The 576,716-nt window shown below is 43.2% G+C and overlaps 4 protein-coding genes, 5 long non-coding RNA genes and 2 pseudogenes across 12 annotated transcripts in view; 5 read left to right on the top strand and 6 right to left on the bottom strand.

The window, feature by feature from the left end:
• Positions 1-9,432: 9,432 nt before the first annotated feature.
• LOC149984078 (uncharacterized) lies at positions 9,433-475,719 on the top strand. Its single transcript, XR_016495345.1, has 3 exons — positions 9,433-9,496; positions 12,249-12,310; positions 475,583-475,719. It is a non-coding gene; the product is annotated as an uncharacterized LOC149984078 (long non-coding RNA).
• Positions 13,141-27,641, bottom strand: LOC149984079 (uncharacterized; annotated as a pseudogene).
• LOC110522002 (PR domain zinc finger protein 1-like) lies at positions 42,006-57,555 on the bottom strand (annotated as a pseudogene). The gene is made up of 7 exons (XR_016495608.1): positions 57,210-57,555; positions 54,985-55,263; positions 50,210-50,329; positions 48,884-49,136; positions 44,408-45,444; positions 42,694-42,822; positions 42,006-42,477 (listed from the first exon to the last, which is right to left on the bottom strand). The product of XR_016495608.1 is annotated as a PR domain zinc finger protein 1-like (transcript).
• ppce (Prolyl endopeptidase) lies at positions 80,944-131,177 on the top strand. Its single transcript, NM_001165076.2, is given in 6 exon segments — positions 80,944-81,116; positions 81,611-81,685; positions 82,082-82,215; positions 83,532-83,662; positions 88,332-88,515; positions 130,652-131,177. Coding segments are annotated over 6 exon segments (672 nt in total). The 5' UTR covers positions 80,944-80,978; the 3' UTR covers positions 130,662-131,177.
• Positions 105,378-115,363, bottom strand: LOC149984080 (uncharacterized). The gene is made up of 2 exons (XR_016495347.1): positions 115,261-115,363; positions 105,378-106,227 (listed from the first exon to the last, which is right to left on the bottom strand). It is a non-coding gene; the product is annotated as an uncharacterized LOC149984080 (long non-coding RNA).
• On the top strand, positions 188,064-223,231 carry LOC110520963 (protein lin-28 homolog A-like). 2 transcript variants are annotated; one of them, XM_021598414.3, is made up of 4 exons: positions 188,064-188,238; positions 188,910-189,100; positions 206,213-206,403; positions 221,250-223,231. In XM_021598414.3, the coding sequence occupies exons 1-4, from the start codon at positions 188,229-188,231 to the stop codon at positions 221,539-221,541; spliced, it is 684 nt and encodes a 227-aa protein (XP_021454089.2). In that variant the 5' UTR covers positions 188,064-188,228; the 3' UTR covers positions 221,542-223,231. The 2 variants fall into 2 exon arrangements, with proteins under 2 accessions (XP_021454089.2, XP_090088432.1); XM_090232306.1 differs by lacking the exon at positions 188,064-188,238 and adding an exon at positions 188,286-188,403 and having other exon boundaries at positions 221,250-222,268.
• Positions 262,765-447,446, bottom strand: LOC110521035 (glutamate receptor ionotropic, kainate 2). The gene is made up of 17 exons (XM_090233397.1): positions 447,380-447,446; positions 415,886-416,095; positions 412,498-412,755; positions 403,305-403,486; positions 401,090-401,143; positions 391,931-392,104; positions 332,398-332,541; positions 327,710-327,817; positions 307,109-307,222; positions 301,502-301,621; positions 301,216-301,302; positions 300,109-300,332; positions 291,806-291,924; positions 287,843-288,060; positions 287,150-287,375; positions 265,812-266,065; positions 262,765-264,743 (listed from the first exon to the last, which is right to left on the bottom strand). The coding sequence occupies exons 1-17, from the start codon at positions 447,444-447,446 to the stop codon at positions 264,579-264,581; spliced, it is 2,724 nt and encodes a 907-aa protein (XP_090089523.1). The 3' UTR covers positions 262,765-264,578.
• On the bottom strand, positions 277,263-277,646 carry LOC149984081 (uncharacterized). The gene is made up of 2 exons (XR_016495346.1): positions 277,525-277,646; positions 277,263-277,377 (listed from the first exon to the last, which is right to left on the bottom strand). It is a non-coding gene; the product is annotated as an uncharacterized LOC149984081 (long non-coding RNA).
• Positions 475,720-501,770: 26,051 nt separating the features above from the next.
• On the top strand, positions 501,771-505,548 carry LOC149984082 (uncharacterized). The gene is made up of 2 exons (XR_016495546.1): positions 501,771-501,985; positions 502,289-505,548. It is a non-coding gene; the product is annotated as an uncharacterized LOC149984082 (long non-coding RNA).
• A 12,955-nt stretch (positions 505,549-518,503) lies between these two features.
• On the bottom strand, positions 518,504-527,242 carry LOC110520964 (uncharacterized). Its single transcript, XR_002473065.3, has 3 exons — positions 526,940-527,242; positions 520,093-520,207; positions 518,504-519,984 (listed from the first exon to the last, which is right to left on the bottom strand). It is a non-coding gene; the product is annotated as an uncharacterized LOC110520964 (long non-coding RNA).
• A 35,786-nt stretch (positions 527,243-563,028) lies between these two features.
• LOC110522003 (single-minded homolog 1-like) overlaps positions 563,029-576,716 on the top strand; it is a 24,199-nt gene continuing 10,511 nt past the window's right edge. The window contains exons 1-2 of one of the 2 annotated variants that reach the window (XM_021600045.3): positions 563,029-565,490; positions 565,902-566,449. In XM_021600045.3, coding sequence (XP_021455720.1) covers positions 566,275-566,449 — 175 coding nt within the window. In that variant the 5' untranslated portion in view covers positions 563,029-565,490; positions 565,902-566,274. The remainder of the gene's footprint in view (positions 565,491-565,901; positions 566,450-576,716) is intronic. The other variant, XM_021600046.3, reaches the window with a different exon arrangement.

The following is a 576,716-nucleotide window of genomic DNA, read 5'->3' on the forward strand; positions in this document are numbered from 1 at the left end:
GCTGTTTCCTGTTAGAAACATGCACAGCCAAGGGAAGGGCGCATGGTTCACTTTTGAAAGACTCTCTCCAATAAGAATTATTTCCTCAATCCACTGATTCGGTCACTCATCTGTAGAAAGTTTTAGTATTTCCCTGCTTGCATTCAGTTCGTTCAGTTTACCAAATATGTCTGTTACATGGTCAAGGAGATATTTTCTTTTCATTACCCAGAAGGTCAAGTCTTATTCTCAATGCATAAAATCTTTCCAACACTCCCCCTCGATAATCACCAAGCCATTGCCATGCTCTGATCCCATATCTAAACATAGTTTTGCAAACGACAATGCAGAGGCCTGCCTGCCATCCCGCCATAGATGAAGCCCCATCTCTGCGATAGCCCAGCATTCGATCCCATGGAATCAGTTTTTTGTTAATTGTCAGCAGCACACTGAACATCGCCAGTGCAGTTTCATGCTTGGGAATCGTGAGACAGTACAATATGTTGTCGGGAATAACATCCCCCGACATGTATAGCAAACAAAAGTCAATGCATGGGCATCTCATATCAATTACAGACGGTAATATCAAGGTCTGCACAAGTGTGTGGTTTCATAGTGTAGTGGGCATAACCATTCACCTTGGGAATGATTAGCTAGTGTGTGGTTTCATAGGGCTGTGGGCCTAACCATTCACTTTGGAAATGATTCAATAGTATGTGGTTTCATAACATAGTGGTGCCAAGTCATTCACCAATTTTATTGATTCACTAGTGTGTGGTTTCACAGTGTAGTGGACCTAGTCATTCACAGTGGGAATGATTCAATAGTGTGTGGTTTCATTACATAGTGGGCCTAGTCATTCACCATGGGAATGATTCAATAGTGTGTGGTTTCATTACATAGTGGGCCTAGTCATTCACCATGGGAATGATTCAATAGTGTGTGGTTTCATAGCGTAGTGGACCTAGTGATTCACCATTGGAAGGATTCAATAGTGTATGGTTTCATAGTGTAGTGGACCTAGTCATTCACAGTGGGAATGATTCAATAGTGTGTGGTTTCATAGTGTAGCTAGTCATTCACCATGGGAATGATTCAATAGTGTATGGTTTCATAGGGTTGTGGACCTAGTCATTTACTGTAGGAGTGATTCAATAGTGTTTAGCCTTTGACACGATTATAACTGATGAGTTATGGTGATGCCCATCTCTTCTGTAGGATTCCAGTTAAAGAGCAGATGCAGTTCAGTTTAAAAGTCTAAAGATTAATTTAATGGAGATGATACATGGCAGGGAATGATTGACAGTTGACATTGTCTTGAACTGAGGCTTGGTTGGCTTTGTATGGTTTATCTAAAAGGCGACAAATGTGCAAATAATATCGGGCAATAACAGAAATGAACAAACATAATCGTCTGTTAATGGAAATAAATGACAATATGGAAATGCAATAAGCATATGAATGGTTAAATCTATGTATAAATATAGCAGCAGTTAAAGAATGGCAAGATACGGGGTGCAATAGCATGCAGCATTGGTAGGCCGATGCTATAGCAGGCTAATTTATCAATGGCTACATAGCATAGCAAGCAAATAAACAATACAACGCTAACAAAAGTAGAAAGTATAGCCATTAAGCAGGCCTAGTTAGCATAACACAGGCAATGCACAAAAAGTGCCACAAATGAACATGTGTCCATTAACACAAGTACCAAAGAGAACAGATCAATACTCAAAATGACTGTTTGACTGCGCGCTAGCATTTCGCAGCCATTAGCAGCCGATATCAACTATACAAAATGAGTGGTGAGGGATTCCTCATCCTCTTTTTATAAGATAAAAGGCTTGTACTCCTATTTCAACGACACATAATGGTTGTTTGCGGGGGTTGTTTGTCATGCTCAACTACTCAGCTCTGTCTGGGTGAAGGATCAAGATTTAAAGGAGGCACCTTCGAGTTATATAGAGGGCACATCTGTCACGAGTGCCCTAATCCGCCTCCACGTCACTGAGCAGGGAATTCTGTACAAAGATATACAACCTTTTGGCTTTACCAATATAAACAAATATATGCCATTTAGCCAATGCTTTTTTCCAAAACAACTTAGTCATGCGTGTTTTAAATTATAAGGAGTGGTGGTCCCAGGAATCAACACCACTATCCCGGCATTGTAAACACCATGCTCTACCAATACCCATTACATACCCAATACATACCCATTATCAGCCTGAAAACGGCATTCTGGCACATTTTTGCAAAAAAGAAACATGTCACAGTAACTGCCGTTTTTCTCAATACATTGCAGTGAATGGGAAGAAATGATTGTCACAGGATTGATATTTTTTTCTCAGTACATTGCAGTCAATGGATAAACATGCATTAAGGCATCTCTCTCTCTCTCTCCCACAAGTTCATTATTACTTACATTGTCAAAGTATACATATCGAAAAATATATATTTATATATAAATAAATGGTGGGACCAACAGCAATAATAGTAGTAGTGGACATGGGATTACCATTAACTACAACAACAATTTTAATGAGAACAACAATACATTAAATCAATGCTAGTAGACCAGTGTCAACATGACTGAGAAGACACATGACATGGTATGAAAGACAAAACAAAACAAGATGGGAAATATTATCGACATTACTTTGCACTTTTCACTGGCTGTCCCTCAGGTTGTGGCAGGAGGACACAACTGCACATTTTGGCTTTTAATGTAAATGTATAGTTTATAGTTTCAAATTCTTTGTATTGAATTATAATTTTGGGAAAGAAATAATCTCTTAGGTATGAGTATTTGTCACAGTGTAATAGGAAATGCAGCTCTGTCTCTACCTCTCCCCTGGAGCAGAGTGAGCACAGCCTGTCCTCTCTGGGCAGCCAGGTTTGTCTGTGACTCTATAGCCAGACTGTGCTCACTGAGTCTGTACCTAGTCAATGTTTTCCTCAGTTTTCTATCAGTCACAGTGGTCAGATAGTCTGCCACCATGTACTGGCTGTTTAGAGCCAAATAGATTGAGTATAGCCAATTTGAATTTGTTGTCTGTATATTTGATCATTTCATTTAAAATACCATCAGCAGCACAGGCCTTTTTGGGTTGGAGAGTGTATAGTTTATCCAATAATTCTTCTTCTGTAATTGGGGTGTCCATAGGATTATGATAGTCTTTGACTGCTGAATCAAGTATTTGTACATTTTCTTGCCTATCTTTTTGTTCTGGGATCTTTGTTATACTGCTGTAGAGGTTTGCACAGTGATTACTCCACATATCCCCATTTTGGATAGCCAGTTCCTCCTGATGAGGTTTGTTTCATTTATTCAAATTCTCCCAGAAGTGGTTTGATTCTATGGATTCCTCAATTCCATCCAGCTGATTTCGAATGTGCTGTTCCTTTTCTGTTCTAGGGTGTGTTTGTATTGCTTCAGTGGTTCCCCATATTGAAGGCTTATGTTTCTGATCAAATCAAATCACATTTTACTTGTCACATCCACATGGTTAGCAGATGTTAATGCGAGTGTAGCGAAATGCTTGTGCTTCTAGTTCCGACAATGCAGTAATAACCAACAAGTAATCTAGCTAACAATTTCAAAACCACTACCTTATAGACACAAGTGTAAGGGGATAAAGAATATGTACATAGATATATGAATGAGTGATGGTACAGAGCGGCATAGGCAAGATACAGTAGATGGTATTGAGTGCAGTATATACATATGAGATGAGTATGTAAACAAAGTGGCATAGTTAAAGTGGCTAGTGATACATGTATTACATAAAGATGCAGTAGACGATATAGAGTACAGTATATACGTATACATATGAGATTAATAATGTAGGGTATGTAAACATTATATTAGGTATCATTGTTTAAAGTGGCTAGTGATATATTTTACATAATTTCCCATCAATTCCCATTATTAAAGTGGCTGGAGTTGAGTCAGTGTGTTGGCAGCAGCCACTCAATGTTAGTGGTGGCTGTTTAACAGTCTGATGGCCTTGAGATAGAAGCTGTTTCAGTCTCTCGGTCCCAGCTTTGATGCACCTGTACTGACCTCGCCTTCTGGATGATAGCGGGGTGAACAGGCAGTGGCTCGGGTGGTTGTTGTCCTTGATGATCTTTATGGCCTTCCTGTGACATCGGGTGGTGTAGGTGTCCTGGAGGGCAGGTAGTTTGCCCCCGGTGATGCGTTGTGCAGACCTCACTACCCTCTGGAGAGCCTTACGGTTGTGGGCGGAGCAGTTGCCGTACCAGGCGGTGATGCAGCCCGACAGGATGCTCTCGATTGTGCATCTGTAGAAGTTTGTGAGTGCTTTTGGTGACAAGCCAAATTTCTTCAGCCTCCTGAGGTTGAAGAGGCGCTGCTGCGCCTTCTTCACGATGCTGTCTGTGTGGGTGGACCAATTCAGTTTGTCTGTGATGTGTACGCCGAGGAACTTAAAACTTACTACCCTCTCCACTGTTCCATCGATGTGGATAGGGGGGTGTTCCCTCTGCTGTTTCCTGAAGTCCACAATCATCTCCTTAGTTTTGTTGACGTTGAGTGTGAGGTTATTTTCCTGACACCACACTCCGAGGGCCCTCACTTCCTCCCTATAGGCCGTCTCGTCGTTGTTGGTAATCAAGCCTACCACTGTTGTGTCGTCCGCAAACTTGATGATTGAGTTGGAGGCGTGCGTGGCCACGCTGTCGTGGGTGAGCAGGGAGTACACGAGAGGGCTCAGAACGCACCCTTGTGGGGCCCCAGTGTTGAGGATCAGCGGGGTGGAGATGTTGCCTACCCTCACCACCTGGGGGCGTCCCGTCAGGAAGTCCAGTACCCAGTTGCACAGGGCGGGGTCGAGACCCAGGGTCTCGAGCTTGATGACGAGCTTGGAGGGCACTATGGTGTTAAATGCCAAGCTGTAGTTGATGAACAGCATTCTCACATAGGTATTCCTCTTGTCCAGATGGGTTAGGGCAGTGTGCAGTGTGGTTGAGATTGCATCGTCTGTGGACCTATTTGGGCGGTAAGCAAATTGGAGTGGGTCTAGGGTGTCAGGTAGGGTGGAGGTGATATGGTCCTTGACTAGTCTCTCAAAGCACTTCATGATGACGGAAGTGAGTGCTACGGGGCGGTAGTCGTTTAGCTCAGTTACCTTAGCTTTCTTGGGAACAGGAACAATGGTGGCCCTCTTGAAGCATGTGGGAACAATAGACTGGGATAGGGATTGATTGAATATGTCCGTAAACACACCAGCCAGCCAGCTGGTCTGCGCATGCTCTGAGGGCGCGGCTGGGGATGCCGTCTGGGCCTGCAGCCTTGCGAGGGTTGACACGTTTAAATGTTTTCCTCACGTCGGCTGCAGTGAAGGAGAGTCCGCATGTTTTGGTTGTGGGCAGTGTCAGTGGCACTGTATTGTCCTCAAAGCGGGCAAAAAAGTTATTTAGTCTGCCTGGGAGCAAGACATCCTGGTCCGTGACGGGGCTGGTTTTCTTTTTGTAATCCGTGATTGACTGTAGACCCTGCCACATACCTCTTGTGTCTGAGCTGTTGAATTGAGATTCTACTTTGTCTCTATACTGACACTTAGCTTGTTTGATTGCCTTGCGGAGGGAATAGTTACACTGTTTGTATTCGGTCATGTTTCCGGTCACCTTGCCCTGATTAAAAGCAGTGGTTCGCGCTTTCAGTTTCACACGAATGCTGCCATCAATCCACGGTTTCTAGTTTGGGAATGTTTTAATCGTTGCAATGGGAACGGCATCTTCAACGCACGTTCTAATGAACTCGCTCACCGACTCAGCGTATTCGTCAATGTTGTTGTCTGACGCAATACGAAACATATCCCAGTCCACGTGATGGAAGCAGTCTTGGAGTGTGGAATCAGATTGGTCGGACCAGCGTTGAACAGACCTCAGCGCGGGAGCTTCTTGTTTTAGTTTCTGTCTGTAGGCAGGGATCAACAAAATGGAGTCGTGGTCAGCTTTTCCGAAAGGAGAGCGGGGCAGGGCCTTATATGCGTCGCGGAAGTTAGAATAGCAATGATCCAAGGTTTTTCCAGCCCTGGTTGCGCAATCGATATGCTGATACAATTTAGGGAGTCTTGTTTTCAGATTAGCCTTGTTAAAATCCCCAGCTACAATGAATGCAGCCTCCGGATATATGGATTCCAGTTTGCAAAGAGTCAAATAAAGTTAGTTCAGAGCCATCGATGTGTCTGCTTGAGGGGGAATATATACAGCTGTGATTACAATCGAAATAACAGATGTCTGGTCCTCTGTGTTTTTGATTAGATATATTTCTCAATTACTTTCTTAGATTTTTGCAATCATTATCAAACCATTTTTCATTATCTGTTAGTTCTGGTTTGCTCTTGTGTTTCTTTAAATTAGCCAAGGGGGATAATTTGTCAAATATAAAGTTTATGCTCCAAACAGCCAAATTTAAACATTCATTGCTGTAGGAGAATGTTAAGGCTAAAAAGTTGTCCAGGAGAGATTGTATTTTTTGGCTACTAATTGCTTTTTGGTAGATGTCTGTACTGTTTGCACTCCATCTATAGGCCTGTTTTGTACCATGTAATTTATTGGGCCGTGATGCTTCATGGTTGGGTTCTGCTCTTCTCAGATACACTGTGATTTTACTGTGGTCTGAGACAGGTGATAGTGGGCTGACTGTGAAGGCTCTGAGAGACTCTGGGTTTAGGTCGGTGAGGAAGTAGTCTACAGTGCTGCTGCCAAGGGATGAGCTGTAGGTGTACCTACCAAAAGAGGCCCCTCTCAGCCTACCATTGACTATGTACAGACCCAGTGTTCGACAGAGCTTCACGAGCTGTACTCCATTTTTGTTTTTCACTTTGTCATAGTTGTTTCTGTGGGGGTATGTGGGGAGGGAAAGGTTGTTGCTTCCTGGTAGGTGTTTATCTCCATGACTGTTAATAGTGTCTTGATATTCTGCTGTTCTAGCATTCAGGTCTCCACAGACCAGAAAAACTTCCCATTTGAGTCCATCAACAGGGATATGAATGGAGAAAGTCTCTTCATTGAAGTAGGGTGACTCTGAGGGGGGAATGTATGTGGCACAGAGGAAGATAGCCTCCTTGTTGATTTTAACCAGATAAAGAATTCTCCTGTTTTGATAAATTCGATTGAATTAATTAGTTCAGATTTGTACCATATTAGCATTCCCCCTGAGTCTCTGCCCTGTCCTGAGTCTCTGCCCTGTCCTGAGTCTCTGCCCTGTCCTGAGTCTCTGCCCTGTCCTGAGTCTCTGCCCTGTCCTGAGTCTCTGCCCTGTCCTGAGTCTCTGCCCTGTCCTGAGTCTCTGCCCTGTCCTGAGTCTCTGCCCTGTCTGATTCCTTTTAATTTAGTGGATGGTATGATTATCTCCCTATAACATAGTGGACAGCCAGTGGAAACATCACATCTGAACCATGTTTCCTGTAGTACTACAATATCAACATCATCAATTTCTTTCAGGAAGTCTGGGTTTCTGCTCTTTAGCCCAAAAGGATTGTAAATTCCAACAAGCAACATACAAATATTTATCTTTACTTACTTTCTTAATGAGACAAACACTCACAATTCAACAAGAACTATTCGATTTTTCAATTAACGTAAAATCTTATTATGCAAGCATTTGTGTCGTGCCACTTTTTATTTTACTAGGCAAGTCAGTTAAGAACAAATTATTGCGGGGCGCTAGAGAGCGTGCTATGGAGTAGACGTGCTTTGCTAGAGCTCCGCTCCATTTTGAAGCAAATTAGTATTTATCTTAACCTCTCACGACCTATATCTTCAAACAAATAATGACAAAGGGAAAAGGCACCAGAAAAGGGAGCGCTAAACAAGAGAATTTGAATGAGATAGACAACGAACCAATTTCAACGTCGCCAACCCACAAGGAGTTAGCTGAAGAGGCTAGCTTCCAAGAGTCCCCCACAGAGCCTACACAAAGTGACATACTGGCTGCCATAAACTCACTAAGCAAGAAGGTGGACACAAGGTTGCCTGATATCTCAAAGAGTATTGGGACTTTGGCCGAAACTGTGAAGGCAACTCAGAGAAGGGTGCATGAGGTTGAGCAGATGACAGTCGATCACGAGGCCAGGCTACAGGACATAGAGAAACAGTGCGCAATGTTAAAAAATGACAACAAAACCCTGGAAGCCCGACTGGAAATGCTTGAGTCGCATTCAAGACGCCAGAACATCCGAATATGTGGCATCCAGGAGGACACTGAGAAAGGGAAACCCACTGAATTTGTCTCGGAGCTGATACCGGCACTGCTGGGGAGCGAACACTTCAAAACGGCCATCCTGATCGACCGTGCACACAGATCTCAGGCAACGAAGCCGGCCAAGGGCGGGCCACCAAGGCCATTCATTGTACGGCTGCACTATCCCCAGACCAGGGATCTCATCCTCAAGCTGGCTAGTCAAAAGTTCCCCCTTAACTTCAACGGAGCCAGGGTGTCTTTCTACCCAGATCTTACCTTGGAGGTGAGGAACCAACGGAAAGAGTTTGATGTATGCAACAAATGCAGGGCGGCCAACATCCGATATGGATTCCCTGGCTGAGGATACAGAACGGCTGTGTCAGCCGGCTAAATGACCAAATACAGGCCAGGAATGTGTTTGGATTTCCAGACTGTCTTTTCGATTAGAAGATCAGAATTTGGGACTTATGATTGGTGAGATGTTGTGGCTAATATAGCATTGTTTGGCACATCATGTCTTAGCGCCACTCACCCCCTAACGTGAGAGTTAAGTGTTATGTGTTATTTAACCTCTTAGATCTCTAGGGGCGCTATTTCATTTTTGGATAAAAAACGTTCCCGTTTTAAGCGCGATATTTTGTCACGAAAAGATGCTCGACTATGCATATTCTTGACAGTTTTGGAAAGAAAACACTCTGAAGTTTCAGAATCTGCAAAGATTTTGTCTGTAAGTGCCCCAGAACTCATTCTACAGGCGAAACCAAGATGATGCATCACCCAGGAATTAGCAGAATTTCTGAAGCTCTGTTTTCCATTCTCTCCTTATATGGCTGTGATTGCGCAACGAATGAGCCTACACTTTCTGTCGTTCGCCCAAGGTCTTAGCAGCATTGTGACGTATTTGTAGGCATATCATTGGAAGATTGACCATAAGAGACTACATTTTCCAAGTGTCCGCCTGGTGTCCTGCGTCGAATTCGGTGCGCAATTGCCAGCTGCTTCCACTTTACCATTTGATTCAGGGGAGAAGCATGTGTCCAAGAACGATGTATCAATGAAGAGATATGTGAAAAACACCTTGATGATTGATTCTAAACAACGTTTGCCATGTTCAGTCGATATTATGGAGTTAATTTGGAAAAAAGTTCGCGTTTTGAGGACTGAATTTTCGGTTTTTTTTTGGTAGCCAAATGTGATGTATAAAACGGAGCTATTTCTAATACACAAAGAATCTTTTTGGAAAAACTGAGCATCTGCTATCCAACTGAGAGTATCCTCATTGAAAACATCAGAAGTTCTTCAAAGGTAAATTATTTTATTTGAAGGCTTTTATGTTTTTGTTGATATGTTGCGTGCTGGATGCTAACGCTAATGCTAACGCTAAATCCTTTGTTTGCTAGCTACTGTTACACAAATTGTTTTCCTATGGTTGAGAAGCATATTTTGAAAATCTGAGATGACAGTTTTGTTTACAAAAGGCTAAGCTTGCGAGATGGCATATTTATTTCATTTCATTTGCGATTTTCATGAATAGTTAACGTTGCGTTATGGTAATGAGCTTGAGGCTGTAGTCACGATACCGGATCCGGGTTTGGGAGATCAGAGAGGTTAATATTAGCGTATATGCGGAGCATCTATAGACGACGAGTTAGTTCAAGCTGTATGTCTAAACACCCTAAAGTTTGTGTTAGCCAAGGAGTGCTTCGTTTGGGGAAGTCACTCAGTAAAGGGACGGGAGGGGGGATGGGGTATGTGTTTTATGTTCACGTTTATTATTAGTACAGGTGGCATGACAAGCTCCCGCACGGCGGGACGTTTTTCTTCTGAGTTTTGTGTGACCGCAACAATTTGCTCTAAAATAAGAAATGCCACATAGTGACAGAGCACAGAGTAGACCAGGTGGAATAAAGATAGTCATCTGGAACTGTAATGGCTTAGGGCATGTGGTGAAGCGGGCTAAGGTTTTCTCTCATCTTAAATCACTGGGTGCTGACAGTGTTTCTTCAAGAAACTCATATTAAACGCTCCGCTCAGGCCAAGCTACGAGTCGGCTGGATCGGTCAGATATACCAGTCTAACTTGGATGCAAAAGCGAGATGGGTAGCAATTCTGATAAGAAAAAACATTCCGTTTGTTTACTCATCCTCGATTTCAGATCCTAATGGTCGGTATATTATTGTGGCTGGTACACTGAATTCGAAACCAGTAACCTTGGTCAATTCATATGGACCCAACTTCGATGATCCATTATTTTTTCAAAGGGTATTTAAGGACATACCAAATATCTCGGATACAAGTGTTATTGTTGGAGGTGACTTTAACTGTACGTTAGATCCTCTTTTAGATAAACAGCTATCAAGGTCACTTCAACAATCAAATGCCAGTGTCTGTCTAAATACATTGATGACAAACCTTAACATTGTCGATATTTGGAGACTGACGCACCCAACAGACAGGGATTACTCTTTCTTTTCATCAGTTCATAAATCATATTCCAGAATTGACTATTTTTTGTTGGACTCCAAACTAATCTCAGCGGCTGAGTCGGTTACCTATCACCCTATTCTAATTACGGACCACTCTCCTGTGTCCATGGTGCTGAAACTCGACAATATGTTGACAGGTCGGCGACCGTGGCGCTTAGCCTCATCTTTCAGCGGGTATGCGTCTTTTTGTCAGTATTTGAAGGAGCAGATTGCCTTTTTCCTCGGAACTAACAACACGGGAGATGTTGACGACTCCACCCTTTGGGAATCTCTAAAGGCTGTGATTAGAGGTTACATTATTTCTTATACATCAGAGAGGAAGAAATGCGCCAATACTAGGCTAAGAGAAATTGAAAGAGAGTTAGGGGAACAGGAGAACGTTTTTAGGACGAATTCCTCGTATACAGTCCTTGAGAAATCACAAAGTTAAAATATGAATACAATACCATCCTTTCGAAACGGGTGGGCTCTTTACTTGCTAGAACGCAACAAAGTTATTTTGAACTGGGTGACAAACCACATAAATTATTAGCAAGACAGCTAAGGCATGTACAGGCATCTAGAGCTATTCACAAAATAAAAGACAAGAAGGGTAAAATAGTAACAGGTCCGCAGGATATTAATAAATGCTTTGCACAGTTTTACTCAGAGCTATACCAATCAAAATGCGATGCTACTGATCCACAAACTATGGAACGCTTTCTCGCTGAATGTGAACTTCCTAAACTAGACAGGGGGGCAGCTTCTGCACTTGATGCAGGGATAACTTTGGAGGAAATTAACACAGCGATAGCACAATTTCCAAACAGCAAGGCCCCTGGGCCCGATGGATATGTAATAGAATTCTATAAGAAGTACTGAGCCAGTCTAGCTCCACTTATGTTGCGAATGTTTAACCTGTTGAGTCTGTGGGGGCGCTATTTCATTATTGGATAAAAAAACGTGCCCGTTTTAAGCGCAATATTTTGTCACGAAAAGATGCTCAACTATGCATATAATTGACAGCTTTGGAAAGAAAACAGTCTAACGTTTCCAAAACTGCAAAGATATTATCTGTGAGTGCCACAGAACTCATGCTACAGGCGAAACCAAGATGAAACTTCAAACAGGAAATTAGCAGAATTTCTGAAGCTCTGTTTTCCAATGTCTCCTTATATGGCTGTGAATGCAGCAGGAACGAGCCTGCGCTTTCTGTCGTTTCTTCAAGATGTCTGCAGCATTGTGACGTATTTGTAGGCATATCACTGGAAGATTGGCCATAAGAGACTACATTTTCCAGGGGTCCGTCCGGTGTCCTTTGTCTAAATTGGTGCGTAATCTTCAGTTGCGGGCATTTTCTCCTGGGATTCAGAACAGAAAGCACACTTCCACGAAGGATATATCATCGAAGAGATATGTGAAAAACACCTTGAGGATTGGTTCTAAACAACGTTTGCCATGTTTCAGTCGATATTATGGAGTTAATTTGGAAAAAAGTTTGGCGTATTTATGACTGGATTTTCGTTTTTTTTTTGGTAGCCAAACGTGACGCACCAAACGGAGCGATTTCTCCTAAACAAATAATCTTTCAGGAAAAACTGAACATTTGCTATCTAACAGTCTCCTCATTGAAAACATCTGAAGTTCTTCAAAGGTAAATTATTTTATTTGAATGCTTTTCTGTTTTTTGTGAAAATGTTGCCTGCTAAATGCTAACGCTAATGCTAAATGCTACGCTAGCTAGCTACTGTTACACAAATGATTGTTTTCCTATGGTTGAGAAGCATATTTTGAAAATCTGAGAGGACAGTGTTGTTAACAAAAGGCTAAGCTTGAGAGCTAGCATATTTATTTCATTTCATTTGCGATTTTCATGAATAGTTAACATTGCGTTATGGTAATGAGCTTGAGTCTGTATTCACGATCCCGGATCCGGGATGGCTAAGTGCAACTTTAAACAATCCAAAGAAAATGCCAAACTCCCGCAAACACTGTATGAGGCTACAATAGCACTGATCTTGAAAAAAGATAGGGATTCCATGGAGATGTCATCTTATCGCCCCGTGTCGTTACTCCCCATAGAAAACAAGGTGTTGACAAAGATATTGGCAAACCGATTGAAAACATATATTTCTGACATCATACACCCTGACCAGACAGGTTTTATCCCGGGCCGACATATACACTACAATTTGAGACGTCTTTTCAACGTAATGTATCACGATCATAAGGTTGAGGCAGTGGTAATAGCTCTTGATGCAGAGAAGGCGTTTGACCGGATTGAGTGGAAATATATGATGTCGGTTCTGGAGCACTTCGGATTCGGAAAGGTATTTATTAATTAGATAAGAATCATTTATGCACACCCAATGGCGTCCGTGGTAACCAATCAAGAAATGTCGCAGTCATTCCGCTTGTTCAAGGGGTGCCGACAGGGGTGCCCTATTTCGCCTGCTCTCTTCGCTATAGCCATGGAACCCCTTGCTACTCACATTCGGGCATGTGCCGATATAGCTTCTGTTAAAATGAAGGACACACAGCACAAAATGTCCCTATATGCAGACGATGTTCTTTTGTTTTTGTCCAAGCCTAAAACTTCTATTCCACCCTTACTTAACTTGATAAACACATTTGGCTCCTTCTCTGGCTACAAGATAAACTGGCAAAAAAGTGAGTTGATGCCAATATCACGGCCTGTGGATATGCAATTTCTGCAATCTACCCCGTTTAGAACAGTGATGGACAAGTTCACAAGCCTTGGCATTGTAGTGACAAGAGACCTTGATCAGCTATTGAAAGCGAATTGGGACATGAAAATATATCAGCTCCTTGGTTGGTCGTATAAACGCTATTAAAATGGTTGTCCTACCCAGGTTTCTCTACCTCTTCCAATGTCTACCCAATTTCATACCACAAAGCTATTTTAAGAAACTGGATTCAATAGTAACTCCATGTTTATGGGATAACAAGGCAGCCAGAATTTCAAAGAAGCATTTATGCAAGTACAAAATAGAGGGGGGCTCTGGCCTTCCTCACTTTAAACTGTATTATTGGGCTGCTAATCTGAACATTGTGTCTTTCTGGAGGGAAAGCTTACCTGCGATGAGACAGAAGGATATGCCTTCATGGCTTTTGATTGAGCAGGCCTCCTGTCAACGTTCCTCACTCCCTGCACTTGTTAATAGCCCATCATATGTGAAAAAATCCACTTATGACTCTAACCCAGTCATTTGTCATACGCTTAGGATCTGGAAACAGATTAGGTGTTTCCTTAACATACCCACTGTATACATTGACAGCCCGATTTGCCTGAATCATGCTTTCCACCCCGCATTGGATGATGTGGTGTTTTCACAGTGGAGGGAGAAGGGGCTCACAACAATTGGTAATCTATACATAGATGGTCATTTAGCTTCATTTCAACTATTACAGGTAAAGTTCAACATGCCAACAACACATTTTTTCAGATACCTCCAAATCAGGAATTTCATAAGGACACATATCCCACAGTATGGCATGAAGCCAAATAGTCCTACATTAGATAGCTTGATCCCTGTCAAACCCCATTCAAAAGGGTCGGTCTCTAGACTGTATGATGTGCTACAAGCCCACATAGAGGTATCCACAGACACCATTAAAAGGGCTTGGGAACAAGAACTTGGGTCAGAAATCTCAGATGAGGACTGGGTAGAAGCTCTCAGGAATATAAACCACAGTTCAGTGAATGCCAGACACAACCTTGTACAGTTTAGGGTGATACACAGGTTACATTACTCAAAAGTAAAACTGCATAAAATATTCCCGGACACCTCATCACTGTGTGAGAGGTGCAAGCAGGATGAGGGGACGTTGACCCACTTATTCTGGACATGCCCTAAGTTACATGTATACTGGTCTCTCATTTTTGATTATTTATCTAGAGCCTTTGATAGAGTTCTAGCCCCAGACCCATTGACCGCTCTGTTTGGCACAGTTGATGGGAATAATCACGAAGGGAAAGCTGTCTCTCTTTGTACTCTATTAGCCAAAAGGCTCATATTGCAATTTTGGAAACTGGAGACTGTACCTACCTTTGAAATGTGGTTACTGGATTTAGGAAATGTAATACATATGGAAAAGATTCGATACAATACCTCCAATAGAAGTCCAATGTTTTACAAAATATGGCAGCCGATACTGGATAAATGGTCTAGTCCCGCTTCATAACTGGGTTAACGATCTGCTGCTACTCTGTGCTGTACTCCACTCTATTTATTTTTGGCTTAACTACACTGCTTGTAATGACTATATGCTGACTTCCTATTCATGTACCACCTAATAGGATTTTGTTTTATTCTGTGTATGTGTGAGTTTTGTTTTGTCCTCTAAATTGGCCATCCCATTCAACAGTACAATGAATGTCATTGTTAGTATTGCTGTCTTTTTTATTAGATTTTTTATTGTAAAATAAAATAAAATAATAAACATATTATAAAAAAGAACAAATTCTTATTTTCAATGACGGTGGGTTTTAACTGCCTTGTTCAGGGGCCGAACGACAGATTTGTGCCTTGTCAGCTCGGGGATTTGAACTTGCAACCTTGTGGTTACTAGTCCAATACTCTAACCACTAGGCTACCCTGCCACCCCACTTGGGTTGATGTAGTGTGAGGATGGTGGAGCTCTTGTGCTCATCTTACCATGACCCTCGGCCTATCACTAGTGCGCATAGCAGACTCAGCATTTGTTTAAAACTTCTTAAGGTATAGGGGGCAGCATTTTCACTTTTGGATAAATAGCGTGCCCAATTTCAACTTCCTGCTACTCATGCCAAGAATATAAGATATGCATATTATTAGTACATTTGCATAGAAAACACTGAACTTTCTAAAACTGTTTGAATCATGTCTGTGAGTATAACAGAACTTATGTAGCAGGCAAAGGTCTGCTGTCTGTTCAGTGAGGTCTCATTGGGAAACGGTATTTCTTAGGAACTTGTTTTCAGTTCCTACCGCTTCCATTGGATGTCACCAGTCTTTGGAATTTGGTTGAGGTTATTCATTTGTGCAATGAAGAAGTACGGCCATCTAGGAACTGCGTAACACTGTTGAGTTGCGCAAGATTTGAAAAGTAGCTTGGTTTGTTGTCTTCCTGTATTGAACACAGATAGACCAGTCTTCAATTTGATCAATTATTAACATTTAAAAATACCTAAAGTTGTATTACAAAAGTAGTTTGAAATGTTTTGGCAAAGTTTACAGCCAACTTTTGAATTTTTTTGTAGTGACGTTGTGCAATTTGGAAAAGTTTTTTTTCTGGATCAAACGCGCCAAGTAAATGGACATTTTGGATATATATGGACGGAATTAATCGAACAAAAGGGCCAATTGTGATGTTTATGGGACATATTGGAGTGCCAACAAAAGAAGCTCGTCAAAGGTAAGGCATGTTTTATATTTTATTTCTACGTTTTGTGTAGCGCCTGTAGGAGGGATTGAGATTGCTCCGCTGTTCCTGGGTGGAGAGGTCGGGCTGCGGTTTAAAGCAACGTCCTTGAGAGTCTTGGCAAGGATGGGGACTGTCTCCCTGTACAGGTGAACATGGTCATAGAGACTTTACAGATCGAGGGTGGAATGGTGAGCCAGGTGTACAATAGGTCGCAGGGCACAGTCCCGGGTGAGGCTGGCGTTTATTCTTTGGATTGTGGCAGGGTGGAAGTCCTTCCTCTGTAGAAGGGTTGACACCACAATTCTTGAGTTGGGGAAGATTGTGGAGGCCTTCTCAATCACTTCCCGTAGTGAAGTTGCCACCCTCTCCTGCTGAGCACGCAGCTCGTTGCTTCCGGTGTGTATGATTATGTGGATTGGCGATCCAAGATGGGCCTTATCAAGCAGCTCCATGCCACTGCGTTGTTGGGCACCACACCTTTCTCGTTTGGGGCTAGGGAAAAGTTTATTCTCCTGAACAAACTTCCCATTTGAGTCCATCAACGGGACGATGTCAGACAGTGTTTCTTCTGGGCAGAGGGGGGGCTGGTGGGTGTTGGAGCTGGGGTGTGGCTGGTCTGTGCCGCTGTCAGTGGGAGGCTGTTCTGTGGGCTGGCGAGGAGGGGTGCAGCAGGCAGGACTGGGGAAGCCTGGCTGGTTGATCTGGGCTCCTCTGCTGTGTGAGGGCAGGTCATAGAGTGATGATCTAGCTGCTCCTGCAGCCTCTCCTCTGTTTCTCTCCTGTAGCTCCTCTCTTAGTGTGGTCAGATCGTTATTACTGTTCTGCCTGTCTTTTTGGAGCTCTCTCACCTTCTTTGTTAGATCAGCCAGCTCTCTCTTGAGTCCGTCTCTCTCTTGCTGAACGTCTTTCAGCTGTGTTGCAAGGCTGTTGTCCTGCTCTGTCCGCACCTTGGTTAGGAGCTCCTCTAAGGTGTGGTTGTCTGGTTGCTGTTTGCTCATGCTCTCCCTGAGCAGGACCACCTCCAGTCTGGTGAACTCATCCCTCATGGCAGCCATGGTGTTGAGGAGGGCCTGAGCCTGCTCTGCACTGAGGGGGTCGCTCTCCTCCTGGGGCGTGTCCTCCACTATGGTGGGAAGAGAGGTGCTGTATGAGCCTTTTTGGGTGGGGATAGTAGGGGTGAGGGTGATGCTGGTGGAGTTTGACTTGTGGGAGGGCATGTCACTGGTGGTGTCATTCTCTCTCTCTGCTCTCTCCTTAATGGTCTGAAAGTCTGTTTCAAACAGCCTAAGATTACCTTGCACCATGACAGTCCCAGTCTTGTAGAGGTTGATTGTTATCATGGTGCTGTCAGGGTAGTCTGTCTCTTTTGATTTTCAGGTTCCACCCATTACAGATTCCCTCTTTCTTTATGTATGGGTAGTGACAGAAGACTGCTGAGCGCCATGCATTTGGCTGGTCAGTGAGGAAGATGAGATTACTCACTTGACCGACTGCGAAAAGGGTTTCTGGCCTCCCCTTTAGTAGTTTCTGTTTAAAAGCTTTCCTCGTTGTGTCATTTTTGGCCTCTGGAGGGTAGAGAAAGGATTCAGCGCTGAAGAGGAGTGGGGACATGGTGCCTGTGGGCTCTGCTACTACTGCTGCTGCTGCGCTGTTCTGCTGCCCCGTTGCTATGGCAACCGGTTTGTTCTTCTGCTGCTGTTGCTAGCTCTAATTTAGTTCAAAATCCAGCAAAAAGAGTGACAAATCTTCACATAAAAAAACAGAAGATATGTTTAAAGTTAGTCCGTGCTCCTTTTTGGTTTACTCACTCAGTTTGATCGTTTAATGTAGTTGTATTAACTCCCCTTGCTAGGTTTGTTCTAGCTCGTTTCTTCTGGCTAGCTTGTTAGTCTGCTGGCTAGGTCTTTGTTGTGTCGCTAGCTAGCTAGAGTCAAAACGTCTTAACTTGAGGCGCAAAGTTACATTTTTATATTCTGAATGAATAGAGTTGTTGTTCATCACTTCTTGTCTGGAATTATTTTTCGATTAGAGTGTTTATCTCATTCTCAAAACAAAATATGAAATATATCAGGAGCTCATGTTGAGCATGACTCTGACTCTCTCTCTCTCTCGGGGCGGCAGGTTGCCTAGTGGTTAGAGCGTTGGGCCAGTAACCAAAAGGTTGCTGGATCGTGTCCCAGAGCTGACAAGGTAGGTTGCTGGATTGAGTTCCAGAGCTGACAAGGTAAACATCTGTTCTACCCCTGAACAAGGCAGTTTAACCCACTGTTCCTCAGTAGGACATCATTGTAAATAAGAATTTGTTCTTAACTGACTTGCCTAGTTAAGTTATTATAATTTTTTATCCCCCTCCTTCTTTCCCCCTCCCTCTAATCGATTTCTCTCCCACCTCCACCTCTCTCTCCACTTTTCCACCTCCACAGACAGGCTATTGACACATACAGTCGCTTGCGAAAGTATTCAACCCCCTTGGTATCTTTCCTATTTTGTTGCCTTACAACTTGAAATTAAAATAGATTTTGGGGGGGTTTGTATCATTTGATTTACACAGCATGCCTACCACTTTGAATATGCAAAATATTATTTTTTTGTGAAACAAACAAGAAATAACACAAAAAAAACTGAACTGGAGATGCATAACTATTCACCCCCCCCCCCCCCCGCCCAAAGTCAATACTTTGTAGAGCCACCGTTTGCAGCAATTACAGCTGAAGTCTCTTGGAGTATGTCACTATAAGCTTGGCACATCTAGCCACTGGGATGTTTGCCCATTCTTCAAGGCAAAACTGCTCCAGCTCCTTCCTTCAAGTTGGATGGGTTCCGCTGGTGTACAGTAATCTTTAAGTCAAACCACAGATTCTCAATTGGATTGAGGTCTGGGCTTTGACTAGGCCTTTCCAAGACATTTACATCTTTCCCCACTCGAGTGTTGCTTTAGCAATATGCTTAGGGTCATTGTCTCAAATCTCTGGAAGACTGAAACAGGTTTCGATCAAGAATTTCCCTGTATTTAGTGCCATCCATCATTCCTTCAATTCTGACCAGTTTCCCAGTCCCTGGCTATGAAAAACATCCACACAGCATGATGCTGCCACCACCATGCTTCACTGTGGGGATGTTGTTCTCGGGGTGATGAGAGGTGTTGGGTTTCCGCCAGACATAGCGTTTTCCTTGAGGGCCAAAAAGCTCCATTTTAGTTTAATCTGATCAGAGTACCTTCTTCCATATTTATTTATTTTTTATTTTTTTATTTCACCTTTATTTAACCAGGTAGGCAAGTTGAGAACAAGTTCTCATTTACAATTGCGACCTGGCCAAGATAAAGCAAAGCAGTTCGACACATACAACGACACAGAGTTACACATGGAGTAAAACAAACATACAGTCAATAATACAGTATAAACAAGTATAACTAAAAATATGTTTGGGGAGTCTCCCTAATGCCTTTTGGCGAATACCAAATGTGTGTGCTTATTTTTTTTTTAAAGAAATTGCTATTTTCTCTTCTGTAAAACCCAGCTCTGTGGAGTGTATGGCTTAAAGTGGTCCTATGGACAGATACTCCAATCTCCGCTGTAGAGCTTTTCAGGGTTGTCTTTGGTCTCTATGTTGCCTCTCTGATTAATGCCCTCCTTGCCTGGTCTGTGAGTTTTGGTGGGCGGCCCTCTCTTGGCAGGTTTGTTGTGGTGCCATATTATGGTGCTCCGTGGGATGTTCAAAGTTTCAGATATTTTTTAGAACCAAACCCTGATCTGTTCTCCACAACTTTGTCCCTGACCTGTTTGGAGAGCTCCTTGGTTGTCATAGTGCTGCATTCTTGGTGGTGCCCCTTGCTTAGTGGTGTTGCAGAATCTGGTGACTTTCAGAACAGGTGTGTGTATATATACTGAGATCATGTGACACTTATATTGCACGCAGGTGGACTTTATTTAACTAATTATGTGACTTCTGAAGGTAATTGGTTGCACCAGATCTTATTTAGGGGCTTCATAGGAAAGGGTTGAATACATATGCACGCACCACTTTTCAGTTGTTTTTTTAAACAAGTTCTTTTTTTTCACTTCACTTCACTATTTTGTGTATGTCCGTTACATGAAATCCAAATAAAAATCAATTTCAATTACAGGTTGTAATGCAGAAAACCGCCAAGGGGGGTGAATACTTTTGCAAGGCACTGTAGTCTTGACCTAAGGGTCAAAGGTTGGAGAGGACTCACATCTTGTAACAGTATTTTTTTTATTGGAATTTCTCAATTATCACCCATATTAAGAGATACAACAACAACAACAACAACAACAACAACAACAACAACAACAACAACAAAGACAAAGCAAAAAAAAACAGCACTCACTTACACATACCTGCATATATATGTATATATACAATGGGGCAAAAAAAGTATTTAGTCAGCCACCAATTGTGCAAGTTCTCCCACAAAGATGAGAGGCCTGTAATTTTCATCATAGGTACACTTCAACTATGACAGACAAAATGAGAAGAAAAAAATCCAGAAAATCACATTGTAGGATTTTTAATGAATTTATTTGCAAATTATGGTGGAAAATAAGTATTTGGTCAATAACAAAAGTTTACCTCAATACTTTGTTATATACCCTTTGTTGGCAATGACAGAGGTCAAACGTTTTCTGTAAGTCTTCACAAGGTTTCCACACACTGTTGCTGGTATTTTGGCCCATTCCTCCATGCATATCTCCTCTAGAGCAGTGATGTTTTGGGGCTGTTGCTGGGCAACATGGACTTTCAACTCCCTATGGGGTTGAGATCTGGAGACTGGCAAGGCTACTCCAGGACCTTGAAATGCTTCTTACGAAGCCACTCCTTCGTTGCCCGGGCGGTGTGTTTGGGATCATTGTCATGCTGAAAGACCCAGCCACGTTTCATCTTCAATGCCCTTGCTGATGGAAGGTTTTCACTCAAAATCTCATGATACATGGCCCCATTCATTCTTTCCTTTACACGGATCAGTCGTCCTGGTCCCTTTGCAGAAAAACAGCCCCAAAACATGATGTTTCCACCCCCATGCTTCACAGTAGGTATGGTGTTCTTTGGATGCAACTCAGCATTCTTTGTCCTCCAAACACGACGAGTTGAGTTTTTACCAAAAAGTTATATTTTGGTTTCATTTGACCATATGACATTCTCCCAATCTTCTTCTGGATCACCCAAATGCTCTCTAGCAAACTTCAGACGGGCCTGGACACGTACTGGCTTAAGCAGGGGGTCATGTCTGGCACTGCAGGATTTGAGTCCCTGGCGCGTAGTGTGTTACTGATGGTAGGCTTTGTTACTTTGGTCCCAGCTCTCTGCAGGTCATTCACTAGGTCCCCCCGTGTGGTTCTGGGATTTTTGCTCACCGTTGTGATCATTTTGACCCCACGGGGTGAGATCTTGTGTGGAGCCCCAGATTGAGGGAGATTATCAGTGGTCTTGTATGTCTTCCATTTCCTAATAATTGCTCCCACAGTTGATTTCTTCAAACCAAGCTGCTTACCTATTGCAGATTCAGTCTTCCCAGTCTGGTGCAGGTCTACAATTTTGTTTCTGGTGTCCTTTGACAGCTATTAGGTCTTGGCCATAGTGGAGTTTGGAGTGTGACTGTTTGAGGTTGTGGACAGGTGTCTTTTATACTGATAACAAGTTCAAACAGGTGCCATTAATACAGAGGAGCCTCTTAAGAAGTTACAGGTCTGTGAGAGCCAGAAATCTTGCTTGTTTGTAGATTACCAAATACTTATTTTCCACCATAATTTGCAAATATATATTTTTTAAATCCTACAATGTGATTTTCTGGATTTTTCTCATTTTGTCTGTCACAGTTGAAGTGTACCTATGATGAAAAGGCATCTCATCTTTTTAAGTGGGAGAACTTGCACAATTGGTGGCTTACTAAATACTTTTTTGCCCCTTATATATATATATATATATATATATATATATATATATATATATATATACACACACACACACACACACACACACACACACACCATCTTCCTCTCCCCGCTCGGCGCTTCTCTCACTCCATCCCCACCCTTGCGTCTCTCAATACATACAAAAATAAATTAAACAAAAAAGCTCAGTTTAAACCAAGAAGTTAGGTTCCACACATGGAACGTAGTGTAATTCTGAAATACATAGATCCCCACCATTCTAAGAGAATCCTTGCAGCATAATAGCTGATACCTCAGGTTCTAGGTAATTTAGTATCAAATAGTATCTTATGCCAATCTTTAATAGAAGGAACCTTATCACTAATCCACTGTAAGAGGATGTTGTTCCTCGCTGCGAAGGTAAGGATGTTGTAAAGCCTCCTCCCACCCACAGAAGTAACATGCCTACTTGGCAGACCCAACAGTAAAGAAACTGGGTCCAATTCTAGATCAACCACCAGGATCTTTTCAATTTCTTGCAGAACACCAGACCAGTATATTCGTAATTTGGAACATGACCATAAACAATATGTTAGAGTGCCTGTATAAACTGCATTTAAGACACTGAGAGGAAGAGGGGCTAAAAGCATGTCTGTGACTTGGGGATATAGGCAATCTGTGTATTATTCTTAACTGGATTGCTCCAGTACGATTAAATATAGATATTGTTTTTGCATATCTCCAAATGTCCTCCCACATCTCTTCATCAATAGTAACAGACAATTATTTGTCCCACACTTGTTTCACCCTCTGTGTCTAGAGCAGAATAGGACATTAAAGCATCATAAAACAGACTTACAGACATTTTCCTTTGTGGGAAAAAAAGCATTCTTTCAATGACAGACATCAGGGTTGCCAATTAAGGTGGTGCTCTTCAGAATATAATGTCTTACTTGTAGGAAGCGGAAAAAGTCCTGCTTTGGGAGTCAATATTTCTCGACCATCTGCTCAAATGACAATAAAATCTTATCAGAAAATAAGTAATTTAGTCTGCGTATGCCCTTATTAAGCCAAAAGTTAAAGCCAGCATCCAGCAATCCTGGACCAAAATCTGGGTTGTTAAGAATTGGGGTAAGAGCAGAGGTTAGTTTGGACCTTCCCAAAAAACATTGAACTGACCCCATACCTTGAGTGTGTTAAGTGTAATGGGATTATTACAGTGATCTTCTGCAGACTTGAAACTTCTAAAAAACAAAAGATCCTGTAAGGGGTATTTTGAAAGAATGTCTAACCAAATAGAGGAGTCATCGTTTGTGATCCAGTCAGAAATATAACATAGGTGGGCACACCACTGATAGAACATGATATTTGGCAGGTCCAAGCCACCCATAGAACTTGGCAGCTGCAATATTGCCATCTTAAGTCTTGGCTTGCGTTTACTCCATATAAAGGAACTTAGCCATCCATTTACATCCTTTCTTACCTTATTGGAGAGTAATTCTGGGATCATTTGGATTGGGTAAAGTAGTCTAGGTAAAATGTTCATTTTCAAGAGGAATATTCTACCCAACCATGAAATCGGAAGAGTTCCAGCGCTCCAGATCCTGTCTTATTGTATCAAACAAGGGAACAAAATTGGCTTTGTACATTTGCTGGAATTTAGGAGTTACAAATATACCCAGATACGTAAAACCTGATGGAAACCATTTGGTTTGGAAGGGGGAGAAGTATTAGGTACAGAGTGAAGGTTACCAAGTGGCATAGACTCTGATTTAGTTAAGTTAATCTTGTAGCCTGAGAATTCGCTGAATAATTCAATAATATTAATAAGAGACGTAATTGAAGTCTCAGGACTAGAGATGAATATCAGGACATCATCAGCATACAAGCTTATTTTATGGTGAACATCACCAATGAGCATCCCCTGTAAAGCAGGCGCTACCCTGATGGCCTCGGCCAGTGGTTCCATAACGAGTGCAAATAGGAGAGGGGACAAAAGACAGCCCTGTCTGGTACCTCTTGTGTATAGAGAAGCTTTTTGACCTTAGTCCATTAGTTAGGACAGCAGCCTGAGGATAATCATATAAAACTTTCACCCATTTTATAAAGTTGTCCCCTAGACCAAATGTATTTAGAGCAAAGAATAGGCAAGACCACTCCACACGATCAAATGCTTTTTCAGCATCTTGCGAGAGCACAAGACCATCCTTAGCACTTATTTGGTAGGCTTGAATTACATTAGGAAGTCGCCTGAAATTGTTCCATGACTTATTGCCCTTAATGAAGCCAGTTTGGTCTCCTTTCACAATTAGTGGCAGTGAGTCCTCTAATCTTGTGCCTAGAATTTTAGAGAGCAATTTTCTATCCACATTCAGAAGGGAAATGGGTCTGTACGAGGAACAGGACTCTGGACATTTTCCCTTTTTGAGGATAAGTGATATGTTGGCTTCTCTCAGCGTTTGAGGGAGCTGGTCATTTGAAAATGAGTGGTTAAACATATCATGCAATGGCTCAAGGATCAGGAACTCTTTATAGAACTCAGTACAAAACCCGTCTGGTCCTGGGGCCTTACCATTTTTCAGATTCTTAATTGGGAACATTATCTCTTCCTCAGTAATAGGGGCATTAAGGAGAGACCTCTGGTCTTCGGAGATCGTAGGGAGCTCAATCTTAGAAAATAAGTTCTCCATTAATTTGGGTGCGTCATTTGTCAGCTCTGAGGCATAAAGATTTGCATAAAATGTCCTAAATGAGTAATTTTATCAATTTATTTTCATATAAATGATTGCCATCAGAATCAGTAAATAGTAACAATTGACTGAGTCAGCTCTCTTTTTAGCTAGGTACGCCAAGTACTTTCCTGGCTTATTGCCATGTTCATATAGCTTTTGCCTGACAAATCTAATTTTCTTTTCAGCGTCCTGTGTTAGGAGAGAGTCCAACGTTGATAAGGACTGATATTTCCTTTAATAGGGCAGGAGTAGGAGTTTTAATGTAGTCCTTCTCTTTAGTTCCTAATTCACCCACGTTTTTTGCTTTTCACGCTTTTTCCGCCTCTTCGTGGCTGTGTATGACATAATCAGATCCCTGGCGTACGCTTTACAGGTAACCCCTCGCTCCTTTGGGAAATCTGTTGATTGAGAGTTAATAGAGAAAAATGCTTTAAACTCTAATAAAATATGATGTGAATGTATGGTCTTTAAGAATGGTTGTATTAAACCTCCAATGTCTTGACCGATTGAATGCCCCGTTGAGTTTTATGTCCAGGATCACCTCAGCATGATCAGACATGACTATGCTTCCTATACCAACGGATAAAACAGACTGCAAAGACGCCCTGGGCATAAAAAAATAATCTATTCTAGTCTGACATCCATGAGGTGCAGAGAAAAAAGTGAACTCTCTGTTGGAGGGATGAAAAGTTCTCCAAATATCAGCATACCCCCAGATCATCACAAATAGCTTTAAGTGACTTAGCTTGAGGAGAGACTGAAGCTATACTGCTGGGAAACTTATCAATAAGGGGGTTCAACAAGCAAGTAAAATCTCCTCCAACCACTGCAGTGTCTGAGTTTAATTCTGAAAAGTCTAGAAATACCTTAGTGAGGAAATCAGGGGCGTGGGCATGAATATTTATGAGTAAATATTAATTATGGAAATAACAAAGCGACCAAATTTATCTTTCACACATGTCAAGACCTTAAGGGGTAAGTTCTTTTTCACAATAATTGCTACACCTCTACTTCTGGATGTAAATGATGAGAAAAACACTTGACCAACCCCCCCCCCCCCCCCCCCCTTGTTGTAATTTCAGATGCTCCTTATCATCCCAAAGAGTTTCTTGCAATATCAATATTTCTTTTTCCAAAAAAGACAGTACCTTCTTCCTTTTAATGGGGTTATGGCTCCCTCTAATGTTCCATGTACATACACGCAGTGTTACCTGCCGTTGCACTTAGACCGTTCAATATCCAGGCTGAATCCTACTGTAAAAATGGGGTGGTACCTTTTTCCATGTGTTGAACTCTCTTCTATCTCACCGAGCATAAACAAACGATATGAACCCTGAACTCGAACTGTACTAAACTCAAAAAAGAAACATGTAAAGATCCAAAAGGGGGTTTTCCCACTAGCTAACATGCAGGCGATTTCAACTTTCCAATGTAGACTCTTAAGTCCGCATTGCCACTCAATAGCCTCATCCTGTATAGAAATGGAAATTAAATCAATAGAAGAAGATTGAAGCTCTTCCACCTAAAACCAAGCCTGAGCTCCAATATGGATTCACACAAATCTCAGTCTGAGCTATAGTGGCAGTTACTTTAGCAAGAAAAATAAAATACTAATATTCATGAACAAGAGCCCGTGAGAACTCCCACCACTGCTTCATGATGAGATTCAAATTTTAAAAAGTTATCCAATGCTGCGGGGGTGCAGCATAAAGTTATTTACCCAAGAGAGTCAATAAACGCAGCAGCCTCTTTAGGTGTGTACAGTTTTTTAGGAGATCCGTTGACCATAATTTTCAATGTGGCCGGATACAGCAGTGGTAGTCCATCTTCATTCTCTTGAGTGTAGCCTTCACCTCATCAAACGCTTTGCGTCTTCGTACAACCACTGTGGAATAATCATTAAAGAATGAGACCTTTTGGGCCTCCCAGGTGGCGCAGTGGTCTAGGGCACTGCATCACAGCGCTAGCTGTGCCACCAGAGACTCTGGGTTTGCGCCCAGTCTCTGTCGCAGCCGGCCGCGACTGGGAGGTCCGTGGGGCGACACACAATTGGCCTAGCGTCGTCCGGGTTAGGGAGGATTTGGCCGGTAGGGATATCCTTGTCTCATTGCGCACCAGCGACTCCTGTGGCGGGTCGGGCGCAGTGCGCGCTAACCAAGGTTGCCAGGTGCACGGTGTTTCTTCTGACACATTGGTGCGGCTGGCTTCTGGGTTGGATGCGCGCTGTGTTAAGAAGCAGTGCGGCTTGGTTGGGTTGTGTTTCGGAGGACGCATGACTTTCGACCTTCGTCTCACCCGAGCCCGTACGGGAGTTGTAGTGAAGAGACATCTAATCATTGGGGAGAAAAAGGGGGTAAAATGTAAAAAAAGATAAAAAATAAAAAGAATGAGACCTTTGGACCTTTAAGTTGACTACCGTCAGAACCAACATTTCTAGCCGCATCCATGAAGCACTGCTTGTCAGTGAATTTGTGGAACTTTATAACCACTAGCCGTGGGCGCTAGTTTGGACCAGGTATCGGTGCTTGAGAGCGATGGGCTCTGTCCAGCTTCACACAACCAGCTATAGTTTCCATTTGTAGGTAGCCAGGGATCCATTCCCCCAAAGTCCCACAACACGGATATTGCATCTGCGTCCTCGATTATCCAAGTCGTCAATGTGCTCCGCCATTTCACGCGCCTGTTTCTCAAGTGCTTTTATCTTAGTGTCCTTATTCCTTCCGCCTCAGCAACAACCCTCTGTAGTTATTGCTTCCAAGACCATTCCTATCTTAATATCGATCACTTTAGTGATGTTATCCGTCATCCTTTCAATCTCCAGGTCCATTGTGCCTGGATCCGCAGTGGTGTTAGCTTCGCTAACATTAGCTAGCTCCTCCTGCACATCTACAGGGATGGTGGTTTTGGTCGAGTTCTTAGTAGTTCTGTTGGGCATGTTGTCGGAGATTTTTGAGAAATAGCCGTCAACACTCATATTAGAATAACGTATTTAGCCAATTCTACCACTTTTTCAAGCTAGGAGATTAATGTAAAAATATACATTTACAAATGCCACGAGAGCTCGCTGAAACAGTGTTCTCTCTACGGCGCCATTTTGTCCCCCCGGACTCACATATATATATTTTTTACCTTTATTTAACTAGGCAAGTCAGTTAAGAACAAATTCTTATTTTCAATGACGGCATGGGAACATTGGGTTAACTGCCTTGTTCAGGTGCAGAACGACAGATTTGTACCTTGTCAGCTCGGGGATTTGATCTTGCAACACTCCAACACTCTAACCACTAGGCTATGCTGGATAGATTAAATAGAGTAAAGAGCACCAAGGAAAGGTCCAACATCAAGAAATTGAGAAGAGGTGTGAGGAAAAAAGACAGAATCAGCGCTTAAAAGATGAGCTCTGCCGGATGGAGGAGGAAGGAGAACCGGCTGTGAGAGCTCAGGAGGCCTAGCGAAGCCTCTTTGAGAGTTGCAAAAGTAGGATTTAGACAGAGAAAGAAAGATGGACACAGATGGTGGAGAGATTCAGGCCCATGATCCAGGAAGTGACCAACAGAAGAATGGAGTTGGAGGAAGAGCTAGAGATGATGGAGGAGAAGAAAAGCTGGAGAAACTCCAATAAATGGAAAGGAAGATACAGATGTGCCTAAGGAGATGGAAGAGGAGTTTGAAGTAAGTCTAAAGGAAGCTATTCAAGAGGTTGAGAGGAAGTGGCAAGTGCCTTCACTGACATTTTCAACCTCTTCCTGACCGACTATGTAATAACTACATGTTTCAATGTAGTTTCGTCTTTTGAGCTTCTAGTCATGAAATCTATGCAGCCTACTCAATCACTTTTTATAGCTACTGTTTACAGGCCTCCTGGGCCGTATACAGCATTCTTCATTGAGTTCCCTGAATTCCTATCGGACCTTGTAGTTATAGCAGATAATATTCTAATCTTTGGTGACTTTAATATTCACATGGAAAAGTCCACAGACCCACTCCAAAAGGCTTTCGGAGCCATCATCGGCTCAGTGGGTTTTGTCCAACATGTCTCTGGACCCACTCACTGTCACAGTCATACTCTGGACCTAGTTTTGTCCCATGGAATAAATGTTGTGGATCTTAATGTTTTTCCTCATAATCCTGGACTATCGGACCACCATTTTATTATGTTTGCAATTGCAACAAATAATCTGCTCAGACCCCAACCAAGGAACATCAAAAGTCGTGCCATAAATTCACAGACAACACAAAGATTCCTTGATGTCCTTCCAGATTCCCTCTGTCTACCCAAGGATGCCAGAGGACAAAAATCAGTTAACCACCTAACTGAGGAACTCAATTTAACCTTGCACAATACCCTAGATGCAGTTGCACCCCTAAAAACTAAAAACATTTCTCATAAAAAAACTAGCTCCCTGGTACACAGAAAATACCGGAGCTCTGAAGCAAGCTTCCAGAAAATTGGAACAGAAATGGCGCCACACCAAACTGGAAGTCTTCCGACTAGCTTGGAAAGACAGTACCGTGCAGTACCGAAGAGCACTTACTGCTGCTCGATCATCCTATTTTTCTAACTTAATTGAGGAAAATAAGAACAATCCGAAATTCCTTTTTGATACTGTCTTAAAGCTAACTAAAAAGCAGCATTCCCCAAGAGAGGATGGCTTTCACTTTAGCAGTGATAAATTGATGAACTTCTTTGAGGAAATTATCATGATTATTAGAAAGCAAATTACGGACTCCTCTTTAAATCTGCGTATTCCTTCAAAGCTCAGTTGTCCTGAGTCTGCACAACTCTGCCAGGACCTAGGATCAAGAGAGACACTCAAGTGTTTTAGTACTATATCTCTTGACACAATGATGAAAATAATCATGACCTCTAAACCTTCAAGCTGCATACTGGACCCTATTCCAACTAAACTACTGAAAGAGCTGCTTCCTGTGCTTGGCCCTCCTATGTTGAACATAATAAACGTCTCTCTATCCACCGGATGTGTACCAAACTCACTAAAAGTGGCAGTAATAAAGCCTCTCTTGAAAAAGCCAAACCTTGACCCAGAAAATATAAAAAACTATCGGCCTATATCGAATCTTCCATTCCTCTCAAACATTTTAGTAAAGGCTGTTGCGCAGCAACTCACTGTCTTCCTGAAGACAAACAATGTATACGAAATGCTTCAGTCTGGTTTTAGACCCCATCATAGCACTGAGACTGCACTTGTGAAGGTGGTAAATTACCTTTTAATGGCATCAGACCGAGGCTCTGCATCTGTCCTCGTGCTCCTAGACCTTAGTGCTGCTTTTGATACCATCGATCACCACATTCTTTTGGGGAGATTGGAAACCCAAATTGGTCTACACGGACAAGTTCTGGCCTGGTTTAGATCTTATCTGTCGGAAAGATATCAGTTTGTCTCTGTGAATGGTTTGTCCTCTGACAAATCAACTGTAAATTCCGGTGTTCCTCAAGGTTCCGTTTTAGGACCACTATTGTTTTCACTATATATTTTATCTCTTGGGTGTCATTCGAAAACATAATGCTAACTTTCACTGCTATGCGGATGACACACAGCTGTACATTTCAATGAAACATGGTGGAGCCCCAAAATTGCCCTCGCTAGAAGCATGTGTTTCAGACATAAGGAAGTGGATGGCTGCAAACTTTCTACTTTTAAACTCGGACAAAACAGAGATGCTTGTTCTAGGTCCCAAGAAACAAAGAGATCTTCTGTTGAATCTGACAATTAATCTTAATGGTTGTACAGTCGTCTCAAATAAAACGGTGACGGACCTCGGCGTTACTCTGGACCCTGATCTCTCTTTTGAAGAACATATCAAGACTATTTCAAGGACAGCTTTTTTTCCATCTACGTAACATTGCAAAAATCAAACTTTCTGCCCAAAAATTAATCCATGCTTTTGTCACTTTTAGGTTAGACTACTGCAATGCTCTACTTTCCGGCTACCCGGATAAAGCACTAAATAAACTTCAGTTAGTGCTAAATACGGCTGCTAGAATACTGTCTAGAACCAAAAAATTTGATCATATTACTCCAGTGCTAGCCTCCCTACACTGGCTTCCTGTCAAAGCAAGGGCTGATTTCAAGGTTTTACTGCTAACCTACAAAGCATTACATGGGCTTGCTCCTACCTATGTCCTGCCGTACATACCTACACGTACGCTACGGTCACAAGACGCAGGCCTCCTAATTGTCCCTAGAATTTCTAAGCAAACAGCTGGAGGCAGGGCTTTCTCCTATAGAGCTCCATTTTTATGGAATGGTCTGCCTACCCATGTCAGAGACGCAAACTCGGTCTCAACCTTTAAGTCTTTACTGAAGACTCATCTCTTCAGTGGGTCATATGATTGAGTGTAGTCTGGCACAGGAGTGGGAAGGTGAACGGAAAGGCTCTGGAGCAACGAACCGCCCTTGCTGTCTCTGCCTGGCCGGTTCCCCTCTTTCCACTGGGATTCTCTGCCTCTAACCCTATTACAGGGGCTGAGTCACTGGCTTACTGGGGCTCTCTCATACCGTCCCTGGGAGGGGTGCATCACCTGAGTGGGTTGAGTCACTGATGTGATCATCCTGTCTGGTTTGGCGCCCCCCCCCCCCCCCCCCCCCCAGATCTTTGTGGGCTATACTCAGCCTTGTCTCAGGATGGTAAGTTGGTGGTTGAAGATATCCCTCTAGTGGTGTGGGGGCTTTGCCTTGGCAAAGTGGGTGGGGTTATATCCTTCCTGTTTGGCCCTGTCCGGGGGTGTCCTCGGATGGGGCCACAGTGTCTCCTGACCCCTCCTGTCTCAGCCTCCAGTATTTATGCTGCAGTAGTTTGTGTCTGGGGGCTAGGGTCAGTTTGTTATATCTGGAGTACTTCTCATGTCCTATTCGGTGTCTTGTGTGAATTTAAGTGTGCTCTCTCTAATTCTCTCTTTCTTTCTCTCTCTCGGAGGACCTGAGCCCTAGGACCATGCCTCAGGACTACCTGACATGATGACTCCTTGCTGTCCCCAGTCCACCTGGCCGTGCTGCTGCTCCAGTTTCAACTGTTCTGCCTTATTATTATTATTATTATTATTATTATTATTATTGGACCATGCTGGTCATTTATGAACATTTGAACATCTTGGCCATGTTCTGTTATCTCCACCCGGCACAGCCAGAAGAGGACTGGCCACCCCACATAGCCTGGTTCCTCTCTAGGTTTCTTCCTAGGTTTTGGCCTTTCTAGGGAGTTTTTCCTAGCCACCGTGCTTCTACACCTGCATTGCTTGCTGTTTGGGGTTTTAGGCTGGGTTTCTGTACAGCACTTTGAGATATCAGCTGATGTACGAAGGGCTATATAAATACATTTGATTTGATTTGATTCAAGCAACCCACCATAGTCCCTGAGCCCAAGAATGCGAAGATAACCTGCATAAATGACTACCACCCGTAGCACTCATGTCGGTAGCCATGAAGTGCTTTGAAAGGCTGGTCATGGCTCATATCAACACCATGATCCCGGAAACCCTAGGCCCACTCCAATTCGCAAACGGCCCCAACGGTTTGGACCGTGATAGTTTGTTGGTGATGTCATGCCTGTCCTGTGAGGATCCTAATGGTTCAGATCACACTGGCGAGATGAGGTTGTGGACAGGTGTCTTTTATACTGATAACAAGTTCAAACAGGTGCCAACGAGTGGAGGACAGAGGAGCCTCTTAAAGAAGTTGTTACAGGTCTGTGAGAGCCAGAAATCTTGCTTGTTTGTAGGTGACCAAATACTTATTTTCCACCATAATTTGCAAATAAATTCATGAAAAATCCTACAATGTGATTTTCTGGATTTTTTTTCTTATTTTTTCTGTCATAGTTGAAGTGTACCTATGATGAAAATTACAGGCTTCATCTTTTTAAGTGGGAGAACTTGCACAATTGGTGGCTGACTAAATACTTTTTTGCCCCACTGTATATAATAGGCTGTGTCAGAGGAAAGCCCATAAAATTGTCAGAGACTCCAGTCACACAAGTCATAGACTGTTTTCTCTGCTACCGCACGGCAAGTGTTACCGGAGCGTCAAGTCTAGGACTAAAAGGCTCCTTAATAACAGCTTCTACCCCCAAGCCATAAGACTCCTGAACAATTAATCAAATAGCCACCAGATTATTTACATTTGTTTTGTACACTGCTGCCACTCACTGTTTATTATCTATGCATAGTCACTTCACCACTACCTACATATACAAATTACCTCGACTAACCTGTACCCCCGCACACAGACTTGGTACTGGTACCTCATTATTGTTACTTTTTCTTATGTTTTACTTTAGCTTATTTGGTAAATATTATCTTAACTCTTCTTCAACTGCACTGTTGGTTAGGGCTTGTAAGTAAGCATTTCATAGTAAACTTGTTGTATTCGGCGCATGTGACAAAGTTTGATTTGATTTGACACATCCATCATGCATGATGTATATGGTGTAAGATAGTCTAGCTAGCTACATTTTCAGATATTACACGTTTCAAATTTTTACAGGAAGTGGTTTCAAGCTAAAAATGTAGTTAGCTGGCTGGCTCCCTAGCTAACAAATCAAATTTTATTAAATCAAATGTTATTGGTCTCATTAGGAGATGTTATTGCGGATGTAGCAAAATGCTTATGCTTCTAGCTCCGACAGTGCAGTAATATCTAACAAATTACACAACATATACCAAATTTACACAAATCTAAGTAGGAATGAATTAAGACTATATACATATGGACGAGCGATGTCAGAGCGGAACGGACTAAGATACAGTAGAATAGTATAGAATACAGTATATACATATGAGATGAGTAATGCCAGATATGTAAATATTATTAAAGTGACTAGTGTTCCATTCCTTCAAGTGGCCAGTGATTTCTACTCTATGCCGATAGTGTGCTAGTGATGGCTGTTTAACTGTCTCTCGGTGTCACGCCCTGACCTTTAGTTGTCTTTGTTTTCTTTATTATTTTGGTTAGGTCAGGGTGTGACGAGGGTAGTTTGTTTAGTTTTTGTATTGTCTAGGGTTTTTTGTATGTTTAGGGTTTTTTGTAAGTCTAGGTGTTTGTCTATGGTTGCCTAGATTGGTTCTCAATAAGAGGCAGCTGTTTATCGTTGTCTCTGATTGGGGACCATATTTAGGTAGCCATATTCCTTGGGTATTTTGTGGGTTCTTAGTCTATGTTTAGTTGCCTGTCTGCACTAGCCATAATAGCTTCACGGTTCGTTTTGTTGTTTTGATAGTTTGTTCAGTGTTCTTTCTTTAATTAAAGAAGATGTACGCTTACGACGCTGCGCCTTGGTCTCCTCATTATGGCGACCGTGACACTCGGTCCCAGCTTTGATGCACGTGTACTGACCTCGCCTTCTGGATGATAGTGGGGTGAACAATCAGTGGCTCGGGTGGTTGATGTCCTTGAAGATGTCCCACATCTAGTAATGCGTTGGGCAGACCTCACCACCCTCTGGAGAGCCTTGCGGTTGCGGGCGGTGCAGTTGCCGTATTAGGCGGCGATACAGCCCGACAGGATTCTTTCAATTGTGCACCTGTAAAAGCTTGTGAGGGTTTTAGGTGACAAGCCTATTTTTCTTTAGCCTCCTTCGGTTGAAGAGGCTCTGTTGTGCCTTCACCACATTGTCTGTGTGGGTGGTCCATTTCAGTTTGTCAGTGATGTGTACGCCAAGGAACTTGAAGCTTTCCACCTTCTCCACCGCGTTCCTGTCTATGTAGATAGGGGGGTGCAGCCTCTGCTGTTTCCTGAAGTCCATGATCATCCCTTGGCCACGCAGTCATGGGTGAACATGGAGTACAGGAGGGGGCTGAGCACGCACCCTTGTGGGGCACCAGTGTTGTTGAGGATCAGCGGAGTGGAGGTGATGTTTCCTACCTTCACCACCTGGGGTGGCCGTCAGGAAGTCCTGGACCCTTTTGCACAGGGCAGGGTTCAGACCCAGGGCCTCGAGCTTAATGATGAGCTTGGAGGGTACTATGGTGTTGAATACTGAGCTATAGTCAATAAACAGCGTTCTTACATACGTATTCCTCTTGTCCAGATGGGATAGGGCAGTGTGCAGAGGGATGGCGATTGCATCGTCTATGGATCTATTGCGGCGGTAAGCAAATTGAAGTGTGTCTAGTGTGGCAAGTAGAGGTGATATGATCTTTGATCTTTCAAAGCACTTCATGATGACAAATGTGAGTGCTACGGGGCAACAGTCATTAAGTTCAATTATCTTTGCCTTCTGGGGAACAGGAACAATGGTGGCCATCTTGAAGCACGTGGGGACAGCAGACTGGGATAGGGAGAGATTGAATATGCCTGTAACACACCAGCCAGATGGTCTGCGCATGCTCTGAGGACACGGCTAGGGATGCCGTCTGGGCCGGCAGCCTTGCGAGGGTTAACACGTTTAAATGTTTTACGTCAGCCACGGAGAAGTAGAGCCCACAGTCCTTGGTAGCGGGCCGCGTCAGTGGCACTGTGTTATCCTCAAGTGAATAACTGTTAAATATATTCTGCCATATTACCAGTCACCTTGCCATGGTTAAATGTGGTGGTTCGCGCTTTCAGTCTTGCACGAATACTACCATCTATCCACGGTTTCTGGTTAGGGTAGGTTTTAATAGCCACAGTGGGTACTACATTTACTATACGTTCAGTCACCGTATCAGTGTATGTGTCCAGATTATTTTCGCAAGCTACCTGGAACATATCCCAGTCCATGTGATCAAAACAATCCTGAAGCGTGGATTCCGATTGGTCAGACTAGCGTTGAATAGTTTGAAGCATGGGTACTACATGTTTGAGTTTCTGCCTATAGGACAGGAGGAGCAAGATGGAGTCGTGGTCAGATTTGCCCAAAAGGAGGGTGAGGGAGGGCCTTGTAAGCATTCTGTAAGTTTGAATAGCAATGGTTGAGTCTTAACAGCGCGAGTAGTACAGTCGATATGTTGATAGAACTTTGGCAGCCTAGTCCTCAGATTTTGCTTTGTTAAAATCCCCATCTACAATAAATGCAGCGTCAGGATATGTGGTTTGCGTAAAGTCCAGTGAAGTTCTTTGAGGGCCGTCAAGGTTTCGGCTTGAGGTGGGATGTAAACGGCCGTGGCAATGATGGAGAATTATCTTCGAAGATAATATGGTAGGCATTTAATTCTAGGTCGGTTGAACAAAAGGACTTGAGTTCCTGTATGTTCCTAGAATTACACCATGAGTCGTTAATCATGAAACACACCCCTCTGCCCTTCTGCTTCCCGGAGAGATATTTATTCCTGTCTGTGAGATGTACTGAAAATGCTGCTGGCTTTACCGACTCCGACAGAGTATCCAGGGAGAGTCATGTTTCCGTCAAACAAAGTATGTTATAGACCCTGATGTCTCTCTGGAAAGAAATCCATGCTCTAAGCTCATCAACATCATTATCCAAAGACTGAACATTAGCGAGTTATATACTCAGAAGTGGTGGGTGGTGTGCGTGCCTCCTAAGTCAAACCAGCAGGTCGCCTCGAGTGCCTCTTCTCCGCCGGGGAGAGTGAACAAAGGATCTGCTACAGGGAAGTCATATTCCTACTCGTAATGCTGGTAGTTCTGGTGAGTTACCGCTGCTCTAATATCCAATAGTTATTCCCGTCTGTATGTAATGACTCAAAACATTTCCTGAGCTAATAATGTAAAAAACAATACATAAAAAAAACAAAATACTGCAAAGTTTCCTAACAGCTCGATACTGTCATCTCTGTTGGCGCCAACTTCCATCTAACGTTACGTGTATGGCGTTATTATTCGTATCCCAGAACAGTGTGCTTTGCTAGTTAGAGCCTAATGTTAGCTAGCTAACATTGAACCAGGTTGGTTAGCTCCCAGCAGATTCATGCAGGGTAGTAATGACATGATTTGGCACTATGTTCATTGTTGTTTAACTAGCTAACGTTAGCTGGCTGACTCGTTAGCTAACGTTACGTGACGTTTGTGAAGTTTACACGTTGTTTACCAAACTAGGTTCATTGTTTACCTAGCTAGCTAACTACGTGCCTTAACCTAAAGTGTACAACATCCATTGAATATGTCCGGTGTCAGTAAACGTTGTGGAAAAAAAGCGTAATGAAATGGTTGCCAGTTAGGCAGTTTTCATGTTATCCAGAGGTAAACAAATCATCGGCCAGAGCGTTAAGTGTGCCGCTCTGAAGGATTCGAGAGTGAAACGAGATGGCTGGGGCTAACGCTTAATGAATGAATGATGCTGAATGGTGTAGACAAAGAGGAGCTTTTCACTAGATACCAAAACATTCAAAGGCCAATTTCTCAAAAGTAAGTTTACAAGTTTAATAACTTTCAAAGTAGAATTAGTTTCCCATTGTTCCTCAAAAATGCAGTGCCTGAAATACAATTTTGTAGCTCTGAGTCTCTACTTTTATCCAATGTAAAAAACACAATTTAAAATTTGACTACATTAGACCAAATCCAGGTGGTGAGTCACATGAGATTGCTTGGATACTCGTGTGAAACAAGAAGCCCTTCACATACGCAGAGATTGCCAAATAATGTATTTTGGCCTAAAGAGCATGTGGGAGCTTTGTGATGGCCACTCCAATACCTTGACGTTGTTGTCCTTAAGCCATTTTGCCACTACTTTGGAAGTGTGCTTGGGGTCATTGTCCATTTGGAAGACCCATTTGCGACCAAGCTTTAACTGATGTCTTGAGATGTTGCTTCAATAAATCCACATAATTCTCATGCCTCATCATGCCATCTATTTTGTGAAGTGCACCAGTCCCTCCTGCAGCAAAGCACCCCCACAACATGATGCCGCCACCCCTGTGCTTCACGGTTGGGATGGTGTTCTTCGGCTGGCGAGCATGCCCCTTTTCCCTCCAAACATAACGATGGTCATTATGGCCAATCAGTTCTATTTTTGTTTCATCAGACTAGAGGACATTTCTCCAAAAAGTACAATCTTTGTCCCCAAGTGCAGTTGCAAACCGTAGTCTGGCTTTTTTTATGGCGGTTTTGGAGCAGTGTTTTCTTCCTTGCTGAGTGGCCTTTCAGGTTATGTCGATATAGGACTTGTTTACTGTGGATATAGATACTTTTGTATCTTTTTCCTCCAGCATCTTCACAAGGTCCTTTGCTGTTGTTCTGGAATTGATTTGCACTTTTCGCACCAAAGTACGTTCATCTCCTTCCTGTGCGGTATGACGGCTGCATGGTCCCATTGTGTTTATACTTGCATACTATTGTTTGTACAGATGAACGTGGTACCTTCAGGCGTTTGGAAATTGGATGAACCAGACTTGTGGTCTACAATTTTTTTTCTGAGGTCTTGGCTGATTTCTTTTGAATTTCCCATGATGTCAAGCGAAGAGGCACTGAGTTTGAAGGTAGGCCTTGAAATACATCCACAGGTACACCTCCAATTGACTCAAATGATGTCAATTAGCTTATCAGAAGCTTCTAAAGCCATGACCAAATGTTCTGGAATATTCCAATTTGTAAAAAGCCACAGTAAACTTAGTGAATGTCAACTTCTGACCCACTGGAATTGCGATACAGTGAAATAATCTGTCTGTAAACATTTGTTGGAAAAATGACTTGTCATGCACGAAGCATATGTCCAAACCGACTTGCCAAAACTAGTTTGTTAACAAGTAATTTGTGGAGTTGTTGAAAAACGAGTTTTAATGACTCCAACCTAAGTGTATGTAATCTTCTGACTTCAACTGTATGTAATGTCCTGTAGTACCACAATACAGACAGCTCTTGGTGCTCAGTCTGTGCAAGTGTTCAACAGGAGAGAATCTAGCCCTGCCCAGTTGCATGGGCTCCGGAGGAGACGAGTCCACTGCCCTCAGTGATTCCCGTGGGAATTCGGGTGACATCAGATTCTCAGAGATTCCCCGGAGGCGAGGTGGACGAACGAGTGTGACTGGGAACAGACCTTTTCTCCCTCCTACGTTCCTGTAGCCACCCATCAATCCTTATGGTCAAGGCTATGAGAGAATTGAGGTCCATGTGCAGCTCCGGGCTGCGAGCTTGTACTTAACCACCTCCGATAATCCATGAAGGAACGTGTTGAACAGGGATTCCAGGTTCTAGGCACTCTCGGCAGCAACGGATGATCTTTGCATGTGTGGTTCCCACCGTGAAGCATCTAGGAGGAGGTGTGATGTTGTGGGGGTGCTTTGCTGGTGACACTGTCTGTGATTCTTTTTAGAATTCAAGGCACACTTAACCAGCATGGCTACCACAGCATTCTGCAGCGATACACCACCCCATCTGGTTTGAGCTTAGTGGGACTATGATTTGTTTTTCAACAGGACAATGACCCAAAACATACCTCCAGACTGTGTAAGGGCTATTTGACCAAGAAGGAGCGTGGTGGAGTGCTGCATCAGATGACCTGGCCTCCACAATCACCTGACCTCAACTCAATTCAGATGGTTTGGGATGAGTTGGACTGCAGAGTGAAGGAAAATCAGTCAACAAGTGCTCAGTATATGTGGGAACTGTTGGAAAAGCATTCCTCATGAAGATGGTTTGAGAGTGCCAAGAGTGTGCAAAGCTATCATCAAGGCAAAAGGTGGTTACTTTGAAGAATCTCAAATATATAATATATTTGGATTTGTATAACACTTTTTTTGGTTTCTACATGATTCCATATGTGTTTCATAGTTTTGATGTATTCACTTATTCTACAATGTAGAAAATATTAAAAATAAAGAAAATCCCATGAGTGTGTAGGTCTGTCCAATTTTTTGACAAGTACAGTGTATTTCCTGAGCTTTCATATCTCTGCTAGATATAGGACAGACACTTTAAATCCTTATGATTTATTTTGCTACTGTCTTGTCATTTCTAAATGTGTTATTCAATGCGTTTCTATGGGCTATAGTTGTAAACGGCAAATTCTATATTTTATCAAATAATTTACAAATATATTTAGGAGGTACCTAAATATATTTTGGAGGGTCCTAAAATTCAATATCAAATAGCTAAATCATCCATCTTAAAACATTTCCATATGTTAGCTTAGTAATGAAATATGTCTAATGAAATATGAAATTCAACATGATTTAAACCACCCAATATAAATTTAATATACTGTAGGATGAAAAGACAAACAGTGAAAATATGCAAAAATGTCAGCATGTAAAATATAATGGAAATGTGATGAGCGAGGGGTTGAGTGAAAAGGGGAAAGAACTAAATCCATACCCTGTAGCAATTTACTGGATTGTTGGAGGAAACTAACTGAATCATTTACCCATGTGTGATACTCTGTTTCAGTTTCCATACGGAGTGATATTGCATCATTCACACCTCTGGGGAGTCCGTAGATTGGTCTCATTGGTAGTGTGTGGGCGATAGAGTGTGTGGGTGTGAGCAATTTCCCGTATCAATGAGTTCAACTACTGCTGGCAACTGGAAATGATACACTTAAGAGAAAATATATACACGGTCACACACACACACTCTGCTTATCCCATTTCAAACACTGAATCCTGATCAACATCCGATCCTGAATTATTATATGAAAACCGGATTTTCCCAAAGTGCCAGTGGTGTCCTGAAGGGAGAGAGAGAGGGGGAGAGAGAGAGAGAGGGGGAGAGAGAGAGAGAGAGGGAGAGAGAGCGCTCATGAGCCTGTGCAAGAGAGAGGCCAGCGTGTGTGTGAAAGAGAGCGAGAGGGGAGACTGTCTTTGTGAGTGTGTGCCAGCGATGTCATTCCTTACCAGAGCTCTGAAATACAATGTGGGTTAAACTTCCCTAATGGGGCACACATGCACATACAAGGTTGGGGAGAACTGATTACATTTAAATGTAATCTGATGGAAATTTATGAATTTATCGAAAATATTGTAAATCAGTTTACAGATACTTTTGAAAAACAAGATGAATACTTCTTGGGTTACTTTTAAATTCAGAAAGGATGTTTGTGGTTAAGTGTGGTAGATGGAACCGAAAGGATGCTGGTTCAAATCCCCGAGTCGACTAGGTGAAAAACCTGTCAATGTACCCTTGAAAGGCACTCAACCCTAATTGATTGTGTAAGTATCTCTGGATAAGAGCATCTGCTAAATGACTACAATATAAATGTAAAATAACATCTTTATGTTTTCTCAATGACATTCAATTCATCATTGAAAAGGCACATGTTTAAGTTTGTTCCACCTGAGCGAGTCTGACCACAAGTCAGAGACCAGTATGACACACCAAATCTGTTTGATGGATCTTTTTTGTCTTCTTTTAATACTTCTTACGGGGAAAGCAATCTAAAATGAATGGAAAGTAATCAGATTACATTACTGAGTTTGGGGTAATCCAAAAGTTACGTTACTGATGACAATTTTGGACAACCTACTACTACTAGTAACTGTAACCGATGACATTAAGAAAGTAACCTAACCAAGCCTACACACACACACACACACACACACACACACACACACACACAAATGTGAATAAACACATTCAAATGTAAAGTAAGGCACATTATTTCTTTATGCATGAATTGTTTATTTTCAATTATTGCCCCACATCAAGAAATAAGAAATGACAAAAACAGATAGTAGGAAATAAAACTCTGTTATAAACATTTGATCACAAGTCTCTGTCTTTGTGGCTTCCTCAGGTTACAAAAAACTGCATAATAAATTAATAAGGCTGAGGATATCATAGGTACAATACAATGTTTTTATTCTCTGATAATAATGTTCTCCTAGTAAAATCCCACTTATTCACCACAGGAGGATGGTGTAAGCTTAATCGGGGAGGACAGTCTTGTGGTAATGGCTGAAGCGGAATTTGTGGAATGGTATCAAATACATTAAACACATGGTTTCCATGTGTTTGCTATTCCATTCGCTCTGTTGCAGTCATTTGTATGAGCAGTCCTCCCCTCAGCAGCCTCCACTGCTCTTCACATTGCCCTGAGAGTAAAAATCCCTATAATAGAGACAAAGCCTTGCTTCAAACAGTAAAGGTCACTATCAGGCCACTGTCACCCTGATGGATTATAAGTACGTTGTCTCTTGTACTCTTTCCACACTATCATTACCGAACCAAGCTGTACTGTGCTGGCTTGGATATTTCATTTTCACATGGTCCTTTCCAGTACATTGCAAACACTATACATTGTATGTGGATGCATAACCAGGCCAGTGCAGTACAACTCGTTTTGCCATGGCTTACCTCGGCTCAGTAGCTTGAAAAGGGTATTAGTGGACTGTCACATGACCTGACTCCTGTTTGACATAGCCAGGATGCAGAGGTAGAGGGTGGCTGTGATACTGCAACCTAAGGACAGAGGATTCCCTCGACTAGTGACATATTCCCATTGGCGCCGTTAAAATGGTCGGAGCTCTTCCGCCCCAACTCCATCTCCTGCAGCAGGACGCTAGTGCTGCTGTTCCCCTTCTCCGCCTCAGCTCCCGCTGTCATTGCCTCCAGGCGTTCCGCAGCCTTGCTCAGGTCGAACTGCTCAATCGCGGCATTGACACGGTGCAGCTCCTCAACAGAGGGAACAGGGCCTGAGGGTTCAGGTCCTGAGGGGCAGAAACCCTGGAGGTGCACCTGGAGGCTGCAGTAATTGAGGTAGGCGCATAGGCAGTGTGGGCATTGGTAGGGGCGCTCGCCAGTGTGCAGGCGCTTGTGGAGCTTGAGGTGGGCATACTGGGTGAAGCGGGCCAAGCACAGCTTACACTGATAGGGCTTCTCACCTGAGTGGAGACGCAGGTGGGTCTTGAGGTTGCTGGTGCTGCTAAAACGCTTGCGGCACACCTGAAGCGAAAGAGAGAGAGATGGGGGGGAGAAAGGATGAGAGTAATTACTTCATTAATGGTGTTTCTTTAGCAGTAGAGTAAGATTAGTATGAGATTTTACGCAGGCTTGCTTGGGAATATTATGTGTTATTTTGTGCTCCCATTGTCAACTTAGTGCATAGTGAAGAATGATGGTATCAGGGAAGCATGACATATCAGTGAAGGATCAGTATACCTGGCATTCGTGTGGCTTCTCCCCAGTGTGAACCAGGAAATGTTTCTGCAGGTGGGCCAGCTGGGTGAAGTCCTTACTGCAGGTCTGACACCTGAAGGGCCGCTCTCCACTGTGGACGCGCAGGTGGACCTGGAGACAGGAAACATAATAGCAGGAAGGAAGGAAACAGAAAGATAGACAGAGAGAGCCATAAAAAGGAAATGAAAAGTGGAAAGACAAAAAACAGAGGATGAGACAAATATATTTCATGAAAAGAACAGAAAGCCATACACCCAATTACCACCTTTGTTGCAGCCTGGTCTCATACACTAGCCGTAACATAGTAAAAAAAATCCAGGACACTCAAATTAGTATGATATGTTATGGTTCGTATGGTTACATAAGACAGAAGGCAAAGTTTGGCTTTTAACATGAACGTCTAGCAACCCAAAGGTTGTGTGTTCGAATCTCATCATGGTCAACTTTAGCTTATTAGTAACTTTGTAACTATTTACTACTTGTTGTGTTAGCTAACCCTTCCCCTAACCCTTTAACCAAACTCCTAAACTTAATTCCAACCTTAACCCCTAACCCCTAGCCTAGCTAACGTTAGCCCCCAACTAACGTTAGCCACAACAAATTATAATTCATAACAAATCATACTTACTGCAAATGTGTAACATACTGTACGAAAAGCCATTCATAACATATCATACAAACTGTAATTCATAACGTATATATGAATTGTAATTTGTAACATACTTTTGGTAATCTAGTGTATGTGAACACCTGCTCGTTGAACATCTCATTCCAAAATCATGGGCATTAATATGTAGTTGGTCCCCCTTTTGCTGCTATAACAGCCTCTACTCTTCTGGGAAGAAGAGTGGGGACTTGCTTCCATTAAGCCAGAACAGCATTAGTGATGTCGGGCACTGATGTTGGGTGATTAGACTTGGCTCGCAGTTGGCGTTCCAAATCATCCCAAAGGTGTTCAATGGGGTTGAGGTCAGGGCTCTATGCAGGCTAATCAAGTTCTTCCACACTGATCTCAACAAGCCATTTCTGTTTGGACCTCGCTTTGTGCACGGGGGCATTGTCATGCTGAAACAGGAAAGATTTTCCTTCACTGGAACTAAGGGGACTAGCCCCCAAAAAATGAAAAACAGCTCCAGATCATTATTCCTCATCCACCAAACTTTACAGTTGGCACTATGCATTCGAGCAGGTAGCACTCTCCTGGCATTCGCCAAACCCGGTTTCATCCGTCGACTGCCAGTTTTTGTCTATGGAGATTGCATGGCTGTGTGCTCAATTTTATACACCTGTCAGCAACGGGTGCGGCTGAAATAGTCAAATCCACTCAATTGAAGGGGTGTCCACATACTTTTGTATCATAGGAAATGGATGATGGACATCCACAAATTAATATATACCATTACAAACCTAGCATATCATACACGTTTCAGTGTCCCATATTTGTATTTATATGGTTACATTTATCCATGAGTCCAGGTTGTCTATCGATCCAATAAAGGTGGTAATTAGGAGCGTGCAGTGTAATTGGGAGTATATACTGTTCTTTTCATACTTTGTTAGCCCATCAGCAGTTTTTTCAGGTTCTTCGTATGACCACAAACTTTTCCATAAGCAAAACTATTTCAATAATGATATCATATTAGCATAAAGTACTTGTAATCTCAGACATGGGCCATATGATCAGGGACTGACTGACCTTGAGGTTGGACAGCTGACCGAAGAGCTTGCTGCAGATATTGCACTCATACCGGATCTTCCCATTCTTCCGTGTGAGCGGGTAGGACAGGGTCTTGTACCCGATGACCCGTCCACCATGCCTGGCCTTCCGCAGGTCCACTGCCCCTTCCTCGGCACTGTGACTGGAGCTCAGGAGGGTGGATGTGCACTTGGAGGGGAGGTAGTCAGAAGAGGCGGTCAGGCCCGCCAGCGGTGAGCCTCCCCTGGGTGCGAGGCAGGTTGTCATGGAAGAGGTGGCTGGTAGAGGCTGGTCATCGAAAGTGCTGCTGGCAGATGAATGATTGGGGTCACTGAAGTTGTCCGTTGGTGTCAAAGGTAGGTTTTTGAGGGAATTCTTTGGTGAAGGCACATGGTCCCCAAGGTGTTTGCACCCATTGGTCGGCATACAATTGAGGTCTTTTTTGCTTTTGGTCTGTGCGAGTGGCAGATCTCTGCTGCCATTGGGCAGTGAGAGGTTTTTTGGGGTAGTGGTTAGTGCAAGCAGGAGCTCTTTGTGTACATTGGCAGATGGGCGCAGAACGTGCGGGTACACCTCAAAAGGCAGCATGTGAGGTGGAAATGGCATATGAGGAGCTATTCTGTCACTGTACTGGGGGTATGTGTGAGGTAGTAGGCTGTTAATGCCAAGCGGGAAGTGAGGTATGAGGTAGGGACTGCACAGTGAACTGGGGTACATGCGACCTGGCAATGACGACACTGTGTAATGTTGGGCTGTGATGGGGATGCCCAGGCTGGGCTTGACAGGGAAGTGCATGTGGGGGCTGACACGGCTGCTGAGGGACCTTTTGGGGTTGGGGGGGCCACAGTACGGGATGGGTGGGTAGCTGGAGTAGACCACAGAGGGGCACAGGGGTAGCACTGGGCTGCAGGTTGAGGACAGTGCCGATTCGGAGAGTCGGGGGCAAGTGGGGTCGGGCTTGGTGTGCTCCATCCTCAGGATTTCAGACATGCTGTGCCCCGTCTTCCCTGAACTCTTTCCACAAACATTGTTTTGCTCTGTGGGACAAAAAAAAGACACAGACACACATACTTAGGGTAAAGTTTTGTCACACAAAATAATCAAATCAAATCAAATTTTATTTGTCACACTGCGCAGAATACAGCAGACCTTACTTACAAGCCCTTAACCTACAATGCAGTAAGAAAATATTTGGTAAATAAACGCAAGTAAAAAAAAGTAACACAATAAAATAACAATAACGAGGCTACATACAGGGGGTACCGGTACCGAGTCAATGTGTGGGGGTAGGGGTAAAGTGACTATGCATAGATAATAAACAGGGTAAGGGGGTAAAAGCTGTTAAGGTGCCGCTTGCCGTGCGGTGCAGAGAGAACAGTCTATGACTTGGGTGGCTGGAGTCTGACAATTTTTAGGACCTTGCTCTGACCGCTTGGTATAGAGGTCCTGGACGGCAGGAAGCTTGGCCCCGGTGATGTACTGGGCTGTACGCACAACCCTGTCACATCTGCTCTCCCTCTCCGGCGTTCGACGTCGCCAGTTTATTCACTATTACGCACACCTGTGCTTCATGAGACTCACCTGGACTCCATCACCTTCCTGATTCCCTCCCCTATATCTGTCACTCCCTTTGGTTCTTTCCCCAGGCGTTATTGATTATTTTTCTTGGTTTTTATGTCTGTACTCCATTTATTATTAAATGCACTCCCGGTACTTGCTTCCTGACTCCTAGTTTACACGTTACATACCCTCTGTAGTGCCTTGCAGTCTGATACCGACCAATTGGCATACCAGAAGGTGATGCAACCAGGTGATGCTCTTGATGGTGTAGCTGTAGAACTTTTTGAGGATCTAAGGACCAATGCCAAATATTTTCAGTCTCCTGAGGGGGAATAGGTGTTGTCGTGCCCTCTTTACGACTGCCTTTGTGCGTTTGGACCATGATAGTTTGTTTGTTTGTTGGTGAACTTGCAGCTCTCGACACACTCCACTACAGCCCCGTCGATGTGAATTGGGGTGTGCTTGGCTCCCCTTAACCTGTAATACACAATCAGCTCCATAGTCTTGCTCACATTGAGGGATAGGTTGTTGTCCTGGCACTACACTGCCTGGTCACTGACCTCCTCCCTATAGGCTGTCTCATCATTGTTGGTGATCAGGCCTACCATCGTTTTGTTTACGATGGTATTGGAGTCGTGCTTGGCCACACAGTCATGGGTGAACAGGGAGTAAAGTTTGGACTAAGCACGCACCCCTGAGGGGCCCACGTGTTGAGGATCAGCATGTGAGATGTGTTGTTGCCTAACCTTACCACCTGGGGGTGGTCCATCAGGAAGTCCAGGATCCAGGGAGGTGTTTAGTTCCAGGTTCTTTAGCTTAGTGTTGAGCTTTGAAGGCACTATGGTGTTGAACGCTGAGCTATAGTTAATGAACAGCATTCTCACGTAGGTGTTCCTTTTGTCCAGGTGGGAAAGGGCAGTATGGAGTGCTATAGATATTGCATCATCTGTGGATCTGTTGGGGCGGTATGCAAATTGGAGTAGGTCTAGGGTTTCTTGAATGATGGTGTTGATGTGAGCCATGACCAGCCTTTCAAAGCACTTCATGGCTACAGACGTTGAGTGCTACGAGTCGGTAGTAATTTAGGGAGGCTACCTTGGCGTTCTTGGGCACAGGAACTATGGTGGTCTGCTTGAAACATATAGGTATTACAGACTCGGTCAGGGAGAGGATGAAAATGTCAGTGAAGACAGCCCTGCGCCCTTGTGAATGTTTACCCGTTTAAAGGCCTTACTCACATCGGTTACAGAGAGTGTGATCACACAGTTGTCCGAAACAGCTGGTGCTCTCATCCATGGTTCAGTGTTGCTTGCCTCGAAGTGTGCATAGGAGTTATTTAGCTCGTCTGGTAGGCTCGCATCACTTGGCAGCTTGCGGCTTTGCTTCCCTTTGTAGTCCGTAATAGTTTGCAAGCCCTGCCACATCCGACGAGCATTAGAGCCGGTGTAGTAGGATTCAATCTTAGTCCTTCATTTACACTTTACCTGTTTGATGGTTTGTCGGAAGGATTTCCTTAAAAGTGTCTGGATTAGCACAGATCTGAGGAAAAAGTACCATAAAACTATCATTTGCAGCGTGATAAGTTTAGTCACCAGTGCGATGCATTGGATCCACAGGACACAAACGTGAGATGCAGTCTTTGGAATTCACATTGAATGATATTCCTTCTCAACCTTTTTGAAATGTTGTTGTTATCTTGCGTGCCGTCAATTGCTTGTGCCGAATGTCACCACTAATGATCACACTAACTGCACTGGGGTGAGAACTCACACAGTGACTTCACACAAAGCAACAAAGGGTTAAAGTTTACCGACAGCCTATCAGTGTATTAACTTACCATTATCTGTCTGACTAATTGCAGTTGGTGTCACAAAGCCAAAACTTTTATTTCCACCTAACGGCCTAACTTTTTGTTGAATTCAGAATAACTCTGAAAAAGGCTCTCAATAAAGAAGAAGAGATCCGTAGCTAGATCAAATACTGTACTGTCAGGGATTGGTGACACACACACACACACACACACACACACACACACACACACACACACACACACACACACACACACACAGAGACACAGACAGACTCCAATTTGTTCCACAGGACCACCCCTCCCTCTCTTCCTGAGAGGTGAGCACTCAGGCAAACTAACAACCAACACTCTTGGAGATAGCAATCTGTCAGCGGGAACGCCTTGCCAGGAAGTTCAAGTAGTCAATGGAGCACTTCCTCCCGCTCTTCCTCTTCAAGAGCAGCCAAATGAATAAGGGAAACCTTCCAGAGAACTGTCAGCACCTCAACACCCCCCCTCCTGGATTGTTTGTGTGTGTGCGTGTGCGTGAGTGCGTGTGCGTGTGCATGTGTGTGTGTGAAAAAAGGGACATTTAAACTTTGCCTTGAGACCTGAAATTGGTCTCTCCCTATTGAGACAAAACCACTCCTGGTGACACCTGGAGCTAGATCTTATCTCCTTTCTTTTCTCTCCTCACAAAGGCCTGTGGGTGTGACTTTTATTACCAGTTAAACACCCACACAAAGAGTTTGTAAGTCGACTGGATCATTGACTGAGCGATTTTGGCTTCGAATAACCACCTACATCCACCCATTGCTCTGGTAAACTCTAGGGATGGCTCTCTACTCCTTTCAATGCGTTGTGCCGAACACACATTGACCATATTGCTTTTCACATCCCCTCACCACAGTGAATACAAGTCCCACAGACCCCATATTGTCCCATTCTGTATTAGATTGGATCAAATGGGATTGGATCCGTTAGGCTGGTCTAGTATAACTTATTAAGTACATTAGTTCCAGGCTTGATTCCTATATGAATCTGATGTTAGTCGAGGAGGCCACAAAACAGCAACTTGCTGCCAGATGTAGCTCCTCTGCATTTCAGAATCCATCTCAGAAACGTACCAATTCTCTCCGTGAAGAGCTCTCCGGGGGGCGGGTAGTTGAGACGGTGGGCGAACTCCGGGCAGTACCACACCAGCAGCTCCTGGCCCGGTGGCACGGCTCTTACCGTGTAGAAGTAGATGGCCATGCCAGTCTGGCACGCCGCCAGGTTCTGGTCCTCTGGACGACGGGCCGGGTTGACGTAGCGCATCCAGTTACTCTTCTCCTCGTCCAAGCCATCCAGGATGTGATGTAACCGACCCTCTGAGAATACCTGGAGAGAGACAAGAGAGGGACAGAGAATTAGATGACTACATCAACACAACCTTCTCCCACGGCTCTGAAACCTAAGATATGGCATCAATCCAGTAATATGACGTGAGAAAGGAAGTCACTCAGGATGTTGTTCTATCTATCATATAAGGTGTGGAGGGATTTGGTTGGTGGTGGTAGTGGTGGGGTACCCGGTGTGGTCATAATGTGTTGTTGTTTCTACCGGAATGACAGTAGCACAACTCTACTCGAGTCAGTTCACAACTGACTGTGTTGTATCACTCTAATTTCAATGTCATACCTACAGTATGTACCAATGCAGCACACCTAAATGGTTAGACATTCCTGGAGAGCAACAAAAAAAGAGATCCTTCTCTCTGGATTTGTGCTCTACCACAGTTTTCCACTCAATCTGTTTTATCTCACTTTGTTTGTTGGTATTTGTCTGGAAGCAGTGTTGTTTGCAGATTGACTCATGACTTTACAGAGTCCAGGTTGTCTATGTGATGGCTGTGTTAATCTCATGTCTGTGGAGTGGCCCAGTTGTTTAGATATTGTGTCGGGACTGTGTATAGTCTGTTGGTCTGTGTCATGACTATGCTGTTTGCAGGCCTAAGCCGTTAGCTGTGTGTATGCAAGTGGAAGTCGTGGCTCGCAGGCCCTAGGCCACTTCCTTGCTTAGTCAGTGTGAGAGTCAGTGTGTGTGTGTGTGTGTGTGTGTGTGTGTGTGTGTGCGCGCGCGCGTGTGTTTCCCAGCAGTGAGACCATGGCACTGCCGAGAGGAGCAGTGAGTGGAAAAGCACTGCTTCACTGAAACCGAACAGCTGTGTGTGTGACCTCCTCCCCAACGAGAAGACACACGCACACACACCTTCACACACAACCTTTACAGTAAAGCAAAAAATAACACATTGACATAAAAACACAAGCGCACCCAAGCGCACACACACACACGCACACACACACATTACACAGGATGTGAGACCACAAGTGTCAATTTGTGCAATCCCTCTACCCCCTGTAGAAGTGAACAGAATTTGACCTCAATGAGATCTCACAATGCCCCTCACTTACTCTCCAGAAGTACTTCCTGTTGGCATCTTTGGGCACCATGTCATTGCTGTAGGTCTGGCCCACCAGAGGGCCGAACCGTGTCCCCTTCTGAATGAGCTCCCGACTGGTCACCCCAAGCACCTGTACAACACAGGAAGGAGGAAGGGGAGGACCATCCTCCTCAGTGAATTTCATAAAAATAACCATTCTAAGACATTTAAAAAGTTATATTTTCTCGATAAAACTATAGTAAATATAATCACGTCACCAATTAATTGATTGAAACACTATTTTGTAAAGAAGGTCTACAGTAGCCTCAGCAGCACCCTGTAGGGTAGCACCATGGTGTAGCCGGAGGACAGCTAGATTCCGTCTTCCTGCATTGACTTCAATACAAAACCTATAGGAGGCTCACCCCCCTCCATATACTTACTCAGTAATTATGACAACTTCCAGAGGATGTCCTCCAACCTATCAGAGCTCTTGCAGCATGAACTGACATGTCCACCCAATCAAATGATCAGAGAGTGAATCTCGTACTGAAAGCATGAGCTACAGCTAGCTAGCACTGCAGTGGTGAGTAGTTGACTCAAAGGGAGAGAGAGAGAGAGAGAGAGAGAAAGAGAGAGACAATAGTTGAACAGTTTTGAACAAATTTCTTTATTCCAAAATTAAGGAGAAGCAAGAGAGAGATAACGAGAGAGAGATTGTCTTTTTTTTCAGTTTCACTTACTTATCTATTAAATGCAGATAGCTAGTTTTGCCTACTCAAACACCCTGGTCAAACAGAGGGATGCTATGTTAGCTAGCTGGCTATGACTATCCAACACAACACTCTTCCAAGTCAAGGTAAGCTTTGGATTTACAAATGTATTGCCACCGCTGCCGGCATAAATGCTAAACTGCTTACTGACTGTACACTGTAACGTTACTGCATGATTGTAGCAGGTTTACGAACACATTAGTTCTATTATCAATGCTGACTATGACGTTACTTTAGCTAATATGGTGACACGGATTTTCGGCAGGATAGAACAGCCGACAAGGGGTGGTGGTCTATGTATATTTGTAAACAACAGCTGGTGCACAAAATCTAAGGAAGTCTCGAGGTTTTTCTCACCTGAGTATCTCATGATAAGCGGTAGACCACACTATTTACCAAGAGACTTGTCATCTATATTCTTCCTGGCTGTCTATTTAACACCACAAACCGATGCTGGCATTAAGACCAATGAGCTGTATACGGCCATAAGGAAACAGGAAGACACTCATCCAGAGGCAGCGCTCCTAGTGGCCGGGGACTTTAATGCAATCCGTTTTACCTAATTTCTACCAGCATATTAAATGTGCAACCAGAGGGAAAAATCTCTAGACCACCTTTTCTCCACACACAGAGACATGAGCAAAGCTCTCCCTCCATTTGGTAAATCTGACCATAATTCTATCCTCCTGAATCCTGCTTATAAGCAAAAACTAAAGCAGGAAGCACCAGTGACTCGGTCAATAAAAAAGGGGTCAGATGACGCAGATGCTAAGCTACAGGACTGTTTTGCTAGCACAGACTGGAATATGTTCGATGACGTCGTCCTCACAGTGACACAGTACATACCCCAACCAGAAGTTATGGATTACAGGCAACATCCACACTGAGCTAAAAGGTAGAGCTGCCGCTTTCAGGACTCTTAACCCGGAATCTTATAGAAATCCCGCTGTGCCCTCCGACGAACTATCAAATATGCAAAGCGTCAATACAGGACTAAGATCGAATCGTACTACACTTGTTTCAACGCTCATCGGACGTGGCAGGGCAAACTATTACAGACTACAAAGGTAAGCCCAGCCGCGAGCTGCCCAGTGACACAAGCCTACCAGACGAGCTAAATTACTTCTATGCTCGTGTCGAGGCAAGTAACACTGAAACATGCTTGAGAGCATCAGCTCTTCAGGATGACTGTGTGATCATGCTCTCCGTAGCCGATGTGAGAAAGACCTTTAAACAGATCAACATTCACAAGGCTGCAGGGCCAGCAGGATTACTAGGACTTGTACAGCATGCACTGACCAACTGGCAAGTGTCTTCACTGACATTTTCAACCTCTCCCTGTCTGAGTCTGTAATACCAACATGTTTCAAGCAGAACACCATAGTCCCTGCGCCCAAGAACACTAAGGTAACCTGCCTAAATGACTACCAACCCGTAGCAACTCAGGTCTGTAGCCATGAAGTGCTTTGGAAGGCTGGTCATGGCTCACATCAACACCATTATCCCAGAAACCCTAAACCCACTCCAATTTGCATACCGCCCCAACAGATCCATAGATGATGCAATATCTATAGCACTCCACACTGCCCTTTCACACCTGGACAAAAGTAAAACTTACGTGAGAATGCTTTTCATTTACTACAGCTCAACGTTCAACACCATAGTGCCCTCTAAGCTCATCACTAAGCTAACGACCCTGGGACTAAACACCTCCCTCTGCAAAAGGATTCCTGATGGGCCGCCCCCAATTGGTAAGGTAGGTAACAACATATCCGCCACACTGATCCTCAACACTGAGGCCCCTCAGGGGTGCATGCTCAGTCCCCTCCTGTACTCCCTGTTCACTCATGACTGCATGGCCAGGCATGACTCCAACACCATCATTATGTTTGCCGATGACAACAGTGGTAGGCCTGATCACCGACAGCGATAAGACAGCCTATAGGGAGGAGGTCAGAGACCTGGCCGTGTGGTGCCAGGACAACAACCTCTCCCTCAACGTGACCAAGACAAAGGAGATTGTGGACTCCAGGAAAAGGAACTGTGAAGCCAGCTGTATAGCCTATTGCCTGCTTCTGTTTTTAAGTATTTTATTAAATGTGAACAATGTTGTTTCTGTTTGCCGCTGTTTGGTGCTTTTCATTAAATCATGCATAGCTGTTCTTTATATGGCCTAAAATAAATGTGTTCATCTGGGCACAATACAACATGTATTGGATAACGGCACAATTATGGGGCTTGGGCTGATTAAATGTTGTAAATGTATTTAATGTATTTAATATAGGTCTTATCAGGCTCAGGTAGCATATTCATGCTGATCAAGCTCTAATCAAATTCAGACATATTTATATGCTTTATACTGCTTTTGAATGACGCCTTTTGTTTTGACAGGAAATACAGGGTTACAGGAGAAAAGTTATTTATTCTCGGGGTGGAACATTTGTAAAATACCGGGAAAATATTAAACTCTGATACTGACTGTGTAATGGGTGTTGGTGGCAGGGGAGTCAGGCCCAGGAGAACGAACTTGGTATAAACAGAGTTGTTTAATAAGTTCTGACCAAACCCCAAAAACCAAAATATATAAAAATAACAAAGTGGGTACAAAACCCGTCGCACACCAACACATACTAGCACAATCACATACAATAAAACAATCTCCGACAAGGACATGAGGGGAAACAGAGGGTTAAATACACAACATGTAATTGATGGGATTGGAACCAGGTGTGAAGGAAGTCAAGACAAAACCAATGGAAAATGAAAAATGGATCAGTATGGCTAGAAGGTCGGTGACGTCGATCGCCAAACACCGCCCGAACAGGGAGAAGGACCGAGTTCGGCGGAAGTCGCGACAGACTGACTGAACAAGTTCCTCAAAGACAAAGAGGGAATAGGAAGGGAGCCTGAATTTGAACAAGTTCATATTGACAAGCGCTGCCCATGCCCTTAGATCAGACACACTTTGATTCTAGTCATGTCTGAATACTCTGAACAATCCAGTGGAACCATTACGTTCACCTATCCAGTCATCTCAGATCTGTGAACATGTCAAGGAACGGTGGTAGGAAGGATCCATTTTGAAAGAATTTAAACATGGCCTCAGTCTCATTCCTGTCTCCTGTTCAGTAAAGGCTCCGGATTTCACTTAGTGGAAATCTACTTCGCACTCATCAATTCATGACTAAGTTCAAATTTGATGTAAGTGGAATTTAGGATTCGACTCTGAACATCAGCCCGCCCGCCCAACCACTTTCCTTCTTTCATCTTGATCAAACTAGCTGATATACATCTTGGACCGGAGATTATTTACGATCAGTAGCAAAGGTCTCAGTGTCTCTGCTTTACAGTTTAATGGCAAGGGACATTGGGAACGGGGAATGTAAAGTATAGTATCCACCTGATCACAGGCTGTGGCTGTGAAGACAGATGTTGCGCCCCAAACGGCACAATATTCCCTATTTGGTGCACTACTTTTGACCAGGGCCCATAGGGAAACCTTATGGTCAAAAGCAGTGCACTAAATAGGGAATATTGTGCCGTTTGGGACGCGCCCAGTGGCTATTATCTTGCCATCTGTCTTAAGATGTACACAGCGTAAAAGACACAGAGAGGAAAAGCTGGAAAGACAACAGTGTGTCAAGCATTTCTTCCTCCCGAGGAAGGACGGAAGGATGGAAGGATGTGGGAGTGATGTAAGGGGAGTTTTCCAAAATGCACACACAGAACAAATATAGTACAGCTGTATGCACATGCATAAACACACACACACACACACACATTACACAGACCCATTATGAACAGATAGGCATACATTCTCATGCATGTGCGCATACATACTTGTGTGCACGCAAACACACCGAGAAGCACACACCCAAACACACACAAGCACACACAAACACACTGGATCCCCACAAAGAAACACCATGCCCACTCACTCTCCTACACACACACACGAAAACACACTTTCACTTTTTAAGCACATCCCCCATTTCCAGGAAAGTTTGGTCTTCACGCTTTCAGTATAACCTACCTCTGCAGAGTCAGGGCAGCGTTTCAGGACCAAGTTTCGGGGTAGAGACCTCTCAGCCTTGGTCTGGTTCTCTGGGTGGTTACCCGGGTGCAACGGGTGGTCCTTCAAGATGTAGGTGCACCTCTCCTGGAACTCGGCCTCACTCCAGAGGGTCATGTCTATGCCCTGGAGGTTTGAGTCGGTGAGGGTCAGGGTGGGGGTGGAGACCGAAGTGGTGTGGGGAAAGGGGGAGCCATCTGAGGTTAACATGGCTGTGCTGTTCTGGGAGGAAGAGGAGGCCTAAGGAATAAGACCACAGAAGAGTATGAGAACTATGATGTGCATTAGCCCAAATAATTGAGGAAGTCAATTTCCATTTTTTTCTTGTACCTGCTTATACCCTTTTCTCTCTGCCCTCCCTCCCTCCCTCCCTCCTATAGATTTGAAAGAGCATGAAGCATCACAAACAGCGGATGAAGTGTGCTGAAGGAGGAAGCTCTACTCTGTTTTGAATGGAGCTAAAATTAGAAGCAAGGAAGCTGAGGTGTGAGACAGTCAGAGACGGAAGGAAATGGCGGAGGGGTAAGAGGGTCGTCAATCAGTCGGAGAGGGGTGTCCTAACTAACTTTCCCAACGAACACTACCGGACAAACAAACTTCAAACGGTAGCGCCATCCCTGCACCATCGCCACCCACCGTTCCAAACATCCTCTGACTGTCCAAAACACGATGGCAGGCTATAAGAAGAGGTTCCTGTGCACGTCGGCCGAGGCTGGACGACCACCACTTTCACAAGTAGGAAACCAGTGTTCCCCGTGAATCAGTCCAGACTTCCTCTCTACACTGACTGGGACCTGGCTCTCGTCCCAGTTACCTGCCTCTCTGTTCGTCTGTTCCTCTGTCTTTCTGTCTGGTGTTCGACCCGGACATTCTCTTTTCACGTTGTCCTTTCCAGCACTGTTCCAGCAGCTATGATGGATGCGTGACCAAGCCAGTGTATTACAGCCCGGGATCCACTCAGTAGTGTGAAAAAGCTTTAATTAAGACTGGACATGAACAGGACTAGAGTTAGTATGAAAAAGGGCAATCCTAGAGCGCCTTTGCAGGTGTAAACCTGTGGTAAGTGCAGAGGTGTGGGTGGAGTAAATGTTGCGAAAGGTCAGAAGCTGGTGATTTGAAATGTCATTTAGCAGACGGTTTTATCCAAAGCGACTAGTCAAGCAGGCAATACATTTGACATATGAGTAGTCCTGGAAATCGAACCCCCTATCCGAGCATTACAATCACCGTGCTCTACCAACGGAGCTACAGGGGACCAGTTTTGCTCTTATTTTTCAAGTTATCCCAGTTGATGGTATACGGCTCAAGTTGAAGTGTCCTAACTTTTCTTATCTATTCTATTCTTATCTAGTCCTCCAAAAATGTATGTAGACTGGTTTGACATCTTCTCCTCAACACCCTTTGAAATGGTCACAACATAGCACATAAAATAATAATTATAATAATAATTATAAATGTTTTAATACCAGCGATATCTTATTAGAACGTGTATCATGCTCATCCATACGAGGAGAGGAAACTGATCTTCTCTTGTACTGTACACTCATCGACCAAGATTGATGGATGACATTTCACGTTTCTTTGGTACGCATCACCGCAGAGTGGAATGAGTCTCACAACAGTCGGGGAAAGCTCACTCTGAAACCATGAAGCTATGAAACTGCACTCTGAAATCAATGCATGATGAGCCAAAGGCACACAGCTGTGGCCTCATGAGAAGTTGTAAATGGTTGACTTTTAAAAAATATCACCATTACGCCCTTAACACCTTATGGCACAAAGGAAGACTTTTGTAAGAGGAGTGGTGTGAAATCTGTGAGTGACTGAAAACGAATAGTTTCACAAACTTCATGAAAGCCTACAACTCAAAGATCTAATAATGAAAGCCTACAACTCAAATCTATTTCATTGTATGACACTGTCACACCAATTGACACAAACATTTAAATTTAGGAAGTGGAGTGATGTGAAATCTGTGCAGTGTATGACTGAAAACATACAGAACTTTCACAAACTTCATGAAAACTCATATCACTATCGCTGTCTCACCGTCACACGTCACATTATGACACAAAAAAATGACTTTAGGTGTAATCTGGGCTGTCCTAATTTCTACATACACACAGCGCACACTATAGTAGAATGAGAATAATAGTGGGATGGTAAAGGAGAGGTGGAGTACTTACTGTGAAGCCTTGAGAGGAGCCACACATAGAGCAGGTTATCTGTATCCTCGAGTGCCTGTGTAATTGATGGTCCCTCTCCTTCCTTCTCTTTCCCCTTCTCCCTCGCGTTCTCTCTGATGAGATTCTTATACTGCGTGTACCTGTTGCAACTGAGGGACAGTGGTGTGTGTGGGTTTCTCTCTCTCTCTCTCTCGGGTGTGTGGGTCTGCCCGCTCTCTTCCTCCCGTATCTCCCTCCTCTGTGTGTGAGACTCCTCCTTGGGGGAAGTGATCTGTTCATCTATACATCGCTTATTCACTCACCCTCTGCCCCGGGGACTCGTGCTGAGATAAGAAGAACAACAAGAGCTTTCTCTCCGGGAGGTGCGTCGCCAGTCACACAGATATGTCCGCTTCAGACACACATCTCTCTCCTTTTTCTTTTTTTCCTGAGATTCTAACACAACCCCCCTTTTCCGTCTTCCTTGGGTGTGAATGCATATCTGTCAAGCGATGTTGTTCTACGTTGTGTTTGTGGGCCTAATTTAAGATTTTAGGAAAAGAGAGGGGCTATGAGACCGTGTTTGTTTGAAAAGATTACAATAAGTTGACTTTTTCTTGGCAGTTCTTTGAAACTGAGAGTTGAATTCAAATTGAAACCAAGACTTTGGTTAGTTTCCAAAACACGACCACAACCATAATTTCAAGAGCTTAAATGTAAATGTTTCCTACAGGTTCTGCCTTGACAAAATGACATAGACTAGGTCTATAACTCTCACATCATTGAAGTGTCGCGGCTGTCACTTGAAGAATCTGCGAACATTCTGTATTTAGCTGAAGTGTTCTGAAGTTGAGGACAAAATGTAAGGCTTTGTGAATGTCTAGAAATCGGATCTACCCCCTTGCTTGACAGCTGCGGTCTGAAATAATGTTAATGAAGACATCAGTATTTGGCATAAATGTACACATACAATGCAGGGTCAAGAGAGCTTGTTCAGCCCTAGCACGTGATAACCAGGTTATAACCATGTCATAATAGCTGACATAACTTGTAATAAAATGGTCATAACACTGTCATGGCCAATATATTTACACCTGTTGTGACATATATTGCGTTATTTTATGGCTGGTTATGACACCTACATAAGAGTGTCAAATCCATTTATTCTAATAATTTATTCCCTGACAATAACTTTCCTTTCGTTTGAAAGTTTGTTTCTTGTTGTTGTAATGAATTCTTTACAGTAGTTTTTTTTTCATAATGTTCATAATCTCACTATGACCATCCAGTGTCACTTTACTTGAACTAAGAAAATACACTTTATGACACTGTCATGAAGCATTATGACCTCCCTATGTCGCTTTACTTGGACTAAGACAATACACTTTATGACACTGTCAAGAAGCATTATGACCATCATAATCATATAAGCCAGATAGACCTATCATGTACAAGCCCTTATATCAGTCATCAGTCACATAGAGGGTGTCTTGTCCTTCTCCTGAAATCTGCTCCTGCATTCATCCCAGTCATCAGCAACAGAGCATTGGAGTAAATTCATGTCTGACATCAATGTGTGAACGATTACAATAATCATTTAACAAGGTCAGTAAAAAAACATACTGTTGACACGTAGGCTATGGTGTAAGGGAGTGTTTTGCCTTGTGTGGTTGGTTTTGTGGATTCAGCCACTCTTATACAGGTGTCATAACCAGCCATAAATTAATTACCGGAGTTGGTTTTGTGAGTTTTGACACTCTTATGCAGGTGTCATAACCAGCCATAAATTAATTACCGGAGTTGGTTTTGTGAGTTTTGACACTCTTATGCAGGTGTCATAACCAGCCATAAATTAATTACCGGAGTTGGTTTTGTGAGTTTTGACACTCTTATGCAGGTGTCATAACCAGCCATAAATGAATTACCGGAGTTGGTTTTGTGACGTTTGACACTCTTATGCAGGTGTCATAACCAGCCATAAATTAATTACCGGAGTTGGTTTTGTGGATTTAGACACCCTTATGTAGGTGTCATAACTAGCCATAAATTAATAACTGGAGTTGGTTTTGTGGATTTAGACACCCTTATGCAGGTGTCATAACCAGCAATAAATTAATGTTTGTAAACAATGGGATTGTAAACCAACACTTTATAGCTTCAAAACATGGTTAAAACTATAATGTTGATTTCATGGATGGTCATTCCTTGCAACTGTAGATTTGATGATGGTTGCATTTCTCAAGACCCATTTTTCAGCTGTTTGCCAATAACAGTGGTGGGGTGGTGCTTCGTTATTGTTTGAACTGCATACTGCCCCTTTAACTTCAGAAACAAACTGTTGACAACTGTTTTCAAATTCTATGACATTGTTACATGACACAATGTGTTTTTGCCCGGTAGGTAGTTTCACAAAACCAAAGTCATGTGTTGCAGCCTCTTACTTGAGGAGTGTTGTTTTGTACCACTGTTGATTCGGCATGATGCCAGGCAGCCAGGCAGTTCTGACAGAGCGAAATGAGAGGATTTACGCTTGGCACGCACCACAAAAAACAATGGCAAGTGCTTACAACAGAAAGAGAATGTGTGTGTGTGTGTGTGTGTGTGTGTGTGTGTGTGTGTGTGTGTGTATATCAGGATAAGGTACTTTGATGCGTGTATGTGAACTTTGAAGCTCTCCCTCTCTCTCTCTCTCTCTCTCCCCCTCCCCTCTCTGTGTGGTGTCCATGTCGTTCCTGTCTCCTATCCTGCTACACACCACACCAGGGTCATAATTAGAGCTGTTGACAAGAAGTGCAGTATAATCTCGAGTCCCCTTCTCTTTCCTCCCTCTCTCTCCCCCACCTCCACCAGGCATCTTATTCATCACAGTCTGTTGAGGGTGAGCTGTCTTCTGCTCACCTGTCCTCTATTAGTCACACACGTGCACCTGTATATGCGTGGTGTTATGTCTCTCGCGGTGCATAACCACGTCTTTATAACAAGTCAATAGCGCTAGGAACTCAGGTCAACCATTTATCTGAAACGTGATCATCTCAAGACACATGTTACCCATGACACTCTGCGGCACAACTATGGTAGGTACGTGGTATTGGATGAGTACATTTGTTGTTGAAAACATGACCATGTACTACAGAAAGAATAGCTGAGATCTATACAAAGATTATACTACAAACTACTGCAATAAATGTTAGCATGTCACCTGAGTGTCAGTAATTAAGTCAGTCTGTCTCTTTGCCAGACATACATGGCCGTCTGTCCGTGTTTCCATAATGACAGAGTGTGAAGGCATGTGCCTAGGTAGCTGGATGGAGCAACCGTGAAGTATTCACATATTACATGAAGGGTTTTGGAAACATTCTTAGACTGATATTGTCACGATCGTTTAGAGATGGATTGGACCAAGGTGCAGCGTGGTAGGCGTACATCACACATTTATTCATTGACCACCACGTAAAGTTGTGTGGCGCTAACACGGCAACTAACCAAAAACAAGATCCCACAACTAAAGGTGGGAAAAAGGCTGCCTAAGTATGATCCCCAATCAGAGACAACGATAGACAGCTGGCTCTGATTGGGAACCATACCCGGCCAACAAAGAAATAGAAAAACTAGAATGCCCACCCAAATCACACCCTGATCTAACCAAATAGAGAAATAAAAAGGCTCTCTAAGGTCAGGGCGTGACAGATATAGACATGAAAGACCAAGTGTCTCCTCCTGTCTCCTCCTCCTTTGACAAAACATAATTGGAATGTGTTCAATAATGTGTCGTTAAAATCCTTAAGTCTACTGATGCACCAGTGTGTCAACGTAATAAACAAATTGGCTTGGGCTGCATCTCAATCCATCGCCTATGTTGGTCTTCTCATGAAAACATCTATAGTATCCGAATGGTTTGGACTTCAAATTTATATGAACCAACTATGGAAAGAGGAGATTCTCACAAACAGGATGGTGTTCTCCTATATCGCCCACCAGTGTCACATGACTCGTCTGAAGGTAACCAGTACCGGTTTAAAAAATGAACGGAAGTATCGAGGTAGTTTTGTGCCAACGCCCAAGAAACATTTGTAAAAAAACCAACTAAAATATACACTTCAAAAACGTTATCCTTATGATAAAAATGTACTGTCTTTTTTTTGCCATTTATGAAAGTGTTATTCAATATGTTTCTATGGGCTACAGAATTAAAGACCAATTTCAATATTTTATTAAAACATTTTTTTTTTTATACCTACAGGGGTCCTAAAATTCCAAATAAATTAGCTAAATGATCCATTGATATGACCATCTTAAAACAGTGTAAATCTGTGACACTCCATTTAGTGTGATATGTTACGTTATGTTATGTTAGCTAAAATGCTACAGTTGTCACCGACGCGACTCAAACACACAATCTTTGGATTGCTAGACGTTGTGGATCACGCCCACCCGTCCTCTCTGACCAACCTCCCTACTTTCATTTCTGTTTAAAGTTTCCACCGTTAGTAGGTGTCATACGTCTTGGAGTTGCTCAGAAATACATGAAGTATGTTTTGTATGGCTCTGAGGTCTGTCTGTCTGTCTGTCTGTCTGTCTGTCTGTCTGTCTGTCTGTCTGTCTGTCTGTCTGTCTGTCTGTCTGTCTCTCTCTCTCTCTCTCTCTCTCTCTTGTAAATATTGGTATTTCTCCTCATCCCATTCATCCTGAGGTTGAATGAAGAAATAACTCTCTAATGCTCTCTCTTTCTCCTTCCCTCCATCAGGTCTGTCTCCATGCATCGTCCTCCTCCCTCCTGTCTAATCTGCTGTTGACAGGACAATGGTTATTATTGTTATTTCATTCTGAGAGGAATGCTGCTAGTGACGGAACGGCTTTGTTAAGGAGCACTGGTGATACCACCCACCCTGTTACTGGACTGGACTGACTGACGAAGACTGCCTGTGTGTGATCCTCATCTCATTAATAATCTACATAAGACATCTCCTACAGGTCCCCTCCACCATAACCCAAACGGAGACTCTTGAACTTTAAATGCCACTTAAGGAAGTGCAGTTTAGTACCCTCGGGTGATACACGTCTCTGTCTCAGATGCTTTAAAACACTCCTTTCATTGTCTTCCTCCTCATTACTGAGACGATGACAAATGTTGAGGCGGAAAATTGTGAAAGGACACACACTTAAAAGAACAAAAGTACATTTGAAATTAGTACACATACAAGTACACACACACATATACAAAACACACACACACACAACCAAACACAAAGATAAACATAACACTTTGACACATCCCATAGTGCATAAACAAAAAGATGGATGTCATCGGAAGTGTCAATCTGTCTGACAAATGCACACTGCTGTGGAGATCTCTTTCATGTAGACTGAAATGGTCTCGGAGGAAACAGGAAAACATATCACTGTAGTTGAGTGTTGACACCGTCTATGAATAGTAATAGATTTTTCACTCTCTCTATCTCTATCATTCTCTCCTTGTCCCTAGCCCTCCCTCCCCCTTCTCTTTCTCTCTTTCTCACTCTCTCTCTCCGTCTCACCCTTTCTCTCTCTCTCTCTCATTCCCTCTCCCCTTCCTTCCTTCCTCCCTACCTCTCTCCCTCCTTTTCTCGCTCTTTGCGTCTCAGAGCTTCAGCCCCATACCTCTCAGATTCCTGACATATTTCAAGGTAACCACTGAACAAACACCAGTAAACCTGATCAGCAGTCACACTGACGCGGAGGTAGATTTTCCCTTACAGTCACAGACAGACAGACTTCGCTCTAAATAACGTTACCGAGAAAAGGTGTGTGTGTGTGTGTGTGTGTGTGTGTGTGTGTGTGTGTGTGTGTGTGTGTGTGTGTGTGTGTCACCAATCCCTGACAGTACAGTATTTGATCGAGCCATGGATCTCTTCTTCATAACTCTCGATCATTAAAGGGGCAGCCTCAGTTTCAGCAGGACTTGTTTCAATGTAGGTTTCTAACTAGGATGAGGGCCATAAACTGACTAGGATCCCGTGATAGCCGGAGTTTGGTTTTCTGTGATGAGTATACTGTTCAGGAATGGTTGTATACAATAAGAGGGGATTTTTACTGCAACTTAATGACAACATCAATGACATCATCAGGTGCCATAGTGTCTGTCTGCGTCTCTTTGTCTGTCACTCCCCCCCTCTCTCTCTCTCTCTCTCTCTCTCGCTCTCTCTCTCTCTTGCTCTCTCTCTCTCTCTCTCTCTCTTTCTCTTTCTCGGAAACCTTGAGTAGAGCTATTACACTTAGGTGAGGTCACATGTGCGTGCCCGAGTTTCTGTGTACAACTCCATCTCTTTCTCTCTCCCTCCTCTATCTCTCCCCCCTCTATCCCTCCCTCTTTCTAACCCCTCTCTCAGGGCCACTCAGACAGGCCAGGCCCATCACTTCCACCTGTCTCCAGTGTAACCTGCCCCAGTCATTACATCTGTCCCTGAGCCATGCCGTAAGTGCACATGTCAACGTGCAAATTACAGGAGAGCGGCACACGTTTGTTTTTCTTTAAAAGGGCGATATCCGTCACACGCAACTGATACACTCATCCTCTCTCACTCCCCTCCCTAGCTTTTCTGTTGACAGAGCCCAAAGGGAGAGAGTCTGAGAGACAAAAGAGAGAAAATAGAGACAAAGACGAGTGGAGGAATCTGGGTGGAGGTGTAGAGAGGGGAAAGGTAGGAACATGCCCTTGGAGGGAAGTAATGATAGGACAGAAGGAGCGAGAGGAGTGGTGCCGTTGTTCTTGAGGCCTGTTTCTCTGGTCAGACACTGGGCAAATGTACCTGAGAGACCCCAATTATCACAAACCACTAATCTACTTCCACCAGGGGACGAGGAATTATTTGTTGCCCAGACAGTCCGCTTTGTTCAGCTTTGTTCTCTTGTTAAGTTACTTACAGTTTAAGTCGGAAGTTTACATACACCTTACCCAAATACATTTAAATTCAGTTTTTCACAATTCCTGACATTTAATCCTAGCAAAAATTCCCTGTTTTAGGTCAGTTAGGATCACCACTTTATTTTAAGAATGTGAAATGTCAGAATAATAGTAGAGATAATGATTTATTTCAGCTTTTATTTCTTTCATCACATTCCCAGTGGGTCAGAAGTTTACATACACTCAATTAGTATTTGGTAGCATTGCCTTTAAATTGTTTAACTTGGCCCATTCCTCCTGACAGAGCTGTTGTAACTGAGTCAGGTTTGTAGGCCTCCTTGCTCGCACAGGCCTTTTCAGGTCTGCCCACTAATTTTCTATAGGATTGAGGTCAGGGCTTTGTGATGGCCACCTTGACTTTGTTGTCCTTAAGCCATTTTTCCACAACTTTGGAAGTATGCTTCGGGTCATTGTCCATTTAGAAGACCCATTTGCGACCAAGCTTTAACTTACTGACTGATGTCTTGAGATGTTGCTTCAATATACAGTGGGGCAAAAAAGTATTTAGTCAGCCACCAATTGTGCAAGTTCTCCCACTTAAAAAGATGAGAGAGGCCTGTAATTTTCATCATAGGTACACTTCAACTATGACAGACAAAATTAGATTTTTTTGTTTAAATCACATTGTAGGATTTTTAATGAATTTATTTGCAAATTATGATGGAAAATAAGTATTTGGTCACCTACAAACAAGCAAGATTTCTGCCTCTCACAGACCTGTAACTTCTTCTTTAAGAGGCTCCTCTGTCCTCCACTCGTTACCTGTATTAATGGAACCTTTTTGAACTTGTTATCAGTATAAAAGACACCTGTCCACAACCTCAAACAGTCACACTCCAAACTCCACTATGGCCAAGACCAAAGAGCTGTCAAAGGACACCAGAAACAAAATTGTAGACCTGCACCAGGCTGGGAAGACTGCATCTGCAATAGGTAAGCAGCTTGGTTTGAAGAAATCAACTGTGGGAGCAATTATTAGGAAATGGAAGACATACAAGACCACTGATAATCTCCCTCGATCTGGGGCTCCACGCAAGATCTCACCCCGTGGGGTCAAAATGATCACAAGAAAGGTGAGCAAAAATCCCAGAACCACACGGGGGGACCTAGTGAATGACCTGCAGAGAGCTGGGACCAAAGTAACAAAGCCTACCATCAGTAACACACTACGCCGCCAGGGACTCAAATCCTGCAGTGCCAGACTTGTCCCCCTGCTTAAGCCAGTACATCTCCAGGCCCGTCTGAAGTTTGCTAGAGAGCATTTGGATGATCCAGAAGAAGATTGGGAGAATGTTTGAAGAACATATCAAAACTGTTTCAAGGACAGCTTTTTTCCATCTACGTAACATTGCAAAAATCTGAAACTTTCTGTCCAAAAATAATGCAGAAAATTTAATCCATGCTTTTGTCACTTCTAGGTTAGACTACTGCAATGCTCTACTTTCCAGCTACCTGGATAAAGCACTAAATAAACTTCAGTTAGTGCTAAATACGGCTGCTAGAATCCGGACTAGAACCAAAAAATTGGATCATATTACTCCAGTGCTAGCCTCCCTACAATGGCTTCCTGTCAAGGCAAGGGCTGATTTCAAAGTTTTACTGCTAACCTACAAAGCATTACATGGGCTTGCTCCTACCTATCTCTCTGATTTGGTCCTGCCGTACATACCTACACGTACGCTACGGTCACAAGACGCAGGCCTCCTAATTGTCCCTAGAATTTCTAAGCAAACAGCTGGAGGCAGGGCTTTCTCCCATAGAGCTCAATTTTTCTGGAATGGTCTGCCTACCCATGTGAGAGACGCAAACTCGGTCTCAACCTTTAAGTCTTTACTGAAGACTCATCTCTTCAGTGGGTCATATGATTGAGTGTAGTCTGGCCCAGGAGTGTGAAGGTGAACGGAAAGGCTCTGGAGCATGAACCACCCTTGCTGTCTCTGCCTGGCCGGTTCCCCTCTTTCCACTGGGATTCTCTGCCTCTAACCCTATTACAGGGGCTGAGTCACTGGGTTACTAGGGCTCTTTCATACCGTCCCTAGGAGGGGTTCATCACTTGAGTGGGTTGAGTCACTGATGTGATCTTCCTGTCTGGGTTGGCGCCCCCCCTTGTGTAGTGCCTTGGCGGAGATCTTTGTGGGCTATACTCGGCCTTGTCTCAGGATGGTAAGTTGGTGGTTGAAGATATCCCTCTAGTGGTGTGGGGGCTGTGCTTTGGCAAAGTGGGTGGGGTTATATCCTTCCTGTTTGGCCCTGTCCGGGGGTGTCATCGAATGGGGCCACAGTGTCTCCTGACCCCTCCTGTCTCAGCCTCCAGTATTTATGCTGCAGTAGTTTATGTGTCGGGGGGCTAGGGTCAGTTTGTTATATCTGGAGTACTTCTCCTGTCCTATCCGGTGTCCTGTGTGAATTGAAGTATGCTCTCTCTAATTCTCTCTATCTTTCTTTCTTTCTTTCTCTCTCTCGGGGGACATGAGCCCTAGGACCATGCCTCAGGACTACCTGACATGATGACTCCTTTCTGTCCCCAGTCCACCTGGCCGTGCTGCTGCTCCAGTTTCAACTGTTCTGCCTGTGATTATTATTATTTGACCATGCTGGTCATTTATGAACATTTAAACATCTTGGCCATGTTCTGTTATAATCTCCACCCGGCACAGCCAGAAGAGGACTGGCCACCCCACATAGCCTGGTTCCTCTCTAGGTTTCTTCCTAGGTGTTGGCCTTTCTAGGGAGTTTTTCCTAGCCACTGTGCTTCTACACCTGCATTGCTTGCTGTTTGGGGTTTTAGGCTGGGTTTCTGTACAGCACTTTGAGATATCAGCTGATGCACGAAGGGCTATATAAATACATTTGATTTGATTTGAATGTCATATGGTCAGATGAAACCAAAATATAACTTTTTGGTAAAAACTCAACTCGTTGTGTTTGGAGGACAAAGAATGCTGAGTTGCATCCAAAGAACACCATACCTACTGTGAAGCATGGGGTGGAAACATCATGCTTTGGGGCTGTTTTTCTGCAAAGGGACTTTCATGCACAAAGTAGATGTCCTAACTGACTTGCCAAAACTATAGTTTGTTAACAAGAAATTTGTGGAGTGGTTGTAAAAACGAGTTTTAATGACTCCAACCTAAGTGTATGTAAACTTCCGACTTCAACTGTATAATTGAAACAACAAAAGAGCATCAGGAGTTTTCGTTTTAAGTGAAGAGCTCTGCTTGCTAAAGTATTGTGGGCAGCAGCTTTTGGCTCACTTCCAAATAACTCAGCAGGATAGTGGGATGTCCAGATTGACAAATCATGATAGACGCATGGAAATGTAGATGGTAGATGTACAGCGACTTCAGTAAGTATTCACACGCCTCGACTTTTTTTTATCTTGTTGTGTTTCAGCCTGAATTTAAAATGGATTCAATTGAGATTGTGTGTCACTGGCTTACACACAATACCCCATAATGTCAAAGTCGAGTTATGTTTTTAGACATTTTTACAAATGATTTCCAAATTAAAAGCTGAAATGTCTTGAGTCAATAAGTATTCAACCCCTTTGTTATGGCAAGCCTAAATAAGTTCAGTAGTAAAAATGTGTTTTAACAAGTCACATAATACGTTGAATGGACTCACTCTGTGTGCAATAATAATGTTGCACATGATTTTTAAAGGACTAGCTTGTCTCTGTACCCCACAGATAGGTTAAAATAAAAAAGCAAACATTGAATATCCATTTGAGCACGGTAAAGTTATTCATTCCACTTTGGTTCGTGTATCAATACACCCAGTCACTGGGCCAATGGTGACTTTACAACAGTTACAGTTTAATGGCTGCATAGGAGAAAACTGAGGATGGATCAACAATATTACAGTTACTCCACAATACTAACATAATTGACTGAGTGAAAAGAAGGAAGCCTGTACATAATGATAAATATTCCAAAGCATGCATCCTGTTTGCAACAAGGCACTAAAGAATACTGCATAAAATGTGGCAAAGCAATTAACTTTTAGCCCTGAATACAAGGTGTTATGTTTTGGGAAAATCCAATACAAGACATTACTAAGTACCACTGTCCATATTTTCAAGCATAGTGGTGGCTGCATCATGTTATGGGTATGCTTGTAATCATTAAGGACTGGGGAGTTTTTCAGGATACAAAATTAAGTGAATGGAGCTAAGCACAGGCAAAATCCTAGAGGAAAACCTGGTTCAGTCTGCTTTTCACCAGACACTTGGAGATTAATTCACCTTTCAGTAGGACCATAACAGACAAGGCCAAATCTACACTGGAGTTGCTTACCAAGATGACATTGAAGTTACCTGAGTGGCCTAGTTACAGTTTAGACTTAAATCGGTTTGAAAATCTATGGAAAGACTTGAAGATGGCTGTCTCACAATGGTCAACAACCAACTTGACAGAGCTTGAAGAACTTTTAAATTAATAATGTGTGAATATTGTACAATTCAGATGTGAACAGCTCTTAGAGACTTATCCAGTGTCAAGCCTGCTCCCGCTCTTCCCCCCTGGCTCTCGAGGGCACCAGGCTCCCCAGCATTGCGCACTCCTGCCATCATCATTACACACGTCATGCACATCAGTGATTATTGGAAACACCTGGACTCAATCACTTCTGTCATTACCTTCCCTATATCTGTCTGGTTCCCCGCTCTGTTCCCTGCTTCTACATTAATTGTTGTTTGTCGTTGTATACCCATGTGCTGATGCTATTCCTGTTTTGTTCCATGTCTGTTCCGTATTAAATGTTAACTCCCCGTACCTGCTTCTCATCTCCGGCGTCGCTCCTTACAGAATGCAAAAGCCATCATACGAAGCATCAGGGAGTGCTGACATTCCGGTTGGTGGTGACGTTGGGACCGGGGCCCGACACCAATGGAACCGGGGGTGCCTAAGCCAGCTCACCGGGCTGTTACACCCTAGCTGGCTCGATAGGTTTCTGCCCCGGTTGGCTTGGAAGGCGTTCATCCCACGCCAGGCCTCAGCCGGATCGTCAGGTTTTTACGCCCAGCCGGCTCGTCAGGCTGCTACGCCTCCATCAGATTATTGGGCTCGCCTCAGCAGGATCAACAGGCCTTCATGGCTCAGCCAGATCGTCAGGCTCCTATGTCTCAGCCGGCTCGCTAGGCTCTCACTCCTCTACCGGTTCATTGGTGGTTTCACGTCCAGCTGGCTTGTCCAGCCCCCTTGCCTCGGCCGGCCAGTCAAGCCTGCCCAGGTGGGATGCCGGGTGGCGCCCCTAGAGGGGGGGTACTGTCACGCCTGCTCCCGCTCTTCCCCCCCTGATGCTTGAGGGTGCCAGAATCCCCAGCATTGCGTACTCCTGCCATCATCATTACGCACACCTGCCTTTCCCCGTCACACGCATCAGTGATTATTGGACTCACCTGGACTCAATCACCTCTGTCATTGCCTTCTGTCTGGATCCCTGCTTCTGCAATAATTGTTGTTTGTCGTTGTGTGCTGACACTGTTCCTGTCTTGTTCCGTATTAAATGTTCCTGGCCTGTACCATATTAAATGTTGACTCCACGTACCTGCTTCTCATCTCCAGCATTGGTCCTTACACCAAGAAACCCTCACAACTGTAATTACTACCAAAGGGGTGGCAGGGAGCCTAGTGGTTAGAGCGTTGGGCCAGTACCCAAAAGGTTAATGGATCAAATCCCTGAGCTGACAAGGTAAAAATCTGTTCCTTTGACCCTGAACAAGACAGTTAACCTAATGTTCCCTGGTAGGTTGTCATTGTAACTAAGAATTTATTCATAACTGACTTAGATAAATACATTTTCAATTTTAAAAACTAAGGGGATTCTAACATGTACTGAATACTTATGTAAATGATACATTTCTGTGTTTCATTTTCAATAAATTATCAAACATATCTAAAAATACGTTTTCATTTTGTCATTATGGGGTATTGTTTGTATGGGGTATTGTTATTCAGGCTGTAAGTCAAGGGGTATGAATACTTTCTGAAGGCACTGTATGTGACATGTAATGAAAGTGGTTCAGAACCATGCTTATGAAAGGCAACCACTGAGCAAAATTTGTTTAAAGACAAATAGCTAGCTCAGAAGGAGAAACGTAGACGGTAAGTAACCTTGTCTGAAACCTGAAGACACGCATTGGCTCTCCAAGCTAAGGCCTGAGCTTTAACTCAGATATCTAACACAGTATTGTGGCAAGCAGGATATTTGGATCCCGGTCAGTCACAAACAGCAGATAAACTCAGCAAAAAAAGAAACGTCACTTTTTCAGGACCGTGTCTTTCAAAGATAATTCGTAAAAATCCAAATAACTTCATTGTAAAGGGTTTAAACACGGGTTCCCATGCTTGTTCAATGAACCATAAAACATTTATGAACATTCACCTGTAGAACGGTCGTTAAGACACTAACAGCTTACAGCCAGTAGGCAATTAAGGTCACAGTTATGAAAACTTTGGACACTAAAGAGGCCTTTCTACTGACTCTGAAAAACACCAAAAGAAAGATGCCCAGGGTCCCTGCTCATCTGTGTGAACGTGCCTTAGGCACGCTGCAAGGAGACATGAGGACGGCAGATGTGGCTAGGGCAATAAATTGCAACGTCAGTACTGTGAGATGCAGTGGCAGACCACGTGTAACAACACCTGCACAGGATCGGTACATCCGGACATCACACCTGCAGGACAGGTACAGTATGGCAACAACAACTGCCTGTGTTACACCAGGAACGCACAATCCCTCCATCAGTGCTCAGTGTCCGCAATAGGCTAAGAGGCTGGACTGAGAGCTTGTAGGCCTATTGTAAGGCAGGTCCTCACCAGACATCACCGGCAACAACGTTGCCTATGGGCACAAACCCACTGTCGCTGGACCAGACGGGACTGGCAAAAAGTGCTCTTCACTTTTTGTGTTTTTTTATCACAGCATCATCGGACTGAGCTTGTTGTCATTGCAGGCAATCTCAATGCTGTGTGTTACATGGAAGACATCCTCCTCCCTCATGTGGTACCCTTCCTGCAGGCTCATCCTGACATGACCCTCCAGCATGACAATGCCACCAGCCATACTGCTTGTTCTGTGCATGATTTCCTGCAAGACAGGAATGTCAGTGTTCTGCCATGGCCAGTGAAGAGCCCGGATCTCAATCCCATTGAGCACGTCTGGGACCTGTTGGATCGGAGGGTGAGAGCTAGGGCCAATCCCCCCAGAAATGTCCGGAACTTGCAGGTGCCTTGGTGGAAGAGTGTGGTAACATCTCACAGCAAGAACTGGCAAATCTGGTGCAGTCTATGAGGAGGAGATTCACTGCAGTACTTAATGCAGCTGGTGGCCACACCAGATACTGACTGTTACTTTTGATTTTAACCACCCCTTTGTTCAGGGACACATTGTTCCATTTATGTTAGTCACATGTCTGTGGAACTTGTTCAGTTTATGTCTCAGTTGCTGAATCTTGTTATGTTCATACAAATATTTACACATGTTAAGTTTGCTGAAAATAAACGCAGTTGACAGTGAGAGGATGTTGTAGTCAGTACATTCTCTTTCTCTCTGTCTGTCTTTCAAACCAAAAGATAAAAGATAACTCTCCAAACGGACATCATTCCTTCCTTTCACTTACCTTCCCTGTACCGTTTGTGAGTGCGTGCGTCCGTGCGTGACCTCACAAGCAGTACCCATAAGCAGGAGAGAAGATAAGCTTTCAAAGGAAGTCTTTCACCTGTGCAGTCGTGAAGTTTTGTTTACTATAATACTGTCCCTTTTCTGCTCACCTCCTTCAGCGGGTATGACGTAAGATTGTAAGTAACCCGAGTGCCCCTCTTACCCTTTTCAACACGCTCAATTCTAACAATGACAAACTTCCCCTCGTCTCAGGAAGAGAGGCAAGCACTAATCCTTTCTTTCTTCTGAGAGAAATGTACGTCTGAAATTAATACTGTGTGCTATAAAAATGCATTGCTGAAAAATAATAAGTGAAGTCAACACAAAACAATAACACTCTAAATGACTCATGCCCAGAGTGGTGTAAGATGCTTTCAGCAACATTTAGGTCATATCATTATCCAACATGCCTGTCTATTTCACCTATATCTAATTATTCTCAGTCGGTATATCTCATTCGCACCAATGAGATCAGGAATCACTCAAATTGAGGCAAAAATGAGACAAACATACACAGATGATGACAACACACTTTACACTTCCTGCAATTTGCACACCAGTCATGGCGGGTCCTTTTCCTTGGGCACTGTAATTTCCTTGGCAGGCTCTTCAATGACATCCTGTTGTCAGTGAGTGTAGGCCTACATCTGAGGGGGACACATTTCTTTGATGGACCTAGACATCACACAGGACAGTGAAGACAGACACTATTAGTCTGTCCTGAAATAATAACACCTGAATGGAGGGAAAACAGCCGGAAATTGTGGTATTTCTTTGGTCTCTTTTGTTAAAGAACCAGCAAGGTTCTGCTTTTCTTTTCTTAGTCAACCTTGTGTTATTTTTCTTTGTGTTCTGGAACGTAGTCCTGTGTCTTTGTGTTCTGGAACGTGAGCACTGTTTCTTTGTGTTCTGGAACGTAGCCCTGTTTCTTTGTGTTCTGGAGCGTAGCCCTGTTTCTTTGTGTTCTGGAACGTAGTCCTGTGTCTTTGTGTTCTGGAGCGTAGCCCTGTTTCTTTGTGTTCTGGAACGTAGCCCTGTTTCTTTGTGTTCTGGAACGTAGCCCTGTTTCTTTGTGTTCTGGAACGTAGCCCTGTTTCTTTGTGTTCTGGAGCGTAGCCCTGTTTCTTTGTGTTCTGGAACGTAGTCCTGTGTCTTTGTGTTCTGGAACGTAGCCCTGTCTCTCTGTGTTCTGGAACGTAGCCCTGTTTCTTTGTGTTCTGGAGCGTAGCCCTGTTTCTTTGTGTTCTGGAACGTAGTCCTGTGTCTTTGTGTTCTGGAACGTAGCCCTGTCTCTCTGTGTTCTGGAACGTAGCCCTGTTTCTTTGTGTTCTGGAGCGTAGCCCTGTGTCTTTGTGTTCTGGAACGTAGTCCTGTGTCTTTGTGTTCTGGAACGTAGTCCTGTGTCTTTGTGTTCTGGAACGTAGCCCTGTGTCTTTGTGTTCTGGAGCGTAGCCCTGTGTCTTTGTGTTCTGGAACGTAGTCCTGTGTCTTTGTGTTCTGGAACGTAGCCCTGTGTCTTTGTGTTCTGGAACGTAGCCCTGTTTCTTTGTGTTCTGGAACGTAGCCCTGTTTCTTTGTGTTCTGGAGCGTAGCCCTGTTTCTTTGTGTTCTGGAACGTAGTCCTGTGTCTTTGTGTTCTGGAACGTAAGCACTGTTTCTTTGTGTTCTGGAACGTAAGCACTGTTTCTTTGTGTTCTGGAACGTAGTCCTGTGTCTTTGTGTTCTGGAACGTAGCCCTGTCTCTATGTGTTCTGGAACGTAGCCCTGTTTCTTTGTGTTCTGGAACGTAGCCCTATGTATTTCTGTTCTGGAACGTAGTCCTGTTTCTTTGTGTTCTGGAACGTAGCCCTGTTTCTTTGTGTTCTGGAACGTAGCCCTATGTCTTTCTGTTCTGGAACGTAGTCCTGTTTCTTTGTGTTCTGGAACGTAGCCCTGTTTCTTTGTGTTCTGGAACGTAGCCCTGTCTTTCATTTCTGTTCATTGATTTCACCTGTGTTGGTTTCTCACCTGGTCTCATCAGCTCCCTATTTAGTTCCGTTCTTACTGTTGGTATGGTTGTGAGGTATTGTTTGTTTTTGACTGCCTCCCTGTGTTTGACCATTGCCTGCCTGTGATCACGATTCCTGGGCTTAATAACAGGCTTAATTAAGGCTTAATAAACATCTGCCGCACTCTGCGAGTGAATCTGCACCTTTTTCTCCCTGAGTATTCATTGCAGCACTGTTGTTATTGTTTGTCGGCTTGAGATCCCTCAAACAACTACTTTTAGAAGCAGCGGGATGATGACACTGGTTCTGCCATTTAATGGTTCCGCAAGGCGCTACAGAGGGTAGTGCGTATGGCCCAGTACGTCACTGGAACCAAGCATGACCTATAAACCAGGCGGTTTCAGGAAGGCCCTAAAAATTGTCAAAGACTCCAGAGGCCCTAGTCATAGACTGTTCTCTCTGCTACCGCATGGAAAGCAGTACCAGAGCACAAAGTCTAGGTTCAAAAGGCTCCTTAACAGCTTCTACCCTGAAGCCATTAGACTGATAAACAATTAATCAAATTGCTACCCAGACTATTTGCATTGACCCGTTTTTTTACGCTGCTGCTACTCGCTGTTTATTATCTATGCATAGTCCCTTCACCCCTACCTACATGTACATTTTACCTCGATAACTTGTACCCCCGCACACTGACTCGGTACCGGTACCCCCTGTATATAGCCTCCTTATTGTTATGTTATTGTGTTATCTTACAATCGTTTATTCGATTTTGTATTCATTTTTTAGCTAATATTCTAGTACTTTTTGAAAAATTCTGCATCGTTGGTTATGGGCTTGCAAGTAAGCATTTCTCAGTAAGATCTAAACCTGTTGTATTCGGTGCGTGTGACAAATACAATTGTATTTTATTTGCTATACAATTATTATTTGAGTTTTACAATGAACTGTTGGTCAACCTACATTATTTTGTGATCCGTTGCCATTAATGTCATAAGAATAATTGTATTGTCCATCCGAGGACGGAAATGTGCCTTTTGTCTCAACTCACCAGTATTAGGATACAAGCATGTATGGTATAAGGTCAAGTTTAACTGGTAAGAATCTAAGAGCCATGCACAATATTGTTGTTGTAGCTAAAAGGAAAGCCGATGTATAAAATGTATAAAAAACCTGACACAAGTTGGTGACTTAACCTGTTAACTCACCCACCACAATAGACCAGAGATTTATGTTCTAGCTGACCCACTGACCTTCTGCAGGGAAGAAGGCAGGTGGTCATCCCTCATCCAGCCACACAACAGACAGACAGGTGCTTCCTGTGAGGGTGTGTACAGGTCACTCTGTTGGTCTGGACAATGGAGAATGTGGCTACTCATTCAGAGTGATAGACACACCCACACACACACACAGGCATGCATGTATACACATACACACTCTTTCTCTGACTAGCATACACACACAAATCATATACTCTCTCCTGTGCATAGACACAAACCTACTCACACTGTTTCTTACAAGCACACACTCTCTCTCTCACACACACACACCACTCTGCTTAGGATACAAATGCACGGAACAACAATAGCTCTGTAACTGACTATCTAGAGTTGACATAAGCAAACAGGAAAAGATCCCCCTTTTGTGGAGGAGGGTATTCCTGACATGAGGTTATTTAGGGAAAAAGAGAGAGGGGGTAGGGTGGAAGAGAGTAGGGTATAGTGGTTGTAACAACCCCGGGGGGTAATAACCAGCAAAACACCGCTTAGTAGGTGAAGAAACTCGCAACGACCCAAAACGACCAACACAAACAACTCGGACACTTCCTGTCCATCGCTGACCAATCAGGAAGGACCAGAAAGCCAGCCCTCATAGCAGAGGAACAGAAATGTTGCGAAACGAGACAAGAAACAAAAACACCTGTGACACCTAGGCCATTACCTGCAATTCAAAAGTTTCTTGTTTTTTACAACACCTTATCTCTACTTTCACTATGCATTTTACCATAAGGGGATGTCATAAGATACGTTGTCTATTGTTCTGCTTGTCAACTTTGAAAAGTGCGTCTTGGTCCATCATGACAGTTCTGATATTAGGGGACTCTGTGACAGGATTAAAATGAAGGCTTTCAATTGGAGTTTTAGCATTCAAAGTTTATGCTTATTTAAAAAAAAAAAAAAAACTTCTAAATGGCTGTTCTGCTAAAAATATATAATTCCTTGAGCAAAACTCCAGTATGTAATTCAATCTGTATCTGTGTCATATTACCATCTCTGAAGAATGAATCAAAGTCACATTCTTACAGGTGTCGCAGTTAAATAACAAGAACATCTAAGTTGTATAAAGCAAATCCTTTGCATGACACAACTACTATTATTCAAACACAGACACAGAAACACACATACACAAACACCAACACACCACACCAGTCGATGGATGAGGAGGAAGGGGAGGAAGAGAAAGGGAAAATAGGACTGGAGCAGGAAAGAAGGGAGGATGAGGGATGGACAGATCCCCCTCCCTCCTCCCTGATGTGAAAGAGGTCATGATGGAGTTTCTCTGGTGACACAGGGGGAGGGGAGAGCTGGAGGAGGTGAGGGAGGGCACAGGAGGACACTGTTGCATCAGACAGTGGGTGTCTTTATCGTTGTGTGTGTGTGTGTGTGTGTGTGTGTGTCTGTGGGAGGGCCATGCACAGACCTTTCAGGGGCAGGTGCTCAAAATGAACAAAAGCCACCCCCCCTTTTGTTTTCGCATAGGTCTATTTATTTCTGCAACATCAAACACTCATCACAAATTGTAAGCAAGTTAGTTACAGTGCCTCCTAAAGATATTGATGCAGATTTACATGAATCATCTACTCGTTAGCTAGCTCAATTATTTGTTTTATTGATTGTGATTTATCTTCAATGTTCTTAAATAATAGCTTCATAATATAGCCTAATGTTCATCATCTTTTAACTCATAATATATGTTTGGCTGGCTAATGGCTTGTGTGGATATTTTAGTATATATATGGTGGTTAGGTAAAGTCTGTGCTACCTGTGCTTGGTGCTTAATTTGTAAATCGTGAGGGGCAGGAATAAAAGTGAGCGCTAGAGGGGGGTGACCTTGGGAGCTCTGAGGTACCGGAACGCATGATATATAAAATAAAATAAACATTATAATAAAGCATTGCATGCATACCATTGTATGATTTTTAAGTAATTAATTTGCATGATATATAAAATAAAATAAACATTATAATAAAGCATTGCATGCATACGATTGTATGATTTTTAAGTAATTAATTTGCATGATATATAAAATAAAATAAACATTATAATAAAGCATTGCATGCATACCATTGTATTTGCATAGTGGCATAGAGCAGAAGTTACACACGAGTACCATTTTTTGTAGCCTACGGTCTGGGAGAAATGTGGCCTTTTATAAATGCATTTCATGCAACTCTATGTCATTTTACATGACTGGAGACTGCCAGAATCTTTAGTAGATACCATACAAATGATCGAAATGACAGGCTACTTTGATACTGACAAACTGAGAATCTGAGAATCTGAGATCAATAAAAACGACCTTGTCTTGAACCCATCAATATTATAGGCCTGTACTGTACAATATGAGGGAATTATAATCCTAAAAAAGCTTTCCAGTTTCATTGACTCACCCGATGATGTGCAGCTCACTTGCCGGCGGTAGCCAATGTGCTTGTGCCAAAAGCCTACCTCTTCCATAAAACAATGTTTGCTCAAAAGGCCAATTTAGGGTTAGTTCGTCGGCGGCCGTTGGAGCAAACAAAGGGAAGTGCGGGAAGGCAGGACAAAGAAGCTATGAAGAGCAGGAAAAAACGTGATCGTGTGCTCTGTTCCAAGCAGAATATCGTGCGGATAGACAAACATTTCAAGTCCGCCCATGCGCTTAAGTATGGGACTATCAAATGGAAGCAAGCTAGCCAGCAGTCTACCGCCAGACAGCAAGCCGAATCAGGGCAGCCTAGGGAACCACGTTTGGAACCAATGTAGCAAGTCTGCGTCGGAGAGACTTCAACAAACAGCGAGAGTGATGAATTCGCCTCTGAATCGTCCAGCATTGAAGGTCAGGGGAATGCAATTTTGACTGAATATGAACACTTTATTCTGGGTAAAAACCCTTCAGTGAAATGAATTGACAATACTCGCAGTAGTGTTTCCCGAGTACAGGAATTCCTCCATGTTATGTCAGAAGGCAAAGGCCGATGAAGGATTGTGTTCCCTGGATAATTACAGACGTGTTTCTGGGTGGCATAGCCAAGTTGAAGACCGTGGTTTGGCCCCAACCACATTAAAAATCTATCGGGCCGATGTTCAAAGTTTCCTGAAATATCTTATTGAGTTTAAGCCTAAACGGCTGCGGGCTAAAGCCAGTGGAATTAGATCGGTGTTACTCTACATGGCACAGATGGATCGTGATTCCCGGCAGACCCAGTACAGGGCGAAATGTTGCATGTGCTGCAGAGATGAGGTGCTCAATGCTGCAGAGTTAAAGCAGTTTGTCCAGCTAAGTGCTAAAGCTATTCCTTCGGGTTCTCAGCAGACTGGAGGTCCGAGCAACTTGCTCTGACAGACGTAGGTTTGCGGCTCTCATGACCAGCAAGTTGGCCGTATTTAGTGGCACTAGACGATCCCCAGTCACGATGTTCACTGATTTTCTGGAAGTAACCCAGGAAAGTGGGGGGTTTCAGCTCTGTGTTGCAAGTCACAAAACGAACTATAGCTTCAGGGAGTGCAGAATTGTGATATCGGAGGAGGAATACACTTGGCTTAAACAATTCCATCAGATCAGGCCTCATCTGAGTGGAATCTGCTCAGACTAAGAAGCATTCTTTTTCACGTCCTGCGGAAAAACGTACAATAGGATGTACAACAGGATGTGGAACAGATATTTGCCGAGTTTGGTATTGGAAGTCAAGTGACTTTCGGTACACTTCGACGAAGCGTTGCTACAATGAACTTAAATCAAGATTCGGTTACAGACCACGGATCCGTGGCCAGCCATATGTGCCATTCCCTTGAAACACAGGCAAGGCACTACTAGTACCATAATTTGCCTCATTACGCCAGCCGGGTGCTCCCATAGCGGGCATGGAGGTCTGGAACCCCCCTAAATGCATTTAAAACCATTTTGAAAATTTGGGCTTGGTAACCCAAAAATAATACCAGATGCCCGTGGTCTTAGTCATTTTTCTGAAGAAAAAAAAAAACTCCATAAATCACTAGGGGCAGCCCCCATTGATTTGGGCCCGTAGTGGGGTGCTCCCATAGCGGGCATGGAGGTCTGGATGCCCCCTAAATGTATTAAAAAGCATTTAAAAAATATGGGCCTGGTAACCCATCCAATCACCAGGCCCACAGCTGGACTTGGTCTCTGGAGCGAAAGGAAAAAGTGGGCACTGTCACTTTTTCGATCAATTTCTGAATTTTCCAAAAAATGATTAAAAATACTTCCCGAGGTGCTAAAGGTCCCAAATGTTGGTTAATACCCTCTCTCGTGATGGGCCACAATTACCCTTGGTTTAAAAAAGTTTGCATCCATAGGAAGCTATAGGCCCTGCCACCTACACATTTTTTCACCAACTTGTGTTGATCCTCAACACTGGAGCTCCCCAGGGGTGCGTGCTAAGTCCCCTCCTGTACTCCCTGTTCACCCACAACTGCATGGCCAGGCACGACTCCAACACCATCATTAAGTTTGCTGACGACAAAACAGTGGTAGGCCTGATCACCAACAACGCCGAGACACCCTAGAGGGAGGAAGTCAGAGACCTGGCCGGGTGGTGCCAGAATAACAACCTATTCCTCGACGTAACCAAGAATAAGGAGATATTTGTGGACTACAGGAAAAGGAGCATCAAGCACGTCCCCATTCTCATCGACGGGGCTGTAGTGAAGCAGATTGAGAACGTCAAATTCCTTGGTGTCCACATCACCAACAAACTAGAATGGTCCAAACACACCAAGACAGTCATGAAGAGGGCACAACAAAGCCTATTCCCCCTCAGGAAACTAAAAAGATTTGGCATGGGTCCTGAGATCCTCAAAAGGTTCTACAGCTGCAACATCGAGAGCATCCTGACCGGTTGCATCACTGCCTGGTACGGCAATTGCTAGGCCTCTGACCGCAAGGCACTTCAGAGGGTGGTGCGTACGGCCCAATACATCACTGGGGCAAAGCTGCCTGCAATCCAGGACCTCTACACCAGGCGGTGTCAGAGGAAGGCCCTAAAAATTGTCAAAGACCCCAGCCACCCCAGTCATAGACTGTTCTCTCTACTACCGCATGGCAAGCGGTACCGGAGTGCCAAGTATAAGACAAAAAGACTTCTCAACAGTTTTTACCCCCAAGCCATAAGACTCCTGAACGGGTAACCAAATGGTTACCCAGACTATTTGCTTTGTGTGCCCCCTCCCAACCCCTCTTTTACGCTGCTGCTACTCTCTGTTTAACTTATATGCATAGTCATTTTAACCATATATCCATGTACATACTACCTCAATTGGCCCGACCAACCAGTGCTCCCGCACATAGGCTAACTGGGCTATCTGCATTGTGTCCCGCTACCCACCACCAACCAACCCCTCTTTATGCTACTGCTACTCTCTGTTCATCATATATGCATAGTCAATTTAACCATATCTACATACTACCTTAATCAGCCTGACTAACCGGTGTCTGTACATAGCCTTGCTACTCTTATTTTCAAATGTATTTTTACTGTTGTTTTATTTATTTACTTACCTACACACACACACACGCACACATACCTTTTTTTCCTGCACTATTGGTTAGAGCCTGTAAGTAAGCATTTCACTGTAAGGTCTACACCTGTTGTATTCGGCGCACGTGACAAATAAACTTTGATTTGAAGTTTGATTTAATTTGATTTGAAGATGCTTCCCCCTCTCAGGCCCCAGAGCCTGTGTAGGGATCTGAGTACATTTGACTAAGTGAAGGAGTGCATTGACTTTTGTTTCGTTTTTTGAGGCTAATATGTGGAAATTATTATAATTTTCTTGTTGTTATATTATTATTATTTTGTATATATTTTTGTTAGAGTATTTTAATTTTTACCCCACCCAATAGGTGGCGGCAATACAACTTTTGGGATGTAGTCTGTCAATAAATCATTGAAGAAGAGTAAGACATTTTAAGAAGAAGTTGATGTTTGGACGGGTCCAGAAAGTCCTATCCAAACAATTATTTAAGTCTTTGACACAACTTTTCTTATTACGGAATTCAAGAACAGTCACTTCTAAAATGTCTTTCCAGTACCCAAATGCTTACCGTGACGAGGCAGTTGTAAGTAACAGGCTAGCTTGTCATGTCGCTTCCAAGGCAATGGGGAGGAGCTAGCCACTTGCTAGCTTGCCATGTACCGGTACATGCTAACTAGCTAGCGCTCTTTGTTTATTTAGATAGTTTGAGGCTACTAAAATTAGTTGGCATTTGAACACATGCACATTGCTAGCTATGAACCGAGTTCGCGAGCTAACAAATGAACATCGGCTAGCTAACTGTTAGCTTGTAGGCTAATGTTACCGGCATGGATAACCAAACCTCAAATGAATGAATGAGTCAGCCAGCCAGCTAACGTTAGCTCGGCTTCGTTCGCCTTTTGTTGGCTTTGTCTCATGTTAGCTAGCTGCTAGCAAAGCTTTTGCATAGGCTGGCTAGCTAGCAAGCTAACCTTAGCGCTGTCATGTTATCGCATAACATCCAGCAGCAAATGATCAAAGTTGTTGGGTGACTGCTGCCGCACATTATGGATTTCACCTGCTTGTTATTTCTCACAGGTGGACGACTACCATGGCAATAAGATTCCAGACCCGTACAGTTGGCTGGAAGACCCAGACAGCGAAAAGACGCAGGTAAACGCCCATTTGCCATTAATTCAACACTGGTTGAAGGAATGTTATCGCAACGTTACCAGTTGATTTCGGTCAGGGAGTCCTTAGTCGGGGTCAATATTTTCAATTCTGATGAAATTCACATTAATTTGTATGTTATTACTTTTATCAAGGTATAGTAAAGTTAGCTGAGTTGGTCACTGTAGAATGTGCCACTGCCAACTCCCCCCCCCCCCCCACAATCAAGGGGGGGAAAAAAATGAAATTAATTTGAGTCACCAACTCAGCACATCTACCAAAAATGTCCAGCAGCTATTGACATAGGCTACTGACACAGTAGGTAAGGTTGCAACCAGCACCACCACCTGTGAATTAGTGGTCATTGCATTGATGTTGATATGTATTGTTTCTTCCCAGGCTTTTGTCAATGCTCAGAACCAGCTGACACTGCCCTACTTGGAGCGCTGTGAGGTGCGAGACCTGTTCAAGGAGCGCATGACGGAGCTCTACGACTACCCCAAATACAGCTGCCCCTTCAAGAGGGGGAGTAGGTGAGAGGAGTAGGGTTGGGTCAAGGTTAGCGAGCACATTTGACCCGCTTGCTTACAGCTACACTAGGGTCAGACAGCCATCCTTTGTAAATTAAGAAACTGCAGATATGGCTTGGAAAATGTCCCTCATTCTAGGGGTGAGAAAGGTGTCCCATTATCCCAACTGGTACACTGAGAATATTGAATGACTGTTAGTTTTCTGGAAAAATGTCCACAGCAGTCATTCCGACCCTAGTGCATTTGTAAGCAAGCAGGTCGGATCTGCTGTCTAGGTCAAGGTGTGGGAGTTTTGAGGACTTTTGCTGCACCCAAAAACACAGGGTCATGTTCATTAGGGCATGTAACAGAACATGTCTTAAATGTTCTGCAACAGAAAAATAAAAATGAGCATTTCTTATTGGACAGCTCCAGAGGTTTATTCACTAGAAACCCAACAGACGCAAACTATCAAATGGCGCAGGGACCTAGCTGCATTTGTCAAATAGAAAAATGATTCTGCTTCAAAATGTTTTTTTGTTAAAAATAATGACCACACCCCAAGTAGGCCCTCCCAGTTTGGTTTCTTGTGAACACAATCTAGCTGCACCTTGAAGGTGGCTTTCCATCAAATTGGTTTGGTGCATTTTTTTTCAGAGCACTTACCCCCTTATTTTGCTTTGTTTGGACTGGTGTGAACACTGCACTCAGAAACGCACTAAACAACCCACCATGGTTCGCTCAAAAAGGGTAGTAGTGGTCCGATTCAATTCGAACCCTGGTGCAGTTCGCTGCTGGGGAGAAAGAAAAATTACCAGAGTCGAGCGCTATTATTGGTTGTTTGACTGCGAGCATTTGACTAAATGCACACAGCATCATAACTTGAGATCCCTGAAACATTCTGTGAGTAGCTGCGCATTTGAGAGCATCCTATGCAGATTAGGGGAGACGAGGGCTATACCGGGGTTATAGGCTTTTGAATATAGCCTATTCACGTCGGAGTTAGAGCATCTTTCTCTGTTTCCTGCTGCATGTTGAAAGATCAAAGTGAAAGTAATATGAAGATTGGGACACACAAGTGATGCTTCATGATAATCATAAATGGATTTAACAAAAGACATGCATGGACACGTGGTGTTGTTTAGAAATTTTAGTTTGGTAGGTTTCACAAAATGTCAAACAAACTAAAATGTAAATAATAACAAATAGGCAATCTCTGATTCGAACTGTAGCTCAACTGTGTGACAACGCCCTGAGAGGCTCAGGGGGACTTGTCTCTTGGAATACTGGGTAGTGCGGTTCTATTGATGTCTGGCTCACATTCCTGGCCCCCTCTGCAGGTATTTCCACTTCTACAACACTGGTCTCCAGAACCAGAGTGTGATGTATGTTCAGGAGAGCCTGGAGGCAGAGCCCACAGTCTTTCTGGACCCAAACACTTTCTCTGAGGATGGGACTGTTGCTTTACAAGGTGGGGGACTGAAATGTGTACAAACAATATTAATATTTAAAACACATTTGTGTAGAATACTTTCTTTATTGACAATACTATACAGATGGCCATTGTCTTCATGATATATTCTCTATTAACAATCAATGTGTGTCGCTGACTGTGTACTATGTTGTCTAGCCGGACATGCAAGGCTATATGATGTGTATTCAGAAAGTATTCACACCCCTTGACTTTTTCCACATTTTGTTTTGCTACAGCCTGAATTTAAATTTAAAATGGATTCATTTGAGATTTGTCACTGGCCTACACACAATACCCCATAATGTCAAAAGTGGAATTGTGTTTTTGGACATTTTTACAAGTTAATTAAAAATGAAAAGCTGAAATCTCTTGAGTTAATAAGTATTCAACCCCTTTTGTTATGGCAGGCTTATATAACTTCAGGAGTAAACACTGCCTAAAGTCATACATTGCATGGATTCAGTATTTGTGCAGTAATTGTGTTTAACATTTTATTTTAATCACTACCTCATCTCTGTACCCAACACACTAAATTATGTAAGGTCCCTCATTTGAGCAGTGAATTTCAAACACAGATTCAACCACATAGACCAGGGAGGTTTTCCAATGCCTCACAAAGAAGGGCACCTATTGGTAGATGTATGTGTAAAAAGGGGGGAAAAAGACATTGAACATCCCGTTGAGTATTGTGAAATATTAATTACACTTTGGATGATGTATCAATACACCCAGTCAATACAAAGATACAGGCGTCCTTCCTAACTCAGTTGCCAGGGAGGAAGGAAACTGCTCATGGATTTCAGTTTGGCCAATGCTGACTTTAAAACAGAGTTTAATGGCTGTGATGGGATAAAACTGAAGATGGATCAACAACATTGTAATTGCTCCACAATACTAACCTAATTGACAGTGAAAAGAGAGCCTGTACAGAATTAAACATATTCCAAAGCATCCTGTTTACAGCAAGGCACTGAAAGTAATACTGCAAAATATGTGGCAAAGCAATTAACTTTTTGTCCTGAATACAAAGTGTTATGTTTGGGGCAAATCCAATAGAACATGTTACTGAGTACCACTCTCCATATTTTCAAGGGTTGTGGTAGCTGCATCATATTATGGGTGTGCTTGTAATCATTAAGGACTAGGGAGTTTTTCAGAATGGAGCTAAGCACAGGCAAAATCCTAAAGGAAAACCTGGTTGTCTGCTTTTCACCAGACAGTGGGAGATGTATTCACCTTTCAGCAGGACAATAAACTAAAACACAAGGCCAAATATACACTGGAGTTGCTTACCACAAGACCCTAAATGTTCCTGAGTGGCCGAGTTACAATTCTGACTTAAATCTTCTGAAATCTTTGGAATGACCTGAAAATGGTTGTCTAGCAATGATCAACAACCAATTTGACAGAGCTTGAAGAATTTAGAAAATAATAATGGGCAAATGTTGCACAATCCAGGTGTGGAAATCTCTTGGACTAAAAAATGATAGCCTAACAGCTATATTCACTGCCAAAGTTGCTTGTATGAAGTACTGGCTCAGGGGTGTGAATAGTTACGTAAATTAGATTTCTGTATTTTATGTAATAGATTTGCGACATTTGTAGAAAAAAAAGTGTTTTCACTTCGTTATATGGTATTGTGTGTACAGTCGTGGCCAAAAGTTTTGAGAATGACACAAATATTCATTTTCACAAAATCTGCTGCCTCAGTTTGTATGATGACAATTTGCATATATTCCAGAATGTTATGAAGAGTGATCAAATTAATTGCAAAGTCCCTCTTTGTCATGCAAATGAACTGAATCCCCAAAAAACGTTTCCACTGCATTTCAGCCCTGCCACAAAAAGACCAGCTGACATTATGTCAGTGATTCTCTCATTAACACAGGTGTGAGTGTTGATGAGGACAAGACTGGAGATCACTCTGTCATGCTGATTGAGTTCGAATAACAGACTGGAAGCTTCAAAAGGAGGGTGGTGCTTGGAATCTCTGTTCTTCCTCTGTCAAACATGGTTACCTGCAAGGAAACACATGCCGTCATCATTGCTTTGCACAGAAAGGGCTTCACAGGCAAGGATATTGCTGCCAGTAAGATTGCACCTAAATCAACCATTTATCGGATCATCAAGAACTTCAAGGAGAGCAGTTCAATTGTTGTGAAGAAGGCTTCAGTGCGCCCAAGAAAGTCCAGCAAGCGCCAGGACCGTCTCCTGAAGTTGATTCAGCTGCTGGATTGGGCCTCCACCTGAACAGAGCTTGCTCAGGAATGGCAGCAGGCAGGTGTGAGTGCATCTGCACGCACAGTGAGGTGAAACATTTTGGAGGATGGCCTGGTGTCATGAAGGGCAGCAAAGAAGCCACTTCTCTGCAGGATAAACATAATGGACAGACTGATATTTTGCAAAAGGTACAGGGATTGGACTGCTGAGTACTGGGGTAAAGTCATTTTCTCAATTGTTTGGGGCATCCGGAAAAAAGCTTGTCCGGAGAAGACGAGGTGAGTGCTACTATCAGTCCTGTGTCATGCCAACAGTAAAGCATCCTGAGACCGTTCATGTGTGGGGTTGCTTCTCAGCCAAGGGAGTGGGCTCAATCACAATTTTGCCTAAGAACACAGCAATGAATAAAGAATGTTACCAACACATCCTCCGAGACCAACTTCTCCCAACCATCCAGGAACAGTTTGGTGACGAACAAAGCTTTTTCCAGCATGATGGAGCACCTTGCCATAAGGCAAAAGTGATAACTAAGTGGCTCGGGGAACAAAACATCAATATTTGAGCTCACCTTAGCTCAAATTTGATACTCATACCAAAGGGTATGAATACTTATGTAAATAAGTTATTTCTGTTTAAATTTAATACATTTGCAATAATATCTAAACCTGTTCACTTTGTCATTATGGGGTATTGTGTCTAGTGTGACGAGAAAAACATTTAATTAATTTTAGAATACGGCTATAATGTAACAAAGTGGAAAAAGCCAAGGGTCTAAATACTTTCTGAATGCAGTGTGTGTTATAGTACCAGTCAAAGGTTTGGACACCTACTCATTCCAGGTTTTTAATTTATTTTAACCATTTTTAACATTGTAGAATAACAGTTAAGACATTAACTATGAAATAACACATGGAATCATGTAGTAACCAAAAAAACTGTTAAATGTAAAATATTTATTTGTTTAAGTTCCTTCAAAGTAGCCACCCTTTGCCTTGATGACAGCTTAGCACACTCTTGGCATTTTCTCAACCAGCTTCACTTGGAATGCTTTTCCTTCACTCTGCGGTTCCTTCACTCTGCGGTCCAACTCATCCCAAACCATCTCAATTGGGTTGAATTTGGGTGATTGTGGAGGCCAGGTAATCTGATGCAGCACTTCATCACTCTCCTTCTTGGTCAAATAGCCCTTACACAGCCTGGAGGTGTGTTTGATCATTGTCCTGTTGTAAAACAAATGATAAGCGCAAGCCAGATGGGATGACGTATCGATGCAGAATGCTGTGGTAGCAATGCTGGTTTAGTGTGCCTTGAATTCTAAATCAATCACTGACAGTTCCACCAGCAAATCACCCACATGCCATCACACCACCACCTCCATGCTTCACGGTGGAACCACACATGCGGAGATCATCCGTTCAGCTACTCTGTGTCTCAGAAAGACATGGCGGTTGGAACCTAAAATCAAATTTGGACTCATCAGAACAAAGGACAGATTTCCACCAGTGTAATATCCATTGCTCGTGTTTCTTGGCCCAGGCAGCTCTCTTCTTCTTATTGGTGTCCTTTAGTAGTGGTTTCTTTGCAGCAATTCAACCATGAAGGCCTGATTTCATGCAGTCTCCTCTGAACAGTTGATGTTGTGTCTGTTACTTGAACTCTGTGAAGGAGTTATTTGGGCTTTGATTTCTGAGGCTGGCAACTCTAATGAGGTAACTCTGTCTTCCTTTCCTGTGGCAGTCCTCATGAGAGCCAGTTTCATAGCGCTTGATGGTTTTTGCGACTGCACTTGAAGAAACTTTCAAAGTTCTTAATTTTCCAGATTGACTGACCTTTAATGTCTTAAAGTAATGCTTGACTGTCCTTTATCTTTGCTTATTTGAGCTGTTCTTGCCTAAATTTGGACTTCTTCTGTATACTACTCTACCTTGTCACAACACAACTGATTTGGCTCAAACACATTAAGGAAAGAAATTCCACAAATGTAATTTTAACAAGGCACACTCTTAATTGAAATGCGTTCCAGGTGACGACCTCATGAAGCTGGTTGAGAGAGTGCCAAGTCTGCAAAGCTGACATCAAGGCAAAGGGTGGCTACTTTGAAGATAAAAAAAAATTAAAAAAAAGATACAAATACTTTGATTTAACACTTTTTTTGTTTACTACATGATTCCATATGTTTCATAGTGTTGATATCTTCACTATTATTCTACATTGTAGAAGTAAAGAAACCCTGTAATGAGTAGGTGTGTCCAAACTTCTGACTGGTACTGTATGTCGAGAGAACTTCACCTGTCGACCAAATTTTGTCTGTGGACCATACGTCGGGGAATCCTGGCATAGGTTAACTCATTGTGACCCTGCTTTCCAGTGTCTCCTGTAATGTCTTCACTATAAAAGTCTTACTTGGTTAAATAAAGGCTTTAAATCAGGTTCTGTCAATCCTCAGGCTATGCGTTCTCGGAGGATGGCGAATACCTGGCGTATGGTACCAGCGCCAGCGGCTCGGACTGGGTGGAGATGCACTTCCTGCAGGTGGAGGGGGCTGTCGCCCTCAAGGACAAACTAGAGAGGGTTAAGTTCAGCTGCATGTCCTGGACCCACGACGGCAAGGGCCTCTTCTACAACTCTTACCCCATGCAGGAGGGCAAGAGCGACGGTGAGCATCTTGGCTACGTAGACGCACACTGAACAAAAATATAAACGCAACATGTAAAGTGTGGGTCCCATGTATCTTGACTTGAAATTAAAGCTCGCAGAAATGTTCAAAATGCACAAAGCCAATTTCTCTCCATTTTTATGCACAAATTAGTTTACATCCCAGTTAGTGAGCATTTATCCTTTGCCAAGGTAATCCATCCACCTGAGAAGCCGATTTAAACAGCACCTTGCGTTGGGACAATAAAAGGCCACTAAAATGTGGGAGCATGCAATTGGTATGCTGACTGCAGTAATGTCCACCCAAGCTGTTGCCAGAGACTTGAATGTTCATTTCTCTACCATAAGCCGCCTCCGTTTTTTTGTTTGGCAGTACATCCAACTGGCCTTACAATCGCAGACCACTTGTATGGCCTCGTGTGGACGCGCAATTTGCTGATGTCAACGTTGTGAACAGAGTGCCCCGCGGTGGGGGTATGGGCAGGCGTAAGCTACAGACAATGAACACAATTGCATTTTAGTGATGACAATTTAAATGCACGGAGATACGCAACGAAGTCCTAAGGCTCATTGTCTTACCATTCATTCGCAGTCATCACCTCATGTTTCAGCATTATAATGCACGGCCCCATGTCGGAAGGATCTGTACACAACTTCTGGAAGCTGAAAATGTCACATTTCTTCCTTTGGCTGCATAATCACCAGATGTCGATCCAGAGAATCCCAAACATGCTCAATAGGTCACGTGTACGACAGCGTGTTCCAGTTCCCACCAATATCCAGCAACTTTGCACAGCAATTGAAGAGGAGTGGGCCACAATCAACAGCCTGATCAACTCTATGGGAAGGAGATGTCACGCTGCATGAAGTAAATGGTCACACTAGATACTGACTGGTTTTCTGATCCAAGCCTCGATCTGTGAACAACAGATGCGTATCTGTATTCCCAGTCGTGATTAGGGCCTAATGAATTGTTTTCAATTGACTGATTTCCTTACAAGAACTGTAACTCAGTAAAATCGTTGCGTGTTTTATAATATGTTAGGGATCTCCCATTGCCACAATGGGGCAGACATGGTACATTAACGTCTCTCTCTCCTCTAGGCACGGAGACGTCCACCAACCTGCACCAGAAGCTCTACTTTCACGTGCTGGGGACCCCCCAGTCCCAGGACTGCCTATGTGCTGAGTTCTCCGACCACCCCAAGTGGATGAGCGGTGTCGAGGTAGGATGGAGTCACTATTACTTAAACGCTCCTCAACAGACAGGTGGGTGCTTGACTTGGTTCTAAGCTTTAATAGGCACTGAAGCAGAAATGACATTTGAGTAATGTCGTTATCTTTAATGTAAGTAATGTTTTCTGTTCATTTCACATCTATGCCAATCCTTTTCCCCTCTACACAATTTTGCTGTTAGCAATTTCTCTGGTATTTTATTTGGGTTAGCGGAAGACTTTTGTGGTCAGAGTGCTTGACCAGTGTCGCTCTCTCCAGGTGTCCGATGACGGACGCTATGTGCTGCTGTCCATCAGGGAGGGCTGTGACCCGGTCAACCGGCTGTGGTACTGCGACCTCCAAACCACTCCTCAGGGCATCACAGGTACCCCTTGCCTTCATAATAAATTAATAATCACAAGTACCCTCGTCCAAAACGATGGTTCCCCGGAAGCTTTCTGTAGCTTCCTTAACCAACAATGCAGTTCAAGAAATAGTTATGAAAATATAAAACTAAAGTACATTTTTTTAAATAAAAAGTAACAATACAATAACAACGAGGCTATATACATGGGGTACTGGTACAGAGTCGTGCGGGGGTACAGGTTAGTTGAGGTCATTTGTACATGTAGGTAGGGGTGAAGTGACTATGCATAGATAATAAACAGCGAGTAGCAGCAGCGTAAAAAAACGGGTCAATGCAAATAGTCTGGGTAGCAATTTGATTAATTGTTTATCAGTCTTATGGCTTCAGGATAGAAGCTGTTAAGGAGCCTTTTGAACCTAGACTTTGTGCTCTGGTACTGCTTTCCATGTGGTAGCAGAGAGAACAGTCTATGACTAGGGCCTCTGGAGTCTTTGACAATTTTTAGGGCCTTCCTCTGACACCGCCTGGTATATAGGTCCTAAATGGCAGGAAGGTTGGCCCCAGTAATCTACTTGGCCGTACGCACTACCCTCTGTAGCACCTTGTAGTCAGATGCCGAGCAGTGTCACCATACCAGGCGGTGATGCGACCGGTCAGGATGCTCTCTGATGCAGCTGTAGAACTTTTTTAGGATCTGGGGACACACGCCAAATCTTTTCAGTCTCCTGAGGGGGGAAATGAGTTTTCGTGCCCTCTTCACAATTGTCTGGGTGTGTTTGGACTAGAGGTCGACCGATTAATCGGAATGGCCGATTAATTAGGGACGATTTCAAGTTTTCATAACAATCGGAAATCGGTATTTTTTTATACCTTTTTATTTGACTAGGCAAGTCAGTTAAGAACACGTTCTTATTTTCAATGACTAGAAACTGTGGGTTAACTGCCTTGTTCAGGGGCAGAACGACAGATTTTCACCGTGTCAGCTCAGGGGTTCCAATCTTGCAACCGCACAGTTAAGTAGTCCAACGCTTTAACCATTGCACTCCATGAGTAGGCTGCCTGTTAGGCAAATGCAGTAGAAGCCAAGGTAAATTGCTAGCTAGCATTAAACTTATAAAAACAATCAATCATAATCACTAGATATAACTACTAATCCAGTTTAGCAGGCAATATTAACCAGGTGAAATTGTGTCATTTCTCTTGAGTTCATTGCACGTAGAGTCAGGGTATATGCAACAGTTTGGGCTGCCTGGCTCATTGCGAACTAATTTGCCAGAATTTTATGTAATTATGACATACATTAATGGTTGTGCAATGTAACAAGAATATTTAGACTTAGGGATGCCACCCGTTAGATAAAATACCGAACGGTTCCGTATTTCACTGAAATAATAAACGTTTTGTTTTAAAAATAATAGTTTCCGGATTCGATCATATTATTATCATACATTTCTGTGTGTTATAATTAAGTCTGATTTGATAGAGCAGTCTGACTGAGCAGCAGCAGGCCCGTAATCATTCATTCAAACAGCACTTTCGTGCATTTTGCCAGCAGCTCTTCGCAAGCACAGTGCTGTTTATGACTTCAAGCCTATCAGCCTAATGGCTGGTGTAACCCATGTTAAATGGCTAGCTAGTTTAGCTGGGTGTGCGCTAATACTGTTTCAAACGTCACTCGCTTTTAGATTTGTAGTAGTTATTCCCCTTGCGCTGCAAGGGCCGTGGCTTTTGTGGAGTGATGGGTAACGATGCTTCGAGTGTGGCTGTTGTCGACGTGTTCCTGGTTCGAGCCCAGGTAGGGGCGAGGAGGGGGACGGAAGCTATACTGTTACACTGGCAATACAATAGTGCCTATAAGTCAAAGGTATATAAAATACAAATGGTAGAGAGAGAGAGAGAGAGAGAGTCCTATAAATACTATATTAACTACAACCTAAAACCTCTTACCTTCGATTATTGAAGTCTCATGTTAAAAGGAAGCACCAACTTTCATATGTTCTCATGTTCTGAGCAAGGAACTTAAACGTTATCTTTTTTACATGGCACATATTTTACATGGCACACATTTTTACATGGCACATATTACTTTCTTCTCCAACACTTTGTTTTTGCATTATTTAAACCAAGTTTAACATGTTTCATTATTTATTTGAGGCTAAATTGATTTTATTTATGTTTTATATTAAGTTAAAATAAGTGTTAATTCAGTATTGTTGTAATTGTCACCATTACAAAAAAAAAAAAATGGCCGATTAATCGGTATCGGCTTTTTTGGTCCTCCAATAATCGGTGTCGGCGTTGAAAAGTCATAATCGGTCGACCTCTAGTTTGGACCATTATAGTTGTTGGTGATGTGGACACCAAGGAACTTAACTCTCGACCGGCTCCACTGCTTCCACGTTGATGTGAATGGGAGTGTATTCGGCTCTCCTTTTCCTGTAGTACACCATCAGCTCCTTCGTCTTACTCACGTTGAGGGAGAGGTTGTTGTCCTGACACCAGGTCTCTGACCACCTCCCTATAGGCTGTCTCATTGTTGTCGGTGATCAGGTCTGTTGTGTAGTTAGTAAATGTAATGATGGTGGACAGGAGAGAACTAAGCACGCACCCCTGAGGGTCTCCAGTGTTGAGGATCAACGTGGCAGATGTGTTCTTGCCTACCCTTACCACCTGGGGGCGGCCCGTCACAGGGAAGTGTTTAGTCCTAGGATCCTTAGCTTAGTAATGAGCTTTGTGGGCACTGTGGTGTTGAACACTGAGCTGCAGTCAATGAACCGCACACTTACATAGGTGTTGCTTTTGTCCATGTGGGAAAGAGCAGTGTGGAGTGAGATTGTCCCTGCGACCTTGTGAATGTTGTCCTGTTTTAAAGGTCTTGCTCACATCAGCTACGAAGAGCTTGATCACGCAGTCATCCAGAACAGCTAGGGCTCTCATGCATGCTTCAGTGTTGTTTACCTCGAAGCTAGCATAAAAGGCATTTAGCTCGTCTGATAGGCTTACGGCACTGGGCAGCTCACAACTGTGCTTCCCTTTGTCCCTTTCCCAGCCACTTCTGATGAGCGTCAGAGCCGGTGTAGTAGGATTGATGTTTTGCCTGTTTGATGGTTTGTCTGAGGGCATAGTGGGTTTTCTTAAAAGCGTCCGGATTAGTGTCCCGCTCCTTGAAAGCAGCAGCTCTAGCCTTTAGCTCGGTGCGGATGTTGCCTGTATCCACAGCTTCTGGTTGGGATATGTATGTACGATCACTGTGGGGACGACGTCTTTGATCTGCCTATTGATGAAGCCGGCGACTGAGGTGATATACTCCTCAATGCAATTGGATGAATCCTGGAACATACTCCAGTCTGTGCTAGCAAAACACTCCTGTAGCTTAGATTCCGCATCATCTGATCACTTCCATATTGAGCGAGTCGCTGGTACTTCCTGCTTTAGTTTTTGTTTGTTTGTCTGCAGCAGGAATCGGGAGGATAGAATTATGTTCAGATTTGCCAAATGGAGGGCGCGGGAGAGCTTTGTATACATCTCTAATTAGCAGCCTCTGTGTTAGTGATGGCTGTTTAATAGTCTGATGGCCTTGAGATAAGCTGTTTTTCAGTCTCTGTCCCAGCTGTACTGACCTCACCTTCTGGATGATGGCGGGGTGAACAGGCAGTGGCCTTCCTGTGACATCGGGTACTGTAGGTGTCCTGGAGAGTGGGTAGTTTGCCCCCGGTCATGCGTTGTGCAGACCGCACCACCCTCTTGTGAGCCTTGTGGTTGTGGGCGGTGTAGTTGCCGTACTAGGCGGTGATACAGCCCGACAGGATGCTCTCAATTGTGCATCTGTAAAAGTGAGGGTTTTGGGTGACGAGCCAAATTTCTTCAGGTTCCTGAGATTGAAGAGGAGTGGTTGTGCCGTCACCACACTGTCTGTGTGGGTGGACCATTTCAGTTTGTCAGTGATATGTACGCAGAGGAACTTAACTTTCCACCTTCTCCACTGCTGTCCTGTCTGTGGATAGGGGGTGCTCCATCTGCTGTTTCCTGAAGTCCACAATCATCTTCTTAGTTTTGTTGATGAGTGAGGTTATTTTCCTGACACCACACTCCCAGAGCCCTCCCCTCCTCCCTGCAGGCTGTCTCGTTGTTGGTAGTCAAGCCTACTCCTTTTGTGTCGTCTGAGTTGTAGGCGTGCATGGCCATGCAGTCATGGGTGAACAGGAATTACAGGAGGGGGCTGAGCATGCACCCTTGTGGGGCCCCAGTGTTGAGGATCAGCGAAGTGGAGATGTTGTTTCCTAGCTTCACCACCTGGGGGTGGCCCGTTAGGAAGTCCAGGACCTAATACCCAGGGCCTCGAGCTTAATGATGTGCTTGGAGGGTACAATGGTGTTGAATGCTGAGCTATAGTCAATGAACAGCATTCTTACATAGGTATTGCTCTTGTCCAGATGGGATAGGACAGTGCAATGACACAGATGTGCCAAGTTTTGAGGGAGTGTGCAATTGGAATGCTCACTGCAGGAATGTCCACCCAAGCTGTTACCAGAGAATTGAATGTTAATTTCTCTACAATAAGCTGCCTCCAACGTCGTTTTAGAGAATTTGGCGATACGTCCAACCGGCCTCACAACCTCTGACCTCGTGTAACCACGCCAGCCCAGGACCTTCACATCTGGCTTCTTTACCTGCGGGATTGTGTAAGACCAGCCACCTGGACATTAGATGAAACTGGGGAGTATTTCTGTCTGTAATAAAGCCCTTTTGTAGTGAAACATTTATTCTGATTGGCAGGGCCTGGCTCCGTGGTGGGTGGGCCCTGCTCCCAAGTGGGTGGCCCAATTCTCTCACAGGCCCACCCATGGTTGCACCCCTGCCCAGTCACTCAATCATTTGAACTTTTTTGCTATTTTTATATTGGGACATAAAACTAAAACTGAGTTGGCACACAGGTGGCTAAGCTCCTTTTTTTCCCCCTCGTGGAGCCGGGCCCGCAAGCAGATCTGTTTTACAGTGCCTTGCGAAAGTATTCGGCCCCCTTGAACTTTGCGACCTTTTGCCACATTTCAGGCATCTAACATAAAGATATAAAACTGTATTTTTTTGTGAAGAATCAACAACAAGTGGGACACAATCATGAAGTGGAACGACATTTATTGGATATTTCAAACTTTTTTAACAAATCAAAAACTGAAGAATTGGGCGTGCAAAATTATTCAGCCCCCTTAAGTTAATACTTTGTAGCGCCACCTTTTGCTGCGATTACAGCTGTAAGTCGCTTGGGGTATGTCTCTATCAGTTTTGCACATCGAGAGACTGAAATGTTTTCCCATTCCTCCTTGCAAAACAGCTCGAGCTCAGTGAGGTTGGATGGAGAGCATTTGTGAACAGCAGTTTTCAGTTCTTTCCACAGATTCTCGATTGGATTCAGGTCTGGACTTTGACTTGGCCATTCTAACACCTGGATATGTTTATTTTTGAACCATTCCATTGTAGATTTTGCTTTATGTTTTGGATCATTGTCTTGTTGGAAGACAAATCTCCGTCCCAGTCTCAGGTCTTTTGCAGTCTCCATCAGGTTTTCTTCCAGAATGGTCCTGTATTTGGCCCCATCCATCTTCCCATCAATTTTAACCATCTTCCCTGTCCCTGCTGAATAAAAGCAGGCCCAAACCATGATGCTGCCACCACCATGTTTGACAGTGGGGATGGTGTGTTCAGGGTGATGAGCTGTGTTGCTTTTACGCCAAACATAACGTTTTGCATTGTTGCCAAAAAGTTCAATTTTGGTTTCATCTGACCAGAGCACCTTCTTCCACATGTTTGGTGTGTCTCCCAGGTGGCTTGTGGCAAACTTTAAACAACACTTTTTATGGATATCTTTAAGAAATGGCTTTCTTCTTGCCACTCTTCCATAAAGGCCAGATTTGTGCAATATACGACTGATTGTTGTCCTATGGACAGAGTCTCCCACCTCAGCTGTAGATCTCTGCAGTTCATCCAGAGTGATCATGGGCCTCTTGGCTGCATCTCTGATCAGTCTTCTCCTTGTATGAGCTGAAAGTTTAGAGGGACGGCCAGCTCTTGGTAGATTTGCAGTGGTCTGATACTCCTTCCATTTCAATATTATCGCTTGCACAGTGCTCCTTGGGATGTTTAAAGCTTGGGAAATCTTTTTGTATCCAAATCCGGCTTTAAACTTCTTCACAACAGTATCTCGGACCTGCCTGGTGTGTTCCTTGTTCTTCATGATGCTCTCTGCGCTTTTTACGGACCTCTGAGTCTATCACAGTGCAGGTGCATTTATACGGAGACTTGATTACACACAGGTGGATTGTATTTATCATCATTAGTCATTTAGGTCAACATTGGATCATTCAGAGATCCTCACTGAACTTCTGGAGAGAGTTTGCTGCACTGAAAGTATAGGGGCTGAATAATTTTGCACGCCCAATTTTTCAGTTTTTGATTTGTTAAAAAAGTTTGAAATATCCAATAAATGTCGTTCCACTTCATGATTGTGTCCCACTTGTTGTTGATTCTTCACAAAAAAATACACTTTTATATCTTTATGTTTGATGCCTGAAATGTGGCAAAAGGTCGCAAAGTTCAAGGGGGCCGAATACTTTCGCAAGGCACTGTATATCATGTGCTTTCTCATTTGCTGCATACCGACACAGCTTGGCTAAATTTTAACCATGAAGCGGCCATGGTGTGCATAGCCTGTAGGGCTCAGCCAGGACTGTTGCTTTTGGAACTGAATTAAAACATTTTAACAATGTGATTTAACCTATTTGAAGTTTGGAAAATAGATGGCAAAAATTGTTAAATGCTTGTAAACTGCTTACGAGGTCCCCATTGACCGCTGGCAAGCTAGCAGACATGCAGGTTTCTGCTAAGGTGCAACCTTTGGTAGGTTGATGACAGCGTCGGTCTGCTATACAGGGTTCTTACAGGGAACGTGAAATTATCCAAATAATTTGCTCGTGGTTCACGCAGCTCAAACTCCATTGGACTTGAAACAGCGATAGAAATCTAACAGTACAACAAAATACATTTTAAAATGTCCTTTTCATTTTAAACTTCAGTGGTGCAGCTAGTGCTATGAACCAAAACATTAATCTTGAGGCGACGGGTGGAGGGGGTGTAAAATGCAATCTGACATACTGTGTTTATTTTAATCATTGAAAGTGACAAATTACCCAATGGATCATGATAATTTTCTAGTAAAAAAAAAGAGAAGAGCATTAGGCTAAAGCATAGGCTGCTGATGTGAATAATTGTCAGCAAACATTTTAATTTGAAGTCAATCTACATGGTTGGGAATTTATGTTGGACTAATTGGTTAATTACGTTAGATTCAGGCCTGGACAATTCCATTCCTCCGGGGCCTGATTTGATTTGGTGTCACTTTTCCCCCATCCCTAGCAAACGCACCTGATTTTAAAGCAATTGCAATTTTTAACTGAATATGTTTAGTTGAGTATTGGAGTCAGGTGTGTTAGCTGGGGCAAAAGTGTGACGCCAATCAGGCCCCCTGAAGACTGGAGGGTCCCGGGCCTGCATCATGGTATGCACACGTGACAATTAATTCACACATGGTGTGATGGTCGACATGCTAAAAAAATAAATAAAATATTCTTCATTTGAGCTCAATGGGAAAACCTTGTTAAATGGGCAAAATCCATCCATAAGCAGATCTGTTGATTGGCCCTCTGTGTGCCTCGCATTAAATCACTCATTGTATCCCCTTGTATCTCTTTCTTCTCCAGGCCTGTTGCCGTGGGTGAAGCTGATAGACAACTTTGATGCGGAGTACGAGTACGTGACCAATGAGGGCACAGTGTTCACCTTCAAGACCAACCTAGAGGCCCCGCGCTACCGCCTCATCAACATAAACTTTGCCCAGCCTGCCCAGGCCAACTGGAAGGAGCTTATCCCCCAGCACGACAAGGACGTCATCGGTAGGTCACAGACAATGAAAAGACAGTTTTACGCAAATAATATACTTTATACAGAAGCTAGACAAAAATATATACTAAAGAGGAAAAAAATATTTCCATTCACTGCTTGCTACTACCAACAAGTGATCTTTAAAAGGCAGCCTAATGAAGATGTTTTGATTAGGTCGAAGGAATTGTCCGTAGAGCTCCAAGACAGGATTGTGTTGAGGCACTGATCTGGTGAAGGGTACCAAAACATTTCTGCAGCATTGAAGGTCCCCAAGGTCACAGTGGCCTCCATAATTATTAAAAGGAAGAAGTTTGGAAACACCAAGACTCTTCATAGAGCTGGCTGCCCGACCAAACTGAGCAATCGGGGGAGAAGGGACTTTGTCAGGGAGGTGACCAAGAACCCGATGGTCACTCTGACAGAGCTCTAGAGTTCCAATGTGGGGATGGGAGAACCTTCCAGAAGAACAACTATCTCTGCAACTATCTCAGAGGTCGACCGATTAATCGGAATTGCCGATTAATTAGGGCCGATTTCAAGTTTTCATAACAATCGGAAATCGGTATTTTTGGGCGCCGATTTGCCGATGGGGAAAAAAAAAAGGCTTAGCCTTTTGTTAATCCACCTGTCGTCTCAGATTTTGAAATTATACTTTACAGCGAAGGCAATACAAGCGTTTGTGTAAGTTTATCGATTGCTCGACAAACCAATAAGTACACTTAGCATCAGGTAACTTGGTCACGAAAATCAGAAAAGCAATCAAATTAATCGTTTACCTTTGAGCTTCAGATGTTTTCACTCACGAGACTCCCAGTTAGACAACAAATGTTCCTTTTGTTCCATAAAGATATTTTTTGTATCCAAATACCTCCGTTAGTTTGGTGCGTTATGCCCAGAAATCCACCGGAAAGAGCGGTCACGACAACGCAGACAAAAATTGCAAATTATATCCATAATATCCACAGAAACATGTCAGATGTTTTTTATAATCAATCCTCAGGGTGTTTTTCAAATATCTATTCGATAATATATCAACCGGGACAGTTGGCTTTTCACTAGGACCGGGAGTAACAATGGCTGCCTTTCTCTTTTGCGCACAAGTCACTGTGAGAGCCCCCACCTATCCACTTACGCAATGTGGTCGTTCACGCTCATTCTTCAAAATAAAAGCCTGAAACTATGTCTGAAGACTGACACCTTGAGGAAGCGATAGGAAAAGGAATCTGGTTGATATCCCTTTAAATGGCGCAATGGGAGGCTATGGAACATGATTTTGTCAAAATAGAAGCCACTTCCTGGTTTGATTTTTCTCGGGGTTTCGCCTGCAATATCAGTTCTGTTATACTCACAGACAATATTTTGACAGTTTTGGAAACTTTAGTGTTTTCTATCCTAATCTGTCAATTATATGCATATTCTAGCATCTGGTCCTGAGAAATAGGCCGTTTACTTTGGGAACGTTATTTTTCCAAACATAAAAATAGTGCCCCCTAGCTTCAAGAGGTTTTAACTGACTTGTTCAGGGGCAGAACGACAGATTTTCACCTTGTCAGCTCGGGGCACCCAATCTTGCAACCTTACAGTTAACTAGTCCAACGCAATAACGACCTGCCTCTCTCTCGTATCACTCCACAAGGAGACTGACTGCCTGTTACGCGAATGCAGTAAGCCAAGGTAAGTTGCTAGCTAGCATTAAACTTATCTTATAAAGAACAATCAATCATAATCACTAGTTAACTACACATGGTTGATGATATTACTAGATATTATCTAGTGTGTCCTGCGTTGCATATAATCTGATTGAGCATACAAGTAAGTATCTAAGTATCTGACTGAGCGGTGGTAGGCAGAAGCAGGCACGTAAACATTCATTCAAACAGCACTTTAGTGCGTTTTGCCAGCAGCTCTTCGTTGTGCGTCAAGCATTGCGCTGTTTATGACTTCAAGCCTATCAACTCCCGAGATTAGGATGGTGTAACCGAAGTGAAATGGCAAGCTAGTTAGCGCGCGCTAACTAGAGGGACGGAAGCTATACTGTTACACTGGCAATACTAAAGTGCCTAAGAACATCCAATAGTCAAAGGTTAATGAAATACAAATGGTATAGAGGGAAATAGTCCTATAATTCCTATAATAACTACAACCTAAAACTTCTTACCTGGGAATATTGAAGACTCATGTTAAAAGGAACCACCAGCTTTCATATGTTCTGAGCAAGGAACTGAAACGTTAGCTTTCTTACATAGCACATATTGCACTTTTACGTTCTTCTCCAACACTTTGTTTTTGCATTATTTAAACCAAATTGAACATGTTTCATTATTTACTTGAGGTTCAAATAAGGATAAATTATATTGAGGCTAAATTATATTAAGTTAAAATAAGTGTTCATTCAGTATTGTTGTAATTGTCATTATTACAAACAAAAAAATTTAAATCGGCCAATTTGTATATTTTTTGGTCCTCCAATTATTGGTGTTGAAAAATCATAATCGGTCGACCTCTAAAAGAGAAACAATATTCTCTGGTCTGATGACACTAATATTGAACTCTTTGGCCTGAATGCGAAGCATTCTGGAAGAACCTGGCACCATCCCTACAGTGAAGCATGGTGGTGGCAGCATAATGCTGTGGGGATGTTTTTCAACTGCAGGGACTGGGAGACGAGGGAATTGTTAACGGAGCAAAGTAAAAAGGTCTTTGATGAAAACCTGCTACAGAGTGCTCAGGACCTCAGACTTGGGCGAAGGTTCGCCTTCCAACAGGACATTGACCCTAACTACACAGCCAAGACAACGCAGGAGTGCCTTCAGGATATGTCTGAATGTCCTTGAGTGGCCCAGCCAGAGCCTGGACTTGAACGCAATCGAACACCTCTGGAAATACCTGAAGCTTCCCACTGTGAAGCATGGAGAAGGTGCTGTGATTGTGTGGGGGTGCTTTGCTGTTGACGCTGTCTGTGATTTATTGAGAATTCAAGGCACACTTAACCAGCATGGCTACCGCAGCATTCTGCAGCGATACGCCATCCCATCTGGTTTGGGCTTAGTGGGACTGATTTGTTTTTCAACAGGACAATGACCCAACACACCTCCAGGCTGTTTGAGGGCTATTTGACCAAGAAGGAGAGTGATCGAGTGCTGCATCAGATGACCTGGCCTCCACAATCGCCCGAGCCGAACGCGATGGGACAAGGAATTCCTGGCCGGCCAAACCCTCCCCTAATTCGTACAAAGCTGAGACAATTGTGCGCCGCCTCATGGGCCTCCCGGTCACGGCTGGCTTTGACACAACCTGGGATCAAACCCGGGTCTGTAGTTTTGCCTCAAGCACTGCAATGCAGTGTTATGACCCTTGCTCAGCCGATGCATTTTCTATTGAAGCCGGTGACTGAGGTGGTTCACTCTTCAACGTTATCGGTGGAGTTATTAAACATATTCCAATCAGCACTAGCAAAGCAGTCCTGAAGCATACCCTCTGATTCTGGTGACCATTTCTCAACGGAGCGAATCGCGGGTACTTCCTGTTTCAGCTTTTGCTTGTAAACAGGAAGTAAAAGTACGGCGTCGTGATCTGATTTGCAGAATGGAGGACGAGGGAGGGTCTTGTATGCTTGCTTGTGGGTAGAATAGCAGTGGTCTAAGATTTAATCGCCCCTAGTGTTTTGGAGACGTGTTGATGAAAGTTGGGCATCAAGTGTCTTATTGATGCCGACTTAAAATTGCAGATAGTTTGTAGCCTTGCACAGTTTAAGCGCCAGCTTATTCTTTTTATTGTCCTGTGGTGAAATGTTTACAGCAGTCCCGATAACAGCTGAAAACTACCTCGGGAGGTAGAAGGGCCGGCATTTGACCATAAGGTATTCCAAGACGGGTGAACAGTGGGTTGACACTTCCATCGTGTTGGAATTACCACACCAGTTGGAGTTGATGAGGAGGCAAACGCCTCCCTCTCCCCTCGATTTCCCCGACTCCACTGTCCAGTGCGGCCCTTGAGAATCCGAGTTGAATAGCCGTGGGGGGTATCTTGTCTGAGAGCCATGTTTCTGAAAAGCAAAGAATATTGCAATTCCGAGAGTCTCATTGGTAGCAAATTCATTATATTATCAAGTACTTGTGCCAGTAGAATGGAGGGTTTCCCTTTGACTTAATCTCACCAAGAACCCCCCTCTCTTGCCTCTGTAACGCCAGGGTTTCCTCTTCGGTAGCCTGAAAATTGGGTTGGAATTACAGAGAGAGCCCAGGGCAGATTAGCTGATGTAGAAGCCAGAATAGGGGTAAGTAACTAAAGATCTGATGTTCAAGAGTTCTTGTCGGTTGTAAGAAATAATAGAGGATAGATTTATGTGTAAGTAGACTAAAAATAAACACACGATTTTTCACAAAATAGCGAAGTTGGGCCAGAGCTTGCAAAACGGTGGCCATTCAATACAGCGCCATGCTGAAATAGGCTGGAAAGGAGCCAGAGGTCAGGAAGCTATTTACAATAAACAGAATGTTGGGGCCAACAGTAGGCATAAACAGTAGGCATAACCTCTTTTAGTAGTCTAGTAGGGTTCACGTACATGGAGTTGCCGTACGTGCTTCCTGATCAGAAATGCTGGTATGGTGTCAGCTACTGTCAATCGGAGTTCTAATATTTTCTATATTTTCTGTAAAGAATTGTTTAAAAAATTGCAGAGATAAGGTAATGCGAGCATGTCCCTGTTAAGGCAGCCGCATGCTTCCCACCCGAAACAGTTCGGTACAGTTTGTGCATATTTTTAACGTTTTGGATTATGGTTTGGGTTTTGTCGGCTATTTGGGCGCACATTTTTTTTCTCTACGCCTCTGTCTGTGATTGGTCAACTGCAGGGGTGCTTCTTTTCGATTCAGCCCGAAACTCCGTGTGGATTCAGCATGGTGAATGACAACGTCATGCATCGATTGACTGATACGATTCTAGCCATGCATTATATAAACACTACCATGTAAATGCCAATTCATGGAGGGAGATTGCGGAGACGCTGGAGTCCGACCCGACCACTTGTTCAAAAAAAAGTGTTCGAAACCAGTTCAAGGCAAAGAAAAGAAACAAGGGCCGCAGTGGAGATGCTGGTGGAAAGGCTTCTCCAGGAATGTTGCTGGCTTTTACGGCAGGTGAAGCAACATGTCATCTTCACCAAAGGATGGGGTATGTTGTATTTTTTTATTGTAGTTTGTTTAACGAAAAGGGTAGCCATGTTTTGCCAACAATAGCGAGCCAGCTAGTGCTAGCTACTTGGCTGGCTAATGGCTAGTCGTGCAGGGGAAGCAAGCCAACCAACTTAACTAAAGATCTTTTCAACTTTTGATTAAACAATTTTGTCATAGAAAGAAAAACATAAGCTTCCCAAAGTCGATGTTTGGTAGCAAGGTCCAGCTAGTCAAAATGTTGCAAACATTTGAGCAGAGTTGAGTAGCTAGGCCAGGCCTACTCAACTCTGCTCAAACGTTTGCAACATTATATAGTCTATTGTTGTCTCGTTTAAATGATATTTGATGTTAATTAATGTTTTGAAAAGTGTACTAAATAGCCCTCTACTTTTATTTTCAAGGAACAAACACCAGTGAATGGAGACGGCACCTGGTTTTGTTCTCTGCACCCCAGCACTTCCTGTTCACCGGCCCCAAGCACGACCTCTGTCCCCAGTACTAACTGGTGACCGGCCCCCAGCCCATCTCCCGCACTGAGTTGCAGTGTAGAATTAGGAACAATCTCCATGCAGGACTTGGGCAACTCTATCCTGGGCCTACCTCCGAGAACTACTCCACTGGCTTGCTCCTCACCGACGCCACAGAGCAGCAGCAGTAGTAGCAGGGGTGTGAGAAGAATGGAGAAAAGGGCTGCAGACTCCGTCTGGACAACATCATGCTCCATGCCACCAGCTTGTCCCAGAGGTAAATAAATAAAAATGTCAGACTTTACTCTGATCTCCTTTCCTCTCTTCTGTTTTCTTTTTTCCTCTTCACCATGCACACTCTCCAGACACTCCTAATTTCCCCCCTCTTCTCATCCTCCCCACAGGGTCCTGGCACCTATGGGTGAACTCTCGCCAAAACTCTGGGAGGAATTCGATCACCAGCTGCATGAGTTCGCATGACGAATATGTACCACGACGACTGGGACCACAGTGAAATTAACAACTTGTTCTGTTCAGATATCTCAGAAGTCAGACACTAGACACTTTAATTTGATTCCATATGCACTTTTGTTATTTACATGTCTGTTTTACTATTGTTCTGAAATATTTATATTGCTGTTAAATATTTCTATCTACACTCTTGACACTATATTTGACCCTTTTGTTGTTTACATGTCTGTTCATAGCAGACACTGTTGAACTATTGTTCAGAAATATTTGTAACTACACTTTGACACATTTTATTCCATAGACACTTGTTTTACATGTCTGTTCTCAGCAGACACTTTAGTATTGTGGTATATTTTCAGAAGCAAGAATAAAGGTTTATTCGTGTGCTGAAAAAGCACTGACATTTCTTCATTTCAATACAAGTTGTTTCAATGGATTATATTTGAACATCAATTGCTGACAACGACTTTACAGGCTTGTGGTGTAGTTCGGTCTAATCTAAATTATTGCACACTGAGGCGTCCCACAATCGGGTTGAATTTTATTAACAAGATTTAAAACGACTGGTTACAGTGCACTCAAAAGAACTAAGTGTGTAGCCATCATTCTTGAAGATGATGCCGAATGCATACTCTAACTCTCCGACAACGAGAGGGGGTAGTTCCAGGTATGCCCAGGTTTATTGAGATGTTACCTGTCATTCAGAAGGTGTCCAAGAGAAAGTCATATTAGGTAAACAAAAAAATATACAATTTTCCAGGATCCAAAAGCCTTGATAAAATGGCACTTGTCATAAAGAGGTGTGTGCATATATGCAGTAACAAAGGAAATTAGAAACAGAAAAGTGAAATTTATTCCAACATTCTCAACATACCTGGATAAGGGTTCTCATGTAGGGGACAAGCTTAATCTCTGAGGAAAATATGAGGACTTGGCATTGTGGTGCCTAGCAGGACAGCTGGCGGGGGTAAATAAAGAGTCTTCTGCAACAGTTTGGACTCAAAATAACTCTTAACACTCCCATAGCTCTCTCGGCTTTATGCACCAACATACACCATTGTGAACCTGTAGCGGGCATCTTCTCTGTGTTTCGCCTATTATACACTGCATTCGGGAAAGTATTCAGAACCTTTGACTTTTTCCACATATTGTTACATTGCAGCCTTGTTCTAAAATGAATTAAATTTAAAAAATGACAAAGCAAAAACTGTTTTTTAGAAACATTTATTGTTTACATAAGTATTCAGACCCTTTGCTCTGAGACTCGAGACTGAGCTCAGGTGCATCCTGTTTCCATTAATCCTTGATGGTTTTACTTGATTCGAGTCCATCTGTGGTCAATTCGATTGATTGGACATGCTTTGGAAAGTCACACATTTGTCTATATAAGGTCCCACAGTTTACACAGTTTACAGTGCATGTCAGAGCAAAAACCAAGCCATGAGGTTGAAGGAATTGTCCGTAGAGCTCCGAAACGGGATCGTGTTGGCACTTCTGCAGCATTGAAGGTCCCCAAGAACACCGTGGCCTCCATCACTCTTAAGTGGAAGACGCTTGGAACCACCAAGACTTCCTAAAGCTGTCCGCCCGGCCAAACTGAGGAATCGGGTGAGAAGGGCCTTGGTCAGGGAGGTGACCAAGAACCTGATGGTCACTCTGACACAGCTCCAGAGTTCCTCTGTGGAAATGAGAGAACAGGATAACCATCTGCAGCATTTCAGCACGATCAGGCTTTTATGGTAGAGAGGCCAGACGGAAGCCACGGATCACAATTGGCCCAGCGTCGTCAAGGTTAGGGGAGGGTTTGGGCGGCCAGGATGTCCTTGTCCCATCGCGCTCTAGCGACTCCCTGTGGCGGGCCGGGCGCATGCACGCTGACTTCGGTAGCCAGTAGTACGGTGTTTCCTCCAGCACATTGGTGCTTCTTGGATAAGCGGGCAGTGTGTCAAGAAGCAGTGCGGCTTGGCAGGGTCGTGTTTCGGAGGACGTGTGGCTCTCGAACTTCACCTCTCCTGAGTCCCATCACTGCAACTCCTGTACAGTCAAGACTGTAACTACCTATTTGGATATTACAAAATTGGGGAGAAAAAGGGGTACATGTGTCTTATTTCATCAAAACAGGAAGCTTAAATCATCAGACAAGTTCAATGCATGTAGTTGATTTTATTAAAACACCTTACGTGTGTCTATATATGGAAAAATACATGTTTAAACATTTCCACCAATCAATTGGTCGAAAGAACAGATTACTTTCGGTTGACCAAGATTTAATTTAGTCGGGGACAGCACTAAAAGGATGTATATTTGGCAACGATTGGGCGCTCGTATCGCTGTCCTCTAGAGTTAGAGTTTAAATTGGTAAACCGTGCCGCCTGGGATCTGCTTTAACCATGAATTCTTTCCCCATTCTCTCTGGATCTTCACCTTCATCCTCTATTTCCATTAAGCACCAGATTTTCGTGCATTGATCTAGTCTGTATATCAAGTAGTGATCTGCTCAACAACTTATTCTCTCTCTTAAGTTAATTCATGTCAGCTTCGTTAACTTTGACGGTACCCTTCCGCTTTTTAGTTTCTCTTTCCAGTGTTACGTAGTTCTCATCACTCATTTCAAGGCATTCATCTTGTGTACACTACCGTTAAAAAGTTTGGGGTCACTTAGAAATGCCCTTGTTTTCCATGAAAACATACATGAAATGAGTTGCAAAATGAATAGGAAATATAGTCAATACGTTGACAAGGTTATAAATAATGATTTTTAAATGAAATAATAATAGTGTCCTTCAAACTTTGCTTTCGTCAAAGAATCCTACATTTTCAGCAATTACAGCCATGCAGACCTTTGGCATTCTAGTTGTCAATTTGTTGAAGTAATCTGAAGAGATTTCACCCCATGCTTCCTGAAGCCCTCCCACAAGTTGGATTGGCTTGGTGGACACTTCTTACGTACCATACGGTCAAGCTGCTCCCACAACAGCTCAATAGGGTTGAGATCCGGTGACTGCACGAGCCACTCCATTATAAACAGAATAATTGCTGACCGATTCTTCCCTAAATAGTTATTGTATAGTTTGGAGCTTTGGGTCATTGTCCTATTCTAGGAGAAATTGGCTCCAACAGAGTATGGCATGGCGTTGCAAAATGGAGTGATAGTCTTCCTTCTTCAAGATACCCTGTACACATCCGAGAGACTGAAAAACAGCTTCTATCTCAAGGCCATCAGACTGTTAAACAGCCATCACTAACATTGAGTGGCTGCGGCCAACATACTGACTCAAATTTCTAGACACTTTAATAATTAAAAATGGGATGTAATAAATGTATCACTAGTCACTTTAAACATTGCCACTTTATACGTTTACATACCCTACATTACTCATCTCATATGTATATACTGTACTCTATACCATCTACTGCATCTTGCCTATACTTCACGGCCATCGCTCATCCATATATTTATATGTACATATTCTTATTCATTCCTTTACACTTGTGTGTATAAGGTAGTGGTTGTGAAATTGTTAGATATCACTGCACTGTCGTAACACTCGCATTAACATCTGCATTAACCATGTGTATGTGACCGATTTGATTTGAAATCTCCCACTTTACCACCACCAAAGCACCCCCAGACCATCACATTGCCTCCACCATGCTTGACAGATGGCGTCAAGCACTTCTCCAGCATCTTTTCATTTTTTCTGCGTCTCACAAATGTTTTTCTTTGTGATCTGGACACCTCAAACTTATATTTGTTTGTCCATAACACTTTTTTTCCAATCTTCCTCTGTCCAGTGTCTGTTCTTTTGCCCATCTTAAATCTTTTATTTTTATTGGCCAGTCTGAGATATGGCTTTTTCTTTGCAACTCTGCCTAGAAGGCCAGCATCCCGTAGTCGCCTCTTCACTGTTGATGTTAAGACTGGTGTTTTGCGGGTACTATTTAATGAAGCTGCCAGTTGAGGACTTGTGGGGCGTCTGTTTCACAAACTAGACACACTAATGTACTTGTCCTCTTGCTCAGTTGTGCACCGGGACCTCCCACTCCTTTTTCTATTCTGGTTAAAGGCAGTTTGCTCTGTCCTATAAAGGGAGTATTAGACAGCGTTGTACGAGATCTTCAGTTTCTTGGCAATTTCTTGCATGGAATAGCCTTAATTTCTCAGAACAAGAATAGACTGGTGAGTTTCAGAAGAAAGTGCTTTGCTTCTGGCCATTTTGAGCCTGTAATCGAACCCACAAATCCTGATGCTCCAGATACTCAACTAGTCTATAGAAGTCCAGTTTTTTTGCGTCTTTAATCAGAACAGCAGTTTTCAGCTGTACTAACATAATTGCAAAAGGGATTTCTAATGATCGATTAGCCTTTTAAAATGATAAACTTGGATTAGCTAACACAACGTGCCATTGGAACACAGGAGTGATGGTTGCTGATAATGGGCCTATGTAGATATTACATTTAAAAAATCAGCCATTTCCAGCTACAATAGTCATTTACAACATTAACAATGTCTACACCCTATTTCTGATCAATTTGATGTTATTTTAATGGACAAAAAACGTGTTTTTCTTTAAAAAACAAGGACATTTCTAAGTGACTTTAAACGTTTGAATGGTAGATTTAGGCATAACCGAAGATAGCAGGTCAGATAATTCTGCAATGAAAAAAGTACTTGGTTTAGGAGGGTAGTACATTAAAAATATACAAGGTTTGCTGTTTCTTGTTCAAGCAAAAGATAAGGCTTTCAAATGACGAAAGTTCGCCAAGATGCAGAGCTACTTATACTTGTCCCTATAAATGACTGCTACCCTACCACCACGGCGCCAGACGGCCTTGGTTTCTGTAGATAAGAAAAGGCTGGAGTGGTACTTTCATTTGGAGAACTAAAATCATTGGGTTCCAATGACGGATGGTTTAAGCCAGGTTTCAGTTTCATGTGAAAATATGAATACAGTGTTTTCCACTAGCGCCGGCTGTCGGCTATACAGCTATTTAGACTCATTTTTAGCTGGATACTTTTTCCACTTCAATTAACTAGGCTACTTTTCAATTCACTAGTCAGAAAAGTCAGCCGAGCCCTCCACCTTTAGAATAAACTACATGCATCTTTTAGCGACCTATTGATAGGACAGGTACCTGACCGTCACAAAGTGAGCGATATAAAGCAAAAATCTCGTTTGTATTTTCGATATGAAGTCCAACAGGACTTGCCAGACAGTGGCGTTAAAGTGAGTGAATCGTCAGTAGCCTACTGAATTGCATCGGTAAGAGCTGTTCATTCAGCTCCCTAATTTGCATACTGGTAGGCTTTTTGCCAATTAATCTGCAGATAAATTATGAAAACATTAGATGACGATGGTGGATCCTCCTCGCTGCAGGAACAATATGTAGGCTGGTGGAGAGAGCGATTGAATTGTTTTAAAAGCTAATGATACTTATATGATATTTTCAAAGATATTGCTCTAGTGATTTAATGAAAAGTTTGACAATAAGAGTAGTCCACTGCTGCTTTCTGTGTAGTAAAGGCCATGATTAACACCTGCTTCATTATTCAAACAGTCCTGCATGGCAGGTACCTGAGAAAATGCCTCTTAAAAGGAAGCTTGAAGCCTGCAGTCCAAATTAAAATGTTCCTGTGTTTTATATCATATTGCACAACAGCTGATGAAACTAACACTGTAAAAGTGAAAATGTGTAATCAGTGTTATTTCCTGATAGTTGCTGGTTGAAAATACAATCTAGCATTTCAATGTACCAGAGGCCACCAAAATAGTGCCTGTTCTGCAACAAAGAAAATGCCCGGGGGAGCCAGGCTGGCTACTTTTTCTATTTGGCTGGCTACTCCATGTGCTTGTGGAAAACACTGTCAATGTCAGTGGAAATAATAAAATCATTGCATATGAACTACTTATTATTTAGATATCTTACATTCAATAAACCAATCTTGACATGGGTAGCTGCCAGATTGACAGAGGTATTCAGGGGAGTTAAAGGAACATAAATTAAGTGATTTACATTAACCACACTACGGGACATAATATGCGTTCCATGTCCTCTGTTGCTAATTATGACAGGGAGGACTGGAGCACTACCAGACCGACAGTCAGTCTCTATTGGTTTTGATCAGGTCCTCAGTAAATAACAAATGCTATATACTCTCTAGGAGTATTCTGTTATCCACATGATCATGGTTTTTAAAAATGTAGATTGTTTGACTAACCCTTCTTGCGCTCTCTCTCATTCACTCCCTCTCCCAGTGTTTGCCACCTGTACCTACTCCAGCCTCCTGTTCGTGTGTTTCCTGCACGATGTGAAGAACGTCCTTAAGATGTACCGTCTGAGCTCGGGGGAGGAGCTCAGGACCTTCCCCCTGGATGTGGGCTCTGTGGTGGGCTTCACCGGACGCAAGAGGGACTCTGAGATCTTCTACTACTTCACCTCCTTCCTCTCGCCAGGTAGGCTATCAAAGACCAGGGCTCAAAACTGCGACCCAAGCACTCACATTTGTGCAACACCTATTCTTAATTGGTCGCTAGGGTGCCAGTGGAGAAAATAAGTGTTGTTTTTGTTCATGTTAGTTTTTGGTTTACAATGTGCTTTTCTTATCAAGATGTATTCAAACACAATGGATATGCAGACCAGGAGGCCTATTTAAAAAATCGAATCAAATCTGATGTCTTGGTTGAATCTTTGCGACGCGCAGTTGTCACCGTGCACTGTTTTAATATAGATTTCTAAAGGCATCCCAAAAAACCTTCTCAGTTAAATGTTGACTAAAGAGTAGGCCTACCTGGCAGACTGATATCATGATGATTTGTTTCAATGACAGCGCATTTGTTTTGGAAACTCTGCCATCACATGTAGCCTACACTGTATAGTACGAAAACACTGCTAGCCAAACACAACGTGTTCTTGGACGCTCCCGCCCAAAAATATTTTGATTGTTCCCAGACCTCAAATGTGCTTTAACCTGGGCTGCGTCTCAATGGGCTGCGTCTCAATCCACCACATCCGCCGATGTCGTCCTTCCGCATCTGTGGTGCAAGGTGGCAGAGCTAGAGCGGTGTTTATCAGACCATGAGACATCCTGAAAATCTTCTCACAAAAACGTCAGTAGCGTCCAAAAGGTTTGGCCGACAAACTATTATGAACACTCTATTGAAAGCTGACTCACGAACACAATGGTTTTCCATTTTGCAAAGCAAAAACAGGTTTTTAGAATAGTTTTAATAAAAATAAAAATAAATAATTGAAATCACATTTACACAAGTATTCTGATCCTTTACTCAGTACTTTGTTGAAGGACCTTTGGCAGCGACTACAGCCTCAAGTCTTCTTGGGTATGACGCAACAAGCTTGGCAAACCTGTATTTGGGGAGTTTCTCCCATTCTTCTCTGCAGATCCTATCAAGCTCTGTCAGGTTGGATAGGGAGTGTCGCTGCACAGCTATTTACAGATCTCCAGAGATATTTGAATGGGTTCAAGTCCATGCTCTGGCTGATCTTTCTTATATCTCTCAGATTTAGGACAGACACTTCAGAACAAACTTCCTTCAGCTTTTTTTTGGGGGGGGGCTGTCTGTTGTTCCATGTAGTGAATATGTTATGCAATACGTTTGTATGGGCTAATACCAGTAATGCCAAATTCAATATTTCCATTCCATATTTGTTGTATCTATTTTTTTGATACCTTAAGATTTCTTAAAATTCAAAATCAAATATCTAAATGATGCTTGGTATGACCATCTTAAAACAATTCCATATGTTAGCTTAGAACCCCCCTAGAAACCTAGAAACCTGAAACCTAGAAAAACAAAACCAGGAAAACTAAATTTACCAAAAGATAAAACTGCTTTCATAGTGTACTACAACTGTAGAGTGACTTCAAAATCCCTAAAAAATGACACCCTTTTTATAAAAAATAAAAAAAATGGTTTGTCAATTTTAGCCTGGTTTGAAATGAATCCAGGCACATTATGGGACACAGGTCAGGACATTATCGCTGCGCAGCGGCACAAAATTGGTTCGACCAAATCATGTGCTGGTGCCGTCAACTGAAAAAGTTGGTGCCACCAGTGAATCAGACACAGACAGACAAAAAAACACACACACACACACACACACACACACACACACACACACACACACACACACCGTGGTGGGCTTCAGCAGATGCAATAAGGACTCTGAGATCTTCTACTGCATCTCAGTGCTAGAGGCGCCATTACAGACCCTGGTTCGATACCAGGCTGTATCACAACCGGCTGTGATTGGGAGTCCCATAGGGCGGCGCACAATTGGCCCAGCGTTGTTAGGGTTTGGCCGAGGTAGGTCGTCATTGTAAATAAGAATTTGTTCTTAACTGACTTGCCTAACTAAATAAAGGTTAAATAAAATAAATAAATGAAATGCTGCTTCACCTCCTTCCTCGCGTCACGTAGGCTAGGCTATCATATTTCCCTAAATTCTTAGTTAGAGACCCATACACATGCATACACGCGCACATACACGCACACAGATGTTCTACTGCTTCACCTCCTGCCTCTTGCCAGATAACCCTCCCCCCCACACACACACACACTTTCTACTATTTCACCCCCTTCCTCTCTCTTGTCTCTTGTAATGTACAAATGTAATTCACATGTGATTTTTCTACAAATAAACTGAATCTGAAAAAGATAAAATGACCTGTCCCTCCTCTCTGTTCCGTCCAGCCGTTATCTATCACTGTGACCTGACCAAGGAGCCCCTGCATCCCCACGTGTTCCGGGAAGTCACCGTCAAGGGCTTTGACCCCTCTGACTACCAGACCACTCAGGTGAGATACCTACCATATTACATGTACATGATGACCCTTCAAAGGATGGTATCCTTTCACATACTGTGCCAATGAAAAAGAAAGTGGATTTAATTGACCAACATTTCGGCTAAAGATGAAACGTTGGTCAAATATATCCACTCGAATGAGAGATGAGTGTGCAGCCTTTTCCTATGTATAGTGTATCTTCTGTTAGTCAGCACCTCACCTAAAGGGTGTGTTCTTTATTTTATTTACTTTGTGCTTTTCTTTACTAACACAAATCACCAGAATTGACTGATTGGATGTGTGTGGTTTGTCACTTCAACAAACCTCTTGTGTATACACGGAGTGTACAAAACATTAGGAACCCCTAATATTGCATTGCACCTCGTTTTGCCCTCAAAACAGCCTAAATTCGTCGAGGCATGGACTACAAGGTGGATGTCCTTTGGGTGGTTGACCATTCTTGATACGCACGGAAAAATCTAGAGTGTGAAAAATCCAGCAATGTTGCAGTTCTTGACACACTCAAACCGGTGCTCCTGGCACCTACTACCATACTCCATTCAAAGGCACTTAAATATTTTGTCTTGCTCATTCACCCTCTGAATGGCACACATATACAATCAATGTCTCAATTGTTTCATAGCTTAAAATATTTCTTTAACCTTTCTCCTACCCTTCTATACTGATTGAAGTGGATTCATGGGATCATAGCGTTCTCCTGGATTTACCGGGTCAATCTGTCATGGAAAGAGGATGTTTTCTGCACTCAGTGTGTATCTGTCTCCAGGTATTCTACCCCAGTAAGGATGGCACAGAGATCCCCATGTTTATTGTCCATAAGAAAGGCCTGAAGCTGGACGGCTCTCACCCAGCCTTCCTCTACGGCTACGGAGGGTTCAACATCTCCATCACTCCCAGCTACAGGTACAACCACAAGTCATACTGTTAGCCACAGGTAAAACCACAAGTCACACTGATATCTACAGGTACAACCACAAGTAATACCTGTGTTTCCCAAATTTATAGATTTTTTTTCCTTAATCAGGGATTTCCTCATCGTCTAATTCCGAGAGTCCGAGAGAGTCAGCATGGCACGATCGTCCTCCAGAAAGTAGTCCATCACAACTTTTCCCCACTGACCTTTGTCGATAGCGCCTGATAAATTCAGGGCAGCAATGTTATTGAGAGCAGTATCAACACTTGCATTTCTCCATATCTTTCAAAAAAGCCACGGTAGCAAGGATTATCTACACATATGAGAAGCTCATGTTAAAGACATAAGATGCTACATGGCAGACCAATCTGAACTCATCTCTCAGCATGTCCAGCCCATCCATTCTCTCAGCCAATCATGGCTAGTGGGAAGGTTCCTGACTTTTTCGTTGGCTAAACCAACTAGGTATGTAATTTAACAATTGTATTCGCACATGTTCCAGAAGGCATTTCTGCCCAAAAGCACATTTTGATGAAAAAAAATGTTTAAGTTAAAATGCCTCTCCTGTGAAGTAGTAACGCGCGACATACACCTAGGTTCTTGAAACGGGTCACATATAATACATCTCAGGAAATATTTGATTGTTGTTGGCAGAAAACTACTTCCATACTTCCATTCATTTAAAAAAAACAGTACAATATAGGCGGATGCGGTCGATTGAGTCGCAAAAAACAAACTGACAGATTTTGTTAATTAGATTGTCGCATGGGTGCTTCAATAGACTCTTAATTAAAATATATTGATATAGGCCTACTGATTTGATTAGTATTGACAATGGAGTAGTTAAAAGATGCTGTATGTGTATCAAAGCACCTGCTTCATTCTTCAATCATACCTGTAGGTCTATTCATGGGCACCTGATAAACTTGGAGGTGCACAATCTGGCAGGGGTCTGGGGGTCCTCCCCTGAAAGTGCTAGAATTTTTAAAACCATTTTCCTACAATTCTATATTGGTTCTCAACAGGGAATCTATGTTTACTTGACAGAACACAACCTTTTTTCTTAGTTTCTTCCCATAATAAACTAAATTGAAATAGCAGGCTAGAGTTAATATTTTCCATAATAGATGTAGTAAAAGGGTAGACTAGACTACTTTTTCTGACTAGATTAGTAATCTACCACCTTCCCTCAAAGTCCTACCCACAGTTATTTATTGACAGGTTTGAAACCCTACCAAATCTGTGACTCACAAATGTCCTGCCCCCTCCCACCCACAGCAATTGATTGACAGGCCAAACTGTTAAAAGGTTGGTTGACCCAAATGACAAAATTACACAATGGTTTCCTTACCCTAAAATGCGGCTGGCTGCGTGGTCAATCCGACGTCTGCATTGGCCGTGCAGCGTTTACGGTGAGAATGTCTTCACAGAGCAGCACAGAGCTTATTTGAAGGAAGTTGTCAAGGAAGTGAGTTTGTGTTTATACTGGAACTTCCGCCCCCATCTACCGTCACCCAATCATGTCAATGCGGAGCTATATGGAGCCTTCCGCATTGTTATGACATTTGGGAGGTGTACAGCGATGCAGTACAGAGCTCAATTTGGCCTCTGCATGCCTCTGGAGGCTCCACAATTGCGTCACACCCTCCATACTGAGCCTCCGACCACATTTTCAGATCAAGCAAAAACAGCAGCAGAGCCAATAAAATACATAATTTGAAGAACAAACATTATTGTTGCAATTCATACCTTACAAGTCATATTTACAGTTTACTGCATCTCAAGAGACAGGTTTAATGTTAAAAAAAAGGTTATCTTACTTAGAAAATAATCCTGATCGTATAGGCCTAGGTGATATCCAAAACAACTAACACACTGAAAACATAAATGTTCAGTCATTTGAATTGGAAAGTCATGTTTTTCTGTTCAATACCTCAACTCATTTTACCAATCTGGGAGCTTAAGTTGTGAAAGTATTCAATAATTTAGCTGTGTATTTCGGATGGAATCAAGGCATTAGAATGAACCAGAGGCCACCAAATTAGAGCTTGTTCTGCAATCTTTTCCCCCCTAGAACTCACTGGTTGGCTACTTTTTCTATTTGGCTGTTATACTGGTAGCTACAGGTACAACCACATGTGACACTGCTAGCCACACATTTCATGAAGCTCCCGACGAACAGTTCTTGTGCTGACGTTGCTCCCAAAGGCAGTTTGAAACTTGGTAGTTTCAGATTATTTTATCTGCGCTACACACTTCATCACTTGGTGGTCCCTTTCTGTGGCCTACTAGAAATAGCTGAATCCACTAGTTTGAAGGTGTGTCCACATACAGCATTTTGGTTAATCGTTCAGCACTACTTTGACTAGTACAGATGTATTGTTGACATGTAAGGCTGTTTAAGGTAACATTATTTGCAAGCAATGTTTCCATTTACCGCCTTTTTGAGGAGTATCATATCTTGGCCCTTCTACACAATGCTTTCTATCTACCTTGACTTGTTTAGACAAGAGTAAATTAAGTAACAGGATGTTAAATGTTGTTTTTTCCAGTGTATCACGGCTGATCTTTGTCCGACACATGGGAGGAGTCCTGGCGGTAGCCAACATCAGAGGAGGAGGGGAGTATGGAGAGACCTGGCACAAAGGTAACACAGACACAGGTTGCCAGTCACTTGAGAGAAGAGGACTCCGGTTATAAATTCCAGACCTGCCAACATGCACTAATTTTGCCTACCAACTACGCAATTTTGCCTACCAACTACGCTCTGTCCATTTATGCAGGTATGCGATCCGAGATAAAAGTACGCAGAAATTAATAGGGCCTGATTTTTTATTTTAAGAAAAAATAAATCCGCTGAGTAAATCTAACATCCCAATTCTCGAGCTGCAACACACAGACATGTACGGAGTTTGTGTCAACGGACATGGAGATTAATACATCATTATTGGACGTAGCTACCCCGTCTGCCCCGCCTCCTGTTTGATGTGATGCTGAGTTTGCCGACTGTCAGCTGTGCGTAAACACATGGACAAATCCCTTTTCGACTCCGTGTGTTGTGGAAAGGTTGTTGTTTAATTGTTTCAAGCTAACATTAGCGAACATAAGATGGACATTCAGTGGGCTCTAAAGTGCCAGCAGTTCACTTGCATTTGCTAGTGAACGAAATGAAATGCAAATATGGTCGCATTTGTGTAAGTGTGATATACATTTAATTCTGCGTCCCATTAGTTGTATTTTCCACGTAACATTACAACGATCACGCAACCTGATAGACTGTAACTGTAGTTGTGAACCACGTCACAAAAAGCATTACAAAAGTATAATAAAAAATACGTTGGGAGTTTAGAAGACTGTGTGATGGAGAATGAATGAGTGTCCGGTATTAGCTATAGAAGCAATGCTTCTAAAATGCCTTTGCACTAGATTTGAGATTTTATCCATTTCAAAAATTCTGAAATTATGAATGCACTGCAAAGAAATACAATAGGCACCTTTACATAGGCTGAAACACCGGACTCTTCCAGCGAACAGCGTTCAGATTCCCTTTGCGGTAGTCTACTGAACAGCGTTCAGATTCCCTTTGCGCTAGCCTACTGAACAGCGTTCAGATTCCCCTTGCGGTAGTCTACTGAACAGCATTCAGATTCCCTTTGCGCTAGCCTACTGAACAGCGTTCAGATTCCCTTTGCGGTAGTCTACTGAACAGCATTCAGATTCCCTTTGCGGTAGTCTACTGAACAGCGTTCAGATTCCCTTTGCGCTAGCCTACTGAACAGCGTTCAGATTCCCTTTGCGCTAGCCTACTGAACAGCGTTCAGATTCCCTTTGCGCTAGCCTACTGAACAGCGTTCAGATTCCCTTTGCGCTAGTCTACTGAACAGCGTTCAGATTCCCTTTGCGCTAGCCTACTGAACAGCGTTCAGATTCCCTTTGCGGTAGTCTACTGAACAGCGTTCAGATTCCCTTTGCGCTAGCCTACTGAACAGCGTTCAGATTCCCTTTGCGCTAGCCTACTGAACAGCGTTCAGATTCCCTTTGCGCTAGCCTACTGAACAGCGTTCAGATTCCCTTTGCGCTAGCCTACTGAACAGCGTTCAGATTCCCTTTGCGCTAGCCTACTGAACAGCGTTCAGATTCCCTTTGCGCTAGCCTACTGAACAGCGTTCAGATTCCCTTTGCGCTAGCCTACTGAACAGCGTTCAGATTCCCTTTGCGCTAGCCTACTGAACAGCGTTCAGATTCCCTTTGCGCTAGCCTACTGAACAGCGTTCAGAGTCCCTTTGCGCTAGCCTACTTAAGCTCTGTGTAGCCAGTTTGCTGTCTGTGTCGATGCAATCATTTGTTTTTGTTTTTATGTTTTCAAAATGATTTTGTTTTTAGTGTTGATTAGGAACCGTGTCTAAAAAGACAATACTTGTGAGCTGGCCCTAGTGATTGGCCCTAGTGATTGGCCCTGTTTGAGAGGTGACAAGCGTTCCTCTACTATAGAGACTTGGGGGCATGTGCTAAGAAAAATGTTATAGATAATTATCTCCATTCTACACTGTACATGTAATATAATAAACATACAGGCAATCTGTGCTACTTCCACAAAACATATATTTATTTGAAATGTTCTGTAGTCTTTTATTAATGTTTTGTAAATACCTTTTCAGAGGACTGAACCAGGTGTGATCCAAAATGTTTGTCTAAGCACATGTGCTGATGAAAAACAAGTTCGCATAGGTCCCATGCAATAACAAAATGAGCAGCTAATTTAGCAAATCATTGTTATTGCAGCCAGTCAGTAAAGCGATGTCAGACGATGAGAGTGAGGGAACTGAGAGAAACAGACAGAGCAGCAGCAGTAACCCCGAACCCTACAAAGTAGAGTGCATGTGTCTCAAAGTTCCTTCCTCGATACCAGGAGAAGTGGTCATGCTTAATGCAATCCAAGCTATCATATCATGCATATTGTACTTTGTGCAAGTATGATGTTGACATTAGTCATCAAGGAAGCTCAGGTAAGTGCTTACATATAAGGATGCTAAATTATTTGATCCTAAGATATACAGTTGAAGTCGGAAGTTTACATACACTTAGGTTGGAGTTATTAAAACTCATTTTTCAACCACTCCACACATTTCTTGTTGACAAACTATACAGTCGTGGCCAAAAGTTTTGAGAATGACACAAATATTCATTTTCACAAAGTCTGCTGTCTCAGTTTGTATGATGGCAATTTGCATATACTCCAGAATGTTATGAAGAGTGATCAGATGAATTGCAATTAATTGCAAAGTCCCTCTTTGCCATGCGAAGAATCCCCCCCAAAAAAATTCCACTGCATTTCAGCCCTGCCACAAAAGGACCAGCTGACATTATGTCAGTGATTCCCTCGTTAACACAGGTGTGATTGTTGATTAGGACAAGGCTGGAGATCACTCAGTCATGCTGATTGAGTTCAAATAACAGACTGGAAGCTTCAAAATGAGGGTTGTGCTTAGGATCATTGTTCTTCCTCTGTCAACCATGGTAAACACGTGCCGTCATCATTGCTTTGCACAGAAAGGACTTCACAGGCAAGGATATTGGTGCCAGTAGGATTGCACTTAAATCAACCATTTATCAGATCATCAAGAACTTCAAGGAGAGCGATTCAATTGTTGTGAAGGCGGCTTCAGGGTGCCCAAGAAAGTCCAGCAAGCGCCAGGACCGTCTCCTAAAGTTGATTCGGCTGCGGGATTGGGGCACCACCAGTACAGTACAAAAATATCAGTCTGTCAGGGACAGACTGATATTCTGCAAAAGGTACAGGGATTGGACTGCTGAGGACTGATGTAAAGTCATTTTCTCTGATGAATCCCCTTTCCGATTGTTTGGGGCATCCGGAAAAAAGCTTGTCCGGAGAGGACAAGGTGAGTGCTACCATCAGTCCTGTGTAATGCCAACAATGAAGCATCCTGAGACCATTCATGTGTGGAGTTGCTTCTCAGCCTCAGGGAGTGGGCTCACTCACAATTTTGCCTAAGAACACAGCCATGAATAAAGAATGGTGCCAACTTTTCCTCCGAGAGCAACTTCTCCCAACCATCCAGGAACAGTTTGGTGACGAACAATGCCTTTTCCAGCATGATGGAGCACCTTGCCATAAGGCAAAAGTGATAACTAAGTGGCTCTGGGAACAAAACATCAATATTTTGGGTCCATGGCCAGGAAACTCCCCACACCTTAATCCCATTGAGATCGTGTGGTCAATCCTCAAGAGGCGGGTGGACAAACAAAAAGCCACAAATTCTGACAAACTCCAAGCATTGATTATGCAAGTATGGGCTGCCTTCAGTCAGGATGTGGCCCAGAAGTTAATTGACAGCATGCCAGGGTGGATTGCAGAGGTCTTGAAAAATAACTTTTTGCCATGACTCTAGTTTTGGCAAGTCTGTTAGGACATCTACTTTGTGTATGACACAAGTAATTTTTCCAACAATTGTTTACAGACAGATTATTTCACTTATAATTCACTGTATCACAATTCCAGTGCGTCTGAAGTTAAAATACACTAAGATGACTGTGCCTTTAAACAGTTTGGAAAATTCCAGAAAAGTATGTCATGGGTTTAGAAGCTTCTGATAGGCTAATTGACATAATTTGAGTCAATTGGAGGTGTACCTGTGGATGTATTTCAAGGCCTACCTTCAACCTCAGTGCATCTTTGCTTGATATCACAGGGAAATCAGTCAAGACCTCAGAAAAAAATGGTAGACCTCCACAAGTCTGCTTCTTCCTTGACAGCAAATTCCAAATGCCTGAAGGTACCACGTTCATCTGTACAAACAATAGTACGCAAGTATAAACACCATGGGACCACACAGCCGTCATACCGCTCAGGAAGGAGACGCGTTCTGTCTCCTAGAGATGTGCGTACTTTGGTTTCGAAAAGTGCAAATCAATCCCAGAACAACAGCAAAGGACCTTGTTAAGATGCTGGAGGAAACGGTTACAAAAGTATCGATATCCACAGTAATACGAGTCCTATATCGACATAACCTGAAAGGCCGCTCAGCAAGGAAGAAGCCACGGCTCTAAAACCGCCATAAAAAAGCCAGACTACGGTTTGCTACTGCACATGGGGACAAAGATCGTACTTTTTGGAGAAATGTCCTTTGGTCTGATCGAACTGAAAATAGAGCTGTTTGGCCATAATGACCATCGTTATGTTTAGAGGAAAAGGGGGATGCTCGCAAGCCAAAGAACACCATCCAAACCGTCAAATATGGGTTGGCAGCATCATGTTGTGGGGGTGCATTGCTGCAGGAGAGTCTGGTGCACTTCACAAAATAGTTGACAGTTGATTTCTTCAAACCAAGCTGCTTACCTATTGCAGATTGTCTTCCCAGCCTGGTGCAGGTCTACAATTTTGTTTCTGGTGTCCTTTGACAGCTCTTTGGTCTTGGCCATAGTGGAGTTTGGAGTGTGACTGTTTGAGGTTGTGGACAGGTGTCTTCTATACTGATAACAAGTTCAAACAGGTGCCATTAATACAGGTAACGAGTGGAGGACAGAGGAGCCTCTTAAAGAAGAAGTTACAGGTCTGTGAGAGGCAGAAATCTTGCTTGTTTGTAGGTGACCAAATACTTATTTTCCACCATAATTTGCAAATAAATTCATTAAAAATCCTACAATGTGATTTTCTGGATTTTTTTTCTCATTTTGTCTGTCATAGTTGAAGTGTACCTATGATGAAAATTACAGGCCTCTCTCATCTTTTTAAGTGGGAGAACTTGCACAATTGGTGGCTGACTAAAGACTTGTTTGCCCCACTGTATACACTGCTCAATACATTTCACATGCTGTTGTGCAAATGGAATAGACTACAGGTGGAAATTATAGGCAATTAGCAAGACACCCCCAATAAAGGAGTGGTTCTGCAGGTGGCGACCACAGACCACTTCTCAGTTCCTATGCTTCCTGGCTGATGTTTTGGTCACTTTTGAATGCTGGTGGTGCTTTCACTCTAGTGGTATCATGAGACAGAGTCTACAACCCACACAAGTGGCTCAGGTAGTGCAGCTCATCCAGGATGGTACATCAATGCGAGCTGTGGCAAGAAGCTTTGCTGTGTCTGTCAGCGTAGTGTCCAGAGCATGGAGGCGCTACCAGGAGACAGGCCAGTACATCAGGAGACGTGGAGGAGGCCGTAGGAGGGCAACAACCCAGCAGCAGGACCGCTACCTCCGCCTTTGTGCAAGGAGGAGCAGGAGGAGCACTGCCAGAGCCCTGCAAAATGACCTCCAGCAGGCCACAAATGTGCATGTGTCTGCTCAAACGGTCAGAAACAGACTCCATGAGGGTGGTATGAGGGCCCGACGTCCACAGGTGGGGGTTGTGCTTACAGCCCAACACCGTGCAGGACGTTTGGCATTTGCCAGAGAACACCAAAATTGGCAAATTCACCACTGGCGCCCTGTGCTCTTCACAGATTAAAGTAGGTTCACACTGAGCACGTGACAGACGTGACAGAGTCTGGAGACGCCGTGGAGAACGTTCTGCTGCCTGCAACATCCTCCAGCATGACCGGTTTGGCGGTGGGTCAGTCATGGTGTGGGGTGGCATTTCTTTGGGGGGGGGCGCACAGCCCTCCATGTGCTCGCCAGAGGTAGCCTGACTGCCATTAGGTACCGAGATGAGATCCTCAGACCCCTTGTGAGACCATATGCTGGTGCGGTTGACCCTGGGTTCCTCCTAATGCAAGACCATGCTAGACCTCATGTGACTGGAGAGTGTCAGCAGTTCCTGCAAGAGGAAGGCATTGATGCTATGGACTGGCCCGCCCTTTCCCCAGACCTGAATCCAATTGAGCACATCTGGGACATCATGTCTCGCTCCATCCACCAACGCACCACAGACTGTCCAGGAGTTGGCGGATGCTTTAGTCCAGGTCTGGGAGGAGATCCCTCAGGAGATCATCCACCACCTCATCAGGAGCATGCCGAGGCGTTGTAGGGAGGTCATACAGGCACGTGGAGGCCACACACACTACTGAGCCTCATTTTGACTTGTTTTAAGGGCATTACATCAAAGTTGGATCAGCCTGTAGTGTGGTTTTCCACTTTAATTTTGAGTGTCACTCCAAATCCAGACCTCCATGGGTTGATAAATTTGATTTCCATTGATCATTTTTGTGTGATTTTGTTGTCAGCACATTCAACTATGTAAAGAAAAAAGTATTTAATAAGAATATTTCATTCATTCAGATCTAGGATGTGTTATTTTAGTGTTCCCTTTATTTTTTTGAGCAGTGTATATATTTGTAGTTATGACAATTACAACGATACTGAATGAATAATGAACACTTTTATTTTAACTTAATATAATGCATAAATAAAATCAATTTAGTCTCAAATAAATAATGAAACATGTTCAATTTGGTTTAAATAATGCAAAAACACAGTGTTGGAGAAGAAAGTAAAAGTGCAATATTTGCCATGTAAAAAAGCCAACGTTTGAGTTCCTTGCTCAGAACATGAGAACATATGAAAGCTGGTGGTTCCTTTTAACATGAGTCTTCAATATTCCCAGTTAAGAAGTTTTAGGTTGTAGTCATTATAGGAATTATAGGATTATTTCTCTCTATACCATTTGTATTTCGTATATCTTTGACTATTGGATGTTCTTGTAGACACTATAGTATTGCCAGCCTAATCTCTGGAGTTGATAGGTTTGAAGTCATAAACAGCGCTGTGCTTCAGGCATTGCGAAGAGCTGCTGGCAAAAGCAGGAAAGTGCTGTTTGAATGAATGCTTACAAGCCTGCTGCTGCCTACCACTGCTCAGTTAGACTGCTCTATCAAATATCAAATCATAGACTTAATTATAATATAATAAACACACAGAAATACGAGCCTTAGGTCATTAATATGGTCAAATCCGGAAACTATCATCTCGAATATAATATAATAATATATATAATATAATAAGAATAAGAATATAGTCATATAATTTCGAAAACAAAACATTTCTTAAATTTAAACATTTATTCTTCCAGTGAAATACGGAACCGTTACGTATTTTATCGAATGGGTGGCAACCCTGAATCTAAATATTGCTATTACATTGCACAACCTTAAATGTAATGTCATAATTATGTAAAATTCTGGCAAATTAATTACGGTCTTTGTTAGGAAGAAATGGTCTTCACACAGTTCGCAACGAGCCAGGCGGCCCAAACTGCTGCATATATCCTGACTCTGCTTGCACTGGAACGCAAGAGAAGTGACACAATTTCTCTACTTAATATTGCCTGCTAACATGAATTTATTTTAACTGAATATGCAGGTTTAAGAAAGGCATTGATGTTCATTGTTAGGCTTCATTGGTGCAACGAAAGTGCTTTTTTCGCGAATGTGCTTTTGTTAAATCACCCGTTTGGCGAAGTAGGCTGTGATTCGATGATAAATTAACAGGCACCGCATTGATTATATGCAACGCAGGACAAGCTAGTTAAACTAGCAATATCATCAACCATGTGTAGTCAACTAGTGATTATGTTAAGATTCATTGTTTTTTATAAGATAAGTTTAATGCTAGCTAGCAACTTACCTTGGCTCCTTGCTGCACTCGCGTAACAGGTGGTCAGCCTGCCACGCAGTCTCCTTGTGAATTGCAGTGTAATCGGCCATAATCGGCGTCCAAAAATTCAGATTACCGATTGTTATGAAAAAATGTTATTAACCCTTATTAATCAGCCATGCCGACCTCTAATCCAAACTGAGCAATGAATCACAGAGGCAATGAAGAGGTGTCCTTTCAGCCTGGCTACCGATGGCAGTACCGACATGGAGGATGTCAAAATGTATCCGATTGTAGTACGGCTCTTCGATGCAAGTATTGGCAAGGTAGTAGTGTTATTGCTTAAGCTATGTGAATCGAGAGAGTCACAAGAAGAGCTATATTTGACATAATTGACACTGAAATGAAGAAGAGGAGCATTCTGTGATTCAATTGTGTGAGTTTTGCAGTGGATAATGTCATGCAAGGTCTGGGAAAAGGAGTGACAGCATTTCTAAAGACCAGAAATGAAAATGTGTACTTGGTTGGTTGTGCCTGCCATTTGATACACATAGCTGCAGAGAGTGTGTCGAGGCAGCTCGGTGTTAATACTGAAGACTTTCTTGTAAACCATATTTTACTATCTTGACAAGAGTAGCAAGAGGAAGACTTCTCTGCGTGACCTACAGATCCTATGTGACACTGATGACAGGAATATTTTGAAGCTGGTATCTACTAGATATTTGTCCCTTGGCCAGTGTATCAACCGCCTTCTGCAGCAATGGGATCCTCTCACTGTTCTTTGCCGATGAGGTATCGGGAAACAAGACCACTGTGCCCCCAAGCTCCACCACAACAGCCACATCCTCGTCCTCACTTGAGCCCTCTGCTAGGCAGCCCAAGAGTTTTTCCTCCTCCTCCACCACCACATTGCCTATACCACTGCTCAAGCCCCCAGCTGACTCTACGAAGCCCCCACCTGGCTCCTCCGAGCCCCCATCTGGCTCCTCCAAGCCCTCACCTGGTGCCTCCGAGCCCCCATCTGGCTCCTCCAAGCCCTCACCTGGTGCCTCCACGGGCTCCTCCGAGCCCTCACCTGGATCCTCCAAGCCCTCACCTGGCTCCTCTGGAAGCAGTCAACTTTAAAGATTCAACTGCAGAAACTAGTGTTGTCCGTCTGCAAGCCAGACACTGTTACTACCATGATGGCAGAAACGAGTAGTGGTGTCAAGCCTACACTCTACCTGGAGAGACAAAACCAGCTTCCTGACAAGGAGCTGTCCATTGGCCAGGACACCCCCACCTACATAGGAAGCCAAGGCAAGCTGGATCTGCAGACCTTCTATCTTGATGTCAGAAACTTATTTTCTTCTGCAGCAGACTACATGTTGCTGACATTTCCATTTGGAGATGTGCTCCTCCAGCATGCAGTGGTCGCTGACATTGCCAGCAGGCAGACTGCCAAGTTCTCATCCCGTAACTTGTTCATGGCTCTCTTTCCCTGCGTTGTTCCTGAGCGTAACCTCTGTTGATCTGGTGGAAGATGAGTTTAGACTCTATCAGGCAACAACCTTTTAAGCAGAGTCTGGTCAACATGCGTACGGAACAGGCCTGGAGAGAAATTGGCACAATGAAAAGGGGGAGCAGCCTGGTCTACTTCCACCTTCCGGCTGTGATGCTGGGGATATTGGTCATACTGCGAATGAATATTCAGTCTCGTTTCCAAGAACAAAACCCAGTACAGAGCCTCCCTCAGTACAGACATGCTGAGTGCCCTCGTTACCAAGGTTTCAATGATTGCCAGAGGTACCGTTTTCCACAGAAAAGTCTACCCTGATGCCCTGCTGCGTAAGGCTCAATCTGCTAACTACCAGGCAAATCTGTCTAGGAAACGACTTCCTGAACATGTAAAGGTGTCCATAAGATTTGTTCTCACCCCCTGTTTCCTGTCATAGCTTTTGGGTTTTTATTATGGAGAACATGTTTATATGATACTGATGCTCTGCTTCAAACATTTGTTCTTATCATATCAGAGTTTTTTTTTAAAGTTATCGTGGATAAGACGTTTGTACATTTTGTGCCTAAATAACTTGTGTTAATAAACTAACGTGTGTTTAATAAAATAAAAAACTACAAGAATAAAGGCCCTTTGTGTGTTCTTTCTAATTACATATTGTGAGTGACTTTTACCATATGTGCAAATGGAATGCTGTCAAGAAAGAAAGTATTCCAACCATTTATAGACTTGATTTGGTACAATTCTATATTTGCGATCAGACTCACAAACAGCGGGGGGAAAGAAAACCCAAATTTGGCGAGTGCTAAATCTCTAATTTGCCACGCGCGTCTGATACTCTAAAAAGTTGGACAGGGTTGGCAGGTCTGAAATTCTGATTCCTGAACTTCACACACTCACCCGTTCTGTCTCTCTCTGTGTGTGTGTGTGTCTTTCTTTCCTTCTTTAGCGGGCATGCTGGCCAACAAGCAGAACTGCTTCACAGACTTCCAGTGTGCAGCAGAGTACCTCATCAAGGAGGGCTACTCATCCCCCTCCAAACTCACCATCAATGGAGGGTCCAACGGGGGCCTGCTCGTAGGTAGGGCCCGCAATGATAGCATCACTATTGTTTGTTGCTGATGCGTTTAGACAGTGAGCTCACGCCCAGTCTGAAAACTAACCCTGGCACTACCCTAACCTGTTGAGATCTTCCTCACCTGTGTGTGTGCATGTCTCTTGCTGCCTGCTAACCTTTTTGGTGCCTGTCAAACTTCTCACCTGTGTGTGTGTCTGTCAATCCCTTTCTGTCCCCCAGCGGCGTGTGTGAACCAGAGGCCGGAGCTGTTTGGCTGTGCCGTGGCCCAGGTGGGCGTCATGGACATGCTCAAGTTCCACAAGTTCACTATTGGCCACGCCTGGACCACCGACTTCGGCTGCTGCGATGTCAAGGAACAGTTTGACTGGCTCATCAAGTGAGTGCTCCTCCTCGCTCAAAACCATTCATCTTGGGGCGACAGGGGAATTAGGTTTGCAAAAGGCTATCATATCATGCAATTATACCATTCATAAATTGGTGTGTACCAAACATTAGGAACACCTTCGTAATATTGAGTTTTACCCCCCCATGCCCTCAGAACAGCCTCAGTTTGTCTAGGCATGGACTCTACAGGGTGTCAAAATTGTTCTACAGGGATGCGGTCCCATGTTGGCTCCAATGGTTCCCACCATTGTGTCACTTTGGCTGGATGTCCTTTGGGTGGTGGACCGTTCTTGATACAAACGGGAAACTGTTGAGCATGGAAAAACCTGGTCAGTGTTGCAGTTATTGACACAAACCGGCTGCCATACCCCGTTCCAAGGCACTTAAATCTTTTGTCTTGCCCATTCACCCTCTGAATGGCACACATACAATCCATGTCTCAATTGTCTAACGGCTTAAAAATCCTTCTTTAACCGGTCTCCTCCCCTTCATCTAAACTGATTTAAGTGGATTTAACCTGTCTGGGAACGGGGTTCCGCTGGCGCCAACAGCCAGTGAAAATGCAGGGCGCCAAATTCAAACAACAGAAATCTCACAAATCAAATTTCTCAAATATACAAGTATTAGGCACCATTTTAAAGATACAATTCTCGTTAATCCAGCCACAGTGTCTGATTTCAAAAACGCTTTACAGCGAAAGCTCCACAAACGATTATGTTAGGTCACCACCAAGTCACAGAAAAACACAGCCATTTTTCCAACCAAAGAGAGGAGTCACAAAAAGCAGAAATATAGATAAAATGAATCACTAACCTTTGATGATCTTCATCAGATGACACTCATAGGACTTCATGTTACACAATACATGTATGTTTTGTTCGATAAAGTGCATATTTATATCCAAAAATCTAATTTTACATTGGCATGTTATGTTCAGTAGTTCCAAAACATGCGGTGATTTTGCAGAAAGCCACATCAATTCACAGAAATACTCATAATAAACATTGATAATAGATACAACTATTATACATGGAACTTAAGATAAACTTCTCCTTAATGCAACCGCTGTGTCAGATTTTTTTTAAACTTTACAGAAAAAGCACACCATGCAATAATCTGAGTACGGCGCTCAGAGGCCAAACCAGCCAAAGAACTATCCGCCATGTTGTATAGTCAACAGAAGTCAGAAATAGCATTATAAATATTCACTTACCTTTGATGATCTTCATCAGAATGCACTCCCAGGAATCTCAGCTCCACAATAAATGTTTGATTTGTTCGATAAAGTTAATAATTTATGTCCATATACCTCCTTTTGTTAGGGCGTTTGGTAAACAAATCCAAACGCGCGTGCAAGTCCAGCGGAAAGGTCGGACGAAAAGTCCAAAATGTTACATTACTGGTCGTAGAAACATATCAAACGAAGTATAGAATCAATCTTTAGGATGTTTTTAACATAAATCTTCAATAATGTCCCAACTGGAGAATTTCTTTGTCTGTAGGAAAGCAATGGAACGCAAGCTACCTCTCATGTGAATGCGCTTGACCAACTCATGGCTCTCTGGCAGACCTCTGACTCATTCCCCTCTCCTTCCCCCCTCCTTCACAGTAGAAGCCTGAAACAATGTTCTAAAGACTGTTGACATCTAGTGGAAGCCTTAGGAAGTGCAAGATGACCAATATCCCACTGTATCTTCAATAGGGGCTGAGTTGAAAAACTACAAACCTCAGATTTCCCACTTCCTGGTTGGATTTTTTCTCAGGTTTTTGCCTGCCATATGAGTTCTGTTATACTCACAGACATCATTCAAACCATTTTAGAAACTTCAGTGTTTTCTATCCAATCCTCCTAATAATATGCATATATTAGCATCTGGGACTGAGTAGCAGGTATTTTACTCTGGGCACGCTTTTCATCCAAAAGTGAAAATGCTGCCCCCTATCTCAATGAAGTTAACAAGTTTTAATAGCTTTAAACTGGTTTGACCTGTTTTCACCAGTCTGTCAGGGAAAGAGCAGGTGTTCTTAATGTTTTGTATACTCAGTGTATAATCTCACAATAGGGGTTGTCATGTGTTAGTGTGAAAATGTTTGTGCAGTCTCAGTTACTTTGTCCTTGATAAAGTTTATCTGGGTGTATTTTAGCTCAAAAATAGAATCAAGCACACTGTCTTTTTATGGGTATAATTTTTCCTCATTGGTCAGGAACCCCTGTTTTTCTGACATAACCTTCTAATCATACATGATACATCGTTGAAATGTACCTTTGGCCAAGCCAATCAAATTTTTTTTCAGATATGTTGTTCTGTTCACATCCCTATTTTTTGCCTGTTAAATGATGGTCACCCACATGTAAATGTGCATTGACTTTGACCAATGCCCCAATTCCCTTTTCTGTCCCCTGATGTCTCTCTCCGCTCCCGCCAGATACTCCCCGCTGCACAACATCCACGTTCCCGAGGGCGAAGGTGTCCAGTACCCCTCAGTCCTCCTCCTCACAGGTGACCACGATGACCGCGTTGTCCCCCTGCACTCCCTCAAGTATATCGCCACACTGCAGCACGTGGTGGGCCGCTGGGCGGGCCAGAGTAACCCGTTGTTCATCCACGTGGACACCAAGTCGGGCCACGGTGCCGGCAAGCCCACCAGCAAGGTCATCCAGGAGGTGGCCGACACATATGCATTCATCGCCCGCTGCCTCAACATCTCCTGGGTCAAATGAGGTGGTGGAAGACCTCCGACACATACGCCTTCATCGCCCACTGCCTCAACATCTCCTGGGTCAAATGAGGTCCATGGAGCGCTGTGGTTCTAGTTCCCCCTTCTCTCTTTCTTTGTGGAACTCTTCCTGAAAGTATCTTTCTTATTTCACTGGTTGTCTTGTTGTCTTTATCACTAAGTTTTTATTCAACTGTTCCCTCCTCTCATCCTCTTTCTTTGTATATCTCTGACTTGAGCTGTAACCAATGTCAACACACTTGAACCTGTGTTTCTGGTCTGTTTCTCTCCCGCTCTGTTTCACAAATATGTATTAACCACCCCTCACTTCATACATGCTAATTTTCTATGTCCTCTTTCTCTTGTCTCTCCCCTCACTTTCCCCCTCTCCACGCTTGTGCTTGTTTTGGGGATGCACACCAGGACAGCAGAAGTATACAATTACCGCCCTGTCTCCATCCCTCATCCTTCTGTCCCCAGTACCCTACCCCGCAGGCGCCAGCCCCGGCACATAATCCCCCTCATAGCTCTTCCTCTTATTTGTCATCCTCCTCTGTATTATACTCCATGTGTATTTTGGTTCTGTCGAGAGATAGGTGATACAGGGTAGGACTTAAAACACTTAGTTATCAGCCTAAAGGTCAAAGGTTAAGGCTGCAAATGTCATCAGTAGGCGGTCATAAAATGAAACAGCCCCTAATTGGTGCAACCCCCTACACAATACAGACAATTGTATGTATTTATCATTTGGAGTGCATTTGGAAGGCTGTTGCTCAGTAAAATCACTAGGTAAATTATTTTAGCATTTAGAATTTTAACTCTTCACAGTGTTGGCGTGAATGGGTTTAGATTTAGGTTATTTTGTTGTTCTGTGGCCAGGAGGAGTGTAATGCAGAAAGAAAGTGCGTGTCCGTGTGTGTCCACATATCCTCTCAGACTGATGTTAATTTCTACCTCTTGACATGTGCTGATTGTTTATCAATTAAAGGGATATAAACAACTAACTGCAATGCCACAACTTCAATAAAAAACATTTTGAACAGTGCTTTTTTGTCCATTGTGTGACTCTCGTTACCTAATATGTAGCCAATAAACTCTTAAAGGGCAGGTAAAAAGGCATTTGTCCTGTTTTTTTTATATTTCCACACTGAGGTAGAAATAACAATCAGAAATTATGATAATACCCTTTTTGTGTAGGCTGTTTTTTGAAAAATCACTGGGAATTTCAGCCTTTTCTGGTGGGATATAATGTTGTCCCACTGTAACGCCTGTCGTCGGAAGGAGTGGACCAAAGCACAGTGTGAAAAGTGTTAATGATTTATTTTTATTATCAAAAAAACACTTGAACAAAGTGACAAAACATAAGCGAACAGTTCTGTCAGATAAGAGACAAAACAGAAAATAACTACCCACAAAACACAGGTGGGAAAAAGGCTACCTCAGTATGATTCCCAATCAGAGACAACGTTAACAGCTGCCTCTGATTGGAACCATACTCGGCCAAAAACAAAGAAATAGAAAACTAGAATGCCCACCCTAGTCACACCCTGACCTAACCAAATAGAGAAATAAAATGTCTCTGTCACGCCCTGGTCGAAGTATTTTGTGTTTATTTTCATTTATTTGGTCAGGCCAGGGTGTGGCATGGGTTTTTGTATGTGGTGTGTTGGGTTTGTAGCTTAGTGGGGTGTTCTAGTGAAGTCTATGGCTGTCTGAAGTGGTTCTCAATCAGAGGCAGGTGTTTATAGTTGTCTCTGATTGGGAACCATATTTAGGCAGCCATATTCTTTGGGTGTTTCGTGGGTGATTGTCCTCTGTGTCAATTTGCACCAGTTTAGGCTGTTTTGGTTTTCACATTACGTTTATTGTTTTTGTACAGTTCATGTTTCATCATTGTTAAATAAACATGGATCGTAATAGCCACGCTGCATTTTGGTCCGACTCTCCTTCTACCGAAGAAAGCCGTTACAGAATCACCCACCACAACAGGACCAAGCGGTGTGGTAACGGGCAACAGCAGCGAAAGGAGGAAAGGACATGGGAGGACGTTATGGACTATACTACTTGGGAGGAAATAGACAGGTGGGCAGTCGACCCAGGAGGAGTGCCGGAGCCCGCCTGGGATTCGCTGGAGCAGTGCGAAGAGGGATATAGACGAATGGAGTTGGCGACGCAAGCACGGCGGCGCGGACGGAAGCCCGAGAGTCAGCCCCTAAAATTTATTTGGGGGGGGCTAACTTCTTTGGAGTATGGCTACGCCAGGTAGGAGACCTGCGCAAACTCCCTGTGCTTACCGGGGGGCTAGAGAGACCGGGCAGGCACCGTGTTATGCTGTGGTGCGCACGGTGTCTCCAGTGCGGGTGCATAGCCCGGTGCGGCAGCTCTACGCATCTGGTCCCCAGTGCGTCTCCTTGGGCCGGCTTACATGGCACCAGCCTTGCGCTCGGTGTCTCCGGTTCGCCTGCATAGTCCAGTGCGGGCTATTCCACCTCGCCGCACTGGCAGGGCGACCGAGAGCATTCAACCAGGTAAGGTTGGGCAGGCTCGGTGCTGAAGAGCTCCAGTGCGCCTGCACGGTCCGGTCTACCCAGTACCACCTCCACACCCCAGCCCTCCGGTAGCAGCTCCCCGCACCAGGCTTCCTGCGCGTGTTCTCGGCCCAGTACCACCAGTGCCAGCACCACGCATCAGGCCTACAGTGCGCCTCGCCTGTCCAGCGCTGTCAGAGCCTTCCTCCTCTCCAGCGCTGCCGGAGTCTCCCGCCTATCTAGCGCTGTCAGAGCCTTCCGCCTCTACAGCGCTGCCGGAGTCTCCCGCCTGTTCAGCGCAGTTAGAGCCTTCCTCCTCCCCGGCGCTGCCGGAGGCTCCCGCCTGTTTAGCGCTGTCAGAGCCTTCCGCCTCTACAGCGCTGCCGGAGTCTCCCGCCTGTTCAGAACTGCCAGTCTGCAAGGAGCTGCCAGTCTGCAAGGAGCTGCCAGTCTGCAAGGAGCTGCCAGTCTGCATAGAGCTGCCAGTCTGCAAGGAGCTGCCAGTCTGCAAGGAGCCGCCAGAGCTGCCAGTCTGCAGGATGCCGCCAGAGCTGCCAGTCTGCAAGGAGCCGCCAGAGCTGCCAGTCTGCAAGGAGCCGCCAGAGCTGCCAGTCTGCATGGAGCAGCCAGAGCCGCCAGTCAGCATGGAGCAGCCAGAGCCGCCAGTCAGCATGGAGCAGCCAGAGCCGCCAGTCAGCATGGAGCAGCCAGAGCCGCCAGTCAGCATGGAGCAGCCAGAGCCGCCAGTCAGCATGGAGCAGCCAGAGCCGCCAGTCAGCATGGAGCAGCCAGAGCCGCCAGTCAGCATGGAGCAGCCAGAGCCGCCAGTCAGCATGGAGCAGCCAGGGCCGCCAGTCAGCATGGAGCAGCCAGAGCAGCCAGTCAGCATGGAGCAGCCAGTCAGCATGGAGCAGCCAGAGCAGCCAGTCAGCATGGAGCAGCCAGAGCTGCCAGTCAGCATGGAGCAGCCAGTCAGCATGGAGCAGCCAGAGCAGCCAGTCAGCATGGAGCAGCCAGAACGGCCAGTCAGCCAGACTCTTCCAGATCTGCCAGTCAGCCAGACTCTTCCAGATCTGCCAGTCAGCCAGACTCTTCCAGATCTGCCAGTCAGCCAGACTCTTCCAGATCTGCCAGTCAGCCAGACTCTTCCAGATCTGCCAGTCAGCCAGACTCTTCCAGATCTGCCAGTCAGCCAGACTCTTCCAGATCTGCCAGTCAGCCAGACTCTTCCAGATCCGCCAGTCAGCCAGGATCTGCCAGAACCGCCAGCCAGCCAGGATCTGCCGGATCCAACTACCTGCCTGAGCTTCCTCTCAGTGCTGAGCTTCCTCTCAGTGCTGAGCTTCCTCTCAGTCCCGAGCTACCCCTCAGTCCCGAGCTGCCCCTCAGTCCCGAGCTGCCCCTCAGTCCAGTGGGGTTCTGGGTGAGGACTACTAGGCCATGGTCGGCGGTGAGGGTGGACTATCCAGGGACGCGAGGAGGAGGGACTAAGACTTTGATAGAGTGGGGTCCACGTCCCGCGCCGGAGCCGCCACCATGGACAGACGCCCACCCGGACCCTCCCCTATGGTTTTTGGTGTGCGTCCGGGAGTCCGCACCTTGGGGGGGGGGGGGGGGTTCTGTCACGCCCTGGTCGAAGTATTTTGTGTTTATTTTCATTTATTTGGTCAGGCCAGGGTGTGGCATGGGTTTTTGTATGTGGTGTGTTGGGTTTGTAGCTTAGTGGGGTGTTCTAGTGAAGTCTATGGCTGTCTGAAGTGGTTCTCAATCAGAGGCAGGTGTTTATAGTTGTCTCTGATTGGGAACCATATTTAGGCAGCCATATTCTTTGGGTGTTTCGTGGGTGATTGTCCTCTGTGTCAATTTGCACCAGTTTAGGCTGTTTTGGTTTTCACATTACGTTTATTGTTTTTGTACAGTTCATGTTTCATCATTGTTAAATAAACATGGATCGTAATAGCCACGCTGCATTTTGGTCCGACTCTCCTTCTACCGAAGAAAGCCGTTACAGAATCACCCACCACAACAGGACCAAGCGGTGTGGTAACGGGCAACAGCAGCGAAAGGAGGAAAGGACATGGGAGGACGTTATGGACTATACTACTTGGGAGGAAATAGACAGGTGGGCAGTCGACCCAGGAGAAGTGCCGGAGCCCGCCTGGGATTCGCTGGAGCAGTGCGAAGAGGGATATAGACGAATGGAGTTGGCGACGCAAGCACGGCGGCGCGGACGGAAGCCCGAGAGTCAGCCCCTAAAATTTATTTGGGGGGGGCTAACTTCTTTGGAGTATGGCTACGCCAGGTAGGAGACCTGCGCAAACTCCCTGTGCTTACCGGGGGGCTAGAGAGACCGGGCAGGCACCGTGTTATGCTGTGGTGCGCACGGTGTCTCCAGTGCGGGTGCATAGCCCGGTGCGGCAGCTCTACGCATCTGGTCCCCAGTGCGTCTCCTTGGGCCGGCTTACATGGCACCAGCCTTGCGCTCGGTGTCTCCGGTTCGCCTGCATAGTCCAGTGCGGGCTATTCCACCTCGCCGCACTGGCAGGGCGACCGAGAGCATTCAACCAGGTAAGGTTGGGCAGGCTCGGTGCTGAAGAGCTCCAGTGCGCCTGCACGGTCCGGTCTACCCAGTACCACCTCCACACCCCAGCCCTCCGGTAGCAGCTCCCCGCACCAGGCTTCCTGCGCGTGTTCTCGGCCCAGTACCACCAGTGCCAGCACCACGCATCAGGCCTACAGTGCGCCTCGCCTGTCCAGCGCTGTCAGAGCCTTCCTCCTCTCCAGCGCTGCCGGAGTCTCCCGCCTATCTAGCGCTGTCAGAGCCTTCCGCCTCTACAGCGCTGCCGGAGTCTCCCGCCTGTTCAGCGCAGTTAGAGCCTTCCTCCTCCCCGGCGCTGCCGGAGGCTCCCGCCTGTTTAGCGCTGTCAGAGCCTTCCGCCTCTACAGCGCTGCCGGAGTCTCCCGCCTGTTCAGAACTGCCAGTCTGCAAGGAGCTGCCAGTCTGCAAGGAGCTGCCAGTCTGCAAGGAGCTGCCAGTCTGCATAGAGCTGCCAGTCTGCAAGGAGCTGCCAGTCTGCAAGGAGCCGCCAGAGCTGCCAGTCTGCAGGATGCCGCCAGAGCTGCCAGTCTGCAAGGAGCCGCCAGAGCTGCCAGTCTGCAAGGAGCCGCCAGAGCTGCCAGTCTGCATGGAGCAGCCAGAGCCGCCAGTCAGCATGGAGCAGCCAGAGCCGCCAGTCAGCATGGAGCAGCCAGAGCCGCCAGTCAGCATGGAGCAGCCAGAGCCGCCAGTCAGCATGGAGCAGCCAGAGCCGCCAGTCAGCATGGAGCAGCCAGAGCCGCCAGTCAGCATGGAGCAGCCAGAGCCGCCAGTCAGCATGGAGCAGCCAGAGCCGCCAGTCAGCATGGAGCAGCCAGAGCCGCCAGTCAGCATGGAGCAGCCAGGGCCGCCAGTCAGCATGGAGCAGCCAGAGCAGCCAGTCAGCATGGAGCAGCCAGTCAGCATGGAGCAGCCAGAGCAGCCAGTCAGCATGGAGCAGCCAGAGCTGCCAGTCAGCATGGAGCAGCCAGTCAGCATGGAGCAGCCAGAGCAGCCAGTCAGCATGGAGCAGCCAGAACGGCCAGTCAGCCAGACTCTTCCAGATCTGCCAGTCAGCCAGACTCTTCCAGATCTGCCAGTCAGCCAGACTCTTCCAGATCTGCCAGTCAGCCAGACTCTTCCAGATCTGCCAGTCAGCCAGACTCTTCCAGATCTGCCAGTCAGCCAGACTCTTCCAGATCTGCCAGTCAGCCAGACTCTTCCAGATCTGCCAGTCAGCCAGACTCTTCCAGATCCGCCAGTCAGCCAGGATCTGCCAGAACCGCCAGCCAGCCAGGATCTGCCGGATCCAACTACCTGCCTGAGCTTCCTCTCAGTGCTGAGCTTCCTCTCAGTGCTGAGCTTCCTCTCAGTCCCGAGCTACCCCTCAGTCCCGAGCTGCCCCTCAGTCCCGAGCTGCCCCTCAGTCCAGTGGGGTTCTGGGTGAGGACTACTAGGCCATGGTCGGCGGTGAGGGTGGACTATCCAGGGACGCGAGGAGGAGGGACTAAGACTTTGATAGAGTGGGGTCCACGTCCCGCGCCGGAGCCGCCACCATGGACAGACGCCCACCCGGACCCTCCCCTATGGTTTTTGGTGTGCGTCCGGGAGTCCGCACCTTGGGGGGGGGGGGGGGTTCTGTCACGCCCTGGTCGAAGTATTTTGTGTTTATTTTCATTTATTTGGTCAGGCCAGGGTGTGGCATGGGTTTTTGTATGTGGTGTGTTGGGTTTGTAGCTTAGTGGGGTGTTCTAGTGAAGTCTATGGCTGTCTGAAGTGGTTCTCAATCAGAGGCAGGTGTTTATCGTTGTCTCTGATCGGGAACCATATTTAGGCAGCCATATTCTTTGGGTGTTTCGTGGGTGATTGTCCTTAGTGTCCTCTGTGTTGGTTTGCACCAATTTAGGCTGTTTCGGTTTTCACATTACGTTTATTGTTTTTGTACAGTTCATGTTTCATCATTGTTAAATAAACATGGATCGTAATAGCCACGCTGCATTTTGGTCCGACTCTCCTTCTACCGAAGAAAGCCGTTACAGTCTCTCTTAGGTCAGGGCGTGACACTCACCGCATAACGTCACCTGCGATCGGGTTATAATAGACCAATTAATCTTTGTTTATTTGAATATTCCCCCCTAGTTTTGGTGCTGGTCCCACCCAAAAGCAAGAGAGACTGTGCAGTATGGCTACCTTTGCAGTGTTTTCCGAACAATCACTTTGTCTGATTTGGCTGCGATTTAAAAAAAAATCCTAATCACCTGCTAGAGAAGTCCAGTCGAACCTCATGTACAGCACACTTTGCAAATGAGGCTAGGTACACGTGGATTTCCCAGCAGCTCCAAGCATCGCATGGATCTTGAAATCGGCAGCAGCAGCAACCATTCATGAATTGTTAATGTAGCGTGGTTCGTTCTGCGTTGTGAAATAATTAGGATACTGCCACAACTGGAGGTCTGCTTGTTGGATTTTTATTTGCCCTGCACACGAAGAGACAACGCACAATATGTTAACCCTTGGCTCAGTCACCTCGCTAGCTGAAGGTCAGGCAAAAAAGAACAATAAGGGGGTACGGAAAAACAGAACCCGCGATGGGCCAAACCAAAATATACTAAACTTTTACAATCAAGTGTATTTACAATATAGATATGAAAAAGTGTTTGTACGCAAAAATACAATTAGTTATGCAGCTGTAATTAAATTAAAAAACACTGAATTATTATTATCAAATTATTAACATCCCCTCTTGACCTGGCCTATTCGAACTGGTCCTTGGTGCATAATCTAGGGGAACAACATCACATTGCTACATTACTATAGTAATGTTTATATTATAAGTAAATGACATGCTATGGGTTGCATGCTTTGTCACAATATTGTTTTGAATGGTCTCTTGAGGACTGATGCTAGTTACTTAATAGCATTCTCTGAGCTGCAAATCATTAGTAGGACAACCCTTTGCCATCACTGTGATGTCGCAAGATTGACTTTAGATTAAATATAACTTTAGCTAGCTAGTTAAAATTGCGGGACTGGACCGGATTTTAGCTAGCTAACGTTAGCATTGCTAGCTAGCAATATTTCACAAACTTTTCTAGCTATGGCGATTGCCATTTCTCTAAAGTCAATTTGACAATATGATAAACAATGGCAAAGTTGTTTTCTTCTAATTACTTGCCTGCTTCAGTAATGTCATCGTATTTCCAGTCCACTATAGGTCTCCTCAGATGTTAACTAGATTGCCTGCTACCAGTCTGTGAGCTAATTAATGGCAGCTCGCCTGTTGACTGTTGTTCAAGCTGCAGTCAGTCACCCAAAACGGACCAAGGTAGCCTACTTCGGTTTTATGAGGATTCTGTGTTATGCACTATAGCCCATTACCATATATGTGATTGAATATTATCTGCTGTTGGCTTGTGTGGATGTATGTATGTGTTACGCAACATAGCTGACTTAAAACATTGTTAACAGTTTCAGGGCCATGGGCCTTTCTCATGATGGAAAAATAGAGAGTAGCATGAAGACAGGAACTGTGCAATGAGAATGAGTTGGGGGGGGCACATTCAGAGCGTGTAGTTGTGAGAACAAGCTGTCTTTTGTTAGATAACAGGAGCCAGGTGCGAGATAACGGTATCGAGCATGAGCGCATGGATGTTCTTCACAGCAACAGTTACATCTATCAACTGAAGCGCTAAGAGGCGGGGACCTGCCTGAGCGCCTGCAATAGGCTGAGCAAGTTTAAACCACGCCCAGCCTCTACTGTGATAGGCCAACAGACGGGTTGGAACTATGTCTATCACAGTATAAAGAATACTGTTTACATACATCCTGTCAGTTCTCTGTTTGCCCTGCGAGGTGGGACAGAGAGCCCGTATATACGAAAATTGCATTTACCACTTATTGCTTAGCTAATAAAAAAATACATAGTATACAATCGGTGACTCATTGTCATATTTATCCTGATACCAGATTCGAATTGACGCAACTCTAACAGTTTCTCCCCAAAGAATGTACGAGAGGCGCTGGGAATCTAGATGGCAGGAAATGGCAGTTACAAGTGTTCAAAAAATCCCTCCCACCTTGTTCAAAAAATCCTGGGGAGAACCCTGCTACTTGTTTTAACTTGTCATTTTTTTTATGTTTGTTTTCTTTGATGACTGTACAAAATCAATTGCTCAAATTTACAATTTGAAAGTATATGTTATTAGGTATTAGTGCTAAAATAAGCTGGCTTGTGATTGGATTTGTAGCTACTAGCCTACCAGCCAGAAGAGAGAGGGTAGCTATTATGATTATTAGCTACCTAGCTAGCTAGATATCTCATTAGTTGTATGTTTATCTGTGTAATGACTCCTAACAAATAGTAAGCCTTCTGGCTGAGAACGCAATAATTAATGTATAACCCATATCTATGAGAAATGAAATTATGTTTATGTTTATAAAATGTATCTTTGTCTTCTTGCCAACAGGTTGATAACTTGTAGCAGCTACACAGTCCTTCCATTCATGATCCCATTATGTGCTAAAGGATGAGGAGGACCATGAGGTCATGGACTTCTTGGAGGAAGATGCTTTTGATGAGGAGCTACTTTGTGAGGAGTATGAGACAGATGAACTGGTTTCCTCCCTAAACTTCCTAGGTTGATGCTGGTGGTGACTGCTATACATACCGAGCTGGTGGTGCAGGTCGTAGAAATTATATAGCCTGGTCCTAGATCTGTTTACACGGTCTTGCTAACTCCTAATGTATGATAGTTGTCATGCCATGTTACCATAGTAGCAGTTGGCTTGGCTATACATAGGAGTTGGCTGTATACAGTGGTGTAAAGTACTTAAATAAAAATACTTTGAAGTACTACTTAAGTCGTTTTTTGGGGTATCTGTACTTTATTATTTATATTTTTGACACTTCACTACATTCCTAAAGAAAATATTGTATTTTTTAGTCCATAAAATTTCCCTGACAACCAAAAGTACTCATTTAATTTTGAATGCTTAGTAGGACAGGAAAATTGTCAAATTCCCGCACGTATCAAGAGAACACGTGGTCATCCCTACTGCCTCTGGGCTGGCGGACTCACTAAACACAAATGCGTATTTTGTAAATAATGTGTGTTGGAGTGTGCCCCTGGCTATCCGTACATTTTAAAAACAAGAAAATTGTGCTGTCTGCTTTGCTTAATTTAATGATTTTTTAATGATTTATACTTTTACTTTTGATACTTAAGTATATTTAAAACCAAATACTTTAAAACTTTTACTCAAGTAGTATTTTACTGTCTGACTTTCACTTTTACATGAGTAACTTTCTATTAAGGTATCTATACTTTTACTCAAGTATGACGATTGGGTACTTTGTACACAACTGGCTGTATAGCACAAACAGATCAAAGACCAAGATAACATTTGGCTGATTGTCAGAACAGATAGAGTGAAGCTTCAATGTACTTGAGACCTACTGTAGAAATGGTTGGCTTTGTTACAGGACATATAGAAAAGAGAATATGATGTGGTTTGCTTGTTTGGCACCTGAATGCAAGGGCAACAGGTTGTGTATAATGTTCTGGTTATGACAGTGATGTAACTTGCACTTTGTTTTCAGTTTCAATGAGAATCTATTCCCCTAACCTTATTCTTTCAATAAAAGTATTTGTATAAATAATGGTTGGTTTAATAATGTTATATTGTATGTCTTTCCATATCATATGTAAGACTCAATGCTTTCTGTCATTTGTTTAGGTGCCTACAAAAAGTATTCACACACTTTGACTTTTTCCAGATTTTGCTGTGTTACTGCCTGATTTTAAATGGATTAAATAGAGATTTTGTGTCACTGGCCTAAACAAAATACCCCATCATTGTCAAATAAAATAAAATTGTATTGGTCACATAAATATTTTTAGCAGATGTTGTTGCGAGTGTAGCGAAATGCTTGTGCTTCTAGTTCCAACCATGCAGCAATATCTAACATGTAATGTAACAATTCCACAACAACTACCTAAAACACACAAATCTATATAAAGGAATGGGATAAGAATATATACAGCTGAAGTCGGAAGTTTACAAGTTTACACTTAGGTTGGAGTCATTAAAACTCGTTTTTCAACCACTCCACAAATTTCTTGTTAACAAACTATAGTTTTGGCAAGTCGGTAAGGACATCTACTTTGTGCATGACACAAGTCATTTTTCCAACAACTGTTTACAGACAGATTATTTCACTTATAATTCACTGTATCACAATTCCAGTGGGTCAGAAGTTTACATACACTTAGTTGACTGTGTCTTTAAACAGCTTGGAAAATTCCAGAAAATTATGTAATGGCTTTAGAAGCTTCTGATAGGCTAATTGACATCATTTGAGTCAATTGGAGGTGTACCTGTGGATGTATTTCAAGACCTACCTTCAAACTCAGTGCCTCTTTGCTTGACATCATGGGAAAATCAAAAGAAATCAGCCAAGACCTCAGAAAAAAAATTGTTTCATCGTTGGGAGCAATTTCCAAACACCTGAAGGTACCACGTTCATCTGTACAAACAATAGTACGCAAGTATATACTCCATGGGACCATGCAGCTGTCATACCACTCAGGAAGGAGACGCATTCTGTCTCCCAGAGATGAACGTACTTTGGTACGAAAAGTGCTAATCAATCCCAGAAAAACAGCAAAGGACCTTGTGAAGATGCTGGAGGAAACAGGTACAAAAGTAGCGATATCCACAGTAAAACGAGTCCTATATCGACATAACCTGAAAGGCCGCTCAGCAAGGAATAAGCCACTGCTCCAAAACCGCCATAAAAAAGCCAGACTACGGTTTGCTACTGCACATGGGGACAAAGATCGTACTTTTTGGAGAAATGTCCTGTGGTCTGATGAAACAAAAAAAGAACTGTTTGGCAATAATGACCATCGTTATGTTTGGAGGAAAATGGGGGAGGCTTGCAAGCCAAAGAACACCATCCCAACTGTGAAGCACAGGGGTGGCAGCATCATGTTGTGGGGTGCTTTGCTGCAGGAGGGACTGGTGCACTTCACAAAATAGATGGTATCATGAGGAAAGAAAATTATGTGGATATATTGAAGCAACATCTCAAGACATCAGTCAGGAAGTTAAAGCTTGGTTGCAAATGGGTCTTCCAAATGGCAAAATAGCTTAAGGACAACCAAGTCAAGGTGTTGGAGTGGTCATCACAAAGCCCTGACCTCAATCCCATAGAAAATTTGGGCAGAACTGAAAAAGTGTGTGCGAGCAAGGAGGCCAACAAACCTGACACAGTTACACCAGCTCTGTCCGGAGGAATGGGCCAAAATTCACCCAACTTATTGTGGGAAGCTTCTGGAAGGCTACCCGAAACATTTGACCCAAGTTAAACAATTGAAAGGCAATGCTACCAAATACTAATTGAGTGTATGTAAACTTCTGACCCACTGGGAATGTGATGAAAGAAATAAAAGCTGAAATAAATAATTCTCTCTACTATTATTCTGACATTTCACATTCTTCACATAAAGTGGTGATCCTAACTGACCTAAGACAGGGACTTTTTAGTAGGTTTAAATGTCAGGAATTGTGAAAAACTGAGTTTAAATGTATTTGGCTAAGGCTAAACTTCCGACTTCAAATGTACATATAAATATATGGATGAGCAGAGCGGCATAGGCAAGATGCAATAGATGGTATAAAATACAGTATATACATATGAGATAAGTGATGCAAGAACTGTGAACGTTAAAGTGGCATTATTAAAGTGACTAGTGATCCATTTATTAAAGTGGCCAATGATTTCAAGTCTGTATGTAGGCAGCAGCCTTTCTGTGTTAGTGATGGCTGTTTACAGTCTGATGGCCTTGAGATAGATGTTTTCCAGTCTCTAGGTCCCAGCTTTGATGCACCTGTACTGACCTCTCCTTCTGGATGGTAGCGGTGTGAACAGGCAGTGGCTCGGGTGGTTGATGTCCTTGATGATCTTTTTGTCCTTCCTATGGCATCGGGTGCTGTAAGGTGTCCAGGAGGGTGGGAAGTTTGCCCCTGGTAATGCGTTGGGCAGACCGTACAACCCTCTGGAGAGCTTTGCGGTTGTGGGTGGTGCAGTTGCAGTACCAGGCGGTGATACAGCCCCACAGGATGCTCTCAATTGTGTTTCTGTAAAAGTTTGTGAGGGTTTTAGGTGTTACGCCAAATGTCTTTAGCCTCCTGAGGTTGAAGAGGCACTGTTGCGCCTTCTTCACCACACTGTCTGTGTGGGTGGACTATTTCAGTTTGTCAAAGTGGAATCATATTTTTAGACATTGTTACAATTGAATACTAAATGAAAAGCTGAAAATCTTGAGTCAATAAGTATTCAATCCCTTTTGTTATGGGAAGTCTCAAGTTCAGGAGTAAACATTTCCTTAACAGGTCACATAATAAGTAGCATGGACTCACTAATAGTGTTTAACATGATTTTTAAATAACTGCCTCATCTCTGTACCCCACACATACAATTATCTGTAAGGTCCCTCAGTCGAGCAGTGCATTTCAAAACACAGATTCAACCATAAAGACCAGCGAGGCATTCCAATGTCTTGCAAAGAAGGGCACCTATTGTTAGATGGGGATTTTTTTTAAAGCAGACATTAAATATGCCTTTGAGAATGGTGAAGTTATTAATTACACTTTAAATTATATATCAATACACCCAGTCACTACAAAGATACATGTGTCCTTCATAACTCAGTTGCCAGAGAGGAAGGAAACTGCTCAGGGATTTCACCATGAGGTCAATGGTGACTTTAAAACAGTTAAGAATAATGCCTCCACAGCCTGTAGGGCTGTAGGGAGACCGGGCAATGGGAGGAGACGGCAGGACATAGAGAACCAATCCACAATCACCAAAACCGTAGTGTTCCCCTGAGACGGGGGGGGAGATCAGTCAGGAAATCTACGGATAGGTGAGACCGTGGTCATTGTGGAAAGGGGAGGGGTTGTAACTTCCCTCTACAGTATATGCATATGAGATGAGTAATGTAGGGTATGTAAGCATTTTATAAAGTGGCTAGTAAAAATTGATTACATCAATTTGATTACATACATTTTTCCATTATTAAAGTGGCTAGAGTTGAGTAAGTATGTTTGCAGCAGCCACTCAATGTTAGTGATGGCTGTTTAACAGTCTGATGGCCTTGAGATAGAAGCTGTTTTTCAGTCTCTCGGTCCCAGGTTTGATGAACCTGTACTGACCTCGCCTTCTGGATGATAGTGGGGTGAACAGGCAGGTGAACAGGCAGCTCGGGTGGTTGTTGTCCTTGATGATCTTTTTGGCCTTCCTGTGACATCGGGTGGTGTAGGTGTCCTGGAGGGCAGGTAGTTTGCACCCGGTGATGTATTGTGCAGACCTCACTACCCTCTGGAGAGCCTTGTGGTTATGGGCAGAGCAGCTGCCGTACCAGGCGGTGATACAGCCTGACAGGATGCTCTCGATTGTGCATCTGTAAAAGTTTGTGAGTGTTTTTGGTGACCGAATTTGGTGAACTAATTTCTTCAGCTTCCTGAGGTTGAAGAGGCGCTGCTGCTCCTTCTTCACCACGCTGTCTGTGTGGGTGGACCATTTCAGTTTGTCCGTGATGTGTACGCCGAGGAACTTAAAACTTTCCACCCTCTCCACTACTGTCCCGTCAATGTAGACAGGGGGCTGCTCCCTCTGCTGTTTCCTGAAGTCCACGATCATCTCCTAGCTACACTGTTTGTATTCAGTCATGTTTCCGGTCACCTTGCCCTGATTAAAAGCAGTGGTTCGCGCTTTCAGTTTTGCGCGAATGCTGCCATCAATCCACGGTTTCTGGTTGGGGAATGTTTTAATAAACGCTGTGGGTACAACATCACCGATGCACTTGCTAATAAACTCACTCACTGATTCAGCGTATTCATCAATGTTGTTGTTCGCCGCAATGTGGAACATATCCCAGTCCACGTGTTCGAAGCAATCTTGAAGCATGGAATCCGATTGGTCGGACCAGCATTGAACAGACCTGAGCGCGGGTGCTTCCTGTTTTAGTTTCTGTCTGTAGGCTGGGAGCAATAAAATGGGGTCGTGGTCAGATTTTCCGAAGGGAGGGCAGGGGAGGGCCTTATATGCATCTTGGAAGTTAGAATAACAGTGATCTAGGGTTTTGCTAGCCCTGGTAGCACAATCGATATGCTGATAGAATTTGGGGAGCCTTGTTTTCAGATTAGCCTTGTTAAAATCCCCAGCTACAATAAATGCAGCCTCAGTATATGTGGTTTCCAGTTTACATAGAGTCAAATGAAGTTCTTTCAGGGCCGTCGATGTGTCAGATGCGCGATGTGCGTGATGTGCGCGGTGTGCGCAATGTGTGTGGGTTCAGACCCAGGGCCTCAAGCTTAATTATGAGCTTGGAGGGTACTATGGTGTTGAATTCTGAGCTATAGTCAATAAACAGCATTCTTGCATAGGTATTCCTCTTGTCCAGATGGGATAGGGCAGTGCGCAGAGTGATGTGGATCAATTGGGGTGGTAAGCAAATTGAAGTGTGTCTAGGTTGGCAGTTAAGGTAGAGGTGATATGATCCTTGACCAGCACTTCATGATGACAGACGTGAGTGGAACGAGGCGATAGCCATTAAGTTCAGTTACCTTTACATTCTTGGGTACCAGGACAATGGTGGCCATCTTGAAACATGTGTGGACAGCAGACTTGTGAGGGTTAACACGTTTAAAAGTTTTACTCACGTCGGCCATGTGGACAAAGGAGAACCCACAGTTCTTGGTAGCGGGAATGTGTTTAGCCTATCCGGAAGCAAGACATTGGTTTTGGCGACGTGGCTGGTTTTCCTTTTGTAGTCTGTGATTGTCTGTAGTACCTGCCACATACGTCTCGTGTCTGAGCCGTTGAATTGCGACTCCAATTTATCTCTATACTGACGTTTAAATGCGTTGATGAGTGAATAACTACATTGTTTATATTCTGCCATAATACCAGTTGCCTTGCCCTGGTTAAATGCTGTGGTTCGCACTTTCAGTTTTGCGCGAATGCTACCAGCTTTCCACAGTTTCTGGTTAGGGTAGGTTTTAGTAGTCACCGTGGGTACTACATCTCCTATACACTTACTTATGAACTCAATCACCATATCCATGAATATGTCTAGATTATTTCCGCAAGCTACTCGGAACATATCCCAGTGATCAAACCAATCCTGAAGCGTGGATTCCAATTGGTCATACCAGCGTTGAAAAGTACAAAGCACGTGCACTTCCTGTTTGAGTTTCTGCCTATAGGACGGGAGGAGCAAGATGGAGTTGTGGTCAGATTTGCCAAAATGGCCGGGCCCACCACAGGAGTCGCTAGAGCACAATGACATCTCTGCCGGCCAAACCTTCCACTAACCCAGACGACGCTGGGCCAATTGTGCGCTGCCACATGGGTCTTCCGGTTGGAACAGAAACTGGACTCAAACCAGGATCTCTAGTGGCACAGCTAGCATTGTGAGGCAGTGCCTTAGACCACTGCGCCACTCGGGAGTCAGACAAACCATTTCTGTATGGACCTCGCTTTGTGCACGGGGGCATTGTCATTCTCAAACAGGAAAGGGCCTTCCCCAAACTGTATCCACAAAGTTGGAAGCACAGTATCCTATGGAATATCATTGTATGCTGTAGTGTTAAGATTTCCCTTCACTGGAACTAAGGGGCCTAGCCCGAAACGTGAAAATCAGCCCCAAACCATTATTCCTCCTCCACCAAACGTTACAGTTGGGACTATGCATTTGGGCAGGTAGGGTTCTCCTGGCATCCGCCAAACCCAGATTCGTCCGTCAGAAGTGTGAAGTGTGATTCTAGAAACCCATTTCATAAAGCTCCCGATAAACAGTTATTGTGCTGACGTTGCTTCCGGAGGCAGTTTGGAACTCAGTAGTGAGTGTTGCAACCGAGGACAGACAATTTCTACGCGCTACACGCTTCAGCCCTTGGCGATCCCGTTCTGTGAGCTTGTGTGGACTACCACTTTGTGGTTGAGCCATTGTTGCTCCTAGATGATTCCACTTCACAATAACAACACTTACAGTTGACTGGGGAAATTTGACGAACTGACTTGTTGGAAAGGTGGCATCCTATGACGGTGCCACGTTGAGCTCTTCACTAAGGCCATTCTACTGCCAATGTTTGTCTATGGAGATTGAATGTCTATGTGCTTGATTTCATACACCTGTCAACAACAGCTGTGGCTGAAATTGCCGAATCCACTAATGAAGGGGTGTACACATACCTTTCTATATATAGTGTATACACTACCGGTCAAAAGTATTCTAACACCTACTCCTTAAAGGGTTTTCTACATTGTAGAATAATAGTGAAGACACAAAAACTATGAAATAACACACATGGAATCATGTAGTAATCAAAAATCTGTTAAACAAATACAAATATATTTTGTATTTGAGATTCTTCAAAGTAGCCTTGGCATTCTCTAAACCAGCTTCACCTGGAATGCTTTTACAACAACCTTGAAGGAGTTCCCACATATGCTGTGCACTTGTTGACTGCTTTTCCTTCACTCTGCGGTCCAACTCATCCCAAACCATCTCAATTGGGTTGAGGTCGAGTGATTGTGGGGGCCAGGTCATCTGATGCAGCACTCCATCACTCTCGTTGGTCAAATAGCCCTTACACAGCCTGGAGGTGTGTATTGGGTCCTTGTCATGTTAAAAAAAAAAAAGATAAATGATAGTCCCACTTTTTTGGTTGCTACATGATTCCAAATGTGTTATTTCACAGTCTCAACGTCAACAGTGAAGAGGTGACTCTGGGATGCTGGCCTTGTTGCAAAGAAAAAGTAATATCTCAGCCTGGCCAATAAAAATAAAAGATTAAGATGGGCAAAAGAATGCAGACGTTGGACAGAGGAACTCTGCCTAGAAGGCCAGCATCCCGGAGTTGCCTCTTCACTGTTGACGTTGAGACTGGTGTTTTGCGGGTCCTATTTGATGAAGCTGCCAGTTGAGGACTTATGATGCGTCTGTTTGTCAAACTAGACACTCTAATGTACTTGTCCTCTTGCTCAGTTGTGGACCGGGGCCTCCCACTCCTCTTTCTATTCTGGTTAGGGCCAGTTTGCGCTGTTCTGTGAAGGGAGTAGTACACAGGATTGTACGAGATCTTCAGTTTCTTGGCAATTTCTCGCATGGAATAGCCTTCATTTCTCAGAACAAGAATAGACTGACGAGTTTCAGAAGAAAGTGCTTTGTTTCTGGCCATTTTGAGCCTGTAATCAAACCCACAAATGCTGATGCTCCAGATACTCAACTAGTCTATAGAAGGCCAGTTTTATTGCTTCTTTAATCAGTATAACAGTTTTCAGCTGTGCTAACATAATTGCAAAAGGGTTTTCTAATGATTAATTAGCCTTTTAAAATGATAAACTTGGATTAGCTAACACAACGTGCCATTGGAACACAGGAGTGATGGTTGCTGATAATGGGCCTATGTAGATATTCCATAAAAAATGTGTCACTTCCAGCTACAATAGTCATTTACAACATTAACAATGTCTACACTGTATTTATGATGAATTTGTTTTTCTTTCAAAAACAAGGACATTTCTAAGTGACCCCAAACTTTTGAATGGTAGTGTATATACAGTGCCTTGAGAAAGTATTCGGCCCCCTTGAACTTTGCGACCTTTTGCCACATTTCAGGCTTCAAACATAAAGATATAAAACTGTATTTTTTTGTGAAGAATCAACAACAAGTGGGACACAATCATGAAGTGGAACGACATTTATTGGATATTTCAAACTTTTTTAACAAATCCAAAACTGAAAAATTGGGCGTGCAAAATTATTCAGCCCCTTTACTTTCAGTGCAGCAAACTCTCCCCAGCAGTTCAGTGAGGATCTCTGAATGATCCAATGTTGACCTAAATGACTAATGATGATAAATACAATCCACCTGTGTGTAATCAAGTCTCCGTATAAATGCACCTGCACTGTGATAGTCTCAGAGGTCCGTTAAAAGCGCAGAGAGCATCATGAAGAACAAGGAACACACCAGGCAGGTCCGAGATACTGTTGTGAAGAAGTTTAAAGCCGGATTTGGATACAAAAATATTTCCCAAGCTTTAAACATCCCAAGGAGCACTGTGCAAGCGATAATATTGAAATGGAAGGAGTATCAGACCACTGCAAATCTACCAAGACCTGGCCGTCCCTCTAAACTTTCAGCTCATACAAGGAGAAGACTGATCAGAGATGCAGCCAAGAGGCCCATGATCACTCTGGATGAACTGCAGATATCTACAGCTGAGGTGGGAGACTCTGTCCATAGGACAACAATCTATAATGTATATTGCACAAATCTGGCCTTTATTGAAGAGTGGCAAGAAGAAAGCCATTTCTTAAAGATATCCATAAAAAGTGTAGTTTAAAGTTTGCCACAAGCCACCTGGGAGACACACCAAACATGTGGAAGAAGATGCTCTGGTCAGATGAAACCAAAATTGAACTTTTTGGCAACAATGCAAAACGTTATGTTTGGCGTAAAAGCAACACAGCTGAACACACCATCCCCACTATCAAACATGGTGGTGGCAGCATCATGGTTTGGGCCTGCTTTTCTTCAGCAGGGACAGGGAAGATGGTTAAAATTGATGGGAAGATGGATGGAGCCAAATACCGGACCATTCTGGAAGAAAACCTGATGGAGTCTGCAAAAGACCTGAGACTGGGACGGAGATTTGTCTTCCAACAAGACAATGATCCAAAACATAAAGCAAAATCTACAATGGAATGGTTCAAAAATAAACATATCCAGGTGTTAGAATGGCCAAGTCAAAGTCCAGACCTGAATCCAATCGAGAATCTGTGGAAAGAACTGAAAACTGCTGGTCACAAATGCTCTCCATCCAACCTCACTGAGCTCGAGCTGTTTTGCAAGGAGGAATGGGAAAAAATGTCAGTCTCTCGATGTGCAAAACTGATAGAGACATACCCCAAGCGACTTACAGCTGTAATCGCAGCAAAAGGTGACGCTACAAAGTATTAACTTAAGGGGGCTGAATAATTTTGCACGCCCAATTTTTCAGTTTTTGATTTGTTAAAAAAGTTTGAAATATCCAATAAATGTCGTTCCACTTCATGATTGTGTCCCACTTGTTGTTGATTCTTCACACATAAAATACAGTTTTATATCTTTATGTTTGAAGTCTGAAATGTGGCAAAAGGTCGCAAAGTTCAAGGGGGCCGAATACTTTCGCAAGGCACTGTATATATACACTGCTCAAAAAAATAAAGGGAACACTAAAATAACACATCCTAGATCTGAATGAATGAAATATTCTTATTAAATAATTTTTTCTTTACATAGTTGAATGTGCTGACAACAAAATCACACAAAAATGATCAATGGAAATCAAATTTATCAACAGATGGAGGTCTGGATTTGGAGTCACACTCAAAATTAAAGTGGAAAACCACACTACAGGCTGATCCAACTTTGATGTAATGTCCTTAAAACAAGTCAAAATGAGGCTCAGTAGTGTGTGTGGCCTCCACGTGCCTGTATGACCTCCCTACAACGCCTGGGCATGCTCCTAATGAGGTGGCGGATGGTCTCCTGAGGGATCTCCTCCCAGATCTGGACTAAAGCATCCGCCAACTCCTGGACAGTCTGTGGTGCAATGGATTGGTGGATGGAGCGAGACATGATGTCCCAGATGTGCTCAATTGGATTCAGGTCTGGGGAACAGGCGGGCCAGTCCATAGCATCAATGCCTTCCTCTTGCAGGAACTGCTGACACACTCCAGCCACATGAGGTCTAGCATTGTCTTGCATTAGGAGGAACCCAGGGCCAACCGCACCAGCATATGGTCTCACAAGGGGTCTTAGGATCTCATCTCGGTACCTAATGGCAGTCAGGCTACCTCTGGCGAGCACATGGAGGGCTGTGCGCCCCCCCAAAGAAATGCCACCCCACACCATGACTGACCCACCGCCAAACCGGTCATGCTGGAGGATGTTGCAGGCAGCAGAACGTTCTCCACGGCGTCTCCAAACTCTGTCACGTCTGTCACGCGAACCTGCTTTCATCTGTGAAGAGCACAGGGCGCCAGTGGCGAATTTGCCAATCTTAGTTTTCTCTGGCAAATGCCAAACCTTGTGCACGGTGTTGGGCTGTAAGCACAACCCCCACCTTTGGACATCAGGCCCTCATACCACCCTCATGGAGTCTGTTTTTGACCGTTTGAGCAGACACATGCACATTTGTGGCCTGCTGGAGGGCTATGGCAGTGCTCCTCCTGCTCCTCCTTGCACAAAGGCGGAGGTAGCGGTCCTGCTGCTTGGTTGTTGCCCTCCTACGGCCTCCTCCACGTCTCCTGATGTACTGGCCTGTCTCCTGGTAGCGCCTCCATGCTCTGGACACTACGCTGACAGAAACAGCAAACCTTCTTGCCACAGCTCGCATTGATGTGCCATCCTGGATGAGCTGCACTACCTGAGCCACTTGTGTGAGTTGTAGACTCCGTCTCATGCTACCACTAGAGTGAAAGCACCGCCAGCATTCAAAAGTGACCAAAACATCAGCCAGGAAGTATAGGAACTGAGAAGTGGTCTGTGGTCGCCACCTGCAGAACCACTCCTTTATTGGGGGTGTCTTGCTAATTGCCTATAATTTCCACCTGTTGTCTATTCCATTTGCACAACAGCATGTGAAATGTATTGTCAATCAGTGTTGCTTCCTAAGTGGACAGTTTGATTTCACAGAAGTGTGATTGACTTGGAGTTACGTTGTTGTTTAAGTGTTCCCTTTATTATTTTGAGCAGTGTATATATATATATATATATACACACACACATGATATATATATATATATACGTATATACAGTATATACTGTGCCTTTGGAATGTATTCAGACCCCTTGACTTTTTACACATTTTGTTACGTTGCAGCCCTATTCTAAAATTGATGAAATAGTTTTTTTCCCTCATGAATCTACACTCAATAGCCCATAATGACAAAGCAAAAACTGTTCTTTAGAAACGTTTGCGAATTTAAATAAATACATAACATTTTACATTTACATAAGTATTCATAGCCTTTACTTTGTTGAAGCACCTTTGGCAGCAATTACAGCATTGAGTCTTCTTGGGTATGATGCTACAAGCTTGGCACACCAATATTTGGGGAGTTGCTCCCATTCTTCTCTGCAGATCTTCTCAAGCATTGTCAGGATGGACGGGGAGCATTGCTGCACAGCTATTTTCAGGTCTCTCCAGATGTTCGATCAGGTTCTAGTCCGGGCTCTGGCTGGGCCAGTCTGGGGTTTTCATCAAGAATCTGTCTGTACTTTGCTATGTTCATCATTGCCTCGATCCTCACTTGTCTCTCAGTCCCTGCCGTTGAAAAACATCCACGTAGTATGATGCTGTAACCACCACGCTTCACCGTAGGGATGTTGCTAGGTTTCTAGATGTGACGCTTGGCATTCAGGCCAATCTTGGTTTCATCAGACCAGAGAATCTTGTTTCTCGTGGTCTGCAAGTCTTCAGGTGCCTTTTGGCAAACTCCAAGCGGGCTGTCATGTGGCTTTTACTGAGGAGTGGCTTCCATCTGGCCACTCTACCATAAAGGCCTGATTGGTGGAGTGCTGCAGAGATGGTTGTCCTTCTGGAAGGTTCTCCCATCTCCACAGAGGAACTCTAGACCTCCATCATAGAAACTATTGGGTTCTTGGTCATCTCCCTGACCAAGGCCCTTCTCCCCCGATTGCTCAGTTTGGCCGGGCGGCCAGCTCTAGGAAGAGTCTTGGTGGTTTCAAACATCTTTCATATAAGAATGATGGAGGCCACTGTGTTCCTCGGGACCTTCAATGCTGCAGACATGTTTTGGTACCCTTCATCTGTGCCTCAACACAATCTTGTCTCAGAGCTCTACGGACAATTCCTTCGACCTCATGGCTTGGTTTTTGCTTTGACGTGCACTGTCAACTGTGGGACCTTATACAGACAGGTGTGTGCCTTTCCAAATCATGTCCAATCAATAAAATTTTCCACAGGTGGACTACAGTCAAGTTGTAGAAACATCTCAAGGATGATCAATGGAAACAGGATGCACCTGAGCAAAGGGTCTGAATACTAATGTAAATAAGGTATTTCTGTTTTTAATATTTCATACATTTGCTAAAATATGTTTGTCATTATGGGGTGTAGATTGCTGAAGATTTGTTTTTATTTAATCAATTTTAGAATAAGGCTGTAACATAACAAAATATGGACAAATTCAAGGGGTCTGAATACTTTCCGAAGGCACTGTATGAAATTATACTTATGATTAGATGTATGCAGATCACAAATGAGAAGGGTTTAGCTATAAAGTTGCTCATCTGTGGGAAAAACTGGAAGGAAGAAAATCAGGTGTAGGCAGGCATGTGTTATTCTAGTAGAATCTTAAAGTAGATGGAAGGGAATCTGAACATTAATAATTCATAACTTAATGCTTTTCTTGAGTTAGCTTATGAGGAAGTAGGTTACTGATGCCATAACTTCTTTCAGTGTTTTCCTCTTCGATTGTGGCATCTGCTGTGGGTTGCTGGCATGGACTACATGAGAATCAGGGCCTTGTCACACTGACTTCAAGTTTACTCCAGAGGGCAGTAGACACACACTGATCACAGGAACATAGCAGATAAGCTGGTGTGCTGCGTGGAGAAAAGTGCATCATCATGTTGGAAAATACAAAATAGTACGCTGCATGGTTTTTATCATTTATGAGACATTATGTCTTACTGACTGTTATCATGTGACACTTTCTACTTGTTACTTTGCTCAAATACTTCAACACTTTTGTCAACTTGCTAATGTCTATGATGTTTGGTGTTACGGTACGTGCTTTGGGCAAAAGTAGTGAACTATAGTGTAGGGTGTGGGGTATCAAGGGAGATATGTCCTGAACCTCGTGGTCTGCTCAGAGATCGAGCAGGCATTTGTGAGAATATCATATATATTAGATTATTTTAAGTGTCGCTCTCCTTGTGTTTGCTGTAGGTCTTGATCTGATATTTTCTCTCCCCTTTCTTATTTTTCCTCTTTTTCCTCTCCTTTCCCCTTTTTCCTCCCCTGTTCCTCTTTCTCCTTTTCCCCTCTCTCCTCTCCTGTCACTCCAGCAGGTCCGCGTGGAGAGAAGAGGGTGATCCATGTATCCAACCTGAGGTCCTCTCCTGTCACTCCAGCAGGTCCGCGTGGAGAGAAGAGGGTGATCCATGTATCCAACCGGAGGGCCTCTCCTGTCACTCCAGCAGGTCCGCGTGGAGAAAAGAGGGTGATCCATGTATCCAACCTGAGGGCCTCTCCTGTCACTCCAGCAGGTCCGCGTGGAGAGAAGAGGGTGATCCATGTATCCAACCTGAGGTCCTCTCCTGTCACTCCAGCAGGTCCGCGTGGAGAGAAGAGGGTGATCCATGTATCCAACCGGAGGGCCTCTCCTGTCACTCCAGCAGGTCCGCGTGGAGAGAAGAGGGTGATCCATGGATCCAACCTGAGGTCCTCTCTTGCACCACTGCCTTACTCGGATTCTGGACCACTTCAACCATCTCTACCGTCACAGGTTTCTCCAGGTGTGCAGGCTTGCCGCGGCCACGCCATCCCACCACTATTCCATCCCAGCGGCTTGCGTGGAAAACATCTCGCCACCTGCTAATAGGGCTCCAGCCCCGGTGAGGCAACTATCCAACTGTCAACTGGTTATTCATTACAGTATGAAGTGTAAAATGATTGGGACAAACACAACACAGCTCACCTAATGGTAGTTTTTACAAACAGTACAGCACCACGCTCACCCAAGAGATCTATGATACATGAGTCTACAACCTTATCATATTATCAATAATATTGGAACATTTACCAATCACTGTAAAACAATGTGGATTTGTTATTTGGGGAATACCAAAATAAACCGAAGGCAGACCCAGGTAAAGCCAGGGTCATATTCATTAGGGTCGACCATAGACAAATATTTTTCTCAGGAAAACAAGAGTTTCTTATTGGAGAAGTTCACATTCCCTCCCTGTTTCAGTATGTTTCCTTATGTCTGGTGCATAATGAACACTACCCAGGGTTATTAGTCTGGGCCAGGTGTATCAAGGGTCCTAGTGCAGCACTCCTACTCTGAGACCCTTGATACATACAGCCTCTGGTGTATCTGGAGTTGAAAATGTCACTGTTCCTGATCATTCACAAGGGGGCAGCCTCCACTACGAATAGAAAGTGACTGTCTGTACGTGAGATGTGGGCTGCATTGCCACAGTCTAAAATGGCTTCATCTGTTCATCTCATGTACACTGAGGTGAAAAAACTGGACAAGTGGAAGCAAATGCCTAGTAGAACTCGACCGTAATGATTTTACCTAGTATGTTTTCACATCAGGGCAGATGGAGGAGATGAGGAGAGAGGAAGGGAGCCATTTTGGAAAATGGCTGATAGGGAGCAATCTGTTATGACTTCTGTCTGTTCTCATATATTTGGCTTCAAAACTTTCCAGTTTCAATTAGTTTATTACAATCAACATGTTGGTCAATAGACCCTGCATCCATTTAAAGCCTGAAGAAGATCTGTATTCATTACATTACTGTATTCATTACACCGATTCAGTTGCAAAATGTTTCTTAAATGGAAGCAAACAGAACAAAACAGGGAGGGACCTACCTGAATTTGTCCTATTGAAACTTTTGTTTTCATTGCAAGCGCAACTTTTTGGACTAATGATTACACCGCTGTTGACTGAAATGTTGCTTGGCGTTTACTTCTTTTCAAATGTAAAATGTGCAAAACATTATGTCAATTATGAAAAAGCTACAGTGATTGAAACTGTAACTTTTGAGAGCAAACACATCAGAACTACCCTTTTGTGTTCTTCTGAGATTACTTGAGTTTTTTTTTTAAAGACTATGCCAGATTACCAGTGTGCTGGAGTTTCTTTCTTTTCAAACAGGTGTTTTTCTCCATTTACCTGGAAATGCACTAGCTGTGCACACTACAGTTTTTTTAAAGTACATTTTCTATTAGTCATGGATGATGGTCACTGCATCTATATCAACAACGTCTTAGTCAAAACACCATCAACGTCACAACCCTGGATGGTCATGAAATTGTGGACTGACCAAAGAGATGGGATATAATGTTTCACTCACCGTTCTATATTTTACACCCATATGTTTTCTCTGTCATGAATATTTTACTCCCATTACAGAACAGTGAGAACATAATAGAATGGATTGTTGTGGGAGATGCATGCCAGATCAGAAGATCTAAATGAGAAATAGCCCAAAATGTGTTCGGTTCAAATGCAAAGTTTTTGGTCATTCCTATCTATTTCCAATGTACAGTACCAGTCAAACGTTTGGAAACACCACATTCAAGGGTTTTTCTTTACATTTTTACTACATTCTACATTGTAGGATAATAGTGAAGAATGAAAAACACGTATGGAATATTGTAGTAACCACAAAAAAGTGTTAAACAAATACAAAATATATTGTATATTTGAGATTCTTCAAAGTAGCCACCCTTTGCCTTTATGACAGCTTTTCAATCTCTTGGCATTCTCTCAACCAGCTTCATGGAGTAATCACCTGGAATGCATTTCAATTAAAAGGTGTGCCTTGTTAAAAGTTCATTTGTGGAATTTATTTTCTTCTTAATGCGTTTGAGCCAATCAGTTGTGTTGTGAGCCAATCAGTTGTGCTGTAACATACAGAAGATGGCCCTATTTGGCAAAAGACCAGGTCCATATTATGGCAAGAACAGCTCAAATAAGCAAAGAGAAATGACAGTCCATTATTACTTTAAGACAAGGTCAGTCAATGCAGAAAATGTCAATAACTTTGCAGTCTCAAAGACCATCAAGTGTTATGATGATACCAGCTCTCATGAGGACCACCACAGCAAAGGAAGACCCAGAGTTACCTCTGTTGCAGAGGATAAGTTCATTAGAGTTAACTGCACCTCAGACTGCAGCCCAAATAAATGCTTCACAGAGTTCAAGTAACAGACACATCTCAGCATCAACTGTTCAGAGAAGACTGCATGAATCAGACTTAACCGGCATGGCTACCTTAGAATTCTACAGCGATATGCCATCCCATCTGGTTTGTGCTTAGTGGGACTATCAATTGTTTTTCAACAGGACAATGACCCAAAACACACCTCAGAAACATAACCTCACACTCAACATCAAGAAAACAAAGGAGATGATCGTGGACTTCAGTAAACAGCAGAGGTAGCACCCCTCATCCACATCGACGGGACAGTAGTGGAGAAGGTGGAAAGTTTTAAGTTCCCTGACCTACACATCACGGACAAACTGAAACGGTCCACCCACACAGACAGCGTGGTGAAGAAGGTGCAACAGCGCCTCTTCAACCTCAGGATGCTGAAGAAATTTGGCTTGTCACCAAAAACACTTTTACAGATGCACAATCGAGAGCATCCTGTTGGGCTGTATCACCGCCTGGTACGGCAGCTGCTCCGCCCACAACCGCAAGGCTCTCCAGAGGGTAGTGAGGTCTGCACAACGCATCACCAGGGGCAAACTACCTGCCCTACACCACCTGATGTCACAGGAAAGCCAAAGAAATCATCAAGGACAACAACCACCGAAGCCACTGCCTGTTCACCCCGCTAACATCCAGAAGGCGAGGTCAGTACAGGTGCATCAAAGCTGGGACCGAGACTGAAAAACAGCTTCTCAAGGACATTAGACTATTAAACAGCCATCACTAACATTGAGTGGCTGCTGCCAACATACTGACTCAATCTCTAGCCACTTTAATAATAAAAAATTGGATGTAATAAATGTATCACTAGTCACTTTAAACAATGTCACTTTATATAATGATTACATACCCTACATTACTCATCTCATATGTATATACTGTACTCTATACCATCTACTGCATCTTGCCTATACCGCACGGCCATCGCTCATCCATATATTTATATGTACATATTCTTATTCATTCCTTTACACTTGTGTGTATAAGGTAGTTGTTGTGAAATTGTTAGATTACTTGTTAGATATTACTGCACGGTCGGAACTAGAAGCACAAGCATTTCGCTACACTCGCATCAGCATCTGCTAACCATGTGTATGTGACCAATAAAATGTGATTTGATTTGATGTGGAATAGAGTTCCATGTAGTCATGTCTCTATGTAGTACTGTGCACCTCCCATAGTCTGTTCTGGACTTGGGGACTGTGAAGAGACCTCTGGTGGCATGTCTTGTGGGGTATGAATGGGTGTCCGAGCTGTGTGCTAGTATTTTAAACAGACAGCTCGGTACCTACAGCTTGTCAACACCTCTTACAAAAACAAGTAATGAGGAAGTCAATCTCTCTTCCACTTTGAGCCATGAGAGATTGACATGCATGTCATTAATGTTAGCTCTCCGTGTACTTTTAAGAGCCAGCCGTGCTGCCCTGTTGTGAGCCAACTGCAATTTTCCCAAGTCCCTCTTTGTGGCACCTGACAACACAACTGAAACGTAGTTCAGGCACGACAAAACCAGGGCCTGTAGGACCTGCCTTGTTGATAGTGTTGTTAAGAAGGCAGATCAGCGCTTTATTATGGATAGACTACCACTGTTGCTTGATTGTTTTTAGTGCTTTACTGGAAAGCTTATCAGGAGTATACTTGATAGTTCAGGGTGAGCTGCACAAAGTGGTCTTCTTACTAGGACACACCGCCTCAGTGGTAACAGTGTAACTCTGGTTCATAGGCTCATGATTATTGCATCCAATGGCTGTAGGATTAACAAAGGTATTCAGGGCAATTAGGGGGACATAAATTAAGTTACTTACATTGTGTCTGCCATCACCCCTAGGATAATGTACATTAGCTGCATCATTATGATGACTCATTGTCACAATGGTAGGGATTAGCTGAGGCGGTCATTGATAAGTCATTGTTTGGACAGGAGTCCAGGAGCCAAGAGTATCTCCTGTTTCCAGAAGGTGTCAAAGTTATCTATAAAAGTGACTCCAGCAGAGATACAATAATATTTTAGCCAGATGTGTACAGATGTGCCAGATGTGTACCAACGATGGTACGATGGTAACACAAAAATCAGTTCTTTAAAATAAATGTTCAGATGTTCCGAGCTAGCCCTCCTGATGTCGCTTGATTCCACATGGACTACGACAGTGCCAGCTCCCGGCATCTGTCGTAGAAAAGTCAGAAGCTGCTTTGTGATGTCTTGTACTCGTGCTCCTGGGTAGCACAGAGTTTTTGCCTCGGGAACTGAGATGTTTCTCACCATAGAGCTGCCTATGATGACAGCTGGCGATGTTGAATGGGCCGGTCTCTCAGGCAGCCTCATGGTCTGATGAGGGTGGGATCTCTGAGGATCTGAACCCGAGGTTGAAGCCACCAGAGAGGGAGACAGAACAGAGGACGAAGACGCAGGAACCTCCGGATCCGATCTTGAATGGTAAGCCTGCAAGGAAGGCGGGGCTGGAACCTCTGGATCCAGGGCGGCAAAGCTGTTTCTGTTCCCTGTCAGGTCCTGGCTCAACATCTCCAAGGACACTCCCGTTGCCAGAGGACGCTGTCTTTGACTTCCACAGCGAGTTTCGTATCTCCATGGCTGGTTGGTTGGGTCGAGAACCGCTCCCTTCTCCAGGGAAGGGGGAGACCCCATTTGGGGATGGAACCCTGCTGAGCACCTGCCAGTCGGCTGTGGAGAGCCAACACAGCGGCGACACTTCCACTAGGCCAGAGCGGCATCCGGCTACTGGGGTGGAAGAAAAATAAAAAGTAGGCGGCGTGGATTTGCCAGTAGCTTGTGAAGGTTTGCTACATGCTTGGTAAGAGTAGCCACTTCGCCCCTGTAGTCCTCCGCAAGCAATCAGCTGCTACATTGAAAGACAGCACGGTCCACATTGTCCCGGAACAAAGCAAAATTAAACACTGCTCCTGCAGCGCTGGAAACGTTCAATAGCGTCCTCCATTTGAGACCGCCGAGCCAGCTAGGCTAGCTGGACTTCGGTGTCTCTCTGCGGAATCTGGAGGGATCCCGGGACAGACAGCAATGCTCATAGCAACTAAGCCCAACAGAGCCACAGAATCCAAAATAAAATACAATTATATAGAAACAATGTTAGCTTTACAAAAACAATAAACCGAGGTCTCTCGTTCAGCTTTCGGCGTTCATCAGCGTTCAACCTGTGTGGAGAGAGGTGGTGATGGTAAAGCATAGTGCAATTTGAGATGAGTGAGAGGTTAGCATGAAGTATAATAAAATATTAAATTAATCCGGTCCTTTGTTGTATCTAAAAAAAGGAGGGTTCTGATATCAAGACATGTTCAAGAAATGGAACAATGTATCAATCAATCGAGTACAAAAGGTAAGACAGGGCATGCCACCCAAAAACCTATGACAAACATGTAAACAATGCATTCTGTTTGTCACCGACAAGTGAACATTGAACTTGTCAGCTATAGGAGAGGCTTACATTTTTTGAGACTTCATTGAACAGGGGAAATAATCTTAAAAACAAACTTAGAAAAGCATGTCACCATATGGACTCGATGGAAAACTGTCTATATAGGACTAAAAACAGCTGGCAAAGAAATTACGCTAGGCCTTCCTTATGAAAAAATATTGCAGTCAGAGTGCAGTATAACTGCAGTACACTGTAGTATAACTATAGTTAGAATGCAGTATAACTGCAGTATTCTGCAAATACTGTTATCTTTTTTTGTAAGTGATTTACAATACAGCCTACGCTACACCACAACTTTCTTAGCTTCTGTAGCAGTGTGTGTGTAAAATCACTGGATAAGCCAAGAAAATGTATTGTGATAATTGCATTGTTTTCTCTATAACCTGTTAGTTCATATGCCTTGCGACCTTGATATACTGTATACGTCTAAGGCAGAGACAAGAAGACACAGTGGTAGAATAAATTCAACCACACCTTTGTTTCATCACAATGAGCAAACTCTGTCCAGTGAAGTGCACAAAGCATATTGCATGTAAAAAACAGTTACATGACCTACAGCATGGTCAAGCAAGTTAATATTTCTGACATTTTCGGATTACTAAACAACTGTTGATTTAGAACCGCAGAGAGTCACCACAAGTCACTCTGAAAACAGGAGCTGCTTCCATTATTCCAGCACCATTTCATCATAAACAAATTACTCTGTCAATAAAGAAGTGGTCAAATGACACAGATGCTAAGCTACAGGACTGTTTTGCTAGCACAGACTGGAATATGTTCCGGGATTCTTCCGATGGCACTGAGGAGCACATCACATCAGTCACTGGCTTCATCAATAAGTTAATCGATGACGTCGTCCCCACAGTGACCATATGTACATACCCCAATCAAAAGCCATGGATTATAGGCAACATCCGCACTGAGCTAAAGGCGAGAACTGCCGCTTTCAAGGAACGGGACTCTTATTAACCCGGAAGCTTATAAGACATCCTGCTATGCCTTCCGATGAACCAACAAACAGGCAAAGCGTTAATACAGGACTAAGATCGAATCGTACTACACTGGCTCTGAAACTTGTCGGATGTGGCAGGGCTTGCGAACCATTACAGACTACAAAGAGAAGAACAGCCGAGAGATGCCTAGTGACACGAGCCTACCAGATGAGCTAAACTACTTCTATGCTCGCTTCAAGGCAAATAACACTGAAACATGCATGAGAGCACCAGCTGTTCCAGAAGACTGTGTGATCACGCTCTCCGCAGCCGATGTGAGTAAGACCTTTAAACAGGTTAAGATTCACAAGGCCGCGGGGCCAGACGGATTACCAGGACGTGTACTGCGAGCATGCACTGACCAACTGGCAAGTGTCTTCACTGACATTTTCAACCTCTTTGTAATACCAACATGTGCCCAAGAACACTAAGGTACCCTGCCTAAATGACTAACGACCTGTAGCATTCACGTCTGTAGCCATGAAGTGCTTTGAAAGGCTGGTCATGGCTCACATCAACACCATTATCCCAGAAACCCTAGACCCACTCAAATTTGCATACTGCCCCAACAGATCCAGAGATGATGCAATCTCTATTGCACTCCACACTGCCCTTTCCCAATGCTATTCATTGAATTACAGCTCAGCGTTCAACACCATAGTGCCCTCAAAGCTCATCACTAAGCTAAGGACCCTGGGACTAAACACCTCCCTCTGCAACTGCATCCTGGACTTCCCGGTGGGCCGTACCCAGGTGGTAAGGGTAGGTAACAACACGTCTGCCACGCTGATCCTCAACACAGGGGCCCCTCAGGGGTGTGTGCTCAGTCCCCTCCTGTATTAACTGTTCACCCATGACTGCACAGCAAGGCATGACTCCAACACCATCATTAAGTTTGCCGATGGTAGTGATAGGCTTGATTACCGACAACGACAGGACAGTCTATGGGGAGGAGATCAGAGACCTGGCCGTGTGGTGCCAGGACAACAACCTATCCTTTAATGTCAGCAAAACAAAGGAGATGATAGTCGACTACAGGAAAAAGAGGACCGAGCACGCCCCATTCCCATCGATGGGGCTGTAGTGGAGCAGGTTGAAAGCTTGTCCACATCACCAACAAACTAGAATGGTTCAAACACACCATGACAGTCATGAAGAGGGCACAACAAAGCCTATTCCCCCTCAGGAGACTGAAAAGATTTGGCATGGGTCCTCAGATTCTCAAAAGGTTCTTCAGCTGCAACATCGAGAGCATCTTGACTGGTTGCATCACTGCCTGGTATGGCAATTGCTCGGCCTCCTACCGCAAGGCACTACAGAGAGTAATGCGTACGGGGCCAAGCTTCCTGCCATCCATGACCCCTATACCAGGCGGTGTCAGAGGAAGGCCTTAAAAATGATCAAAGACTCCAGCCACCCTAGTTAAAGATAGTTCTCTCTGCTACCGCACGGCAAGCGGTACCGGAGCGCCAAGTCTAGGCCCAAAAGGCTCCTTAACAGCTTCTACCTCCAAACCATAAGACTCCCCAACAGTTAATCAAATGGTCAAATGGTCCCGGCCCCACCCCCTCTTTTACACTGCTGCTACTCTCTGTTAATTATCTATGCATAGTCACTTTAACTCTACCTACATGTTCGTATTACCTCAACTACCTTGACTAACCTGTGCCCCCGCATATTGACTGTACCGGTAACCCCTGTATATAGCCTCGCTACTGTTATTTTATTGCTGCTCTTTAATAAATAAATAAATAATCTATTTTTTACTTATCTATTTTTATTTTACACTTATTTTACTAAACATGCATTGTTGGTTAAGGGCTTGTAAGTAATCATTTCACTGTAAGTTCTACTGCACCTGTTGTATTCAGCGCATGTGACAAATAAAATTTGATTTGATCAAATCACCTATGCTTAGTCTAAAACAGTAACAACTAAAAGATGCCAAAAACAATTTAGTCGAATCAACTTAAGCTAAATATGATGTGGTTTTATTCTAATTTCTGTGTGTGCAAGTAGAAAAACATGTTGACTCACAAAACGCCAATGCCATCCTTCTCTCTTTCATGTTGACCATCCAGTCTATGACTCTGTCATACAGTACATGCTTGTATTTCTTTTTGACCTAGGCTACCTGGCTAAAACACTTGCTCCCTAGCCTAACTTCCCTTCATGGGCAACAATGCACCAGGCCAGCTAGTTAACATTAGCATGCTACATCTAGAACTTCCATCCTCTCAGGCCAGGGGCACAATGTATGAATTTATGGTTGGATCAGAATCGCTGTTATAATCATTGGCTAGTACGGAGAATTAAGTAAAACCACAAGTCCAAATCCCTATCTCCATCCAAGGGCCAGTTTTAGCTAGCTAGCCACTGGAGGACAACAACATAACAAGATGCAACAATTCAAGTTATTTTCTGTCAATGACGTTTTGGATCTCGATGTGAGGTGATTTCTTTTTTTGGTGCACCAGGACCATTCACAGTTTAGCTCACTCAGTTTAGCTCAACTCGGATTGGCTATTATTTTACACTTTTTTATCAAGGGAGGCCAAATGCTTGCTGGATTCCCTTGCACCCTTGCTCGCTTTGATGCTTTCTCTGGTGAGACACATTCAGCCTCTTGCGAATTGAAGGAAAATTATGAAACACAGGGAGACGAAAGATAAATTACTGTATATTTCTTTCTTAGTACATGTTTGTGGGAAGCCTGGCTTCCATTGGCATCCAAGAATTCATGCCACTGCTTAGCTTGACATTGGTTATTGAGGAAAGCCTGGCATAGAGTATTGGGCCCATAAACTGAGTGATAATCACTTGAATTTACAGTAAATGGATGGAAAAATATACATTTACATCGTGGCGCCAATAAGGAGGCGCTGTTCTCTCCAATAGGGACTAATGCTAAGGGCCTCTAGAGGAGCAAGTGCTCTTCTGTTTAGGTCAAAGTGGAATGGGATTGGGACAACATGGGGAGTGTAAACTCAGCAAAAAAAGAAACGTTCTCTCACTGTCAACCTTAACGTGTAAATATTTGTTTGAACATAACAAGATTCAACAACTGAGACATAAACTGAACAAGTTCCACAAACGTGAGTAACAGTAATTGAATAATGTGCCCCTAAACAAGTGGGGGTCAAAAGTAACAGTCAGTATCTGATGTGGCCACTAGATGCATTAAGTACTACAGTTCATCTCCTCCTCATGGACTGCACCAGATTTGCCAGTTCTTGCTGTGAGATGTTACCCCACTCTTCCACCAAGGCACATGCAACAGGTCCCAAATGTGCTCAATGGGATTGAGATCCGAGCTCTTCACTGGCCATGGCAGAACAATGACATTCCTGTCTTGCAGGAAATCACGCACAGAACGAGCAGTATGGCTGGTGGCATTGTCATGCTGGAGGGTCATGTCAGGATGAGCCTGCAGGAAGGGTACCACATGATGGAGGAGGATGTCTTCCCTGTAACGCACAGAGTTGAGATTGCCTGCAATGACAACAAGCTCAGTCCTATGATGCTGTGACACACCGCCCCAGACCATGACAGACCCTCCACCTCCAAATCGATCCCGCTCCAGAGTACAGGCCTCGGTGTAACGCTCATTCTTTCAATGATAAATCCGACCATCACCCCTGGTGTGACAAAACCGCGACTCGTCAGTGAAGAGCACTTTTTGCCAGTCCTGTCTGGTCCAGCGACGGTGGGTTTGTGCCCACCGTTGTTGCCGGTGATGTCTGGTGAGGACCTGCATTACAACAGGCCTACAAGCCCTTAGTCTAGCTTCTCTCAGCCTATTGCGGACAGTCTGAGCACTGATGGAGGGATTGTGCGTTCCTGGTGTAACTCGAGCAGTTGTTGTTGCCATCCTGTACCTGTCCCACAAGTGTGATGTTTAGATGTACCGATCCTGAGCAGGTGTTGTTACACGTGGTCTGCCACTGCGAGGACAATCAGCTGTTCGTCCTGTCTCCCTGTAGCACTGTCTTAGACGTCTCACAGTACGGACATTGCAATGTATTGCCCTGGCCACATCTGCAGTCCTCATGCCTCCTTGCAGCATGCCTAAGGCACGTTCACGCAGATGAGCAGGGACCCTGGGCATCTTTATTTTGGTGTTTTTCAGAGTCAGTAGAAAGGCCTCTTTAGTGTCCTACATTTTCATAACTGTGACCTTAATTGCCTACCGTCTGTAAGCTGTTAGTGTCTTAACAACCGTTCCACAGGTGCATGATCATTAATTGTTTATGGTTCATTGAAAAAGCATGGGAAACGGTGTTTAAACCCTTCACAATGAAGATCTGTTATTTGAATTTTTACGAATTATCTTTGAAAGACAGGGTCCTGAAAAGGAACGTTTCTTTTTTTGCTGAGTTTATGTGCTGATCAAATTCCTAGCTGTGTTAAGTGATTATTCTTAAGGTATATTTACATTTTAAAGGGTCCACTCAAAAACAGTTTTTTTATGCTATTTTGTTTATTTAGACAAAACATTTGTTTTTGCTCTTGTTGCCTCTGAAGAAAATAGCATAAAATAACTTTGAACATGTATCTGTAGCAGTGCGTGTGTAAAATCACAGGCTAAGCCAAGAAAATTTATTGTTTTCTCTATACCCTGTTAGTTCATATGCCTTGCGACCTTGATATACTGTATACGTCTAAGGCAGAGACAAGAAGACACAGTGGTAGAATAAATTCAACCACACATTTGTTTCATCACAATGAGCAAACTCTGTCCAGTGAAGTGCACAAAGCATATTGCATGTAAAAAACAGTTACATGACCTACAGCATGGTCAAGCAAGTTAATATTTCTGACATTTTCGGATTACTAAACAACTGTTGATTTAGAACCGCAGAGAGTTACCACAAGTCACTCTGAAAACAGGAGCTGCTTCCATTATTCCAGCACCATTTCATCATAAACAAATGACTCTGTCAATAAGAAGTGGTCAAATGACACAGATGCTAAGCTACAGGACTGTTTTGCAAGCACAGACTGGAATATGTTCCGGGATTCTTCCGATGGCACTGAGGAGCACATCACATCAGTCACTGGCTTCATCAATAAGTCAATCGATGACGTCGTCCCCACAGTGACCATATGTACATACCCCAATCAAAAGCCATGGATTATAGGCAACATCCGCACTGAGCTAAAGGCGAGAACTACCGCTTTCACTCTTATTAACCCGGAAGCTTATAAGACATCCTACTATGCCTTCCGATGAACCAACAAACAGGCAAAGCGTTAATACAGGACTAAGATCGAATCGTACTACACTGGCTCTGAAACTTGTCGGATGTGGCAGGGCTTGCGAACCATTACAGACTACAAAGGGAAGAACAGCCGAGAGATGCCTAGTGACACGAGCCTACCAGATGAGCTAAACTACTTCTATGCTCGCTTCAAGGCAAATAACACTGAAACATGCATGAGAGCACCAGCTGTTCCAGAAGACTGTGTGATCACGCTCTCCGCAGCCGATGTGAGTAAGACCTTTAAACAGGTTAAGATTCACAAGGCCGCAGGGCCAGACGGATTACCAGGACGTGTACTGCGAGCATGCACTGACCAACTGGCAAGTGTCTTCACTGACATTTTCAACCTCTTTGTAATACCAACATGTGCCCAAGAACACTAAGGTACCCTGCCTAAATGACTAACGACCCGTAGCATTCACGTCTGTAGCCATGAAGTGCTTTGAAAGGCTGGTCATGGCTCACATCAACACCATTATCCCAGAAACCCTAGACCCACTCAAATTTGCATACTGCCCCAACAGATCCAGAGATGATGCAATCTCTATTGCACTCCACACTGCCCTTTCCCAATGCTATTCATTGAATTACAGCTCAGCGTTCAACACCATAGTGCCCTCAAAGCTCATCACTAAGCTAAGGACCCTGGGACTAAACACCTCCCTCTGCAACTGCATCCTGGACTTCCCGGTGGGCCGTACACAGGTGGTAAGGGTAGGTAACAACACGTCTGCCACGCTGATCCTCAACTCAATGCCATCCTTCTCTCTTTCATGTTGACCATCCAGTCTATGACTCATACAGTACATGCTTGTATTTCTTTTTGACCTAGGCTACCTGGCTAAAACACTTGCTCCCTAGCCTAACTTCCCTTCATGGGCAACAATGCACCAGGCCAGCTAGTTAACATTAGCATGCTACATCTAGAACTTCATCTAGAAGTCCAAATCCCTATCTCCATCCAAGGGCCAGTTTTAGATAGCTAGCCACTAGAGGACAACAACACAACAAGATGCAACAATTCAAGTTATTTTCTGTCAATGACGTTTTGGATCTCGATGTGAGGTGATTTCTTTTTTTGGTGCACCAGGACCATTCACAGTTTAGCTCACTCAGTTTAGCTCAACTAGGATTGGCTATTATTTTACACTTTTTTTATCAAGGGAGGCCAAATGCTTGCTGGATTCCCTTGCACCCTTGCTCGCTTTGATGCTTTCTCTGGTGAGACACATTCAGCCTCTTGCGAATTGAAGGAAAATTATGAAACACAGGGAGACGAAAGATAAATTACTGTATATTTCTTTCTTAGTACATTTTTTGGGGAAGCCTGGCTTCCATTGGCATCCAAGAATACATGCCACTGCTTAGCTTGACATTGGTTATTGAGGAAAGCCTGGCATAGAGTATTGGGCCCATAAACTGAGTGATAATCACTTGAATTTACAGTAAATGGATGGAAAAATATACATTTACATCGTGGCGCCAATAAGGAGGCGCTGTTCTCTCCAATAGGGACTAATGCTAAGTGCCTCTAGAGGAGCAAGTGCTCTTCTGTTTAGGTCAAAGTGGAATGGGATTGGGACAACATGGGGAGTGTAAACTCAGCAAAACAAGAAACGTTCTCTCACTGTCAACCTTAACGTGTAAATATTTGTTTGAACATAACAAGATTCAACAACTGAGACATAAACTGAACAAGTTCCACAAACGTGAGTAACAGTAATTGAATAATGTGCCCCTAAACAAGTGGGGGTCAAAAGTAACAGTCAGTATCTGATGTGGCCACCAGATGCATTAAGTACTACAGTTCATCTCCTCCTCATGGACTGCACCAGATTTGCCAGTTCTTGCTGTGAGATGTTACCCCACTCTTCCACCAAGGCACCTGCAACAGGTACCAAATGTGCTCAATGGGATTGAGATCCGAGCTCTTCACTGGCCATGGCAGAACAATGACATTCCTGTCTTGCAGGAAATCACGCACAGAACGAGCAGTATGGCTGGTGGCATTGTCATGCTGGAGGGTCATGTCAGGATGAGCCTGCAGGAAGGGTACCACATGATGGAGGAGGATGTCTTCCCTGTAACGCACAGAGTTGAGATTGCCTGCAATGACAACAAGCTCAGTCCTATGATGCTGTGACACACCGCCCCAGACCATGACAGACCCTCCACCTCCAAATCGATCCCGCTCCAGAGTACAGGCCTCGGTGTAACGCTCATTCTTTCAATGATAAATCCGACCATCACCCCTGGTGTGACAAAACCGCGACTCGTCAGTGAAGAGCACTTTTTGCCAGTCCTGTCTGGTCCAGCGACGGTGGGTTTGTGCCCACCGTTGTTGCCGGTGATGTCTGGTGAGGACCTGCATTACAACAGGCCTACAAGCCCTTAGTCTAGCTTCTCTCAGCCTATTGCGGACAGTCTGAGCACTGATGGAGGGATTGTGCGTTCCTGGTGTAACTTGAGCAGTTGTTGTTGCCATCCTGTACCTGTCCCACAAGTGTGATGTTCAGATGTACCGATCCTGAGCAGGTGTTGTTACACGTGGTCTGCCACTGCGAGGACAATCAGCTGTTCGTCCTGTCTCCCTGTAGTACTGTCTTAGACGTCTCACAGTACGGACATTGCAATGTATTGCCCTGGCCACATCTGCAGTCCTCATGCCTCCTTGTAGCATGCCTAAGGCACGTTCACGCAGATGAGCAGGGACCCTGGGCATCTTTATTTTGGTGTTTTTCAGAGTCAGTAGAAAGGCCTCTTTAGTGTCCAAAGTTTTCATAACTGTGACCTTAATTGCCTACCGTCTGTAAGCTGTTAGTGTCTTAACAACCGTTCCACAGGTGCATGATCATTAATTGTTTATGGTTCATTGAAAAAGCATGGGAAACGGTGTTTAAACCCTTTACAATGAAGATCTGTTATTTGGATTTTTACGAATTATCTTTGAAAGACACGGTCCTGAAAAGGAACGTTTCTTTTTTTGCTGAGTTTATGTGCTGATCAAATTCCTAGCTGTGTTAAGTGATTATTCTTAAGGTATATTTACATTTTAAAGGGTCCATTCAAAAACAGTTTTTTTTATGCTATTTTGTTTATTTAGACAAAACATTTGTTTTTGCTCTTGTTGCCTCTGAAGAAAATAGCATAAAATAACTTTGAACATGTATTTGTGTGGACCCTGTTTTTATTTTGGTCAATCCATCAGTTCTCAGTGCACCAGTTCTGATTTGTTTTGAAATGCATGTGCTCCATATACTGGGGAGGGAAAGTAGACGTGTAGGTATCATTCTAAGAGAGTGGAGAGAGAGAGAGAGAGCTTGAAAGAGATGTGGTTCTGGGGATTAAGATTAAATCACATATATTTACAATGTTTATCAAAGTGCTTAGAGTGGACCCCAATTGATAGTTTGCGCCAGAACGAATCAGTTGGGCATTTGATTTCCATTGGTAGGCCTGTTTTCCACTGGACCTCCTATGTGTGCACGCTCTTGCACAGATTTTAAATGAGTGTAATAATAAAGACCATAGGCCGTTCATGAGTTTCAAGTCTGGGGAAGCTTACAATTTATCCTACCATTTCTACCCATCCGCGTGCCAGTTATGAATATTTATATATGCACATTTCCATGAAACAGTAATAAAGTTTTAGTTTCTTAAACTCATTGTTACATGATTAATCATAAAAATCTGAAGTAAAACTATACAAATCTAAAAGTTAAAAGTCAACTATAGCTAGAGTGTCACGATCGTCGTGTGAAGCGGACCAAAACGCAGTGTGGTGTGAATGCATCATTTAATAGATGACAACAAACACGAAGTAAACTGTACAAAACCAAATAAACAAAATAACGACCGTGAAGCTATAAGAAGAACTGTGCAGACACAAGTAACTAACATAGACAATCACCCACAAACAAACAGTGAAACCCAGGCTACCTAAGTATGATTCTCAATCAGAGACACCTGCCTCTGATTGAGAACCATACTAGGCCGAAACATATAAATCCCAAAATCATAGAAAAACAAACATAGACTGCCCACCCCAACTCACGCCCTGACCATACTAAATAATGACAAAACAAAGGAAATAAAGTTCAGAACGTGACAGTACCCCCCCCCCCCCCCCCCCCCCTAAAGGTACGGACTCCGGCCGCAAAACCTTAACCTATAGGGGAGGGTCTGGGTAGGCGTCTGTCCGCGGTGGCGGCTCTGGCGCGGGACGTGGACCCCACTTCAACACAGTCTTTCTCCGCCTCATTATCCGCCTCCGTGGCCTCCTAAACACAGCGACCCTTCTAAATGGCCCCACTGGACTGAGGGGCAGCTCGGGACTGAGGGGCAGCTCGAGACTGAGGGGCAGCTCAAGACTGAGGGGCAGCTCCGGACTGAGGGGCAGCTCCGGACTAAGGGGCAGCTCGGGACTGAGGGGCAGCTCAGTACTGAGGGGTAGTTCCGGACTGGCTGACGACTCTGGCAGATCCTGGCTGACTGGCGGCTCTGGCAGATCCTGGCTGACTGGCGGCTCTGGCAGATCCTGGCTGAATGGCGGCTCTGGCAGATCCTGGCTGAATGGCGGCTCTGGCAGACCCTGGCTGAATGGCGGCTCTGGGAGATCCTGGCTGACTGGTGGCTCTGGCAGATCTTGGCTGACTGGCGGCTCTGGCAGATCTTGGCTGACTGGCGGCTCTGGCGGATCCTGGCTGAATGGCGGCTCTGGCGGATCCTGGCTGAATGGCGGCTCTGACAGATCCTGGCTGACTGGCGGCTCTTGGCTGACTGGCGGCTCTGGCAGATCCTGGCTGACTGGCGGCTCTGGCAGATCCTGGCTGACTGGCAGTTCTGGAGGATCCTGGCTGACTGGCGGCTCTGGAGGATCCTGGCTGACTGGCGGCTCTGGCAGATCCTGGCTGACTGGCAGTTCTGGAGGATCCTGGCTGACTGGCAGCTCTGGAGGATCCTGGCTGACTGGTGGCTCTGGAGGATCCTGGCTGACTGGCGGCTCTGGAGGATCCTGGCTGACTGGCGGCTCTGGCGGCTCCTGGCTGACTGGCGGCTCCTTGCAGACTGGCGGCTCTGGCGGCTCCTTGCAGACTGGCGGCTCTGGCGGCTCCTTGCAGACTGGCGGCTCTGGCGGCTCAGGACAGATGCGAGACTCTGATGGCGCTGGGCAGACGGGCAGCTCAGGCGGTCCTGGGCAGACGGCCAGCTCAGACGGCGCTGGGCAGACTGGAGACTCCGCTAGCGCTGGAGAGGAGGAAGGCTCTGGCAGCGCTGGACGAAGGAGCTCTGGTGCCTCTGGACTGAGGGGCGGAAGCTCTGGCAGTGCCGGACAGGCTCCGGGAGACTCCGGCAGGGCTGGAGAGGAGGAAAGCTCTGGCAGCGCTGGACAGGCGGGAGACTCCGGCAGGGCTGGAGAGGAGGAAAGCTCTGGCAGCGCTGGACGGAGTAGCTCTGGCGCCTCTGGACTGAGGGGCTCTGGTGCTTCTGGGCTGAGGGACGGAAGCTCTGGCAGCGCCGGACAGGCGGGAGACTCTGGCAGCGCTGGAGAGGAGGAACGCTCCGGCAGCACTGGACAGGTGGGAGCACCTGCAGGGATGAGACGGAGAGACAGCATGGTGCGGGGGGCTGCCACCGGAGGGCTGGTGCGTGGAGATGGTACTGGATAGACCGGACCGTGCAGGCGCACTGGAGCTCTTGAGCACCGAGCCTGCCCAACCTTACCTGTTTTTCTTTTTTTTTATTATTATTTTTTTTAGAATTTGTACCCCTTTTTCTCCCCAATTTCGTGGTATCCAATTGTTGTAGTAGCTACTATCCTGTCTCATCGCTACAACTCCCATACGGGCTCGGGAGAGACTAAGGTTGAATGTCATGCGTCCTCCTATACACAACCCAACCAGCCGCACTGCTTCTTTACACAGCGTGCATCCAACCCGGAAGCCAGCCGCACCAATGTGTCGGAGGCTAAACCGTGCACCTGGCAACCTTGGTTAGCGCGCACTGCGCCCGGCCCGCCGCAGGAGTCGCTGGTGCACGATGAGACAAGGACATCCCTACCGACCAAGCCCTCCCTAACCCGGACGACGCTAGGCCAATTGGGCGTCGCCCCACGGACCTCCCGGTCGCGGCCGGTTACGACAGAGCCTGGGCGCGAACCCAGGGACTGGTGGCACAGCTGGCGCTGCAGTACAGCGCACCTAAACCACTGTGCCACCCGGGAGGCCTAACCTTACCTGGTTGAATGCTCCCGGTCGCCCTGCCAGTGCGGCGAGGTGGAATACCCCGCACTGGGCTGTGCTGGCGAACCGGGGACACCATGCGTAAGGCTGGTGCCATGTACGCCGGCCCAAGGAGACGCACTGGAGACCAGATGCGTAGAGCCGGCTTCATGGCACCTGGCTCGATGCCCACACTAGCCCGGCCGATGCGAGGAGCTGGTATGTACCACACCGGGCTATGCACCCGCACTGGGGACACCGTGCGCTCCACAGCATAACACAGTGCCTGCCCGGTCTCTCTCGCCCTCCGGTAAGCACAGGAAGTTGGTGCAGGTCTCCTACCTGGCTTCGCCGCTTACTGTGTGCCTCCCCCAATAAATTTTTGGGGCTGACTCTCGGGCTTCCATCCGCGCCGCCCTGCTGCCTCCTCATACCAGCGCCTCTCCGCCTTCGCTGCCTCCAGCTCTTCCTTGGGGCAGCGATATTCTCCTGGCTGTGCCCAGGGTCCTTTGCCGTCCAACTCGTCCTCCCATGTCCATTCCTCCTTGCGCTGCTCCTGCTGCCGCTGCCTGTCACCACGCCGCTTGGTCCTTGGTTGGTGGGTGATTCTGTCAAGGTTTTCCTCCTCCTTGTCTGAAGAGGAGAGGCGAGAAGGATCAGAGGACCAATATGCGGCATTGTAAGTGTCCACGGTTCTTTTACTAAGAAATACTCAACATGAACACAACTGAATACAAAAACAATAAACGTGGGAGGAACGAAACCCCAAACAGTACCGTGTGGTGAAAAACACAGACATGGAAACAAACATAGACTGCCCACCCCAACTCACGCCCTGACCATACTACATAATGACAAAACAAAGGAAATAAAGGTCAGAACGTGACATAGAGCACTAGCCTCTGCCATATGGACACATTGATATACTGTGATCCATTGGCAGCTAAAGAAATTAGAACATAGAACTCAGAGATAGCCTATAGGTCAATGCAGCAGTAGGCCTGTAACTTCCATCATCAACTAAGTAAAATACATAACGTTGGCTAACACCGTTCCGTACACATTTTGGGCAACTGCGGCATTCAAACGAGGCTGCAATGAAAACTAATGGGACTGTAGTGACTGTGTTGGCATCAAAAAAATATATATTTTCAGCGTTGTTTGACATGGTAATTGACCAATAGTATTTGAGAAAAGTTGAAAAATCTGACCCCTCTGATGCTGTATGTCAAAGTGTCTCTGTCTCTTTTCTTTCAGTCTCTTTCCACCAGGGGTAGCGCCTCACTCGCAGATTAAAAACAAGAAATGATCAATGGTGAGTGTAAAGTGAATTACTCGCGAGTTCATCAATAGTTAATTCAATCAATTGTATTAAAAAAATTACGTCATCACTGCGAGCCATCATGACTCTCAAAAACCGTGACAGCCGCAGTTTACTTGTGAAGGTAACTTTAGCGTCGCCCTAAAAACCCTATTCAAATTCGACACAAACCTTCAAATAGGTATGTAATGAGACATTATATAAACTCTTTATAGTGTTTATTTACATTTTAGAGGTGATAAGTTGGACAAACCGGGTAAAAAAAGCAGTTTCCCCACACGGCATATCTCCCTCCCCCTTTCACTATCACTCTGTAGCTTTCGCTTCCCTGCCCTCCATTTTTAAAAAGACCAGGCGGAGCTCCATTGACTTCTTCAATCATGGGCAGCATGAAGATCTCATCGTTGATTTTGCTGGAAAGGGGAGAAAGTGTGCTTTACAATGGTATTCATATTACAGTTGACCTGGAAGTATTACGTTTTTGGGGGCGCTAAAATAAGGTCAAGTGTACGGAACAGAGTGATGTACAAAAGTTTGTTAGCTAACGTTAGGCCCAAAGCTGACAAAATAAAAACAGTTGAAAATATCCTGATGAAAATTCTGGTTCATTCAAACACATTCATATCTCTTCTACGCTTGTCTGCCTCCCTTTCTATCTGCCTTCACTTGAGCTATTGCTAGTGAAGTTGTACATTGTATCAACGTATCACAGAGTCCGGCCTGAAGCAGTCACTAACGAACTTGCAACATTGTATCAACTAGCCTATTCCGGGCTTTCAAAGTTTCTTGCCCCATTGAGCTCGGGACAGAAAGCTGTTTTGTATGAAGTTTCTACTCGATACAGTATAAGGGCTTATCAGATGTTGCTCTCTATTTTGCTCACCCAGGCTTGGTGATTATCGAGGCAGGGAGTGCTGGAAAGACTTTTCAAATAGTATCATTAACAATGGACATTAAAAAAATTGACTTTGTTGACTTGTGTGAAGCGGAGAAAAAATGTGTGGGGTACTTGGTGAGTTAAGACAATCAGAAATAAGACATTGCCAAATTAGTACTTTCCTACATATGCATGCATTCTGGAGACGCACCATATCTTCGCCACAGCCCTCTCCCCTTCGTGATGCATCATTTTAAATTCTACTCCAGACACATTATCTTCACAGTCATTTTGGATGCTTTTCACTGACAGCCGCAACTCAATCAGCTAGAGCTATTGCCACGCGTACTACCCAAATTACGGGCTTGCCAAACACACTTACTGTTTGAAACAATCCACAGCTATTGCGTTTTAAAGAAGCTAATGATCCTGTGTGGCTATGTCATGCTCCCTGGTGAAGTATTTTGAAGTATTTTATTTAGACAGGAGTAATTAGATAATTTTGGCGAAACATTAATTTACTTTAGAGCAATCCAGCATCCTAGCAATGCACTGTGCACCCGCCAACTTTCCTTTCCAATTTGCAAGAGTGTCACACCCTGGTCAAAGTATTTTGTGTTTATCTTTATTTATTTGGTCAGGCCAGGGTGTGGCATGGGTTTTTGTATGTGGTGTGTATGTATGGGGATTGTAGCTAGTGGGGTGTTCTAGCTAAGTCTATGGCTGTCTGAAGTGGTTCTCAATCAGAGGCAGGTGTTTATCGTTGTCTCTGATTGGGAACCATATTTAGGCAGCCATATTCTTTGAGTTTGTCGTGGGTGATTGTCCTTAGTGTCATTGTTCTGTGTTAGGTTACACAAGTATAGGCTGTTTCGGTTTTCGTTAAGTTTATTGTTTTGATAGTGTTTGTGTTTAGTGTGTTACTTCATTAAACATGGATTGCAATAGACACGCCGCATTTTGGTCCGACTCTCCTTCTCATCAAGAAAACCGTTACAAAGAGGCTGAAACCAGAGATCTGTATATAATTACGAGATGCTCATGTCTAAGTCCTAACAATGGGAGTCATTGTCCCAAAGGCTTCAAGGCAGGCAACAGCTTAGGTCTGCATATTATTCCCATAGAAACGCATTGGGCTTATACTAGACAGATTATGGCGAGAGTGAGCCCTCTTGCTTTGCCTCTTCCTCTCTGCTGTAACTAAAGTATATCACCGGAGAAAGCATCCGAGAGAGCAAAACAGTATCCTCTATATGTAGCCCATGTATCTGATGCTGTCTGGCCAAAAATAGTATGAAATGCCCTATTCTTTTGGTCCAGACAGCATCAGATACATGGTCTCCACATACTTTGCTCGCTCAGATTATTTCTCCGGTGATATACTTTAGTTTCAGCAGAGAGGAAGAGGCAAAGCAAGAAGGCTCACTCTCACCAAAAGTCCTCAACTGGCAGCTTCGTTAAATAATACCAGCAAAACACCTGTCTCAACATCAACAGTGAAGAGGCGACTCCGGGATGCTGGCTTTCTATGCAGTTGCAAAGAAAAAGCCATATCTCAGACTAACCAATAAAAAGAAAAGATTAAGATGGGCAAAAGACCAGACACTGGACAGAGGAACTCTGCCTAGAAGGCCAGCATCCCGGAGTCTCCTCTTTATTGTTGACGTTGAGACTGGTGTTTTGCTGGTACTATTTAATGAAGCTGCCATTAGATTACTTGTGAGGCCCCTGTTTCTCAAACTAGACACTAATGCACTTGTCCTCTTGTGCTCAGTTGTGCACCGGGGCCTCCCACTCCTCTTTCTATTCTGGTTAAAGGCAGTTTGCGCTGTTCTGTGAAGGGAGTAGTACACAGCGTTGTACGAGATCTTCAGTTTCTTGGCTATTTCTTGCATGGAATAGCCTTCATTTCTCAGAACACAAATAGAGTGACAAGTTTCAGAAGAAAGTGCTTTGTCTCTGGCCATTTTGAGCCTGTAATCGAACCCACAAATGCTGATGCTCCAGATACTCAAGTAGTCTAAAGAAGGCCAGTTGTATTGCTTCTTTATTAATCAGAATAACAGTTTTCAGCTGTGCAAACATAATTGCAAAAGGGTTTTCTAATGATCAATTAGCCTTTTAAAATGATAAACTTGGATTAGCTAACACAACATGCCATTGGAATACAGGAGTGATGGTTGCTGAAAATGGGCCTCTGTACACTATGCAGATATTCCATAAAGAAACTGTTGTTTCCAGCTACAATAGTCATTTACAACATTAACAATGTCTACACTGTATTTCTGATATATTTGATGTTATTTTAATGGACCAAAAAATGTGCTTTTCCTTCTAAAACAAGGACATTCCTAAGTGACCCCAAACATTTGAACGATAGTGTACTGTAAATTTAACTGAGATTAAACCGTCTTTGTCTCGATCAAATAAATCATCAATATTTCAATATTTTATTTGGACGGGCAAGGAGGTACAGTAGGGTGGGCCACGGGCCTCCCATAACGCCAGCCCTGGTTTATGTACGCATGTAATGCAAAAACACAATATGCTACTGAACAAAATGGTTGGTCACTAAATCTGGCGAGAACTAGGACCATGGAAAAAACAGCTAGCTGGAGCTTGTCTGAGCGGTTGGCTGGATATGCCCTCACCGCTACATACTTAATGCTGACTGGTTTTGGTTCTGCCCACTATAGTGCTGTCCAGTCAGAACATGATGTTGCAATGGTTAACAATACTCCAGAGCTAGCAATTAGCTAAAAGCTAGCAAACATCCCCGCAAACGTCTTACTTATAAAGATACATTACATGGTAAAATAACCAACACTCACTTAGATTACACCCATTATATAGCATTTCCAACACTCACTTGTCAATCGACGCACAACACTTCAGTTAGGAAACAGCATGTCAAAAGTCTGTCAGCAACACAACACTTCAGTTAGGAAACAGCATGTCAAAAGTCTGTCAGCAACACAGCACTTCAGTTAGGAAACAGCATGTCAAAAGTCTGTCAGCAACACAGCACTTCAGTTAGGAAACAGCATGTCAAAAGTCTGTCAGCAACACAGCACTTCAGTTAGGAAACAGCATGTCAAAAGTCTGTCAGCAACACAGCACTTCAGTTAGGAAACAGTATGTCAAAAGTCTGTCAGCAACACAACACTTCAGTTAGGAAACAGTATGTCAAAAGCCTGTCAGCAACACAGCACTTCAGTTAGGAAACAGCATGTCAAAAGTCTGTCAGCAACGCAACACTTGCTTCTTCTCAAGACAGCAGATGCTATGCACTGATGTGAAGTGGTAGGAGGCTGAGCCCTTGAGTGTGTCCAAGTGCGCTGATTGGTTGTAATGAGTGGACGCTTGAACGGTGATTGACAGGGCTGCAGGCCAATCAGGTTGAAAGGGATGGATTTTTTTTACAGCAGCCCCTGGATTTCTGGTGGAAATCCACCCATCTTTAAAGGCCTCAGTGGGGGGTTTAGTCCTGAAAGGGCCTAGTTCTACCTGGCAGGACAGGCAGGTAAGAGAGGCAGAGCAGTGAAGGGACCAGACCAGGTTTGGGTCCAGTCCTACTGTGAATCTGGCCGAACTAGAGGGGCAGCTGATTACTAAGGTCTCTTTAGAGGACCATGGGGGTCAGGAGGATGCCGGCTCAAGGGCATGCAATGGGCTTAAGGGCCGACCCGTCAGGGCGGTGCACAGGGAAAACAAAAGCAGTCCTTGGCCGCCCCATGGAATGCCAAAAGGATGGGGGAGGATCCTCTAACTCAGCTGGTACAGGGCCGCTTGAAGGCTGGCCACAGATGGGGGTGGCTTGCCTACTGTGGCGTAGAAATGTGGCAGGCCTGCCACAACTGTTGTTGGCAGCTCAATGGCTGCTGTTGGGGTTGGTGACTTTCTCACCACTGCTGAAGGCGATGGTTCCCATGGTGGACAGGTTGGGACTGCTGTACGAGGCTCATCAGGGATCTGAAAGGTGGGGCCGGCTGGGCCCCAGAGACGTGCAATTGCCAGAGGGTCTTCCATTGCAGGATGCAGGCGGCCCCCAGAACTGGAGACAGAGGGCCCCCCGGGTCAAGGAACGGGGTCTGAGAGCCTAGCAGGGCAGGAAACTAGGGCCCCAACAGGGCAGGGGACTTGGAACCTACTACTAAGATTGAGGATTGCAAGCCAGGTATGGAGGGAGGCTGCAAACCTAGCTGAGCAGGGAACTTGTAGCCTAACACTAGGACAGGCGACTTGGTGCTAGCAGAGAATGGAGACTGCAAACTGGCTAGGGGCAGGGACTGCAGACCTAGACGAGCAGCTCGCTCTGAGCCTAGCTGAACAGGAGATCCAGGGCTTGGAACTAGTGCAGGAGGTTTGGAGTGTAACACTAAAGGAGCTGACTGTTTACCAACTGAGGCTGTGGGCTGCTGACCAACTGAGGGCAGAGCCTGCAGATCTAGTAATGTTCGTAAGAGGGGATATGCATCTTTCAAATGATTTGCCATGGATATTTGCCAAATGAAGGACTGCAACAGGTCTTTCTCGTCAATATCACTGTTTGCCGTTTACTCCAGTTTCAACAGGTTGTTGTTCCCTTTATAATGGGAGTTGAGACATACAGTTAACAGCATTAGAAATTCAAACTAAAGCAAAAAAAAAACTAAATAGATGAGACACATCGGTAATTCCTAAACTGCAGCTCGTGATTGGAACACATTTCCCTACTTTAATCAACCAGCCCATTTTGAATTTGTGATAAAGCTGTCGTGATTTGGCAAGGAATTTAGCCTTTCTACAGTTTTGTTTGTGTGCCCCATCGGTTAGATACGTTTCTATAGGCAGTCATTTATGTAGGCCTAATGGGAGATTGGGTGCGCAGGTCACATGTGTGTACAGGGAGTGGTTTGAATGAAATTCAATGAGAAACATGTAATGGAGGGAAAAGAGAATGCAGGGAGAAGAACTGTGATCACTTGGCTAGGTTACTTTTTGTTGTAAGACGCTAATGCATATAACAAGTGGAAGGAACACTAGAGTCAGCGTGAATTAACTGTTGTCTTTGGGACAACATTTCACCTGCCTGTTTGGGCAGATTCCAGATTCCTAAACTTACTGTATGACTGTGGTAGAACTTAATTGCCCCCTAGTGGTCAAAACACGCTATATGATTTCACATGGAATTTTATGAAATTGTCAAATAGTTTTAATGAAAAACCGATAAAAATAAGGCAGTTTAAACATTAAAGAAAATTTTCATTTGTCACATCCCTACAGGACCACAGGACCAGTGACTTTGAGTTGGAAGTCTCTTTAAACAATTACCCCAGTGAATCTTGAATCCTTATCTCCGACCTGCTAGCACACTAAGATTTTGTGTGACATGGGGGTCATTTATTGTATGGGTATCAATTGCTCGTTGGCCGGTATGGTGACAATTCTGAGGTGTCAGGAGCTGGGACTTCAGTTCTGACAAGGATTTGTTTCAATTTTGCTTGAGAATTCCCCTATAGAGATACCGCACCGCAGATATTGAAGCAGGACTTTCCTCTCACACAGTCACGCAGAGTATCTGCGCATGTGCACAGGTGCGCGTCACGCTGCTACAATGTGGTAGCTACGGGACCAAAACAGCACAGACGTTTAGTCTCATGCTTCAACGCTTTTACATTCTGAACACAAGGCTCGTGTTACGTGTGCGAGCGTCGCAAAATAAATGTACACATACATGTTATTCAATCATTGCATCCAAACTGCTAGCGAGTGTCTGCGTAGCCAGGCGCTAAAATAGAACTTAGTTCTATTTGTGATGCATGACACTCTGCAGGTCCTGCCTCTCCTATCTCCTCACTGGTTTTTTTAGGAGCATATACCCATGTGGGTGATTGAAAGGTCCACACACAGTCCAGTTGGTGATGGTAATGCACCTTAAAGTGGGTTGCCATATGAAGTCCAAAGAAGAAGCCTGAAGGAGGAGAGATTACTGGAAACAAACTCGGTTTACCCTTTTATCTGTGGATTAAATGTCGGAGTAGAGGACCTTGTGCATTTCAGGTAAAATAACAACCCAATGCTTATATCCCAGGACAAATTAGCTAGCAACAGCAAGCTAGCTAGCTAAAATGCCATGAATGTTTCATGCTTTTCGTGCCTGTCCCCTAGTTGGTTCAGAGTTTGTTTTTATATTTCAACCTGTGTGTCCTGGTCGTGTCTGATGTGGATGGACAAAATCAACATGTGCATGATGGCGCAAGCAGACTCACCCCGCACCTGGTCTAGCCAGCATGTAAATAGTGGCGGAAATTGTTGCATCACTGTGTTTACTTTGTGCATGCAATGTCAACCTTAAACAAAAAACACATTTGATGACTGGACCATTCATAAAGTACTACATAGATGCTTCTCACATCTTTCAAGCAAATTCATACATAAAGGGTGATATAAAGGTCCTCACATCTAGTGCTTTGACAAATGCTTTGCCATTGATATAATGTGACATTTGTTCAGGGATAGATTTTGGACACTGGCCAGCCGAGCTAGACCACCATTTTTACTAGTCCGGGTGCAAAGCCTGTGCCATTCTATTTTTGAAAAGGCAACGTTTCTCTAGCAGGCGGCTAGTTGGGCATTTTTCCCAACCTGGTCTGAGAGCATTTCCTATTATCCTCTGATTAAATCCAAGACACTCCATTTAGTATGATATGTTACATTTCGCATGATTACATAAGACAGATAGTTACTTAAGGCAAAAACGAAAGGAGGGTGGTTGGTCGAGGTGGGTGGATGGTTGGGCGTAACCCTCAAGTCTCCTAGGTAGGGTTGTTGAGTGAGTGTTTTCTAAATTAGGGCCATATCATAATTGAGCAATATAGGCTATCGCCTAATTAGGATTACTGATTATAACAAACAATAAGCAACATGTCAACGGATTAAATGAAATGAGTATCAATTTACGTAAACCGTTCTGCATGTCCCTGCATTCCAAGCTCTACATTACCCTCTCTTTTTTTCGTAACAAAGTTAGTAGAAGTCTATTTGTTATCTAAAACCAACCACAGTAGCATATTGCAAATGTTTTGAGAAATCAAAATGAATTAGGCTACTGTTTTTCTTTCGTAAAATAATAGAAAACATAATGCTCATGTATTTATTTGGCCCGCTACAAAATATTTGTAAGACTATGGATCACTCTTACACTGTCTGTCAGCAATCAATTTTTCCTTGGTGACAAATCCGGACAAACCTATGGCTTGTCCCGCACACAGGTCCGTTTATGTTACACTGTCATTATAAAATATTCAGCCGTGGAAAATCTGCGTATATCCGCGCCGTGAATAATCTACCACCAACTGGCTGATAAACATGATTTTGTAAATATGCCGGTAATGGTAGTCGACTTGCATGCTTGAACTTTTCGGCTGTATCCAGTGCGCGTGTGACTTTGACAGTTTCATTAGTTCACACTTACAATAAAATCAAGTGGACATGACATTCGATCAGAACGACGGGTTCATTTGTAGGTTATCTCCACCCACAGCAGCAGGTCTGAGAACAGAGAAGGACGAGGATAACAATGGCTCTACCGTCGCTCACAGGTTAGTGAAGGATCTTTCAGACTATACATTTGTAGAACAATGCTTGGCTAGATGTCTCCGCAGCATAAGGAAGGATTGCATGGTGACAACAACACCTGTTCATCGCAGCAACAGTTGGGTGTAGTCTATTATCAGACTCTCAATGCTGTCGATATTGCCACCATTCGGAAATTGCATTCCATTCCATTTACAATAAGTTCGCCTATAGGCTACTTCACATTGTATTTATTGTTTAAGTGAACTAGAAAACAGGATACATTATTGCGTAGGCCTATATCAGATAGTTTATGTATTAGGCCTATATTTTCAAATCAAACTATGTTCCGGTTCAACCCAGTTTTAAAACCAATATATATATAAAGGGTGATATAAAGGTCCTCACATATATATATATTCATTCGGCTTATTTGTTAGGTTCCTGAGTGAATGAACTAATATTAAGATTAAAGAAGACAACATCATTTAGCCCATTTCTAAGCAAACGCGACCATAGAAAAAACATCTTTAATAAATAACATTTTCCCACTAAAATGACGAGAATTCGTGAAGAAACAAGGCGCTATTCTTAGTTGTCCTATGCTGGTTGTTGGTGTATTGTTTGGCTTTGTGAGGAACTTGCGTGTTTATTGCCGGGCCAGAGAGAAGCGCATCTCACTCATGCTACCCTCTGACGTCACTGATGTGTCATTCGATATTTGTTGGCTTTGTGTTCACATTTTGTGTTCAAACGTTTCTATTTTTAAAACCAAAAAGCAGCATATGTCGTTGAATAAAAAAAGACATTAAATCAACAAATCAGATTAGCGGAAAAATGTATTGTTTTAGTTCTTACCACTTTCTAGAATGGATTTGTCAGTGGGGTTTTTCAGATATCTCTTGAAAACATTTTGGGCGTTAGCCATATTTATCTGTTAAATCGTTTGAATAAGTATCCCTATTTGTTTATAATGTAGGCCTACGTGGATTTGAATTGTTGATGCCTACAATTTAATAATTTATTCAAAGATAATAATAATTTGCTTAAATTATAGTCTTAAACCCCATTACAGGAAATAGTTAGGCTACATTTGATTGCATTTCAAATAAATGACTCTTATTGGAACGAAAAGTGCATTTAAAATAATTTTATTTTGTCTAAATAGACAGGATTGCCTTGTTGCTATGCTCAAACAAAGACACCCACGTGTCCAACTATGGGCATTATACACATCTTATACTTAAAATGTTCGCTTATAAAAATGTCTATTAACGAAGTATATAATTCAGTTACTTTCTTTCACGAAATCAAGTAAAAATGTGCATACAATTTATTTCAATGTTTCCCTAGTAGACACAAGTAAAGTACACTGTGATTGAAATAAACTCCTGATTGGCTGGTTTGTTCTAAACACGTTAAATGAATAAATAAACATAAAACATTTACCTGTTTGCTTGATTTTAGCCTCCCCAACACACATTTCCTTTCCAACAGCATGGCCTGGCCTGACCCATGGCTATGTCAACAATGTTTCGTTTTTCCTAGCGGTGGATATAAAAAGTGAGGGATTGCTGGCTGGAATGCATGAGTTAAAACATCGAAATAAACCCCCCACCCTTAGCCCTTTGAACTCTATTGACAGAAATGCAGGGTAGAGGGGAGGCAAAGCTTGGTTGGTGAGGTGTGGGGGTTGGGTGGGGTTTGCTAGGGTGAAGGAGTCCACCAAATCTCTGGTTGGGACGTTGCTATTGAAAAAGCTCTGGAATCTCGATGTGGAATTGTTTACGTCTGTGAAAGTGGCATTAAACTGTATTATGAGGATCTGATCATGTTTGATCAGTTGGTTTGGTTTTAGGCTAATCAATAATTGAGATGACATTCTTATTTTCCAATTGGCGTAATTAGTTGTGTCTCTTATTAATCACTGCACGTGTTTTATGTTCATAAGCCTTTATTATGAGGTTGGACTCAGAATCAACTTTATTCGCCAATAACATTTACACGTAGCCTACTAGGAATTTGACCTGGCGAAATTGCGCCGACAACAATAAGAATATACAGACAGAATATAGACAAAACCTACAGAATCTACAGATTACGTTTCGACTTGTTTTATACAGCATCAACGCTTTTATAATTCTGGCCTTGGCAGGGAATGTGAACCCTACAGAATCAGAATGTTATTATTTTAGCCTTCAAAGGATAGCCTAACATACATTGCCAGTAGTCCTAATAGCCTACGCTTGTGGACGATTACTGATGCATTTCAAATGAGGATTTACCCCAGTGTTTTACCCAAAAGGCTCAGACTTTTCTGTTTCCATCTACATGGTCCGGCACCCGTGGCTCAGCGTGCCATGGCTCTGGCGGACCTCCTCTAACTTGGAACCAATGCAAGGCCCTGGGTACTTTTCAGCTCTCATTTACATAACAATGGCCAACTGTGAACTTTAACACCTCACAAATCAACAGTCTTGAATGATTCAGGGGTGTTGATCGCCACATGTCTTTAGTGTCAAAGCCCCTGATGGAAACACGATTACACTATAGCTTACGTTAATATAAAACACTGGCGGCCCACTGGTGTGGGGTTAAATCTCATTGGAAAAGCACCAAACATAGCTCTGTTCGGTCAGAAAAAGCCCTTCCCAGGATATGAGTGAGTCGATAACATCTGACACCGTTGACCGGCCCTGTGACCCAAATCATCATTTTTGTGGCCACTGTGGAGCCCTCCTCACCGCATCTTCAAACAGAGAATTTGCGCGGGGGTTGGGCAGGGCCGGCCTTTGTTGGAGGCATGAGGTAAACTCGTGAATTCTGGAGGGTGGGCTCTTTGGTGTTGCTCTGCTGCTGGTGGGTGGGGATGGGTTGCTGTTGATTAATTCCTTCCCAACGTGTTTTTCCCCTTTGACAGTTTTGCGACTGGATATTGACAGAGCTGATAAATTGATAGTGCGCGTGCGAAACATCAGACTCATGTTTCCAGCCATACTCTCGTAGGCATAACGTACTGCGAATAGCCGCGGGAACCCATTTGGGGGGTAGGGGTGCTGCGATTTTCTTTTGTGCCCTTGCTGAAGAGTTCTATATTGGTCAGCTGATACAGGACTAGTAAAGGCCCAGCGCACCCCCCCCCCCCCCCCCCCCAGTACCCCTCTTTTTTAAACTAAATGTATTTGAGTGTTTACCAGTAACTGTCTGTACAAAACAGTTATTATGATAATACTTGTGGAATATACAAATAATTGCTTGATATATATTTTCTAGTTTCTTGAAATACTTTGCAAATGCAACTTATTTCTATGTGAAAACTGACATGGCCTATTCATTCCTTTTCAGTAGATGCTTTTATCCAGAGCAATTTACAGTAGTAAGTGCATACATTTTCATACTGGTCCACCATGAACCCACAGCCCTAGTATTGTAAGCAACATGCTCTACCAACTGAGCCACATCCTAACATCACACCATCACAACCCACTCAATTACTGTATTGTGCATTGTTTTTCTTCAGGGTGATAGAAAGTCTACAGGTGCAAACCTAGATGACCCTCCAATACAGTAATGTACAATTTACATGTAAGGATGGTAAATTAATACTGCACAAAAAGTGGTTGCTTTCCATGTAATTTGATAAAGAAAAACATTTAATTTGATGTGGATGTTTTGTCTTTGTCCATAACTTCCACTGTTCCCGGTAGGCCATCATTGTAAATAGGAATTTGTTGTTAACTGACTTGCCTAGTTAAATAAAGGTTCAATTAGAATGACAATCAAAGAGAAAGGGACAGGACAACAACTCTTACAATTCCAACTATTGATTTCTGAAAGATACTGTTCTTAATTAAACTACCTTTTTGGTAAAGCAGAGATGTTGTGCCTGCCCTACAGATGTAAAGAAGTCTACATCGGTCCACCAATACTAGTAAAGGCCCAGTGCACTACGTTTGTGATATTTTTTTTTCTTAAACGATATATATATTTTTTCCCGATTTTTCAGGGGGTGCAGCACCCTCAACACCCCTAGTTCCTGCAGCTATGTCTGTGTGGATGTTGTCCATTGTTTGATTTGTCCTGAATTTTAAGTTCTGAAGGAACACACATGCTACCCACCCCTCAATTTTATCAATAGAAATCTTGGCAGTGTATCAGGCCTTTATAACCATACGTATACCACTTAAAGTTAACCAAATAATTCATAGGCTATAGCCTATACTAGATTTGTAATTGAAGTCTTCGCCTACACCTAATAGTTTCTGCAAGAGAAGGAGGAATATGGGGCTGGTCATGTGAACATGAACTCAATGTAGGCGTAAATACGTTTCTAAAATGCATAAGGAAAATTCTATTTACTCAAAGGTTAATGAATACAATCTTTAGGTTATTATTTGGCGATATGTTTAACGAATGAATTGACAATTTTTGTAAATACAGCAATGAATTATGTTCAACAAACAATTGTAATCTATCAATTTAAAATAAACCCCCCAATTCCCAATCTCATAATGATTAGGGCTATTTTACCACATGTAGCCCGCTGAATCGAGCTCAGAAACGTAGGAAAAATAAAGTAATACAGTCCTATAAAAGAAGCAGAATAACAGATTTTATATTTACTGCACCAGATGTTTGTTTGCGTAAATCTTTTTTTTCAGTCTTTATATTTCCAATGTAGTGCATTTAGCTGCTGTTAATCAAATATGACATTTTAGAAATGGTTGATTTGGCTATTAAAATTTGCATTGAGGAGTTGAAAACAAGGTTGACCATTGCAAAGTGGACTACCTACTGCCATTCACACGACTCTCTACCGAAGTTGTAAAATGTTTTTGCAAGATAATGGGTATGTGACCTAGTCCATCCTTTTATAAAAGAGTGTTATTGTGAGGACACAACTGACCACTGGGACCTTATAATCGGTTCCGAGTCGGTTTCCCTCGCTGCACTCCCTTCCCTGGATCCGTACTGAAATTAGCAGCAAGAAAGCATGTCATTGACAAAGTCACGTGTCTAGAGGCACAGCCAGCAAGCGAGCGGATGAGAAAAGGAACGAGCGAGTGCAAGCGCTCGAAGTGGATTGAGTGTGGAAGGGATTGAAGGAGAGACATGACAAAATATCAAGAGGGAAAGCACGCACTACCATGCGAGCTAAATTTGCGACCGCTGGAATAGAGGATGTCGGATTAATGGTGACTATTATAACCCGTTTTCGCAGAGGAAGCTTTTCGATTGGGACTTTGGAAGAGAGGGTCCGCGGGGAAACATGGCCGAAGGTTATTCTGCAATTATTTTCTATTTTTTGCGCTTACTTTTTATTCTGATGGTATTGGGGGGATCTGCGAGGGACTATTGTTATATATCCTATATGTTATGTACCGCCCACGATTATTGCCATGTGAAAATATGCCTTGGGATCTTGTTGGAGCAGTTTGTCAACGGTAAAGAGCGTATTCTGCCCAACTGGGGTTTGCATGGGGAACCATGTGTGTAGCCTACACCTGCCCTTTGAGTTTCATACAATGCTGGTTAAACGTGGTAGATGCACGCAAATATGCTCCAGAATAAAACAAACGGGGAGCATGCATTTGCAAAGGCAAAGCGATCAATTGCGAATCGCTGACCGTTGTGTAGTTAGAAACCCCACAATTAGCCTATTTTACACCACTTTGCGTTTATGTTCGAAACACTCTACCATGCGCCAGTTCACGCTTAGGTGATCTCGAAAATCGTTTTGCTGGGAGAATTGGAGCAAAGACGAACCTCACACAACGTCCAGTGATGGGGTCTTTTCAACAAACCGGGCTCCATAAAAGTTGTTTATAGGCTACTACTCGGCCTACTATACGCGCGCACGACTATAGGGAAAATAGCCTACTTGGGCACCTTCTACACCTGTTTATCAATACATACTGTATTTAGCTAACTACTTTCATTTGACTTTTAGGAGGGGCGGTTAAAAGTGGCGCAGAATACACCGCCAAATCGGCGGAGCAGGAAGAGCGGATTCTGCCCCAGCCTCTGTCGGGAGCAGGCCACTGCAAGTGGTTCAATGTTCGAATGGGGTTCGGATTTATATCAATGACCAGCAGCGAGGGGAGCCCCCTAGACCTCCCTCTGGACGTATTTGTCCACCAAGTAAGTTCCCCCGAACGAGAAAAGTCTTCCACGTTGATGTTGTGCTGCTGTGAGCTTGGGTTGTGGGCATTGGGCATCTACCCCGTTGGCGCAATCCTCCACCCCATAGACTACGTTATAGCCTACTCCACCTTGTTAATGATAAGTAATGTTTCAATAGGCTAGGTCAAGCAGCACAGGTCTATCCTTTCTAAAAGGGTAATTACTGGATTTTAATTCTACAAAATCGGTTTATTAACCTGTGTCCATGCGTGGCAATAACATCACGTGTTAATGCGAAGTGACACATTCTTAGGCCAGTGTTGGTTGCAACATTTGTATCACTTAATGATTGTGATATTGTAACAGTTCAAGTGTGTTACTTTGAATCATCATGACGTTTCCCTAGCATGTGTATATATATTAATGGCACACAAAACATGCTGTGGGTTTCCTTAAAGTGACACGTTCCCTCGTTCACTTCCCCTTGAACTTCGTGGAGGGAGAACACCAGTTGTATGACAGTTTGTAGTTTTTCTATTGCCTCATGGACAGGGAGATTATGCTTGATGGCCCACCATGTCGGAAAACGTGCTCAAATACTTTGAGTAAGTAGCCTACAAGAAAATATGCATCAATAGAATGAAACAGAAATAAACATCCCACTCAGTCTAGAAATACTGTGTTTGTTTTTGTTGACAGTAAGTGCTAAACGCTGTCATTTGAGTACTCGTACAATTGCTTGGTCGAAAGTTATAACATGGATAGTTTGGGTGTGTAGATTTTCATTCGAGTTCATATTCTAATAACCCATCCATATTTTCAGCTGATTCTGTTGCCGTTAAATAGCTATTTTTTACGGTCCAATAAAGTCGCTTTTAAAGACTCAAGAGGAGAAACGAGAAGGGAGTAGTCATTTTCACCATCTTATTTTCCCACACGGTTTGGCGGTGGAGGTGCTTTTATTGTGGTCTCACGGGAAGTTATTTTATTGAACTGTGAGAGAACATTCTGGTTCAAAGATGTAAGCGCCTAGCACGGCCCCAACCGACGTCTTGAAAACATCTGTCAAACACGAGTGAGTAACAAGAGAGTTTACAATGATGAATTGCGCAGCTTTAAGCTGCTATGCTGCAGCTGTAGCTGCTACCATTGAGGTCTCGTGGTGAATTTGGGCGAACATGTTTCCTTGTTGCTATTGTGTTGGCTACTCCCATCATCACTAACTTTTTCATGTGGCAGCACTATATGCTCTGAAAAAGGAACTCCCAAGACTTAAGATGTATTTCAGTATTTGCATGCTGGCTAAGTTTTTGGTTCATTGATCAGTTATTTATATTGTCTCCCTAATAATATTCAAATGATTAGAGTGCCATGCTGGCATATAGTATTTTATTTTCACATACTGTGTGTTCCTGTGTCCTGTTGATATTTCAGCAGAATACATTTATGTGAAGAAACAACCGAAAGACATAACTTGCAGCACAGTAGAAGACAATACACCCTGTTGTTCATGCATTGTACTATATTTTCCTTTGCAGGGGAAATCCAAATGAGCAGAATAGGTTGAGAATTTGAATCAATCATAGCCATTAGTGGGTATGTCAGATGTACCTACTTTAGCCTCACAAGCTTCCTCCCTGCCAAAGATGTGTGCTTAGTGAGAGAGAGAGAGAGAGAGAGAGAGAGAGAGAGAGAGAGAGAGAGAGAGAGAGAGAGAGAGAGAGAGAGAGAGAGAGAGAGAGAGAGAGAGAGAGAGAGAGAGAGAGAGAGAGAGAGAGAGAGAGAGAGAGAGAGAGAGAGCCCTGCTGAAGTCAAATAAACATTGTCTGGCGTGCAGTTTCTTAGCCTGGGCCTGAGCACAGAAATAAATAGAACACCATTGGGCTATTAATAGGCCTATGCATTATAGGCTCTTGTATCTATCTCTATGGTACAGATTTAGATGTTTCTTAAACGTTTTCATGATCTAAATGTAGAGGAATACACACATTCATAAGATAATACTAATGATTGTTATGATGTTGATACACCCCTACAGAATTCTATTGAGCCATTTCTTATAAACTTTCATGATTTTAGAAGAACGGGCTACTTATAGCAATAACAATCGTTATGTTTATAAGGATGTTGCTGAATTCCTGCAGAATTCTGTTGTCTTTTGTTGGAAATGTGCGCGATCTCAAAGTAATAGCAATCATTATGATGCCGATAATGAGAATAATACATACTTTTCTTATAAATGTGTATGAATTTCAATTTAGAGGAATACACACATTCATAAGATATAACTCTGCGAAGTCTTATAAACGTTCACGATACAATTTTAGAGGAATACACGTGCTCATTCATAATGTTGGAATTACTACTGTAATACTGTTGTTAATGATGACAGTGTAGTCTTTCAAATGTAAATCATCAACTACCAATGAAATTGCCAATTCAGTAGGGATGTGCATATTCCCTTTCAAGATGATTCAACACAAATCTAGATACATGGGCTCTGATACTATTCACAGGAACGATCCGTTTGAGTTTGAAATGATTAGGTTCAATGCGATGCTATTCGATGCCCTAACATTTGTTGCATAAAAAACATACATTTTCCATTCGAAATTCATATCTGCTGATGATGGAGCTCATGAGCTGGGCCTCTCTGAGCTGGGCCTCTCTGAGCTGGGCCTCTCTGAGCTGGGCCGGTCTGAGATGACTTCTGTCTGTGTGTAGATGTGTGTGTGTAAATTATGTGTATGTACAATGTTGGCACCTGAGCTGAGCCAGAAGAGAGGCATCTCCCACTATCAGATTAGGGGGTGCAATGTAGCCTGTTTTTTGTCTCCCCATTTTGGTTCTGAAATAACCATCACCCACAAATTAACTTTTCATTTTTGCAGATTAAGTGTTTGACTAGTCAATATATCAATATTTATATTTTACAAATGTAGCTATGACATAGCCAATGAATATATAGCACAATTTTGGATTTCACCCACATCTCAAAATCAAATGGTTTTGACCATTTGGAAATGTTTCCGTAGAGATCTTCTTTACTCCTCTTGCTTCGGCCATGCAGTGCACCTCACAAAAGGGATTGCTCATTATGAAATGATCAACTTTACCCTGTATATCTAAAAATGACCATATACACGGAATTGTTTAAAGCAAAACTACCAAAACTGTTGGTGATGGTGAACCTGAACAATCAAAGTAAAATCTATTATATTATATAATATTATATACCTGTTTAGCAGGTATAGTCAGATACGTTGGCTCTCCAGTAGCTTACTTTTATTCCAGTAAAACACAATGTACAACATAGGTTATCACTCAACGAATAAAGCACAATTTCATGCAAGCCATTCATGCAAGCTGAAGGTGCCTCGCTGATGTGCAAGATCCAGAACAGGCCCCCTACCTCACTGTGGTCAGTGCACAAAACAACTATATTACTGAAAAGTTTATTGATGGGACAATTTTTCGTTTGAATGCATAAAAACCTATCTAGAGTTTAGAATGTAACCTTGTGGTAGGGTTGATTGGGGGGCCATGTATGCTTGTTTTTCAGTTGCAGACATGCCTGATCAGTTATATGATGTAGCCTCAAGGGTTGGAGAGCTGACACACACACACACACACACACACACACACACACACACACACACACACACACACACACACACACACTGTTATGGGGTATTTCTGTTGCTTGCTGCTTGGGAAGATTGTACCATTTGTAAATATTATCTCCAAAGATAAAGACACATTTTGTCCCATGGAAAAAATATCATTTGAGTGCAAGATTCAGATTGGGCTCCAGTTTGTGACAATGTGTGATAATTTTCTATGCATGCAGGAATTATTGAGATAATGAGAGGGGGAGGGGGGAGGGGAGGAGAAAGAGAGAGAAAATAAATGAGGTAGAGACTAAAGGGGGAGGTTAGGAAAGAAGAGAGAGAACAGAGAAAGAGAGAATGGTAGAAGAGAGGGGATTGGGAGGACGGGAGTAAGAAAGGTAGTTAGAGGGAGAGAAAGGAGAGGTTATGCAGAAGAGGGAAAGAGGAGGGGTTGGAGAAGCAAATGAGGGAGGGGGCAAGGGAAGGAAGAGTGGGACAGAGGGAGAGGGACAGAGGGGTGGGGAAAAATAACAGGAGAGTGGTAGGAAATACATTTGTGATGGGGAAGTAGATTAGAAGAGGGATAAATTAGTGATGGGGAATTAGATTAGAAGAGGGAGGTAGGGAGGAAGAGGGAGAGATAGCGAGAGAGTAGTAGAGAGTGAGAGGTAGAGAATAAGAAAGAGGCAAAGAGAGCGGGGGGAGAGAGAATAGAGGAGAGTGAGAAAGAGGAAGAGAGAAGGATATAAAGAGGTAGAAAAGGAAGGAAAGCGAGAGGAGGTACAGAAGGGAAAAGAGAGAGAGGAACAAAAGAGAGTAGGTAGAAAAGAATGAGAGACAAAGAGCTCGAGATAAGGAAAGATACAGAGGGAGAGAGAGAGGTATAGAGAGGTACAGAAGGGAAAAGAGAGAGGAACAAAAGAGAGTAGGTAGAAAAGAATGAGAGATAAAGAGCTCGAGATAAGGAAAGATACAGAGGGAGAGAGAGAGAGGTATAGAGAGGTACAGAAGGGAAAAGAGAGAGGAACAAAAGAGAGTAGGTAGAAAAGAATGAGAGATAAAGAGCTCAAGATAAGGAAAGATAGAGAGGGAGGTATAGAGAAAGAAGGAGGTAGAGAAGAAAAAAGAGGGGGAGGTATAACGAAGGAGACCGAGGATGTAGAGGGACATAGAAAGAAAGAAATAATGAGCTAGTCCCATCTTGACCCCAGAGAAATCTTCCCGGGGGGGCCAAACATCAGGGGGGTTCACGTCCAATCACTTCCAGTGTGTGTGTGTGTGTGTGAGTGCTTCTCTATATGACCACTACTACTACCTTGTGCCAGCGTTGCACCCGCACTATGAGACATTTTTATTCAGTTTGTTTGTTTATTTCACCAGTGATGATTTATGATGAATTACATTAATGCATTTCCTCTTTTGGAGATTAAATGTAAGAATCTTCTGTCTTTGTGTGTTGCTTGAGCACCTCACATTTTCACGCTTGGATGTTTAGCTGGCACATCAATCAACCCATTGCTATTTACCCACAAGTCTCTTTTGGTGTGTGTGTGTGTGTGTTTGCAAAAGTGCATGTATTTTTCAGTTGCTTTTTTCTGTTCTTGCCAGCAGGTCCACTCCTTAATAATATCTGAGCACTTGGAGATTTTGGTTTTGTGTGTATGCATGCATGTGTGTGTTGTGTGTTAAAGTGGGCCCCTAGTGAGATTTTTTTTGTACATTTATTTTTATTTAACCGTTATTTAACTAGGCAAGTCAGTTAAGAACAAAGTCTTATTTACAATGACAGCCTACTTTAAAGCCCCCCTAGCCAGACCCTCCCCTAACCCGGACGATGCTGGGCCAATTGTGCGCTGCCCTATGGGACTCCCGATTGAGGCCGGTTAAGATACAGCCCGGGTACGAACCCAGGTCTGTTTCGATGCCTCACAGGCCGGAGGTTGATCTCAATGGCGATGCAGTGCCTTAGACCGCTGCGCCACTCGAGAGGCCATTGAGATTAATCTCTGGCCTGTGTCTCCATTTGGCATGAAAGCCCTACCCCTCCCCAGTCCCTGCCACAGACCCACCTCCCCCTCTTTACTTCAATGCTTAAAAACCGCAGAAGAAGAAAGTGGAGCGGTCATGTGACTTCCTGTCCATATATGGGGAATGTGATTGGTCATTTGAAAGGTAGATTGTGTAAATTCAAGTAGAAGTGGTGCTAGAGATGTTTCTTTCTATTGACATGACAAACAGACATGTTGTAGAATAGACCCATTCCACTTTTGGTGGGTGATCTGTTTTCTTGGTATTGTCTTAGAACAACAAAGGGTTTGGTTTTGGCATTGCTTCTGAAGAAGCTTGGTGGATTTGAATGTGTTTTTTTATGTAACTGTTTTGTGTGTTTCTGTGAAGTTGTATGAAGTTAAGTGTTTTATTTCAGGGAAAACATTTTTGTTTTACTTGTTCAGTTTGTTTGCTTCTAGATAAGGTCAGTTTTATTTCAGCCTTTATTTAGAGAGTTTGAAAGACCCTTTGTTCTCAATGACCTATGACCCTGGATCAAAAACTCTTGGTTGATTTGTCATTGTCAAGTTGAATTTCCCTCAATGTTTAAATTATTCTAGTTTTTTTTTTTTTTTTACTGTTGGATGTTTTTGTTGATACAATTTTTAATGGAAGGAAAGTGGCACAACAAACTGTTAGTTACCTTAGTTGGCAAATAGCAACACAGTAGCCTGTGGATCTTGTTTGTGAAAATTGTCCATGTTTTTAATGCCTGTCGTTTGTTTACAGGATAACATTATGATATAAGTTATTGGTAGCATGTATTTGTAATGAGTTATGATCCTGAGTACGAAATGCTGTTTTAATGCAACCAAATTAGCATTTAGCTAACATGTCACTAGCATTTAGATAGTATTTAGCTAGTATTTAGCTAGTATTTACCTAGCATTTAGCTAGTATTTACCTGGCATTTAGCTAGTATTTACCTAGTATTTATCTAGTATTTAGCTAGTATTTACCTAGTATTTAGCTAGTATTTACCTAGCATTTAGCTAGTATTTAGCAAGCATTGACCACAAGTCTTTATGGTTATGATCTTAACTCATCTGGAGGAAATAAGGCAGACTAGTTTATTTTTGTAGAAACAGGAAAAATATGGAAACAAAATGATAAGATAATTAATGGTTAATATAAAACATAATCCACAACTTTTAGAATTGTGTGTAGAAAGAGCAAACCAGTAAATGTTCAATAGTTGGTCTGAAACTTCATTTGATAATAGGCAACCTGTTTCTAAAACTTAATGTTGATGTTAAGGAAATAGTAAACAATTTCAGTGTGGCCCTCCGGACCTCGTTGAAGAACAAATGGCAAAATGAGTTTGACACCCTCGATCTAAAGTCTGTTTATGAATCCAGCACTTGGTTTAATTCTGGTTACTTCCAAGATTAATTGTGGACGTTGTTCATTTTAATTTATATACTGATGGTATTGAGCTTTGTTTTAAGAAGACAAAGTGTAGCCAATGAAACAAAATATTGTCTTAATTTTAAGGAGAGCTAAATGTACCATGTTAGCAATACTTTTTAATTTTTTGAGGAATACGGTTTAGAAATATCTGAACTGCAGTTTGTATATGTACACAAGGTAGCCAGGCCGGTGAATCGTTATGGAAGAGCAACCTTTTAGTGGCAAACCACATTTAATTTGTGTAATTTTATTCCTTTACTATTACAGATATATATTTAGCTTGACAATTAGCATGATTCTGAATTGAAATGCCACTTGTATTAAATTTGATTTGTAGACGCGTTTAGATCAGGGTCATGTTCATTAGGCACCACATCGAAGAAAACTGACTGAAACACGGAACGACTACCTGGACTTGTCCAATAAGAAACACAAATGTAAATGTTCTATTGCAAAACATTTTCTGTTGCATGCTATAATACACACAACCTAGCAGTAGGCTTTATCACGCTCCTGTTTGCTTTTGTTTGAAGTGAGAAACTTTAGCTTTACAGTTTTTGAACAGTGGGCGATTTCAATTACAATTGAAAGACAAAATAAATGCAACTCTATTTTCAATGTTGACCTGTGCTTTTTGCCATTTATTTTATATGTCTCCCATTTTCAATGAAGTGAATTCCGATTTTCACCCCACTACTACTACTATTAGTAGCCCAGCCACCTAACCTAGGTTCATTTCCTCCCATTCTGATAAACCTTTAGCAGAATGATCTAGTGCCCACCAACCCCCTCTGATCAAACACAGGGCTGTTGTTGGTTTGGGCAGAGGGGAAACGGGAACACTCTTTATTGTTTGATGGGGGGGTTGGGTAGAGGTCAGGGGTTAGGGTCTGTAATGAAAACGTGCGGAGGAGGGCGAGGGGTGTCAGTGCGGTGAGGTTTTGGCTTTGTTGGTGGTTCGCTCTGGTGTTTTCTTCCCCCTCTTCTTCTTTGGTTTATATGCATCCTGTTGGGTCATATCCATCTGTGACGATCGGGGCCAGCTTTGTCCACTTAGCATTTCCTGTGTGTAAAAAGCTACTTAATATCGTCACCCATTCCCTTCTGCTCCTAGCCCTCCTCCACCACCCCTACACACACACCCACATACACACACACTCACACACACACACTGCTTCCACTATACAGCTCCGCTCCGACCAGTAGCTCCATCCAACGAGGAACACTCACACAGCCATGCATCACCATGGTGAGACAAGAGGAGCAGGAGGTCTCATATCCTCTTCTCTCACTCTCCTCTCGTTCCACTTCCTGGATCGATTACTGTGACTGGTGATGACGATGGTTTGGAGGATGATGAAGAGGAAAGGTTATTTCGATCCAGGCTGCTGGGTTCATTGATTGCTGTCTCCATCTCAGTTCACACACACACACACACACACACACACACACACACACACACACACACACACACACACACACACACACACACACACACACACACACACACACACGTTCTGAACGTAGGCTTATAAGCATAATAAGCACAAACTCCTACGAATAATCAGGATTTGGTCAGAGTGTGTTTATCAGTGTGTGTATGATCTGTTGCTGAGTGATGTTTTCGTTCATCTATTTTTCCATCATTCTTTTACCAGGTATGTTGGAAGAGAACACAATCTCTTTTACAGAAATTTGGGGAGAAAGTTAGTGGAGGGAAGAAGAGGATGATTTCATTTGAATGTGGAGCTGGGTATATTACATGGGTTGTTCTCAGGACAGACAGGCAATTGGGAGGAGTGTGGGGGATTGGTTGGCTGGTGTGCTCTCTGCCTGCCTGTCAGTGGGTCCTCTCTCTGTGGGGGGAGGGGGTTTCTGCCCCTGACCCAGGGATTTCTGGAGCTGACCTGTGGGGCTCCTAATCAAATGGGGGTTTTGTTCCAGGTCTCTTCTCGTCCCTCCTGGGCCTGGCCTGATCAGGAGTTGCTCCTCCATTGGAATGCGCTGGTGGAATTTCCATGGGCTCACACCCTCCCTGTCCCCCCCACCCCCATCTCTCTCTCTATCTCCTCCCCTTCTCCCTCTTGTGCACACCCCACCCTGTTCCAGGCAACTCCTCCATTTTGTTCTCTCTCTCGCTCTCTCTTTCTCTCTCACTCAACTATTACCGCCCCAACAGATCCACAGATGATGCAATCTCAATTGCATTCCACACTGCCACCTAAATGAGAGGTATACCGATGTGAGAATGCTGTTCATTGATTATAGCTCAGCAGTCAACACCATAGTCCCCTCCAAGTTCTTCACCAATCTTGAGACCTTGAGACTAAACACCCCCCTCTGCAGCTGGATCCTGGACTTCTTGACGGGTCGACCCCAGGTCTTGAAGTTTGGCAACATAACTTCCGCCATGCCGACCCTTAACAAGGGGTCCCCTCAGGGATGTGTGCTTAGTCCCCTCCTGTACTCCCTGATCACCAGCGATAATGAGACAGCCTATAGGGTGGAGGCCAGTGACAACAACCTCTCCCTCACGCACCCATCCACATCGACAGGGCTGTAGTAGAGCGGGTCAACAGCTTCAACTTCGTCGATGTCCAAATCACTAATGACTTAAAATGGTCTACCCACAACGCACACAGTTGTGAAGAAGAAGGGGCGACAGCACCTCTTCCCCCTAAGAAGGTTGAAAAGATTTGTCATGGGCCATCAAATCCTCAAAAAGTTCTACAACTGCATCATTGAGAGCATCTTGACTAGCTGCATCACTGCTTGGTATGGCAACTGCACCGCCCTCACTCGTATGGAACTGTAGAGGGTGGTGCGGACAGCCCAGTACATCACCCGGGCCGAGCTCCCTGCCATCCAGGACCTCTATATCAGGCGGTGTGAAATGAAGGCCTGGAAAATTGTTAAAGACTCCAGCCACCGAAGCCATAGACTGTTCTCTTTGCTTCCGTACAGCAAGCGGTACCAGAGCAACAAGTCTGACACCAACAAGCTCCTGAACAGCTTCTATCCTCAAGCCATAAGACTGCAAAATAGCTAACAAAATGTCTACACGGACTATCATTGACCTTTTTTGTTGCACTGACTCTATGCACACTCACAGGACTCTACACACTCACTCACAGAAGCTCACACTACAACAAACACACACACGCACATATAATCAACATATAAGCTGCTGCTACTCTGTTTATCATGTATCTTGATGCCTAGTCCTATACACTCAGTATCTACCTCTACCACTCCAGTATCCCTGCACTGCAACTCTGTTTATCATATATCTTGATGCCTAGTCCTATACACTCAGTATCTACCTCTACCACTCCAGTATCCCTGCACTGCTACTCTGTTTATCATATATCTTGATGCCTAGTCCTATACACTCAGTATCTACCTCTACCACTCCAGTATCCCTGCACTGCTACTCTGTTTATCATATATCTGGATGCCTAGTCCTATACACTCAGTACCTACAGTTGAAGTTGGAAGTTTACATACACTTAGGTTGGAGTCATTAAAACTCATTTTTCAAACACTCCACAAATTTCTTGTTAACAAACTATAGTTTTGACAAGTCGGTTAGGACAACTACTTTTACAGACAGATTATTTAACTTATAATTCACTGTATCACAATTCCAGTGGGTCAGAAGTTTACATACACTAAGTTGACTGTGCCTTTCAACAGCTTGGAAAATTCCATAAAATTATGTCATGGCTTTAGAAGCTTCTGATAGACAAATTGACATCATTTGAGTCAATTGGAGGTGTACCTGTGGATGTATTGCAAGGCCTACCTTCAAACTCTGTGCCTCTTTGCTTGACATCATGGGAGAATCTAAAGAAATCAGCCAAGACCTCAGAAAAAAATTGTAGACCTCCACAAGTCTGGTTCATCCTTGGGAGCAATTTCCAAATGCCTGAAGGTACCACGTTCATCTGTACAAACAATTGTACGCAAGTATAAACACCATGGGACCACACAGCAGTCATGCCACTCAGGAAGGAGACGCGTTCTGTCTCCTAGAGATGAATGTACTTTGATGCGAAAAGTGCAAATCAATCCCAGAACAACAGCAAAGGACCTTGTGAAGATGCTGGAGGAAACAGGTACAAAAGTATCAATATCCACAGTAAAACGAGTCCTATATTGACATAACCTGAAAGGCCGCTCAGCAAGGAAGAAGCCACTGCTCCAAAACCACCCTAAAAAAGCAAGACTACGGTTTGCAACTGCAGATAGGGACAAAGATCGTACTTTTTGGAGAAATGTCCTCTCGTCTGATGAAACAAAATAGAACTGTTTGGCCATAATGACCATTGTTATGTTAGGAGGAAAAAGGGGGAGGCTTGCAAGCCAAAGAACACCATCCCGACCGTGAAGCACCGGGGTGGCAGCATCATGTTGTGGGGTGCTTTTCTGCAGGACTGGTGCACTTCACAAAATAGATGGCTCATGAGGAAGGAGAATTATGTGGATATATTGAAGCAACATCTCAAGACATCAGTCAGGAAGTTAAAGCTTGGTCGCAAATGGGTCTTCTAAATGGACAATGACCCCAAGCATACTTCCAAAGTTGTGGCAAAATAGCTTAAGGACAACAAAGTCAAGGTATTGGAGTGACCATCACAAAGCCCTGACCTCAATCCTATATATAATTTGTGGGCAGAACTGAAAAAGCGTGTGCGAGCAAGGAGGCCTACAAACCTGACTCAGTTACACAAGCTCTGTCAGGAGGAATGGGCCAAAATTAATTGAACTTATTGTGGGAAGCTTGTGGAAGGCTACCCAAAACGTTTGACTCAAGTTAAACAGTTTAAAGACAATGCTACCAAATACTAATTGAGTGTATGTAAACTTCTGACCCACTGGGAATGTGATGAAAGAAATAAAAGCTGAAATAAATGGTTCTCTCTACTATTATTCAAACATTTCACAGTCTTAAAATAAAGTGGTGATCCTAACTGACCTAAAACAGGGAAGTTTTACTAGGATTAAATATCTGGAATTGTGGAAAAGTGAGTTTAAATGTAGTTGGCTAAGGTGAGGGTAAACTTCCGACTTCAACTGTAGGTTGTTATGATGTGTGTTCTGTCCTGTATTTTATTTTTTAACCCAGCCCATGTCCCCGCAGGAGGCCTTTTGCCTTTTGGTAGGCCGTCATTGTAAATAAGAATTTGTGCTTAACTGACTTGCCTAGTTAAATAAAGGTAATAAAAAATTGTTGGGAAAGAGCTTGCAAGAAAGGCATTTATTTCCCTGTACATGACAATAAATGTTTAAACTCTCTGTTCTGTCCTCTCTCTCCCTCTCTCTCTCTCACCAACAGACAGACAGACTGTTTCTGTTCACTCCCCCCTCTCTCTTGCTCTCTCTCGCTCTCTCTTTCTCTCTCTCTCTACACTACTCTCTCTCTCATTCAATTCAAAGGGCTTTATTGGCATGGGAAAGCCCTTTTGAATTGAATTTACAAAGCTGTTTGTGCTTCACTGGTTGCTCTTTTCTTGTGGCGACTGGTCACACATCTTTCTGCTGCGATGGCACACTGGTGTTTCACCTAATAGATACAGGAGTTTATCAAAATTGGATTTGTCTTCAAGTTCTTTGTGGGTCTGGGTGATATGAGGGAAATATCTGACTGATTGAACATGCCCCGATCCACATCAACTGCAGTAGAGTTTGAAGTTCCTTGGCATCCACATCACGGAGGACTTGTCATAGCGCAACAGCGTCTCCACTCTTGTCAAGAGGGCGCAACAGCGTCTCTAATTCCTAAGGCGGCTGAAGAAATTCGTCATGCCACCCTGGGTCCCCTCCAAATACTACCTCTACATCGAGATCATCCTGACCGGTTTCATCACGGCCAGGTACGGGAATCGCTCCGTCCACAACCGCAAGGCCCTCCCGCAGGTGGTGAAGACGGCACAGTGCATCACTGGGATCGTGCTCCCACCCATCCAGGTGATCTACTCGAAGCGTTGCCTGAGGAAGGCCACAGCATCATCAAGGACCCCACACACCCCAGCCACAAGCTGTCCACTCCCTTACTGTTGTGCAGACATTATCAAGAGGATGAGATCTTTTTTCTTCATATATATATATATATATATATATATATATATATATATATATATATATATATATATATATATATATATATATATATATATATATATATATATATATATTTATTTATTTAACTAGGTAGGTCAGTTAAGAACAAATTCGTATATACAATGACGGCCTACACCGGCCAAACCGGGACGGCGCTGGGCCAATTGTACACCTCCCTATGGGACTTCCAATCCCGGCCAGTTGTGATACAGCCTGGATTCGAACCAGAGTGTCTGTAGTGAGGCCTCTAGCACTGAGATGCAGTGCCTTAGACCACTGCGCTTGAACTGGACTGACCACCTGCTCTGATTCTCCGCACCTTAGCATTCATGCACTCACACACACATTCTCTGGTCTGATGAAACCAAGATTGAACTCTTTGGCCTGAATGCCAAGCGTCACGTCTGGAGGAAACCTGGCACCTTACGGTGAAGCATGGTGGTGGCAGGATCATGCTGTGGGGATGTTTTTCAGAGGCGGTTACTGGGAGACTAGTCAGGGTTGAGGGAAAGATGAACAGACCAAAGTACAGAGAGATCCTTGATGAAAACCTGCTCCAGAGTGCTCAGGACCTCAGACTGGGGCGAAGTTTTACCATCTCTGGAGAGACCTGAAAATAGCTGTACAGCGACGCTCCCCATCCAACCAGACTGAGCTTGAGAGGATCTGCAGAAAAGAATGGGAGAAACTCCCCAAATACAGGTGTGCTAAGCTTATAGCATCATAACCAAGAACACTCTATGCTGTAATCGCTGCCAAAGGTGCTTCAACACAGTACTGAGTAAAGGGTCTGACTGATTAAGTCAGTGATATTTCATTTTTTATTTATTTATACATTGGCAAAAAAAACAAGTATTTTTTTATTTGTCATTATGGGGTATTGTGTGTAGATTGAGGGAAAAATATATTGAATCCATTTTAGAATAACATAACAAAATGTGGAAAAAGTCAAGGGGTCTGAATACTTCTCTGAATGAACTGCTTCACACATCACAACTGCTGCTACCATACTCTTATTATACTACTCAATTTATACACTTGCGGTGGCCTCTCTCAGTAGGAAGGCTATGCTCACTGAGTCTGTACATAGTCAAACCTTTCCTTAATCTTGGGTCAGTCACAGTGGTCAGGTATTCCAGTTTGTTCAGTTTTTTGGTTAATTCTTTCCAAAGTGTCAAGTAATTATCTTTTGGTTTTCTCATGATTTGGTTGGGTATAATTGTGTTCCTGTCCTGGGGCTCTGTTCACAAACAGAAACAGACCCCACAGAGCCCCAGGACAGGAACACAATTAGACCCAACCAAATCACAAGAAAACAAAAAGATAAGGACCAGCTTGCTTAGGGGACTCTTCTCCAGGTTCATCTCTATGTAGGTGATGGCTTTGTTATGAAAGGTTTGGGAATTGCTTCCTTTTAGGTGGTTTTAGAATTTAACGTCTATTTTCTGAATTTTGATAATTAGCGGGTATCGTCCTAATTCTGCACTGCATGCATTATTTGGTGTTTTACGTTTTCTCCCTCCCTCTCATGCTTTCTCATTCTCTTTCTGACCGTGCCCTCCTGACCTCTGTGTGTAAACTGAAACCAGGCAAGACACCCTCCAGGACACTTGAGAGGAGGGTATTTTACACACACACACACTCACATGCTGACCACACAGCTCGCGTCGGTCAGCATGTGAGTGTGTGTCAATTTAACAAGGCACAGCTGTTAATTTAAATGCATTCCAGGTGACTACCTCATGAAGCTGGTTGAGAGAATGCCAAGAGTGTGCAAAGCTGTCATCAAGGCAAAGGGTGGCTACTTTGAAGAATCACAAATATAAAATATACACTACCGGTCAAAAGTTTTAGAACACCTACTCATTCAAGGGGTTTTCTTTATTTTGTACTATTTTCTACATTGTAGAATATGCCAAGAGTGTGCAAAGCTGTCATCAAGGCAAAGGGTGGCTATTTGAAGAATACTCACTTTTTTGGTTACTACATGATTCCGTATGTATTATTTCATAGTTGTGATGTCTTCACTAATATTGTACACTGTAGAAAAGATAAAAAAAGAAGGAAAAACTATGGAATGAGTAGGCGTGTCCAAACCTTTGACTGGTACTGTCTGTCTGTCTGTCTGTATGTAGTGAATGAATAGATGTTGATTCTTCTATAGATACCACACTTCACATTTAGAAAGATTCAGCGTATGCAAGATTTAATTCATGAATATATTGAAACATCTTTAATAGCTTTGTTTTGACTATCTTAATTCTAACAGGAAAAGTTGATTATATAGTAATAAAATAGCATTATATGAGCACAAAACAATGTTTTGTGTGTATAATTTTTTTTTTTTTATAGCAAATATATACCTTTTAAATCCGTATATAAAAAATGTATGTTTTCAAAAAGAATTATGGTACTGACTGCAATGCATCTTTCGTTTCCCTCGTTCTTTTCTATTTGTTTCCAAAGGTAATGTTTAATTAATAACATTGGTATGAAAGGTTGATTTAATAAAAAAAGACTATACATTGGGCCAGATTTACAAAGCAATTGCATTCTACCTAATATATTTTTGAGAAACATAGAATTTGTTTTTCATGAATTAACCCTCATGGTTTATACATACTCTTATCTTACTCAGACTCTTACATTTATTCTTACTGTCATTATACTCTTGTTTTGCCTTAGTCTTACATATCTGTATGTTGTTCACCATAGAGAAACAAATGCAACATTTGCACTGTTGTAAATGACTTAGTTAATCTAACCTAAACAGTATCCTTTCTACCTGACTGTATTTTGGGTATACAATAATTACGTTGTAAATGACTTAGTTAATCTAACCTAAACCGTATCCTTTCTACCTGACTGTATTTTAGGTATACAATAATTATGTTGTAAATGACTTAGTTAATCTAACCTAAACAGTATCCTTTCTACCTGACTGTATTTTGGGTATACAATAATTACGTTGTAAATGACTTAGTTAATCTAACCTAAACAGTATCCTTTCTACCTGACTGTATTTTAGGTATACAATAATTATGTTGTAAATGACTTAGTTAATCTAACCTAAACAGTATCCTTTCTACCTGACTGTATTTTGGGTATACAATAATTATGTTGTAAATGACTTAGTTAATCTAACCTAAACAGTATCCTTTCTACCGGACTGTATTTTTGGTATACAATAATTATGTTGTAAATGACTTAGTTAATCTAACCTAAACAGTATCCTTTCTACCGGACTGTATTTTTGGTATACAATAATTAAGCCTTCTTTTGTCCTTCTGTCACTCAAAGTCCACATTTCTCTCACGTTTTCACTTTTCTCTTTGTACTGTTCACTTTCTTTCCTTCCTCCATTTTCATATTCTCTCTATTGTTTGACTCTCTCCATTCTTATTCTTCCCTTGTGTCTTCTGTTCTCTCTCTCTCTCTCTCACTCTCTCGCTCTCTCCATTCCCTCCATCTATGTTTGGCAACAAGCTTGTTTGAGTAGCTCTTTATAGGCTCGCATACTGTTGGCTTACTCTCCCACTCTTTCAACTGTATTAAAGCGTGTCATGCTGTGTGGGTGTGTTTGTTTCCCTCTGTTAAGTTTGGTTACGATTTTGTCTAATCGTAAAAAATAAAAGCTACCGATTTTCCGATTTGAGTAACACTTTTCGTAAGACATTTAACGAACCTTGACTATGACAGGAATGAAATACTCAATTGACATTCTAAAGGTTTTCTCTGAATAAAGCATATCTTTATGCCAGTCCAAAAATCATTCATTGTAACAGTGCAGAGTTTTTTTAAAGGGGTTGTCTGGGTCTAATTGTAATTACATGGTTATAGTTCAGTATCTTTTAAAAGGCGATTTTCTGTAATTCAAATTCTATGGTTAAAGGGCAGCATTTTTAAAGGCGTGGTCTGTTTATTTTTTCCTCCACAGAGTAAGCTGGTGATGGATGGCTTCCGCAGCCTGAAAGAGGGCGAGCAGGTGGAGTTCACCTTTAAGAAGTCCTCCAAGGGCCTGGAGTCCCTGCGGGTAACGGGGCCGGGCGGGGGACCATGCGCGGGCAGCGAGAAGAGACCCAAAGGGAAGGCCACACCCCAGAAGAACCGCAAACAAAAGGGTGACCGGTGAGTACAAGAGCAAAGCATGCTGGGAAGGCTCTGATGAACAGGAAGTCAAATGTGGATGGAGCTTTGCTGTAGTAGGCACAGGTGTTTAAAATGACATGGACAAAATGGTTGTTACTGGAAACTAAAGTTAAAGTGACATTGGACAACATAAATAATTGAAAAGGCTAAGATGATTCTAAATATGCTTATGATCAATTTTATACTTACATTTTACTAACGACAACACACCCCAAATTAATGTGAGGGTTTAGAGTGTCTTTTCAAAATCCTCTTTACAAAACCTACAAAACCAAACATTTTCTAGTGGTATTCATATGGTGGTGATTTTTGTATTAGCCTTAATTGGACAAGTTCAGAAAGTATCTTCCCAGCTCATAACACACATTTCAAGGTCCTGGAGTGGCCTTGAAAGTTGAAAGAGTTGAAAGTCCGTGTTGCCCAGCAACAGCCCCAAAACATCACTGCTCTAGAGGAGATCTGCATGGAGGAATGGGCCAAAATTCCAGCAACAGTGTGTGAAAACCTTGTGAAGACTTACAGAAAACGTTTGACCTCTGTCATTGCCAACAAAGGGTATATATCAAAGTATTGAGATAAACTTTTGTTATTGACCAAATACTTATTTTCCACCATAATTTGCAATTAAATTCATTAAAAATCCTACAATGTGATTTTCTGGATTTTTTTCTTCTCATTTTGTCTGTCATAGTTGACGTGTACCTATGATGAAAATTACAGGCCTCTCTCATCTTTTAATTGGGAGAACTTGCACAATTGGTGGCTGACTAAATAGTTTTTTGCCCCACTGTAAGTGTGATATTTATATATTTTTTTATACCTAAAGGGGTTCTACAATTCTAAATCAAATAGCTAAATGGTCCATAGTATGACCATCTTAAAACAATTCCATAGGTCAGCTTAGAACCCCCCACAGTTGCCGGTGAGGAAGGAAACCACTCAGGGATTTCACTGAGGCCAATGGTGACTTTAAAACAGTTACAGATTTTAATGGCTGTGATAGGAGAAACTGAGGATGGATCAACAACATTGTAGTTACTCCACAAAACCTACCTAAATGACAAAGTGAAAACATGCATCCTGCTTGCAACAAGGCACTAAAGTAAAACTGCCCAAAATTGGCAAAGAAATCAACTTTATGCCGTGAGTACAAAGTGTTATATTTGTGGCAAATCCAAAACAACATATCACTGAGTACCACTCTTCACATTTTCAATGTGCCATCGGCAAGGACTAGGGAGTTTTTTATAATAAAAAAAAAAATGGAATGGAGCTAAGCACAGGCAAAATCCTAGAGGAAAACCTGGTTCAGTCTGCTTTTTACCAGACACTGGGAGACAAATTCACCTTTCAGCAGGACAATAACCTAAAACACAAGGTCAAATGTGTACAAAACATTAAGAACCCCTTCCCAATATTGAGTGTCAGAACTTTCCCCTGGAAAAGAGCAGGTGTTCTTAGTGTGTGTACACTGGAGTTGCTTACCAATATGACATTGAATGTTCCCGAGTGGCCTATTTAAAGTTTTTACTTCAATCGGCTTGAAAATGGCTGTCTAGCAATGATCAACTATCAATTTGTCAGAGCTTGAACCATTTTTTAAAAGAATAATATGCAAATATTGTGCAATCCATGTGTGCAAAACACTTAGAGACTTACCCAGAAAGACTCACTGCTGTCCCTGCTGCCAAAGGTGATTCTAAGATGTATTGACTCAGGGGTGTGAATACTTATTTAAGTGAGACATTTTTGTATTTCATTCATTAACAAACATTTCCAAAAACAGGTTTTCACTTTGTCATTGTGGGTTCTTGTGTGTAGATGGGTGAGATTTTTATATATTGAATCCATGTTGAATTCAGGCTGTAACACAACAACATGTGGAATAAGTATTGGGGTATGACTACTTTCTGAAGGCACTGTATATGTTTCTGTCCTCAGCATCAGTTAAATCTTTCTCAGGGGGCCTATATTGTGGATTCAAACCTAGATCTAAGTACATTATGGTTGCTATGGTTATTCCGCTCGATGATCATGCATTGAATAGGGCACTTTGCCCGCTATTTCACAGCTATTTAAAGTCACTTTGTCAGCTTCCACATTGTAGACCATCTTAAATGTGTGCCTGGGTAAGTTTGTGTGAATCTTAATGCATTTTACTGCAGCCATTTTGACAGGGGGTGTTTTGTCAGAGGAAGGCCCATAAAATTGTCAGACTCGAGCCACCCATACACTATTCTCTCTGCTACCTCATGGCAAGCGTTACCAGTGCACCAAGTCTGGGGCAAACAGGATCACACACACACATTCATACTCACCACATATGCTGCTGCTGTCTTATCTATCCTTGTCACTTTACCCCTACCTCTATGTACATAGCTACCTGAATTACTTGGTACCTCTGCATACCAACTCAGTACTGGTACTCCCTCTATCAGTGGTGTAGTGGAGCCTCTACCTCTATGTACATAGCTACCTGAATTACTTGGTACCTCTGCATACCGACTCAGTACTGGTACTCCCTCTATCAGTGGTGTAGTGGAGCCTCTACCTCTATGTACATAGCTACCTGAATTACTTGGTACCTCTGCATACCGACTCAGTACTGGTACTCCCTCTATCAGTGGTGTAGTGGAGTTCTGCGGGGCCCTGTCCAAAGGTCCAAGCAAAGGCCCCTCCCGAACCCCATTGGGGCAGAGAGAATGTGCAGTTTTATAGCTAATGTCATGCTAATTTGCACAATTTGCAATGAGGCTTACAGAACATGTGGCTGTTTTACTGCTCAGGGATTCTTGAAAGACAGGACAATCAACTTTTCCCCCACAAATATTTGTCTTAATATTAACAACATTTTAAATATATATTTTGATAGACCAATCAGCTATCACACCATGTAAAAGAACAACCTCCTATTTGTATTTATGTGTCATAAAATGCAACAAACTGCATTTTTTTCAACTCCTCCAGGCATTTCCTTTGTTACAATTATTGTCCAAAAACTGTTTGAAGGCCTTGATTGTTTAATTCTAACATTAGATCATTCAAATCTCCAATGTTCTTTTTGTTTTATTTATTAGCACTATTAAAAGCTCCAGGGATAATGTCTTCAGCATTTTGGCATGTTTGTTTAGATTTAGAGCATAAAACAACATTAATAATGTAAATATTTTCCCTTCGGTCTAAGCACGGCTTTTACTTTAATTGTTTAAGAATCTGTTGCAGAACAGTGATTAAGGGGTTAACCATCAGTGGCTTGTCAACTCCGTCACTGATGGCTAACCCCCTTAATCACTGTTCTGAAACATATGCTTAAACAATTGAAGTACTTGCTGTTGACAATAGATATTCAAAACGGACATATTTTTGTCTTAAAAAGCAAGTTCGGAGGCAGGGTAGCCTAGAGGTTAGAGTGTTAGACTAGTAACCGAAAGGTTGCAAGTTCAAACCCCCAAGCTGACAAGATACAAATCTGTCATTCTGCCCCTGAACAGGCAGTTAATCCACTGTTCCTAGGCTGTCATTGTAAATAAGAATTTGTTCTTAACTGACTTGCCTAGTTAAATAAAGGATACAATTTGTAAAATATGGAAAATGATTAATTTGAAAATCTCCAAATAAAACACAACCATTCTATCAAATCTTTCAGCACTCTGGCAGAGTTAACTTTAGACAACAACAGAGTAGCAATTTAGTTTTTCCTGACTCTAAAACCTTATTAAATGTAACATATTTGAACCAAAATTCATATTCTATTCTAATCTGTCAGGCAGATGGAGTTGACATGTTATTGCTGTGAACATGTTGATTGCAATATTGTTTGTTTAAATCTATCAAAAGCAGAGAACTTTCCGGATCATAACATGTGTAAGGTCCTTATGGTATGGCTCACTCACCCTGCTCATTCCTGATTCCTTTAGGATTTTACCAAATCTCCAGACACATCTTTTAGGAATCAAAGTTTTGAGATAAATATTATTTAAAGTCACAGAGGGCTATTGCAAGAAACTACATACGATACACTTTTTAGTTAATATCCATGAGCTGACATGGAAATAGCTGACATAGTTGACATGGAAATGACATTTAGAAATTGCCCCTAAATGTAACTTTTAAGCTCAAATAATGCTTAAAAGGACAACGACAAGGATTGTCACGACTTTCAAGAATCCCTGAGATAATTTCCTGCTATTCTACACATTTTGTCATGAGGCTGGGAGAAAATGGTGTAGTTATAAAGCTAATTTCCTGCTATTCTACACATTTTGTCATGAGGCTGGGAGAAAATGGTGTAGTTATAAAGCTAATTTCCTGCTATTCTACACATTTTGTCATGAGGCTGGGAGAAAATGGTGTAGTTATAAAGCTAATTTCCTGCTATTCTACACATTTTGTCATGAGGCTGGGAGGAAATGGTGTAGTTATAAAGCTAATTTCCTGCTATTCTACACATTTTGTCATGAGGCTGGGAGAAAATGGTGTATTTATAAAGCTAATTTCCTGCTATTCTACACATTTTGTCATGAGGCTGGGAGAAAATGGTGTAGTTATAAAGCTAATTTCCTGCTATTCTACACATTTTGTCATGAGGCTGGGAGAAAATGGTGTAGTTATAAAGCTAATTTCCCGATTATTATTATTATTTGTTTTTATGGCTTATGACGTCTTCATACGCTATCTGGAGGGCCCGCCTTCGTGTCACTTTCTATTATTATTTAAATGTTATATCTTTAACCCTGCACTGTTGGAAAAGGACCCGTAAGTAAGCATTTTCACTGTTAGTCTACACCTGTTGTTTACAAAGCATGTGACAAATAAAATTGGATTTGATGTCTGAAGACTGGATACAGTGTGTGGTGTTGTGTTGCCCTATTACAGGCACAAGACTTAAGATTTTCAGTAGAAGTGATCGTTAAATGTGAGCTCTTTCCCGACATTAGCATTTTTTGAAATGTCTTGTATAGTCCCCAAGGCTTATATGGAACGCCCTGAAATAGCTTGATGATTGCTGTATCTGTGCCCTCCCTCCCTCCTGTCTCCTTTTCTACTGAGAGAACATGCAGTTCCTACTCTCCATGTGTCTGTGCACCTGGTGGTGCGGTGAACACAGAGAGCCAGTTAACATAGCCAGATAGAGCTATATCTGGCTCCTTCGTAGGAGGCTACTGCACATAGCTACACTGTACAGTGTACATTAAAGCCACAATCTGGGGTTTGTGTTGTCAGACCCAATGGCAGCCCCTCCGCCACTTGCAGTGCTGGAGAAATGGAACTACTGTCAAATTCGTACACACAGCTCGTAAGCCATTTCTAAGTTATTCTTCAACAATCAATGGGTATAGGGCGGGCTAACCCTCGAACAGCAGGAAATCTCCCTGATTATGCCTTTAAAAATAACGCCTTTTCCATCTCATAACCAATAGAACACCTCAAATAACAAATAGAACATCTTCTAGTCTAGATTCAATTTCTCACAAAAATAAAACACCATATTAAATAACAGAAGACTATCTAAAATGTTCCTTATGCAAAACCATATCGGCGACTCAGAGCATACAAAATAATTTTACAATTACAGCTAAACTGTTTTTTAAATTGTAATTCTATACATATCGGGCTTAATTTGCTCATCTATGGCCATAATATTGGGCCAAATTGACATGTATTAAACCTAGGATTCATGATTCATTACAGCTACATCATGTAATGTATTAAATTCATAGTTTAGTTCCAAAACTACATGAAAAACACTTTAAAGATCATTTCTGAAGCTTCTAAATTCCATTATAAACTGGGTGGTTTGGGCCCTGATTGCTGATTGGCTGACAGCTGTGGAATTTCAGACCGTATATCACAAAGTATGACAAAAAATATAGGTTAACTGCTCTAATTAGGTTGGTAACCAGTTTATAATAGCAATAAGGCACCTTTGGGGTTTGTGGTATATGGCCAATTTACCACGGCTAAGGGCTGTATCCACTCCCTCTGTGTTGCGTTGTGACTAAGAACAGCCCTTAGCCGTGGTAAATTGACCTTATACCACACCCCCTCATGCCTTATTGCTTAAACATAAAAACACTTTCCTAATATTGAGTTGCCCCTCCATTTTTGCCCTCAGAACAGTCTCAATTTGTAGGGGCACACAAGGTGTCGAAGTGTTCCACACGGATGCTGGCTCATGTTGACTCCAGGGCTTCCCATAGTTGTGTCAAGTTGGCTGGATGTCCTTTGGGAGGTGGACCAATCTTGATACACACAGGAAACTGTTGAGCGTGAAAAACCCAGCAGTATTGTAGTCTTTGGTGCGCCTGGCACCTATTACCATACCCCGTTCAAAGGTACATAAATATTTTGTCTCACCCATTCACTCTCTGAATGGCACACATAGACATTCCATGACTCAATTGTCTCATGGCTTAAAAATCCTTCTTTAACCTGTCTCCTCCCATTCATCTACACTGATTTGAAGTGGATTGAACAAATTACATTAATAAGGGATCATAGCTTTCACCATATCAGTCTATGTCATGGAAAGAGCAAGTGTTCCTAATGTTTTGTACACTCAGTGTAGTCTACACACCATAGAAATACAATGGATTTTACCTAGCATACTACGACTCCCAGGGTGCAATGCTTCACCCAGCTGCTGCTAGCTGGCTACTTATCATATTATAGTGCTGAAAAGAATATATTGTCATTGTCACTCCAAAATAGTTTGAATGTAGTTGCTGGTAGAATAACGTTACAAAGCAAATGTAAATTGTAAAATAGTTTTAAATGTATTTTTGGAAGTAAACCTCCCTCACTGCACTGCTTTGTAACACCTTTTGCGTAGGTTTTTTTGGTAGGCTGGTTTTCATCTGCTCTGTAAGCAAAGTCTTCCCATATTTCGCTTCTGGAGCCAGTTTTGTAAACAACCTGCTGGAGTGGAGGTATGATGTTTTCGTTAGAAGAGGCCATGTTGACGGCATTTTCTCTCTCTCTTGCTTCTCAAAAGTGTCTCGCACGGTGTCAGCAGCATGCGCAAGCGCAAGGAGTCTGGCTAGCTTACTACTGCCACCTTGAGAAGATTCAGACAAATTACTAGACAGACTCGCTCACCTCAGACGCGAGACGCATTTGACAGAATTACCGAAAGTAACAAATTCTAGTACCAAACCGTTTTTCATGTTCTAGTATTGAAAAAGTACAGGCGTTTTTGTATACCATGCAACACTACAGTAGATGTGAGTGCAATATCTGCATAGACCAAATCACTGTGCCATTGCTATACTATTCTGGCTATCCAATCCCACTCTTACTCCCCCTTATCTGCCGAAAGGGTTCCCTGGTTATTTCAGTGTAGTTGGGATAATTGGAGTACTTTGTGGTTTATCTTAATGGTGTTCTGATTGTGCTTCGGATAGGGAGCTGTGCTTCGGATAGGGAGCTGTGCTTCGGATAGGGAGCTGTGTTGGTAGGTAGGCAGCAGGTACTTGAGTCTGATTAAATCTCTTAGTTCTGTGTAAGGGGCCACAGGGCTGGGCTACCGACGCCGCCAAGACATCCACATACACATGTTGGGTTTGCTCCTAGCAGAACCCGGCTCGGCGAAGCAAACCTCTGTGCTTGCATAGTCCCTAAAGAAGGGGGTTCTACTTTGGTAGAGGTTACTGCAGGGGGTCTGCAGCCAGATAGAAAAATACAAAATCAAATAATCTGTCCAAGGGATCTGTGAAATAAGTTTAGACGGTGTAATACAAAACAATGTAATATTATTCATTTACAATGTATGTTCCTAACCATGGGCAACATAGGCCTGGAAGGCTCACAGGGATATTGGTATGCACAGTGCTCCACCAATTATACATTTACAAATGTTTGTGTTCCCCAAAAATGCACTTAATTCACAGTAACTGTCCACTACAAATCTCACATTTTAAATGTTTACATTCCGTTCCATACCCAAATAATGTTGTTGACTCGTCATATACTTGTATTTGTGGTCAAAGCATGCCTTTTTCAGAAATGCTTGCTATTTCCTCATTGGCCGATCAGCGGTCAACTTGCGTTAATCATTTTAATGACCGTTATTTGCCCACGTCATTCTGTTGTTGTGGTATGCCCACACCATTCCAACACAGAAAAGCTGGTTTGTAACATGCTTAATATAAATCAAATCAAATTTGTATTTGTCACATGCGCTGAAAAACAATGGGTGTAGACTTTACAGTGAAATGCTTACTTATCAATTAAATGTTAAGTAAAAATAGACAAGTAAAAATAACAAATAATTAAAGAGCAGCAGTAAAATAACAGTAGCGAGGCTATGTACAGGGGGTAGCGGTACAGAGTCAATGTGCGGGGGGTACAGGTTAATCGGGGTAATTGAGGTAATATGTACATGTAGGAACATGCATAGTGACCATGCATAGATAACAAACAGAGAGTAGCTCCAGTACCGCTTGCCATGCGGTAGCAGAGAGAACAGTCTATGACTAGGGGGGCTGGAGTCTTTGACCATTTTTAGGGCCTTCCTCTGACACTGCCTGGTATAGAGGTCCTGGATGGCAGGAAGCTTGGCCCCAGTGATGTTACCATTACCCTCTGTAGTGCCTTGTGGTTGGAGGCCGAGCAGTTGCCATACCAGGCAGTGACACAACCAGTCAAGATGCTCTCGATGGTGCAGCTGTATAACTTTTTGAGGATCTGAGGACCTATGCCAAATCTTTTCACTCTCCTCTTCACGACTGTCTTGGTGTGTTTGGACCATAATAGTTTGTTGGTGATGTGGACGCCAAGGAACTTGAAGCTCTCAACCTGCTCCAATTCAGTCCCGTCGCTGAGAATGGGGGCGTGTTCGGTCCTCCTTTTCCTGTAATCTCCTTTGTCTTGCTGACATTGAGGGAGAGGTTGTTGTCCTGGCACCACACGGCCAGGTCGCTGACCTCCTCCCTATAGGCTGTCTCATCGTTGTCAGTGATCGGGCCTACCTACCACTGTTGTGTCATTGGCAAACTTAATGATGGTGTTGGAGTCGTGCTATGAACGGAAGGAAAACTTTTGAACTCATATTGTAATTAATTATTGGTCATATTTCATAGAAATCTGGAAACACTGGACAGTTACTTTAAGCTTTAAAACTGCAAGGTTTTCTCTGCCTCATGGAAATATGTGTAGAATTGCAGGAAATTAGCTTGAAAACTGCAAACTTCTCTCCAGTGTCAAGAGATGGGCCTTTAAATTGTTCCTTCCCAATATCCGAAGTCATGGTAAAAACTCCTTGAATGCTATCTTTCTTTTATCTCGAGTTGTGTTTATGAGGGGGTCCCTGATAAATTTGCTGTCACAAAAGGGGTCCCCAGCCCCAAAACGTTTGAGAACCCCAGCCCCAAAGACCTTGCTTGAAAAACAAGTAAAGCTGCAATAATACTATTGTTTGTCCCTCTTGAGCCACCGTAGCAACAACATAGCCAGAAACACTTCCTCAAAATAGTCCAAGATAAGATAAATCAAGAAATCTGTATTAAATGTTTACGTGTTTGCTTTAGAGGTCTTCGTCGTGCAATTTTACAACTAACTAAGATGTTTGGTGCAGTATTTCTCAAGTGAAATATTTTGCATGAAAATTAGTCGTCTGTCAATGAATGACAACGAACACTTCATTGAAGAATGCCGTCCATAGTTCCCACTTCCACAAGGAGTAGTACTGTTGACCAATCACCGACGAAGGGGCGGAGACTTCAGCTACCAAGCTTCGACTTGCCTCTATATTTTTGTGTGTGTACGCGAACAGCTGAAAAAAAAACTGGAAAACAAGCAAAAACGTAACAAAATGTCGTCATAATATGTGCGCAAAGTGTTTCGACTGTGAAGCATGCGACAGGCTTTACGCTACTCTTCTCCCTGCTGTCCAGAGCTATAACTACAACTATACTTGAACACAGTGTAGAAGTACTGCATTCCAATATTCTATATATTATATACACTACATGACCAAAAGTATGTGGACACCTGTTCGTCGAACATCTCATTCCAAAATCATAAGCATTATAATGGAGTTGCCCCCCCCCCCCCTTTGCTGTTATAACAGCCGCCACTCTTCTGGGAAGGCTTTCCACTAGATGTTGGAACATTGCTGCGGGACTTGCTTCCATTTAGCCACGAGAATTAGTGATGTCAGACAGATGTTGGGCGATTCGGCATGGCTCGCAGTCTGCATTCCAATTCATCCCAAAGGTGTTCCATAGGGTTGAGGTCAGTGCTCTGTGCAGACCAGTCAATTTCTTCCAAACCGATCTCGACAAACCATTTCTGTATGGACCTCGCTTTGTGCACGGGGGCAGTGTCATGCTGAAACAGGAAAGGGCCTTCCCCAAACTGTTGCACAAAGTTGGAAGCACAGAATTGTCTAGAATGTCATTGTATTCTATAGATTTCCCTTTACTGGAACTAAGGGGCCCGAACCATGAAAAACAGCCCCAGACCATTTTTCCTCCTCCACCAAACTTTACAGTTGGCACTATGCATTGGTGCAGGTAGCGTTCTCCTGGCACCCGCCAAACCCAGATTTGTACGTTGGACTGCCATATGGTGAAGCGTGATTCATCACTCCAGAGAACGCGTTTCCACTGCTCCAGAGTCCAATGGAGGCAAGCGTTACACCACCACGCTTGGGATTGCGCATCTTAGGCTTGGTGCGGCTGCTAGGCAATGGAAATACATTTTTTGAAGCTCCCGACAAACAGTTATTGTGCTGACGTTCCTTACAAAGGCAGTTTGGAACTCGGTAGGGAGTGTAGCAACAGAGGACAGACGATTTTTACATACTAGACGCTTCAGCACTCAGCGGTCCCGATCTGTGGGCTTGGATGGTCCACCACTTCGCTGCTGAGCCGTTGTAACTCCTAGATGTTTCCATTTCACAATAACAGCACTTACGGTTGACTAGTGCAGCTCTAGCAGGGCAGAAATTTGACAAACTGACTTGTTGGAAAGGTGGCATCCTATGATGGTGCCACACTGAAAGTCACTGAGCTCTTCAGTAAGGCCATTGTACTGCCAATGTTTGTCTATGGAGATTTCATGGCTGTGTGCTCGATTTTATACACTTGTCAGCAACAGATGTGGCTGAAATAGCCGAATCAACTAATTTGAAGGGGTGTCCACATACTTTTGTATATATTGTGTACATTCTGGGGCAAGAGACCTAACAAAAATATAATATTAGGGGTTTGGGAAATGCTGAGAAGTACTTTTAGCTGTTTTTCCTTAACTGAATGAATGTTCACTGAAACAAAGGACTATTTTACCACTCAATCCATCTTAATCAACACCGTAAACCAGAGTTAAGAATAGGTCTAAGTGACCTCTTATCAATAGAGTTTGTCACATTGGTTTTAATGGTCCTGTTTCAGCCCAGCCAATGATGTACAGTATATAAACACTAGATTGTTGATGCTATTGTCACAAACCGGCTCAAAGTCCATTACAAAAAGGGAGACAACGTGGAGATTAGGAATAACAAAAATATAATAACTGAAGTAACATAAATACAATTAACAATGGTGTGTGTAGTCAGTAATCAGTAGTGTAAGTGAGTGGTTGCGTGCATAGATGTGATAATGAGGGGTGTTGAAAGGTGCCAAAAGAAAAAAAAAAAACAGCCACAAAAATGCCACAACCAAAATCTAACCGTGTCTGCATGAAGAGAGTCTCAATGAATGGGGAAGAGGTTTATTTATCCCTGGACACACCTGGGTCCAGGTGTGTCGCATGTCGCTGACAACCCTCCCGGCTCTGCCCACCGACATCCTATTAAGGAAAACAAGAGCAAAGAGAAAGAATTCGGCAGGCAGAGTGGGAGGGTCGTCACACTATATATTCGCCAATGAGAGACTAAGTCACCGCAGAAAGAGCAGCCACCCATAGAAATGAATGGAATCCTACAGTTTCATGGACCAAATTTCATGTAATTAATGATATTATTATTTTTTATAGTGGGGACAGCAAAAAAAACAACTGTTTTTCTATATAGTTTTATTACTGTCCGCCCCAGGACCATGGTGAAGCCAAAACAATAACTACGTTGCTGGGGCGGTCAGTAATACTAATGACCGAGCATATACACAAGCAGTGGGGCGACAGGGGGTAGCAGATTCCTGCTTTTAAGGTGACTGTGTAAAAGAAGAAATGTGGCAGACAATTATGGAGACGCTAATAAGTGCATTTCTATTGCTTCTAAAATCTTTCAATGATTCATTGTAAAAAATAATCATTTTACCTGTACCATTTTCCCTTGTAAATTTCAAGAAAATGTTGAATGGACTATGACATAAAGCATATCAGTGAGTTGATTCACAAGTCCCTTGTTAGTGCTAAAAACCTGCCATCCAACAATAAAAAAAAATATCTAAATTCTGTTATTCTGTTGCACATTGTATGTTAAATTATGCAACAAAGAGAGATTTTTTGGACAATAAAGTCACTACCGGTGGAGTCCAAGTCCGCACTGGTCGAGGTTGATTGACGAGTCATGAAAATCTTTGACTCGAGTCCAAGTCAAGTCCCAGTCCTGGACTCGAGTACTACAACACTGATGCATATTCATTGAACTATAAACCAAGTCTATTCTCAACACTTGTGCATATATGTGTTCATTTAAAGTGTTAATCGGTGTTTAACTTTCAGAGTTAAAAGTAAACATTTGCTTTGTAACCCGGAATTTGTAACAGAATAAAAAGAGCATACGCCATATGACACCCAACAAATGCTTTATTGTAGCAGCAATCCCCGGGAGGAATATTAAAACATTGCGGATGATGTGTCTACGCTATTCTGAGGAGGCAAGAACAAATGAGGCAGTCTAGGCTATGTTGGGGTAGCATCCCAAATGGTTTACTATTCCCTAGCGCACTACTTTTGACCAGATACCTATGGGCTCTGGTCAAAAGTAGTGCACTGAATAGGGAATAGGAAGCCATTTGGTGGAATGCAGTCATGATGCTAACAGCATTCTACAACCAGCCTCCAAGTATTACCGTGGTAACCATCACAGGCTCCTTAGTAACCCACAAGGTCCCAGTGAAGTGTGTTTGCTCCATTTCTTAGCTCGGTAAGAGCACATGAAGCTCATCGAAATATTGAGGGTACGAAATCTTCTGAACTGAGGTCAACTCCTGTTCAAGCCTGTTTGGTAATTGAATTGGATGTTGCGTTTGAGATATGCAGCAGGTAGCCTAGTGGTTAGAGTGTTGGGCCAGTAACTGAAAGGTTGCTGGATTGAATCCCTGAGTTGACGATGTAAAAATCAGTTATTCTGCCCCTGAACAAGGCAGTTAACCCACTGTTCCCCGGTAGGCAGTCATTGTAAATAAGAATTTGTTCTTAACTAATATATGCAATGGCGTTTTCAGTTATAGCATTGCCTTTTTCAATTCAGTTTTTCTTCGGCAGCTCAATTGGAATTGAAATGTACTTGACCATTGATCGGCACAATGTTTTCATTGTGATTGCGTGTCAAGGTGTGTGTGTGTGTGTGTGTGTGTGTGTGTGTGTGTGTGTGTGTGAAAGTGAAAGTGATTTTGAGAGAGAGAGATGAAGTGTGTGTGTGTATGGGCATGAGAGAGAGAGAGAGAGATGGAATGTGTTTTCATCGAGGATGAACAGTTCATCTCAACATCCTCATTAAGTGCAGCTTTCTTCTACATCTGCTCCTTGATTTGTTATTGAGCGGTCTGTTTGTCTTATAACATGGGTCTTCGAGATGCACCAAGAGAAATGCAACATGCCTGTCTTATAGTGCTCACCGTCCATTGTGTCTGTCTGAGAATCAATGCTATAGAGCCATCCAAGCCCTTACATTTTTCAATTCAATGCACTGTGTTCCATGCAAAATTGAGAACTCCCTATATGAGGAATGTATTGAGGGTGGTGTGTTTTGCTTGTACTTTAAGTGCTATACCACTGCATTTACAAATGATTCTAAAACATCTATGTTGTGCTTATGAAGACTTAATATAACCTATATTTGTTTGTTGCAAGGAGAACGCTAAAGTGGGACCCCCTCCCCCCGATTGATTTCACCAATGATTTGTGTAAATACTGTATAGATGAAACTCTACTGTGATGGAATTGTTTCTCACATTTCAAAAGGATTTATGGCCTTAGACAGTTTACATAAAACTGACTGGTATAATGCATTAGTGAATGTTATAAGCTTGTATGAGTCTTTATAATGTCTAATTAGGCCTTTATATGTAACAGTTTACATAAAACTGACTGGTATTATGCATTAGTGAATGTTATAAGCTTGTAAGAGTCTTTATAATGTCTAATTAGGCCTTATATGTAACAGTTTACATAAAACTGACTGGTATTATGCATTAGTGAATGTTATAAGCTTGTATGAGCCTTTATAATGTCTAATTAGGCCTTTATATGTAACAGTTTACATTAAACCGACTGGTATTATGCATTAGTGAATGTTACACGCTTGTATGAGCATTTATAATGTCTAATTAGGCCTTATGTCACTTTTCTATGATACATTTTCAACTGACTCAAAATGGATGATGGTTGGTCGGGATTTCTGTTAGGATAAATACACACAAGGGGGCTTAAGAAGATGCTTAAGACAATAATTGCAATGCATTATAACGCCATTGTAGTGCTTTATACCTGTTTACTTTATTAAAGCATTATCGAATTGTTGATTCATCCTTATTTGAGTTATTGAATATTGTTTCGATATAAGTAGCAAGTTGGTGCCGTTTTCTGTCCTTTACCTGTTTCTTCTTCTCTCCCTCCTCTTCTTTCTCTCCATTCCACTCCCACTGTCCTCTGTCCAGCTGTTATAACTGTGGAGGTCTGGACCACCACGCCAAGGAGTGTGGCCTGCCCCCCCAGCCAAAGAAATGCCACTACTGCCAGAGCATCATGCACATGGTAGCCCAGTGTCCCCACAAGGCGCTGGCGCCCCCCACTGGCTCTCAGGACCCCCTGCACCCCTCTACCTCGACCGACCTGTACCCCCCTGACGAGGAGGAGCGCTCGGGTTCATCCCCCCTTGATGGCCCCTCATCCTCCCCGGAAGCGCCACCCCAGTCACACTGTGGTGGCCCCCAGAGGTGGAGGAAATAGGCGGGGAGAAGGGGAGAGGTGTACCATGACCCTGACTCCCCTAATCTAAGGAACCCCCAAAATCCCATCCCTAATCTACCTCACACTCGTGAAAAAAATGGGAGGTATATTTTTGGGCGGGACCAGCGAAGTTATGGCAACGATCACCGGGATACGGATTTGTGTGAATGTGTGTGACTGGCTGACTGGTTGTCATCTGGTTGCAGCTATGGCAACCATCGCTGGGGATATGGACTCTTGTGAATGACTGTGTGTGACTTCTCAATCAGTGCAGCTCAAGAGACAAAATGGTCTAAAAGAGAAACAAGGGTTAGGGTTAAGGGTTAGGGGTTAGGGTTAGGGTGATTGTGAACCTGAGTTAGATGACTGGTGTCATCCGTAACACTTTGTGTGGTAGTTTCTGAATAGAATTCGGTTTCCTTTTAGATTTTAGTTCACGTGTTTCATATTATTATTATTCTAAACATCATGATGGCTCTTTTTTAGCATTTAAGACTTTAAAAAAAGGCCTTGATGTAGGCCAGTGTTTCCTAATTGAGCATATTTTATTTTTTCCCTAGCAGTAACACACTTGATTTAACTTATCGCCAAGCCTTTGATTATTTACAATCCGGTGTGTTAGTGATACATCAAAAACTAAAATGTGTACCCCTTTGGCTCCCCGGGACCAGGATTGCAAAACACTGATTGGTCCTCTATAAAAACAATAGAACGCAAAAAAATCTGAATCCAAATGATGCCTCAGTGTGACCTATTGATCAGTGTTGGCGAGAGCACCATGGATACCAGGGTGAAAGGTTGGAAAGAGGATGGGGGCGTAGGACCCATTCAATAACCCTTGTGGTCATGTGCAACGCTCTGCTTTACAGAAACAGAACTGGACCAACTGCCAGTTCTGGGGGGGGAGCAATGGTTGCAATGGTTTCATAAGAACCAGGAACTGGTTGTTATATGGTTGTTATTATATGGTTGTAATGACGTCATTTCAACCAGCTTTGCCCACTGGGTGATTGTTGTTAAACCTAGTTTGAAGTGTGTGTGTGTGTGTGTGTGTGTGTGTGTGTGTGTGTGTGTGTGTGTGTGTGTGTGTGTGTGTGTGTGTGTGTGTGTGTGTGTGTGTGTGTGTGTGTGTGTGTGGGCACAAGCGCATGTGTGAGTGTGTATGTGGGCACAAGCGTGTGTGTGTGTGGCACAGCCTGGTGCAGTGAAGTCACCTTTGCTGTGTACTTCCCCAGCGGGTAGATTTTGGCACAAGACATCATTGCAACCAGTATTCTGCTGCGAAAAGAAGCCTAACTGTCACTCCTGAACCACAGAAGATGAGCTTTTCTAGTTCAGTGGTACTAACAATTGACTGCAGAGTGCTAGTGGGGGAATAGTATTGATCCAGGCATGTGTGCACTTGCTTGTGTGTGAGTGGGGTTGTTAGGAACGTGTGAGAGACATTGTTCCTTTCCTAAAACATAACAGAGAAGTTTGATCCAGGCTTTGAGATTGGGGCCAACCTCTAGTCGACTTGATATTAATGTTTCATGTAATCCTAGAAAGACATGCCTTAGAAAAAGTGTTTTATCACTCGAGACCTTGCCTGGCTACCCAGATTCCTTGCTCTTGCCAAAAGCTAAGCCACGCTCACAGACGTTAGTTTCTTCTCCGCAGTGAGTCTGGATCTGAGTACCTCCCAGACCCTTCACCGAATGCCAACACATTTGAGGCCATCTGATTGGTCCAGGAACCGATGGGTTGGGCCAGAGCTAGAACAAACATGGGTAAAGCGGCGGTTTGAAAATGTGTCATTGGCATTGATACTCTGATTGGTTAGAGACGATCCAATCGATGTTGACTTTGTTTTGTACAAAGCCCCTCGTGTCCCTCGTCACCACAAAATCTTAAATGATGGCAGACCGAGACACTCAATATGTGGTCTGGAGACCGGACTCGAGTAGCCTAACAACTCACATCTTCTTCTGAAGAATTTAGTGTGAGTTGTTAGGCTACTCGAGTCCGGTACCCAGACCACATATTGAGTGTCTCGGGCTTGTCTCGGATACATTTTTACTCCGTCTTGACTGTTTCGGCTCAGTCTCGGACAATCTGAATTATCAGCCCCCGTTCAGTCGATGCTTCACCATGCCAAATATCCACACTCCTTTTATAACACCTTTCATACGTACTCGTAACAATACTGTCCTTTACTACAGTGCATTCTGAAAGTATTCAAACCCCTTGAATTGCTCCTCATTTTGTTACGTCACAGCCTTATTCTAAAATGGATTCAATAAATGTTTTTCTTCATCAATCTACACACAATACCCCATAATGACAAAGCGAAAAACTGGTTTTTAGAAATGTTTGCTAATGTATTACAATTTACAGAAATACTGTACATTTTTAGCTCTTTTTTTATGGCGGCGATCTGACACAATTTCAATCATGGTCTTGAATTGGACTCGCCTTGTTCTGGTCTCGGTCTTGACTCGAACTCGCCCCCCCTCCCGGTCTCGGTCTTGACTCGGTCTCACAATACTTCTTGGATATTAAACTATTTTATCCACCTCTAGGTTTAAGTTCCAAAACATTGAAAAAATGCCATTATTTAATTGGACTTTACTATCTACATTTGGGTTGTTGACTAATTAGTTGGAGATAGTGTCACAGTTTATGAAGTCACAATATAAGTCATTAATATATGTATGAAAGAATAGCATATTCTAAAACAATTATTACATTTAAGTATAGAATAAATTATTTCTGGCATAGTTTAAGAAACTATGTATTGTGCGTAGGATTCTTTATTGTCAAGCACCATCACACCTCTCTCTCCCTTTGACCTGTGTGACATCACTCATTTTACCCGTTCAGTCAATGCCCTCCCCGTTTATAATATGAAGTAATTTTCTACATTTATGTCTCTCTTTATTTCTATCACTCCATCTCACTCTTATCCTCCCTCCGCATTATCAAAATATCTGATCACTCTCACATCACTCTACCTCTCTCTATCGTTCTATCTGTCTCTGTTCCTCTTTTCCGACGAAATGCCTTACCTATATAGGAAAAACTCGGACCCCTAGTCCTAGGCTTAGTATTAGTCAAATCACATAGCCTCTACATCTGTCTGATGTCAAAGCTTTCTATCCCTATATACACACCCCTGTCCCTCTCCCATCTATGCCTGTGGTACCACCTGTTTCCCACTCAAAACGGGATCCCTAAACACTGCTGCTCGTTATTCAAATAGTCCAGAGATTTATTAAGAGCTGAAAAAGAGGTAGGGAGAAAAAAAAATGTAAGTGCTGCTTTTCGTATGACTTGAATCCTCTGCGAGTTTCTATTAGCGCTTATACTAATGAAACATGACAACTCTTCTCTGACCATATTGAATGTGAAAAGAACTCTGAAGTGGCTCTCCTCACAAAAGTCAATGAGGGTTACTTTGGAGTCGTATCTTCTTAATGTGCTGACAAATCAAATGGCCTTGTATGATGATATCAAACTAGCTTGTGTTTTCTAAAGCTCTAAAACAAATTACGTAGACAAGCAACAGTTTTTGGTATACATTTCTATAAAAGAGTTTTATTTGAAGGCATTGTAAAAGTAGGACTTGCTTTGCTGTTCCTGCTCCTTTGGAATTTCAAGGGATTGTTTCTGAAAGTTCAACACTGAGGTTGTTTATGTATAGCTTTTTGAATGTGTGATGTGCATCGAATTGAATCCAATAAGCGGACAACAACAGAGAGGGAAAAAAAGAGAATGACCAAACCACACAATGAGCACAGCCCATTTTTGTACTATGTATATATTTTTTTTATCCACAATTCCTCTCAGGATGATAAACTGTTCTCAGGGAATTAACCAAAAAAATGTATATTTTATTATTTTGGGAATCATCCACCGACTGATCGATGAACTCAAACTTTACTGTTCAAAGGGTTCTGTACCTCTTCATGTCCTGATATTAGTAACTAACTACCTCTCGAGTTACACATAGTTGTGCATTTTCTTCTTCTTATGTTTTGTTTTGATTGATCTTGTATGATTAACTGTAGGACTTTTTTTGTTTACAGCAAAAGCCTACCTCATTTCCTCAGTTTTTTCCCTCCCCCAGCCCCCCCCCCCCCTGTCCTCTACCACCTCTGTTGTTTGTTACAAGCGTCCGGTGTTGGCATAGTAGTCACAATGCAGTTTCAATCAATCACATCGCTGAAATGGCAGATCAGTTGTGACTCCAACTCCTCTTTTCCAATCAAAGCCTGTTTTTTGTTGTTGTTTTTCTTCAGTTTTGAAATTGTAGTGTTCATCTCCACATCCAGGGTGAACTTTGTCTGCCAGCTAAGTGTGTGTGTGTGTGTGTGTGTGTGTGTGTGTGTGTGTGTGTGTGTGTGTGTGTGTGTGTGTGTGTGTGTGTGTGTGTGTGTGTGTGTGTGTGTGTGTGCGTGTGTGTGTGCGTGTGCGCTTTTCCAGCATATGTAGGCCTACACACTTAGCTTGCAGACAGCAACCAGTGAGTTTAAGTGTTTGTACATATTTTTTCTCCTAACCTCATTTCTCATTGTAACCACTTGACAGGCATGAGGTGGACACAAATTTGATTGTACTGTAAATGCACAAGAAGATAGTGCCTATCTATGTTTTGTCTGTGTATTCCCATCGTATTCCCAAATAACAATTTTTCTCTCTTTGGCCTACTCAGTAAGTGACCTAAATATCGGCCATTTTGACAACCTCCGAAAATGACAAGTTGTGTTGTCTCGAGACAATTGGTTCTAGTTTTTGTGAACTACAATACGTATTATGAGTGGCATTAATAATTCTTAAGAAATGGGTAGATTTAAGTACTAATAGTGACCTTGCATATGTTGAGATCCTTAAAAAAAAGGGTTTATGAATATTACTATTATTTTTTGACTGAAACTCTTGAGGTGGGGGGGGGGGGCGACGACTGCAGTATTCCAGTACAAGCTCACCTCGTAGTCTTCTTTGCAGTTTGCAGTACATGTGCGACTAGTTTACATCGGCATATGAACAAAAAGTACCACCGTTACTGATGATATTATTATTATTCATTATTAGCTTTACAGTGGAAGTCGGAAGTTTACATACACCTTTGCCGAATACATTTTATCTCTGTTTTTCACAATTCTTGACATTTAAACCTAGTAACAATTCCCTGTCTTAGGTCAGTTAGGATCACCACTTTATTTTAAGAATCTGAAATGTCAGAATAATTGTAGAGAGAATGATTTATTTCAGCTTTTATTTCTTTCATCACATTCTCAGTGGGTCAGAAGTTTACATACACTCAATTAGCATTTGGTAGCCTTCCACAAGCTTCCCACAATAAGTTCAATTAATTTTGGCCCATTCCTCCTGACAGCTGGTGTAACTGAGTCAGGTTTGTAGGCTTCCTTGCTCGCACATGCTTTTTCAGTTCTGCCCACAAATTTTTATAAAGGATTGAGGTCAGGGCTTTGTGATGGCCACTCCAATACCTTGACTTTGTTGTCCTTAAGCCATTTTGCCACAACTTTGGAAGTATGCTTGGGGTCATTGTCCATTTGGAAGACACATTTGCTACCAAGCTTTAACTTCCTGACTGATGTCTTGAGATGTTGCTTCAATATATCCACATAATGTTCCTCTCATATTATGCCATCTATTTTGTGAAGTGCACCAGTCCCTCCTCCAGCAAAGCACCCCCACAACATGATGCTGCCACCCCCGTGCTTCACAGTTGGGATGGTGTTCTTCAGCTTGCAAGCCTCCCCCTTTTTTCCTCCTAACATAATGATGGTCATTATGGCCAAACAGTTCTATTTTTGCTTCATCAGACCAGAGGACATTTCTCCAAAAAACACGATCTTTGTCCAAGCAGTGGCTTCTTCCTTGCTGAGCGGTCTTTCAGGTTATGTCGATATCAGACTTGTTTTATAGATACTTTTGTACATGTTTCCTCCAGAATCTTCACAAGGTCCTTTGCTTGTTCTGGGATTACTTTTCGCACCAAAGTACATTCATCTCTAGGAGACAGAACACGTCTCCTTCCTGAGCGGTATTACGGCTGCGTGGTCCCGTGGTGTTTACACTTGGGTACTATTGTTTGTACAGATGAACATGGTACCTTCAGGCATTTGGAAATTGCTCCCAAGGATGAACCAGACTTGTGGAGGTCTACAATTTTTTTTCTGAGGTCTTGGCTGATTTCTTTTGATTTTCCCATGATGTCAAGCAAAGAGGCATTGAGTTTGAAGGTAGGCCTTGAAATTCATCCACAGGTACACCTCCAATTGACTCAAATTATGTCAATTAGCCTATCAGAAGCTTCTAAAGCTATGACATCATTTTCTGGAATTTTCCAAGCTGTTTAATGGCACAGTTAACTTAGTGTATGTGAACTTCTGACCCACTGGACTTGTGATACAGTGAATTATAAGTGAAATAATCTGTCTTTAAACTATTGTTGGAAAAATTACTTGTGTCATGCACAAAACAGATGTCCTAACCGACTTGCCAAAACTATAGTTTGTTAACAAGAAATTTGTGGAGTGGTTGAAAAACAAGTTTTAATGACTCCAACCTAAGTGTATGTAAACTTCCAACTTCAACTGTATATGTTATTCGAATCATTGTAAGTACTTATTGCTTATTGTCTACTCTTTCTATCCTGGTCAGTATTTAACTGTCAGATAGGGAATTATTTGAAGACTCTGAGAACACCTCTCATTGGCTCTGTTCCAATACACATGCTAACACACTACTTTGAATACATGCTGAATATGCATAGAACGTGGATTTGCATGGATGTGTGTCACAATAGTCAAATGTAAACACAAATGGAGACACTGTCATTTTTGGAGGGATTTTTGTGACACAAAAGCATTGCATTAGCTAGTAAAAGAGTATAGGAGTGGTTGCTAAATAACTGTGAATAACTTTAGCTAGCTTGCCAACTTGGCTAACTGTAGGGTGAAACCATTTATTTTCAGTTCGTTAGCTACTACACTGCTTTTTGTGAGCAAATGTAACGCTGCCTCCAAAACTGATGAGGTGTCACCGCTAATGTTTTAATTTGGATGCTTATGACGCCTCTACTTCTCAAACGCATACATGCCAATAAATTGCTTCATACTAAGCGGTATGCTGGTTTTGACATTTGAACAGAGCCTCAGTGAATGTAAAGAATACGATCTCTCTAAAGTGGCTGTGTTTAGATTAAGTTTCTGTTGGGGGCTGAGCCACCATCTGATTATTTACTTGTTTAATAGGCTGCATTGAAAATGTGAGAATGGTTTTACACTCTCTCATGTTGCCAAACCAGACACTTGACTGACACGCACTAGAGCAGGGGTAGACAACTAGATTCAACGCGGGACGATTTTTGTTGGAGTGGAAGGTCTTGGGGCCGGAACATAATTCTAATAATTTGTACACAGCAAATTTACCACAACTAAGCCCAAAAAGTGATTGTATTTGAAAATAGCAGCCTTATTTGAACCAAAACCATTGCTTTAAGATCTGAGTTTCAGGCTTCAGTCGCTCAAGGTGTTTATCTCAAATAATTATTTTACTGGTGAACCTTTTTGATTCCATCAAAGGTTTAAGACTTACTTTTACCCTCTGAGGGGTTGGGTTAAATGCGGAAGACACATTCTGGTTGAATGCATTCAGTTGTGCAACTGACTAGTTATCCCCTTTCCCCTAATAGCCTAGGAGAGGAAGATTAATTTCAAATCTACACCTTGCCCCTAATCCTTAGCCACTTATAGTATAATTTTATTGAAGGATATTTGGCAACATTTCCACCTAGCTAATCTGAAGGTAAAATAAAAAAGTTTACCATATTGCTTCCGCCTATCCAATTCTCTTAAATCTACAGGAGTATCTAGGGTGTATTGGCTAGGGTCGATTTGTAATTTAGCATTAGACTGGTTGACTTCCAGTATTACGGGGGAGTCAGTTCTAGAGATCTTATAAAGCCTTCAAGAACAAGACTGATCCCTAAAGTGACGCTAAAACAGAGGTTGGAACTAAAGTTAAGCATACAATGCCCTCCAGTGGGTGAATGAGGAAATTACAGAATGTGATTGACGTTCACATACCTCAAATGCCACGGTGCTCTGCTCTTCTGTTCTTTGCCTTTTATCCACCCTTGGTGGCTAAAGGGGTGTGTATTCTCACCCCTGTCCCCTCACTTGTGTAAATTGAGTATCCGAGCAATGATTGCTTTTATCATTACAGAAACATTACTTGTGTACATATCACTCATTATTATAGCCCCCAGTTTAAACATACTGCCTTAAAAAATTATGTGAATCTTTTTTTATTTTTTTTATGTCTTAATTGTTTTACTTGACTGGAAATAAACATATTATATTGGCATTAAACTTGTGGGTCTGTTTTGACAATGAAACACAGGCATTGTACAGGTCTAGGTAAAGGGACTCAGCCTGATGAAACGCATTCTGTTTGTTCAAATTTTGTCAGGTGAATGCTGAATCCCAAACTGACCTATAATGACTACCTATACTATCAAGGCTCAGGCTAAGACCCAGATGCAGACAGAGGAGGCGGATAGTACGAGTCTCAGTGTTTACTATAGTACAAGGGGCAGGCAAAAGGTAAGTCAAGGCAGGCAAATCCCTAGTCACAATCCAATCAAGAGTCAGGCAGGTACAGGACGGCAGGCAGGATCAGGGTCAGGACAGGCAGAAAGGTCAGAACTGGGAAAACTAAGAAAAACATCAACTAGAGCACAGGAAACACATGAAAACGCTGGTAGGACTTGACGGGATAAGACAAATTGGCAACAGACAAACAGAAAATGCAGGTATAAATACACAGGGACAAGCACAAAGACATGGGAAACAGATTAGGGTGTGACATATACTGTGTTAGCTTAGCTACAGTGATATAGTGGTGAAAACATAGCCGATCATGGTGAGTAACGCTCCCTAAACTTTCATTGCATTTTTCCGCAAAAGGTGGGTAACGCTTATGCAAAATAAAAAAGGTGATTTATAAACTCACAACTATAATTTCGTATAATTTACAAAACAATATCTTACCTCGTTCAGTCACATTGCACATAGGTGGCAAGATAGCAAGTAGAAAGAACTAAAGAAAAAGCTAGCTTCAATTACCATTTTGGTGCTAGCTGGAAGAAAACTCCTGCTGGCAGTTCTGCCAGGTGGAAATCATATTTAAAGTGAATAGTATTAATATCTAATCAAATAAAATGCCCTCGTACATGTGAACGCTTCATTGATGGTGAGACTCCTCCTCCTTGCAAATTTACATTTTAAAGATCGTATGTCTGTCAGCCATTTGGAGGCGGGCTTAAGGGAACATTTATAATTGTAATTGGCAGCTTAGTGTGCGCCAATAATTTTTTTTCAGTTGGTGTGTTCAGCTTGCCATGTTTTGTCTTTCAGGGACAGCACAAGAGCATCCCGGAGTCGCCTCTTCACTGTTGACGTTAAGACTGGTGTTTTGCCGGGACTATATAATGAAGCTGCCAGTTGAGTACTTGTGAGGTGTCTGTTTCTCAAACTAGACACTATTAATTGCTCAGTTGTGCACGGGGCCTCCCACTCCTCTTTCTATTCTGGTTAGAGCCAGTTTGCGCTGTTTTGTAAAGGGAGTAGTACACAGCTTGTACGAAATCTTCAGTTTCTTGGCAATTTCTCGCATGCAATAGCCTTCATTTCTCAGAACAAGAATAAACTGACGAGTTTCAGAAGAAAGTGCTTTGTTTCTGGCCATTTTGAGCCTGTAATCAAACCCACAAATGCTGATGCTCCAGATACTCAACTAGTCTAAAGAATGCCAGTTTTATTGCTTCTTTAATCTGGACAGCTGTGCTAATATATTTGCAAAAGGGTTTTCTAATGATCAATTAGCCTTTTAAAATGATAAGCTTGGATTAGCTAACACAACGTGCCATTGGAACACAGGAGTGATGGTTGCTGATAATGGGCCTCTGTACGCCTATGTAGATATTCCATAAAAAATCTTCAATTTCCAGCTACAATAGTCATTTACAACATTAACAATGTCTACACTGTATTTATGATCAATTTGATGTTATTTAAATGGACAAAAAAGTTGCTTTTCTTTCAAAAACAATGACATTCCTAAGTGACCCCAAACTTGAATGGTAGTGTATGTCTATGCATGATTTGTTCTTATCACACACACAATTGTGTCATTCTGCCGTTCCTGCACTAGAGGGTAAGAGAGTGCCGTTGTGACATTCTATACCTCGCTGAAGGACACAGCAGCCAAGGCAAACGAATCACCCAGACACATCTGTGACTCACCATAGACGTCATTGTTTCTTTATAGAGTTGTTTCTATTGCCCAGCCTATGGTCTATGGCCTGCTTTTATTTAATAGGAGATTTGCTTTTTTCTCTTGTCCTTTCGGTGGCCCAAATGGCACCCTATTCCCTATATAGTGCACTACTTTTGACCAGACCTAATTGGGGAATAAGGTGCCATTTGGAATTAAGCATTCTGGTTACTGTAAGGATAGCCTATATAAAAGTAAAGTAGTAATGTTTGTTAACTATTTCCTTGCCAATACACATCTAGCCAAGAGATGAGCAGATGCCTTCTCTTTCTCTCTCATAGCGCTAACCCTCATTCCTAAGCAATATGTTGACCTTTGTAATCATGCCTGCAAACTGTACGTTTTAACCTTTGCAGCAAGGTACCTGGAGCCCGCACTCAGGAAACAGAATATAAATCGGAAGCGCTGACTGTTCCACGACGGGCTAAAATGAGCACACACACACACACGTACGCACGCATCTACACATCTACACACACAAGCGCACAGCCATGTATCAGCGACCTCGCCTCCTACTTGCAGCTACGACAGCATGCTGGGCTCTTGTTTTTACAAGTCCACCTTGAATAATATATTCGTCATTAGTCTCCACTTTGAATAATCAGAGTAACCCATGTCCATGTATTCTGTTTTATCTAAACATAAAGGTCATTAAGGAGTCATTGCTGGACAATTTCAACATGAAAACCCAGGCTTAGAAAGGAAAGAGAAATCCATTTGTGTCCAGGTTCTCTCCCCCATTAGAATCCATGTTAAAAGAAGGATCAAAGAGGCAGAGGAAAATAGGAGAAAGAGATGATAGGTTGACATCTTCTCTCTATCTGGCTCCCTCTGAGTGGAGAGAAATTACTTTAAAGTGCAGGACAGGATGAAAGAGTGGAGCGTCGGCTAGGCCTAATGCATTCCCCTAACACTGGGATAGATGGAATAGTGTGTGAGTGAATAACTAAGGGAAAAGAGGGGAATTACATTGAGATTTCTTTAGGGGGGGGGGGGGGTATTGGCTCAGGTACACTCTTAGAAAACAGGGTTCCAAAAGAGTTCTTCGGCTGTTCACATAGGATAACTACTTTTGTTTCCAGGTAGAACCCTTTTTGTTTCCAAGGATAACTCTTGGGTGGAACCAAATAAGGTTCTACCTGGAACCAAAAGGGTTCTACCTGGAACTAAAAATAGGTTTTCAAAGGGTTCTCTTATGGGGACAGCTGAAGAACCCTTTTAGGTTCTAGGAGTGTAAAGTGTAAAGTTCATAAAGATTACCCAAAAAGTGGACATAATGCACCCCTTGCATCTTGTATGTGCTTATACTTACAAATAGCAATGTTAGCATGCATGTGAGCAATGTACTGCCTACTGCTTGTATTGCTCAGTTGGTAAGAGTGCTTGGCGCCACTTAACTCACGTAAGGCTGTCAAACATGTCCAATAACCATCCAGTTGTCCATGTTTCATAAGCCAATCATGTATAGCTTCTGCTTCTGATTGGAGGCCTGCCAATACCGTCGCACCCTATACATCAGCGGTTGCACCACTGTGACGCTATTTGTTGAGTCAGCCAACCACCTGGAAAAAAGGGCTGTCCAGTCAGTGCACATCAAGACAGAACCTTCTCCAACTTTCTTCTGGACTATCAGCTTTTCATAACACACGGTAAGATTAAAAACATAAATTATACTGCAATGGTGATATTAACAAGAGCCAACTTGTTTTCCAACTGTAGAATTTAAATAGCAACCGCTATTAGCAGCAGTAGTTGCTGCTTAATGAACTTAGCTGCCTGGCCAGCTAGCTAGCTAGCATGGTAAGTGTAAGTTACAGTAATGTTACAGTAGCTATAGCTAGCATTGTTTGATAATGCTTTCATATCCAGGGGACAAACTACGTTTACCTATATAAGTCATTTGTTTATGAATTAAAATGAGTCCATGAGATAGCCTGGCTGATATAGCCTAAGAGTTGACTAATTTGCCATGATGCCTTATTAGCCTACTTGCTTGAATACTGACACATTTCCCAATAAAAGGAATGTATTGCAAATTGTTCATGTGGTACAGTGATACTGCCCCCCCCCCCCCCTGTGATTTAGGAAGGGGAAGAGTGGTCCACAGGTCGAAAAAATAACGGAAATAACATTTCTTAACAACCACTGTGGTCTCAAAGTGTTATTATTTTCACATTGGTGAATTTAAGATCACCTTAGTTAATGGAACAATTATGGTAGTGTTACCTGTAGCTGAGGTGGCCTGTAGTAGTAAAACGGACGGACACAAAGTTCTGGCGCTTTCTTTAATCTGAAGAATGTTTTTTTTGTTCTCTGGTTCACTTGTCTATTTTCTTGTTGTATTTTTAAAACATTTCACATCAAACAAGTGTACACTTTAAATTACCAACAAATGCACTTGACCTAAAGCAGAATAAAACAATGTTCCACAAATAACCCTGTCTTCCTGTATGATGTCACATGAAAACCAATATGTATTTAACATTCATAGAATAGAAACACTTATATATGAAGACCAAAAACTGAATGTTTTTATACATACCGCTACCAATACAAAAAAACGGACTACAATACATTCAGCTTTAAGATAGGAGCACCTCCGTAAAATCGTCTCTCGCTTATGCACCCATACTGTCTGCACTAAAAGTCCACGCTCCAGACTGAGCGTGAGCGGCCAGTTTACCAGCTCGTGAGCACAATTTCACACAAAACCAAAAACATGTAAAACAAACTCAGAAATCCCTATCAAATGGATTCTTTATAAAATCCAGTACAAGTAAACTACTCAGTAAATAGTCTCTGTGACTTGTAAATCGTTTTTACAGTGCCTTGCGAAAGTATTCGGCCCCCTTGAACTTTGCGACCTTTTGCCACATTTTAGGCTTCAAACATAAAGATATAAAACTGTATTTTTTGTGAAGAATCAACAACAAGTGGGACACAATCATGAAGTGGAACGACATTTATTGGATATTTCAAACTTTTTTAACAAATCAAAAACTGAAAAAATGGGCGTGCAAAATGAATCAGCCCCTTTACTTTCAGTGCAGCAAACTCTCTCCAGAAGTTCAGTGAGGATCTCTGAATGATCCAATGTTGACCTAAATGACTAATGACGATAAATACAATCCACCTGTGTGTAATCAAGTCTCCATATAAATGCACCTGCACTGTGATAGTCTCAGAGGTCCGTTAAAAGCGCAGAGAGCATCATGAAGAACAAGGAACACACCAGGCAGGTCCGAGATACAGTTGTGAAGAAGTTTAAAGCCGGATTTGGATACAAAAAGATTTCCCAAGCTTTAAACATCCCAAGGAGCACTGTGCAAGCGATAATATTGAAATGGAAGGAGTATCAGACCCCTGCAAATCTACCAAGACCTGGCGTCCCTCTAAACTTTCAGCTCATACAAGGAGAAGACTGATCAGAGATGCAGCCAAGAGGCCCATGATCACTCTGGATCAACTGCAGAGATCTACAGCTGAGGTGGGAGACTCTGTCCATAGGACAACAATCAGTCGTATATTGCACAAATCTGGCCTTTATGGAAGAGTGGTAAGAAGAAAGCCATTTCTTAAAGATATCCATAAAAAGTGTTGTTTAAAGTTTGCCACAAGCCACCTGGGAGACACACTAAACATGTGGAAGAAGGTGCTCTGGTCAGATGAAACCAAAATTGAACTTTTTGGCAACAATGCAAAACGTTATGTTTGGCGTAAAAGCAACACAGCTGGACACACCATCCCCACTGTCCAACATGGTGGTGGCAGCATCATGGTTTGGGCCTGCTTTTCTTCAGCAGGGACAGGGAAGATGGTTAAAATTGATGGGAAGATGGATGGAGCCAAATACAGGACCATTCTGGAAGAAAACCTGATGGAGTGCAAAAGACCTGAGACTGGGACGGAGATTTGTCTTCCAACAAGACAATGATCCAAAACATAAAGCAAAATCTACAATGGAATGGTTCAAAAATAAACATATCCAGGTGTTAGAATGGCCAAGTCAAAGTCCAGACCTGAATCCAATCGAGAATCTGTGGAAAGAACTGAAAACTGCTGTTCACAAATGCTCTCCATCCAACCTCACTGAGCTCGAGCTGTTTTGCAAGGAGGAATGGGAAAAAATGTCAGTCTCTCGATGTGCAAAACTGATAGAGACATACCCCAAGCAACTTACAGCTGTAATCGCAACAAAAGGTGGTGCTACAAAGTATTAACTTAAGGGGGCTGAATAATTTTGCACGCCCAATTTTTCAGTTTTTGATTTGTTAAAAAAGTTTGAAATATCCAATAAATGTCGTTCCACTTCATGATTGTGTCCCACTTGTTGTTGATTCTTCACAAAAAAATACAGTTTTATATCTTAATGTTTGAAGCCTGAAATGTGGCAAAAGGTTGCAAAGTTCAAGGGGGCCGAATACTTTCGCAAGGCACTGTACCTCAGCTAGTATCAAGCTACACATACTCTCACTCATTGTAAATCACATTCTTCTCTCACTCAGTTTGTCACATAACCAACACAAAACTTTTCCTAACGTGATAATACCTTGACTAAGTGGTTAAATAGCATGTTAATACATATTATTTCGATATTAGTACGTTTGGAAGTTCTGTTACTGTAATAGTAAAAAGAATGGACACAAGTTTACAAAGTCTGCAAAGTTTTGGCACTTTCTTTATTCTGAAGAATGGTGCAGCAGGCATGGCCAGAACTTGCTGTTTCTCCTACCACCACAATGCAACAGAGCCCGCTTCTCCTTGGCTGATGTGAGTAAAACATTCAAACGTGTTAACACTCGCAAGGCTTCTGGCCCAGACGGCATCCCTAGCCGTGTCCTCAAAGCATGCGCAGACCAGCTGGCTGGTGTGTTTACGGACATACTCAATCGCTCCCTATCCCAGTCTGTTGTCCACACATGCTTCAAGACGGCTACCATTGTTCCTGTAGAAGGCAAAAATAACGGAACTAAATGACTACCGCCCGGTAGCTCTCACTTCTGTCATCATGAAGTGCTTCAATAGACTATTCAAGGATCATATCAACTCCACCTTACCAGCCACCTTAGAACCACTTTAGTTTGCATACCGCCACAACAGGTCCACAGAAGACGCAATTGCCATCACACTGCACACTGCCCTATCCCATCGGGACAGAAGAAATACCTATGTAAGAATGCTGTCCATTGACTACAGCTCAGCATTCAACACCATAGTACCCTCCAAGCTCATCATCAAGCTTGAGGCCCTGGGTCTCAACCCCGCCCTGTGCCCTGGGTCCTGGACTTTCTGACGGGCCGCCCCCTGGTGGTGAAGGTAGGAAACAACATCTCCACTTCGCTGACCCTACACAGGGTGCGTTCTCAGCCCCCTCCTGTACTCCCTGTTCACCCACGACTGCGTGGCCATGCACGCCTCCAACTCAATCATCAAGTTTGCAGACGACACAACAATAGTGGGCTTGATTACCAACAACGACGAGACAGGTGAGGTGAGTGCACTCGGAGTGTGGTGTCAGGAAAACTACTTCTCACTCAACGTCAACAAAACAAAGGAGATGATCATGGATTTCAGGAAACAGCAGCGGGAGCACCCCCCTATCCACATCGAAGGGACAGCAGTGGAGAAGGTGGAAAGTTAAGTTCCTCGGCATACACATCACAGACAAACTGATATGGTCCACTCAGACAGACAGTGTTGTGAAGAAGGTGCAACAGCATCTCTTCAACCTCAGGACCCTTACAAACTTTTACAGATGCACAATCGAGTCAGGCGACAACCCCGTGAGAGTCCTCTGTGGCCAAGAAACAGTGACAAGCTAACCAGGGTAGGCGCCAAGGTGGTGGCGCATTGCTGCGTGCTCCTGGATGCGCTCCTCCACCCCTATACCCGGGGTACCTGCTCCTGCAGAGAAGTCAGGCGCAGGAGATCGAAAACTGATTTCCAACGGTGTCGTTTAATACCCATAATCCACCGTCAACAGAACAATACAATAAATGGGTCAAACAAAACCCTGTAAATACCAGCATACCGTGTATAAGCACTACAAGAAACAATTACCGACAAAGGACATGGGGGGGAACAGAGGGTTAAATACACAACATGTAATTGATGGAATTGGAACCAGGTGTGATGGAAGAAAGACAAAACCAATGGAAAATGAAAAGTGGACCGGCGATGGCTAGAAGGTCGGTGACTTCGACCGCGGAAAGCCGCCCGAACAAGGAGAGGGACCACCTTTGGCGGAAGTCGTGACAGTTATTATACAATCAAAAGTAATTAAAAGAATGTGTTGAAATATAGAAAGATGTTTATTAATGACAAAAGTTAAACATTACACACACACTGGTAGGATTTAAACCGTTTGAACTTCTAAAGTGGACGGGAGTTGTTTATTGACACACAAACAACCACGGGTTAACGTTCGATCTGATTTGAATCGATCCCCTAATTTTAGAAAGAATATGAAAAAGGTCTGGAATACAGTATAGAGTCTATGTGGAAACTAGTGATGCATTGCCACTTATCAAACCAATACATTTTTTTTGCATTGGTGGAGTTTGCTGGCAGTAGACTGGGCTGTGGGTGAAGCAGGCCAGGTACTGGTGTCAGGCAGGTACTGGTGGCAGCAGATTTGTCACTGGAGGAAGCAGGCTGGACTGTAGTGGCGGCAGACTGGGTGCGGCGGCAGTGGTAAAGTCATTCAGAAGACTACCATCTGTGGTGAAAAAGACATCAGAATGCAAAACAAGACATGAATAGATGAATATAATTACTCACAATATCTTCATCATATCAAAAACACTGACGCACAGTTTTGTTTCTGACATGTCTTAATGCAGGAGTTCCCAAACTTTTCCACTCAAGCCTGGCTTCCACCTCCTGCAGCTGTGCCCTTGATCAAGGCACTTAGCCCCCACATAGAACTACTGTGTTAGTCACATGTTGTCAACACGTGGTCAACCCTCCATCTGGAGAGCTCCTGGGTGTGCAGGCTTTTTCAACATTACAACCAAATACTTTTGTCTTTATAAAATCATTCCCTCATTCAGTAAATCAGGGATCACATGGATAAGGTAGGATACTTCAAAGCAAGGTATCTAACTAGACATGTTTTTATGTAAGGCTCAATATTCATGTTTCGGGGGAGATCTATGCACAGCAAGTTATTTATCAGTTAGGTTATTCTTAAAATATGCTAAAATTTGTCGCAAATACGTCTACTGTTTAATAGAGGGGAATCCCAGTTTTCCAACTTTGCAGATTTATTTGGGCTGCCGGTGGAAAGGCAACAACGGAATGAATGCTTAGTTAGCTATAGTTATCTAGCGAGATAACGGCTTGAATTGGTGCTCTAGTTATTCTGTCTGTCAGTATTTTATACCTGCTGCTGAAAAGTCGCGCTCTCTCTCTCCAGCAACTCTCCACTCGCACTGGTACACACGCAGCACCACAAACATGCGCTGATGGGTCATTCCGATAATGGCTGATATGCCGTTTTTTAATTGATAGTTCATATTTAAAAGCGTGCTTTCGTTAATTACATTAACAACAACTATTAAACTAATTCCCATGACTTGTCATGGCCTTAGAAACCCTAATTTGACAACTTGGTACAGAGCATCATGCCATTCAGCCTGGCACATTTTCAATCTGCGCAATCTCCAAGAGCCTGGATGCAGTGATAATAGTTAAGAAGTGCCAGTGTGTTATGTACTGAGATTCCTCATATTTACCCAAACAGGCTTTCTAGGCACACCATGCAGAGAGGAAATAAAGACATTAAAGAAACACACGTATATGAATACGGACTATTAGGTCATGTGATAAGAGAGAAAAAACCTAATTAGACACAATGAGCAAATGAGAAAACCAAGTCACCTGTCAAAAGGACTATTTGAATCAGTGTTCTGTCATGGCAGCAGATTGTCCATGGACCTGAATTTTTCCTGCCATGATAGAACACTGATTCAGATAACCAAGTCATCTGTTAAAAGTATTTCTCCTCTGCTCACTGTGTCTATTAGTATTTTTCTCTCATCACATGACCATATTGTCGTATTACTATTCATATTTAATTATTTCCTTTATAATTTCTGCATGATGTGCCTAGGAAGCCTGTTCCTGTCAAGAGCTTATTTGATTTCATATATTTGTTTTTAATACTGCTTACCCTCAAATAATGTTCAGATTAGGTTATATTTACATTTTAGTCCTTTAGCAGACGCTCTTATCCAGAGCGACTTATAATCTTCCATCATTCCCCCTTTCTCCCGGCCCCTCTCCAACCCTGCTATGGGCCTCTGTGAAAACCACCTGGCCTTTCTCCCAGACCCCCTCTGCTACAACGTCTGTGAAGACCACCACTGCCTCTGCTGTCTATCAGGGCACTGCCAGCTCTGCTAGAGTCTCTATAAATGCTCTTTTCTTCTCTTTTTGTTTTAAGGAACTCAGTCCTGCTTTTAACTTACTGATGAAAGTTGTAATAGTAGATGACATAAGCTGCAATTTCGTTTTCCTCTGTCACTCATTGCAGATCTTAGAGCTATTTGTCCAGATCAACTAGCCCATGCCAGCTAACGTTTTTTAGCTAGGATTTTAGCCCATTCATTTCGTTGTAATGTTTGAGTCACTCAAATATCATATGAATACACATAAGAGCATACAATCCCGATTAGACTGATGCTGCTTATCAGTCTTATTGAGAGTTGGGCCAATAGTCTACAATAGAACATCACGCATTCAAGTGTTCGAACTGCAGGAACTTCTAACGCGGCTGCATGGGATTTGTCAGATAGGCCTATGAAGTTTTGAGGCATCCAATGGCAGTGTAGGCGTTAAGGTAACACAAGGAGCCACTTGTGGATTCCACAGCTCTAACGCAGTCCCACCTCAGTCACTGCCAAAACAACTGCTATGCAGGTGTCGACCAATGCTTATTTGATTGAATTGAGCCCAACAACTTTCAGATGGAGTTTTCTCCTCTGTTTGCATGGATGTTGTCATCTGTTTGGATCCTGTTGTGTCATACCCACTCATTACCTTGGGCTCATAAGGGGTGTGATCGTGTGTAATGTTTAACATTTGTCATTAATAAACATGTTTCTAGGTCAATCAGTCTTCACTTTTAATAACTCATATGTGGCTCTCAGAGTAAATTGTCAGACTTGATGTATTTATAATTACTCTACATATGCAAAAGTATGTGGACACCCCTTCAAATTTGTGGATTAGGCTATTTCAGCCACATTCATGGCTGACAGGTGTACAAAATTGAGCAAACAGCCATGCAATCTCCATAGAGAAACATTGGCAGTAGAATGGCCTTACTGAAGAGCTCAGTGACTTTCAATGTGGTACCGTCATAGAATGCCATCTTTCCAACAAATTTAGAAACGTCTAGGAGCAACAACAGCTCAGCCGAGAAGTGGTAGGCCACACAAGCTCACAGAGCGGGACCTCAGAGTGTTGAAGAGTGTAGCACCTAAAAATCGTCTGTCCTCAGTTGCAACACTCACTGCCAAGTTACAAACAGCCTCTGGAAGCAACATCAGAACAAGAACTCTACGTTGGGAGCTTCATGAAGTGGGTTTCCATGGCTGAGCAGCCGCACACAAGCCTAAGATCACCATGCACAATGCCAAGGGTCGGGTGAAGTGGTGTAAAGCTCACCACCATTGGACTCTGGAGTGATCGTCTGGCAATCTAACGTACGAATCTGGGTTTGGCGGATGCCAGGACAACGCTACCTGCCCAAATGCATAGTGCCAACTGTAACGCCGACTGCGAGCCAGCCCTAATTGCCCAACATCAGTGCCCGGCCTCCCTCCCCGCAACATTGTTCCAACATCTAGTGGAAAGCCTTTCCAGAAGAGTGGAGGCTGTTATAGCAGCAAAAGGGGGACCAACTCCATATTACTACCCATCATTTTGGAATGAGATGTTGTGTATGTCAGGTAATATGAAGTCCACAAGAAACCGCAACGGATAACTAATAATTTTACGAGACTAATTGTATAAACAAGGTAATGGGAGTATAGTACATTAATAAACCAATGTCATTAGAACAACACTTCTATATGTTATGTTTATGCTACCATAATCCTTCCATTAACTCAGGTACAGAAGAGTATTAAGGTCAAGTGAAGAGACAAAATAAAATGAAAATGGCAATGGGTTGTGGTACTTAGATTTGTGATTTTTTTGCGTGGTAGTACTTTCAAAAAGTGGCAATATTTTGAGATTAAACTCAACATAATTTCTCGAATGAAGTCAAAATATTGAGAATAAAGTAGGAGTTATATTTAGATAAAAGTAGGCGATTTGGTTAACTGCATGTCTCTCTGTCTCCCTTTGTGCTGTGTGCGCCACCATTGAAATGATTGCAGTTAGATGACTTGGTGAAACGATATTATTAATATTATTATTATAAGTAGGCCTTTTAGGATGTAGAAGAGGTTCTGCCACATATTATTTTTAGTAGGACTCTCTCTCTCACACACACACACACACACACCATATCCCCAAAGCAATACCATTCTTAACTGCCATGGTGCTCAACCTGGTCTCAGGTAGCTAATTAGCAACTTTTCTAGCTAACCCTAACTTTAACCCTTCACCTAACCCTAACCATAACCCTTTAACCTAACTCCTAAACCTAAACCCTAGCCTAGCTAACTTTCGCAACCTAGCCACCTAGCTAGAATTCGTAACGTAACCTATTGTACGTTTTGCACATTCGTAACATATAATACGAATTGTAATTCATAACATGTCATACGAAATGGGTGATGGACATCCACAAATTAATACATACTATCCGAAACGTAATTTATCATACTAAATGGATATCCCAGATTTAGTACAGAATAATACAAAATGCTCTTAGACCAGGTTGTTTGCGCGTTGTCAGACTGCGAAGAGCCATGGAGTTGTGTGCAGACATGGTGCCCTTTGAATTCGCTCCAATGTTATCCTCCCTCCCCTGCTTATACCACCACCTTGCATAGTTTATTGTAGAGAGTAACAGCTAGGCCAGCAGCCTTATATATCGAAATGAAAGGTTATTTTACAAATGAGTGCTTAAAATGGCATGGTGTTTAATGTACGCTACACCTCCAATGAAGTCGTCTCATAGGCCTATGCTTGTTATCTTGTGAATGTAGGTCACGGATTGCGTGGAGAAGGATTCCGAGTCCTGTTGGGCGCAAGAGCAGCTCCCAAACCGCTGTCATGGACCTTGCCACGGAGCATTGTGGCAGGGGTTTGGGTAAAGCGCCGTCTGTGACGGTAATTGTACATTCTATTATTGTAACCTAACAGCCAGCACGTCTAGCCAGTAGCCTCTATAAGGTGAACAAGTGGTAGCATAAATTAGCGTTATAACTGAAAAAAATAGTCTTTAAAGGAGACAATGCCCCTGTTTTGGGAGATAACCGATGCATCCTTCATTCCTCCCACCCTTGAAGACAGATAGATGGATAGTGAAAGGAAATTAATTGTACGCTAGGCTACCAACCAAGTCATGTCAGATCAGTGATTATTTCTTTATACCCTATGTAGCCAATCATCATTTATTTAATAGGCCTACATTTAGATCAATGATTATTTAAAGAAACGGAGAATGCATCTAGAATATATTCAAACAGCGCCTCAGTTTGGCTGGTTTGTGCAAGCAGTAGTGGTCCTTGAGTTGCCTCTCCTCCCACAGGCACTTGGGTAAAACCCCAGCTTCATTGTTCATTCGTCCCGCAGCCGTTGGATAGGCCTACAATTTACTTTCATTTTCACACTGTAATGTACGATTAGCCTACAGGTTAGGGTACTCAATCTAGTGTGCCACTATAGTTTATAATGGGCTGCAAAATAGCGGTGTTGTAGAGAATTTGGAGAGCAGCTTGACATGGGACATACACACACATAGCCCCCGGTCTCCAGCATGCTAAAATAACGATTTGTATTGCGTCTGCTCACGTAGCCTAGCCTATAGTCATTAGAAGGATAGTTTCCGTAAGGGGGAATACTACTGTCAATAAAGCACCATGGTTAGGGTCATTATTAGTTTCCATTATGCACAGATTTTTTTGAAAGGTGTTCTCCTAGGCTACGCAGCTGAATGTTGTAGCGAATTCGGAGGGCAGACTGACAGGGACTCAATTCTCTTCGCACTCAGTGACAGTGCCAAGAAAGCTTTTTGTTTGTGCTCAAATGCACCATGGCCGTTAGAAGAGTGTATGCCTATCGACTGAAATTACCAGGGGGATACTTGGTCTCTGTGTGTGTGTGAGAGAGTTATTAGATCATTAGATTGATCAACGTGAGTGCGCAGTGACGCCTGTTTGAACGAGTAGATTAGATCATTAGATTGATGGCCATTTGTTTGTTTTGCCCCTGCTCTTACCTCCCACACACACAACCCGCCCATCTCTGTATGTAATCACTGTTCCTCCTTCTGTAAAGAATCTGTGGCACAACCTTTTCCAGGTCCTAATACTTATACTAATATGATTATTACGTGCTAAAAGAGCAAAACACGCACAGCAACAGGGAGCCAGGGAGACATGCACTTAACCAGATGCCCTACATTCATCTTAAAATAAAACTGAGACTTTATTCTCTAAATGTTGACTTTATTCTCTAAATCAAATTTAAAGTTTATTTTTGAAGTATTGCCACTTTATTCTCTAAATATTGACACTTTATTCTCTAAATATTGCTACTTTTTTAAAGTACTATCATGCAAAAAATTATAATCCAAGTACCACTACCCATCAATGTTTATTAATTTTTCACTTCACTTGGCCCTTATACTCTTTCATACTTCCGTAACTCAGGTAATCTTAAAAAAAAAAAAATGTAGTGTTAGAAAATGTAATGTTAATTTCTCTACCATAAGCCGCCTACAACATAATTTTGGAGAACAACCGGTCTCACAACTGCAGACCACTGCAGATCACGGCTTCTTCACCTGTTGGATCGTCTGAGAACAGCCACCCAGACAACTGATGAAACTGAGCAGTATTTATGTCTGTAATAAAGCCCTTTTTTAATGGGGAAAAACAAATTCTGATTGGCAGGTCCTGGCTCCCCAGTGGGTGTTCCTGGCTCCCAAGTGGGTGGGCCTATGCCCTCCCAGGCTCACCTATGGCTGCATTTCTTTATGGGGAAAAACAAATTCTGATTGGCAGGTCCTGGCTCCCCAGTGGGTGTTCCTGGCTCCCAAGTGGGTGGGCCTATGCCCTCCCAGGCTCACCTATGGATGTGCCTCTGCCCTGTCATGTAGAATCACTCACTCTACAGCTAGCTACAGCTAGTCAAGGAGAGCACTTGTGTGTTTGCGAACAGAGGATATCTTATTTGTGCCCAGTGTGGAAAGGGAGAGTGGAGGAAGATATACTATTTTTGCATTAGCATTATACACTTGATGGGGGGGGGGGGGGCTGCTGTATCAGATCATGCTGGATCTTGTGACGAGTCTATTGACTGCATCTTCTTCTGGTCATCCACCTCATGGTACTCGGGGGACTGATTGGTGTCACACTTTTCCCCCAGCTCCAGCTAACCAACATTATTAAGCTAATTGCATTCCAAGAACTAGAATTGCCTATCACTACGATATACTGTTACCATGACGACGTGAAAAGCATAAATAGTGTCACAATTACTTTGTTTGCAAAACGTAAGAACACAAACTTTTTTTCTTTAAACTTCAAAGAAAGCAAACAGGTACATGTAACAAACATCCATTGACGTATAGTCAATGTGTTCACAGAGTTGGATCATGTCCACATAGCCTGGGAGAGGTCAAATCAAATTGTATTGGTCACATGGTTAGCAGATGTTATTGCGAGTGTAGCGAAATGCTTGTGGGCAATGTGATTAGTCTAGATAGAACAGCATTTCATGATCCTGGTCTTGGGGACCCAAAGGGGTGCACATTTTTGTTTTTGCCAGAGCACTGATTTGATGATTTGATCCACTGTGTAGTGCTAGGGCAAAAAACCAAAACGTACACCCTAGGGAGCCCCAGGACCAAGTTTGGGAAACCTTGTGATTCAGGTCTCTCCTGGAGAGTTACCATCTTGGAGCTTTGCTCCAAACCTAATCTAGTGCATCTGATTCATCTTTGGTGTGCTCATCAATGTACTAGCACCTTTTCCCCACTCCGACTCCATTCTAACTGTGGAACAGCTTGTTGCATTGTGGCCACAGACATAATCCATAGGATCGTTTTGGAACTTCTAACCCAGGCAATTTGACTTTTAAACTCATGGGTACACTAGCGATGGCTGCCAGTCCTGACTTGAATGGGAACTGCCATCTATGGATTATATGTCTATGGTTGATTGTGGCTGTCAGTTTGCCTTTTGCAAATGTGTAAATGCAATCGCACAAAACAAGTACAGTTTGGAAAGCAAATGCTGGCATTAATAAATGTGTATTGTTGACATTACTTTTTCTTTACACACAAAACATTTGATTAATAAAATATTTAATCTGTTGTCTTCACAAAATGAATGTCACAGTTTGACCTCTATTTCCTTTGTTTTGTATTTATTTAGTATGGTCAGGGCGTGAGTTGGGTGGGCAGTCTATGTTTGTTTTTCTATGTTTTGGGGCAGTTCTATGTTTTCGGCCTAGTATGGTTCTCAATCAGAGGCAGGTCTCATTAGTTTTCTCTGATTGAGAATCATACTTAGGTAGCCTGGGTTTCACTGTGTGTTTGTGGCTGATTGTTCCTGTCTTTGTGTTTGCACCAGATAGGGCTGTTTTGAGTTCTCACGTTTCTTGTTTTCGTTAGTTTGTTCATGTATAGTGTCTTCATTAAAATACAATGAACAACCACCACGCTGCGTTTTGGTCCGCCTCTACCTCACAACAAGAGAACCGTTACAGAATCACCCACCACAACAGGACCAAGCGGTGTGGTAATGGGCAACGGAAAAAGCAGCAGCAGGAGCAGCGCGAGGAGGTATGGACATGGGAGGAGGAATTAGACGGAAGAGGACCCTGGGCTCAGCCAGGAGAATATCGCCGTCCCAAAGAAGAACTGGAGGCGGCGAAAGCAGAGAGGCGCTGGTATGAGGAGGCAGCGCGGCGTCGTGGATGGAAGCCCGGGAGTCAGCCCCAAAAATTTCTTGGGGGGGGGCTAACAGGGAGTATGGCTACGCCAGGTAGGAGACCTGAGCCAACTTCCTGTGGTTACCGGGGGGCTGGAGAGACCGGGCAGGCACCGTGTTATGCTGTGGAGCGCATGGTGTCCCCAGTGCGGGTGCACAGCCCGGTGCGGTACATTCCAGCTCCGCGTATCGGCCGGGCTAGAGTGGGCATCGAGCCAAGTGCCATGAAGCCGGCTCTACGCATCTGGTCTCCAGTGCGTCTCCTTGGGCCGGCTTACATGGCACCAGCCTTGCGCACGGTGTTCCCGGTTCGCCTGCATAGCCCAGTGCGGGCTATTCCACCTCGCCGCACTGGCAGGGCGACCGGGACCATTCAACCGGGTAAGGTTGGGCAGGCTCGGTGCTCAAGAGCTCCAGTGCGCCTGCACGGCCCGGTCTATCCGTCACCACCTCCACGCACCAGCCCTCCGGTGGCAGCTCCCCGTACCAGGCTGTCTCTCCGGCCCATCCTTGCAGGGGCTCTCTCCTCTCCAGCGCTGCCGGAGTCTCCCGCCTCTCCGGCGCTACCAGAGCCTTCCTCCTCTCCAGCGCTGCCGGAGTCTCCCGCCTGTTCGGCGCTAGGAGAGCTACTCAGCCCAGCGTTGCCGGAGCTTCCCGTCTGCCCAGCGCCGCCAGTGCCGCCCGTCTGCCCAGCGCCGCCAGTGCCGCCCGTCTGCCCAGCGCCGCCAGTGCCGCCCGTCTGCCCAGCGCCGCCAGTGCCGCCCGTCTGCCCAGCGCCGCCAGTGCCGCCCGTCTGCCCAGCGCCGCCAGTGCCGCCCGTCTGCCCAGCGCCGCCAGTGCCGCCCGTCTGCCCAGCGCCGCCAGTGCCGCCCGTCTGCCAGGAGCCGCCAGTGCCGCCCGTCAGCCAGGGGCCGCCAGTGCCGCCCGTCAGCCAGGGGCCGCCAGTGCCGCCAGTCAGCCAGGGGCCGCCAGTGCCGCCAGTCAGCCAGGGGCCGCCAGTGCCGCCAGTCAACCAGGGGCCGCCAGTGCCGCCAGTCAGCCAGGGGCCGCCAGTCAGCCAGGGGCCGCCAGTGCCGCCAGTCAGCCAGGGGCCGCTAGAGCCCCTCCGCCCGGAGCAGCTGCCCCTCTGTCCCGAGCAGCTGCCCCTCTGTCCCGAGCAGCTGTCCCTCTGTCCCGAGCAGCTGTCCCTCTGTCCCGAGCAGCTGTCCCTCTGTCCCGAGCAGCTGTCCCTCTGTCCCGAGCAGCTGTCCCTCTGTCCCGAGCAGCTGTCCCTCTGTCCCGAGAAGCTGCCCCTCTGTCCCAAGCAGCCCCTCTGTCCAGTGGGGTCATTGAGAGGGGTGGGCATGGTGAGTAAGCCACGGAGGCGGACAATAAGGCGGACTAAGACAATGGCGAAGTGGGGTCCGCGTCCCGTGCCAGAGCCGCCACCGCGGACAGACGCCCACCCAGACCCTCCCCTATAGGTCAAGGTTTTGCGGCCGGAGTCCGCACCTTTGGGGGGGGGGTACTGTCACGTTCTGACCTCTATTTCCTTTGTTTTGTATTTATTTAGAATGGTCAGGGCGTGAGTTGGGTGGGCAGTCTATGTTTGTTTTTCTATGTTTTGGGGCAGTTCTATGTTTTCGGCCTAGTATGGTTCTCAATCAGAGGCAGGTGTCATTAGTTGTCTCTGAGAATCATATTTAGGTAGCCTGGGTTTCACTGTGTTTGTGGGTGATTGTTCCTGTCTTTGTGTTTGCACCAGATAGGGCTGTTTTGAGTTCTCACGTTTCTTGTTTTCGTTAGTTTGTTCATGTATAGTGTCTTCATTAAAATACAATGAACAACCACCACGCTGCGTTTTGGTCCGCCTCTACCTCACAACAAGAGAACCGTTACAATGAAGGGGATGATGATTCAATCTTTGCGAGCGGTAGGGCATCTGATTTCATTGGTCTTCTACTTGTGGCTCAGACACTTCATTCAGGATAAATGGAGCTAACCTTTAGTTAGCCTGTCCCGGTGCAGGTTAATTCTGAAGGATTTGTTGACATAAAAATGTACCTGGCTAAAAGGTGATCCACTTTCATGGTACCGGTTATCCTGAGTTTAACCTTGCCTGGAAACCCAACATTAAATTGCATTGAATTCTAGGTAGAGCAGAAATTAGCGTAGAAATCAACGCAATTCAATGTCGGGTTTCCAGGCAAAGTTGAAACCAGAGTTGACCAAAGTTAGCTCGAAAACACCTTGTAGTGTAGGGCTCAGGACAAAGCCCTCTCTGTTGCCTTCTCCTCTGTCCCTCCGCTACAGCACTGTGCTCCCAGTTCAACCCCAACAAGCTGATTGCTGTGTCTGAATGCATACACACACAAACACAACTGCAAATCAACCATACACTAACACTATCTACAAACAATTAACAAACCAATCAGTAATTAGGAATGTAGCGAGGGGTGATGCGGATCACCTCCTCCAGAACCTTCTCAAAGCGGGCTCGAACCTGGGGGTGTCTCATTGGGGGGAGGTGTACACAATTAACAAACCAATCAGTAATTAGGAATGTAGCGAGGGGTGATGCGGATCACCTCCTCCAGAACCTTCTCAAAGCGGGCTCGAACCTGGGGGTGTCTCATTGGGGGGAGGTGTACACAATTAACAAACCAATCAGTAATTAGGAATGTAGCGAGGGGTGATGCGGATCACCTCCTCCAGAACCTTCTCAAAGCGGGCTCGAACCTGGGGGTGTCTCATTGGGGGGAGGTGCACACATTCTTACACACACACACACACACACACACGTACATAGATAAAAGCATGTTTCCAGTAGAACATCATGTTATTACAATATTGAGAAAAGTGTAAATGCGTGCAAATCATATTTTATTTGTCACATACACATGGTTAGCAGATGTTAATGTGAGTGTAGTGAAATGCTTGTGCTTCTAGTTCCGACAATGCAGTAATAACCAACGAGTAATCTAACCTAACAATTTCACATAAATTACCTCATACACACAAGTGTAAAGGGATGATGAATATGTACATAATATATGAATGAGTGATAGTACAGAACGGCATAGGCAAGATGCAGTAGATGGTATCAAGTACAGTATATAAATATGAGATGAGTAATGTAGGGTATATAGGATATATAAACATATAAAAGTGGCAACCGTTTTTTGTGTCAACCAAAATATTTATTTATTTTTTATTTCACCTTTATTTAACCAGGTAGGCCAGTTGAGAACAAGTTCTCATTTACAACTGCGACCTGGCCAAGATAAAGCAAAGCAGTGCGAGAAAAACGACAACACAGAGTTACACATAAAGAAACGCACAAAAAATAACACAATAGAAAATAAAAATATAAAAATCTATGTACAGTGTGTGCAAATGTAGAAGAGTAGGGAGGTAGGCAATAAATAGGCTATAGAGGAGAAATATTTACAATTTAGCATTAACACTGGAGTGATAGATGTGCAGATGATAATGTGCAAGTAGAGATACTGAGGTGCAAAAGAGCAAGAGTGTAAGTAATAAAATGGGGATGAGGTAGTTGGGTGTGCTATTTACAGATTGGCTGTGTACAGGTACAGTGATCGATCGGTAAGTTGCTCTGACAGCTGATGCTTAAATAGAGAGGGAGATATAAGACTCCAGCTTCAGTGATTTTTGCAATTCGTTCCAGTCATTGGCAGCAGAGAACTGTAAGGAAAGCAACGGGTGGGTGTTGCTATGGTGACCAGTGAGCTGAGATAAGGCGGGGCTTTACCTAGCAAAGACTTATAGATGACCTGGAGCCAGTGGGTTTGGCGACGGATATGTAGTGAGGGCCAGCCAACAAGAGCATACAGGTCGCAGTGGTGGGTATAATATGGGGCTTTGGTGGCACTGTGATAGACTACATCCAGTTTGCTGAGTAGAGTGTTGGGGGCTATTTTGTAAATGACATCAACAAAGTCAAGAATCGGCAGGATAGTCAGTTTTACGAGGGTATGTTTGGCAGCATGAGTAAAGGAGGCTTTGTTACGAAGTAGGAGCCCGATTCTAGATTTGATTTTGGATTGGATATGCTTAATGTGAGTCTGGAAGGAGAGTTTACAGTTTAACCAGACACCTAGGTATTTGTAGTTGTCCACATATTCTAGGTCAGAACCGTCCAGAGTAATGATGCTAGTTGGATGGGAGGGTGCGGGCAGAAATCGGTTAAAGAGCATGCACTTAGTTTTACTTGCATTTAAACGTAGTTGGAGGCCATGGAAGGAGTGATGTATGGCGTTGAAGCTCATTTGGAGGTTTGTTAGCACAGTGTCCAATGAAGGGCCAGATGTATACAGAATGGTGTCGTCTGGGTAGAGGTGGATCAGAGAATCGCCAGCAGCAAGAGCAACATCATTGATATATACAGAGAAAAGAGTTGGCCCGAGAGTTGAACCCTGTGGCACCCCCATAGAGACTGCCAGAGGTTGAGACAACAGGCCCTCCGATTTGACACACTGAACTCTATCTGAGAAGTAGTTGGTGAACCAGGCTAGGCAGTCATTTGAGAAACCAAGGCAATCGAGTCTGCCGATAAGAAAGTGGTGACTGACAGAGTCGAAAGCCTTTGCCAGGTCGATGACGACTACTGCACAGTACTGTCTTTTATTGATGGTGTTGATGATATCGTTTAGGACCTTGAGCGTGGCTGAGGAGGTGCACCCATGACCAGCTCGGTAACCAGATTCCGTATTGGAGAAGGTACGGTGGGATTCAAAATCGTCGGTGATCTGTTTGTTAACTTGGCTTTCGAAGATTTTAAAGTCAAGGCAGGATGGATATAGGCCTATAACAGTTTAGGTCTAGAGTGTCTCCCCCTTTGAAGAGGCGGATGACTGCGGCAGCTTTCCAATCTTTGGGGATCTCAGGCGATACGAAAGAGAGGTTGAATAGAAAGAGAGGGTCCAGATTGTCTAGCCCAGATAACTTGTGGGGATCCAGATTTTGCAGCTCTTTCAGAACATCAGCTGTCTGGATTTGGGTGAAAAGAGTGTGGGGCTTGGTCAAGTTTCTGCAGGGGGTGCTGAGATGTTGGCCGGAGTAGGGGTAGCCAGGTGGAAAGCATGTCCATGCCGTAGAAAAATGCTTCTTGAAATGATCGATTATCATAGATTTATCGGTGGTGACAGTATTCCTATCCTCAGTGCGGTGGGCAACTGGGAGGAGGTGCTCTTATTCTCCATGGACTTTCCAGTGTCCCAAAACATTTTGGAATTAGTGCTACAGGAAGCACATTTCTTTTTGAAAAAGCTAGCCTTAGCTTTCCTAACTGACTGAGTATATTGGTTCCTGACTTCCCTGAAAAGTTGCATTTCGCGTGGGCTATTCGATGCTAATGCAGAACGCCACAGGATGTTTTTGTGCTGGTCAAGGGCAGTCAAGTCTGGAGTGAACCAAGGGCTATATAGTTCTACATTTTTTGAATGGGGCATGCTTATTTAAGATGGTGAGGAAAGCACATTTGAAGAGCAACCAGGCTTCCTTTACTGACGGAATGAGGTCAATATCCTTCCAGGATACCCGGGCCAGATCGATTAGAAAGGCCTGCTCACTGAAGTGTTTTAGGGACAATGATGAGGGGTGGTCATTTGACTGCGGACCCATTACGCATGTAGGCAATGAGGCAGTGATCGCTGAGATCCTGGTTGATGACAGCAGAGGTGTATTTAGAGGGCAAGTTGGTCAGGATGATGTCTAAGAGGGTGCTCATGGTTACGGATTTAGGGTTGTACCTGGTAGGTTCCTTGATAATGTGTGTGAGATTGAGGGCATCTATCTTAGATTGTACCATGGCCGGGGTGTTAAGCATGTCCCAGGGCACAGCTGGGGGCTGAAGAGGGTCGAAAACAACGGTGAGAGACTTGTTTCTGGAAAGGTGGATTTATTAAAAGTAGAAGCTCGAATTGTTTGGGCACAGACCTGGATAGTATGACAGAACTCTGCAGGCAATCTCTGCAGTAGATTGCAACTCCGCCCCCTTTGGCAGTTCTATCTTGTTAGAAAATGTTATAGATGGATGGACATTTCAGGATTTTTAGTGGCCTTCCTAAACCAGGATTCAGACACGGCTAGGACATCCAGGTTGGCGGAGTGTGCTAAAGCAGTGAATAAAACAAATTTAGGGAGGAGACTTCTAATGTTAACATGCATGGAACCAAGGCTTTTACGGTTACAGAAGTCAACAAATGAGAGCGACTGGGGAATGGGAGTGATGCTGAGGGCTGCAGGGCATGGGTTAACTTCTTGATACTACCCATCCTGGATCCGTGAGCGTAATCATCGCCTCAAACCAATTAGCATAACGCAGCGGACATAAATATCCCTAGAAAATGTTCCTATTCATGAAAATCACAAATTAAATATATTGAGACAGAGCTTAGCCTTTTGTTAATCACACTGTCATCTCAGATGTTCAAAATATCATGTGACCACTTGCTCAATGTGGTCCCTTATGGCTATTCTTCAACATAAATGTGTAAAAAGACGTCACAATGCTGTGGGAATACGTAGAAAGCATAAGCTCATTCGTAGCCCATTCACAGCCATATAAGGAGTCATTTGCATGCAGCGCTTTCAAAATATGGGGCACTTCCTGATTGGATTTTTATCTGGGTTTCGCCTGTATCATCAGTTCTGTTGCACTCACAGACAATATCTTTGCAGTTTTGGAAACGTCAGAGAGTTTTCTATCCAAAGCTGTCAATTATATGCATAGTCGAGCATCTTGTCGTGACAAAATATTTAAAACGGGAACGTTTTTTATCAAAAAAGGAAAATACTGCCCCTAGTTACAAAAGGTTAACCTCTAAATCACCAGAGGAACAGAGGAGGAGTAGGAAAAGGGTACGGCTAAAGGCTAAAAGAACTGGTCGTCTAGTGCATTTGGAACAGAGAGTAAAAGGAGCAGATTTCTGGGCATAATGTACAGACAAGGGTATGATAGGATGTGAGTACAGTGGAGGGAAGCCAAGGCACTGAGTGATGATGAGAGAGGTTTTGTCTCTAGAGGCACCATGTAGGCCAGGTGAGGTCACCGCATGTGTGGATAAGATTAAGACGAATAAGAAGAATAAAAATAAGAAGGGGAGACAAGATGAGTTTGGTCTGCAGTATGCATGTTGAAGGTGGTGTGGCATCTACGATCATTCACTTCTGGAGGTTTACTCAAAAGATGAGTGAACCGTTCCTTCACCTCATTTTCTTATATCATCTTTGGACAGATGTTTACGTGACACCCAGAATGCATTTTTTAATGTCAACAAACATGGCCCACAAACATCTGGCAAATAGCTTAGCATTAGTTCATCATAATCAGTACAACCCTCAAAAAAGTATTTTACACACATCATTGGTGTCCATTACAATCTATGCAGTAATTGAAATGCATGATTTGTCACCAAACATGTGAATAACACTGTAAATACATTATGCTCCATATATAAAGTGCATTTGGAAAGTATTCAGACCCCTTGACTTTTTTTGCACATTTTGTTACTTTACAGATACATTTTAAAATGGATTAAATAAATGTTTTCCCTCACCCATCTACACACAATACCCCATAATGACAAAGCGAAAACAGGTTTATAGAAATGTTAATGATTAATGATAATGATTTACATAAGTATTCAGACCCTCGAAATTGAGCTCAGGTACATCCTGTTTCCATTGATCATCCCTGAGATGATTCTACAACTTGATTGAAGTCCACCTGTGATAAATTCAATTGACTGGACATGATTTGGAAAGGCACATACCTGTCTATAAAAGGTCCCACAGTTGCCAGTGCATGTCAGAACAAAAACCAAGTCATGAGGTCGAAGGAATTGTCCGTAGAGCTTCGAGGCAGGATTGTGTCGAGGCACAGATCTGGGGAAGGGTACCAAAAAATGTCTGCAGTATTGAAGGTCCCCAAGAACACAGTGGCCTCGATCAGTCTCAAATGGAAGAAGTTTGGAACCAGCAACACTCTACCTAGAGCTGGCCACCCGGCCACACTGAGCAATCAGGGACAAGGGTCTTGGTCAGGGTGGTGACCAAGAACCCGATGGTCACTGACAGAGCTCCAGAGTTCCTCTGTAGAGATGGGAGAACCTTCCAGAAAGACAACCATCTCTGCAGCACTCCACCAATCAGGTCTTTATGGTAGAGTGGACAGACGGAAGCCACTCCTCAGTAAAAGGCACGACAGCCCGCTTGGAGTTTTCCAAAAGGCACCTAAAGACTCTCAGACCACGATAAACAAGATTCTCTGGTCTGATGAAACCAAGATTTAAAGGTGATGCTTGACATTCAGGCCAAAGAGTTAGAGGAAACCTGGCACCATCCCTACGTTGAAGCATGGTGGTGGCAGCATAAATCTATGGGGTTGTTTTTCAGTGGCAGGGACTTGGAGACTAGTCAGGATCGAGGGAAAGAGGAACGGAGCAAATTACAGAGAGATCTTTGATGAAAACCTGCTCCAGAGACCTCAAGACCTCAGGCTGCGGTTAAGGTTCACATTTCAACAGGACAACAACCTTAAGGACACAGCCAAGACAACGCAGGAGTTGCTTCGGGACAAGTCTCTGAATGTCCTTGAGTGGCCCTACCAGAGCCCAGACTTGAACCCGATATAACATCTCTGGAGAGACCTGAAAATAGCTGTGCAGCAATGCTCCCCATCCAACCTGAGAGAGCTTGAAAGGATCTGCATAGATGAATGGGAGAAACTACCCAAATACAGGTGTGCCAAGCTTGTAGCGTCATATCCAAGAAGACTTGAGGCTGTAATCGCTGCCAAAGGTGCTTCAACAAAGTACTCAGTAAAGGGTCTTAATACATATGTAAATGTTATTTTCTGTTTTTTCGTTGTAATAGATTTGGAAAAAATTCTAGAAACCTGTTTTTGCTTTGTCATTATGGGGTATTGTGTGTAGATTGATGAGGAGAAAAAAAACAATTTAACCAATTTTAGAAAAAGGCTGCAACCTAACAAAATTTTGAAAAAGTCAATAGGTCTGAATACTTTCTGAATATACTGTACATACGATAAGCTACAGTAGAAACGACAACATGATTTACAGAAAATAAGGCACTTACTTGGATATGAATGCACACATGTCCAAAGTTATCATTTGTAAGGAAAACAACAATTAACGCAATGCGAGCGGCAGACACAAAATGTGCCAGGGGGAAAAGTTTGTTCAAGACTGCGCAAATGTCTGCATACTTGATCGGCTCAGCAAAACCGCAAACATCAAATCAAATCAAATTGTATTGGTCACATACACATATTTAGCAGATGTTATTGTGGTTGTAGCAAATGCAACAGTGCAGTAATATCTAGCATTTCACAACAATACACACAATAAAGACAAACCTAACAGTAAAAGAAAATTCTCTGCAATAGTGATATGGACTACTTCTATGTAAATTAATGAGCAGGCGGAACACACCTCAATTCAAACTGTTGTTAGAAAATAAAACTTGTTAGATTGATAAATTGAAATATAGACTAAGTAATTAGTAGGCAGCCTCTCTTGGTTTGAGGGCAACTGTCCTGTTGCGTATCAGTCACAATCCATTCTGACATCACGTGTATGAAAAAACTGTTTGAGATATTTGTAACTCACGCGTGAAATGGTTAATAGCTGCATATAGAGAGAAAGCTTGCCAACCTATAGGCTGGATATTTTCTATCATTCTTGTTTTTTAGTCTAGGACTAGGCTTAATCTGTGTCCGGGGAAACCTCCACATAATGTTTAAATGAGTGAAATGAAATAATGACTTACATGAATCCTAATCAGCCCATCGAATGTGAGTACATCTGTTGGTGAAGTACAGTAAATGAATAAAGCTACAGGACTCTAGCAATATTCAAGCTGTTAATGCTGAAAAACCTTGTTTTTCATGGTTCCACCTGTCACCAGAGGGCGGCAAAGACCATTCTAGCGACATTAACGACACTTACGTGTGTCCTATTTACTTATTACGATTTCATTTTAAGAGGTGTGTTTTCTGTTGTCCTTTGCTGAAGCTTGAATTGTGTGCCGTGTGCGTTTGTCTCCTGAGTGAGATTTCGAGACAGTGTTTGTTGTTTTCCCAGTGTTACTGTGCTTTTCTCTGCACCTGGATCCAACCTCACCATGTCACAGCAAGCTTCAGCCAACACCATGGATCCAGGAGAGATCACCCTGATCAAGCATGTTGTAACCCACCTTAAGAGCACTGCTGGGGTGGCAGCAAGAACAACTCTTCCAGATATCAGAAACCCTCCGGGCACTTACCAACTCCCTCCAACCACAGTCAGACCCCAACCCAGGAGGAGCCAATGTCCAAGTCTCATCACCCAGTGTTACAGGCATCGCCATAGTTCCTCCAGGGAACATGCACGGGCAACTCAAGATCAAAGCTCCCGGGCGGTATTACAGACACCCGGGAGGATGCAAGGGATTCTTCACCCGGTTCTCTCTGGTGTTTTAGATAAAGTCCTCCTCGTTCCACACTGATCGGGCCATGATCACCTACATAATCTCTCTACTCTCGGACAAGGCACTGATGTGGGCAACGGCGGTGTGGGAACAGCAGCCACCATCCTGCAGCTCCATATTAACCTTCACTGCTGAGCTGGGACGAGTATTTGACCGTTCAGTTGATGGACGAGAAGCAGCCTGTTCAACATCCGCCAAGGGGCCAGACCAGTGGCTGACTTTGCCATTGAGTTCTGCACCCTCGCCGCCGAGAGTGAGTGGAATACCTCAAGTCAGGACCTCAAGTCCCTGATAACACTGGCAATCAGGATCGACAACCGCCTTTGAGAATGCGTGAGACAGCGCTTTTTTGACACCACCCAGTATCCCGGTTTCCTGAGCACCCGAAACCCCCCCGAACCCAGCATTGAGGAGCTCATGTCACGCGGAATGATGCTGGAGAGTCGAAGCAGGTACGGGGAGTAACATTTAATAAATAACGTCATATAACGAGACAGGAACAGCGCCAGCAAACAGAAAACAAAGACAAAAAAACAAATCAATGCAGCAGCGAGGAACAGAGCTGGGGAACAGACAAATATAGGAGAGGAAAGGAACATGTGATAAATGAGTCCAGATGAGTCCAATAATGCTGATGCTAGTGACGAGGGATGTGGGTGATGGATGGCAGGAGTGCGTGATGCAGGGTAATCTGGCGCCCTCAAGCGCCAGGGGGAGGGAAGAGTGGGAGCAGACGTGACAGTAACCCATCCCCCCCTCTTGGGATGCCACCTGGCGTCCCACCTCGGCCCTCGGCCCCCTCGGCCCCCTCTGTGCTACCTTCCCAGAGCTGATGGGAAACGGCAGGTGCTGAATCTGGTGCTGACAACCGTCAGCACCAGATTCAAGCCTTTGTGGACTCCGGGGCGGCGGATATTTTCATTGATCAAGACTTCGCCAGAGAGTTACAGATCCCCTGCGTGAAAAAAACGCACCCATGCGCCTTTCTCTCCAAGTGGTTCTCGCCAGCAGAACGCAACTACGATGTAGGCAACCGGGAGTTCTTGGCAGGTAAGTGGGCTCTTGAGGGGGGTGGAGACCCACTAACAGACTTTACATTCCGCGATCAGCCAAGTCCCAAGTACTACAAAGTGACACTCCACTAAATTAACTGGGAATCCAGGGGTTAATCGGACACTGGAGTTCCTGAGGTGGAATTTCTGGTGGCCCAACATGGAGGATGTGAGATCCTTTGTTGCGGCCTGTTCCATCTATGCCCAAAAAAAGTCTTCACGTTGCTCCAACCTCTGCCAATCCCCATCCGGTCCTGGTCTCATCGGTTTGTAGACTTTATCACAGGGTTACCTCCATCTCAAGGGCTCACCACTATCCTGGTGGTGGTCAATGGGTTCTCCAAGGCAGCCCATTTCATCACCTTACCCAAGTTGCCTTCAGCAAAGGAGACTGCTGATCTCATGGCTACCCATGTCTTTCGACTACACATACTTCCCCAGGACATTGTCTCATATCGTGGGCCCCAGTTCGTCGCACGGTACAGTTTCCTGAACAAGAGGCCGAAGCGGGGGTGCCATCTGCCGGGGCGTCGAAGTTGCCGCACCTGGGTCAGAGCACAATCCTCCTTGCTCTGCTCATGTGCCCAACACCAACACCAAGCAAACCGGCATCAAAGGCCTCTTCGGCTCCTCCGACCGGGTCTTCACGAGTGTTGTTGTCCTCCCGGGATCTTCCCTTAAAGGTGGATTTGTGGAAGCTTGCTACATAGGACTATTCAAGATCCTGAGTCTCATCAACCCGGTCAACTATCGTCTCCAGCTTCCCATGTATATGAGGGTATGTCCATCCTTCAATGGCTCCCATCTCAAGCTGGTAAGGACCAGAACCTTCTCTCCCCCCACACCTGTCCCTCTGCGCCCTCAACTTGTCGATGGTTGCCATGGCCTACACCGTCCGGAGTCTGTTGGAGGCTCATTGGGTCCGAAGCACTCTGCACTACCTGGTGGACTGCGAGGGCTATGGCCCTGAGGAGCGGGCATGGGTGCCTGCCCAGGACACTGTACTGTCAAGGTTCCACCTGTCACCAGAGGGTGGCAGAGACCGTCCTAGAGACATGAACGACACTGTGTCCAATTTACTCTTCATGATTTCTTTGTTAAAAGAGGTGTGTTTTCTGTTGTCCTTCGCAGAAGCTTGAATTGTGTGCCGTGTGCGTTTGTCTCCTGAGTAAGATTTCGAGACAGTGTTTGTTATTTTCCCAGTGTTAATGTGATCCTTCCATTACCGTTTCTTAGTAAAGTATAATGTTTATTCTTAACCACTGATTCCTCGTCTGGTCTCTTCTCTGCACCTTGGTCCAACCTCACCATGTCACATTGTTAGGTCAAATTAGCTCTTAAATTTCCTGTATTTTTCGGCTTCAGACAAAAGCTAGTATTTGCAAAACAATTTACCCATCAATTTCAGTTGCTCAACAAAATAAGATACCAGAACTGGGTCAAATATGTATGTCGAATAAGTATTGGGTTTGCACTTTTGAGACTATTCCATTGGTTCAAGCACAGCTGAAGTTTTTGACACAGGTCTGTAAGATGCATATTGTGCAATTGTTTTGTGTAAAATCAAGTTGGACTATGCAGCATTTTGAAGTGACCACCTGTTTATCTCAGCCAGTCAAAATAAACAACTAAATTCAGATGTACAAAACGTCCATACTATCTGCTAACCCACTCTAGCTGTCAAGGAGAATAGGCAGACAGATCTAACAAGCTAGTGTCAGATGCAAGACGGAGCTGTCTAGGCGGCTGGCGCACATTAGAAGTTTCCACATAAAACAAACATAAAACACTAAATAAAATACTCCATTGGGACAATGTGTAGATTGCTAGTAGCTAACGTGAATCATTTAGCAAGGTGTGTTCTCGCACTCTGCTGCCATCCCACCACATCACATCTGTCACAGGAAGAGTACACAAATACCATTTTTTGTTGAATTTAGATTCCTATGTGAGGGGAGTTAGAAGCTTTATCCTCCCCTTAGCATGTGTGGGAAATATATTAACCCCCATGCAGGAACAGTGAATACTGTAGATAAACACAAACAAGGGCAGATACACACATGCGCGTGGACACAAGGGCAGGCAGGCAAAGCACACACACACACACACACTTTTAAATCCATTTAATTTATTTGTGTGAGCCTAATGGCTCCTCCATCGTTGTCCCCATGCTATCTCTGCTCAGACACATGCTGCTGCTAAGAAAACCCCTAATGCATACCAAATCATCACATTTAAACCAACAGTGCTTGCCTAGCTCAGCTAGCTGCTGCAGCAATCCCCCTTTCTATTGCATTTTCATATTGAAAATGCTGAACCATCCCAAAATGGAGGAAAAGCATATTAACCGACAGAAAATGGCTGGGAAAGGTGTTGTCATGCATGCATTGTTTGAGACGGACTTGGAAATCTATCCTAATGAAGTATTCTATGTCACTATGTGCTGACTTATTTAAGCATCACTTGTGTCCTTCCAACCTACCAAAACAAATCAAAAGATAGTTCAGGCCATTTTTCCTGGTTTTTAGAATGATACCTAAATTGAGAAATTGCAGTTTTCTCCTCTGAACTTTTAATTTTCTTCTTGGTCATGGCCAGTTGGTAGGCCTACCAATTGGGAACACACATTATTAACTGAAAGACATATACGGCACTTGATATCATTCCAAACCCCATTTATCCTTCCTGTTTGTGTATAACGAGGATACTTTCACAAGGGTACTTTCCCAATAGCAGCCCACAGAGAAGCCATAATGTGATGGAAATAAGTGTGACGGACTCACTCCCTCTCCACCGAACGCCTTCTCTGACCTTCCCTGTCATTTTGGAGGGCAGAGCGGGTGGCGATGTCCGTTCCTGTTGCTCTCTGTTGTTGTGCCTTGGAAACGCTTTTAAATCATTCATTTCAGAATGTACACTGTCAGAAAACCCCTGAACTGCCGCCCATTTGATGGGAGAAATAACAACCTTCAAGAAATCCACTTGTCAGATTACACTTGCCTCGGCGGCTGCACAGATGGCCAGACTGACTGACAAACAGACGTGAAGACAGATGGATGAGCAAAGATGTAAACAGACAGATAAAGAGACAGACAGAGACTATTTCCATTATCCCTTATTTATATGTTAAGCATGAATTTCGTTAATACATGACATCCATAGTGGTGCTGATGCAACACCATAGATAAAGAAGTAATCCCGCTGGTTATATAAATGTATCCTGGGAGGCATGTTAAACACCTATGGGCTCAGCGACCGCGGAGAGGATAGGACACAATGACCCGTATCCCAACAGTGCATTCTGGGAGATGTATCCACAGAGCCCACCGGCAGTGGCAGGTGGCGTGTGGCTTCAGACATCTGGTCCACCTAGAGAGGCCTGAGGGCTTGCCACTGGACCACTTCCCCCAGCTCACCTCTCACCCAATCGCAGTGGAGGACTACAAAACCCCCAGCTGGGTACAAGTGCACCACTTCCTGGCGGTCTTCAGGGACGTTCACGCCAGAGGGGAGGTATGTATGTGCTTATTTGGTACCACTTTAGCTGAAGCTTACCTACATATAGACGACATAACACATTCATGTTACATTGCATATTGGATTCATAAGCAGTGCATAAACATACTTTTTTCCCAACCACAATACATAACAAACAGCATAAACCTGCAGTTGTGGACATATGCATTTCAGAACTTTGTACTGCTTATGAATGTGGTATGTTTGGGTTATGAATGTGTTATAAAACCTTATGTAGTTGGTAAGTACCCTCCATGTAAAGTGGTACCACTATGTATAGGTACTCTTCCCATAAACAAATCAATACATTTCATAATATAATGACATTACTACCCCCCCCCCCCCCCCTCTGATAAGTAACTGTTCTCTGATATTGTTCCCAGCCGATGGCTGTCCACTGTAAGGCTGGTGTGGGGAGAACAGATATTTTACTTAGTTGACACAATTGATTTGATCTCAGGCACGCACGCACGCACGCACGCACACACACACGCACACACACACACACACACACACAGACACACACACACACACACACACACACACACACACACACACACACACACACACACACACACACACACACACACACACACACACACACACACACACACACACACACACACACACACACACACACACACACACACAAAGAGACCTAATAGTATCAAAAGTTTGGAAACAAATGAATAGTTATTACTTTTTTAATGATTACATTTTTTTGTAAAACCTTGCATCAATGTCAAATACATTCTATTATCTAATGTTTTGGTTGACAATACAGTTGGATATTTTCTGATGAATCTTCCAAATTATTCAACCATTTACACTCTGTACCACTGAATCTAGCAGGGTAGAAAATGGCAAGCAATACTGGTAAAAAAAATAAAAAAAAATAAAAAATGCAAACTAGGTCTCCCCCTGTATATTTTATTAATGGTTTCTTGAAATGACTCAAATTCTACATTAATTTATTAATGTACAGAATAAATATTTTAAGAAACATGGACCTTGTATTTTCTTTTCTGGGGATGGACCCATTTGGGCATTTGGGATTGTTTGAGACACTCCAGGATGAAGTTTTCCCTAGGCACAGATGTAGGATCAGCTTCCCCTCCCCCAATCCTACACTTAACCAGTAGTGTGAAAATGCAAAAGTGACCCAAGATCAGCATCTACGGGCAACTTCACCCTACTCTGAATGAGCACTCGGACTGAACGCTCATCCTTCATGATCACTGACAGATAAAAAAAAAAAAAAACTGGATACGTTTCTGCTATATTGCTTCCACCTGCCATGTCCTACAGTATCAGTGGTCATAGAGGAAAGTACACAAGGAATGGAAAGTTAAAACTATTGAGACACAGTCACTGCACAGCTACAGTATGTAAGCAAGGTTTAGTTGGGAGATGAGGGCAGCTCTAGAACGTCCAGATATGCTTTTCATCTCACAACAGAAACATGGGCCCTATTGAGGAGACAGTATGGACGACAGAGGAGAGAGAGGGCATGGCACAGTGAGGGGCCCCTGGAGGCCCCAGATCGGGGGCACCCCTAAATCACCTGTAGTCAGAATGAGGGTGGAGGGGGGCTCCCACCTGCTACATATGTGAAGTCCACAGAGAATGCTAGACTGATAGAAAGTACTACAAAACTTTGTCCGTATACAAAAACGGAACATATTTTTTTTGTAGAAATCTTGCCTTTAAACAGTAGATATTAACTCAAAATGACAGACTGTAATGTGATTTTGGACACCGTACAGCATGTTTGTGGAGTCATTGAAAGTAATATGTCAGTGGTTTACGTCGCCCGAACTTTGGCACGATAAACGCATTACAGAAGATAAACAATGAGTATTAGGGAGGTCAAGCCAAATCAATGATTACAAATGAAATAAAACATTATCATCTCTATTTTCTTCATACAGTTCTTATTCAACATTGTGGCACTTTGTAACATTCCTTATCATAACGACCTGTTATATGAGCTCCTTTTTTAAAAATCAACTGGACACACACACACATGGAGATTTGACAAAAGTGGAATTGACATCAACAGAAAAAAAACGACCAAATAATTTCTTGGGGCCTCAAGATACAGTGTGATGCTCTGAACAGGTGTGTGTGCATGTGTGGGTGTGCAAAGTCACTGACTGTGAAGTGAACTCAAAGGCAGTCTCAACAGACATGCATTTTGAGTTCTCCTCTTCGAGTCCCTGTCGAGATCCATCTCAAAAATCCATCATTCTCACAATTCTTCAACTTGCCCCCTGCAAAAGTCCCTCTTGAAAACTGTTGGCCACCATGAGGTGACGCATCATCTCCAGTCATGTCCACACATCTACATTTCCACAGGAAACATGTCTACCATACTACCAAAGCTGGGGGCCAATGCAATATAGTTTCAGGTTACGTTAACATTACATTAAAGTTCATTCAATCCCTCCAGATCTTCTGGCTGTTTTTGGACCCTTTCAGGGCTATTTTTGACCTTCGACCCTAATCACGCCATGGTCTCCTTGCCTGGCAGTCTCCTGTCATTAAATGTGTGCATGTTGATGACCTCCTCAGTTTTGACGATGACTGGTGGCTGCGGCTTCTGCTTGAGCCGCCGCTGGCACTTCAGGGAGCCACGTAGCTCTTCCAGCATGGCACTGCAGAAAGAGCGCTGAAGAGGGGGAAGGAGTGGAGAGGGAGGTTGGGAGCAAAATACAGACAGAACTGGCAACAGTAACTGACAGATATAGTCAGTATACAGTATGTGGTCCATGCAAGAACAACGCTAGAGTTGTCAATATCATGCTCTAACCCACTGGTAAATGGTAAGTTACTAAATATAGTCTAACATTCTCTATGAATTGGGCTTTTAAATTATGTGTCATTTAATGTAGTGAACTTTGAAAATATTGATGTATGTCCATTTTAAAGTGGTTAAAATGCATTAAAATACATTGACAGTCTTTTTTTTGTTGTGGGTCCCCATGCTGCCAAGGCAGCAGCTACTCTTCCTGGGGTCCAGCAAAATTAAGCCCGTTTATAACATTTGTCATGATAAACTAAAGAAAATGTACATTTTCATAAAGTTTTTTACATTTCTATGTTTACTTTTTGAAAACACTTCATATTAATGGTCCAAAATACCAACAAATCTCCAAAACTATAGGTAGATGCAAAAATGTCATTTCCGCCTTTGGTGCCTGGCGCTTAAAAAAATTCAAATATTTGTGGTGTTTTAAGTAGTTAATGACTTTTTTTGCAACGTAGTGGTGTAGCTAACTACTGGAACTACACACTACTTTTTGTGTGAAAAAATAACAGAAAATATGGGTGAAGTTGACATTCTGAATTGAAACATAGTTTTTGTGTTTAATAGGCTAAATTACATATTCTGTTAACATCTGACTCCAGAACCAGAGTGATCTGTTCTTTCGATGTGTGGTCCACGTCATTTCAGTTTTACATAAGAGTGCTTTAGTGTAGCTTAACTTCTTCCAGTGTGAAGTCATTTGTTATCAGAGAAGCTTTCCCAACACGAATACATGCAAGAGTGACACCTCTTGCACTGAGATGCGGTGCCTTAGACCGCTGTGCCACTCGGGAGCCCTGAGCACTTATTAACAAAACACCTACAGGAAGGTAGCTCTCCAGGAACAGGGTTGGAGAGCCCTGATCGACATAATGTTTCAGCAGACGTTATAAATATTTGACAGTCTCTTTAAGGATACATAAACCTCACCTTCTCTAGCTCTGCGTTCTGTTTAGACTTGTACAGGACCTCCCCAACGGCCACGAACAACGACAGGACCAGCCCTGCGGCCAGCACGATGAAGATGCCCCCGATGTTCTGCACCCCCAGAGCGCTGGCCTCCTTATTCTTCTCATCCTCCGGACAGCCGTTTCCCCTCCACCACTTCTCCTTCATCATGTGCAACTTCCCTTCTTCCTGCAGTTGCAGGATTGCTATGGTGATCTTGTCCCGGTACGGAGACCCTGCGGGGGACAAAAAGGACAGAAAATCAGATGATCAAAAACTATATATACTGAACAAAAAAATATGAACTCAGCATGTAAATTGTTGGTCCCATGTTTCATGAGCTGAAATAAAAGATCCCAGAATTTGTCCATACGCACAAAAAGCTTATTTCTCATCCCTTTTAGTGAGCATTTCTCCTTTGCCAAGACAATCCACCCATCTGACAGGTGTGGCATATCATGAAGCTGATTAAACAGCATGATCGTCACATAGGACAGTAAAAGTCCACTCTAAAATGTGCAGTTTTGTCACACAACACAATGCCACAGTTTTTAAGGAGCGTGCAATTGGCATTTTGTCTACCGTAAACAGTCTACAACATCGTTTTAGAGAATTTGGCAGTACGTCCCACCAGCCTCACAACCGCAGACCACGTGTAACCACGCCAGCCCAGGACCTCCATATTTCGGCTTCTTCACCTGTGGGATCATCCGAGACCAGCCAACCCGAGACCAGCTGATGAAACTAAGGAGTATTTCTGTCTGTAATAAAGCCCTTTAGTGGCTAAAACTTATTCTGATTGGCTGGGCCTGACTCCCCAGTGGGCGGACCTGGCTCACACGTGGGTGGGCCCATGCCCTCCCAGACCAACCCAAGACAGCGCCCCTCGTGAAATCCATAGATTAGGGCCTAATGAATTTATTTCAATTGACTGATTTCCATATATGAACTTTAACTCAGTAAAAACATTCAAATTGTTTATATTTTTGTTCAGTATAAATAAAACGTCATAGAGTGACTTAATTTGTTATGAAGTTAATTAATTCAAAGACTACTCATTATTCATGCTTTCATTATTCATGCGATTCTGTCCCGGCACAGAGAGCTTGCAGGGACCAAAAGGACAGGAGATCAGAAAATGTAGAAAGAAATAATGTTTTTTTGCATCAGATTGGCTTATTAAGTGAATAAATGCATGTTGACAAATTTCCCCTTTGGGGATCAATAAAGTATTAATATTATCTTATTTGATTTTATCTTAAGTCAAAAGGTATTGTTCAATGGCAAATCTTTTGCATTCAATGGTGCACAGCAAATTTGCAATCATTATTTTAACACCCCACAGTGTTAAATTGAACCCTTTCTTAGATATTATGTGACCATCTCAAGGAGTGTTAAACTAACACTTTTCAAAGTGTTGATAAACTAACACCTCCAAGAGTGTTGGGTCCCTAACACCGTGGGTGTTGCAAATTCGGATTTAGAGTACATTTAAACTGTATTACAGCTGATGCTATGACACTTTTTCAGTGTTAGGGAATTAAAACCTGAGGTTACAGTAACAACATTTTGTGTGTTGTTATAACACTGTTGCACGTAAAGCCTTACTTGTATATTTATTTCCTAGGGTGCCTTTTCAGTACCACCCATGACTAGTAACAGAGACATGATTGTTGCATTCATTGGTTTTCAGTCCTGTAGCCTTCACCAAGTGAGTGCCTAAGTAAATATTTTATCATAACATTATTATTTTTTTGATGACAATACATTCCTGTTCTTGACAATACCATACCCGGACAGCGTATAGTCTTACCCTAACACAGTGGTCTGAAACTCCTGGTTGGCAGGCCACATCAGCAAGTCACATTATGCTGACTTGCGAAGTGTGATATCATTCCTATTGGAATCCAGACAGTTAGAATATCCAACAATTGGAACTATTATTCACCTGCAATCTGCAGTCAGAATGACTGCCAAGGTAGGGAAGAATGATAAATGAGACTACCTAGTGGCACAGCGGTCTAAGGCACTGCATCTCAGAGCAAGAGGCATCACTACAGTTCCTCGTTCACATTGTAAATAAGAACTATTCTTAACTGACTTGCTTAGTTAAATAAAGGTAAAATAAAAAAATATATAAAAAAATGTTTTAAAATGAACTGGAAACACAATCTCAATAACGGGTGAAATAAGTTCCGCCATTTACAGATTGGATTAGTTTAGAGAAATGTATGTTATTTATCTTTGTGTAGTATAAGATATTTTAATCGATCAATGCATGCAGAAACAAAGATATTAAAGCAAACTATTCTAAAAAGCAATCTGCAACAAAGCATGCTGGGAAATATGATATTGAGGCCCCTCCCATGTCTTTTCCACTCAGAGTGAAGTTTTTTTCACTCAGTCGAGTAACAACAACGCCATGTGGTGTTGATTCCACTGTGATTCAAATAACACTTTATTTATTCACCGCAGGTGGCGTCAATTTCAATCCCACTGGTGTTAACGCCACTAGAATCCTTTTACCTCAAAGCCAACATTTTTACACAGACCAATTTGCTGTGTGGGTATGGGGATCAACTTGTTGGCCTCTTTAGTTTATGAGCATAACCTGTCATGTAAGTCCTCCATCCTCCTATTCATCGCTAATCCTCAGAGTATCTTGGACAGGCTACAGAATTAGCATCTTGTTCTCAAGCGGGCATTACAACACTACAAGGCGTTGGTGACACTGGGCTTTGTGTTCCGGAGGAGCAGAGCTCCCGTTGATTCTGATGAATAACCACTGTGTGTATGTGTCATAAATGGTGTACGTAAACAGAAGAGCCCGGTAGGGGATTCACAGTGTGTGTGTGTGTGTGTGTGTGTCCATATGCGTGTGCCAACTCCCCAAATCTGCAGACAGTGGGAGAACGCTGGAATTAGCAACAGCGTATTGGGACACAGCGGGAGCCTCAGTGATCGAAGGAAAAGTAATCACTCCGAGGTTACCGAGTAGGACTGCTGCCTCCCTCTCCTCTCCCTATTCCAGAGTATAACACTTCAACGACCTAGGCAGCTACTACACGCAGTCTCCCTCTGACGCAGCCAATACTCGATTAATGCTTACTGGGGTTTTTATTTATATTTCATGTTAGTGTTTTAGTGTTTTGTTTTTAGTGTTTTTTTGTTCTTAGTGTTTTTTTTTTTTTTTTTTTTTTGTGTTAGTGTTTTTATAATGTGATTATTTAACTTCTTCAGTCTTTTTTCTCAATTTGTTGGTGCTGAGTGGATTGTGTGTGTGATTGTGTGATTGCGAGTACATGTGTGAATGCATACCTGAGTGTGTGTAGCCCCCAGGTAAAAGAGGCGCCACAGAGGCTTTTGTTCATAAGACAGTTTACTATTGGGTCCTATGCTTCCCTCTACACCCCCCTCCTTCCATCTCCATCTTTCTTCATTTCATCTATCACTATCCGTCATATTCTCATCTACTCTGCTCAAAAGTATTGAGCGCCTTTCTGATCTCTGACTGTTATAGAGACCTTGATTGGATGATTGGTTCAACAAGCTCTCACAGACTCAAGCAGAATTAGATGTGTTTTTGTTTCTCCCGTTGCCCTATATCGTTCTATTTCTCCAAACATCAAATTTCAAAGTTAAAAGGTTAAGTTTAGGCACTCATTCCGAATGGTTAAGGTTAAGGTTAATGTTTGGGATAGGGCTAAACATTTTTTTTTTAAACAGCCTCCCTGACTGAGATCAAACACACAACTTTCTGAGTCATGGGATTATACCCATCCACCATGCCCGTCACGTGGTGAACTTGAGCCCAAGGATCCAACCAGTTTTCAAAGTCTCCTGATTCTTCTCAGCTTCAAATTATTCATGATTCCATGATTTCCATGACGCAACGCAACGCGGAGTGCTTGGACACAGCCCTTAGCCGTGGTATATTTGTCATATACCACATACCCCAGAGTGCTTAGTGCTATTATAAACTGGTTACCAACTTAAATAGAGAAGTAAAAAATACATGTTTTGTCATATCCATGGTATACAGTCTGATATACCACGGCTGTCAGCCAATCAGAATTCAGTGCTCAACCACTCAGTTCATAAAAACCTTGAGGGTTTTATCCCTACAACAGAGTGCAATGGGGATTTTAGAAAACAACAGCTAACAAAAGCTAACCAAGTTACATCAAACTCTGAAATGACAGCTAACATTCCCTTTTAATTTTCTTCAGCTGTTTTACATTGACATTTATATCCATATTAATGATGCTGCTGCATGATTTTGCCTGGTCAGAAAAACGTCTAGAAGACATCCGACACCGTTTGCTTTCTTTGGCAGGGGGAAGATCGAATGAATATTTTGTTTTGTTGCCGAGGTCTGAGTGGCAAACATCAAGGTTCATACAAACATAGTCACACCCTGATCTGATAAACCTGTCTTTGTGCTTGTCTCCACCTAGCTCCAGGTGTCACCCATCTTCCTCATTATCCCCTGTGTTCTCTGTTTGTCTGTTGCCAATTCGTTTTGTTTTGTAAAACCTACCAGCGGTTGTTCCCCTGCTCCAGTCTGTTCTTGCTCCTGTTTTCTAGTCCTTCCTGGTTTTGACCCTTCTGCCTGCCCTGAGCCTGCCTGCCATTCTATACCTTGCCCCACCTCTCTGGATTATTGACCCCTCCCTGCCCTGATCCTGCCTGCCGTTCTGGACCATTTGCACCTTTTCTGGATTATTGACCCCTGCCTGCCTTTGACCTGTCATTTGCCTGCCCCTGTGTTAGAAATAAACATTTCTTTCTTTGACACTGTCTGCACCCAGAGCGCTTCAATGTAGAGTCGGGCACCTGTCGGGCATTTCTCGCTCAGTGTTCCCTAATCATCCAGCTGCAGCCTTCCTCTTTCCCGCTGATGTCCGGGAGGGCTCTCGCCTGGGCTACGGCAGTACGGGAACAACAGTCGGCCATATGCTTTAATCTGGAGGAGTTCGTTGCAGAGGTAAAGAAGGTTTTTCAATGCTCCATTGCCCGGGAGAGAGGCTGCCCGGAAGCTACTCCAGCTTCGGCAAGGCTCCCGCAGTGTGGCAAACTACACAGTGGATTTCTGCACGTTGACAGCTGAGAGTGCCTGGAACCCGGAAGCCCTGTTCGACGTGTTCCTTCACGGATTATCGAAGGTGATTTAAAGAAGAGCACGCAGCCCGGGAGCTGCCCCTGGACCTCGACTCCCTCATAGCCTTGACAATCCAGATCGATGGGCGGCTACGGGGACATAGGAGGGAAAGGGAGTCTGTTCCCTGTCGCCAACATTCGTCCTCGATTTCCACCTCGCCTCGGTAGGAATCCCGGAAATCCCCGAACCCCACATTTCCAAGTGGATCCGATGTCCCCCGAGTTCTCTCGGAGATGATTCTTCGCTACCTGGTCCCCGCCAATCCCAACACCTGGAGACAGCCGCTCGTGTGGGTAGAGTATACGCGCAACACCCTCTCTTGCTCAGCCACTGGTCTCTCGCCTTTTGAGTGTTCTCTGGGATATTAGCCCTGCTCTTCCCGGAGCAAGAGGTCAGCATACCCTCGGCCCAGATGTTCGTCTGTCGCTGTCGCCGTACCTGGAAGAGAGCCCAGTCGGCTCTTCTCAAGACTCTCCTGTGAAGATATGAAGGATCAGGTTACAGTAGGTCCGCTATACAGCACCCTCTCTCTCCCGCAGAAATGGAAGTTAAAAATCTCTTTGTTACAACAGAGAGATTTTGTAGTACTGTAACATCCAAGATTGGATAATGAAGCAATATTTCTGTAATCCAAACAGTTGGAATGGTCCATTGGTTCCAATTATGTCAGATCAGTTGTTGTTTTGGGATCTCATTAAGGACAGTATAACAACATAACTGTCTCTCTGAATGTGTATATTTCCCTTCCAAATGTTGTGGAACTTATAGGATTACATATGAAACTATTTGTGAGAAGATGAAATGTGATCTTGGCCTTCTAAATGAGAAAATGTTTTTTAATGTAAAGTTTATCCAGTCAGTAACCACGCCCACAGACATTACCCAAAACGTATTGGAACACCCTTTTCCCCCAAGTGTTTAAAAGGACCCGCTGAAGAACTCTCTATAGACCAGTTAAGTGCAGCACCAGCTGAATATGTTACAGATGGTTAAGAAAACTACAAGACTAAAGACCAAACAGGCGGGCGGTGTTGAACAGGATGACACGAATGGTTAGACTATGAGACCAGAAAAATGTGGAGCGTGGCTGCACGTTGAAATGGTAGGAATTTAAATCTCTAGAGACCAGTTAATTGCCAGGTTGCTATGGGCGTGTTTAAATGGTTCTAGCTCTACATTAGACCAGCGTGACCGACAGTGTGAGCTGAAAGGTACGGAATGGTTAGAAACTCTGAAACTCTCAAAGAAGACGACTACACAGGAACATTCAGTCCGCAGCTAGTTAGTTAAGTAGTACTTTAGTCTAGTTTAAGTACTTTAGTCTAGTAAACTCGACCAAAGACGAGAAGACAAAGAACAATTTACTCTCACCACCATACCTCTATTACCTCTATTCTAACGAACAGAGCCTGCTGAACAATGCGGGGTAGACCTATGGAGGATCCGTTCTCACAGACACTCCGAAACCTACAACTGCAAAGGGCATGGTGACCTCTGGTGGACAACCAGAGGCTTTCTGTTGAAGTACTCCCAGTAGATGGATCGACTGTTTCAAACAGAGACAGCAAAGCCATGCACATGTAAATATGTACATTGCAATTATTTTGAAAGAGTGACCATTCATGTGTATTCGTATTCCAATGAGCATAGGTATCAGCTGTATTTAGTGGAAGTCCTTTGTCTCCCCCTTTTTTTGTCTCCCCCTTCCCCCTTTCACCTTCCGGCGCCGACAGAGATGGCCGCCTCGCTTCGCGTTCCTAGGAAACTATGCAGTTTTTTGTTTTTTTACGTGTTATTCCTTACATTAGTACCCCAGGTCATCTTAGGTTTCATCACATACAGTCGAGAAGAACTACTGAATATAAGATCAGCGTCAACTCACCATCAGTACGACCAAGAATACGCTTTTCGCGACGCGGATCCTGTGCTCTGCCTTACAAACAGGACAACGGAGTGGATCCCATGCAGCGACCCAAAAAAACGACTCCGAAAAAGAGGGAAACGAGGCGGTCTTCTGGTCAGACTCCGGAGACGGGCACATCGTGCACCATTCCCTAGCATTCTTCTTGCCAATGTCCAGTCTCTTGACAACAAGGTTGATGAAATCCGAGCAAGGGTAGCATTCCAGAGGGACATCAGAGACTGTAACGTTCTTTGCTTCACGGAAACGTGGCTTACTGGAGAGACGCTATCCGAAGCGGTGCAGCCAACAGGTTTCTCCACGCATCGCGCAGACAGGAAAAAACATATTTCTGGTAAAAAGAGGGGCGGGGGCGTATGCCTTATGACTAACGTGACAAGGTGTGATGAAAGAAACATACAGGAACTCAAATCCTTCTGTTCACCTGATTTAGAATTCCTCACAATCAAATGTAGACCGCATTATCTACCAAGAGAATTCTCTTCGATTATAATCACAGCCGTATATATCCCCCCCCAAGCAGACACATCGATGGCTCTGAACGAACTTTATTTAACTCTCTGCAAACTGGAAACAATTTATCCGGAGGCTGCATTCATTGTAGCTGGGGATTTTAACAAGGCTAATCTGAAAACAAGACTCCCCAAATTTTATCAGCATATCGATTGCGCAACCAGGGGAGGAAAGACCTTGGACCATTGTTACTCTAACTTCCGCGACGCATATAAGGCCCTGCCCCGCCCCCCTTTCGGAAAAGCTGACCATGACTCCATTTTGTTGATCCCTGCCTACAGACAGAAACTAAAACAAGAGGCTCCCACGCTGAGGTCTGTCCAACGCTGGTCCGACCAAGCTGACTCCACACTCCAAGACTGCTTCCATCACGTGGACTGGGACATGTTTCGTATTGCGTCAGACAACAACATTGACGAATACGCTGATTCGGTGTGCGAGTTCATTAGAACGTGCGTTGAAGATGTCGTTCCCATAGCAACGATTAAAACATTCCCTAACCAGAAACCGTGGATTGATGGCAGCATTCGTGTGAAACTGAAAGCGCGAACCACTGCTTTTAATCAGGGCAAGGTGTCTGGTAACATGACCGAATACAAACAGTGCAGCTATTCCCTCCGCAAGGCTATCAAACAAGCTAAGCGTCAGTACAGAGACAAAGTAGAATCTCAATTCAACGGCTCAGACACAAGAGGCATGTGGCAGGGTCTACAGTCAATCACGGACTACAGGAAGAAATCCAGCCCAGTCACGGACCAGGATGTCCTGCTCCCAGGCAGACTAAATAACTTTTTTGCCCGCTTTGAGGACAATACAGTGCCACTGACACGGCCTGCAACGAAAACTTGCGGTCTCTCCTTCACTGCAGCCGAGGTGAGTAAGACATTTAAACGTGTTAACCCTCGCAAGGCTGCAGGCCCAGACGGCATCCCCAGCCGCGCCCTCAGAGCATGCGCAGACCAGCTGGCCGGTGTGTTTACGGACATATTCAATCAATCCCTATACCAGTCTGCTGTTCCCACATGCTTCAAGAGGGCCACCATTGTTCCTGTTCCCAAGAAAGCTAAGGTAACTGAGCTAAACGACTACCGCCCCGTAGCACTCACTTCCGTCATCATGAAGTGCTTTGAGAGACTAGTCAAGGACCATATCACCTCCACCCTACCTGACACCCTAGACCCACTCCAATTTGCTTACCGCCCAAATAGGTCCACAGACGATGCAATCTCAACCACACTGCACACTGCCCTAACCCATCTGGACAAGAGGAATACCTATGTGAGAATGCTGTTCATTGACTACAGTTCGGCATTCAACACCATAGTACCCTCCAAGCTCGTCATCAAGCTCGAGACCCTGGGTCTCGACCCCGCCCTGTGCAACTGGGTACTGGACTTCCTGACGGGCCGCCCCCAGGTGGTGAGGGTAGGCAACAACATCTCCTCCCCGCTGATCCTCAACACTGGGGCCCCACAAGGGTGCGTTCTGAGCCCTCTCCTGTACTCCCTGTTCACCCACGACTGCGTGGCCACGCACGCCTCCAACTCAATCATCAAGTTTGCGGACGACACAACAGTGGTAGGCTTGATTACCAACAACGACGAGACGGCCTACAGGGAGGAGGTGAGGGCCCTCGGAGTGTGGTGTCAGGAAAATAACCTCACACTCAACGTCAACAAAACTAAGGAGATGATTGTGGACTTCAGGAAACAGCAGAGGGAACACCCCCCTATCCACATCGATGGAACAGTAGTGGAGAGGGTAGCAAGTTTTAAGTTCCTCGGCATACACATCACAGACAAACTGAATTGGTCCACTCACACAGACAGCATTGTGAAGAAGGCGCAGCAGCGCCTCTTCAACCTCAGGAGGCTGAAGAAATTTGGCTTGTCACCAAAAGCACTCACAAACTTCTACAGATGCACAATCGAGAGCATCCTGGCGGGCTGTATCACCGCCTGGTACGGCAACTGCTCCGCCCTCAACCGTAAGGCTCTCCAGAGGGTAGTGAGGTCTGCACAACGCATCACCGGGGGCAAACTACCTGCCCTCCAGGACACATACACCACCCGATGTCACAGGAAGGCCATAAAGATCATCAAGGACATCAACCACCCGAGCCACTGCCTGTTCACCCCGCTATCATCCAGAAGGCGAGGTCAGTACAGGTGCATCAAAGCTGGGACCGAGAGACTGAAAAACAGCTTCTATCTCAAGGCTATCAGACTGTTAAACAGCCACCACTAACATTGAGTGGCTGCTGCCAACACACTGACACTGACTCAACTCCAGCCACTTTAATAATGGGAATTGATGGGAAATGATGTAAATATATCACTAGCCACTTTAACCAATGCTACCTTATATAATGTTACTCACCCTACATTATTCATCTCATAGGCATACGTATATACTGTACTCTATATCATCGACTGTATCCTTATGTAATACATGTATCACTAGCCACTTTAACTATGCCACTTTGTTTACATACTCATCTCATATGTATATACTGTACTCGATACAATCTACTGTATCTGCCTATGCTGCTCTGTACCATCACTCATTCATATATCCTTATGTACATATTCTTTATCCCCTCACACTGTGTACAAGACAGTAGTTTTGGAATTGTTAGTTAGATTACTTGTTGGTTATTACTGCATTGTCGGAACTAGAAGCACAAGCATTTCGCTACACTCGCATTAACATCTGCTAACCATGTGTATGTGACAAATAAAATTTGATTTGATTTGAATCCGACATTTTGTGTAACAAGCCGTCATATTGGTTTTGTCCACTAGGGACCTTTCATTGCATAGTGTTAGTAACCAATAACTAACTATACCACGTGTAAGCTATCTTGTTTGTGTGTTTATGTAATTCTGTTTGATTATTTAGTTAGTAAATAAATAAATTTAGCCAATTTGTATATCGCTGATTCATCATTTATGTTTGGGTTCGTGCAGATATCCAAGGGTTTTTCGACATTCAGAATAAGACTTAAGGTAAATAAAAATGTATTAATTGACTGATGTAAGAGATATTTATATCTTTAGAGTTTAGTCAGGAGATAGTAACTCGTTAAATAACCTTTCCCGTGGTGCCCCAGATTACTACTTAACTAGTGTAATAATTGAATGTGGTATGTAATTATTGTATAAGATAACAGTCGAACACATTGATGATAGTCAAGACACCACAACCATCTCCAGGAATCGATGACAGGCGGACAGCCACAGGACCCCGGCTGCCCATTATCATCTCGGGCAGAGGGTATGGCTGTCCACTTGGGATCTGCCCGTCCGGGTAGAGTCCTGCAAACTGTCCACCCGTTTTATCGGCCCTTTCCCCATCTCCAAGATTCTTAGGTCCTCTGCTGTTCTTCTTCTGTTGCCCCGTACCCATCCCACTTTTCATGTGTCTAGGATTAAACCTATTTCTCACAGCCCTTTGTCTCCCATTCCCCTAAATCCCTGAGCACACTAGGTAAATAATCTGTTGATGTGCCCTTGAGCAGGAGCAAGGGACTTAACTGCTCATGTATGTCACTCAGGATAAGAGCATCTGCTAAACAACAAATGTAAAATGTAGGTGGGGGGGGGCCACAACCAAATCTTGCTAAGGTTCCCTAAAAGGAAAGAGGCGCCCCTGTGTGTAATACTTAGCTTTGAAATGCAAGCAACAGGTGATGAGAGCAGCAACAGAAAGTATTACAATACAAGAATACAATATTTCCCTCAAGTCAACCATACCAAGATGATTGTAATACAGTCATCAGTACCATTCATATTTTTAACCTACTGGACCTCCTTAGCACAAACAAACAAGAACATTAAACAAATATGATTCACTTTATTTTAAATGATGATGTAATGGTGAATGAAGCACATTGTAAATGTGGTAGCTGCAAGCTGTCTTTACATCCCTCTCAGTCCAATCCCCACTGACAGCTATAGTAGAGGGGTTGAGAATACAAGAGAAGAGGGTGTGGGGAATAGGTGGAGGTTCAGATCTGCTGGAGAGTTACACTCCTATAGCTTATCAACCAGTTAGTTATTAGAATCAGGTACACTTGATAAGGGTTGGACAAAACCTACGAGACGGTTACGCTCCAGGAGAGCCCTGTATCAGATCAAGCTGGATCTTGTGTCGAGTCTGTAGGTTCCATATCGATCTGGTCATCCTCAACATGGTACTCCAGCCCTCGGGGGCCTGACTGGTGTCACACTTTTTCCACTACCCCAGCTAACACACTGATTAAACTAATTGCATTCCGAGGAATAGAGTCCTCTAGAGAATCACCTGAAAAACATAAATGGTGTCACAATTACTTTGTTTGTAAAAGGTAGCATCATTGAAACTTTAAAAAAACCAAGCAATGCTCTCATATCGAACCTACATGCTTGTGGTTGGCAAAGAAAGCAAACAGGCACATGTAACAAACATCCGTTGTATATTATCAATGTGTTCACAGAGTTGGATCATGTCCACATACGGTAGCCTGGGAGTCTAAATGTGGATTCTCTAGGGCCTTCTCTCTGGTCACTGCATGATGAATCATCAATGCTCAGGGTGGGGACCGACAGCCCATGTCAGTTTGTGGACCTATGATCTCATCATTGCAATGTGAAAGGTAGATCTACATTTGCTGCAGCATAGCCTATGCTAATGTACAGTTGAAGTCGGAAGTTTACATACACCTTAGCCAACTACATTTAAACTCAGTTTTTCACAATTCCTGACATTTAAACCTAGTAGAAATTCCGTGTTTTAGGTCAGTTAGGATCACCACTTAACTTTAATAATGTGAAATGTCAGAATAATAGAGGATGATTTATTTCAGTTTTTATTTATTTCATCACATTCCCAGTGGGTCAGCAGTTTACATACATTCAATTAGTATTTGGTAGCATTGCTTTTAAATTGTTTAACTTGGGGCAAACATTTTGGGTAGCCTTCCACAAGCTTCCCACAATAGGTTGGGTGAATTTTGGGATGGGATTGAGGTCAGGGCTTTATGATGGCCACTCCAATACCTTGACTTTGTTGTCCTTAATACGTTTTTTCACAACTTTGGAAGTATGCTTGGGGTCATTGTCCATTTGGAAGACCCATTTGCGACTTCAAGACGGATGTCGTGAGATGTTGCTTCAATATATCCACATCATTTTCCTGCCTCATGGGGCCATCTATTTTGTGAAGTGCACCAGTCCCTCCTGCAGAAAAGCACCGCCACAACATGATGCTGCCACCCCGGTGCTTCACGGTTGGGATGGTGTTCTTCGGCTTGCAAGCCGCCCCCTTTTTCCTCCAAACATAACGATGGTCATTATGGCCAAACAGTTCTATTTTTGTTTCATCAGACCAGAGGACATTTCTCCAAAAAGTACGATCTTTGTCCCCATCTGCAACTGCAAACCGTAGTCTGGCTTTTTTATGGCGGGTTTGGAGCAGTGGCTTCTTCCATGCTGTGAGGCCTTTCAGGTTATGTTGATATAGGACTTGTTTTACTGTGGATATAGATACTTTTGTACCTGTTTCCTTCAGCATCTTCACAGGGTCCTTTGCTGTTGTTCTGGGGTTGATTTGCACTTTTCGCACCAAAGTACGTTCATCTCTAGGAGACAGAATGCGTCTCCTTCCTGAGCGTTATGACGGCCGCGTGATCCCATCATGTTTATACTTGCGTACTATTGTTTGCACAGATGAACGTGGTACCTTCAGGCATTTGGAAATTGCTCGCAAGGATGAACCAGATGTGTGGAGGTCTACAATTTTTTTCTGAGGTCTTGGCTGTTTTCTTTTTATTTTCTCATGATGTCAAGCAAAGAGGCACTGTGTTTGAAGGTAGGCCTTGAAATACATCCACAGGTACATCTCAAATTGACTCAAAGTATGTCAATTAGCATATCAGAAGCTTCTAAAGCCAGTTTCTGTAATTCTCCAAACTGTTTAAAGGCACAGTCAACTTAGTGTATGTAAACTTCTGACCCACTGGAATTGTGAGGCAGTGAATTATAAGTGAAATAATCTGTCTGTAAACAATTGTTGGAAAAATTACTTGTGTCATGAACAAAGTAGATGTCCTAACCGACTTGCCAAAACTATAGTTTGTTAACAAGAAATATGTGCAGTGGTTGAAAATGAGTTTTAATGACTCCAACCTAAGTGTATGTAAACTCTTATTCACTTTTTTGGTGCCCACTCCTGAAAGAGAGGTTTCATTAGACTCCATTGAACAACAAGATAGGCCGGTCCAGTATATTACCCTCCAGCAGTCTCTAATAATGGTCACATTGTTTGACCATACACTACTGTTATACAGTTTGCTACATTAGCTTGTAACACCGTCCACTACATTAGACTAACTGATAATAAGTCTACATCATCGCATATTACAGTACATTCCCATTGACTTCCATTAGCCCGCTGTGTGCGTCAGTGGGCATGGCCGGTCTGTGTGTGTTCTTACACCAGCTCAGTTTGTACACTCACATCCACCCTCCTAGTAACAGTCTGACTGCAGGAGTAGCCTACCTCTCATTGTTAGTCATCCTATTCCTCTCCTTCATCTGTGGTTGGTCAAAGATAGACTCCATCTCCTCCATATAGACAGGGGTGTAGTGGGTCACCTCCTCCAGAAACTACTCATAGCTGGCTCGAACCTGGGGGTGTCACATTGGTGGGAGATGTACACATTCTTACACACACCCACGTACGTAGATAAAGGCAGGTTTCCAGTAGAACATCATGTTATTACAATATTGAGAAAATTGTGTAAATGTACAACAACAAAAAATGTGTTCTGTACTTACTTTGATAGGGGGGTTGCACTGTATTTTCAAATGTGTTGATAGATAAAAGGTGGATAGCGATATCCTTGATCTAGAAAACTATTACAAAAAACTTCATATCAGATCTAGACTGCTAGAAACAAATATAACTTTCTAATACCAATGTTAATTAGCTATTTATTAATCTCTTCAAGTACTTAAAAAAATAGGAAGTCAACCCGGCTGTTTACAACTAACATTAGACAACTAGCTAGGAATCATAGCTAAGACCTGAATGTCTCTCTGGTGGATGAAGTTAACTAGCTAGGTCAAAGCAATGTATAATCATAAATAGCTAGCTAGCTGGCTACATAACTGGCTAGTTAACTAACATCATAACTTTTAGGACCTAGACGTGTTTGCTGACAGGAAAAACTATTATTGGCTACTAGGAGGAGGAATGTAAAGCTAACTAGCAAGCCTGTAGCTAGTTGTTAACGGTGTGGCATTGCCGAAGAAGACCGAAGATCGCCAGGGCCGGTTTCCCGATAGCGATGGAATTTAGACTTACCACTGTTTTAACAATGCATCTTTCCTACAACAGCCGAAATATGTAACATGCATTTTCCAAAACACCATGCAGAGAGAATGTTCGCTAAGTGGGTCATTGAGTTGTGTGTCCATTCCGATAGGCTCAAAAGAAAGGAAGCACTGCACTCAGATTACCATTCTCCATCTAACCTTAGTGGCAATCAGCAGTTGCTACAACCATTTTTGGACTTATAAAATTAATGATATGCACCCATTGATTCTTGAAGAATATAACTTATAGATGCGGTAGCTGTCGTACCCTATCAGAACCCAACATATGTGTAATGACGTTCGTCTGTACGAGAGGCGGACCAAAGCGCAGCGTGGTTGTTTTGATTCATGTTTTAATAAATAACTTCACATGAACAAACTAACAAAAACAAGAAATGTGAAAACGCAAAACAGTCCTATCCTGTGACAACAAACACAGTGACAGGAACAATCACCCACAAACACACAGTGACACCCAGGCTACCTAAGTATGATTCTCAATCAGAGACAACTAATGACACCTGCCTCTGATTGAGAACCATACTAGGCCGAAACATAGAAATACCCAAATCATAGAAAAACAAACATAGACTGCCCACCCAACTCACGCCCTGACCATACTAACTACATACAAAACAAAGGAAATAGAGGTCAGAACGTGACAATATGTAAACAAACACTATATAGACTCAAAATATGGTTAAAACTCTCATTTTGTTATCATGGATAACTTGCATCCATAGCAAGGTTACATTTCTCCAGCCACATACCTCTGTTGAATCAGGGGTGGGGTGACGGCTTTCTTATTGTTTCTACTGCTGATTGCTGCCTTAACATGAGAATTATTCTACAAAACTGATGACGGATCAGCTCCTAGACAGATCTAACCTATGGTTACAAATATTGAGGCAACTTATTCCTATGCTTACCCTATAATAGTCCACTAAATCAAGATTTGGCACATCATTGCACACGTTACACATCATGAAATACACTCAGTTTATTAGGTACACCCATCTAAACTCAGCAAAATAAGAAACTTCCTCTCACTGTCAACTGCATTTATTTTCAGCAAACTTAACATGTGTAAATATTTGTATGAACATAAGATTCAACAACTGAGAGCTGCATTAAGTACTGCAGTGCATCTCCTCCTCATGGAGTGCACCAGATTTGCCAGTTCTTGCTGTGAGATGTTACCCCACTCTTCCACCAAGGCACCTGCAAGTTCCCGGACATTTCTAGGGGGAATGACCCTAACCCTCACCCTCCAATCCAACAGGTCCCAGATGTGCTCAATGGGATTGAGATCTGGGCTGTTCGCTGGCCATGGCAGAACACTGACATTCCTGTCTTGCAGGAAATCACGCACAGAACAAGCAGTATAGCTGGTGGCATTGTCATGCTGGAGGGTCATGTCAGTGTGAGCGTGCAGGAAGGGTACCAAATGAGGGAGGAGGTTTTCTTCCCTGTAACGCACAGCGTTGAGATTGCCTGAAATGGCATGCTCAGTCCGATGATGCTGTGACACACCGCCCCAGACCATGACAGACCCTCCTCCACCAAATCGATCCCGCTGCATTGTACAGGCCTCAGTGTAACGCTCATTCCTTCGACGATAAACGCGAATCCGACCATCACCCCTGGTGAGACAAAACCGCAACTCGTCAGTGAAGAGCACTTTTTGCCAGTACTGTCTGGTCCAGCGACGGTGAGTTTGTGCCCATAGGCAACGTTGTTGCTGGTGATGTCTGGTGAGGACCTGTTTAAAATAGGCCTACAAGCCCTCAGTCCAGCCTCTCTCAGCCTATTGCGGACAGTCTGAGCACTGATGGAGGGATTGTGCGCGTTCCTGGGGTAACTCAGGCAGTTGTTGTTGCCATCCTGTACCTGTCCCGCAGGTGTTCTGTTCGGATGTACTGATCCTGTGCAGGTGTTGTTACACGTAGTCTACCACTGTGTGGATGATCAGCTGTCCCATAGGGGGGTGCACAATTGACCCTGCGTAGTCCTGGTTAGGGTTTGGCCGGGGTAGGCCGTCATTATAAATATGATCCACCTCTACACAGACGACACCATTCTGTATACTTCTGGCCCTTCTTTGGACACTGTGTTAACAACACTCCAGGCGAGCTTCAATGCCATACAACTCTCCTTCCGTGGCCTCCAATTGCTCTTAAATACAAGTAAAACTAAATGTCTGGTTAGACTGTAAACTCTCCTTCCAGACTCACATCAAAGAATTGGCTTCCTATTTCGCAACAAAGCATCCTTCACTCATGCTGCCAAATATACCCCTGTAAAACTGACCATCCTACCAATCCTCGACGATGTAATTTACAAAATAGCCTCCAATACCCTACTCAATAAATTGGATGCAGTCTATCACAGTGCCATCCGTTTTGTCACCAAAGCCCCATATACTACCCACCACTGCGACCTGTACGCTCTCGTTGGCTGGCCCTCGCTTCATACTCGTCGCCAAACCCACTGGCTCCAGGTCATCTACAAGACCCTGCTAGGTAAAGTCCCCCTTTATCTCAGCTCACTGGTCACAATAGCAGCACCCACCTGTAGCACACGCTCCAGCAGGTATATCTCTCTGGTCACCCCCAAAACCAATTCTACCTTTGGCCGCCTCTCCTCCTAGTTCTCTGCTGCCAATGACTGGAACAAACTACAAAAATCTCTGAAACTGGAAACACTTATCCCCCTCACTAGCTTTAAGCACCAGCTGTCAGAGCAGCTCACAGATTACTGCACCTGTACATAGCCCAGCTATAATTTAGCCCAAACAACAACCCCTTTCCCTACTGTATTTATTTATTTTGTTCCTTTGCAACCCATAATTGCTCTCTACTTTGCACATTCTTGCACTGCAAATCAACCATTCCAGTGTTTTACTTGCTATATTGTATTTACTTCGCCACCATGGCCTTTTTTTGCCTTTACCTCCCTTATCTCACCTGCTCACATTGTATATAGACTTACTTTTCTACTGTATTATTGACTGGATGTTTGTTTTACTCCATGTGTAACTCTGTGTCGTTGTATGTGTCAAACTGCTTTGCTTTATCTTGGCCAGGTTGCAATTGTAAAGGAGAACTTGTTCTCAACTTGCCTACCTGGTTAAATAAAGGTAATTTATTTATTTTTTTGCCGCACGTGACAAATAAACTTTGATTTGAAGTATTTTTACTGAAATATTTTACGCCACTGCAATTTCAAATAGTTAGAATGCATAGTAATAATGTTTGGTGGAAGGACTATTATCAGCCCTTCTGGGGAAAAAACCCTGCAAATTAATACAAAAAACGATGTTTTAAGTGAAATATTAGCTTTTGTTTGAAGTCGAAAAAAAGACTGGCAATTCAAAAGCTAATTTGAACTATGCACTAACACGGCTTTCATTATAAGCAGCTTCACTACTGCTAGAGTACTGTAGCTTTACTTCAACAACAGATGGACTCATATTGGATGGGTTGATTAGGATTCAACCTTCTTTCAAACAGCTTAATACATACTCTTAGAGTAGGTTTACACCATCAATGTACCAGTTAATGTAAACATGTCTATGTAAGACACACGCAATCTGCCATCTGGGATTCTGTTCAACGTTCCTAAGCTTGACATACCCATTGGTTCTTCAAGGATCAATCTGCAGTTCAAACAACAACAAAGCCAACACCCCACCACTGTTTTGGTAAAAAGCGAAAGAATTGGTGGTGGAGAAATAATAATAATATTAATGTAACCACTCTCAAATTCATCGATAGCTCTATGGATACAAAATGAACATTTTAACCATATTCCGAGGCTAAACAGTGTTGGTTTCTAATTACATTGTTTACAAACAATTGAGTAGAACAAGCATATATTTTGGGGTTTGATGGGATATGACAATCAGACTAAGCTCATGAGGCATTTATTATACAAGTTATATTCTTAAAGAAGCAATGGGTGTGTGTAAATCATTTTAAAGTAAAAATATATATTAAGCAATTACAAATTTACCCTTTAAATACTATAACTTATAAATGTCTCAAGTGCACAGCGCAACTGCCTGTCACGACTTCCGCCGAAGTCGGTCCCTCTCCTTGTTCGGGCGGTGTTCGGTGGTCGACGTCAGTGATCCATTTTTCATTTTCGATTGGTTGGAACACGTTGTGTATTTAAACCTGTTTACAACTCTTGTCCTTGTCGGAGATTGTTTGATTGTATGTTTATGTATTATGTGTTGGTGCGCAATGGGTTTTGTACCCACTTTTTATTTATTCTGTAATTTTGGTTTTGAAGTTTTGTTAAGTTTATTAAACCACTCCATTTATACCAAGTTCGATTCTCCTGCTCCTGACTTCCCTGCCACCAACATGCACCCATTACACTGTCTTACCCTATCATAACCCAAAATATAAGGTTGCATTACTCCATTGTTTATAACAAGAACATAAACCATGTATAGCTTCAAAATACTGTATGTACAAATGCTGTCAACTACCTTGTCTCAGTAGACTTATGTATTAGGCTTGGTCAAATGTTGGGTAATGTTGGGTAAAACTGCTTGTTAACCAGGAAGATAGCCCCAGGGGTAGCAGTGGTCTCTGTGGCCCCATCATGAACACAATAACCCCAGTGGCACTGGGATTAGAAAACACCAGCAACAGCTTTCCCGCCCGTTTCCCGCCCGTTTCCCCTGGAGTCCATGAGATCTGACACAGCATATACAGGGCCTTCGGAAAAGTATTCAAACCCCTTGATTTTTTCCACATTTTGTTAATTGATTTGGTTCATATAGCATTGGCCTTTCCAGTGTCAATCAATCAATAAAATTGATTTATAAAGCCCTTCTTACATCAGATGATGTCGCAAAGTGCTGTACAGAAACCCAGCCTAAAACCCCAAACAGCAAGCAATGCAGGTGTAGAAGCACGGTGGCTAGGAGAAACTCCCTAGAAAGGCCAGAACCTAGGAAGAAACCTAGAGAGGAACCAGGCTATGAGGGGTGGCCAGTCCTCTTCTGTGCATGACATCATTTTCGGGAATTTTCAAAGCTGTTTAAAGGCACAGTCAACTTAGTGTATGTAAACTTCTGACCCATTGGAATTGTGATACAGTGAATTATAAATGAAATAATCTGTCTGTAAACAATTTTGGGAAAAATGACTTGTGTCATGCACAAAGTAGAAAACTCGAGTTTGTTATAAAGAAATTTGTGGAGTGGTTGAAAAACGAGTTTTAATGACTCCAACCTAAGTGTATGTAAATTTCCGACTTCAACTGTATGTGCCTTTCCAAAAAATGTCCAATCAATTGAATTTACCATAGTTGGACACAAATCAAGTTGTAGAAACATCAAGGATGATCAATGGAACCAGGATGCACCTGAGCTCAATTTAGAGTTTCGTTGCGAAGCATCTGAATAAAGTATTTCAGTTTTTTTTATTTGCAATAAATTCACAAACATTTCTGCAAAACTGTTTTCCCTTTGTCATTATGGGGTATTGTGTGAAGATTGCTGTGAAAAACATATATATTTAATACATTTTTAGAATAAGGCGGTAACGTAACAAAATGTGGAAAAAGTCAAGGGGTCTGAATAATTTCCAAAGGCACTGTACATTATGGGCCGTACGTATAAAGCGACAGAGTAGGAGTGCTGATCTAGAATTTGGTACCCCCTTTCCATGTGATCTTGTTCATTACTTTCCAAAAGTTAAAACTGATCTTAGATCAACAATCATACTCTGAGATGCTCCAGGAATACGGAACCAGAACCTCCTCTGTGGTACATAATCTTTATATGCCAGGCAAAAATGTTGCCCCAACACAAAAGGCTGGGTATGTCTGGTGTATTATGATGCACTGTATGTGTCAAGTGGAACAGTGTTTACACATACCAACTGAAATGCCAGAGAAAAAACTGATTTGTGATCCTGTAGCTATCTATGTCAGGCATGGTATTTTCAAATGTCAATCTGTACAATTGTCTTAATGTGTGGGGGAATACTCGATTCTGTGTAGAATTCCTATACATATTATTGTCCATTTCCCCTTCACTTGAACCCTTACCTCCCAAACTCAGTCATAACAATTCATTCTTCTACCCTTTCAAGTATGCATACAGTACATTACATTAGCCATATCTGTCTCAAACCTCCAAACTCCAACCTTTATCTGCTTGTCCTGATATACATGGTCATTGACAGGTAGAACGTGAAATGGGTGATGGGTGATATGGTCAACATGGGCAATATAGGAGTTATGGGTGATTCAGGAGATATGAATGGTGTAGACAATAAGCGATATAGGTGATAATAGCGATATGTGCGATATAAACGATACAGACTATAAGGACAATATGCGTTACCCATGGGTGTTCCCACTCCGTAGGCCTTGGAGTCGATGAGGCCCCCTATCTGGGTAAGGTTGCAGTTGCGCTGGGTGACAAACTCAATTGTTGTGGACTCCATGAGGAAAGCGTAGTCGGAGGTGAGCACGCGCTGGATGCCCGTGTCTATGTTTTTCACAATCACAGACGTTCGCCGGCTGTTCATGAACTCCCACATCTTGTCGTAAGTGGAGATCTTCGTCTTCTGTCAAACCACCGGAGGAAGAAAAGGAAGATTAATGAAATCCACCTCTTCTAATAAGAATTGATTTGGTTCATATAGCATTGGCCTTTCCAGTGTCAATCAATCAATAAAATTGATTTATAAAGCCATTTTTACATCAGCAGATGTCACAAAGTGCTTATACAGAAACTCAGCCTAACACCCAAAAGAGCAAGCAATGCAGATGTAGAAGCACGGTGGCTAGGAAATACTCCCTAGAAAGGCAGGAGCCTCGGAAGAAACCTGAATCAGAGGGGAAGCCAGTCCTCTTTTGGCTGTGCCCGGTGGAGATTATACATGGCCAATACTTTTTAAGTACCTTGAACAGAGGGGTTTATTATATTTTCTTGCTGTCTTTCCCGCCAGCAGGTCGCTATTTGAGTGAAACCCACAACCACAACACCGCAGATGACCACTTATCCCAGTAAGCCCAATGGTTTGCTAGCTACCTTGAAAAAGGTCATTGTAGATCCATCCTCCACCACTCCGTACAGGATCTTGGTCTGTTTGGCCAGGTCATCGGCCGAGTCGATGGGTGACTCCATGCGCTCCACGGTGAGGAAGGCAGCCAGGTTGGCCGTGTAGGAGGAGATGATAATGAGGGTGAAGAACCACCAGATGCCCCCCACGATCCGGGTGGACAGGGCCTTAGGCATGAGCTCTGAGCCTGGGTACAGAGGGGAGGATAGGGGTGTAGGGAGTGGAGAGATAGAATTCCAGAAGTTACAGCAAGGGTGTATGGAGAAGATGTCTACATAGGCAGCATCCACAAAGGACTTAGTGAGGGGTGATATTGTGCTCTGTGGATCATCCGGAGTAGCCTGATTGGGACTTGAATCCAGGCCACTGGGACTGTCCGTCGATTAGTAAGAAAGGTTGCTATGTGTTGTACTTAAGCCGCTCCATTATGTATTGGGAGTTGGACAGTAGGGGGTTGGTTTCACGGACCCAGATTCAACCTACTCCTGAACTAAAAAGCATGTTGAATGGTGAATATCCATTGACAGAGCGTTTTACACATCCTTAAAATAGGATTTATCTGGGTCCAGGAAACTGGTCCTATAAGGTATACTCAATTATCTTACCGTCCGTCAACACAGATCAGTCACTTCTTTAAAGTTACACGTTTACATTTCAAAATAAAAACTTTAGTGGAAACTGACAACCTGGTTGGGTCTGACTGTCATGTACCCAAGGCAACCTCACATCCTGACCCCACGTCCCACTACTCTATGGGCACTGATTTGTTGCGGGCAATGGGGAGAGGACTCTGGGTAGTGGCACCTGACACAAAGCTGTTCTTGTTGAATAAGTGCAGCATGGCTAGTTGGTAAGAGATAAGTTATACCTAAAGGATAGTTCACTGGTTCGTCATTCTCCTTTTCACACTATCATGCTCACCCAAACATATTTTGATAGTTTCCTATCACTTTGTCCTTTTCAGCATGGTTCCAGCAACTATGTTGGATGCGTAACCAGGCCAGCACAGACTCTGCTCAGTCATATGAAAAGGGTATCTGTTACACTGAGACCCTTATCAATTATTATAATTTTGTTTTATAACGGGGGGAGGGTTGCAATGCAACCCCACTTAATCTATATACAGTTGAAGTCAGAAGTTTACATACACCTTAGCCAAATATTAATTATTGACATCCTAGTAAAAAGCCCTGTTTTATGTCAGTTAGGATCACAAATGTCAGAATAATAGTAGAGAATGATTCATTTCAGCTTTTATTTCTTCCATCACATTCCCAGTGGGTCAAAAGTTTACATATACTCAATTAGTATTTGGTAGCATTTCTTTTAAATTGTTTAAATTGGGTCAAACATTTTGGGTAGCCTTCCACAAGCATCCCACAATAAGCCCATTCCTCCATGCACACCTGAAAGAGCTGGTGTAACTGAGTCAGGTTTAGAGGCCTCCTTGCTCGCACACGCTTTTTCAGTTCTCCTCACAAATGTTCTATAGGACTGAGGTCAGGGCTTTGTGATGGCCACTCCAATACCTTGACTTTGTTGTCCTTAAGCCATTTTGCCACAACTTTGGAAGTATGCTTGAGGTCATTGTCCATTTGGAAGACCCATTTGCGAACAAGCTTTATCTTCCTGACTGATGTCTTGAGATGTTGCTTCAATATATCCACATAATTTTCCTTCCTCATGATGCCATCTATTTTGAGAAGTGCACCAGTCCCTCCTACAGCAAAGCACCCCCACAACATGATGCTGCCACCCCCGTGTTTCACGGTTGGGATGGTGTTCTTCAGCTTGCAAACCTCCCCCCTTTTCCTCCAAAGATAACGATGATCATTATGGCCAAACATATCTATTTTATTTTTCATCAGACCAGAGGACATTTCTCCAAAAAGTACGATCTTTGTCCCCATGTGCCATCGCAAACTTTATTATGGCAGTTTGGAACAGTGGCTTCTTCCTGGCAGAGAGTCCTTTCAGGTTATGTCGTTATAGGACTCGTTTTATTGTGGATATAGATACTTATGTACTTTCCTGCAGCATCTTCACAAAGTCCTTTGCTGTTATTCTGGGATTGATTTACACTTTTCGCACCAAAGTACGTTAATCTCTCGAAGGCATCTCGTTCCTGAGCAGTATGACGGCTGCGTGGTCCCATGGTGTTTATACTTGCATACTATTGTTTGTACAGATGAACGTGGTACCTTCAGGCATTTGGAAAATGCTCCCAAGGATGAACCAGACTTGTGGAGGTCTACAATTGTTTTTCTGAGGTCTTGGCTGACTTATTTAGATTTTCCCATGATGTCAAGCAAAGAGGCATTGAGTTTGAAGGTAGGCCTTGAAATTCATCCACAGGTACACCTCCAATTGACTCAAATGATGTCAATTAGCCTATCAGAAGCTTCTAAAGCCATGAAATAATTTTCTGTAATTTTCCAAGCTGTTTAAAGGCACAGTCAACTAAGTGTATGTAAACTTCTGACCCACTGGAATTGTGATACAGTGAATTATGTGTGAAATAATGTGTCTAAACAATTGTTGGAAAAATGACGTGTCATGAACAAAGTAGACGTCCTAAGCGACTTGCCAAAACTATAGTTTGTTAACAAGACTTTGTGGAGTGGTTGAAAAACACGTTTTAATGACTCCAGCCTAAGTGTGCTTAAACTTCTGACTTCAACTGTAGAGTAAATTCATTTCTCTGCAATTATCTTTCAAGAATAGAGGAACCAATCTAAATGTAAATAGCTGTCACAGTAGCTTCTCAAAGTTACTACTCCATTAAGGACTATAACTTTTATGTTCATTCAGTTGCTGTAACGCTAAAAGAGACACCTTCACTGTAACAATAACTTAGCACAAAATATGCAAAATAATAATAATATACACTGAGCAATTATATAAACGCAACATGCCAAAAATTTGACTGAGTTACAGTTCACATAAGGAAATGTGTCAATTGAAATAAATTCCTTAGGCCCTAATCTATGCATTTTACATTAATGGGCATACCAATATGAATATGTTTGTCTAAGATACTTTGAAAAAAAATGGTAGGGCCGTGGATCAGAAAACCAGTCAGTATCTGGTGTGAACACCATTTGCCTCATGCAGCATGACACATCTCCTTCCCATAGAGTTGATCAGCTGTTGATTGTGGCCTGTGGAATGTTGTCCCACTCCTCTTCAATGGTGGCGGGAACTGGAACACGCTGTCATACACAGCGATCCAGGGCAACCCAAACATGCTCAATGGGTGACATGTCTGGTGAGTATGCAGGCCTGGAAATAACTGGGACATGTTCAGCTTCCAGGAATTGTGTACAGATCCATGGGACCGTACATTATCATGCTGAAACATGAGGTGATGGCTGATTTATTTAGATTTTCCCATGATGTCAAGCAAAGATGCATTGAGTTTGAAGGTAGGCCTTGAAATTCATCCACAGGTACACCACCAATTGACTCAAATAATGTCAATTAGCCTATCTTGGGATAGGAGAAATGCTCACCAACAGGGATATAAACAAATTTGAGCACAACATTTGAGAGAAATAAGCTTTTTGTGTGTATGGAACATTTCTGGGATCTTTTATTTCCGCTCATGAAACATGGGACCAACACTTGACATGTTGCATTTATTTTTTTGTTCAGTATATTTTCCTCTCCAGCTTCCTCTGTACATTCATTTCGATCAGAAAACGAGGTAGCAACATTATTCTTGTTCCCACTTTAACCCAACTACAACTTTTAAGGTTAAGTGGTGCCTTCATAAACCCTTTCTAAGCCCTATATAGATGCTTCATAACTTTTCCACCATGCATCACACACCCAGAGACCCCTGTGTCGCCCGGAGCCTGGCCTAAAACCTTGGACCCCAGAGAGAGTGGGACACGGAGATAGCCACAGCACCAGCAGGCTGAGGCAACTACCTTGCTGCATGAGAGCCCCGATGCCGAACCAGAAACTATTGAGCAACGTAAAATTGTTTTCCACCACGTCCGAGTCTGGGTTGCACGGATGGGGATTGTACCACTCGTACGGGCTGAACCTGTGGTGGAGAGAGCAAACAAGACACTAAGATCAATCAAACAAAATAACATTCATGGCCAGGATGGTCTAGTGGTTAGTGCCTACACATCTGTCGGTGTCGGCATGGGTTCAAATCCGGCCGACTGCTTTTGACACACACCCCATCTCCTTCGACAATCTGTCCTATAGAACACACAGACAATACCTTTACATTAAAAAACGAACAACGTTCGTGCTTCCCTAAAAAAAAAAAAAACATGTGAAAATCGTGTTATTGTAAGGCGACCAAAACAATAGAAGCTCCTATGATCCTCTACTATGCCCTCTGGGTCCCTCGCTCCTCTCGAGACCAAACACAAATCATTTCCCCCAACATATTGACGTATTCAAATGCTTTCAGTTTGTTGTGAGAGGCCCAATCGATGGAGTGGAATAACATTGTCACTGGAGAGAACGTCCCCATCCCTGATCATCTTTGGAGCTCATTGAGATTTATCGACTGCAGGATCCTTTCTGATTCCCCCCTGGTGGCTTGAGACCCCATCACCCCCCCCCCCCCCAATTCAGCCAATATGCCTTCTTCCATCCATAGACTTCCTTGTGCATGTCTAATCCTCCTCCCGCTCCATTGCCTGACTCACCCTCTCCCCTTTTCCTCCCCATCACTGCCTCCCTCACTCTCTCCCTTCTTGCTTCTGTGCCCCCTAAGGGTGACTAGGGATATTCCTCATTTAATATCTTAAGTGAGAGTGGTGTCACATTAGCAGTGGGCAATTGGGTTAGCATTAAGCATCAGAACCTGATTGAGTTTGTGCTAGAGGAGTGGAGGGATGATCTGTTTCACCTGTCTTTGTGATTGTCTCCAACCCCCTCCAGGTGTCGCCCATCTTCCCCAATAACCCGTGTATTTATACCGGTGTTCTCTGTTTGTCTATTGCCAGTTTGTTTTGTTCGTCAAGCCTACCAGCGGTTTTTCCCTTTCTCCTGTCTTTGCTATAGTTCCTGTTTTCTTGTTTCGCGGTTTTGACCATTCCTGCCTGACTGCCCGCCCTGATCCTGAGCCTGCCTGCCGCCCTGTATCTTTGCCCCACCTATCTGGATTAGTGACCTCTGCCTGCCCTTGACCTGTCCTTTTGCCCACCCCTGTTCGAATAATAAACTTTTGTTATTTTGACACTGTCTGCACCTGGGTCTTACCTTAAACGTGATAGTGGCAATCGTCACCTACACAACATCAAACATACAGAGAGCTATAGACACCCATGGGGCTGGGGATTTGAAAAAAACATCAGGGCTTTGTTCCAATCTCCATACTACCTCTAGAATGAATGTACTCTAAGTGGTATGACAGTATAGACATTGGAACACAGCCCAGGTTTAATGTCCTGCTCATTGTTTCAGAATACATTCCTAGTAGTAACTGATGTTTGACATTGATATATACTAGGCTATGCTGTTTGCTTCCATGAATAGGATCAGGGAAGCAACGGAGGGTAAATGCATGTAAAAAATAGTTCATGCACCTTTTACACCAAGTTAGTGTTGTTTGGATTAATGTTGTTGAGCATTTACCAACCTTTGTGTTTACCACTACATCCCTGATTAGCATACATTGTAAACTGTAATCAGAATTACTTTGCCAAGTGTTTATGGTTCTCTGTATAAAAAAAAGTTTATTACACAAAGAGGATGTCACGTTCTGACCTTAGTTCCTTTGTTCATGTCTTTGTTTTAGTATGGTCAGGGCCTGAGTTGTGGTGGGCAGTCTGTTTTTCTATGTTGGTTTTTGAGTTCGGCCTAGTATGGTTCTCAATCAGAGGCAGCTGTCAATTGTTGTCCCTGATTGAGAATCATACTTAGGTAGCCTGGGTTTCACTTTTGGTTTGTGGGTGTTTGTTTCCGTGTGAGTGTTTGGGCCACACGGTACTGTTTCAGTTTTGTATTTCACGTCATCGTTTATTGTTTTGATTCAGTGTTCAGTGCTTTCTTTTATTAAAATCATCATGAACACTTACCACGCTGCGCTTTGGTCTCCAGACGACATCCGTTACAGAGGATGAATTGCGGGCTATTTATTTAAAAAACAGTTTGGTACATGGATGCATTCCAAATGGTACCATGTTCCCTAAATAGTGCACAACTTTTGACCAGAGCTTTATGTTCAAATGTAGTGCACTATATTTGGGATGTGTATAATTTAGCCTTTTCTTTACTGCTGCTCCATATTCACTCCACATGGGAATCATTTCTCTGGACTTCCTCGGCCCCATCGGGCCGCCTGATTGTCCGGAATGTCAATGAGCTCTGTCTACTTCTAAACGCCAGAGACCATGCGCCGCTCAATGTCCCCTGTAGTGCGGTGTGTGACATTGTGTGACAGTGTGAAACTGTGTGTGAAAGGAACCGATTGTGTGCGTGAGGTTTCTCTGTGAGGTTTCTCTAAACTACGTCTAGTAATACGAGAGGTATGTCTTTTTTTTCCATCGACGTCGTCATCCCCACAGTGACCGTACGTACATATTCCAACCAGAAACCATGGATTACAGGCAACATCTGCATTGAGCTAAAGTCTAGAGCTGCCGCTTTCAAGGAGCGGGAGACTAATCCGGACGCTAATAAGAAATCACGCTATGCCCTCAGATGAACCATCAAACAGGCAAAGAGTCAATACAGAATTAAGATTGAATCCTACTACACCTGCTCTGATGCTCGTCGGATGTGACAGGGTGTGAAAACTATTACAGACTACAAAGGGAAACCCAGTGACGCAAGTTGCCCAGTGACACGAGCCTCCCAGACAAGCTAAATGCCTTTTATACTCGCTTCGAGGCAAGCAACACTGAAGCATGTATGGGAGCACCAGCTGTTCTGGATGACTGTGTGACAATGCTCCCGGTAGCCGATGTGAGCAAGACCTTTAAACAGGTCAACATTCACAAAGCCGTGGAGCCGGACGGACTCCCAGGACGTGTACTCAAAGCATGCGCGGACCAACTGGCAAGGGTCTTCACTGACATTTTCAACCTCTCCCTGACCGAGTCTGTAATACCTACATGTTTCAAGCAGACCACCATAGTCCCTGAGCCCAAGGAAGCAAAGGTAAAATGCCTAAATGGCTACCGCCTTGTAGCACTCACATCTGTAGCCGTGAAGTGCTTTGAAGGGCTGGTCATGGCTTACATCAACAGCAGCATCCTGGATACTCTAGACCCACTCCAATTTGCATACCGCCCCAACAGATCCACAGATGACGTAATCTCAATCACACTCCACACTGCCCTTTCCCACCTGGACAAAATGAACACCTAGGTGAGAATGCTGTTCATTGACTACAGCGCAGCGTTCAACACCATAGTGCCCACAAAGCTCATCCCTAAGCTAAAGACCCTGGGACTAAACACCTCCCTCTGCAACTGGATCCTGGACTTCCTGACGGGCCACCCCCAGGTGGAAAGGGTAGGCAACAACATGTCTGCCACGCTGATCCTCAACACTGGGGCCCCTCGGGGGTGTGAACTGAATCCCCTCCTGTACTCCCTGTTCACCCAAGACTGCATGGCCAAACATGACTTCAGCACAATCATTAGGTTTACTGACAACAACAGTGTTATGCCTGATCACCGACAATGATGAGACAGTCAACAGGGAGGTCAGAGAACTTGCAGTGTGGGACAACAGGACAACAACCTCTCCCTAAATGTGAGCAAGACGAAGGAGCTGATCGTGGACTACAGAAAAAGCAGAGTCGAACAGGCCCCCATTAACATCGACATTAACATCGACGGGGCTGTAGTTGAGCGGGTCGAGAGTTTCAATTTCCTTGGTGTCCACATCACCAACGAACTATCATGGTAAAAACACACCACGACAGTTGTGAAGAGGGCACGACAGTTGTGAAGAGGGCACGACAGTTGTGAAGAGGGCACGACAAAACCTTTTCCCCCTCAGGAGACTAAAAAGATTTGGCATGGGTCCCCAGATCCTCAAAAAGTTCTACAGCTGCACCATCGAGAGCATCCTGACCGGTTGCATCCCCGCCTGGTATGGCAACTGCTCAGCATCTGACCATAAGGCGCTACAGAGGGTAGTGCGTACGGCCCAGTACATCACTGGGACCAAGCTTCCTGCCATCCAGGACCTATATAATAGGCGGTGTCTGAGGAAAGCCCAAAAAATGGTCAAAGACTCCAGTCACCCAAGTCATAGATTGTTTTCTCTGCTACCGCATGGCAAGCGGTACCGGAGTGCCAAGTCTAGGATCAAAAGGCTCCTTAGCAGCTTCTACCCCCAAGCCATAACACTGCTGAACAATCAATCAAATGGCTACCGGACTTTTCACATTGACACCCCCCCCCCCTTCCATATGTTTTGTACACTGCTGCTACTCGCTGTTTATTATCTATGCATAGTCACTTCACCCCTAAATACATGTCCAAATTACCTCAACTAACCTGTACCTCCGCACACTGACTCGGTACCGGTACCCCCTGTATAAAGCCTTGTTATTGTTATGTTACTGTGTTACTTTTTATGATTTTTTACTTTAGTATATTAGATAAATATTTGTCTTAACTCTTCTTGAACTGCACTGTTGGTTAAGGGCTTATAAGTAAGCATTCCAAGGTAAGGTTGCTGTATTCGGCACATGTGACAAATAAAGGTTGATTTGATTTGACACGAATACACACACACCGAGTTCCACACAGAATAACAAAATTATTCCTCTGCCTCTTCTCTTCTCTCATCATCCTCCTCTCCTATCCAGGGTCACAATAACCCAACAGGCATCAGCTGTCGGCCGGATTAAATTACTCTAGCCAGCTTTATAGATCGGTTTCTTTACTTGTCTCAGGGCATCTGAGGAGAGGTGTGTAAGAGAGAAAGAGCGCGAGAGAGAGTGTGTGTGTGTGTGGTGGACATTGTGCGGCAGGCGCACGGTAGCCAGCGGTTACAAGGAGACAGTGTGTGTGTGTGTTGAAGAGAGAGCCCGAGGTGACACTGTGATATATACTTATCTAGGGTGTAAGCTGGCATGAGGAGCAATTACATGTTTACATGAAATGACAGGGGCCTTATTGCGAATTTCACATGCATTGTCCAAGTTTTCTGTGATATACACTGCTCAAAAAAATAAAGGGAACACTTAAACAACACAATGTGACTCCAAGTCAATCAAACTGTCCACTTAAAAAGCAACACTGATTGACAATACATTTCACATGCTGTTGTGCAAATGGAATAGACAACAGGTGGAAATTATAGGCAATTAGCAAGACACCCCCAATAAAGGAGTGGTTCTGCAGGTGGTGACCACAGACCACTTCTCAGTTCCTATGCTTCCTGGCTGATGTTTTGGTCACTTTTGAATGCTGGCGGTGCTTTCACTCTAGTGGTAGCATGAGACGGAGTCTACAACCAACACAAATGGCTCAGGTAGTGAAACTCATCCAGGATGGCACATCAATGCGAGCTGTGGCAAGAAGGTTTGCTGTGTCTGTCAGCATAGTGTCCAGAGCATGGAGGCACTACCAGGAGACAGGCCAGTACATCAGGAGACGAGGAGGAGGCCGTAGGAGGGAAACAACCCAGTAGCAGGGCCACTACCTCCACCTTTGTGCAAGGAGGAGCAGGAGGAGCACTGTCAGAGCCCTGCAAAATGACCTCCAGCAGGCCACAAATGTGCATGTGTCTGCTCAAATGTTCAGAAACAGACTCCATGAGGGTGGTATGAGGGCCTGACGTCCACAGGTGGGGGTTGTGCTTACAGCCCAACACTGTGTAGGATGTTTGGCATTTGCCAGAGAATACCAAGATTGGCAAATTCGCCACTGGCGCCCTGTGCTCTTCACAGATGAAAGCAGGTTCACACTGAGCACATGTGACAGACGTGACAGTCTGGAGACGCCGTGGAGAACGTTCTGCTGCTTGCAACATCCTCCAGCATGACCGGTTTGGGGGTCAGTCATGGTGTGGGGTGGCATTTCTTTGGGGGGCCGCACAGCCCTACATGTGCTCGCCAGAGGTAGCCTGACTGCCATTAGGTACCGAGATGAGATCCTCAGACCCCTTGTGAGACCATATGCTGGTGCGGTTGGCCCTGGGTTCCTCCTAATGCAAGACCTCATGTGGCTGGAGTGTGTCAGCAGTTCCTGCAAGAGGAAGGCATTGATGCTATGGACTGGCCTGCCCGTTCCCCAGACCTGAATCCAATTGAGCACATCTGGGACATCATGTCTCGCTCCATCCACCAACGCCACGTTGCAACACAGACTGTCTAGGAGTTGGCGGATGCTTTAGTCCAGGTCTGGGAGGAGATCCCTCAGGAGACCATCCGCCACCTCATCAGGAGCATGCCCAGGCGTTGTAGGGAGGTCATACAGGCACGTGGAGGCCACACACACTACTGAGCCTCATTTTGACTTGTTTTAAGGACATTACATCAAAGTTGGATCAGCCTGTAGTGTGGTTTTCCACTTTAATTTTGAGTGTGACTCCAAATCCAGACCTCCATGGGTTGATACATTTGATTTCCATTGATAATTTGTGTGATTTTGTTGTCAGCACATTCAACTATGTAAAGAAAAAAAGTATTTAATAAGAATATTTCATTCATTCAGATCTAGGATGTGTTATTTTAGTGTTCCCTTAATTTTTTTGAGCAGTGTATTTTGCGACTGTATACGTATGTGCTCTATGATTGAGAACACCCTCTGAATGAATAAAGAGAGTAAAGAAATAACAAAATGTTGGAGGAAACAGTTTAGGAATATGAAAAAATAGAATTCTGCCGATTATAGGAAAATAAGTTAGTTCCTTTTAGCCCTTCAAATGTGGGTGGAATGAGCTTTTAAAACCCCTTAGAGATCTGAAGTTTACCTGCTTTACCACTGACATATCTCCATCTATGGCTACACTACCGACTCTATTTGTAGGGGGTTAAAGAAAACAATATCCTTCACATATAGGGACTCAACCAATCTGTCTGTAGGTCAATACTACAATTATAAGGGAGCAAGTTGACGCCTGGGCAGAAATCAGTACATCAGGCTTTAGAGCTATTGCACATCAACACCCATATGGAGGAGAGAGAGGAATAGTTATCTGATAAAGAAGACTATAGTATGGGCAATATTGGTGTGATTTACTGGGTTCAAACCCAGGTTCCCTTAATTGCCATAGCACTGTTTAAGCCTGCTGAGCTAAAGCCTCTAAGACTAAGTCATCATGTTTCAAGCAAGGTTATTCATCACTAGAGTGTGGTTAAGGAAGTTTGTTATAATAAGTGAATCTGTTATAATAAGAACACTTTCATACACACAATGTTGACACACAAACATGCTTGTACGCAGACAATGTTGCAGCTATATCGGAGTTCATTTGACTGTGTTTACTGTGTAAACTTAAAACCATGTAAAGGCTACATTGAACATATAGAGAAACTTACCCAACATACCTTTGATAAAGATGACAATAAAATAAGTGCATATTCTGAACCAACTTAGGTGACAGTTGTTGCCTTCCTTTCAGGTGATCAAAAGGCCAGTAACATTTGGAAGACGTATATTAACCACAAAACCCTTGGGGTCTAACCAAAGATCAATCAACAGCTGGCACCCCAGAGTTCTGGGGTTAATGAACACTTTTCTACACTAGCAAAGGCTCCAGGGGAATTCTACCAAAAAGCGGGCAACATTGGGCATGGGATGTCATAATGGCATCATATTGTTGTTGTAAACTGGTTTTATGGATGCCGAAACGTCAGATTACAACCATCTAAAGATGTATTTTTTGCAACCAGAAAAATAAGTCTTACTCTACTTATAATAGCTGTATAAACACACTGTACTCAGCTCCTAACACTGAACAAACCAATATATAACCAAAGGCCGGGCAAGGTCATAGGTTACTTATATAGTGCTTTAGCTCTACCTCACTCGATTGTTTCATATTTCCCTCAGTCTGGGGTTAAGCCAGGGCATGTCCACAGTACTTTACATAAGATAGCATTACATGAGCTTAAGGGCATATGTACTGCCTCAGTCAGCTGGACTTAATTCACACACTGTCAAAGCTTTCCTGTGGGGCATAGAGTTTGTTTCACAGGTAGAATAACTTCACACTCTGAGCTTGTACTAGTATCGTAAGACGGAGAGAAAAGCCACTGTTTGGTTTGTGAAAGCGAGCGGTGAGGGATGCATGTTACCTGGCTATGACAAACAGCACACAACTGACACCCAAGTAAGCCAGCAGAATATACATCCAGATATCGGGTGAGAGGGGGTTGAGGAAGGAGAAGACACCCGGGTTGGTTCCGTTGGGCTTGCGGTAGAGGATACTTATCCCCAGGGTCATGAAGGGCTTGGAGAAGTCGATGACCTTCTCCCTCACATAGGTAATGGCCAAAGGAGCCACCACTAGGTCTGCTTTCTGTGGACAGAGATCAGGGAAGGAATTGGAGTCCACCAATCAGAAGCTGTGGTATCACATCAAAACCAATCAAATTAGGAAGGTGGGTGTAGTCCACCAATTAGGGGATATGGTATCAAATTAGAACAAATACAATTTGGACATAGATTGTGGGGTGGAGATAGTCGACCAATCAGGGGCTGTGGTATCACATTAGAAACCGGGGCTTACAAGAAACAGATATAGGATCTCCTCTCTGTCAACACTTTGACCAGTCACTGAGAATGTGTGGAAGATCCTAGAAGGACAAGGGAGAAATCAGTGAAGTCATTTAAACTAGGTTGTTATTGTAAATTAGTTTAGGTCCTGGATGCTGATTGGCTGAAAGTCGTGGTACATCAGACAATATACCACGGGTATGTCGCAAAAATACTTGTTTACTGTTCTGTTTATGTTGGTAACCAGTTCGTAATAGCAATAAGGGAGTTTGTGGTATATGGCTAATATACTGTGCCACAGCTAAGGGGTATATCCAGGCACTTCACTTCGCTTCGTGCCTAAGAACAGCCCTTTGCCGTGGTATATTGGCCATATACCTCACCCCCTCTGGCCTTATTGCTTGAATTTAAAACTAGTTCTCAATGACTTACCTTGCTAAATAAATATGCAATATGAGAAATGTGCAAGACTTGGTGGGAACTGGGAAGTCAAAGGACTAAAAAGCGTCCTTATTATAATTGGTGCACTGTAGACCCAAACAGACCCTATAAAGTCAAAACCTCTGGACCTATTCAAAGCCCATTCTCCATTGTATCCATTATCTTCCAAACCGTATCCTCATCACCACGGCAACACACCAATAACCACCACAGGAACAATGAGACTCCTCCACTCCACTACTCACGTGGTCCATGAGCTCCCTGACCATGCCATTCCACTGGCCCGTGCTCTCCTCCAGCGCCCCATACTTGCCGTCCTCCACCAGGCGCACCTAATAATAATAATAATAACAATAACAACAGTGATATTAATTATAAAAGTAACAAGAAAAATAATATATGCCATTCAGTAGACACTTGTAGTAGTATGTGCATTCATTTTCATACGGTTCCCCCATGGAGATCAAACCCACAACCCTGGCATTGCAAGCCCCATGCTCTACCAACTGAGACACATGGAAAGCCACTCACCTCATAGTGAAAGCCCAGGATCCCCGAGAGCTCGCGGAGCAGGTCGATGCAATAGCCCTCGAAGCGGTCGTTTCCGTACAGCGGCTTGTCGGACTTCTTGAACATCACATAGGGCTCCACCTGTTAAGGAAAGATGGGGGTGGGAGGGATGGGGAGATGGTAGAGTGAAAGAGGGAGGAGGAAGAAAGGAGGGAGAAGGTGGAAAAAGCGAGAGAGGCAGAGACAGATAGAAAGGAGGAAGGGGTCAAAGGAAGGGGTTATGAGTAGAGAGAGGGGGATGAGAAAAGACCAAGGAGAGTGATAGAAGGAGAAGAAGAAAGGAGGGAGAGGCAAATGAAGGGGTAAAGACAAATAGAGGCGGCAGGAGGCGAGAGAGAGGTAGAGATAGGGATGAGAAAAGACAAGAAGGACAAGAAAGAGAATTATGTCAAAAGAGAGCAGAGAAAAAATACATTATACTCCAGCTATGGGGCAGCAGGTAGCCTAGCAGGTAGCCTAGCAGGTATCCTAGCAGGTAGCCTAGCAGGTAGCATAGCAGGTAGCCTAGCAGGTAGCCTAGCAGTTAAAGTGGAACTGACAGCATTTTAGAAACCTGAAATTATATTAAAATCTGTATTCAGACCCCTTCCCTTTTTCCACATTTTGTTACGTTTCAGCCTTATTCAAAAGGATTGTGTCAAGGCACAGATATGGGGAGGGCACCATGTCTGCAGCATTGAAGGACCCCAAGAGCACAGTGGCCTCCATCATTCTTAAATGGAAGTTTGAAACCACCAAGATTCTTCCTAGAGCAGAGCAATCAGGGAGAAGGGCCTAGGTCAGGGAGGTGACCAATAACCCGATGTTCACTCTGACAAAGCTCCAGAGTTCCTCTGTGGAGATGGGAGAACCTTCCAAAAGGACAACCATCTCTGCAGCACTTCACCAATGAGGCAATGATTGTAGAGTTGCCAGACGGAAGCCACCCCCCAGTAAAAGGCACCCGGACAGCTTGGAGTTTGCCAAAAAGCACCTAAAGGACTCAGACCATGAGAATCAAGATTCTCTGGTCTGATGAAACCAAGATTGAACTCTTTGGCCTGAATGCAAAGCGTAATGTCTGGAGGAAACCTGGCACCACCATGGTGGTGGCAGCATCATGCTGTAGGGATGTTTTTTCAGCGGCAGAGACTGGGACACTAGTCAGGTTGAGGGAAAGATGAATGGAGCAAAGATCCTTTTTATTTATTTTTTATTTTACCCCTTTTTCCTGGTATCCAATTGTTTTTAGTAGCTACTATCTTGTCTCATCGCTACAACTCCCGTACGGGCTCGGTAGAGACGAAGGTTGAAAGTCATGCGTCCTCCGATACACAACCCAACCAAGCCGCACAGCTTCTTAAAACAGCGCGATTTAACCCGGAACATTGGAAGCCAATGTGTCAGAGGAAACACCGTGCACTGCGCCCGGCCCGCCACAGGAGTCGCCCGGCCAAACCCTCCCTAACCCGGACGACGCTAGGCCAACCTCCCGGTCGCGGCCGGTTACGACAGAGCCTAGGCGCGAACCCAGAGTCTCTGGTGGCACAGCTGGCGCTGCAGTACAGCACCCTTAACCACTGCGCCACCTGGGAGGCCTACAGAGAGATCCTTAATGAAAACCTGCTCCAGAGTGCTTAGGACCTCAGACTGGGGCGAAGGTTCACCTTCCAACAGGACAATGACCCTAAGCACACAGCAAAGACAACGCACGCGTTGCTTCGTGACAAGTCTCTAGCTGGGCCACTCAATGTCCTTGAGTGGCCCAGCCAGAGCGTGGACTTGAACCCGAACAAACATCTCTGGAGAGACCTGAAAATAGCTGTGCAGCGAAGCTCCCCATCCAACCTGACAGAGCTTGAGAGGATTTGCAGAGAAGAATGGGAGAAACTCCCCAAATACAGGTGAGCCAAGCTTGTAGCGTCATACCCAAGAAGACTCCAGGCTGTAATTCCTGCCAAAAGAGCTTCAACAAAGTACTGAGTAAAGAGTCTGAATACTTTTGTAAATTTTATATTTCATTTTTTCATTTTAATACATTTGCAATAATGTCTAAATACCTGTTTTTGCTTTGTCAGTATGGGGTATTGTGTGTAGATTGATGAGGGGGAAAACGATTGAATACATTTTAGAATAAGGCTGTAACGTAACAAAATGTGGAAGAAGTCAAGGGGTCTGAATACTTTACGAATGCACTGTACATCCCCAGGAAGAATTATACTTTTTTTGTTTACATTGTCTGACAAGCAAGCACTTGGATATGGTCATTTTCACTTTTTCATAAAATGTTTGGGGATGACGAAAGTAAAGCATTGGTGAAGATTCTACAGCAATATAGAGTGGGAAAGCGGTTGTGCGTTTGGACAATTTATAGACACTGCAGTAAATAAAACCTAATAAAAACATATCAGTCTTGTCCAGGACTGGACTCAGACTGGTGCGCCATAGCTAATCAGAGATTCAGTAGGCCTATATGCATGCATTACGTTTGGGGGAGAGGAGGTAACATCAAGATCCTACTACTACAAAGGGTGGCTTACTGGATATCCTCTCTAAAAACATTCACCCCTAGTGGTCGGAATATTGACTTGGATCTCAGGCCCTTCTTATGACCACATTTTCCCATATGAACATGTAAAAAAAATTTTACATCATATTAGAGTACACCTGATATGTTCCCCCTGTTGATGCTCATTATATATTAAAGTTGAACCAAAAGATTACATGTAACAAAAATGAAATATGAAATGATGTGAAATTGAATAAAACAATAATATGTTATGGCTAATATGATGTACAATATTCCATTATGTTTCTATATGATAACAATACCGTAATATATTTAATATGCCATATACTATTTTTTTAACAGTTTCACTAATTAATTTTAATGAACTTAATCATTATGACACACCCCTCACTACTGTCATTGGTTCCACTAATTGCACAGTGTGTCTACATAACCTGGTTCAAGTATTCATGACATTACCCTGAAGAAGACACAGTGATGCCGAAATGTTGGTAAATACCCAGTAAATTGCTGGGAGATTATACATGGAGAGTGCAACTTTTTGATTCTGATAGTTTAGTTTATTCGCCGTTAGTAAGCACCTCCACACAAACTATTATTCTGGGTGTGGGCCAGCTCATGTTTTTTATTTTTATGAAATACATTTTACCAAGACAAATAATATTCTTCATGTCTTGAATTATTCAGTAGAGTCTTTCTCTAACATGGGATTAACATTATATCCAAGAAGTCATATTTCGTAACCTAATACATCGGACAATAAGCACCGAGCTCTGTTGACAGAGCGGTGCTGCTCCCTCACAACAACTTTTTAATTTTACATGTTGTGGTGGTTGTCTGCAAAGTTGTTTCCGCGGGTCACAAAAAGCTAAATTAGCATGAATTAAGCGAGCTGAATTAAACATAAAAGGCTTTGAAAATAAAAAGTATGCTAAGTGCCTAATTTACATTTCCCGAGATACGCTTGTTTTTGTGAGACAACTTCTAAAAAGAACAGGAATTTAGCATTAAGAAAAGTACTACAATATGAAAATAATACATGTTATGTCTCAAAATCTTACTTCTACACAACCGTTAAAAATGAGAAGGCACTTAGAAATGCTCGTTTTTTAAAGAAAAGCACATTTTTGGTCCAATTAAATAACATCAAATTGATCATAAATACAGTGAAGACATTGTTAATGTTGTAAATGACTATTGTAGCTGGAAACAGCTGATTTTTAATGGAATATCTACATAGGCGTACAGAGGCCCATTATCAGCAACCATCACTCCTGTGTTCCAATAGCACATTGTGTTAGTTAATCCAAGTTTATCATTTTAAAAGGCTAATTGATCATTAGAAAACCCTTTTGCAATTATGTTAGCACAGCTGAAAACTGTATCTAACCAGAATAGAAAGAGTGGGAGGCCCTGGTGCAGAACTGAGCAAGATGACAAGTACATTAGTGTCTCTAGTTTGAGAAACAGACGCCTCACAAGTCCTTAACTGGCAGCTTCATTAAATACTACCCGCAAAACACCAGTCTCAACTTCAACAGTGAAGAGGCGACTCTGGGATGCTGGCCTTCTAGGCAGAGTTGCAAAGAAAAAGCCATATCTCAGACTGGCCAATAAAAAGAAAAGATTAAGATGGGCAAAGGAACACAGACACTGGACAGAGGAAGATTGGAAAAAAGTGTTATGGACAGACGAATCTGTTTGAGGTGTTCAGATCACAAAGAAGAACATTCGTGAGATGCAGAAAAAATGAAAAGATGCTGGAGGAGTGCTTGACACCATCTGTCAAGTATGGTGGAGGTAATGTGATGGTCTGGGGGTGCTTTGGTGGTGGTAAAGTGGGAGATTTGTACAGGGTAAAAGGGATCTTGAAGAAGGAAGGCTATCACTCCATTTTGCAACGCTATACCCTGTGGACGGCACTTAATTGGAGCCAATTTCCTCCTACAACAGGACAATGACCCAAAGCTCCAAACTATGCAAGAACTATTTAGGGAAGAAGCAGTTAGCTGGTGTTTTGTCTATAATGGAGTGGCCAGCACAGTCACCGGATCTCAACTCTATTGAGCTGTTGTGGGAGCAGCTTGACCGTATGGTACGTTAAGAAGTGCCCATCAAAACAATCCAATTTGTGGGAGGTGCTTCAGGAAGCATGGGGTGAAATCTCTTCAGATTACCTCAACAAATTGACAACTAGAATGCCAAAGGTCTGCAAGGCTGTAATTGCTGCAAATTGAGGATTCTTTGAAGCACATTAGCACATTTCTTTGACCAGGGTGCATAGCATGGTGCCATTGACAGAGATATTATAGAAAGGAGATAGGAACCCAATAAATGAAGGAACGTGTAACACCCCACACAGCAGACTGTCGACCAATCGTGTGCAAATGGTCATGCTATGTCATGTGGTTGCTAAACCAATCCCCTCTCATATGTCGAGAAACGTGCCTATTTTCCTCAAAATTACGTAATGTCACAATTCCAAAGCTACACGATATTACAGATAGCAAATTAATTATATCACATCTCGCAAAATATTTGTAATGTTTTACTTCTGGTTGATGAAATTCATGCTAATGTTGGGTTTTTGAGCTAGCGCCCAATAGACTACCATGCACTCCTTGTCCCAGATTCGCCCAGAATGCACCGCACGACCAATACCGTAGCATGGGCAATGTTTCCCATCTCCTCAAAAGTATATCTGCCGCTGTGAATGTCACCCTGTTGGGAACATCGACCTGCAGGTTGAACATGGTGAGATTGTAGACTCCTAAATTGATAGTGCAGTTTGTTTAGGCAATATTACGTCGGCAAAATTAATCATTTGTTCACAAAAAATATTGTTCTCACATATTAGTGTTATTTAACACTGTAAATTAAAGGAATGAGTTGTTTCGGGTGGCTTTTCCCCCTAAAATATTATTTGACGCATTTGTCGTTTTTTGATTGGGCATCCGACTGATTCACTCTCTCCTCTTAGTCGTCATGACTTCAGTGATCCTGCTGTGTGCATATGTGAGGCCGCAGAAAGAAAGAGAACAAGCCAAATGTATGTTTACCAGTATGGTGGAGACGCGGAGGGATTTGTTAGCCAGAGAGTCAGTGATGTTAGTCGTTTTGCTCTTGTGGTTCTCTGTCATGTTCAGCCCACTGGGAGGGTCCCATGTTCCAATCTGTTGGGGAAACATATGATCCCGGCATGTGATAAAATGGTACTGTATATGCATACACAGAGAGACATGAGTTGTGAACACACGCACCAGTGGTATAAAGTCGCTAGGGAAAGTCTACACACCCCTTGCACGGTCTTCACATTTTAATGCCTTAAAATGTCATCCAAAAAAGGGATTACATTGGATTATTTCTACCAATCTACACAACCTACTCCACATTTTCAAAGTAAACAACAAATTATACAACATTTTCCAAATGAATAAGAAAATATAAATTAAGACGTATTGATTGAAAATACAGACGATCAACAACACTGCATTCACTCCACATTCTTGGCCTGTATGGCAAAGTTAAAAGGAAGCATGTGTTAAAAAATCCACTCCAAATCTTTCATTCTGTTTGCAACAAGGTCATTAAGTAATAAGGCAAGACAACATATGAAATATGTTTTTTGGGGGCCATAAAGAAAAAATCCAATACAACACAAAAGCCTACAAAACAAATGCCAGGAAAGCCTGTCTTTTCAAGTATTGTGGTGGCAGCATCGCGATATGGGTATGCTATCACCAGCAGGGACTGGGGAGTTTGTCAGGTTCCAAATTAATATGAAAGGAGCAGAGGGGGCTGCAAATGTTCTTATTTTACAAGTTGGATTTGAAGATGAAAATTCAAATACACAAAACAATAAGAACATTCATATTTATTCAATGATATCTGTATGTATTTTGTTGTGCTTGATAATTGAGCGATTTAATTAAGCATTTTCTTTTTATAAATCACTTTTTTTTAAATAAAAAGCTACAATTCTAACTGTTTGAATGACAAGAGTGATGATCGAGGGGGCAGAGTTTTTACCACCATCATTGGGCTTGGGGCCAAAGTGCCTCAGTGAAGCTATGGCCAGTGAAAGAGTAGATACTGTATGAGATCTAACCTCCACATCATAGAAGGATACCTGACCCTCCTCATAATCCAAAAATTCTCCCACCTTCTGGGGCTTCTCTCTGAGGGGGAGTGGGACAGCAGGTTTATCAAGAGTTTCATGCTAATTTCCCTTCCTCAGCCATATCGTTCAGTAGCCATTCTCAAGTCTCAGACAAATCTTTCTCTTCCTGTTGATGGACTATTTTGTCACTCCTAAACCCCAATCAGTCTCCCCCTGCACCTCATAGTAAAATTGAAGAGAAGCCCTTCTTTCCTAGGACACACACACTCTTTTGGGGTTTTCAATGAGATTCTGTCTTCTGGTTGAAAACTTCTTTACTGTCCTCAGACAGAATAAGAGTGGGGTGTTCTGTATCAGGGTCAGCTCCAAGTGATTTTCCTTTTCAAAATCTGTTTCAAATTATTCCCACGCATTTTTATTTACTTTCTTTTTTTATTTCACCTTTATTTAACCAGGTAGGCCAGTTGAGAACAAGTTCTCATTTACAACTGGCCAAGATCAAGCAACAAAAACAACACAGAGTTACACATAAACAAACGTGCAGTCAATAAAACAATAGAAAAAAAGACATGTACAGTGTAGTGTGTGCAAATGTAGAAGAATAGGGAGGTAGGCAATTGTTATTTATTTATTTCACCTTTATGTAACTAGGTAGGCTAGTTGAGAACAAGTTCTCATTTACCACTGCGATCTGGCCAAGATCAAGCAAAGCAGTGCGACACAAACAACAACACAGTGTTACACATGGAATAAACAAACACAGTTAATAGTACAATAGAGAAAGTCTAAATGCAGTGTGTGTAAATGAGGTAGGATAAGAGGGGTGAGGCAATAAATAGGCCTTAGTGGTGAAAAAAATTACAGTATGGAAAATTAAACACTGGAGTGATAGATGTGCAGAAGATGAGTGTGCAAGTAGAGATACTGGGGTGCAAAGGAGCAAAATAAATAACAGTATGGTGATGAGGTAGTTGGATGGGCGATTTACAGATTGGCTATGTACAGGTACAGTGATCTGTGAGCTGCTCTGACTGCTGGTGCTTGAAGCTAGTGAGGGAGATAAGTCTCCAGCTTCAGTGATTTTTGCAGTTCGTTCTAGTCATTGGCAGCAGAAAACTGTTTGGAAAGGCGGTCGAAGGAGGAATTGGTTTTGGGGGTAACCAGTGAAATATACCTGCTGGAGTGCGTGCAATGGGTGGGTGCTGCTATGGTGACCAGTGAGCTGAGATAAGGCGGGGCTTTACCTAGCAATGACTTATTGATGACCTGGAGCCAATGGATTTGGCGACGAATATGAAGCGAGGACCAGCTAACGAGAGCATACAGATCGCAGTGGTGGGTAGTACAGTGGGGCAAAAAAGTATTTAGTCAGCCACCAATTGTTCAAGTTATCCCACTTAAAAAGATGAGAGAGGCCTGTAATTTATCATAGGTACACTTCAACTATGACAGACTAAATGAGAAAAAAAATCCAGAAAATCACAGACTGCATCCAATTTGCTGAGTAGAGTGTTGGAGGCTATTCTGTAAATTACATTGCCGATGTCAAGGATCTGTAAGATAGTCAGTTTTACTAGGGTATGTTTGGCATCATGAGTGAAGGATGCTTTGTTGCAAAATAGGAAGCCGATTCTAGATTTAATTTTGGATTGGAGATGTTTGATGTGAGTCTGGAAGGAGAGTTTACAGTCTAACCAGACACCTAGGTATTTGTAGTTATCCACATATTCTAAGTCAGAACGGTCCAGAGTAGCGATGCTGGACGGGTGGGTAGGTGTGGGCAGCGATCGGTTGAAGAGCATGCATTTAGTTTTGCTTGCATTTAAGAGCAGTTGGAGGCCACGGAAGGAGAGTTGTATGGCATTGAAGCTCGTCTGTAGGTTAGTTAAAAACCTCTTCAGTCTACCCCCTCCTTTTTCGAACATTCTGTTAAAAATCGCCCAACATTTCAGCGTCCTGCTACTCACGCCAGGAATATAGTATATGCATATGATTAGTATGTGTGGATAGAAAACACTCTGAAGTTTCTAAAACTGGTTAAATAACGTCTGTGACTATAACAGAACGTGAACAGCAAGCGAAATCCCAAGAAAAACCTGGTCACAAAAACCACAGAAAAGTATTAATCCGCCAGTCTCTGACTTGTTTATTGCAAGAAAAAATATGTAGCAGGGAGCTTGCAGTTCCTACAACTTCCACACGATGTCGCCAAAAACGTCATTGTCATTGACAAAAATCCTTTGTGTAATGACAAATAGATCCTTCATTCCGTCCAGCATACAGCAATCGATTTTGGAAGAGAGACAAAGGACATTGTTTTCTTGAGTAGCTGCTATTGAATACAGATCGCCCAGTGATCAATTTGATCGCTTATTAACGTTTACAAATACCTAAAGTTGGGTTACAAAAGTAGGTTGAAGTGTTTTGTCAAAGAATATAGGCAACTTATATAATTTTAAAAAATGACGTTGCGTGTTGGAAGGGAGCTTTTTTCCTGAACCAGACAGGCTATACAAATGGATATTTTGGGCATACATGGACGGATTTAATCGGGAAAAAGACCCAATTGTGATGTTTATGGAACATATAGGAGTGCCAACAAAGAATATCATCAAAGGTAATGAATGTTTTATATTTTATTTCTGTGTTTTGTGTAGCGCCGGCTACGCTAATTATTTTGTTTACGTCCCCTTCAGGTATATTGGGGTGTTGCATGCTATCAGATAATAGCTTCTCATGCTTTCACCGAAAAGCATTTTAAAAATCTGACTTGTTGGCTAGATTCACAACGAGTGTAGCTTTAATTCAATACCCTGCATGTGTGTTTTAATGAACGTTTGAGTTTTAACGAGTACATTTAGCATTTAGCGTAGCGCATTTGCATTTCCAGGTGTCTAGATGAGACGTCTGCATCTCAAGTAGGAGCAAGAGGTTATTAACACAGTGTCCGAAGAAGGGCCAGAAGTATACAGAATGGTGTCGTCTGCGTAGAGGTGGATTAGAGAATCACCAGCAGCAAGAGCGACATCATTGATGTATACAGAAAAAAAAGTAGGCCCGAGAATTGACCCCAGTGGCACCCCATAGAGACTGCCAGAGGTCCGGACAACCGGCCCTCCGATTTGACACACTGAACTCTGCCAGAGAAGTAGTTGGTGAACCAGGCTAGGCAGTCATTTGAGAAACCAAGGCTGTTGAGTCTGCCGATAAGAATATGGTGATTGACAGAGTCAAAAGCCTTGGCCAGGTCGATGAATACAGCTGCACAATAATGTCTCTTATCGATGGCGGTTATGATATCGTTTAGGAACTTGAGCGTGGCTGAGGTGCACCCGTGACCAGCTTGGAAACCAGTTTGCATAGCGGAGAAGGTACAGTGGGATTCGAAATGGTCTGTGATCTGTTTGTTAAATTGCCTTTCCAAGACCTTAGAAAGGCAGGGTAGGATAGATATAGGTCTGTAGAAGTTTGAAGAGGGGGATGACCGTGGCAGCTTTCCAATCTTTGGGGACCTCAATAAATAGGCAATAGAGGCGAAATAATTACAATTTAACATTAACACTGGAGTGAAAGATGTGCAGATGATGTGCAAGTAGAGATACTGGGGTGCAAAAGAGCAAGAGTGTAAGTAATAATATGGGGATGAGGTAGTTGGGTGTGCCATTTACAGATTGGTTGTGTACAGGCACAGTGATCGGTAAGCTGCTCTGACAGCTGATGCTTAAAGTCAGAGAGGGAGATATAAGACTCCAGTTTCTGTGATTTTTGCAATTCGTTCCAGTCACTGGCAGCAGAGAACTGAAAGGAAAGGCGGCCAAAGGAAGTGTTGGCTTTGGGGATAACTAGTGAAATATACCTGCTGGAGCGCGTGCTACGGGTGGGTGTTAATATGGTGACCAGTGAGCTGAGATAAGGTGGGGCTTTACCTAGCAAAGACTTATAGATGACCTGGAGCAAGTGCGCTTGGCATAGAGAGATTCAGTGTACAAAACATTAAGAACACCTACTCTTTCCATGACCTAGAATGACCATATCAAATCAAATTTATTTGTCACACACATGGTTAGCAGATGTTAATGCGAGTGTAGCGAAATGCTTGTGCTTCTAGTTCCGACAATGCAGTAATAACCAACGAGTAATCTAACCTAACAATTCCAAATCTACTACCTTATACACACACAAGTGTAAAGGGATAAAGAATATGTACATATAGATATGAATGAGTGATGGTACAGAATGGGCATAGGCAAGATGCAGTAGATGGTATCGAGGACAGTATATACATATGAGATGAGTAATGTAGGGTATGTAAACAAAAGTGGCATAGTTTAGTGGCTAGTGATACATGTATTACATAAAGATGCAGTAGATGATATAAAGTACAGTATATACATATGAGATGAGTAATGTAGGGTGAAAGCTATGACCCCACATTGATGTCACTTGTTAAATTCACTTCAATCACTCTGAAGGGGAGGAGATGGGTAAAATAAGGATTTTTAAGCCTTGAGACAGCGGAGACATGGATTGTCTATTTATGCCATTCAGAAGGTGAATGGGCAAGACAAAATATTGAAGTGCCTTTGAACGGGGTATGGTAGTAGATGCCAGGCGCACTGGTTTGAGTGTGTCGAGAACTGAAACGCTGCTGTGTTTTTCACGCTCAACAGTTTCCCGTGTGTATCAAGAATGGAGGCAGTCCTCACTATGTGACAGCTGCTTCAGCTTAGTGCATCTCTTCTGTAGCGCACTGATTTTTTTGCTCCTGCTCTTTAATAAGTTAACGAGTCCTTCAACCTGCTTCTCTGCAGCTTATTGCTTCACCCTAAACACCTCAATGAGCTCAGCCTGGCTTCTCTCAGTGGAGCGTACAAGAGCAGTGAAGAGCTGCACACTGTCTGCTATCTCTCTCGCTGCAATGCTCTTGCTGAGCTCTACTGAGTGTTTGATTTCCTTAACCTGCTGCAGTCGCTTCAGGATCATCTGCCACACTGCCTCTTTTTGACCCAGCGTAGCCTATTTATTTCCATACTCTTCCTCTAGAAACACAGTGTAGTGAGTCTTGTGGTCTGTTTTCTTGCACAAGACACAAAACACATCTGGTCGGTCCTACAGAACAACTCCAGGAGTTTGTCACGCTCCTTACACATCCTGTCTTCCAGGTTCTCTACTGCTTTGATGAGCTAGTGTCTTTTTTTAGCACTGGTGCTATCTGATGAGGCTGAGGTGAGTCTCAGAGTAAGAAGTCAGGCAGACCAGGCAGGACTTCAGGGCCTTGAACTTTGTCCCAGTACAGATGTCACAGGCCACTTCTTCAGGCTCAGCATGTTTCGGTCTGGGCTGCTGGTAGCTTTCACTTGAACTGGTATCCTGAGCTGAGCAGCCACCTCAGAAATGAAAGTATTGATGCAAAGCTAAGTCTCTTGTAGACTTTGTCCTTATACATTGGACACTGGCACAGGTCATTACTGTCCCAGTACTCTCTAATACATGCCATGCAAAAGTTGTATCTACATGAAGTAGAGACTGGTTCAGTGAACAAATCCAGACAGGAGACAGTGGGACGACACCATATATAGACAGGGACCAATGACAAACCATGATGAAATTCCTTGGTTCACTCAGCTCTCGATAGGTTATGTAGTTCATCATTCCTGAATTTTAAGTAAAGTGTCTGAGTTAATTTTTTTTTTACAATTTTCCTAAATTAGTTATAAAGCCTGTGTGTGTATGTGATCTCTGTTCGTTCTGTATAATTATTAAAAATAAATGTAAAAAGTCCACAGAGATGGAAAAACGTTTTCTGTGCAACCTTCAGTTTCAATTCAGCAAAGTGATGGTAAAAACGTAATGTTATGAGTATAACTACTGTTGCCTGTGGGAGGAAAACAAGACACAACATTATGGGGAGTCGCACTCTCGCGACTTCGGTGAAAGGATCTCCAATCAAACCTGACAAGGCCAATGAAATCAGCGCCTTGCTGAAAGTAGAGTCTTCCACAGGTGATAAGTGTGAGGCTCGGATTCCTTCCTTCAATTTAATACCGCTCTTCACCGGGCCCAGGAACGTGCGGCATCGGGGCCAAACAGGTGTTATACCTCGTTTCCCTCCTTCAGGGAACAGTAGTTTCAGTCACAACATTAAGTTCCCTTTCAGTCAGTCATCTTCGGTACAACAAGCCAACCCCAACAGATACTAAATGAAACGGCTAATTGCAGACCGCCCACACCTGACCCCGCCAGATGCGGCAGTCTGGGTATAATAGCTCCATGATGGCGTAGCAGTCGGACCTATGTGTTTGTCTTATCCCGTGTAAATAGACAGTCTTTTTTGCTATATTTTAAACATCTTCGGGATCAGTGTCCCTTCCCGGATGGTTGCGCTAACATAGGCTAATACGATTAGCATTAGGTAATAGGTAACAAGAACATTTCCCAGGTCATAGACATATTTGATATTTGCAGCAAGCTAACTGCACTATCCAATTTACAGTAGCTATTACAGTGAAAGAATACCATGCTATTGTTTGAGGAGAGTGCACAATTTGGAACATGAAAAGTTATTAATCTTAGAACTACCCATCCCGGATCCGGGAGAATTGTCAACTACACTAATTAGCATAGCGCAACGGTCAAAAAATATTACTAGAAAATATTAATATTCATGAAATCACAAGTGAAATATAGTGAAACACAGCTTAGCCCCTGTCATCTCAGATTTTGAAATTATGCTTTACAGCCAAAGCAAGACAAGCGTTTGTGTAAGTTTATCGATAGCCTAGCATAGCATTATGTCCAACTAGCAGCAGGAAGTTTGGTCACGAAAATCAGAAAAGCAATCAAATTAACCGTTTACCTTTGATGATCTTCGGATGTTTTCACTGACGACTCCCAGTTAGACAGCAAATATTCCTTTTCTTCCATAAAGATTATTTTTATACCCAAAATTCCTCCGTTTGTTTGTCACGGTGTGTTGAGAAATTCACCGGAAATAGCGGTCATGACAACGCTGAAAGAAATTATATCCATAATATTGACAGAAACATGGCAAACGTTTTTTATAATCAATCCTCAAGGTGTTTTTCAAATATCTATTCGATAATATATCAACCGGGACAATTGGCTTTTCAGTAGGAGTGAGAGGAAAAATGACTACCTTTGTCTTTTACACAAGAATCACTGAGAGCCCTCAGCTGGCCACTTACGCAATGTAGTCGCTTATGCTCATTCTTCAACATAAAGGCGTGAAACTACGTCACAATGCTGTAGACACCTTAGGGAATACGTAGAAAAAGGAATCTGGTTGATATCCCTTTCAGTGGCCAATAGGGGTGCATAGGAAGACAACAGTTTCAAAACATGAGTCACTTCCTGATTGGATTTTTCTTAGGCTTTCACCTGTAATATCTGTTCTGTTATGCTCACAGACAATATTTTGACAGTTTTGGATCCTTTAGAGTGTTTTCTATCCTAAGCTGTCAATTATATGCATATTCTAGCATTTGGTCCTGAGAAATAGGCGGTTTACTTTGGGAACGTTATTTTTCCAAAAATGAAAATAGTGCCCCCTAGTTTCAAGAGGTTTTTAACAAACACATTAGGCACATTTGGGCAGTCTTGATACAACATTGTGAACAGAAATGCAACGGTTCATTGGATCAGTCTAAAACTTTGCACATACGCTGCTGCCATCTAGTGGCCAAAATCTAAATTGGACTGGGCTGGAATAATACATTATGGTCTTTCTCTTGCATTTCAAAGATGGTACAAAAAAAAGAACAGTTGGTATTTTCTTTGTATTATCTTTTACCAGATCTATTGTGTTATTCTCCTACATTTCGTTCACATTTCCACAAAATACAAAGTGTTTCTTTTCAAATGGTACCAATAATATGCATATCCTTGCTTCAGGGCCTGAGCTACAGGCATTTAGATTTGGGTATGTCATTTTAAGCGAAAATAGAAAAAAAAAGAGGCGGATCCTTGTTAATCTCACGTTCTATCTACGAACTAAATATACGTTCCTGCAACCCCCCTCACCCAATGTGGTACGGATCTGCTATTTTTATACCTTATAACTGGAACTTCCATTAGGAGTTAGCCTGCTAACTAGCTACTAGTCTTTGTTAGCCATGGCTAGCGGTCTTCACCTTTAGCTTCACCAGCCAGCCTTAGCTCGGATAATACCTGCCAGTCAGCACAGTGCGATATCTACCCAGAGTATATCAGACTGCTTCTCTATACCACATCACCGGATTTCTGCCGCTCTGGATCATTACACAGGATAATCGCAGTTAGCTAGCTGCAAACGAGTGGCTACTGTTAGCTAACGCCTCTATCCCGAAGCAAGAACCAGGTAGCCTTGAGCGAGCCTCGAGCTAGGCCCATATACCAGCTAATTCTAGGGCTACAATACCTCCTTTGCCAATTGGCCTGGACCCTTTATTGTCGCCACGGAGACCCGCCGATCCATCACGACTGGACTGCCGACGTGATTGCCCGATGTGGTCTCAACAGGCTATTCTGTTATGATATCGCCGAAGAACCATCTACTAGTCCCGGCCCACTAGCTTTTCTGAACGCTGTGTCCCCTGCTCGCCTAGCATAGTAGTGACTACCGAACTGCACCCTGACTCACCTATTGATGCTATTTTAACACTATGATCACTCATCTACACAGCTGATGCCCCCTGGACTGTTTAAATAACACGGTACCTCGTTTTGTTAACCTGTCAGCCCCAGCCTCGAATTCAGGTCCTGTATGTACCTAACTGACCCGCTCTGCCCATTCATCGCCATTTACCCATTGTTGTCTTAGTTCTCCTGATCAACACCTGTGACTGCTTTATGCCTCTCTCCAATGTCAACATACCTTGTATACTGCTGTCTTGGCTAGTTCTTAATGTTTTATTTCACTGGAGAGCCATCATTCCCGCTCAACATGCCGTCGATAGCTTTTTTGTCCCACCCCACACACATGCGGAGACCTCAGCTGGCTTAACTGGTGCCTCCAGAGACGAAACCTCACTCATCATCACTCAACGCCTAGGTTTACCTCCACTGTACTCATATCATCGTCTGTGCATTATGCCCTGATTAAATTCAACCATTGCCTGTGCATTATGCCCTGATTCTATTCTACCATACCATTGCCTGTGCATTATGCCCTGATCCTATTCTACCATACCATTGCCTGTGCATTTCGCCCTGATCCTATTCTACCATACCATTGCATTATGCCCTGATTCTATTCTACCATACCATTGTGTGTGCATTATGCCCTGATTCTATTCTACCATTCCATTGTCTGTGCATTATGCCCTGATTCTATTCTACCATGCCATTGTCTGTGCATTATGCCCTGATTCTATTCTATTGCGCCCAGAAAACTGCTCCTTTATTCTCTGTTCCCAAAGCACTAGACGACTAGTTCTTATAGCCTTTAGCCATACCCTTATCATACTCCTCCTCTGGTGATGTAGAGGTTAACCAAGGCCCTGTAGACCCCAGTTCCACTCTTATTACATACTACCTCAATTGGCCTGACCAACCAGTGTTCCCGCACATTGGCTAACCGAGTTATCTGCATTGTGTCCCACCACCCGCCAACCCCTCTTTTTGCGCTACTGCTACTCTGCATACCTACATGTACATACTACCTCAATAAGCCTGACTAACACTGCATCGCAGTGCTAGCTGTGTCACCAGAGACTCTGGGATCGAGCCCAGGCACTGTCGCAGCCGGCCGCGACCGGGAGGTCCATGGGGCGACGCACAATTGGCCTAGCGTCGCCCGTGTTAGGGAGGGTTTTCCCGGTAGGGATATCCTTGTCTCATTGAGCACTAGCAACTCCTGAGGCGGGTGCAGTGCACGCTGACCAGGTCGCTAGGTACACAGTGTTTCCCACGACACATTGGTGCGGCTGACCTCCGGGTTGGATGCGCGCTGTGTTAAGAAGCAGTGCGGCTTGGTTGGGTTGCGTTTCAGGGGACGCATGGCTCTCGACCTTCGTCTCTCCAGAGTCCGTACGGGAGTTGTAGCGATGAGACAAGATAGTAACTACTAACAATTAGATACCACAAAATTCGGGAGAAAAAGTGGGTAAAATTTTAAAAAATTAAATACAATTAAAAAAATTAGCCTGACTAACCGGTGTCTGTATATAGCCTTGCTACTCTTATTTTCAATCGTCTTTTTACTGTTGTTTTATTTCTTTACTTACCCACACACACATTTTTCGCACAATTGGTTAGAGTAAGTAAGCATTTCACTGTAAGGTGGTGTATTCGGCACACGTGACAAATAAGCTTTGATTTGATTGATATTCCCCAGGTGCAATCAATTGTGGACTTCTGTAACCGTAAAAGCCTTGGTTTCATGCATGTTAACATCAGAAGCCTCCTCCCTAAGTTTGTTTTATTGACTGCTTTAGCACACTCTGCCAACACTGATGTCCTAGCCGTGTCTGAATCCTGGCTTAGGAAGACAACCAAAAAGACCCACTCCAATTCGCATACCGCCCGAACAGATCCACAGACGATCCAATCTCAATCGCACTCCACACTGCCCTTTCTCACCTGGACAAAAAGGAAAACCTATGTGAGAATGCTGTTCATTGACTACAGCTCAGCGTTCAACACCATAGTGCCCACAAAACTCATCACTAAGCTAAGGACTATGGGATTAAACACCTCCCTCTGCAACTGGATCCTGGACTTCCTGACGGGCTGCTCCCAGGTGGTAAGGGTAGGCAACAACACGACTGCCACGCTGATCCTTAACACTGGGGCCCCTCAGGGGTGTAATTAGTCCCCTCCTGTATTTCCTGTTCACCCACGACTTCGTGGCCAAACACGACTCCAACACCATTAAGTTTGCTGATGACACAACAGTGATAGGACTGATCACTGACAATGATGAGCCTATAGGGTGGAGGTCATAGAACTGTCAGTGTGATGCCAGGACAACAACCTCTCCCTCAATGTGATCAAGACAAAGGAGACTACAGGAAAAGGAGGACCGAACTGGCCCCCATTAACATCGACGAGGCTGTAGTTGAGCGGGTCGAGAGTTTCAAGTTCCTTGGTGTCTACATCACCAATTAACTATCATGGTCTAAACATACCAAGACAGTCGTGAAGAGGGCACGGCAAAAACCTTTTCCCCCTCAGGAGACTGAAAAGATTTGGCATGGGTCCCCAGGTCCTCAAAAGTTCTACAGCTGCACCATCGAGAGAATCCTGACCAGTTCCAGTACCGCATGGTATGGCAACTGCTCGGCATCTGACCGTACGGTGCTACAGAGGGTTGTGCGTACGGCCCAGTACATCAGCTTCCTGCCATCCAGGACCTATATACAGTGGGGCAAAAAAGTATTTATGGGGGATGGACGCTGATGAGGAGCTTTTTGATCCTAGTCTTGGCGCTCCGGTACGGCTTTCCGTGCGGTAGCAGAGAACAATCTATGACTTGGGTGACTGCAGTCTCTGACAATTTTATGGGCTTTCCTCTGACACAGCCTATTATAGTGGGGCAAAAAACTATTTAGTCAGCCACCAATTGTGCAAGTTCTCCCACTTAAAAAGATGAGGCCTGTAATTTTCATCATAGGTACACTTCAACTATGACAGATTTTTTTTTTTTTAAACAGAAAATCACATTGTAGAATTTTTTATGAATATATTTGCAAATTATGGTGGAAAATAAGTATTTGGTCACCTACAAACAAGCAAGATTTCTGGCTCTCACAGACCTGTAACTTCTTCTCTAAGAGGCTCCTCTGTCCTCCACTCGTAACCTGTATTAATGGCACCTGTTTGAACTTGTTATCAGTATAAAAGACACCTGTCCACAACCTAAAACAGTCACACTCCAAACTCCACTATGGCCAAGACCAAAGAGCTGTCAAAGGACACCAGGCTGGGAAGACTGAATCTGCAATAGGTAAGCAGCTTGGTTTGAAGAAATCAACAGTGGGAGCAATTATTAGGAAATGGAAGACATACAAGACCACTGATAATCTCCCTCGATCTGGGGCTCCACGCAAGATCTCACCCCGTGTGGTCAAAATGATTACAAGAACGGTGAGCAAAAATCCCAGAACCACACGCGGGTACCTAGTGAATGACCTGCAGAGAGCTGGGACCAAAGTAACAAAGCCTACCATCAGTAACACACTACGCCGCCAGGGACTCAAATCCTGCAGTGCCAGGCGTGTCCCCCTGCTTAAGCCAGTACATGTCCAGGCCCGTCTGAAGTTTGCTAGAGAGCATTTGGATGATCCAGAAGAAGATTGGGAGAATGTCATATGGTCAGATGAAACCAAAATATAACTTTTTGTTAAAAACTAAACTCGTCTTGTTTGGAGGAAAAAGAATGCTGAGTTGCATCCAAAGAACACCATACCTACTGTGAAGCATGGGGGTGGAAACATCATGCTTTGGGGCTGTTTTTCTGCAAAGGGACCAGGACGACTGATCCGTGTAAAGGAAAGACTGAATGGGGCCATGTATCGTGAGATTTTGAGTGAAAACCTCCTTCCATCAGCAAGGGCATTGAAGATGAAACGTGGCTGGGTCTTTAAGCATGACAATGATCCCAAACACACCGCCCAGGCAACGAAGGAGTGGCTTCGTAAGAAGCATTTCAAGGTCCTGGAGTGGCCTAGCCAGTATCCAGATGTCAACCCCATAGAAAATCTTTGGAGGGAGTTGAAAGTCTGTGTTGTCCAGCAACAGCCACAAAACATCACTGCTCTAGAGGAGATCTGCATGGAGGAATGGGCCAAAATACCAACAACAGTGTGTGAAAACCTTGTGAAGACTTACAGAACATGTTTGACATCTGTCATTGCCAACAAAGGGTATATAACAAAGTATTGAGATAAACTTTTGTTATTCACCAAATACTTATTTTCCACCTTAATTTGCAAATAAATTCATTAAAAAAATCCAGAAAATCACATTGTAGGTTCTCTCATTTTGTCTGTCATAGTTGAAGTGTACCTATGATGAAAATTACAGGCCTCTCATCTTTTTAAGTGGGAGAACTTGCACAATTGGTGGCTGACTAAATAGTTTTTTGCCCCACTATAATAGGCTGTGTCAGAGGAAAGCCCATAAAATTGTCAGAGACTGCAGTCACCCAAGTCATAGATTGTTCTCTGCTACCGCACGGAAAGCCGTACCGGAGCGCCAAGACTAGGATCAAAAAGCTCCTCATCAGCGTCCATCCCCAAGCCATAAAACTGCTGAACAATTAATAAAATCGCCACCGGACAATTTACATTGACCCCCCCTCCCTTTTGTACACTGCTGCTACTCGCTGTTTGTTATCTGTGCATAGTGACTTCATAGCCACCTTTTTTACCTTTATTTAACTAGGCAAGTCAGTTAAAAGAACAAATTCTTATTTTCAATGACGGCCTAGGAACAGTGGGTTAACTGCCATGTTCGGGGGCAGAACGACAGATTTTTACCTTGTCAACTCGAGAATCGGTTACAAGTCCAACGCTCTAACCACTAGGCTACCTGCATCTCCACCTACATGTACAAATTACCTCAACTAACCTGTACCCCCGCACACCGACTCGGTACCGGTGACTCTTGTATATAGCCTCGTTATTGTTATTCTTATTGTGTTACTTTATATTATTACTTTTTATGTTTGTCTACTTGGTAACACTTGTATATAGCCTCGTTATTGTTATTCTTATTGTGTTACTTTATATTATTACTTTTTATGTTTGTCTACTTGGTAAATATTTTCTGAACTCTTCTTGAACTGCACTGTTGGTTAATAAGGTCTTGTAAGTAAGAATTTCATGGTATAGTCTACACCTGTTGTATTTGGCGCATGTGACAAAGCTTGATTAGATTTGATATCCTCTGTTGCTCCTCAGAAGCAAAATGAGGAAAAAAAGAGAAAAAAGAGCAAAAAAAAAGAGAAATAGCTCAAATCTAAGGACACGTAGGCCATAGTGATGACTTTCGGGGCAAAGGCCACATTTGGTTAAACTGAGTACAGGAAGGGTGTAGGGATAACGTGTGGATGTCCCAAATAACTTTAGCCGAGGCCAAAGCCATGAGCAGGGAAGCTGTGTAGGAGATCCACCGACTCCAGAGGCTCAAAGGGCACACTGTGCCTCCAAAACTTATTTTGAGCCGGGACATATGGACCGTAACAGCCGCTGGTTTGTGAACATTTTGGAGGTGCAAACTGAGATGCTCGCTGAGGACACATTCATCTCGGAAGGGGAATAACGTCTGTACCAGCCGTCCAGGATCCGACATAGGAACCAATTGAATTGTCTGCATCTGCAGACGAGAGGATATTCCCTCCCTCAAAATGGGCACAGAGGCCTCGGGAACAGTTGACGTGATGATGCCTTAGAAGCATGGGGGATGTGCAACAAATTGCAGCCTGTACCTGTTTGCATGATCCAGAGCAACATTGAGCATGCACGCCATTGGTTGAAGCAGACAGCAAGCCTCTCGTCAAGTGCTAGCCGAAATTGCGGAATACCACTGGGAAAGATGTTATTTTTAAAAAATGTATAGAAAGAAAATTAGTATTGAAAAATATTGAAAAAAAAGGTACAGTAATATGAGCTCTGTCTGTAAAACATTTACAGTGCATTCGTAAAGTATTTACATTTTGTTACGTTACTGCCAATAGGACCATTCCTATTTACAAAAATGTTTCAATTCAGCGATATTATTGGGATGTCTGGTGTGAACTGCTCTCGAGGTCATGCCACAGCATCTCAATTGGGTTGAGGTCAGGACTCTGACTGGACCACTCCAGAGGGCGTATTTTCTTCGGTTGAAGCCATTCTATTGTTGATTTACTTCCATGTTTGTCACCGTTATAGTGCAATTAATGTATTGTTTAGTGTTGTGTAGTGTAGTGGCTTTTCTGGCATGCATTCCACTTTTTTGTTTTTTGCCCCACCATGATTTACGTGCTAAAATCGCCAATAAACATGCGTCTGGTCAGTCCTTCAGAACAACTCAAGAAGTTTGTTGTGCTCCTTACAAAACCTGTTTTCTAGGTTCTCCACAGGGTTGATGTGTGTCTTCAAGTCTGCAGGGCTGGGGCTATCTGATGAGGCTGCAGGTGAGTCTCACAGTAGGATGTCAAGTACTCCAGGCATTAATTCAGGGCCTTGAGTTTCGTCCCGGTACATACATCATAGGCCACTTCTCCAGGGCCGGCATGGCTTTGGTCTGGGCTGCTTGTAGCTTTTACTTGATCTGAATTCCTGAACGAAGGAGCAATCTCAGAAATGAAAGTATTGATGCGAAGCTCAGATCTCCTGTAGAATTTATCCTTAAACAGTGGACACTGGCACAGGCCATTACTGTCCCAGTACTTTCTGATGCAGGCCATCCAGAAGTTGTCTCCACATGAAGTGGTGACAGGCTCAATGAACACATCCAAACAGAACACAGGAACTGTGCTTCTGACAGGAGACCGCTGGAGGATGCCATATCTAGACAATGAGTCCAATTGTGAAACCATGAAGCAATTCCTTGAATCTCTCGCTCTTGATATTATGTAGTTGATAATTCATGAGCTTATATAAAGTGTCATTGAGTGTAAATGAATAACTAGCATAAATGCAATCTTAATAAATGGTTTCACTAATGACTCATTTATGACAATTTCCAATGACACTGAAAATTGTCATTAAGACAACAGGTTAAGACACGAACACAGTAGTTAATCAGTTGTCTCGGCTTACCTGTGTGTGTCTGTGACTGCGATCTCTGTTCATTCTGTTGTGAAAGAGGTCTGGAGAACCTATAGTTACTTATCACTAGAAATAGCCATAGTTTTGGTTAATAAAATACATTTTTATATTAAAATGTAGGAACTGGGTTCTAAATTTTGAACCCCTGCTATTTCTGGGGTTCGATCCTTAAGGAGGAGGACAGGCAGATGCTATTAGAAAAATAATATTTTGGTTGTGTTTATTAAGGTCTTGGGTCACATTAGATTAAGACTTATTTTTGCTGTAGGTTATCTATTGCCTCGTGCTCAAGTGTGGAGCTCATGGAACAGTGTTATTTTTTGGGAAAAAGTGAGATATTGAAACCTCATAATCTGCTCTTTCTGATGCTATATAGTAATCAAAACATCTTACCTGCATGTGACTCTATAAGAGGATTAGAAAAAGTAACGTTTTGGTGCTCACAAAAGATATCCTCTTAAAACAATTCTGTTTAGTCGAGGTAATTGAGGTAATATGTACGTTGGTAAAGTTAAAGTGAAAAGTGACGATGCATAGATAATAAAAAGAGAACAGCGTAAAAATGGAGTGTGGGGGGGTCTTATGGCTTGGGGGAAGACGCTGTTAAGAAGCCTTCTGGAGCTCAGGTACCACTTGCAGTGTGTAAGCAGAGAGAACAGTCTATGACTAGGGTGGCTGGAGTCTTTGGCAATTGCTAGGGCCTTCCTCTGACACCACCATGTATAGCGGTACTGGATGTCAGGAAGCTTGGCCCCAGTGATGTACTGGGCCGTACGCACTAACATCTGTAGTGCCTTGCGGTCGGAGACTTAGCAGTTGCCATACCAGGCTGGGATGCAACCTGTCAGGATGCTCTCAATGGTGCAGCTGCATAATATCCTTTTGAGGATCTGAAGACCCATGCCAAATCTTCTCAATCTTCTATGGGAGAATAGGCATCGTCGTACCCTCTTCATGATGTGCTTCGACCACAAAAGTTCATTGGTGATGTGGACACCCAGGTACTTGAAACTCTCAACCAGCTCCAGTACAGCACCGTCAATGAGAATGGGGGCGTGCTCGGCCCTCCTTTTCCTGTAGTCCACGATCCTCTCCTTTGTCTTGATCATGCTGAGGCAGAGGTTGTTATCCTGGCACCACAATGCCTGGTCTCTGACCTCCTCCCTATAGGCTGTCTCATCATTGTCGGTGATCAGGCCTACCACTGTTGTGTCATCCGCAAACTTAATGATGGTGTTGGAGTCGTGCTTGTCCATGCAGTCATGGGTGAACAGGTAGTACAGGAGGGGACTGAGAACGTACCCCTGAAGGGCCCCCATGTTGAGGATCAGAGTAGCAAATGTGTTGTTACCTACACTTACTACCTGGAGGCAGACCGTCAAGAAGTCCAGGATCGAGTTGGGGAGGGAGGTGATTATTGCCAAGGTCCTTGGCTTAGTGACGAGCTTTGAGGGCACTATGGTGTTGAATGCTGAGCTGTAGTCAATGAATAGCATTCTCAATATAGGTGTTCCTTTTGTCCAGGCGGGAAAGGGCAGTGTGGAGTGCAATAGAGATTGCGTCATCTGTGAATCTGTTGGGACGTAATATGTATGCAAATTAGGTGGGTCTAGGGTTTCTGGGATAATGGTGTTGATGTGAGCCATGACCAGCCTTTCAAAGCTCTTCATGTCTACAGACGTGAGTGCTACGGGTCGGTAGTCATTTAGGTAGGTTACCTTGGTGTTCTTGGGCACAGAGACTATGGTAGTCTGCTTGAAACATGTTGATATTACCGACTTGGTCAGGGACAGGTTGAAAATGACAGTGAGGGCACATAGAAGTAATTTAGCTCATCTAGTAGGCTCGTGTCACTGGGCAGCTCATGGCTGTGCTTCCCTTTGTAGTTCGTAATAGTTTTCAATCCCTGCCACATCCAACGAGCATCAAAGCCGGTGTAGTAGGATTTAATCTTCGTCCTGTATTGACGCTTTGCCTGTTTGTATTTACGGTATTTACGTACGTACGGTCACTGTGGGGACAACGTCATCAATGCACTTATTGCTCCTCAATGCCATTGGAAGAATCCCAGAACATATTCCAGTCTGTGCTATCATCTGCGTCATCTGACCACTTCCCTATTGAGCGAGTCACTGTTACTTCTGGCTTTAGTTTTTGCTTGTAAACAAGAATCAGGAGCATAGAATTATGGTCAGATTTGCCAAATGGAGGGTGAGGGAGCTTTGAATGTGTCTCTGTGTGTGGAGTAAAGGTGGTCTAGAGTTTTTTTCCTCTGGTTGCACATGTTACATACTGGTAGAAATTAGGTCAAACAGATTTATGTTTCCCTGAATTAAAGTCCCTGGCCACTAGGAGCACCGCCTCTGGATGAGCATTTTCTTGTTTGCTTAGGGCCTTATACAACTCGTTGAGTACGTTCTTAGTGCCAGCCCCAACCTTGAGACTTCATTCATCTTAGATTTCGTGCACCAGCTGTTATTGACAAATAGACACAGACCGTCATCCCTTGTCTTTCCGGAGGCAGATGTTCTATCTTGCCGATGCACGGAAAACCCAGCCAGTTGTATGTTATCCATGTCGTCGTTCAGCCACGACTCTGTGAAACAAGATATTGCAGTTTTGGTAGGATAGCCTTGATCGGAGCTCATCCATTTTATTATACAATGATTGCGTGTTGGCTAATAGGACTGATGGTAGAGGCGGGTTACCCACTCACAGTCGGATTCTTACAATGCACCCTGACCTACGACCCCCATATCTCCGTCTCTTCTTCATGGAAATGACAGGGATTTGAGTATTGTCCGGTTTCTGAAGTAAATCCTTTGCGTCCGACTCGTTAAAGAAAAATCTTCGTCCAGTGCAAGGTGAGTAATCGCTGTCCTGGTATCCAGAAGCTCTTTTTGGACTAAAGAGATGGTGGCAGAAACATTATGTACAAAATAAGTTACAAATAACGCTAAAAAAACATAAACAATAGCCCAATTGGTTAGAAGCGGTTAGGAGCTAAACTGCTTGTCGTAAGCTGCTTGCTTTACACTGTACTGCGTGATAGTAAACCCACAATCCCATCCATGTGTACAAATGGGCTAGTTTTAGTAGCTATGTTGGCTATAACGCTAGTTAATATGGTGACAACAATGTAGGCTGTTTAGCGGTTATGGTATGAAGGTTTGGCTTGGTGAGTTTAGTCCACATTTGAAGGGAAAAAGTTAGAGGAGGACAGTATGTAGATGGGAAAATGAATTATACAACGAGCAAAGTGATGATGCTGTACGTTGCTGCTATGAAAGTGACTGTGTGTGCTGTTGATCAGGGGTATATTGATTCCGTCAATTCCTTTGCAAAACCTTTCTTAAATGTAAGCAAATGGAACAAAACAGGGATGGACGTACCTGACTTTGTCCAATAGAAACGTTGGTTTTAGTTGGGCTAATGATTACACCCAAGATCAGCTAGACGCATGCGAGAGTGTGCAAGGTAGTATTGCACACTGTCTGTCACCTTGAGTACTCCAATTTGTCTTTTGACCTGTGCACCTTCGTTATAAACTTTAATTTGTAGGCTAGGTTGTAGAAACCTCATGAAGGGTATTGGGCAAATTTGAGTATAATGTAGTAGCCTAAACCTATCGATGTTACGTTGAGCTGGATGAATAGAATATGAATTACAATCATTGAATATCATCCAATATGCTGTAATAGAAATAAGGTCATGCTAATAAAAATCCTCCTCCTAATCTGAAACACCCCCGACCACCACTGACCAACTCACACACACAAACTCACTTTTTCCAGTCCTTCCTCCTTTAGACTGATTACGTCCAGGTCGAAGTCCGTCCTCAATCCGTTAGTTTTGTTGAAGAGGATGTGTCCAGTCAAGCCATCCCAATGGGCCTATAGAGAGGGGCACACACACACACACACACACATTTCAATTAGCTAGACCTTCCGCATGGCTCTCTCCACACAGTCTGCATTTAAATACAACAATAAACTTTGAGAGACGAGCACCACAGAGGCTTGTTTGACAAGTATTGGAGTTCATTACACTGTGAAGTTGGTTGTGTTTGAATTTTGAGGATGGACTTCGGACTTTGGAGGATCAGAGAGACCGTCGCTGGGAGAGATATGAAAGACTAAAGTGTGTGGGGGGGGGGGGGGGGGCAGTACATTTGTTTTTAAGCAGGGAGTCATGCTGAGACCATGGCATCTTTTCCAGCTCTGAATGAGCACATCAATAAACAACAAGTACACTTATATATATATCTACACAGTCGTGGGCAAAAGTTTTGAGAATTCATTAATTTTCACAAAGTATTCATTTTCACAAAGTCTGATGCCTCAGTTTGTATGATGGCAATTAGTTGCAAAGTCCCTCTTTGCCATGCAAACTGAATCCCAAAAACACATTTCCACTGCATTTCAACCCTGCCACAAAAGGACCAGCTGACATCATGCCAGTGATTCTCTCATTGACACAGGTGTGAGTGTTGATGAGGACAAGACTGGAGATCACTCTGTCATGCTGATTGAGTTTGAATAACAGACTGGAAGCTTCAAAAGGAGGGTGGTGCTTGGATTCATTGTTCTTCCTCTCTCAACCATGGTTACCTGCAAGGAAACACGTGCCGTCATAATTTCTTTGCACGAAAAGGGCTTCACAGGCAAGGATATTGGTGCCAGTAAGATTGCACCAAAATCAACCATTTATCGGATCATCAAGAACTTCAAGGAGAGCAGTTCAATTGTTGTGAAGAAGGCTTCAGGGCGCCCAAGAAAGTCCAGCAAGCGCCAGGACCATCTCCTAAAGTTGATTCAGCTGCGGGATCGGGGCACCACCGGTATAGAGCTTGCTCAGGAATGGCAGCAGGCAGGTGTGAGTGTATCTGCACACACAGTTAGGTGAAGACTTTTGGGAGGATGGCTTGGTGTCAAAAAGGGCAGCAAAGAAGCCACTTCTCTCCAGGAAAAACATCAGGGACAGACTGATATTCTGCAAAAGGTACAGGGATTGGACTGCTGAGGACAAGGGTAAAGTCATTTTCTCTGATGAATCCCCTTTCCGATTGTTTGGGGGCATCCGGAAAAATGCTTGTCCGGAGAAGACAAGGTGAGCGCTACCATTAGTCCTGTGTCATGCCAACAGTAAAGCATCCTGAGACCGTTCATGTGTGGGGTTGCTTCTCAGCCAAGGGAGTGGGCTCACTCACAATTTTGCCTAAGAACACAGCAATGAATAAAGAAAGAATGGTGCCAAAACATCCCCCGAGAGCAACTTTCCCCAACCATCCAGGAACAGTTTGGTGATGAACAATGCCTTCTCCAGCATGATGGAGCACCTTGCCATAAGGCAAAAGTGATAACTAAGTGGCTCGGGGAACAAAACATCAATATTTTGGGTCCATGGCCAGGAAACTCCCCAGACCTTAATCCCATTGGGAACTTGTGGTCAATCCTCAAGAGGCGAGTGGACAAACAAAAACCTGCAAATTCTGACAAACTCCAAGCATTGATTATGCAAGAATGGGCTTCCATCAGTCAGGATGTGGCCCACAAGTTAATTGACAGCATTCCAGCGCGGATTGCAGAGGTCTTGAAAAAGAAGGGTCAACACTGTAAATAGTGACTCTTTGCATCAACTTCATGTAATTGTCAATAAAAGCCTTTGACACTTATGAAATGCTTGTAATTCTACTTCAGTATTCCATAGTAACATCTGACAAAAATATCCAAAGACACTGAGGCAGCTAACTTTGTGGAAATTAATATTTGTGTCATTCTCAAAACTTTTGGCAGTACACACACACACTACCGTTCAAAAGTTTGGGGTCACTTAGAAATGTCCTTGTTTTTGAAAGAAAAGCACGTTTTTGACCATTAAAATAGAATCAAATTGAAATACAGTGTAGGCATTGTTAGTGTTGTAACTGACTATTGTAGATGGAAATGGCTGAATTTTAATGGAATATCTACAGTGCCTTGCGAAAGTATTCGGCCCCCTTGAACTTTGCAACCTTTTGCCACATTTCAGGCTTCAAACACAAATATATAAAACTGTATTTTTTTGTGAAGAATCAACAACAAGTGGGACACAATCATGAAGGGGAACGACATTTATTGGATATTTCAAACTTTTTTAACAAATCAAAAACTGAAAAATTGGCCGTGCAAAATTATTCAGCCCCTTTACTTTCAGTGCAGCAAACTCTCTCCAGAAGTTCAGTGAGGATCTCTGAATGATCCAATGTTGACCTAAATGACTAATGATGATAAATACAATCCACCTGTGTTTAATCAAGTCTCTGTATAAATGCACCTGCACTGTGATAGTCTCAGAGGTCCGTTAAAAGCGCAGAGAGCATCATGAAGAACAAGGACCACACCAGGCAGGTCCGAGATACTGTTGTGAAGAAGTTTAAAGCCGGATTTGGATACAAAAAGATTTCCCAAGCTTTAAACATCCCAAGGATCACTGTGCAAGCGATAATATTGAAATGGAAGGAGTATCAGACCACTGCAAATCTACCAGGACCTGGCCGTCCCTCTAAACTTTCAGCTCATACAAGGAGAAGACTGATCAGAGATGCAGCCAAGAGGCCCATGATCACTCTGGATGAACTGCAGAGATCTACAGCTGAGGTGGGAGACTCTGTCCATAGGACAACAATCAGTCGTATATTGCACAAATCTGGCCTTTATGGAAGAGTGGCAAGAAGAAAGCCATTTCTTAAAGATATCCATAAAAAGTGTTGTTTAAAGTTTGCCACAAGCCACCTGGGAGACACACCAAACATGTGGAAGAAGGTGCTCTGGTCAGATGAAACCAAAATTGAACTTTTTGGCAACAATGCAAAACGTTATGTTTGGCGTAAAAGCAACACAGCTCATCACACTGAACACACCATCCCCACTGTCAAACATGGTGGTGGCAGCATCATGGTTTGGGCCTGCTTTTCTTCAGCAGGGACAGGGAAGATGGTTAAAATTGATGGGAAGATGGATGGAGCCAAATACAGGACCATTCTGGAAGAAAACCTGATGGAGTCTGCAAAAGACCTGAGACTGGGACGGAGATTTGTCTTCCAACAAGACAATGATCCAAAACATAAAGCAACATCTACAATGGAATGGCTCAAAAATAAACATATCCAGGTGTTAGAATGGCCAAGTCAAAGTCCAGACCTGAATCCAATCGAGAATCTGTGGAAAGAACTGAAAACTGCTGTTCACAAATGCTCTCCATCCAACCTCACTGAGCTCGAGCTGTTTTGCAAGGAGGAATGGGAAAAAATGTCAGTCTCTCGATGTGCAAAACTGATAGAGACATACCCCAAGCGACTTACAGCTGTAATCGCAGCAAAAGGTGGCGCTACAAAGTATTAACTTAAGGGGGCTGAATAATTTTGCACGCCCAATTTTTTAGTTTTTGATTTGTTAAAAAAGTTTGAAATATCCAATAAATGTCGTTCCACTTCATGATTGTGTCCCACTTGTTGTTGATTCTTCACAAAAAAATACAGTTTTATATCTTTATGTTTGAAGCCTGAAATGTGGCAAAAGGTCGCAAAGTTCAAGGGGGCCGAATACTTTCGCAAGGCACTGTACGTAGGCGTACAGAGGCCCATTATCAGCAACCATCACTCCTGTGTTCCAATGGCACGTTGTGTTAGCTAATCCAAGTTTATCATTTTAAAAGGCTAATTGATCATTAGAAAACCCTTTTGCAATTATGTTAGCACAGCTTCAAACTGTTGTACTGATTAAAGAAGCAATTAAACTGGCCTTCTATAGACTAGTTGAGTATCTGAAGCATCAGCATTTGTGGGTTCAATTACAGGCTCAAAATGGCCAGAAACAACTATCTTTCTTCTGGGACATTTCAGTCTATTCTTATTCTGAGCAATGAAAGCTATTCCATGCGAGAAATTGCCAAGAAACTGAAGATCTCGTACAACACTGTGTACTACTCCCTTCACAGAACAGCACAAACTGGCACTAACCAGAAGAGAAAGAGTAGTGGGAGTCCCCGGTGCACAACTGAGCAAGAGGATAAGTATATTAAAGTGTCTAGTTTGAGAAACAGACCCCTCAGAAGTCCTCAACTGGCAGCTTCATTACTCACTAAACACCAGTCTCAACGTCAACAGTGAAGAGGTGACTACGGGACGCTGGCCTTCTAGGCAGAGTTCCTCTGTCCAGTGTCTGTTCTTTTTCCCATCTTAATCTTTTCTTTTTATTGGCCAGTCTGAGATATGGCTTTTTCTTTGCTGCTCTGCCTAGAAGTCCAGTATCCCGGAGTCGCCTCTTCACTGTTGATGTTGAGACTGGTGTTTAGTGAGTCACTAAATAAACTGAATAGTGGTAACTTAAACACGAGCCATAGTCATATTAACTTAATTACATGAAGTCATACTTACTGAATTCCTCCTAATCTGTATTTCAATGAAATGCTAACATTTGAAGTATTACGGTACCTCTTTGATGAGGCTTATAAAGCGCGCTCCGAAGCGCCAGGGTTTGTGGCGGTTGCACTGCAGCGAGCTGACAGTGATCTGCTGCGACTGCTGCACTGCCACCGCTACCACGTGCACCGCGTCGTACATCAGCGCTGCGTCTGTCTGCACAGAGAGAGAGATATGATGTCAGAGCATTATTGCATCATGAGACAAAAGGTGTCTCTTGCTAAATAGATTTGATTAGATTTCCATTACACAACCTGTATAAGGTTAAATACAATACATTGTTATGTCAGAGCATGATTACATAATGAAGTGCATTATGATGTCAGATCATTATTAGGCCTGCTTCATCAAGGGCTTTCTGATGTCAGAGCATTATTATATCATGAAGGGCACTTTAATGTCATAGTATGTTTTATTAAACCTGCACTGCGTAACTATGTGGGTACAGGTGTTTTTGGACCCTTCTGACAAGAATGTAGTATTTCTTTGAGATTTGAACACATATCCTTTGTCCTTTGCCGTTTTCAATGAGTAGACACTTCAGACTTGTTATTGTAGTCTCCTCTAGCTGAAAGATAGAATAATATTTGGTGAGAATTAACTATCACACCTGACGATCACACCGATCACATTCTAAACTGAAGACCATGATTAGTTGATTATTGGAGTCATGAGTTAGCCGGGACTAAAGTGTGACAGCAATCAAGCCCCTGATGACTGGAGTGACCATCCCTGACTTAGATCAGAGATTAAAAAAAATAGAATGTAGTGTCGGGACTATCATTAATGTGATGATGGTTATTTTATCAAATCAATTAACTTTGTTTAATTATTTAAATTATTGAATTAATCATGTAATAATTAACTCATTAACAATCTTGGGGCACCACGGAAAAAGTTTGTTTAATGAGTTACTGTTTCCCGAATTAACTCAATAATATGTCAGAATATATTGTTATCATATTAGTCATCCATTAATTATTACCACCTCATCGCAGTCTCATTCTGAACATCGTTGACTTCAAATCTGCACAAACCTTACTCTAAATGATGATACAGCAATAGAAATAAATAATTAAGCCAATTTGTGTATCTAACTAAATAATCCCACAGAAATACATAAAGGTTGAATTGATTACTAACATAATGCAATGAAAAGTCCCTAGTGGACTAACCCAATATGACAGCTGGATACACAATGAAAGGGGTTGGGAAAGAAAGAGCAGGAGAAGGAGAGACAAAGGAATTCAACTATCGTACAAACACTTGAATAATACGCTCATCGTAAATGGGGATATCTAGCACCCTAACAACTGCTCATTCGGATTTAGAATATATATATATATATATATATATATATACATATATAACGTATATTTACGCTTAGATGTCTTTGTCTGTTGTCTCTCTGTTGAAACCCCTTGATCCGTATGTGATGAATAGTTCGACAGAAAGTCTCTGGTTGTCACCAGAGGTCACAATGTCCTTAGTAGTTGTAGTTGTAGGCTTTCCTTTGTTCTGGAAGTGTTCATTAGACTGGATACATCAGATGTGCCAATGATCGTTTGATACTGTTCTTCTTCTCTCGTCTTCGGTCGAGTTTCCTAGACTACGTTACATGAGGAGCTGCAGGTGGTGCATGTCTTAGCCTAATCTTCTTTTTCTCTGTTGAGTTTCAAAGGGCCTTACCAATTCGTAACATTCTGCTCATGCTGTTGGTCACACTGCCTGTATACTGGTCTAGTAGTTTTAAACCATTTTACACACCAGTAGCAACCCGGCAATGTACTGGTCTAATGTACAATTTGTTAGCAGTCCTTTTATACACTCTGGAAAAAAGAGGCGTTCCGTCCTTTTGGCATAATGTCTGTACTCACGTGGGCGTGGTTACTGACTGGGTAAAACTTTCTATGACAACAATTATCTCATTTAGAAGGCTAAAATCATATTGCTATCTTTTCACAAATAGTTTAATATTTAATCATATTAGATTTACAACATTTAGATGTGAACCATTGAATGCGTACACTTTCAAAGATACAATTATTTAGTGACACCATCCATAATGAGATCACAAAACAACAACTGATATGACATGATTATTATTTGGAGCCCCACCAACCATTTCCCACATTGTTTATGTTAGAAATATTGTTTCAATGTCCAATCTTTTGATGTTGAAGTATACAAAGTCTCGCTCTGTTGTAACACTCAGACATTCTAGTCTCAATACTGCAAAGGCAAGAGAGAGAGAAAGATTACGACCGGTCCATAAGTCATACAACTGGCCCAACTTCCCCCCCTTTCCTCTCTGGTGGGAGAGAGGTGGGGGGCTCTCTTTGATCCTCACCCAGGAGGGAAAGTCACGACAGTCGTGTTGTACAACAGCTGTATAAAGACAGGGCATTCAGATCAAGAACACGAGATGTGCAGTTGAGAACGTTTCTGATGTAACGGTGCCGCTTTACAATTTTGTGATGAAACTTTGAAACAAAGTCGACACTTATTGTAGCAAATGAGTGTCATAAAATACATGCACCAGAAACAGGGTACAGTAATTGTACTTGTCAGAAATGTCAGCAAGCCATGCAAACTACAATGCCAGTCAAAAGTTAGGACAAACCTGCTCATTCAAGGGTTTTTCTTAATTTTTACTTTTTTCTACATTGTAGAATAATAGTGAAGACATCAAAACTATGAAATAACACATATGGAATCATGTATTAACCAACAACGTGTTAAACAAATCTAAATCTACTTTATATTTGAGATTCTTCAAAGTAGGAACACTTTGCATTGATGACAGCTTTGCACACTCTTGGCATTTTCTCAACCAGTTTCACCTGGAATGCTTTCCAACAGTCTTGAAGGACTTCCCTCATATGCTGAGCACTTGTTGCTTTTCCTTCACTCTGCGGTCCAACTCATCCAAAACTATCTCAATTGGGTGATTGGGTAATTGCGGAGGCCAGGTCCTCTGATGCAGCACTCCACCACTATCCTTCTTGGTCAAATAGCCCTTACACAGCCTGGAGGTGTGTTGGGTCATTGTCCTGTTGAAAAACAAATGATAGTCGCACTAAGCGCAAACAGTGTCACCAACAAATCACTGCCACACCATCACACTTCCTCCTACATGCTTCACAGTGGTGACCATACACGTGGAGATCATCCGTTCACCTACTCTGGGTCTCACAAAGACACGGTGGTTGGAACCAAAAATCTGAAATTTGGACTCATCAGACCAAAGGACAGCAGAGGTAACTCTAGGTCATCTTTTCCTGTGGCGGTCTTCATGAGAGCCAGTTTCATCATAGCGCTTGATGGTTTTTGCCCCTGCACTTGAATTAACTTTCAAAGTTTTGTCTTAAAATAATGATGGACTGTCGTTTCTCTTTGCTTATTGGAGCTGTTCTTGCCATAATACAGACTTTTTCTTTTACCAAATAAGGCTATCTTCTGCATACCTACGTTGTCACAACACCACTGATTGGCCCAAACGCATTAAGAAGGGAATAAATTCCTTAAATTAATGTTTAACAAGAGACACCTTTTATTTTATTTTATTTAACCTTTATTTAACAAGGTAGGCTAGTTGAGAACAAGTTCTCATTTGCAACTGCGACTTGGTCAAGATAAAGCAAAGCAGTGTGACACAGACAACGACACAGAGTTACACACGGAGTAAACAATAAACAAGCCAATAACACAATAAACAAGTCAATGACACAGTAGAAAAAAAGAAAGTCTATGTACAGTGTGTGCAAAAGGCATGAGGAGGTAGGCAATAAATAGGCCATAGGAGCGAATAATTACAATTTAGCAGATTAACACTGGAGTGATAAATTAGCAGATGATGCTGTGCAAGTAGAGATACTGGTGTGCAAAAAGCAGAAAAGTAAATCAAATAAAAACAGTATAGGGATGTGGTAGGTAGATTGGGTGGGCTATTTACAGATGAATTATGTACAGCTGCAGCGATCGGTGAGCTGCTCAGACAGTTGATGTTTAAAGTTGGTGAGGGAAATAAAAGTCTCCAACTTCAGCGATTTTTGCAATTCGTTCCAGTCACTGGCAGCAGAGAACTGGAAGGAAAGGCGGCCAAATGAGGTGTTGGCTTAAGGGATGATAAGTGAGATATACCTGCTGGAACGTGTGCTACGGGTGGGTGTTGTTATCGTGACCAGTGAACTGATATAAGGCAGAGCTTTACCTAGCATAGACTTATAGATGACCTGGAGCCAGTGGGTGTGGCAACGAATATGTAGCGAGGGCCAGCCGACTAGAGCATACAGGTCGCAGTGGTGGGTGGTATAAGGTGATTTGGTAACAAAACAGACGGAACTGTGATAGACTGCATCCCGTTGGCAGAGTAGAGTGTTAGAAGCTATTTTGTTTGGCGGCGTGAGTGAAGGAGGCGTTGTTGCGAAATAGAAAGTAAATTCTAGATTTGATTTTGGATTGGAGATGTTTAATATGAGTCTGGAAGGAGAGTTTACAGTCTAGCCAGACACCTAGGTATTTACAGTTGTACACATATTCTAGTTCGGAACCGTCCAGGGTGGTGATGCTAGTTGGGCGGCAGGGTTAGGCAGCGAATGTTTGAAAAGCATGCATTTGGGTTTACTAGCGTTTTTAGAGCAGTTGGAGGCCACGGAAGGAGTGCTGTATGGCATTGAAGCTCGTTTTGAGGTTAGTTAGCACAGTGTCCAAGGAAGGGCCAGAAATATACAGAATGGTGACGTCTGCGTAGAGGTGGATCAGGGAATCTCCCGCAGCAAGAGTGACATTGTTGATATATACAGAGAAAAGAGTCGGCCCGAGAATGGAACCCTGTGATACCCCCATAGAGACAGCCAGAGGTCCGGACAACATGCCCTCCGATTTGACACACTGAACTCTGTCTGCAAAGCAGTTGGTGAACCAGGCGAGGCAGTCGTCAGAAAAACCAAGGCTATTGAGCCTGCCGATAAGAATACGGTGATTGACAGAGTCAAAAGCATTGGCCAGGTCGATGAAGACGGCTGCACAGTACTGTCTTTTACCGATGGCGGTTATGATATCGTTTAGTATCTTGAGCACGGCTGAGGTGCACCCGTGACCGGCTCGGAGGCCGGATTGCACAGCGGAGAAGGTACGGTGGGATTCAAAATGGTCAGTGATCTGTTTATTAACGTGGCTTTCGAAGACTTTAGATAGGCAGGGCAGGATGGATATAGGTCTGTAACAGTTTGGGTCTCGGGTGTCACCCCCTTTGAAGAGGGGGATGACCGCAGCAGCTTTCCAATCTTTAGGGATCTCGGACGATACGAGAGGTTGAACAGAATGGTAATAGGGGTTGCAACAATGGCGTCGGATAGTTTTAGAAAGAGAGGGTCCAGATTGTCTAGCCCAGCTGATTTGTACGGGTCCATGTTTTGCAGCTCTTTCAGAACATCTGCTGTCTGGATTTGGGTGAAGGAGAAGCTGGGGCGGCTTGGGCGAGTAGCTGCGGGGGAGGCGGAGCTGTTGGCAGGGGTTGGAGTAGCCAGGAGGAAGGCATGGCCAGCCGTTGAGAAATGCTTCTTGAAATTTTCGATCATCATGGATTTATCAGTGGTGACCGTGTTACCTAGCCTCAGTGCAGTGGGCAGCTGGGAGGAGGTGCTCTTGTTCTCCATGGACTTTACAGTGCCCCAAAACTTTTTGGAGTTAGAGTGACAGGATGCTAATTTCTGCTTGAAAAAGCTAGCCTTTGCTTTCTGGACTTACTGCGTGTATTGGTTCCTGACTTCCCTGAACAGTTGCATATCGTGGGGACTATTCGATGCTATGGCAGTCCGCCACAGGATGTTTTTGTGCTGGTCAAGGGCAGTCAGGTCTGGAGTGAACCAAGGTCTATATCTGTTCTTAGTTCTGCATTTTTTGAATGGGGCATGCTTATCTAAGATGGTGAGGAAATTACCTTTAAAGAATGACCAGGCATCCTCGACTGACGGGATGAGGTCAATATCCTTCCAGGATACCCGGGCCAGGTCGATTAGAAAGGCTTGCTCGCAGAAGTGTTTTAGGGAGCGTTTGACAGAGATGAGGGGTGGTCGTTTGATCGCGAACCCATAGCAACAGATCCTGAGATCCTGATTGAAAACAGAAGAGGTGTATTTAGAGGGCAAGTTGGCCATATTTACAGATTTAGGGTTGTACCTGATGGGTTCCTTGATGATTTGTGTGAGATTGAAGGCATCTAGCTTAGATTGTAGGACTGCATATCCCAGTTTAGGTCACCTAACAGAACGAAGTCTGAAGCTAGATGGGGGTTAATCAATTCACAAATGGTGTCTAGCTGGGAGCGGAGGGGGTTCGACAGCAGGCGGCAACAGTGAGATACTTATTTCTGGAGAGGTTAATTTTAGAATTAGAAGTTCAAACTTTTTGGGTATAGACCTGGAAAGTATGACAGAACTTTGCAGGCTATCTCTGCAGTAGATTGCAACTCCTCCCCCTTTTCTCCCCAATTTCGTGGTATCCAATTGTTTTAGTAGCTACTATCTTGTCTCATCGCCACAACTCCCGTACAGGCTCGGGAGAGATGAAGGTTGAAAGTCATGCGTCCTCCGATATACAACCCAACCAAGCATTAACACAGCGCACATCCAACCCGGAAGTCAGCCGCTCCAATGTGTTGGAGGAAACACAGTGCACCTGGCAACCTTGTTTAGTGCGCACTGCGCCCGGCCTGCCACAGGAGTTGATGGTGCGCGATGAGACAAGGACATCCCTACCGGCCAATCCCTCCCTAACCCGGCCGACGCTAGGCCAATTGTGCGTCGCCCCACGGACCTCCCGGTCACGGCCGGTTACTACAGAGCCTGGGCGCGAACCCAGAGTCTCTGATGGCACAGCTGGCGCTGCAGTACAGCGCCCTTAACCACTGCACCACCCGGGAGGCCCTGGCAGTTCTATCTTGACGGAAAATGTTGTACAGTGCCTTGCGAAAATATTCGGCCCCCTTGAACTTTGCGACCTTTTGCCACATTTCAGGCTTCAAACATAAAGATATAAAACTGTATTTTTTTTGTGAAGAATCAACAACAAGTGGGACAAAATCATGAAGTGGAAGGACATTTATTGGATATTTCAAACTTTTTTAACAAATCAAAAACTGAAAAATTGTGGCTGGGTAGCTGGGTATGGAAATCTCAGAATTGTTGGTGGCCTTCCTAAGCCAGGATTCAGACACAGCAAGGACATCAGGGTTGGCGGAGTGTGCTAAAGCAGTGAGTAAAACAAACTTAGGGAGGAGGCTTCTGATGTTGACATGCATGAAACCAAGATTTTTTTTTTATCACAGAAGTCAACAAATGAGGGTGCCTGTGGACACGCAGGGCCTGGGTTTACCTCCACATCACCCGAGGAACAGAGGAGGAGTTGGATGAGTGTATGGCTAAAGGCTATCAAAACTGGTCGCCTAGAGCGTTGGGGACAAAGAATAAAAGGAGCATATTTCTGGGCGTGGTAGAATAGATTCAGGGCATAATGTGTAGATAGGGGTGTGGTGGGGTGCGGGTACAGCAGAGGTAAGCCCAAGCACTGAGTGATGATAAGAGAGGTTGTATCTCTGGATAAGCTGGTTATAATGGGTGAGGTCACCGCATGTGTGGGAGGTGGGACAAAGAAGGTACCAGAGGTATAAAGAGTGGAACTAGGGGCTCCATTGTAAACTAAAACAATGATAACTAACCTAAACAACAGTATACAAGGCATATTGACATATGAGAGAGACATACAGCGAGTCATAAAGTAATCATATGTGTTGAGGTAACAGGTAAAATGGCGATGAATGGGCAGAGAGGGTCGGTTAACTACACACAGAACCTGAGTTTGAGGCTGGGGCCGACAGATAAACAAAAAAAAAATAAAAAAAAAATAAACAGAACGGAGTTCCGTGATTAATGGACAATCCAGCGGGCACCAGCTATTTAGCCAAGTGATCATCGATCATCATTAACACCTGTTAATTGAAATCCATTCCAGGTGACCATCTCATGAAGCTGGTTGAGAGAATGCCAAGCATGTGCAAAGCTGTCATAAAGACAAAGGGTGGCTACTTTGAAGAATCACAAATATAAAATATATTTTGATTTGTTTTACACTTTTGTGGTTACTCCATGATTCCATATGGGTTATTTCATAGTATGGATGTCTTCACTATTATTCTACAATGTAGAAAATAGTAAAAAATAAAGAAAAACCCTTGAATGAATACGTGTGTTTAAAGATTTGACTGGTACTGTATGTACAGCAAAATAGCTAGCTAGCGCTCTGCTTGGCTAGCTAGATGCTTAGCTGGACACAGAATGTTAGCGCACTGTTCTTTGAATGGCTGAATGTGACCGGCTACCTCGATTTGGTCCTATGTAGCAAAATTTGAAATTGTGTTTTTTACATTGAAAAAAAGCGGAGACTCAGAGATAGAAAATAGTATATCATACACTGCAGTTGAGGAACAATGGCAAAGTCATTGTGCTTTGAAAGTTGCTAAACTTATGTCTCCACTTTTGAGAAAATGGCACTTGAATGTTTTGGTACACCTACCAAAGAGCTCTTCTTTGTCTACAGCCATTCAGCATCGTTCACACCCTCTTAAGCTTTAGATCCACACATCTTTAAGGATTTACGTGAGACCAGATGGTAAACACACGCTATATCAAATAAAAACTATGTTTATTTGTCACATGCACAGGATACATAAGGTGTAAACAGTACAGTGATAGCACTTGCATAGTAGCAATATCAAAAACTGAAAGCGTCCAGATACAAATATTTCATATATATTTTATCGTTATTAGATGACGCTTACCCGACACACTTATCTAAATTGATGGGTCATGTGAAGGAAATGCTATATCCACCCCTCACCCACATCTAGCTAAGAGGATGGGTCACTATTGTCTTGACATGTACATATGTCAAGACAATAGTGAAATACAATTGATGGCAGTAATCACCCACAGACACACCTGCTAATTTGATGGGTCATGTAATAATCAGGCCGATGTGAATTCTTTTGTTTAGACATCTAGCTAAACAATGAACCGGCATAACCAACTCATACTACTACCAATACAAACATTGTCATAGCTGTAGTATGAATCTGCAGGCAGCAAAAGCTAACAGACTAGGTTCAATGTTAGATAGCTAACGTTAGGCTAGAACTAGCAATGCAAATGGGTTTCTAATGATATTACTACATAGATCATACATGTAATGTTAGCTAGCGAGCCAACAAGCTAACGTTAGCTAGCAAGCAATTTTGATGAAAAATGCATGTTTACATTCAAATGCTGATACTGTGAAATAGTGATGTGCGACATACGCCTAGTTTCCTGAAACGAGTCACAAATAGATCCGTCTCATCGCAAGACTGGCTAAAGTTGACATGGTGAATCTTGAATACTCCAGCCAATGACATGATTCGTTCTAAAAACGGCCGTTCAGATCAAACAAACTGTTGAGTCGTGTCTCATCTTATGTATCTGAACTGGGCTTTGTGGTTATTCCATGCCACCACACTTTGTGTGACCTGAAGTAACTAGTTAGCCAATACCCGTGTGGTTTACAGACCACAGACATCAGAATTGTAACACAGGGTCAATAAATGTTATTCACAAGGTAACTAGTTACGACTAACTAGAGAAGCAACATTTTATATTCAAATGAAACAAACCAATGTCGCAGTCTGCAATAATACAAACTATTTGACACGTGGCTTGACAATAATCAAAACAAGTAATTAAAAATATATATATATAAAATATATATATATATTAAAAATATTACTTGCATACATATTTACAACTAAATAGCAACATTTTACTTTATATCTAGCCAGATATATTATCTGGCTAGTTATGTCTTATCTTTTCGGCAGAATAAATGCTCATTCTGGGTCGGTTGTGAATCCCTTCAACTCCCTTAGTTCTCTCCACTGTGAGAATGCAAATCCGAGATTTACTCATCTTGGCCAGGGCTCTATCGCTTTACCATTTTGCCTGTCTGCTCTCCAAATGTCTTTGTTTCTTTGGCTTAGATGGTCTTGCTGTAAGCCAGCTACCCTCGCTAGCCATTAGCAAAGTGTTGGCCTTGGGCTCAGCTAGCTAGCTATCACACTGCCTCCTTACTGACGGAAAACAAGTCACTTATTGACACGTACAAAATCTGGCCAACCCGACTGGGAAAATGAATACCAGTGAATACAGCGGTTCATTGTTACTGTTGCATGGGATCACCACTGTTGACTTATTGGATCTTTTGAACATAAAAAAAAGAAAACGTTACATATTGCAGCTTTAATAAAGGCCAAAAGTTGATTGGTTCCCTGGCAACCCTCGCACTCCATGATGTCACTGGAACATAATGACATCATCAACCATCCATCAAGAAAAACAATGACTTCCTTATTCCATAAATAATTTGCATCACATACACTGCTTCATACATCTATATATGTAAAAGAGGGATATGAGCATATAGCATCAAATACACTGCACCATAATGAATGTGCTCTATTGTGCGTCTAGTCAGAAGTCTACGTGGGGAAACTAGTACTATTAAAATGTGTTTTTGTTTCAGACTTTGCTAAGTTCATTTATCTAGGATATACAGTATCCAATTCAGTTACTCAGTTATTCAGTTGAAGTAGCACGTTTACATACACTTAGGTTGGAGTCATTAAAACTAGTTTTTCAACCACTCCACAAATGTCTTGTTAACAAACTATAGTGTTGGCAAGCCGGTTAGGACATCTACTTTGTCCATGACACAAGTCATTTTTCCAACAATTGTTTACAGACAGATTATTTCACTTATGATTCACTGTATCACAATTCCAGTGGGTCAAAAGTTTACATACACTAAGTTGACTGCTCCTTTAAACAGCTTGGAAAATTTCAGAAAACTATGGCATGGCGTTCATCTGTACAAACAATAGTACGCAAGTATAAACACCATGGGACCACACAGCTGTCATACCACTCAGGAAGGAGACGTATTCTGTCTCCTAGAGATGAACGTACTTTGGTGCGAAAAGTGCAAATCAATCCCAGAACAACAGCAAAGGACCTTGTGAAGATGCTGGAGGAAACAGGTACAAAAGTATATACATATATATATACACAGTAAAACGACTCCTATATCGACATAACATAAAGGCTGCTCAGCAAGGAAGAAGCCACTGCTCCAAAACCACCATAAAAATGTCAGACTACGCTTTGCAACTGCACATGGGGACAAAGATCGTACCTTTTGGAGAAATGTCCGGCGCCGACAGAGTTGGCCGTGTTCCTAGGAAACTATGCAGTATTTTGTTTTTTATGTGTTATTTCTGACAATGTTACCCCAGGAAATATGAGGTGTTATTACATTCAGTCGGGAGGAACTATTGGATATAAGAGCAACATCAACTCACCAACATTACGACCAGGAATACGACTTTCCCGAAGCGGATCCTCTGTTTGGCCTACCACCCAGGACAATGGATCGGATCCCAGCCGGCGACCCAAAACAACGGCGCCGTTGAAGGGGCAGACGGAGCGGTCTTCAGGTCAGGCTCCGTAGACGGGCACATTGCGCACCGCTCCCGAGCATACTACTCGCCAATGTCCAGTCTCTTGACAACAAGGTAGACGAAATCCGAGCAAGGGTAGCCTTCCAGAGAGACATCAGATAAAGGTGAAATAAAAATCAGAGACTGTAACGTTCTTTGTTTCACGGAAACAAGGCTCACTCGAGACATGCTATCGGAGTTGGTACAGCCACCTGGTTTCTTCACGCATCGCGCCAACGGAAACAAGCATCTCTCTGGCAAGAAGAAGGGAGGGGGTGTATGCCTTATGATTAACGAGACGTGGTGTGATCATAACAACATACAGGAACTCAAGTCCTTTTGTTCACCTGACTTCCTCACAATCAAATGCCGACCGCATTATCTACCAAGAGAATTCGCTTCGATCATAATCACAGTTGTGTATATTCCCCCCCCCCCCCCCCCCAGCAGACACATCGACGGCCCTGAAAGAACTTCATTCGACTATGTAAACTGGAAACCACATATCCCCACATATCCATTTATTGTAGCTTGGGATTTTAACAAGGCTAATCTGAAAACAAGGCTCCCTAAATTCTATCAGCATATCGATTGCACAACCCGGGCTGGCAAAACCCTGGATCATTGTTATTCTAACTTCCGCGACGCATGTAAGGCCCTCCTCCCCTGCCCTCCTTTCGGAAAAGCTGACCATGACTCCATTTTCCTGCTCCCAGCCTACAGACAGAAACTAAAACAGGAAGCTCCCATGCTCAGGTCTGTTCAAGGCTGGTCCGACCAATCGGATTCCACGCTTCAAGATTGCTTCGATCACGTGGACTGGGATATGTTCCGCATGACGTCGAACAACAATATTGATGAATACGCTGATTCGGTGAGAGAGTTTATTAGCAAGTGCATCGGTGATGTTGTACCCACAGCGTCTATTAACCTCACTAGGGTAGGGGGAAGCATTCGGAATTTTGGATGGAAAGCATGCCCAAAGTAAACTACCTGCTACTCAGGCCCAGAAGCTAGGATATGCATATCATTTGTAGATTTGGATAGAAAACACTCAAAAAACTGTTAAAATACTATCTGTGAGTATAACAGAACTGATATGGCAGGCGAAAACCTGAAGAAAATCCATCCATGAAGTGCTTTTATTTTGAAATTGTGTTTTTCCATCCACCATACAAAGACTTATGACACAGTTCACGATCCCTATGGCTTCTTCTACATGTGGCCAGTCTTTAGGCATTGTTTCAGGCTTTTACTCAGAAAAATTAGGGAGAAAGACCACATTCAATGAGTGGACAGTGGAAATTTCCAGACATGAGTCCAGCGCGTGACCGGGAGTGCGTATTTCTTGTTTTTCTTTTCTATTGACCAAGCTTTTGTCCGGTTGAAATATGATCGATTATTTATGACAAAAACAACCTCAGCATTGATTCTAAATATCATTTGACGTATTTCTATGAACTTTTATGGTACATTTGACATTTTGTTGTGACCGTGCTTTGTTCCAATGGGTTACTGAACAAAACGCACCAACAAAACAGAGGTTTTATCGAACAAAACAAACATTTATTGTGTAACATGGAGTCTTGTGAGTGCAACCATATGAAGATCATCAAAGGTAAGTGGTACATTTTATGGCTATTTCTGACTTTTGTTACTCCTCTACTTGTCTGGTTACTGTTTGTACTGATTTGTCTGCTGGGCGCTGCTCTCAGATAATCGCATGGTTTGCTTTTGCCGTAAAGCTTTTTTGAAATCTGTCACAGCGGTTGGATTAACTAGAAGTTAATCTTTAAACTGGTGTATAACATTTCTATCTTTTATGTATGTTTATTATGAGAATATCTGTTTTGTTGAGTTTCACACTCTACAATTTCACCGGATGTTGTTTGAGACAGTGTTTTACTGAACAAAACGCGCAAAAAAAATTGAGGTTTTTGGATATAAAGAGGGATTTGAACGAACAAACAAACATTTATTGGGTAACTGGGAGTTTTGTGAGTGCAACCATATGAAGATCGTCAAAGGTAAGTGGTAAGTTTTATGGCTATTTCTGACTTTTGTTACTCCTCTACTTGTCTGGTTACTGTTTGTTGTGATTTGTCTGCTGGGCGCTGCTCTCAGATAATCGCATGGTTTTGCTTTCGCCGTAAAGTCTTTTTGAAATCTGACACCGTGGTTGGATTATGTTGTATGTTTCATGAATTTTATAAATTAATATTTCTGTTTTTGAATTTGCGCTCTGCAATTTCACTGGATGTTGGCCAGGTGGGACGGTAGCGTACCACACCCCCTAGAGAGGTTAAAACATTCCCCAACCAGAAACTGTGAATTGATGGCAGTAATCGCACAAAACTGAAAGCGCGAACCACTGCTTTTAATCTGGGCAAGGTGACCGGAAACACGACCGAATACAAACATTGTAGCTATTACCTTCGCAAGGCAATCAAACAAGCTAAGCATCAGTATAGAGACAAAGTGGAGTCGCAATTCCCCAGACGGCATCCCTGGCCGCGTCCTCAGAGCATGCGCAGACCAGCTGGCTGGTGTGTTTACGGACATATTCAACCAATCCTTATCCCAGTCTGCTGTCCCACATGCTTCAAGAGGGCCACCATTGTTCCTGTTCACAAGAAAGCTAAGGTGACTACCGTCCTGTAGCACTCACTTACGTAATCATGAAGTGCTTTGAGACACTAGTCAAGGACCATATCACCTCACCCTACCTGACACCCTAGACCCACTCCAATTTGCTGACCGCCCCAATAGGGCCACTGAAGTCGCAATCACCATCACACTGCACACTGCCCTAACCCACCTGGACAAGAGGAATACCTATGTAAGAATGCTGTTCATCGATTAAAGCTCAGCATTTAACACCATAGTGCCCTCCAAACTCATCATTAAGCCCTGGGTCTCGACCCCGCCCTGTGCAACTGGGTCCTGGACTTCCTGACGGGCCGCCCCCAGGTGGTGAGGGTAGGTAACAACATCTCCACCCCGCTGATCCTCAACACTGGGTCCCCACAAGGGTGCGTTCTCAGCCCTCTCCTGTACTCCCTGTTCACCCACGACTGTGTGGCCTTGCACGCCTCCAACTCAATCATCAAGTTTGCAGACAACACTACAGTGGTAGACTTGATTACCAACAACGACGAGACGGCCTACAGGGAGGAGGTGAGGGCCCTCAGAGTGTGGTGTCAAGAAAATAACCTCACACTAAACGTCAACCAAACAAAGTACAGTAGTGGAGAGGGTGGAAAGTTTTAAGTTCCTCGGCGTACACATCACGGACAAACTTAAATAGTCCACCCACACAGACAGCGTGGTGAAGAAGGTGCAACAGCCTCAGGAGGCTGAAGAAATTTGGCTTGTCACCAAAAGCACTCACAAACTTCTACAGATGCACAATCGAGAGCATCCTGTCAGGCTGCATCACCGCCTGGTACGGCAGTTGCTCCACCCATGACCGGAAGGCTCTCCAGAGGGTAGTGAGGTCTGCACAATGCATTACCAGTGCAAACTACCTGACCTCCAGAACACCTACACCACCCGATGGCACAGGAAGGCCAAAAAGATCATCAAGGACAACAACCACCCGAGTCACTGCCTGTTCACCCCGTTATCATCCAGAAGGCGAGGTCAGTACAGGTGCATCAAAGCGGGGACCGAGAGAAATAGCTTCTATCTCAAGGCCATCCGACTGTCAAACAGCCATCACTAACATTGAGTGGCTGCTGCCAACATACTGACTCAACTCTAGCCACTTTAATAATGGAAAAATTTATGAAATAAATGTATCACTAGCCACTTTAAACAATGCCACTTTATATAATGTTTTCATACTCTACATTACTCATGTCATATGTATATTCTGTATACCATCTACTGCATCTTGCCTATGCCGTTCGGCCATCACTCATTCATATATTTTTATGCACATATTCATATTCATTCCTTTACACTTGTGTGTATAAGGTAGTTGTTGTGAAATTGTTAGGTTAGATTACTTTTTAGATATTATTGCATGGTCGGAACTCGAAGCACAAGCATGTTGCTAAACTCGCATTAACATCTGCTAACCATGTGTATGTGACAAATAAAATTTGATTTGGTCTGATGAAACAAAAATAGAACTGTTTGGCCATAATGACCATCGTAATGTTTGGAGGAAAAAGGTGGATGCTTGCAAGGCGAAGAACACCATCCCAACCGAGAAGCATGGGGGTGGCAGCATCATGTTGTGTGGGTGCTTTGCTGCAGGAGGGACTGTTGCACTTCACAAAATAGATGGCAACATTAAGAAGGAAAATTATGTGGATATACTGAAGCAACATCTCAAGACATCAGTCAGGAAGTTAAAGCTTTGTCACAAATGGGTCTTCCAAATGGACAGTGACCCAAAGCATACTTCCAAAGTTGTGACAAAATGGCTTAAGGACAACTAAGTCAAGGTATTGGAGTGGCCATCACAAAGCCCTGACCTCAATCCCATAGAACATTTGTGTGCAGAATTGAAAAAGTGTGTGCGAGCAAGGAGGCCTACAAACCTGACTCAGTTAGACCAGCTCTGTCAGGAGGAATGGTTCAAAATTCACCCAACATATAGCGGGAAGTTTGTGGAAGGCTACCCGAAACGTTTGACCCAAGTTAAACAATTTAAATGCAATGCTACCAAATACTAATTGAGTGTATGTACAGTAAACTTCTTACCCACTGGGAATGTGATGAAAGAAATAAAAGATGAAATAAATAAATCATTATCTATACTATTATTCTGACATTTCACATTCTTAAAATAAAGTGGTTATCCTAACTCACCTAAAACAGGGCATTGTTACTAGGATTAAATGTCAGGAATTGTGAAAAACTGAGTTGAAATTAATTTGGCTAAGGTGAATATAAACTTCCGACTTCAACTGTATCTAGCAGTGTAGGCACACTGAAATCTCTTAGCTACAAATGTGTAAAATAAATTTTAAAAAATGAAAAATAACAATATGCTGCATTCTCCACTTCCCTCTCCATATCCGTTCTGCCCCTGAACAAGGCAGTTAACCCACTGTTCCTAGGCCGTCAATGAAAATAAGAATTTGTTCTCAACTGACTTGCCTAGTTAAATAAATGTAAAATAAAAAATAAAATAAGAATCCTTTGGAGGAATATCAGGCTCTCTGGCCAGCCAGCTTGTCACCATGGAGACTAATGGCTCCTGATAGCCATGCCCACTCCCTGGAGAGCATGGGCAGAGCGGGCGCTGCTGCAGATGGCACAATTGGAAACAGTGCCAATCCAAAACAACACACTCTATCTACATGCCATATCATGTGCACTCTGAATGATGCCATGTGAGTGTATGATCCTAGAAACAGACAGGCAATATGACTTGATCAAAAATAAGTTTCACAGTGGTTAGGTTGTTCATTTTGAACCCTTTTTCTCCCCAATGTTATGGTTCCAATTGGTAGTTACAGTCTTATCTCACCACTCCCGTATAGACTCGGGGGAGGCGAAGGTCGGGAGCTGTGCGTCCTCCAAAACACAACCCAACTGTTTTGATACAATGCCCACTTAACCCAGGAGCCAGCCACTGCACCCAGCCCGCCACAGGAGTCGCTAGTGCACAATGGGACAAAGAAATCCCTGCCAGCCAAACCCTCCCCTACCCCAGATGATGCTGGGCCAATTGTGCAGCGCCCCATGGGTCTCCCGGTCACGGCCGGCCGCGACAGAGCCTGGACTCTAACCTAGAATCTCTAGTGGCACAGCGATGCAGTGCCTTAGACCACTGCGCCACTCATGAGGCCAATGGTTAAGTTGTTACAAATGCACTGATATAAGTGGACGCAAGTGGCATTTCTGCAACTTTGAAAAAAATATACTTTATATCAGAGTTGTGCATGTTGTTCACATGCATATCTGCCCTCCCATTGGCTAAAATGGTCCCACCTGCTCTCACCTCACGCCTGCCTTCCATCTTTGAGGACATGCATTTCCATTGTTAGAGTGGTCACTCAAGACTATCTTGTCAATATAATATAAAATCTTTGTAGTGGGAAGCCATCTTGACTAAAGGCTGAAGTCAGAAATTATTTTAAACTAGGAAACTAGTAAGGGATATTGTATTTTCTTTGTGTTGACTAGTGATGCGTGGGTTGAATCTTAAAATTGCATAAGCAGGTTTAGGGTTATGAAAAGCTGGAATGAATGAAGGGCTGTGGGTTGAATAAAGAGAATAAAGAGAAAAAGTTAACGTTGATCCACTGATGCAAAAGTGACAATATCAGTGTTTAATACAACAAGAGAAAAGCTGGGAAATTGATAGATGAAAATAAATAGAAAGGAGGACCAAAAGAGTAGTCTCACGTTTGGAAAGGCTTTGGTGAGGTGGTGAAAGAGGATGATAGCAGTGTTATGTGTGATGGTTGTGGTTGTGACAGTCACAAGACGGTGACTTCAAAATGTCACGTCTCTAGGTCTATAAGCTCTCACATTAAGCATTTCTTGCAGTAAAATGATAGGCCTACACGAAATGTATAGTTTTACTCGGGAACAGAAGTGGAGAAATATTATTTATTTATTTCAGCATCTTGAGAGAATGAATGTGCAGTTAAGGACCATCTATAAAAGGTGCCATCTTTATCAGTGGCATATTTCAAACACATAAAAAATGCTTCCAAGTCGACCCGAAATCTTATCAAAAACATGTTGGGTCGTTCTAACAGCTTTTCATTTGCTTAGAACCAGTCAAACTAATGTAATTTTGAAATTATGCACAGGACATTTTTCCATTGATTTTTTTTAACTGCATTTTCTCCCCACTCCCTTAACGTCTTTGCTGCAGGGGAGAAGAGATAAGACATGAGAGGAAAGAAAAAGACTTCAAGTCTACAGATGTTAACTAGATAGCATTCATTCTATCATTTATGACATTCTGGTGATCAAGGGTTTATTTTACACTTCTAGTGTAACAAGTAGGCTAATGACAGAAGTTGACTAACAAATAGCCTACCAAAATGTCAGATGTTCACAGCAGGAACGTGGGCCTATCTAAAAAAATAAAAAATTCAAAGAAATAAAATCGGTCCTATATCTGACTAGTCTGTGTATCGTCTGTTCATTGGTTATTTGATTAAAAAGACGACGTGGAAAAATGGAAAACTGTAAGTTTTTTCATTTTTTGGTTTCTGATTTTGAAAAACGAAAATCTGAAAAATCTACTTGTTTTCTAATTTATGTCAAAATTGGACATGTAATGACAGAAAACAAATCACAACAACATTTAATACATTTTAAGATTTGAAACATTATAATTATAACAAAGCAATAGAACAAACTCAACAACAACGAAACAAAGTTAGCTTATTTGGCTAGCTAGCACTGGATGGCTACGTCTGTCTGTCTGTCTGTCTGTCTGTCTGTCTGTCTGTCTGTCTGTTCCAAACCTCTTTGTGTACAGTTAAGGTGTTGGATAGACAGTCGCTGCATTTGGGTTCGAGTCCCTGTCGAGAATACCCCGTGAATTCGCTACAATATACTCCAATGGTTGGTTTCACTGACCCTTCCCTTTAACTACCCCCAAATTGACCCATTTTTAGCTACAACCTCTGAGTCTGTTGGAGAGGATCAGCTTGAGCAAAGTGAGGTAATCACTGATCTACAAATAGTATTCCCTGACAAATAATCGTTTTTTTATGTGATTAAGACTCACCTCACCAATCCTGGGTCAAATCTCCAATATGGCTGAATTGTAGTGTATTTACTCCTATATTGTACACTTCATAATCAACTATATTGCAGTAATGTGCTACTACCTCTACTAAAAGTTGACAGATGTTTCAAAGTGTAACATAAGCACAATGCCCTTTTTCAATTGGTTTTTGGCTCAGAGTAAAATAAAACACACCAATCCCAGTCATAATTTCAATGTAGTAAATCTGGCTCATTTGCCCCTGGTTGTGAAACGGAGCCAAATTAAATTATGAATGGGAATGTATTTTTGTGCCAATTTGGAGAAAAGTTTGTCTCACTATGGCTCTGCCACTACTTACACCTACTCAGTGCATTATTTATGTTGCTGCTAATGGATTTATGGACAGTTTCTCAGACACAGATTAAGCTTAGTCCTAGACTAAAAAGCAAGATCAATGAAAATGATGAATTGAAGGTGCTTTTTAGTCTAGGACTAAGCTTAATCTGTGTCAGGGAAACCTGCCTGACCGTAGTGCACCACTAGTGTATCTAGTTGTTTTCTTGACATTTCCTGGTGCAATGTATATAGTGTTGAATATTGTTGTGTCTGTTTTTGCCCTTTTTACAGTTGAATTGCTTGCTTCTTGAGAGCATGGGTTCCTTGTAATAACACTGCATTTAACCCTTTAGACCCCAACATAATTCTAGAATGCTGCTGTAAATTACTTAGACTTTTCAAGATAAAATTGCTTTATCACACATTTCAAATAAACAGACATAGCTCGAAAATAAACAAATGACATTTACAAGTTAACTTAGTTTAAAAAGCACAACCTAATCTTTAATGACACCACTTACATGTCAATAGGAATAACACTCATTTTGTCATCCATTGATTAAAGATACTCATTATCAAAAAACAATTAACACTCAACACAACAAAAAACATGACTATTTAAATTGTTGTAAATTTTACTAAATTACTCACTTAAAATTTACCAAGTATAATATATTATATGGTGCATTCAGAAATTATTCAGACCCCTTGACTTTCTCCACATTTTGTTAGGTTACAGCCTTATACTAACATTTATTAGATAGTTTTCGCTTGTCAATCTACACACAATAATACCCCATAATAACGAAGCAAAAACTGTTCTTTAGAATTTTTGCAAATGTATTAAAAATTAAAAAAGGGAAATATCATGTTTACATAAGTATTCAGACCCTTTACTCAATACTTTGTTGAAGCACCTTTGGCAGCGATTACAGCCTCAAGTCTTCTTGGGTATGACGCTGTAAGCTTGGCACAGCTGTATTTGGGGAGTTTCTCCCATTCTTCTCTGCAGATCCTCTCAAGCTCTGTCAGGTTGGATGGGGAGCATCGCTGCCCAGCTATTTTCACGTCTCTCCAGAGATGTCTGGGCTCTGGCTGGGCCAATAAAGGACATTCAGAGACTTGTCTCGAAGCCACTCCAGCGTTGTCTTGGTTGTGTGCTTAAGGTCATTGTCCTCTTGGAAGGTGAACCTTCACCCCAGTCTTAGGTCCTGAGCTCTCTGGAGCAGGTTTTCATCAAGGATCTCTCTGTACTTTGCTCATTTCATCTTTCCCTCGATCCTGAATAGTCTCCCAGTCCCTGCTGCTGAAAAACATCCCTACTGTAACGATGTGCACTGAGAGTCGGGAAGCAAGTTCAGGGAGTGAGTGCTTTAGTAAATAAACACAACATAATACAAAATAAGAAACCGGAACAACGCACAAACATGACACAGGAACAGAAACAATAACGCCTGGGGAAGGAACCAAAGGGAGTGACATATATAGGGAAGGTAATCAGGGAGGTGATGGAGTCCAGGTGAGTCTGATGACGCGCAGGTGCCCGTAAAGATGTTGACAGGTGTGCGCCATAATGAGCAGCCTGGTGACCTAGAGGCAGGAGAGGAAGCACACGTGACACCTATAGCATGATGCTGCCACCACCATGCTTCACCGGTTTCATCAGACCAGAGAATCGTGATCCTCATTCCCCACTCTACCATAAAGGCCTGCTTGATGGAGAGCTGCAGAGACAGTTGTCCTTCTGGAAGGTTTTCCCATCGCAACAGAGGAACTCTGGAGCTCTGTCAAAGTGACCATCGGCCTGACCAAAGCCCTTCTCCCCCGATTGCTCAGTTTGGTCGGGTGGCCAACTCTAGGAAGAGTCTTCGTGGTTCCAAACTTATTCCACTGTGTTCTTTGGTACCTTGAAAGCAGCAGAAATGTTTTGGTATCCTTCCCCAGATCTGTGCCTCGACACAATTCTGTCTCGGAGCTCTACGGACAATTCCTTCGATCTCATGGCTTGATTTTTGATCTGACATGCACTGTCAACTGTGGAACCCTATATAGAGGTCTGTAAATCATGTCCAATCAATTGAATTTACCACAGGTGGACTCCAATCAAGTTCTATAAACATCTCAAGGATGATCAATGGAAACAGGATGCACCTGAGCTCAATTTCGAGTCTCTTAGCAAATGGTCTGAATAGGTTTGTAGATAAGGTATTTCTGTTCTAATTCTTCATACATTTGCAAAAATTCATAAAAACCTGTTTTCGCTTTGTCATTATGGGGTATTGTGTGTAGATTGATGAGGAAAGAAAATTATTTTATCCTTTTTAGAATGAGGCTGTAATATAACAAAATGTGGAAAAGTGAAGGGGTCTGAATACTTTCCGAATGCACTGTACTTATAAATATTATTTACATATAAATAAAACAATTATCCAACATGGGACAAGAAGACAAAACCCACACGAAGTAGACTATTTGTTAATTCTGTAACAATGTAAAAATGCAAACACCTATTCAGTGTCTCACCCTGATCTGTTTCACCTGTCTTTGTGCTTGTCTCCACCCCCCTCCAGGTGTCACCCATTTTCCCCATTATCCCCTGTGTATTTAGAACTGTGTTCTCTGTTGCCAGTTCGTTTTGTTCGTGAAACCTACCAGCGTTTGTTCCCCTGCTCCTGCCCGTTTCTTGCTCCTGTTTTGTAGTCCTTCCCGGTGTAGACCGTTCTGCCTGTCCTGACCCTGCCTGCCGTTCTGTACCTTGCCCCACCTAACTAGATTATTGACCCCTCCCTGCCCTGACTCTGCCTGCCGTTCTGGAACCTTTGCTCCCTCTCTGGATTATTGACCCCTGCCTGCCCTGACCCTGCCTGCCCTGACCCTGCCTGCCGTTCTGGAACCTTTGCACTCTCTCTGGATTATTGACCCCTGCTGCCTTTGACCTGTAATTTGCCTGCTCCTGTATTATAAATAAATGTTTGTTTGTTCAATACTGTCTGCATCTGGGTCATACATGAAACGTGATAATTCAGAGATGTATTTCAAAATGTAGGTAACCTATCTAAATAAGATTTAGAACAGACCAGGCCTGACACAAAATGTAGAAATAGTAGCCTACTTTGACAACAATTCAATGAATGCAACAAGTATTAGATAGAGAGATAAAGATAGAAGACAAACAACTGTTCAGTGACAATAACATATTAAGGAAAATTACATATTTCACACTGTCACTTTAGTGTTTGAATTTCGCCTACAACATGTCATGGAACTTCTGGAAGCACGGCCCCATCCTGCAAAGTGGCACAGAACACCTAGAGCACCCTAAGGAGGTATCTAGGCTCTTTGCCTAGTGTCCACTCTGGATGCACACCACACTCGTGCCCTTCAAACTTCACCTGCTTTCAAACAAGTTACAACTCGGCCCACACACCCTGGTGCCACACTCTTGGCTCCCCTCTACCTGCCACTGTAGCCATATCACAAAGTGAACACACAAGCTGCATTTTGAATGCCTTCAGGGACCAGTGCCTGCAGTTTCTGGGAAGGGGCCTTTGCAGGGTCCACAACACAAAGTATACATTTATGACAGCAATGTTGAGCATCCCCCAAAACACATACTTCCATAATTTTAATAGGTCCTCAGTTTGTCATCCATTACAATCTCTGGAACATATATAACTTCCTACCACTTTTACAGCTCTAGTCAGGAACATAACCTCTCTCTCTCTCTCTCTCCCTCTCACACTGTCAATTCAATTTCAATTTAAGGGATTCAATGGCATGGGAAACATATGTTTACATTGCCAAAGCAAGTGAAATAGATAATGAACAAAAGTTAAATAAACAGTTACAAATTAACTGTAAACATTACACTCACAAAAGTTCCAAAAGAATAAAGACATTTGAAATGTCATTATGTCTATATACAGTGCCCTTTGCCCTATTCCTGTGGCAACAGGTCACAAATATTGCTACTGTGGTATTTTCACCCAATAGATATGGGAGTTTATCAAAATGTAATTTGTTTTTGAAATCTTTGAGGGTCTGTGTAATCTGATTCTCTTCCTTACTCTTTTTCCTCACCTGTACCAACCAAGCTAATCTGCAAGCTATTCCCCAAGTTTTACAGAATCAAACATCGACAACACCAAACATATATCTACTGTTTACTTACTTCATTCAGCTTGACTTCATCGCCTTTCAAAGTGCAAGGACATGTGCAAATCTGTATCACCAACCAACATAGATAAAGCCTCTTTCACAGTGAAAAGCCATGTTTGCTTCTGCACTGTCATTTTGAGTAATGAATTGTTTTTTAGAAAATTTTTAGAAAATTTTTAGAAAATTCAAATGACAGCATGCCCTGTTTACAGTTTCTGGTTGATGACAACAGCCACGCAACTACGACAACAGGTTGTTAGCAAGTTACTTTTGCCATATTGACACAGATATTGTTACAAATACATGGCCGTTCGCAACCACTATAGTAATTTAAAGAAAGGGTTCTAAAAGGTGACACAGGTTTTCTAGTAGAGATACATCTATAATATGACAAAACGTTACTGCAAAGAGTGTGGCAAAGCACGTATCTCATTAGTGCCTGGTTGCAAACAGGATGCATGTTTTGTAATATGTTTTATCTGTACAGTCTTCCTTCTTTTCACTTTGTCATTTAGGTTAGTATTGTGTAGTAATGACAATGTTGGTGAGCCATCCTCAGTTTCTCCTATCACAGCCATTCAACTCTGTAACTGTTTTAAAGTCACCATTGGCCTCATGGTGAAATCTGAGAGGTGTCCTTCCTCTCTGGCAACTGAATTAGGAAAGACACCTGTATATTTGTAGTAACTAGGTGTATTAATAAATTCACCATGCTCAAAGGGGTATTTAATGTCTGCTTTTTTATTTTTACCCATCTACCAATGTGTACCCTTCTTTGCGAGGCATTGGAAAACCTCCCTGGTATTTGTGGTTGAATCTGTGTATTCGATTTTGGATCACAGGTCAAATGCAGCAATTACATTCACTTGTATTAGTCATCAAGAGAAGGAAGGGAGGTAGGGGGAGAGGGTTTCTTTAACCAAACACATCTACACTCATTTATCCACTCCCCCCACGCCCACATCCCTTCATAGAAGTGCCATATGTCAACTTCCAATAAAAAACACACTTGAAGAACATTTTCACATTGAATTAAACTGATTTAATCAAAGAGCAGTTTGACAAGAGTACGCAAAATGTAGGATGAGGAGGTGCCAACAGCAAAGAAGCTTCCCCTAATGTATCCTGGAGAGAAAGAGAGAGAGAACGTGTGGCATTTGAGGGATCATTCATATTCGGTGAGAGGGACACACTAGTTAAACACACAAGTAACAATTAAATAGCCTGATGTGGACAACCATTCACCGGGAAACAATTTGAAAGTGTCTAGTAGTCATCTATAGGTAATACTACACTACATGAGAGAGATACACCTTGAACACATCATGCCATACCAGGAAGTGTAAAGGGGTTTTCCTTGAAGGACAGGGAAGGAAAGGATCTCAGCTGAGGTCGAAACATTTTGATGTTCTGTGAGTGAGAGAGGTGGTAGGGAGATCAGTAATCAATTCATATCAGATTGTCTCCGTATCATTGATCATCAGCCTCCCCCTCCCCCAGATAGAAGTATGTATACATTCTGAGAAGTAGGCCAATTGACGTAGCAATAGTCATGTTCACAACAGAAGAGTGTAGCCTTTCAGTGAGCAGGAAAGGATGTTTGAAGTATATCCATACCAATAAAAAGGCACATTTTAACTTACTGTATTGGCTAAATGAAGCTTTATGATGATCTGCTCAGATGCCATACTGTGCCCCTTCTGTTGGAACACACACACACACACACACTTCATTGGATAGTGTTGCATATGTAACAATAGCTAAATTAGCTATGCAAAGTGCCAAATAGGTCAAAGTGCCAGATAGTAACTGCAGTGCATTATTACTCAGTCAAGAAGCACAGTAATGAAGAAACCTCACCTTTCTTCAGCAGGTAGATCTGGCCTGGCAGCTTCATCTTCTTGCATGTTAAGGGACTAACTTACTTCCACTAGCTCCTCCTAGTAGCCAGGTAGGCCTAGCTAGCTAGTCAGTAGCCAGCCTGCTAGCTTGTCAGTAGCCAGCCTGCTAGCTCGTCAGTAGCCAGCCTGCTAGCTCGTCAGTAGCCAGCTTGCTAGCTAGCCAGTAGTATAGCCAACCAGTGCTAGCTAGTCAGCTAGTGCAAGCCAACTTTGTTCAGTTGTTGTTGAGTTTTTCTATTGACATGGTAACTTCATGATAAATTCGATATCTTAGCTAACATGAGTGTTTTTTTTTATCTTCCTGTCACACTCACACATTCTAATCCATTCTTTGTGCTGCCAACCTAAACTGTAAACACACACCCTAAACCATGTGAAAATTGCATGAGGGGGCATGATCTTCTAGGGCTTTCTTTTATTTCATGTTAAATTTTGACACAATAAATTACAAAACGAGTCGATTTGGTTGCGGATGGGTTATTAACAATTGCGGGCAGGTGTGAGTAAACAAACAGATTTAGATTATTGCTTATTTTTTTTCTGCTGGACTTTGGGACTGACCTGAATTGAACATTTACTTTCATTGGGAGATAGGCATTGTTGATAAGCTAAAACGGAGACAAGATTTTGCATTTTCATTTGTGAATCAGACACTGAACCTATATATTGATTTTGGGGAATTTTGCTTTGATTCTGTTTGCCAGCTGATTCATTTATGAATACACGTCATTCTTTACATACTCGTCCCCTTCCTAGTTTTGGTTAGGTTTAGAGCTAACTGACCGTTATATTGTCTGATTTAATCTTTATGTCCAAATCATATAAACTCCAAAAAACTCCAATTCCATGTTGACAAGTGCCTTTGAATTTTTGGGTGTTGGACTCATCGAGAAGCTGTTCCTTCTAAAATGAGAAGTGCCTCTGCCATCCCACATGAACTCTAGTGAAATCTTCCACTTCCAAACCCCAATTGAACTGAAGCTATTGTGGGCGTAGCTCCTTGGAGCTGTCATTGTAAATGGATCCATCAGAGGAGGGTCAGGCAGAAGGTCGGGGTGTACAACAGGTAGTCGACTCAGCCTCGGCACAACTCTGCTACTCCATTTTCTAGTTTATTTCTATAGGCACAAAGGAGCCCCTATGTTATCTGACAGCTTGAGAGGAGAGAGGAGGGATAGAAGGGAGGGAGAGCGAGGAGAAGGCGAGGGAAGGAGGGAGGGAAGGAAGGAAGGAGAGAAAGAGGGGGGTACAGAAGAGGGAGAAGGAAGGAGGGTGAGACAGAAAGGCAGAGGTAGAGGGAGAGAAAGAGAGAGACAGTCAGCATTCATCCCCTTGCCAGTCTTCCACTGTCGGCTTTGCTTTGGAGTTTGAGCTCTCTCGTGTCAGAGCCCATATCAGACGATCTGATATCCATCTCTCCATCACTCCTCCATCCCCATCCCTGCTGATTATTTCATCCCCAGAGCTTGCTATGAGATGGGGCCAGTGTTATCTCCACAGCCTGTGAATATTTGTGTGTCCCTTTTTTGCCCCTGTGTGTTTGTGTGTCTGTGTGCTTGCGTGTGGGGGGGGGGGGGGGGGGGGGTGTCACATAGCTGGCTTCAAGCTCCCATCATTCCCTTTGTCACAGTCTTGTTCCCTATCATCAGAACCACCATATAATGATCGTTTTTATTAGTAAAAACACAAAGTAGGGCCTCCTGAGTGGAGCAGCGGTCTAAGGCACTTAGCGGTATCAATACAGAGCCGAGTTAGATCCCAGGCTGCGTCCCAACCGACCGTCCCATAGGGCAACGATTAGACAAGATCGTAATTGAAATTGGAAGAAAAAACAAAAAAAAAAACACTTTAAGTAATTAGTAGGTATACCTTTACGTGTTAAGTCTGAACTTTATTCTCCCTCGCATGAGATTTTGGGGATGGCATTACAATGTGCAGGTCAATGTTACGGAAGGCAAATCATTTCTCCAAAACTAAATACAGTGCCTTCAGAAAGTATTCACACCCCTTGACTTTTCCACATTTTGTTTTACAGCCTGAATTTAAAATCGCTCAGAGATTTTGTAATGAGGCCAATGGTGACTAACTCAGTTACAGAGTTTAATGTCTGTGATAGGAGTAAACTTAGGATGGATCAACAGTTTAGTTTCTCCATAATACTAACCTAATTGACAGAGTGAAAAGATTTTCCAAACATGCATCCTGTTTGCAACAAGGCACTGAATGAAGCATTACTGTAAAAAAATTGGCAAAGCAATTAACTTTTTGTCCCGAGTACAGTGTTATGTTTGGGGCAAATCCAATACAACACACGGAGTACCAGTCTCCATATTTTCAAGCATAGTTGTGGCTGCCTCATGTTATGTGTGTAATCGTTAAGGACTGGGGAGTTTTTCAGTATTAGAAACAGAATGGAACTCAGTCAAAATCCTAGAGGAAAACCTGGTTCAGTCTGCTTTTTTACCAGATACTGCGCGATGATTTCACCTTTCAGCAGGAAAATAACCTAAGACACAAGGCCTTCACTTTGTCATTATGGGATATTGTTGGTAGATGGGTGAGAATGCCATATGTAGGAAATAGGATGACATTTGGGATTCAGAGAGGATCAAGGGTGAGATAATAGCTCACAGCTCTGGCAGATTGAATTCAATTTAAAAACCATCTCTATATTCCCCTGATTAGTAATTGTATATACAGTGCCTTGCGAAAGTATTCGGCCCCCTTGAACTTTGCGACCTTTTTCCACATTTCAGGCTTCAAACATAAAGATATAAAACTGTATTTTTTTGTGAAGAATCAACAACAAGTGGGACACAATCATGAAATGGAACGACATTTATTGGATATTTCAAACTTTTTTAACAAATCAAAAACTGAAAAACTGGGCGTGCAAAATTATTCAGCCCCCTTAAGTTAATACTTTGTAGCGCCACCTTTTGCTGCGATTACAGCTGTAAGTCGCTTGGGGTATGTCTCTATCAGTTTTGCACATCGAAAGACTGACATTTTTTCCCATTCCTCCTTGCAAAACAGCTCGAGCTCAGTGAGGTTGGATGGAGAGCATTTGTGAACAGCAGTTTTCAGTCCTTTCCACAGATTCTCGATTGGATTCAGGTCTGGACTTTGACTTGGCCATTCTAACACCTGGATATGTTTATTTTTGAACCATTCCATTGTAGATTTTGCTTTATGTTTTGGATCATTGTCTTGTTGGAAGACAAATCTCCGTCCCAGTCTCAGGTCTTTTGCAGACTCCATCAGGTTTTCTTCCAGAATGGTCCTGTATTTGGCTCCATCCATCTTCCCATCAATTTTAACCATCTTCCCTGTCCCTGCTGAAGAAAAGCAGGCCCAAACCATGATGCTGCCACCACCATGTTTGACAGTGGGGATGGTGTGTTCAGCTGTGTTGCTTTTACGCCAAACATAACGTTTTGCATTGTTGCCAAAAAGTTCAATTTTGGTTTCATCTGACCAGAGCACCTTCTTCCACATGTTTGGTGTGTCTCCCAGGTGGCTTGTGGCAAACTTTAAACAACACTTTTTATGGATATCTTTAAGAAATGGCTTTCTTCTTGCCACTCTTCCATAAAGGCCAGATTTGTGCAATATACGACTGATTGTTGTCCTATGGACAGAGTCTCCCACCTCAGCTGTAGATCTCTGCAGTTCATCCAGAGTGATCATGGGCCTCTTGGCTGCATCTCTGATCAGTCTTCTCCTTGTATGAGCTGAAAGTTTAGAGGGACGGCCAGGTCTTGGTAGATTTGCAGTGGTCTGATACTCCTTCCATTTCAATATTATCGCTTGCACAGTGCTCCTTGGGATGTTTAAAGCTTGGGAAATCTTTTTGTATCCAAATCCGGCTTTAAACTTCTTCACAACAGTATCTCAGACCTGCCTGGTGTGTTCCTTGTTCTTCATGATGCTCTCTGCGCTTTTAACGGACCTCTGAGACTATCACAGTGCAGGTGCATTTATACGGAGACTTGATTACACACAGGTGGATTGTATTTATCATCATTAGTCATTTAGGTCAACATTGGATCATTCAGATATCCTCACTGAACTTCTGGAGAGAGTTTGCTGCACTGAAAGTAAAGGGGCTGAATAATTTTGCACGCCCAATTTTTCAGTTTTTGATTTGTTAAAAAAGTTTGAAATATCCAATAAATGTCGTTCCACTTCATGATTGTGTCCCACTTGTTGTTGATTCTTCACAAAAAAATACAGTTTTATATCTTTATGTTTGAAGCCTGAAATGTGGCAAAAGGTCGCAAAGTTCAAGGGGGCCGAATACTTTCGCAAGGCACTGTATACAGTGGGGCAAAAAAGTATTTAGTCAGCCACCAATTGTGCTTGTTCTCCCACTTAAGATGAGAGAGGCCTGTAATTTTCATCATAGGTACACTTCAACTATGAAAAATCCATAAAATCACATTGTAGGATTTTTCATGAATTTATTTGCAAATTATGGTGGAAAATAAGTATTTGGTCAATAACAAAAGTTTATCTCAATACTTTGTTATATACCCTTTGTTGGCAATGACAGAGGTCAAATCGTTTTCTGTAAGTCTTCACAAGGTTTTCACACACTGTTGCTGTTATTTTGGCCCATTCTTCCATACAGATCTCCTCTACAGCAGTGATGTTTTGGGGCTGTTGCTGGGCAACACGGACTTTCAACTCCCTCCAAAGATTTTCTATGGGGTTGAGATCTGGAGACTGGCTAGGCCACTCCAGGACCTTGAAATGCTTCTAACGAAGCCACTCCTTCGTTGCCCGGGCGGTGTGTTTGGGATCATTGCCATGCTGAAAGACCCAGCCATGTTTCATCTTCAATGCCCTTGCTGATGGAAGGAGGTTTTCACTCAAAATCTCACGATACATGGCCCCATTCAATCTTTCCTTTACACGGATCAGTTGTCCTGGTCCCTTTGCAGAAAAACAGCCCCAAAGCATGATGTTTCCACCCCCATGTTTCACAGTAGGTATGGTGTTCTTTGGATGCAACTCAGCATTCTTTGTCCTCCAAACACGACGAGTTGAGTTTTTACCAAAAAGTTATATTTTGGTTTGATCTGGCCATATGACATTATCCCAATCTTCTTCTGGATCATCCAATTGCTCTCTAGCAAACTTCAGACGGGCCTGGACATGTACTGGCTTAAGCAGGGGGACACGTCTGGCACTGCAGGATTTGGCGGCGTAGTGTGTTACTGATGGTAGGCTTTGTTACTTTGGTCCCAGCTCTCTGCAGGTCATTCACTAGGTCCCCCCGTGTGGTTCTGGGATTTTTGCTCACCGTTCTTGTGATCATTTTGACCCCAGGGGGTGAGATCTTGCGTGGAGCTCCAGATCGAGGGAGATTATCAGTGGTCTTGTATGTCTTCCATTTCCTAATAATTGCTCCCACAGTTGATTTCTTCAAACCAAGCTGCTTACCTATTGCAGATTCAGTCTTCCCTGCCTGGTGCAGGTCTACAATTTTGTTTCTGGTGTCCTTTGACAGCTCTTTGGTCTTGGCCATAGTGGAGTTTGGAGTGTGACTCTGAGGTTATAGACAAGTGTCTTTTATACTGATAACAAGTGCCACAAGTGCCATTAATACAGGTAATACAGGTAACGAGTGGAGGACAGAGGAGCCTCTTAAAGAAGAAGTTACAGGTCTGTGAGAGCCAGAAATCTTGCTTGTTTGTAGGTGACCAAAATACTTATTTTCCACCATAATTTGCAAATAAATTCAATAAAATCCTACAATGTGATTTTCTGGATTTTTTATTCTCATTTTGTCTGTCATAGTTGAAGTGTACCTATGATGAAAATTACAGGCCTCTCTCATCTTTTTAAGTGGGAGAACTTGCACAATTGGTGGCTGACTAAATACTTTTTTGCCCCACTGTATATCGGATGAGCCTTGACTAGAATACAGTATATGCATATGAAGAATAAAACAGTATGTAAGCATTATTAACGTACCAGTGTTCAATGACTATTTATTCCTGGCCATGAACAGTAATTATGGTTCAGGGCAGGGTAATGCACAGAGGCCCGCTAGTTGTGACTATTTAAAGGTTGATTGCCTGGAGATAGAAGCTGTTTTTCAGGCTCTCGGTCCCAGAATTGATGCATCTGTACTGTCTCCACTTTCTAGATAGTAGCTGGGTGAACAGGGTGTGGCTAGATCGTCTTGGCCTTCCTGTGACACTGGGTGCTGTAGATTTCCTGGAGGGCAAGCAATTTTACCCCTGTAGATGCGTTGGGCTGACCTCACCACCTTCTGGAGAGCCCTGCTGTTGAGGATGGTGCAATTGCCATAACAGGCGGTGATACAGCCCAACAGGATGCTCTCAATGGTGCATCTGTAGAAATTCATGAGGGCCTTAGGGGCCAAGCCACATTTCTAGAGCCTCCTGAGGTTGGACGTATCATTTCAGGTGGTCAGTGATGTGCATACCGATGAATTTGAAGCTTTTCACCCTCTCCACTGCGGCCCCATTGATGTGGATGGAGACGTACTCTCTCTCTGCTGTCTCCTTAAGTCCAGGATCAGCTCCTTCATTTTGTTGATATTGAGGAAGAGGTTATTTTCCTGGCACCACTCCGGCCTACCACTGTTGATGATTGAGTTGGATATGTGCATGACTGCATGGCCACGCAGTCATAGTTGAACAGGGAGTACAGGAGGGGGCTGGAGTCCCTGTGTTGAGGATCAGAATAAAAATTAGCGCTGCGAGGCGATAGTCATTTAGTTCAGTTACCTTCGCATTCTTGGGTACAGGAACGATGGTTGACGTATTGCAACAAGTGGGGACAACCGACTGGGGTAGAGAGAGATTGAATATGTCCGTAAACACTCCATTTAGCTGGTCTGCACATGCTCTGAGGACGCGGCTTAGGATGCCGTCTGTGCCAGCAGCCTGGCGAGGGTTAACACACTTAAACGTCTTTATCATGTCTGCCACAGAGAACGAGAGCTCACAGTCCTCCTGAGTGAAGGTGGCCCGCGTCTGCAGCTTTGTGTTGAAGAAGATGTTCAGCTTATCTGGAAGTGAGGCGTCGGTGACCTTTCCCTTTATAATCCGTGATTGTCTGGAGTCCATGCCACATGTCTCGTGTCTGAGCCTTTGAATTGAGACTCCACTTTGTCCCTGTACTGTTGTTTCGCCTTTATGATTTGCCTTACGGAGGGCATAGCTGGTCTGCTTGTAAACGTCCATGTTCCCAGTAACATTGCTGTGGTTAAATGCTGTGGTTCGCGCTTTCAGTTTTGTGCAAATGCTGCAATCTTTCAACAGTTTTTGGTTTGGATAAGTTCTAATCATCATGGTGGGAACAACATCCTCTATGCACTTAATGATGAACTCAGTCACAGAGTCAGTCAATATTATTTTCAGTGGCAACCTGGAACATTTCCCAGTCCGCGTAATCAAAAGTCACCAATGGGGCATTACATCCATTCTAACCTGATTAGCCAATTTCCAGGTACAGCGTACGGAGTTCCCTCAGTACAGTGTAACCAGTCTTGGCTTGGGTCTACAGTGTCAAAAAGGGACTATGGTTTTTTGGCTGCTCCCAAGGTGGATGAATAACCAGCCAGTCATTTTTGGGACATCCTTGGGCTTTGGCATCATGTGTTTGGGTGAGGCTAGCGTGTCCGTGGGGATCAGTGTCTCTAAAATGCCTCTTTTTCTCTCTCTATCTTTTTTTCTGTCTCTGTCTCTCCTCCCACGTTTTCTCTCTCCCCTTTACTCTCTCAGTACAATTCAGCTCATTGCACCATGTCCGGATATCTGAAAAGAAAAGGATGACTGAACATCCTCATCTAATCCTCTGGATCCTCTGTCTCTCTCTCTCTCTCTCTCTCTCTCTCGCTCCCCCTCTCTCCACCCATCCTGTTCTATGGTTTTCCAAGCTTCCACTGTCCCTGTCAAAAACTGTTGTATTCTCTATAGTGCATTACTTTTGACCAAGTCCCATAGCTAAACTCACTGCCCAGTCGTATGCAGTTTCCTCATTTAGGTAAACCACAGACCCCACAGTGCTGGCTGCCAAGAGTGTCTGTGTGTGTGTGTGACGGACCTGCATTTTGTGTGTAAGGACCTAGATTTGTGTGTGCTCTCTGATAATATGTACAGTACCAGTCAAAAGACTGAATGAGTAGGTGTGTCCAAAGGTTTATTTTTGTTTGTTTTTTGGTACTATTTTCTGCATTGTAGAATAACAGTGAACACATCAAAACTATGAAATAATACATATGGAATCATGTATTAACCAAAAAAGTGTTAAACAAATCAAAATATATTTTATAATTGAGATTCTTACAAGTAGCCACCCTCTGCCTTGATGACAGCTTTGCACACTTTTGGTATTCTCTCAACCAGCTTCATGAGGTAGTCACCTGGAAGGCATTTCAATTAACAGGTGTGCCTTGTTAAAAGTTAATTTGTGGAATTTATTTCCTTCTTAATGTGAGCCAATCAGTTGTGTTGTCACAAGGTAGGGGTGGCATACAGAAGATAGCCATATTTGATAAAAGACCAAATCCATATTATGAAGAGCTCAAATAAGGAAAGAAGAACAACAGTCCATCATTACTTTCGCAGCGTTTTTTTTCTTCACATCATAGCGTTTTTTATGTTTTTGCGACTGCACTTGAAGAAACGTTTAAAGTTCTTGACATTTTCCACATTGACTGACCTTCATGTCTTAAAGTGATGACGGACTGTTGTTCTTCTTTCCTTATTTGAGCTGTTCTTCATAATATTGACTTGGTCTTTTACCAAAAAAGGACAACAATAAGAAGAAGAGACCTGATTGGGCCAAGAAATATGAGAATTGGACATTAGACCGATGAAAATCTGTCCTTTGTTCTGACGAGTCCAAATTTGCAATTCTTGCTTCCAACCACTGTGTCTTTGTGAGACGCAGGTGTAGGTGAACGGAGGATCTCTGTATGTGTAGTTCCCACCGTGAAGCATGGAGGAGGAGGTGTTATGGTGTGGAGGTGACTTGCTGGCGACACTGTCTGTGATTTATTTAGAATTCAAGGCACACTTAACCAGCATGGCTACCACAGCATACTGCAGTGATATGCCATCCCATCTGGTTTGGGCTTAGTGGGACAATCATTTGTTTTTCAACACCTCCAGGCTGTGTAAGGGCTATTTGACCAAGAAGGAGAGTGATGGAGTGCTGCATCAGATGATCTGGCCTCCACAATCACCTGACCTCAACCCAATTGAGATGGTTTGGGATGAGTTGGACTGCAGAGTGAAGGAAAAGCAGCCAACAATTGCTCAGAATGTGCAAAGCTGTCATCAATGCAAAGGGTGGCTAATTTGCAGAATCTAAACTATCAAATATTTGTTGTTTTGTTTGTCACGGCCCCTCCTCTGCATTGCAGTGATTGGAGCCACCTGGGCTAAGGGTATTTAAACTGCTTCACTAACCACTTGTCTCTCTCTCTGCTCCTCCAGGTATGATCCTGTTTTGTTTGTTCCTTTGTAGTTTTGAATAGTTTTCACTCAGTCATATTCACACACACAGATTCACGCATCCCTGCACTTTACATACACCCTACATTATGATACTTTCACACCTTGTTCCTTTTTCTTTGTTTAAAGTTCATCGTTTTTTGGTTTATAATAAAGAACCTTGTAGATTGGCCTATACCTGTTGTTCGTGTCCTCCTCATTTTTGCCACAGGCTATGAGCCGGCCTGTGACATGTTAAATACTTTTTTGGTTACTACATGATTCCATATGTGTTATTTAATAGTGTTGTTGTCTTCACTATTATTCAACAATGTAGAAAACAGTCAAATAAAGAAAACCCTGGAATGAATAGCTTTGTCCAAACCTTTGACTGGTAGTGTATGTGCATGATTATGCATGTGTGCATACTGTGTATGTGTGTGTGTCTGCATCAAGTAGTATTCTCACCCGGTCCACACTTGGGTGCATCATTTCATCATTCCTGCATGATAATGCAACTTGGTGAATAATGACATGCCCCCCCCTCCCTCCTTACCGGTCCCCCCCCCCCCTCATAATAAAACACCCCTCCCACAGCTTACAGAGTCCTGTGTGTGTGTGTGTGTGTGTGTGTGTGTGTGTGTGTGTGTGTGTGTGTGTGTGTGTGTGTGTGTGTGTGTGTGTGTGTGTGTGTGTGTGTGTGTGTGTGTGACTGATGGTACTGTGTTTTGTGTGTGGGTGTGTCTGTGTATACAGTACAACTATTTAACTAACCACTTAGCAGTCTTATGGCTTGGGGGGTAGAAGCTGTTCAGGGTCCTGTTGGTTCCAGACTTGGTGTATTGGTCCCGCCTTCCGTGCGGTAGCAGAGAGAAGAGTCTATAACTTGGATGGCTGACAATTGTTAGGGCCTTCCTCTGACACTGCCTGGTATAGGTGTCCTGGATGGCAGGGAGCTCGGCCCTGGTGATGTACTGGGCAGTATGCATTACCCTCTGTAGCACCTTGTGGTCAGATGCCAAGCAGTTGCCATACCAAGCGGTGATGCATCCAGTCAAGATGCTGTCAGTGGTGCAGCTGTAGAACTTTTTGAGGATCTGAGGGCCCATTCTGAATATTTTCAGCATCCTGAGGGGGAAGAGGTGTAGCATTATTCTTGACTGTGTTTGTGTGGACCATGATATTTCCTTAGTGGTGTGGACACTGAGGAACTTTAAGGTCTCGAACCGCTCCACTACAGCCCTGTCGATGTGGATGTGGGCGTGCTCCCCTGTTGTCCACATTCAGCTCCTTTGTCTTGATCACGTTGATGGAGAGGTTGATGTCCTGGCACCACACTGCCAGGTCACTGACCTCTTCCTACAGGCTGTCTCATTGTCGTTAGTGATGAGGCCAACCACCGTCGTGTCGTCAGGAAACTTAATGATGGCGTTGGAGCCGTGCGCGGCCACACAGTTGTGAGTGAACAGGGAGTACAGGAGGGGACTAAGCACACACCCCTGAGGGACCCCCGTGTTGAGGGTCAGCGTGGTGGATATGTTGTTTCATTCCCTCACCATCTGCGGGCAGCCAGTCAGGTAGTCCAGGATCCACTTGCCGTGGGAGGTGTTCAATCCCAGAATCCTGAGCTTAGTGATGAGCTTGGAGGGCACTATGGTGTTTAACACTAAGCTGTTGTCAATGAGTAGCATTATCATGTAGTTGTTCCCTTTGTCCAGGTGGGAGATGGCAGTGTGGAGTCCAAAAGTGATTGCATCATCTGTGGGTCTGTTGGGGTGGAATGTAAATTGGAGTGGGTCCAGGCTGTCTAGGATGATGGTGTTGATGTGAGCCATGACCAGCCTTTCAAAGCACTTTGTGCTACGGGGCGATTGTCATTTAGACAGTTTACCTTAGCATTCTTGGTCACAGGGACAATGGTGGTCTGCTTGAAACATGTAGGTATTACAGGCAGGGGCAGGGAGAGGTTGAAAATGTCAGTGAAGACACTTGCCAGCTGGTCAGAGCATGCGAGGAGTACATGTCCTGGTAATCCGTCTGGCTTTGCAGCCTTGTGAATGTTGACCTGTTTAAAGGTCTTACTCACATCCGGTGCAGAGACCGGGATTGTCACACCCTGATCTGTTTCACCTGCCCTTGTGCTTGTCTCCATCCCCTCCAGGTGTCTCCCATCTTCCCCGTTATCCCCTGGGTACTTATACCTGTGTTTCCTGTCTGTCTGTGCCAGTTTGTCTTGTCTTGTCAAGTCAAACAGCGTATTACTCCGTGCTTCTGCTTTTTCCTTTTCTGTTTTTTGCTAGTTCTCCCGGTTTTGACCCTTGCCTGCCTGGACTCTGAACCTGCCTGGCTGACCATACTGGCTGCCCTGACCTCAAGCCTGCCTGCCACGCTGTACCTCCTGGACTCTGACCTTGTTATGATCTTTTGAGTGTTCTCGACAATTCTCTTGCCTGCACGACCATTCTCTTACCTGCCCCTTGGATACTAATAAATATCAGAGACTCGAACCATCTGCCTCCCGTGTCTGCATCTGGGTCTCATCCTGTGCCCTTTCAGTGATCACATATTCATCCGCAGCAACTGGTGCTCTCTTGCATGGTTCTGTGTTGCTTGCCTCGAAACGAGCATAGAGGAATTTAGTTTGTCTGGAGTCTAGCCTCACTGGCAGCTCACGGCTGGATTGCCCTTTATAATCTGTGATAGTTTGCGTCACATCCGTCGAGCGTCAGTAGGATTCTATTTTAGCTCTGCATAAGTTTTTTGACTGTTTGAAGGCTCATTGGAGGTCATTGCTGGATTTCTTTTAAGCATCCTTATTAGTTTCCCACTCCTTGAATGCCGCAGCTCTTGCCTTTTGCTCAGTGCGGATGTTGCCTGTAATCCATGGCTTCCGGTTGGTGTATATACGTACGGTCACTTTGTGTGTGTGTGTGCGTCTGTGTGTGTGTTGTGCATCATCCTCCTCCATGTTAGACCACTGTTTATACATATCACATACTGTGAATAGATACAGTAGAGCCCGGACGATTTGGGATTTTTGGATTCAATACCGCTTTCCCCATTTATAGTTGAAATATTCACAATAAAACAATATATCTGCCAATATTTATGTTATTATAGCTAAATGCAATCTATTAGCTTCCAAAATGTAATTAGGTACAGTATATCTAGCTGTCCGACAACAGGTTCTGATGGAATGGCTTGTCCTGCACTTTGTTAAAACCCAGAGTGCATTGAGCGCAATGTGAACACAAAGAGGACTCGGACCACAAAACAGGTGAAGTGAACTGGCAAAAGTTCAAAACCCATTCAAAGTTACGGGCAGTGTGAATACAAAGATAACTGAGTTATTTAGCTTTTTCTTACCCCAGGGATCACTTTAAATAGGACTGAGAATTATTATTTTAAAGAGGACTACGTGAAAACACCCTCACACAGTTAGCTGGCTAGATGGGGGTGGCAAAAATGTGGACCAGTCCCTGACAGGTGACAACCCATACATCAAAACATAGCTATTACGTGCTATTTTGTAACCATGTTTTGTATCTGAAAAGCTCTGTCATTCAGATGTTGTCCCCGGCACGGGGCCTGCGGCGACGGTCCCCGGCACGGGGCCAGAGGCACCACCAAGGTGGGGGGAGCAAGAGGCTGAGCGGGGGCTACGCCCCGAACCGGAGCCGCCGCCAAGGGTAGATGCCCACCCGGACCCTCCCGTATAGGTTCAAGTTTGCAGCTGGGAGTCTGCACCTTTTTTGGGGGGGTGGGGGGGTACTGTCCTTACAGGACTGTCCCCTGACCTTAGAGAGCCGTTTTATTTCTCTATTTGGCGAGGTCAGGGTGTGATGTGGGGTGGGCATTCTATGTTTTGTATTTCTTTGGTTTTGGCCAAGGGTGGTTCCCAATCAGAGGCAGCTGTCTATCGTTGTCTCTGACAGGGAATCATACTTAGTTAGCCTGTTTTCCCACCTATGTTGTGGGGTCTTGGTTTTTGTTAGCTCTGTGAAGCCTGCAGAACGTGACGTTCGTTATTCTTTTTTGTTGTTTTTGTTTGGTGTTCTGAGTAATTAAAGAATCATGAACACTTACCACGCTGCACCTTGGTCTCCTTCTGACGACAAACGTTACAACAACTGATTTCGCGGGCTTCACTTAAGGGCACAAACATTAACATTACCACAGAGTTCTCAGCATGGCACTTGCTTTACATTTGGGCATAGCATCCATTGTTTGTCATGACACCCTACCCTACCATGACACTTTATGTAACTGTATATGGCCAGTGCTCATTTAAAGTACTACTTAAATAGTTTTTATGGGTATATGTACTTTACTTTACTATTGATATTTTTTACAGCTTTTACAGCTTTTTAGCTTAATATGAGGAATTTATTTTCTACTTTTGATACTGAAGTATATTTAAAACCAAATACTTTTAGACTTTTGCTCAAGTAGTATTTTACTGAGTGTCTTTCACTTTTACTTGAGTCATTTTCTATTAAGGTATCTTTACTTTTACTCAAGTATGACGTCTGGGTACGTTTTCCACCTCTGGGTTCATGGTGATTCCCTCTTCCCTCCAACTGGTGTAGTTGTGTTGTGTCACTGGTAATATGTCAGAATATAAACAATGCAGTTATTCACCCCGCAAGGCAATCAAACAAGCTAAATGTCAGTATAGAGACAAAGTGGAGTCGCAATTCAACGGCTCAGACACGAGACATATGTGGCAGGGAATACAGACAATCACGGACTACAAAAGGAAAAACAGCCACATCGCAGAGACCGACGTCTTGCTTCTGGACAGGCTAAACACATCCTTCGCACACTTTGAGGATAACACAGTGCCACCGACACCGGTCCACTACCAAGTACTGTGGGCTCTCCTTCTCCGTGGCCGATGTGAGTAGAACATTTAAACGTGTTAACCCTCGCAAGGCTGCCGGCGCAGACGGCACCCCTAGCCGCATCCTCAGAGCATGCACAGACCAGCTGGCTGGTGTGTTTACGGGCATAGTCAATCTCTCCCTATCCCAGTCTGCTGTCCCCACATGCTCAAGATGGCCAACATTGTTCCTCTTCCTTACCTGACACCCTAGACCCACTTCAATTTGCTTACCGCCCCAATAGATCCATAGACGATGCAATCGCAAGCACTCTGCACACTGCCGTATCCCCATCTGGACAAGAGGAATGCCTATGTAAGAATGCTGTTTATTGACTATAGCTCAGCAATCAACACCATAGTACCCTCCAAGCTCATCATTAAGCTCGATGCCCTGGGTCTGAACCCTGCCCTGTGCAACTGGGTCCAGGACTTCCTGACGGCCGCCCCCAGGTGGTGAAGGTAGGAAACATCACCTCCACTCCGCTGATCTTCAACACTGCGGCCCCACAAGAGTGCTTGCTCAGCCCTCTCCTGTACTCCCTGTTCACCAATGACTGCATGGCCAAGCACGCCTCCAACTCAATCATCAAGTTTGCAGACAACACAACAGTAGTAGGCTTGATTATCAACGATGATGAGACAGCCTACAGGGAGGAGGTGAAGGCTCTGGGAGTGTGGTGCCTGGAAAACAACCCCTCACTCAACGTCAACAAAACAAAGGAGGTGATCGTGGACTTCAGGAAACAGCAGAGGGTTCACCCCCCCATCTACATCGACGGGACCGCAGTGGAGAAGGTGAAAAGCTTCAAGGTTATTGGGGTACACATCACTGACACACTGAAATGGACCACCTACACAGACAGTGTGGTGAAGAAGGCGCAACAGAGCCTCTTCAACCTCAGGAGGCTAAAGACCCTCACACATTTTTACAGATGCACAATTGAATGCATCCTTTCGGGCTGTATCACAGCCTGGTACGGCAACTGCACCGTGCGCAACTGCAAGGCTCTCCTTGGTAGTGCGGTCAGGCCAGCGCATTACCGGGGGCAAACTACCCGCCCTCCAGGACACCTACAGCACCCGATGTCACAGGAAGGCCAAAAAGATCATCAAGGACATCAACCACCCTAGCCACTGCCTGTTCACCCCGTTGTTCATCCAGAAGACAAGGTCAGTACAGGTGCATCAAAACTGGGTAAAGCATAAATTTAGCATCAGCAAAATGACTGGAAGTCTAAAGGAACAGCTCGCATGCTAGTAATTGCTATAATGCTAGTTAGAAACGTCCTTCAAATTCAACGCAGAGACATAAAATGGTATCCACTAGTTCATTTCACCCTGGGGAAGTAGATAAACGGTTTCATTGCCAAAATCCCAAAATATCCCTTTAACACTAATGACATCATTGGTGACCTGCTATCCACCCTGACTCACCAGCTAGCTACTGCCTCGGAGGGAAGTGAGTGTGCACTCAACACCATATATTACTTTGTACAGGGGAGTGCATAGAAGAGGCAGGAAGGGGGAAAGTGGCTCATTATAATAATATGGGGATTAATATTATTATTGGAAGGTGTTCGGTAAACATCGCTGTCCCCTTAGCATATACAGTAGCTCCTGGACAAGTAGTGTGATGAAAACGAGGGGAACAGTTTTCCCAATAAGTAGAATTGTGTCTGGTTTACCCATTTCTATGCACACAGCACACCAAACATTTAGAACACCTTCCATATATTGATTTGCACCACCCCTTTTATATACGACCACATACACTGAGTGTAAAAAAACATTAAGCCCGCCATGGACTCCAAAAGAAGGAGTCTGTCACACCCTGGCCATAGAGGTTTTTATTCTCTATTTTGGTTAGGCCAGGGTGACAAGGGTGGGATTCTAGTTTTTTTTATTTCTATGTTGGTGTCGTTCCCAATCAGAGGCAGCTAGCTGTCTATCATTGTCTCTGATTGGGGATCATATATAAGTTGTCCTTTTTCGTTTGGGTTTTGTGGGTCGTTTTTTTCTGTTTAGTGTCTGCACCTGACAGAACTGTTTCGGTTTTCCCGCTGTTATTTTGTTTGAGTGTTTTGAGTATTACATTTATCATGAACACTTACGATGCTGCGATTTGGTCCACTCCTTCATCCCATGACGATCGTTACAGAGACTTCAATGCTTCCCATAGTTGTGTCAAGGGTGCTGGATGTTCTTTTGGGTTGTGGACCATTGTTGATACACAAAAGGAACTGTTGAGTGTGAAAAGCTCAGCAGCACTACAGTTCTTGACACAAACCTACTATCGTTTGTCTTGCCCATTCACCCTCTGAATGTCCCACATACACAATCCATGTTTTAGTTGTATCAAGACTTAAACAATGATTCTTTAACCCGTCTCCTCTCCTTCATCTACACTGATTGAAGTGGATTTAAACAATGATTCTTTAACCCGTCTCCTCTCCTTCATCTACACTGATTGAAGTGGATTTAAACAATGATTCTTTAACCTGTCTCCTCTCCTTCATCTACACTGATTGAAGTGGATTTAAACAATGATTCTTTAACCCGTCTCCTCTCCTTCATCTACACTGATTGAAGTGGATTTAAAAAGATTCTTTAACCTGTCTCCTCTCCTTCATCTACACTGATTGAAGTGGATTTAAACAATGATTCTTTAACCTGTCTCCTCTCCTTCATCTACACTGATTGAAGTGGATTTAAACAATGATTCTTTAACCTGTCTCCTCTCCTTCATCTACACTGATTGAAGTGGATTTAAACAATGATTCTTTAACCCGTCTCCTCTCCTTCATCTACACTGATTGAAGTGGATTTAAACAATGATTCTTTAACCTGTCTCCTCTCCTTCATCTACACTGATTGAAGTGGATTTAAACAATACTTCTTTAACCCGTCTCCTCTCCTTCATCTACACTGATTGAAGTGGATTTAAACAATGATTCTTTAACCCGTCTCCTCTCCTTCATCTACACTGATTTGAAGTGGAATTAACAAATGATAACAATAAGGGATCATAGCTTTCACCTGGATTCACCTGGTCAGTCTTTGTCATGGAAAGAGCAGGTGTTCTTAATGTTTTGTATACTCAGTATATATTTTGTGACAGTGACATTTCTTGACAATCTTTGTTATGAGAAAAATATGATCTAGTTTATCAATTTCTATGTCTATTCTAGAATAGTTATTTCTAAACATGTCACTGTACATTTCCTTGCAGAGACTTGATGGTTCTCTCGTAAGGACATCATAATTACATAGTAAGTAAATATAAAGAGTAGAATATTCTCTAGGTCTTATCTATTTCTACCCCTATTCTATTTCCAAACATGTCACGTGACATTTCCTTGCTGAGACTTGATGGTTCTCTAAGTACATACAGTACTGTATCATGCTGTTTTTCTGACCATCAAAAGACCGTTGATGTGACGTAAATCTTATGATGAATGTGAACTATGGAGAATGTCAGAGCTGTTTCAGATAACAGAGAAGACGAGAGCTCTCTCTCCATTGGCTCTGGTAGATTGTTTCGGCGGGAAACAGCCCCGGGGTGACAGGAAGTATTTTCTTTGGGGGGGGGGGGGGGGCAAAAATCACCCTTTTTCTCTTTTTCCCCTTCTTTTGCTTAATTCTCTTTCATTCTCTCACTACCTGTCTCTTGCTCTCTCTCTCTTCTTCTCTCCCTCCCTTTCTCTACTCAGTCTATCTCCCTTCCCACTCTATTTCTCTCTCCCCCCATCCTCTCTCTCTTTTTAACTGAGCTCAAGGCTGAATGTGAGAGCGTGTGGATGAGAAGGCCATCTCCTTTTCTGTTGCATAACCCCTTCATCACATTGTATTTCCACATGCCGTAACAGAGCAGCGTTTGCTTACTTAAATTAGTTCTTTGCTTTTGCCACCTGAAATTAGTTATTCCCTTTTGCTTACTGATATGATGCATAGGGAATCAAGGATAAGCAGCCCCTTCATTGAGCAACCCAGGGGGAAAAAACAATCTGTTACCTGGAAGAATGAGAGGAAGAGCGCAAAAGGAAGAGAATAAAATAATACATTTTGATAGACAGATTAAGAGAGAGAAGAGGGAGAGCACTTTGTGAGGGAGAGTGAATCGAAGATCGGCATTGAGGAACAGAGCTCATGTGTTTTTTCGTTCGCTCGCTTGTTCATTCATTCGACTGAGTTAGACAAAGGGGCTTGCCAGATTTCAGAGCTCGTTTCCAGTCCCTTCCGGGGACAGTGTGTTATTTGGCAGTGATGCCCACTTCCGCGGCCTTTGTCCAATTAGCATTATGCTGCTCAGCCTGTCTCTGATTAAGAGGGCATTTAACCATGCAACCTCCCTTCCATGCTAGCCTAGCGAAGTTAGCAGGTGCTTAAATCAAATCAAATAAATGTTTATGTGTCAGATGTGCCGAATACAGCAGGTATGCTTTCTTACAGTGAAATGCTTACTTACAGTGAAATGCTTACTTACAGTGAAATGCTTACTTACAAGCCCTTAACCAACAATGCAGTTTAAAAATGAATTACCTAAAAAAAATACGAATAACAAATAAAAGTAAAATATTTTCAGTTTGTGCTAGCAAAACAGTCCTGTAGCTTAATATCTGCTTCATCTGACCACTTCTTTATTGACTGAGTCACTGGTGCTTCCTGCGTTCATTTTTGCTTGTAAGCAGGAATCAGGAGGATAGAATTATGGTCAGATTTGCCAAATGGGGAGAGGGAGAGGGAGAGCTTTGTAAGTGTCTCTGTGTGTGGAGTAAAGGTGGGAGCAGCGCCTAGGAGCGGCACTTCTGGATGAGCGTTTTCCTGTTTTCTTATGGCGATATACAGCTCATTGAGTGCGGTCTTAGTGCCAGCATCAGCCTGTGGTGGCATGTAGACAGCTACGAAAAATACAGATGAAAACTCTAGGTATATGGTGCGGTCTACTGCTTACCATGAGATACTCTACCTCAGGTGAGCAAAACCTCGAGTCTTTCTTAGATATTGTGCACCAGCTGTTGTTTACAAATATACATAGACCACCACCCCTTGTCTTACCAGAGGCTGTTTTTCTATCCTGCCGACACAGTGTATAACCCACCAATTGTACGATATTCATGTTGTCGTTCAGCCATGAACCGGTGAAACATAAGATATTACAGTTTTTAATGTCCCTTTGGTAGTTTAATCTTGCTTGTAGGTCATCGATTTTATTTTCCAATTATCGCATGTTTGCCAATAGAACAGATGGCAGTGGGGGTTTACTCACTCACCTACAAATTCTCAGAAGGCAGCCCAACCCCCTTTTCTTCTGTCTTCTCTTCTCGCAAATGATGAGGATTTGGGCCCGGGAAAGTAGTTTACTCGTCTCTCATGGACTCGTCAGAGTCACTGTCCATGACAATGATAACACTGGCTGCTCCTATGGGTGGTGAGAGAAGAAAGGGAATGCATTCAGTTGCACAACTGAATGCATTCAACCGAAATGTCTTCCACATTTAACCCAACCCCTCTGAATCAGAGAGGTGCGGGAGGCTGCTTTAATCGATGTCCGCATCATAGTCGACCATGGAGCAGTTGGTTGTTGGGGGTTAACTGTCTTGCAGGAGGGCAGAACAGATGTTTCCACCTTGTCGGCTTGGGGATACAAACCAGCGACATTTCGGTTACTGGTCCAACGCTCTTAACCGCTAAGGCGAGAGGGATGGAAGAAGAAGATGGTCAGGACTGTCAGTGGGTGACTGTGTGCTTCTGAGCTGATAATGGCTCTAGACCAGTCGCTGTAGACCTAACACACACGACCACTCTTCTTTAAACAAGCAGGATGACTCTCCTCATATAGTCTTTTTGAGATGTGTGTGTCTGTGTGTGTGAAGCAAGGGGGATGCTTAGGTTTCTCTCTGATACTCTATTTTTTAACACCTTTTTGCTTTGACTAAGGTCTCTCTCGCTGTGTTCTCTGTCACACAAAGGTTATCTGGAGTGAGGTGCGTGTGCCGCCAATAACGTTGATGCTCTGCCAAGCCCAGCTGGCGGGCGCCCAGCATAGGGCAGAGTGTGTCTGCACTCTGTAGTCATTCGCTTTAAAAGGAGACACATCACAGGAACCGTAATGGCCGCAAAGAACCCCGCGAGTCCAGCTAAAAGATCTAAAGCACACATCACAGGAACCGTAATGGCCGCAAAGAACCCCGCCAGTCCAGCTAAAAGATCCAAAGCACACATCACAGGAACCGTGATGGCCGCAAAGAACCCCGCCAGTCCAGCTAAAAGATCCAAAGCACACATCACAGTCCGCAAAGCTGTCGCTTGTTTTCTAGCCTGACAGAGGGTGGGCTTGGTTCGGACTCAGATCAACCGAACGTGGGTTGCCATGGCAACGGGAGTGCTCCGTTACATTTCCCCATTCAGTAAACTGTTGCTGCATGAGGGCCCAAGGCCTTGCACGGAAGGATGGAGAGTATGGATGCCAGAATCTAGCCATGTTAGTTCCAGGGAGGGTAGGGTCTGTGCCAAGTCCTTCCCCGCCAGAGGACACCTCGTGCTGGGGGAACATCTCCCCCTGCTTGGCATTGAGTAGATGTAAAACCCAGTATATCCCATCTCCTCCTCTTCCTCCTCCGTCACCAAACGATGGTGGATTCATTTTCAATTTTTCTTCAGCAATACTTTGTCTGCAATCTACCTCCATATCAAACCTCCAGCTTGATTCAGGTTAACGCTGCTAATCAGAGCGTGACTGTGGCTGTAGCTGTGGATGCCATATAGAGCAGGTTCCTCCATCTCTCACTGTGTGGGTGGTTCTCCTTCCCTCCTTTTCCTCTGGTCCCAGCAGGGCTTGTTAATACTGGGAGGAGAGCTTGTTCTCCCCAGCTAGCGCCCTCCCTCCTGCCATCTGTGTTTACTGTACTGGAGGCACTGGATGAGGCGCTATAGCTGTAGTTTCTCTATACTCTGGTGGAACGCACACACAGTCACGAAAAGGAGAGATGTTTACTCTATCGTGTTGTGTCAATACGACATTTTTACAGTTATTGGCCAATGCAATGTATGTGTGTGCTAAATTTTACAGTTTTTATAGGTGTGGTGTGGCCAGGTGTGGTTTTATTGTAGTCATTTAGCCTGTTAAGCGTTTCACCTCGTTAGCATGGTGCACATGTCTGTGTTGTTTAGCTACACTGTGACTTTAGGGTCGAGAGCACTGAGGAACACGAACTGTCATGTACTGTCATGTTGTCTTGTCTCTGTCCTTTCCCTTCACCCTGTCTCCCTCTGCTGGTCGTGTTAGGTTACCTTTTCTCCCCCGCTTTCCCCCAGCTGTCCCTTGTCTCCTCTAACTACCCATTCACCCCGTTCCCCACCTGTTCCCTTTTTTCCCTCTGATTAGGTCCCTATATCTCTCTCTGTTTCTGCTCCTGTCCTTGTCGGATTCTTGTTTGTTTGTGTCATTCATGCCTGAACCAGACTGTCGTCATGTTTGCTGTAACCTTGTCCTGTCCTGTCGGAATCTGCCGGTCCATCTGAGCCTACCTATGTTTGGTAATTAAAGAAGCTCTGTTTAAGTTGATTCGCTTTTGGGTCCTCATTCACGCACCGTAACAGAAGAATCCGACCAAGAATGGACCCAGCGACTTCGGATCCTCTCCACTCAGCCGTCGAGATCCAGGGAGCGATGCTAGGCAGACACAAGCAGGAATTGTCTGCTGCTCGACATGCCGTTGAGACCCTGGCCACCCAAGTCTCCAACCTCACAGAACAGGTTCACCATCTCCGCCTCGATCCACCGGCCACTTCCAGGGCTTTCGAATCTCCGGAGCCCAGAATCAATAACCCGCCGTGTTACTCTGGGGAGCCCACTGAATGCCGCTCGTTCCTCACCCAGTGTGATATTGTGTTTTCTCTCCAGCCCAACACTTACTCCAGGAGCACTGCTCGTGTCGCCTACGTCATATCTCTCCTTATTGGACGGGCTCGTGAGTGGGGCACGGCAATCTGGGAGGCAAGGGCTGAGTGTACTAACCAGTATCAAGACTTTAAGGAGGAGATGATACGGGTTTTTGATCGATCTGTTTTTGGGGAGGAGGCTTCCAGGGCCCTGTCTTCCCTATGTCAAGGCAATCGATCCATAACAGACTACTCTATTGAGTTTCGCACTCTTGCTGTCTCCAGTGGCTGGAACGAGCCGGCCTTGCTCGCTCGTCTTCTGGAGGGTTTCCGCGCAGAGGTAAAGGATGAGATTCTCTCCCGGGAGGTTCCTTCCAGCGTGGATTCCTTGATTGAACTCGCTATTCGCATTGAGCGACGGGTTGATCTTCGTCACCGAGCTCGTGGAAAGGAGCTCGCGCTCTCCGTCGCCTCCCTCTCCGCATCACTACCATCTTCCTCTGCCGGCTCGGGTGCTGAGCCCATGCAGCTGGGAGGTATCCGCATCTCGACTGAGGAGAGGGAACGGAGAATCACCAACCGCCTCTGTCTCTATTGCGGTTCCGCTGGTCATTTTGTCACTTCATGTCCAGTAAAAGGCCAGAGCTCGTCAGTAAGCGGAGGGCTACTGGTGAGCGCTACTACTCCTGTCTCTCCTTCAAGATCCTGCACTACCTTGTCGGTCCATCTACGCTGGACCGGTTCGTCAGCTTCCTGCAGTGCCTTAATAGACTCTGGGGCGGAGGGCTGTTTTATGGACGAGACCTGGGCTCGGGAACATGACATTCCTCTCAGACAGTTAAAGGAGCCCACGGCCTTGTTCGCCCTGGATGGTAGTCCTCTCCCCAGGATTCAGCGTGAGACGCTACCTTTAACCCTCACTGTTTCTGGTAATCATAGTGAAACCATTTCTTTTTTAATTTTTCGTTCACCTTTTACACCTGTTGTTTTGGGCCATCCCTGGCTAGTTTGTCATAATCCTTCCATTAATTGGTCTAGTAATTCTATCCTCTCCTGGAACGTCTCTTGTCATGTGAAATGTTTAATGTCTGCTATCCCTCCTGTTTCCTCTGTCTCTTCTTCACAGGAGGAGCCTGGTGATTTGACAGGGGTGCCGGAGGAATATCACGATCTGCGCACGGTGTTCAGTCGGTCCAGGGCCACCTCTCTTCCTCCACACCGGTCGTATGATTGTAGTATTGATCTCCTTCCGGGAACCACCCCCCCCCCGGGGTAGACTATACTCTCTGTCGGCTCCCGAACGTAAGGCTCTCGAAGATTATTTGTCTGTAGCTCTTGACGCCGGTACCATAGTCCCCTCCTCCTCTCCCGCCGGAGCGGGGTTTTTTTTTGTCAAGAAGAAGGACGGGTCTCTGCGCCCCTGCATAGATTATCGAGGGCTGAATGACATAACAGTGAAGAATCGTTATCCGCTTCCTCTTATGTCTTCAGCCTTCGAGATCCTGCAGGGAGCCAGGTTTTTCACTAAGTTGGACCTTCGTAACGCTTACCATCTCGTGCGCATCAGGGAGGGGGACGAGTGGAAGACGGCGTTTAACACTCCGTTAGGGCACTTTGAATACCGGGTTCTTCCTTTCGGCCTCGCTAACGCTCCAGCTGTCTTTCAGGCATTAGTCAATGATGTCCTGAGAGACATGCTGAACATCTTTGTTTTCGTTTACCTTGACGATATCCTGATTTTTTCACCGTCACTCCAGATTCATGTTCAGCACGTTCGACGTGTCCTCCAGCGCCTTTTAGAGAATTGTCTTTTTGTGAAGGCTGAGAAGTGCACTTTTCATGCCTCCTCCGTCACATTTCTCGGTTCTGTTATTTCCGCTGAAGGCATTAAGATGGATCCCGCTAAGGTCCAAGCTGTCATTGATTGGCCCGTCCCTAAGTCACGCGTCGAGCTGCAGCGCTTTCTCGGCTTCGCGAACTTCTATCGTCGTTTCATCCGTAATTTCGGTCAGGTGGCAGCTCCTCTCACAGCCCTTACTTCTGTCAAGACGTGCTTTAAGTGGTCCGTTTCCGCCCAGGGAGCTTTTGATCTCCTCAAGAATCGTTTTACATCCGCTCCTATCCTTGTTACACCTGACGTCTCTAGACAGTTCGTTGTCGAGGTTGACGCGTCAGAGGTGGGAGTGGGAGCCATCCTTTCTCAGCGCTCCCTCTCTGACGACAAGGTCCACCCATGCGCGTATTTTTCTCATCGCCTGTCGCCGTCGGAACGTAACTATGATGTGGGTAACCGCGAACTGCTCGCCATCCGGTTAGCCCTAGGCGAATGGCGACAGTGGTTGGAGGGGGCGACCGTTCCTTTTGTCGTTTGGACTGACCATAGGAACCTTGAGTACATCCGTTCTGCCAAACGACTTAATGCGCGTCAGGCGCGTTGGGCGCTGTTTTTCGCTCGTTTCGAGTTCGTGATTTCTTATCGTCCGGGCTCTAAGAACACCAAGCCTGATGCTTTGTCTCGTCTCTTCAGTTCTTCAGTAGCCTCCACTGACCCCGAGGGGATTCTCCCTGAGGGGCGTGTTGTCGGGTTGACTGTCTGGGGAATTGAGAGGCAGGTAAAGCAAGCACTCACTCAAACTCCGTCGCCGCGCGCTTGTCCTAGGAACCTTCTTTTCGTTCCCGTTCCTACTCGTCTGGCCGTTCTTCAGTGGGCTCACTCTGCCAAGTTAGCCGGCCACCCTGGCGTTCGGGGTACGCTTGCTTCCATTCGCCAGCGTTTCTGGTGGCCCACCCGGGAGCATGACACGCGTCGTTTCGTGGCTGCTTGTTCGGTCTGCGCGCAGACTAAGTCCGGTAACTCTCCTCCTGCCGGCCGTCTCAGGCCGCTTCCTATTCCCTCTCGACCGTGGTCTCACATCGCCTTAGATTTTGTCACCGGACTGCCTTCGTCAGCGGGGAAGACTGTTATTCTTACGGTTGTCGATAGGTTCTCTAAGGCGGCTCATTTCATTCCCCTTGCTAAGCTTCCTTCTGCTAAAGAGACGGCACAAATCATCATCGAGAATGTTTTCAGAATTCATGGCCTTCCGTCAGACGTCGTTTCGGACAGAGGTCCGCAATTCACGTCTCAATTTTGGAGGGAGTTTTGCCGTTTGATTGGGGCTTCCGTCAGTCTCTCTTCCGGCTTTCACCCCCAGTCTAACGGTCAAGCAGAACGGGCCAATCAGACTATTGGTCGCATCTTACGCAGTCTTTCTTTTCGCAACCCTGCGTCTTGGTCAGAACAGCTCCCCTGGGCAGAATACGCCCACAACTCGCTTCCTTCGTCTGCGACCGGGCTATCTCCTTTTCAGAGTAGCCTCGGGTACCAGCCTCCGTTGTTCTCATCTCAGTTCGCCGAGTCCAGCGTCCCCTCCGCTCAGGCTTTTGTCCAACGTTGCGAGCGCACCTGGAAGAGGGTCAGGTCTGCACTTTGCCGTTATAGGGCGCAGACTGTGAGAGCTGCTAATAAGCGTAGAACTAAGAGCCCTAGGTATTGTCGCGGTCAGAGAGTTTGGCTCTCCACTCAGAACCTTCCCCTTAAGACGGCTTCTCGCAAGTTGACCCCGCGGTTCATTGGTCCATTCCGTATCTCTCAGGTCATTAATCCTGTCGCAGTGCGACTTCTTCTTCCGCGATATCTTCGTCGCGTCCACCCGGTCTTCCATGTCTCCTGTGTTAAGCCCGTTCTTCGCGCCCCCGCTCGTCTTCCCCCCCCCCCCCCCATCCTTGTCGAGGGCGCACCTATCTACAGGGTCCGTAAGATCTTGGACATGCGTCCTCGGGGCCGTGGTCATCAGTACCTAGTTGACTGGGAGGGGTACGGTCCTGAGGAGAGGAGTTGGGTTCCCTCTCGGGACGTGCTGGACCGTGCGCTGATTGATGATTTCCTCCGTTGCCGCCAGGTTTCCTCCTCGAGTGCGCCAGGAGGCGCTCGGTGAGTGGGGGGGTACTGTCATGTACTGTCATGTTGTCTTGTCTCTGTCCTTTCCCTTCACCCTGTCTCCCTCTGCTGGTCGTGTTAGGTTACCTTTTCTCCCCCGCTTTCCCCCAGCTGTCCCTTGTCTCCTCTAACTACCCATTCACCCCGTTCCCCACCTGTTCCCTTTTTTCCCTCTGATTAGGTCCCTATATCTCTCTCTGTTTCTGCTCCTGTCCTTGTCGGATTCTTGTTTGTTTGTGTCATTCATGCCTGAACCAGACTGTCGTCATGTTTGCTGTAACCTTGTCCTGTCCTGTCGGAATCTGCCGGTCCATCTGAGCCTACCTATGTTTGGTAATTAAAGAAGCTCTGTTTAAGTTGATTCGCTTTTGGGTCCTCATTCACGCACCGTAACACGAACAGTTGCTGTAGGATGAAGTATACACACATATACAGTACAAACACACACGCATATACAGGCACACACGCACATTCACCAACACATACCTGCATTCATAAACACACACAAACACCCACCCAAAACACACAAGTTGGTTTAATTCATATCCCTACCTGCATGCATGTGCACGCACAAATGCACACGGACACACACATGCCCACGCACACACACGAGTTGGTGTAATTATGATCCCTGCTCTTATTATGCATTCAGACATGTCATAAATATCAAAACATGACAATCTGCCAAACAAAGTGTGTGTGTATGCTCTAATTTGCTTTTGTGTGTGGGCTTCTTGTCCTGGCTGAGGGAAACACACACAGTATACACACAGTTTATTATACAGAGTTTATTCACACACTGTTGGACTAACCCAGAGAACTCAGCATTCATGTGATTATACAGTATACACTGCATCAATTCAGGGGCCAGTACAGTGAGCCAAACACTGCATGCATATCTGCATGTTTTACTGAGACTGAAACAGAATGAGGAGGACGTCTATAGTCAGTCTATCAATCAGCCATGACACCAGAAGGTGACTCTGGGATGGTGTTGTCCTGGCAACCATCTGCTACAAAACTGGTCACTGGATATAGAGAAGCGTTAGGGAGGCTTGACGCTCTGTATTCTGGAGATGGAACAAGACATGCTAGGGATACTTTGGAAGGTCATACAAGTTTGTTCTGTACATTTCCTTCGGTTCGTTCCTAATTTACTGATTCCCATCAAGATGACAGAAGGCTACTGGCCACACACTAGAAAGTGCTACTGATTTTAGAACACCTTTTCCAATCCTATTCTATTCCTATTTTTTTGGGGGGGGGGGGATCAAAATATGTAACACTGAAAGGATGTTATTTCCAAGGACCGAATAAAGAAAAAAATAGGTAGATGTTTATATTTTTGAAAGGTTTGGATTTGGGTTGGATAGAGAAGTATTGTTGTTGTGTCTTAAAAGTTGTGTGTATATTATGGTGTGTGATTACCATTACTGTGTGATCCTGCATATTGGCAAGAATTGTAAAAATAATTGCTGGAGAAAAAAAAAGAAACAAACTCTCTGTAGTCAGAAACAGTTAAGATTAGTATTACTGCAACATCATTGTTAAAAAAAAATATATATATATCTGAGAAATTAAGCTAAATGATCACGCCCAAACTGGCCATTTTAATTTATAGGATTCATATACTTTTTTCCAACAATGAGTAAGGAATCCACAGAAATGGTGAAAAGCCACGCGCGAACCCTCCAAACCAATTCCAACCAATGGTGGAAAAAGTACCTGTCACGCTCTGACCTTAGAGAGCCTTTCATTCTCTAATTTGGTTAGGTCGGGGTGTGACTAGGGTGGGTACTCTAGTTTTTGTATTTCTATGTTGGCCTGGTATGGTTCCCAATCAGAGGCAGCTGTCTACCGTTGTCTCTGATTGGGGATCATATTTAGGCAGCCTTTCCCCACTGGTTTTTGTGGGATCTTGTTTGTGTGTAGTTGCCTGTGAGCACTGCATGAGCGGTCCGGTTCGCTTGCTGTTTATGTGAGTTTCCAAATCACGCTGCATGTTGGTCTGAGTATATTTCCAGTTCGTGCGACGAGCAGTACCCTTCTTGTCTTCTAAAGATAACTTACAAGAAAATGACTCAAGTAAAAGTCACCCAGTAAAATACTAATGTACTTAAGTATCAAAAGTAAATCATTTAAAATGCCTTATATTAAGCAAATCAGACAACACAATTTTCTTTTTTATTTACAGATAGCCAGGGCCACAGTTAAATTTACAAACACAGGGCCACTGTTCAATTTACAAACAAAGCATTTGTTTTTAGTGAGTCTGCCAGATCAGAGGCAGTAAGGATGACCAGGGACGTTCTCTTGATAAGTGCATGAATTGGAGAATTTTCCTGTCCTGCTAAGCATTCAAAATGTAATGAGTACTTTTGGGTGTCAGGGAAAATGTATTGAGTAAAAAGTACATTATTTTCTTTAGAAATGTAGTGGAGTAAACGTAACAGTTGTCAAATATAAATAGTAAAGTAGAGATCAATGGCAACCAGTCATTCAGGGCTGTTTTGAGCCCCACATTTTTAGCAAAAAAAATATGTATATTTTTTTTTTTTTGGGGGGGGGGGGGCTTGCCTGTTTTGCATGTTATTTTGGCATTAATACGTGTCACATATCAATTCGCAAACAATGTAAAAAAATATATATATCATTGAATTATTAAAGCCGGATACAAACACGGTTTCTTTTTTTGTTTTCTTGAGTGAGGCAGCTCCAAAATGCAGGTGTTTCAGCCTAGCTCAGTGCTTTCTGTGGTGGTTGGGCGAGCCAGCAGAAAATAGGAGCTTCGCTCGGTGATTGGCTCAGTGTTCTGTCACTCATGGGGACACTACGTCATCACCATGTTTAAGTCCTTAGTAAGGACAGACATCCAAAATTGTAGCCCTTTGGGTCCTGCCATAGAGTTATATTACAAGTGCCCTTCCAAGAAGGCTCAAGGTCATTGGCCACAGATAAAATGACGTGTAATCACGTTATATGTACAGTAGCTTTGATTGGACTGATCATGTAAACATCTTACTTTCAATATCTTAGCTAGCAGTCATCATGAAACAAGTCGGCAATCTACTGGCAAATCCTTTTTACGACATTTTTTTTACTACATGATTCCATTTGTGTTATGTTATAGTTTTGACGTCTTCACTATTATTCCACAATGTAAAAATTTGTAAAAATAAAGAAAAACCTTGGAATGAGTAGCGGTGTCCAAACTTTTGACTGGTACTATAGGTGTTTGTTTTGTCCAGGTGGGAAAGGACACTGTGGAGTGCAATTGAAATTGCCTCATCTTTGGATCTGTTGGGGCGGTGGGTCTAGGGTTCCAGGTGAAAGCAATGATCACTTATTGATGTCCATCGTTAAATCAACTTCAATCAGTGTAGATCATCAACCAGACCCGGTCCATCACAGCAAATCTCTACCAGACCAGGCCCGCCTCAGCACAGCTCTGCCAGACCAGCCCATAACAGCATAGCAAACCAGACCCAGCACGCCTCAGCACAGTTCTATCAGACCTGGCCCATCACAGCACAGCTCTAATAGACCAGGCCCACTTCAACTCAGCCCAGCTCTACACAGCACCGACCACTACCCTGTTGAGGGTAGTGCACCACATGATGCAGTCTATACCATGTATCATTCTCATAATCAGCCCTCATATACTGAGAGTTTGTAGCTTCGCCACAGTGCTCTTCTCCCCACACTAGGTTTGGTTATCCTCCCTACTCTACTCCCATCCCCATGGCAGGCCTCGGACACTTCTGCCCCCAATGGCAGCCCTAACCCTGCAACAGAAACAACACCAAGGCCTCCTTTGCACACCCAGAATGGAGCATTGGCAGCCACTCCGGTCCCCTGCAGCAATCCCACTCCTTTGGCGGGAGCTTCATCCAGGTGGACTGAGCTCTGCCAACACTGCTCTCCCAGTTCCCGCCCCAGCATCCAGCAACTTGAGGGAGGTCTGTCAAATGCTCAGTCTGCTCTGCTCACACGCTGTCAGCTCACTCAACAAATAGCTGCAGATGACCCTACGCCTGTTAGCTCTAATGGGAATGAGCTGAATATCCCCTCTGACTTTAAATCTTGTAGGGAGGTTGGGCTAATGCACCTACATGTGCAAAGTATGATTTAAAAAACGGAGACTCGAAATTGAGCTCAAGTGCATCCTGTTTCCATTGATCATATTTGAGATGTTTGTACAACTTGATTGGATCCAGCAAAATCTGTCAGTTTAAGCTAGAGATAGTTTTAAAAAAATGGGCTAAGTCTCAATCGACCGCATCTACTTATGCTGGCCTTCCGCATCTGCCGTGGAAGGTGACCGATCTACAGCAGTGTATGTCAGACCACGAGACAGACCAAAAATCGGACTTCTCACAAAAACGTAGAGTGGGGCAAAAAAGCATTTGGTCAGCCACCAATTGTTAATCATAGGTACACTTCAACTGTGACAGACAAAATGAGAAGAAAAAAAAGACAGAAAATCACATTGTAGGAATTTTAATGAATTTATTTGCAAATTATGGTGGAAAATAAGTATTTGGTCACCTACAAACAAGCAAGATTTCTGGCTCTCACAGACCTGTAAAAACTTCTTTAAGAGGCTCCTCTGTCCTCCACTCGTTACCGGTATTAATGGCACCTGTTTAAACTTGTTATCAGTATAAAAGACACCTGTCCACAACCTCAAACAGTCACACTCCAAACTCCACTATGGCCAAGACCAAAGAGCTGTCAAAGGACACCAGAAACAAAATTGTAGACCTGCACCAGGCTGGGAAGACTGAATCTGCAATAGGTAAGCAGCTTGGTTTGAAGAAATCAACTTTGGGAGCAATTATTAGGAAATGGAAAACAAACAAGACCACTGATAATCTCCCTCGATCTGGGGCTCCACGCAAAATCTCACCCCGTGGGCTCAAAATGATCACAAGAACAGTGAACAAAAATCCCAGAACCACACGTGGGGACCTAGTGAATGACCTGCAGAGAGCTGGGACCAAAGTAACAAAGCCTACCATCAGTAACACACTACGCCGCCAGGGACTCAAATCTTGCAGTGCCAGACGTGTCCCCCTGCTTAAGCCAGTACATGTCCAGGCCCATCTGTAGTTTGCTAGAGAGCATTTGGATGATCCAGAAGAAGATTGGGAGAATGTCATATGGTCAGATGAAACGAAAATAAAACTTTTTGGTAAAAACTCAACTCGTCGTGTTTGGAGGACAAAGAATGCCGAGTTGTATCCAAAGAACACCCATGAAGCATGGGGGTGGAAACATCATGCTTTGGGGCTGTTTTTCTGCAAAGGGACCAGGACGACTGATCCGTGTAAAGGAAAGAATGAATGGGGCCATGTCTCGTGAGATTTTGAGTGAAAACCTCCTTCCATCAGCAAGGGCATTGAAGATGAAACGTGGCTGGGTCTTTCAGCATGACAATGATCCCAAACACACCGCCCGGGCAACGAAGGAGTGGCTTCGTAAGAAGCATTTCAAGGTCCTGGAGTGGCCTAGCCAGTCTCCAGATCTCAACCCCATAGAAAATCTTTGGAGGGAGTTGAAAGTCCGTGTTGCCCAGCAACAGCCCCAAAACATCACTGCTCTAGAGGAGATCTGCATGGAAGAATGGGCCAAAATACCAGCAACAGTGTAGACTTACAGAAAACGTTTGACCTCTGTCATTGCCAACAAAAGGGTATATAACAACGTATTGAGATAAACTGTTGTTATTGACCAAATACTTATTTTCCACCATAATTTGCAAATAATTTCATAAAAAATCCTACAATGTGATTCTGTCTTTTTTTCTCTCATTTTGTCTGTCATAGTTGAAGTGTACCTATGATGAAAATTACAGGCCTCTCATCTTTTTAAGTGGGAGAACTTGCACAATTGGTGGCTGACTAAATATTTTTTTCCCCCACTGTATGTAGTGTCCGAACGGTTTGGCTCGACGACCCCCATAAACGTCTTGGGACTCGTCTGAAGTCGGTACAGCCGATCTGTCAACTTCTGTCTGTAGCAGTTTGGGCTACACACTAATATGATCCCTCAGTGGAAAGGTGAGACTCTCTCGAACATGTTCGTTGTTTTGCTATAGGACAACCATGGAACTCACAAGACTTGTCTGAAGGTCCCCCGGTAACAGTTGAAATAATGTATGGAAATATATATGGAGACTGTTTAGAGTCAAAAATAAGGGGTTAAATACATGTAAAAAAATAAAATAAAACAAAGAATCCAGATCTTTCTTATCTCTCTCAGATATAAGAGACACTTCAGAACAAACTTTGTTTAGATTTTTGTTTCTCCATGTAGTGAATCTGTTATTCAATGCATTTGTATGGGCTAATAGTGCCCTATTTTTTGTTATTTCTCTGCTACATGTGGAAATTACCACAATGTTCCCACCCTCAATTGCTGAATATGTATTAGCAGCCTGCGTCAGCCTTCGAGAATGAACCTAAACAATACTTTTTGCTCTAGGATAGGAACTACTCTAACTAGGTGTGGCAACTTTAATCCTTGCATGCATGAATAACAGTGTGTTGTTTTATCTTGGGTATACGCCTAGGGGAATTTCTTTAGGGGTGGTATGCTTCCTTATGTGCCTATGGGTCTTTCTCTGGCAAGACATCAGAGCAGATTCCCGCATGAATGACCCGAATGAATGCAGTTAAATGTACTTTGGATAAGATTGAAAGGATACTTGTAGAGCCTACAGTGTCTTTGCTTTGAATAAGCACACAGTGTTTGACATGCATGTGCTCTAGTTTAGGGGTTGCAGCTTCCATGACAACAGAGAACTACAGTATGACATGATATCACATTGCACAACCATAAGTAAGCAAGATAAGGGTAAGACTAAAATTCCAGTTCACAAGCATACATTTCAGTTTCTGACACTGTGTTATTGCTTTCTGCTTCTGGATCTCTAAAGATTCACAATGGATCTACTGCCATCCTATACCCAGACAGAGGAAAGAGATACCAAACAGAAAAACACAGGCACACATCTCCCCAGGGACTTCATATCATGCTAGTGAAATTAAGTAATTGGCTGTTTCAGACAAATAAATACAGAGAAAAACCTTGAATGACCATGCCTGGGCTCCACTTCTTTTTTTCCACTTTCAAATTACCTCACCGTTGCTGGCTTTTTTTGGATGGCACCCCGGAAAAAAAAGTAGAGCCCATCATTACCGTCCAATTTGCTCTCTCTCTCTCTCCTTACACTGACAGATTGTCATATTTTGGCAGGGTTCCCAGCGGATAGAGGAGGCGAGTGAAGGAGTGCAGATAAACGTCCATTACCAGCCACATCGTCTCATTAGAGCGCATTTAGACCCAGGAGCTTCAGCCCCAAAGCTCCAGACGGGATTACTTCCCAACCTTGGTGCCCTCCCAGAGAGCCTCTCACCTGGACTAAAGCCCTGGCTATCCTGCCCTGTTACCCATAAAAGTAACTCTCTCCTTACATTGTCATATTTCACATTTCATATAAACTGACCATTCCATACACAATGGCTTTACAAAGTGTGTGTACTAGAAAAATCCCAGAAATGTAGCAATATAAGTTGATTAAGTACCGCAATAAACATGTTTGTGCATGCACAGCATAACAGAGCCATGAGCAGTTTGAACCGTACCGTCATGAATCCGTCCAGGAGGCCTGAGTCCGCTTTGGGTGGGGCTTGAAGGCGTTCCATGGACCACTTCTCAATGATCGATGACACCTGAGAGTTTTCAGTGTTTAGGATCCGGAAACCCGTCAGGTTGACTCCGCTGTACCGATACGGCTCCATATCCAAAGCAAAAAGATCCTAAAATAAAATAATAGCCCGATTCATGCTTGATACTTAATTATTATTTTTATATAAAGGACAAGTCAACAGTTTGGACACACCAACTCATTTCAGGATTTTTATTTGAACTATTTTTTATATTATAGAATAAGTCAAAATATATTTTATTTTGAGATTCTACAAAGTAGCCACCCTTTGCCTTGATGACAGCTTTGCACACTCTTGGCATTCTCTCAACCAGCTTCACGAGGTAGTCACCTGGAATGCATTTCAATTAACAGGTGTGCCTTGTTAAAAGTTAATTTGTGGAATTTCTTTCCTAATGCGTTTGAGCCAATCAGTTGTGTTGAGACAAGGTAGGGGTGGTATAAAGAAATAGCCCTATTTGGTAAAAGACCAAGTCCATATTATGGCAAGAACAGCTCAAATAAGCAAAACATAAATAAAAATCCACCATTACATTAAAACATGCATATCAGTCAATGCGGAAGATTTCAAGAAATGTTAAAGTTTCTTCAAGTTCAGTCGCAAAAAAACATCAAGCGCTATGATGAAACTGGTTCTCATGCAGTGGGGACCCGTCATTCAGAGCAGGTGGGGCAGAGCCACCCTTTGCCTTGATTACAACTTTGCACACTCTTGGCATTCTCTCAACCAGCTTCATGAGGAATGCAATACAAAAGTCTTGAAGGAGTTCCCACATATACTGAGCACTTCTGGGCTGCTTTTCCTTCACTCTGCGGTCCAACTCATCCCATCTCAATTGGGTTGAGGTCGGGTGATCGTGGAGGCCAGGTCATCTGATGCAGCACTCCATCACTCTCCTTCTTGGTCAAATAGACCTTACACAGCCTAGAGATGTGTTTTGGGTCATTGTCCTGTTGAAAAACAAACGATAGTCCCACTAAGCTCAAGCCAGATGGGATGTCGTGTCGCTGCAGAATGCTGTGGTAGCTATGCTGGTTAAGTGTGCCTTGAATTCTAAATAAATCACAGAAAGTGTCATCAGCAAGCACCCCCACACCATCACACCTCCTCCTCCATGCTCCCTGATGGGAACCACACATGTGGAGATCATCCGTTCACCTACTCTGTGTCTCACAAAGACATGGCGGTTGGAACCAAAAATCAGAGGTCCTCAACTGGCAGCTTCATTAAATAGTACCTGCAAGTTACAACGTCAACACTGAAGGAGCGACTCCGGGATGCTGGACTTCTAGGCAAAGTTCCTCTGTCCAGTGTCCATGTTCTTTTGCCCATGTAAATCTTTTATTTTTATTGGCCAGTGTGAGATATGGCTTTTTCTTTGCAAACTCATCCTTCATCCAGCATCCCGGAGTCGCCTCTTCACTGTTGACGTTGAGACTGGTGTTCTATTTAATTAAGCTGCCAATTGAGTACTTGTGTGGCATCTGTTTCTCAAACTAGACACTAATGTACCTGTCCTCTTGCTCATTTGTGCACTAGGGACTCCCACTCCTCTTTCTATTCTGGTTAGAGCCAGTTTGTAAAGTGAGTAGTACACAGCGTTGTATGAGATCTTCAGTTTCTTGTCAATTTATCGCATGGAATAGCCTTCATTTCTCAGAAAAAGAATGGACTGACGAGTTTCAGAAGAAAGTTATTTGTTTCTAGCCATTTTGAGCCTGTAGTCAAACACACAAATGCTAATGCTCCAGATACTCAACTAGTTTAAAGGACAGTTTTATTGCTTCTTTAATCATTAATTGCAAAAGGGTTTTCTAACGTCAATTAGCCTTTAAAAATTATAAACTTGGATTAGCTAACACAATGTGCCATTGGAACACAGGAGTGATGGAGGCTGATAATGGGCCTCTGTACACCTATGTAGATACTCCATTAAAAATCATCGGTTTCCAGCTACAATAGTCATTTACAACATTAACAATTGTAGTACTGATCAATTTTATGTTATTTAAATGGACAAAAAATTGGATTTTCTTTCAAAAAGAAGGATGTTTCTATGTGGCACCATACTTTGAACAGTGGTGTACATATTCAAACCAGAAGCCATGGATTAAAGGCAAAATCATCATCGAGCTAAAGGCTAGAGCTGCCGCTTTCAAGGAGCGGATTACATACTAAAAATGGAAACCCAGACGCGAGTTGCCCAGTGATGTGAGCCTACCAGATGAGCTAAATGCCTTTTATGCACACTTCGAGGCAAGCAACACTGAAGCATGCATGAGAGCACCAGTTGTTCTGGACGACTGTGTGATAACGCAAGACCTTTAAACAGGTCAACATTCATAAAGCCACGGGGCCAGACAGACGACCAGGACGTGTTCTCAAAGCATGCGCTGAGAAACTGGCAAGTGTCTTCACTTTTCAACCTCTCCCTGACCGAGTCTGTAATACCTAAATGTTTCAAGCATACCACTATAGCCCCTGTGCCCAAGGAAGCGAAGGTAACCTGCCTAAATGATCACTACCCCATAGCACTCACGTCAGTAGCCATTAACACTTTTTCCCCCTCAGGAGACTAAAAAGATTTGGCATGTGTCCCCAGATCCTCAAAAGGTTCTACAGCTACACCATCCTGACAGGTTGCATCATCGCCCGAGGTGGCAACTCCTCAGCATCTAACCGTAAGGTGCTACAGAGGTACATCACTGGGGCCAAGCTTCCTGCCATCCAGGACCTATATACTAGGCGGTGTCAGAGGAAAGCCAAAAACATTTTCAGAGACTCCAGTCACCCAAGTCAGATTGTTTTCTTTGCTACTGCACGGCAAGTGGTACCGGAGCGTCAAGTCTAGGACCAAAAGGCTCCTTAACAGTTTCTACCCCCAAGCCATAAGACTGCTGAACAATTAATCAAATGGTCATTGGACTATTTACATTGACCCCCCCTCTATTTGTTTTGTACACTGTTGCTACTCACTGTTTATTATCTATGCATAGTCACTTCACCCCTACCTAGGACTTACCTGTACCCCCGCACACTGACTTGGTACCCCTTTTTACTTCAGTTTCTTTGGTAAATATTTTCTTAACCCTCTCTTGAACTGCAGTTGGTTAAGGGCTTGTAAGTAAGCATTTCAAGGTAAGGTTGTATACGGCGCATGTGACAAAAAGTTTCCTTTGATTTGCTTTGAAGAAACTTCAAACTTTTGACATTTTCCAGATTGATTGTCCTTCATGTCTTAAAGTAATGATGGAGTGTCATTTCTCCTTGCTTATTTGAGCTGTTCCATAATATTGACTTGGTCTTTTACCAAATAGGGCTATTTTCTGTATACCACCCCTGCCTTGTGACAACAACTGATTGGCTGAAAGGCATTAAGGAAAGAAATTCCACAAATGAACTTTTAACAAGGCACACCTGTTAATTGAAATGCATTCCAGGTGACTACCATGGTTGAGAGAATGCCAAGAGTGTCCAAAGCTGTAATCAAGGCAAAGGGTAGCTACTTTGAAGAATCTCAAATGTAAAATATATTTTGATTTGTTAAACATTTTTTTGGTTACTCCATGATTCCATGTGTTTTGATGTCTTCACTATTATTCTACCATGTAGGACCCTGCAATGAGTAGGTGTGTCCAAACTTTTGACTGGTACTGTATATATAATATTTTTATTACACTCCAAATAGGAACTTATACAGACGAACAACAACTTACAGTCGCACACAAAGGCTACATCTCATCTGCCCACATCCGCGGGCTCACACCCCTATCTCTAATCCCAGAGGTAGCCTGACTGCCATTAGGTACCGAGATGAGATCCTCTGACCCCTTGTGAGACCATATGCTGGTGCGGTTGGCCCTGGGTTCCTCCTAATGCAAGACAATGCTAGACCTCATGTGGCTGGAGTGTGTCAGCAGTTCATGCAAGAGGAAGGCATTGATGCTATGGACTGGCCCGCCTGTTCCTCAGACCTGAATCCAATTGAGCACATCTGGGACATCATGTCTCGCTCCATCCACCAACGCCAACGTTGCACCACAGACTGTCCAGGAGTTGGCGGATGCTTTAGTCCAGGTCTGGGAGGAGATCCCTCAGGAGACCATCCGCCACCTCATCAGGAGCATGCCCAGGCGTTGTAGGGAGGTCATACAGGCACGTGGAGGCCACACACACTACTGAGCCTCATTTTTACTTGTTGTAAGGACATTACATCAAAGTTGGATCTGCCTGTAGTGTGGTTTTCCACTTTAATTTGAGTGTGACTCCAAATCCAGACCTCCATGGGTTGATAAATTTGATTTCCATTGATAATTTGTGTGATTTTGTTGTCAGCACATTCAACTATGTAAAGAAAAAAGTATTTAATAAGAATATTTCATTCATTCAGATCTAGGATGTGTTATTTTAGTGATATCTTTATTTTTTTGAGCAGTGTATTTTGGAGAACTCTCCCAATTTCTCTGCTCGGAAGAATTAATGGGAGTCTTCCTCCCACAACTGCTCTATCTATATCAGAACATCCCAGTATTCATACCTAAATCCTTTCATAAACAACTGGGCTCAATTATCAATCCTTTCATCTGGGATTATAAAACACACAGGATAGGTAAAAAACACCTATGTAAATCCAAGATGGAAGGAGGATTGTCTCTCCCAAATTTGATATTTTATTACTGGGCCGCTAACCTCCGCGCTGTTACGTTTCTGCTCGATGACGCACTTCCGTCATGCAGCTGGCTTAGTATGGAGCGTGAGGAGTGTCAACCCTTCTCTATTGGCGCTGTGATTCTGTCGCCTGTCAATCTGGAGATGTCACTTTATTGTAACAATCATATTATACATAGCACAGTCCGAATCTGGAAGCAAATTAAAGTCCACTTTGAGCTTAGACCAATGTCATTCATGCTCCCTGTCGCCAGGAATCCCTCCTTTGCCCCCTCTAACCTTGATAACACCTTTGAGCGATGGGGACAGTTGGGGATAAGTACCATAGTGGATTTATACATAGAAGGGACCTTTGCTTCCTTTGAGTTGCTGAGGGAAACTTATAATCTTCCCAGAAGTAATTTTTTCAGATACCTACAAATTAGAGACTACGTTAGAAAACACCTCCCAACATTTGGGAAACCTTCCATGTTTGATGGATGCATAAAAATATGCCCCGCCTCAGACAAACTGATATCGCGTCTGTGATGCGTTTCAATCTGTTAGCACACCTTCTACAGATGTCATTAAGGCAAAATGGGCGGAAGAACTAGGGACTGACATATCAGTGGCAGACTGGGAAGAGAGCTTGGAGTATATCCACACATGCTCCATTAATTCCAGACATCGTCTCATACAATTCAAGGTATTTGATCAAATCTGGCAGCCTTTCCTCTCTTACTTGGACGAGTCGGCGCTGTGAATTTGTACTTATTAACACACTCTCAATTGTAATATTTTAATCTACCTTTGGGCAGCATGTGCTGGCCCTGTCACCCGAGCAGTTGGGGGGGGGGGGGGGGGGGGGGGGGGATAGGGGGGAGACATCTACCCTCTTTCTTTCTACATGTCCTTGTTTTGTATGTCGTGTTTTGTAGTATTTGTTTTGTACCCAGAACTCTGGGTCTTGTTGTTCCTGTATGCTCTTTTATGTTTAGATAAGAATTGTATACCTGTCTTATACACCATTCTTGTGTGTGTTCAATAAAAAATATTTGAAACAGACTTAGGAAAATGTAAAACTTTCCTTTTTATTACATGAATTTTATTTGCCCATATATATATATATATATTTGTTTATTTCTTAAACTAAGCAAGTCTATAAAATAAGACTTTGTTCTTAACTATGACGGCCAAACCCAGACGACGCTGGGCCAATTGTGCGCCACCAGATGTGATACAGCCTAGATTTGAGATGCACTGTTTTAGACAGCTGCACCACTCGGGAGACCGAATGAAGTCTTATGACTGAGTATACATTTTTGAAGAAGGTAGCAATGAGGAATCGGCCCAAAAGCGGCCCTCTTTCGGGGGGCTGGAACTGATTGAATCGGCCCAGAATCGTGTGTCGTACTCGGCCCGGAAACAAAATGAATCACATCGGCCGTTTCCGTCTACCGGAAGTCAGCCAACTTTGCCGGCATCTTTCCAGAATCACCCCATAAGCGGCCCGATGTAAATTTAAATAAATATATTTAAAATTACTATATCGGGTAATTTTGTATACAACTATTGTACATTTTATGCATACAAATCATACCCATCCACAAAAAAACATTTTGTGTCAGAGGAAACACCGTACTCCTGGTGACCGTGTCAGAGTGCATGTACCTGGCCCGCCACAGGAGTCGCTACAGTGCTATGGGACAAGGACTTCCCGGCCGGCCAAACCCTCCCCTAACTCAGACAACGCTGGGCCAATTGTACGTCGCCTCACGGGTCTCCCGGGTGTGGCCGGCACGGATCTCGAACCAGCATCTGTAACGACGCAATTTGCACTACGATGCAGTATCAAAATACAAAAATACTACACAAAACTCTTAAAGAATTTTATTTAAATGTTAATTGTATTTTTTGATCACAGAAACAATGACAAAATATGGATAAAATAAATAATTAAACGTTATTTATATAAAGCAGCCCGTGTAATCATCTGCCAGAGAGTAGCCCCAATTGGCCCGAGCCCCAAGTAATACATTTGGGCCAGATAACTCACACCGGAATCGGCCCGAGCTCAATCCCTACATCCTAGCCATAAGTAATACCTCTGAAGGCGGCCCAGACTCGGGCTACATGAATCCGGCCAAGTCTGACTCTTAGCCGAGTTCCGACTCTCAGCCAGAACCGGCCCAGATCCACTGTGATAGCTGGGTCTTCAGGGGGAAATTGGTATTACCAAAAATAAATACAAAAACGTTGGGAGCTATGCCATTCTAAAGAGGTTTATTCTACCTGTAATATTCATGGAAAGATTATTCCATTTAATTAGATCTGCTTTCGTATTGTTGAGTAATGGACAAAAATTATTATATATTTGTTGTTTTCATATTTTTTGTGTTCCCTTAAAGGGTATCTGTAGATCGTGAGTTAATCTTTTTCTTTTTCATATTGCCATTATGATTAAAAACATTTCACGTAAATTGTTTGTCCTGAGATTTGAGTATTCTGAAAATATTTTGAGCAAAGTGGGCATTGAGTTTTCAAAATTGGTCAGGTATATCAAGAGATCGTCTGCAAATAAGTTGAGTTTATATTCATGTTTACCGAAACCCGATACATGTTACATTTGGGTCCTGTCTAATTATTTCTTCAAACGGTTCAATTGCCAGTGTGAACAATAGGGGGGAGAAGGGACATCCTATCTTATGGCCCTTTCTACAGCAATTTTGTCAGATAATGTACAGTATTATTCATGTATATTTTTGCTTTAGGACAGTTATACAATATTTGTATTACATTTATTATTATTTCAGCTGGAAAGATGAACTCTTCCAAAGTTTTGAATAGAAAAAGCCATTCAAGATGATCTAAAGCCGTTTCTGCATCAACAGCCGTTATTGATGAATCTAGATCTTGTTTTTTTTGCGTATTGTATTCACCTGAAACATGTTCTTGTATTTGTTTGCGTCTATTTTTAACAAAGCCTGTTTCATTGACATGTATCACATCTGTTAAGGCTTTTGCCATTCTATGGCTTATACGCTTTGCTATTATTTTATTGTCACGTTTTATTTAGGGTATGAGTCTATGATCAGCAGGGGACTCTCCAGATGTTCTTGGTTTTTAAAATAACTGAAAAAACTGTTTGATACATGGAGCTATGAAGTACTGAATTGAGTGACGTGTGTTGTCATTTGCGTAAATCGGGGGGCTACTTTGTCACAAAATGTTAAATAGGATTCTATGGAAAAGCCACCTATTCCTGGTGTTTCTCTCCATGCGAATGTTTTAAGAGTCTCTAATATTAGCAGCGAGAGGCAGTACACATTAGGAAGTATTTTCAGGAGGCATTTCATTTTGTTTCAGAGGCAGTGGCCTTGATCAAGCTGACATTTTCAAGGTTACCAGGCAGGGCCTTGGTGCGTTGCCATCTATCATGTTGGTACGGAAAGGACATTGCAGTCATCAAACGAGCCACATGTCTGGCTTATGACCAGGTAGATGTCTATAGGTTGTATAAGTGTACTGTGTGTGTGTGCATGTGCGTGTACACATGCACGTGCGAGGGAGCATAATAGACAATGTTTGCAGCACTCCTGTAAGGGCAACACTTTGGATAGCAGTTGTATTGCAGCATTGGCAAGCACTACTGCCACTTTCTTGCCAAACTGGCCTATGTTCTTGGAACAGGCAGGAGCCCAGACTAACAAGTAACAGCATGCCTCTGAAACAGCCCTATAATCTCAGCTCTATTTACAGTTTGCCCATAACAGATTTAAATTCAGCCTCTCTCTACCCTTGTCCTAACCAAATCATTAACCATAATGATCCAAATAGGACAACAGGCCCAGTTGTTGTCTGGGCCATACTGAACCGAAACGATAATAGCCTCATACTGTCTGAGCTATTATCTGAGCTCTCAGTCTCTCGTTCTCTCTCTCCATCCAGGTAAGACACGCTTTTCATCCAGTGTGAACAGCAGGACTCTGGTGGATCAAAGGAACTTTGGAGAACTTCAATCTCCGCCATGAGTCAGAATAGACGAACATATCAAGTGGCTTTAGTTTTCCCTGATTAAAAGTTTTAGAGGTTTATGGACAACAAATTGGGGGTGGGTAGAGAAGCTGTTTAAAGAGTCAACAAAATACTATTGAAAAAAAAGAGTTTAGACTGATACTTTGACAGCTATTATCCTTTTCAACCCTTGGTCTTTAAAGGGTTTTGTCTAAATGTTTTTGACTTCAATAGCACATTGCAGGTGCACTGCCACCAGGACCAAGTAATTAGGTGTCAATATAAAGGAGATGATGTGACCTCTACGGTGTCCATATTAGGACAGCATCTGCAACGTCCATGGATGCTGTCCTAATATGGACACAGTAGTTATCAGTAAGAAAACTCATTTTAATAAGGTGTCGGTGAACATACCAACGTGGTGAAGATGTAGTGGTAGTACTCCGTCATCATTCCCATGGCTAGAGCCTGTGGGAAAACCAGAATACTGACTATGGTCAAAGTGCCTAAACAAATATACAGCATGTGTGAGTGCAGAGTAAATCATTTTTGTGGGGGACAACTTACCTTACACAATGTTGGTAGGAATGCTGTATATAATTAACAAACTGAACACTCAACACAATACAATGTAAATTACTCTGCCTGAAAATGTGTGTTTTGGTAACGGATATGAGCACTTCTCATTAACAATGTAGCAGAGATTAATCATAATGTCTCAAATATGCCTGTGAGCAGAGGCAGAGTTGCTAATTTAAACTGTAATTTGGCATAGAGCCTTCATTATGGAAACACAGTAATGGAACTAATATTCTAAAAGGAGATAAACGAGGAAAATTAGATATCCAAATGAGTCTGATTCAGATGAACAGGAAATGAATTATCAAACTGTAGGTACTGGACCTGTATGAGGTATTCAAGGAGGGATCATTCTGGAGCTAATTCATATACAGTGGGGCAAAAAAAAGTATTTATTGTGCAAGTTCTCCCACTTAAAAAGATGAGGCCAGTAATTTTCATCATAGGTACACTTCAACTATGACAGACAAAATGAGAGAAAAAAAATCCTGAAAAATCACATTGTAGGATTTTTAATTAATTTATTTGCAAATTCTGGTGGAAAATACATATTTGGTCAATAACAAAAGTTTCTCAATACTTTGTTATATACCCTTTGTTGGCAATGACAGAGGTCAAACGTTTTCTGTAAGTCTTCACAAGGTTTTCACACACTGTTGCTGGTATTTTGGCCCATTACTCCATGCAGATCTCCTCTAGAGCAGTGATGTTTTGGGGCTGTTGCTGGGCAACACGGACTTTCAACTCCCTCCAAAGATTTTCTATGGGGTTGAGATCTGGAGACTGGAGACCACTCCAGGACCTTGAAATGCTTCTCACGAAGCCACTCCTTGCCCGGGCGGTGTGTTTGGGATCATTGTCATGCTGAAAGACCCAGACACGTTTCATCTTCAATGCCCTTGCTGATGGAAGGAGGTTTTCACTCAAAATCTCACGATACATGGCCCCATTCAGTCTTTCCTTTACGCGGATCAGTCGTCCTGGTCCCTTTGCAGAAAAACAGTCCCAAAGCATGATGTTTCCACCCCTATGCTTCACAGTAGGTATGGTGTTCTTTGGATGCAACTTAGCATTCTTTGTCCTCCAAACACGACGAGTTGAGTTTTTACCAAAAAGTTATATTTTGGTTTCATCTGACCATATGACCTTCTCCCAATCTTCTTCTGGATCATCCAAATGCTCTCTAGCAAACTACAGATGGGCCTGGACATGTACTGGCTTAAGCAGGGGGACATGTCTGGCACTGCAGGATTTGAGTCCCTGGCGGCGTAGTGTGTTACTGATGGTAGGCTTTGTTACTTTGGTCCCAGCTCTCTGCAGGTCATTCACTAGGTCCCCCCGTGTGGTTCTGGGATTTTTGCTCACCGTTCTTGTGATCATTTTGACCCGACGGGGTGAGATCTTGCGTGGAGCCCCAGATCAATGGAGATTATCAGTGGTCTTGTATGTCTTCCATTTCCTAATAATTGCTCCCACAGTTGATTTCTTCAAACCAAGCTGCTTACCTATTGCAGATTCGGTCTTCCCAGCTTGGTGCAGGTCTACAATTTTGTTTCTGGTGTCCTTTGACAGCTCTTTGGTCTTGGCCATAGTGGAGTTTGGAGTCTGACTGTTTGAGGTTGTGGACAGGTGTCTTTTATACTGATAACAAGTTCAAACAGGTGCCATTAATACAGGTAACGAGTGGAGGACACAGGAGCCTCTTAAAAGAAGAATTTACAGGTCTGTGAGAGCCAGAAATCTTGCTTGTTTGTTATTGACCAAATACTTATTTTCCACCATAATTTGCAAATAAATAAATTAAAAAATCCTACAATGTGATTTTCTGGATTGTTTTTTCTAATTTTGTCTGTCATAGTTGAAGTGTACCTATGATGAAAATTACAGGCCTCTCATATTCTTAAGTTGGAGAACTTGCACAATTGGTGGCTGACTAAATAATTTTTTGCCCCCACTGTAAATACATCTCCAAGTCCAAGAAATCTGAGAAAGTCCAACCCGTCTCTGGATTTCAAAATGGTTCTGAGAAAGACCTAACACAGACACTGACCTGTTTTAGGATCCAGGCGGCCATTTCGTGGCCGCAGTCAAAGATCACGTGGAACTCCTTTGCTTTCTTCATCTCTTTCAGAAGTGGCTTGGCATCCTTGGTATCCGCCGGCAACTGTCGGATCTTCAAACGGATGTTGTATCGGGAGGGTGCCTTGATCAGCTCTTGCAACCGAATAAGACCTGGAGACAAGAAATTTACATCTTATTTGAAACATATTAATTTCAATGTCATACTTATAAGTGTCATTGGTAAGGCAAACAGTTCAGATACAAATATTTTAAATAAAACAGCCCAAATATATGGCTCCCTTCCATAGTTTATTTGATTATCCCACTCACACTTGGCAAACATACACATAGGGCAGTATTCTGAATCTTCTGATCGTGGGCAAATCATTCAATGGTGTCAATGGAAGACTTCAGAATAGCACCCATACAGTACTGAAGAACTGTCAACAGAGCTCTGTACCAACTCAACACATACTCTTCTCATACACCAAAAAGCACTTTATATCAGCAGAGTCCAGCTTCATCCAAGAAGCACCTTAAAATGCTAATTCGAACACTACTCTATTCTAGCGTGGAATGACTTAAATATACAGTGCTTTGCGAAAGTATTCAGCCCCTTTGAACTTTGCGACATTTTGACACATTTCAGGCTTCAAACATAAAGATATAAAACTGTATTTTTGGAGTATGTATCTATCAGTTTTGCACATCGAGAGACTGACATTTTTTCCCAATTCTCCTTGCAAAACAGCTCGAGCTCAGTGAGGTTGGATGGAGAGCATTTGTGAACAGCAGTTTTCAGTTCTTTCCACAGATTCTCGATTGGATTCAGGTCTGGACTTTGACTTGGCCATTCTAACACCTGGATATGTTTATTTTTGAACCATTCCATTGTAGATTTTGCTTTATGTTTTGGATCATTGTCTTGTTGGAAGACAAATCTCCGTCCCAGTCTCAGGTCTTTTGCAGACTCCATCAGGTTTTCTTCCAGAATGGTCCTGTATTTGGCTCCATCCATCTTCCCATCAATTTTAACCATCTTCCCTGTCCCTGCTGAAGAAAAGCAGGCCCAAACCATGATGCTGTCACCACCATGTTTGACAGTGGGGATGGTGTGTTCAGCTGTGTTGCTTTTACGCCAAACATAACGTTTTGCATTGTTGCCAAAAAGTTCAATTTTGGTTTCATCTGACCAGAGCACCTTCTTCCACATGTTTGGTGTGTCTCCCAGGTGGCTTGTGGCAAACTTTAAACAACACTTTTTATGGATATCTTTAAGAAAAGCCTTTCTTCTTGCCACTCTTCCATAAAGGCCAGATTTGTGCAATATACGACTGATTGTTGTCCTATGGACAGTCTCCCACCTCAGCTGTAGATCTCTGCAGTTCATCCAGAGTGATCATGGGCCTCTTGGCTGCATCTCTGATCAGTCTTCTCCTTGTATGAGCTGAAAGTTTAGAGGGAGGTCTTGGTAGATTTGCAGTGGTCTGATACTCCTTCCATTTCAATATTATCGCTTGCACAGTGCTCCTTGGGATGTTTAAAGCTTGGGAAATCTTTTTGTATCCAAATCCGGCTTTAAACTTCTTCACAACAGTATCTCGGACCTGCCTGGTGTGTTCCTTGTTCTTCATGATACTCTCTGCACTTTTAACGGACCTCTGAGACTATCACAGTGCAGGTGCATTTATACGGAGACTTGATAACACACAGGTGGATTGTATTTATCATCATTAGTCATTTAGGTCAACATTGGATCATTCAGAGATCCTCACTGAACTTCTGGAGAGAGTTTGCTGCACTGAAAGTAAAGGGGCTGAATAATTTTGCACCACCAATTTTTCAGTTTTTGATTTGTTAAAAAAGTTTGAAATATCCAATAAATGTCGTTCCACTTCATGATTGTGTCCCACTTGTTGTTGATTCTTCACAAAAAAATACAGTTGTATATCTTTATGTTTGAAGCCTGAAATGTGGCAAAAGGTCGCAAAGTTCAAGGGGGCCGAATACTTTCGCAAGCCACTGTATACAGAGTCAATGTTTTATTTTTTTATTTCACCTTTATTTAACCAGGTAGGCAAGTTGAGAACAAGTTCTAATTTACATTTGCGACCAGGTCAAGATAAAGCAAAGCAATTCGAAAGGTACAACAACACCCATGGAGTAAAAACATACAGTCAATAATACAGTAGAAAAATAAGTCTATATACAATGTGAGCAAATGGGGTGAGATAAGGGAGGTAAAGGCAAAAAAGGCCATGGGGTCGAAGTAAATACAATATAGCAAGTAAAATACAAATTGAAATAAACACTGGACTGGTAGATTTGCAGTAGAAATAGCAAAATAAATAAATAAATAAATACAGTAGGGGGAGAGGTAATTGTTTGGGCTAAATTATAGATGGGCTATGTACAGGTGCAGTAATCTGTGAATGCTCTGACAGCTGGTGCTTAAAGCTAGTGAGGGGGATAAGTGTTTCCAGTTTCAGAGATTTTTGCAGTTCGTTCCAGTCATTGGCAGCAGAGAACTGGAAGGAGAGGCAGCCAAAGTAAGAATTGGTTTTGGGGTGTGACCAGAGGGATATACCTGCTGGAGTGGGTGCTAAAGGTGGGTGCTGCTATGGTGACCAGCAAGGTGAGATAAGGGGGGACTTTACCTAGCTGGGTCTTGTAGATGACCTGGAGCCAGTGGGTTTGGCGATGAGTATGAAGCGAGGGCCAGCCAACGAGAGTACAGGTCGCAGTGGTGGGTAGTATATGGGGCTTTGGTGACAAAATGGACGGCACTGTGATAGACTGCATCCAATTTATTGAGTAAGGTATTGGAGGCTATTTTGTAAATGACGTCACCGAAGTCAAGGATCGGTAGGATGGTCAGTTTTACAAGGGTATGTTTTGCAGCATGAGTGAAGGAGGCTTTGTTGCGAAATAGGAAGCCAATTCTAGATTTAACTTTGGATTGGAGATGTTTGATGTGAGTCTGGAAGGAGAGTTTACAGTCTAACCAGACACCAAGGTATTTGTAGTTGTCCACATATTCTAAGTTTGAACCGTCCAGAGTAGTGATGTTGGACGGGCGGGCAGGTGCAGGCAGCGATCGGTTGAAGAGCATGCATTTAGTTTTACTTGTATTTAAGAGCAATTGGAGGCTACAGAAGGAGAGTTGTATGGCATTGAAGCTTGTCTGGAGGATTGTTAACACAGAGTCCAAAGAAGGGCCAGATGAATACAAAATGGTGTCGTCTGCGTAGAGGTCGATCAGAGACTCACCAGCAGCAAGAGCGACATCATTGATGTATACAGAGAAGAGAGTCGATCCAAGAATTGAACCCTGTGACAACCCCATAGAAACTGCCAGAGACCCGGACAACAGGCCCTCCGATTTGACACACTGAGCTCTATCAGAGGAATAGTTGGTGAACCAGGGGAGGCAATCATTAGGGAAACCAAGGCTATCGAGTCTGCCGATGAGGATGTGGTGATTGACAGAGTCTAAAGCCTTGGCCAGGTCAATGAATACGGCTGCACAGTTTTGTTTCCTATCGATGGCGTTTAAGATATCGTTTAGGACCTTGAGCGTGGCTGAGGTGCACCCATGATCAGCTCTGAAACCAGATTGCATTGCGGAGGTATGGTGGGATTCGAAATGGTCGGTAATCTGTTTGTTGACATGGCTTTCGAAGACCTTAGAAAGGCAGGGTACGATAGATATAGGTCTGTAACAATTTGGGTCAAGTGTTTCCCCCCATTTGAAGAGGGGGATGTCCGCAGCTGCTTTCCAATCTTTGGGAATCTCAGACACAAAAGACAAGTTGAACAGGCTAGTAATAGGGGTTGCAACAATTTCAGCAGATAATTTTAGAAAGAAAGGGTCCAGATTGTCTAGCCCGGCTGATTTGTAGGGGTCCAGATTTTGACGCCCTTTCAGAACATCAGCTGACTGGATTTGGGAGAAGGAGAAATGGGGAAGGCTTGGGGGAGTTGTTGTGGGGGGGTGCAGTGCTGTTGACCGGGATAGGGGCAACCAGGTGGAAAGCATGGCCAGCCATAGAAAAATGATTATTGAAATTCTCAATTATAGTGGATTTATCGGTGGTGACAGTCTTTCCTATCCTCAGTGCAGTGGGCAGCTGGGAGGAAGTGTTCTTATTCTCCATGGACTTTACAGTGTCCCAGAACTTTAAGTCTGTGTTGCAGGGAGCAAATTTCTGCTTGAAAAAGCTAGCCTTGGCTTTTCTAACTGACTGTGTATATTGGTTACTAGCTTCCCTGAAAAGTTGCATATCACGGGGGCTGTTCGATGCTAATGCAGAACGCCATAGGATGTTTTTGTGTTGGTTAAGGGCAGTCAGGTCTGGAGAGAACCAGGGGCTATATCTGTTCCTGGTTCTACATTTCTTGAAAGGGGCATGCTTATTTAAGATGGTGAGGAAGGCATTTAAAAAAAATAACCAGGCATCCTCTACTGACGGGATAAGATCAATGTCCTTCCAGGATACCCCGGCCAGGTCGATTAGAAAGGCCTGCTCGCTGAAGTGTTTCAAGGAGCGTTTGACAGTGATGAGTGGAGGTCGTTTGACCGCTGACCCATTACGGATGCAGTTAATGAGGCAGTGATCGCTGAGATCTTGGTAGAAAACAGCAGAGGTGTATTTAGAGGGCAAGTTGGTTAGGATGATATCTATGAGGGTGCCTTGATAATTTGTGTGCGATTGAGGGCATAAAGCTTAGATTGTAGGATGGCTGGGGTGTTAAGCATGTTCCAGTTTAGGTCGCCTAGCAGCACGAGCTCTGAAGATAGATGGGGGGCAATCAGTTCACATATGGTGTCCAGAGCACAGCTGGGGGCGGAGGGTGGTCTATAGCAGGTGGCAACAGTGAGAGACTTGTTTTTAGAGAGGTGAATTTTTAAAAGTATTATTTTAAATTGTTTGGGTATAGACCTGGATAGTAGGACAGAACTCTGCAGGCTCTCTCTGCAGTAAATTGCAACACTGCCCCCTTTGGAAGTTCTATCTTGTCTGAAAATGTTGTAGTTCGGAATGGAGATTTCAGAATTTTTGGTGGTCTTCCTAATCCAGGATTCACACACGGCTAGAACATCCGGGTTGGCAGAGTGTGCTAAAGCAGTGAATGAAACAAGCTTAGGGAGGCGGCTTCTAATGTTAACATGCATGAAACCACGGCTATTACGGTAACAAAAGTCATCAAAAGAGAGCGCCTCGGGAATAGGAGTGGAGCTAGGCACTGCAGGGTCTGGATTCACCTCTATCACCAGAGGAACAGAGGAGGAGTATGATAAGGGGACGACTAAAAGCTATGAGAATTGGACGTTTAGAACGTCCGGAACAGAGAGAAAAACAATGTTTCTGGGGGCGATAAACTAGCTTCAAGGTGTAATGTACAGACAAAGTTATCGCATGTGTGGGTGTTGGAACTGAAAGGTTGGATAAGGTATAATGAGCAGGGCTAGAGGCTCTACAGTGAAATAAGCCAATAAACACTAACCAGACCAGCAATGGACAAGGCATATTGACATTAAGGAGAGGCATGCTTAGTCGAGTGATCATAAGGGTCCAGTTAGTAGTGAGGTTGGTTGGGGTAGCGGCGATTCAGACAGCTAGCCGAGCCATCGGTAGCAAGCTAGCATAGGACAGTGTTCTGTTTTTAGCCACTTTGTGCGTTTCCATTAGTAGATTAGTGGGTTTCCGTGTGGTAGAGGGGATCAAGCCAATTGGTAAAATGGATATAGTTATAGTGACCCAAGAAAAATAAAAAATGTCAGAAAATGTTCAGATAGAAGCCGATAAGACAGCTAACGATTAGCGGGCCACAGATGGCCGTTCAGGTAACGTCACGACGAAGGAGCCAGTTGGGTAACTCCCACGTGCAGATAACGTCGGTAGTACAGTCGTAAAGGCCCGGTGGAGCTCCGCATCGGCAGTAAAACAGGTCCGGATAGATGATTGTAGCCCAGAAGTGGTTGATGGAACTCTTCAGATGGCTAGCTCCGGAATAATTGAAGTTTGCTCCGGGACCGACGTCAACCAATGGTCACACGGATAGCAACTAGCTAGCTGCGAGATCCAGGTGTAAATGTTCCGAGCTTTTGGTTGAAATCCGGGGATGTGGAGAGAAAAATAGGTCCGGTATATTCTGGTCTGAGTTGCGTTGTACAAAACTGGCGATAGCTTTTCGAGCTAAAGGATAGCTGATGACCAATACTACCGTTAGCCAGTAAACTTGTTAGTTTCTTGTTATCTCCTTGATATGTCCAGGTTAGCTCCTTGTTAGCTCCTTGTTAGCTTCTAGTTAGCTTCAATTGTGGATTTCAAAAGCACCTTAAAAATGCTAATTCAAACACTACTCCTCTATTCTAGCATGGAATGACTTAAATATATACAGAGTCACTATATCAGCAGAGTCCAGCTTCATCGTAGAAACACCTTAAAAATGTTAATTCAAACACTAATCTATTCTAGCGTGGAATGACTAAAATATATAGTCACTATATCAGCAGAGTCCAGCTTCATTGATGAGGCACATTAAAAATGCTAATTCAAACACTACTCTATTCTAGCGTTTTATGACTTAAATATATACAGAGTCAATATATCAGCAGAGTCCAGCTTCATCCAAGAAGCACCTTAAAATGCTAATTCAAACACTACTCTATTCTAGCGTGGAATGACTTAAATATGTTAGTGTTGGAAAGCGGCAGTCAATCCATTCTCACTTTCTCTCTCCCAAGGTTCTGTTCGGATTTGAGTTTCTGTTTGCCTTACTACTCCCCACTAGATAGGCCCCATGTAACCTTACCACCGCCTCATACTGAGCAACAGTCTGCACCTTTCATTCTCCCACCCGCACTCAGCTAGAAACCTCTCAGAGAGACACTGATGGGATTACAATGAGTTTCTCCTCTCCACCGAGGACTTCTGAGCCTTGGAATGAAATAGGGCTGGATTGATGGTAGAAATTATTACTTGTCATGGGTCTAAAAATTGATGGGATTGGGAGGGAGTCTGGGAGAGAGAAGAAAGGGGTTTTGAAGATGCACTTTTGGACTGCTCAGACCATTTTTGTTGGGATGAAGTGCTGTGTGGGCAATTTAAAGGTCTTACTGTGAGTGGGGGCTGATTCTCCCTCTGGAGTTTCAATAGGGATTGCTGTGAAATAAGAATTAGGAATGTGTTCTTTCATGTTAGAAGTAAATACTACAGTTTTTTTTGTGAGTAAGGTAGGTATTTCCAAACTCCCTACTCCAGGGTCTCTCTCCCTTCTCTGTTTTGCTCCATACAGACACTTGGGAGGCGTTAAGCGGAAAATGGTTCCGGGGGGAGCTCAGCATTTGGGGGACCACTGCCAGGGCCGATGTTTGTGGGGCTCTGAATAATGCGTTCTGACATTCCCTCCCCGATCCTCAGAGGGCTGTGTGTAAATATTTAATTTTATCCCCTCTGATAGATCTTTTCGCCAGACGTCAGATAGGGATAAACGTCCTGGAGCATGAAGCTGTGTGATTACAGACGATGTGTGTGCATGCATGTGTGTGTGTGTGTGGTTTACATCACCCAGTCACTGATAAGTGGTGTGTTAACCTAATAAACGCTCCCCCGAGGAGGAAACTATCATCAGGTTTACCTGGTTTCGAGTAACCTTACCTTTAAATACTGTCTAACACCTTCCCTAGAGACCTTTTTAGGGGAATCAATGCAAGCTAGTGGACAGTGTTATGGAGATGAGGTTGAGGATAAATGGATATATCCCAAATTGCACCTTATTCCCTTTAGAGTTGACTACTTTTGACCAGAGCCCTATGGGCCTTAGTCTGAAAGCAGTCCACTACATTGAGAATATTGTGCCATTAAGGACAAGTGGAACAATTGCAAATCAGATGACTCATTGCAGTGGATGGTGAGTTGGACCATTCACCATGACCTTAGCCAAAGGTTAATACACTGTCACCATGCTACAGTGCCGGCTCTCTGCAAAGTGAAATGGATGTGACAAAAACATGGTCACCCTATCACGAACCATACATTTCTAGGAACACCAAAGAATGAATCCTGATGGTTAATCTATCCTCTTGGTCATACTAGATCTACCAGTTGATGGTGAAAGGTAAGACTGAATCCCTAATCAACCTCTAGCCCCTATGCACTTGAGTAGATAGAACCAGATTGGATAGGTGTAGTAGCTTCATATTGCCCTCTGAAAGGACAGTATGAGCTAGGGGTCGATGTGTGATTCAGGGTAAGACACCAACGTTTTAAAAAGAGTTGTAAAGTGTGCCAAAAATACCAAACTTCAACTGAAGAAACCACCGCAATGGGACGTATTCGGCAATAGACTCACCATGCAACCCATGTATTCGTAACAAAGTATGTTCAACAAGTAATTCCGTTCGATGAAGTGGACAACCTTGTCCTTTCAAGGGATCGCAAAATAAGAGACAGACATTGCGATATGTTATCTTCTTTCTCAAGTCGATGAGCACGCGCACTTTGGATGCAGTAGGCCTTGTTAAAATATAACAGTACTCAACGGTGTAAAATATTATTGTGCTTGTAAAAATGCAAATCATGAGCCACTTCGCAAAGTCACAGCAGGCAATCTGGCAGACGGATACAGGAGTGGACGAGGACCCTCAAAGGACGAGTCGGTCTTTTATTCATGGATGCTGTCAGCTTTCACATTCATTCTGCATGGCATTAATCTGAGGAGACTCGAGGAGAGGGTGCTTCTGGGCAATGTGTTTTTTCAGGGCTGCTCACTCATGTAGAGGGCTCCAGTTTTGACATGGAGTACACCTGGAGGACTTTGAGGGGGCTAAAGATTTCATGGCCAGACACTCAATGCTAAACTCTCAGGGGAAAGTATCGAACAGTTCTACTCTTCTGTACCTAAACTCATTTTTGGGAGGAGCACATTTAAGCCGCAGAACCCCTGGATTTATGCAGGGTATAAGTGCCTTGCTCAAGTGCATGACAATTAATCTCCTGCTTTTATTGCCCAGCCCAAGACTCAAACTGGCAACATTCAAGCTACTAACCTTTCGGCCACCTACCACCCCGATAAAATAGTTTGTGTTTGAGTAGCAGTTTGAACTAATACTCAAATATTTTTTTGTCTTTCACCTTTTGATCATCATCATCATCAATCATCCAAGATATCTGTACCTGTGCTGTCGTCATAGACCACAGTGACCGTCCTCCATTTGAAGAAGTGGACCAGTTCCAGGATGGCCCGGCTGAGGGACTGGAAGTCCGGGTAGAGGCTGACGTAGTACGAGTCCCTGTTGTCCGACACCTGGTGCTTCCACTTGGTCTGGATGTGGGGCACCCCCAGGGCATTACAAATGGACTGGACTGCGTTAGCCGATGAGCTGTGGGAGGGGCCAAAGATGGCTGCCACCCCCAAGGACAGCTGGTCACAGGCTGGGGGGGGGGGGGGGGGGGGGGGTAGGAGGCAGAGAGAGGTGTTTGTTAGATTTATGTTTAGGTGGAAGCCTTCGGCTCCTCTCAGCTCTACTGTCGACGCAATGCACCATGGGAATAAGAAAGAAAGACCCTAGTCTATCCCTCATTAGATCAAGATGGATGGCATTGAATCAAGAGGAGTATCGGTCCCACTTTGCATCAAACCACATGGATACTAGTAGGCAGTATCCATGTTCAACTAGTTCAACTAGTAATTTAACTATATTTTGCAGTAGCTTGGTTCAATTCTTAAGGGTAGTTTTAGTGTAGCTTAACTTGTTCCAGTGCAAGGTAGTCGGTAACTTTGTAAACTATATTTTCAGAGCAGCTTCCCCATTACTGCTGGTAGGAGTGTAACAGATTTCTAGTAAGGATCGGACCAAAGCGCAGCGTGGTAAGTGTTCATGATGATTTTAATTAAAGAAACCACTGAATCAAACCAATAACGTGAATTCACAAAACCGAAACAGTACCGTGTGGCCCAAACACCCACAAACCAAAAGTGAAACCCAGGCTACCTAAGTATGATTCTCAATCAGAGACAACTAACGACACATGCCTCTGATTGAGAACCATACCAGGCCGAACACAAAAACCAACATAGAAAAACAAACATAGACTGCCCACCCCAACTCGCGCCCTGACCATACTAAAACAAAGAATAAAATAACAGAACTATGGTCAGAACGTGACAAGGAGTAAGTACATAGCATCTTGATTTACCTAACTAGACTATAAAGCTTACTATAATATAAAAGTTCTCAGCCTGGACTTGACACTTTTTTTGTTGCCATTTGTCACTTATTTATTACAACATTTCTAATCAAGTACTATAACCATATTTCTTGTATATAACTTCATTGAGCACATCAGATGCAATCAGTTTGTAGGTAGCATCAGCAAAATATTTCTCAACAGCTAAACAGAGTCATTCTCAATAAATGTCTATTCCCACATTTCACACCTGCAAAAAAACAGTCACCCTTATTTTTTGTCACAATCTCCCACAAACAAATAAACAAACATAAATAACTACTCCCAGAGATACTCAGAATGAACAATTCTAATAACAGATTTAGCTGTCCTACTATCACAACCTGTATCATTTAGACCACCCTCATGCAATTATTCATGACCTTTTTTCATGGTAGATGAATAATCATTCATTAATAAACAAGGGAGCCTTACTCAATCTATCATAATTCATGTTAAGTCTTCCAATCACAACTTTGATCCCTACCGCCATATGCTCCCACCACACCAGACTAAACTGTAACAGATCTATAACAGATCCGCGGTTCCGTTACAGCACCATCCCAGCCATGGTTTGCATGCTGAACAGTTGACAATCAACATAATTTTTGCCTATATCTGTTGTTTATTGTATTTTAATACAATCAATTGTACTCACAATTCAGCATTTGTCTGCCATTTGTCCTACAATGTTCTGTTGAAAAAACTGAAAAAGAAACTCTCTCTCTCCCCTCCACACATTCAACCCCCTCTCTCTCTCTCTCTCCCCCTCCACACACACATTCAAACTCTCTCTCTCTCTCTCTCTCTCTCTCTCTCTCTCTCTTTCTCTTTCTCTCTCTTTCTCTCTCTCTCTCTCTCTCTCTAATTCAATTTGCTTTATTGGCATGACGTAACAATGTCCATATTGCCAAAGCTTATTTTGGATATTTACAATATAAAAAATAAATAAAAATGAGAATCAAAATTGTCAACGGGACAACAGTAACAACAATAACCAAGTGTCAAAATAACCATACATACATAACCATACATTCAACAATAACAATAAGCATACAGTAGAGTACATGTGCAGGTTGATTGGTCTGTCAGACACTGTCCCTCAACTTATGGCAGGCAGCAATGTAGTGCCCACAGCTCTCTGCGTCCTCCCCCAACAGGACGGGTAGCCTATCCTCATCAGAGAGGTCTTAGCCACGGTGTACTGTCGATTTAGGGCCAGATAGCACTGCATTTTGCTTTGTGCTTGTATTTGTGTTTCCCAATAAGCAATATAGTTTTGTTTTGACTGTGTTGTAATTTGGTTTATCCTGATTGATTGGATGTTCTGGTCCTGAGGCTTCAGTGCATTAGTAGAACAGGTTTGTGAACTCAGCCCCAGGACCAGCTGGATGAGGGGACTCTTTTCTTTGTTCAGCTCTTGGCATTGCAGGGCTTGGTAATGATATGAGAGGGGGTCACTGTATTTGAGATGTTTCCAAAACTTAATTGCTCTTTTTTGAGTTTTTATTATTAGTGGATATTGGCCTAATTCTGCCCTACATGCATTGTTTGTAGTTTTCCTCTGGACATGTAGGAGAATCTTACAGAACTCTGCATGCACGGTTTCAATTGGGTGTTTGTCCCATATGATGAAATCTTGTTTTGCAAGTGGACCCCACACCTCGCTGCCATAAAGTGCAATTGGTTCAATTAAATATTCAATTAGTTTTAGCCAAATTTTAATAGGTAGAATGCCCTGCGTGCTTTCTCTCTCAGCTCCTTCACTGCCTCATTAAGATGTCCAGTTGAGCTTATTTTTAAACCTAAGTAATTGTAGTGTGTACAGTACTCTATATATTTTGTACCAATGGAGAACTTAGGAGATTAAGACAGTTAGAGACACTATGGCCTGTACAAAAGCTGTCCCCTCGTGTGCTCATTAGATCTCTGTTCCTGTGCGGGCATTTGTGTCCCCCCCCCCACACACACACACATTCAATCCCCCCCCCCCCCCCTCTATCTATCTTTCTCTCCTTCTCTCTCTCTCTCTCTCTCTCAGTCCTGGATTCTGTGTGCACTTTAGTTATGGAATTGTCCCAAAAATTCAAACCCCGCGCATCTGACACTCCAGGCAGGCTCAAACAACCGCTCAGAATTTATTTTAAGCCAAGGGTGTATTCACTAGCAACCAAACAGAAGCAAACGGCTATAACAGGGGAGGGACTAACTTGAACATGTCCAATAAGAAAGGCTTGTTTTCTTTGATAATAGTTTCCCGATGCAAAACATTTTGCTACGGTGTGCACTAATGAACACACCCCAGGTCTGCTTCCTTTCCTCCTCAGCCAATCACCTTTTCTGGAGGCCTCAAAGCTGTCAAAGATGTTTATTCTCTGGATGTCATATGTGAGTGTGGTGTTGGGCAGCAGGGTGCGGTTCCTGTTGATTGTGTTCAAGGCAAATTTAAAGGCGAGTTCTTCTGCTCCCGACGGGCCGCTTTCGATGGATTCAAATATTCCTCCTGAAGGATAAAAGAACAGGCGAAAGAACAACAAGGTTAAATCTCAATTCCCTCCTCCCATAATTACAATGGATTCTCCTCCAACACAACATAGGTGACATTGAAGTGTGGGCAGATGATGGATATTGCGGAGGCTATTATAACTGTGCATATTCTTTCCCAGGACATTGTAACGATTCTTTTCTCAGCTCCCTTCATGTCCTTTCCTATTAAACAACGGTGTCATAATCGACATGCGTTAATTGATATGAGCAGTGGAGAGAGAGCTAGCTTTATTATGGTGTTTTGGACTGTCAACTGAGAAGAGCTGCATTTGCATTCACTTACTGGTCTGTGTAATTAACAACGATCAGAGGGGACGGGAGGTGAGTTAAGGGGTCATGACTCCCTCTCTCCCTTCTAGTTCAGACACCTTATCAGGGAGGTTCAGTTTGTAGACCGTGGACGTTAACGGTTAGCACTACCACAAAGCCCAAGGATCCTTCCACCCACACCGTCCAAACCTCTCAGTGAAGTGCAGTTACCATGGCGATTGGAGGTCTCTCCCTCTCTCTCTCAGTAGTGAACTAAGCCCCTTTGAACTTTTTAATTATTTACCATCTCCATGATTGGAAAATGTTGTCCAGATGCTTCGCTTTCATGCTGTTCAGAATCATGAACCGAATTGACAGCAACTAATGTATAGTATTGAAAGGACTCTAAAATCAATTACAGGTAAGGTTATTATGTAGTAGTAGTTTAACATCCAAATACCTCAATAAATAATCCACAAACCTCCTAATAATCCCAATAACATACATGTATTAGATGACAGTACCATCAACAAAAAACTTTTATGTAAACTCCCCTCAAAATTCAAAGTCCACCATTCAACAAAGAAATAGCATACCACTGAGAATGGACTTTGACTACATCTGACTAGATCTGTTCTGCACCCCCCAAAAGCTTTACTCGAGACTTCAAATTGAATGACTAAATGGGGAGGATGAATGAAACTCAAATAAACATTTTCAGATGCATCAAATCAAATCAAATCAAATCAAATCAAATCATTCCAGGAGTTCAGGAGTCCAAAGTTTCTTCCCCATAGCTTTGTTTCCTCGGCGAGCTGAGAGTTTGACGTGATCCAAGCTGAAAGAGTTTCACTGAGCATTAAAGCTGGTTTATTGATTCAATTATAGCAGAGGAGAGAGAGAGAGAGGGAGTGAGAGGAAGAATGAGAGAGGGAGTGAGGGAGAGAGCAAATGAAAGAGGACCAAAGCCCGCTGTCCCAGACCCTCTGCAAAGGGAGAAAGGAGAGAGAGAGACGGAGAGAAAGTGTGACAGACCAAAGGAAGAGAGCATAGGAAGATGGGAAGGGAAGGAGTGAGGAGGACATATAGAGGAAGAGAGGGAACAACGAGAAGACCTCCTAGCAGTGTCAGGAGCAAAAGCAATGATGGAGAGAAGAAAAAACGGGCTCTACCAGCTAAAGGCTTCATCGATAATTGTCATCACCATGCACAATTCTTCTGTGGATTGAACATCACAATAGTCATGCCTCATTTACAAATGCTTAAAACCTCTTGCGACGAGCTATCCCGGATCTGGGAGCGTAATCATAGCCTCAAACTAATTAGCATAACACAGCGGACGTAAATACCCCTAGAAACTTTTCCTATTCATGAAAATCGTCTAGCGTTACAGCCAACGCTAGACAAGCATTTGTGTAAGTTTATCATGGCATAATGCTATGCTAGGCTCTGCTGGCAGCAGGCAAAATTTTCACGAAAATAAGAAAAGCAACCAAATTAAATCATTTACCTTTGAAGAACTTCGGATGCTTTCACTCAGGAGACTCCCAGTTAGATAGCAAATGTTCCTTTTTTCCAAAAATATTATTTTTGTAGGCGAAATAGCTCCCGTTTGTTCATCATGCTTGGCTGAGAAATCGACCGGAAAATGCTACCCATACAACGCCGAACTTTTTTCCAAATTAACTCCATAATATCGACAGAAACACGGCAAACGTTGTTTAGGATCCATCCTCAAGGTGTTTTTAACATATATATTCGATAATATATCCGTCGAGGCAATTGGTTTCTCATAAGAAGCGATGGAAAAATGGCTACCTCAGTATTTTACGCAAGATTTTCTGCGGGAGACACCATGTGACCACTTGCTATATATGGTCCCTTACGGCTATTCTTCAATGGAAATGCGTAAAAAGACGTCACAATGCTGTAGACACCTTGGGGAATACGTGGAAAACGTAAACTCATTCGTAGCTCATTCACAGCCATATAAGAGGTCATTGGCATGAGGCGGTTTAAAAAAATGCGTCACTTCCTGGTTGGATTTTTATCTGGGTTTTGCCTGTAACATCAGTTCTGTGGCACTCACAGACAATATCTTTGCAGTTTTGGAAACGTCAGAGTGGTTTCTTTCCAAAGCTGTCAATTATATGCATAGTCGAGCATCTTTTCGTGACAAAATATCTTGTTTAAAACGGGAACGTTTTTCATCCCAAAATCTTTATAGCGCCCCCAAATGCATAACTGGTTTTAACCGACACATCAGACTGCAAGCTATTGCATCACTGAGAGAGGTGATCTCAGAAAGCTACAGTAACTAACGAGAACAGAGTCCTGCATGGAGTTACAACACCAAGCTATGCCCCTTCAAATTGAGTTGACCTGCTCAATGAGTCCCAAAATGAGTGCTTCCTGCACTGTACTATAGTTCATGCCAGGGAAAAAGCTATGCAGAGAGGGGAAAAGCAATTGATACAGTCTCTTTAACAGAGACTTGGAGAGGGCGTTATAATTACGGTTGCAAAGGGTCGGAAACTTTCGGGTAAATTTCCGTAATTGTTCCGAAAAATTTCCATGGGAAGTTAAGCCCTGGAATTTGGGGAATTTTGCTTAAATACCTCAAAACAATTAGCATATAACGGTAAACCTTTTAAAAATATTTTGGTTAAACTATCCCCAATTCTATGGAATTGCAACCCTCTGCATGCACAGTGCATTCTTCCCTCACATGTGCAGATGATTCTCAAGATCTGCTACACTAATGAGATACTATTGAGCCCACACTACTACATGGTCTGAGCCAAGGACTACATGCTTTCTGGTAAGTTTTGATTACAATACTGGGTGGACGGGAATATATTTTATATGACATATGTGATTTGTTGTTAACTAGTAAATAGTTCGATCCCCCCCCATCGAGGGGGAAACAAGTACAATTCTTAGAAAAAAAGGTGTTATGTGGAACCTAAGAGGCTTATTCGGCTGTCCTCATAAGAGAATCTATGGGGAGAAACCTTTTTGTTTCCAGGTAGAACCCTTTTGCGTTCCATGTAAAAAGGGTTCTTTCTACTCCCTCGCATGCTACAAAGACTAAGGATGCATGAATGAATTACCATGATGATTATTTTGGTTGTGGATTCAATTCATTTAAGGAATCTACTTCCATGAAAGGAATTTGATAGAGCACCATTTCTAAATCCAGGCAGTTCCTAGAATTATGTATGTTCATGTTTCAAAGAATGGTGTATGATTCAAACAGCACAGACAGAACTGGTGTGAAATACTAATTGAAGCAGAAAAGATTGAATATAAAAATGGACTTCTGTTTCAAAACCACAAATTCTCTTTAATGAAAAGAACCAATGCAACAGATTCATTTTTGTCCCCTTAATATGTGTTAGGTTAAGGTCTTACATAGACTGAATAGCTGCAATGTAAGCGAATGGTTAATTATCCTCGTATGAAAGAGAATACAATTAGCTGGATCCACTCAAGGATAAGCTTGTGTTGTGAGGATGGGAGAGATGGGGTTCAGAGAGGTTGGCATGGCAATTGCCTCTGTTTCTGCGACCATGGCGAGGAGATATCACCCATTTGGGAGTCTACGAAGTTCATTCGCTGAAGGAGGGCCGTTACGAGTGGCATGGAGGGATGGTCTGTCTCAGAGACTAATGGGTAAGTGGTACAGATGTGAGACAGCCGTGTGTCGAGCGCCATGGCAACAGCCGAGAAACCCTGTCGCTAGGGTTGGTAGGCTGGTGGCACAGGTACACCCAGTCACTCAGCTACAGCTCCAAGTCTCTGCAAAGTCAATGAATAGCCTTCTCCTGTAGGTGTTTGTTTTATCCAGGTGGGAAAGGGCAGTGTGGAGGGCAATAGAGATTGTATCATCGGTGGATTTTTTGGTGCGGTATGCAAATTGGAGTGGGTCTACGGTTTCTGGGATGGGTGTTGATGTGAGCCATGATCAGCCTTTCAAAGCACTTCATGGCTATGGATGTGAGTGCTATGGGTCGGTAGTCATTTAGGCAGGTTACCTTGGTGTTCTTGGGCACAGGGACTACGGTGGTCTGGTTGAAACATGTTGGTATTACAGACTCGGTCAGGAACAGGTTGAAAATATCAATGAAGATACTTGCCAGTTGGTCAGCACATGCTCTGAGTACACGTCCTGGTAATCCGTCTGGCCCTGCGACCTTGTGAATGTTATGGACGGCAGGTAGCCTAGTGGTTAGAGCATTGGACTAGTAACCCGAAGGTTGCAAGATCGAATCCCCAAGCTGACAAGGTAAAAATCTGTCATTCTGCCCCTGAACAAGGCAGTTAATCCACTGTTCCTAGGTCGTCATTGAAAATAAGAATTTGTTCTTTAACTGACTTGCCTAGTTAAAAAAAAATGTTGACCTGTTTGAAGGTCTTACTTCAGTCGGCTACGGAGAGTGTTCTCATGCATGTGTGTTGCTTGCATAGAAGTGATTTATCTCATCTGGTAGGCTCGTGTTAACTGCTCATTAGAACCTGCTGATCATGTTTAAGATGCATATGAAGTCACTCCACAAAATGTTGGTCATGCGCCGAATACAACAGGAGTAGAACGTACAGTGAAATGCTTACTTACGAGTGCCTTACGAGTGGCTTGAAAATGTACAGTGCCATAAGAGAAGTGTGTTAATATAGTTAAATGGTTTGCTGTCTTCCAGTGAAATAGTCCTGCCAATTCCTGTCAAAAGTGGAGTGGCACTATGCAAGGTAGAGTGTGCTAAAAGTTTTTGCCTTTTAGATTGTAATGATTAAAATTATATGTACAGGGAGTACCTGGTCCAAGATCATCACCCTTATTCCAAGACTCTTTTTGTAGACGGACCAAAGGAAAGACTAATGGAGAAATGGTTAACCCTCCCTAGTGGCTAACTCCATTTAAATAGTGCTGTGTCACAAAGCTCGTTCTTCGCAATCTTACAGTGTGTCAGAATATTTCACCCTGTCAGGAAGAAAACTACACTATCCATCACAAATTAGGCCAGTGTGTGTGGCAGGGGAATGTATCGCTATCTCCCTCCCTCGGACTCATTCCTTTCACCCCCCCCCCCCCCCCTCTCTCCATCGCTCTCTCGTTCAGACTCTTATCAAAATGGGTCTTTATCATACTCTGGTCCATTGTTAAGATTACATAAAGTGACTGTAAAAGTAGACTTTTGCTCTCATCGCAGAGTCGGAGCCAAAGGTCAACCATTAACTCGGGAGGAAGCTCGTTTAATGTTCACTGCTGGGCTCCGGACGAATCAACGGCCAGCAGCAAGGAAAGAGTGGTAGAGATTACTGTAGTGTATTCTCCATCTTGACTAGAGTGATAATTATCAGATAAGGTGAACAGTAATGGTGATCGGGATGACTAAAATCTGAGGGCTCTTGTTTTACAGTCCAAAATGTTGGATTTTAATGGCGATTAGGATCTATGATCCAATAGTTAATTGCAGATAATCAATTCCAGGGGGGCATTTTCACACTTTTAGTTGACACTTAGAAGGAATAAAAAATGGTTAATGTGGACTTAATCCTAACTTGAGATCATTTAAACTTTCATGTATTCATGAAACATGTCTTTAAAGTATATCAAATCAAATTGTATTAGTCACATATGCCGAAAACAACAGGAGTAGAACGTACAGTGAAATGCTTACCTACGAGTGCCTAACCAACAATGCAGTTAAAAAACAATAAGAATAAGAATAAGAATAAGAAATAAAAGTAGCAAGTAATTAAAAAGCAGCAGTAAAATAACAATAGTGAGACTATATACAGGGGGTACAGAGTCAATGTGCGGGGGCAGCGGTTAGTCAAGGTAATTGAGGTAATATGCACATGTAGGTAGAGTTATTAAAGTGACTATGCATAGAGGATAACAACAGAGAGTAGCAGCGGTGTAAAAGGGGGGAATGTAAATCGTCTGGGTAGCCATTTGATTAGATGTTCAGGAGTCTTATGGCGTGGGGGTAGAAGCTGTTTAGAAGCCTCTTGGACCTAGACTTGGCAGTCTATGACTACGGTGGCTGGAGTCTTTGACAATTTTTAGGAGATTCCTTTGACACCACCTGGTAAGGAGGTTCTGGTTGGCAGGAAGCTTTACCCCAGTGATGTACTGGGCCATACGCACTACCCTCTGTAGTGCCTTGCCGTCGGAGGCTGATCAGTTGCAATGCTAGGCAGTGATGCAATCAGTCAGGATGTTCTTGATGGTGCATCTGTAGAAACTTTTGAGGATCTGAGGACCCATGCCAAATATTCTCAGTGTCCTGGGGGGGATTAGGTTTTGTCGTGCCCTCTTCATGACTGTCTTGGTGTGCTTGTTTGTTGGTGTTAGTTTGTTGGTGATGTGGGTCCTCTCAACCTGTTCCACTACAGCCCCGTCGATGAGAATGGGGGAGTGCTCGGTCCTCTTTTTCCTGTAGTCCACAATCATCTCCTTTGTTTTGATCACGTTGATGGAGAGGTTGTTATCCTGGCACCACACAGCTAGGTCTCTGACCTCCTCCCTATTGGCTGTCTCATCGTTGTCGGTGATCAGGAATACCACTGTTGTGTCATCGGCAAACTTAATAATGGTGCTGGAGTCGTGCCTGGCCATGCAGTCATGAGTGAAAAGGGAGTACAGGAGGGGACTGAGCACGCACACCTGAGGGGCCCCTGTGTTGAGGATCAGCGTGGCAGATGTGTTGTTACCTACTCTTACCACCTGGGACGGCCCGTCAGGAAGTCCAGGATCCAGTTGTAGAGGGAGGTGTTAAGTCCCAGGGTCCTTAGCTTAGTGATGATCTTTGAGGGCACTATGGTGTTGAATGCTGAGCTGTAATCAATTAATAGCATTCTCACATACAGTGTTCCTTTTGTCCAGGTGGGAAAGAGAAGTGTGGAGTGAAATAGAGATTGCATCATCTGTGGATCTGTTAGGGAGTAATACAAATTGGAGTGGTTCTAGGGATTCTGGGATAATAGTGCTTATGTGAGCCATGACCAGCTTTTCAAAGAACTTCATGGCTACAGACGTGGGTGCTATGGGTTGGTAGTCATTTAGGGATGTTACCATAGTGTTCTTGGGCACAGGGACAATGCTGGTCTGCTTAAAACGTGTTGGTATTACAGACTCGGACAGGGAGAGGTTGAAAATGTCAGTGAAGACTTGCCAGTTGGTCAGGGCATGCTCACAGTACCCATCCTGGTAATCCGTCTGGCCCTGCGGCCTTGTGAATGTTGACCTGTTTAAAGGTCTTACTCACATCGGCTGCGGAGAGCATGATCAAGCAGTCTTCCGGAACAGCTGGTGCTCTCATGCATGTTTTAGTGTTATTTACCTCGAAGCGAGCATAGAAGTAGTTTAACTCATCTGGTAGGCTCGTGTCACTGGGCAGCTCTCGGCTTTGCTTCCCTTTGTAGTCTGTAATGGTTTGCAAGCCATGCCACATCCAAGGGGCGTCAGAGCCGGTGTAGTCCTGTATTGACGCTTGCCTGTTTGATGGTCCGTCGGAGGGCATAGCGGGATTTCTTATAAGCTTCCAGGTTAGAGTCCCACTCCTTGAGAGTGGCAGCTTTAGCATTTAGCTCCGTGTGGATGTTGCCTGTAATCCATGGTCTCTGGTTGGGGTATTTAGGTACGGTCACTGTGGGGACGACATCATCAATGCACTTATTGATTAAGCCAATGACTGATGTGGTGTGCTCCTCAATGCCATCGGAGGAATCCCGGAGCATATTCCAATCTGTGCTAGCAAAACAGTCCTGTAGCTTTGCATCTATTTCATCTGACCACTTTTTTTTTGATTGAGTCGCTGGTGCTTCCTGCTTTAATCTTTGCTTGTTAGCAGGAATCAGGAGGATAGAATTATGGTCAGATTTGCCAAATGGAGGGCAAGAGAGAGCTTGTATGCATCTCTGTGTGTGGAGTAAAGGTGGTCCAGTGTTTTCCCTCTGATAGAAATTTGGTAAGACCGATTTAAGTTTCCCTGCATTAAAGTCCACGGCCGCTAGGAGCGCCCTTCTGGGTGAGTGTTTTCCTGTTTTCCTGTATGGTGGAAAACAGCTCGTTGATTGCGGTTTTACTGCCAGCATCAGTCTGTGTTGGTATGTAGACAGCTACGAAAAGTACAGATGAAACCTCTAAGTAGATAGTGTGGTCTGCAGCTTATCGTTAGATACTCTACCTCAGTCGAGTAAAACCTCGAAACGCCTTTAGATATTGTGCACCAGCTGTTATTTACAAAAATACATAGTCCACCGTCCATTGTCTTACCAGACGCCGCTGTTCTATCCTGCCGATACAGCGTATTACCAGCCAGCTGTATGCTGATAATGTCGTCGTTCATCCATGACTCCGTGAAGCATAAGATTATACAGTTTTGAATATCCCATTGGTAGTTTATTCTTTCGCGTAGGTCATCAATTTTATTTTCCAAAGATTGCAGGTTTGCTAGCAAAATGTTGTTCATCTCAAACTATGTTCATAACCATGTTCATCTCAAATTAAGATTCAGTCCAACAGGACAAAGAAAAGAGAACAATCTCATTTGTGAGTGGAGGGGGAGAGGGGACAAAGAGAAGCTGAGCTGAGAGAGAATAAGGAGGACAGATAGACAAAGACGAGAGGGGTACACAGACAGACAGACAGACAGACAGACAGACAGACAGACAGACACTAGCTAGATTTCCATCAAATGGGTGACAGATTTTCATGTAAATATTCTTAAAAGTGTTTCCATCAAATTGACTTGTTGCATATAAAAGGCTGTGCATGATGGCATAGTGCACATAAAAATATTACCGAATAATAAAAAACAAGTTAAATGGGTTTCCATTGCATTTTCAACTCAACTGATGTTTTTTTCACCAAAAATGTTGCATTATATAGCAAGTGTGCCCACTCTGTTATTGGCCTATGCCCTCTAGCCAAAAGCTCGTAGATACAGTGCGGGTATAGCTTACATTATGAGATTATTATGGACAAAAAAACGAGATAATTTTTATTTGTCAAATGGCAGCCAAGCATTGATGATCATGTCCCCTGAATAAGACCATCAATATTTATTGGAATGGAGCATCAAGCTCGTCACCTTGCACTTTCACCATCCTGTGAAGTTTATTTGATGTTATTTCATCTATAGCCTAATAAACTGCATGCTTTCCCGATGAGGCACTGTGTGAAGAACACACTCCAAGTTATATAAAATTAAAAGTGTTTCCACAGATATTTCTTGCATCATTTATTTTACAGAGAGAAAAAGATTCCACCTTGTCTAGCTTATTTTTATTTTGTCAACATATGAAAAGTTCTGTTTCTATCAACCCTTAATTGTTTTTATCTGACATGAACGTTACTTGCAGAAAAAGGTTTGATGGAAACCTGGTTAGAGAAGGAGAATAAGAGAGAGAGAGGAGGAACGAAAGAAAAAGGGAGAGAATAAGACAACCTTTCCCTAAATCCTCAGGGTTATAGAGGAACTGATGAAGGTTCCTCTCCCTGGCATTCACAGTCCGTTTCCATACAGAGCATTAGACATTAGACAATGATGGCAGTTTGCTAACATGAGGAAAGGAGCTGGGTGCCTAGCCTGTACAGAAGCATGCAGACACCACTGACCAGAAGGAGAGAAGGGGGGGGGGGGGATTGAGCGTGTGTGGGAGAGAGAAAATGAGAAAGAGAGAGTGAAAGAAAAGAGAGAGAACAAGGAGAGAGAGGAAAAGAGCAAGAGAGTGAGAAAGAGACAGAAATGGCTAAGAGTGAGGGAGAGTCAGAATAAAAGCAAGACAAAGAGTAGGAGACAAACAGAAAGAGTGTGTTTTTGTGAGAGAGAGAGAGCTGGAAAGGAAAAGAGCAAAGAGAGAGAACAAATGGGAAGAGAGGTCAGTGGAGGCAGACAAAAGGCAGTCAATTAAAGGGGAGAAATGGATGGCCTAATAGCCCTGAGAGAACACCTGCATAAACCTCTCCCGCTCTCCTCTCCTCTGTCTCCCTTCTTTCCAGGGGAAGAACATTTCAGCTTTTGGCCCTGGTTCACCCCTCTCACATCAGAACACTGTTGTACACAACAACTAACTGTACTCTGAAACTCAATAATGTCCGAATGTGTGTGTGTGCTTGTTCGCATGTGTAGGCGTGCTTGTGTGTTCATGCATCTCTCTCTCTCTCTCTGTGTGTGTGTGTGTGTGTGCGTGCGTGCGTGTGTGTGTGTGTGTGTGTCGATACTGTAAGCAATTCAGACAGGCATCTGCAATAGGGTATTAGTGCCAGTCAAACATTTGGACACACTTACTCAAGGGTTTTTCTTTATTTGAACTATTTTCTACATTGTAGAACAATAGTGGAGACATCGAAACTATGAAATAACACATATGGAATCATGTAGTAACCAAAAAAGCATTAAACAAATCAAAATACATTTTAGATTTTAGATTCTTCAAAGTAGCCACCCTTTGCCTTGATGACCGCTTTGCACGCTCTTTGCATTCTCTCAACCAGCTTCATGAGTGTGATAGAAAAATTATGGATTTACCTGATATGTTTGATATTAATAGTTAACAATTATATACTTAAGAAGGAAAGAAATTCCACAAATTAACTTTTAACAAGGCACACCTATTAATTGAAATGCATTCCAGGTGACTACCTCATGTAGTGGAATATTCTAAAAAAGTGAGCGAGACTGTCATTTCTTCAAACAATCATCTTTAATTAATATTGATTAATTATTGCAATAATGAAACCGTTGACCCCACGCTCGGAAATGTGTGTTGCCGAGAGCTTAACTGATAATGAAAAAACAGAGATCTTATATAGGACCTAAAAATGTTTAGTCCGGGCTGGTTCCACCCCTCCCATAAGCCACCGTGGTCCATCTCCTGGTTATCTGCACGGGATGTTAGATGCCAGGAAGATGAGACAATGAGGGATTGTTCTAAACTCTTCCAGGCTATCTCTATCTCGGGTCACACAGACCACATCTTGCCTGTGAATGCCAGCTTTAGGTTTTAATCACAAAGTCTTTGTCAGTTCAAGCTATCTCTAGCAAAACCCATTTTCCTTGACCAAACACCCAGACTAACTGCAGGAAGCAGAGTGGAAACCATCCCTTTACAGAAACACAGTACTATTAGTTAAAACCTCTGATGGATAGGGGAGACGCTAGCGTCTCAAGTGGCCAATAGCCTCGGGAAATGCAGAGCGCCAAATTCAAATAAAACGCTATAAAACTCAAACTTTCATTAAATCACACATGCAGGATACTCAATTAAAGCTACACTCATTGTGAATCCAGCCAACATGTCAGATTTTTTAAATTATTTTCGGCGAAAGCATGAGAAGCTATTATCTGATAGCATGCACCCACCTGAACCAGTTGTAAACAAAATAACTAGCGTAGCAGGCGCTACACAAAACGCTGAAATAAAATATAAAACATGCATTACCTTTGACGAGCTTCTTTGTTGGCACTCCAATATGTTCCATAAACATCACAATTGGTCCTTTTTTTCGATTAATTCCTTCCATGTATACCCAAAATGTCGATTTATAAAGCAGGTTTGATCCGGAAAAAAACAGCTTGCCAAAACACAACGTCACTACAAAACATTTCAAAAGTTGCCTATAAACTTTGCCAAAATATTTCAAACTACTTTTGTAATACAACTTTAGGTATTTTTAAACGTTAATAATCGATCAAATTGTAGACGGGGCAATTTGTATTCAATAGAGCAAGTAAAGAAAACATGCCCCTTTTTCCCTCTTGTGTAACTTTTAACAGTGTAACGTTGTTCCAGGATGTGCCTCTTCTTCGTTGCACCAATGATTAACTCCAACCCAATTCCAAAGACTGGTGACATCCTGTGGAAGTCGTAGGAACTGTAAAATTGTCGCTATCAAATATCCCTTGGCAAAGACAACTGAGGGAACGGTCAGAGGCAAAATAATAATAATTCTGAAGAGTTTTTCCTCGGGAGTTTGCCTGCTACATAAGTTCTGTTATAGTCACAGACATGATTGAACCAGTTTTAGAAACTTCAAAGTGTTTTCTATCCACACCTACTAATCATATGCATATAATATATTCCTGGCATGAGTAGCAGGAAGTTGAAATTGTGCACGCTATTTATCCAAAAGTGGAAATGCTGCCCCCTATCCTTAAAAGGTTAATGCGTTTGAGCCAATCAGTTGTGTTTTGTCAAGGTAATTGGTGGTATACAGAATATAGCCCTATTTGGTAAAGTACCAAGTCCATATTATGGCAAGAACAGCTCAAATAAGCAAAGAGAAACGACATTCCATCATTAATTTAAGACATGAATTTCAGTCAATCCAGATAATTCGAACAACCTTGAAAGTTTCTTTAAGTGCAGTCGCACAATGAAACTTGCTCTCATGAGGACCATCAAAGGAAAGGAAGACCCAGAGTTACCTCTGCTACAGAGGATAAATTCAGTAGAGTTACCAGCATCAGAAATTCCAGCCCAAATAAATGCTTCACAGTGTTCAAGTAACAGACACATCTCAACATCAATTGTTCAGAGGAGACTTTGTCAATCAGGCCTTCAATAAGCCAATAATAAGAAGAGACTTGCTTAGGCCAAGAAACACAAGCAATGGATATTAGACCAGTGGAAATCTGTCCTGTGGTCTGATGAGTCCAAATTTGAGATTTTTGGTTACAACTACCTTGTCTTTGTGAGTCATAGAGTAGGGAACGGATGATCTCCTCATGTGTGGTTCCCACCGTGAAGCATGGAGGAGGAGGTGTGATGGTGTGGGGGTGCTTTTCTGGTGACACTGTCTGCAGAGATATGCCATCCCATCTAGTTTGAGCTTTGTGGGACTATCATTTGTTTTTCAATAGGACAATGACCCAACACACCTCCAGGCTGTGCAATGGCTATTTGACCAAGAAGGAAAGTGATGGAGTGCTGCATCAGATGACCTGGCCTCCACAATTACACAAACTCGACCCAATTGAGATGGTTTGGGATGAGTTGGACCGCAGAGTGTAGGAAAATCTGCCAAAAAGTGCTCAACATAAATAAAATGGAACTCCTTCAAGACTGGTTGAAAAGCATTCCAGGTGAAGCTGGTTGAGAGAATTCCAAGAGTGTGCAAAGCTGTCAAGAAAGCAAAGGGTGGCTACTTTGAATGATCTAAAACATTTTAAATACTTTTTTGGCTACTACATGATTCCATATGTGTTATCTTATAGTTTTGAGGTCTTCCCTATTATTCTACAATGTAGAAAATAGTAAAAATAAAAAAAAACCTTTGAATGAGTAGATGTGTCCAAACATTTGACTGATACTGTATGAGAGGACAGGCTAGTTTGTAAGGTTTACGAGGTTAGCATGAATTACCATAAACTGTTTACCAGGTTTAATGTTTGATTTGTTACATTAAATATTTCAGTAATGACTCGAAGAAATTATGGCAATCATCATTTTTTATTGCAAGTAAGAAACTGTTAACCATTGGCTACTAGCTGAGAACTGCTAGCTAACTAGCAAGCTCAAAAACAGCCAACAACTTCTACAGACCCTTAGAAATTGGCGGATCACCCTGCACTGGTGAAAGTGAGAATTGCCAAAAATGCAGTCTGGGGAGAATAATTATTCCGTCAAGGAAAGTTTTTATTTATTTAAAGAGGCATACTAAGACAAAAGAAACATGACACAGTGTTCAAATTATAACACATTAGTGCAGGAAAAGAAGAAAATTATTAAAACACTGGTAGTGAATGCTGGAATTAAACAATTATCTATGCAATTGAGCAAAAGGTGTGCATTAAGGAAACAGACACCTGCCTGAAATAGAAGCCCGTCTCTAATAAGCGCGTGTTGTGTTCAGGGATTTAATCAATTAAATGCCTGTACTATTAATTGAAGTTTTACGGTAAAATACTAGAGTGGAAAGGCATTCTCTGTTACATTAGCCAAACTAAAACCCAACCAGAGAGATATACAACATTTAAGTGACTATTAGCCAAGTGACACACTCCCCATCATAGAAATATTTAATACTAGAGTGGCTTGCCAAACAACAAACAGAATAAAGATATCCAATCCTTGCGTGCCTATGTATTCATTGTTACATTAGCTAAATAACACACTTTCCAACCTAGAGACATATAAGACTAGTGTGGCTATGCCATGATCCAACATAACTCTAGAAGTCTTCTATTTTTTCAGTGGTCGATTTTTTTCTAGCGTGCTCCTTGCCCCTTCCTTTCAGAATCTGTCCCCATGACAAAGAGACACATAATACTCATTTCAAGAACAGGCTAAATATATGAAGTGGTAGTGCAGAAGCTGAACATGAAAGAGAAGAGAAAGAAAAATGATTATTCCAAGACCAGTCACCCATTGAAATTTAGCATGTATTTCAAGGATTGTGGACAATTACACTGCTTGTTGATAGATTTCAGTGAAAGGACACATTTTGTGAATACATGTTTTCCTGTGGCTTTGGGACACAAAGATAACATTCATAATGTACAGTACACCATTGGCACTGTCAATGAAAGTGAATGTTCTGCCTTTCACTCTCTCTTCCCTTGCTAATTTAGACCACTAATCCTGGGGGTAAGTCACCATTCTAACCCTGGTTTAAGGAGGGATCAAGTGCCTGCGTCACAAATGGGACCCTATTCAACCAGGTGAGGGGAGTTCCTTGCGAATTAATGACCTTAATTCATTGATCAAGTACAAGGGAAGAGAAAAAAACAGCTGACACTCAGCCCTGCGTGGAATGAGTTTGACTAGTGCCTTACACAGTACATTACTTTTTACCGAAGCCTTATGGGTTCCCTATAGGGAATAGGGTGCCATTTGGGACACAGCCAACATGGGGCCTCTGTAACCAGGCAGTAGGAGAGGACATGCTTTATTGACTGACTTCTGTCTCTCGCACTTGCTCTCTGGGTGCTATATACAGTGCATTGCGAAAGTATTCGGCCCCCTTGAACTTTGCGACCTGTTGCCACATTTCAGGCTTCAAACATAAAGATATAAAACTGTATTCTTTATGTGAAGAATCAACAACAAGTGGGACACAATCATGAAGTGGACCGACATTTATTGGATATTTCAAACTTTTTTAACAAATCAAAAACGGAAAAATTGGGCGTGCAAAATTATTCAGCCCTCTTAAGTTAATACTTTGTAGCGCCACCTTTTGCTGCGATTACAGCTGTAAGTCCCTTGGGGTATGTCTCTATCAGTTTTGCACATCGAGAGACTGACATTTTTTCCCATTCCTCCTTGCAAAACAGCTCGAGCTCAGTGAGGTTGGATGGAGAGCATTTGTGAACAGCAGTTTTCAGTTCTTTCCACAGATTCTCGATTGGATTCAGGTCTGGACTTTGACTTGGCCATTCTAACACCTGGATATGTTTATTTTTGAACCATTCCATTGTAGATTTTGCTTTATGTTTTGGATCATTGTCTTGTTGGAAGACAAAATCTCCATCCCAGTCTCAGGTCTTTTGCAGACTCCATCAGGTTTTCTTCCAGAATGGTCCTGTATTTGGCTCCATCCATCTTCCCATCAATTTTAACCATCTTCCCTGTCCCTGCTGAAGAAAAGCAGGCCCAAACCATGATGCTGCCACCACCATGTTTGACAGTGGGGATGGTGTGTTCAGCTGTGTTGCTTTTACGCCAAACATAACGTTTTGCATTGTTGCCAAAAAGTTCCATTTTGGTTTCATCTGACCAGAGCACCTTCTTCCACATGTTTGGTGTGTCTCCCAGGTGGCTTGTGGCAAACTTTAAATGACACTTTTTATGGATATCTTTAAGAAATGTCTTTCTTCTTGCCACTCTTCCATAAAGGCCAGATTTGTGCAATATACGACTGATTGTTGTCCTATGGACAGAGTCTCCCACCTCAGCTGTAGATCTCTGCAGTTCATCCAGAGTGATCATGGGCCTCTTGGCTGCATCTCTGATCAGTCTTCTCCTTGTATGAGCTGAAAGTTTAGAGGGACGGCCAGGTCTTGGTAGATTTGCAGTGGTCTGATACTCCTTCCATTCCAATATTATCGCTTGCACAGTGCTCCTTCCGCGCTTTTGACGGACCTCTGAGACTATCACAGTGCAGGTGCATTTATACGGAGACTTTATTACACACAGGTGGATTGTATTTATCATCATTAGTCATTTAGGTCAACATTGGATCATTCAGAGATCCTCACTGAACTTCTGGAGAGAGTTTGCTGCACTGAAAGTAAAGGGGCTGAATAATTTTGCACACCCAATTTTTCAGTTTTTGATTTGTTAAAAAAGTTTGAAATATCCAATAAATGTCTTTCCACTTCATGATTGTGTCCCACTTGTTGTTGATTCTTCACAAAAAAATACAGTTTTATATCTTTATGTTTGAAGCCTGAAATGTGGCAAAAGGTCGCAAAGTTCAAGGGGGCCGAATACTTTCGCAAGGCACTGTATATACACACACACACACACACACACACACACACATACACACACACACAATAATAATAATAATAATAATAATAATAATAATAATAATAATAATAATAATAATAACAAAGCAACAAACAACATCATAGCCAACCTCCAATTAGTGTCATTATCAAATAAGATGACAGGCTATCTTCTCTGATTTAAACCACTCAAATGTTGCTTTAGCAGTATGCTTAGGGTCATTGTCCTGCTGGAAGGTGAACTTCTGTCCCAGTCTCAAATCTCTGGAAGACTGAAACAGGTTTCCCTCAAGAATTTCCCTGTACCATTAATCATTCCTTCAATTCTGACCAGTTTTCCAGTTCCTGCCGATGAAAAACATCCCCACAGTGTGATGCTGCCAACACCATGTTTCCCTGTGGGGATGGTGTTCTCGGGGTGATGAGAGGTGTTTGGTTTGCTCGAGACATTACTTTTTTCTTGATGGCGAAAAAGCTCAATTTTACTCTCATCTGACCAGAGCTTCTTTGGGGAGTCTGCCACATGCCTTTTGGCGAACACCAAATGTGTTTAATTATTTTTTCTTTAAGCAATGCTTTTCATCTGGCCACTCTTCTGTAAAGTCTAGCTCTATAGAGTGTACGGCTTAAAGTGGTCCTTTGGACAGATACTCCAATCTCTGCTGTGGAGCTTTGTAGCTCCTTCAGGGTTATCTTTGGTGACTTTGCTGCCTCTCTGATTATTACCCTCCTTGCCTGGTCTGTGAGTTTTGGTGGGCGGGCCACTCTTGGCTGGTTTGTTGTGGTGCCATATTCTTTCCATTTTTTAATAATGGATTTAATGGTGCTCTGTGGGATGTTCAAAGTTTCATATATGTTTTTATAACCCAACCCTGATCTGTACTTCTTCACAACTTTGTCCCTGACCTGTTTGGAGAGCTCCTTGGTCTTCATGGTACCGCTTGCTTGGTGGTGCTCCTTGCTTAGTGGTCTTGCAGACTCTGGGGCCTTTCAGAACAGGTGTATATATACTGAGATCATGTGACAGATCATGTGACACTTATTTAGCACACAGGTGGACTTTATTTAACTAATAATGTGACTTCTGAAGGTAATTGGTTGCACCAGATCTTATTTAGGGGCTTCATAGCAAAGGGGGTGAATACATATGCACGCACCACTTTTTTGTTTTGGATTTTTTTGAAACAGTTTTTTTTTTCTTTCACTTCACCAATTTTGACTATTTTGTGTATGCCCATTACATAAAATCGAAATAAAAATCAATTTCACTTCTCATGGCTGATATCCCGCTAACGGGATCGATATGACAACAGCCAGTGAAAGTGCAGGGCGCCAAATTCAAACAACAGAAATCTCATAATTAAAATTCCTCAAACATACAATAATTTCACACGATTTTAAAGATACACTTCTTGTTAATCCCACCACAGTGTCCGATTTCAAATATGCTTTACGGCAAAAGCACCACAAACGATTATGTTAGGTCAGAGCCAAGTCACAGAAGAACACAGCCATTTTTCCAGCCAAAGAGAGGAGTCACAAAAATCTGAAATAGAGATAGAATTAATCACTAACCTTTCATGATCTTCATCAGATGACACTCCTTGGACTTCATGTTACACAATACATGTATGTTTTGTTCGATAAAGTTCATATTTCTATAAAAAAAATCTCAGTATACATTGGTGCGTTATGTTCAGTAGTTCCAAAAACATCCGTTGATTTTGCAGAGAGCCAATCAATTTACAGAAAATGTTGATGAAAATACAAGTGTTAAACATGGACATTTAGATGCACTTCTCCTTAATGCAACCGCTGTGTCAGATTTCAAAAAAGCTTTACGGAAAAAGCAAACCATGCAATAATCTGAGTATGGCGCTCAGAGACCAAAACAGCCAAACAGATATCCGCCATATTGTGCAGTAAATAGATGTCAGAAATAACATTATAAATATTCACTTACCTTTGATGATCTTCATCAGAATGCACTCCCAGGAATCCCAGTTCTACAATAAATGTTTGTTTTGTACGATAATGTCCATCATTTATGTTCAAATACCTCCTTTTGTTAGCGCGTTCAGTTCACAAAACAAAATTCATGACGCGCGTTCACTAAGAGCAGACGAAAAGTCAAAAAGTTCCGTTAGAGTCCGTAGAAACATATCAAACGAAGTATAGAATCAATCACATGGTAAGCGGACATGCAACTAACCTCTACCTAGGCACTACTGCACTACAAGCATCACATTCACCCTGCGGTTGCACGCCGACACACAACCTGCCTCTTCCATCTGTTCTATTGGTCAAAGTGCAATCACTGGAGAATATACTGGATAATCTCCATTCGAGACTACCTACCAACGGGACATTAAAAATGTTAATATCTTAAGTTTCACTGTGGCTGAACAACGACATGGATAATATACAGTTGGCTGGGTCTTCCATGCATCGGCACAACAGAACAGCTACGTCTGGTAAGACGGAGTGGGGGTGTGTCTATTTGTCAATAACAGCTGGTGCGTGATGTCTAATAAAAGGAAGTCTCGAGTATTTCTCGCAAGATGCAAAGTACCTCATGATAAGCTGTAGACCACACTATCAACCAAAAGAGAGTTTAATCTATATATTTTTTAAGTTGTCTATTTACGACCACAAACTGATGCTGGCACTAAGACCGCAATCAACGAGCTGTATAAGGCCATGAGCAAACAAGAAAAATGCTCATCCAGAAGCAGCACTCCTAGTGGCCGGGGACTTTAATGCAGGCAAACTTAAATCTGTTGTAGCTAATTTCCACCAGCATGTCACATGTTCAACCAGAGGGAAAAAACTCTAAACAACAATTACTCCACACACACAGACGCAAACAAAGCTCTCCCTCACCCTCCGTTTGGCAAATCTGACCATAATTATATCCTTTTTATTTTATTGTGTTACTTTTTATTAAATGTTTTTCTGAATTTATTTAGTAAATATTTGCTATTTCTTGAACATCCATGTTTGCCAAGGGCTTGTAATTAATAATTTCACGCTAAAGTCTACAGCTGTTCGGCGCATGTTACAAATAACATTTGATTTGATTTGTAATGCGCAAGACACTCTCCTCTCCCCCATATACTCAAGAGAAAAATGCGTTCTGATCATAAAAATGCAAAGGTTGCCTGTAAACCTAGAAAGAGCAGATTTTACATTGTCACCTTCCTTTAAAACATCCTATTTTTGGGTCCGATAAAACCATGATTTTGGTCAAACTGTATTATCCTCATGATAAATATGAGAATAATAAAAGTGTCTCCCCAGTTCCTGTGCCCTCGCTGGGGCCTGCTGTTGTAATGAGCAAGACACTCTCCTCTCCCCCCATATACTCAAGAGAAAAATGGTTTCTGATCATACAGTGGTTCCTCCTTTAAAAGTTCTGTCATACTGCGGCACTACTTGCGGGCAGCCGCAGCATCTTGTGGCGCGTCATTTAATTGTCAGCCATTTTTCTGTTAATGCAAGTTAGTGCATTTTGTTGACGTTTACTGACACCAGCCATATTCAACGGGTGTTGAGCGCTTGTAAATTCATTTTTCTGCGCTCTGGTACACTCAGACAAGAGTGCTCTGAAATTGGAGGAGATAGCCAGGACCAATTTACGAAAGCTCCCAAATGTCCATTGAGAACGCACAATGAAAATACCATTTAGCTAAGCCAAGAATGATGGGAATAATCCAGTCAAAACGTTGGGTAGTTAGTTAGCCTATAGTTAATATACTGGCAAGTTTGGTGTATAACTACTAACGTTAGGTAGATAGCTAACATACTGCTGTAATGATATGATATGTGGTTCGTAAGGACAGGGTAGCAAACAAATTGTCAGCCAACATAACGTGTAAGGTCATTACTTTATTCCATTGAGTAGCAAGCTACTGTGGGGACAAGCTCTATCGACTCTGTGGTTTGAAGATGCTTTCGGTGCACCGTCGATAGCACGCTGGACTTCGGGCAAGAAGGTTGAGGGTTCGAAACCTGCTCCCTGCTTGCTTCATTTGAAGTCGTGCACAATTGAGTTTGAGTTTATTTTACAGGGACAGTGCACATTAATCAACGTTTCAGTAAAAGTGCCGGTTTTAGCCAGCTGGCTAATTTTCAACCCCAGTCCCTGGGCAGGTTATTAAAAACAATTACAATATAGACAATCATTGAGCAGTGAGCACACACAGAGCAACATAGGACAAGCAAGACATAGCATGCAGACAGAGCAACATAGGACAAGCAAGACGTAGCATACAGACAGAGCAACATAGGACAAGCAAGACGTAGCACGCAGACAGAGCACCATAGGACAAGCAAGACATAGCATACAGACAGAGCAACATAGGACAAGCAAGATATAGCAGGCAGACAGAGCAACATAGGACAAGCAAGATGTAGCATACGGACAGAGCAACATAGGACAAGCAAGACATAGCATGCAGACAGAGCACCATAGGACAAGCAAGAAATAGCATGCAGACAGAGAAACATAGGACAAGCAAGATATAGCATGCAGACAGAGCAACATAGGACAAGCAAGACATAGCATGCGGACAAGCAAGACATAGCATACAGACAGAGCAACATAGGACAAGCAAGACATAGCATACAGACCAAGAAACATAGGACAAGCAAGAAATAGCGTGCAGACAGAGAAACATTGGACAAAAAGACTACATTCATAAAAGCAACAAAGTGTTTCCACACCTCACAACCTACTGACAACAGACAACATGGAAAGCAGCATACACAGCTAGGGATTATGTTCACAAATCTGATTGACCTTTAGCCATGTCTTTATGCATTTTGTGAAAGTGTGATATGTGTTGCAGTTATGTGTGTCTGATGGCAGTGTATTCCATACATGGGAAGCTCTCACAGAGAAAGCGGATTTACTAAAGGTGGTTTTCCTTAAGGGAACTATACAGTCACCTCTCATGGCAGACCGTGTGGATCTGCTGCCATATGTTTGGGTTTTCTGTTTAACAAAAATACTGAGTGGATGGGGAGCCAGGCCATTTAGGATGTTGAATACAAGACATGCGTCGGTGTATTGCACAAGATTTTCCCAACTCAGGAGCTCTTGCTTTCTGAGGATGTAACAGTGATGATGGCTATTGGACTTCCAATAGCCCAATAGCTATGGGCTAGGTTTTAATGTTGTACAGCAAGCTTGGGCCCAACTAGTCAAGCAGTATGTTAAGTGGGGGAGTATCATAGATTTGAAGTACAGTTTTGCTACCTCTGTAGTCAAACAATTCCGTATAAATCGGAAAATAGCTTGGTTGAATTTGGTTATTTGAATTACCTTTTTCACATGTTTTTTAAAAGAGAGGTTGGACTCAAGTATGATGCCAAGGTACTTAAAATCAGATAGCACCTGGAGCTTCTCCCCTGACACATAGACATCTGGCTCAGTAGCATCAGTTGCCCTCTTTGTGAAGAACATGCAAACAGTTTTTTTCACATTGAGTCACTAAGTCACTTTGTAACCTGGACCATTACAGTAGTGAGTTCTTGTGCAGCTTGTTGTTTGCTCTTTGCATGCACATATATCACTGTATCATCTGCATACATTTGAACTTCAGACCCAGTACAGACAGAAGGCAGATCATTAATGCACAGGCTGAACAGGAGGGGCCCCAGTATTGACCCTTGGGGCACGCCCACATCATAGCTAACGGTGGGCGACAGCTAATTGCTCACTCTGACACACTGAGTTCTGCCTTTAAGGTATGTTTTCATCCATCTCAAGGCATCGGGGGAAAAGTTGAACTTGGACAATTTTGTGATGAGAATCTCAAGGATAACTGTATCAAAAGCCTTCCTTAGGTCCAGAAACACAGCCCCAACAACGCCCCCTTTGTCCATCTTGCACTTCACATTTTCCAGAAGAAAGCAGTTGGCCTTTTCTGTGGAGTGTTTCGCCCTGAAGCCAAACTGCATGGAGTGTAATGTGAAAAGGTTGTTGTTGAGGTCGGCAATCAGTTGTTCTGCTACACACTTTTCAACAACCTTTGACACCACAGGTAGAATACTAATAGGCCTGTAGTTACTCACTCACGTCAGCAGGGTCGCCCGATTTAAAGATGGCCGTTATTATGGCCGACTTCCATACCCTTGGAAACACCCCCAGACCAATAGATGTGTTGGTGACCTTAGTAATGGGGCCCATGAGCGACTCTTTGTAGTTTTTAAGAAAGGTAGTCCAGCCCAAACACATCTTTGGCTTTAGAGTTCTAATCACCTTGTTCACCTTTGACTCAGAAACCTCCCTTATGATGAAGACAGGTTGAGCGTCATTCACTAGCACTGAGCCCAAGAAACCAGTGGACGTGTTCTGTGTCAGTACCCTGACAGAGTCAATAAAGTAGGAATTGAAGTCTATTGCTATTTCGACTGCATCCTGTGTTAGATTGTTATTCACCATGATTTATTTTTGCAGTGTTACTATGGTCTTTCCCTGTTAACTTTTTTAGATTCTCCCAGATCAATTTAGAATTTTCCTTTGCTGAACCAATTATCTTAATAAAAAAGTATGCCTTGGCCTGTCTGATTTCTTTCATCACCTTGTTTCTCAATATGGTAAACCTACGTCTGTCATGCTCTAATTTGGATTTTAGGGCTATTTTTAGAGCATAATCTTGTTCTTTCATCAATTTCCAGATTTCTCCATTTGGCCAAGGAAGAGTGCTCTTTTGGCCAGATTTGGATTTGATTTTCTTTAGGAAACCATTTATTGTAGTCTGGATTATGGATAGAAAAACCTGACTATCAGCTTCCACGTCTGTATAGGACAAGAGATCATTCCAGTTAATTCCCTTAATTGCGTTTTCAAAATAGTTTAGTTCACTCTTAGGTATTCTTAGTTGATCCGGCTTTCTAGCAATAGAGAGGTTAAACCTGCTCTTAGACAGCTTTCTGGCTATAAGTGTCAGATTATGATCAGATAGCCCAGTAACCATATTGAATGATTTAGTCACTCTCTGGTTTATTACTGAACACCAAATCAATCTGTGTATTAGAGCAACAAGTCACCCTGGTTGGCCCTTTAACTAGCTGTGTAAGGTCAATGGTATTAGTGATCCGTTTGAGGGTTTTCCTACAAGACTTGTCTTCATAATTAATATTAAAATCTCCCATTAAGATGAACTCTTTCCCAAAATCACAATCCCTAAGCATGTTATTAAACTGATCAAAAAACACACTTTTGGTGGAAGGTGGCCTATACATTCCAATAAGGGTAAAAGACATTTGGGGAGACAGTGTAACGTTCAGGCCAATACATTCTAGTTCATTATCACATGACCACTCCATTTGTTTACATCGGATATGTTCTTTAATGTAAATCATCACACCCTCTCCTCTTCCTTCAATCCAGTCTCTCAGTTTATTATTTGGTTTATATTGACCATTCATTGACAGTAGAGACACAGTAGTGCATTGGGAAGCAAAAGCATAATCAGTACTCTAACTCCCTCTTGGTCGTTAGGGCAAATCTGGTCTGTGATAGGACGAGTGGTTTTCACACCTAGCTCAGCTATTACACTATTCTTTAGCAATGGTTGAGTAGGCTATTGGTCAGCTATTAGCCCCCCTCTCCAACTTGTCTTTTTGTCGAGAGCAAAACGTTTTTATTTTCAATTAAAAATAATTGTTCTGAAAGCAAAAATGAGGCTCCAAAGTAAAAAAAAAAAAAAACTGCAATCAAATATGTTTTAATGGAGCGCAAAACATTAATCATTTTATTTCCCAAAAATATTTTGGGAACAAAAAATGTATTTGAAAACAAAACAAAACTCGCTATCAACCACCCTCCATTTTGGCCATTTGTTGAGTGTCAGTTTGGCTACAACCAATACAGCCTTTCCTGATGGCATCTCAGGTAAGCAGCACTGGGCGTTCTTCCGTCCAACATTTACATAGTTTGTAGTTAGCTTCTACGATTCAGTGTTGGTTCATAACATTCTACTATATTACATAGATACAGTGCCTTGCGAAAGTATTCGGCCCCCTTGAACTTTGCGACCTTTTGCCACATTTCAGGCTTCAAACATAAAGATATAAAACTGTATTTTTTTGTGAAGAATCAACAACAAGTGGGACACAATCATGAAGTGGAACGACATTTATTGGATATTTCAAACTTTTTTAACAAATCAAAAACTGAAAAATTGGGCGTGCAAAATTATTCAGCCCCCTTAAATTAATACTTTGTAGCGCCACCTTTTGCTGCGATTACAGCTGTAAGTTGCTTGGGGTATGTCTCTATCAGTTTTGCACATCGAGAGACTGACATTTTTTCCCATTCCTCCTTGCAAAACAGCTCGAGCTCAGTGAGGTTGGATGGAGAGCATTTGTGAACAGCAGTTTTCAGTTCTTTCCACAGATTCTCGATTGGATTCAGGTCTGGACTTTGACTTGGCCATTCTAACACCTGGATATGTTTATTTTTGAACCATTCCATTGTAGATTTTGCTTTATGTTTTGGTTCATTGTCTTGTTGGAAGACAAATCTCCGTCCCAGTCTCAGGTCTTTTGCAGACTCCATCAGGTTTTCTTCCAGAATGGTCCTGTATTTGGCTCCATCCATCTTCCCATCAATTTTAACCATCTTCCCTGTCCCTGCTGAAGAAAAGCAGGCCCAAATCATGATGCTGCCACCACCATGTTTGACAGTGGGGATGGTGTGTTCAGGGTGATGAGCTGTGTTGCTTTTACGCCAAACATAACGTTTTGCATTGTTGCCAAAAAGTTCAATTTTGGTTTCATCTGACCAGAGCACCTTCTTCACATGTTTGGTGTGTCTCCCAGGTGGCTTGTGGCAAACTTTAAACGACACTTTTTATGGATATCTTTAAGAAATGTCTTTCTTCTTGCCACTCTTCCATAAAGGCCAGATTTGTGCAATATACGACTGATTGTTGTCCTATGGACAGAGTCTCCCACCTCAGCTGTAGATCTCTGCAGTTCATCCAGAGTGATCATGGGCCTCTTGGCTGCATCTCTGATCAGTCTTCTCCTTGTATGAGCTGAAAGTTTAGAGGGACGGCCAGGTCTTGGTAGATTTGCAGTGGTCTGATACTCCTTCTATTTCAATATTATCGCTTGCACAGTGCTCCTTGGGATGTTTAAAGCTTGGGAAATCTTTTTGTATCCAAATCCGGCTTTAAACTTCTTCACAACAGTATCTCGGACCTGCCTGGTGTGTTCCTTGTTCTTCATGATGCTCTCTGCGCTTTTGACGGACCTCTGAGACTATCACAGTGCAGGTGCATTTATACGGAGACTTGATTACACACAGGTGGATTGTATTTATCATCATTAGTCATTTAGGTCAACATTGGATCATTCAGAGATCCTCACTGAACTTCTGGAGAGAGTTTGCTGCACTGAAAGTAAAGGGGCTGAATAATTTTGCACGCCCAATTTTTCAGTTTTTGATTTGTTAAAAAAGTTTGAAATATCCAATAAATGTCGTTCCACTTCATGATTGTGTCCCACTTGTTGTTGATTCTTCACAAAAAAATACAGTTTTATATCTTTATGTTTGAAGCCTGAAATGTGGCAAAAGTTCGCAAAGTTCAAGGGGGCCGAATACTTTCGCAAGGCACTGTACATAAATACCGTATAATGATAAATCGTGCAATTATTATTCCCAAACTAACCAAAAACATTTTCCTATGAATGCCTGTTCTCGCCATTTTCAGTTGAATTAATCTAACTTTCTATCATAGCAACTCATAAGCAGGCCGTGTCCTATTTGTTTCATAGTCAATACATATTTCATGAGTGTAACGGTTAGCTTAGAAGGATGAAAGAACACAAATATCTGTCAGGGAATGCTATTCTGATATGTCAGATGAAGAGTTAGACCAGAAAGTCAGGGCCATTAAGGCAAGGATGCCCCATGCAGGCTTTAGAATGGTCAGAGGAAGTCTCCACGCAATAGGCCATCATGTACAAAGGCAAAGAGTTCGGGAGTCTTTGCAGCGTGTAGATAGAGGCAGGTATCATTTCCAGAATGATCCAGCTTCGTTGCATTGCTCAGCAAAAATACTCTGTTCCTGCTCCCCTGTCTCTCGACCACATTGATACAAATCATAAATTGATAAGGTACTAAAATGAGTAATGTCTCCATCAAATCTAAGAAGTTATTTTAACTTTTTTTATTCTTACTTATTCATAGGCAAATTTTCAACAATGTATGAAATTGGAGAAGTTCTTCATCAACTGGTAATACATAACTAATGAAGCTGTCACGTTCTGATCTTAGTTCCTTTGTTTTTGTCTTTGTTTTAGTATGGTCAGGGTGTGAGTTGGGGTGGGCAGTCTATGTTTGTTTTTCTATGTTGGTTTTTGAGTTCGGCCTAGTATGGTTCTCAATCAGAGGCAGCTGACAATTGTTGTCCCTGATTGAGAATCATACTTAGGCAGTCTGGATTTCACTTTTGGTTTGTGGGTGTTTGTCTTCCGTGTCAGTGTTTGTCGCCACACGGGACTGTTTTGTTCATTTCACGTTTATTGTTTTGTATTTCGTAGTGTTCAGTTTATGTTTTAAAATAAACATTATGGACACTTACCACGCTGCGTTTTGGTCCTCCGATCCTTCTCGCTTCTCCTCCTCAGAAGAGGCGGACGAGGTTCGTTACAGAAACACCCACCACAAAAGGACCAAGCAGCGTGGCAACGGGCAGCAGCAGCAGCAGCGATCGCAGGACTCCTGGACATGGGAGCGAGATCTGGACTTAGACACAACTTGGGAGGAGATAGACAGGTGGTCGGTCGACCCAGGGAGAGTGCCGGAGCCCGCCTGGGATTCTCTGGAGCAGTGTGAGGAGGGAATGGAGTCAGCACGGCGGGGCGGAAGGAAGCTCGAGAGGCAGCCCCAAAAAATTATTGGGGGGACACAATAATGGCGAAGGCAGGTAGGAGACCTGCGCCAACTTCCCGTGCTTACCGGAGAGAGAGAGACCAGGCAGGCATCGTGTGATGCCGTGAGGTGCACGGTGTCCCCGGTGCGTGTGCATAGCCCGGTGCGGAACATCCCAGCTCCTCGTATTGGCCGGGCTAGAGTGGGCATCGAGCCAGGTGCCATGAAGCCGGCTCAGCGCATCTGGTCTCCAGTGTGTCTCCTCGGGCCGGTGTACATGGCACCAGCCTTACGCATGGTGTCTCCGGTTCGCCAGCACAGCCCAGTGCGGGCTATTCCACCTCGCCGCACTGGCCTGGCTACGGGAGCATTCAACCAGGTAAGGTTGGGCAGGCTCGGTGCTCGAGACCTGCTGTGCGCCTTCACTGTCCGGTCTATCCGTGCCACCTCCACCTACCAGCTCTCCGGTGGCAGCCCCCCGCACCAGGCTGTCTCTCCGTCTTCTCCCTACAGGTACTCCCGCCTGTCCAGTGCTGTCAGAGCCTTCCTCCTCTCCAGCGCTGCCAGAGTCTCCCGTCTGTCCTGAGCTGCCAGAGTCTCCCGTCTGTCCTGAGTTGCCAGAGTCTCCCGTTTGTCCTGAGCTGCCAGAGTCTCCCGTCTGTCCTGAGCTGCCAGAGTCTCCCGTCTGTCCTGAGCTGCCAGAGTCTCCCGTCTGTCCTGAGCTGCCAGAGTCTCCCGTCTGTCCTGAGCTGCCAGAGTCTCCCGTCTGTCCTGAGCTGCCAGAGTCTCCCGTCTGTCCTGAGCTGCCAGAGTCTCCCGTCTGTCCTGAGCTGCCAGAGCCGCCAGTCTGTCCTGAGCTGCCAGAGTCTCCCGTCTGTACTGAGCTGCCAGAGCCGCCAGTCTGTCCTGAGCCGTCTGTCAGCCAGGAGCTGCCAGAGCCGTCAGTCAGCCAGGATCTGCCAGAGACGTCAGTCAGCCAGGAGCTGCCAGAGCTGCCTATCATGCCGGTGATGCCGGAATCGCCCTTCACTCTGGAGCTGCCGGAGTCTCCCGCCTGTCCGGCGCTGCCGGAATCTCCCGTCCATTCGGGACCCGTGGCGAGGGTCCCCAGTCCGAGGTTGGCGACGAGGGTCGCCGCTCGAAAGAGGCCACGGAGGCGGGCTAAGAGGCACAAAAAAACAATGGTGAAGTGGGGTCCACGTCCCGCGCCAGAGCCGCCACCGCGGACAGACCCCCACCCAGACCCTCCCCTATAGGTTCAGGTTTTGCGGCCGGAGTCCGCACCTTTGGGGGGGAGTACTGTCACGTTCTGACCTTAGTTCCTTTGTTTTTGTCTTTGTTTTAGTATGGTCAGGGCGTGAGTTGGGGTGGGCAGTCTGTGTTTGTTTTTCTATGTTGGTTTTTGAGTTCGGCCTAGTATGGTTCTCAATCAGAGGCAGCCGTTAATTGTTGTCCCTGATTGAGAATCATACTTAGGTAGCCTGGATTTCACTTTTGGTTTGTGGGTGTTTGTCTTCGGTGTAAGTGTTTGTCGCCACACGGGACTGTTTCGTTCATTTCACGTGTATTGTTTTGTATTTCGTATGTGTTAATTTTATGTTTTAAAATAAACATTATGGACACTTACCACGCTGTGTTTTGGTCCTCCGATCCTTCTCGCTACTCCTCCTCAGAATAGGAGGATGAGGTTCGTTACAGAAGCAGGTTAATAGGTTAAACCTTTCACTTTTAATTCCAATGCTTTTTTTCAAGATACAACATTGTCATCTTTGGCGGTATAGATGGATTTTCAAGGAAGGTAAGTGTATTATTTTGAATGATTGTGGCAGAAGAGAAGATGCTGAGACAGACAGCACAACAGGGAGGGAAACAAAATGGCTAGAACAGAGGCACAGTTATAGTGGTGAGCTGTATCTCCGGTGGTGTTTTTATGTTTGTATTTGAAGAGATGGTGATTGGGTCTTGAGAAACGTTGTACTGTACTGCCAGTGTTATGTGTCAGCTAGCACTACTGCCTGTGTCTTAGGAGGATGTGTAGGGTCAGGGTGTATGTCTGGTGATTATGTGTGTATGGCAGATTTTTGCATTGGATGTCCTTGCCCTAATGAACACGTCCATGTACATTTATCTGACTTATCAGCTAACCAGAAGTTACTTAATCTTAATCTTTTAGCAATGCAACTCTACCTAATTCACATTCAAACAAAACCCTAATCACCAAAACATGCACTTCAGTTTACATATATTTCCCATTTCAAAATGGTAGTAGGGGGAGTGTGCCGACCTTCAATGAATCATTATATCTAACACAAAACACACACATACTCACACACACACAGAGCCCTTAAAGGCCCATAAACACATATACAGGAATCCATCTCGATCGTTCTCGTTTCGTTAGCTTTAAAAGCCTCACGCATGGCACCTTATTTTAATGCAATGCAGATCCCCCTCTTTGTTTTTGAAAGCCTCATCTGGGGTATTTTTAACCCGCGGAAATGATTTCTAAAAGCGAGTGAGCTGCAAGCACAGATAGTGCGGAATGACACATTAATAGGCTATTTTAAGCAGCTTCGTGCCTATTTAAATGTACACTGAGTGTACAAAACATTAAGAACATATTCAGTTGCACACCCCCCTTTTTCCCTTCAGAACAGCTTCAATTTGTCAGGGCATGGACTCTGTAACTGTTGAATGCGTTCCACAGGGATGCTGGCCCATGTTCACTCCAATATTTCCCACAGTTGTGTCAAGTTGGCTGGAAGGCCTTTGGGTGGTGGACCATTCTTGATACATACGGGAAAGAGTTGAGCTTAAAAAGCACAGCAGCGGTTCAGTTCTTGACACATACCGGTGCGCCTGGCACCTACTACCATAACCCGTTGAAAGGCACTTGAATCTGTTATCTTGCCTATTCACCCTCTGAATGGCACCACTTCATCTACACTATTAAGTGGATTTAACAAGTGACATCAATTAGAGATTGTAGCTTTCACCTGGGTTCACCTGGTCAGTCTAGGTCATGAAAAGAGCAGTTGTTCTTAATGTTTTGTGCACTCAGTGTATTTTGCTGTGAAGGTGCTGGAAGTGAGCCGTGACACAGGGTAATTAATATGTATAATGCCTGCATTTCCAAACTAAACTCCAACGAGCAGCTGATAACGCAGACTGGCGGCGCAAATGCAAATAAAGTCAATGAACTATCAACTCCCTCCCTGAATTCATTTCTCCACCCCTTTCACCCTTGCCTTTCACACGCTGTAATTTCCCAAAGTGAAACTGAACAGAGGGAAAGGAAAATGTGTTCAATATGACCAAAATATTAAAATACCTTTATTTAGCCTAAACCTGGCATTGTGAAAGCAGCTCTGGATAACTCAACTCTCAAAAGAAAGGCCCCTTTTCCCCCTAAAAGACCAGAACAGCTCTCAATTAAATGACTCAAATGAAACTCGAATGATGCGTCAGCCAAAAGTACTCCAGAAAGACTGTCATATGTAGGCCTAGCTGAAATAAAAATAGAGTAAACAAACAAGGGTTCTTATCAACAAAGCAGAGCCTTGAAACGACATGAGGTTTCACAGCGTAAACATTGCTTCCAGCCATTGTTGAGATCCTGGGGATGTGCTTTGGGCACTTAAGGGAAATTATGGTACAGATAATAGTATACAAGTACCACTCTCGAGCTCTACAGAAGCCTGGTATCCCTGGTTATAGAAATTACTGCACTCGCTCAATGTCATCGCGATCACGTTCTCCCATAGATGCTCTGTGTTGAGAGATGAGATTAATAGAAAACGTGTCTGCCTGTAAAACTGAGAGAGAGTGAGGAAATAGAGAGAGAGAACTGGAATTTAACTGTGAGTCATGCATTGAAAGCATGACAAAACACTTAGTATGGAGAAGACAAACAGAGATATTCCAAACAGCTTTGGAAAAAGGATCATAAATATGTAGGCCTACGGATGATGCCTCAATTTAGATCATCCATATGCAATGTATCTGTGCTTAGTTTGTATTACCTAACATGCTACAGCTACACTGTGTGCGTGCATGTGTGCATTTGTGTGTGTGTGCACGTGTGTGGGTGTGCACAACCAATTGCAGGATAATATGACTAAAAGCACTTCACACAACATCTCATATACAATAGGTACTAAAGTAGCCATATACCTAGTGCTGTTTGATGCTCAATTAGCTTCAATGCCATTTGAACAACCATCATTTCTGGACAATATGTGATGAATTTCAGGAAACTGGGCGTCTTTCGCGGGTCACTACTTCACAGGAGAGCCGTTTGAATGTAAACTATAATTTTTTTTATCAAAATGTGTTTGTTTTTTTTGGCAGAAATGCCTTCTCGAACATGTGACCTTTCATTTGCCTTCATAACAAACTTGTCTGTAAATACTAATAAAATGGATAAATTACGAGCCTAGTTGGTTAAGCCACAGAAAAAGTCAGCAACCTTCCCGTTAGCCATCATAATGAGTGGGCTGGACATGCCGAGAGATGAGTTTTGATTGGTCTGCCATATATCACGCTTCTGTCTATATGAGCTGGTCAGTATGTGTAGGTAATCCTGTCTAATGTGGCTTTAAAAAAAATGTTGCCTGTAAAACTGCATAAGTGTTGCTCTCCACATTCTGTAGGACCGAGTTTTGAAAGACCTCTGCCTGCCTTTGACCTGTCTTTTGCCTGCCCCCTGTTGGGTCAAAAACATCTGTGACTCTAGCTGTCTGCATCTGGGTCTTATCCTGAGTTGTGATAGTACACACTGGGCATGACTGACCCAGCAGACTCAGACCAGCTCCACAATGCTGTCTCCCTGCAAAGAGTCACCATTGGAAGACACAAGGAGTCTACGAGTCTGGGTGAACCCGACATCACCGAGTTCTCTCGGAAATCACAGAGGGCTGCCGACTCGCCTCCTTCGTAATCCATGCACCTGGGCAGGGCTAGATTGACTCCGTCTGGGTTTCTTACGCCGACTCCACACCCAGAGCTGTCTATATTCTAGAGCTACAGGACATTTCTTAGATACCTGCCCATTAAAATCCCAGTCTCATCAAGAAGGGGCGAGTACTCTGGTGGGCCATACAGAGAACTTTTCTTCTCCCATTACATGCCATAATGCTGCTGTGGAGGAATCATTCGAAATCTCTCCGGGTACTCATTGACTCTGGGGCCGATGAGAGTTTTTTGGACGCTACACTGGCGTCCGAGCTGGGCATCCCCACTCAGCCCCTCTCCATTCCCATGGACGTTAAAGCACTGGACGGGCGATCTACAGACCGGGTCACTCACAATACTGCTCCCATCAACCTACAAGTGTCAGGGAACCCGAGCAAGGCAATCAAATTCATGCTGATTATGTCCCCTCAGGTTTCTGTGGTATTGGGAGTCTCTTGTCTCCAGCGACACAATCCCCTCATAGACTGGACTGCTGGTGCCATAATGGCCTGGAGCTCCTTCTGCCACGACCATTGTCTGAAGTCAGCGCAGCCTGCCCTGGGACATCTTCCTGTGAGCTCGGAAGTTGCCCCGGACCTCTCTGCCATTCCCGCGGAGTACCGGGGCCTCCAGGAGGTTTTCAGTAAGGCCTGGGCCACTTCACTTCCTCCACAACGGAGGAAGATCCCTATGACTGCGGGATCAACCTTCTCTCATGGACCACACTGCTCCGGGTACGACTGTCCTCTCTGTCGGATCCGGAGAGCAAGGCTATGGAGACCTACGTCAATCTGCCTCCCCTGCCGGCACAGGGTTCTTCTTTGTGGAGAAGAAGGACAAAACCCTGCGCACATGCATCGACTACCGGGGCCTCGTTGATGTCATGGAGAAGACGGCTACCCATGGCCTACCAGGACCTCGGGTAGGTTTTCAGTAAGGCCCGTTCCACTTCACTTCCTCTGTACTTCGCTTCCTACACCCTTGGGCCCCGAGACGATCCTTCCCACTTTGTGTCTGGCGACGGCTGGCGTCTGGGTGTCTGGCGACGGCACTCAGCTGGGGAATAGGAAAGCATGTGTTGGAGATGCAGCATTCCCATAACCGGATGTTTGTGCCTGACGCTCTCCACTCCTCTGTCCTGGTGTGGACTCACTCGTCCAGGCTTGCCTGCCACCCGAGCTCCCATCGGACCCTGGCCTTGGTGCAGCAACACTTTTGGTGGCCTACCATGGTTCCAGACGTCTCCACATTTGTTGAAGCCTTCACGGTCTGTGCGCAGAACAAGACACCTTGGGAAGCTTCGGCTGGTCTCTTTCAACCACTGCCGTCCCTCACCGTCCCTGGTCCCTCACCGTCCCTGGTCTCACATATCCCTGGACTTCATCACGGGTCTTCCCCTGTTTGATTGCAACACTGCCATCCTGACAGTAGTGGACTGGTTTTCCAAAGCTGCCCACATCATTCCTCGCCCCAAGCAACCCTCTGCCAAAGAGACAGTCCAGCTCATGGTGCAGCACGTCTTCCGGATCCATGGACTCACGGTAGACATGGTCTTCGATCGGGGTCCTCAGTTCTTGACCCGGTTCTGGAAGGCATTCTGGATGCTCATTGAGTCGTCGGCCAGCCTGTCCTCCGGGTTTAATCAAGACCTGTCAAGACCTGGAGACGACTCTTCACTGCCTTGTCTCCAACCTCCCCACCACCTCGAGCCAGCAACTCGTGTGGGTTGAATACACCTGCAACACCCTCCCCTGCTCTGCCTCTGGGCTCTCGCCTTTCGAGTTTTCCCTGGTGTATCTTCCCAGAGAAAGTGGAAGAGGTCGGCATAACCTTGGCCCAGAAGAAAATGGCGCTGACTTAGATGGTCGCCTCACTTCGCGTTCTTAGGAAACTATGCAGTATTTCGTTTTTATGTATTATTTCAGGAAATCCCAGGAAATCTTCATTTTTATTACATAAAGCCGGAAGGAACTAATGGATATAAGAGCAAAGAGCCAATTGTAAACTGGGGATTATTAGGTGACCGTGATGGTTTGAGGGCCAGATTAGGAATTTAGCCAGGACACCGGGGTTAACACCCCTACTCTTACAATAAGTGCCATGGGATCTATAATGACCTCAGAGAGTCAGGGCACCCGTTTAACGTCCCATCCGTCCCGTCTCGCTCCTACTCGCAATGTCCAGTCTCTTGACAACAAGGTAGACGAAATTCGAGCAATGGTTGCCTTCCAGGGAGTTGTCAGAGATTGTAACATTTCCTGTTTCACAGAAACATGGCTCTCTCGGGATATGTTGTTGGAATCAGTTCAGCCACTGGGCTTCTCGATACATCGCGCCAACAGAGATAAACACATCTCTGGGAAGAGGAAGGGCGGGAGTATATGCTTTACGATTAAAGACTCATGGTGTAATCATAACAACATACAGAACCTCAAATCCTTCCGCTCACCCGACCCTGAATTCCTTACAATCAAATGCCAGACATTTTACCAACCAAGAGAATTCTCAACAGTTATTTTTTTATTCTTTTTTTATTTCACCTTTATTTAACCAGGTAAGCTAGTTGAGAACAAGTTCTCATTTGCAACTGCGACATGGCCAAGATAAAGCATAGCAGTTTGACACATACAACAACACAGAGTTACACATGGAATGAACAAAACATACAGTCAATAATACATTAGAAAAAAAGAAAAAAAGAAAACAAAGTCTATATACAGAGTGCAAATTAGGTCCAATAAGGGAGTTAAGGCAATAAATAGGCCATGGTGGCAAAGTAATTACAATATAGCAATTAAACACTGGAATGGTAGATGTGCAAAAGATGGATGTGCAAGTAGAGATACTGTGGTGCAAAAGGAGCAAAATAAAGAAATACAGTATGGGGATGAGGTAGATAGATGGGCTGTATACAGATGGGCTATGAACAGGTGCAGTGATCTGTGATCTGCTCTGACAGCTGGTTCTTAAAGCTAGTGAGGGAGATGGGAATCTCCAGCTTCAGTGATTTTTGCAGTTCGTTCCTGCCAGTGGCAGCAGAGAACTGGAAGGAAAGGCGACCAAAAGAGGAATTGGCTTTGGGGGTGACCAGTGAGATATACCTGCTGGAGCGTGTGCTATGAGTGGGTGCTGCTATGGTGACCAGCGAGCTGAGATAGGTCGGGGCTTTACCTATCAGAGACTTGTAGATAACCTGTAGCCAGTGGGTTTGGCGATGAGTATGAAGCGAGGACCAGCCAACGAGAGCGTACAGGTCGCAGTGGTGGGTAGTATATGGGGGTTTGGTGACAAAACGGATGGCACTGTGATAGACTACATCCAGTTTGCTGAATAGAGTGTTGGAGGCTATTTTATAGATGACATCGCTGAAGGATTTTATAGATTACATTTATAGATGACATCGCTGAAGGATGGTCAGTTTTACGAGGGTATGTTTGGCAGCATGAGTGAAGGAAGCTTTGTTTTGCGAAATAGAAAGCCGATTCTAGATTTAATTTTTGATTGGAGATGCTTAATGTGAGTCTGGAAGGAGAGTTTACAGTGTAGCCAGACACCTAGGTATTTGTACTTATCCACGTATTCTAAATCAGAGCCGTCCAGAGTAGTGATGCTGGATGGGCGGGCAGGTGTGGGCAATGATCGGTTGAATAGCATGCATTTAGTTTTATTTGCGTTTAAGAGCAGTTGGAGGCCACAGAAGGAGAGTTGTATGGCGTTGAAGCTCGTCTGGAGGTTAGTTAACACAGTGTCCAAAGAAGGGCCAGAAGTATACAGAATGGTGTCGTCTGCGTAGAGGTGGATTAGAGAATCACCAGCAGCAAGAGCGACATCATTGATGTATACAGAGAAGAGAGTCGGCCCGAGAATTGAACCCTGTGGCACCCCCATACAGACTACCAGAGATCCGGACAACAGGCTCTCCGATTTGACACACTGAGCTCTATCAGAGAAGTAGTTGGTGAACCAGGCGAGGCAATCATTTGAGAAACCAAGGCTGTTGAGTCTGCCAATAAGAATGTGGTGATTGACAGATTCGAAAGCCTTGGCCAGGTCGATGAATACAGCTGCACAGTAAGCCTTGACCAGGTCGATGAATACAGCTGCACAGTAATGTCTCTTATCGATGGCGGATATGATATCGTTAAGGACCTTGAGCGTGGCTGAGGTGCACCCATGACCAGCTCCGAAACCAGATTGCATAGCGGAGAAGGTACGATGTGATTCAAAATGGTCAGTAATCTGTTTGTTAACTTGGCCTTCGAAGACCTTAGAGATGCAGGGTAGGATAGATATAGGTCTGTAGCAGTTTGGATCTAGAGTGTCTCCCCCTTTGAAGAGGGGGATAACCGTGGCAGCTTTCCAATCTTTGGTATCTCTGACGATACAAAAGAGAGGTTGAACAGGCTAGTAATAGGGGTTGAACAGGCTAGTAATAGGGGTTGCAACAATTTCGGCAGATAATTTTAGAAAGAGAGGGTCCAGATTGTCTAGCCCGGCTGATTTGTAGGGGTCCAGATTTTGCAGCTCTTTCAGAACATAATTTATCTGGATATGGGTGAAGGAGAAATGGTGGGGGCTTGGGCGGGTTGCTGTGGAGGGTGCCGGGCAGTTGACCGCGGTAGGGGTAGCCAGGTGGAAAGCATGGCCAGCCGTAGAGAAATGCTTATTGAAATTCTCAATTGTAGTGGATTTGTCGGTTGTAACAGTGTTTCCTAGCCTCAGAGCAGTTAGTAGCTGGGATGAGGTGCTCTTATTCTCCATGGACTTTACAGTGTCCCAGAACTTTTTTGAGTTTGTACTGCAGGATGCACATTTCTGTTTAACTTCCCTGAAAAGTTGCATATCACGGGGGTTATTTGATGCTAATGCAGAACGCCACAGGATGTTTTTGTGCTGGTCAACGGCAGACAGGTCTGGAGTGAACCATGCCTATTTAAGATGGTGAGGAAGGCACTTTTAAAGAATAACCAGGCATCCTCTACTGTCAGGATGAGGTCAATGTCATTCCAGGATACCCCGGCCAGTTCGATTTAGAAAGGCCTGCTCGCAGAAGTGTTTTAGGGAGCGTTTGACAGTGATGAGTGGAGGTCGTTTGACCGGCCCATTATGGATGCAGTCAATGAGGCAGTGATCGCTGAGATGTTTGTTGAAAACAGCAGAGGTGTATTTGGAGTGTGAGTTAGTTAGGATGATATCTATGAGGGTGCCCGTGTTTACGGATTTGGGGTTATATCTGGTAGGTTCATTGATAAATTGTGTGAGATTGAGGGCATCAAGCTTAGATTGTAGGATGGCCGGGGTGTTAAGCATGTCCCAGTTTAGGTCACCTAGCAGCACGAGCTCAGAAGATAGATGGTGGCAATCAAATCACATATGGTGTCGAGGGCACAGCTGGGGGCAGAGGGTGGTCTATAGCAAGCGGCAACGGTGAGAGACTTGGTTCTGAAAAGGTACATTTTTTTAGAAGTAGAAGCTCAAATTGTTTGGGTACAGACCTGGATAGTAAGTCAGAACTATGCAGGTTATATTTGCAGTAAATTGCAACACCGCCCCCTTTGGCAGTTCTATCTTGTCGGAAAATGTTATAGTTAGGAATGGAAATGTCAAGGTTTTTCATTTCAAGGTTCTTCCTAAACCAGGATTCAGACACGGCTAGGACATCCAGATTGGTGGAGTGTGCTAGGGCAGTGAATAAAACAAACTTAGGGAGGAGGCTCCTAATGTTAACAAATGAGAGAGAAGAAGTCAACAAATGGGAGAGCCTGGGGGATGGGAGTGGAGGTAGACACTGCAGGTTCTGGATTAACCTCTATATCACCAGAGGAACAGGTGATAGGAGGAGTAGGATAAGGTTACGGCTAAAGGCTAACAGAACTGGACGCCTAGTACGTTCAGAACAGAGAATAAAATGAGCAGATTTCTGGGAATGGTAGAATATATCCAAGGCATAATGTACAGACAAAGGTATAGTAGGATGTGAATACAGTGGAGGTAAACCTGTGCATATAGTGATAATGAAAGAGATATTTTTTCTAGAAATAGCATTTAAACCAGGTGATGTCACTGCGTGTGTGGGAGGTGAAACTAAATTGTTAGCCGAGGCGTGTTGAGCAGTGCTAGAGGCTCTACAGTGAAATAAAACAATAGTTACAAACCAGAACAGCAATCGACACGGCATGGTGACGTTAGGGAAAGGCATGAATAGCCGGGTGATCATACAAGTCCAGTGCGTGACTTCAGGCAGCTAGCGGCAAGGGGCTAGCAGGCTAACAGAAAGGCCTTAGAAGGATGACGCGACGGAGGGAAGTCTGTTGTGGCCCCCTCGTGCAGTTACATCAGCGGACGGATCAGCAGGGTAAACCAGGCCAATTGGCAAAATCCGTGTGGTAAACCAGGCCAATTGGAAAAATATGTAGCTCTGGTTCATTCTACAGTCCACTTAGAAAATGGTCTCATTCTTCCTCATTTTTCAGAATACAAGCCTGAAGCCTGTCTAAAGACTGTTGACATCTAGTGGAAGTCATAGGAACTGAAATCTGGGTCCTAACCCAATACATACTGTATAGGCATTCAATTGAAAACTACACACATCAAAAATGTCCCACTCCTGGATGGATTTTCCTCAGGTTTTTGCCTGCATATCAGTTCTGTTATACTCACAGACATTATTGTAACAGTTTTGGAAACTCCAGAGTGATTTCTATCCAAATCTACCAATTAAATGCATATCCTAGCTTCTGGGCCTGAGCAACAGGCAGTTTACTTTGGGCACCTCAGTCATCCAAACTAACGAATACTGCCCCCTATCCCAAAAAAGTTAACAAAGCAAATTTGAGAACAAGGCTCCCTAAATTCTATCAGCATATTGATTGCACGACTCGCAGGGCTAATACTCTCGATCACTGCTACTCTAACTTCCGCGATGCATACAAAGTCCTCCCCTGCCCTCCCTTCAGCAAATCCAACCACGACGCCATCTTGCTTGTTCCGTCTTATAGGCAGAAACTCAAACAGGATGTACCAGTGACGAGAACCATTCAATTCTGGTCTGACCAATTGGAAGCCACGCTTCAAGATTGTTTTGATCACTCGGACTGGAATATGTTCTGGTTAGACTCAGAGATCAACATTGACCTATACTCTAACTCGGTGAGTGTGTTTATTAAGAAGTGCACTGGAGATGTTGTACCCACTGTGACATTAAAACCTACCCTAACCACAAACCGTGGATGAATGGTGGCATTTGCGCAAAACTGAAAGCGCGATCCACAGCATTTAACCATGGCAAGACATTTGGATACATGGCTGAATTTAAACCGTGTAGTTATTCCCTATGAAAGGCAATCAAACAAGCAAAATGCCAGTACAGGGACAAGGTGGAGTCGAAATTCAACAGCTCAGACACGAGACGTATGTGGCAGGGCCTACAGGAAATCACAGACTACAAAAACAAAAACAGCCACGTCATGGACACCGACGTCACGCTTCCAGACAAACTTAACACCTACTTTGCTCTCTTTGAGAATAATACAGTGCCACCGTCGTGGCTCGCTAACAAAGGCTGCATACCCCCTCCCTCTCCTTCTCTGTGGCTGACGTGAGTAAAACATTTAAACTTGTTAACGCTTGCAAGGCTGCTGGCCCGGACGGCATCCCTAGCCGAGTCCTCAGAGCATGCACAGACCAACTGGCTGGTGTTTACGGACATATTCAATCGCTCCCTATCCCAGTCTGTTGTCCCCACATACTTCAAGATGGCTACCACTGTTCTTGTACCCATTAAGTTAAAGATAACAGAACTAAATGACTACTACCCTGTAGCACTTACTTCTGTCATCATGAAGTGCTTTGAGAGGCTAGTCACGGATCATATCACCGCCACCTTACCGGCCACCCTAGACCCACTTCAGTTTGCATACCACACCAACAGGTCCACAGATGACGCACTCGCCATCACTCTGCACACTACCCTATTCCATCTGGACACAAATAATACCTACGTAAGAATGCTGTCCATTGATTACAGCTCAGAATTCAACACCATAGTTCCCAAGCTCATCATCATGCTGGAGGACCTGGGTCTCGACCCCGCCCTGTGCAACTGGGTCCTGGCGTTTCTGACGGACCGCCCCCAGGTGGTGAAGGTGGGAAACAACATCTCCACTTTACTGACCCTCAACACTGGGGCCCCACAAGGGTGTGTGCTCAGCCCTCTCCTCTACTCCATGTTCACCCACGACTGTGTGGCCGTGGACGTCTCCAACTCAATCATCAAGTTTGCAGAAGACACAACAGTTCACCCACAACACCGTTCACCAACAACGCCGAGACAGTCTACAGGGAGGAGGTGAGGGAACTGGGAGTGTGGTGTCAGGAAAACAACCTTTCACTCAACTTCAACAAAACAAAGGAGATGATCGTGGACTTCAGGAAACAGCAGAGGGAGCACCCCCCTATCCACATCGAAGGGACAGCAGCGGAGAAGGTGGAATGTTTAAAGTTCCTGGGGGTACACATCACAGACAAACTGAAATGGTCCACCCACACAGACTGAGGTGAAGAAGTTGCATCAGCGCCCATAACCCTGACAAAACTTTACAGATACATCCTGTCGGGCTGTATCACAGCCTGGTATGGCAACTGCACCACCCTCAACCGCAAGGCTCTCCAGAGGGTTGTGCGGTCTACACAACGCATCACCAGGGGAAAATACCTGCCCTCCATGTCACCTACAGCACCCAATGTCACAGGAAAGCCAAAAAGATCATCAAGGACAATAACCACTGTAGCCACTGACTGTTCACAACGCTATCATCCAGAAGGCAAGGTCACTACCTGCATCAAAGCTGGGACCAAGAGACTGAAAAACAACTTCTATCTCAAGGCCATCAGACTGCTAAACAGCAATCACTAACTCGGAAAGGCTGCTGCCTACATTGAGACCAGATCATTGGTCACTTTAAAAAATGGCACTTTAAATAAGGCCACTTTAATATTGTTCACTTATATTACATTACTCATATCACATGTACAGTGCCTTGCGAAAGTATTCGGCCCCCTTGAACTTTGCGACCTTTTGCCACATTTCAGGCTTCAAACATAAAGATATAAAACTGTATTTTTTTGTGAAGAATCAACAACAAGTGGGACACAATCATGAAGTGGAACGACATTTATTGGATATTTCAAACTTTTTTAACAAATCAAAAACTGAAAAATTGGGCGTGCAAAATTATTCAGCCCCCTTAAGTTAATACTTTGTAGCGCCACCTTTTGCTGCGATTACAGCTGTAAGTCGCTTGGGGTATGTCTCTATCAGTTTTGCACATCGAGAGACTGACATTTTTTCCCATTCCTCCTTGCAAAACAGCTCGAGCTCAGTGAGGTTGAATGGAGAGTTTTATATCTTTATGTTTGAAGCCTGAAATGTGGCAAAAGGTCGCAAAGTTCAAGGGGGCCGAATACTTTCGCAAGGCACTGTATATACTTTATGTTATACCATCTACTCCACCTTGCCCATGCCGCTTGGCCATCACTCATCCATATACTTAAATTTGTGTGTATTAGATACTTGTTGGGGAACTGTTAGATTACTTGTTAGATATTACTGCACTGTCAGAACTAGAAGCACAAGCATTTCGCTACACTCACATTAACATCCCATATATTATGTTCTTTAAAAAAAAGATTTTAAATTCTCCAGTACAGCCAACATTGAAAGCTATCAAATGCTTCTCAAACTAGCACTAACTAGCATTAATGGTAACAATGGCTGACAATTAAATAACGTGCTATAGAATTCTGCGGCAGCCAGCAAAGGGGGGTTGCAGTTTGATGTAACTTTTAAAGGAAGAACCACTGTAAGCAACAAAACGTTCACAGCCCATTTTCCCAAAAGTGAGGTAAGTTTATCAACTTTCAAAGCAGAATTACTTTCCCATTGTTCCTCAAAAGCAGTGTATGATATACCATTTACCAGAATTTCAAATTTGGCTACATAAAACGGAATCAAGGCAGTATAACTAAACTACATATAACTAACCTGTCATAACTAACCTGTCATTCAAGCAAACTACCTTTTTATGTAATGAGGGAGCACAATTAATATGGTAATTTAGTTGCTGAATTTGGCATATGCCTTTATCGAAAGCAACACAAAAAACGTCCAAGGTTGACAAATATTCAGTTTATTTGGCACATTAGGGATTCATAAAACATGCTTTTATCCAGAGCAACATACAGAATTACCAGCATGAGACACACGTATACATGAACCATGTAGAAATCAAATATGTGTGTGTGTGTGTGTGTGTGTGTGTGTGTGTGTGTGTGTGTGTGTGTGTGTGTGTGTGTGTGTGTGTGTGTGTGTAGGTGTAGGTGTAGGTGTGTGTGTGTAGGTGTAGGTGTAGGTGTAGGTGTGGGGCAGTAGTGGGACACAGCTTCACAGGAGAACTGACCTCTCCGTACACAGACTCCACCAGGAGGACTAGCCAAGCAGGAAATGCTGAACAAGCAGCTATAGTAATGGAGTTGAGGTGAGGAAATTGTATTATTGCTTCTGGTTTCCTCATTAGATTTCTCTCTCTCTCTCCATATCTATTAAAACAGCGGAGAAAACACCATCTCATATCAGCTCTGTTTTTGATCCCAGCTCCTCAAGATTCTTTGTGAAACAGAGATATCCTCCACAACCAGACATTGATATTGCACTCTAACACAGTATTGGCAACAAAAGAGGGGATAAGTAAGATAAACCGACAGTGATAAATATGGCCTTAAAAAGCCAGAAATATAAATAGTCTCCAGGGAAATGACAAACGGTTTCACATAGTCTAACTTTTTCAACGTTGCCTCAAAATTATGAAAGAGCGGTTGAAATATTAACAGGGCCCACTCGCGGCTGTGGCAAGTCGCTGTCCATGGTGCTGATCTGAGCATTCCCACTTGTAGATCACTTTATCTAGTCGTTCCAGTGGCACATTATGCCTTGTGGCGCATTTGCACTCTGACCCAGTCCATAGGGAAAATGTTTTGTCTGTACCAACGAGCACGCTGTTGAGCCCTGAAGTCTCAAGATATGGCCATGAATCACCCGCGTAGGCAGAGATCTATCTCCTGTGTATGCTATTGATGCAGGCAACCATGCGCGCTTGCCTGCAGAGCCAGCCTCCCTGTCAGACAGTGTGTGAGACCCGAAATCAGTGAGTGTGTGAGGACATATAGGAGAAAGCTGCAGCAGTAACAATAGCACATCCCTGTGCCATATTGGCGGCTCATGCAGACCCGGGCTGATTTTTAAACAGGAGCCTCAGGTGAGATTAAGATTGTCAGCGTGTGTTGTCAACATAAAATGAAATACGCTTTGAGGAACAGCATCACTCGAAGGCAGTCTCGCAACCATGCAAACACTGACTGACAAGGCACTAGCTATTTAGGCCTATATATGTTATCAGATGATGGTAGGCAACCTTTTTAATCAATGGATCAAAAACGAGTGCCCCGTGAGGGATTGATTGAGCCCCGACTCCCGGGCAATGTTTACATTTAGGGCGGAGGAAATGTTGGGGGGGGGGGTGGCTAATATGTACCTAATATGTAACAGGCCTAATATGTACTTCTAAACAGAAGTTTACTGCAAGTCAAGCAACAATCTTTATGCCATTTATATCACAATACACTTTTATCAATTGAATGTAGACATTAATATAATCCAAAATATTTGATTAAAATATGCATATTAGACATTTTTTCAAGAAAATGTTATCTAGGATAACATTTTCTACTATACATCAACAATTCCCCCTGGGCCAGTCCGTAGAATATATCTAAGAAAAAACACAATTTGGTGAATGCAGATGCTTCTGAAGCTGGGAAAAGAGAGTTGGCGTGTGGGAAGAGTCTGACTTTTGGGAAATGGAAGTTGGAAGACTACTAAATGCCAAATGACTATTAAGACCCAATCACCATCTCTTCAAAGTAACTTACTAAATATAGTCCAGTTTGAAACATTCTCTATGACATTGGCTTTTTTACATTATGTGTAATTCAATGTAGTAAGCTTTCAAATGGTAGATGTATCTCCATTTAAAGTAGTTAAAATTCATACAAAAAATGTATTCAAGTAGTATGATAAACATAATAAAATATTTGAGTTTTTGAAAATCTTTTTTTAAGCTGCATATACGCAGTACCAGTCAAAAGCTTGGACACACCTACTCATTCAAGGGTTTTTTATTTGTACCATTTCTTTTACATTGTATATTGTAGAATAATAGTGAAGACATTAAAACTTTGAAATAACACATATGGAATATTGTATAAAGCAAAAAAGTGTGAAACAAGTCTAAATATATTTTATATTGGAGACAACTGTAAATGCTTCACTTAGTTCAAGTAACATACACATCTCAACGTCAACTGTTCAGAGACTGCGAGAATCAGGCCTTCATGGTCGTATTTCTGCAAAGAAACCACAAATGAAGGACACCAATAATAAGAAGAGACTTGCTTGGGCCAAGAAACATGAGCAATGGATATTAGACCAGTGGAAATCTGTCCTTTGGTCTGTTGAGTCCAAATTTGAGATTTATGCTTCCAACTGCCATGTCTTTGTGAGACATAGTAAGTGAACCGACGATCTCCTCATGTGTGGTTCCCACCATGAAGCATGGAGGAGGAGGTGTGATGGTGTAGGGGTGCTTTGCAGGTGACACTGTCTGATTTATTTAGAAATCAAGGAACACTTAATTTAACCAGCATAGCTACCACAGCATTCTGCAGGGATACGCCATCCCATCTGGTTTGGGTTTAGTGGGATTATCATTTGTTTTTCAACAGGACAATGACCCAACACACCTCCAATTAGAGTGATTGAGTGTTGCATCAGATGACCTGGCCTACACAATCAGCTGACTTTACCCAATTATGATGGTTTGGGATGAGTTGGACCACAGAGTGAAGGAAAAACAGCCAACAAGTGCGACGTAACGACATGCTCTGAGAGTCAGGAAGCAAGTTCAGGGAGTGAGTGTTTTAATAAATAAACAGAACATAAAACGTATGTCATTCCCACCGAAACAAAAAAAAAATACACTCCATGAAGCTTCCCTTAGTTGAGGCATCATTCTGCAACAACGTGCGCTGAGAGTCGGGAAGCAAGTTCAGGGAGTGAGTGCTTTAATAAATAAACGGAAATAATACAAAATAAGAAACACGGACAACGCACTGACATGAAACAGAAACAATAACGCCTGGGGAAGGAACCAAAGGGAGTGACATAGGGAAGGTAATCAGGGCAGTGATGGAGTCCGGTTGAGTCTGATGACGGGCAGGTGCGTGTAAAGTTGGTGACAAGTGTGCGCCATAATGAGCACACGTTACAATAAAATATATTTGGATTAAATGTGTAAGACACATTTGAGTTGTAGGCATTCAGTTGTATAGTCCCTATTTTTATTTGTTTAACACTTTTTTTGGTTACGAAATGTTGTATTTGTATTTATTATGGATCCCCATTAGCTGCTGCTGCCACATACATACAGTACAAAATCCATGTGTACGCTTGGGTATAGTGTGTACACTACATGATTCCATATGTGTTATTTCATAGTTTTGATGTCTTCACTATTATTCCACAATGTAGAAAATAGTACAAATAAAGAAAAACTCTTGAAAGAGTAGGTGTGTCCAAACTTCTGACAGATACTGGTCCAAAATACCAACAAATCTCAAAATTGATAGGTAGATACAAAAATGTCATTTCAGCCTGTGGTGCCTGACCTTAAGGGGAACCCCAAAGCAATGGATAGCTACTATAAACAATGGCTCTGGAGCTTTTGGTCGGCTAGTTGCTGTGTTCATTTAGCCTTTATTTTAATTGAATTGTATGAAAGACAATTATGACCAATAATAGGATTAAGCTTCCTTTCTCTAAATTAAACCTTACCCTGTCGAGTGACGGAATCTCATACATCCCTGGTACTATAAGCCTAACCAACATCCTACAATAGTAGCCATATAATGTTTGATTTGATTTGGTGCTCTACCTCAAGCTGTTTCATATAGATATGGAGTATCTGGACTAAACAGGTTTACATAGGCCTATGACTGAGTTATCAAAATAAGGGAATCGAACCATTCAACTCATGTTATTCCACCAACACTCTCTGTTTCTCAGTGTAAGGGCACCTATACAGACCATTCAGGGAATATGCTTGTTTGCTTGACTGCGAGGTCATGCAAAAGCCTGCAATTTCATAATTTGGAGTAAAAGCACGTGATTAAAATGTCCATGTCAATCTGTAATGTACAAAAAAAAAAAAAAAAAAAAAGTATTTAGTCAGCCATCAATTCTGCAAGTTCTCCCACTTAAAAAGATGAGAGAGGCCTGTAATTTTTATCATAGGTACACTTCAACTATGACAGACAAAATGAGAAAAAAAATCCAGAAAATCCCATTGTAGGATTTTTAATGAATTTATTTGCAAATTATGGTGGAAAATAAGTGTTCTGTCATCGACAAACAAGCAAGATTTCTGGCTCTCACAGACCTGTAACTTCTTCTTTAAGAGGCTCCTCTGTCCTCCAGTCGTTACCTGTATTAATGGCACCTGTTTTAACTTGTTATCAGTATAAAAGACACTTGTCCACAACCTCAAACAGTCACACTCCAAACTCCACTATGGCCAAGACCAAAGAGCTGTCAAAGGACACCAGAAACAAAATTGTAGACCTCCACCAGGCTGAGAAGATCGAATCTGCAATAGGTAAGCAGCTTGGTTTGAAGAAATCAACTGTGGGAGCAATTATTAGGAAATGGAAGACATACAAGACCACTGATAATCTCCCTTGATTTGGGGCTCTATGCAAGATCTCACCCCGTGGGGTCAAAATTATCACAAGAACGGTGAGCAAAAATCCCAGAACCACACGGAGGGACCTAGTGAATGACCTACATAGAGCTGGGACCAAAGTAACAAAGCCTACCATCAGTAACACACTACGCCGCCAGGGACTTAAATCCTGCAGTGCCAGACATGTCTCCCTGCTTAAGCCAGTACATGTCCAGGCCCGTCTGAAGTTTGCTAGAGAGCATTTGGATGATCCAGAAGAAGATTGGGAGAATGTCATTTGGTCAGATCAAACCAAAATATAACCTTTTGGAAAAAGCTCAACTCGTCGTCGTGTTTGGAGGACAAAGAATGCTGAGTTGCATCGAAAGAACACCATACCTACTGTGAAGCATGGGGGTGGAAACATCATGCTTTGGGGATGATTTTATGCAAAGGACCAGGACGACTGATCAGTGTAAAGGAAAGAATGAATGGGGCCATGTATTGTGAGATTTTGAGCGAAAACTTCCTTCCATCAGCAAGGGTATTGAAGATGAAACGTGGCTGGGTCTTTCAGCATTACAATGATCCCAAACACACCTTCCGGGCAACGAAGGATTGGCTTCGTAAGAAGCATTTCAAGGTCCTGGAGTGGCCTAGCCAGTCTCCAGATCTCAACCCCATGAAAAATCTTTGGAGAGAGTTGAAAGTCTGTGTTGCCCAGCAACAGCCCCAAAACATCACTGCTCTAGAGGAGATCTGCATGGAGGAATGGGCCAAAATACCAGCAACAGTGTGTGAAAACCTTGTGAAGACTTACAGAAAATATTTGACCTCTGTCATTGCCAACAAAGGGTATATAACAAAGTATTGAGATAAACTTTTGTTATTGACCAAATACTTATTTTCCACCATAATTTGCAAATAAATTCATAAAAAATCCTACAATGTGATTTTCTGGATTTTTTTTTCTTCTCATTTTGTCTGTCATAGTTAAAGTGCACCTATGATGAAAATTACAGGCCTCTCTCATCTTTTTAGGCGGGAGAACTTGCACAATTGGTGGCTGACTAAATTTGTTTTTTGCCCCACTGTATCTCATTGTCCTTCAAATTAATGTTTAGGTATCCAAATCACCATATCCCTTCTCTTTGAAGAAAGGGTCAACACAGTGTGCCACTGCCAAAGGATCAAACCAACATACACTGCCGTTCAAAAGTTTGGGGTCACTTAGAAATGTCCTTGTTTTTGAAAGAGAAGGAAAAAAATATGTCCATTAAAATAACATAAAGTTGATCAGAAATACAGTGTAGACATTGTTAATGTTGTAAATGACTACTGTAGCTGGAATTGGCAGATTTATTTATAGAATATCTACATAGGCGCACAGAGGCCCATTATCAGCAACCACCACTCGTGTTCCAATGGCACATTGTGTTAGCTAATCCAAGTTTAGAATTTTAAAAGGCTAACTGATCATTAGATAGCCATTTTGCAATTATGTTTGCACAGCTGAAAACTGTTTGTTCTGATTAAAGAATCAATTAAACGGGACATCTTTAGATAAGTTGAGTATCTGGAGAATCAGCATTTGTGTGTTTGATTACAGATACAAAATGGCCAGAGACAAATAACTTTCTTCTGAAACTCGTCAGTCTATTCTTGTTCTGAGAAATGAAGGCTATTCCATGTGAGAAATTGCCAAGACACTGAAGATCTCGTACAATGCTGTGTGCTACTCCCTTCACAGAACATCACAAACCAGCTCTAACCAGAATAGAGAAGAGTGGGAGGCCCCTGTGCACAACCGAGCAAGAGGACAAGTACATTTGTGTCTAGTTTGAGAAACAGACACCTCACAAGTCCTCAACTGGCATCTTCATTAAATAGTACCTCTCAAAACACCAGTCTCAACGTCAACAGTGAAGAGGCAACTCAGGGATGCTGGCCTTCTAGGCAGAGTTCCTCTGTCCAGTGTCTGTGTTCTTTTGCCCATCTTAATCTTTTATTTTTATTGGCCAGTCAGAGATATGGCTTTTTCTTTGCAACTCTGCCTTGAAGGCTAGTCTGTTTCTCAAACTAAATACTCTAATGTACTTGTCCTCTTGCTCAGTTATGCACCGGGGCCTCCCACTCCTCTTTATATTCTGGTTAGTGCCCGTTTGCACTGTTCTGTGGAGGGAGTAGTACACAGCGTTGTACGAGATCTTCAGTTTCTTGGCAATTTCTCACGTGGAATAGCCTGCATTTCTCAGAACAAGAATAGACTGATGAGTTTCAGAAGAAAGTTGATTATTTCTTGCCATTTTGAGCCTGTAATCAAACCGATAATGCTGATGCTCCAGATACTCAACTACTCTAAAGATGGCCAGTTGTATTGCTTCTTTAATCAGACCAACAGTTTTCAGCTGTGCTAACATACTTGCAAAAGGGTTTTCAAATAATCAATTAGCCTTTTATAATGATAAACCTGGATTAGCTAACACAACGTGCCATTGGAACAGGAGTGAGAATATTCCATAAAAAATCTGCAGTTTATGTTATTTTAAAGGACAAATATTTGTTTTAATTTTTTTTAAACAAGAACATTTCTAAGTGACCCAAACTTCTGAACGGTATTGTACATGAAGAGCAAACAGGGCCATTCCCTGAACCATTGAATGCTATGAATAGATAGCCTACACTGTAATGGAAAGCAGTCATTTATTCAGTTATTTTAGTTATCACTAAAAGTAAAAAAGAACTGAAACGTTTTAGAGCATCATATTGTAAATGATGGTGTATTGTGGGAAAATGTCTGTATTTCGAATGGTACTGTAATTCTACCCCACAGAAAACAATAACATATACTGTATCTTTTTGAGTGCCAAAAACCTTTTGACAACTAGTGGGTAAATGGAATTGTTGTTTCTGTCTCATTGCATATTTTGAGACGTGCCTTGTAAGAGGCCACATGTGTTGCACCCCTGAGGGGGAATGCTGTTACAATTTAACTTTCATGTGGTTATAGAGCCCCATCAATTTAAATGGATAGGCTACAGATTGGAGTGGCAGCTAGTCTTAAAACTTAAATTGTTGTTTTTTGATGTTCTTTTGGTCTGTTTTGCCCTGTAGTTGCTGCCAGTTTGAAAGCCTTTGTTAAGGCCTCTAGAAATGCAAGTGATATAGAACACCAAATATTCATCAAAATGCTGTAATGTGTAAACAGTTAGCAGCCAATCTGCTTGCACAAACCCCTTGTAATTACAGTAAAATACTGAGCAATACAAACCCATCGCCTCCATGAAATATGATTAATTCCGTTAACAGTAGCATTTACTTCCCCCCCCCCCCCCCTTTTTTTTAACAGTATAATACAGGCTTACGTGCTTGAAACCATATTCACCGAACTGTATATAAATTACTGTCAAATTCAGGGTAACCCCTTTACAGTGTATGAGAGGTTCACAAATACTTATCCTCTACAAACAACAAAGTATCTTACCAAATCTTAAAACGTGTGGCATCCCGCGAGAGTATCCAAGAAACAGCAGCAGAAGCAGGAGCAGCAACCTGAGGTTGAACCTGAAAACGAGACTAGTTATCAGCAGGGAGGTAATCTTCATGTTGTTTGTAAAATGCACAGTGGTGATCCCCCGTACGCGTTTGAGTCCCCCGGAATTCGGTTTACAGTCGTTCGGCAGGGTGACGGCAGCCCAGTCGCAGGATCACGGCATGGTCACTTGCCGTGACTAAGCCAAGAAAATATCCTCCGGTTCACGAGACGGCGGGACATCCATGTCGGGCGGTACAAATCCGGTAGGGGCTCATACATGGGCTGGCGCCTGGCTCAGGTGAGACACGAGGAGTCGGATATCCACACGGGAGGTGTGTCTGTAGAGGAGCAGAGAGCGCCAAGCAGAGCAGAATCGCGATAGCAGCCTATGAGGCACTTTGGGTTGCATACGTTCCCATTATACTGCACTGCTGCACAGCCTCTGACGTTGAGCCAAGGTTAGTTCGAGCGCGCGAGCCAGATAGAGAGAGTCTACAGAAGAGAGAGAGAGAGAGAGAGAGAGAGAGAGAGAGAGAGAGAGAGAGAGAGAATGTGAGTGTGTGCGTGCTTGCGTGTGAAAGAGAGGTATTGTCACAGGTTCCGCAGAAAACAGTGTGCCACAGATCCCTATCTGCATCCCAAAGGAGCTGCTATTTTACAACAGCATGATTTTCATCCACCCACCCGTTGTAATTATGTAACGTGTAATTATTTACATCGCTCTGCAAGTAGCCACACAAACCAAAACTGTTCCACCAGATCTTAAACAGTGTAATGATGCGACTGCAAGACATTACTGGTGGATTTTGCGGCTCTGCAACAGTTTACCCATTCATAAAAATAATTGCATTACTTTGTTATAGCCTATTCATATGCTGGAGAGTAACAGTTCCACATACACCATTACGTTTTACAATGAGTACCCTAATTTCACTCACAGATTGTCCCAATTTGCGACAAAATCAATTGGATCGTCATGTATTATGTCTATTTTTTCTCATCAGTAAATGAAAGTTGTGATATTGAATAATAAACATGATACTTTTAAAGCACAAGCAGTTGAGCATTGTTGTTTGAAGAGAAGTGGAGAAAAACGCTAGCGGCCCCTTGACTAGTCATTTCAGCTCCACTCGCTGTCCCTCTGCGAATTTCAGCACCATGGACAGCGTCGCACTGAACCAGGTTTGGTGGGGGGCTCTGTAACAAGGTCAATAAGACGTTTACATTGGCAATGCAGCATTTACGTAATATGGCCTCCGCAGAAGTCAGTATATTCATACTTCTTGATAATTGTATATTTTATTGTACAAACTTGAGAGGGGGAAGACTTGAGTTAATTGTGAGAGTTGAAATTGGCAGAGAGGAGCAGGTCCATAACACAGCTATCGATATTACGTGCTCGGAGGCACGAATATTTAACCAATATGCAAATAACTTCACTTTAGACTTCAAAGCCTTCGCTCCGTGTGTATTAACCATGTCACAACCGACTCCAGCAATAGAAAGCCAAATCCTTAAGCACTAACGGCAAATAGAGATACATCCCTGACAACCGATTACAATCTGTGTAGATATAAAAACGCAATAATTTCTAAGCGTTCATGGTTTACTGTGTATTTCAAGTATCACGTTTCTATGTGAGTACTCCAACAACTGGAGTGTACACGTAAAGGTTTGTCGAATTTTACAGTGTGCGCATTATCAGCTCCCGGGCCCTGCAAGTGTGGATACAGATTCAGACAGGTTTGATCATGAGTAAGTAAGTAAGTAAGTAAGTACAACAAATAGGCCCTGCTACGAACGGGTGGAGTGGCGATGAGAGGGATCTAATCTTCAGCACCGAATGGATGAATATATGAAATAACTTTTTTGATCCTTCCCTAATCCCCACCCCTCCACCATAGTCCCAACCCACGGGATGAACAGTGTTATTGTATGTGGTATCAAGTGTGAAGAAGTGAATGACTGGCCTGTGTGTGTGTGAGAGAGAGAAAGAGTGTGTGCGCACGTGTGAGAAGGCGCGTGTTTCCTTGAAACAGAAGCCAAGGTGCAACAAGTGTGGGTTAATCAGACGCAAATATAATTACATCAACCAAGACATTTCTTCTTAACTTTTGATCATTGGGAAAGTCAATGGGTCTCTATTCAAGCATATTCTGAATATATAAACATGTAGATAGCAAAATATTTTTGCCAAAGACACATGATCGTGGGGAGCAGTGTCAATGTTCATACAACACTGGGTTGGGAATGTGCTTTGGGTTGCGTGGGTCTACAAACAAATACTCTGACTGCAATGTGAGAATATCAAACACAACGAGGCACTCACCATCCCACCATCTGTTCTACTAGCATAATTATGGAGAAACGCTGGGTTTCGCTAAGCCTGCCGAGCCTTGCACCCAGCATGAAAGCAATGCCTACTGAGCCGAGGTAAGAAGACATCGATTGATGGAGAGAAAATTATGGTAAATCTGCTACTGGTAAACCCCCCCCCCTTTATGTGTTTTTATGTGTTTATGGAGTAGAATTACATGGAGTGTAGCAGAGGATGGACTTTGAGTTTTAGCCCTGTGGTCTCTAGTAGGGTGAAGTCTGCATGCCTCTGTGTCTTGGGATTTTGTACTTCTAGGCCTACATTAGTCCAGTATGTCTTCTAGGATTTTCTAGTTTTAAATGCTTTAGGGCATACACAAATCAAGTGTATGTTTTTGGGTTGTGTAGTTCTAATCGTTTGAGGGCCTAGATAAACCCAGTGTATTTAGGATTTTGTAGTTCTGATGACTGTACATAAATCCAGGCATGGCTGTAGCTTTAGAAGAGGGGTTCAATGAGGTCTGTTTGTACAAATCCACTTTTTAATACTGTAATATTGGAGTGGCTCTATTGTGACTGGGCCAATTACAACTGTGGGTTTAAAACAGTTTCCATAATGTGTTTTGGAGGGTTTTTAGCCTATGGTACGCTAAGGGAAGATAACATGCATGGAAAGCCTTCCTCTCTCTCTCTCCCCCCTTTTATTTCTCCCTTCTCTCTCTCTCTCTCTATCTCTCTCTCTCTCTCTCTCTCGCTCTCCCTAATAATTCCTATTTTTATTTTCTTAAGGGAAAGATAACATGCATGGAAAGCCCTCCTCTCTCTCTCCCCTCCCCTTTCTTTTTCCCTCTCTCCCTATATTTCTCTCTCCCTCCCAAATTCCTCCATCTCTTTGTCTCCCTCCCTCCCTCTCTCTCTCTCTATGACCTGGTGGAGACACAGTGATGAGAGAGGCACGAAAACCATGGAAACGGGAGACTGATGCACTGTGAATGGTGAGAAGACCCTGAAAAAGAACATGCTCGTTCACGGTAGCCACACAACATGCTGAATGGGCCCTTCTAGTGCTACTGCTACAATATTCTGTTTAGTACACATGCTAGAGGTAATGCTAAAGATGGAAATTCAACAGCTTTTCAAATGCGCAAGTTTATATTTTCCCTTACACATAACTGAGCAGATAAATGTTTTTTATTTCACCTTTATTTACATATTTTCATACTTATTTATATTCTTGCCTCATTTGGCTCGGCCGGCGCCCTCTCCACGTCCTGCTTCAGCATGTTCGTCAGCATGTTCGTCAATTAAGAACAATTTATTATTTACATGATGACCAGTCAGGGAGCAGTCGTAGCACGTGCAACACACAAATAGGCTAAACAATATCATAGATACAACATTCAAAAATACACATAATGCACAGTCAGTAAAACAGTCAGAAAGACATTCAGTAAGTGTCACGCCTGCTCCCGCTCCCCCTCCCTGGCGCTTGATGTCGACAGGCTGCCCTTCATTACGCGCACCTGTCACCATGCGCTGCTGCGCAATATTGGACTAACCTGGACTCAATTACTTTGTTGATTACCCCTCTATATCCATCTGCTCCTCAGTTTGTTCCCTGTGTTAGCATTGATGTTGTTATTTTTGCGCTGTCCCGACGCTGTTTCTGTTCTGTTTCATGTCTGTTGTTTATTAAATGTTCATTCCCTGTACCTGCTTCTCCACTCCAGCGTTGATCCTCACAGAATGCTGATACCACTTATGGAAGCACTACTGAGATTTTGGTTTGGGTTAGTGACGTCGGGTCCAGGTGTTGTTGCCGATGGAACCGGGGGTGCTTCAGCTTGCTCGTTGAGCTTCTTACCCTCTTTGGCATGGCCGGCGCCCACCCCACGTCCTGCTTCAGCATATTCATCAGGCTCCCACGCCTCGGTCGGTTCGTCAGGCTCCCACACCTCAGCCAGCTTGACCAGCGCCCATGCCTTAGCCGGCCCATCAGGCTCGCCCAGGTGGTACACCACTTCCGAAGATATCAATCAACAACCCCTAAATGACTTGACCCATTCCAGATCCCTCTGATCTCGCGTTAGTACACCACTGACAGAATGTGTAAAGGCTGGTGTGCAATGTATTATTGTAACGGTTGTCGTCTGGAGAAAGAGAGGAGGACCAATGCGCAGTGTGTAAGTGTCCATTATTTTAATAAAACGTGACAATTATCTATGTGGCTTTTGTTTAAGTTAACACTAGTCAGTTTATTTAGTGATAGTTGTGTTTTACATGGAATGTGTATATGTTGTATGTGTTGAGCAGTACTGTGTGTCCAAGACCATTTCCCCCCTTCGGAAACAATGTAGTCCTTATACACCATCCTAGCTTACACCAAATCCATTTGACTTTGACAGAATACGGTAACCCTTTATTTTACAGCTTGGTAAGTACTAGAATGTTTTAGTACTTTCCAGTAGTACTAATTGAAATAGTTACCATTTAAATAACTTTTGTTACCAAGTATTGACATAGGTATTTACTATCTCCTACCGGGCTGTAAAATAAAGGGTTATTGGTTCTTCTACACTATGGTTTGAGTATAAAACAGTTAAAGTAATACCTTTGAACACATGGCCTTCACAGCGATGGCACATATGTCTTAAGCTGCCCGAGACAGTAATTAGGACCTCTCGGCGCATTGTCATTTTGAGTTAGCGCTGACGAATGCCAGCTGATACCCTGAGCCTTCTCTTGCTCTCTGTGTGTGGCAGGCTAACAATTTAATACATAGTTGTAGTGAGATTTGCGGTAATAGATCTTGGTGTTTGGTTGTGTTCGTGAGAGACACAGAGAGAGCAATAGAGAGAGACAGTGGCGAGCCGGGGCGATTAAATGGTGGGATACTGAAGTTGAGCAACCAGCCGTGTCTGGTTTGAATAATGACTTCTGCAGACATTTTTTGTCTTGATCAAAATGGGGCTTAGATGAAGGTTGTGGCCATGGCTGCAGACAATGGTACGGTCACCAAACTAAAATGTTCAAGGCCCTCGTTGACATAGTTGAACTATTTTAAAGCCAAATTCTTGCAATTCTATACATGTCGCAATGGCTTATGCTATCCGAGTGACTCAAATGTTTACAAAATCATTGGGAGCCCCATGCCATGAATACTACTGAATGCATCATGTTTTGAATTTTAGATTCTCCCTGACCAAAGACTTCTGTGCAGAAAAAAAACCCTGGAACAGAATGAGAAAACACTTCCCCAGTCAGTGTGCGTGCGTGTCTGCTTTTATGTGTGTGCTTGTGCATGCAGTCTAGAACACAAACCCAATCATTTGGCAAAGCTGTCGAAAGTCTCCCAATTCAAGTACAGTAAATGCCAAACCCTGCAGAGGAATTGAGAAAAAGGAACACCGTTACAATGGCTGGGTTGACCACAAAATAAATAACATCCTGCCCTGGATGTCTGTTTAATAGCCTATTCTCCTCTGTACTACAGACCAGTCTAGTCTCCAGCCATGAGCACTGCTCAAACCCTGGTCCCAGATCTGTTTGTGCGGTCTCACAATGACCATAGGAGTTGGCTATATAATCCAACACCTGGGACATCCCAACCTCTGCCAACCACTTCCCAGGGAAATGGACTAGGAACACAGGGCCACCTGGAATTAAAGGATGCATCCCAAAAAGCACCCCATTTCCTATTGCACTACTTTTGACCAGAACCCTATGAGCCCTGGCCAAAAGTAGTGTACTAAATAGGGTTAAGGGTACCATTTGGGATACAACCATAGTACAGACAACATACAGTAGACAGTTTGTAATGAGGAATCCACAGAGGGCCTTTTAGTTCAGACCTGGTTTGTGTGTAGGAGATAGCCGACTGTCTCCAGGGAGAGGTCAGAAAGAGAGAGACATGCCTCCATGCGCACTCAAAAACATATTCCAAGAATGAGTTGACTTACTCTTTCTATTGAATAAAGACACTGAAAGCACCAGGCTAGAGAGAGCTAGGGCTCAGCTTCACCGATTGGGAATGACAAGGTCCTAACTCCCAGCCTTAGACAGTGGAATCATCTTCCTGGATTGGGACCAAAAGAGGCCAACAACCCAGCTCCACAAACTGTGACTGAAAGAGCCCAACACCCAGCCAAGGACCAGCTCCATACAACTGGAAAGGATAGTGTCCCATCACACACAACCCATGATCGTTTTCCCAGAATCAGCTCTTGGCTGGAAACGAAACAGCCATCAAACGGGAACATCGACGAACACGAGCTAGCAAGGGTAATATCACTGTCAGATTGTAAATAGCCTGAGATTTCTCCCACCGCCTATCACAACACAAGGCGAGACCCAGATGCAGACACAGGCAGCAGATGGGTTGAGCTCTGGTATTTATTATAACCCAAGGGATAGACAAGCGTTCATAGTCAGAGTCCAAAACGGTACAGGGCCGCAGGCAGGCTCGATGTCAGGGGCAGGCAGAGTGGTCAGGCAGGCGGGCTCAGAGTCAGGACAGGCAAGGGTCAAAACCAGGAGGGTGCGAAAAGGAGAGACAGGTGCAAACCAGGCACTAAGAAAACAACACTGGTTGACTTGGCAGAGAAGATGAACTGGCACAGATAGACAGAAAACACAGGTATAAATACCCAGGGGATAAGTGGGGAAGATTGGCAACACCTGGAGGGGGGTGGAGACAAGAACAAGGTCAGGTGAAACAGATTAGGGTGGGACACCACTCCTTACTTTATAAGCCCAATGTGTTTGCCCCATTCACCTGTCAGCATTCATGCTCTAATAGATTTTCAGCCCAATATTCCCAGGTAAGCAGAATTCTTCCAAGGTTGTTGTTCTGATGGGCAGAAGAGCTACTTGACTCATGTTCACATCTAACCGCCCAGCATGCTTTACTGCTTGATAGTCAATTTGTAACGGGTTTGTTTGTTTGTTTTTTAGATCAAAAGGTGAAGGTGCAGGGCAATAATTAGATTTATCTAGCTGAGTAATGTATAGATGGGGTGGTTCTTAGACAGTTGGGCCATAGCAATTGCCTGTCCATTTTAGAACAGATGGGTGAGAATGGTGATCATAAAACCTTTGCGATTAACTTCATTGACATGTAAATGGTTAAAAAATCTAGATAGGACCTACAGAAAGACACGATAAGCACCGTTACTTACAAAATAAGAAATTATGGTGGATGTAGCTGGTAAACTTAGAGTGACAAGAGAGAAGACTGGAAGACAAAGTAGTTGAATTTCATTGTGTCCCCTCTGTTCTGTGTGCCATAATGAGGTCTGTTGAGCCTGGTGCGGCTAGTGCTCTCCTCTCCCCTTCCCCCTCTCCTCCATAATTCACCTTTGCATACAGTCCTTGGGTCCGGGACTTACTTTTTTTTTTTCTCTCGGTTGCTCTCCCCCTCTTTCTCTAGCACACTTTGCTCTACTTCTCAACGAGGACACCTGTACGAGGACACTGTAACAGAGATTGAGTCCACGTGTGTGCATGAATGCATAATGTGTCGTCTGTCTGTGTCCTCCCTCCAGCTTTCACTGGTCAAACTCCATTTAAACTCATATCAGAATATCTTCCACTCACCCACGTGTCAAACATAATTTGACTGAGAATGGAACACAAATAAGTTAATTTGACCAAATCTGCATCCCTTCTAGCCGTGACCAGCCGCCCTGGCTTTATGACCGTTGCATTTGCTTGTGTATTCATTTGGCCTGCATATCTCTGCCCTGTCCCCTCATGGAGCTGTTGTGGAGCTCTTTAGTTGTTACTTGTAATATTATTTTAGTGCTATCCTGATTTGATATTAATTACGAATAATTCATCTTTATACTGTACTTTCAGAAACTACACTGACATACAGTATTAAACATTAACTTAGCAACAGCCGGAACTGTACATATTTCGACAGCTTTTGTATGTTAGAAATATACTGTTTGGAGAGGAGGTGGGTGAGACATTGTCGATATAATTGCATAATGGAACTCTATTTGATTTGTATGTTCAATTACAAACAGCCTTGTTTAGTAATAATCTCCCTTGATAGCTGGCGGTGAACTACGTGACCATTGAGGACAGCAGTGTCGATCAGATGGAGAAAATATCTTCTTATGCCACTCGGTGGTTTTCCAAGCGCATGCCACAAAGCTGTTCATCGTGTACACCTTATCCACTGCCCCCATTTTGTGATTATAGTCAAGCACAGTTTGGTTTGATCTTTCTCTCCCATCAGGTGGTCCACCTTCCCTGTGGTGCTCTCATCTCCTGTAGCTCCAAGGCATCGCGATTGGTCTCCTCCACTGTGTCTCCCACCAGCTCCTCTGTCAGAAACAGCTTGATGCACTCTGCCTCAGAAGGAAATGGCAAGGGGCTTTGCACTCCAGACTGGGACTCATCAAAGAGAACAGCAGGGCCAGGTGGGCTGAAATGTCTGGAGGCCTTCCTGCTACCACAGTCCTCCCGTACTTCACCCACTGTTGGTGTTTCTCCATCTCCTTTGACAGACTAATGTTACAGATTAGCCCACTAGCTACATGCATAAACAACACTAAATGGCTCCAAATAAGTGTCAGGGGTGATGTAATTGGCTGCCAGTATGGTGATACTGATTTGTCTCCACAGATGGTTTGTTTACATAGCAGGTTAGGATAATTAACATGGCAGGTTTGGAGAACTAATGCAGAATTTTAGGTGAATACACACAGGAGGTTAAGAGAATGAGGGTTAGCGTTAGGTTTAACTACATTGCTAGTTGTTATCAACTGTTGTCCCCGACGTGAGCACTAGATGGGGATGTTGTAGGCTTAACTCCTCCATCTAGCCACAAAGGTAAAAACGGAAACAAATCCTCTGTGGTGACAAATGATCAGTATCATAACACCGGTACAGGCCACATGTATAATTTAATCACTATCAGAAAATGGTTTGTGTGCTAATCATTTCTGTATTGACTGTTTTAGTCACGTTTTCAACTACTGGTGACAAATCATGCATTCTGATTCTTGCATAGATTGTAATGGACACACGATGTGTGTAAAATACTTTTTTGATGGTTGTACTGCTTGATGAGCTAAGTATTTGCCGGCAATGTGTGGCGCCATGTTTGTTGACATCACTCAATGCATTATGGTCACGTACATGTCTGCCAAATCAAAATTGTTCTAACAAAACGAGTTGAAGGGATGGTTCACTTGTATTTCGAGTAAACTTCCAGTTGTGACTGAAGGGAACACACTTCGCCTTCAACAAACAGACTCAACTCAATTTGTCTGTTATCTTTGGTTGACCCAGATAAACAAACATGGTGATGCGCACAAACTCTACCCACCGTGGGATAACTTTTAGATGTATAACTCAAATATTTAAATCACTGAGCTCACCTGTGAATTGTGAAACATAATTGCTATTAGCTAATTCAATTTGGGGTTTTTTTATCAGCTGAGAGTTGGCGAAATATGACCGCTTGTGTTAGCTTACTCTTTACTCAGTTAGCGTTAGGACTAATGTAGCGTACATTTTCCGATTTAGATGAGAATTGTCAAACAGTGGCCAGCTCAAAAGCTGACTTGCATCAATTGTAACTGGACTATCTAATGAAGTTTTCTAATCACACCAGTTTGAGCGTATGCTGCAGTCAATGACAGAAAGCGCCGTCTTTGGCCTCATGGGTGGAATGTTAGTATTTCTCATAAATCCATTTTTTTGATTTTTATACTTATATAGCTTCAGATATAACAGTACAATCCCAACCCCTCATTCTCCCATCCATCCCCTCCCTCCAAACCACCCACCCATCAAGGCATCTATATAGGAAAGAAAAACAGTAATAGAAACAATAGGATAAAACTGATCAGCACAAATGGCCACTAGAACAGACACGACTGCTTACCAAACTATGCAAGTTACACTAAGTAAAAGACAGGTTCTCCATGTATTGTATTAAACTTCTTGGTGACAGGGGGCAGTATTTTCACGTCAGGATGAAATGCATGCCCAAATTCAACTGCCTGCTACTCATCCCCAGAAGAGAAGATATGCATATTATTAGTAGATCTGGATAGAAAACACTGAAGTTTCTAAAACTGTTTGAATCGTGTCTGAGTATAACAGAACTTATTTAGCAGGCGCAACCTCGATGACAAACCATTCAGATTTTATTTTTGAGGTCACACTTTTCAATGGGATTTCATTGGGAATCCAGATTTCTAAGAGACCTTCTTGCAGTTCCTTTCTCTTCCACTGGATGTCAACAGTCTTTAGAAATTGGTTGAGGTTTTTCCTTTGTGTAATGAAGAAGTACAGCCATCTTGAACGAGGGTAACTTGAAGTGTACTGTTAGAGGCGCGTGACCAGAAATCTAGTTTGTTTTCCTCCTGTATTGAACACAGATCATCCCATCTTCAATTGTATCGATTCTTTACGTTAAATACCTAAAGTTGTTTTACAAAAGTAGTTTGAAATGTTTTGGCAAAGTTTACAGGTAACTTGAGATATTTTGTAGTCACGTTGCGCAAGTTGGAACCAGTGCGCCAAACAAATGGACATTTTGGATATATATCGACGGAATTAATCGAACAAAAAGACCATTTGTGATGTTTATGGGACATATTGGAGTGCCAACAAAAGAAGCTTGTCAAAGGTAAGGCATTAATCATTTTTATTTCTGCGTTTTGTGTCGCGCCTGCAGGGTTGAAATATGCTTATCTCTCTTTGTTTACGGAGGTGCTATCCTGAGATAATAACATCGTTTACTTTCGCTGAAAAGCCTTTTTGAAATCTGACATGTTGGCTGGATTCACAAGTGGAGCTTTAATTTGGTATCGTACATGTGTGATTTAATGAAAGTTAGATTTTTATAGTAATTTATTTGAATTTGGCCGCTCTGCAGTTTCCCTGGCTAGCGTCCCACATCCCAGAGAGGTTAAGAAATCCCTCACCTGCTCTTCACCAACAGCTCTCTGTATCAATACTGATATTCCAAAACGGAACCGTTGGCTAGGATACTCGCAGACGCTGCAGGGCCAAAATCATGAGGAGACACTCCTCCTGCACCGTTTAAGCTAGAAATGCCGTTCCAATATCAACAAATTATTGTCTCGATCAAGTTGTTTGCATAGAATTTTTGATATCTGTTTGACTTTTTCTGTTTTTCACTTTCTTGTCCTCTATGTCCTCCCACTCTCATTGGATCTCTCAAGAAACTCAAGTGCCCCATTGTGACATCATCACTTCCAAGTGACATTCTTTGTAAGTGAAATCAAGCAATTTTTGACACAAATCAGCTAATAAATCCAATTTGAAACCACTTAGACAGGAAATGTTAAGTTTTCCAGCTTCGTCTACTTCTCTGCTACTCAAATCTGGAGTTTGGAGACAAAAATGATATTTGCATCAAAAGTTACAGGAGTTTAAGTAACAGCACGAACATCAGTTTCTGTAACATTTTGGCAAGCAGTGTCTATTTTGACCAATACTGCAACAAGTTAGTGAATGGGATATTCGTCTACTTCTCTGCTATTCATAGCTGTGTGCAGAATCAAAATATTCCATACGGAACTTACGGTACAGCTGTTTTTGTAACTGCATTACCAAGTGTTTTTCGAACTTTCCCAAACAACGGTCGTTTTGACCACTTTCTGTGAACTGAGGAAAAAAGTTTGACAAACTAAAATCTTCCGCTGCTTCTCTGCTCTTCATAGAAAAAGGCAGATTTCAAATCAGGGCTACCATTCTGTAACTATAGCAGTTTTCGTAACCCATCGCCTCACTTTCAAGTGTCTGTAAATCATGCCAGCAGCAAGGCAATTCATTACTTTCCAAACAACTATTGTTTTGACCACTAAACAAACAGTTACACAAACATAGTTTGGCATAAAATCTTCCTCTACTTCTCTGCTTCTCAAGGGCGGAAACGCTTTTAAAATTGGGTCTACCGTTCGAGGGAGAGCGATTTAACTTGTAACTCGCATCCCGTGAACGAGATCGTTGTCATCTGACACTAATTAGCATAACGCAACGGACATAAATCCTCCTAGAAAATCTTCCTGTTCATGAAAATCACAAATGAAATATATTGAGACACAGCTTAGCCTTTTGTTAATCACACTGTCATCTCAGATTTTCAAAATATGCTTTACAGCCAACGCTAGACAAGCATTTGTGTAAGTTTATCATGGCATAATGCTATGCTAGGCTCTGCTACCAGCAGGCAACATTTTCACGAAAATAAGAAAAGCAATCAAATTAAATCATTTACCTTTGAAGAACTTTGGATGCTTTCACTCAGGAGACTCCAAGTTAGATAGCAAATGTTCCTTTTTTTCCAAAAATATTATTTTTGTAGACAAAATAGCTCCGTTTGTTCTTCACGTTTGGCTGAGAAATCGACCGGAAATTGCGGTCACGACAACTCTAAAAATATTCCAAATTAGCTCTATAATATCGACAGAAACATGGCAAACGTTGTTTATAATCAATCCTCAAGGTGTTTTTCAAATATCTATTCGATAATATATCCACTGGGACAATTGTTTTTCAGTAGGAGCGAGAGGAAAAATGGCTTCCTCTGTATTTTACGCAAGAATCACTCAGAGCCATCAGGTGACCACTTGCGCAATTTAGCCGCTTAAAGGCATGAAACTACGTCACAATGCTGTAGACACCTTGGGGAATACGGAGAAAAAGTAATCTGGTTGATAGCCCATTCACTGCTCAATAGGGACGCATCGGAACACAGAGCATTCAAAACATGAGTCAGTTCCGGATTGGATTTTTCTTAGGCTTTCGCCTGCAATATCAGTTCTGTTATACTCACAGACAATATTTTTACAGCTTTGGAAACTTAAGTGTGTTTTCCTTCCTAATATATGCATATTCTAGCATCTTGTCCTGACAAAATATCCCGTTTACTTTGGGAACGTTATTTTTCCAAAAATGAAAATACTGCCCCCTAGTCACAACAGGTTAATGGGGACCAGGTTAAGTTGATCTTTTGTCGCGACCCAAGCACAGTGTACCTAACCTTCTCCAGAGGCAGAGATGACATCACCTCCTTAACCCACTGCATAAAGGAGGGCGGCTTTGCAAGACTTCCAGTGAAAGAGGACAAGGCGGCAAGCTAGCAGCGAGGCAAATGCTTTCTCATTCACCTGATGTGTGGTAGCATTTTGGTCTAGAGGTTGTATTACACATGTGTGAATGCCTCAAAAATGGGGTCCCAGAGGCCACTCAAAGAGTGTCCCACAGTCACTGGACTCTTGGGGTCAACATTTGGGTATGTTTGCTAATCTGCCATTTGAGTAATGGAGACAGTGCAAAACCTTCAACTGAATTAGCCCATGCCTAATGCAAAATTATGTGTGGATACGCTCAACTTTGTTGCCATATATCATCGGGTAGCTCGCCACCTATGTCTTGCTCCCATGCAGATTTTGTATTTTCAAAGGAAGGCGGATTAATGTTCTGTATTATGTCATATAATCTGGAGATTGTGCCCTTCAGATAAGGGTTAAGATCTAAACACCTCTCGACTGGACACTTAGTGGGCTCGAGTGGACATTAAGGGAAATGTTTTTCTGGCAGAGCTGCGAGTTTGCCGGTATCTAAAAAATTGGGTATTGGGAATATTACGGTCAACCCTCAGAGATTGAGACGAATATGTTATCAACTAAAAGGTCACAAAAAAACAGCAGACCGTTCCTATGCCAGAACTGGAATGCCGTGTCAATCTGCAACGCTGCAAAGAGATTAAATGTCAATGGAGAGAAACAGCTTCCTTGTTTTAAGGCTAAACTGATTTTGGAATTGAGACTAACAATGGGGTTCAAAACATGGGTGCCAAGGTTCATGGGCAGTGGGGTGTACAGGAGCGAGACCCGGAGAAGTTGACTGTAACTCCATGATGGCCCAAGTTGGGCCATCGTTGTTTTCAAATGTAGAAACCCAAGAAACCCATTTAGATACACCACTACTGGTCAGCAAATATACTGTAACAAATTGGTAAGGCCCTAGGTCTCTCTAGATATACCTTTCTCATTCTTGGATTTTACTTATTCTAAATGAAGTTGGAAATGTAGCTGTCCAGTTGTTTGAACATCGACTTTGTGTACCTGTCTGTTCTTCATTAAATGTTCAACTCCCCGTACCTGCTTCTCATCTCCAGCTTCGGTCCTTACAAAAATGATATTCAGAAAAGAAGGCACTTACTTTGGTAGGAACGCACACGTCAAAGCTTTATTTGCAATGTGCCAGTTTGTGCAAGACTGTGCAAATGTCTGCGGTAACACTGGGGAAGTGATTGGGCTCTCGTTGAAGAGAGAAGTTTGTCCGGCTCAGTAAAACCTCAAAAACAAATTGTCCACAACCGTGAAATGGGATACTTCTATGTGAATTAATTAGGAGGCCAAACACACCTCAATTTAAACTGTTGTTAGAAAAGATTCTGACATCATACGATTAAAACAACTCTTGCTGGGGTGACCGTTAGGGATATTTGGAACTCACACATGAACAGGTTCAATAACAATTACTGGATAAATAAACATACACAAATGTAATCATATACAGTGGGGTCCATAATTATTCAAACCCTTGATATAGATTAGCAAGAAAGACTAGAAAATGTATAGTACAATAATACAGCTATATTGTATGCTCAAACATTATAGTAACAATTGCTCAGAGAAAGCGAGGATAACAACACTGAACCTTTTTCTGAAATGTTTTGAAATTGGAGGAAATATTGGGAGGGATCTTAGACCATTCCTCCATACAGAATCTTTCCAGATACTTTATATCCTTCGTCTGCGCTTATGGACTGCCCACTTCAATTCGAACCATGTTTTCAATGGGGTTCAAGTTCGGAGAAGTTATGGAATGTTACTAGTGCTTGGGTTTGTTATGCTGGAAGATCCACCTGCGGCCTCCTGTCAGAGGCAATCAAGTTTGGGCTAAAATGTCCTAGTACTTGGTAAAGTTGATGAAGTTGTTGACCTTAACAAGGGCCCCAGGAACAGTGGAAGCAAAACAGCCCCATAACAACAATGATCCACCACTAGTGATCCACCACTAAATATTTTACAGTAGGTATGAGGTACTTAATTTTTTACAATTTTTATATATTACTTGTTAAGCAAAATTTTTTTTTTTTCTGAGCAATTGTATTAGTAAAAAATATTTTAAAAAATAATTGAGCCTTTACTATAGCTCAGTATTTGTATTATTTATTTCATACGGCCTTTTTTGCTTATATTTATATAGGGTGTCAACAATTAGGGACGTTCCGGTGACGTTGTTCCGGGGACGTCTATCGACCAATTTTTGTTTGTAAGGTAGTTACAAGTCTAAACTTGCCAGCTAACCCACGGCTATTTCAATTGAGCACAGATTTAACTGACTGAATAACAAAAGGAGGAACGCAATATGGAATTTTATAAATAGTTTGGGGAATGGACTATCCTCCGAGGGAAGATTGTCAGAGCCAGATGATGTGGGTCTGATGGGAGAAAATAGTTCAAATGATGGGCTCTAACCCTTGTGTTGCCTTAATGGTCGAAAATGACCCGCCACTATGTTTAACCTTTTTGGGATAGGGGGCAGCATTTTCACTTTTGGATGAATAACATGCCCAGAGTGAACTGCCTCCTACTCTGTCCCAGGTGCTAATATATGCATATTATTATTATTATTATTATTATTATTATTATTAATATTATTAATATTATTGGATAGAAAACACGCTGAAGTTTCTTGAACTGTTTGAATGATGTCTGTGAGTATAACAGAACTCATATGGCAGGCGAAAACCTGAGAAATATCCAACCAGGAAGTGGGACATCTGAGGTTTGTAGTTTTTCAAAGCTTGGCCTACCGAATACACATTGAGATATGGATGAGGTTGCACTTCCTACGGCTTCCACTAGATGTCAACCATCTTTAGAAACTTGAATGAGGATTCTACTATAAAGGAGGGGCTCATGAGACCTCTTTGAATCAGTGGTCTGGCAGAGAGCCTTGGTCTCATGACGAGCGCTCCTGACAGAGTTACCTCTTGTTCCAGTGCTTTTCTGAAGACAAAGGAATTCTCCGGTTGGAACATTATTGATATTTTATGTTAACATCCTAAAGATTGATTCCATACATTGTTTGACATGTTTCTAAAAGACTGTAACAGAACTTTTAGAGTTTTTCTCTGGATGAAGTGCCTGCGCCTCATGAAGATGGATTACTGGGCTGAACACGCTAACAACAAGTGGCTATTTGGACATAAATGCTGGACTTTATGGAACTTTTTGGAACAAATCAGTCATTTATTGTCGACCTGTGATTCCTGGGAGTGCCTTCTGGTGAAGATCATCAAAGGTAAGTGAATATTTATGGTGTTGTTTATAACTTTGACTCAAATGGCGGAGTCAATGTTCATCAATGTTTATTATGAGTATTTCTGCAAAATCACCGGATGTTTTGGAATCAAAACATTACTGCACGTAAGGCGCCAATGTAAACTGAGATTTTTGGATATAAATATGCACATTATCGTACAAAACATACATGTATTGTGTAACATGATGCCCTATGAGTTTCATCTGATGAAGATCATCAAAGGTTAGTGATTATAATTTTATCTATATTTCTGCTTTTTGTGACTCCTATCTTTGGCTGGAAAAATGGCTGTGTTTTTTCAACTTGGCTATGACCTAACATAATCATATGTGGTGCTTTCGCTGTAAAGCATTTTTTTAAATCGGACACGGTGGGTAGATTAACAAGATGTTTATCTTTAATTTGTTGTATTGGACTTGTTAATGTGTGAAAGTTACATATTTCTAAAAAATACTTTTGAATTTTGCTCGCTGCCTTTTCAGCGGAATGTTGTTGAGGGGTTCCCCTGCACTAGAAAGGTTAACAGCAGAGAACCCCTAAATTATATTTTTTCAACTTGAAATTTGATTACTTTTCCTAGCGTGACCCCAACATTAGAAAAAGTGAAACATCGCCTTTTTTTCATATTTCTATGAAAGCTGTACACTACCAGGGTACAAAGATTATCTTAGGGTAATTTCTGACCCGACAGTTATAAATTAATTTACACATCACAAAAACCACACACACAATGATAAATTGAGAAATTAAAACGTTCTTGTGCATGAGAAATTGAAAAATGTAAACGTTGTGTACTGTATGTGCAGCAACTCCCCTCCACGACCCCATACATGACTCAAGTTCATAAACAAAATAAACATTTCAGACAAAATACAAGAGAACAATGGTTTCGAAGAGGAGGAGGAATCTGAAGAAGAAGAAGATGGGGAATAATTACAACACAGAGCACGATGCATCATCTTCAGATGAAGAAGAAATCCCCCATGCTGAAAGAGACATTTCTGTCAAAGAACAGCAAAATAACATGGTCCTTGTCACCATATGACGACCAGGGCAGGATGGCAGGTTAACATGTCATAAGGATGACCCCAGGGCCCACAATACATGCTGTTGCCCAGGACATTGCCTCAACATTCTACATATTCATCACACCAGTCATTGAAAAAAATAATCCTGGAGATGACAAATTTGGAGGGTTTCCGTAAATATGGAGACAACTGGAAAAGGATGGATGAGATTGACCTGCGTGCCTAAATAGAGCTGCTAATCTTAGCGAGGCTACATGTAGTCTCTGGGATGCAGAGAGTGGAAAGGTGATTTTTCCATGCGAAGATGCCACTGAAAGTCTTTCACACTTTCTCAAGAATGCTACAATTTGATAACCGTGAGTCAAGACCCGCAAGACATGTGAGAGACAAACCTGGCGGCCATAAGAGAGGTCTGGGAGAAGTATGTGGAGTATCTGCCATACCTCTACAACCCTGGGCTAGAAGTAACAGAGCTACATTACAGATATAAAAATGTATTGCTGTAATATCATTGATATATGTGATTGCTTTCTGTGACACTGATACTAATTACTGACAGTAATCTCAAATTATGGCATCAAGATATGGGTGGCCTGTGACGCACAATCCAGCTACACTTGGAAGATGCAAGTCTACACAGAGAAGCCGGCCAGTGGAGGCCCGAAGAAGAACTAGGGGATGTGGGTTGTGCTTGATGTGACAGATGGACTGAGGGGGCACAATGTCAATTGCTTCACCTCTTATGAACTCAGCCAGCAGCTCCTGAAGAGGAAGATCACCATGGTTGGCACAGTTAGAAAGAACAAGCCTGAGCTCCCCCTGCACTCCTCGCAACAAAAGTTTGCCTACACCCCCACCACCACTCTAGTTTCTTACCTCCCATAGAGGAACAAGAATGTGGTCCTCCTGAGCACACTGCACAAAACGGCTGAGATCCGTGATTGTGAGGACAGGAAGCCAGCCATCATCCTGGACTACAACCACAACAAAGGAGGCGTGGACAACCTGGAAAAGGTGATTGGAACTTACAGCTGCAGGATGATCATTGATGTCCTCATACAATACCTTTGTGATATGGTACAAGATCAACCCTACATGGATTCCTGATAAGCGAAACAAGAGAAGGGTGTTCCTGGAGCAGCTGGGAAAGGCACTTGTAACCCCACACATTCAAAGACGTTTGCTCTTCCCCCGTACAGCAGCCTCTGCAGCGCTTGTGAAAGTTGTTCAGAGAGCTGATTCTTGTCCTGATCCACCTGAGGCTGCAGCTGGGGCAGGCAAGAGGAGGAGATGCCAATTCTGCCCCCCAAAGGAAGACTGTAAAACAAATACTATGTGCTGCACGTCGAAGAAATACATCTGCAAAGTCCATGCACACACACTTTCATATTGTCCTACATGTGCTAATTAGAGTTGATTGATTTATGTTCTTCGTGTTTTTATTTTGTATCTATTGTCCTATTTTATTCTTATTTATTGTTGTTTATACACCTTGTGGAGGTAATGGTTAAAAAAATGGGAGAACACTAGTATTTTGTAGTTGAATTCCTCATTGAACAGTATATCACTATGTTGCCAAAAAAGTTCAAGACTGTTATTGTTTCCCTTCAATAAAATGCATTCAAAACTACTTTCTGCACATGTATGCTACTTTCTTAGGCTCTCTTTGTCACGGTCGTTGTATGGAGGAGACCAAGGCGCAGTGTGGTAAGTGTACATTCTTCTTTAATTAACGAAATAACACTGAAAAAACTATCAAAACAACAAAACGAACTGTGAAACTAATATGCGTAGTGCAGACAGGCAACTAAACATAGACCAAGAACCTACAAAATACCCAATGAATATGGCTACCTAAATATGGTCCCCAATCAGAGACAACGATAAACAGCTGCCTCTGATTGGTTCACAATCTAGGCAACCATAGACATATAAACACCTAGACTTAGAAAAACCCCTAGACAATACAAAAATGAAACAAACCACCCTCGTCACACCCAGACCTAACCAAAATAATAAAGAAAACAAAGATAACTAAGGTCAGGGCGTGACACTCTCTAAAAAAAATGAATGTTTACACCTTTGCAGAACCTTTAGCAACAACAATAATAATAATAAACCTCTACTTTAGTAAAGAAAACAATTATGACAGGTGTATTGTAATAAAAATGAAGTGTGTCCACTGATTAAATGCAGTCTTTCAGCAGAGTAAACTGCCTGTTACTCAGGCCCAGAAGCCAGGAAATGCATATAATTGGTACCATTGGATAGAAAACACTTTGAAATTTGTAGAAGTTTTAAAATAATGTATGAGACTATAACACAATTGATATGGTAGGAGAAAATCCAAAGAATAACCAACCAGAATCTTTTTTTTTGAGAGCCCATGCTCTTGCAATGGAAAACTATGGGTCATATCGAATTCCAGCTCCCAGACTGCAATTCCTATGGCTTCCACTAGATGTCAACAGTCTTTGTTCAAGGTTTCAGGCTTGTTTCTTCCCAAACAAGGAAGAATTTTGAGTTTTGGTACTGGGAGTCAGAGTTGGAAATCAGTCTGTGCGCGAGCTACGAAGAGGACACGCACCGGATAATTTTGTTTGCCTATTGAACATACTTGTTTCCGTATGAAATATTATAGTTTAATATAATTTTAGGGTACCTGAGGATTACATAGAAATATTTTGACTTGTTTTATCAAAGTTTAGCGGTAGCTTTTGGATTCCTTTCTCTGCATGTTGAACGAGTGGATTACTCAAATCGATGGCGGCAACTTAGCAGACTTTTTGGGATATAAAGGATTTTATCTAACAAAACGACACTACATATTATAGCTGGGACCCTTTGGATGACAAAGGAAATGTAATATTTATTCGCTATTTATTCGCTATTTGATTTTACGAAGTATGCCGTTTGAAAAATATGCAGACTGTGTAATAGCAGTTGTTATTAACAGTTGACATTAGAGCATGTGACAACAGGATGAACAGTTATCTATAACAGGGTTTTGCAACCCTTTTCTTGGCCCGCCCAGATATTTCATTTTGTTTTTTAACCCTAAACTGGCACACCTGATTCAATTAGTCAAAGGTTTGATGATTAGTTGATTAATTGAAAATGGTGTGCCAGTTTTAAATTTAAAGTTTTTAATATCACATGCACAAGTGAAATGCCTTTATTGCAAGCTCTAAACCCAACAATGCAGTAATCAATAACAATGTAATACTAAAAATAACATAAGGTAGAACAAAAACATACAATATAAATAAATAAATAAGAACACGAGAAAGTAAACGTACAGGGTCAGTTAGTTCCAACACCATATTTGCAATGTGCAGGGATAGTGTAGTGATACAGGTAGATGTCTTTAAGGGTAAGGTGACTAGGCATCAGGATATATGATAAACAGAGTAGCAGCAGCGTATGTGACGACTGCATGTGAGTGGGTGTGTGTTTGTATAGTAGGTTTGTGTGTGTGTTGGAGTGTCAGTGTGCGTGAGTGTGTAGGGCCCTGTGAGTGTGCATCGAGACAGTGCAAAAAATCTAAAGAAATTACAAGGGTCAAGTCAGTCTGTGTCGCCGTTTTGTCAGCTATTTAGTTAGCCATTTAGCAGTTTTTTGGGGGGCATGGGGATAGCAGCTGTTTGGCACCAACAAGCTCCCGGACTACCGCTTGCCATGCGGAAGCAGAGATGACTTTGGTAGTTTGAGTCTTTAACGACTTTCAGGGCCTTTCATACCGCCTGCTATAGAGGTCCTGGATGGCAGGGAGCTTGGCCCCAGAGATGTATAACACCCATTATAAGCCTGGTGGTTGCAGCATCATGCTGTGGGGAAGTTTTTCAGCAGCAGGGACTGGGAGACTAGTCAGTATCGAGGAAAAGATGAACGGAGCAAAGTACAGAGAGATCCTGGATGAAACCCTGCTCCAGAGCACTCAGGACCTCAAACTGGGGCGAAGGTTCACCTTTCAACAGGACAACGACCCTAAGCACAAAGCCAAGAATGCCGGAGTGGCTTCTGGACAAGTCTCTGAATGTCCTTGAGTGGCCCAGCCAGAGCCTGGACTTGAACCCGATCGAACATCTCTGGAGAGACCTGGAAATAGCTGTGCAGCGATGCTCCCCATCCAACCTGGCCGAGCTTGAGAAGATCTGCAGAGAAAATGGTACCTTTATTTAACTAGGCAAGACAGTTTAAAACAAATTCCTATTTTCAATGACGGAACTGCCTTGTTCAGGGGCATAACGACAGATTTTTACCTTGTCAGCTCAGGGATTCGATCTTGCAACCTTTTGGTTACTAGTCCAACACTCTAACCACTAGGCTACCAGCCGCCCCAAAATGGGGGAAACTCCCCAAATACAGATGTGCCAAGCTTGTAGCATCATACCCAAGAAGACTCAATGCTGTAATAGCTGCCAAAGGTGCTTCAACAAAGTACTGAGTAAAGGTTCTGAACACTTTTGTAAATGTGATATTTCAGTATTTTTTTACATTTTCTTTAGAAAAAAATTCTAAAAACCTGTTTTGCTTTGTCATTATGGGGTATTTTTGTGTAGATTGATGAGAAAAAAAACAATTGAATCCATTTTAGAATAAGGCTGTAACGTAACAAAATGTGAAAAAGGGGGCCTGGAGTCTGAATACTTTCCGGATGCACTGTATGAGCCCAATCGGGGTGTTCTTGCTAAGCAAACAGTGTGGGTGTCCTTTACACTTATCAATCAAATTAAAAGAGTAAATATATTTGGTAGTTTGAGTACTTTTATTTATTCCACTGTACATTTCCTTCACCCTTTTACACAATGTGCCTCGGTAAGAGGATGAACATGTGTTAGTATATACCCGTACATGTACACATACACCACCGTCCCCAAATGACACTGTTAATAAGCAATGACTAACAAAAAAGCATACTATTTCCATACTTACACACCAGTCAGTGAAGACGCCGACAAAAGCCACAATAAGCCTAGTCTTATGCAATGCTCCTCTTCTGCTCTGCAGTGAGAAGGTGTGAGAAGGTGTAAACTAATGAACCACCCCCCCCCACCTTGACTCTCCAATAACAGCCTGCGATACTCCGTGCTATTCATTCATCAGCATTAAACTTTGTCATCTGAAGTGGCCGGCCTCATATTTTACACTAAATTGCGCTTTGAACTGGATGCCAAGGTCCAAATGACAACATGCAGTATACTCATTTATCATTCCCCTACCCCGTCCCTCCCCCCTCATGTTCTGTCCCCCTCTCTCTGTCTCCATGGAAATCAGTAGTGCCCTCTCTTACTATGACTGCGGACATTCCGCTGACCATGAACCTTATTTTCAGAGATGGGCACGGTAAACTACATTTTGGGAGAGCACACACACACACGAGCACAAGCGCGCATACACACACAAAAGCACAAATGTGCAGGCACACACACATTCAGGCATACACACGTGCAGGCACACATGGACATATACAGGCACATGGACATATACAGACACATGCGCACAGACACGCATTACATTTAGGCATATGTGGCCGACCGCCTCGATTTGGTCTTATGTAGCAGCGTTTGAAAATGTTTTTTTTTTTTACATTGGATAAAAGTAGAGACTAAGCTAGAACATTTTATATCATACACTGCAGTTGAGGAACAATGGGAAGTCATTCTGTTTTGAAAGTTCATAAACTTGTATACCTCACTTATGAGAAAATGGACCTTGAATGTTTTGCGACACCTACTGGAGAGCTCTCCTATGTTTACACCCATTCAGCATTGTTCACACCTTAAGCCTTAGCCCCAGCCATATCTTTAAGGATTCACATGTGAGGCCATGTGCTAAATAGTGAGTAAGGTAGTGTAGAACCAAAGATTAAGACTAAAGCCTGTTTTAACTACTTCTATCAGCATGTCTGTATACAATTGTTGCAGTGACATCATGAACATTCTACTGTCGTCCGATATCAAACTTGTTGTTGTCGTTATGAAGAAGTATGAACACTCACCCTCAAACACACAGATCCCCTGAACGCAGCTCACTCTCCAGATCCCAATCACCTGAATTCTAATTACCTGTTCACACACCTCTATGTCATTATCACACACTATTTAGTTCAGCTCATTGCACCCCATCACTGTGAGGTATTGTTTGTTTTGTGACACGTCTTTCGGAGCTCTGGATTTCCCGTGATTTACTCCTCCCGTGATGGTTTTTTCCTGCCTCACTAATGACGCCTTTTGCCTTTTCCCTGCCTGTACTTTATAACGGATTTCCTGTTATCTACCTATTGCCTGATCTCCCAGACTATGTTACTAGCCTTCTCTCTGCCTGTACTGTTGCCCTTTTGGACCCCCTGTGTATGACCTTCTGCCTGCCCTTGGACCCAGCTACCTGCCTCCCCTTGTGGTCCTTTGCAATAAACACCCGCTGCGCCCTGCGCTTGAAACCAGCTCTCTGCCTCCCCTCGTGCTCATTACATTAGTATATGTCAATCTAGCAAACCAGGCAACTAAAAGCTACTTTCTTAAACAATGTTTTTTGTTAGTTTCTAGCTTGTTAGAAGGTGTAAACAGTGAAATGGTTACTTGGAGTATTTTGTTTAGACATGAACCTAGCTAGCTAGCTAAACAATGAACCATAATCCCAACTCCTAACGTTACTACCCTGCAAGAATATACAGGTACCTAAAGACTAACCAAATAGCTAGGTTCAGTGTTAGCTAGCCCAACACAATAACATTAGCTAGCCAGCCAGCCAGCTAATGTTAGCTAGCTAACAGTACACTTTAACTTGCAATAAAACTGCTACTCTCTTACCCATATACACTACCGTTCAAACGAACAGTTCTGCAAGGTGCAATACACAAAACAGAAAACAGACTGAAAAACAGAATGCCGGCCCCAACTCAAGCCCTGACCAAACCAAAATAGAGACATAAAAAAGGAACTAAGGTCAGAACGTGGTGCGGACTCCGGCCGCAAAACCTGAACCTATAGGGGAGGGAGACGGGCGGCTCCGGACAGGAGGGGGACTTGGTTCTAGGAGCAGGCACCGGACTCACTAGGCTGGGGAGACATACAGGTGGCCTCTTCCTTGGCCGAGGCACCGGATGCACTGGGCCGTGGAGGTGCACCGGAGGTCTCGAGCAACGAGCCTGTACAACCCGTCCTGGCTGGATACCCCCTGTAGCCCGGCAAGTGCGGAGTGTTGGAACAGGCCACACTGGGCTGTGCTGGCGAACCGGGGACACCGTGCATAGGGCTGGTGCCATATAAACCGGGCCGAGGAGAAGCACTGGAGACCAGATGCGCTGAGCCGGCTTCATTTCTCCTGGCTCGATGCCCACTCTAGCCCGGCCAATTCGAGGAGCTGCGATGTAGCGCACCGGGCTATGCGTGCTCATTTGGGACACCGTGCCCTTCACCGCATAACACGGTGCCTTCCGGTCAACCTCTCGCCACGGTAAGCACGGGGAGTTGGCTCAGGTCTCCTACCTGACTCCGCCAATCTCCCCGTGTGCCATTTGGGGGCTACCTCGGGCTTCCTTGCCAGCCGCGTTCCCTCATATCGCTGGCTCCCTTTTCCTGCTGCCTCCGCTCTCCTGGCTGCCTCCACCTGTTCCCATGGGAGGCGATCCCTTCCAGACAGGATCTCCTCCCATGTGTAGGCTCCCTTCCCGTCCTGAATGTCCTCCCATGTCCATTCCTCCTTTTTACCACACTGCTTGGTCCGTTGGTGGTGGGTAGTTCTTTAACGTCTGTCGGGAGAAGGAGAAGACCAAGGTCCAGCTTGGTAAGTATTCATTATACCTTTTAATCAATATGTATACTTGAACAAAAAAAACAACATAACAACAAACAGTTCTGCAAGGTGCAATACACAAAACAGAAAACAGACTGAAAAACAGAATGCCCACCCCAACTCACACCCTGACCAAACCAAAATAGTTCCTTTTTTATGTCTCTAAGGTCAGAACGTAACATACAGAGGCCCATTATCAGCATTATTAGCTAATCCAAGTGTATCAGTTTGATAATTGATAATTAGAAAACCATTTGCAATTATGTTAGCACTGCTGAAAACTGTTGTGCTGACTGTTGTGCTGACCCGCAAAACACCAGTCTCAACGTCAGTGAAGAGGCGACTCTGGGATAATGGCCTTCTAGGCAGAGTTGCAAAGAAAAACCAATATCACAGACTGACCAATAAAAATAAAAGATTAAAATGGAAAAAATAACAGTCACTGGACAGAGGAACTTTGCCTAGAATCCAGCATCCTGGAGTCTACTCTTCACTGTTGACGTTGAGACTGTTGTTTTGCAGGTACTATTTAATGAAGCTGCCAGTTGAGGATTTATGACGTGTCTGTTTCTCAAATTAGACACTAATGTACTTGTCCTCTTGCTCAGTTGTGCACCGGGGCCTCCCACTCCTCTTTGTATTCTGGATAGAGCTAGTTTGTGCTGTTCTGTGAAGGGAGTAGTACACAGCGATGTACGAGATCTTCAGTTTCTTGGCAATTTCTCGCATGGAAAAGCCTTCACTTCTCAGAACAAGAATAGACTGAGTTTCATAAGAAAGTTGTTTGTTTCTGGCCATTTTGAATCTGTAATCGAACCCACAAATGCTGATGCTCCAGATACTCAACTACTCTAAAGATGGCCAGTTTTATTGCATCTTTAATTAGTACAACAGTTTTCAGCTGTGCTGACATAATTGCAAAAGGGTTTTCTAATGATCAATTAGCTAATCCAAGTTTATCCTTTTAAAAGGCTAACACAACATGCCATTGGAACACAGGAGTGATGGTTGCTGATAATGGGCCTCTGAACGTCTATGTAGATATTACATATCAATCGTTTCCAGCCACAATAGTCATATACAACATTATAACAATGTCTGCATTGTATTTCTGATCAATTTGATGTTATTTTAATGGATAAAAAAAGTGCTTTTCTTTCAGAAACAAGGACATTTTTAACTGACCCCAAACTTTTCAATTGTTGTGTACATGGATGAACTCTTCTCCCTCTCTGTCTTGGATGCCATGGTTGGCCTTAGTTTGACAATGTATTCCTGAGGTGTTTTATACAACAAACTTCTGTGTTCTCTTTTTGACTCCCTCAGCATTTGAAATGCGGTCCTGGCAGAATTTTCTCCATCTCCTTAGCTATTATACTCTGCTTCCACCGGGCATTCCACTAATTTCAAAACTCGATCTTCCAGAAAGTGGAGAGCCTTAGCAACACTTGTGGAAAAAAAACTGCTATAGAAAGGATTACTTACACATTCTAAGCAGCTCATGTTATAGACAGACGCGTGCTACATGGCAGACCAATCCGATCTCATCTCTCGGCATGTCCAGCCCATCCATTATCTTAGCTAATCATGGCTAGCGGGAAGGTTACTGTCTGTTTTTGTGGTTATACCAACTAGGCTTGTAATTTTAAAAATGTAAAAGTTTTTAACAGGTGGCATATGCGTTTTTTAAGGCACATGCATGTTCCAAAAAATGCATTTAAAAAAAAAGTATTTTCAAATGCCTCTCCTTTGAAGTAGTGATGCATGACATATGGCTAGTTTCCCGAAACAAGTCACATACAGTGCCTTGCGAAAGTATTCGGCCCCCTTGAACTTTGCGACCTTTTGACACATTTCAGGCTTCAAACATAAAGATATAAAACTGTATTTTTTTGTGAAGAATCAACAACAAGTGGGACACAATCATGAAGTGGAACGATATTTATTGGATATTTCAAACTTTTTTAACAAATCAAAAACTGAAAAATTGGGAGTGCAAAATTATTCAGTGAGGATCTCTGAATGATCCAATATTGACCTAAATGACTAATGATGATAAATACAATCCACCTGTGTCTAATCAAGTCTCCGTATAAATGAACCTGCACTGTGATAGTCTCAGAGGCCCGTCAAAAGCACAGAGAGCATCATGAAGAACAAGGAACACACCAGGCAGGTCCGAGATACTGCTGTGAAGAAGTTTAAAGCCGGATTTGGATACAAAAAGATTTCCCAAGCTTTAAATATCCCAAGGAGCACTGTGCAAGCGATAATATTGAAATGGAAGGAGTATCAGACCACTGCAAATCTACCAAGACCTGGCCGTCCCTCTAAACTTTCAGCTCATACAAGGAGAAGACTGATCAGAGATGCAGCCAAGAGGCCCATGATCACTCTGGATGAACTGCAGAGATCTACAGCTGAGATGGGAGACTCTGTCCATAGGACAACAATCAGTCGTATATTGCACAAATCAGGCCTTTATGGAAGAGTGGCAAGAAGAAAGCCATTTATTAAAGATATCCATAAAAAGTGTCGTTTAAAGTTTGCCACAAGCCACCTGGGAGACACACCAAACATGTGGAAGAAGGTGCTCTGGTCAGATGAAACCAAAATTGAACTTTTTGGCAACAATGCAAAACGTTATGTTTGGCGTAAAAGCAACACAGCTCATCACCCTGAACACACCATCCCCACTGTCAAACATGGTGGTGGCAGCATCATGGTTTGGGCCTGCTTTTCTTCAGCAGGGACCGGGAAGATGGTTAAAATTGATGGGAAGATGGATGGAGCCAAATACAGGACCATTCTGGAAGAAAACCTGATGGAGTCTGCAAAAGACCTGAGACTGGGACGGAGATTTGTCTTCCAACAAGACAATGATCCAAAACATAAAGCAAAATCTAAAATGGAATGGTTCAAAAATAAACATATACAGGTGTTAGAATGGCCAAGTCAAAGTCCAGACCTGAATCCAATCGAGAATCTGTGGAAAGAACTGAAAACTGCTGTTCACAAATGCTCTCCATCCAACCTCACTGAGCTCGAGCTGTTTTGCAAGGAGGAATGGGAAAAAATGTCTGTCTCTCGATGTGCAAAACTGATAGAGACATACCCCAAGCGACTTACAGCTGTAATCGCAGCAAAAGGTGGCGCTACAAAGTATTAACTTGAGGGGGCTGAATAATTTTGCACGCCCAATTTTTCAGTTTTTGATTTGTTAAAAAAGTTTGAAATATCCAATAAATGTCGTTCCACTTCATGATTGTGTCCCACTTGTTGTTGATTCTTCACAAAAAAATACAGTTTTATATCTTTATGTTTGAAGCCTGAAATGTGGCAAAAGGTCGCAAAGTTCAAGGTGGCCGAATACTTTCGCAAGGCACTGTATATAAAGCGAGGCATAAAGCAATCACAGTTTTTGATTGGGAGAGCTAGCTAAGACAACAATGGGTAAGACAACAGCTAATCAGCTAAGACAACAACAACAGGTAAAATGGCGATTAATTGGCAGAGAGGGTCGGTTAACTACACAAAGGGCCTGAGTTCGGGGCTAGGGCCGACAAATAAACAAAAGTAAACAAAGTGGAGTACCGTGATAAATGAACAGTCCAGCAGGCATCAGCTATGTTGCCAAGTGATCATAGGGTCCAGTGAACAGCAATATATGGAACAGGGAAGCCGCGGGGTAGTTGTGCTACACTAGCACGCGGGAGACATGGCGTTTAAAGTTAGCAGGCCAGGGCTAGTAGAAGCGTCTGCTCTGACCTCTAGGTAGCTGTGATGATCAGGAGTAATGGTCCAGGGTTTACGGCAGGAATCCGGCGTTTAAGTGGAGAAAAACAGTCCAAGGATGGCAGGTATTATCCAGACTAAAAAACGTCTGGTGCCTGTGCAGAGGGTAAAGGCCGCTAGCAGTGGCTAACAATGACTAAGTAGCTAATTAGCTGGTTAGCTTCTGATGGCTAACTCCTGATAGAGGTTTTGGCTATAAGGTGTAAAAAAAATTGCGGATCTGTTTCACATTGAGTTAGGCGGGTTACCAGAAGGTATATTTAATTTAAAAATGGAAAAAAGATTGAAAAATAAATCTAAATATATACAAAAAATACAAAAAGTAAACGAGCGGATGACAGACCACGTATGCACTGCTATGCCATCTTGGGAAAAAAAGGGCTTTAAAAATAAATTTGATTAATTGACCTGCCCTGTCTGAACTGCGAGAAGTAACCGTTGAGGACAGTGGTGTCTCTCTATCACAGGCGAATAATATTTTAGAGAAATGAAAAGTTAAACAAGCAGTTGTTACATCAACAAGAAAATAGCTGTCACGCCCTGATCATAGAGAGCCTTTTTTTCTCTATTTTGGTTAGGTCGGGGTGTGACTAGGGTGGGGGATCTAGTGCATTTATTTATATGTTGGCCTGGTATGGTTCCCAATCAGAGGCAGCTGTTTATCGTTGTCTCTGATTGGGGATCATATTTAGGCAGCCATTTCACCACTGTGTTTTGTGGGATCTTGGTTTTGTGTAGTTGGCTGGGAGCACTGCATTTGCTGCACGTTTCATTTGCTGTTTATTGTTTTGTGAGTTTCATTTAATAAACATGTGGAACTCTACGTACACTGCGCCTTGGTCCGAGTGTGATTACTACAACGATCGTGACAATAGCTTCAAGTGTTGTATCCATTATTGGTGGAGTCAACTTACAAAATAATGGACAACCTGACCAGAGAGGTCCAGGACCTGAAGAATAGTTTGCAGTTCTCCCAGGGTCCGCTTGATTACTTTAAACAGGAGAACATCAAGATGACAGCAATCTGTGAGTCATTCATATCAAATTTTAATTGTCACATGCCCTGTATACCTTACAGTGAAATGCTTACTTATAAGCCCTTAACCAACAAGGCCGTTTTAAGAAAATACAAAACAAGTAAGAATAACAAATAATTAAAGTGACAATAGACAATAAATGACAATAGCGGTACTATATAGAGGGGTTACCGGTACAGAGTCAATGTGCGGGGACACCTGTGTCGAGGTAATTGAGGTAATATGTACATGTAGTAAAGTGACTATGCATAGATAATAACATGGTAGCAGCAGCATAGAAGGGGGGGGGGGGGGGACAATGCAAATAGTCTCGATAGCCATTCTATTAGCTGTTCAGGAGTCTTATGGCTTGGGGGTAGAAGCTGTTTAGAAGCCTCTTGGACAGTACCGCTTGCCGTGCGGGAGCAGAAAGAACAGTCTATGACTCGGGTGGCAGGAGTCTTTGACCATTTTTAGGGCCTTCCTCTGAAACTGCCTGGTATAGAGGTCCTGGATGGTAGGAAGCATGGACCAGGGGGTGTACTGGGAGTACGCACTACCCTCTGTAATGCCTTGCGGTCGGAGGCCGAGCAGTTGCCATACCAGGCAGTGATGCAACCCGTCAGGATGCTCTCGATGGTGCAGAGGTAAAACCTTTTGAGGATCTGAGCACCCATGCCAAATCTTTTCAGTCTCCTGGGGGGAATAGGTTTTGTTGTGCCCTCTTCATGACTGTCTTGGTGTGCTTGGACCATGTTAGTTTGTTGGTGATGTGGATGCCAAGGAACTTGAAGATTTCAACTTGCTCCACTACAGCCCTGTCGATGAGAATGAGGGCCTGCTCGGTCCTCCTTTTCCTGTAGTCCACAATCATCTCCTTTGTCTTGATCACATTGAGGGCAAGGTTGTTGTCCTTGCACCACGTGGTCAGGTCCCTGACCTCCTCCCTATAGGCTGTCTCATTGTTGTCAGTGATCAGGCCTACCACTGTTGTGTCATCAGCAAACTTAATGATGGTGTTGGATTCGTGCCTGGCCGTGCAGGCATGAGTGAACAGGGAGTACAGGGGGGAACTGTTGAGGATCATTGTGGTGGATGTGTTGTTACCTGCCCTTACCACCTGGGGGTGGCCCATTTGGAAGTCCAGGATCCAATTGCAGAGAAAGGTGTTTAGTCCCAGGGTCCTTAGCTTAGTGATAGCTTTGAGGGGGCTGAATGCTGAGCTGTACTCAATGAATAGCATTCTCACATTGTTACGCTCGTCGATGGAAGGATCGGACCAAGGTGCTGCGTGGTAGGTGTACGTCTTACTTTATTCAATGCTCACCGAAAAAACAACAAATACAAACTAAACTTAAAGTTTAGTAGGGCTAAACAGCGCAGTAAAACAAGATCCAACAATCTAGAGGTGGGAAAAATCTGTCTAATGCTAGACAACTGCCTCTGATTGGGAACCATACCCAGCCAACAAAGAAATATAAAACAGATTTGCCCACCCTAGTCACACCCTGATCTAACCAAAATAGAGAATAAAAGGGCTCTCTAAGATCAGGGCGTGACAGTACCCTCCACCCAAAGGTGCGGACGTAGGCCGCAAAACCTGACTCTATGGGGGAGGGTCCGGGTGGGCATGTAGCCTCGGTGGCGGCTCCGGTTCAGGACGTAGACCCCGCTCTGCTCGTGGATCCCTCCGATTCTGTGGAACCGGACCGTGGATCGTTGCCGGAGGAACCAGACCGTAGATCGTCGCCGGCGACTCCGGACTGTGGATCGTCGCGGGAGGCTCCGGACCGTGGATCATCACTGGAGGCTCCGGGCCATGGATCATCACTGGAGGCTCCGGGTGTCCTAGACAAATGACCAACTTCGCACTTCAAGTGCAGAGAGCTGGCACAGGACAAACTGGGCTGTAATGCCGCACTGGAGACACAGTACGCATGGCCAGCGCAGGATATACTGGGCCGTGAAGGTCTGGAGCATAGAGCTGGCACAACGCGTCCTAGACAAAGGACCACCTTCGCACGGCAAGTGCGGGGAGCTGGCACAGGACGCACTGGGCTGGGGAGGTGCACCGGAGATACAGCGCACAGAGCCGGCGCAGGATATCCTGGACCGAGGAGGCGCACTGGAGACCAGGCGTGCTAAGCTGGCACCACCCGTCCTGGACAGATGCCCACTTTCGCACGGCAAGTGCGGGGAGCTGGCACAGAACGCACCGGGCTGTGGATGCGCACTGGAGACACAGTGCATATCCCCGCAAAACATGGTGCCTGACCTTTCACACGCTCCTCACAGTGAGTACAGGGAGTTGGCTCGGTTCAAACCCTGGGTTCGCCAACCACCCCGTGTCCTCCCCCCATACATTTTTTGGGGGGGCTGCCTCTCGGGCTTCCGTCGTGGTCGCGAACCCCGGTGTCGTCGTTGCTTCCTCGCTGCTTCCGCCTGCTTCCCCAGCAGGCTGTCGTGTCTTGCCAAGACTTCCTCCCAAATCCAGGATATTCTCTCCTCGACCTCCTCCAAAGACCAGGATGCCATCTCCTCCCAGGCATGCTGCTTGGTCCAGTTGTGGTGGGATCTTCTGTTACGCTTGACGATCGGACCAAGGTGCAGCGTGGTAGGCCTACATCTTACTTTATTCAAAACACACCGAAAAAACAACAAATACAAACTAAACAGCGCAGTACCAAAACAAGATCCCATAAACTATAGGTGGGAAAAAGCTGCCTAAGTATGATCCCCAGTCAGAGACAGCGCTAGACAGCTTCCTCTGATTGGGAACCATACCCGGCCAACAAAGAAATAGAAAACATAGATTTGCCCACCCTAGTCACACCCTGACCTAACCAAAATAGAGAATAAATGGGCTCTCTAAGGTCAGGGTGTGACACACATAATGTAGGTCTTCCTTTTGTCCAGGTGTGAAAGGGCAGTGTGGTGAGCAATGCTTTGAGGGCTTTGAGGGTGCTGAACGCTGAGCTGTAGTCAATGAATAGCATTCTCACATACTGTAGGTCTTCCTTTTGTCCAGGTGTGAAAGGGCAGTGTGGAGGGCAATAAAGATTGCATCATCGGTGGATTTTTGGTGCGGTATGCAAATTAAAGTGGGGCCTAGGGTTTCTGGGATAATGGTGTTGATGTGAGCCTTGACCAGCCCTTCAAAGCATTTCATGGCAGACGTGAGTGCTATGGGCCGGTTGTCATTTAGGCAGGCTACATTCATATTCTTGGCAAAGGGACTATGGTGGTCTGCTTGAAAATTTTGGTAGTACAGACATATACAGGTAGAGGTTGAATATGTCAGTGAAGACACTTGCCAGTTGGTCAGCGCATGCTTGGAGTACACATCCCGGTAATCCGTCTGGCCCTGTGGCCTTGTGAAAGTTGACCCGTTTCAAGGTCTTACTCACATCGGCTGCGGAGAGTGTGATCACAGTCATCCGGGACAGCTGATGCTCTCATGCATGTTTCAGTGTTACTTGCCTTGAAGTGAGTATTATCAGTTATTTAGCTTGTCTGGTAGGCTTGTGCCACTTGGCATCTCTCGGCTGTGCTTCCCTTTGTAGTCTGTAGTAGTTTGCAAGCTCTGCCACATCCGACGAGCGTCTTGGTCCTGTATTGAAGCTTTGCCTGTTTTATGGTTCGTCAGAGGGCATAGTGGGATTTCTTATAAGCTTCCGGGTTAGAGACCCGCTCCTTGAAAGTGACAGTTCTACCTGCCTGTAATCGATGGCTTTTGGTTGGGGTATGTGCGTAGAGCCTGTGGGGACAACGTCCTCGATGCACTTATTGATAATCCTGGAAAATATTCCAGTCTGTGCTAGCAAAACAGCCCTGTAATTTAGCATCTGCTTCATCTGACCACATTTTTAAAGGCTGAGTCACTGTTGCTTCCTGCTTTAATATTTGCATGTAAGCAGGCATCAGGAGGATAAAATTATGGTGAGATTTGCCAAATGGAGGGCTAGGGTTGGTTGCACATTTAACATGCTAATAGAAATGAGGTAAAAGTGATTTAAGTTTCCCTGCGTCAAAGTTCCCGGCCACTAGGAGCGCCGCCTCTGGATGAGTGTTTTCCTGTTTGCTTATGGTGGTATACAGCTCATTGAGTGCAGTTTTAGTTCCAGCATCGGTCTGTGGTGGTATGTAGACAACTATGAAAAATACAGATGAAAACTCTTCAGGTAGATAGTATGGACTACAGCTTATCATGAGATACTCTACCTCAGGCGAAGGTAGATATCGTTTACATATATGCATAGGCCTCCGTCCTGTGTCTTACCAGAGGCTTCTGCTATCCTGCCAATGGAGTCTATAACCCACCATCTGTATGTTCTCAATGCCATCGTTCAGCCACGACTTGGTGAAACATAAGATATTGGTAGGATATACGTGCTTTCAGTTCGTCCCATTTATTTGACAGCGATTCAACATTAGCTATCAGGACGGAACGCAAAGGCAGATTAGCCAATCGTCGCCTGATCCTCACAAGGCACCCTGATCTTTTTCTGTGAAATCTCTGTTTCCTTCTCTAGCAAATGACGGTAATCGGGCCTGGTCTGGTGTCTGTAGTATATTTGTCCCCTCCGACTCATTGAAGAAAAACTCTTCGTCTAATCTGAGGTGAGTAGTCGCAGTTCTGATGTCCAGAAGCTTTTTCCGGTCATAAGAGATGGTAGGGGCAATATTATGTACAAAACAAGTTACAAACAATGCGTCAAAAAAATAGCATGGTTGGTTAAGAGCCGATAAGATGGCAGCCATCCCCTCCGGCGCAATCATGAAATCCAGCTGTTAATGACCTGAGAGATTAAACACTAAAGGACATCAGTTTTGTATGGAAATCCATGATAACATTGATGGAGAAATCGGATTATCTCGAGGGACAATCAAGGCTAAACAACATGTCTGTGAACCTGTTCGCAGAATCTCCACGAGACCTGGACGGAGTCTGAGGACAACGTGAGGGAAATGATCTCTGAGAAACTGAAGATTGAGATGGAGCACGCCCACAGGACTGGAAAACTCCACCGGCCCTTGTGACAGACCCAGACCGATAGTGTCAAGTTCCTGAGGTTTAAGAACAAGGTAGCTGTTGTGGACAGAGCCAAGAACTTGAGAGGAATGTTCATCTTCCTCAACGAGGACTATCCTGAAGCTGAAGCTTCCAGAGCGGGTAGGGACATTGCTTATATCCTCTATGACAGGCTCATTGTCCACCCTCCCTTCCAAAAGCCTGGAAGGGATGAGAGAGTCAAGCCTATGGGTTCGTAGCCTCAACTCCCACAGCACACGCACACACACCAACTGATTAATGGACTGCTGAATATATATTATTTTTTCTTGCTTTTCCATATTATGTATATCTCTGATAAGCTACCCAGGAAAGGGCTGAAAATAGCCCAAATTGAATATATGTACCCTTAAAAATAATGTTAAGGATATCAATGACTTGCTAACATCTGATAACATTCATATATTAGCCATTTCTGAGACTCACGTAGATAATTCATTTGATGATTCAGCAATAGCAATACAAGGATATGACATCTATAGAAGATACTAGAACGCTTATATGGGAGGTGTTTCTCTCTAGATGTACACTGCTCAAAAAAATAAAGGGAACTATAAACAACACAATGTAACTCCAAGTCAATCACACTTCTGTGAAATCAAACTGTCCACTTAGGAAGCAACACTGATTGACAATACATTTCACATGCTGTTGTGCAAATGGAATAGACAACAGGTGGAAATTATAGGCAATTAGCAACACACCCCCAATAAAAGAGTGATTCTGCAGGTGGTGACTACAGACCACTTCTCAGTTCCTATGCTTCCTGGCTGATGTTTTGGTCACTTTTGAATGCTGGCGGTGCTTTCACTCTAGTGGTAGCATGAGACGGAGTCTACAACCCACACAAGTGGCTCAGGTAGTGCAGCTCATCCAGGATGGCACATCAATGCGAGCTGTGGCAAGAAGGTTTGCTGTGTCTGTCAGCATGGTGTCCAGAGCATGGAAGCGCTACCAGGAGACAGGCCAGTACATCAGGAGACGTGGAGGAGGCCGTAGGAGGGCAACAACCCAGCAGCAGGACCGCTACCTCCGCCTTTGTGCAAGGAGGAGCAGGAGGAGCACTGCCAGAGCCCTGCAAAATGACCTCCAGCAGGCCACAAATGTGCATGTGTCTGCTCAAACGGTCAGAAAAAGACTCCATGAGGGTGGTATGAGGGCCCGACGTCCACAGGTGGGGATTGTGCTTACAGCCCAACACCGTGCAGGACGTTTGGCATTTGCCAGAGAACACCAAGATTGGCAAATTCGCCACTGGCGCCCTGTGCCCTTCACAGATGAAAGCAGGTTCACACCGAGCACATGTGACAGACATGAGAGTCTGGAGACGCCGTGGAGAACATTCTGCTGCCTGCAACATCCTCCAGCATGACCGGTTTGGCGGTGGGTCAGTCATGGTGTGGGGTGGCATTTCTTTGGGGGCCCTCCATGTGCTCGCCAGAGGTAGCCTGACTGCCATTAGGTACCGATATGAGATCCTCAGACCCCTTGTGAGACCATATGCTGGTGCGGTTGGCCCTGGGTTCCTCCTAATGCAAAACAATGCTAGACCTCATGTGGCTGGAGTGTGTCAGCAGTTCCTGCAAGAGGAAGGCATTGATGCTATGGACTGGCCTGCCCATTCCCCAGACCTGAATCCAATTGAGCACATCTGGGACATCATGTCTAGCTCCATCCACCAACGCCACGTTGCACCACAGACTCATCAGGAGCATGCCCATGCGTTGTAGGGAGGTCATACAGGCACGTGGAGGCCACACACACTACTGAGCCTCATTTTGACTTGTTTTAAGGACATTACATAAAACGGATCAGCCTGTAGTGTGGTTTTCCACTTTAATTTTGAGTGTGACTCCATATCTAGACCTCCATGGGTTGATCAATTTGATTTCCATTGATAATTTTTGTGTGATTTTGTTGTCAGCACATTCAACTATGTAAAGAAAAAAAGTATTTAATAAAAATATTTCATTCATTCAGATGTAGGATGTGTTATTTTAGTGTTCCCTTTATTTTTTTGAGCAGTGTATATATATTCAGAGGCATATCCCTGTAATGCTTAGAGAAGATCTCATGTCAAGTGCTATTGAAGTTTTGTAGTTGCAGGTTCACCTGTTACATCTAAAGCCTTTTTTGATATTTTGATGTGTTGCCACAGGCCACCAAGTGCTTACAGTCAGTATCTAAATAATATGTATGAAACACTTGATGGTGTATGTGATGTGAACAGACTGGACCTACTTTGTTGGGGACCTGAAAATTGACTGGTTTCCGTTAAGTTGTCTGCTCAAGAGGAAGCTTCTCACTGTAGCCTGTGCCTGTAATCTGTTTCAGGTTATTAATCAACATACCAGGCTGTTTAAAAACACTACAGGAACAAGATCATGCACATGTATTGGTCACATTTTTACTAATATAGTAGAACTTTGTTCTAAAGCTGTATCCATACCCATTTGATGCAGTGATCACAATATAGTGGCTATATCCAGGAAAGCCAAATCTCCAAAAGCTGGGCCTAAAATAGTGTATAAGAGATCTTGCAAAACACTCTTGTGGATGATGTTAAGAATCATCTTAAACATGTTTGTTTGTCTGACGTGATTAATACGGATCATCCAGACTCTGCACTTGATGAATTTATGAAATTGCTTCATCGAATTATTGATAAACATGCACTAACGGAATGTTACAACTGTTAAGGCTCCATGGATTGATGAATAATTGAAAAACTGTATGGTTGAAAGAGATGGGGCAAAAGGAGTGGCTAGTAGGTCTGACTCACATCTGACTGGCTTAACATACTGCAAACTGAGAAATGATGTGACTAAACTCAACAAAAAATAAGAAGAAACTGTATTATGACGCCAAGTTAAATGATATAAAGAATGACTGAAAAACACTTTGGAGTACTTTAAATGAAATTATGGGCAGAATGACAACTTCAACTCCATCTTTCATCGAATCAGATGGCTTATGCTTTACAAAACCATTTGATATTGACAATTATTTGTAATGATTACTTAATTGACAAAGTGGACAAACTTATGCAGAAAGGGCCAACAATGAAGAATTGTACTCATGCATTAAAAAAAAAACTAATAATGAAAGAAAAGCATTGTAAGTTTGAATTTTGTAAAGTTAGTGTGGGAGAGGTGGAAAGATTATCATTCCAAAATCATGGTCAATAATATGGAGTTGTTTCCCCTTTTGCTGCTATGACAGCCTCCACTCTTCTGGGAAGGATTTCCAATAGATGTTGGACCATTGCTGGGGGGACTTGCCTCTGTCAGCCACAAGAGCATTAGTGAGGTTGAACACTGTTGAGTGATTAGGCTTGGCTCGCCGTTGGTGTTCCAGTTCATCCCAAAGTTGTTTGATGGGGTTGAGGTCAGGGCTCAGTGCAGGCCAGTCAAGTTCTTCCACACCGATCTCGACAAACCATTTCTGTATGGACCTCGCTTTGTGCACGGGGTCATTGTCATGCTGAAACATGAAAGGGCCTTCCCCAAACTGTTGCCACAAAGTTGGAAGTACAGAATTGTCTAGAATATCATTGTATGCAGTAGCTTTATGATTTCCCTTCACTGGAACAAAGGGACCTAGCCCAAACCATGAGAAACAGCCCCCTCCTCCACCAAACTTTACAGCTGGCACTAAGCTTTGGGGCAGCGTTCTCCTGGCATCCCCCAAACCCAGATCGTTTCATCGGACTGCCAGATGGTGAAGCCTGATTAATCACTCCAGAGAATGGTATTCCATTGCTCCAGAGTCCAATGGTGGGGAGTATTATACTTCTCCAGCCGACGCTTGGCATTGCACATTCCGATCTTAGGCTAGTGTGAGACTGATCGGCCATGGAAACCCACGACTCTCTCTATAAACTGACGTAATTTTAGACCCTGACCTCTCAGTAAATATATATGTCATAATGTATGATGATAAGAATACACTTTTGTCCAAAGCATCTGCCTTTGTGTATGCAATCCTTACAGGAATTGAACCCACAACTTTGCCACAACTGAGACACACAGGACCACACCACCTAGTTAAAATTGTTTCAGCATGAATCTGAAGAGACATCTTGTGGTGATGGTGAGACACTGACAACTGTAGGGAAATACTGGTGGTCTTAAAAAATACAGAATGTGTAAATTGCATAATGAAACACTGGGTGGCGCTAGATCCTAATCTTAAAATGGTTTTGGTTAAGAACTTCAATGCGATCAAATAGTATTAACGCCTGAAATAAAAATACTTCTAGCAGAATAGCAGTATTATTAGGGACAGCATTGGAGGCGTCACCAGCTTTTCATAACATTCAGGGCTCAGCGCCGAAGACCAGGGGCTTCACCTTTAAAATATAGCACTGTGTGCATATCATCTTATTTATGGGTCTGATAAATATTTAATTCAAACACACAAACATCAGGCTTCTCTGACACTGACATATTGAGATCTATAAAAAAGAAAGGCCCAGTCTTAAATGCAACTAATAGCATAGGCCAATATGAGGAGGAAATTCAAGTCCACCAACTTTCCACTGGCACTCACTCATCCAAACAGTTTTCTCCTGCTGTTGTATTTTGAAATATTGTGGAAGGCCTTTTAGCTGCTGCCTGCTGTTCATTGACAGCCACGTTGACTGCCACAACTCAACAATCAGCTGTTTGTTATTTGCGTGCAGGCTGCCCAATTGCAGGCTTCCCAACTGTAGGCCTATATGAGCTCCTTTTATTTTTAACGAAGCTGCTGATCCTCTGTTGCTAAATTATGCTCTCTGATGTAGAATGTTCAATGATTTCATTTATTTCTGTACTGACTTCATTTTATAATTTGGCAACTGTATTGCAATTTATTCTACAGCACTTCCAGCACCCATTTCTGCAGCTATGTTTTCTTCCATGCAGTGTGCTCTTCCCAAGCCCAAATAATCAACAGTTCATATTATTACTTGAATGGATTGTGGACAGTAACACCATATGAGGTCATTGCGTAGGTAGGCCTACTGTTACGATAACATTTCAAATAAAATAAGTGGCCTACAATTTCAAGAGTATTGGAAAGTTCAGGAAAACATCAGGGAAGCTCATTAGGTATAGGCAATATAGGCCTAGTGTGTGTGTAGAGAATGTCTGCAATGCTTTCAGTTACTAAACTAATGATCATGAGCACTCAACTTAACTGAACCAACATTTTCCAGCATAATTGTAACCAAATGTCAATACAGAGATCTGACATTGATTGATTTATCAAGACAAGTTCCCATGCTTGTCTCTAAGCAGCTTAATGGCGCTGTCCCTATCAAAACGGTGCTGAAATTACCATCTAGTAGACCACATATGGCAATTTCTATATATTTATTATAACGATGGGATGACTTTGGGAGTTTCACGTAACCACGGCTCTATGAAGTAAGTGGGGCATTCACCTGACAATTAGTTTCTTTACCCCATCGTAGTATTGCAAAAGATTTGGGGCTGAATCAAAAGCATGGTCCTGGTGATGATCCTGGAGAGCATAATGTGTATCATTTTATAGGCCTATTATATTGTAAAATGTGAGAGAGATACAGTGCCTTGCGAAAGTATTCGGCCCCCTTGAACTTTGCGACCTTTTGCCACATTTCAGGCTTCAAACATAAAGATATAAAACTGTATTTTTTTTGTGAAGAATCAACAACAAGTGGAACACAATCATGAAGTGGAACGACATTTATTGGATATTTCTTTTGTTAACAACACTGTCATCTCAGATTTTCAAAATATGCTTTTGAACCATTGCTAAACAAGCATTTGTGTAAGAGTATTGATTGCCTAGCATTGCATTAAGCCTAGCATTCAGCATGCAACATTTTCCACAAAAAAACATAAAAGCATTCAAATAAAATAATTTACCTTTGAAGAACTTCAGATGTTTTCAATGAGGAGACTCTGTTAGATAGCAAATGTTCCCGTTTTTACAAAAAATATTATTTGTGTCGACTAATCACTCCGTTTTGTTCATCACGTTTGGGTAAAAAGTTTTTTTTTTTTAAAGTCATTAAACGTGAACTTTTTTCCAAATTAACTCCATAATATCGACAGAAACATGGCAAACGATGTTTAGAATCAATCCTCAAGGTGTTTTTCACATCTATTGACGATAAAATCCATCGTGGCAGTTTACTTTCAATTCTGAAGAAATGGAACGCGCATGGACTTACTGATTACGCACACAGGACACCGGGCGGGACAACAGGTAAATGTAGTCTCTTATGGTCAATCTTCCAATGATATGCCTACAAACACGTCACAATGCTGCAGACACCTCGGGGAATATACAGAAAGCGCAGGCTCATTCCTGGCGCATTCACAGCCATATAAGGAAACATTGGAACACAGCGCCTTCAGAATCCGGGGCATTTCCTGTATGAAACATCATCTTGGTTTCGCCTGTTGCATTAGTTCTGGGGCACGCACAGATAATATCTTTGCAGTTTTGGAGACGTCAGAGTTGTGTCTTTCCAAGGCTGTCAATTCCATGCATAGTCGAGCATCTTTTCGTGACAAAATATTGCGCTTAAAACGGGCACGTCTTTTTATCCAATAATGACACAGCGCCCCTATAGGTTCAAGAGGTTAGCACAGTGTCCAAGGAAGGGCCATAAGTATACAGAATGGTGTCGTCTGCGTAGAGGTGGATCAGGGAATCGCCCGCAGCAAGAGCGACATCATTGATATATACAGAGAAAAGAGTCGGCCCGAGAATTGAACCCTGTGGTACCCCCATAGAGACTGCCAGAGGTCCGGACAACATGCCCTCCGATTTGATACACTGAACTCTGTCTACAAAGTAGTTGGTGAACCAGGCGAGGCAGTCATTTGAAAAACTAAGGCTATTGAGTCTGTCGATAAGAATACGGTGATTGACAGAGTCGAAAGCCTTGGCCAGGTCGATGAAGACGGCTGCACAGTACTGTCTTCTATCGATGCCGGTTATGATATCGTTTAGTACCTTAAGCGTGGCTGAGGTGCACCCCGTGACCAGCTCGGAAGCCGGATTGCACAGTGGAGAAGACACGGTGGGATTCGAAATGGTCAGTGATCTGTTTATTAACCAGCTATGCATTAGGGGGCGCTATTAAACATTTTGGATGAAAAACGTTCCCGTTTTAACCACATCTCTAGGGGCGCTATTTCATTTTTGGATAAAAAACGTTCCCGTTTTAAGCGCGATATTTTGTCACGAAAAGATGCTCGACTATGCATATTCTTGACAGTTTTGGAAAGAAAACACTCTGAAGTTTCAGAATCTGCAAAGATTTTGTCTGTAAGTGCCCCAGAACTCATTCTACAGGCGAAACCAAGATGATACGTCAAACAGGAAATGAGCAGAATTTCTGAAGCTCTGTTTTCTAATGTCTCCTTATATGGCTGTGAATGCGACAGGAATAAGCTTAGACCTTCTGCCGTTTCCCCAAGATGTCGGCAGCATTGTGACGTATTTGTAGGCATATCATTGGAAGATTGGCCATAAGAGACTACATTTTCCAGGGGTCCGCCCGGTGTCCTTTGTCTAAATTTGAGCGTAATCTTCAGGTGCGGGCATTTTCTCCTGGGATTCAGGAGAGAAAGCACACTTCCACGAACGATATATCATCGAAGAGATATGTGAAAAACACCTTGAGGATTGATTCTAAACAACGTTTGCCATGTTTTCAGTCGATATTATGGAGTTAATTTGGAAAAAAGTTCACGTTTTGAGGACTGAATTTTCGTTTTTTTTTGGTAGCCAAATGTGATGTACAAAACGGCGCTATTTCTAATACACAAAGAATCTTTTTGGAAGAACTGAGTATCTGCTATCTAACTGAGTCTCCTCATTGAAAACATCAGAAGTTCTTCAAAGGTAAATTATTTTATTTGAAGGCTTTTATGTTTTTGTTGAAATGTTGCGTGCTGGATGCTAACGCTAATGCTAACGCTAAATGCTACGCTAGCTAGCTACTTTTACACAAATGATTGTTTTCCTATGGTTGAGAAGCATATTTTGAAAATCTGAGATGACAGTGTTGTTTACAAAAGGCTAAGCTTGAGAGATGGCATATTTATTTCATTTCATTTGCAATTTTCATGAATAGTTAACGTTGCGTTATGGTAATGAGCTTGAGTCTGTATTCACGATCCCGGATCCGGGATGGGGAGATCAGAAAGGTTAAACAAGATATTTTGTTATGAAAAGATGCTTGACTATGCATATAATTGACAGCTTTCCAAAACTGCAAAGATATTGTCTGTGAGTGCCACAGAACTGATGTTACAGGCGAAACCCAGATAAAAATCCAACCCGGAAGTGCCGCATTTTTTTAAACCGCCTCATGCCAATGACTCCTTATATGGCTGTGAATGAGCTACGAATGAGACATTTTAGAAATCTGACTTGCTGGCTAGATGAACAAGATGTTTATCTTTCATTTGAGCTATTGGACTTGTTAATGTGTGGAGGTTAAATATTTTTAAGAATATTTTTGCGTTCCATGCGCCACCGTTTCAGCTGAACGTGGGAGGGTTGATTCCCAATTGGGAACCAGTATCGTAGACAGGTTAAAAACACCTTGAGGATGGATCCTAAACAACGTTTGCCATGTTTCTGTCGATATTATGGAGTTAATTTTGAAAAAAGTTCAGCGTTGTAGTGGTAGCATTTTCCGGTCGATTTCTCAGCCAAGCATGATGAACAAACGGGAGCTATTTCGCCTACAAAAATAATATTTTTGGAAAAAAGGAACATTTGCCATCTAACTGGGAGTCTCCTGAGTGAAAGCATCCAAAGTTCTTCAAAGGTAAATGATTTAATTTGGTTGCTTTTCTTATTTTCGTGAAAATGTTGCCTGCTGCCAGCAGAGCTAGCATAGCATTATGCCATGATAAACTTACACAAATGCTTGTCTAGCGTTGGTTGTAACGCATATTTTGAAAATCTGAGATGACAGTGTTGTTAACAAAAGGCTAAGCTTGTGTTTGAATATATTTATTTCATTTCATTTGCGATTTTCATGAATAGGAAAAGTTACTAGGGGTATTTATGTCCGCTGCGTTATGCTAATTCGTTTGAGGCTATGATTACGATCCCGGATCCGGGATTGCTCATCGCAAGAGTTAACTTGGCTTTCGAAGACTTTAGATAGGCAGTGCAGGATGGATCTAGGTCTGTAACAGTTTGGGTCTAGGGTGTCACCCCCTTTGAAGAGGGGGATGACCGATGAAGCTTTCCAATCTTTAGGGATCTCGGACAATATGAAATAGAGGTTAAACAGGTTGGTAATAGGGGTTGCAACAATGGCGGCGGATTGTTTTAGAAAGAGAGGGTGCAGATTGTTTAGCCCAGCTGATTTGTACTGGTCCAGGTTTTGCAGCTCTTTCAGAACATCAGCTGTCTGGATATGGGTGAATGAGAAGCTGGGAAGGCTTGGGCGAGTAGCTGCGGGGGGTCGGGCGGAGCTGTTGGCCGGGGTTGGAGTAGCCAGGAGGAAGCCATGGCCAGCCGTTGAGAAATGCTTATTGAAATTTTAGATTATCATGGATTTATCAGTGGTGACCGTGTTACCTAGCCTCAGTGCAGTGGGCAGCTGGGAGGAGGTGCTCTTGTTCTCCATGGACTTTACAGTGTCCCAAAACTTTTGGGAGTTAGAGCTACGGGATGCAAATTTTTGCTTGAAAAAGCTAGCCTTTGCTTTCCTGACTGACTGCGTGTATTGGTTCCTGACTTCCCTGAACAATTGCATATCGTGGGGACTATTCGATGCTATGGCAGTCCGCCACAGCATGCCTAAGGCACGTTTACAGCATGCCTAAGGCACGTTATTTTGGAGTTTTTCAGAGTCAGTATAAAGGCCTTTTTAGTGTCCTAAGTTTTCATAAGTGTGACCTTAATTGCCTACCGTCTGTAAGCTGTTAGTGTCTTAACTACCGTTCCACAGGTGCATGTTCATTAATTGTTCATGGTTCAATGAACAAACATGTTAAGCCATTTTACAATGAAGATCTATGAAGTTATTTGGATTTTTACGAATTATCTTTGAAAGACAGGGTCCTGAAAAAGGGATGTTAATTTTTTTGCAGAGTGTAAAGAAATACCTTATTTACATAAGTATTCAGACCCTTTGCTATGAGACTCGAATTCGAGCTCAGGTGCAATCTGTTTCCATTGATAATCGTTGAGATGTTTCTTCAACTTGGAGTCCACCTGTGGTAAATTCAATTGATTGGACATGATTTGGAAAAACACACAGGTCCCACAGGTGACAGGTCCCACAGGTGACAGTACATCAAATCAAATCAAGCCATGAAATCAGAGGAATTGTCCATAAAGCTCAGAGACAGGATTGTGTCAATGGGGAAATGTACCAAAACATTTCTGGCCTCCATTATTCTTAAATGCAAGACATTTGGAACCACCAAGAATCTTCCTAGAGCTGGCTGCCAAACTGAGCAATCGGGGGAGAAGGGCCTTGGTCAGGGAGATGACCAAGAACCCGATGGTCCCTCTGATAGAGCTGCAGCGTTCCTCTGTGGACATGGGAAAACCTTCCAGAAGGACAACCATCTTTGCAGCACTACACCAATTACGCCTTTATGGTAGAGTGGTAGAGTGACAGCCTCTTGGAGTTTCCCAAAAGGCACCTAAAGGACTCAGAACATGAGAAACAAGATTATCTGGCCTAATGAAACCAAGATTGAACTATTTTAGCCTGCATGCTGTGTCAAGTCCGGAAGAAACCTGGCACCCCCCTATGGTGAAGCATGATGGTGGCATCATCATGCTGTGGGGATGTTTTTCAGCAGCAGGGACTGGGAGACTAGTCAAGATTGAGGAAAATATGAACAGAGAAAAATACAGAGAGATCCTTGATGAAAACCTGCTCCAGAGCACTCAGGACCTCAGATTGGGGCGAAGGTTCAACTTCCAACAGGACAACGACCCTAAGCACACAGCCAAGACAACGAGGGGATGTTCGGGGATGTGCCAGGAGTGGCTTCGGGACAAGTCTCTGACTGTCCTTGAGTGGCCCAGCCAGAGCCCGGAATTGAACCCGATTTGAACATCTCTGGAGAGACCTGAAAACAGCTGTGCAGCGACACTCCCAATCCAACCTGGCAGAGCTTGAGAGGATCTGCAGAGAAGAATGGGAGAAACTCCCCAAATACAGGTGTGCCAAGCATACCCAAGAAGACTCAAGGTTGTAATCACTGCCAAAGTTGCTTCAACAAGGTACTGAGTTAAGTCTGAGTACTTATGTAAACATTTTTGCCACGCAATTTTCCATCTACGATGTTTGGTGCAGTATATCTCAAGTGAAAAAAATTGCATTAAAACTCTCCTTGAATGACAACAAACACTTGAAGAGATTCTCCAGTACTTTTGCATACTTTTTAGCCAGTAGTTCTGAGAGTAGCACTCATTAGCCAAAAGTGGCCCCCGAAAATTGTGTACTACGTCACATATCTGCAGATATGTTCACCACGTTATTACTTTCTCTCTCGCTCTGCTGTGTCCACTGAGCCGTTGGTCAACTTCATTGGATACCGCTGGGCAGACCTCTTGCTATCTGTCACTCAAATGCGAGGGGCTGATGCTCATTGGGTAGAACTCGATTTGCTAGTGGGCTGGCCAACGTGGAGGGAAATGTCAGGAAAATGGTGCGGCACAACTTAAAGAAAACAGTTGCTTGCTGAAACTATTAAACTATTAAACGATTAACTAATTTTGCTTTTAATTGAGGCAAGACAGTAATTCTACTCACAGATTCTGAATGTAAGCACTACACAGACACATCCAGCCAAAAGCGGAAGGTTTAAAAAAAACTTTCCTAGCTGCCAAAGTACCATCTTTAATTGAAGAATCCTGTCCGTAGTTCCCACTCTTCCTATGAGTAGTACTGTTGACCATTTGCAGACGAATGGGCGTAGACTTCGACTACCGAACTTCGACTTGCCTCAAGAAAAAAAATGTTGTGTGCGCAAACAGAAAAAACATCATAATATATGCGTGAATTGACAGTCCACGTTTCGACTGGGAAGCATGCGACAGGATTTAGGATGGACCACTCACCAGTCCACATCATATACCCCTCCCACACCATTGTGCCTCGTCCTTTCCAGTATTGTTCCAGAAAATGTGACAGCTATGTAACCAGGCCAGCCAAGGACAGTACAGCTCGGCACAGTAGTTTGAAAAGGGTAATAGATCTCCATGGTGAACATGACTCCATCAGTGTGCACACAGACGTAGCCATGCACACACACACACACACTTCCTGTCCCCTTCCCTCACCTGTCCCTCTGGTCACCTCTCTGCATCTTTATTGTTCATCTCTGAGGTGTAGCAGCATGCGTCGGAGAATGTTCCAACGCCAACGCACGATTTGCTGAGGCCCCCTGCTGCGTCTCCTCGCTCCAGGAAGTGAATATATCTCCACCCAGGCTCCCATCTTCCTCTGTGACCTCTCAGTCAATCATGTGCATATTTACGACTGGGCAGAGCGAGAGAGAGTCACTTTAAATTCAGACAGTGGTTTAGGCCCTAATGACTGCATTGGAGGGACAGGGATGTCTGCTGAATCGTATTAGTTAAACATGGAGGCTTTGAGGGAGAATGGCAGGAGAGAGAAGGGCGGTTCTAAGAAGAAGCAAAAACGCAGGACTCTGAGTGATGTCAAATATGACAACCATGGGCTTTTTTCTACTTTAAATGCAACAGTTGGCCTTCGTAGCCCAGTGGGTCACCGGATTAGTTGGATAATGTTCAGTAGGCACGAAACAGAATAAAAAGGGGAGGTACACTCTCAACTCGTCCAATAAGATACAATTATTTCCGTCTTCTGTTGCCAAGTGTGGCACTAATGAATTCCATTAATTGATTGGTCAAAGTGAGGAATGGCAAGGACAGACACACCAACTGATTATCGTAGTGTAAATCAATGGCTAATCCTCATTGACGTAGTGTGGTGAAACCCAACAGGCCTCTTGTGCCCTCTAGAGAGACCTCGTGATCCCACCACGGTGAACAGCTGTCCTACAGTGGGGGATATACTGTCATAGGAAGTTAAGAAAAAGGAAGTCATAGACTTCTCTCTCTTCTACCGCACAGCAAGCAATACTGATGCACCAAGTCTGGAGCCAACAGGACCCCTGAACAGCTTCTACCCCCCAAGCCATAAGACTGCTAAATAATTAGTCCAGGTAGCTAGCTATTGGTTAACTATTTAACTATCTGCATTGACCCTTTTTGCACTAACTTTTTTGACTCATCCCAAACACTGCTGCTACTGTTTATTATCTATCCTGTTTCCGAGTCACTTTATTCCTAGTTCTTTGTACAATGCTGCTACTGTTTACTATCTATCCTGTTTCCGAGTCACTTTATTCCTAGTTATATGTACACATCTACCTCAATTACCTCGTACCCCTGCACATCAACTCTGTACAGCTACCCCGTTTATATAGCCAAGTTGTATTTACTCATTGTGTATTTTTTATTATATTTATTGTGTTGTACATTTTCTATTATTTCTCTATTTTCTTTCTCTCTGCGTTAATGGGAAGGGCCTGTAAAGTAAGCATTTCACTGTTAGTCTACCCCTGTGGGTGACAAAGTGTGATGAACATGATTGTATTAAATATTTGTATTTGATTTGAAGAGAAAGGTGGGATTCCAGGTTATCATTTTTGTAATCATGTTGCACAAATGATCTGGAGTCCTATGTATAAAACATTTCACATTTGACTGCTGATCTACACTCAAAGTTTCAATTGGATGACATATTTTACTAACACCTTGAATACTTGAGCAATGATTGATTCAATTTGCCCCATACAATGGAACATTCAGGTAGGCTATTTGAGGTTGTAACGACTCTCGCGGGTTGAAGGAGACCAAGGTGCAGCGTGGTAGGCGTTCATGATTTTTAATTAACTGAACACCGCAACAAAATAACAAAGTAGAAAAAACAAGAGCGCACAGTTCTGTCAGGCAACAAAACAGAAAATAACTCCCCACAAAACCCAAATGGAAAATCACAACTTATAAATGATCCCCAATCAGAGACAACGATAGACAGCTGCTTCTGATTGGGAACCACACTAGGCAAAAACAACAAAGAAATAGAAAACAGGCGTGACAGAGGTGCAGCTTGAGGTTCCATTGTACCACGTAAACTAAGTGGAGGATCACACATTGTCCACATCGCGCCATTTAAAAGTAATTTCCAAATGCAGTCGCCGCGAATGCAGGAACATTGCCTTTAAAAGCTGCATTGTCGACAAAGCACAAACGGATTGATTCCCAGCCTAAACCAATCACTGCTCAAGTATTTGAAAGTGCTTGAAAATGTATTTAACCCAGACCTGTTATGAGCCCACCCATGTCACTGAGCCATGGCTCTGGCAGACCTGCTCTGACTTGGAGCCAAGGCAAGGCACTGGGTACTTATGAGCTTTCATTAACATAACAATGGCTATCTGTTAACTTTGACACCTTCTCACAAGTCTTGAATGATGCAGAGGTTGTTGATTCTGCTCATCACAAGTATATCAAATCAAATTGTATTGGTCACACGCGCTGAATACAATAGGTGTAGACTTTACAGTGAAATGCTTACTTACGAGCCCATTCTCAACAATGCACAGTTAAAAAGAAATACAAATATTTGCTACATATAAAAGGAAATAGTAACACAAACAATAACGAGGCTATATACAAGGAGAAATTGTAGTGAGTCAATGTGCAGAGGTACGAGGTGATGGAGGTAATACAGTATTTACATGTGGGTAGGAGTAAAAGTGACTAGGCAATCAGGATATATAATAAACAGAGTAGGAACAGTGTATGTGACTGTTAGTGTTTGTGTGTGGCGTCAATATGCATTTGTGTCCGTTTTGTGTGTGTGTTGGGGTGTCAGTGTAGTATGTGTGAGTGTGTGGTTAGAGTCTAGTGAGTGTGCATACAGCCAGTGCAAGAAAGTCAGTGCAAAAACAATTAAGACGAATAAATAAATAATAAATGGGTCAATGTAAATGGTTCAGGTGGCCATTTGATTAACTGTTCAGCAGTCTTATGGCTTGGCGGTAGAAGCTTTACAGGTGCCTTTTGGTCCCAGTATCAAGGCACAAGGCGAGACCCAGATGCCGACACATGAAGCAGATGGTTGGAGTCTTACAATGTTTATTAATCCAAAGGGGTAGGCAAGAGAATGGTTGTGGACAGGCAAAAAGGTCAAAACCATATCAGAGTCCAGGAGGTACAGAGTGGCAGACAGGCTTGTGGTCAAGGCAGGCAGAATGGTCAGGCAGGTGGGTACAAAGTCCAGAAACTGGCAAGGGTCAAAACTGGGAGGACTAGAAAAAGGAGAATGCAAAAAGCTGGAGAACTGGAAAACCACTGGTTGACTTGGAAACATACAAGACGAAGTGGCACAGAGAGACAGGAAACACAGGGATAAATACACTGGGGAAAACAAGCGACACCTGGAGGGGGTGGAGACAATAACGAGGACAGGTGAAACAGATCAGGGTGTGACACCCAGACTTGGAGCTACTATACCGGTTACCGTGCTGTAGCAGAGAGAACAGTCTATGACTTGGGTGGCTGGACTCTTTCAACATTTGTAAGGACTTCCTCTGACACCACCTGGTATAGAGGTCCTGGATGGCAGAGAGTTTGGCTCCAGTGATGTACTGGGCCGTACACACTACCCTCTGTAGCGACTTGTGGTCGGAAACCAAGTAGTTGCCATGCTAAGCAGTGATGCAGATAGTTAAGATGCTCTCAATTGTGCAACTGTATAACCTTTTGAAGATCTGAGGGCCCATGCCTCCTGAGGGGGAAGAGGAGTTGTCGTGCCCTCTTCACGACTGCTTTGGTGTGCTAGGGACATGATAGGTCCTTAGTGATGTGGACACCGATTAACTTTAAGCTCTTGACATGCTCCACTACAGCCTCGATGATTTGAATGGGAGTGTGTTCAGCCCTCTGTTTCCTGTAGTCCAAGATAAGCTCCTTTGTCTTGCTCACGTTGAGGAAGAGGTTATTGTTCCGTCTCTGCACTGCCAAGTCTCCGACCTCCTCCCTATAGGCTGTCTCATCATCGTCGGTGAACAGGCCTACCACCACTGCTACAAGACAGAAGTCATTTAGACAGGTTACCGTGGCGTTCTTAGGCACAGGGACAATGCTGATTTGCTTAGAAACATGTAGGTATTACAGACTGGGTCAGCGAGATTGTTGAAAACGACACTTGCCAGCTGGTCAGTGCATGCTCTGACTACGTGTTATGATAATCCATCTGGCCCGGCAGCCTTGAGAATTATAACCTGTTTAAAGGTCTTACTCACATTGGCTACGGAAAGCGTCATCATACTTTTTGCTTGTAAGGAATCAGGAGGATAGAGTTATGGTCAAATTTGCCTAATGGAGGGTGGGGAAGAGCTTTGTATGCATCTCTGTGTGTGGAGTAAATGTGATCTGGAGTTTTATCCCTCTAGTTCAGTGGTTCCCAACCAGGGCTACTAGGACTCCTGGGGGTACTTCGCCTATCCACAAGGGGTACTTTGGAAGACTCCTGAGACCATAGGCCTACTGTTAAAATGTACATGAGGGGTTCTCCGGGCAAAGCTAAATTCAGTTGGTGGTACAGTAGCCAAAAGGTTGGGAACAACTGCTCTAGTAGCACAAGTGTCATGCTGGTGGAAGTTAGGTAAAAAGTGTCGTGGAAATTCACCACTAATAACTAAAACTCAATTTAAAATAATCAATCTTTATTATCACAGCCAGAGAGTTTCACAAACTCAATTCAAGCTTGATGAAAACTCTTACAAGTGCGTTCTCTTTCAGTCCTTATATCCTGCCACACAAACAAGTCATTTAAGTATGATTTACATTATTTATTATTAACGTTGGTTCCTGCATGTGACTGACTGACACATCACAAGGCTTTTTCTCTCAAAGCTGAGACCTTGAAACTGAGATACTTTTTTTGGTTGCCAGAGCAATGTTCTGGGCATACTGCCAAATTGCAATATTATATTAGCTATATATCAGCAATATTAAGGTTTTCTCCCATGTACAATCAATAATTTACTTGCATGTTACCAAACCAAGAGATATAATTACAGAGCAGCATTATTCTAAACATTCGATCTGATACAGAAAGAGAACATTTTAATCACAAATGGATTTCATTTTTCATGCTTTAAAATCACTGGCCACTACGAGCGCCGCTTCTGGATCAGCATTTTTTTTTGTTTGCTAATGGCCATATACAGCCCATTGAGAGTGGTCTTAGTGCCAGCGTCCGTTAGCTGTGGTAAATAAACAACTACGAAAGATACAGATGAAAACACTTTGCACATGGTATGATCTACAGCTCATGAGGTATTCTAACTCAGGCGAGCAGAAAATCTTAAAAAGTTAAGATCAGCACAAAAAAAATATACAAACTAGCACAATTGGTCAGGAGCCCATAAAATGTCCGTCATTCCCTCTGGCACCATTCTTCATTAGTGTCACACTCCTGATGGAAACAATAACACTAGAGCATTAACATAAAACACTGTCAACACCCTGGTATGGGGCTAAGTCTAGATGGAAAACCACAATTAGCACCTACTAGGAATTTTACCTCATATCCCCTTCCCATGAGAACCTGGCGCTCAGGGAAAACCCTACAGACAGACCTCCGTCCCATCTCTCCATCGTCCCTCTCTTTCTTCCTCTTCCCAGCCTTAAGGATTGTGCTTATTGGGGAAGAAGAGGGAAGGAAAAGGGGCCTGAGTCACTAGGAGGAAGGAGGATAAATATTGGTTTTGTGGGCTCTCCGTGGAGCCCTGGACCTCTAAGAAAACTTTCTCGAGAGCAACCAAAGCAAATAGTCCCGCATCGGTGAGGTCTGGCTCGCCTCCGCTCGTGTGTTTGTTTACACAGACACGGAGGATGGCCGTCATGACAGACGGAGACCAGAGAGAGTGAGCGAGAGAGAGAGAGAGGTTTATACATACATACACACACACACACACTTGTCGATCTTAGGGTTCCATACATGTATAAATTATGCTTTTGTTTGAGTAGCTCACGGTGCTACACAGAACGATAATAAGGACATATGGCGCTTCCGATGCAACCTGCTTCTATCCTTCTTTTTCTCCACCTCCCTCTGCCCCAATCGGTCCATCTGTATGTCTGTGATTGCTCCGCTCCACTCAGCTCTGTGCGTTTCGTTGCGTAGGTGGGATCAGTGGCTTAAAGGAGCAGACCAAAGGATGCTGCTATGGATCACAAAGGGTTGCGTCCCAAATGGCACCCTGTTCCTTATATACTGCACTACTTTTGACCAGATCACTATGGGCCCAGGTCAAATGTAGTGCACTGCATAGGGAATGGGGTGCCCTTTGGAATACAGGCAGGGTGTTGGAGTGAGATTAGTTCACTCACAGGAGAAGAATCAACCAACCAAACAACCAACCAGGCAACCTGGGAGAGTGGGAGTAATGCCATCAGAGGGACAGATGGGTGAGAGCCGTTGACCTGCTGACCTGTATGAGAATCTGGCTAGCTACTGCTAACACACACATGCAACAAGCGCACTAACGCGCAAGCGCACACACATATGCATTCACAAATACACACTGACCCACAGAAATACACCCACACTCAAATATTCAATCTCTCTTTCTCACACACACACACACACACACACACACACACACACAAAGAGAGAGAAACACACACCCTCTTTTGTGGCCTGCCCTCATGGTGGTCGGTCGCACTTCTAAAGGCTTAATCTGTCGGACCTTCCCCTCTGGTTAAGAGCACAAAGGCCCCTCTCGCCTGACACAATGACACAAAGCCTGCTCACATACCTCTATACACATGTCCCGTTCCAGCCGAGACAAACAGACCACCCGTTCCCTGGAAACCAGCCCTCAGTCCGTCACAGGGGAGGGAAGGGCTAAGGAAGTGTCCGAAAATAGAACACTATCCCCTAGTGCACTACTTTTGACCAGGGCCCATTGGAGTGACAGGTAGGAGTGACAGGATGCATCCCAAATAGTACCGTATTCCCCATGTAGTGCACTACTTTTGACCAGGGTCCGTACGGGAGGGAAGGGCTAAAGCAGTGACAAGCTGTCCCAGATAGCAACCTATTCCATATAGTTAACTGCTTTTGACTATTCGCCTTATTTAGCCCCGCCCACTTGACACAGTTCCAAACGAACACATTTGTGTTTTTGTTTCCATTTCACAACTTCCGGCAACGCTAGCAAATGACCTCCGAGCGGTGGCTAGCTAATAATACAAAAACGTGCATCATTAACACATCTTAACACATAAACAAAACAGCTCACATTTGGGAACACACACGAATGGATCTTCGGAGGTCGGACTTACCCCATCCGTCCATGGACATACCCTATCCGTCCATGATTAATACATGGATGGATGACATGATAAAATGGCCTGAAATTACATATGGGGACATTTTAATTACTTTGTGCACTCTTTGGAAATGGATGGTTCCACCTTGAAAAATGGCAGGAGTGCAGAGGCCTATCAGTACAACCACGGTGGTAAAGTGGGCCAAGTTCTTCTTCACCAGGAGGAGGGGAAATGATTTTTGAAGCCAATCAAGCAGCTCTTACTACTCGGCTTGGTTGCTTGTATCCAACAACGGATCAGTAGAGACGGCTAGATGCACTTGCATTTCTGGCCGTGGAAAGTCATGCAGCCATGTCGCCTCAGTTTTGTGGAAGGTGGGTTGATAAGCAAAGTCACTTGCATTTCTATGTCTAACGTGACTTGACATAAGCGATTACAGCATGCAAGCAGCATACATGTGTTGTGGTGAGAGTTACTATAATCCATAGGCTAATGTTATGAGAGTTATCAGATTATATCTACGATCAATCTCTGCATTACTTGCTCTTGTAATTTACAGTGGGGCAAAAAAAGTATTTAGTCAGCCACCAATTGTGCAAGTTCTCCCACTTAAAAAGATGAGAGAGGCCTGTAATTTTCATCATAGGTACACTTCAACTATGACAGACAAAATCAAGAAAATCCCATTGTAGGATTTTTTATGAATTTATTTGCAAATTATGGTGGAAATAAGTATTTGGTCACCTACGAACAAACAAGATTTCTGGCTCTCACAGACCTGTAACATCTTCTTTAAGAGGCTCCTCTGTCCTCCACTCGTTACCTGTATTAATGGCACCTGTTTGAACTTGTTATCAGTATAAAAGACACCTGTCCACAACCTCAAACAGTCACACTCCAAACTCCACTATGGCCAAGACCAAAGAGCTGTCAAAGGACACCAGAAACAAAATTGTAGACCTGCACCAGGCTGGGAAGACTGAATCTGCAATAGGTAAGCAGCTTGGTTTGAAGTAATCAACTGTGGGAGCAATTATTAGGAAATGGTAGACATACAAGACCACTAATAATCTCCCTCAATCTGGGGCTCCACGCAAGATCTCACCCCGTGGGGTCAAAATGATCACAAGAACGGCGAGCTAAAATCCCAGAAACACACGGGGGGACCTAGTGAATGACCTGCAGAGAGCTGGGACTAAAGTAACAAGGCCTACCATCATTAACACACTACGCCGCCAGGGACTCAAATCCTGCAGTGCCAGACGTGTCCCCCTGCTTAAGCCAGTACATGTCCAGGCCCATCTGAAGTTTGCTAGAGAGCATTTGGATGAGCCAGAAGAAGATTGGGAGAATGTCATATGGTCAGATGAAACCAAAATATAACTTTTTGGTAAAAAGTGTTTGGAGGACAAAGAATGCTGAGTTGCATCCAAAGAACACCATACCTACTGTGAAGTTTGGGGGTGGAAACATCATGCTTTGGGGCTGTTTTTCTGCAAAGGGACCAGGACGACTGATCCGTGTAAAGGAAAGACTGAATGGGGCCATGTATCGTGAGATTTTGAGTGAAAACCTCCTTCCATCAGCAAGGGCGTTGAAGATGAAACGTGGCTGGGTCTTTCAGCATGACAATGATCCCAAACACACCACCCTGGCAACGAAGGAGTGGCTTCGTAAGAAGCATTTCAAGGTCCTGGAGTGGCCTAGCCAGTCTCCAGATCTTAACCCTATAGAAAATCTTTGGAGGGAGTTGAAAGTCCGTGTTGACCAGCAACAGCCCCAAAACATCACTGCTCTAGAGGAGATCTGCATGGAGGAATGGGCCAAAATACCAGCAACAGTGTGTGAAAACCTTGTGAAGACTTACAGAAAACGTTTGACCTCTGTCATAGCCAACAAAGGGTATATAACAAAGTATTGAGATAAACTTTTGTTATTGACCAAATACTTATTTTCCACCATAATTTGCAAATAAATTCATTAAAAATCCTACAATGTGATTTTCTGGATTTGTTTTCTCATTTTGTCTGTCATAGTTTTAAAGTGTACCCATGATAATTACAGGCCTCTCATCTTTTTAAGTGGGAGAACTTGCACAATTGGTGGCTGACTAAATACTTTTTTGCCCGCTGTATGTTTATGGCCTATTTTCTTCGTTCCTTTTAGAGATGAAAGTGCACATTACTGCTCTATCTAGACACAGAATGATAAAATAGTCATGTTTAACATAGCAGTTAGACCAAGCGCTTTGTAGGACGAAAGCTGACTTGAGAATGTCATGATTCACTGGTTATGTACTGTATTTGTGGATCAACAGAACTGTGGTATTATAGTGGGGAATCTAAGTATCCTGTCAAATCTCATGTTGCTGAAGCAAGGTAGGTTTATGGAGCCAGGTGAGTAGGGTATAAAATGTATTTAAACATGTCAGCATCACATGTATTTATTTAGTGTTATAGTTTTTCTGCGTGAGTAAGGCTTGTAAAATATCACTGTGGTTGGGGGTAATGCCTAATGTTTGGTAAGTATAAGTGGTATAATCTCATTGGGAACAATATCAAGGTAAGTTTATGATGAAACGTGCATGTGTTTTGATTAAATTGATCACATAGTCCTGTCACACAATTGTTAATCATGGGATTTTCTCAGAATATCTTTTTGTTACAAGCTTTCTATCACAGGTGCAGAATGCAGTGTCCAGTGGGCTAACTGGTATAGCCTGCACAGATGGGCAGCGACAATGGAATGCTGGGACTCGGAGGAACCTTGAGCCAAAGCGGTTAAACAGCATTGACTTCACACACCATAAGGCCATTGACCAAATGCAGAAAAGCGTCATGAATGTCCACCCCTGCCACCCACTCCTGCATTCCACTCACAGGGGGAATTTAATAGGAGCCTGAGACACCTGAATCTGCCTGTGGGGAGTCTGCTCTATCAGTCTGTAAATGCTGAACCAACAGTAATATCACAGCCAGTAGCATCCTAGGTAAAATTGGACTGAAAGGAATATTTATTTGTGGCTGTACTATTTTAATGTATTTGAACTGATGTGTGTCTCTTCTGTTCAATGCTTTCTAACTCCATATAATAACTTAATATAGATTCTCTACTCTTTCACAGCCACATGGAGAGCATGTCAATTACAACTGCCAGAAGTGCCTGCCCTTTTACAATTCATTTGTGAAACATGACCCAACCCAGTCGACTGCTTTGGAACAGACCCCAAAGGTCAGAGTGCCTCACACTTGTGGCATGACTCAAGGAAGCTTAAAGTTACTGCAAGCTCAGCCAAGAAGGTCCCTGTCAGATAATCCACCAACCCTGGTAAGTTTCTCCAGGAGCATCTGTATCCCAGGTTCCGAGGGAATGCACCCACACACTACGGGAAAGATAATGAGCTGATGTCCTCCAAGTGGCTGGAAGACTGTGGAGTCTCTGTGGACCACAGAGGCACTGTTGTCAGTGTTGAAGAGCCATGGCTTTCAGCAAGCCCTGACCGAGTGCTGAACTCCAAAGAGCTGTTGGAGATCAAGTGTCCTGACATGGGGAAGGGCTTTGATCTCTGGATGATGTCTTCAATGGGAAAACACTGGACCACATGGATACTACATGCAGGTGCAAATTGGTATGTTTTGCACAGGACTGAGAGAAAGTAAGGTGCTCATCTGGACTCCATCCCAGCAACTTGTCATCCCTGTTCCCTATGATGCACAGTTCTGTGCAGAAGCTGTCCTGAGGTTGAAGGCATTCTACTTTACCCACATGCTGTCATTTATTGTTGAAGAGCAGAAGGCAGGAAATATATGCAGCTCTATAGACGTATGTAGTCAGATGTCTCTCCTGTTTGTAGTTAATGTTAACATTGTTTTTCAATTGAAAAGCCGGACAATGCATCAACAGTCACAGTATTGTGTAAATTATTTTTATGGCTTTGTTTTTTGTTAATATTAATGGGTATGGAAATAAATAATTTAGTCTAGTTGTTATATAATAAATTGAAATTAATTTAACGTAATATTTTACACAACTTTAATTCATATTGTGAAATCAACCCCGTGAATTGCGTTTGACTGGTCAGTTCATTCAGCATCTCCATGAATGATATCACCACGCAGGTTACTCAGGGCAGCACAGATTCTAAGTATTTTGTTCATTTTAGATGAGAGGTTGATTGGGCCTTTGAATTACGCGTTCCACATGAACCCTCACGTTAGCTATCCGTCTTGTACATGTGGTGACCCCCTCTTACATCTGTGTGCTTCTTTTTGTGAAGGCTGGAATTGTTCATTTGACCTTCCTCTCATGTAGCAGATCACGGATTGTGAAGCCCCGGTCAGCCATGAGCTCATCACCTGGACAGAGGTTCTCCAGGAACCCAGAATCCAATTTTATATATTTGTCGCTACATCTACCTCCATATGCTGAGGAGTTGAACATCACTCGACCACAAGGTGCAATGACCACCAGCTACTTGATAGTGTTCTGGGCGTAGTAATGGCTGAATGACTCCCCCCTTGAATCCAGATTCTTGTTCTTCTGTAAAGCAGTTTCTGAGCAGTCGATAATGCAGGTTTTTCCTGAGTAGTTTTTCCTGGGTCCTTAAAACATTATGGCATTGTAGCACGGATGGTCTCCCTTGGCAGCCATGGAATGTACTCCCTCAGATTCTCTCCCATCATGTCAATCCAATAACTAATGACTCGACTGACAATACTCTGGGAAACACCGAACCTTCCTGCTAGGTACTGCTGCAGCAAGTTGAGCTTCAGCTTCATCAGTGTCATCCGGAGTTGGTCTTTCAGGTCTAACTGAAAGCTGCCCTTGTAGATGGGTAGAAGATGTTCTGCCAGGGTAGAAAAGGCAGCAAGAGACAAGCCTGTATGCAGTCAACAGAGTGCAATAAAGCACCGTACTACATGGACGCTCCTAATCATATTTAATAATCATAATAATTAAGTATTTATAAAATGGGACTTGTATTATTGAGTTGTAAAGGAAATAAAATAGCACTATTATGAGACTGCTTAGCTACAAGAGCAATAAGGAGACACAAAATGAGAGCAGGCAAACTGCTCTAGCGTTTGGCTTACCTGTCACTGATTACTGCCTGAGCAACACCCGACGCTTCTTCACGAGTGGAGCATCGTAGCCAAGCCATTTTTCTGGGGTTTTTTTTCAGGTTGTATGGGGCTCCTCAGGTACATTCAGATCGACGTGGATGTTGGTGTTCAAAACATTGCTGTTGTAAAAACTGCCTCCTCTTCATCCACTTATTGTGACAGCCTCGTAATGAATATATAACGTCTATTATGGTGATAGATTTTAAGATTTTGTGCGGTTCTGTCAGTGTAAAACTATCGAGTCCTCAACGGAAAGTTTCACTTTTGCATGTGCTAGCGTCACGCGAATGTTGCCGGAAATAGAAACACAATTGCAATGAACTCGCTGTGACCACTGTGACGTTCCAGAATAAGGAGAATAGGGCTCTGATCAAAAGCATTGCACTATATAGGGAATATAGTGCCATTTGGGATGCAACTATATGGGTAGGAAGGAACTCACCCCAGTGCTAGACAAAGAAAAAGGTTGCTTATATGGCTCAGTTTCCCTGGTAACTAACATACAGTTGAAGTCGGAAGATTACATACACTATGGTTGGAGTCATTAAAACTCGTTTTTCAACCACTCCAGAAATTTCTTGTTAATTAAGAAACTATAATTTTGGCAAGTCAGTTAGGACATCAACTTTGTGCATGACAAAAGTAATGTTTTCCAACAATAGTTTACAGACAAATTATTTCACTTATAATTCACTGTTTCACAATTCTAGTGGGTCAGAAGGTTACATACACTAAGTTGACTGTGCATTTAAACAGCTTGGAAAATTCCAGAAAATGACATCATGGCTTTAGAAGCTTCTCATAGGCTAGTTGACATCATTTGAGTCATTTGGAAGTGTACCTGTGGATGTATTTCAAGGCCTACCTTCAAACTCAGTGCCTCTTTGCTTGACAGCATGGGAAAATCAAAAGAAATCAGCAAAGACCTCAGAAAAAAAATTGTAGACCTCCACAAGTCTGGCTCATCCTTGGGAGCAATTTCCACATGCATCTGCACAAACAATAGTATGCAAGTATAAACACCATGTGACCACACAGCCGTCATACCACTCAGGAAGGAGACGCGTTCTGTCTCCTAGAGATGAATGTACTTTGGTGTGAAAAGTGCAAATCAATCCCAGAACAACAGCAAAGGACCTTGTGAAGATGCTGGCGGAAACGGGTACAAAAGTGTCTATATCCACAGTAAATCGAGTCCTACATCGACATAACCTGAAAGGCCGCTCAGCAAGGTACAAGCCATTGCTCCAAAATCGTACTAAAAAATCCAGACAACAGTTTGCAACTGCATATGGGGACAAAGATCGTACTTTTTGGAGAAATGTCCTCTGGTCTGATGAAACAAAAATAGAACTGTTTGGCCATAATGACCATCATTATGTTTGATTGAAAAAGGAGGCTTGCAAGCTGAAGAACACCATCCCAACCGTGAAGCATGGGGGTGGCAGCATCATGTTGTGGGGGTGCTTTGCTGCAGGAGGGACTTGTGCACTTCACAAATAGATGGCATCATGAGGTTGGAAAATTATGTGCATATATTGAAGCAACATCAAGACATCAATCAGGAAGTTAAAGCTTGGTTGTAAATGGGTCTTCCAAATGAACAGTGACACCAAGCACAATAAGTTGTGGCAAAATGACTTAAGGACAACAAAGTCAAGGTATTGGAGTGGCCATCACAAAGCCCTGACCTCAATCCTATAGAAAATGTGTGGGCAGAACTGACCTGACTTAGTTACACCAGCTCTGTCAGGAGGAATGGGCCAAAATTCACCCAACTTATTGTGGAAGGCTACCCGAAACATTTGACCCAAGTTAAACAATTTAAAGGCAATGCTACCAAATACTCATTGCGTATATGTAAGCTTCTGACCCACTGGGAATGTGATGAAAGAAATAAAAGCAGAAATAAATCATTCTCTCAACTCATATTCTGACATTTCACATTCTTAAAATAAAGTAGTGATCCTAACTAACCTAAGACAGGGCATTTTTACTAGGATTAAATGTCAGGAATGGTGAAAAACAGAGTTTAAATGCATTTGGCTAAGGTGTTGCCAAGATTCCGCCGAAGTCGGTCCCTCTCCTTGTTTGGACGGCGTTCGGCGGTCGACGTCACCGGCCTTCTAGCCATCGCCGATCCATTTTCCATTTGTTTTGTCTTTGTTTTACACACCTGGTTTCAATTCCCCAATTACATGTTCATTATTTAACCCTCTGTTTTCCCCATGGTTTTTGTGCATGTTTGTTGTATGTATTTCGGTCCTTTTGTGTGGGCTTGGTGTTACTCATGTATTTGGTCATTTTGAATACATTTACTTTTGTTACTCATCTCTGCTCTCCTGTGCCTGACTCCTCTGCAACAGCTATACCCAGATCATTTACAGAAACATGCTCCTTGAAATGGAGTCAGCAGGAGCAGACAAAACCCCTTTGGCGGTCGAGGAGCTGCCGGATGCCAATGTTTCCTACTCCAGCTGGAACTCTACCTGGCGACCGTCCACCTGTCTCCTTCGGGACGTGAGAGCGTGTCCGCCCTCGTCTCCTGTCTCTCAGGGAAAGCCCTGGAGTGGGCCAACACTGTATGTGGGGAATTAGAAGCGGTGTTGGACCATTACACAGAGTTCACCCGTCGCTTTCTGGCAGTTTTTGACCACCCGCTTGACCACTTGAGGCAGGGGACGAGGAGCGCACAGGAGATCGCCTTGGACATCCGGATCCTGGCTGCCAGCGTGGGATGGAACGACAGGGCCCTGATCGATCACAACCGGTGCAGTCTGCTTGAGGACGTCCGTCGGGAGTTGGCCTGCAGGGATACCACTCTGGCGTTTGACCAGCTGGTGGACCTGTACATCCAGCTGGATAACCTGCTGGCTACCCGCAGACGTCTGGATCGGGGCCTGTCAGTTCCATCCCCCAGTATCACCGCTACGATGCCCATCGAGCTGGACGGTGTTGGGGAGGTTCCTCTGGAAGTCGAGAATGCAGGCAGGGCATTCTCGTGTCACACCAGGTGAGTCGGCAACAGGTTCAACAGAGTCCCCTGTTTCTCACAGGTTTTTGTTTATTAATTTTCCAGAGTTTTCCCCGCATTCCCAGCATAAGGCGCTCGTAGATTCAGGAGCAGCTGGGAATTTTATTGACAGAGCATTTGCCCATAGTTTAGGGATCCCCATTGTTCCTGTGGATATGCCCTTCCCTGTGCACGCCCGAGACAGTCGACCATTAGGGTCAGGGCTAATTAGGGAGGCCACCGCTCCACTGGGCATGGTTACGCAGGAGGGTCACAAGGAGAGAATTAATTTGTTCCTTATTGATTCTCCTGTGTTTCCTGTGGTGCTGGGCATACCCTGGTTGGCCTGTCATGACCCCACTATCTCGTGGCAACAGAGAGCTCTCAAGGGTTGGTGACGAAAGTGCTCGAGGATGTGTTTAGGGGTTTCCATCGGTGCTACTATGGTGGAAAGTCCAGACCAGGTCTCCACCGTGCGCATCTCCTCTGAATATGCCGATTTGGCTCTCGCCTTCTTCTTCTCAATTGCCACCCCATCGACGGGGGGATTGTGCGATAAATCTCCAAGTAGACGCAAAACTTCCCAGGAATCACATGTATCCCCTGTCACAGGAGGAGGCGGCGGCTATGGATACAAATGTCTCCGAATCCCTGGGGCAGGTGTACATTTGGCCCTCCACTTCACCTGCCTTTTCGAGTTTATTTTTTGTGAAGAAAAAGGATGGAGGTCTGCCCCCATGCATTGACTATATAGGTATCAACCAAATCACTGTGAGGTACAGCTACCCGCTACCTCTCATAGCCAGTGCTATAGAGTCAATGCACGGGGCGGGCTTCTTCACAAAATTGGATCTCAGGAGCGCTTACAACCTGGTGCGTATCCGGGAGGGGGATGAGTGGAAGACGGCATTTAGTACCACCTCAGGGCACTATGAGTACTTCGTCATGCTGTACGGGTTGATGAATGCTCCATCAGTCTTCCAGGCATTTGAACACAAGATTTTCCGGGCAGGGTGTAGTGGTGTATATCGACAACATTCTGATATACTCCGCTACACACACCGAGCATGTGTCTCTGGTGCGCAGGGTGCTTGGTCGACTGTTGGAGCATGACCTGTACGTCAAGGCTGAGAAATGTCTGTTCTTCCAACAGTCCGTCTCCTTCCTAGGGTACCGCATTTCAACTTCAGGGGTGGAGATGGAGAGTGACCGCATTTCAGCCGTGCGTAATTGGCCGACTCCCACCACGGTAAAGGAGGTGCAGCGGTTCTCAGGGTTTGCTACTACCGGAGGTTTATCCGGGGCTTTGGTCAGGTAGTGGCTCCCATTACCTCACTGTTGAAGGGGTGACCGGTGCGACTGCAGTGGTCGGCTGAGGCGTACAGGACTTTTGGTCACCTGAAGGCTCTGTTTACCTCGGCTTCCGTGCTGGCTCATCCAGATCCCTCTTTGGCGTTCATAGTGGCGATGGACGCATCCGGGGCTGGGATAGGAGCCGTGCTCTCTCATCGCTCGGGTACGCCACCAAAGCTCCGCCCCTGTGCTTTCTTTTCGAAGAAGCTCAGCCTGGCGGAGCGAAACTGATGTGGGGGACCGGGAGCTGTTGGCTGTTGTCAAGGCTCTGAAGGCGTGAAGACATTGGCTTGAGGGGGCTAAACACCCTTTTCTCATCTGGACTGACCACCGCAATCTGCAGTCCGGGCGGCGAGGAGACTGAACCCTCGCTAGGCAAGGTGGGCCATGTTCTTTACCCGTTTTGTTTTCACCCTATCCTACAGACCAGGTTCCCAGGAACGCTAAGGCAGACGCACTGTCCCGGATGTATGTGTTAGGAATATTATGAATAAATGACTAAACATGTCCTCATTTTAAATAGAACTGTAACTAAGTAAACTTCTACTCTGTTTTATTATATCTGATTAACAATATGAGTTAATAAGAAGGGATTATGTGGCATGAACAAGGAGTAATTAAATATAACGAACACCATTCCAAACTAGTCTGGAGAGGAGTGGGTTAAGTAAGCAGATAGGTTAACGACCCTGTGGATAAACCGACGAAACTGAGCTCTGGGGTGTTTTAGATAAGTGAGTGCATTCCTAGGTTTTCTGTTAATTAGAACTGTCAGCTAAGTGGTGATCGATAATGGTGAGGAGTCAAGAGTTAATTCAGTTATGTTGTGTGACGTCTGAGTGTGTTAGTGAGTTGGAATGAACTTTTAAACTCACTTAATTCTAGGTCGGGAGGAGGGGATTAATTCTAGAAGCAATGAAATTACATCATGTTATTGTATATAAACTGTTGCTCGTGGTAACATGACAGCGCACTCCGATAATACATTTTGTTACCTATTATTGACAAGACTGGTCTCCGTCTATTTTATGCAAACAAGAATCTTACAAATTCTCATAAAATAGATTAAGGGAATTCAATTAATGAAAACATATTGGAATAATTAAATTGCAGTAACAATATGACACAGAGGAGCGGTCCATGGATCACACTCCCATACTTCCGGCCTGGTGGCACCGGTGGTGTGGGAGCTGAATGCAGACATCGAGCGGGCGTTACGTACAAAGCCCACTCCTCACCAGTGTCCAGCTGGGCGTCTGTACGTTCCGTCTGCTGTCCGCGACCGTTTGATCTTTTGGGCCCACACGTCACCCTCCTCTGGTCAACCTGGCATTGGTCAGACGGTGCGTTGTCTTAGTGGAAGTACTGGTGGTTCACCTTGGCCAAGGACTTAAGGGTTTATGTTTCCTCACGGATATTCCTCCCTCACAGGGCAACACCACGATCCTGGTCGTTGTGGATTGGTTCTCTAAGTCCTGCCATCTCCTTCCTTTGCCCGGTCTCCCTACCGCCCTACAGACTGCGGAGGCCCTGTTTACACACATCTTCCGGCACTACGGGGTGCCTGAGGATATAGTGTCTGATCGAGGTCCCCAGTTCACGTCAAGGGTCTGGAGGGCGTTCATGGAACATTTGGGGGTCTCGGTCAGCCTTACCTCTGGCTTTCAACCTGAGAGTAACGGGCAGGTGGAGAGAGAAAACCAGGATGTGGGTAGGATTCTGGGGTCTTATTGCCAGGACCCGGCCAGGGGAGTGGGCGGCGTTCATCCCCTGGGCAGAGATGGCCTAAAACTCGTTCCGCTACTCCTCCACTAACCTCTCTCCCTTACATTGCATACTGGGGTATCAGCTGGTTCTGGCACCTTGGTATCAGAGCCAGATCGAGGCTCCTGCGGTGGACGAATTGTTTAAGCGCTCGGAGGAGACCTGGGACGCCGCTCATGTGCACCTGCAATGGGCCGTGAGGCGTCAGAAGGTGAGCGCCGATCGTATCCGCAGTGAGGCCCCGGTGTTCGCACCGGGGGACCGGGTCTGGCTCTCGACCCGAAACCTGTCCCTCCGCCTGCCCTGACGGAAGCTGGGCCCGCGGTTTGTGGGGCCATTCAAAGTCCTGAGCAGACTGAACGAGGTTTGCTACAGGTTACAGCTTCCCCCAGATTAACGGATTAACCCCTCGTTCCATGTATCTCTCCTAAGGCCGATGATGGCTGGTCTACTCCAGAAGTCTGAGGTGCGGGAGGTTCCTCAATGAGGGGCCCCCGGCGTATGCTGTTCGAGCCATACTGGACTCGAGGTATCTGGCGAGGGGCCTTCAGTACCTCGTGGAGTGGGAGGGGTACGGTCCTGAGGAGAGATGCTGGGTGCCGGTGGTGGAAGTTTTGAACCCTTCGTTGCTGCGGGAGTTCCACCGTCTCCATCCGGATCGCCCTGCGCCCCATCCACCAGGTCGGTGTCGGACCGCTGCTGGAGCCGTGCGTCGGGGGGGAGTTACTATCACAACTTCCGCCAAAGTCAGTCCCTCTTCTTGTTTGGGCGGCGTTCGGCGGTCTAGCCATCGCCGATCCACTTTTCATTTTCCATTTGTTTTGAATTTGTTTTACACACCTGGTTTCAATTCCCCAATTACATGTTCATTATTTAACCCTCTGTTTTCCCCGTGGTTTTTGTGCGTGTTTGTTTTATGTATTTCGGTCCTTTTGTGTGGGCTTGGTATTACTCATGTATTTGGTCATTTTGAGTAAAGTTAATTTTGTTACTCATCTCTGCTGCCCTGTGTCTGACTCCTCTGCACCAGCTACACCCAGACTATTTACAGGTGTATGTAAACCTCAGACTTCAACTGTATTTTGTTGGTTCACACATAGAAGATTGGGGATCAAACATCTATTTTATAAATGTTGCTGTTGCGACTGTGTGGCTGGGTTGTTGGGAAAACATTTTTTCCACGTTACCTACAAGACTTTGGGGAACTCACCTCAGGATTATATCTGTGGGTTGTGTTTGTCGGAGCATACAGGACTTTTTTGGGGCATAAATTTACCATAAAGTTACATCAAATGGCAATAATTATGTATCTTTACCAGGGTTGAATGACTGTTTTCCAGCATTACACTACCGGAGATGTGCATGTTAAAAACATCTTGGAAATACAATTGAAAAAATTATTGTGTAGGCCTATGTTTGCCACACAAACGAAGCTTCACCCAGTGAGTGGCTACTCTGTAGTCCGCACCGAGGTGATCCTCAGGGGCCTAGACTCAGTTCTTCCAATGATAAGCTCTGGGTGTTAGCATTAGCACTGTTAGCATAGTATTAGCATTTCCCCTTTGCACTTTTAGCGTTAGCATCCCAGCTAATCCCAGTTGTCTGAAGACAGTGGCTGTGTTTGAGCTAAGCGTTTCCCCCTCATGTATGCACAGTCCCTGCCAAGCTGCCTCCCACATCCCCGTAATCCACAAACAATTATCATATTTGCTTCTCCAGACAACTCAGTTTGTTTACCCATGACAAATTAACAATTTACACAGCTGTGTATTTAGTCACGCTTTGCATTGGCTGGCACAGGTCCACACAGAATCAAAGCTGCAATATTTTGTTTGGATAATGACTTGGAATTGGAAAGGACTATCACTGTAGCCATGTACAAATAGATTAATATTGTTGTGGAAAACTTGATCCAAAGATTAGGCAGAGACTAATTTATCATTATAATAGTGAATCTTTAATACATATGAGCAGCTGCAAGGTAGATCCCTCTCTGATCGCAGTCAGGGAAGAAGGTCAGATAATAAATGGTTCCATGTCCCTTATATAGTGGGAGGTGATAATACAATCATATTGTTTACGTAACAGTTAGTTTATACAAGCAACCGTTCCAGAACACAATGGACTTGTTTTAGGATGCAGACATACCAGGAGTCTATGAAATGCATAACATTACAGTCCAATACTGAACACTAACATGACCCTTGAGAAGTTATAACAGAGCAACCCAATTCTGCAATAACAATGTGTTTGATCGATGGAGAGAATAGCTCTGGTTGGTTTTGTTTGAAAAATATGTTTATGGATGTAGATCTTCTGAAAATGAAAAAGGAGAAGAAACCAGTGACTCAATCTATTTCCTCATTTCCATGTCAAAACAATTACCCATTCATACTCTACTATGGCAGCAGCAGAATGGGGGAAAATAGCAACAAAGCATTCCCAAAACATCGAAACTAGGAATTCTAACAATTACAAACTTGAGTGACTATTTGATATTCATGGCTAGTTGACCTTTTCCTGTTTAAGCGATTGAGGAACAATGACTTAAGAGGCATAACTGTTAAGTGAGGCATGGAGGCAGAAGTGATAAAACTGTCAGACCACAGAGCGATGCAGGCTGAAACAGACTGGCCATAGGGCAGTTCGGGCATCTGCTAAATGGGCTGGTCCATCTTTAGCCCAGTGGGCCTGTCTAAATTGTTTAGCATAACTCCTCGATGCCATTGAATGAATCCCCAAACTTATTCCAGTCTGTGCTAGCCAAACTGTCCTGTAGCTTAGCAGACGCCTCATAGTACCACTTCCGTATCATCCCAGACACCCTGGACCAACTCCAATTTGCATACCTCTCCAAAATATCCACAGATGACTCACTTTTGCTCTCAACAAGAGGAACACCTATGTGAGAATCTTGTTTCGTAGACTACAGCTCAGTGTTCGACATCCTCAACTGCGTGGCCACGCACGACTCCAACACAAACCATCACGTTTGCTAATGACACAACGGTGGTAGGCCTGATCACCAGCCACCTACATTTTGTTACACGTTTGCCAAAATCCATCTCTTTCACGCCACCGCCAGCTGCTGCACCGAAAATTCTGGTTGTGAAAATAGCTAAAATATTTCTGACACACCCCTACCTCCAGCTCTAAGATTTATCATTGCATTAGGTTTGTTCAAATAGAGCCTAAGTATTTGACAGATTTTGAGTAGCATTTGAACTCAGATTTGACTGTCAAATGTAATTTCACAGAAAACAGTTGCCTTCTAAGAGATGGACCATCCTTATCATTAGTGAAAGTGTATGGGTCACATAGAAACGGATACGTTGCTTACGTACAGTCAGGTCCCAAATTATTGCCACCCTTGATAAAGATGAGAAAAAAATGCTGCTTTATATTATAAGCAAAAGAAAGGACAATTATATAATTGTATACTAATCCAGTTGCTCAGAGAGATTTTCTTTAACATTTTGTTTTATTTATTTAACCTTTATTTAACCAGGTAGGCTAGTTGCAAGTTCTCATTTGCAACTGCGACCTGGCCAAGATAAAGCATAGCAATTTGACACATACAACAACACAGAGTTACACATGGAATAAACAAACACACAGTCAATAATACAGTAGAAAAAAGAAAACAAAAAGTCTATATGCAGTGAGTGCAAATGAGGTAAGTTAATGAAGGTAAGGCAATAAATAGGCCATGGTGGCGAAGTAATTACAATATGGCAATTAAACACTGGAATGGTAGATGTGCAGAAGATGAATGTGCAAGTAGAGATACTGGGGTGCAAAGGAGCAAGATAAGGAAATAAATACTGTATGGGGATGAGGTAGGTAGATAGATGAGCTGTTTACATATGGGCTATGTACAGATGCAGTGAACTGTGATCTGCTCTCACAGCTGGTGCTTAAAGCTAGTGAGGGAGATATGAGTCTCCAGCTTCAGTGATTTTTGCAGTTTGTTCCAGTCATTGGCAGCAGAGAACTGGAAGGGAAGGCGACCAAAGGAGGAATTGGCTTTGGGGGTGACCAGTGAGATATACCTGCTGGAGCGCGTGCTAGGGGTGGGTGCTGCTATGGTGACCAGTGAGATGAGATAAAGCGGGGCTTTACCTAGCAGAGACTTGTAGATGACCTGTAGCCAGTGGGTTTGGCAACGAGTGTGAAGCGAACATGTAATACTTTCTCAAAATGATAGGTGTCAAAATGACTGCCAATCCTGTTTTAAATACCTTTCAATACCTCACATTGCAAGAATAACAACCTTTTTCGAAAATGTTTAATGAGATTGGAGAACACAAATGGTGAGGGATCTTAGACCAATCCTCCATTTATAATCTTTCCATACGTTGATGGATGTTGTGTTTTTTGTCTTTGCTCACAGTATTCCGATTGGTGTTGTATAAGGGTTTTTGATGTGTAAAATAGTCACACTAGAATGTGATGGGCATTCTAGTGGCAGAGCTGATAACTGCCAGTCTTATTAAGACATGTACAACTCTGTCACTGGCAGAGTTTGGATATATAAGAGTTTTGATGACTGCATAGGAGAAATATGTTAATTCAGTATACATCACATTATCCCACCTGTCACAATTTCAAAACATTTAAAAAAAGAATGATTGATTATTACAAAGGGTTACTAATGACACATGATTTGTATATTTTCATGTCTGGGGAAAAATGTGGGTTTAAATGGGTTAACAAGGGCCCCAGGACCAGTGGAAGTAAAATAGCCCGTTAACATCCACTACCATATTTTGCAGTAGGTCTGGGGTTCTTTTTTTGCATATGCATCTTTCTTTTGACACCAAACCCACCACTGGTGTGTGGCCAAAGAGCTTTATTTTCATATCACCTGACCATAGCACCGGTTCCAATGTAAGTGCCAATGTCATTTACCAAATTACAGGCATTCACATTTTTTGGATGACATGAGCTTTTTGGCAACGCACACCAGTGGTGGGTTTGGCGTCATCAAGGGTGACAATAATTTTGGGCTTGACTCTATATGGTTAGAGTGGATGTAGAGAGGACACAGAGCTCTGTCCATACATAAAACAGCCAACTAATCAGGAAGGGGTGATCAGTGAAGAGGAGGAATTGAAGAATGAAGGAAGGTGTGGAGGAGAGGAGAAGAAGAGCATGATCGTTAAGAACAACATGAAGAGAACAGTGGCGCTTAGGAGCAGATTACTAAACAGAAGTGGCTAAAGCCATCATAACTCACTTAAGCCAGCAGGTCTGTAGACAAACATAAAAATGGCTGTGAAGTAGGAACCCATGAATTGTCATGCTTATGGGTGGGAGCATGTGTTTGTTGGGGATGGTCATCATCTTAAGAATGGATGGAGGGATGAGAGGGAAGAAGGATGAGGAAGCTCATCTGGGGCTAATTATTACTCCCTGTTGCTATGTCCCCTTCTCTTTCTACCCCATCGTCCCTCTCTCCCCCTCTCTCTGGCTGGGCGCAGGCAGGGTCTGTGCGTGTTTGTACATATCTAAAAGGAAGGGTAATGGATTGGCTGGTTAGCACTGTGGCCCAGGCCAAACAGCTCTACTCTGGATTTATGAGCTAGGCCAATCAGTGCGTCTACAAAGACAGCCTTCTAATCTACTGCCCTACTCTTCCCCACCTCCCACCACTATCAATTCTAGCACCCATTTTCTTTCAGCAAGCTTGCCTCTTAATAGGGTAGAGTAGAAACAACAGAGCTAATGCCTAGATTTTTTTTTTTTATCACATAAAAGGGTTTTATTTGTATGACCACTTTTTTGCCATCATTTGTCAAGTTAAAGGTTATGTTGGGTGTGGTGACATTGCTTTCCTCGATTGGTGTATTTTGAGATAACATATTAACATATTGACAAAATAACATTTAATGAGTGGTAACTCTTTTTATTTTATGCTACATAAATGATGAGTTCTTTCTTTAAACATTACATGGTAAAATGGTAGTAACACAGCAAATGCCTAATTAATTACTTGCTTGGTTCTTTTGGATTCATTCAAACAAACACCACTAGGTACAATTTGGTACCAGGTAGTTAGTTATGCATCGTGTTCACTTCTTTGGAAGAAAAAAAAGCTGAAAATACCAGTTTCCACCAAACAAATTCCTTTACCAGGTTAATACCAATGGAAACGGTTCTGTAAAATAAAGTGCTACTTAAAGTGATTACGCAACATGAAAGCTCCAGCCCAAGAACCCTGAAGAGACTTTGTACCCCAGTATTGATGAAGGTCAGGGCAGTTCGGTAAATCACATGTAAATGAACAGTCCAAGAAACCAGCAGAATTGTGTAAGTGTAACCTCAGGCCACTCTCCAAGAGAATCACCATATGACTGACACTCCAAAACAAGACCACAACCCTGACTATTAGTGAACCCACACACCTCTGCCAACAATGCCTGCGTGAAAAAAAACAATAAGTCTGTCTCCCCTAGTCTTTCCTGAGCGGTCGACCAAACTGCCTGACGTACACCGCCAAAACCTAACTCAACTAGGCGTTCAGGCCTGAAAGGGATGGATTCAGGTGCCTGTTTTTCAACATCATCATAGGACATAAACATGCTATCGAGAAAGAAAGCTTCCAGGGACGTGGAGCACGAACAGAAAGACTTAGAGACAGAACAAGAGAAAATAGGTCATTGTTAGAATAGTCAGCAATTTACTGTATGAATAAAAAAAAAACAGTCCATATATACACTGAACAAAAATATAAACGCAACAAGCAACCATTTCAAAAAATGTACTGGGTAACAGTTCATATAAGGTAATCTGTCAATTGAAATCAACTCATTAGGCCCGAATTTATGGATTTCATGACTGGGAATACAGATATGCATCTGTTGGTCACATATACCTTTAAAAAGGGGGGGCGTGGATCAGAAAACCAGTCAGTAACTGGCGTGACCACCATTTGCCTCATGCAGCGCGATCTCCTTCACATAGAGTTATCATAAAATATATTCACATCACCAAATAATTGATTAAAACACACTGTAGCCTCAGCAGCAGCCTGTAGGCTAGCATTATGGTGTAGCCGGAGGACAGCTAGCTTCCGTCCTCTTCTGGGTACATTGACTTCAATACAAAGCCTAGGAGGCTCATGGTTCTTCATTATGACAACTTCCAGAGCCCTTGCAGCATGAACTGACATGGCTTCCACCCAATCAAAGGATCAGAGAATGAATCTAGTAAATGTAAAACAAAAATAAGTATTTATTTATCTAGGCAAGTCAGTTAAGAACAAATTCTTATTTACAATTACAGCCTTCACTAGTACTGGTGAGTAGTTGACTCATAGAGAGAAAGACAATAGTTGAACAGTTTTGAACAAATACATTTCTTCCAAAATGAAGGAAAGGCAAGAGAGAGATACAGTGTCATTTTTTTCCACTTTCAGTTTCACTTACTTAGCAAATGCAGCTAGCTAGTTTAGCCTATTCAAACACCCTGCTCAAACAGGTGGATGCTATGTTGCTAGCTGGCTATGACTATCCAATACAACACTGAAACTCTTCCAAGTCAAGGTAAGCTTTTGGTTTCACTCATTTATTACCATGAGGCAAGTGCTAAACTGCTTAATGACTGTACACTGTAACGTTACTGCATGATCGTTGCAGGTTTACTAGTAAGTTAGTTCGATTATCTATGCTGACTATGACGTTGCTTTAGCTAATATGGTGACAACAATGTAGGCTGTGTGTAGCAGTTACAATATTGTTTGGCTTGGAAAGGTTTTTCGCCTGGTCACATACAGCTTCATTGAAGTCCACAAGTGAAGGGAAAAGGTGAGGAGGAGAGAATAGATGTGAGTAGGAATGTGAGTAGGAATACAACGTGGCTGCTATGAAACTGAACTGTGTTTACGCGTGATATGGGGTGTATTCATTCCGCCGATTTATAATGAAAAATGTTTCTTAAAAGGAAGCACGCTAACGAAACGGGGATAAACACTGAATGTGTCACTTTCTGTCCATGTGTCACTATCTGTCGCCTCAAATTTCTCTCCACCTGTGTGAACCTCCATTGTAAACTCTCATCCATGGGCTAGCTTGTAGCAACCTCATTATAGGTATAGAGAAAATGTGAGTATCATGTAGTAGCCTAAACTTATAGATGTTACATTGAACAGGGCGAATGGAATATGAATGACAGTCATCCCTCATCTTGAAAGAATCGTCCTCCCTAATCTTAAACGGTGTCCTGTCTCTTTCATTCTGTTTGTGCGTGACAGGAGCAAGTGCCCATAAAAATAGGCTATGTGGCCTGTGCACCATGCTTTGGAGCCAGTACCTTGAATAAGATACAATTATTTTTGTATGTTTCATGAATGGTGATGAAATATCATTAATAATCATTAAGTCTGAAAAGACAAATGTAAAAATGAATTTGGAAATGCTCCTTTACATTGTAGGACCAGTTCACTGATTGCAATTGCCAATTAGTTAACTGTAAGGTCCTGGGAGGGGTCAGGTGCTTACATTTCCCTTACATTGATGGTGCCGGAGGAGATGGCAGCCATTTTACAGGCTCCTACCAATTGTGCTACTGTGTGTGTTTTTTCGCGTTATTTGTAACTTATTTTGTACATAATTTTCTGTCACCGTCTCTTATGACCGAAAAGAGCTTCTGGATATCAGGACAGTGATTACTCACCGTGTACTGGACGAAGATTTTTCTTTAACGAGTCGGACGTGAAGGATTTACTTCAGACACCCGTCAAGGCCCAAATCCGCATCATTCGAATGAAGAAGAGATAGAGATGTCGGGGAAGTAGGTCGGGGTGCCTTGTAAGGATCCGACTGCGAGTGAGTAATCCCCCTCGACCATCAGTCCTATTACCCAACGCTCAATCATTGGATAACAAAATGGATGAGCTCCAATCAAGACTATTCTACCAACGGGACATTAAAAACTGTAATATCTTATGTTTCACCGAGTCGTGGCTGAATGACAACATGGATAACATAGAGCTGGCTAGGTTTTTGGTCCATCAGAAAGTCAGAACAGCTGCCTCCGGAAAGAAAAGGGATGGCAGTCTGTATCTATTTGTAAATAACAGTTGGTGCACAAAATCTAATGTTAAGGAAGTCTCAAGGTTTTGCTCGCCTCAGGTAGAGTATCTCATGATAGACCACACTATTTATCAAGCTAAATTGTATCTATATTTTTCATAGTTCTCTATTTACCACCACAAACCGATGCTGGCACTAAGATGGCACCCAACGAGCTGCATAAGGCCATAATCAAACAAGAAAATGCTCATCGAGTCGGTGCTCCTAGTGGCCGGAGAGTTTAATGCAGGGAAACTTAAATCTGTTTACCTAATTTCTACCAGCACGTAAAATATGAACCAGAGGGGGGAAAAAAACTCTAGAACACCTTTACTCCACACACAGAGACGCATACAAAACTATCCCTCGCCCTCCATTTGGCAAATCTGACCATAATTTACAAGCAAAAACTAAAGCAGGAATTACCAGTGAGTTACAGGAATGTTTTGCTAGCACAGACTGGAATATGTTCTGGGATTCTTCAGATGGCATTGGGAAGCACACCACATCAATCACTGGCTTCATTAATAAGTGCATCGATGACGTTGTCCCCACAGTGACAGTACATACGTACCCCATCCAGAAGCCATGGATTACAGGCAACATCCACACTGAGCTAAAGGGTAGAGCTACTGCTTTTAAGGAGCAGGACTCTAACCCGTACGCTTATAAGAAATCCCCCTATGCCCTCCAACGAACCATCAAACATGCAAAGCGTCAATACAGGACTAAGATTGAATCCTTCTCCACCGGCTCCAACGCTCGCCTTGGCTTGCAAACTATTACGAACTACAAAGGGAAGCACAGCCACGAACTGCTAGGTGACGCAAACCTACCAGACGAGCTAACTTCTATGCTCACTTCGAGGCAAGCAACACTGAAGCATGCATCAGAGCATCAGCTGTTCCGCACGACTGTGTGATCACGCTCTCCATAGCCGATGTGAGTAAGACTTTTAAACAGGTCAACATTCACAGGGCTGGAGGGCCAGATGTATTACAGGGACGTGTACTCTGAGCATGCGCTGACCAACTGGCAAGTTTCTTCACTGACATTTTCAACCCGTCTAACCGAGTCTGTAATACCAATATGTTCAAGCAGACAACCATTGCCCCTGTGCCCAATATCACCAAGGTAACCTTCTTAAATGATTACTGACCCATAGCACTCAAGTCTGTAGCCATGAAGTGCTTTGAAATTCAGGTCATGATTCACTTCAACACCATTATCCCAGAAATCCTAGACACAATTTGCATACCGTCCCAACAGATCCACAGATAATGAAATCTCGATTGCACTCCACACTGCCCTTTCCCACCTGGACAAAAGGAACACTTACGGGAGAATGCTGTTCATTGACTACAGCTCAGTGTTCAACACCATAGTGTCCTCAAAGCTCATCACTAAGCTAAGGACCCTGGGACTAAACAGCTCCCTCTGTAACTGGATCCTGGACTTCCTGACGGGCCGTGCCCAGGTGGTAAGGGTAGGTACAACACATCTGCGGCCCCTGAGCGGTGCGTGCTTGATCCCCTCCTGTACTCCCTGTTCACCCATGACAGCATGGCCAAGCACGATTACAACACCATCATTATGCCCCCATTCTCATTGACGGGGCTGTAGTGGAGTAGGTTGAGAGCTTCAAGTTCCTTGGTGTCCACATCACCAACAAACTATCATGTTCCAAACACACCTAGACAATTGTGAAGAAAGCATGACAATGCCTATTCCCTCTCAGGAAAAGATTTGGCATGGGTCCTCAGATCCTCAAAAAGTTCTACAGCTGCACCATCGAGAGCATCCTGCCTCGTATGGTATGGCAACGGCTCGGGCCTCCGACCGCATCTCACTACAGAGGGGGCCAAGCTTCCTGCCATCCAGGACCTCTATTCCAGGCGGTATTAGAGGAAGGCCCAAAAATTTGGCAAAGACTACATCCACCCTAGTCATAGACTGTTCTCTCTGCTACCGCACGGCAAGCGGTACCAGAGCACCAAGGCTAGGTCGAAAAGGCTTCTAAGCAGCTTCTACACCGAAGCCATAAGACTCCTGAACAGCTAATCAAATGGCTACCCGGACTATTTGCATTGCCCCCCCCCCCCCCACCCCCAGTTTTTATGCTGCTGCTACTCTCTTTTTATTATCCATGCATAGTCCCTTTTCTGGATTTCTTTTCTCATTTGGTCTGTCATAGTTGAAGTGTACCTATGATGAAAATTACAGGCCTCTCTCATCTTTTTAAGTGGGAGAACTTGCACAATTGGTGGCTGACTAAACACTTTTTTGCCCCACTGTATCCCTTACGCCCCAGAGTGAGTGAAAGCGCCTTTGAGGAGGTGAGATATATATGGGATGGGTCATTTTTTACAAGCCTGGGACATACAGCTTAATCTACACACAAGGCAGACACAATTATCAAGGGTTCTACATCCTTGTTGTTCAATCGCCCTTTTCAGTGCAATGGAGATGGTATTAGAGCTTTGTCTTATAGAATCAGCTTACAATCTGCACATTCGGGTTGTGTTCGGTAGGGCATGCAACGTAAATGTTTTACTACGTTTTCTTATTGTAGAAGTCCACAGAAAGCCCCTTTCAGTCACATTTTTTCCGTTTGTTGCCTAATTAACACAGCCCAGTTATATAGTTCACTGGACAGAATCCCTGACTGCATGTCGAAGATGAATTTGAAGATGAGACGGACAACATCCTGACAGATTGATGCTCTGTCTTTGTGTGTGTGGTTTAACATAACTGACTACAACCTATGTAATCATAAAAGACATCTCAGTGCTATTATTAGAGCCGTCCAGCAGGGCTTGTGTCTCCACGCATCTTACAACAATGCTAAGTGTTGGGTGGAACTTTTCTACGGCTCACTTTGTCAATCCCTTTCAGCCACTGTGTGTGTCAAAAACACTCACACGTACTATGAATCTACGAAACGCTAATATGCAGGAATAGCCTACTACATTACTAGTAAAGGATCATATGTTCAGTATGTCAGACTGTATAAGTGAGTTAACAGCTGTAGGAAGCTGGCTTAGATTTTTGTCACAGTGTAGGCTACAAAGTGGAGACATGGTTGGATGGGTGTAGTAGCCTTCTAAGTAAGCTAGCTAGGTAAGAAAGGCTTGGTTATCGCCCAGGCTCTGTCGTAACCGGCCGCGACCGGGAGGTCCGTGGTGCGACGCACAATTGGCCTAGCGTCGCCTGGGTTAGGGAGGGCTTGGTCGGTAGGGGTGTCCTTGTCTCATCGCGCACCAGCGACTCCTGTGACGGGATGGGCGCAGTGTACGCTAACCAAGGTGGCCGGGTGCATGGTGTTTCCTCCGGCGCATTGGTGCAGCTGGCTTCCGGGTTGGATGTGCGGAAGCAGTGCGGCTTGGTTTGGTTGTGTATAGGAGGACGCATTACTTTCAACCTTCGTCTCTCCCGAGCCCGTACGGGAGTTGTAGCGATGAGACAAGATAGTAGCTACTACAACAATTGGATACCACGAAATTGGGGAGAAAAAGGGGTAAAAAAAAATAAAGAAAAAAAATAAATAAAAGAAAGGCTTGGTTATGTGTATTAGCTGCAGTGAGCAAGCTACACTTTGTGTGTTAGCTGTAATGTTGGCACACAGGCTTGGATGTCTGTGTTCCCTGTAACAGGAAAGATATGGGCTTAAAGGGTCTTTCAAGCTACGCTTGGCAACTAAAATCTAGCATCAACCATTTTTTTGCTGCTCGAAATTGACACACAATATACAAATAAAACAATGAAAAAGGTGACATGGCCGGCGGCCCATTTCGCTGTTATGTTTTTGTTGTCTTGAGCCCTGTAATAGTAATTTACACTTAGGGTAGGTGTTGATTCAGGAGAACACATGACAGGCACTCATTTGCAATATAGTCTTGTTAGCTTGGCTTTTATAAGGCACAGACAGATGGACGGACGGACGGACGGACGGACGGTCAGCGGAGGAAGCTAAGCAGTACATGTAACGGCTTTCTTCGGGTGAAGTAGAGGCGGACCAAAACGCAGCGTGGTGATGATTCATGTTTGTTTAATAAAGGAAAACTATACATGAATAAACTACAAAACAATGAAATGTGAAAACCCAAAACAGCCCTATCTGGTGCAAAACACAGAGACAGGAACAATCACCCACAAACACACAGTGAAACCCAGGCTACCTAAGTATGATTCTCAATCAGAGACAACTAATGACACCTGCCTCTGATTGAGAACCATACTAGGCCGAAACATAGAAATACCCCAAAACATAGAAAAACAAACATTGACTGCCCACCCAACTCACACCCTGACCATACTAAATAAATACAAAACAAAGGAAATAAAGGTCAGAACGTGACAGTACACTGACCCCTGTTACACAAACCTTATTCTTAACGGACATCCTTAGCGTTGAAGAGAGTGCAAAGCTGGCCTACATGTGTTAGCCATAGCCTGTATGTGTTAGCTATAGCGGGTGTGCTAAGCTGGCCTGTGTGTGTTAGCCTAGCAGACATGCTCATGCCAAGGTGGGCTGCATGTGTTAGCCGTAGCTGGCGTGAGAAGGTGAGCTGTGTTAGCCGTAGCAGGTATGCTAAGCTGAGCTATGTTGTACATGTTCGCTGTAGCGGATGTGTTATGCTAGACCGTCTGTGTTAGCCGTAACATAGCAGTCGTGCTAAGCTGGGCAGTGTGTGTGCCAGTGATTTATGCAGCTCTTCTGCCATGTTTCTGCTGAATGCAATGTAGTGGCTAGAGTCCCTGCTGCTGGAATGACAGGTCTCCAGTTTGAGCTGCCAGAAACCTCAGCGGGAGAGCACCACCTCCCTGCTGGATCCCTCTCTCGTTCTGTCTGTCTATATTTGTATCTCTCTATCTCTCTCTTTTTCTCGAACAGTCTTATTCACCCTCAGCTTCTTGTTAGCTTCCTTTGTCTGTCTTGGATTCACATACATGCAAACATATGTACGTACACACACACACGTACACACACACGCACTAACACACAATCCCACACACACACACGTTGGCCTGATAAAACTTTCAGGATGAGTGTCAAATTGGCTATCAAACATTTACACTTTTCCATATATAAATCCAACCCACTTGTTTTAACCATGAAAAGGTTCACACTAGTGCTTGCATGTCCATTTCTTTAGCTTGAACATTCTATTCTCCTTTGACTGACAGCACCGTGCCCCTCCTCTTTCTTCCCCCACAACCAAACATCACTCTTAAAAGACATATCAATCACAAGTGGCCAAATGTGTTGATGGTAAACCCTCATGGAGAAAGGGAGGGGCCTGATAGGCCCATCTGCTTTGGCTCTTGGAACATTCCTAAACTCTTCCATTTGCATGGCTGTCAGGCAGACATTTAAGAGTTAGTTTCTGTCTGTCCTGGAGAAGAGAACACAAACAACACCATTATTCCAGAGCCATATATTTGGAAATACATGGCTCTGCTCTATCAGTTCAATTAGAAGACAGAGAGCATATTTTATAGGCCCACTATCTGATCTCCGATGACTCATAGGCTGCAGAGGGCCTGAGATTGGATAACACTTTCAATTGGACTTCTACTGAAATAAAGAATGTGTACGAACACAAAAATGCATGACACGTGAAACCTAAATGCTATGCATATAAAGTTAGAGAATTAAAATGAAAAATGTAATGTTTTAATACACTTACAACAACCCATTAATTTGATGAATGGTTATTTATTCATGGTGCCAGTCCTGACTAGTGATTTACTCTCTCTCGCAGACTCTGTGTGAAGACTTTAAAGGAGTGTTGATGACCCTTAACTCGGGGCTGCAGAGGGCACAAACTGACCTTTTACCCTAACTCCTGTAACACACACACACACACACACACACCATGTCACGTCCTGACCTTAGTCCCTTTTGTATGTTTCTATTTTAGGTTGGTCAGGGCGTGAGTTGGGGTGGGCATTCTATGTTTTATTCTTGTGTTTATATTTCTGTGTTTGGCCTAGTATGGTTCTCAATCAGAGGCAGGTGTCGTTCGTTGTCTCTGATTGAGAATCATACTTAGGTAGCCTGTTTTCCCCCTCTTGTTTGTGGGTGGTTATTTTCTGTTTACTGTATGTCACCTTACAGCTCATGAAATGTAAATGTCTATGATACAGCAGGGAAACATACAAAGGTTGAGGGTAGGCGGATATTGTTTGGCAAGTGGGACTATTCCAGCAGAGACATGTGCATAAAATGTACTTACTCTTCGTGGATAAATCTATTGCACATTGTTTGGAGTTGATCTCACTTTGGATAGCAGTTCAGTAAGGATAAAGGATTAGAAACAGCTTTGTTGTTTGTTTTTGCCTCTGTACCAACCAAGGTTATAATCGTAAACAAAAACTAAATGTAAGACTAAACCAAGCCATGAAAAACTATTTAATAAACTTAAATAAAATTAACGGATCCGTTTGAGAAAATAAAACTATACTGAAACTATTATCTTTGGCAAAAAAATATATACTAAAATCAAATCAAAACCAAAGTAAATGGTATAGTTTCCGTTTTTTGGGTTATGATAGAAAAATACATTTATGCAAAAGCTTATGAGGCATTTCTAAGTCAGGCTATTCTTCAAGAATCAACGGGTATCCTGATAAAAATTGTACTAGATTGTAGGCTAGCTCTAAAGCTAAGTAAGTGTTCCTAAATATAGGCTACTTTTTGTCCCTAACACTAAAACTACATAATATAAATATAAACTATTAAACTAAACAAAACAGGTTTGACACTAAACTGAATTACACATAAAAAATGTACAACTAATAGAAAGAAAAACAAATGGAAAAATACAAAACAGTAATAACCTTGGTGCCAACCAACAACTGAAAAACAACCGGGTTTATGACTCTGGCAGGGAGCACTCTGGCAGGGAGCACAGCTGTTCTGCGGTTGAGTGCCTTTCATGTGGAAGTGGTTAGAAAGTGAGTATGGAAGCCATATTTGCTGCAGCAGTGTCTTGCCTCTGTAAGTACATCAGAGGGGTATACTACCTAGTGGGTTTGAGGAGTTAGCGAGGAGACTTTAGTCAACTCTGAGTTCAATTTGGCATAACCGGTCATACGAAGTGGCTCAACTTTTATCAATGGTACATTTCTATGGCAATGAATCCTTCAGACCTAACCTGCTCCGGGGCAGGCTAACTCAGGCTATCTCCGGGCTAAATCAGACCTAACTCCTGAAAGACAGTGTCTGAGCCACGAGTTGAGGACCAATGAAATCAGATACCCACCTTCTCTCAGATCCCCTTCATCTGAGGTAGACAACTGATTCAATATTTTATTAATAAAATTTGTTTTTTTTGCATGTAAAAAAAAATGTAATGTTAAATAACTATCACGTAAGACATTTACTAATGATAGCAGTATTTTGACTTTTGCAAAAGGAAAATGACAGCCGCAACCAACAATAGATATATAATCCATAGATTGCCATTCCCATTCAAGTCAAGACTGGCAGCCATTGCTAGTGTGCCCATGAGTCAAATTGACAGGTTTAGGGGTTCCAAAACTCTTCTATGTATTATACTTCTATGGCCACAATGCAACAAGCTGTTCCACAGATAAAAGAAGGAGCTATAGGAGAGGGAGCACACCAAAGAAGGCATTAACGATAAGTAATAAAATAAAGATAGCACTTCTAAAAGCCTATATTACACCATAGCCTACTGAAATTGCAAGATAACGTTTCTTTCATTCTGATTTCGGTACAAATAAAAATGTGGCACTGACTTGCCCATGGATTATTGTTTCAGCTTTGAAGAGTTTGGCGTTATGCACATGCAGTTACAAGTCTGCTGGAGTTAGCGGCAAGCGCATGAGCAATATCCACCATCGTAGTACGGATGAAGCCTGAGCTGGAATGTGAAGATAACTGAAGCTGGTTAGCTTTAGAAAACCCTGAGTAGATCTAGCTTGCTTCATATGATACCCCTCTGGCTGTGGTCTGGGAGCCATTTTGTGATAACATTTAGCGAGCCTGGCAATAAGAGGTTTTAAAAGCATTACCATAATGAAGGACCCCCTGTAACTTAGCAGTTTGCCAACAGTTTGGAACCATAGCATGAAGAAGCTACTTTCAATTCAATATTGTACTTTTTGGTATAGAGTAATTTCATTTGTTAAAATTTGGAGTCTTCATTGATAAAGTCTGCACAGGTACAGTACTTCATAGCATTTTCATTACGAATGATTTTTTAACCGTCCAAGTGCTAAGGGATTTTGAAGGCTTCAGTTAGCTGTTAAGGCTATGTTTTGTTCAAAGTATGATTGATCATTTGTAATGAGTGATTTGTATTTAGGCTTTTTGGACAACCCAGGAACCACCATTATAAACATGTTTTCTGCTTTTCTAACTGTGTTCCACGCATAAAATTGTTCCCTCACAATCATTACCTCCACTCTGCATTATAGCAAAATGAAAAAATATATTTTCATCACCTCTTATCAAGACATTGATACTGTATTCTGTCGCGGTAATCTATCCCTTTGTTATAAAACCGGTCCTCTACACTCTCGGTGCTACCATGTAGCTGGCTGTCTAGACATCATGACACCCTACACTTGTTGCATGTGTCTCTGTCTACCCCTACCGCCAACCCCAGTTCATTGATCCCAGTTCAAATTGCACCCTATTCCCTTTACTTTGCGCTACGTTTGACAAGGGCACTATAAAGGAAATAGGATGGGTCGTGGTCTAAAGTAGTGCACAATAAAGGGAATAGGGTGCCATTTGGGATTCACTCCCAGTTCAACTGAGATGCAGTTTGTTAAGGGACGGAATTAACGATCTGCAACCAAACAGTGTTTTGTAAACCAATATTACATTAAAAGGTGCCGGTTTTATGTCCCACAACTTCCTGGCTTGTGTTTTACGACCAATGTGGGGTTTGTACTAGACTGGAATCCAAAATTCTATGCTCCGTTTCACCATTGATCAATGCAGCGGTGGCACCACGGGTACGAAAGTGGTGTGGCAAAATGTGTAATGTGTCTTTTCTGGGGCCTGGAGTTTTCCTGATCAAATGACCTGGCCAGGTAAAACTCTGGGTCCTATTTGTAGGCTATGACAAAATAGTATTATTGTACAGTACCCTGATATGCAACAATTTAAAAAATGTTACTGAATTACAGTTCATATATGCAAATCAGTCAATTGCAATAAATTGATTAGGCAATTAATCTATGGATTTTACATGACTGGGAATAAAGATATACGTCTTTTGGTCACAGACACCTTCAAAAAAAGTAGTGGCGTGGATCAGAAAACCAGTCAGTATCTGGTGCTACCACCAGTTGTCTCATTCAGCACGACACATCTCCTTTGCATAGAGTTAATCAGGCTGTTGATTTGTGGCCTGTGTGGAATGTTGTCTCACTCCTCTTCAATGGCTGTGTGAAGTTGCTGGATATTGGCGGGAACTGGAACACGTCAATCCAGAGCATACCAAACATGCTCAATGGGTGGGTGACATGTCTGGTGAGCAGTGGAGATTTTAGCATGTAAATCTTGGTGAGCAAAAAAAAAAAAAAAAAAAAGTTGGATCCATGCCAGCAAAGCCACTACACAACACAACACTAAACAATACATGAATTGCACTATAACGGTGACAAACGGTGCCCACAAACTGTCGCAACAGTAGAGTCCCAACAGCAGCCCCAACACCTTACCACTGCTACACCTGGCTATCAACAGAGTCTTGTCTGGTAGAGAAACAGTTAATTCAGCCTCATTTACTGCCTTTTAAAAAACATAGCTGATATGGCTGACTTGCTTAAACAAATGTGGTTTCTACGGACAATAGAGATCTACAAACTATTGCATAAGGGGACAACAAGCGGATGAAAGGCAATCCACAATTTCAATGAAGACATTAATGAGCGAACAAGGATGGACGTAGTTAATATAACTATTTGTTCAGCGCTTTTGAAATGTACAGCGATAGAATTCAGAACATGGGCCGTTCTTTCAGTGTTTTCTCTGTAGACCAAGTCAGAATTGTAGGATAAATAAAGGGGGCATATAAGCAGACAATGAAAACTCTTAAAATATTTGATGATTGCATTTCTCAAAAACAGGTTATAGGCTACATGTGCACCACTGAGTCAAAACAGTAACGATAGGTGAAATTAAGAGGTGAAGATAGACCAAATTATTAGGGTGAGGCACATGGGCTACTAACAGCTTACGACACAACATACACTTAGTATTACTTTCTTAGCTGCAGTATACATATCTCCCTGGAATATTACATAATTTATCCAGCAGCATATAAGGCATTTTTGGACTCACCTTGTTGTGCTCACTTGAACAGGAAGGTGGCGCGGTGGTCCTTCGTGGGCAAATTTTGTCATCAAAGAAAGAGGAAGAGAACTCGGATTTACAATTCCGAGTTGGATGAGCGTTTAAAACGTATTTTCCCAGTCTGAGCTCATTTATTCCAAACTTCCCAGTTGCAACACTTGCAGTTAGCCACTGTCACCGATTCCTTCCAAACCACTCATTGTTGAATTTGCAATTTCCAACTTGTTGAATAATGTTTATTTCCAATGACCAATGAGCACCGATACATTTTATCTATAATTTCTCTTCATTCTTTCTCTTCAATGAACAAGGATTAAAAAGGATTTGCCAGTAAATTGTCGACTTGATTAATGATGATGACTGCTAGCTAAGATTTTGAAAGTAAGATGTTGACATGATCAGTCCAATCAAAGCTACTGTACATATAACGTGATTTGACGTAATTTTATCTGTGGCCAATAACCTTGAGCCTTCTTGGATGGGCACTACTAATGTAACTCTATGGCAGGACCCAAAGGGCTTGAATTTGTTATGTCTGCCCTTACTTAAGACTTAGAATTGGCCGTGACGTAGTTGGAGTGACAGAACACTGAGCCAATCATGGGGCATTGCTCCAATTTTCTGCTGGCTTGTCCCACCACAGAAAGCACTGAGCTAGGCTGAAACACCTGCATTTTGGAGCTGCCTTAGTCAAGAAAACAAAAAAGAGACCATGTTTGTATTCGGCTTCATAAGCTCAATTATATATATTTTTACATTGTTTGTAGACTGATATGTGACTCGTATTAATGCCAAAATAACATGCAAAAGAGACCACCCCTGCAAAAAATATATATAAATATATATTTTTTAAATGCAAAGAATGCTAGGAATGTGGGGCTCAAAACAGGTGGGGGCTCTGCCAAGGAAGAACTGGGACATGACATGTTCAGCTTCCAGGAATTGTGTAGAGATTGGTGCGACATGGGGCCGTGCATTATTATGCTGGAACATGAGGTGATGGCGGCGGATCACTGGCAAGACGAGGGACCTCAGGTCATTATTTACACATGCTCCTGCCCCATAAACTATATGACTATAACGATACACAAACATGCATGGACACACGTACACACACACATGTTGTCCTTACAAATGGACACTCATGTACGATGTGCGTGGACAAACAGAGAGACACACAGGCAAACCTGTGTGTGCCTGTTAGACACACACACGCAAATCTATGTGTGACTGTGCACACATACAAACTCACATGGATATGGCACATTCATCTTCCCCTCCCCCTACACACACATACACACACACTCTCCTATCTTACGCTTCATTCAGACATGCCTCCTTATGAGTCCCCTGACAGATCCCTGCCGAGTCGGCTCAACACACACACACACACACTCTCCTATCTCACGCTTCAATTCAGACCTGCCTCCTTATGAGTCCCCTGACAGATCCCTGCCGAGTCGGCTCAACACACACACACACACACACACACTCTCCTATCTCACGCTTCATTCAGACATGCCTCCTTATGAGTCCCCTGACAGATCACTGCCGAGTCGGCTCAACACACACACACACACACACACACACACTCTCCTATCTCACGCTTCATTCAGACATGCCTCCTTATGAGTCCCCTGACAGATCACTGCCGAGTCGGCTCAACACACACACACACACACACACACACACACTCTCCTATCTCACGCTTCATTCAGACATGCCTCCTTATGAGTCCCCTGACAGATCACTGCCGAGTCGGCTCAACACATACACACAGACATTCAATCAGCGGTTAGAGGACTCTGGACCCTGATATAAATCCATCCAGTAAGGTATCTCCCAGACTGTTTCCAATGTGAAGCCTGGCATGCATTCCAAATGGTACCCAATTCCCTTCATAATGCACTTGTTTTAACCAGGGCACATAAGGCTCCTGTAAAAAAGTAGCGCACTATATAGGGAGTAGGGTGCCATTTCAGATGCAGCCCCTGGTTCCGGCTAAGGAGTGTCTGGAGAACAACGTCTGTGATCTATGCCCCTGTAATTGTTAGGAGAACAGTTTGAGGATTGTGATGTCATTAAAACGGAGACAGGCTAAAATGTAGTGTAAATCCGGCTTGTAATTTGCTGTAAATCCTGACGTGTAAATATTTTTTTTTCCATTCTGTGGATCGGTCTTTGCTGTTATTAAATGTTTTCTCTTGCCTGTGAATTCTGAACCGTTGTTGCTTTTTTTCCCTCCTCAGCCTGAATGTGGAGAATAGCGCTGTCTTGTCTTCGCCCTTTCTGGTCTTCGTGCCTGTTCTCCAGAATGGCTGGTTAGCTCATGCCCAGACACTCACAGCTGCCAATCCACAAGCCCATGTGACCAAGGGGCCGTGTCTACCCCGCTTGGGCATCAATGTAGGGTGGCGACGGGCCTCTCTGCTTTGCCTCTTTATCAGTATTGGGAATAGCGAACTACATGTAGTTCAACTAGTAATTTAACCACATTTTGAAGTAGCTTGCTGGTAGCTGAGCTAAATTCAAATCTAGGTAGTGTTTTCAGCAGATAATAACTGTTTTGCCATGTAGTAGTGTATCGAACGATTGGAACTACACACTAATCGAATCAAATCAAACTTTATTTATACAGCACATTTCAGACATGGAATGCAAAGCAACGTGATTTACAAGAAAAATCGAATGAAAAACCATGAAAATAAAAACAGAAATATGTATTACACTAGAGACATTACGTAAAAGCAAAAGAATGACACAACCTGAACAACTAAAAGGCACCCTGAGGAAAAACAAAGAAAAAAAGATGCGTTTTAAGATCTCTTTTATACATGTCCACCGTTTTGGCCCCCCTCAGGTTCTCTGGCAGGCTATTCCAGAGGCTGGGAGCATAATAACTAGAGGCTGCCTCTCCATGCCTCTTGTTCCTAGGCTTTGGGATCGTTAAAAGGTCAGGACCTGACGGACCAACTGAGTACATAACTTAAAAGCATGTCTGACAATCGTGGATTGATTAAAAAACCAATAGAAGAATCTTAAAATGTATTTTAAAACTCGCAGGCAGCCAGTGGAGAGACCTTAAAACCGGTGTAATGTGTGCTCTCTGTCTGGTCTTGGTCAGTACCCACGCTGCAGCATTCTGTATGTTTTTCAGTTGACAAATGGCTTCCTTGGGTAGACAAGACAGGAGAGCATTACAGTAGTCAAGCCAGTTTGTAATAAAAGCATGGATGAGTCTCTCTGTATCAGCCTGAGAGAGAAACGGCCGAACCGTGGCAGTGTTCCTCAGGTGGTTAAAAGCTATTTTGGTCACATTACAAATGTGTGATCCTACATTTAGTTCAGAATCTAAATTTACACCTAGGTTTTTGCCTGGTGTTCTATCTTTATTGCCCATGAATTAAAATGTGAGGCTTGATTCTCTCTCCAACAATAAGTACCTCGTCTTGTCTTGATTTAGCTGGAGGAAGTTGTGAGACTTTCAAGTGTTTAAATCCCTAATACAGTCTAATAATTAATCCATGGATCTAAAATCCTCTGGTGACACTGAAATGTAAGATTGTGTATTGTCTGCATAGCAGTGAAAATCAACGCTGTTCTTTCTGATAACGCTGCCAAGGGGTAACATATATAAACTGAACAGCACCGGACCCAAAATCTAACCTTGCGGAAGGCCGCATGTGATAAGTGTTTTCTCTGAGTTATGTTCACCAACATTTTTATAAATTGGAGGAAGGCAAACTCTATTTTCAGAGTAGCTTCCCCAACACTGCTCTTTATGGAAGTGTATAGTATGTGGGTGCAGGACTAGAGCGCAGGAACAGTCAGTATATGTCTCTAGGTACAGATCTAGGATCAGGTTCCCATCCCCCAATCCTAATTATCCATTGAGTGTAGACAGATGAGCACAATATTTTGCTGCCATGATTTACAGTAACGGCACTGGGGCAATGGTTCAATATGTACAGGAGCAGAAGACTCAGAAGACCCATTAGAAAACCGTTCATATGTATTGGTCTTTGGAGAGTTAGCCGTGCATCGGTCTGTCTTTTTCTTTGTGAGCGGAGTCGTCTGCATTTAGCCCGGTATAGTAGAATTGGACACACAGACACACACACACACACACACACACACACACACACACGTACGCACACAAGCACTTGCACATACATTCACACCCACTCACTCTCTCTCTCTCTCTCTCTCTCTCTCTCTGTATGTCTCTCTCTCTCTCTCTCACAGACACACACACACTGTTTCCTCTCTGCCATCCTTCTTCTACTGCAGGCTGCCCTGTGGGTGACCTCTGGGCTGAAGGCTGGGTGTTAATGATCACCCCCCTGGCAGGGTCAGAAAGAGTTTACTTTAACGACATGGGAGAAGGGATCCCAGAGGGGAACATGACCCCACCCATCACTCATAAGGAGGAGGAGGCAGGGGGTATCGACAGTGCTTCATTTGTAAAGCGAGAGGGTACTGGAACGCATGAGAAAAGAAATCACCTTTATAATAAAGCATTGCATGCAAATCATCACATTTCCATAGTGGCATAGAGCATTAGAGTAGAGGCATGTACATGGGGGAAAAAAATAGGTAAAGGAGAATTAATGAAGATGCAACTAGAATGAACTTTGAGTGCGTTTATTCAAATGTTTACATTGCAAAATGTAACAATTATTTTCATGCCACGAGAGGTACCGGATCCGGCCAAATAGGTTCTGGAACGAAACAGTCCAAAGCGAAGAGGACCGGATTCTGGCCAAATAGGTTCTGGAACGAAACAGTCCAAAGCGAAGAGGTACCGAATCCGGCAAAATAGTTTCTGGAATGAAACAGTCCAAAGCAAAGAGGTACCGGATCCGACCAAATAGGTTCTGGAACGAAACAGTCCAAAGCAAAGAGGTACCGGATCCGACCAAATAGGTTCTGGAACGAAACAGTCCAAAGCAAAGAGGTACCGGATCCGACCAAATAGGTTCTGGAACGAAACAGTCCAAAGCAAAGAGGTACCGGATCCGGCCAAATAGGTTCTGGAACGAAACAGTCCAAAGCGAAGAGGTACTGTACCTAGGAGAACAGTACAGCAGCAGGAGTATCCAAGTCATTTGCCCTTGCCACCTCGATACCAGTGCTTAATTTGAGCCAGAATCTTCCGCACAAAGGATCCGGCACCTCTTCGCTTTGGACTGTTTCGTTCCAGAACCTATTTGGCCGGATCCGGTACTTCTTCGCTTTGGACTGTTTTGTTCCAGAACCTATTTGGCCGGATCCGGCCAAATAGGTTCTGGAACGAAACAGTCCAAAGCGAAGAGGTGCCGGATCCTTTGTGCGGAAGATTCTGGCTCAAATTAAGCACTGGTATCGAGGTGGCAAGGGCAAATGACTTGGATACCCCTGCTGCTGTACTGTTCTCCTAGTTAGTATGAAAAAATGCACGAGTATCGAACATTGTCTGAACATGATGGGCTAATATGTAGGTGTCTAAATGAACTAAAACATTTCATCAGATTAAACAATAAATGCTCAAACAGGGTTGACAAGATTAAGCAAATTTGCAACAAAAAAAATGTCAACACTCACATTTATATGTTTGTGTGTGCATGCGTGCGTGGTGTGTGCTTGCATGCCTGCCGGTCGTGTGTGTTTGTCACCATTCTTATGAACACGTGCCTCACACACACACACACACACACACACTCCATCTGACACACAGGAGAGAATCCGAATCGCAGACCCCAATTCCGCTCAATTTCTCCAGGAATCTTGGTAATCCCACTGAAGGGCTGCCTCCCTCCCACAGTGACATCCCATAATGGCCCTAACGCCCAAGTGTCTGGGGCCCCCCAGTTACTTCTTCACATCCTCGGATCAGCCGGCGTTCTCAATCTCCCAACCTGTATGTATGCAAACAGAGACCCCCGCCTCAGCCACTGATCTGACAGCCCTTTACTGATCCCTGTGTAGACACATTTAATGCCTCAATAATGCCTCAATAACCACTGAGTGATGAACGAAGCCCTGCCAGGAACTTTTGTTATTTTAGAATGTGTGTGTATCAGTAGTGTTTGTGCGTGTCCATGTGTGTTAGAGTCAATGGTCCCACATATAATATGTCTTTGTTTAATTACCTGTTCTGATAGGGAGCATTTTTTGGGGGGGAAAGAAAAAGATTCCAACTAAAGAGAGCACAACATTAAGGGGATACCATTTCTCCTAGGATTACAGATGTCCTCCAGGCACTTCCCCCTGTTACCTAAGATTCACTGCTTTCCACTCAGCAGCTGGAAGAAAAAGGCAGAGAAGCAGCTGAGACCATAATAACAGCAGGATAACTGTGCAATGGCATCAGTATCAGGGCTTAATACATACGTGGACACTAAACAAAAAACCATAGAAACATATACACACACACACACATACACACACACACACAGAAACACACACACAGAAACACAGGATGCAAGTTTGTGGAGGTGATAGAAAGAGCCAAGAGTTTGGTCCTCTGGTCTGTCTTCTCTCTTTGTGTGTGTGTGTGTGTGTGTGTGTGTGTGTGTGTGTGTGTGTGTGTGTGTGTGTGTGTGTGTGTGTGTGTGTGTGTGTGTGTGTGTGTGTGTGTGTGAGAGAGAGAGAGAAAGAGAAGTGCCGTCGAGCCTGGCAGAGGGATCAATTTGCCCACCGTGCGCAGAAACTGCTAAATGTTAATCACAACTTTAATTTGGACTGTATTAGCATTTTGATGAACTTGCAGTGGTTGGCTGGCGCACTCGAAGCACCTTCAAATGCGACGAGCGCAGAGGAAATTACTGTGATTAATTAGGACGCACACACACCAGATGGGCACCGTGAATGGCCTGAGAGAGAAGTGTGTGTGTGTGTGTGTGTGTGTGTGTGTGTGTGTGTGTGTGTGTGTGTGTGTGTCTGTGAGAGAGAAAGAGAGAAAGAGAGAGAGCCAAGAGAGAAAGAGAGAGGGGGGAGGGGGGAGTTGATATGTGGTAAAGAAAGAGAAAGAGGGAGAGAAGATTGTTGCACACAATAATTGTGTGTGATCTCCAACTGTCACTCTCTACGTCAGACGGTTGGTCTAGAAACACACACACACACGCACGTGCGTGGTCACCGTAAGGGTCTATAGTGATACCTACACACAGATTGAACTCAATGAGAACGCAGGAGAGCTAATACAGTCTTTATCCCAGAAACAAACAGCCAATCCAATCATGTGTCAGCGTTGGCTTACTGAAAACACAACAGGCAAATCCTGATCAAACATACGTCATGTTTACACACTGTTTGAATTATATAGGACAGAATGTCTTTGAAATCATACACTCTCCCGCCTTACAACCTCTTTTCCCTCTCTCTGTTTTCTATCCATCTGTTCTTATTTCCTTTTATTATGAGTAAAGGAACACACACACATTCCCTTCTCCAGCCCTTGTCTACTTCCCTCTTCTTCTTTCTCCATCTCAGATGAGGTGCAGCCAATCAAGTTATCAGGATCCTGCCTGATAGTCCATTGCACTCAAAGTGTTATTAATGAGATGGGGTTATCAGCGTGAAGTGTAAAGGGAAGGGAAAGTCGAGAGGACTGAACAGAATGAGGAAATTAAGGAGAAAAATAAATGACAGAGGTGAATTTCCCTCAATGAACCTTGGCAGTCGGCATTTCGATTTAACTCAAATTTAATTGTGCTGCTAAACCCTACATTTCAGAGAATGGAGGAAGATGGTTTGGGGGTGGAATACCCTTTGCCTGAGATCTGAAGATTTGTGCTAGTTCCCCAAACTAATGCCTAGACTTTAGCTCAAATGGCTAACACATGACATGCATGAGAGGTTTGAATCCCTGGAAGTCACATTGGCTCAGGGCACATAATGTTTACAAACACATATCCTGGTGATATTCCATTATGAGAATGTAATTGTTATTATTAACATTAAATGTTCATTGGATGATCATGCTCAGTGTTTACATTTCTAGCCAACAGTTGGTTGGACCAGCCACTCCTGCTGCGTGAAAACTGTTGTGTTATTTTAGCACCCAAAGAGGAGAGATTTTATGGGCTTTAGTGAAAACTCCTGTAAGCAAACACTATTAACATTCATTCTTTAAATAACCTTCACCGGTTCCGTTTGCTTGCTTTTTTCTTTTCGTACTGGGGAGAATTTCAGGTGTCCCACCGCAAAGCCTGATTTGTAAAAAAAATATATATATATATATTCAAACGGAATGACGGTCGGGCAGTGTAATGGGCCTGGACCGGGAGGCATGGATTCCCTGCTGTGATAGCCTGCGGCAGAGCAGGATGTTCAGGCAGGACAAAACCCATCGACCACGCATTGGCTGAGCTCATGGGCTAATAGCTCATACCCACAGACCACTTCCTGTTTCTATTGGCCTGACAGGCTGTCAATCAATCACTGTACAAGAGGAAGATGACCTTTCAAAGGGAAGTTGTCTTAAAATACAGTAAAGTGTCTTTACAGTAGCTATCAGTCAATCAACTCTGCTTAACGGTATTTGAGTTTTCTACTGTACAGTACATTTAAATTTGACTTTGTGTCTTGGGGATATGAATCCAGACTTTGATATATGTGATTCAGATTTTTTTTCATGAAGAAGCATTATGCTACCATCTTTTCAAGCGCTGTAAACCGATGACCAAAACTCCAATTTGTTTGGTGATTGTAATATTCTGACTTGTGCATAGGCCTATACATTTAAATCTCAAAAGAAACAGCAAAAAACTGTCTACAGTCGTGTTGTGTGTTCTTACTCAGTGGAGATGTCTATAACAAGCAAACCACCCCACTAAGACAAACTCTGACTCTGCGGGTGTCTACGTCAACTCTGTCGACAGGTGAAAAATTGTCACAGGAAATGAGTGGATTGGTCACAGAGAGGGATGGGCTCCTCTGGAATAGTTATACCGCTTTGAACAAGGCGGCAGGCAGGCTTCAAAAGGCATCATATAGATGGTGTGGTCAACCACGTCACTAGTTGATATATGTTCTGTTACATATTACAGACTCAGAGAGATCATATTAATGGAGGTGACTGGATCCGAACCCACAGGCTGTCTGATGTTTTGTGGGGTTTGTTTGTTCGTTTGTTTGTTTGAATAGTCCTTGTAAGTAGATCATTAAGTTGTAATTTAGGAAGTAAGGAACGCTTTCTATTTGCCTAATGATCTCTCCTGACATTCAAATAATCTCATCTATTTTTATGTGTGGTGCTAAATCCCTATGCAAGGTCTCTCTCTCTGTCTCTGTCTCACCCACACACACACATACAGACAGACAGAAACACACATGCACACACTCTGATTGCTACAGCGGGTTGGCGAGCTGCTCTCGGGCATCTCCAGAATCCCCAATTATCGCAGGATGCAGCATCAATTTAAGTGCTAATTGTCTGCGTAATGAGAGCGGCTGGCTCGCACCCGGGCGGTGCGTCCATGCCCCCCTCACAGCGCCGGATGTTCCATCCTGCCCAACCGAGCGCCGGTCCGCTAATTAAATAAGTGCATGCGCCGCGGCATTCTCATCTGATTCACACGATGGAGATTAATCGTCTGATGAATATGTTTGACTGATACCACTATTTTGTAATTTCAATGGCTGACCCGCAGCTACGCGGATATTCTGTGTTTCCTGCTATGTCTCTGTCAGTTGCCCTTTCTTGTGTTGTTCACCGTCTGTCTTGTTGAAACATGGTGTTCTTTGAAACACTTTAGGCCTACTATTGAAAGAGGGAGTGATAGGGAGTCGATGTCCTTATTACATGAATTCACATGATCACAAAAGAAAGCGGCAAGAAATGTCCATCGCGAGAGGCTATGAGCACAATTGAACACTGAAGAAGCTTCGATAGGAAAATAGATCTTACTTGAGCCAGGCATTTCTCCAAGTAAAATTCACTAATTTGTGTTTAATTATATTCCATATTTATTGTAAAACGGTTATTCCAAATTCACTGTTGGTCAAATAACGCAGACGTCTACAGGATAGCCCTAACCCTACATATTTATATTTGTTCAATGTTGGCCTATTGTGTGCAATGTCTTCTGATCTAGGCTATAGTTGATTTTGTGATGTAGGCCTATAGGAATAGGGATAAATGATACAAATCTACTTGCTGTAGTTGAGTGCCAATGAGAATATGTTTTCAATTCCTTTTATGCATAAAAATACTTATTTTAGGGTACATGCAACCTATTCCTTAAAAAAAAAGATCTTGTCACATGTGGCCAGAGAATTTGGGTTATAAGCAGCCTACAGTTATCTTTGACGATTTCAACGTGTCAACACATTTTACTAAAATCTAGTCTCAAAATGCGTAGATGTATCATATATGGGTTGTGGCATATACTACATCATAAAATAAAGTGTTACAAAAGTATTTTTATAATCCACAACATAGCTGCTTTTTCAATTTGTTTTGAACAGCACAACATGTCAGTCAGAACGTGGATGAACGACTAATTCTGCAGCGAGACTGTGAGAGCTTGTTGTGTCAGTGCAGTGTCTACAGTTCACGGCTGATGTAACACTGCTGCGTTAAACAACAATAATTAGATTGCCTTTTAGAGAGCAATGCAACCTGAAAGTTGAATTAATCAGCATCCGATCCGTGGTCGCGTAAGAGCATTTAATATGGAAATATATATTTCATTTGGTGAAATTAATTAATAATTGGCAAAACAATAGGCCAAGACTTGCTCCATAACATTATATAGTGTTTACTTTATCGATATATCCATTATTTCAAATGGACTTGAAGACGTAGAGGAGACCTATGTTAAATTGTTTTATTGTCTGAAACCGTTTAATCGGCAGCACATTTCCTCATTTATCGGAGGTTAACTGCGTCATTTTGCTATTTCGTGCGCAACGTGCAACTGGGATTCTTTTCTCTCCCTCTCGCGCGCCGCAGGTGGATTTCGCATTTAAAGCTGGACACCCCATTACCAAAGCCAAGCGCGATGTCTATCCGGGATGAGGATAATAAGATAGTGAGAAATAGGCGGTCAGAATTAATTTAATTTGGGCCTCAAGTGTGTGTGTGTGTGTGTGTGTGTGTGTGTGTGTGTGAGAGAGAGAGAGAGAGAGAGAGAGAGAGAGAGGGTGAGAGAGAAACAGAGAGCATGATTATAGGACGTTTTGAGCAACTTGTTTGTTTCAATTTCTTCAAGTAATTTAGCTTCTAAGGTTTGTGAGATTTGTTGTTTCAATGATGCTACTAAGAAAAAATTACTAATTCGACTTTATATGTTAGTAATTTAGCAGAGCGACTTTTACAGTTACATTTTAGTCATTTAGCAGATGCTGTTAGCCAGAGCAACCAGGGTTAAATCCACTGCGCAATGGCACACCTAGTCGGCATGGGGCTTCTGGCCCAACTCTCTCAACCACTAGGCTACCTGCCGCCCAGTTAGTGCGTTCCTCTTAAAGTAGCGACAACCACGTATCACAGTCATATTATTGCTTGTAATACTGCATATGTGTACGTATACTGACAGTGTTGTAGCAGCAGCCCGGGGGCTGTATTTCATGACAGAGACACCGATTGCATAATATAATTATACAGCACACTTTGCAATAAGTAAACACATTCAAGCTTTGATTGAGATCCAGAGTAAAATAATCTATGCGTTGACAAATCAGTATTTTTCTGTTATTAGATTAAGACTACATATCGCTGATATCCAGTCGTGGATTAACGAATTAATGTTTTTTAAAGGAATGTATAAATCAATAATAGACATACTGTAGACTACAGGCCTAGTACAACTACAACACCATAAAAATGTAGCTTATAACATTTACATGTACATGTACATTTTAGTCATTTAGCAGCGCTCTTACCTAGAGCGTCGTAAAGTATGAGTGCGTACATGTTCGTACTTTTTCCTATAACATGTAGTCCTACACAAAGTTTAAAATGCCAGTAGCATAAAATAAACAGATTTTGAAATAAACATTTTAAACGATTTGGCTAATAAAAAACATTAATTAATGGCCATATGATTCAATTCCGGTAAATTAATACTCTTGGATTTGTGTAAAAAGATAGGTTATTACTTAAGGTAAAACAGCCAAGAACGATTGGCGCTATATCACTCCATGCACAGGCTACTACGCCTATAATAAAGGGTACAACCAAAAATGTGAGGGACAGACAAATCAATTCAGAGACAAATCAATTCAGAAAATATATCTTCTGTAATGTCTTGGCAATGGGCTTATTATTGATCAATTGTATTAAAGTAATTTGGTATGGCACAGCTGCCTATAAAAAGGACACTCAATATGTGACAAAAGGAGGGAGATTAACTGTTATATTGGAGTAAATACAACCAGATTTCGAACTAAGTAGTCCACTCAACAACATAGAAATAAAATATATATATTTTTTTTTTTAAGTCTACCATGCATGTATGCATTGGTGAAGTTCAGAATGATTCTGGTTGGTTTAGCTATGTAAAACACACCACAGATAGCGTAGACTCATTCTCCCATGGATAGCCAATTGTGTTTAGATGTATGATGAGTGAATACAGCTCGCCAGACAAAACAGTCAAGTATGGCACGGTTTCCTCCAGATTCGGCTAAATCTGTGTCAGACGTGAAAGTTTAATACAAAACCCACTTTCACTACGGGTTCCTGTGTATTTCTATCAAGCCTGTCCAATGAGAAAGTCAGTCTCGATACTTGCAGCCAATAAGAGCGCGAGTGGCAGTGGGCTGGTCCTGAGCAGCTCGAGAGCGAGATTGAGATAGTTTGGAGACGAAGTCTGGACACGAATTCCACTCGTCTTGCGTCCCTAATTTAGAGAAGTGTATGCGTGGAATTCCGCGAGGAACTGAGACTAAACTAACTGTCTCGAGTGGTGAACTCGCTTCAGGACAGGTGAAATCCCCTGCGGGCAGCGCGAGAGTAGTGAAAGTTAGAGGATCTTTTTATTCGATGAGGTAAGTAGAAAAAAACATCGACAAAATAGGCTAAAATATTTCCATATTCTATAGGCCTGGTCATTGTAGTAGAATTATCATTCGTTTGTTTATGATGTATTATTACATATTATTTGTTGCAATGTATAATGTATAATTTGTTATCTATTATTGTTATTATTAGGCTATTAGTATTATTATTATTTGTTATTATTATTAAACTATATGCTCAAACAGCCACATTGTAATAAAGCAAAAATAATGCCATATTGTCACATGGATAATCCATTTTTATTTATTTTAGAAAATAGCCTACATGTTTCCATAGTTTGAAAGTAGGCGTTTTGGGATGACAATGCATTTTGTTGATCAAAAATATATTGGTAAGCCTTTAATGATATTATGGCTTGTGCTATGCCCTGTGTTTTTCAGTGCATGGAGAAATGCCAATATCAGTTTACACCGTGGACAGGCCCCTTACCATTCTGAGGGAGAATTTATGTCGTGTGCTTTCAAGAAATTCTTAATTTACACGAGAAGAACACGGGATATCAACTTATCCATTCGGCGCATGTTTCGGTGTAGGAATTCGGGAACCGTATGAAGTGCATTGGAAGTGCTGCTCTCATTTCACTTGACCGTGGCCACAGCGCGCGTTTTAAGGGTGTTAGTTGAAAAGCCAAAATCATGACAAATAGACGAAACGGAAATCGTTCTATATTATGGGTTTGATGGACCGACATGACAGTAAAGGAATGAAAGCCTAACATTTAACAAAAGGAGGGGCAGAGAGCGAGAACACACAATGAAGGAGAAATCCAAAACTGCCGCAAGGACTAGACGGGAAAAGGAGAACAGCGAATTCTATGAACTGGCCAAAATGTTGCCTTTACCCTCGGCTATCACGTCTCAGCTGGACAAAGCGTCTATAATAAGACTGACAACAAGTTATCTGAAGATGAGAATTGTCTTCCCTCAGGGTAAGTATATTTTAAGCTTTAACAATACAGTCTTCTCTTATATAGGCTATGCCATTTGCCATTTATCTGTAGACTATACTTATTTGTATTTTTCTGTGGGCCCATCTCTTACCTGTTTTTTTGTTAGTTTTTTATTTATTCACCTGCATTTTCCTACTGATTATGGTTATTGTGCATAGGTTTATTATGCTACGTTATAGCCCATAACAGCTGTTAATACGCTATATTGTGTAATTATATTTACTATATTTTATTATATTTATATATTATTATATTTATATTGCGATGACACCTAGCAGCTGCTGTCTTTCTGTTGCAGTCATTGCTGATGTTGTTGTTTTATCTTATTAGCCTTTTGATATGTTTTTTTCATCTACCAGTTATTGCTACAATAGGCTACCATGTTGCTACAGTAGGCTAGTGTAATTTCATGCGTGCGTGTGCGTGCATGCGGATGGTCGTCGCAGATCCACGCCTCGGCGTGTCTACATTTAGGCCATTTTCGGGGTCAGGGGATCGAAATGCGTCGAAGGCGATTAGCCACCATCTTCCCTCGATCTCAACAGGCTGCTATGCTGTGTGACTGACAATGACGGCCGCATCAATTATAAAACGCCCTGCGTGCCACTGGCATCTGATCACCTGAGGCGCGAAACAGCGGGAGAAGACCTAATTGATCCACTCAGGTCGCTTTCGATTTTTCCAGATAAAAAATGTCTAGGCCTCTGGGGTGTGATCTCTTCATACTTCTATTCAGTCATACTCATATCTGTTTTTATCACACATGATAGCCTACTCATAGTCAGATTTACTCCATGATCAAAACCCGGAAGTGCACTTTAAATGCTGGTAAAGCTTAAAGTGCTCATTACTGCTGCAAGCACTCAGAGATGCATCTTGGAGGGCATTATGTTCCTTCACTCATTCACAAAGATTGATCAAAGGTTGGTCTACCACCCCAACATATGCAAATGCAGGTTTGACTTACTTCATCCTAGTCAATTGTCAACGACACGGGCTAATTAATAGCCTAATGCATGGCTGGCTACTACTGCCAGCATTTATTTTATCTCCTGATAGGCCTACTTATGCTACAACATTTCCACAATCAAAATATATGACCTGCATTAGTCATTTCATTTTCTAATGGTCTGTTGCTTGGTAAACATGCCTGGGAGAAAATAAATAATAATAGCAAGAACGACATAACGACAGACAAAGTCAGCAATGGAATAATTATACAGACAGAAAAAGTAGGACTACTAAACAACGGCAAGTAGAAAGTCATAATAAACCCTATGGCCTCAGCAAAATCGACAGAAAATAACTAGATTGAACAACAATGACTAGCAATGGATTCTGATTCATACACAATGTTTGGAGAAGGGGAGACTTGTGTCCCGAGAGAAGTGACTGACTGTGAGTGAGTACAACAGAGCGGCGTATGTCTGTCTGGGGAAATGAGGGCTGAGAGAGAGCGGCTTGTTGTAATCCAATCATTGCAGCAGGCTCAACCTATACCCCGCCCGTTCCGGTGTTTGGAGGATATGTTGGCATTGCTGTTGTTTGGCCGGAGAAGAAGTCGAGAGGAGCCAACATATTCAAATAATGATTTACATATTTTCATGAACCCTCGTGTGGTGTTCATGTTTTTGTTTTTCTCCCAATGTTCGCAGGTCTGATGGACTCACAACATTATTGGGTTTTTTAAAACAATACAGCCATAACAATTAATGTAAAAAATACTTAATACTTACATGTTGACTTACATCAGTTAGAAGCAATATAGACAGCATACATGGTTAATATTTGCCATTTACCTCTGCTAGATCACATTTATCAATAAAAGCGCTATTCGTTTTTTCCAATAAATTTAGATTTTTGTAAACAAAAATCAATTATAATCAAGACATGGGTAAAATAAATCATGCTTATCTTGAAGAAATATAAATGACACAAGGTTTTCATCAATATTGATGTTTATTGCTTTGAACGGAAAAAAATTGTACATACAGTGTTTTATGGAAATGATAAATGAACCCCGTTGAACACAAAATAAGGCCGGTCTATACACCACATGAGGGACAGAGTTTTACTGTGTGTGTGTTGCAAATGTATTTTTTTGCACTTGATGCATGTGTACTGGGTCTTCCTGTCCTTCTTTTGTTCACACACATCGCAGTGCTTATTCTTGTTGCTACCGGCTGCAATCTAGAATGATGAAAACACTTAGTTCAGGAATTTTACTAACATCTCACTCACATATACAATTACAGCAGGCCAAGGTAGGAGAGTCAGACACACACGCACATGCAACAATATCATTCACACTTACTTCCGGTATTGGAGTTGTTGGTTCTGTGGGTCGGGCGGATGCGAAGCATCTTCCTCCTGAATCCTCCTCACGAAGGCTGCAGAAGCTGGAGTACTTAGGATATGTTGCCTCCTCTGGATTTGAGGTCTTAACAAAGACTTGCCCAGCTCCACGAGAAAGAGCAGCCTCTTCTGGAACTTCCCTCTGTTCCAATCTGGGTTTAACGCCATCCAGATGGCAAACGCGTTTTACACTGAGATGTCCAAGATGTTGAAGTATATCACAAGTGGCCAGCGTACGGTTCTTCTTTTTCAGCTGTAGCCAGTCACCAGCTTATCTAAATTGTCCACCACTCCTTTTGTGGCATTGTAATCCATTATGATTTCTGTTTTTTTCATGTTCCTGGCCACAAATTCTCCCATCCCTATGCAGCGTACTCAAGAGTACCATATTTTTGCCTTTCTTGGCAGGACACTAGGGACGTGTCGGCTGTGAACACAAACTTAGAGGAATTGAAAGGCCTGTTCCGTGTTTTCAACAGCGGAGGAGGGAGCTCTGGCTTGTTTTTTCATACTGTTCATACCATCGTCAGCTTCCTCTTGGTGAGCTCCTGTCCCAGCTTGTGCAAAGTAAAACAGTTATTGCATGTGATGTTGTGGCCACGGAGTCCCTGTGTCACTTCCAGGAAAACCCGCATCCCTTGGTTCTTCTCAGGGGCTCCTCCATCTACACTTGCAAGTTCCACGCATATGATGAAGCAGCATCACAGGCAGCCCAGATCTTGATTACATATTTTGCAGGTTTATACGGCATGTACTGCCTGAAGGGGCAGCTGCCCCTAAATGGCATAAGCTGCTCATCAACAGTAGTGTTGGGTCCAGGGTTGTAAAACAGGGAAAGGCAGTCCACCCACTTGTCCCATACTGACCTGATTGCAGTTAGCTTGTCTCTCTGCACTGACCTGATTGCAGTTAGCTTGTCTCTCTGCCGCGGAGATAGTCTGGTGTCTCGGGTATTGAAGCGGATAATCTTGGAAATAATGTGGAAGTTTTCCAGAGAACTTGTTGCACGGAAAGGTTCCCTGACAGTTTCTGCATCCCACAGGGATTCTGTGGATTCCCCATTGGATCCAAGAACACCAGCAAGGATAAGAACCCTGAAGTATCCAGGTAAATTAGTTTGGTCCATCTCTCTGCAAAAACACACCTTCCCTCCAAATTAGTGCAGTCCAGAATGATTTTCTGTATGGTGTCTGGGATGAACAGTTCAAAAGAAGACTTGATGTCCTCCATATGAGTGACAGCCATCCGTCGGCCTTGGTTGCATCCTTATCACGTTGGCATTCATGCGGGGTGGCTCATTCCTTGGGCAAGAAGACCATTAAATGTCTTATTTTTTTTTACATCCATATATCTCCTCCTGCAGGCTGCTGATGAGCTGGTTGCTGACTGGCTGGTCCTGGGGCTGGCTGAGTGTCAATCTCATCATATTCTTCCATCACACTGTCAGACTATGAATTGACAGACACAGGACCCTCCTATTCTGAAAATTCTTCATCTTCCAAAGTGGAAGACGCTCCTTCCACACTAGCTTTTTTCTCTACAAAAAAATATTTCTAAGGCCTTCTGAGCAGAGATTATTTTTGCCATACTGATTGATTGTGGTAAGGAACCACACATGCAAAGATATTTATTTGTTGTGTCCCTCAACAAATATGCACCTGACTGGGGTAGAGTGTGGGAAAATACAGCACTTTTTTACAATATACCGAAATAATGTATTGTAATAACATTGTGCAGGTTCCCGCAAGACATTGTGTAGTTTCACACACTGCAAAAGGTAAAGAGTGCATGAAAAGAGGGAGACAGGCTATGTGCTATGTTCAAACAGCAGGCCCAGGGAGGAGGAAGACAGAGTGAGGGCACACAGGAAACCTTTTTATTTCATTTCTACTTGTTTTCAGAGAAAAACACACACTTTCCCTCACTTTACCCTCGGGTCCAGTGGACCCAAACACCACATATGTAATATAAATGTGTAGGAGAGAGCACATGGTGCACTCAATGAAAATGTGTTCTTTTACAAGTTCTTCACAGAAAATGAGCCAAGGCCAATGAGTCTCAGGTTGAATTTTTTGTTTCATTGTATCATTTTTCTTCTAGTAACCTTTGAAAATGTGTCCCACAGACCCGAACACCACACAGGGGTTAAGAATGTTATTTTCAGGAATTTCTTGACACTATTTCATCCTTCCACAAGGATGTCGTCCTGACACGAATCTAGGGTTGTTACCCAAGCAGGCTGGTTGTTCGTTCTATCAGTTCTGTTGGCAGAGACATTAGTTCTGTATCTTTAGACACCACCCAGTAGTTGGTTTTAAATGTCTACTGACTTACTGGCTGGCAACCCCTTACTTGCTAGCTAGCCAACCACGGCTAACATATAGTCGGGTCAAACAGTGCAGCCATAATAACTACAAAGTAGCTGTATTTGCATTTGTTTAAGCTGTTTTCTAGTGACATTTATTTGGATTCATGCAAAAACAATGAGCTAATGATGCTCGATTTCACCTGACATAGAAAATGTGCTCTCTCGTCAGGACACTGTTGTTCAGAGGAGCTAGCCAATAACACAGCTAACACAATCACTTCAAACTGAAGCAGGAAATAACTAGCTGCACTTCATTTAGTTGTACCTGTTTTCTATTGATTTTTTTTTTTTTGTCATACAAGATATGCTGATTCGTGATTTTGACTGGCTGAGAAAAGCTGCCTGCCTGTCTGTCTCATAGCCTACTATGCAACAGCTGGAGATCAAATTTGAATATTGAAACAATGTTGCAAATGCTGGAGAGACAGACAGCAAGGTTTATACAAATCTCTGCTGTTGAAAACAAAATGTTAGTCTAAAAGAAATGTGAGATAATGTCTAGATGCTTTTTATAGTGGAGATCAAGTCTATTAATTGCCTGGCTGGGCTGATTAAACAGTGGATTGCACAGTCAGATAGAACAGAGTAGGCTTTTTAATGTAATATATTTAGCCAGTGGTAACTTGTGGCATAGACACCAGCAGGAATGCGGTTTTAATCAATCAGCATTCAGGATTAGACACACCCATTGTATAAACAGATAGAAGAACTAGCCAAAAGTTGTTTAGAGAACATGGCTCTTCACTTTGTTTGAGTGAAAGAGAGATGAGTACTGCCTGCTGAAAATGACTTTTTTCAGATCACAAATAATTACAAAAAATGATTGTGTCATGTCATAATCCTATTTGGAAAATTCTCCATATAGTTACATACTAGTTTTGTTCAAGTACTGGGCACACCCCTACTATCAATCAAGTTATAGTAACTAGCTTGTCTAACTATCTTAACTGGCATGCTTGCTGGCAAGGTTGGTAGACTTTAGAAAATAAGCAATTACTAAATGTAGGCTACTGAATAAGACTCACCATTTTAGCAGGGATGCAGAGGGCATATTTAGTTTCTTAAAGAAAGAGCACCACCATTCAGGAGGACACAGACAGCTCAAGTGGTATGCTTAGATATGCAGAAAAATGAACACATTTTTGACATAGAATTAAGCATAATAATTATGGCTCCAGGTTGCAGGAAAAAGCTCTTTCAGATGTTTGAAAAATGCTTAAAATCCCCCCCAGCAATCCTCACATAATTTGCTCCCCCTAAGATGTCTGGGGTTCATGACATTCCTGTGACTGGCTACATGGTGAATAATAGGTGTATTTGTGTATTTGCTACACATCTATTGGTTATCTAGGTCTTCACTTTATCTAAACCATAAAGTTTCCAAGTGTTGTGTTTAGGTAAGCTCATGACAAATGCAAGGAATGACGTTGCAAGAATCTGAAGAAAAAAAAGTTACAAAAATAAAAATAGCTTATAGGCCTGTAGCATCTGCCATATCATGTTATGACAGTGTTATCGCAGGTCACCTAAACGGAACAGACACATTGAATTGTTTTCACTTTACGTACACAATTACCGGTGCAAGTTGCAAGAAATCACGAGGTAGGCTACTTAGATGTGATGATACACAGTGACTAATGAGGACGGATGATTACAAAATTATAATAGGCCTATGCTAATAAATTGTATGACAAAGGCCTACTGATACCAAAACCAACACCATTATTTGGAATGCTTTCTCTTGGCTATTTGTAACTTTGCATTATTGTGTTTTTCATAAGCCTATAAGCTATCAGCCATTATGTATTAGAAATCTCTGATTATTGCTAATCAGAATCATCTACAATACATTTTTATTGTGACCAAGTAATTGTGCACATTATAATCAATCAAATTATTCTACATCATATCGGACTCTACCTACTGTACCTGTATTTGAAATAGCAAACATTATATTTGATAACCATTTGTGATTATAAATGAGCCTACATTGTAAAACATTTCCCGTTGATTTTACAGTAACTTACTGGTGACCAGTTACATATGTAAGTTACTGTAAAAAGCAACAGTATATTGTTTTTTTATGGTTTACTGTTGCATTAATTGACCTGCAGTGTCAATAACGCTTATAAAGTTGTTTTATGGTAACAAATACTCTTACCGTGAAGCCTTCTTTGCATATTTCCCAGTGTGCCTTGCCTTTTGGGAGAATTGTACAGTCACCTACCATCCATGGCTGTTAGTGACAGAGACATGGTTCCATCATTTTCAGTCCTGTGGCTTTCACCAAGTGAGTTCCTAGGCGAATGTTATCATGACAATTAAACTATTTTTGACAATACATTATATATCTCATAATCACTTATTTTGATGTCTAGTTTTATCCTAATACAGCTGCCTGAAACTCATGGTTTTACAGGCCACATTAGGCCTGCAAGTAGTGTTGCAAAATTCCACTCTTTCCCAAAATTCCCAGATTTTCCAAAAATTCTGGTCGAACGATTCTGGATTTCCTGCTTATTCCTTCCTGTTTCCAAGACACTTCCAACTGGGATTTCTGGAAAATATGGGAATTTTGGGAAGGTTACAAGTATTTTGCAACCCTACCTGCAAGTCACATTATGCTGGGTTGCAAAGTAATGTGTAATTCCTGTTGGAATCCAGCCAGAGTTAGGATATCCAACCACTGGAATTTTCATTCACCTGCAATTTGCATTGAGATTGACTGTCACGGTTTGGGACATTGGGAGTAGACTATCTAAACCATTTAAACTGGAACAACCATTTCAATAACGGATGCAAAAAAAATCAAACTAACTAATTGGATTAGTTTAGATTTTTATTTAATTTAACTTTGTGTAGAATGCGTTTAATCAATGAATCAATGTACATGCAAAAACACAGATAAAAAATAAACTATTTAAACATATCTACCTGCAGTAGAGCATGCTGGGAAATATGATACAAATTATTTCTAAGACTGTATGGTACCAATAATAATACTGTAGTCTTTTTATGGTACCAAATTATCTTACTGTTATTTTTTTTTAAACTGTTGTTTTACAGTAGCTTACAATTTTACGGTATCAAAAGTTATAGTATTTAATTGACGGTACCATTACTGGTATTTAATATATTGACAAGGGTGTGGGAGGGGAGGGAGAAAGTTGTTCAAACTCAGACAAAATGATGTTGCAATTCGCCTAATTTCCACAAGGGGCCTGCGTTTTACAAGTAGCTCCTATTTTTTGGGTGCTTGTTTTACCTTTTATGATGGAAAATGATTTATTTGTATGATGTGCCTGATTGTATATTTTATTCTATAATATAAAACAGCATGGCCATAAACAAAGCAATGGATATAAATAACAAAACAGGTACCAATTATCTAAGAATATTGGTATATATTTGTAATAATTATTTGCTCAAACGTTTTCTCACTTGCTTTTGATTTTGTTGCCCTGTGCTTTTAGTGTGGAATTCTATTTTGAATATTATAAGTACAGTAAGTGACCTGCTACAGTGTTTTATGTAGTATTTTTTTACGGTAAAGTCCGAAATGAATTTTTCCCAAAATACAATGTTGTTTACGGTATTCTACTGTATTCAATTTATACAGTATGTTTCTATTCACTATATATTAATTTACTAAGGCAATTACATTTTTTTTTTTTTTTACAGTGTACCTATCCTTTAGAAAATCATTATTACGGAAATATGCCTAACTATTTCTTCAGCAGTTGACATAAGTTATCAATTGCTTGTAGAACACATAGCTGAAAAGTAGCCAACAGGATGAATTATTTTGGAATATTATTGACATTAATTGGCTAAATAAACATTTTGATTAGGCCTGTATTGAATTTGATGAATGTTTTGGTATATTTTGTATTTATTTTTTATTGAACCTTTATTTAAAAAGTCAGTTAAGAACAAATTCTTATTTACAATGACGGCCTAGGAACAGTGGGTTAACTGCCGTGTTCAGGGGCCTAAACACTAGACGTTCTTTATGAAAAAAGAAAATGTGCCCAATTAAAATAGTCAAAAATGTGTCTAAAAACAGAGAAAGCCCTAAACCGTTGTCCGCCCAAACTAATGTTAGGCCTAATTGTCAACAGAATAATATTTGTGTAGGCCTACCTGTAATGGGTTATTGAAACTGGGGAACAGCTCAGCCTGTCTGAAACCTCGTAATCATCTGAAAAATATCCCGAGAGCAGAGATGTGAGATGTTAACCCACCGGGCACACACTGGTTGTTTCCAAGTAATTTCAATGAATTGACGTTTGTGCCCAGTGGGAAGTTTCTCTGCTCACATCGACTATTCTATGGTTCAGGGCACTTGACGTCCGTTAAGTAGCACTTCAAACGCCAGGTGCATCTATTCTTTGCCTATTAGGCCTATTTGTAAGACATGTAGGCTAGCCTTAATGCTCATTGAGTCCGCGGTTTCGCTTCTCGAATACATCAGACAAATTAGTAACCTGTACATATTGTGACCCCTGTGATATAGTAGCTGAGTTGAATTACGAGAAAAACAGCCTTTCACCCATGATTGCAGCGGCTAGCAATTTGAATATGACGCATGCAACGAAGGGACAGACATGCATGCACAACAACATATCACATATCAATATTTTATATAATCCTTACATTCATGTCAACATTTTTTAAATAATGTGTCTATAAAGCAGGCCTACTTTCGACTGGTCATGTTGTGGAGCTAAAATTAACAGTAAATTGCCAGACAAAATGTACGGTTTTGCTCAAATTAATTGCGAAAATATCAAATAGCCTGTAGGCCTTGCGTAAAAGAAAAAGGAAACAAATATATAAAATAGGCTATACTCTCCTTGTCCATTATTATAGGCCTAAATCACTGCGTCAAGCTCATTGCAAACCAACGCTGCATGTTGTTTTCAGAGGGAGGCTACTTTGCATGCGTGCAGAATGTAAAATATGTTTTCCACGGCACCTGGGTTAATTTGACTTCTAAACAAATAAGGAGATGAGCTGTGCAAAAGCTATTTCAAATGTTGACCAAATAATTTGTGTATTGTTGTTGAGCTGTGTAAACGCGAAGGGATCGTTTGGACAATATTGAAATGTGAAATGGTGGTGGGTTATTCGAGTCTTTACTCAGACACTGATTGTTTTTGTACGATTAGCATTTTCTATCTGGCATGGCGTTGCGAGAAGAGCCGCTTGTATTTATTTGCATTATCGTGTTTTGTTGGTTCCGTTGAGGATGTCATATGTTTCATGCATTTAAAGTTTTGATGTTCACTTAATTTGTATCAACTTTCTGCAGCATTTTGTTCATCGTACTTAAAAAAAAAATGTTGACACACATAGCTGTATGTATTATTATTATTATTATTATTAAAATATATAGGCGTAGAACAACAGAGAGAACTGGCGTAATAAAAACCAGCATAAAGAAACATTGTCACATGCGTTACGTGTATTATTGCACGACTATATGGTTTGCGAAAAGGAGCTGATATACATACTGGCGCT

Source organism: Oncorhynchus mykiss, chromosome 4 (assembly GCF_057628025.1).
Source record: "Oncorhynchus mykiss isolate SJ-2025 chromosome 4, ASM5762802v1, whole genome shotgun sequence".
Taxonomy (NCBI): Eukaryota; Metazoa; Chordata; class Actinopteri; order Salmoniformes; family Salmonidae; genus Oncorhynchus; species Oncorhynchus mykiss.

Bases quoted from the DNA above. Each gene is read 5' to 3' on its own strand.
- LOC110520963 (XM_090232306.1), top strand. From the start codon at position 188,286: ATGGTATTGGGGGGATCTGCGAGGGACTATTGTTATATATCCTATATG. The intron at 188,404-188,909 runs GTAAAGAGCGTA...TTTGACTTTTAG, and splicing joins GTTGGAGCAGTTTGTCAACG to GAGGGGCGGTTAAAAGTGGC. The intron at 189,101-206,212 runs GTAAGTTCCCCC...TTTCCTCCACAG, and splicing joins TGGACGTATTTGTCCACCAA to AGTAAGCTGGTGATGGATGG.
- LOC110521035 (XM_090233397.1), bottom strand. From the start codon at position 447,446: ATGACATTGAGCGAGTGCAGTAATTTCTATAACCAGGGATACCAGGCT. The intron at 392,105-401,089 runs GTATGTTCACCG...ATTTTATTTTAG, and splicing joins ACTACATCTTCACCACGTTG to GATCTTTTTGCTTTGGATAT. The intron at 301,622-307,108 runs GTAAACATACAT...TTTCCTTAACAG, and splicing joins TCCGCGTCTCCACCATACTG to GTGGAGCCCTATGTGATGTT.